Raw genomic sequence first — 576716 nt, forward strand, 5'->3', positions numbered from 1 at the left:
ATGCATTGGAAATATACGTCTAGTAACATTTAGCATTCATAGCCAACCTTTAGCATCTCTAGGGCAGATCTGCAGCTGGTGTAATCCTCAACTGAATTGAAGTCAGTGGTCTTATGCTGATTTACACCAGCTAAAGATCTGGTCCTACAGAGTTTCTGACACAGGTATCTCACATGTTCACAGGATTTTATGTATTCTTTTACTGAACTTGCATATTTATGCATTGAAATTGAGGCAGGTACATTATTTGCACATTGTGGCCTCGATCACTGGCTGTGGGCGAGGACCACACAATATGATTCAGGGGAAGGAATGCAAAACTAGTCTGAAGGTACCTTTGCACGCTGCCCTGATCCTGGGATGGCTGTGCATTGGGAACCTTTGCATAAGTTAGAGCAGCCTGCAGGCTGCTCTACGGGAGGAGACAATCTGCACACACATACACTATGAACTGTCTACGTCAGTGATTCTCAATCTTCTACACTAGAGCCTTCCCCGCACCCACACACACACACCAAGACACCCCCCCCCGGGTACCCCTTGTACTCACATCCCACTTAGCAATCAAGAACAGACTGATTAGGACCCCCTGACACTCCCTAGGTTGAGAACCTCTGCTCCAGACTGTCCCACTAGGAGGGCACAATAGCATACACTAGCCAGGGAAATGGCTGTCTAGTCCTCCTGGGCTGCACTGGCAACATTACCAGAAGTTATTTCACAGCAGCATCCACACAGAATTGGCTACACTGTCCTTGCAAGTCTCTCATGTCAAGAGACGAGAAAATTAAAGTATGTTTCTTTCAAACAAAGCGGGATTCTTCCCCAGCCTTTCAGGAGTGGTGTCCTTCCACTGGGACCAGTGAAGCAAGAGGGTCAGTTCTTGAAGCTCATTGTCATGGATCCTGGAGATCAGGAACAAAGTGAGCACTTATGGTGTGGTACAGATGTGTTACAGGGACCTTCCCAACCAAGGAAGAGGCAAACACAGCTTAGGAATTGCTGCAACATGTGTAACATTCACTCCATTGCTTAAGAGACTATCAGGATAAATATGCAACACAATTTTAGGTGAGAGTATATAGGCCATTCAGGGGGAAACAAGTGGTTTATTGACTGCACAAGAAATCTATTTATCTAGCTCTGTAACTCCACAAATACTAAACTTCTATTTTTAGCCCCTGTAAGAAATAAGACAAGCGAGACCTTCAAAGACTCATTAGGCCCATTAGAAAAACACTTGGAGCAGCTCCTATCAAAACAGCACAAAATAAATACCCTTTGTCCCTGGGATTTGGGATCACCCCATTTTCTGCAGCAGCACTTGCTGTTGATATATTACGGTCATTACCATCACCTATGTAGGACACTTTGTACACAAAGTGTGATAGCTTCACCTCCCGGTTGAGGGTATTTCCTGCGATATGAATCATTTGTCAGTGTCAGATTGGCCAAGGTGAAAGAAGAAAATTTTAAACATGAAGCATGGCTAGGCAATACAAGTACAGAAAATGTTTTGTCACCCTGTTATTGGACAGTGGGAAAACCCACCTCTTTATTGGCCAAAATAAATGTAATAATAAAATAACATAAGCAGACGTTCCGCTCTTTTCATTTATTACCAATACCAGCTTCTCCTAACAAACAAAAAGAACAGGAGGACTTGTGGCACCTTAGAGACTAACCCATTTATTTGAGCATAAGCTTTCGTGAGCTACTTTTCCACTGAGTGCATCCGATGAAGTGAGCTGTAGCCCACGAAAGCTTATGCTCAAATAAATCGGTTAGTCTCTAAGTGCCACAAGTACTCCTGTTCTTTTTGCGAATACAGACTAACACGGCTGTTACTCTGAATCCTAACAAACAGTTAAGGTTGCCAACTTTCTATAAAAAGAAAAGGAGGACTTGTGGCACCTTAGAGACTAACCAATTTATTTGAGCATGAGCTAACACGGCTGTTACTCTGACAACTTTCTATAATTACCATTTGATAACAAAGACAAATATTATAGAGGGATGTTTCTTAAAAGGAGAGATTCCTCAGCAACAGAGATACATCTGAGAGATGCTGGAAAGAATTTATCTTAATCTTTTGGAGGATGTTTCTCTTCCCCCCCGACATTGTTCATCAAAACCTAGAATATAAATTTTGCCTGCTGTAGAGTAATCCAAATATGTTACCCTGCTTGATGAAATGCGGCTGATAACTCACATTTGAGCTGTTAATCATTGCTAAGGATTTTTTGTATTATTTCAAACTTATGTATTAAAATGTGTTTCTTTATGCCAGAGGTGGGCAAACTACGGCCCGTGGGTCACATCCAGCCCGCGGGACCCTCCTGCCCAGCCCCTCAGCTCCTGGCCCAGGAGGCTCGCCTCCAGCCCCTCCCCCGCTATCGCCCCTCCCCCGCAGCCTCAGCTCACTGCTCCGCCGGCGCCATGCTCTGGGCCGGGGGGGCTGCAAGCTCCTGGGGGCAGCGCAGCTGCAGAGCCCGGCCTGACCCAGGGCTCTGTGCTGTGCGATGGCGTGGCTGCCTGTCATAGAATCATAGAATCATAGAATATCAGGGTTGGAAGGGACCCCAGAAGGTCATCTAGTCCAACCCCCTGCTTGAAGCAGGACCAATTCCCAGTTAAATCATCCCAGCCAGGGCTTTGTCAAGCCTGACCTTAAAAATCTCTAAGGAAGGAGATTCTACCACCTCCCTAGGTAACGCATTCCAGCGTTTCACCACCCTCCTAGTGAAAAAGTTTTTCCTAATATCCAATCTAAACCTCCCCCACTGCAACTTGAGACCATTACTCCTCGTTCTGTCATCTGCTACCATTGAGAACAGTCTAGAGCCATCCTCTTTGGAACCCCCTTTCAGGTAGTTGAAAGCAGCTATCAAATCCCCCCTCATTCTTCTCTTCTGCAGGCTAAACAATCCCAGTTCCCTCAGCCTCTCCTCATAAGTCATGTGTTCCAGTCCCCTAATCATTTTTGTTGCCCTTCGCTGGACTCTCTCCAATTTATCCACATCCTTCTTGAAATGTGGGGCCCAAAACTGGACACAGTACTCCAGATGAGGCCTCACCAATGTCGAATAGAGGGGAACGATCACGTCCCTCGATCTGCTCGCTATGCCCCTACTTATACATCCCAAAATGCCATTGGCCTTCTTGGCAACAAGGGCACACTGCTGGCTCATATCCAGCTTCTCGTCCACTGTCACCCCTAGGTCCTTTTCCGCAGAACTGCTGCCTAGCCATTCGGTCCCTAGTCTGTAGCGGTGCATTGGATTCTTCCATCCTAAGTGCAGGACCCTGCACTTATCCTTATTGAACCTCATCAGATTTCTTTTGGCCCAATCCTCCAATTTGTCTAGGTCCTTCTGTATCCTATCCCTCCCCTCCAGCGTATCTACCACTCCTCCCAGTTTAGTATCATCCGCAAATTTGCTGAGAGTGCAATCCACACCATCCTCCAGATCATTTATGAAGATATTGAACAAAACCGGCCCCCGGACCGACCCTTGGGGCACTCCACTTGATACCGGCTGCCAACTAGACATGGAGCCATTGATCACTACCCGTTGAGCCTGACAATCTAGCCAGCTTTCTACCCACCTTATAGTGCATTCATCCAGCCCATACTTCCTTAACTTGCTGACAAGAATACTGTGGGAGACTGTGTCAAAAGCTTTGCTAAAGTCAAGAAACAATACATCCACTGCTTTCCCTTCATCCACAGAACCAGTAATCTCATCATAAAAGGCAATTAGATTAGTCAGGCATGACCTTCCCTTGGTGAATCCATGCTGGCTGTTCCTGATCACTTTCCTCTCATGCAAGTACTCCAGGATTGATTCTTTGAGGACCTGCTCCATGATTTACCGGTGCTTCACGCAGCGCGGTAAGGGGGCAGGGAGCGGGGGCTTGGATAGAGGCCAGGGGAGTTCAGGGGTGTGGATAGGGGTTGGGATGGTCAGAGGGTGGGGAACAGGGGGGTTAAATGGGGGCAGAGGTCCCAGGGGGGCAGTCAGGAAGGAGTGGGGGTTGGATGGAGTGGCAGGGGGGCAGGGCTTCCGGGAGCGGTCAGAGAGAAGGGATGGTTGGATGGGGCAGGGGTCCTGGGGGGGGCAGTCAGGAAGGAGACGGGGGGTTGGATGGGGCGGCGGGGAGCAGTCAGGGGCAGGTGTTCCGGGGACAGGGAGAAGGGGTGGTTGGATGGGGCAGGAATCCTGGGGAGGGGGCTGTCAGGGGGCAAGAACCGGGGCAGGGGCCGGGCCACACCTGGCTGTTTGGGAAGGCACAGCCTCCCCTAACTGGCCCTTCATACAGTTTCCAAAACCCGATGCGGCCCTCAGGCCAGAAAGTTTGCCCATCTCTGCTTTATGCGGGTCTTCTTCATGCTCATCAAGTATGTGTCTTTGTTCCTTTAAAATAGATAGATAGATAGATAGATACCTCTCTAAGTTCACTGGCCACATTTTGCAACAGCTTAAAATAGAGAGAGAAGAAAGGCTTTAACCATTTCTAGTACCATCAGTTATGGGTATTATGGAAGTGCTCGGAAGCCCTAGATGAGACCAGGACCCAACTGTGCATAGTAAGAGAAAGTCTCTGCCCTGAAGAGCTTACAATCTAAATAGACAAGACAGAGAAAAAGTGCTGTTATCCCTGATCTGCAGTCAGGAAGTGGAGGCACAGAAAGTCAAGGTGGCTTCCAACAAACGTGTGTAATTAATTTTTCTGCCATAGGAATGTTCAGAGTCAATGAAAGTCTCACAAACACGCATGCTGATATGCACTGGGGCAAAAGTTCTCATCTGGGATGTTCCTATAGCCACCTTGAAATCACTTGGATTTCACTCCTCTTTGTGAGAACTCAAGCCATCCAATCAGGGAACCACAGATAGCATCATGCAGCTGACTGACCCATCACAGCCCCACTCCTGCTCCAAGAATCTGCCCCATGATTCACCTCCGCATTATTCCCGTGTTACCCTAACCTCATGTTGAATCACGCCCGTTTTTCTTAAGGATCATCAGCTTTTGCTGCTTATTCCCCACCTGACCTGCTGCCACAGGGCTAGATCCCGAGACAAGCACATGCTGCTTAGCGTCACTCCAGTGGCACAAAGCAGATAAACCCAGCTCATGAGCCAGGTTTTTTGCATTGCTGGAGACCTGCACCAGAGTACCAGGGTATCTGCCCCACAGTCTTGTTAGGGTGACATCAAAATTGATGGAGTGCTGGGACCAATGCTTTTCACTATTGCCTCATGGTCACCTGGTGCTCCCCTTTGCTGTAGCCACCGGTTGTCTTGCATGCTATATTTGGATTGTAAGCTCTTCAGGACAGCGATTGTCTCTTTGGTCTAGCACAATGGGGCCCTGATCGGGTCTCTGATACAAACACACCTGTACATATTACTCTGCTGGGACACAATGACCAGCTCAGGTGAGGAACAAGCAGCAGGAACAAGAACCATGGAGTGGAAGACATGGATTTGGTAGCATTTTACATGCATTCTGCACAAGTAACCATGGGCACACACAAAGATGCCAAGCACTGAGTCACACACCCAGATTCTGAGCCTGACTTCTTTGTTACATCCATGAGGGCAAATCATCAGTGACTTCACTGAAACCAGCTGAGGTGTACTGCTGTAAAAACAGTGTGAGTGACGGGAGAGTCACACCCTCTGTGTCCCTGAAACATCCCTAAGAATATTTCAAGAAGGGGGAAAGGAGAATTAATCAAACCAAACATAGCCTATGTAAACACAACTGGCCAGACTTTTGGAGCGGTAAATCCCAGACAGAAGTTAAGGAGCTATGCTCTTATAACTAAGACAGGGTCTACTTACCCCAAGAGTGCCTCCTCCTGACCAGGTGTGGCTAGCGGCTTATTTCCCATACAACACCCCCTAGCAATGGTCACTCCATGGCTGCAGTGGTCTCTTTTCCCACAATTCACAGTGCTCGCTCCTCACAACTCAGTCCTCCAGCTAACTCACCATAGAGTCTCCCCTTCCAGGGTATCAAAGTCTGCTTGACTAGCTGTCTAGCTAGCACCTCCAGACACCCTGACGCACTTCCCATTGGCTTCTGAAGCAAATACTCATCAGCAACTACACACCACACCACAGAAACACTAACCCAGGAACCAATCCCTGTAGCAAACCTCATTGCCTTCTCTGTCCCCATATCTACTCTAGTGACACCATCAGAGGACCCAACCACATCAGCCACACCATCAGGGGGCTCATTCACCTGCATGTCTACTAATGCCATCATGTGCCAGCAATGCCCCTCTGCCATGTACATTGGCCAAACCAGACAGTCCCTACGTAAAAGAATACATGGACACAAATCAGACATCAGGAAGCCAGTAGGAGAATACTTCAATCTTCCTGGACATTCTATAACAGATTTAAAAGTAGCTACACTTGAACAAAAAAAAACCTTCAGAAACAGACTTCAGAGAGAAACAGCAGAACTAAAATTCATTTGCAAATTTAACACCATTAATTTGGGCTTGAATACAGACTGGGAGTGGCTGGCTCATTACAAAAGCAGCTTTGCCTCTCCTGGAATTGACACCTCCTCATCTATTATTGGGAGTGGATGGCATCCTCCCTGCTCGAATTGGCCCAGTCAACACTGGTTCTCTACTTGTGAGGTAACTCCCCTCCCTTCTTGTGTCGGTATATAATGCCTGCATCTGTAATTTTTACTCCATGCATCTGAAGAAGTGGTGTCTTACCCACAAAAGCTTATGCCCAAATAAATCTGTTAGTCTTTAAGGAGCCACCAGACTCCTTGTTGTTTTTGAAGTCTCAGAATTTCTCACTGGATGGAAAAGCTGAATTTTGACCAGCTCTAGAGGTTTCTGGTACCTAAAGAGGATTTTTTGGGTGCTGAGTATTTTCAACATCTTGGTCCTAAATCCTTATTTGGGATCCTGGGCTGAGATTTGCAAGGCGCCACTGGGATTTGAATGCATATATTGAATATAAATACATTGAACATAAATGAATAGAAATTGATGAAATCTACCAGGTGGCTTTGAAAATTCTGCCCCATAATCCTTATTTAGGCTTCTAAATAAGCAATCTCATTAGCAAAGAGGTTGAGTTCCCATTGACCTCAATGGATCCTACTGGTTGCTCAACATGTTTGAAGTCAGGTTATTTATTTAGGTGACTAAATGTGGACCTAACTTTAGACTCCTGTTTCTGGAAATCTGCCTACATGACTCAGAAGTAAACAAAACTTATCACTTTCCTAGTCTAATGGCTTTTTAAGCTTCTTTGTGCTTCGACCCATTGGAAATACCAGCCAGAAGATGGCTTCTTCTCTTCTGTCTCCAGAGAAACCACCATCATTGTTAAGCAAGAGTAATTTTCAGTGTGGTTTTTTTTTTATATGCCAGAAAACGCATGAAAATTTGAGCATCTCATGTCAAAAACATCAATTCTCTTCACTTACTCTTATGCCCCCCATTAAGCTTGGTATTGCATTTGAGAGATGGCACTGTATCTAAGTGAATTACAATGAGGGTATGAGGATGATCTATAAGAAGTGGGATGAGGAAGTGTAGTGCAAATGGTGTCAAGTTCCCATCACTTCCCCATTCATCTTGTGGTTTGGATAAAATAGAGATAGATAGATGCGCTTTCACTGTTGCCTTCTATTTGAGGGGGTTTCATTAAAAATTCTAAGCTGTAACAAAGGGACAATATAAAGACATAATAGTGAAATATAATCAGATTCCATTCTGCTCTTTCTGGACAATAACTCTGATCTATGTTCTGGAATAAACCTAATAGAGCACTTTACATTTCATTCCTTCCACTTTATTTTCTTTATTGAGTTCACAATCTCTCGGGCACCACATTTCAGAACAGTAACTGATCCACTTGGGAACGTAGCCCACTATAATATCATAGTAAGTCAGAAAATAGACCTTTTTGCTTTGAGGTTAGTGAAGGAGTACATTGTCAGATCTTAATCTTTTCTTTGGGAAATCCACATCAGCAAAGTATGATAATCAGCAGGGTTGGTGGGGTAATGTAACATTCCATTATACAGATAAAAGGAAAAAAACCCAGAGGGAGCTGACTTTGATTGGCGAAACTGAGCTGGAAATCTCACCAGTTATGGCTCTTGCAAGATCCCTGGTAATTCCAAGCTAAAATCAGAAAGTGCAGAAAATTCTTTATAAAAAAAAAATCCAAAAAACCACACACACACGACAAAGGCAACCCAACAAAAAATTGAACTTTGCAAAAAGTTCTGGTTTAGTTTGAGTGGTTGGTATGGAGATTTAATTTTTGGAAACGTCCCTTTCTGAGGGCTGCACTTCTGATAACAACTGAGACTGAGGCCTTGCCTCACAACAAAGGCAGAAGGTCAAACGCCCAATGAGCTGTAGCTCACGAAAGCTTATGCTCAAATAAATTTGTTAGTCTCTAAGGTGCCTTTTCTTTTGTGAATACAGACTAACATGGCTGCTACTCTGAAACTTGCCAAGTTATTAATTCTATTGTTCTTTATTGTTAATTGCATTACAGTTCATCTCGAGTTCCCAGCTGAGATCAGGAGCCTGGTGTCCTAGGCACCGTGCAGGGTCAGAGTAAAAGACAGTCCCTGCCTTAAAGGGTTTACAATCCAAGGGTCTGATTGTCAAGACACCACAAGCCCTGAGAGAGGGGCAGTGCCCAATCATTCTACCCCAGCAGTAGACTGAGCACTGAACCATTCAAAGGAGGGACGTTACCTGTGCCTGCCCTATATTAGGCATAGATTATTTCCTCCTACATGAAAATTCAGCTGCACTGGCTGCTGGACTTAAGGCTTCACCGGGGCCCCACCCCTGCCCACTCTCTATCTGCCAACCTGTGAAGGAAGCAGAGTGGCATCCCTATAGAAGCTGCTTTCCATCTTCACTGTAACCTGGGACACAGGTAGCATTCACCGGGGAATGAGGGGGCACCCTGCACTCCTTTGCACAGGCACAAAATCACAATCGCACATGAAGTGGACAAAGTGAGCATTAATGTCCCCATTTTATAGATGGGGAACTGAGACTCAGAGGGATTAAGTGACTGACCATGGTCATACGAGGAATCTGTGACAAAGCCAAAAAAGTAACCCAGATCTCCAGCGTTCCAGTCCAGCACTTGAAATCCACAACCAGCCCTCCACTCTGCGACCTTCTATTTGAAGATGTCCAAATCTTCATAGGGTGGTTCTGCATGGACCTGATCCTGAGCTCACCTCCATGCAGACCAGGAACATCTCCATCGAAGCCGACGGAGTTACCCTAGGGAAAAGTGAAATGGCCCATCATGTCTCTTTACAAGTTCATCAGGCATCCACACATACATAAATACAGGAGGACAATGACATTTTTTAAAAGGGACAAATTTTGCCAGATGTAGTAGGAAGAGACAACATACTGTTAGGAAAATTTCATTCTATTAGTCCTGATTTGCATGACAATAGAGGACATGGTTTCCCCCGCCATGAATTCTAACTTCGTGTCAATTCTGCACTCGGTTACTATAGCCATTTCTTTTATGTTTGTAATGCATTAGATGCATCCAATCAATCTAGTCGTCCTTTGTTGTCAGTGCTAAGTTCTATTTTATTTTTCTATTACTAGGCCAACAGAGGATGAGCAATCAGGAAAATGTTTAGCAACTAGGAGCGTAATTCTCCAAGGAGAATAAGTTCCATATGTGACTACGGCCCCTCAATCATCATCCTCCCTTGACTGTATATTAGAAAAGTTTGTGGTTATCATGTCAGCCCCTAGAAATCAAAGTCACCAATTCCCCAGCCAAGTACAGAACACAGAAATCTGTCAGTGCCGCCTTCCTGTATCACGGATCGTCTCAATTTCAAACCTTGTCTGTGGGAATCACCCTCTCCGGAGTCTGGAGACAACTGGGGTACTACGGAAAGAAAGTTAGCCTCTGTGCAAAACACACCCAAGCTAAGAAAATATGTACGGTGTTATGTTTCTCTTTGGGGAAATCAATCCGCTCGCCATCATTTGGGACCATGAAACCCATTTTGGGCCAGATTCTGGTAGCCTTACCCTCAAGACAAGAGTGCCTTACTTCTCAAATAGTGCCATTGACTTCAGTGGGGCAAGGTGCTACTTAGCATGAGTAAATGGCAAAAGATTCTGGTCCTTTGCTTGTGACCCCCAAGCTACTTATGAACGTGATGTACTAGGCTACAACATCTGATGGATGAAATAAGCATAGCTCCATTGACTTTAATGAAGCCAGACCTATTTAAACCAGCTGAGGATCTGACCTCTTATTTCTGGTCTATTTCATATAATTTTTTCCAGTCATTTGCATGACATGCTGTGACATTCTGTACCTCGGCGGAACACCCATCACGCCCATGTTCATCCTTATAATATGATTGAGTGGTATCTAATGCAAAGTTTGTCATGTTGGGTGCCTTCGGAAGGCTCATGATGCCCTGAGCCTGGTTGTTATAGTGATGTTATAGTAATTGTTACAGTAATGTTACAGGTTATAATTTCATGTATATAGTTATGAGGCTGAAAATGTATCCTCATGGCTTAAAGCAAGCCCAGGCAAAAACTCTCCAAGAACAGAGAGGCAGTTCACACCTCATCAGGGCAGGTATGGGACAAACCCAGCCCAGCCTCACAGGAACAAAGGATGCTGGCCGAGGCAGCAACAAAAGAATCCGTTAGACTCTCGAGGGAGTCACCCCCCTTTCCTGTGGTCAGTTTGGAACTACGAGAAGGTAATGCTCACCTGACTCTGAAGGGCAGGGGGGCAAAGCAAAGGGGGAAGAAAGAACACAATAAAAGGGAGAGACATTTACCATGTTCTCTCTCTCTCCCACCTACATCTACAGACACCACACCAAGCGACTGAAGCACTGATCAGAGGAGAGAGCTTGGCTGAAGAGCAACCAGCCAGCCTGTGGTGAGAAGCATCCAAGTTTGTAAGGACATTGAAAGTGTTAAGATCAGCTTAGAATGTGTTTTGCTTTTATTTCATTTAACCAAATCTGACTTATGTTTTGACATATAATCACTTAAAATCTATCTTTATAGTTCATACATTTGTTTTTTTTTTAGTATATGTGAAGCCGTGCATTTGAAGTGTGTCAAAGACTCCCCTGGGGATAACAAGCCTGATAAACATCAATTTCTTTGTTAAACTGATAAACTCATATAAGCTTGCAGCATCCAGCAGGTATAACTGGACACTGCAAGACGGAGGTTCCTAGGATTGTGTCTGGGACTGGAGATATTGGCTAGTGTCATTCAGTGGCACAATCCAAGGAGCAGCTTACATGCCAGAGGCTGTGTGTGAACAGGCAAGGAGTGGGGGGTTCTCACAGCAAAGCAGAGCAAGGCTGGCTCCCAGGGTCAAGGATTGGAATAATCTAGCAGATCACCAGTCCAGACAACACCAGAGGGGAATGTCACACATGCGGTGTTGATCAGCTCGATGAAGAGCTGTACGTTCTGAAGGCAAGTTGGAGACGGAAGCTGAAAAGTAAGTTCTGAAGGAGAATGCTGGCCAGCCTGAACTTCACAAGGGTGCAAGAAAAGAGCATCGGAGCTGACAGAAAGGGGAAACGATCCAACCATTCCAGATAAAAAATTGTACCAAGAAGGAGGAATGGATTGATAAATCATTAATATTAAAAATGCTATATACACAGGGCTTGAAATCTTTCATCCTGTTTAGGGGCGAGCACCAAAGGCCATTCATTACTTGTTTGAAAACAATGCCCGATTCACCCAATATGTGATTCACAGTGAATAATTCAATCCGCTGCAGAAATCAATGAAAACGTTCCCATAGAGTCACTCAGAATAAGCCAGTGAAGCACTTGGCAACTTGGTAGGAATGGGTCTATTTCCTGATTCTCTTGCTATGATAAGCCTCAGCATCAGCAACATGCAAGCAGCATCAGGTCAAGAAGATGAGGCGTCTGGCAAGTGAAGAGCATGAGAGTGTATCCCAGGTTATCTGATGAGAGTGTCTCCCAAGAATTTAGGAGTTTGTGTTAAGCTGTGTGTGTGTAGTTGCAAGACCCAAGGTCAGGTCCTTCGTTTTCCACCTACAGTTCAGTCTGTGAGGCCAGAAGCTACAGAGGCCTCATTGTTAAGCCTCTTAAAGGAACAGTAGCTTTTCAATGGGGCATAGGCCAGTTTGGGATTTCCATGGGTGTTAGGTGCTTAACTCCCCTAGGATCCACTGAAAAATCCCAGAGTGTTCAGGAGCTCTCATGCACGCAAGTGTTACTGGGGCTTGGATAGGACAGCATCTGGCTTATGTGGCCCAGTAGTATAGTTCTTCATAGCAGTCCCCAAGAAATAGCAGTTGTGATCAAGCAAATAATGATATGTTTGGGGGAAAAAAAGCAAGTCATTAGATACGTAAAAACATGTAGGTAAGAGTAACAGAATAAATCCATTTCATGTAAAAAAATTCCATAATTACTTGTTTTCACTGGGCCGCCATTTTGATGGTCAAAGAAAGGGAATGGGAGAGTGGTACTTCTCAGAGAATATTAATGAAGACTATTTAGAATACCCTCTGGAAGAAACACATTTATTTTATATTCCCTGTACCTGCTGGATGCCTGCGGAAGAAGACGGGACTTCAGGGAACAGCATGCCTCCCATTTGAAAAGGGAGAAGAAAAGTAATTGTGAGTTACTCTTACCTACTACTGGATATATTCCCTGGTATAAACACATTAGTAGCTCTAGATAAGCCTACAATATATATTTGTGGCTGAAAACTGCAGATGATTATTTAGAAAATTGTGACAGGAAATAAACGTTTGCGAGACAAAACCTCTCCATGTTTTGAAGGCCTCAGGATAAAAGATGATGCTGCAGGAAACCTATGAAGAACTCAGTGGGCCAGATTCTCAGCAGGTGTAAACTGACGTAGCTGTATTGAGTGGAGCTATATCGACTGACACCAGCTGAGGAGCCAGTCTAATATTATCCACTGATTTCGCTGGACAGGCACCAGAGTAGAAGCGGCATAAACAAGTAGGGAATTAGACCTAGGTCTTTTAAGGGCTTAAAGAGAGTTTTCACTGGAAAACTACAGTTCAGTACTCCATTGAATGAAGTTCATTATTCTTATTCAGCCTTAGAAAATAGTCTTAATCAAGACTGAAAAGTGCAAACTACCTATCACTCAAGGGACTCTGGGATCCAAAAATGAGGAGACAGATAGCTAGACAAAAGGGTTGAAAGCTTCAATAAAGGGAGTTTCCTGGGAGAATTTTCAATCTCTAGGATGAGATCTTGGGAACCAGCTCTTCTTCCCCCTCAGCACCGCTTGGGGGACAAGGGTACAAAGGTAGTTATAACCCTAATGGCAGAACTTAGCCCAGAGGAAAGAGGAAAACACAAAACAGAAAGTAGCTTTGACCATTAGACACCTCACAGTTATCCCCCCCAAAACACAGCTTGCTTTCCAATGCGTTTCCACCTTCCCAAGTTGCTCATCCAAACTACTCCAGAATCTGCATTTTCAGAATCAAACAAGCCACCCTTGGTATTACTCTGTGGACTACATTCTACCCGTTAGCAAACCGTGCAACCCCACTGACTTCAGATGCGGTGTTCACCAACTTACTTCATTGCACAAGGTCGCTGATTTCACCTTGTATACTAGTGCAGAGATTTGGCTCCTGTGTTTATTTGACCTTATTCTAGAACCCTTACCCAGGCTGAGCATACTCTGTAAGTTGCTTCAGTGAAATCAGTGAGTCTGCTTGCCCAGGAACGTATTATAAGGTACGATTATGGGAAACAAAATCTGCCTCACTGATTTCTTGGAGCCAATGAAAATATTTTGCTTTGTTTTCTGCTCTCCTCCATTAGAAACAACAGGGCTGAATATTCGGTATGGAGCAACTTCCACTTAGGCACCTAAATGAAGTGGGCAGATCTTCAGATGTGCTTAGCACTCAGAGAAGCTCCTGTGCATCTCAAATGAAGCTACTGGATGCTGAGTACTTTTGAAAAAAATCTGTCCCACCAATCTTAGATCGTATCACTTTAATTAGGTACCTTGACTGGCAATTACTTTACAGGCTGATTATAAATGATGTATTATGATCATTTTATTAAGGCATGCTGTACAGTTAAGTGCCTGCTTTAGTATTGATCCACTTCTTAATGAGCTTTTCTTTCTAAACATATCATGTCAGGTAAAATCTACAAGATCAGAAGCAACTTTTTCATTTAGGAGAGGCAGGATGAGGCTATGGACCAGCTGCAAAATTACACATTGAGTACATGGCAGTCCATCTGTTTCCATGATTAAACTTATTAGTGTACATCTGCAATGTGCAACCGTCTCATTGTTTTTCACAGGTGTTCTCTTGTTCGAGTTATCTTGACCATGCTGTTTTGGGAACTAAAGGTGTCTAATTCTCTGTTGGTCTGCATTGTGTTCCTCCTAAGGAGGGTGCCTGTTGGAAGAACCTTTAAACTGTTGTTCATTGCAGACAGGTACATTATACATGCCCTTTCTCCTTCCGTTCCATTGCTCCTTGCCTTAGATTCTGTCTTCCTGGGTTATTACCGGCTGTGTCCTGCAGCTGTTGGACTACACAATTGATTGTGCAGATCATATATTCTCCCAAGGAGATCAGTCACTGGCCATGGGAGTGGAGAATAATGCTGTCAAGTTAACACATCAGTCTGAAGTTGAGAGTCCATCTTAGAAATAAGTCTAGAGACGGCGACCAAGCTTAGCTACTGAGCCCAGGGACCTGAGCTGCAGTAGCTTAATGTGTCGCTGCAAATATATTGAATAATGTGTCGCTGCAAATATATTGTCCTTCTGTCCATGGGAGGAGACCAATAATGGAGACATCCCAGTTATTGCCACCTTCCTATGATTTTTTTAATATAAATATCCATTATCTCTAACAGGATTGATTTGGGACCTGGATTATGTTTAAGTGCTGAACCAACATTCATGATCACATGCATTATTGGTGCCATTCTGCTTGTTGACTGACCAATTCACCACCTGAAGGTGACCTGATTGATTTTTGACTATTACTTCATGGATAGTAACACAAGGACACTGAGGTCTTTCTCAACAAGGGAGGATGGTCCTACTTGCTGTTCCCTCAGAGAGGCCTACGTCCTATTTAAAAGCTGGAGGGTTTTTGTTTCCCCCCACTCCCTACCCCCGTCATGCAAAGTAATCTTACAGATGTTCTGCAAAATGAATCCTCATCCTGTAATTAAATGTCACAGGAAAATATAGCTGAGTGGTTCTCTTTTTCATAGTCCTCTACAGAGGAGCAGGTTGCATAGAGATCAATCAGATATGTATTAGTGAGTCTTGGCCACGTATGTTTCAGAGCAGGGAAAGTGGCATAGAACTCTGAATTTGGGGCTCAAGAAATCCAGGACTAGAGAAAGGAAACGTGTGTAAATGTATAAAAAGTATCCCATTAACAGTACCTGACTCCCTTCATCACTTTTGAAAATCCCATTCCCAGATTTTTAGCTCTTTGGGGCAGGAACTGTCTCTTACGATGTGTCTATACAGTGACTAGCACCATAAGGCTCTGAAATTAGACAGGCTTTTTTAAAATGCTCTCTCCTTATTTGTTGAGTGACATCCAAGACTAGCTTTTGAAAAATGTCTGATAACTTTAGTAATGGCATTAGCAATGACAGCATATTACAGTGATGTAAGATGGAGTCCTGGTTGTCCTTCCAAGTCTTCTTTAATGGCTTTCAGTACTGGAACTAATCTAACCCTAACTTCCCTTTCTCAAATTCCCAAATTAAGGAAAAGCCAAACTCCCATTCAGGTAAAAATAAAAATAAAAATTGAACAGCTAATTGAAATGACATTTTTCACTGAGATTTTTTAGATTTTCAGGTGCATTTTTAGAATTTTTTTCTAACTGAGCCATTTTGAGATTTTCAAAATTTGTTTCCACTTTTTTTAAATCAACTGAAACTATTCACCAAATTTCACTTAATTTTCAAAAAGTTTTGGTTCCCCCCCCCCCCCCCCCATGCACGTTTTTGGTGAATTCACTATTTGCCAAAAAAAAAAATCACCCAGTTCTACCTCAGAGGCATTACCCAGAGTAGAAAAATGTTATTTCAATAAAAGATAATTGATATTACTTTAAAATTCAAAAGGTAACCTCATGTATTGGCTGAGAAGTACCAGAATAAATGAACAATACATACCATGAGCTTTCTAAATATTGCTAAAATAATTTCTTTTCAGTGGAAAAATCAAAATATAATTGCCCCTTCCCTGGCCTGCTCATGAGACGGAATTTGCCCAGCAAGCATTGCCACCTCCCTCTTGCTCCAGGAGGAGATGGGAAGCAACTGAGTTACTACAGCCCTTGAAAGAACAGAGCTTATTTCCCCAATGTGCCTGGCCAGCCACCACGACTAGCAACGGAGGGTGACAGAGGCTTGGCTCCACCCTATCCCTACCCCTCCCCACCTACTTCCTCATAGGGGGAAGTATGCAGAGATTAGGAGCTGCACTCTGTGGGAGAAGAGCTCAACTCAAGATCTAAGTAGGTCTTGCCTGAGCCAGGGTTCGGTACGTGTGCAAAGGGTGTGGAGGAAGCCATATGGCAAACCCAAGGTACAATCTACCCCACTGAAATGAGTGGGACTACTCGTGGACTAAGGCACTGATCTATGTGAAAGAAGAGTGAGCATCTGGCTCAAAAAAAAAAAAGGGGGCAAAACAAAAAAAGCATCCTTTCTCTTAGGGCTTTGAGTCAGGAATACAGAGTGTCCAATGGCTTTAGCAAGCATGACTTAATGCAGAGGAAGGACATGTAAATACAGTATAAACAAAATGTTTCCAATCTTTGTCTGAAATCCAGACTTTGCAATAGCTGGCCAAGAAATATCAGCCGCTCAGGGCACCAAGGGTAACTATGATTCATTCAGAATTTATTATGTGGCTATACAACATCTCCCCACTAGAAACTCAAATACACATGTATCTCATGCAAGCAATCACATCCTGCCTTAGTATGATGGCCACAAATGAAATGTTTTCAGGATTATTTTATATTTCAGTTGCATCCAAAGCAGAGCTGGTTAAAGTGTTTGTTTGGATGAAAAATGGCTTTTGGACCAAATTGTAAAAAAAAAAAATCATGAAAATCTTCAGTTTGAAAACCCAGAAAATTTCAAACAATTAAAAACAAACAAAAAAACCCTATTGTTTTGTTATTGCTGTTAAAAATGTATGGCTGTTAGAAAAAGACAGGGTTTTGATTTTCAAAAGCCAATCATTTTTATCAAAACGTATTTCAAAACCAAAGAAAGTTTGAGTTTTTTGCCTAAAAACCAAAAACATTTTTGCTGAAAAAAAATATTTATTTTAGTTGCTCTCATGGGAAGCTACAGTCCCTGCCTCAAAGACCTGAGCCCAATTCACCAAGGTACTTAAAGATGTACATCCTTTAAGGGACATGTGTATGTTCCTTGTCACGTACTTAAAGTCGAACACATGCCTGAAGTAGTTTCCAGAACTGGGCTCCATACAGGTAACTCAGGACAGCTACTGACATTCCTGCTGGTGTTCTGGGAAAAGCTTTCCCACACTGCTGGCTTCAACTCTGACACTGATCGGTCTGAAGTGCACTTAAAAAAACAGCCAAAATGCCAAAAGAAAAGATTCTGTGTCTCAGAGGAATGCTCAGTGGAATGCTCCTGGCTCTCCAGCACAAGTCCCTTGCTGCTCCAAGTAAGTGAAAAGCAAAAAGCAGGGGGAGAGGTAGCTAATTATATGGGCCCATCACTAGAAATCAGTTGTTTTGCCTCCTCTGCAGCTGAATTGCAGCCTCATACGGCAGAACTAGTGCATTAGACTTGCCTCGTTAAGAGTCACATTGGACTTCTGCTGCACATCACTGTTAAAACACAATTCATTCATGCAACTATAAGAACATAGGAATGGCCATACTGGGCCAGGCCAATCGTCCATCTAGCCTAGTGTCCTGTCTTCTGACAGTGGCTGGTGCCAAATGCTTCAGAGGGCATGAACAGAACAATCATCAAGTGACCCATCCCCTGTCTAATCCCAGCTGCAGCAAAGAAGGGCAATCCTGCCATGACTGGGTTTTATTATTAAACCCAGACAGCTTCTAGCACTCAGAGGGTTAGGCCAACTCAGAGCATGGGGCTGAATCCCTGACCATCTTTGGCTAATAGCAATTCATGGAGGACAGATCCATCAACTTATCCAGTTCTTTTTTGAATCCAGTTATACTTTTGGTCTTCACAACATCCCCTGGCAATGAGTGCCACAGGTTGACTGTGTGTTGTGTGATGAAGTACTTCCTTATATTTGGTTTAAGCCTGCTGCCTATTCATTTAATTGGGTGACCCCTGGTTCTTCTGTTATGTGAAGGGGTAAATATTTCCCTGGTCACTTTTTCCGCACTATTGATGATTTTAGACCTCTATCATATACCCCCTTAGTCATCTCTTTTCTAAATTGAACAGTCCAAGTCTTTTAAATCTCTCCTTATATGGAAGTGGACCCAGGCCCTTGATCACTTTTGCTGCCTTTCTCTGCACCTATTACAATTCTAATATATCTTTGAGATGGGGTGACCAGATGTGCACACAGTATTCCAGGTGCGGGCGTATCATGGATGGATACAGTGGCCTTATGATATTTTCTGTCTTATTATCTATTCCTTCCCTAATGCTTCTGAACATTGTTAGCTTTTATGACTGCCATTGCACATTGAACAGATGTTTTCAGAGATGATGCCAACATCTTTTTGAGTGGTAGCTGCTAATTTAGACCCCATCGTTTTGCAATATAGCTGGGGTTAATTTCTTCCCAGTGTGCATTACTTTGTACTTATCAACATTGTATTCATCTGCCCTTTTATTGTCCAATTACTCATGTTGCATTGCATCTTCATGTGTGCGTATCCCTGCTGGAATCAACAAGACCGCTCAAGGAATAAAGCACTAATCTTAGGAAGGGAGGCACAATCTCACCCTACAGATATAAGTGTAGATCATCAGACCCGGCATTTTAAAAATACGAAGTTCTTTCCACCTTCTCAATGTGTCATACTTTGGCAGTCCAGGACCCACCACTGCACAGGGCCCTGAATGACTGTAACACCCCCAGCTGGTAAAAATAGAACTCTGTGGGGATCCACCAGCTTACACCAGCGAGGATCCGGCCCAATGTCTCTCAGCTGCTCAAACTGCAATCTGAAACTTCTGAAACCCTTGGCCACTCAGAAGTTACTATTTTAAGTGTTTTCCTTCCTATGCTCCCCTCTGGGCAAGTCACGCCAATTAAGCAGTATCATAAGCCTTACTCTCCACATTGGAACCAAAGCTGATTTCAGCTAGTGTTGAGAATCCCAATAGTTTGGTTAGCTTTGAAAGACTGTAGTAATTTGCATCTCACCACTTCTGTTCCCACCCTGAAGTAGAAGTGCTGAAATACTGTGAGAAGTGGTAGTCTGGCTGGAAGAAGGAAGTAGCAGACCTTTTTTGTGAAAACAACATATCCAGGCCAATTTTGCAGGCTTGCAGGGTTCACATACTCCAGATAAGGATCAGCGACATGCCCACACTTACTGCTGCTTGTGTAAACTAAAGGCAGTCAGGGGCACATTGGGCTGGCTTGCAGAAGCCGTGTGAGTTGATATTTTTTCCTGGAAGCCACCATCAGATATTCCAGAACCATTAAAAAAAATGAAGGGCCAGCTCCTCAGCTGGGGTAAATTGGAGTAGCATTGATTTCAGTGTCTCCCCACCCCCAGTTTCTCCACCCCAGCCCCTCGCTCCAAGGACCACCCCCCCTGCTCTGCTGTGCCCCAATTTTGCCATCTCCAGCCCCCTCACTGTGGGGACTGACCCCAGCCATACCCCACTGTGCCCCAATTGTGCAGGAGTCAGCCCCTTCCAGCTCTGCAGGTGGCAGGTGAGTCCTGGGGGATGGGGGAGTGAGCATGGGGCGAGGTGGGGCAGGGGAAGAAGAGGCGGGGTAGGGGCAGGGTCTCGGAGGAAGAGGCGGGAGAGGGGTGTTTGATTTTCGGGGATTAGAATGTTGGCAACCGTACGCTCAACCAAATCAGTCTGGTGAATTTGATACAAATTCACCAAATGTTTTGGTCAACCCAAATCTGCATGTTTGGGCAAAAAGAAAATTAATCTGAAAAAACCATCACCCAGCTTTCTAAATATTATTTTTAGTTATAACCATAATATGCTTTTTGCAATGTTCCTCTGACAGGGTGCTACTCACCAGTTGTCTGGCGCCTCCTCCTGGTCACTCTGGGCATTAGCTCCAGGCCAACACCCCTTCCCGGAGTTGCACACTATTACACCCTCTCTCTCTCTCTCAGGTCTGCTGCTCCTTCCTCATCGCAGGAGCCACAGCATCTTGTTCGTGACTCAGCCCTCTGGCGAGGTCACTCAGTGATTCCCTCTTCCGGGGGTACAGTCCTTTAATTCTCTATCACTCTCACAGTGACCCAGGTAGGGGGAGAAGAAAAGCCTTTTTGCAAGGCCTGAAACATGTCTCGTTTGGCCACAACAAAAATATTTCAAAACACTCACAGAATGAGATGCTGTTTTGTTAAGCCAAAAGGGAAAAAATAACTATCAAAGGAATCAGGCAGCCAACACTTATCACTTCATCTCCCTGATTTTCAGGAAATGACGAGGGCTTATTTATTGGAAGTTTGAGCTGAATTCAGAATCTTTCTCCACCTTATTGATGTTTTGCCTTTAGAATGGGAACGAGGACTCTCTGCGTTACTGATACATGCTAAATGCACGATTTCAACCCAATGAGACATTGTTAATGAGTCTTCATGTTAACCCCTTGACAATCTTCAAGATCTTTATCGATATCCTTCTGTGCTGCTCCCAGGTCTGGATGAATTCCAGGAGCTCTCAGATGTATTTAGCATAGCTGTCATGCTTCTGGATGTCTAGGTATCTCTTTTTCAGATATATTATTGCTGTTTAAATTCATGTATACATGCAGAATCATTTCATTAATATTGAGACAATCGTGGGTATAATCTAGTTAAATGCGCAGTCCATTCTAAACCTGTAATAAAGCAGAACACTGCAGAAACATTGTATGGGCAAAAAAATAAATAAAATAAAAATCAACAGGGGGATGAACTATAAATATACTTTTCCCCCACCCACAATACGTTTTAAGAGGTCTTAAGTACATGAAGTGCTGCAATCATTCATGTTAATGACCTTGTATGCCTTGCCAGTTTATATTCTGTACTGTTGCTGCGAAATCTATTAACTTTGTATTGTGCATTCGGTGGCTTTGATTATATCTATAAGATTCCAGGATTGTCTATGTGTGTGTCACTCTGATGCCTAGAACGTCTTTTGTGTCGACGTGAAGCGATGGAAAAAAGCTACAAGCATTTTTGAGAGCTCTTTTTGTTCAGAAGATCATCAGGTTCAATCATCACTGGGACTGGCAGACTTGTAGCTTCCAATTCTTAAGTTCTCAGCCATTTTCATCTTTTAAAAACAAAACAAAACACAACTTTACAAGTTAGTCCATGCTGTCACACGAGTGTTTCATCAACTGGTGTTATATATGATCAAGTGCAGGTAGACTTATCATCCAGTTCTGGAGAAATGTGTGATATTTAGTGAGCCCTTGGTGCTTTTGGTGTTTGCAAGAGCTCTGCTTTATTCAGTGTCTGGTTCCAACAGCATCACAATGCCCCATCCAGACTCTCTGGCTGGGAAGCTCAGCCCTTAAAGGCATAGCCACTACTACCACAAAATGTGTTTCCTTTGCACTAGGTCTCATTCTGTGAGGCAAAGTTGTAAAAAGCAACCCTACAAAACAAAGCGTTGAGAGACAAGAGTCCATCATGGGACAGATCCTCAGATGCATAGCTTCACTTATTTCATTGGAACTACATTAATTTCCAGTAGCTGAAGATCTGGCCCATTGACTGAGTGGAGCTATGACAGTTTGCACTAGCAAAAGGTCTTCCTCCATTTTTACTGTCTGAGTATTTTAACTTGAGGTGGGGAATAAACAGTAGCAGAAGAATGGGAGCTGCTGGTGCTGAGATCTTTGGAAAAATCTGCCTACCTCATTTAAATGCCTGAACAAGAGCAGAGTTGAAAATCCGGCCCTAGTTCTAGGTGCTGAGTAGAACTGATAGCTGGCATCTTTTCTAACATTTTTCCCCCGTCACAATTTTTGAGGTTGATGAATTGGCAAACATCCCACTGAGACTGTTAGATTTCAGTGAAGAGCCGACGGAACCCACACAGTTCCCTGATACCTGGGGATTCCAGCCTGTGTGGCCAAGGGGAAGCCCAGCAGAATTGCCCCAGAGCCAGGCCTCCATTTCCTTTCATGGAGAACATTAACATTTTGATTTACCTTCCCAATCGGAATAAAACCAGATTGGGAACTGTTGGAATTACCTATCTCCACCCGCAGTAGAGACAGAGAGACTGGAGCCCATGGGCTAGTTCAAGGCCTAAGGTCTGAATCAAAGTCAGACACCAGGCTATGAGCAAAAGTCAGACCCTGTCGCAAGCAAACACTTGCTTACAAGTTCACTGTCTGGGACATAAACGGGGCAAAGGCACGGTGAGCGTTGCTAAAACGCAGGCACTCCTAAGAAATACTAGGTACTGGATATTCAGATAAACACATTCCAGAAAGCTAGTGCTGGTATATCCCAACATAGAGTTATGGCATAAACACAATCCTGGGAGGTGGTACAGGAACACACCGAGCCCGAGTGAGACAAGGACGGCAGGACAGGACAGGGTGATGGATGAAGATGTTTTGTTCGAACCAGCAGGTACAAGGTGTAGGGTCAGTAACGAACTACGTCAGGAGAGTAATAACTTGTTTGTATCAATGTGTAAAAGAGAAGTCATAGGAGGGCAGTGCTGTGAGTAGAATTCATTTCTTAATGGTTCACTGCACCAGCTAAAGGGTGGGGGGGGCACCTGACCTCCCCAAAGGACCCCCACACACACATGACTCCTCATGTGACCCCACCCCAACCCCAGACCAGGGCCCCACAGTCTCCCCCTCCCCGCCACCTGGGGGGCGGGTGCTCTGTCCTCCTCCCGCTGCTCTGGAGACCATTGAACCGCACGGCTCTCTAGAACCACAGCGACGAAAGAAGCGGAACGTGGGGCTGCCAGGGAGCCCCATGCCATCAGCTCGTCCAGCGCGGCTCTACCGGTACCACCCCCAGCCCTGCCCTCAGCCCTGTCCTCCAGCGGGGCTGCCTACGGACCCCGGACAGGAGACACTAGATGCAGCTGCGTGGAAGGGCTGGGGGCAGGGCTGGGGGAAGTACAGCCAGTGGTGAGCTGGAGCCGGTTCGCACCAGTTCATGCGAACTGGCTGTTAAATTTAGAAGCCGGTTTAGAACCGGTTGTTAAAGGGTTGGGCAAACTCCGGCCCGCGAGCCACATCTGGCCCACAGGACCATCCTGTCCGGCCCACCTGAGCTCCCGGCTGGGGAGGCTCCCCCTGAGAATCCTTTTTTACTCACCCGGCGGCGCTCCGGGTCTTCGGCGGCGGGTCCTTCACTCGCTGTGGGACTTCGGCGGCACTTTGGTGGCAGGTCCCTCAGTGCCGCCAAAGACCCGGAGCGAGTGAAGGGTGTACGGCCAAAGACCCGGAGCCAGTGAAGCCAGTTCTTCAGATTTTGGCAGCTCATCACTGAGTACAACCACAGCGGAGGAGCTGATGGCGTGGGGCTGCTGGGCAGCCCCACAGTCTGCTGCTCCTGTGTCTTTCTGCTACGGCGTCCCGGCTATAAACATCTTACTGGTATGGCATACCGGACCACCCTACTTGCACCATGGTAGGAGGGCCACCTTTGTCCAGCCTATGGGGCAGCAGAAAATCCTGCTGCTGACTGAGTTGGGTCCATTCTCATGGCCATACATGTGTGAGTGTTCCTGTAGAGACTATCCGGCACTAATACTGTGCTTCGTCGGCAATAAACCTGGCCGAGTGCCTTCACCATTGAACTGAATTTGTGGTCTTTCTGGATAGTGCTATCGAGGTCTGCTGGGCCAGCTTCTGCTCAGAACTGGGGTGGCACACGGAGAGAACACCCACCCACCCCAAGTGACACACACACACACACACCCGGCTCCAGCGCAGAGCCTTTTGGAAAGTGTCTGCCCCAATGCGTTTTTGTTTCTTCATAAGCTGCCAGGCTGGTTGTTGAGTTTAGTGTGTGCCTGCTTGGTGGTGTTGGTGGCTTGTGACGGTCAGGATCCGTGGGTCTAGAACCTGGGGTTGTGAGGTTGTGGAGACCGACGCCTCCGCATTCCCCATTGGGGAGCCAAGTGGAGCAGCATCCAACAACTACTGGAGAGTTAGGCACTGTGGGAAGTACCACCTAAAGAGGCCAGAGCAACAGAACCCTGTGGCCACCTGATTGGAGCACACCAACTACATAAACTAGAAATTTGCCCCAAGGAGCCTCATGAGCAATAATGCAGTCTCTGGCTTGCTACTGTTTCAACCTCATCTTTTGCCCTGTCTTGCTCCTGACTCTAACCCTGGCCTGGCTTTACCTTGGTACTCATTTCCTGACTTGGCTTGGTAACTAGACTCTACTCCTTCCTTTGAACCCCACCCAGAAGACAATACTGACCCAGCTGCCTACATCCCAGCCATTACAGCGATATACAGAAGTCAGACTAACTGATCTGACGGTCCTTTCTGGCCTTAAACTCTTACCCCTCTTTGTCCTTGGAAAATTTCTTGGTCTCTCGGACAGAGGACAGTCAGAAAGAACATAATTTTCGCTGAACAACAGGGGTTAACCAAGGAGTGCTTTCACTTGCCCCTTGCCCCTTCTTCTTTCAGATCTGTTTTTCTAAAGACTTCTGTTGCCAATTCTGAGGTTGGCATCGGGGTCAACTAAAATAATTAGGATCAGGCAGCACCCAAACATCCTTGTTGCTAAGCCAAGATGAGGCACAATCAATGGGGGTGAAAAGAACAAACCAGCTTCCACCAGGGCTGCTGTGCATGCAGCTCTAGATAGAAGCACATAATTACCAGATTCAAAAGAAGATTACGAGCCACTAAACACCATCCATAGCTTATTACACTGAGTGATGGATGCCCCTCGCTGCCTTTGAACAGCGCTACATACAAAGTGCTCCTTTATAGATCTGTGATTCAACGAGGCAGCTAGATCAGGAGGTTAATGAACTTCTTGCTGAGGGAAGATGATTCCAAAGCATGATACCTGCAATTTGAGTTATTTTCCTCTTTGCCTGTGGTTTTGTAAATGCATATATCAAAGTAACCACGGGAGAAATGCTATGTACTTTTTATTATTATTAAACCCAGGGGAATTGAATTGATTTAAGCTTTCTTGAACATATTCACTGATCACATTGATGCACTAGTTCCCCAGTCAGGAAGAGAACCAGGTTCATCTAAACCTAGGCCCTATGTGCAAATTATAAATAAATACAACATAAAGAGCTCAAGCATGTCTTTGAGAGCTTGGAATGAGATCTAGGAGCCCGAGGTTCAAATGTAAAAGTATAATTTTGCAGGTCAAGGAAAAAATTTGAAGCGCAACTAGCAAAAGACAAAAAAAATGGTTAATTATTGTAAGTACATCAGCAGCAGGAAGGTTGCCAAACAAACAATCAATGGGGGCCATGGATGATCAAGATGCCACAGGAGCACTCAGGGAAGAAAAAGCTGTTGCAGAGAATTAATTAATTAATTAATTGCAGAGAATAAATTAATTCTCTGCATTGGTCTTCACTGCAGAGGAAGTCAGCGAGATCCCCACACCTCAGACATTCTTTTTAGGTGAGAAATCTGAGGAACTGTCCCAGCTTGAGGCGTCAGTAGAGGTAGTTTTGAAACAAACTGATAAATTAAACAGGTCATCAGGGCAAATGGCATTCACCCAAGGCTTCTGAAGGAACTCAGATATGAAATTGCAGCACTAACTATGGAAAGTAACCTATTGCGTAAATCATCTTCTCTAGCAGATGACTGAAGGATAGCCAATGTAAAACCAATTGTTTTTTTAAAGGCCCCAGAGGTGAACCTGCAAATTACAAGCCTGTAAGCCTAACTTGAGTACCAGGCAAATAGGATGGAATTTATACTAAAGAACAGAATTATCAGACACACAGATGAACACAATATGTTAGAGAACAGTCAACAGCTTTTGGATAGGGAAATCATGCCTCACCAATCCATTCAAATTCTTTGAGAGGGGAAACAAACATTGATGAAGGTGATCCAGTGGATATAGTGTTCTTGGACTTTCAGAAAGTTTTGACAAGGTCCCTCACCAAAGGCTCTTAAGCAAAGTAAGCAGTCATGGGATAAGAGGGAAGTTTCCTCTCATAGATCAGTAACTGGTTAGAGGACAGGCAACAAATGGCAGGAATAAATGGTCAGTTTTCACACTGGAGAGAGGTAATTCAGCACGTTTATAAATGATCTGGAAAAAGGGGTAAAGAGTGAGGTAACAAAGTTTGCAAATACTAAATTACTCAAGATAGTTAAGTTCAAAGCCGACTGTGAAGAGTTAAAAGGGATCTCACAAAACTGGATGACTGAGCAACAAAATGGCAGATGAAATTCAGTGTTGATAAATGCAAAGTAATGCACATTGGAAAACATAATCCCAACTGTACATTCAAAATGATGGGGTCTAAATTAGCTGTTATCACTCAGGAAAGATCTTAGCCCTGGTCTACACTAGGACTTTAGGTCAAATTTAGCAGCGTTAAATCGATTTAAACCTGCACCCGTCCACACAATGAAGCCCTTTATTTCGACTTAAAGGGCTCTTAAAATCGATTTCCTTACTCCACCCCTGACAAGTGGATTAGCGCTTAAATCGACCTTGCCGGGTCGAATTTGGGGTACTGTGGACACAATTCGATGGTATTGGCCTCCGGGAGCTAACCCAGAGTGCTCCATTGTGACCGCTCTGGACAGCACTCTCAACTCAGATGCACTGGCCAGGTAGACAGGAAAAGAACGGCAAACTTTTTAATCTCATTTCCTGTTTGGCCAGCGTGGCAAGCTGCAGGTGACCATGCAGAGCTCATCAGCACAGGTGACCATGATGGAGTCCCAGAATCGCAAAAGAGCTCCAGCATGGACCGAACGGGAGGTACGGGATCTGATCGCTGTTTGGGGAGAGGAATCCGTGCTATCAGAACTCCGTTCCAGTTTTCAAAATGCCAAAACCTTTGTCAAAATCTCCCAGGGCATGAAGGACAGAGGCCATAACAGGGACCCGAAGCAGTGCCGTGTGAAACTGAAGGAGCTGAGGCAAGCCTACCAGAAAACCAGAGAGGCGAACAACCGCTCTGGGTCAGAGCCCCAAACATGCCGCTTCTATGATGAGCTGCATGCCATTTTAGGGGGTTCAGCCACCACTACCCCAGCCATGTTGTTTGACTCCTTCAATGGAGATGGAGGCAATACGGAAGTAGGTTTTGGGGACGAAGAAGATGATGATGAGGAGGAGGTTGTAGATAGCTCACAGCAAGCAAGCGGAGAAACCGGTTTTCCCGACAGCCAGGAACTGTTTCTCACCCTAGACCTGGAGCCAGTACCCCCCGAACCCACCCAAGGCTGCCTCCTGGACCCAGCAGGCGGAGAAGGGACCTCTGGTGAGTGTACCTTTTAAAATGCTATACATGGTTTAAAAGCAAGCATGTGAAAGGATTACTTTGCCCTGGCATTTGCGGTTCTCCTAGATGTAGTCCTAAAGCCTTTGCAAAAGGTTTCTGGGGAGGGCAGCCTTATTTCGTCCTTCATGGTAGGACACTTTACCACTCCAGGCCAGTAACATGTACTCGGGAATCACTGTAGAACAAAGCATTGCAGTGTATGTTTGCTGGCATTCAACCAAAATCTGTTCTTTATCTCTCTGTGTTATCCTCAGGAGAGTGAGATATCATTCATGGTCACCTGGTTGAAATAGAGTGCTTTTCTTCAGGGGACACTCAGAGGAGCCCATTCCTGCTGGGCTGTTTGCCTGTGGCTAAACAGAAATGTTCCCCGCTGTTAGCCACAGGGAGGGGGGAAGGTTGAGGGGGTAGTCACGCGGTGGGAGGAGGCAAAATGCGACCTTGTAACGAAAGCACATGTGCTATGTATGTAATGTCAACAGCAAGGTTTACCCTGAAAGAGTGTAGCCACTGTTTTATAAAATGTGTCTTTTTAAATACCGCTGTCCCTTTTTTTTTCTCCACCAGCTGCATGTGTTTCAATGATCACAGGATCTTCTCCTTCCCAGAGGCTAGTGAAGCTTAGAAAGAAAAAAAAAACGCACTCGCGATGAAATGTTCTCCGAGCTCATGCTGTCCTCCCACACTGACAGAGCACAGACGAATGCGTGGAGGCAAATAATGTCAGAGTGCAGGAAAGCACAAAATGACTGGGAGGAGAGGTGGAGGGCTGAAGAGAGTAAGTGGCGGGCTGAAGAGAGTAAGTGGCGGGCTGAAGACAGGGCTGAAGCTCAAATGTGGCGGCAGCGTGATGAGAGGAGGCAGGATTCAATGCTGAGGCTGCTGCAGGACCAAACCAGTATGCTCCAGTGTATGGTTGAGCTGCAGCAAAGGCAGCTGGAGCACAGACTGCCACTGCTGCCCCTCTGTAACCAACCGCCCTCCTCCCCAAGTTCCATAGCCTCCACACCCAGACGCCCAACAACGCGGTGGGGGGGCCTCCGGCCAACCAGCCACTCCACCACAGAGGATTGCCCAAAAAAAAAGAAGGCTGTCGTTCAATAAATTTTAAAGTTGTAAACTTTTAAAGTGCTGTGCTTAAAGTGCTGTGTGGCATTTTCCTTCCCTCCTCCACCACCCCTCCTGGGATACCTTGGTAGTCATCTCCCTATTTGTGTGATGAATGAATAACGAATGCATGAATGTGAAGCAGCAATGACTTTATTGCCTCTGCAAGCAATGATTAAAGGGAGGAAGGGAGGGTGGTTAGCTTACAGGGAAGTAGAGTGAACCAAGGGGCGGGGGGTTTCATCAAGGAGAAACAAACAGAACTTTCACACCGTAGCCTGGCCAGTCATGAAACTGGTTTTCAAAGCTTCTCTGATGCGTACCGCGCCCTCCTGTGCTCTTCTAACCGCCCTGGTGTCTGGCTGCGCGTAACCAGCAGCTAGGTGATTTGCCTCAACCTCCCACCCCGCCATAAACGTCTCCCCCTTAGTCTCACAGATATTGTGGAGCACACAGCAAGCAGTAATAACAGTGGGAATATTGGTTTCGCTAAGGTCTAAGCGAGTCAGTAAACTGCGCCAGCGCACCTTTAAACATCCAAATGCACATTCTACCACCATTCTGCACTTGCTCAGCCTGTAGTTGAACAGCTCCTGACTACTGTCCAGGCTGCCTGTGTACGGCTTCATGAGCCATGGCATTAAGGGGTAGGCTGGGTCCCCAAGGATACATATAGGCATTTCAACATCCCCAACAGTTATTTTCTGGTCTGGGAATAAAGTCCCTTCCTGCAGCTTTTGAAACAGACCAGAGTTCCTGAAGATGCGAGCTTCATGCACCTTTCCCGGCCATCCCACGTTGATGTTGGTGAAACGTCCCTTGTGATCCACCAGAGCTTGCAGCACTATCGAAAAGTACCCCTTGCGGTTTATGTACTCAGCGGCTTGGTGCTCTGGTGCCAAGATAGGGATATGGGTTCCGTCTATAGCCCCACCACAGTTAGGGAATCCCATTGCAGCAAAGCCATCCACTATGACCTGCACATTTCTCAGGGTCACTACCCTTGATATCAGCAGATCTTTGATTGCGTGAGCTACTTGCATCACAGCAGCCCCCACAGTAGATTTGCCCACTCCAAATTGATTCCCAACTGACCGGTAGCTGTCTGGCGTTGCAAGCTTCCACAGGGCTATCGCCACTCGCTTCTCAACTGTGAGGGCTGCTCTCATCTTGGTATTCATGCGCTTCAGGGCAGGGGAAAGCAAGTCACAAAGTTCCATGAAAGTGCCCTTACGCATGCGAAAGTTTCGCAGCCACTGGGAATCATCCCAGACCTGCAACACTATGCGGTCCCACCAGTCTGTGCTTGTTTCCCGAGCCCAGAATCAGCGTTCCACAGCATGAACCTGCCCCATTAGCACCATGATGCATGCATTGTCAGGGCCCATGCTTTCAGAGAAATCTGTGTCCATGTCCTGATCACTCACGGGACCGCGCTGACGTCGCCTCCTCGCCCGGTATCGCGTTGCCATGTTCTGGTGCTGCATATACTGCTGTATAATGCGTGTGGTGGTTAATGTGCTCCTAATTGCCAAAGTGAGCTGAGTGGCCTCCATGCTTGCCGTGGTATGGCGTCCGCACTGAAAAAAGGCACGGAACGATTGTCTGCCGTTGCTCTGACGGAGGGAGGGGCAACTGACGACACGGCTTACAGGGTTGGCTTCAGGGAGCTAAAATCAACAAAGGGTGTGCCTGTACATCAAGGAGTATTTCAGGCAGGACTGCACGGAGGGTTCCAATAAGAAATGGTGCACCTAAGTTATCGTTGTTATTGGAACAAGGAGGTTAGCCTGGCCTCTGATTGATACATGGCTAGATTTACCTCGCTGCACCTTCTCTGTGAGTGACTGCAGTGTGATCTAGACAGGGGAGGAGGCAAATGAGTACAAAACAAATCTGTTCTATTTCTTGTTCTGACCCACTCCATCTATCTTTTACATCTTTGGCTGGCAACAGACAGTGCAGAAGGACTGCATGCCATCCACATCTCATGGCTGCTCGGCAGAAGATGGTACAGTACGACTGCTAGCCATCTTCATCTCTTGCCTGCCTGGCATAAGACGGTACAATACGACTGCTAGCAATCCTCATCTCTTGCCTGCCTGGCAGAAGATGGTACAGTACGACTGCTAGCAGTCCGTATCGCCTGCCCGCTCACCATAAGACGGTTCAATAGGACTGCAGGACTAAAGAGAATGACCTGGTCAAGTCACTCCAAATTTAGTCCCTGCGCCCATGTCTGCCCAGGCGCTCCCAGCCGACGTGGCCAGGAGCACCTCGGACACGATGAGGACGACTACCAATCGTATTGCACCGTCTGCTGCCAGAAGGCAATGGGTTGCTGCTACTGTGCAGCAAAGCCGTACCGCGTCTGCCAGCACCCAGGAGACATAGGGTGACGGTTACCTGAGCTGGCTCCATGCTTGCCGTGGTATGGCGTCTGCACAGGTAACTCATGAAAAAAGGCGCGAAATGATTGTCTGCCCTTGCTTTCACGGAGGGAGGGAGGGAACGGGGGCCTGACGACACGTACCCAGAACCACCCGCGACAATGTTTTAGCCCCATCAGAGTGCTCCATTGTGAGTGCTCTGGACAGCACTCTCAGATGCCCGATTGTTTGCCATTGCTCTGACGCTGGGAGGGGCGCTTACAGGGTTGGCTTCAGGGAGCTAAAATCAACAAAGGGGGTGGCTTTACATCAACGAGTATTTCAGGCAGGACTTCACAGAGGGTTCCAATAAGAAATGGTGCACCTAAGTTATTGTCCTTATTGGAACAAGAAGGTTAGCCTGGCCTCTGATTGATACATGGCTAGATTTACCTCGCTGCACCTTCTCTGTAAGTGACTGCAGTGTGATCTAGAAGAATGAGTCCCCTAGACAGGGGAGGGGGGGAAGCAAATGAGTACAAAACAAATCTGGTCTATTTCTTGTTTTGATCCACTCCATCTATCTTTTACATCTTTGGCTGGCAGCAGACGGTGCAGAAGGACTGCATGCCATCCACATCTCATGGCTGCTCAGCAGAAGATGGTACAGTACGACTGCTAGCAGTCCGTATCACCTGCCCGCTCACCATAAGACGGTTCAATAGGACTGACTGCAGGACTAAAGAGAATGACCTGCTCAAGTCACTCCAAATTTAGTCCCCGCGCCCATGTCTGCCCAGGCGCTCCTGATCGACCTCACAGAGGCGACCAGGAGCACCTCAGACATGACAATGACGGCTACCAGTCGTACTGTACCATCTGCTGCCACAAGGCAAGGGGTTGCTGCTACTGTGTAGCAATGCCGTACCACGTCTGCCAGCACCCAGGAGACATAGGGTGACGGTTACCTGAGCGGGCTCCATGCTTGCCGTGGTATGGCGTCTGCACAGGTAACTCAGGAAAAAAGGCACGAAATGATTGTCTGCCCTTGCTTTCACGGGGGGAGGGAGGGAACGGGGGCCTGACGATATGTACCCAGAACCACCCGCGACAATGTTTTAGCCCCATCAGGCATTGGGATCTCAACCCAGAATTCCAATGGGCAGCGGAGACTGCGGGAACTGTGGGATAGCTACCCACAGTGCAACGCTCCGGAAGTCGACACTTGCCTCGGTACTGTGGAAGCGCTCCGCCGAGTTAATGCACTTAATGCACTTAGAGCATTTTCTGTGGGGACACACACACTCGAATATATAAAATCGATTTCTAAAAAACCGACTTCTATAAATTCGACCTAATTTCGTAGTGTAGACATACCCTTAGAGTCATTGTGGATAGTTCTCTGAAAATATTTGCTTAACGTGCAGCAGCAGTCAAAAAAGCAAACAGAATGTTAGGAACCATTGGCAAAAGGATAGATAAGTCAGAAAATGTCATTGTCAGCGTTCCCTCCCCACTCTGAACTCTGGGGTACAGATGTGGGGACCCGCATAAAAGACCCCCTAAGCTTATTTCTACTAGCTTAGGGTAAAACTTCCCCAAGGCACTAACTCTTTGCCCTTGGAGGGTACGCTGCCACCACCAAGTGATTTAACAAAGTATCAGGGAAAGGACCACTTGGAGTTCCTATTCCCCCAAAATATCCCCCCAAGCCCGTACACCCCCTTTCCTGGGGAGGCTTGAGAATAATATCCTAACCAATTGGTTACAAAGTGATCACAGACCCAAACCCCTGGGTCTTAGGACAATAGAGAAATCAGTCAGACTCTTAAAAGAAACAGAACTTTATTACAAAGAAAAATGGTAAAAGAAGCACCTCTGTAAAATTAGAAGGCAAGCTAATCTCACAGGGCAATCAGATTTAAAACACAGAGGATTTCCCTCTCGGCAAAAAACTTTAAAGTTACAAAAAGAAAACCAGGAATACACCTTCCTCTCAGCACAGAGAAAATCATAAGACAAAACAAAAGTAAACTAACGCATTTCCTTGCTAGTACTAATTCGAATGGAGTTGGATTGCTTGCTTTCTTGATCTCTCTCCGGCAAGCACACAGAACAGACAGACAAAACCTTTCCCCCCGCCCCAGATTTGAAAATATCTTGTCCCCTTATTGGCCCTTTCGGTCAGGTGCCAGCCAGGTTACCTGAGCTTCTTAACCCTTTACAGGTAAAATGATTTTGTGCCTCTGGCCAGGAGGGATTTTATAGTACTGTATACAGGAAGGTTGTTACCCTTCCCTTTATATATATGACAGTCATAATGCAAATCCATGGTGCACTCACATCTTGAATAATCCATATAATCCTGGTCACCCCAGCTCAAAAGAGATAGCAGAGTTGGAAAAAGTACAGAGAAGGGCAACAAAAATAATTAGGTATCGGAGGTAGCCGTGTTAGTCTGTATCCACAAAAACAACAAGGAGTCTGGTGGCACCTTAAAGACTAACAGATTTATTTTTTCAGATGCATCTGAAAAAATAATTAGGGTTATGGAATAGTTTCCATAAGAGAGGTTAAAAGGACTGGGTGTGCAGCTTAGCAAAGTGGGAGGATATAATTAAGTGGGAGGAGAATACGATGGAGGTCTGTAAAATCATGGTGTGGAGAAAGTGAATTAGGAAGTGTTATTACCACTTCACAAAACACAAGAACCAGAGGGTCACCCGATGAAATTAATAGTCAGCAGGTTTAAAACAAACAGAAGAAAGTACTTCTTCACCAATGCACAGTCGAGCTGTGGAACTCGTTGCCAAGGGATGTTGTGAAGGCCAGAAGTATGAGTGGGTTCAAAAAAGAACTAGGTAAATTCATGGCAGATAGCTCCATCAATGGCTATTAGCCAAGATGGTCAGGGACACAACCCCCTGCTCTGGGTGTTCCTAGGTCTCTTACTGCCAGAAGTAGGGAGTGGACAACAGGGGAAGGATCACACAGTTGCCCTGTTCTGTTCATTCCCTCTGAAGAATCAGGCACTGACCTCTGTTGGAAGACAGGATACTGGGCTAGATGGACCATTGGACCTAATATGGCTGTTCTGACGTCGTTCTACTCCCAGGTCTGACTTGCTGTTTGACCCTTGGTGAATCACTTCACTTTTATGTGCCTCAGTTTCCCCTCCTGTCCTTCGTTTGTTTTGTCTGCAAGTCATTGTGTCAGGAAGAGTTTCATACCTTGTCTACAGCACCTAGACGTAGGGCCTGAATCTTGGCTACTGCCTTTAGAGGGCTAATAATAATGGCTGTTACTGGCCAACGTTGGGACCGATATATCACTGCTCTGCTCCAGAGAGCAATGCTGCTGCTATACCCTTATACCCATGCTATACCCATGCAACCTGGCTAACCACCTCCAGTGAGTGGTGCAGGCTTGTGAGGGCAGCTCCCTCCAGCCATTCCACTTTGTCCCCTTTGGAGTGGCAATCAGGTGCTCATCGTGTAAAGTCTCTGTGCTCAGGTGAGTACAAGCATGGTTGTAACCATCTCCTAGTTAGTCCCTGAGCAGGGGACACCTGCATAGCAGGCACCCGCAGTCTAGCTCACCTGGGCACAGAAATAATTTAGGGCCAGATCTTCCCACCCTTACTTATATTTAGTATCACTTCTCTCCATGACTGGTCCCATTGACTTCAATAGGCTTACCTGTGCGGCAAAGTGCTTCATGAGTAAGGGGATCAGAATCTGGTCCTTAACAGTGAATAGTCCTAAAGCTGTAGGTCTCCCAGGATACACCCCTCTCTCTGACCCCAATCTCTGCTGAAAGGTAGAGTGAAATAGGATAACTTCATCATTTATGAATTAAGTGGTCTAGAAGGACCTATGCTAGCATAGTGTGGCTCTGTCTCCCTCTGGTGGCTGGACCATGGATGGGGTTTTAGGACTCTTCTTGCTGATAGAGGTGGTCTTTTAGCTCAATCAGCAGAGGCATCTGCTGCTAGATCCGCAGCTCCAGAGTAATTTTCCTGGAAACAACTGGAAGGACTGGACTTAGATCTACAAATTTATCTTAATGGGGCAGATGGGATGTGAAACTGTTTATTTTTTCAGTATTTGAAGGTGACCCAGGCCTTGAGGTCCTAGAAAGCCTGGGTTCAAGGCAGCCCATCTCAGGAGGACGGTAAAAAAAAAAAAAGATGGAGGGCATTTGGTTCCAGCCTGAGGCTGGCTGTCATAAGACAGATGTTAATAGGAAAATGATGAAACAAAGGACAATGCAAGTTATGTTCAGGCTGCATCAGGGTGACTGCATGGGGAAGGGGGGAATAAAGAGATGGTATAATTTAACAGTGCATATTAGTCAGTGGATACACATGAGGACAACTAGGATATTCTGTGGAAAACATTAATTGTTTAGAAATTAATCTGTTCCACAAACTGTGTGCATCCTTGTAAATTATGATCTGTTATTTGTAGAAGTCGCAACAGAGATTGGTGCCCCATTGTGCTGGGTGTTGTATACACAGGTAGCAAGAGTCAATTTCTGTCAGAAAAACTTACCATCCAAATAGACAAGACAAAGTGGCGGACGGGAAACAGAAGGACAGAGAGGCAAAGTGACTTACCCAAGGCAAAATAATTAATTCTTTTGAATTATGAAGTACCATGCAGAAGGCTCAGTCAGAATCATGTCATCTTTTGTTTGTACAGGGCCAAAGTCTCTGCCTCAACGAGCTCATGATCTAAGGCAGGGCTGGGCCATTTTCATTTAGTCCTCGAGCTCCCGCTAGGGAGCTGAGTCTGGGGCTTGACCCACTCCAGCGCTTCAGCGCTTCAGCCGAGGAGCAGGGTCAGTGGCTGCTCCACGCGACTCCTGGAAGCAGCCGCATGGCCCTGCTCTGGCTCCTATGCATAGGGGCAGCCAGGGGGCATCACTCTGAATGCTTCCCCTGCCCGAAGCACTGCCCCTACAGCTCCCATCAGCCAGGAACCACAGCCAATGGGAGCTGCAGGGGCTGTGCCTGCGGAAGGGGCAGCATGCAGAGCAGTCTGGCCGTACCACTGCTTAGGAGCCAGAGAGGGCATGGGAGCCACTTTAGGTAAGTGCTGCCCAGAGCCTGCACCCCTGAGCCTCTTCCCTCGCCTCAACCTCTGCCCCAGTCCTGATCCCCCTCCCGCCCTCCAAACCCCTCAGTCCCAGCCCAGAGCCCCCTTCTGCAGCCCAAACCTCTCATTCCCAGCCCCACCCCAGAGCCCGCACCCCCAGCCAGAGCCCTCACCCCCCCACACCCCAAACCCCTGCCCCAGCCCTGATCCCCATCATTCCCTCCAAATCCCTCGATCCCAGCCTCCTGAACCCCAAACTCCTCATCCCCGGCCCCACCCCAGAGCCTGACCCCTAGTCAGAGCCTTTGAGATGCACAGATGATTGGTACTGCTGTGGGCACGACTTGCCTTTATGCAGCAACTGCAGAATTCCCTCTCTTTAAAAAGGGGGAAATGCAGCTGAAAAAGGGAAGTGTCCAGTTCTTAATGGCACCCAGTGTATGTAATACTAATGGGGACTCTTACAATTACAAACACAGTTAAATGCATTCCCATAAAAGGGTCACCTGCTGCGGTTCGGGATATATAGCAATCAAGGGAATCTAGTCTCTAATTCGATTATGTGTAAAGATCTGCTCCATCCAGGGCTGAACTGGGCAGGCCATCAGGGAGCCTGCTGCACATCCCAGCTTCTTGTCCTAAACAGCTGGAGTCCCAGCACAGGTTACAGCAGCCAAGAGGCTACTTTAACTTACACCGTCTGGTAATGATCCCCAGACACCATCCAATCACCTGGCAATTGGCAGATTGCAATGAGGCTCTGGATATGCTCCTGCCAGCCTCCCTCCCATCCCCTATTATATTTCGGTCGGGGGGGGGGGGTTGCCTTTGCAATGCCTTATTATACATGCCAGCATCAGTCGATCAGTTGCACAAAGGTTAAGGTAGATGAGCTGACCACTTAGTGATGGAGTACAGGATGGTCATCACCAATAAGAGCATCTCTGCTCCTGAGTGCACCTTAAGCTGGTTTGTAAAATACCATTTATAATTTCAGAGAAAAATGGATTAACAGTGTTTAGAATGGGGTCATCAGTTGCCTTGGGAAATGTACCTTAACCTTTGATAAGTGACATTTACTGGCCTGCGTGAGGGCTAAAGGTGGCTGGCCTTGTTAACCTGCACCACGGTGTGGAAGATGTGACTGATCCCTAAAGAGCCTAGGGAAATTATATTTGTTTACCCAAACAAGAAGGTTGCACAGAAATTAACCATTGTTTTTTTCTAAGAGTTTTGTGGAGATTGATAAAGCCCATCAAAAGCAACAGAAATATTTCCATTGGGCTTTGGACCAGGTCCTCAGTCAAAGTTAGTGGCCGACATCCTCAAACTATTACCAGCAGGACAGTGGGGTGGGAGGAGGTATTGTTTCATATTCTCTGTGTATATATTAAGTCTGCTGCAGTTTCCACGATATGCATCTGAGGAAGTGAGCTGTAGCTCACGAAAGCTTATGCTCTAATAAATTGGTTAGTCTCTAAGGTGCCACAAGTACTCCTTTTCTTTTTGCGAATACAGACTAACACGGCTGTTACTCTGAAGCCTCAAACTCAGATACCTAAAGTTGGATACACTAATATTCAGAGTTTCTGAGGCTCCTACAAGTCCTCTTGACTTTAGTGGGAGTTCAAGGTGCTCTGAGAATCAGGCACTTGATTTCAGTGCCTAAGTTTAGGCACTGAAGTTTGAACATTCCCCTAAGGGCTGCTCTACAAACACAGATGGCAGTGAAACAGTATCCCAGACACCTTGCCCCCAATACGTGACCCAGACCACTGTGGCATAGAGCTATATCTCAGGGAAAGGAAGAATGCTACACTGCATCTCCACCAGCTGGAAAGTCACCTTTGTGGTGTTAGATGCTGCTTGTAATTATTAGAATTGGGAGCACTGGCTATTGGGAGTCTGAAAGGACAGGAAACAGGAAGGAGGGGGGAGGAGTTGAAGAGGCTGAGGGAGAGCTACTGAGGGTGCAGCAGCAGCTTGGAAAAGAGGTTTCCACTTTAAAAAATAAAGTCCTGTTAAGTTTGTTAATACCTTGCCTGGCTACTACAACAACTTTGCAGAGGGGAATCACTGGGTGCTTTGCTAAGACAGTTTCCTGTTCCCTTTGTGCTATTTACTGAGCTTTAGAAGTCTGATGTTTGCACAGATACACACACACCCAACCCTCACACACAGACACCCCTCACTTATTTCTGACAAGCTGAGAAAATATCACTGAAATACAGCTTGATGAACTTTTATGTACTTAATGATGCTGAAAGTGGATACTTCAAAGAAGTCACAAACTTGTTGAGCTCATGGTGGAATATCATTAAGAGACTAAATCTTGGGTCTTCATTTCAAATGAGCCATAGAGAATAAATTTTACCTTTTCTTTCCTCACTGTATCAGCTAATTCTCTCCCCCTTCAAGGATTGGGAAAGCCAGTCAATAAGTGACATCAGGTATCTTTAATTTGACACCAGGGTATCAATTATATCACGCTTACTGACTGGCCACTCCCATTCTTGCTCTCATTATCTGGAAACGTTTTAAGGGCATGTTATCCTAGGCACTTAGTTGTGTTTGGTGACCAAGCGCTCATTATACATTTCTGGGGCATGTCATATGGGCACCCCAAATCTCCTCTAATGCAAGACTTTGGCTAAATGTGGCTTGAGTTAACCACAAAACAGAGGGCAAAGGCCATTTCATTCTCATGGAATCCAGAAGACCATGGAAATCCTCATCTACACCGAAGTTTAATTTAACTCAACTCCTCTGCAAGCGAAAAGCCCAAGACAGTCCTGGAGTGGACTTTATCCATGGAGAATGTAGCAAGTTGGCTAAAGCCAACCCTTTAAAGGCCTACTATTGGCATCTAGTCTAGTAAGGCCATCTACGTTTGGGCTAGGAGGTGAAGTCAAAAACAAAATTAAAAAAAAGTTTCGGATTCCAAGTTAGACAAGTGTCAGTCTTTGCTTATGACTCCACAATGTTGCCAACGGGAAAAAAAAATATTTCCCATTTACTGCGACTGTGGCCAGATTCTGCCACCCACTCTGTGTGGTGTCTTTCCTGATAACCCCATTGATTTCAATGTTCAATGGAACAGACTCCCCAGTGTCAATGTTCAGTGGAACAGACTCCCCAGTGTCACTGTGTTTACAAGAGTTGAGGAGCCATTCCTATGAGTCCACCTGTAGAGTTTGGAATTACTCAGCATGAGGACAGCAGGATCTTGCTCTAAATTTGCATTTTTGTTAATCGTGGGATTTCCTGAGCAGAAAAACTGGCAGAGTAGAGAAAAAGGGCAAACCAAATAGACTTACTTTTGCAGAGTGAGAACTTCTTCATAGCAACTCTTATGGTCTCCTCAGAGGGAGAGTCACCTGAATATAGAGACGAGCTCTCTGGAGACAGAGAGAGTTGAAGAGAGCTGCAATTTGAAAGGAGGAGAGAGAAGTGTATTACTTTTGACTGAGAAAATGCCAGGTAAATAGAATTTCCATAACAAAGCAAAGTGGTTGAAAGACTTATTTTTTTCAAGTCAAGAAAGTGTGAATCTTTGTAGAAGAGGTACAAGGAATATATCTAAGCAGAAACCCAGTGCTAAGCTAGCAACAAGATTACAGAAGAGCACAAGCTACATAGAAGAGAAAGTCATGGAGAGAAAAACACACACACACACACACACACACACCCCTGAAAACTGACAATTATACAGAGTGACACACATTGTGCTCAGATGCACATGGGCATTTGGGGGCTGTGCAGACTTTGCAGCAAACATCCAAAAACAGATTAAGGCTTTTCATTCCCACAGGAGAAGTACACATTTGGGAAGATCATCTTGAAAAACTGAGTATCATTGTGGCCCTTACTGCCAGCAGTAAATAACTTAAGTTGAAGAAGCAGAGCCCTTTCTATTTATTGCTGGGTTCAGAATGGCCCGAGGATTAGCAGGCACAGCAGATCTTTCATGTGCTTCAGAAGCAAGATATGAAGGTCACCCTTTCTTCAGGCTGTCAGGTATGAGTGGATGGGAGGAAAAGGTGCTCAGACGTTACTGAGGGTATGTCTACACTACGAAATCAGGTCGAATTTATAGAAGTCGGTTTTATATATTCAAGTCCCCACAGAAAATGCTCTAAGTGCATTAAGTGCATTAACTCGGCGGAGTGCTTCCACAGTACCGAGGCTAGAGTTGACTTCCGGAGCGTTGCGCTGTGGGTAGCTACCCCACAGTTCCCGCAGTCTCCGCTGCCCATTGGAATTCTGGGTTGAGATCCCAATGCCTGATGGGGCTAAAACATTGTCGCGGGTGGTTCTGGATACATATCGTCAGGCCCCCCTTCCCTCCCTCCCTCCATGAAAGCAAGGGCAGACAATCGTTTTGCGCCTTTTTTCCTGAGTTACCTGTGCAGACGCCATACCACGGCAAGCATGGAGCCCGCTCAGGTAACCGTCACTGTATGTCTCCTGGGTGCTGGCAGACACGGTACTGCATTGCTACACAGTAGCAGCAACCCATTGCCTTCTGGCAGCAGACGGTGCAATATGACTGGTAGCTGTCCTCGTCATGTCCGAGGTGCTCCTGGCCTGTGGAAGCTTGCAACGCCAGACAGCTACCGGTCAGTTGGGAATCAGTTTGGAGTGGGCAAATCTACTGTTGGAGCTGCTGTGATGCAAGTAGCCCACGCAATCAAAGATCTGCTGATATCAAGGGTCGTGACCCTGGGAAATGTGCAGGTCATAGTGGATGGCTTTGCTGCAATGGGATTCCCTAACTATGGTGGGGCCATAGACGGAACCCGTATCCCTGTCTTGGCACCGGAGCACCAAGCCGCCGAGTACATAAACTGCAAGGGGTACTTTTCAGTAGTGCTGCAAGCTCTGGTGGATCACAAGGGACGTTTCACCAACATCAGCGGGGTATGGCCGGGAAAGGTACATGACGCTCGCGTCTTCAGGAACACTGGTCTGTTTCAAAAGCTGCAGGAAGGGACTTTATTCCCAGACCAGAAAATAACTGTTGGGGACGTTGAAATGCCTATATGTATCCTTGGGGACCCAGCCTACCCCTTAATGCCATGGCTCATGAAGCCGTACACAGGCAGCCTGGACAGTAGTCAGGAGCTGTTCAACTACAGGCTGAGCAAGTGCAGAATGGTGGTAGAATGTGCATTTGGATGTTTAAAGGCACGCTGGCGCAGTTTACTGACTCGCTTAGACCTCAGTGAAACCAATATTCCCACTGTTATTACTGCTTGCTGTGTGCTCCACAATATCTGTGAGAGTAAGGGGGAGACGTTTATGACGGGGTGGGAGGTTGAGGCAAATCGCCTGGCTGCTGGTTACGCGCAGCCAGACACCAGGGCGGTTAGAAGAGCACAGGAGGGCGCGGTACGCATCAGAGAAGCTTTGAAAACCAGTTTCATGACTGGCCAAGCTACGGTGTGAAAGTTCTCTTTGTTTCTCCTTGATGAAACCCCCCGCCCCTTGGTTCACTCTACTTCCCCGCAAGCTAACCACCCTCCCCTCTTCCCTTTAATCATTGCTTGCAGAGGCAATAAAGTCATTGTTGCTTCACATTCATGCATTCTTTATTCATTCATCACACAAATAGGGGGATGACTACCAAGGTAGCCCAGGAGGGGTGGTGGTGGAGGAGGGAAGAAAAATGCCACACAGCACTTTAAGCACAGCACTTTAAAAGTTTACAACTTTAAAATTTATTGAATGCCAGCCTTCTGTTTTTTGGGCAATCCTCTGTGGTGGAGTGGCTGGTTGGCCGGAGGCCCCCCCACCGCGTTCTTGGGTGTCTGGGTGTGGAGGCTATGGAACTTGGGGAGGAGGGCGGTTGGTTACACAGGGGCTGTAGCAGCAGTCTGTGCTCCAGCTGCCTTTGCTGCAGCTCAGCCATACACTGGAGCATACTGGTTTGGTCCTCCAGCAGCCTCAGCATTGAATCCTGCCTCCTCTCATCACGCTGCCGCCACATTTGAGCTTCAGCCCTCTCTTCAGCCCGCCACTTACTCTCTTCAGCCCTCCACCTCTCCTCCCGGTCATTTTGTGCTTTCCTGCACTCTGACATTATTTGCCTCCACGCATTCATCTGTGCTCTGTCAGTGTGGGAGGACAGCATGAACTCGGAGAACATTTAATCTCGAGTGTGTTTTTTTTCTTTCTAAGCTTCAGTAGCCTCTGGGAAGGAAAAGATCCTGTGATCATTGAAACACATGCAGCTGGTGGAGAAAAAAAAAGGGACAGCGGTATTTAAAAAGGACACATTTTATAAAACAGTGGCTACACTCTTTCAGGGTAAACCTTGCTGTTGACATTACATACATAGCACATGTGCTTTCGTTACAAGGTCGCATTTTGCCTCCCCCTACCGTGTGGCTACCCCCTCAACCCTCCCCCCTCCGCCTGGCTAACAGCGGGGAACATATCTGTTCAGCCACAGGTAAGCAGCCCAGCAGGAACGGGCTCCTCTGAGTGTCCCCTGAAGAAAAGCACCCTATTTCAACCAGGTGACCATGAATGATATCTCACTCTCCTGAGGATAACACAGAGAGATAAAGAACGGATGTTGTTTGAACGCCAACAAACATACACTGCAATGCTTTGTTCTACAATGATTCCTGAGTACATGTTACTGGCCTGGAGTGGTAAAGTGTCCTACCATGGAGGATGCAATAAGGCTGCCCTCCCCAGAAACCTTTTGCAAAGGCTTTGGGAATACATCCAGGAGAGCCGCGAATGCCAGGGCAAAGTAATCCTTTCACATGCTTGCTTTTAAACCATGTATAGTATTTTAAAAGGTACACTCACCGGAGGTCCCTTCTCCACCTGCCGGGTCCAGGAAGCAGCCTTTGGGTGGGTTCGGGGGGGTACTGGCTCCAGGACCAGCATGAGAAACAATTCCTGGCTGTCGGGAAAACCGGTTTCTCTGCTTGCTTGCTGTGAGCTATCTACAACCTCATCATCATCATCATCATCTTCTTCGTTCCCAAAACCTGTTTCCGTGTTGCCTCCATCTCCATTGAAGGAGTCAAACAACACAGCTGGGGTAGTGGTGGCTGAACCCCCTAAAATGGCATGCAGCTCATCATAGAAGCGGCATGTTTGGGGCTCTGACCCGGAGCGGCCGTTCGCCTCTCTGGTTTTCTGGTAGACTTGCCTCAGCTCCTTAAGTTTCACGTGGCACTGCTTCAGGTCCCTGTTATGGCCTCTGTCCTTCATGCCCTGGGAGATTTTGACAAAGGTTTTGGCATTTTGAAAACTGGAACGGAGTTCTGATAGCACGGATTCCTCTCCCCATACAGCAATCAGATCCCGTACCTCCCGTTCGGTCCATGCTGGAGCTCTTTTGCGATTCTGGGACTCCATCATGATCACCTCTGCTGATGAGCTCTGCATGGTCACCTGCAGCTTGCCACGCTGGCCAAACAGGAAATGAGATTAAAAAGTTTGCCGTTCTTTTCCTGTCTACCTGGCCAGTGCATCTGAGTTGAGAGTGCTGTCCAGAGCAGTCACAATGGAGCACTCTGGGATAGCTCCCGGAGGCCAATACCGTCTAATTGTGTCCACAGTACCCCAAATTCGACCCGGCAAGGTCGATTTAAGCGCTAATCCACTTGTCAGGGGTGGAGTAAGGAAATCGATTTTAAAAGCCCTTTAAGTCGAAATAAAGGGCTTCATCATGTGGACAGGTGCAGGTTTACATCAACTTAACGCTGCTAAATTTGACCTAAAGTCCTAGTGTAGACCAGGGCTGAGATGCCCAGTTGAAACTATAGGCAATAGAGACCATATCATTCTCGGTACCACTTTCTCAGCTGGTGAGAATCAGCATCACACCCTCACTTTCTGGTGGGAATGGAGATATAGTTTGTGATTTGTCTGGGAAAGTTTTAAAGAACCACTCATTAAACTATTGTTCATTTGTGTTTATAATTTTTCTTTCACTTCCCAATAGATCTAACAGGCCAGAACCTCAGCTGATGTAAATCATAGAGTCACAGGGTTAAAAGGGACCATGAGGGTCATCAAGTCTAACCCCCAGCCAAGATGCAGGGCTTGTTGTGTCTAAACCATCCAAGACAGATGGGAAGGCTCCATTTAAATTAATGGAGCTTCACCCATTTCCAACAGCTGAGGACCTGGTCCAGTACCCTGTTTAAACTTAGTTCTGATCCATCCACTAGTAGGAGAGCTGCAACATTAGGAAGATACCAGATACTCTGCTACTCCCTTTCTCCTTTTGGAAACAGCAACAGATCCAGGCTACGAGGTCAGGGTGCGATCACAGGGGTTCAAGTGGGCATGTGTTGGTATTGTCCCACCTGCCTACACTGAAGGGAAACAGGTGCAGTCCTCAGCATGGAGGAATGGGATGTGCATGACAGAGGGATCACACATACGCACACGCACACGCCAAACTGTAGGTTTGCCAGCATTGACGTGACCCTTTAAAGGCTGCTTTCCCACTGTAAACATTAATCAATATTCTGAATCGATTTGCCGGCAACTTTGTTTATATCCCAAACCCAGGGCCAGATGCTCAGCTGGTGGAAACAGGCGTAAGTGGGACACTGCTGAATTACTAGCTAAGGAACTGGTCAATCAGCCACATGCTTCTTAGGGCAGGGACTATCTTTTTGTTCTGTGTTTTTGCAGAACCTCGCAAAACTGGGTGCTGGTGCCTGGCTGGAGCTCAGACACTTTGGTATGGGAGTATGGGCTGGATGCTATACTGGTGTAACTCAGCATAGCTCCATTGCAGTCAATTCCGCTAGCTGAAGATCTGTCGTAAAGATCATGTTTTCACACAAGAATCCCTAGATGTAATACAGAGAACATACATGAAGCACAACCACAAGGGACTCGAAAACGCTGCCTTCAGAGGTGATACAGGATAATCTCCCACTGGGAGTTTTGGTTTCACAGGACTGCAGGATCTGCTCTTAAAAATATTTTAAGATTTTCCATGAGGCATCAGCGAATCTTACGTATATGAACTCACTGTGACAGCCTAACAAGGGAATGTTAAGGCTACTAAATTAACTAATCTACTGCCTTTAGTTAAGGAGATCACTAAAAGCAATGACCAAATAGATTCCTGTCTCATGCCCGTGAACAATGGAGATTCACTGACAGCCTTCATTTTACTTGGAATGTTAAAAGGATTAACAATGCTGTGGCATAAATAACACTTGACTAAATAAGGCTCAAGAGAGAGCACATAGACAAAAAACAATGGTCTTGTGGTTAAGGTGTTGGACTGGGACTCAGAAAACTGCGGGTTCAATTATCAGTTCTGCCACAGGCTCAATCTGTGACCTTGGTCAAGTCACTTCAGCTCTGTACTTCAGTTCCCCATCTGTGAAAAGGGGATAAGACAACACTCCTGCAATTCATGAAAAGAAGATAAAAATCCACTGATGACAGAGGGGAACATAAATACATAGAGGCAGATAGTCAAGGCCAGATGTAAATCACAATAAATCAGCTGGTGTAAATTGCCATAATTCTATTGACTTCAATGAAGTTATGCCAATTTACACTACCTGAGACCCTCAGAGGTTGTTTTGGTCACGTCTATTATCTCACTTCCCGATGAAATGCAGGTTTCAGAAATGATTCTGAAATACCGTATAGCATGTTGTTCAAAAGGGTTATGAGTTAGATCAACCTTTTGTACTGTCTCTCTCTTCTGAAATGCATCAGAAATGTCAATTAGTATCTGGTTAGAGTCAGCAGGGACCCTTAGAGCAGCCAGAATGAAAAACATCCCTCACCCAGGAAAACAATGAGAGCCAAAGGGTGCCAGATATTATCTCAAAGCTGACCTACAAGAAACGTGACCCGTAGTTGCAGAGACATGCTGCATACAGCTCCTGAGACTGAAAACTACATGCTTGATATATACAGACTGGAAATGTCATACTGTTGGCATGAGGAGAGCCTAGCAAATGAATAAGGCAAAATGACAAAAGCAACTTTGTTCTTCTTTCAGCGTAAAATAGCACTCAAGAGAAAGGGTTAAATTCCTTTGTATTTTAAGCTCTCAAGTCCCAAATTCCTCCCCCATCCAACACCTTATAGTTAAGGCTGTTCATGTGTATGAATGTGTATGAACGCAACCAATCATAGAAGATTGAAGAAGTCACCAGTTAAGGCAATGTTACCATCCAGACTAGCTAACTGTGAGGCACCAGGCTCCTAAAATAATCAGGGGGTCAGTTTTAGATCCCATTGTTCCACTAAGAATGTGAGAATTTGGCCCGGCTTTAAAGCTGCATTCTCATAACCTTAACTCTGTCCCTTGAATCTGTGCATTATAGTATGATCTTCAACTCCATGATCAGAGACTAGTTCTCAAATACAAATACAGCATATTTATCTACAATCTCCTGCTAAAACTTGTCTGCAAACTTATCCAAAAAGTCATACGAAAACTGTGCACACTCAACATTTAATTTTCTAATTATGTGACCGAATATTCAAACATGGGCTACTAACTCCATATTCAGCACTTCAATAAATAGCTACTTGACTTCAATGAGAGCTGTGAGGCTCAGTACCTTTAAAAAAAGCCACTTTTTATTTTTTTTAGTTTTGCATTTTAATTGTGTACCTGTTTGCTACACGCTGTTAAATAAAAACAATAAAGTGAGTCTTCTACCAGGCTCTAAACATGGTTAGACCCGGTTAAATAATATATCAAGTGATTTTGCAAAAACAGATTTTCAGAAGAGTTCATGTTTCATTTAGTTACCTAAATTTGTAAACTTCTGTAAGAAGTGACCACACATACTAAAAGTAGAAGTGAATAGTTGTGCCTTCCCCAAAGCACTTCTAAATGTAAGTGCCTGGTACTGTGGAAAGCATATCCTCTATGTTCTCCTTTAAAGCAGGGTGATTGGGAACTGGATACTGTGACATTTCAGAAACTGCTGTTGATCTGCGATGGGGTAATAGAAACTGCCAAGCAGAAGTAATCAGGTATACTAATCTATAAAGATTCTAATTATATTGCTAGACATAATTTACTTACATTCATGCAGATCCAGAGAGCTAATGGAATGAAAATTCCCTGGAAAAAAAAAAAGTCAAGAAGGATGCGTTTCAATTAGCTGCCGATCAGTTGCTACAGGAAATGATAATGACATATCATGGAGGGGATGGGGAAGGTGAAAAAATTCAGCCTTGAGAAGTGTGGAAAATAGTATAGCTAGCGGAACTGGAGAAAGAGGGTCATGGTTTCATGAGAGACCTAAGTTAGCATGACACCAGGGCTCAGCAGTGCAAGCTGAGACCCAGGCCGCTTGCGGTCAATACAGTACTGACCTTCTCATCATGCTCATTGCAGATCTCTTACCTACCAGTGTGCCTGCCTGTTGCATCATTTATAGCTAATGGAACAGACTTTACTTACCTGACACACCAAAAAAATAAATAAATAAATAAGCATTGGAAAAGGGGTGGCTCTTTCATCCCATTTCTCCAGCTGCTATAAATCAAGGACTGAGCCATAGGCCAGCAGGGGCTTGGAGAGATGTGGGCCATGAACAAAGAACTCTTTGTGTTGTTCCTCTTCTACTGCTGTCTCCATGTTGATCAGCATAGAAAGGAGTCAAACTGAGTCCCATACAAGCCTGCTTGGCAATAAACATTGGTGGGACAGGTAATTTTGTAGTGATAATCAAGATGGCCCATTTAGACAGTTGACAAGAAGGTGTGAGGATACTTAACTTAGGGAAATAGATTAAATATGTGTAAAAATACAAACTTTTTTTCTCCTGCTGATAATAGCTCATCTTAATTAATTAGCCTCTTACAGTTTGTATGGCAACTTCCACCTGCTCTGTATATATCTTCTTATTATATGTTCCATTCTATACATCTGATGAAGTGGGCTTTAGCCCACAAAAGCTTATGTGCTAATAAATTTGTTAGTCTCTAAGGTGCCACAAGTCCTCCTGTTCTTTTTGTGGATACAGACTAACACAGCTGCTACTCTGAAACCTTTCTCCCTAAAGTAGCTACAGATATAAGGGCAGTGTCCTGGGCCTTCCCCCTTTTACTGCAACTTCCCACTCCTTTTATATTGGAAGGGGGAGAGGGGGCTCATCCTGTAGTCAGGGCAAGTCACCCTGTTACATACAGAGGGATTATAAAATGCTGGTATTGTAACCGAAGATCTTCCCTCCCATGTGCAAGAGGGTAGAATAAATAGTTGAAGCAAATGTGATTTGTACATGACTCCGTACTCTGGAATGGGATGACTTGGAATCACTCAAACAGTGATCCCCAGAAAAATGATGAATCTTAGATAATTTTTTGACTGTTATCTCTTTATTACGACAGTGTGTACAGGCCCCAGCTGAGATTGGGACCCAGTTGTGCTAAGTGCTGTATATATATGTAACAAGAGACAGTTCTCATCTAGAAGAATTTACAAGCGGAACATATGCAACAGACAAAGGTTGGGAGAATGAAAGTGCTGTTGACCCCATTTTACAGATGAGGGACTGAGACACAAAGGTATTAAATGATTTGCCCAAGGTCACACAGGCAGTCTGTGGCAGAGCCAGGAATTAAACTCCTGTCCCCTGAGTTCCAGCCAGTGCCTTAGCCACAAAACCATCCTTCCTGTTTGCATAAATGCAGTTGCCACTCAATTAGCCATATGGTTAGACAGGACCAGATTTTAAAAAAATAATAATACATTGCCAAACCTAAGCACTCAAAAAAAATATCACTAGTCAGGTCCATAAAGTCAACTTGAAAATTATGTGATTTAAAAATAATCAATACTGGCTTCTTTTTATTTGCTGTCTAGCATTTGAGTCTTGAGGGGTCAATTTTTCAAGCTTTTCCCCACAGCCAGGAGGGCTAGAACATTATTATTGTTAAATGAAAGCTGAGATGCTCACATAATCACCTGATTCCAGGAGCTGGGCCTTTAAGAGAAACACCAAATATCATAAGACTTGCAATAAAATCAAGAGCACTGGAAACACTCGAAGAGCTCCGTATCCAGTAACACCCATTCTATACACCTAAGAGGCCAAATTTTCAAAAAGATCTTTGGATAGTTTGGCCATTTGACTTAGGTGCCTGATTAGGAGCTGAGGCCCAAAGCTAGGCACCTAAATACCTTTGAGGATCTGGGCCAGAGCTCTTTCACATATCTGTGAGTGCTGAGAGCTTCAGGAAATCAGGCCTTCGGTATTTAAAAAGAACCAGTTGCGACCAACTTTGGTGTCACGGTAAGGAGCCGAGACCTGATCTACTTTCATTGTTTAGCAGGGGGAAGGATACTGACCTCTTCGGTAAAGCATTGTGATATACTGATGAAAACTGCTGTCTAAGAGCGAGGTATTACTCATGAGAGTAATTTCGGGATGTTAGTGTTATTTTCACAGGTAAATAACCTGACTAATTACAAAGTTTCAAACCACTTTTCTAGAAAACATCCCGGGACTCTGCCTTGTGTTTCTGGATGACTGCCTCCCAGATTGTTTAGTGAAATATTCCATATTATCCTATTAGCTAGTGGCTTACTCAGAACAAAGCTGTAATATGCCTAAATTCAATACCCAGCAGCCACAGCCAGAATAAACTTTCTTTAAACAAGTAATCATGTTTTAAAAGGCCCCTGAGCAAACCTCTTATTTCATCTGGACTGTGGCCCAGACTGCTAAGTGTTCCCTAGATTTAGGTTAGTATTTTGCCTGGCAGTCATAAAAACACATCAACGCTGAGATTTACAAAGGGGTCTATGGGACTTAGGTGCTCAGACCCCCACTGAAATCCCAGTCCAAAATATTGGCTTAGCAACCTGAGCTTCCAGTGATTTCCCTGTGCTGTGACATGTTTTGTGCAATTCTAGTAATTACACCGGAATTTGGACTGTTCAGAATTGAACAGCATTTCAGGACAAGATTTGCCTCCATTCTCCACAGGGCAAGTGGAAGTGTCCCACTGAAACTGATGGAATTTATGCAGAAATATCAAGATGGTAATACATCCCTGCTTAGGAAATGTGCTATCCAGCAAAAGAGAATCATTACTGTGTCTCTGAAAGCATTTTGAAAGATTCCCTGGATGTTAAGTGAAGCTATTAACGTCTGCATATGCTAAAGCATCCTAGCATGGCAAAACTCCCATTGTCATCAGCAGGAGCAGAAGAGGACCACACTGAAGTGAACAATCAGAAACAAATCTTACAAATGCTTGAGTTTCTGCTGAACTCTTCCAAAAAAGACACTGCATGGCATACACTAAGGATAGTAAAATGAAGTGCCTAGATGGCTCCCTAGGTATGATGTAAGAGGAATTATTTAGTGTAATACACAGGGGTACACCTAAAGCTACAAAAAAGAAGAAAGGAAGAAAAGGACAAATGAGGCCACAAAATAGTTTCCTTGGGAAGGTTGGGGAATAAGCATTGTCTAGAAAATGTACTTTAGGAAAGAACCCTGCATTGACTAGGAGATATAACAGATGAGCCAACTACCAACTCTTGAGTCTAACCAAGATAGATTAGACCAAGAGAGAGCTAGAGACTATCATGGCAGTATCTGAACACCTTCCACATCAAAGCAAATCCTTCTAATTTACAACAGGATTGATTAATGTAACTCCATTGACTTAATTGGAATTGCTTATGAGTTACAGTAGGAGATTACAGTTAGATCTCACTGCCAGAATTGTTTTTCTACCTTTTAACCAGCTACGTGGGAAATTTTGAAACTACTTCTATTGCTCATGGTTCAAAGTGGACCCAGTTGCTGGCTTTTTGCTAGAGATTTTTTTTAACATTCTTTCTTTATTTTTAAAGCAAAATGTTTAGCAAAATTGGTGATATCCTCAAACATTTTCATTTACCAAAACACACTTTCATTAAACAAAAATGTTTGATAATTTCTCACAGGATCTCAAAAAGATTGCAGAAACGTTTGCAAACACCAGAGAATGTCAACAATCTGGACAATTTTTCACAAAAATTCCTGTTTTCTAAAAAAAAAAAAAAAAAAAGGCCATGTTTATGGTGGAAAAAACTTCTTGTACAAAACATTTCTACCATATCTTTCTATGCCATTTTTAGAACTATTACCACCTTTTGGAAAATGAACTATGGGTCATTTGGCTACAGCAAATATCTTCCCCAGATCTGAAGGTCCAAGACAGCCTAGACCTTCCCAAGTGTCTGTTTTAGACAGTCTGAAATACAATCTGAACTAATTCTTTTGATCATTTATTGTGCTGGTAAATCATTTGTTGGGGAGGGGGGTATTTATTTATTTGTTTTAAACAAAAAACTTTCCCCCACAATAATCTCCATGCAATATATTTAGCACAAAATAGTTTCCTTTTGACACCCATTAGGTATCTGCTTCATCAATCAGAAACCAACAGATGTACTCTGATGGTGTCAAGGTTCCTCCCCCACTCTGAACTCTAGGGTACAGATGTGGGGACCTGCATGAAAACCCTCCTAAGCTTATCTTTACCAGCTTAGGTCAAAACTTCCCCAAGGTACAAAATATTCCACCCGTTGTCCTTGGACTGGCCGCTACCACCACCAAACTAATACTGGTTACTGGGGAAGAGCTGTTTGGACGCGTCCTTCCCCCCAAAATACTTCCCAAAACCATGCACCCCACTTCCTGGACAAGGTTTGGTAAAAAGCCTCACCAATTTGCCTAGGTGACTACAGACCCAGACCCTTGGATCTTAAAAACAATGAACAATCCTCCCCACACTTGCACCCCCCCTTTCCTGGGAAATGTTGGATAAAAAGCCTCACCAATTTGCATAGGTGACCACAGACCCAAACCCTTGGATCTGAGAACAATGAAAAAGCATTCAGTTTTTTACAAGAAAGCTTTTAATAAAAAATAGAAGTAAATAGAAATAAAGAAATCCCCCCTGTAAAATCAGGATGGTAGAAATCTTACAGGGTAATTAGATTAAAAAACATAGAGAACCCCTCTAGGCAAAACCTTAAGTTACAAAAAAGACACACAGACAGAAATAGTTATTCTATTCAGCACAATCCTTTTCTCAGCCATTTAAAGAAATCATAATCTAACACATACCTAGCTAGATTACTTACTAAAAGTTCTAAGACTCCATTCCTGGTCTATCCCCGGTAAAGACCAGCATATAGACAGACACAGACCCTCTGTTTCTCTCCCTCCTCCCAGTTTTTGAAAGTATCTTGTCTCCCCATTGGTCATTTTGGTCAGGTGCCAGCGAGGTTACCTTTAGCTTCTTAACCCTTTACAGGTGAGAGGAGCTTTCCCCTGGCCAGGAGGGATTTCAAAGGGGTTTACCCTTCCCTTTATATTTATGACAGATGGCTTTATTCATTTTTAACTCTCTGGCTCTCAGGCAAAATGAGTTTGGCCTCTACATTTAGCCTGACCAAACTTGGACCGCTGGATGCCAATCTTGAATTTCAATATTGGAACTGTCCTGCAATTTTCAGGATGGGTGGCCATCTTGGCTTAGTCAAATATCTCTAACAGATGCTCCAGTGAACAGAGTGTGCAATGCTGCTCTGGATATTTTTTAAGGCCATAATGAATTTACGGTTCTTTCCAAATTACTAAAGGTTAATCTCCACACGAAAGAAGCCATTTGATATCATTATACACTTAGTGTATGATGCATAATTGTGTTAATGTCTACCTCTGTGTAATGTGCATCATACCAACATCAGCTCACCAGCTAACAGCACAGATGGGACGGGAAGGGGCATTTGCCATGCATACTTCATAATAGGTAAGCACATACTGTGACAAGGCACCTCCTCTGTGTCGCCGGGCTTAGCACTTCCTCCTCTGGCGGTGGGTGCGGCCTGGGGTTAGTCAGCCCCACTCTGTGTTTATCAGTATTTTTAAGATAGGCCTAGGGCAGGCCCAAGAAGTGATCTGCCACCAAAAAAAAGAAACAAATTCACAAACACAAAATAAAGGGGGACACCTTTCCCTGCCCTCTCTTGGGGCGTGGGGGGGGGTTTGCCAGTCCTTCCCCCAAACAGGCTTTCAGTTTGGTTGTTTCCCCTGTAGGGAGGAGGACAGCCTCTTGCTCTGGAGAAGCTGATCTCCCTGCTGCTGCTAGTCTTGCAACAACTTGTCTCTCCTCCTTCTCTCTCACCAGAGGAGGGGTTTTTAAAGGTCGCATGGAGCCCTTACTTGGACTCACGTGTCATAGAATCATAGACTCATAGACTATCAGGGTTAGAAGTGACCTCAGGAGGTCATATAGTCCAACCCCCTGCTCAAAGCAGGACCGATCCCCAACTAAATCATCCCAGCCAGGGCTTTGTCAAGCCTGACCTTAAAAATATCTAAGGAAGGAGATTCCACCACCTCCCTAGGTAACGCATTCCAGTGTTTCACCACCCTCCTAGTGAAAAAGTTTTTCCTAATATCCAACCTAAATCTCCCCCACTGCAACTTGAGACCATTACTCCTCGTTCTGTCATCTGCTACCACTGAGAACAGTCTAGATCCATCCTCTTTGGAACCCCCTTTCAGGTAGCTGAAAGCAGCTATCAAATCCCCCCTCATTCTTCTCTTTCGTAGACTAAACATCCCCAGTTCCCTCAGCCTCTCCTCATAAGTCATGTGTTCCAGTCCCCTAATCATTTTTGTTGCCCTCCGCTGCACTCTTTCCAATTTTTCCACATCCTTCTTGTAGTGCGGGGCCCAAAACTGGACACAGTATTCCAGATGAGGCCTCACCAGTGTCGAATAGAGGGGAACGATCACGTCCCTCGATCTTCTGGCAATGCCCCTACTTATATAGCCCAAAATGCCATTGGCCTTCTTGGCAACAAGGGCACACTGTTGACTCATATCCAGCTTCTCATCCATTGTAACCCCTAGGTCCTTTTCTGCAGAACTGCTGCCGAGCCATTCGGTCCCCAGTCTGTAGGAGTGCATGGGATTCTTCTGTCCTCAGTGCAGGACTCTGCACTTGTCCTTGTTGAACCTCATCAGATTTCTTTTGGCCCAATCCTCCAATTTGTCTAGGTCCCTCTGTATCCTATCCCTATCCTCCAGCGTATTTACCTCTCCTCCCATAGCTGGGAGGAGGTGTCCCTAGCTGGCCTGAGGTAACCCTTTCTCAGCATATAAGGAAAGGGGCCTTCAGCATTCTAGGGCTAATATCCCTGCCTTCCACCACTCTCGTGCAGCTGTCCAGCCCGACTTTGTCCAGTAGGAAACATTTGCTTCTATATTGCCCTCTATGCATCCCTCAGCCAACAGGGAAATAATGCAGCTTATCAGACTGAGAGTGCACACCCTCAAAGGCTCTGGTATTGAAAACAGAAGACAGCAATTGTACCACTTTGCCAAAATGGGGAGCAGTTAAGAAATGAGTTTCCCGAAACACCGTCCTTTCTGGATTGGGAGAGGAGATACCGTGAAGCCTGTCATGCCACATGTGTCATGCATTGCTCTATGCAAATCATGGTGTTATTAATAAGCAGAGCTTAGTCTACCTATCACTTCCATGCAGGACTTGTTGGGAATTTTTCTACAAAGCCAAAATTTTGTGGAAGTGTATTGGGTTTGAGAGGAAAGGTTTGTGGGGTCCAGGATGGAATTTCTGGTCAAAAGAAGAGGGAGAGACCCACCCCAGAATAGCCAATTGGAGGGATCTTTTATGGCCTGGAAAGTTGGAGCATTATCATCAGGGTCATCTCTGAACTGCAACTTTAAATCTGCAATGCCCCACCCACAAGATTCAAGGAAGGGAGTTAGATCAGAATCCATGGGACCAACCCCACCCATCTAGGGTGGGGTTCACATTAGATATGGCTTCTAAATAGAGTTCCCCTTCTTTGTATTTCCCCTCATAACGATTTGCTCCTCACCCCATTCTTGCCCACTATAGGTTCATGGCCTGATTTTCAAGAGGGCTCAGCTGCTATTTGGACACCTAATAACTGGCCAGATCTTCCAAAGTACTCCACACCTCACACTTCCCACTGAGAACCCCAGGCGTGGGTGGATGCTGGCCACTGTTGAACAGCTGGCCCTCTTTGTGTCTGTATAAAACATGCCAAAGAAAAATGACTTGTCCTGCCACAAAACATTGAACTAACATGACATTTGCCAGCTATCATCCTTACTTGTATATTGTTTCACTTCCCCTCCCACTCTTTCTCTGCCTTGTCTATTTATACAGTAAGAACTTGGAGAAAGGGACCATTTCATATAGGTTTGAACAGTGCCTTACACAATCCTGACTGGAGTCTCCAGGTGCTATTATATATTTTACTATTATGTGTCTTGTTGTTTAGATAAAGATGAGGCAGAATTAACAGGATCTAGGCACATACTTAGGATTGTGACTGAAATTAGAGGTGCACTGAGGACTAAAATTCAAGAAGACCAGAATGTAACGTAAGTATAGTTTAAGAAGCAGGGAAACCACCACGAGAAACATACATGTTACAGAGAAAATGTCAGAAATCACCCTGAAAATTATTCAAGCAACAACAGCCCCCTACATTTGTTTTATTTTCCTTCTAAAACAAGTTCTGCAGCTGTAATTTGGCTTTGATTAGTCACAACTATCCATCCATGTTAACACTACATTTAATTAATTGTTAGCAGAGGGGTTTTCTGGTATGGGGTGGGGGAGAACGGAAGATGTTTTGAGAAAATGAGATGAAAGCTTATGGAAAATATTTCCTTGCAGTGGTGGTGGGAGAAGTAAAGAAAACTTCAATAGAAAATGGACAATCCTCAGGGATACGTATTTTTAGAATTCAATTAACCCATCACCATCTCAAAATCAAATATTAATTGATTTTAGATGCCTTTTCCTGGGAATGGAAATTAGTTTTCTCTGCACCAGATTTATCAGCCAGATGTACTTTTTGATACTGCTGAGTTAATCTCCACCAGGTGAACATGCAAAACCTCAGGTCACAAAATGAGGATATTTTCCCTGTCCATCACTTCTCATTAATCTGAAGGTAACCAGAGCTCATGGATTTTGAGTCAGTTTGGTCCATTCGGATCTTAAGATCTACAATTTTTCTAGCTTGAATTTGGATTCAATAACAAATACACATGAGGGGTGTGGAATTTTTGATAGTTACACATCAAATAATCATAAATGGTGTGTACAGACCAAGTCCAGTCTTCCTAGGTCTTCAAAGTCACTTGAAATAGGGATTTTTTGTGTGTGTGTTTTAATGTGTTCTATTGTTGATAAGAGACATTTAGGCCCCAATTCAGGAGAGCAACCCTATGCAACAAGGCACATAAAACAATGGGGTTTAAGTACATGCTTAAAGTTAAGCATGCGCTTAAGTGCTTTCCTGAACTGAGGCCTAAATCAAGTTCTCTGCCCTCCATCCAGGCACTTACCCAGATGGAAGCGAAAGATCTCATGGATGACTTCAAAAGCAGTGTCCTTGGCAATATGCCATCCCTATTCTGATAAAACCCATTCTACTGGTGTTCCATTGGCCACTGTGTTATCAGTAGCTAAATCACTGATTTGTGGACTTTGAGCTTCTTTATCAATGAAAGGGCTTTAGATAAAACTCCGCATACTTTTCTGTCTTGCTGTGAAGGCAGATCTGAATTTGATGGGCCAGATTCTCAGCTGATATAAACAGTATAGCCCTGAGAATCATGTCAGATACAACTTGGATATATGAGAACACAGAGATACTAGGAAAATGGAGTCTCCTGGCCCATTCTATCAGGAAATCCCGAATTTAAGCAGTGTGGCATTTTCGGGGGCCGGATCTCTAGATGACGTAAATCAGCAGGGCTGCACCAAAGTCCATGATGCTGCAGTGATTTACATCAGCTGAGGATGTGGCTTTGCTTGACGTCTTAAAGCAGTTGTTAGGTGACGAGTCCATACAGTAACAATCTTACAAGTTCAGTTGGGTCCTCCAGGTAGGATATTGTGTTTGTGGGACATCAACCCCCTTGTAACTCCAGCCAGGTTTTTGAAGGCAGAATTGCAGGTGCTAATAATTCTTTCTGTTGCTCTTCAAAGCTCAGCTGACAGAGCGCCTGGAGATTAAACCAGTGGCTCTTGCGGGGGGCAGGTTTCCCCAGTTGAAAATTAAGGGATGAACCTAAAATGTTCCAAGACGCAGAATAACAACGTATAATTTCCCTGATTTCCTTAAACCCTTTGGATTGCAGTTTTTTTTTAAAATGTGACAATTATCCAAATTAATGGCAGGTCCTCCTCTCTTAGTTCACATTCTATTACTGCCATCTCCGCCAATTACTAGCAATTCCTGACAAAAAAGGAAACTATTACAATGATATTGCTGTGAAAACTCTAGCTGATAGTTGTCATGGCACAATCCATTCCCCTTTCAAATGGATCCACTTCCCCCGCGAAGTTCTGCCAGCTTGGATGCTTGCTACTGTGGGTCGATGGCATGCACATTTCACTTTTTTATGTTCGACCGTAATCGTAACATCTTAGGTTCTGCAAGAGGGAGAAAAAGCGAAACCTCCGAATCAGAGCTGAGTCATGGAAATGAAGTTGCTCGAAAGAGCTGCTGTTCTTCACTAAAACAGCACATGCTTCCTCCCCAACCCTTAGTAGGGATCGTTGACCGATAGGCCTCAGAGGGATAGGAGTTGCGTGACCTTCGCAATGTGCATTACTTTGCAAAATGCATGTTGCATATTTTTAAAAAACACAGATTAAGATCTTGGTCTTTTTAATTGACCTTCTGCGTTCATTCCACTGAGTGCTTCCCGCTCTCAAGAAGAGGCACCTGGAGGCTCTGTCATCCAGCGGGAGGCTAGGAACAGGGTAATGTCAGAGATTATATATGCTGTTTAAAGATGAATCCCTGCTGTGATTCATGGAAAATGTGATGAAATGAAGAAGCATTGAGAAACCATTGATGGGGTCCCCGATGAGGAATGATCTTGCGGTTTTGACCTTGATCTGGGACTCATAACATCTAGATTTAAGTCCCAGCTCTGCCAGAGACTTCCTGTGCTGCCCAGGGCAAATCACTTGATCTCTGTCTGGCATTGTTATATGTATTGAGTTGAGATGAGGGCCCCATTATTCTGGGTGCTGTACACACACAGGAGAGCCCTGCCCGGAAGAGCTCACAGTCTGAATATACAAGACAGATAAAGGAAGTATTGTTATTCCTATTTTTAGAATGGGTGACTGGGGGTGGGTTCAGTAGATAAATCACTGAACTGGGATTGTGGTGAGGTGGGTTGTATTCCCAGATCTATCCCTGACCTGCTGGTTGATGTCATTTCCTGTCCCACCTATTGTCCTTTCTATTTATATACACAATAGAAACAATAGTGTGTTGCATAAATGATCATACACAACCATCCAGCAAAACTTAAATATTGTAAGCCATCCCTTCTTATCCTAGATAAATATGAAACATTCAGTGCATGCCGTGAACCATTTGCCATCATCTCCGAGAGTTAAACAAAAACCAAGAGAAACAGCTGCTGAATTAATTTAAATAATGAACAGGAAGAAATCTCATTCTACTCTCAGAGCAGAAATAGAGGCTAAACCTAATTAACTTTGGCCTTGATTCTGTTCTCTCTCACCCCAGTATAAATCAGGTTGACTCCGTTGGAATAAAAAAAGTCACACTGTGTGCAAAGAGGATCAGGTCTGTTATTTGTAGTGAAAGAGTTGGAGGCGTTAGCATATTGCAAAAGCAGAGTTTTTACTCACTCAGGTCGAGAAGCAGTGCTGGGAGGGAAGGCAATTATCTCTCACAATCATTGTTTTAAAAGGTAGAAAAAAACGATCCTGCAAATCTCTCTCAAAAGAGCAGAAACTCGTTGTTTTGGTGAAAGTTTAGGTTTTCCAAATCTTTTCTTTTTTAATGAAAATCAAAATGTTTACTGAAAAAATATTGGCTTTCCATTTCATTTTGTTTTTTCTTCACACAAAAGAAAAAAAAAAGGAAAATTTCAGCCAAACCGAAAATCTCCCAGAAATTTCAGTCTAGGCAAAAGGACTTGTCAAAAAATATATATATATGTCTTGACCAAAAATTATTGAGCCGCTCCGTGCAGGAGCGACAATGATGGGGCTTACTTTTCGAGTCGAAAACCCAGCGAGGTGGGCAGGTTTCAGAGGCCAGGTTCCGAAACCCAGCAAGGGGATGAGTAGCACAAGGCTGAGTCAGCTGATCCAGGTTCTGAGACTCGCGGATCTGCGGTTTTTGTGTGTTCCCACGCAGTGTAGCCATAACCTAAGGCTCACACACCTTGTGAGTGAGCTGGATCTTGGTGCAATAAAGTCTGGGCCCATTAGTGGAACGTTTGCATCATTTGGACTCCAAACCCAAAGTAAAATTAATTGGGGGCAAGCCACTATAAATGTGCGCCAACCACAGCTGCCAAGAGGAATACAATGCTGAGAAAACCTCAAAGGCCAAGAAGTAGGACTCTGTGACTTCTCTGTCATACAGTCCGGCAATGAGCTCCATGCATGTTGACTCTCTGCATGAAGCCCCATGAAAGCCACTGTGGTTAAATTAATCTATGAAGTTCTTTGCAGAACAGTTTTCAGGATGAGGTTCTAATATTTTGGTTCTAAGAAAAAATAAGTTACTCCAAGGGGGACAAAATGCTGTTTTGCACTATTTTAAAAAATGAAAAATTACATTCAGGACTTTGAGCTTTCTGGGTTATAATATCACTTCTGAACAATCAATATGAAAAGTAGACAATTCCTATTTACTTTCTCCCATCTAGTTCTATTGCTATTATATGTCTGAGCATTACTATTGATGACAGCTGCTTTCACTGGGAGGGTGGTGAAGCACTGGGATGCGTTACCTAGGGAGGTGGTGGAATCTCCTTCCTTTGAAGTTTTTAAGGTCAGGCTTGACAAAGCCCTGGCTGGGATGATTTAATTGGGGATTGGTCCTGCTTTGAGCAGGGGGTTGGACTAGATGACCTCCTGAGGTCCCTTCCAACCCGGATATTCTGTGAGTCTATGATTCTAATGAGTTTGCTCTACAGCCTTTGCTACGAGCCAGTTGGCTTTTAGCTCATGCGGTAGAGGCTCATGTACTAAACTCCAGAAGCCCCAGGTTCAATCCCGCCCCCCGACGACAAGCGGGGTCTGTCAGTGTTACATATGTGTGAAGTTTTACCTCACATTACAAGTGTTCATACCTGTTTGTTGCTTATCTCTCTCCCTGCATTGGCCAGAAGGTCCATCTCCCGGGGCTGGATTCTGATACAAAAATTCCTATTGAAATTCCCATTGAAAGAGAACCGCATTGGCAAAGACATGGAGTTTAGACACTTTGCGCCGGACGTGCTCAACTGGAAATATGTTTCAGTTTGATTAAATTGCAGAATATAAATTCAGCGGAAGCAGCAAGAGCCAAGGTTTGTGCCACACACTTAGAGGGGAAACTCCACCTACTCCTATGCATGGTCTGCAGGGCCCTGCCAAACTGGCAGTGAATTGGTCATTATGTTCCTTCCTCTCCAGCACCATTGTTCCCTGCTGAACTGGAGACATAGCAGAGTTTGGAGGTGAGAAGCCCTATTTTCAAACCTACAATACGCACGCAAAACAGATCTGTGCCCCTCAGCCATGATTTTACTCTTAGGCTATGTCTGCATTGCAGAGTTAACTCGGGCAATTGCCAGGTAGGTCTGAGCACCTGGGTTAGCCTCGCCCAGGTGTGAGCATGGCCGCGTCCTCCTATTGCTGCATCGTCCCCATTTCTGCACTCCCCTGCGTGCGTCTGGGGGCATATCCCATGGCTCTTTGGGCTGCCATGCTCTAGGATGCTTTCCCAGCCAGTTGTGGGAGAACTTGACTGTCCTTTGGAAGGAACTGTGGAAAGGCACTGGAGGACTATCAGCCCTCAAATGATGTAGCTGCATCCTCACTGCAAAATGGTTGACTTCCAATCTGAGTTAAATTGGACGTTTAGTTCTAACCTTTACCCAGGCTAGCCTGAGCTTAAAGCACACCAAATCCAGGTCACAGGGCTTTCTGAGTGGATGGTAGAGGGGTTAAGGATAAACCCTGGGTCAGAGCCCCATGTAGACATGTCCGTAGGGCAAGATTGCCAAAGCTCTGAGTCAGCAGCATTAAGTAGCAAGGCAGAGTAATTCCCCTATTTAGCCCCGTTCAGAGTGTGACTCCAGCCCAAGAGAGGACAGCTGGGCAGCTCTCTCACGCAGGCTGCTCAAAGCAATGAGAATGATTTGCTACAAAACTCTAAACTAAAAAGAGATTCATTCCGTTCAGAATCGGTGGTGGGATTGTCCGATCTCCCAATGAAGCATTTCCATCTCTCTTCAAACTGAGCTGATCATTGATAGTTTGTGGTTATTTCTCTCTCTCTCCCTCCCTGCCCCACCCCTGTTTCAAAATACAGAGAGAAAACGGGGGTGGGGGGCACCAAAATGAAAACCGTCATCAATTAAAAACATTAGAAGCTGTCAAAGGTTGAATAAAAATGTTTGTATCTCTTGCAAATCCATTTTTTAAAATGATGTGTTTTTTTTAACCAGGCGGGCTGCTTCTCTGATACTCCCCCTGTAGTGAGCAAGAGACTGAGGCGGGGTGGAAAGGGGCAGGGACTGTGAGGACCCCTGGGTCCACCCACTCTGACCTGAGCCCCTGGCCAAACACACAAGCCACTGTACAAAAGGGGATGCAGTAAAAGACCCCAGCCCCGAGCAAAGAAGGTCGTGGGGTGTAGGTGAATCCAGGGACAGAAATGGTGTTGAGGATGGAGCTGGAATGTGGGTGTGGAGATAGAATTTGAGAAAAGATGTGTTGGTATTAGGGCCAGCTAGGTGAATAGGAGAGAAAAAGTGGGTGGGGGGGAAGGGGCACAGGTAAGGATGGAACTAGGGATGCGGCTGACTCTGGGAAGGGTTGGGAGTGAAACTGCAGGAAGGGACTGGGAGGAGCAATACTCTGTGACAGATCTTTGTGTTGGGGGGCGGGCACAGTTAAACCCCAGCCCTGTGGAATGAGCAGCAGATTACTCATTCAACATGAGCCCACAGATCTCGGAGAAGCAGCCAGAGGCCAGGGTTCTCTACACAGAGCTCCAGACTGGGATTTTCAAAGGAGCCTAAGGGAGGTGGGCACCCAAACCTCATTGACCTTAGGCACCCAATTCCCTTAGGCAGCTTTGAAAACCCAGCCCCCAATCTCACCATAACAGCTCCTGGCAGCACTGTCCAACCTGGCTCCTTTGGGGATTCCCTGCCAGGAACTGCCCAACAGCAGCTGCCTCTGGGCCCTTTACGAAGGGGTTTCAAAGCACAGATCCAGTTCTTTACTCTGTTCCATTTAGATTCTCATAGTGCTCCCATCACCATGGTATGTGTGAGTACCACTGAGTCTGGAGCTGTCTCCCCTTTCCCATGGGCCTCCTGCTGGCTGCTGTGGGTGGGGGACAGTATCCATAACACACCCAGCCCTGCATCCTTATAACATGGGCCCCAGGTGCTTTACAGGGTTCCAGGATGGCAGGGTATACAGGTGGGTGAACCCACCCCCAACAGCCAGAAATCTTCAGCAGAGCATACCCTGGTGGTATGATCAACCTCAGAGTATTTTAGTGTGATATATCCTACTGATTATTGTTCCCCCACATGACTGTGCTTTCAATGACTATCTAATGAATTATATTAGCATGTGGGCCGGATCCTTTCTGTACGTCAGCATAGCTTCATTCAAGTCCATGGGCCAGATCCCCAGCTGGTCCAAATCACAATAGACACCAATTCATCTACACCAGCTAAACATCCAGTTTAAGGTGTCTGTGTGTTTTTCTTACACCGTTTGGGAGAGGTTAAAAAAATATTTACAATCTGAACAGCATTTTTATAACTATTAAGAGACTATTGTCCTTAAAAATAACGTGTTCTTTTTCCTATTGCGTGTCATGCTCAGGCTCTCAATTGTTCTTCTTGCCGAGCGGCTCAAACTAAAAGTTAGAGAATGAAATATTGTGCTTTTTAGCAAAATGGCATTTCTTGGAGTGTCCAGAAGAGAGCACGCACAGCTCAGGGACTGGAACGACTGCGTGAGCTGCAGGAAGGAAGATACCCGACCACAGCGAAGAAGAAAGCTTTTCAGGGAAATGATTCATTTCCTTGGGTCACTCCTCAGCTAAGTCAGCTGTGATGGAAGGGACTGGCAGTTGCTATAATTCCAGTGAGTCAGTTCAGGAAAGGCAAGCTCACTTGAAAAGCCAAATTCTTTGAATTTATTTTCCAAACAAAGCTGACTAAACCCTGTGCTCCAAACTTTAGCGTAGCATAAAAAGGAAGAAGGCAGCTAATCTAATCACAGAATGCCCCCCCTCCACCCCCCAACACAAAGAAAATGAAATTAAGGAAAGTGTTTTGCATAACACGGTGGTGATTTATAGCACACTGTACTCTCTGTGTTAGTGGGGTGTGGGACGCCCATCCAACCCCCGGAGAATATTTTAAGAGTTAATGGAAAAAGAAGTGTCCTGCACAGAGAGGAGATGACCTCTGCAGACTCAAGGGCAGGGCATGGGCTATAGGAAACATAGGTCAGTCTTGCCAGTGTTGCTTACATAACAGCACTTCCTGCCATGTAAAGAAATTCTTCCTCTGTGCCTCACGGCTAAGGAGATAAATGACAGCACATGTGTTTATTCTGCCTCACTTTCTGACCTGGACACTGGCTTTTTGTTCACTAATAACACTCTCTTGTTAATGATAGCCCTTGATCATAGGTCTTCCCTATCGTAGGAGTTAAAGGTGTGACATTATCCAACCGGATCTAACCAACCCCCCCTCTAAAACTCTAGTCAAAGCGATTGGACTTTAGCAGGAACTAAACTAGGAGCAGCTATTAGCACATGCTAAAGTACAGTTGCTGTGTCTTAACTAGAGATTTATTAGGAATTAATTAGCTCAAATACCATCTAACAAGCCACCTTTAAATCCTAGTCTAGACAAAATCTGGGCCTAGACTCCCCAGGAAAAAAGGCATATTCTTAAGTCAAGTTAGCTAACATGGGATAAAATCCTCTTGAAGACAAGGCCGATGTCGTTTTCATACACTTTAGCAGGCTGAGGTAGATAGCTTTAAGTCTACTTGCTAGTTCATATGCAAACTACACACTACCTAGGGTTTTACCTCCAGTTAGCTAATTGGAGTAAAGGAAACACCTTGTTTCCTACTGAAGAAACACCCTAAAGGTATGTCTACACTTCAGCTGAGAGTGACCCTCCTTGCCCGGGTAGACAGACTCACACTAGCATGCTAAAAATAGCAATGTGGATACTGTGGCTTAGGCTCCCAGCCATAGTTGCCAACATTCACACGGTAAATAAGCACCCTGACTTCCACAGTGAGCCAAAAATCAAGCGAATCCCATTTCAAAACAAGGCCAAAGCAAGCCAATCCCTAAGAACCCCCACACTCTGTGTGACCAGGTCCCCCTGGCATGCAGTCTGGGACTGTGGTGGGCTCGTTGTGCACCCCGGACTCTCTCCCCTGTTTGCTAGGAGGCAATCAAAAAAAAAGAAGCAACAAGCTATAAGCCAAAAAACAAGCCAACAAGCAACTCACAAGCCAATTAAGCCAAAAACAAGCCCAATTTTTGTGTTTTTTCCGTGGGTTTGGCACGTCTGCTCCCAGCCCCCGCCCCCTCGCCCCCGATCACTGGGGTCTGAGTTTGGATGACCAGCCTGAGTCTTCACCAGAGCCACAACACCCACGTTGCAACTTGTAATACCCTAGCTCAAATCGAGCTGGCACTAGTCGGTCTTTCGGCGGTGGGAGGTTCGCTCCCAGTTGCAGTGTAGACATACCTTAAAGGCTGGACAGGCCCAATAAGGCCTACTGGACTGGGGATGACCAACCCCATACTGAGCACAGGCAGAAGGGAGAGGAGAGTCTTCCCCGCTTACAGTCAGGCAGGCTGAGGACACCTCAGCACACCTGCCAGAACTGCCAATGGCAGAAGCACGCAGCCACCACTGTGCCCAATAAGGAAAACAAGCCCAGCTATCAAGGCAGGAGAACAGAGAGACCAGGAGGCAGAAAGATCTGAGACAGCAGAGGGGCAAGAGCCCCCCACACCGGGCTGCCTGTAAGAAACTGACAAGGAGACAAATGAAGACTGCAAGCCCTGGAATTTACAGACCGATTGACTCATTTTAGGTCAAGGTCATGGACTGGGCTCATTGGAGATAAATAGAGGGGAACCAATTTGGGAAAGCTGAGGCCTCTAGAGAAACTGCCCCAAGAGCAGTTGAGCCCTACTGATAAAACAGTCAATATCTATGTCACGAGTAGGACTAGGAACACTCTCCCTATTGTGAGGTGTTGTGTCAATAGAAGAGGACCAGGTGGTGTCACCAAATCTATCAGAATTTTCTGAGTGTGTCGACAGACGTGAACAAGAGTGATCCAATCAATATAGTGTACTTGGATTTTCAGAAAAACTTTGACAAGGTCCCTCACCAAAGGCTCTTCAGGAAATTAAGTAATCATGGGTAGGGCTCCAAGTCTGTCACAGAGGTTGCAGAACTCACGGATTCCGTGACTTTCCACGACTTCCCTGACTTCTGCAGGGGCCAGTGTGGTTGGCCCCAGGGCTGCCAAACCAGCTGTTCAAGTGGCTCCCAGAACAGCCACACCAGCCGCTGCTGGAGCGGCCCTGGGGACAGCCATAGCAGCCGCTGCTCCAGTGGCCTCTGGCAGCAGTCCCAGGGTGGCTGGAGCAGTCACAGTCTATGGTCCCTGGGCAGCTGGCCGGAGCAGTCGCGGTCCACGGCCCCAGGCAGCAGTCCCTGGGCGGCTGGCCCCAGCAGCAGTCCCTGGGCGGCTGGCCCCAGCAGCAGTTCCCAGGCAGCCAACCAGAGAACCTGCAGTCCACTGGCCCTGGCAGTGGTCCCCAGGCAGCCGGCAGGAGCAGCCGTGTTCCACGGTCCCTGGCAGCTTGTGCCACTGATCCCAGGCACCCCTCCACCAGCAACAGCCCCATGTCCCAGCTCCCACCACCCTTGCCCAAGATTTAATCACAGGTATTTTTAGTAAAACTCATGCACAGGTCACGGGCTGTGAATTTTTGTTTATTGCCCATAACCTGTGCATGACTTTTACTAAAAATACCCATGACTAAATCTTAGCCTTCATCATGGGTAAGAAGGAGGTTCCTCTGATGGATCAGTAACTTTTTAAAAGGTAGGAAACAAAGGGTAGGACGAAATGGTCTGTTTTCAGACTGGAGAGAGGAAATACCAGTGTCCCCCAAGGATCTGTACTGGACTGGTGCTGTTCAACGTGTTCATGATCTGGAAAAGGGAGCGAAAAGTGAAGCGGCAAAATTTGCAGATGATACAAAATTATTCCAGATAGGTAAGTGCAACGCTGACTGTGAAGAGTTACAAAGGCATCTCACAAAACTCTGAGACTGGATAAGTAAATGGCAGATGAAATTCAACAGCGATAAGTGCAAAATCATGCACACTGGAAAAAATTGTGGGTTCTAAATGAGCTGTTACCACTCAAGAAAGAGATCTTGGGGTCACTGTGGATAGTTCTCTGAAAAACATAGTTCCTAGCAGTCAGCCTTTTTGACTGCTGCTGTACATTGAGCTATGAGGACAGGGGTACAAAATAAGACAGAAAATATCAAAATGTCATTATATAAATCCATGGTGCACCCACACCTTGAATACTGTATCCAGTTTTGGTCACTCCATCTCAAAAAGGATATAGGGGAACTGGAAAAGGTTCAGAGAAGGGTAACAAAGATGAACCAGGGTATGGAACAGCTTCCATACAAGGAGAGACTAAAAAGATTACTGCTGCTAGCTTAGAAAAGAGATGATTGGGGGCAGGGGGTGAGAGAGGTCTATAAAATCATGACTTGTATGGAAAAAATGAATAGAGAAGTGTTGTTTACCTTTTCCCACAATACAAAAGCCTGCCGTCACCCAATGAAATTAATACACAGCAGGTTTAATACAAACAAGAGGAATTACTTTTCCATACAATGTGCAATTTGCCTGTAGAACTCATTGCCATGGGATGTTTGGAAAGCCAAAAGTATAAATATTTTTCAAAGTCTGGCCCATCATGCCTGGTGGTGAGGTTTTATATTACTCCTGTCAGCACTCAGTTTCTGTCCAAGTGTTCAATGCATGATAGTAAAAGGGAGGTTGAGAACATACAGTAAGCTAACCCCTCCCATTTTCCATCCTTCTAATTTCCACAAGTCAATTAATACTTTGAGTGTGTTCAGTTCAGTACATTTAGTTCTTTCCTTTCCCTTCGCTGTAAAGGCAAGTGAGAATTGGGTTTTTGCAGCAACGGCAGGAGATGCCAATAGCTTTTGACTTTTTTCTCAGAGATACACTTGTGACCCAACTACAGACTCATTTATTGTGTTTGTTTTTAACTTAACTGGCCATTATTTTGCTTTTTGTGCATTATATTCTCTTTTTAGTTGTTGTTTTTTGGGGGGTGGGGGGAGGTTGGATGGAGAAGCATAGGAAATGTAAGCCACGTAATAGACTGTTAAAGAGAATGAGGTACTATCTGTAGTCCATCAGGCTCAGACTTTCCTCCTATTATATTAATTATGGGTTCTGTCAATAAAATTCACCCTACGTGATGGGTTCTGGCAGCTGTGTGTGTGAGGGATCCTTACAGAAGCATTTCAAATAGGAACAGAGGCTCACTTGCAAAATTTATTTCTGGATCTGGATTTTCCAACAGGAGTACTGAAGTGTTTGGATCTGGTGGGGATGTTGGACGCTTGGGGAAATCTGACCCAATTGTGAGTGCTGAACTTTTTTGACAATCTGGCTCTACCTAGATTTTTAACCCCATGATGTGGAGTCACAAAACTTCCATCAGAATTGCCCTACTTAGAAAAATCCAAATGCTCTGCAGTACACCCAATAGGAGAGATGTTACTTAATCAGCTCCGAGTTACTTAATCATCTGTGTTGCTTCAAAGTACCAATTCTGTGTGCAGACATAATAGAGGCTTGCATGATTGCTGGCTTGATGGGAAATCATGGTCTGTCTAAAAGATGTAAGCATTGCATGACATGTCTAATAAAAGGAGCAGATTTGGGCTAAATTTTTCCTTTAAAAGCATCACAAACAAAACACTGCTGTATTGGCCCACAGAACTCAGTGGTGAAGCATAAAACAATAATTACGTGTTTCCACTAGCAGCAGCAACATACTTCCTTCCGTTGGACTCCACAGAGGATTCTCTAGAGATCCAGTGATTCACACAGGGAGAAAGGATGAGATGGGAATGGGACCGAGGGAACGTGCATCAGCCCGGGCAATAGCGAGAGGAGGATCTAGAGGAAAGGTACTGGAGCCACAAGCCATACAACAGCTCTATGGAAATACCGCCTGAAAAGGGAAGAGAAATGTTTCAGTGAAACTAAGAAATAAATGAAACCACGGGCAGAAGTCATCTGTGCATGAATAGGTCTCCTGTTTTTGCAAGCCTAACACAGTGCTGCTATCTCTTGCAATTTAATGGTAAGTCTCGCACAAGTTGGTGTTTTTTCTTAAAGCCCCAGATCCTGGAGTCATGTGAACATGAGAGACTCTTGTTTTTTTTAAAAGTACATTTCTAGCTCTCGTGGTTGCAGAGAAAAACTAAAAAACATGAGCCCTAAAGACTCAAAACCCAGAGGGCAAATAAAAAGAGCCCAACCTATATCCGTTTTTAAAAACAAAAACCCCTCATTTTTTAAACTAATCACATGATTTTTCATGGCCTGACTTGTGGTTTTTGAATGTTTGGGTTTGGCAATACTGCCGCCACCTACAAATTCACTCTCCTCTGTGCACAGGCATTCACCCCATCATTTGGGTTAGACTCGCCTCGAGATTCTAGTGTAAGCTGACATGTGTTGGCATAATCACCCCAATGGTGTACATTGTATTCCTTCCACTGTCCCATAATGCACTTGGGCACTGCTCAGGTGGCCCGTCTGGACATTCTTTGCAAGAAGCCTTCTACAAAACTGCCGCAAACCCCACGGACCCCAGAGCTGTGTACCTCCACTCACCCCACAACTGCAGCAGTGGCTACACATTTTGATATCTGTATGAAATAAACCACTAAGAGAGGAATGGTTTGCTTAACATGGCACAAGAAGAGACAACTGGAAGTTCTGACAAGAAGGATGGTGGTCTGGTGAATAAAGCACTGACTTTGGACTCATAAGATCTTGGTTTACTTTCTGCCTTGGCCACAGACTTCCTAGGGCACTGGTTCTGAACTGTGGTCCACCGCTTGTTCAGGGAAAGCCCCTGGTGCGCCAGGCCAGTTTGTTTACCTGCTGCGTCCACAGGTTCGGCCAATCGCGGCTCCCACTGGCTCCCTCATCTTTGAGGCAGGGCCTGTCTCTGACTAGGTGATGTACCAGTCTTGCCAAACCAAAGCATTCAAAAATCATAAGTAGGCCTCAAAAATATCATCATATTGGCTTAAAAATTTATCACTCTTTTCCTTGCCTTTTCGTTTCTGAGCTTTTAGGTTCCATTTGGCTCATGTTTTCAAGTTTTTCCTCTGAAACCACAAGGGCTAGAAGCTTACTTAAAAAATAAAACAAAAAATAAATAAAAAAACCTGAGAGTTTCCCATAATCACATGACTCCAGGAGCTGGGGCATACAGAAGCTAGCTCAATGTGTCCCCAATCTCATCTGGTGCCTTTAGGTGCTACTGTAATCTAAATAATTATAATAATCCAGGAATTAGATTGAAAAAAAACCTTCTTAACAGTAAACTCCATGTGGCTGTGGAATAATGTTCCAAGGGAAATCATGAAAGCCCCATTGCTTTAAGGCCCTTGAAACTAGTATGAACAAAATACTAGCAAATATACTGTGGGGACAATCCTGCACTTGTTCCCATGGGAAAAACTAGATAACGTAGTAGTTCACTTCCATCTCTAACTGATGTGAACCCAGTATAAGGTAAGAACCTTCAAAGATAAGCCCATGTAGGGCTAAACACATCACTGGTGTAAATGAAATCAATAGAGCTTTACCAGGGATGAATCTGACCCACATTGAATAGCTTGCAGTATTTAACCATTTTTTCTTAAGTATATCAGCTCGGAAAAACAGCAAACTATGATTTTTCTGCCATGTAGAGCCACATTTATCCAAGAACAATAACATCAGAATAGAGAGTAGAGCAGTGATAGTCCCTAACATGGGGCTATTGTGAAGGAAATAGTGGTTTCTAACAGAAAATATGACACCCTTTTCAGATGAATCACCCTTTACGGTTCCCTTTGGCCATACTAAAATCAATTTGCACACAAATTAGGGTTATACAAGCTAATTCGTTTTCTCAGGTGGTAGGGATATATTTATTGTTATTTTACTAATCTTTATTAATATCAAATCAAGTAATGTTGCCTAATGCTACAGCCAAACCAAAAAACTAAACCATCATGCAAAAAAAAAAAAATCCATTTGTTCTCAAAAAATGCCGTATTGCGTGACTTTTAGAGATACATTGTCTCATAAATGTCAACCATCAAAGATTTTTGCCAAATGCGTTTTTATTAATAAAGTTATTGCAGGAGAAGTAGCCGGCAAAGAAACATTTGTGAAATACCGTTGGTGGTGCCCCCCCCCCAATGCAATAAACCTGACTCTATAGGGAAACAGAAAACATCAAAATGATGTTCTTGAGAATACAGAGTTACCAGTTGCAATAAACAACAAGTCTGAATTGCAGCTGGGGAAGCACAGCTGATAAAATATCCTTTAAACATAGGCAAGCTTCAAATGTATCACTGGACCTGTCACTTAATAGGCAGTCGAAATATGTTCAGAATAATGGCCAGGTTTTGAGAACGCAACGTGCACCTGCAAAATTGGCAGCCGCATTTTTTGCGCTCACAATTCAACTGCTGGTGCAAATCTGAGTGATTGTTTGCAGGTGAAGTTTCAAAGGGTTTTTGAAATCCCATCCCCATTGAAGTCAATGACTAAATGCCCATTGATCTCACAGGGGTCAGGATTTCACCCAGAGATTAAAGCCAGAAAGGACCATTTTGATCACTGACACGGGCTATAGCATTTCACGCAATGGGGCCTCCATCTAGCCCAATAACTTGTGGTTGAACCAGAGCCTACCTTTCCGGAAGACATCCGCTTTTGATACAGACACTCCGAGTGATGGGAATTTACCACATCCGTCGGAAATCTGTTCCAATGGCTTTGAATCGTCCAGTCTCCTCCTGAAACAGTAACTATGGAACAGATTTTGCCACCCTAATTTATGCTGAGCAGTGCCAGGGACCTTGCTCCAGCAAGGCGTTTACATGTGTGTGCACTTTTAAGCACTAGGAGTCCTTAAAATTACAGAGGTGCATAAGTGTTTTTCTGGACTGAGGTCTTGCTCCATGACAAGTCACGCTGAAATCAACAGAACTACTCACAGAGTAAACCATTACTCCGTATGAATTAGGACACTGGAATCTTGTTAACCCAGAAAAATCAGACCCTTCTCCATTCCTGCTGCCTCACATTGAAATATGAATATCCAGCTAGCTCCAGATTGATGAACAATGGATCACCATATTCTTATCCGTTCAGGAATTTATCATCATATACTGTAGCAGCAGCGCTTAGTGTTATGAGGTTATTGGCTTCTTTATTAAGGAAGCATAGCTTTGTCTTTATCAATTTGTGGTTCGTCTCATTTACTGCCACATGTTATTTCTGGTCCAGCACTACATCTAATTAATCACTCCATTTCATTGTAAGTTAATGTCCCTCCCCCGCCCCCCTTTTCCCCTCCGCTTCTTACTGAGCGGCTAGTTTCTGAGCCAAGGAAAGCAACATTCAGTGCAAAAGCTCTGTGAACTATGTAAGTGCTATGGAGGCTTAAATAGGATGATGCTCCAACCACCACTTCAGTGCAATCGAAATCCTCAGTATGGTACCTCTCCATCTTGCCTCAAATTTGAGTTCAATCCTTGAGGGGGCCATTTGGGATCTGGGGCAAAAATTGGGGATTGGTCCTGCTTTGAGCAGGGGGTTGGACTAGATGACCTCCTGAGGTCCCTTCCAACCCTGATATTCTATGATTAAATTCCCCCGAGTGCACTTCGTGTTAAAATGGCAGCATCGCCAACATCCAGCCTGCTTTTTCCATCATCTCCAGCATTATCCACTTGCAAAGGGAATCCTGACCCAATAGGCCATATCAAAATGTGAAAGAAGGCCCAGCCTTCACACGGATGTAATTAAACATTGGCTGAGTCCTTTGCTAGCTCATGGAACATAACCAGCGATCAGCCAGCACTTTGGACAGCTGTTCCTGGCAGAAGCGATGCTGCGTATCCACACTCTGAATCCAAGCTGCTAAACAGCTGGGTGCTTATGGAATGAGCAGGCTGAGAAGTAGCCAAGATGGTATGTTTCCTATGCTGGAGGATTATTGCTTTCAGAAGTTAGCGGTGCGTACGTCTTTCTTTCACATTTACAAGAAAGCCATGGCCAAATAGGTCTCCTGCCCATCGGTGGCACTTTGGGCATCTGTAGGAGCTTGGCCCCACTGCTCATGGAAGGCTGTGTGGCTTTAGTTTGTTAACTCTTCACAGTCCCTCGGCTTCAGATACAGGTCCTACGGGAGGTTTTTCCCTCTCCGCCTTCCCTCTAATTTTTTCCATCCCCATGCGGAATGAATTTTGTCATGTGCGTATGTGCGCCACCACTAAAAAGCAAAAACCTAGATACAATATATTTTTTTAAAAGGTACCGTAGGTATGGAAGAAAACGAAAGAATATTAAAATAAGGGATAATTCACAAGTGCCGATGCTCACCCCACAGCACAGTCCAGGTGTGGAAAGTGACCTGGATGCAGGGAGCCTTGGTGTTATGTGTGTTGGGGGGACGGTATAAGGGAGACCGTGTGTGTGAGAGAGGAGGAGTGTGTGACAGCGTGTGACAGTGTGTGTGTGTATGAGAGACAGTGTGTTGAAGGCAGTGTGTGTGTGCCTGAGTGAGTATATGAGTGTGCTCTCTCTAAGAAAGCACACAGGGGCCAGGAGCCTGAAGGCTTGCTCAGACACAAGCAGCAGCCGGCAGCTCCGGCCCCAGAGAGGAAGCAGCACAGGTAGCTGGGGTGAGGAGACAGGGTGGGACCTCAGTGGAGACTGGCTACATGAGCAGGAGGAGGGGGGCACCCCTGACATCAGCCTTTCCCTCCCTCTTCCCCTCCCTTCCCTGTACAGCAGACAGGAGGACCTCCCAGTCCCACCCCTGGCCATGCTGCTCTGCTCTGGGGGAGGAATGCGGTGGGCGGGGGGTGTTCAGACAGGAGCAGCGGCTGCTGCACCCAGCAGTGGAGCAGAAGGAAGGAGGGACACCCCTTCTCCAGAGAAGTCACCTGACTCAGCTGGTCATCCAACTGCCCCCCTAGAGCTCGGGTCCCTCTGCCCTCTCCAGGTGCTGCCGCTCACCAGCCTGGCTGCCACCTCCGTCAGCCCAACTGGCTCTCGACAGGTCAGGTGGGACTCAGGCAAACCTTGCACATGGCGCCCTCTTTGGTGGGCTGCCCTTGGCCACCAGCCCAGCAAGGCTGTAATAATCAGGTGTGTGGCCCTTGAGGGACTTTTGCGCAGCCGCGCACCTTAGAGGGAACACCGGACAAGACCCTGTTTCCTACACTGGGAACCACTGATTGCAATACTCGGTTGTTTTTCAGCGGCAGCTGGGCAAATAACATGGAGTTTGAATAGACAGGTTTTCTCGCCCATCCTTTTACCTATATCCACCCCCCCCCACATAGACCCTGAGCGGTCTCACAATAATTGCAGGTTTCACAGTAGCAGCCGTGTTAGTCTGTATCCACAAAAAGAACAGGAGTACTTGTGGCACCTTAGAGACTAACAATAAATAAATAAATTTATTTTAAAATAAATAAATTTATTATCACTACAAAAAATTTTTTTCTCCTGCTGATAATAGCTCATCTCAACTAATTAGCCTCTCACAGTTTGTATGGTAACTTCCAACTTATCTGTATGTATATAAATATATCTTACTATATGTTCCATTCTATGCATCCGATGAAGTGAGCTGTAGCTCACAAAAGCTTATGCTCTAATAAATTTGTTAGTCTCCAAGGTGCCACAAGTACTCCTGTTCGTCTCACAATAATTAATGCATTTATTGTCACAGTGCTCCTGTGTGGTAGGGCAGTGCAATTATCCCCATTTTACACCTAGGAAGCTAAGGCACAGAGAGGCTAGGTGATTTGCCCAAGGACACACATGTTGCTGTGGCGGAGCAGGGCATTGAACCTAGGGGTCCTGAGTCAGGTGGTAATGTTTTGGAGCAGAGACTCTCTCTCTCACAATGTGTGTATACAGCACCTGCGCAATGAGGCCCCGATCTCAGCTGGGACCTGCAAGAGCTACTGTAATAAAGATCATAAGAACTACACCCAATAAAGCTCTCCAGCTGTACAGGGGGTTGCTTTCTTTTGTTCTGAAGGGGGAGAGAGAGGACTCTTGACAGCTTCTTGCTAGAGCACACTGACATTTTCTTTTTCTGTGCCTTTCTCAAGACTCCTCTTCCCAATACCAGGCAGTAAGGGCAGAGGCTGTTCTCATTGTCACTGGTTTATGAAGAGAAATAGACAGACTGTGTTTCAAAAGTCGCTTCCCACATATTGTCCTCAAACAGCTTCCAGTAGAACTTAAATTAATGCCTGTGATATCCAGCCCCAGAGAGACAAAGGACAATGGACATGCTGAGCAGAGACATGGCTCAGAAACGGGGCTGATCTCAGAGCTGGGATTGTTAATAATTCATAATACAGTATTGTCTAGAGACCAACCAAGAACATGGCTCAGTTGTGCTGGTGACTATACAGCAACAGAGTAGCATACAATAGTTCCTGCACTGGAGAGCTTCCAGCAAAAATAGACACGATAGATGGAAGGGTTTCTGCTGATTATTTACATCCATGGCCCTCATCGCTGCAGTGTCTAAGCACCTCATGGTTGTTAATGGGTTTTATCTTCACACACAACACCTCAGGGAAATACTACCCCATTTTACACATGGGAAACTGAGACACAGGGCAGCGACTTGCCTAAGTTAGTCCATGGCTGGTCTCTTGGATTGCAAGCGAGTGTCCTACCCATTAGCCCATCCTTCCTACCTGCAGTGGGTCTCCTCCAGCACAGACTCCAGCTCCAGGAACCACAGGAAAGTGGTCAATGGACAGCAAGTTATACAATGGGCAACTCAAAGTATTTAACAGCTTGAATTCCCATTTCAAGAAGGCTCTAAAATGGGTGTAAATGTAAAGGGGCCTTCGTGTGAGTGAGGATCAGGCGCTGTGGCTTCTGGACATGACCCATTATCTTCAGCACTGTAAGGGCATCCCTAGCGCCAGACTGGCTTGAGTTTCTATGCGCCACTGCCTTCTACAGGATGCTGGTGCCTGGTTTCCTCTAGGTGAAGCCATTGCTGGTTAGAGAGCTGCCCCTCCTCTTCTTGGCTCTGACCCCATTGGAGCCCTTGGAAAGGCTCTCATTGAGATGAACTGGGTTTGGATCAAGCCCTTTCTCACTGCCCTTGAGAGGTCCAGCTCCCTCCCCTTCTCCCTCTCCCCACACATCTCCCCCTCCTCCCTGGCTGAGAACTCACCAAACAGAAGAACCTGAAGGAAGAGCAACTGAAAAAGCCAGTGCCTGACTGAAGGTTTATGGTACTGCTCAGCCTTTCCCTCTCAACAGCAGCACCTCACAGGGAAGAATAGGTGGCTTCTAAATATCTCCTCTTCCCTAAAGGAAGATCAGTTCTTCCACCCCCTCAACTCCCCAGTGTGAGAGAAGCCTTCTATTGCCTCTTCCCTCTGGAGAGAAAGACAGAGAAACAATGCAGAGAGGTTGCATAGGACCTCACTGGCAATGGAAATGCATTGGATAATGCATTGCATGGAGCCTCACGGGTAATGCCTTTGAATCCTCTAAATGCAGGAACATGTGGGAAAAGAACCCTTGTTTGCATTTGTATTGATGAGTATTGAGTCTCCACCATGGCCAAGTCTAACTGATGACCTCGCTGGGAAATGGGATGGGAAGCAGCCTTGCCTGTGTGCAGTTTATTTTTGTGCAGGCATGCATGGGTGCGCACACACACACACACACTTGCTTGGCTGGCTCTTGACCTACTGCTTGGGAACATTACCTCCTGAATGTTTCTTCTTGCAGCCCTTTCCCTCTTCTCGCTGCATCACATCACCTCAGAATGTTGAGATCCATAATGGCACCCAGCAAAAACTGAGTGGTGACTTCCTCCACGCTCATTTCAATCTGCTGTGGCCACCCATCCCCGTTAGTAAATTTGCAGCACGGAAACCCAGGGGAACTTAGTACCCAACTTGGCTGATGATGCACAAGAACAGAAGCCAGCCCTCTCTTGCTGTTTGTTGTGTTGGCTCTGCAGAACACATGTATTTTTGTACTCACGGCAGCAGATAAGGCTCTTAACGCTCACCAGGAGTAGATGTGTTGCATAAGACGGCGCAGAGTCACTTTGCATATTAAAGCTGCACTTTAAGAGACTGCTGAAATATTTATCATACTATATGCTGATTGTGCTGTCTAAGGGCAGCTCTGCACAGGGAGGGAGTGGTAGTTGTCAACATATACTGAGGGAAGACGTTAGCTGTGACTTTTCGTGCACTGGGGGGAAAAAACTGAATCTAATTATTATTCAACAGCTTTTCGGTTTCCCATCAACATCTCTATGAGAGGCCCCGGGCTATTTGTGTTGCACCTTTGTTCCTCATTAAGAGGAGGTTAGCATGTTTCATCCCGGCACTGTTATTACAGATCAGCTGGCAGGATTTTTAGCGATGGGCTGGCAGCGTCTAGAGGAGTCAGGTCTCTGCCTCATGACATTTAAGTGAACAGCAGCATTGGGGATCATGGACCTGATCCAGTTCCCATGGAAGTCAACAGAAAAGCTTCAATGAGACCTGGAGGAGGCACAGTATGAGCTTCATCACAGAGGCCTACCTCGTTCAGCAAGCCCCAGAGTCACAATCGCACTGCTACTTTCAGTTAAAAGCTAGCTCCTACTTCTTTGTAACTATGCAATGGCATATTTCAATGCTTACAAAGGCAAAAAATGCCAGCCCCCCCCCCAGAGTCTAGGATGTTCAGGAGTCAGACACAGCGTTGACAAGCTGCCAACATGTCAACAAGAGGCTCCTATCTACAGCTGGTTGGGAATTTTCCAAAGAACGGTGGGTTTTTTGTCAGAAAAATGTTGATTTGTCGAAACCGAAACTGTTTGCAGGAAAGGTGAGGGTGAGAAGGAAAACAACAATGAGAAGTAACCTTGCCTAAAGTCACAGCAAAGAATAGAACTCTGGCCAATCCTTTGTAGTCCTTTGTAGTCTGGCCAATCCTTTGTAGTCCCATAGTCCAGTGCCCTAGGCCATTGGGAGTTAGGCACCTAAATCCCTTTGAGGATCTGGGCCCTAGCCACTAGAGCACTGTGATGTTTTGGGGGATCACCCAGAGCAGAAAGGGGTTCTGTCACTACCTGCCCTGTAACCTTGGGGTGCCTTAATGCCTGCTATGGATCAGCTCCCTGGCACAGTACCCTGCCCACAAGCACAAGGTCTCATCCTGGCCTCCACCAACCTAGTTCCTCCTTGCAAGGAGGCACCAAGAGCCCTTCCAGTCTTGAGTCTCCCCAAATCAGTCCTCCCGGAGTTCTTAATTACCAGACACTCAGACAGTTCCCCTCTGGTTTGTCAGCCCGGAAGGTGCGAAACCAGCCCCTCAAATATCAGCTCCCTTTGGCACACACACGCCACACAATTTGCACAGAGACCTACTTGGGTAAAAATTAAAAGGCTATTTAATAGAAAAACCAGTGATCCAAAAGTGAACTAGTATGGCAGCGCAGACAGACACGTTACACGAAAACCAGGACGGCACTACTTCAGCCTTCACATGCTGTAGGAGATAAAATCCCTTTTCTAATACCCGTTATTATAGCCTTTGAGCAGTTTCCCACCATACCCCTGGCTTGGGGGAAGGGCTTGTCCAGCGTTTCACAGACAGCTGCCTGCTTAAAGGCTGCCCATCGGTTTCTGGGTGCCTTTCATAGAATCATAGAATCATAGAATATCAGGGTTGGAAGGGACCTCAGGAGATCATCTAGTCCAACCCCCTGCTCAAAGCAGGACCAATCCCCAATTTTTGCCCCAGATCCTTAAATGGCCCCCTCAAGGATTGAACTCACAACCCTGGGTTTAGCAGGCCAATGCTGTCCCTTCCATTTCAGGAGTGGTTTTCAGTTTCCTGTCGTTCTCCTCAGTCACTAAATCAATATTCAAAGAGGAGAAACCCCAGCTGTCTCAGTGTCTTTCCATTAACTTTAATTCACCCTTGCTGGGTTATACAATGGATCGTTACTGGAGTCCTGTTGTGTGTAAACACGGGGCTTGGGAGGTGCCTCTCCCTGTCTGATCATTCACTGGCCAGGTGTGAGGTAGAGCGGAAGTTTTGTTACCACAGTTCTCTACATACACAAATATGTAAATTCATAACCATAGCCTGTAGCTCATTATGATTATTAGGGTTAGAACATTACAAGTTTTTATAAAAAGACCTTAAATTGACACATTGTGTATTAATCTTGACAGGATTCAGAGTAACAGCCGTGTTAGTCTGTATTCGCAAAAAGAAAAGGAGTACTTGTGGCACCTTAGAGACTAACCAATTTATTAGAGCATAAGCTTTCGTGAGCTACAGCTCACTTCATCAGATGCATATCGTGGAAACTGCAGCAGACTTTATATATACACAGAGAATATGAACCAATACCTCCTCCCACCCCACTGTCCTGCTGGTAATAGCTTATCTAAAGTGAGAAAACCTGGATTTGTGCTGGAAATGGCCCACCTGATGATCACTTTAGATAAGCTATTACCAGCAGGACAGTGGGGTGGGAGGAGGTATTGGTTCATATTCTCTGTGTATATATAAAGTCTGCTGCAGTTTCCACGATATGCATCTGATGAAGTGAGCTGTAGCTCACGAAAGCTTATGCTCTAATAAATTGGTTAGTCTCTAAGGTGCCACAAGTACTCCTTTTCTTTTTGTATTAATCTTGTATATAATCAGTGGCTTTGACTGCTTATTCTCTGAGGTTCAGACCTGCTCTTCTCCCCGGGGACGTCTGGACCCGGATTGTCACAAGCACAGACAACTCTCAAGGGCAACCTCTAAATCCAACTCCTAATAGGATGGGTGCCAAAGGAACGGGAGGACCAGGAAATGGCTGCTCACCTTTACTTTGGATTTGTAAAAGATTATTTCTTGGCATTTAATTTGCACAGGGTGCTGTAAGACAGGTGAGCAAATTTGTACTCGCTCATTAGTTATTGTATTAGAACAGCCTTATTAGAATTCCAGATTATTCCACTCAGTGGGAATTGGGCTCAAGTGAGGAATGGAGGAGCTGGATGAATGTAGCAGAGGTGCCGAACAAAATTAGAGCCTGTAACTTTCTGTGTATATCACTCACACACACTTTGGTATAAATGACCACACCTCTCATTCAGGATAGAAGATGAATGGTGCACAGGGAATAAGGAGGAAGAGCACCCACTCACAATAGCACCATTGTCCAACAGATAGGACACTGGACTAGGAGCCCAGACACCTAGGTTCCAACCCTTATTCTACCTTTCACCTTGCTTGTACTTCCGTTCTCTGTCCTTGTCGCTTTAGACTGAAAACTCTTCTGGAAGATGCCTTCTCTGTTTCTTACTATATTCTTCCCTTTGTACAGTGCCTAGCACACAGGGACTTTGATTTTGGTTGAGAGGGCTCTAAGAACTATTGTAATATAAATAACTGTTAGAACACTGAGCAGTGATTAATCAAGTTTTGAGCAGCTGTTTAATTCACTGAGCACCATCCAGCTTAAGCAATAAGGCAGGGGCCTGCAGGACAGTTGTATGTGGTTACACAATTAAATATCCTACAATGCATGCACCCAGCAGGACAAGCGGCCATAACCGTAATGTCCTGTTTTTCACGTGCACCACTTTGTGACCTTCATGTTTTATTAACCAGCACAATCCACATTAAAAAAAAAAACTAACTGGGTCCAATAGCTTTTCCTGTGTACTAAGTGGAATGCATTGATGGGACAGTAACAGCTGAGAGAGAAACATGGCCCCTTCATTTACCATTGGGGTGGAAATTTTTCATGTTGGGTATCTGCTTTCGAGGGATTTTTTTTTTAAAAGTTTCAACCAAAAAACAGTTCAGCCATTTCCAAGAATGAAGCTAGGGAACAATATGGCTGTTTTGCCCCTGTTAAAATATTACGGGGACCTTTTCTTTGAGAAGCTCTAGCATCCCCCTGCTTTAGAGAAGGGACTTGAAATTTGTCATAGAGGCAGCTTCTGTGGCGGGGTGGGCCTTTTGCTGTTCCTGTGAAAATGCATCTAAAATGTGGCCAAGTTTAACAAAAAAAATTGTAGTTCACACAGGCTCATGAGAAACTTTCTAGCACTTTGCAGCAAAGTTCCCCAAAGATTCCAGCACACTGGGCATGCTCCACCCCAGGCTGACTAAGCCTTTCTCTGCAGTTGCAGCTCTGGGTGGCCACAGGCTGTGTGGGGAAGTGCCAAAATGAAGGTCTCCTATGTAGAACTCTCATAAATTTCAATGGGGCCAGGATTTCACACTCAGTCCTTAAATGGGGGCTATAACTGTATGCAAATACTCTGGTTCTTTGATCTTTGAGGGCTGTGCTCATGTGGGTTTAAATTATATTGTGAATTTCTGCCTCCTCCCCACACCCCTTCATGCTTGGAGATGTCATTTCTTCTGTTCATGCTTCCCTGTTTCTAGCATCTGCCTCGTGCCTTAGAATCATAGAATATCAGGGTTGGAAGGGACCTCAGGAGGTCATCTAGTCCAACCTCCTGCTCAAAGCAGGGCCAATCCCCAACTAAATCATCCCAGCCAGGGCTTTGTCAGGCCTGACCTTAAAAACCTCCAAGGAAGGAGATTCCACCACCTCCCTAGGTAACACATTCCAGTGTTTCACCACCCTCCTAGTGAAAAAGTTTTTCCTGATATCCAACCTAAACCTCCCCCACTGCAACTTGAGACCATTACTCCTCGTTCTGTCATCTGCTACCACTGAGAACAGTCTAGATCCATCCTCTTTGGAACCCCCTTTCACGTAGTTGAAAGCAGCTATCAAATCCCCCCTCATTCTTCTCTTCTGCAGGCTAAACAATCCCAGCTCCCTCAGCCTCTCCTCATAACTCATGTGTTCCAGACCCCTAATCATTTTTGTTGCCCTTCGCTGGACTCTCTCCAATTTTTCCACATCCTTCTTGTAGTGTGGGGCCCAAAACTGGACACAGTACTCCAGATGAGGCCTCACCAATGTCGAATAGAGGGGGACGATCACGTCTCTCGATCTGCTGGCAATGCCCCTACTTATACAGCCCAAAATTCCATTGGCCTTCTTGGCAACAAGGGTGCACTGTTGACTCATATCTAGCTTCTCATCCACTGTAACGCCTAGGTCCTTTTCTGCAGAACTGCTGCCTAGCCATTCGGTCCCCAGTCTGTAGCGGTGCGTGGATTCTTCCGTCCTAAGTGCAGGACTCTGCACTTGTCCTTGTTGAACCTCAGATTTCTTTCCTCTAATTTGTCTAGGGTCCTCTGTATCCTATCCCTACCCTTCAGCGTATCTACCTCTCCTCCCAGTTAAGTGTCATCTGCAAACTTGCTGAGGGTGCAATCCACACCATCCTCCAGATCATTTATGAAGATACTGAACAAAACAGGCCCGAGGACCAACCCTTGGGGCACTCCACTTGATACCGGCTGCCAACTAGACATAGAGCCATTGATCACTACCCCTTGAGCCCGACAATCTAGCCAACTTTCTATCCACCTTATAGTCCATTCATCCAGCCCATACTTCTTTAACTTGCTGACAAGAATACTGTGGGAGACAGTGTCAAAAGCTTTGCTAAAGTCAAGGAACAACACGTCCACTGCTTTCCCTTCATCCACAGAACCTGTTATCCACCAACTCCTTTAGCACTCTCTGATGCAGTGCATCTGGCAGTGCATCTGGCCCCATGGACTTGTGCTCATCCAGCTTTTCTAAATGGTCCCAAACCACTTCTTTCTCCACAGAGGGCTGGTCACCTCCACCCCATGCTGTGCTGCCCAGTGCAGTAGTCTGGGAGCTGACCTTGTTCGTGAAGACAGAGGCAAAAAAAGCACTGCGTACATTAGCTTTTTCCACATCCTCTGTCACTAGGTTGCCTCCCTCATTCAGTAAGGGGCCCACACTTTCTTTGACTTTCTTCTTGTTGCTAACGTACCTGAAGAAACCCTTCTTGTTACTCAACATCTCTTGCTAGCCGCAACTCCAGGTGTGATTTGGCCTTCCTGATTTCACTCCTGCATGCCCAAGCAATATTTTGCCTTGCCTTGTCTATCTTTTTAATGGATAGAGCACAGAACTAGGATTCAGTGACCTGACTTCTATTCCCAGCTCTGCTACTAGCCTGCTAGGTGACCTTGGGCACATTTCTGTGTCTCAGTTTCCCCAGCTGTAAAATGGGGACAATGACACTGACCTGATTTGTAAATTGCTCTGAAATCTAGTGATGAAAACTACTACCTATGAACTGGGTATATTATTAGATTCTTCCACTTTTAAGATAGATCCCACATAATGTGAGAATGGGCCAAATTTTCAGAAAAGCTCAGCTTCCATTAAGGTACCAAATTACATTGGGTGGTGAGCCCTTTTGAAAATCTGGCCCTGCATGGTTTGTTCAGGGTCACTTTCTATTCCTTCATACAACCTCTTGCCTAGGTTGCTTTGCAAGAGCCCCTGTTAGAGAAAGATACAAAGGGTTTCCTAGAGTTAGCAAGGAACCCTAGTACAATGACTTAAGCATGGGACCATCCCTTCTTCCCTAGCCAAAAAAGAAAAGATCCCCCATCTTTGACAGTGCAAGCAACAGGCCAATTCATTGTCTATCATACTGAGAGCAAATAACACTCACCAAACCATCAGACCTAAAACTGCATCATAGGTAAAGACCTTGCAGTTGTCCAGTGTCAGATAATTTGACACGATTTTGTGATTGTCTCCATTTCCACTCTCCGTATCCTGCTTCTTCTCCATACATATAAACATCCCTTCAGATAGAGCTTCATAAATATCAAAGCTAGAAGGGACCATTGTGGTCATCTGATCTGACCTCCTGTACAACACAGTCCAGAGAACTGCCCCAAAATAATTCCTAGAGCAGATCTTTTACAAAAAAACATCCAACCTTGATTTAAAAATGGTCAGTGATGGAGAATCCACCATGCCCCCAGTAAATTGATCTAATGGTTAATTACTATCTCAAAAATTTTCACCTTATTTACAGTCTGAATTTGTCTAGCTTCAACTTCCAGCCATTGGATCACGTTATACCATTCTCTACTAGACTGAAGAGCCTGTTAAATATTTGTTGCCCATGAAGGTACTTAGCGACCATAAGCAAGTCACCTCTTAACATTCTCATCCTGCTTGTGTGTTATATCCCTTTCCCCTAGCTCATGTCTGTCTCGCCTATATAGACTAAGCTCTGAGGGGCTGGACAGTTTACAACTATTTGTACAGTGCCTAGCACCAGGGGGTCCCATTCTTCTTTGGTCCCTAGAGACTAACATAACAAATATGATAATCAATCATCAGCATCATCCTGCTCTCATTAGCTAGCTTTGCATAAAGAAGTTAACTAAAGAATCCAAACGGTGTTCTGAATAGCTATAAAACATTGTTCCACACTCCACAGCATCGTCAAAGGAGGAGAAAAGCTATAGAAACGGATTGGATTCCAGTAGTCCTTGTCAAATTAAATGAGAAAATATTTGGGGGGGGCGGCGGCTGGGGGGAGAATGGAAATTGAAAAACATCTTTAATATTTATGAACTTTGCAGCTCTCTCTCTGATACCAATGCAAATGCTGTGGATGCTGTCTCCTCATCCAGTCCTGACATTTACGGAACAGAGTTCTGTTATTTGACCTCCCTCTGTAAACATTGACATTGCATTCCCATGTATAATAGATTTCAGTCTGTTTTACCGCAGTCAAATGTTTCCACTGGGAACGTTATTACTTATTATGGCTGGAAATGCACCTACACCAGCTGTGAGGCTAAACATAAAAAAAAACAAACCACCAGCCTAAATCCCGGAGTCTCTTAACAGACCTCTGCTGCCTTATTGCCATGAAGCCAAAATTTATCCTGAGATGCCAGGAAGGAAAGAAAAAAAAAATCTCACAACCTTCTATCTTCCTTGGATAAAGACTCAGAATTCTTCTGCCTTTCTCTTTAATCAGTTACCTTCTTCTAAGGGTACACAATTAGCTATATCAGACTCAATAACTACATCTAAACTCTGAGAAATACAAAAGGATGGGGAAACAGGCTTATGCATTCAACCCAGGTTTGTGGTTAAGACACTGGACTCAGGAGAACTGAGTTTAATTCCTTACTCTGCCAAACTCTCTTCATGACCTTGGGCAAAGCCACATTTTCAAGAGTTCAGTGTTCTGTTTAGAACAAGCAAAGAAGGAAGTTTGATTAAAAAACATAAAATACTCTTGATGGAAGGTTGCAACGTAACACTACTTAATTTCTTAGAATCCAGAACCCTACACATATGGAAACTGAAAACAGAGAGAGACAAAACAGGCTGCTCCCTAAAGCAAAGGCACAATTCATCCTCCCTTGCTCCAGATTGTTTTTTTGCCTTCTGACTGCACAAGATCCAGATTGCACACTGTCTTACAGAGACCCGCAGCCTGCAAGCAGGACCAGGAAACCCCATATAAAACTTTAAAAGATAGCTTGTAATTTTAAACAGTTTTCAATACACCACATGCAGAAGATTCCATTGTTCTCAGTGGGAGCTGCCATGTGCTGAGTAGTATGGAAAAAGCTAAGTGTTATTTCTCTGTGGCTCAGTTTCTCATTTTAAAATGTGAATAAAATTACTTCATTTCTTCCTTTGCTGTCTGCTGAGATTGTAAACTGTTTGGGACAGGGATAGTCTCTAAGTGTATCTACACTGCCCAGAAGAACGGTTCCTCAGTCTTGGTTTGGGTCTCTAGTTGCAGACCTCCAAAATAGGGCGGTGCAGGGGGGAGGACTAGACTTCTGAAGGCATTTCCCCAACTCTTACCTAAGGCTGGAAAAAAAAAAACCCACGTGCTGTGGAAAAAGGGTTTTTTTTTTGTTTGTTTTTTTTAAACACACACACACACACACACACAGAGTTAACTCTAATTTTGTTGCATTGCTTTTCACTTCTGCACTTAGTGATTTAAGCCAGAACTGGGAACAAATATAATTGAATTCTGCACGAGAGGTGGTTTCTGACGGTAATTCTGGAGAAATAGAAATACCCTAGGAAAGCATCTTCAGTCCCATTTTGCAGACCCAAGAGGCTCAGAGACACTTCAGACCAACATTCAGGCTGATCATTTTAAAGCCGTATAAGAGATTTGGCTGGATTAATGTTAATGGGAATTGGGCATCCAAACCCCTGTGGCAGCTTTGAAAAACTACAAGCCAAAATATCAGTTCATCCAAATCAAGCCTCCAGACCTTTGGGGATTTGCCCAACCCTGTCTCTTTAGCATTCGTCTAACCCACATATGATCGCACCTATAACAAGTACTACAGAATTCGCCAGCAATGGAACAAGACAAGACATGGCAATAACTTTGTTGTAATGAGAACTGGCGGGTGTCACTGGGTCTTCGCGGCTCATAACTGAGAATACCGATTTCAGGACAAACTGCTGAGAAATAGGGCAGATACCCCAAAATTGGTGGTTATTCTCCCATAAGATATACCAAACCAGCAACAAAAGTAAACTTTTGTTTCACCACACTGGCTAACAAGAACTCAGAAAAGTCATCTTGTAGCGGCGGCGCCTCCTGCTGGTCATTTGTGAATTAGCTCTTTTCCAGCATACGATGCGCCCTCTGCAGGCCAGTGTCTTGCCTGCCCCTAGTCCCACATCCCTCTCGGACGCCGGTACCCCTTTCCCTGGGGTTCTGCCCCTGCAGTACCCTCACACTTTGAGTCTCCCCTCCCAGGGGAACCCCCAACCCTCTAAACCCACCTTGTTTCAGTGGCTACTAGCCCCACTTACTGGGGCAAACTGCAGAGTCTGTAATGGCCACTTATCATTGGCAAGGAGATTGGACCAGCTGCCTCTGCCTCTGCCTCTGCTTCTGCCTATCCCCGGGCTGCACCTCTGCACCCCCCAGTACCTCTGTAGGTGTTCAGCAAGGCCTGCAGCCTGGGATTTTACCAGGCTAGAGCTCCCCAGCTCCCTTGCCCTATTCCCCAGCACTACTCCAGTTCTGGTACCTTCCTCTCAGGCAGCTAGCCCTTCCCACTCCAGGACTAGAGTGAGACTTCTTCAGCTTCTGGCCCACAGCCCCCTTACCAGGGCCAGCTGGGCCCTAATTGAGCTGGCCACAGCTGTGGCTGTTTCCCCAATAAACTTAGCTTTTCCCAGCCATAGCCCTCTCCAGGGCTGCTTTTAACCCCTGCTTACTGGAGTGGGGCAGCTGCCCCGCTACAAGTCTCCTTAGGCATTCCAGTCCTTGTAATCACCACCAAAAAACACTAGACTTCAAGGCGAGCGGTTCTTTAAAACCAGTTTCATCAAACAAAAGGGTCTTCTGATCTGAAAGGACCAGCCACATACCCAGGATAATATACAACTCAGATCTTACCCCAAAATCACACTGTTGCCAATCCTTTAGTATTTAAAATGTAAAGGTTTATAAAATGAAAGAAAGAAAGGTGGGAGTTAAAATTGGTTAAAGGAATCAAATACATACAATAATTGCAAAGTTCTTGGTTCAGGCTTATAGCAGTGATGGAATAAACTGCTGGCCTGGTAAGTCTCTGGTTGCTTCCAAATCATTGGAAAGTCCTCAGCCTCTTGGCTAGAATGCTCCCATTAGAATAAGTTCGTAGTCCAGAGGTCTGAGCAGGAAAGAGGCAAAATGAAAATGTTTCCAGGGCCTTTTATAGCTTCTGTCAAGTGAAGGGAGTCCCGTTGTCCTCACTGTGAAAAATTACAGGTACAAGATGGTGTTTGTAGTCATGTGGGCAAGTCACAGGTCCATGCATGATTTCGCTTAGTCATAGCAGAAGCCATTACCTATACTCCAGATGGAACATTCACAGGAAAGTTCATTAAGTGAGTTAAGTGTTCTTTGATGGGCCATTTAATTTGAATAGTTCCTTCACAATGTGCTGGCTAAACACCTTGTTGGTGTTTTCACAGGAGCAAACATTTGAAATACAGGTACAGAGCCAATACTCATAACTTCAAATACAAAAATGATACAGGCATACAAATAGCATAATCCTATTCAGAAAATCATAACCTTTCTATAGACACCTTACTTGACATACTTTGTACAAGATTTGTTGCAATTATATAACAGTGATAGCAACGATGATCTACCTGGTCATATTTTAATCCGATAACGTCACAGTGGGAAATACTGTTCGCTCAGTCCAACCCCTGATTCAATTCAAGCAGGGACATTCAGTCAACTTTCTGCTCTGAAGGAATGTCTGGAGAGCAGCTTTAATTCATGTCAATGCAGGCACTCGGATGCAAATGAGGAAATTCATACATGAGAGATTGACACAGTCACCCCAAACACACTGGCTTTTGGAGTTTGAGAGCAATTCTGCTAAGGGCCATGAAAAGAGCAGAAGAGTGGGGAAACCAGTGACTCCTGTGCCAGCCACATCAGCCCCAACATAAGGGATTTGCCAGGTGAGACAGATGGACCAAGGAGATGGAGGAGCAGAGTGCTGCCATATTCATTCTGCAATGTTGTAAGGTATATCAGCCCTTAGTTTGTCTGACTGGAGCTGGGGCTGGGCTGGTCCCCGTAATCCACTCCCCATCGCCCCATGTGCTGAGTGCAGTTCACACACAGGGAAGAACTGAGCCCCTTGATTGCCTCAGGCTAGGCTGTGCCTTTCAGGCACAGCCCATCTCCCAGGGTGGTCAGGGGCTTGTCACCCCATGGGGATCAGTGTTAGGGGGCTTATTCCTTCACCCACTTACTTCCGTGGTCCTTCTCGCATGAACAGAGAGCAACAATACCCGAAGTCCAAAGGTGCAAACAATTCGATGTTTATTGGGGTGAACTTCCAGCAAGCATGATTCCAGTTTCCTTCCTTAGTATCCTCCTTCCCAGCTCTGACACCACAGAGCCTTACACCTGTGTCCCTGTTCCCATTCCTACCCTTAGCCAAACATGATTCCAACTTCCTTACTCCCATTCCCTGTTCCCATTTCCCCCTTTAGCAAAACATGATTCCAATTTTCTTACCCCCATTCCCTGCTCCCATTTCCCTTACCCACATGCCCACCCACACCCAGTCACTTCCTCATTGACTACAGATTATATAGTAAAACTTGAGTTCTGCTTAGCTATACCTTAACCAATCATTTTCCTGAAATTTAACTAACCAAACCTAACATATTGTAACATGATTATGTAACCAATTATATCCCACCACCTTAATTAGTTTACACCCAGCAAAATTAATTATACAGCAGACGGGAACAATCACAGAACCAGACAGAGATTATACAGACAAACAACAGCAAAGTGGGAACTACAATGACAAGACAACACAGAAGTGAGGATTTCACATCCCAGCTATTGATAAGTGAGTTCTTGCCAGACAGGATACTATCAAACTAAGTTTCCTTTTACATTTTCTAGGCACTTCCCTTTCTCTGGAGGTGATAGGAATACAATCCTGTCCTGATAGTGCCTAACAGCCCAATAGCACCTGATTTCAATGTGACTAGTTTGGAATGTGAGGAGGTGACCGGTCGCTTCCCGGCTTATGGCTGCCTCTGCTGCTTAGCCAAAGGCCTGAGCCTAAGCACAGGGCCACAAACTGTCACAGTAAGAGAAGGCCCTTACACTGGCAGACAGTGGTTTTGATTCTTTCTTTTATACCTCTGGAACTAGCCAAGTGATAAGAATACACCTAAATTCTTAAAGTACAGGCCTTTGCAGACAGGCCTGAATATCTATATCCTAACAATCAGCAGGTGTCATCCTGCCTCAAATTCATAGAGTTTAAAGCCAGAAGCGACCACCACATCCTCTAGTCTGACCTCCTGTGTGTCACAGTGCTTCCCAGAGCAACCCAGTCACTCTGTGAACAGACTACCTTCTCCCCCACACAATTGGCCAGGCCACCGGACATAATATGGGGTAGATTCCCTGCTGTGCAGAGAAATCTGCTCTTCTTCTTGTTCAATTGATAGAGGCATCAATTCAGCCAAGTATTTCATTACATGCTTAAGTCTCATTAGTGTTTGGAGCAGCAGTCTGCTCTCTTCTTCTCTGCCATTACAGCACCTAGCACAAGGAGCTACCGCAATATCAACTATAAAAAGAAAAGGAGTACTTGTGGCACCTTAGAGACTAACCAATTTATTTGAGCATGAGCTTTCGTGAGCTACAGCTCACTTCATCACTTCATCGGATGCATGCCGTGGAAACTGCAGCAGACTTTATTTATGCACAGAGAATATGAAAAAATACCTCCTCCCACCCCACTGTCCTGCTGGTAATAGCTTATCTAAAGTGATCATCAGGTGGGCCATTTCCTGCACAGAAATGTCCCAACTTTATTATCATGCACATTGTGTAAAGAGTTGTCACTTTGGATGGGCTATCACCAGCAGGAGAGTAAATTTGTGTGGGGGGGTGGAGGGTGAGAAAACCTGGATTTGTGCTGGAAATGGCCCACCTGATGATCACTTTAGATAAGCTATTACCAGCAGGACAGTGGGGTGGGAGGAGGTATTTTTTCATATTCTCTGTGCATAAATAAAGTCTGCTGCAGTTTCCACGGCATGCATCCGATGAAGTGAGCTGTAGCTCACGAAAGCTCATGCTCAAATAAATTGGTTAGTCTCTAAGGTGCCACAAGTACTCCTTTTCTTTTTGCGAATACAGACTAACACGGCTGTTACTCTGAAACCTGAAATATCAACTATGTTAGTAGTAGTTTTTCTCTTAATAGGGATGGACTTAAGCCTGCTCTGAAGTTAAGCACATGCTTAAATGCTTGGCTGAACTGGTGTCAATGAGAGGATTACAGTCCAGCAATCTGGTACCCTAACAGTATTAAGCTCACTACAGTTTGCAGGGTGGGAAATTAAATAAAAAGGCACCATTAAAAAATACTTGGGATATTTGAATTTCAGTCAGACGTTAAAGAAAAATACACTGCACTTACCTGGCTCTGGGTCAGCAGCCATCTGTAGCCAGTATCTGTTTTGTTTAAGTTTTACCTTTTAAACTTGAAGATCTAGTGGTTCCATTCCTTCTTCCTAACAGCCCCTGTGGGAGAAGAGGACCAGCATGGTTTTTCCCCCAGATTTTTTATTAACAATCTGGATCTGTCAATAACTCCTCCCAAGAAGGATCCCTCAACTGGAAAGCATCCTCAGGAATTACCTTTTATACTTTGATATTACGCAAGTTCTCTCTCCCCCCAAGTCGTTGTGGGAGAAACCTTTGCTATGGAGTGCAACAGCTCATATGCTCTAGTAAAAATGCTTCCCATGATACGGTCAACCCGATCTTCCCCCCATTATCATATCGTATATCCTCACTTAAAAGGGAAAATGGCAGTGTAAATCCTAAAAGAAGCCGACACATGGGCAGTATTTCAAAAGCATCTGTGCTTTCATGTTTTGGTATGTCTGGTAACTTTTATACCATGGAAGCTCTCGGGTGGCTGCCTAGAATCCTCAGTCTTGCAACTTGCTTCAAACAATTTGCAGATATGAAAAATATCCTCATTAAAGAAGCATTTCAGGATACTTAGCTTAGGAGCCAATTGCCTTGTTTGGGTCAATATCAAATTTTGCTAAATAGCTTAGCTTCTTCACCTACCATTCAGATTTATGCTTTTCTCCTGCATATCCAGGCTTTAGTGATATTCTTCTTAATAGAGTATGAGGGATATAGTTTCTATCACAGTATGAAGAAATATATATGTGTATATATATACCCGTGCATTGTATATATGAAGAAATGATTGGCTATTTTTATCAAAACATTTTGTTTTTTAATTAAAAGAGTCCTTAAAAATCAAAACCTTCACAGAAATTGCCACTTTCAGCTAAATTTCATTTTGGAAGAAACCTGAAATAAAGGGGTTTGATGGTGAAGCGTCCCATTTCAACATTTTCAGAAGGGAACGCTTCAATGTTTCTTCTTGAACCAACTTTTCCAAATGACAGGTTTCAGAGTAACAGCCGTGTTAGTCTGTATTCGCAAAAAGAAAAGGAAGACGGGTGGCACCTTAGAGACTAACCAATTTATTTGAGCATAAGCTTTCGTGAGCTACAGCTTATGCTCAAATAAATTGGTTAGTCTCTAAGGTGCCACAAGTCCTCCTTTTCTTTTTTCCAAATGAAATTCAGTGGGTGGTTTTTTGTTTTTGTTTTTTAGTATCAAAGAACTTTTTCAAAACCTTTAAAGAAGGCCAAATTCAGATTTAAAATGTTTTGATTTCATCGTAATGAAACATTTTGAGTGATCCTCAAAGCCCTCATGTTTCAGTTTGGCTGTGCTTACGTTACCATTTTCTGCCTTATTTAAGCATGGACATCTGAAAGAGAATATAGATGCTTCTTGGAGTCTCATTCGAAACCATATGAGACCAAAAAGGCTACCACTGATGAGGAGGGAGAAGAGATGCTTCGTGGGTTTGGAACTTTGTCTTCTTGGCTTCATTGAGAAGGAATCTCTCCTGAACTTGTGAGAGAAGAGGGGAAATATGGGAAACTGAGTCCGACATAGGGAAAGGGTGATTTAAATGACTACAGATTTCTAATCATCCTCCTTGAAACTCTTACAAACATCTCTGGTTTTCACTTGAGAATACCAGTTTAATTCAAGATAAACTGGATTTGCTCTGAGCTTGCTCCAGTTTCCATCTCTCTAGTAGGAGGCCGGAAGACCTTTCATGTTCTTCTGCCAAGTTTCCCCTCTTCCAATTCCATCCTCCCTTTGTAGTCCCTCCAGGTAGAACTACGCAGAGCAACAGTGTATGTGTTTCAAATTAGAAGTTAGAACTTTCAGCCTTATGGCATTTTCTGGAGTATTTCTCTTTGCGGGAACCGTGTTTCTCAGACTAGAAAACCACCTTTTATCCCTCAGAAAAAAGCTTCCACAGATTGAAATTTATTGGCTGACTTCAGCCTCTCCAGTGATTAGAATTTTCTTTCTACTCTGTTATTCTCGGGTATTGCTGGCCTGTTCCTATACCCCGGGGAGAGAGGAGGCGGTGTTCACTTCGAAAAAGCAATCAAAACATCTTTGCTGGAAAAGATTTTACCAGAAGGCTCAGAACTGACTATAACAGCTTATGATAGAAAAACAATGTTTAATTCGCATCTACTCCTATGCAACTCTCTGTCCTGCATATTGTAATCAATATGCATTTGTTTTATGTTTTTAAGTTTCTAAAGATTGTGGCAATCTAATCATTAGTTCTTTATGGAATCTATTGTCTCTTTTCTCTGTTGATATGCATTCTGGAATTGCAGGAGGAGGTGGTTTCTTCTAAACTTAAAACCTCATAAAACTCCAAACTGAACAAGAAAAAATTCCCTAGGCCTTTGAGACGAAAGCAGCCCAAGAGACAGTGAAACTTGACAACCTTACAAATCTGCTGGAGATGAATATTGCTGCTTTGTGACACTGAGGAGTCAAAAGAGACACCTCATGGAAAAATGATTTCTCAGGATATAGGATGATTTTTCATCAGCTCTACTTCTACTGCTATGTCTGGGTGTCCTACGTGCACATTTTAAAAATATACATAATAGTCATTTAAAGCTAGACTCTGGCCCTGGCTATGCTGCCACACTTAGGACTATGAGGAGATAAAAAGTTTCCTTCCTCCACTGCATGAGTAAACTTGTAACATGAATAGCAAAATTTTCAGTGTTGGGGTTTTTGTAGTTTTGGTGAAACCACAGAAATTTTCATCAACACTGGACATTTCCCACCAAAGTTTCCATTTTGATGAACACGTTATTTATTTTTATCGGAATAACGTTTTGAAGGAAATATTTTGACTAGCTCTGCTGAGAGCTAACAGAGGAGATTGGGTTCAAGCTCACTGGATGTCATGGACAGCAGGCCAACCCAGACTCACCCACACCTACTAAATACAATATACTCTAGCAGGGATCGGCAACCTTTGGCACATGGCCCGTCAGGGAAATCCGCTGGTGGGCCAGGGTGGTTTGTTTACCTGCAGCGTCCACAGGTTCAGCTGATCGCAGCTCCCACTGGCCACAGTTTGCTGTTCCAGGCCAATGGGGGCTGCGGGAAACGGCATGGACTGAAGGATGTGCTGGCCGCCGCTTCCCGCAACCCCCATTGGCCTGGAACAGCGAACCATGGCCAGTGGGAGCTGTGATCGGCCAACACTGCAGGTAAACAAACTGTCCTGGCCTGCCAGCTGATTTCCCTGATGGGCTGCATGCCAAAGGTTGCCGATCCCTGTACTACAGCGTGACATTGCCGCAGTATGTAATGGGGTCAAACCTTTTACATATTCATGAGAAATTTTTGTTTCTTACTAGTGATATGAGAATAGTACTAAGGACATTCCCTCCGCCACCTTCTCCCCCTCCCCCATGGTATGTCTACACTGCACACTAAGGTCAGGCTCTGACTCAGGTCTGAGCCCACCACTCCCTTCTGTCCACACACAAATCAGTTAGACTCCAGTCACCAAGCACTCAGGACTCAGCTCCTAAGACCCTGCTCGGGGTGGGTGGGAGCCCAAGTCCTGCTGCGACTTGGGTCCAAGCCCTGTCATTTTGCAGTGTGGACACAGGTCAAGCTGCAGACTCAAATCAGAAGGTCTGTTTAGCACAGCCTAGACACGTTAGCATGGCGGTGAGACCAGGGTCCAGCAGCTGAAAACCCAGGTTTAGAATGCAGTGGGGACGCTCAACCGCAGGCTTGGAAGCACCAAGTCCACAAGTCCAGGTACCAGAGACTGGGGCTTAGTGTACAGTGTAGACATACCCACAGAGAGCTGGTTAAATAATGCCAGGATTCTAGGGCCTAACACTACCACTTAAGCCTAAGGTAAGATCTGAAAGTCCTCCCTTAGGTTGTGGTGGCCTATGGTGCTGTGGGTAAAACTCACGTCATGTTTTAAGACCTCTACAATACTGAGTATAGGAAAAAAGAGTTGATAAGTCTGAATTTCCCTGGTTTTAGGACGGAACACAACATTTTAAACAAAAATAAACTAAGCATTATCATTTTGCATATCAATACAACGGCATGCTTTCATCCCTTGACAAGATGGTCATTATGTACGTTAACTGCCAGCTGTGAAATTGTCTGCCGCTCCTTATAAAGGAAAGCAAGGAAAATTTAAACAAAAAAAATCAATGTTTATTCCGTACTTAGGCAAATTCACAGAACAGGAATCTGCTCCAATTCACATTGCTGGAGAAATGGATCTTTTCATGGGCTCTCAGCACTGAGAAAGCATCCACTCATCATGGCATATCGAGTCTCTGCCTGTTACCGAAAGCCCAGATTCCTTTCTATGTCTCTTGCCCTTGTTTGAAGCGTACCAATGCTTGGCAGTTCAGTGAGGTAGGGGCTGGTTTTTTTCCATTAAAAAAAAACAAACACCTGCAACTCTATCATATTTAATTCTGATGATAGTTTGTGAGGATAACTAAAATGTATTTAGCTTTTGCTTTCAAAGGGGCCCCCAAATCCCATACAGGTGAAACTGGTGAATGGTGTTATTGAAATCAGAGAATGGCTGGGGACACGTTTTGCTGAAACCCCTCTTCAGCCAGGCCAGCATATTAAGCAACCGTTGGCACTGAGCTCTCCCATTCTACTCTATATAGCTTTTAAAGGGTTATTTAATCTATTCTGTAACTATAGTTTGTTCCTCCAGACTCCAGTCAGGGAAAGTCAAAGGGGCTCATCCTTGGTCTGGCCAATCATCCTTATCTACTCCTAGGTTCTGACCGATAGATGATTCGGTCATAGCATTAAACACTTTGATAGCGATGAGTTCACCCACATTGTGATGAGAGAACAAGGAGCTGAAAGAAGAATGGAGGTCTACAGTTTGGGGATAAACGTAAAGCCACAGGGATATGAACGTAGAAGTGGGCACTTAACCAAGTGGGTGTGTCTCATTCACTTGTTACATCATGTCTTATAGGCATTGACCCTGCAATTTACAAAGCACCAGCAGCCCCTTGCACCCAAACATTGTAAATTTCAGGGCTGGGGTTTAGAATGTAAACTCTTCAGGGCAGAATATCTTTCCTATGTAGGTACATGTACAGCACTTCCTCTCTCTGCTTGAGGCTCGTAGGTGCTTCTGCAATATAAATGTCAAACAAATAAAGAAGAATATTAAGAGTAACAGAGCAATTATGTGCCTGATTCACCACTGAGATACTTTCATTTTACACAGATGTAACCCTATCAATTTCACTAGAGACCACAAACTAGAGTAATGCAGTAGTGAAACAGGGACAGAAAGGTCAGAGATGACTGAGGAACAATAATACCTTAGTTCAATAAGAGCGAGCTGTATGCGATAATAAAAAAACACAAGTCTTGTACAGCACTTTTCATCGGCGGATCTCAAAGCACTTCACAATCTTTAATGGTTTTATTCTCCCCACACCCCTGTGAGATAAGAGACAAATTCCTGGGCTATCACATGGAGATCATGGTGCATCAGTCACCCAGCACACTTAACCATCTAGGCCACCAGGAGAAACATGCATTCTGCTTATTAATTCAGAGGACAGAATGCTCTTACTAGCTGGCCTTTTCCAGATTCTCCTTTTCACCAGTGTCACACCATCATTCCCACCTCTAGTGCCAGAATTCCAAGTGTGCGAAAAAGGATTGTTAATGGGCTGTCCACACTGGAATCCTGGAGTCATTTACTAAAATGGAGTACGCAGATTGGTAAATAGAGATGTTGTATTATCCATGTTTACTTGCCTCCTTTCAACTTCCTGAGGAAAGTGGGATTTAATGAACTCTGAGGAGTATCTGAGTCACAAAGAGATAAAAATTCTGCTCTCACTTAGCCTCAAAAAATCCTGGTGATGTCAGATTTAGTCCCTATATTATGGCAAAGAATCCCTCTTCTATGACATTGCCACTCTTCAATGCTATAAAACATGCCATGGGAAAAAAAAAGACAAAAAAAGACCAGACCTATCATTGCCCTATTTGTTTAAAATAACAGAACAGCGTGTGGGACACTGTGGTTTCTCTAATCACTTCCATCCGTGCATGGTGAATTGAAATCCACTTCTGTCCTGTACATTCTAGTCTCCCAGGACAGGGCACTGACTTTTGAGTCCTACACCAAGACCTGATGCTGATGTATTACACAAACTCCATCATCAGAACACCGTCACACGACCCATGTTTTAACAGCCATCCTTCTTTAGAGCAAAAGGTGCCACGGTGATGCATTACTCACCTGGATCTGTCAAAGAGCAGGCTTAGTTCCTAAGCATTCTGACTGATGCTGGCAGGCCAGATGCCAGCTCCTGCCAAGGTTGCAGGCATTAGCTAAGAACTGACAAACTTGTTAGGATATAGATATTCAGGCCTGTCTGTAAAGCCCTATACTCTAAGAATTTAGGTGTATTCTTATCACTTGGCTAGTTATAGAGGTATAAAAGAAAGAATCAAAATCACTGTCTGCCGGTGTAAGGGCCTTCTCTTACTGTGACAGTCTGAGGCCCTGTTCTTAAGCCAATGCCTTTGGCTAAGCAACAGAGGCAGCCATAAGCTGGGAAGCGACCGGTCACCTCCTCACATTCCAAACTAGTCACATTGAAATAAGGTGCTATTGGGCTGTTAGGAATACAGTCCTGTCCTGATAGTGCCTATCGCCTCCAGAGAAAGGGAATTGCCTAGAAGATGTAAAAGGAAACTTAGTTTGATAGCATCCTGTCTGGCAAGAACTCTCTTATCAATAGCTGGGATGTGAAATCCTCACTTCTGTATTGTTTTGTCATTATAGTTCCCACTTTGCTATTGTTTGTCTGTATAATCTCTGTCTGGTTCTGTGATTGTTCCCGTCTGCTGTATAATTAATTTTGCTGGGTGTAAACTATTTAAGGTGGTGGGATATAATTGGTTACATAATCATGTTACAATATGTTAGGTTTGGTTAGTTAAATTTCAGGAAAATGATCGGTTAAGGTATAGCTAAGCAGAACTCAAGATTTACTATAAAGTCTGCAGTCAATCAGGAAGTAAGGAGGGGGGAAATGGGAACAGGGAATGGGGGTGGGGAAATTGGAATCCTGTTTTGCTAAGGGGGGGAATGGGAACAAGGACACAGGTAAGGCTCTGTGGTGTCAGAGCTGGGAAGGGGGACACCAAGGAAGGAAACTGGAATCATGCTTGCTGGAAGTTCACCCTAATAAACATCGAATTGTTTGCACCTTTTGGACTTCAGGTATTGTTGCTCTCTGTTCATGCAAGAAGGACCAGGGAAGTAAGTGGGTGAAGGAATAAGCTCCCTAACAAAACTCATAGCTGGAGACCAGACCATTTCACTTATGTGTTAGTGTTGCGCAAAATAGGTATTAGTCTTATAAGAAAATATACATGGTGTTTAAACTCTATGGAACATTTATAAGTTGCTCCATGCATTCCTCTTATTTGTCATGTCTGTATTCCATGCTAAAAGGAAATATGGAAAGTTTGCTCTGTAACTTTGAACATGTTTGCTCTAAACTTGTGAACCCAGATGGGAAGAGTGTTTCCTCCCCCTCCTTCCCCCATTCAGAAGAACCATAAAAAGCAGATGGGGCACCAAGGAACAGTGCAATAACAAAAGATTGGTTAACGGCCCTATCACACCTTGGAAATGCTACGTGCAGGGAAGCTCCTCCTATAGACTTGAAAATAAATGAAGGAAATAAAACAAAACCAGGAAAATTTTCCATCCACTTTCCTGTTTGAACTCTCACAGGACCAGAGACCCCAAATTGAAGCCTGAGATCCCCCAGAGGCTACCTCCTGGGTCTGTCTTGATTTGACAAGATCACTACAACTCTGTCACTCTTAGGATTTACATTGCATTCATTTGTGTGTATCTGTTCGCTTGCTTTAGCCTGTAAATAACTTTCTTATTTCTCTTCCTAGTTAACAGCCCGTTATATAGTTTATTATAGGACTGACTACAGGCTCTGTCTTTGGTGTAAGATCTAGGGTACCAATTGATCTGGGGTCAGTGATTGGTCTCTTGCGACTGGAAGCAACCTGAATGTGGTGTGATCTTTGGTTTAAGTGACCATTTATCACTAAGTCCAGTTTGCCTGGGTGGCAAGATAGACTAAAGAGTCGAAGGGGACAGTCTGTGACTCCATGGTAAGACAGTTATAGTGATCCAAGAGTTCACATTTGTTACTGGCTTGGCAAAATCTAATTATGGAATATACCACCAGCGTGGTGATATCTGCCCAGGTTTTGACAGTCTGCCCTGAGGTAGGCACTGATGGTCGTGAGCGCCTCCAGACAGGGAGACACTGATATTGTCCTATCAGAGTACATACATCCTGATGCAATGCCCTAGATGCTTGTTTTGTCCTGTTATCTGATGGGGAGGGAAAGAACTCCCTTGAATGCCTGGCATATAAAGATAACATTGTACACCATCATTTATGGATGAACAAGATCACACTTTTAGAGCCTTAACTTTGATTTGATAAGGCATCTCATTTCTGTTCTATACTTTTACAGCTTTTCTCTGCACTGTCAATTTTCTCTCTCGCATGCAATGAAGAAATTTTAGTGGCATACAGTAAACATTCCCTCTGAATGTAAAAGTGAACAAACACAGCCCCATAAAAATAACATTTCAATATATAATATTTACTGCCTTGTCTTTTAAATATCAGCTCTGTTGCGGTTGATTGATAGTGTCACTGCATCAGGAAATAAACACTGATGCCCCCAGGTTTTCGTGGAATTAGGTTCCTTTTCAGGTGATTTATTTTACCCGTCATGCTACAATGAACAAACTAAAGCCATCCAGAGTAGCCCATGAGTTATTTCTTTTCATTCTAACTTACCTGTTGAGGGACCTGTCATAAAGGGACATGCTCCCTCTTCCTCTGTCCACACGTCCGGGCTCTGCAGCTGTACAGATCTAGGTAGATCAAAGTCTTGAAGGGCTAGTTAACAAGGCCCAGATCCTCAAACATATTTAGGCACCTAAATCCCATTGATATCCACTGGAGTTAGGCACCTAAATACCTTTGGGGATCTGGGCCCAAGTCCCTTCAAGTTTCTGTATAGGCTGGACTTGGATTGCAGATCTGCACAAGGAAGCCAGCACTCCCTATTGACTCACGTGCAAGGTGGAGTAAGCAGGTGCTGCATTCCTGGTTACTACCTCCCAGAGGCAGGAGAGCGGAGAGGGGCAGGCAGTATGCAGTCTTTTCTTTGCCCTGACTCACTGGCCACCACAGCTGAGCTGCCATGGAGGTGTTGTCAGAATTTACTGCTGGTACAGGTCAGCTGCAGATTATTAACCCCACAAGGAAGAAGTAGTGAGGAAACAGACAGGATCTGACACTGGATTTGGGGAGATCCTGTTACGTGGATAATGGGAACTTTCACAGTTGCGTTAAACAGGATTAAAAATAAACTTAGATTGGATATAAACCACCATTTTTCAGGGCATAAACCAACAGGAGTTGGGAAGAAACTTCTCCTATGATCAGGTTATTCCACAACCGTGTACGCCAGGGTTTCTTGCATCTTCCTGTGAAGCATCTGGTATTGGTTGCTACCAGAAACAGGATGCTGAGCTAAATGAACCGCTGGTCTGATCTCGAATGGCAATCAATCACATTTCCACTAGGCTCTGCTCCCAGCTGATGGCACCTTCCTTAGCTACCTCCAAACCCTGGTTGGGAATTAGCTGCGGAGGCCCTTGGCTGTTGTGTGCTGGCATGGTGGGGCCTAGGGAGACAGAACAGCAAATCATCCCCTTCATGGAGCACCAGCAGGCATCGCCACCCCTCCATTATCGAATGAAACCTTCCAAGGTCTGCCCAGGACTAGGAACTAGAGCTGTTCAGAATCTTGTCCAGGAAAATTTATTGGTTAACAAAAATGAGGTTTTGTTGAAAACACAATTTTTGTGGGGAAAAAAAATATCATTTTTGATCTCTATATATTCAATGTAAAACCTTTTTGTTGAAAATTTTCACCAGGGTCAAGAATACACCACTTCCTGACTTGCTCTGTGATTAGCCAGAGGCTGATGGGACACAGCAGCAAGAAAGCTATGTACAACCCGATGGCTGAGTCACGCAGCCCTTCTCCTTTGTCTCCCCCATTTCCTGAAGGCAGAACATGTATTTTGAGCACAGACTGGATCTCGCTCACCCGTCATGTTCACAGTGTCTTTTGCTGTGGTAGCAGAAGCACCATTTTAAAGGCCAGATCCTCAGCTGGTGTAAATCAGTGTCGTTCTGCTGAAGTCACCTGCTGAGGATCAGGCCCCCGATGCTCAGAGTGTTCCCATTTGTTAAGTGCAATAACGTTATTGTTCAGAGGGTCTGGCTGAAAATGATGCTATTTACTAGAAGATCTGTGTCCCCATTTGGTCGTCTGCCTACAGTCATGTTATTTCATCAGTGGAAAGGTCGAACAGTTTGCACTTTCGATGCAGACAGCCTGCTGTTTGTACTGGTAGCCAATAATACCAGGCTTGTCTGTGTTTTTCTCCTTAATGATATGACTCTCTCCATCCGATCCCATACACTGGCCAGCTGGCTACATCTGATTTCAAGGTCACATAACTGGGCGGTGGCCAATGCTTTCCCCAGACTTTTATATGGTCTCAGTATTCCTCCATCCCTGTCATCCGTGCCAGCCAGCCTCAGTCAGTCTTGCTCCCCAGGCATCAGACCAACCACAGAATAGGCATTTTAGAGTTAGATCTCCACCAAGGGTCAGCTTTAAATGGGACTAAAATCAAATCAGCCATGATTTCCCAATCCACATGGGTCCAGATTAGCCACAAAGCCACTTGCAATTCAGCTCCCACTTCTGAGGCTCAAATAAACCAGAAAACTAATCAGTGGCATGTTTATGCAGCATAAAAATAAACCGTCTGTAGCTGTTCGGCTTGAAACGTAGCTACTGAGCAAACACTTCCCCTATTTCCTTTAGGACACCAACTCCTCGTTTGCTTGGCTGTTACGGAGATGGGAGATTGCACTGGCAAAACAATTGCATCCAAGCCTGTGGAGACTAGACCCCAGCACGAGGCCATTTTTGATGGATGGCGAGATTTCAGCCAGGGGAGAATTTGACAAATTGGTCATTTCATCCCAGGCAAGTCTACAAAGACTCAGCAATAATGCCACCGACGTGGGGTCTAGGAGTAGAACCCTGCTCGTTTTACAGCACCTGAGGGTCTGGCCTACTGGGTTCACTGGAGCCGTGTGCAATTTACACCAGCTGAGGAACTAGCCAACTGACTTCAATGAAGCTATGCTGATTTACCCATCTGAGAATGTGACCTTTTACATCTAGGGGAAAAAGACTTCCTCATCTCTCAGAAACCCTTATGATACTATTTTAGGGCTTATAAAAGTTGTCCTCCAGTGATGGAGATGTAGCTAGGGAAATATATTGGGAGATTTTTCTGCAATTGGATTTTTAGCTTTTATATTCTCCTTCCTTCTTTCCTTTTGATCTGATTCTTAATTCACCAGGAATTTACCCAGGCTATTCCATTAGGGGAGGATTCACAAAGGTATTTAAGTACCTAACTCCCACCGAAATCAGTAGAAGTTAGGCATCTAAATACCTTTGGGAGTCTCCCCCTTCCAGCTCAATTGGCCCCGTGCAATCCAGCCTAGATAAGGGGGTAGCATGTACTCATGCTATCCCAGGAGCAGAGCCTGTATCAGAGCATGGCTCTTCATAAATGTGCCCATTGTACATAGTGGCTGAGAATTTCAAAGACACCTCAGTGGGGGAGAGGGGTGAGACAGCCAAATCCCCTTAAAAATCATTGGGCACCTAACTCCCTTTGTCTGCTCTGAAAACTCCAGCTTCAATCCAGGGTTTCACAAATCACTACTGGGAATATATTTGTCATGGTTATGTGCTAAGGATGAGGAACACACTAAATATTCTCCTGCTACCTCCTTCTACAGGATTGGACTCCATTGGTAATGAGCCGTACAGTGACAGACACAGCCAGCCTTTGAGGCCCTGCAATACTCATGGCGTGAGGCCTCCCTGACTTGAGAGAGCTATACATGTAAAGGGTCATCCGAGTTCTTCCCTTTTCTTAAGGCAAATTTCTAGCCCTTCTTCTCGGGCAATCAGCCTTAAAAAAGGAAACCACTGCCGAAAGTTTGCCAGCATTTTCCGAAAGATCATACGTGAGATTCTGTGCTACACCCCTAATTCACAGGCATCTTTGTGCACTCTGGGAGTGGAGAGGCCTCCTGCATAACCAGGACAGCCCTGGGGGCTTGTCTAATTTAGGGCAGCCTCCCTAGACTGCCTGGTAGGCCACACAGCTGCCTGGGGTCTCTGTAGCACAGGATGCTGCAGCCCCACTGCCAACAAACTCCTCCCACCACGTAGCCCCACCTCGTGCACACCCCCTACACTGGGGTCCTCTGAGGGCAGCCTGATAGTTGTCTTCCACTGTACCTAGCCGGGACTCTTCCCCTGGCCAGATGCAAGGTTTTTTGGGCCCCTCTGCACTGTGCTGGCCCTTTTACCTGGCATAAAGGGGCTGCAGAGGGTGCTCACTCACCCTGTGAGTTATTCCTGGTCATCCTATAGGACAGGTGAACCTATGAATCCCTGCATCACAGAGATTTCGGAGCGATCCCTAGATTAAGTCACAGTTGTAGGGGCCGTGTCACTCGGCCTGAAGCTAGCCTGTTCTCCCCCTCAGTTGGTTGCCTTCACCCAATAAGATGGAAAGGGGATTTTCTAGAACACCCAGTGGAGTTAGACACCCACTTCTCACTATGCTTCACTGGGAGCTGGGCACCTAACTCCCTTAGTGACTTTTGAAATCCCCATCCTTACAGTTTAAGTGGCTGAGAATCAAAATCATGCAGCAGACAAAGCACATGACTGAGATCCAGGGACTCCTGCATTGTCACCCTGGCTCTGACACCAATCCTTCTAGAGCCTCAGTCAGGTTATTTAATCTTCCTCCATACATTTCCTCTTTGCTAATCTGGGATGTTGAAACAATTAGTAAATAGTTATATAGATTACACAAAATGCCCCTTTGGTTAAGAACCAAGAAGACGCAGACACTGGACAGATCCCCTGTTTACCTCGGGGTTACACACACACACACTAGTTTCTTAACGGACCAGAGTTAGAGGGATTTCTTTTTGAAGTCTGAACGCAAAGAGATTCAAACTCCTTTAATGCAGATGTTTCCTACAAAGTGTCACAATTCTTGTTGTTTTGTTTTTGTTTTTAAAAAAACTTGAGAGTGAAACAAAGTGATCGAGACTTGACTTGTCCCACTGTGGCTTTGTCAAGGGAGGAATGAAAGTTCTGCTAATAGGGAACATCAGGGGGAAATGACAAGTGATTCAGACACGCAGATGATTACACCTTTTCACATGACACTCATTGCTTTGTGCTCAGGGAAACTGTCACAGTCCCCAGAGAAGTCTCTAATTTTCCAGTGTTTCCTGCCGACTCTGTGCATTTTGTTTTATTTCACCTGTCACCGTGGGTTCCAAATGAGCATTTACAGCACATTACGGAAGTTGTTCTTACAGCGGTGGGAAAAGGCATTTAGGACAGGGTAGAAATCAGTAGTTTCTGCCAATAGGGTTCCGTGTTAGAGCTGGTTTCTGTACAACGAGTATAGCCTTTTTTAATTATATGCATCATCCAGCATCTTCCTACCACCGGTATAATGAGCACACCACAGCCCCCACTCAGCGTTCTCTCTGGAAGTGGAGAATTGGAAGAATCTCCTCATAAACACATTCACTCGTTGTGTTAGTCACGTGTCCTGCGTGCTCTCCCATCTCTTCACTGCTTTCTGCTTTGTAAGAACACATTCTGTTCCACCCCACAGCTAACTTCCAGAATCGATTTAGCATCACAGCCAAAAACCCTACAGTACAAGAACTGTAAACTTACACTGTCAAGTGCTCCAAAGTTAGGAAATGGTTACGTGTGCAACCTTCATAGGGCCAGCTTGTGAGTGCCCATTGTGACACAGTCATTAATTACATAATTGAATATTATTTTTTTCCTCTGAACTCCTGCCTCATTTAGTAAGCAAGATGGAGGATGAAGAAGGACAGGAGCCAGGATGGGGTAGATAGGAGCAGAGGGGGAAAGAGAGAGGTTGAGGGCATGGGATGGAAAGGTCTAGAACCTGGAATTGAATCTTGGCATCTTGAGCATCTACATTGCTCTGCTGGCAACAAATAGCTGAAAGGCCACTGACCAAGTCTGTGTCAGAGAACTGGGATGTAGGTGGTCAGGCCAAATGGCAGGAGTGGGAGCCGGGCCTAGAGGTTGGAGTCCAAATTCCAGAACCAGGGGCTGAGACAGAGTCTGTCTGTCTCAGAGCCGAAGGTCAGAACCAGATTACCAGGAGTCAGGGAAGGCAGGAGTAAGGCTGGGACAGAATGGGAACAAGGCTGGGTGCTGGTCAGGATCTGGGCTGGAGCTGTGGAGGAGCTGCTTGGAGAGACGAGCACGGAGAGGCAGAGAGTTTGTGGGTGTGGGCGTTGAGCAGCCAACGAGCTACTGTTAGGTTTAAGAAGCAGCCTGCTGGCTTCCTCAGCCAGTCAGATAGGGAGGTTCGTCAGTCAGCCTAGGTGGATTGATAGGGCCTCAGAAGTACTGAACAAGCACAGCTAGGGCCTCACTCCTGACAGTGTGTCTCATTCCCACCACCACCACCACCACCTCAGTGGCTGGTCCACATAAAGGATAACAGCCTACTACTGCTACAAGTTACTCTATTAGCTCAAGTGGTAGAGGTCTGTGCAGTGGACCTATAGGTTTCAATCCTGCTGATGACATACATTGGGGGTCAATATGGTCTAACACGTTTGAATTTCTGTATATATATATATATAAATTGTAAGGTTGCAAAGTCGATCAAAGGGGAAATTGTAGAATGAATGTTGCTCATGCAACCTTAATTTGGCCCCTTTATTTGTATGCATTATGAGTCTGTGACAGACACATGACAAAGTCATGGAAAATTTCAGCCTGAATAGTTAAAGTTTGGCCAGTTATAAATAACTGAAAACAAGGTCTTGTGATCAAAAGCACAGGGCGATAGGCATCACTACGAGCTCCACTTATAATTTACACACACACACACAGTATGTATACATGACAACAGATATATAGTGCCTCCATAGTTTGGAATAAGGGTTTGAAATTTGGCAGGAGGTCACCCTGGTACTCAGGATGTGACTTTTGTTCTCAACTTTGGCCAAGTCCTAAACCGTTGGCAAATCACAGTTCACACATGGCTAGTCAAGACTTGTAGAGATGAATAATAAAGCGCTTTATAATGCCATACACTCTGAAAAATTAGATCATACACATTTCAGATTGGGTACCCAAAGTGACTGGATTCTTTTGACTTTAACGTCTCTGTGCCTCAGTTCTCCAGATGTACAGTGAAGATAACAACACTGCCTCCTAGCACTATATTTTCCACTGTATGCATCTGATGAAGTGAGCTGTAGCTCACAAAAGCTTATGCTCTAATAAATTTGTTAGTCTCTAAACAGCATTAACGACTCTGCCGCAACAACAATGACGACCATCTTAGCAAATGTCTGGAGGAAATGAATAATTCACCTGACTCCAGGAGCTGGGGCTTTAAGAAAGACACCAGATATTACAAGACTATGATAAAAATTGCAGGAGTTCACAATACCAACACTGCTTATTCAAAAGGCAGTAGGATTTTTTTTCTATGGGATTCTAAAATTAGTGCCACTGTTCAACACTACAGAGAACCCAATCTCTCTGCGGCCAGCAGGAAACCCAGGCTGGGATTTTCAAAGGAGCCTAAAGGCATTTCAGTGGTATCTGTGTCTCTAACTCCCTTCATCTCCTTTGTCAACCACAGCCTAATTCTTCATAGGCCAAGGTCAGCATTTTCAAAGAGGGCTCCCAGAGCTGGACTGCTAAGCCCACGAAAGCCAAAGGCAGCTGACTGCCTAACTCCCTTTGTTCCTTTGGGAATCCCAGCCTTTGACACCCAAATAAGTGGCCTGATTTTCCAAAATGCTGGGCACCCAACAGCTCCCACTGACCCAGCAGGGGTTGCAGCAAAGATGATCCCTTTAGATGCTGCAACCTGTTCCCCAAGGCATGCCTGGCTAGCTCATTCCCAAGTGCACAGGACAAGGTCCCACCCACTCCCCATCCTCACCTGGATGCCATGCTCCCCAGGGGCACTTGAGACATGGCTGTTGTGTCTGGCCCCTGGGATTGCTCCTTGCATCCTTCCACCAGGGGCCTAAAGGCAGGTTTTCAACAGTACTCTGTACGGATCTAACTTGGCTCCCATTGAAGTGAACAGCAAAACTCCCACTGGTTTCAGTGGGAGCCGAGTTAGGCCAAGGCTGCAGTGCTTTTGAAAACTCCACCCTGCCTATTTCATGTTAAAAGTGTGAGTAGGGACAGAGCCACCCTTCAAGTTGCCTTCCACAAATTGCTTGAAGCTGAAGAGTGGCTTTTGTGTGGGCATTTGATCTTCCCAGCCAAAGGATTTTCACTCATGAAGCAAATACCTCATCAAGTGAAACCCATTTGGAATATATTCATCACAGCTTTTGCATTCAATCATTTTCCTGGGGCTAGCAGGCTGTGTAGTAATTAATGCACAAAGAGCAGCCTATTCATTTTGTCCCTATTAGGGTTATTGAATACCATTGCCTAATTGCTCCAGGTATATTACACCTTCACAAAGAGAGATTTGTCCTATAGAGACCATACACCAGCTGAGGATCTGGCCTCACTCAGCATAGCTTCTGTTTTTAGTGTAGAGAGATGGATCTGCATCAACTGAGGATTTGGCCCAGAAGTGTATTTTCAAAATCTTAAAGCGGAGATTTTTGTAAGTGACTCATGAAGTTTGGTTCCTCAATTTCTGCGATGTGCAACTTCAAACCCCTGGAAAGGGGCTGATTTATAGAAAGTCCTGTGCAACCACATTCTGAAAATCAAGTCCAAAAACAGAGAGATCCACAAAACTGAGGTATCCTCTAGTCATTTTTTTTTAATCTTGACCTAAACATTTGCATCACTAATGAGTTTGTCAGAAATAACCTTCAGATGAGCTGTTAAACCCAGATCCCTTCTGCCTCCCCCTGGTGACAGTCCATGTGCAAGGTAAAAGACTGATGACCCGAGTACATCTACGCAAGCTGGGAATCACACTCCCGTCTCCAAGTACACATATACCCTAAGTGTGACGATCAACATCTTCTCTCAGTGAGAAGATTTCTGTAGTCCATGGGAATGTAGGAACTGTTGTGAAGTGCTAGTGGATGATCTGCCACATTACTAGTATTTCACTCATCTCCTTGAAACGTGCTTTGAGACACCAAGTATGGAAGCTGTCCTGCATGTGTGCGTATAAATGAATGCTCTGCATTTTGCCCACTAATGACTACAACGTAATACATATACAATGGATGATGGAAAGAATCTTGGTCACACAACAAGGACGAAAGAATCTTGGTCACACAACAAGAACGAAGGGTAAAACAGGTTGATCCACTGGACTGGTTAGAGGATGTGCCTATATTTACTGTGCCTATTGTAGTTATGGCTTGTGTGAAGAGAATGTGATCAAGGCATGGGATTGAAATTCAGGAGGCCTAGGTTCAATTCCTGACCCTGCCAGACTCCCTATGTGACTTTGGACAAGCTGCGATCTCCCTGTGCCTCATCTTCCTCGCTGTCAAATGGGAATAGTAATGCTTCCTTTCTACCACATTTTGTCTGTTTAGATGGTGTGCTTCTGCAACAGGAACTGTTTCTTACTACAGCTTTGTACAGTACATAGTACTATGGACTCATCTCAGTGGAGGTCTCTAGACTCTACCAGAACATGGATTATTATTAATTATTATTATTATTTATTATTATTAAATACACACCTAAGGTCAAATTTCCATCACTTCCCTTTAAGAACAATGGGAGCTTCTGGGTGCTGAACTCTCTTTGAAAAATCTGGCTGTATCCTTTAGAAGTTTAAACAAGCACTGAGGTTTTCTGAAAATCCAGATACTTCTTTAAGTAATTGCTGAAATCAGGGCTGGTGATTGCTGAGCTGTAGTGGAAATCTGGCCTTGTAAAGAACAACCTGTAACTCTTTGAGATACGTAAGAAGTACAGGTGTACACACATTTCTTTTGCCCAGCACCATGCATCAGTCGCTGACAACTGACAGTACATATCACACATGAAATAGGTACCAGACAGAGTGCAATGATTCAGCTAGAAACGAAGTGGGCAAACAAGCCTAAGAAAAATGATTGAACTTCCTAAGATTCACATATTTGGCTGTTTAACAAAGCTTTTGCCAAACAGAGATAAAACATCTATTAGTCCCGAAGAGCTGTTAATCTTTTAGCAAACACATGGTTGTAGGACTCTGGAGATAAGGTAGCCAGGGGTTGGGACAGCTGGTGAATAAAACTGTGTATGATTCAATATTGTTTCAATAGATTTCCTTATAGTTCATTTGGAAATCATGATATCACTCAGTGACACTCCTACACACAAGCTGTGGCTCAATGGGAATGTGTTCTAAAGACCTGGGGTGTTTTTTGGAGATGTCTGGCATTGCTCATTTTCTGCATGCAGACAGATCTGCAGTGATTAAAACATTAAAATGGCTGATTATACAGTGCATGCTTTTTTCGCACCATCATCAAAGACACATTTCCTGTCGTCCGCTTGTGTCGTAATTAACAAAACGTGTCAGGAAGCTTCTTTTCTGATTCTATCCCTTCAGTCAATCTGGTCTAGTCTGGAAGACAACAGAATGGAACCCGCAAAAGCAGATCCCTTTTGGAAAAGGATATGGAAATCTTATTATCCCGATACAGGGCGCAACAGAGAAACCTGCTAACTCTTATGTTCAGGAGCAATGAGAAGAAAACCCAGCAGGTTGGATTTTTGGTTTGGGACTTAGTTGGCATTCAGGACTGTTCTGAACCACTCATTGCTGGGCAACAGGATTGCAATAGCAGAGATAAAAACCAGTCATTGTGAAGTTCAGGGTATGTTATTGCTTAGAGATCCCTCACCAAATACACACAATTTAATAAATAAATTCCCCTCCACACAATTTATATACCCTTCCCACTAATGAAAAAGCTCACTCATTGTTCGCCTGAAATCAATGGAAGTTTTGTTACTGGTGTCAGCAGAATTCTATCGGGCCCATTTATCTTGAGTGAAAAGGATATACAAACTGTGCACCAGATCCTCAGCTTCTGTAAGCCAGCCTCGCTGCATTGACTTGATTTACATTAGCAGAGGACCTGGCCCCTTATTTCTCTGATGTCACACACTGGGGGTGGGGGGGAGAAACTTTTCATCTCCACTAAACCTAAGACGTAAGAATGGCCATACTGGACTAACCCAGTATCCTGTCTTCTGACAATGGCCAATGCCAGGTGCTTCAGAGGGAATGAACAGAACAGGGCAATCATCAAATGATCCATCCCCTGTCGTCCAGTCCTAGCCTCTGGCAAAGGGAGGCTAGAAGTCTTACAAACCTGCTGGACACTCTGTAGCTTCAATTTAAGCGCAGTTGGTCTGAGAACCGAGACCATCCCACTTTCATGGTAGGCAGGTCTCCAGCATATTACAAATGTCCAGACATTTACATCCTGAGAGTTTCCTATTCACAGAATGGTCTTTTCATACCATATTTGGTGTATTGCCACTTCACACCGAGTTTGTGGGCAAATCAAAGGCATACTAGACAGAACAGCTGGATGCACTGCTGCCTGGTGTGTATTGTCTTTTTTTTCCCCTCAGCACAACATTACTTCTTTGTTTGCCCTCTCTCCTCCTCCTCTCCCCCCTCACCCTCCACCTGGCTCTATTTGAAGAGGGAGAGGTCCATTTGGTACTTAGAGAGGTCCAGGGATTTAGCTTAATAAATGCCAAGCCAAAACCTGACTGAAATCAGCTGTGCCTCTTTCCAAACCAATGGATCTTTTCCAGGAAGCCTTAATGTGCGCATAAAATGTCAACTCCCTGAAATAATTTGCAGAAGATTAGTTCCATGGTGATTCTATTTGATAAGAATGGGTATTAACACTACCTCAGTGGGCCTATTTGTACTCTGCCCAACTTATTGGGCATTTCCATAAAGATCACTGAAGTGTGAATGATAAACTAGCAGGAGAAAGCCTCCCCCCGCAATACCAGCTGTGTCTGAGTTCTGGATCTGAATGCATTATGCTGGCCTAATTTATTTCTCCATTACATTTATGACCTAGGACCTGGCTTTGCAGCTATCATTGTCACCCTTTTGGCCCTCTAATTATGCTAACAACAGCACCTGAATGCTAATTATCTTCCCTGTTTTTCATTTCAGGGAGCAACAAAGAAATCATCTGATTTCCAAAGCCTGTTCTGAGAGGAGGAGAAGAAGAGGAAATATGAGCTGCATAAAGGACTCTTACCTGACTGGAAGCTGTCCAAAATAAACCACAGGCAGGCTAAGGTCTCGGCTGTCCCTTGGACTGTTCATATGTACAGGCACCTAATGGGGAGTAAGTAAGAACACTCCATAGCCCAGGCAGAGTAAGAGTAAGTGGGCATCATGTCCCTGGTAGTCCCCACCTCTGAACAGCAAGTGGGGAAGGGTAGGGAGAGGGTGGAGCGAGGGCTCCATTTTAAGAGCCAATGAGAGTACAGGCTTGGAGCAAGTTTGTTACAATCCCAGAACAATGGGAAAGCACAACTAAGACTATGGTTCAGTGGATTCAGACTTCAGTGGGTATGTCGGTCTACACGGCACGCACAGCATGGGTCTGTGGGACCCAGACTTTAGATTCTGTTTCTACGCACTTGAGCATACACAGTGCATTGTCAACATTGGTTTACACTTACTCAAGCTGGGTCTCTCAAGCATACTAATACATGATGCCCTGTGAGACCTTCTGGCTCAGGTCTGCAGCATGACCAGCATCCACCCTGCAAAATGACAGGATTGGACCTGGCTCAGACCCTGACTCACCCCCACACGGCAGGGCCCTCGGATCCAGGCCCTGTGTGCTTGCTGTCCCAAGTCAAACTGATTTGTGTGTCTATGGTAGGGGAGCTTGGGTTCAGCATGCAGTGTAGACGTACCCAGTGGGAGCCATCATCGACGTGCCTCCTAGTGGGCAGGTGTGGCACTGCAGTGAGCCCCACCTCACCTTCCCTACTTGGGCAGCAATACATTCACTTTCGCAGACCAGGACAACAAGAAACCAAACAAACTAAGCAAAATAAATCTGTCTCTGGCACAACTTCATGGCAGGAGCATTGCAATAACAGTTCAGAGGGCCCGAACTCAGTCCAAAAACAAAGTCCCTGCACCTGGTCAGGTTAAAGAGCACTCACCACCTGAATAGCTTCTAATCCCTTCTCCCCTATTCTTCTGCCTGTTCCTGTTTAAATAGGCCAGCAGCAGGGTGGGGCAGAAATTCTCCTCCATTGCACCCAGGCGGTGTTGGTTGGGATCTGGCTGTCTCTTAAAGGGGTAGTACACTCCTTCACTGGCAGCCTCTATCTTTTGAAAACCCAGCTCCAATTCTGGATTCAGAGCAATTATAAAAATCTGGCCCTTTGATTTTTTTTAAATAAAATTCAAATACATAATATATATTTATAATGTTTTCTTATGGAAAAAAAACCCTACCCAGATATATGTGAAGGGGTGGGGGGAAGTAGATTTTAAAAAAATACAGTTTGAGGTCAAGACAATAGTAAACATAGGTGGGTGGTAGGAATTTCATGGCAGTGCAGGTAACTCAGTTTGCAGTAGATGTTCGCTCATTTCCCTACTGGAACACTATTAGTTAAAGTTCTCCTGCCTGGGGGGTTTCCACTTATAAAGAAGAGGGATTTCATAGCTGGGATGGCAGACTTCTGATAATTTCATAGCTACAAGGTATGACTCCACTAGTTAGCCAAAGGATTTTTTTCTCAGGCCTGGTCTCCCTTCCCCCAGCGTGAGTTAGGAACAACTCCACTGACATCAGCAAAGTGACGACAGGATAAAGTCGGTCTTCACCAAGGCACTCTGCAGCAGACTGACTCCCAGCGTCCTAATGCAGGGCCGCAAAGGCTTGCAAGCATTGGGTGGCACTTGTTCAGCAGGTCCACCCTACTCTTGTGGAGGGAGTTATGGCTGGGTTTTAAGGTCAAGCCAAATTTCCTAGAGCGCCTACAGAACGTAGGCACCTAAGTCCCATTTTCAAAAGCGCCTAAGTCACTTACAGGTGCAATGCACAAAGGCGTTTAGGCATCCAAACGACCATTGATTTTAATGTTAAGAGCAGGGCTTAGGAAGCCATTTGCACTGCATAACAGCAACAATGGCCTCATTGCTGATGCACCAGCCGTAAATACCTACCCTCCTGCACTGGCCTAGTTAGTTCAGTGACTCGGCGTGATAGTGACGTAAGACTTCTCCGCTCCTCTCCCTTCTATCAGCTCCATGGAGGCAGTAAGCAGCCACATAGCCTTGCTTACTCCCATGTGGATGGGCCCAAAGCTTGTGTAAGGGGTATGCTTTTCCTCCCCCGCATGGGTGTGCCTCTAGAGGGAGGAATTAGCTACAGTATGGTGACTGTGCCTTTTAAGGCTGAGCTTCCCAGACAGTCTGAATGGGGCGGGGTGATGTGACGTTCTGGTTGTTTTGCACAGCCAGCTGGCACTGGGCATTGAATAAAGCAGAGCTGTTGGTAGCCCTTTCGGTGAGATGTGATCACTGAATGAAGAGGCATTCAGTCTCTAGGGCTGTGATTCTGGCACCTTACAACAACAGCTATGCTGGGATTTTCAAAGAAGCCCAAGGGAATTGAACACCCAATTTCCCTTGCCTTTCAATTGGAGTCAGGCACCTAACTCTCTTAGGCTCCTTTGAAAATCCCCGCTTCAACTCATATCAAAGGCTGGCTTTTTACAACAAAAGATTTAAAAACCAAAGGAAATTTTGCCTCCGGGAAATTAAACATTGGCGTTTGGGTGGGAAGGGACAGATATTAAACTGATGCTGTCCTACAACTTACATTTAGCACAAAACTAGAGGCCTGAAATGGAATCTGCCTAAATAGTGCAAAACCATATTCTTCTGGCTGTCCCAGTGCATCTGTGTCTGTTATTTAGGGCCCGATTCTGGTACCCTTAGCCATGCTGAGTAGTGTTACAGGACTGTTCTACATTTGTATGTACGTAAATAGTTAATAGAGAAGGTGTAACATTTTCAAAAGAGCGTAAAAGACTTAGGAGCCTAAGTCTCACTTAAAACAATCAATGGGATTTAGGCACCTACATCACTGAAATGCTTTGGGAAATATTAACGTTAGGCTTGTAAATCACTGAAGCGTTTTTGACAATTTTGCCCAAAGTGCCAGTAGATGGTATTCAAGAATATGTAGCATAATCCCTGGGTTTTGTAGGATGAATGGCATTTATGGTTGCACACTGCAAATGGCTTCCTCTCTGCAACACTTTACATTCACTCTTCACAAGGACTACCTGACTCCACAAACTGAAGTTGGTGGGGATAATTTGTGGAGTACGATGCTGCTCAAAATCATAGAATCATAGACTATCAGGGTTGGAAGTGACCTCAGGAGGTCATCTAGTCCAACCCCCTCCTCAGAGCAGGACCAATTCCCAACTAAATCATCCCAGCCAGGGCTTTGTCAAGCCTGACCTTAAAAACTTCTAAGGAAGGAGATTCCACCACCTCCCTAGGTAACGCATTCCAGTGCTTCACCACCCTCCTAGTGAAAAAGTTTTTCCTAATATCCAACCTAAACTTCCCCCACTACAACTTGAGACCATTACTCCTCGTTCTGTCATCTGCTACCATTGAGAACAGTCTAGATCCACCCTCTTTGGAACCCCCTTTCAGGTAGTTGGAAGCAGGTATCAAATCCCCCCTCATTCTTCTCTTCTGCAAACTAAACAATCCCAGTTCCCTCAGTCTTTCCTCATAAATCAAGTGCTCCAGCCCCCTAATCATTTTTATTGCCCTCCGCTGGACTCTTTCCAATTTTTTCACATCCTTCTTGCAGTGTGGGGCCCAGAACTGGACACAGTACCCCAGATGAGGCCTCACCAATGCTGAATGCCCTCTCACTGACTGACGGTACCAGAATCTGGCCCTTACACTATAAATTCCTCGAATACAGGATTATCTTTTTCGGTGTCTTGTACAGCACTGAGTAAACCTGGTGCTCTAAACAAATAAATAATAATCATTAATTATGCATGCCCCTCACTCTTCTAGGGTCCCGCTAACTTGTTCCGTGAAATACAAATGCCCTTCCTAAAGTGCTGTTACTTCTTGAGAGCCACGGTAAGATGACACATCAAAAATACCTGAGTGTAGATTAGTTCTGTGCACCAGAAGGAGGAACTTATAATAAGCAAGCAGAATCATTACACACCACAACCAATTACAATCCCATTTTCATGCCAGTTTTCTACCTGCTGCATGTTGGCAAGGGCAGGAACTAGATTTATACTTAGAGCAAACCAGTTTTGCTTTCCTGTTAGCATGATAAATAGAGATGCAGGGGGGAAAAAAGACATTAGCAAGTAAAGAGGTGCAGTAAAGTACCTAGGATAGAATAAAAACACAATCCCTGAACCATGAGGAGACTGGGATTATTTAGTCTGAAGAAGAGAAGAATGAGGGGGGATTTGATAGCTGCTTTCAACTAGCTGAAAGGGGGGTTCCAAAGAGGATGGATCTAAACTGTTCTTGGTGGTAGCAGATGACAGGACAAGGAATGATGATATCAAGTTGCAGTGGGGGAGGTTTAGGTTGGATATTAGGAAAAACTTTTTCACTAGGAGGGTGGTGAAGCACTGGAATGGGTTACCTAGGGAGGTGGTGGAATCTCCTTCCTTAGAGGTTTTTAAGGTCAGGCTTGACAAAGCCCTGGCTGGGATGATTTAGTTGGGGATTGGTCCTGCTCTGAGCAGGGGGTTAGACTAGATGACCTCCTGAGGTCCCTTCCAACCCTGATATTCTATGATTCTATGAGTCGCTAAACAGGCCAAAATTCAAGCACCTGATCTGATTGTGTGTCTAGCGGATTGATTTTTATGGCAAAAGTATTGCTGGGGGGCGGGAGGAGGTTGGGTTTTGTACATCTCAGCTGGAGCAGAGCAATTTGTGGCTGTGTGATGGGGTATTCACCCCATACTAGCCTGGAAAGGGTTAAATGAGGCTGAGAAGGGGCAACTTAAGCAGATAGCAAACCTAATTCCTCTCAGGTGTGGCCTAAGTTACCCCTGATTGATGATGGAGCCCAGCTCAGAAGGAATAGGCAGTTCTAGTATAAAGCCAGGAAGTTGGCAGCAGAAAAGGGCTGCAGGAGAAGCAGCTGCAACTACTTCCTCGGAGCTGGACACCTGAGTTGGACCCCATGGGTGGGACAGAGCACCAGGAAAGAGAAGGGATGTAGGAACGAGTAAAGAGAAATAGCAGAAGGGTCTGGGAGAAAGCAGAGCCTGGTTGCTGGATAGAGGGTCCCTGTGTTAGAATCCAGAGGGGAAGGCAGGCCCAGGTTCCCCTTCCTGCCACTGGGGAAGTAACACAGTCAGGACAGTGATCTGAAGATTGCCAGGGATGGTTCATTGTGTGGGACTTTGATACCCCAAGAGAGGGAAAATGCACAGTGACCTGTCATGAGGGCCAAGCCACAAAGAGGGAGCAACTGAGTTAAAGAGAGAGGGGAGGTGCAGGGCACATGGACGAGAGATGGAATGGGGCATCAGACCAGGCAGAGATAATCCCTAGAACAGCCGGGAGGTGGTGTCCTAGCACTGAGTCTGTCCTGGGACAGTTACAAAGCTGGGTTTAACCGTTACTTGTTCACATTATGTCATGGCGACATGCATTGTTTTGTAAAATAGTCCTGGATTTTTAAGTCACTCTCATGCCGGTTTGGGACCTGACATGATTTTTGAACAGATGGAGGTTAGCATCACTCTCACTCTCTTGTGTGGCTGCAACCGGGCCCTTAATGAGAGGAAACCCTCCTTAAGGGGATGGCAGATTATGCCCTGGAGATGGAGGAGGCCCCACTGAGAGTATCAGAACCCTGGGTTCTCCCTGGGGTATTAAGACACAGCTCGAACTAAATGCCTCTGAATTAAACGAGAACCATCACTTGCCCTAGTGCTGCCCAGATGGCCAGAGCAGAGCTAGAGGCAGGTCTGCTGCCATCTTACAATGGGTGACTGGACGGAGATGGGGCGGGGGAATTGTTACATCACCCACTACTTCACTGCTCTCAGATGTATTTTTCTGGGAGTAAAATGATTAAATTTTGGAGTACAGAGTTTCATGTTTAAATGTCAAGCTTGAAATGTATTGGATCAAAAGACAAATCAATGGGATTTCAATTTTCTTGTAATAAATATGGCTTTTGTTGGTAGCTCAAGAAGAATATGTCTGGGCATTCCATCTCATGTGTTTTCTAATTCTTCTCCCCACCCACCCACCCAACAGATACATCACAGAACTGACTAGCAGGCACAAATACCTCTCCCCTGGACTCTGCATTATTTTAGGTCAGGAGAGCGGTCACACAGTTATTAAAGAGATATTTCCCACCTGCATGCTGCCTGATTATTATTTTAACAGTTTGTGGGCTGCCACACAACCTACAATGTAAGCTTTTCCTTTTGTCCTCTCTCATGAGAATCACTGCGATGGACCAAATGCTCAGCTGGTGTAAATCTCCTGGTTCTGATAGAACTACACAAGTTTACGCCACAGAGGAATCGGACTCTGTCTCCCCCCCCGCCCATGCACACACTTACACAGCTACTGCTTAGAATTGGCTTTTTTCTTTTGGTTTGGTCAAGTGTGCCAAGCTCAGAAAAGTTCCTCTACATCATGGAAGACTGGCTTTTTCTATAGTTAAACAATAATCCTTGAGGAAATAAGTCCTCTACAACAAAAGATATAGGTCAGTCAACAGCTTCCAAGAAAGCTGAATCTTGTGATCAAAACAAACCAATAGTTAGCTCTGACAACGGATTTTGAAAGAGCAGGTGAGTATAACGCCACCTAGCTCACATACAGCACTTATCAGTAGCTCTTAAAGTGCTCTACAAAGGAAGTTAGTGTCATTATCCCCATTTTACAGATGGGGATACTGAGGCACAGATCAGGGGAAGTGATTTGCCCAAGATTACTCAGCAGGTCAATGGCAGAGCCAGGGTTCCTGAAGTCCCAGGCCAGTACTCTAGCCACTGAGCAAGCATCTTTTTCATTAGCCATGGTCCGAATAAGCTTCCTTCAGACGCTAGAGAAATGCTCAACTGCTTGCTGAAAATCAGACGGGGCAGATTGCTTTCACAAAGCACCCAGAATTTCCAGGGCTGATGCTTAACTGAGCTGTAGTTGCGGGATCCGCGCTTCTTGGATCTGCAAAATCCGGCTGGAGTTCTCAGAAGGACAATTGTTCACATGAGATTATTGCCTCTTCCTGCTTCTAGCCAGAGAAGGTGTGCTGAGGTGGAGGAAGTGGCATTCACGCACCAGAAGGAGCATGGGTGAGACAGTCTCAGCCCACCACCATCCCAGTGTGGGCCAAGGCGATAAGATGTTATTGGCATGATAAGCTCTCCACGCATCGTCAAAGGGCAGAGAAAAGGCAGACCCTTGAGCTGCCCGGGTGCAATCTCTGCTACACAGCAGAGGCCGTGCATGGCATTTGGGGTCTGATCCCAGAGGTTCATTCGTCATTATTGTCCATACCTGAGCCAGTGGCAGGTTACCACATAACACAGTCATCCTCCTTTCTCCCAAGTCCAGGTTTGCCCAGCCATTTCCCAGTGAGAAGGTATTCACGGCTCCTGATCATGTAAGGAAATACTTCGCCCTGCATGCCCTTGTATTTGGGACAATGGAGTAGAAAGGGTCGGTCTGTCTGTCTCTCCTCGCTCATGCTGGGGGCACAGGTTTTAGAACGCTCTTTGTGCTGCCCAGTTTGGAGTGGAAGCACAGCCCAGCGGTTAAGGCATTAGCCCCAGAGACCCAAGTTCAAGTTCTGCCCCTGACTCTATGTGCAAGTCACTGAGGCCCAGATCCTTAAAGGTACATAGGTGCTTATCTGCTTCTTTAGCTGGCCCAGTTCACGGTTTAGGGGCCGCTGACAATTTCAAAGTAGGAAGGGGAACCTCTAACTACCCTTAAACGTTTGGTCTTACTCTCTTGGGGCCTCAGTTCTCCACCTGTGAAATGGGGATAACTGCACTTCCCTACCGAAAGGGATGTTTCGAGGGCAAATACATTTAAGACTGTGAGGTGCTGAGATACTAGAGTAATGGAGACCAGATAAATTTGCTGGGACTTTCTTGCGGCAGAGTGGGAATTTTGTGCCAGCCATACGTCTGCCGTATAATGCTCCCTGTAACACCCTGGCCATACACTGCAGGCTGGTGAGGAGAAGGTGTCAGGGTGAAACGATGGCCCTGTCTCTTTCTTGCCCCCTTTTGGCTAACTTGCACATCCTAGGGGACACAAGGAGGACAGGGACAAGCAGTCCCTAAAGCACCCATGCAAAGGGGGTAAGGAGGTTGCATGCCCTTCTGCCCCTGCATGGCATACAATGCAGCCCTAGGAGAACTGCCTTTCTTGCAGTAGTTTGGTATTTCTGTTTCTGGTCCCATAAAGGGTTGGAGCAGATGTATATTAAAGAATAAAAGTCAGACTCTCACCTGTCTAATTCGTCCTCATTCACTACCTGTATTGTATTTGTGTGGTGAGGAACTCATGTAATCACTCACGGTCAGTGGCAACAATGAACTCTTTCATTTTGTTTTGACAGGAACAGCAAAAACTACAGCAAAACTGGCAGCAAGGAGGAAGCAGAACTGAATCCTGAGCAAATTCCTTCCGCTCTAGACAACTCACGGGTCCTAACAACAGCGCCCCTGGTGAGTACATTTCCCTACATCAAACTATAGTGCTAAAATGTTGCTGTAAGAGGCATCCTGTATGGGTGGAAAGCTTATGTTGACATTTTAAAAATTGTGTGACCTCCATAGGCAGCTTCCCAGGTAGCCATCCTCTCCACACACATCCTCTCCCAGTTGAGAACATATGCCAGGATCAGATCCTTGGCAGTCATTTTTGTGACCTGGTCAGCCTTAAGATGCATATCAGGGAACAATTCCAAAATAAAACTTCATTTGAAGGAGTAACGGCCCAAGCCAGCATCTGTAGCAGCATTTGGCTCAGTGTATTGGCATTGAGGATGAAAATTCCTTGTGGGTAGACACATGTGTAGTCGTAAGCACTTAGCATGACAATCCATTGGTGCACTCATGGTGACATGACCAGAGGTGTTGGTTTGTTATGGGAGAGAATTCTTAGAAGTGGTTTGTGGTCAGTTTGAATCTCAAATGCAGAGCCATAGATGCAATCGTGTTCTTGACTGCAGCAATGATAGGGAGTGCTTCTTTATCAATTTGTACATAGTTTCTCTCTGTTGATGTTAAGGTTCTTGAATAGTAGGCACAAGGTACCTCAGGGATGGCTGAGAACAAGTCTGTCACCATAAGGTGATGCATGACAGGTAATTATCAATGGCCTCTGTTCATTGTAGCAGATGAGGACGGAGTCAGGCATTAGTAACTCCTTGACGTTCTCAAAAGCTTCTGCATGCTGGCAAGTCCATTTTCATGGAACTCCTTTGTCAAGAAGATGAAGAAGTTCAGTGACTGTTGCCCTTTTTGGAAGAAAACTGTGGTAGAAGTTGACCAACCCAAGAAACACTTGAAGTTCATGTTTGGATTTTGGGTCAGGGCATCATGGATTGCGCATAACTTGTTTTGTGTTGGGTGGATACCATATGCATTGATGTGACGGCCCAAGAAGGTGACACTTGTAACTCCAATTTCACATTTTTCCTTCTTGACTTGAATGCCTGATTTCTCGAATCTGCACAAGACTTCTTGAAGTTGCTTGGCAAGTTCATCCTCAATTGATCCCATAATCAGGACTTCATCAAAATATGGTACAGAGCCTGGAATTCTGGAAAGTTGTGTTTCCATGAAGCATTGTAACATTCCCGGTGCAATGGAAATTCCAAACTGGAGATGCTTGACTAGAAATGCTCCTTAATGAGTAATAATCATCTGAACATCTACATCAACAATCAGTTGTTGATACACTTGGGCAAGGTCGAATTTTGCAATGACTTTTCCTCCAGCAAAAACAGTAAGCATTTGATTAACAGCAGACATGTTTCAGTGCCTTGTTCCAGTGCACTTATAATCTCTCCAGATTCACACATCACCATTTGGCTTGAGTACAGGTATGGTTGGGATATCCCATTTTGTATGTACAACTGGCTCAAGGATTTCCTGTGCAACAGTACCCTCTAGCTCTGTGTCAGTCTTCAGACACAGGGCAAATGGTACATTCCTGACCTTCATGTGGATTGACACAACTGTTGAATCAAGATGGTAAGATACAGGTGGTCCCTTATAAGCTTCCAATTCTTCAGAAAACACTTGAGGGTATTTGTCAATTATTTTTATTAGTTACTCTTTGTTGATGTTATGGATGCCTTGGACACAGATTCCCAATTGTGTGAACCAGAGATTCTACCTAAGAAAGACTTTTACATTGCCTCTCATTGCCATAAAAGTAAATCTTCCACAGAAAGAGCCGTAAGAAACATTCACATCACAGCTTCCAACGAGGTTGACATTTTGTCCATTGTAGTCTTAAAGGTTGTGTGCCAGACTTGACAACTTGGTAGGACAATGTGGAAAAAAAAAAGTCTGAATGTGTCTTCATTGATAATTGGCACTCAGGAACCAGAGTCAACTTCTATATCTCATTCATGGCCATTGATGAGCACTGTTGTGAACATTTCAGAACCTCAAGATTCCTTCTTGTGGACATTCTGAATGTGGTAAAGCTTCTTTACACCATTGTTGAAGGAAGTGCCAAGTTTGTTTGATGCTTGAGGAAGAGAATGCTTCTCATGGTCCTTTTGCTTCACGCTGTTGACCTTCGATCGGCAGAGTCACTCCATGTGACCTTTCTTTTGTCAATTACTGAATTTCCTTTCCACACAAATTTCCTTAATGTTCAGTGACACTGTTTCAGTGGCCAAGGCCTTTTCCTGAATGATGGTGAATGTCAAATTTGGCTCAGCAAAGAGACGGCATTGAAGCACTTTGTTCTGAAATCCATAGACAAGGCGATCTCACAGTATTTCAAGAATATTACAAAAGTTACTATGTTAGATGATTCAACACAGCTTGAGAATATAGGCAACAATGCCCTGATTTCATTTATGAAACTAAAGTCTCCGAACAATGACAGCTGGCATAGGTGAGAAATGTGCCTTAAGCAAAGCTACAATTTCATTGTATATATTGGTTTTGTGCAAAGCAGGCACAACTAATGATTGTATAACATCAAATCTCTTGGCCCCACAGACTGCCAAGACAATTGCCTGTTATTGTTTAGTCATCAGTTTTATTGGATTCAAGATAATAAGGAAAATCTTTCTGAATAAGAATCCCATGGTTCAAGTTGACTTAAATCAAAGTCCTCAGTGTGTCCCAGGATGGCCATTTCAAGTTACTGCCGAACAACACTGGTTCAGATTCCAAGATGGTGTCTTCAAACTCGAATGCTTTCTGGTAGAATCATAGAATATCAGGGTTGGAAGGGACCTCAGGAGGTCATCTAGTCCAACCCCCTGCTCAAAGCAGGACCAATCCCCAATTTTTGTCCCAGATCCCTAAATGGCCCCCTCAAGGATTGAACTCACAACCCTGGGTTTAGCAGGCCAGTGCTCAAACCACTGAGCTATCCCTCCCCCCAATGCAAATGCAGGTGGTGGGAGTTTGACCCAAAGCTAAGCCACCAAGGGCAGAGGAGTGGATGGAATAAATACAGCCATCTCACAGTGAACCTAAACGGCAAATTTGCAATGGTAGTTCTTGAGATCCTGTTTTTATACTGGGCTGGTTCCAGAATCCCGCTGCTTCTTTTTAATCTTCAACAGGATCCCTCCTCATTGCCAGAAAAAAATAGGTTTTGTATTTGTGTGGTGAGGAACTTGCAATCACCCACAGTGCGCGGCAACAGTGAACTAGGGGAAACTAGGAGGCAAATTTTGGTTGACCCAGGGTCTTCTTCCAGCCCAGCACTGCTACACCCTGCCCCATAGACAGGGCTTGTGGCAAAGCCAAAATCTGGCCCAGAATTAACAGAGCACCATCCAGTTTCATTGCCGTTTAGGTTCACTGTGAGATGGCTGTATTTATTCCATCCACTCCTCTGCCCTTGGTGGCTTAGCTTTGGGTCAAACTCCCACCACCTGCATTTGCAAGTTCGGTTCTTGCTCTCAGCGCTGCCAGTTACAGAACAGGATTAGCATGAAACTCGTGCAGAGCACCAAGAGTTCAGCAACATGTGCATTGTAATTTATAATTGAGGCTGGCAAGTCATGCTAATCCCTGGCAGATAAATAACTACTCCATTCCCACTTGACCCTGCACTGCCCAAAAGAGGACACTGTATAAATGTAATCATTATCCAACGGCAAAATTCATTTCTTACTCTCAATTATTTCTTAATTGAGTGTCATGGGAAAATGAATTGGACAATAGGGGTTCAATAGAAGAGGCGGGAAACAGCTACCATTGCATTGGTGCCATAGTTTCTTGTTTGGCCGGCTCCCACTCAGACACATCTTCTAATCTGGTTCTTGTTTACTCCAGCTAATTTGGGTGGCATATTTTGAATCAATTATATGCCCCAGGGAGCAGTTACTCACCTGAGTAATCTCATTGAAATCATCAGGACTGTTCCAGGGAGTAAGTGCTCTACAGGGGGAATTAAGGGTTCCACAATCTGGCCCTAGGAAATATGAAAATAATTATCTCTGTCAGGGTCTTGGGGGTCGTATGTCCAGAGCCATTAAAGTGGACAGTTCTGTCCTGTTCTGCTTTTCACAGGCCCCTAAATGAATTAAGATGTGGGTCCTCCTACCCAATATCCCCTCCACCTGCGAAAAGCCTCCTCTACATGTAACAATAACTAACCTCAAGAAGCTCAATAGACTTGAGCCTGGAGATGATAACTGAAGGTGAGAACATGTAGGGAGGACAGCAGGCCATTGGTGACACAGATGGGATATGACTGTGTGCGTGCAGAGCCCTGTGCACCTGCAAGCGTAGGCCGAAGGGAAAGTATCTATAATTGTCACCTCAGACTACTCAGGGGGGGCTGAGACTTCATACGTGGACTTCTAGTAACAGGGCACCTTATGGGGGAGAGAGGCATGTGGGGGAAGGGGTGTCATGGGTAATGCAGTGACCTAATGTGTTAGGTTCACAATTTGCGTAGGCCAACCGGGCCTAACTGCAGGAAGTAGACAGGTGTCACAATAACCTAGAACAATGAATGTTCATGGGAAAAGGGAGACAAAAGAACTAAACTAGTCTAAACAGAAGGGACTCCTGCTATAACTCAAGGACTGTGTTCAGATCACGCCTGCTAAACGAGAAGTATGCAACCAGAAGTCAATGCACCAAAATTGGTGTGTCAGCAATTAGGCGTAACTGGTGAACCGTATGAGGGGATGGGCTACTCCCCTTACCACTCTCTTGGGGGGTTCTTAAAGGGCATTTTGTGGGGCAAATACAGACAGCTGTGGATGGTGGCTAGCTGATGGCTGGGAAAACAGAAAGGAGTAAGCTTCACCATTATGGTTGCCTCTCCCACTGTCTCCTGAGATCCCAGATCTACAGTAACACTGTTGGGCCTTCATGACCCTGATCCTGAGAGATGTTCTAAGCAGACCAGGACAGAGAGAGAGAGAGAGAGAGAGGGACTCAGATGACATTACTACTTTCAGCTGACTCCCAATGACCAAGTGAAATGTGAGTCATTGTCTCCCACAGTTCTGTTCCTTTCCTTCCCCACCTTATTTCCTCTCTTTCCGACCCCTCACCTTTTTCCTTCTGTCTAGTAACAGTGTGGCCAAGACTGTATTTAGCAACACTGCTGTAAGCCTCTGACTAGAATGAAGGAGCTAAAAGCAATACAAAGTCAGTGCAATGCTGGTACAAGTTTTCCAGAGGGGTTAATAAGACCATGTGCCATGCTTTTGTTTTTCCAACAGGTAGGCTGCAATCGAGACACAACACCACAGAAAGAAGCTGCATTTTCTTTCTTCCCTGTGCTTTTTTCTCTTCCTTTTGAATGTGTCCGTCTTGTTGGGTCTTCTAGGAAACGGGATTGGACTTCAACAATGGCAGTCCAAGGCCATCTCAACTAACTTCCTCTCTTTTGCCCACAAAGGATAGTTATTACCATCTTTAATACCCCCTAAAAGACTGTCAAATTCGGGGGAGGGGGAGTCCCTCTAAATAATCTCTCCAGCCAAAATGAATGGAACAAGGGATGTTGTTAAAAGGAAAGCCTTATTCATAGAATCATAGAACCATAGGGTTAGAAGGAACTGCAAGGATCATCTAGTCTAACCCCTGCCAAGATGCAGGATTTGTTGTGCCTAAACCATCCAAAATGGCTATCAAGCCTCCTTTTGAAAACCTCCAGCTTCCGACCACAACCTCCCTAGGCAGTCTGTTGTCTATTCCATTGTGCTGCTGTTCTTAGTTAGGAAGTTTGTCCTGAGATTTAATCTAAGGCTGTGTCTACACTGCTCTTTTGTGGTTAAAACTTTTGTCGCTCAGGGGTATGAAAACAAAAAAACAACAACCACCCCACACATCCTGAACAACAAAAGTTTTGACAATGAAAAGCACTGGTGTGGACACTGCTTCATCAGTGGGAGACACTCTCCTGCTGATGAAGCTACTGCCCCTCACTGGGGGTGGTTTTATTTTGTCATTAGGAGAGCTCTCCTCCATTTACCATAACAATTAGCTGGGTTCCTGACAACGGACTGTATAGACAGCCACAACATTATCCTAGAACTTGCCAGTGGTTTTGCTGTGAGAAATTTAAAGCCAGCTGATCCCCCAGGACTTTTTCAAACATTTCTTATGGTGGGACATTGGTTTCTCCTTTGATTTGGAATAATGGTGTATCGCTTATTCTCAGCCCCTCCCCATCCCACCAAACATGCACCTCTAATCTCCATCTATAATTCACATGCAATTAGCCCACTTGTTTTTAGCCAGAGATTCCATCAGATGCCCCTTGCGCAAGATTTCCAGTTTAATTCTGATGGCAACTCTGGTGCTTGTAACAAAGCTGAAGATGAAAATTCAAGTCCCCTTGACTAATCAGAACCCAAAAGGAAGTGAGCAAGGAACTGCTGCAATTTACTCTTCTCTCCTGCATCAATATAGATCAGTTAATTAGGAAACCTAGACACAAACTGGCGTTAATTTGTCTTTTCTGCCCCATGGGACCATTTTCACAGCTGGAGGTCACTTGAATTAAAATATGTTGATGACATTTATTCAGAAAGCATCAGGAACCCTCTACACTATTGGAAGGATACAGGCTATACACTCACAACCAGCATCACTTTAGCTACTATATGCCATATGGGCTCTGTAATCCCATAATGACGAGAGACAGGGTTGTTCAATGTATCTTCCTTAAACCACTTGACTTTCACTGTGAATTATAGGTGTGATTAAATCTAGCATGGTCTTCACGTGCTTCTAAAAATCAGAGATATAGTCAAGCTCTACAGCTGATAGCTTGTTTTTGATGCACTATATTTATTATAAAAAGAAAAGGAGGACTTGTGGCACCTTAGAGACTAACCAATTTATTTGAGCATAAGCTTTCGTGAGCTACAGCTCACTTCATCGGATGCTCACAATAAATGATGCAATAAAGCTCACAAGAGCTTATGCTCAAATAAATTGGTTAGTCTCTAAGGTGCCACAAGTACTCCTTTTCTTTTTGTGAATACAGACTAACACGGCTGTTACTCTGAAACCTATATTTATTATCATGCCATCTCCTTGGTCCTTAGTTTTATACAGCTTCACATAGCTCATACGCTTCTGAACAGGGATTTCTCAAATGCTTTCATTATACCACAGAGCTAATGGTTAGTGATTCTGCTGAATCTGCAAGAGATAATTATATTTGAGATTGTTTTGTCTGTGGGAGAGGGGTGGAGGTTATGGCTGGTGGGCAAAATGTACAACTTGACCTTTTTCCCCCATAACAGAATTAGGAGTTGAGTGCAAAGTTAGCCAAGGCAGACATGGGTAAACAGTGTATTGGACTTTCTTCTATGGTAATTCTGCATTCAACCAGTAGGCTAGAAATTCATGCCTCTGGTCTGTCTGTCTCTTGAAATGGCATTTTACTCACTTGTAATTTGGTTAAATGTTATCCTGAGTCAAAGAAATACTTACAAGTGTGCTTAAATCCCATTGAAGTCAATGGCACGTAGGCAACTGCTACAAGTTAAGCATGTGCTTAAATATTTGCTTTAATAGGGAAGCTTTCCTGTAGGAAGACCTAAACAGCATATGTGGAAAAGTGGTATTAGGAATGAATTTATTCATTTTCTGTTGCAATTAACGGTTTCAAAAAGGAAAAGGCATTTATTGAACCGAAGACAAGGTCAAATAATGCTCTTCATTTCATCTCCCACTTCCATCCTTTCTGATTGGGAGCTTGGATCAGATCTATCAATCCAGCTCCCTCAGACATTTCAAATACTGCAATACCTAGATGGGTGGTTAAAAATTAAGAGCTTCATTAATATGCAATTTCAAAGACTCTTCTTTGTACTGGGACACTCACTTGGTGAGTGTCGCCACATGGAGGGAAGGGCTGGCCTTGTTTTCTTGGCACTCATCAGCATCATGCAACTCCCTTTCCCACAAGAACAGCACACAGCAGTTACCCTGGTCTTTGCAACTGATCAAGAGACACTTCTCAGGGCAGATCCTCATCTGGTGGAAATGGTTCTCACGCCATTGACTAGGACCATTTCCACCTGCTGAGATGCTGGGCTTGAAGTCAATTGGCATTAGATTAGGCCCAAAAGTCCCAGATACAATAAGATATTTAAGTATTGAAATCAATGAGTTAGACACCTAAATGCCTTTGAGGATCTGGGCCTATGTCATCAAGAAAGTTTATTGGGGGAGGTGTAGAGGACTCAGTAGCATCCCCCCCGAAATATTGGTTGGTTTTGTATTTTATTTTTTTAAACTTACCCATCGCTCTCCATTACAGTTCAGATTCACACACACATACCCGGTAGCTGGGTATAAATACATTTGTCTCGTATGTGTTCCAATATTGCTCAGTACAGAATTAAATTAAGGTGTTCTCACCAGGGCAGTACTGCTGTCAATAACAGCTGCTATTTAAATTTGCAATCAAAGAGGTAAATAATAGTGACCTGAGATTGCGTTCCTTCGGCTCTTTAAACCTTGAACGCAAAAAAATGTAAAAAATTAAAACAAAAACAACAAAACACTGAATCTCTAATTACCCTCCGTGCCCTCATCCGCTGTGCGGCTTCCATGTGTGAATGATGCCATGCGATGTGCACTGGGATTTTTTCTCCTCTCCGTAGCAGGATTGTTCTCAATATGAAATTCAAGAGCACTCAGGAGTTCTTGAACACAGGATCTAAACCCCAGCGGCATCCCTGATTTCAGTAACTAAGTAACTACGCATGTAATCTTTGTCAAGGCTTTCATTAAACTCTGAGGGCAGTTGCTTCCTTCTGTTTCAGGCTTCTGAAAGCATTTCATTTTCAGCTGTGATTTGAATTTGCTTACAAGTGTACAAAATGAATAATCAACAGCTTTCAATGGACCAGGGTAAACCCTTTTGTTGGTGGGGGCCACTCTTATTAACATTTCCCCTTTGATATTTACATCTGATTGCGCCTTTCCTTCTTGCTTCTTATTTTCATGCAAATAAGGCCTGACCTTTGGCACTTGATGTGTTATTAAAAATGCACACTTGGAAGCATGTGTATCCTAATTAGAGAAACTTCAAGGGTTTGGGGGGGATGAGGGGGGAGCAGTGAGGAGCAGCATTAGGGGTGGTTAAATTCTTTTCCACTCCAATGTTGCAGAGGCACAGAAATGGTTCTCGTTTATTCTGCTGGGCTGTAAAGTGCCTCCTGGAAACTGAAGCTTTTTCCAACCACGCCAGTAAAAGAACTTGGTAAAAGTTTCCCTCACAGATTTAAAAGCAGGGTGTCAGAGTTGACTACATCTAAAGGGGTTCTGAAGTGCCACAGGGAGGAGGTTGGTGAGCATGGTTTCATTGCAGCACGGAAGAACTGATTCGCTTGTCACGACATTAATACACTAGGTCAGATTCAGGTATGGAGTGGCTCAGTTGTCCAGGTGTTCTGAATGAATGTATTGGGTCAAATTCACCCCGAATAATTTACGTGCCACAGTCATAGAAGTCTGAGTTAGATTCTGCAGTGACAAAAATGTGCACGTGATTCTCAGCTCACACCAGGTTTTTTTGTTTGTTTGTTTGTTTTAAACTGGTGTTACTTCACTGGCTTCAGTGGAGTTATTCCTGATTTACACCAGCATGAGAGAGGTCCGTATCAATTCTTCTACATGAATATGGGGGTGATTGTCAAAGGAGCTGAAGGAGTTAGGCACCCAATTCCTGGGGAAAACCAATGGGATCTAGGTGCCTAAGTCTTAAGCTCCTTTGAAAAATCAGAGTCATGAATTAGGGTCCAGACCCTCAGGTGCTTATTTAGCATCCTTTAACTCCCACGGGATCCTTTGAGGTCCCGGGTCTAGCAGCTTTATTGAACACATCCTATTCAGCCTGTTCCTCACGGACGTCAGAAGCACAGCTGCTGCTGACTTTTGGGGTGCAGGCTCAAACTCTATGTCCTGTTCGGAAGCGTCCCTGTCCTCATACAAAGCATAGGACAGATTCGTTAGGAGGTGTCTCTCTCTTGCTTGTTCCAAAGCCGATGAGGGGAGCAGGGTTGGATCATTAAAAAGATGTTACCTGAGACCTATGTTAGACTTTTCATTTCTTGACTGTTTTCCCCCATATACAAGGGGTCGGCGAAGCCCACTGTTATGCTGCCTGCGGTGATTGGTGAAATCTAAGAACAAGACTCACAGCCAACCAGTCTTCAAGTGTCACCTCCTCAGGCCCTGCAGCAGCCTGAACATGGAGACAAAGACAGTCCCCCTGGGTACTCCTGTCTGTCTCACTACCCCAGGTGAGTGTCCGTTTGTGACAGATGGCCCCTTATACCAAGGATTACGGTAATATTCTGGTTAGTCCCTGTCCCAAAGGACCAGTCACTTACCCCAGGTCAATTGCACCTTAGATTTCACACCCAAAACAACAACACCTGGAGTCAATCCTATAAGAAACTATATAAAGATTTATTAAATAGGAAAAGGAAAGGTTATCCCCCTCCTGCCATGAGCTCTGAGCTGCAAACTTGCTGGTGGGGAGGAATCCACTTTCATGACTCATCTTTGGGGACCAGGGGGGTGAGGGCAGAACAACAAAGTCTTTTTTCCTCTTTAACATCCTGCAATAGTCTGTCTTGTGTCAATGGACCCTTCCTGTTGGGGAGGATGTAACACCTTCTATTGATGATCTGAACTTCACACTTTTTAATGTTTCTCTCCTGTCTGACGATTGGAGGCTCACATTACAACCACTCAAATATTACCTCACAATATGGGATGCAGATGTTATAAGTGAGATTAATGCAGGCAGCAACTCACAAGCATACAATAAAGTCAAAACACTGAACACATTCTTATAAGTCTAATGCCTATTTTAACAGTACTAACATGCGAGTCAGACTGATTCCAGCGAAATTTCTATCAGTGTTCAATTGAGACATGGTGACTTTGGCATGAGCTGGCACCTGGTCTGCCATCATCACACCCATGATCCTTTGCCACTCCTTCCTGTCCATGGCACCCATTCATAGGACTTGGAGTTCAAGTTCTTTTTTCCTAAAACTTCTCTTGGCAGATGATTTCCATCATATCCTCAGTCTTCCATGTCCTTTCTTGCTGTCCGCTTCCTCCCATACTTGCTTTGCTTGATTCTCCTACTAATTCACTCTATAACTAGGATGACAAGAAGTGGACTCAGCACACTGCCTTGTGTCAATGCCACCATCACTTCAAACCTCCACGGAACTCCAGGTATTGTTGCCACCTTACCTTTTGACTCGTCTATCCCTCGCACTTCTAGAAGTCCCACTCCTACCACCTCAGTACTCCAAACATCAGCTCCCATGGAACCAAGCCATATGCTTTCTTCACATCAATAAATACACTGTCCTTTCCGACTCCTGTCTCATTGAAGATATTGTTACACGCCCCTCAGCTTGAAATACTTAAGAGTTCCTAGTTCCATTCCCATTCCATCCCCCAGCCCACATGGCCCAACGTTCATGGAATCTCAGAGCTTTCTTTCAAAGTCCCCAACTCCTTTCTCCCTTTGATCTATCTCATCACGTCAATAGGAATATCTCAGGGCTCCTATGTATATTGATATGCAAAACATTCCTCATGAAGACATGGAAATTGCTCTAGGTTCACAGTGGATTTACCTGTTTATCAGTTTAGTAGCCGTGCGCTTCCTGATTACCCCCTGTAACATCAGGACAATGGCAAGGGCTTGCTTAGCATAAGCGGCTCATTAAAATGCAGTCAAGATGGGAGAATGCTTTGTGTGTAAGTTTCTTATAGTTTTACTAATCCTGATAGAAAACCATGGGGACACAGATACGTCTCCGTTTGCCATTGAGCCGTCTAGACTTTTATTCGGCTGCGTGAGTTGATACAAAGGGCTTGGCTGCTTCATAGGGTTAATTCTCATTCAAAAGCTTCACATTACCAGCTAGAGCAAATGAGAAAAAGGCTTTTCTTTACCTCAGAATGATGATTCCTGAAATAAAGATAACCTTGTCTTGTGGGACCCGCCTGCCTGTTTCAATTAATGCTGCTTTTCAAGATAAAGTAAACAATTTAGCATTTAAAAACCCCACCACCTGAAATGTGTTTCCTTGAATTTGCAATCATAAAAATGCCAAGCTTTCTCCCTCCCACCCCCCCAATTTATCAGGCAACAAACAAAAGACTCTGCTGAGGGATTTCACCTCTGTATTTACACTAGCTGCCAGCTTTGAAGGCATTGGAAATGAGCCCCCTGGAAGTCTTTCAGAATAAATAAAGGCGGGAATAGGAATTTCCATAGATTCTTTTACAGCCTGCTAATGACTTGGGTGACAGGTCTGGGAAATGCCATGTGTGCGCTTTTTATTAGATCCTGTACCATTCACCTAAGTCAACAGCTGTATTGATTCCCATTCGCGCAATTGGGGGCAAATTGGTTTTCAGTCAATATTAACAGGAGCAGAGCTCAGCGGAGGAAACTTGTACCAAAAACCCCCCATCCTGCTCTGAATAAAGCAACAGCACTATCCAGGACTGTGAGGAGCAGCGGCCTCTCTGAGCGGTGCCACATGGGCAGATGGGGCCTTCTCCATGTGGAGCTCTTCAGGTCTGCTTTCCTGACTGCTTCCTGCAGGGCTAGACCACACCTTTAGGCACAGGAGGCAGGAACTGCCCTGCCCCAGAAGGCACTGTGGCTCAGACCCCCGCAAGTCACAATTCCACCTCTCTCCTTGTTTCTAAGACAGTAGTAGTAATTTACTCCTGGCCAAATGGCAGGTGAGTAGTGGGGCTCTGCTTATTCCCTACCACTCCCCACCCACGGTTCCTCCAGGGTGCAGCTTCTGCTGACTCCTGTTTGGCCAGACTGCAATCCCAGAAGCCCATGTAGGATGTAAGGCTGGGGTGTTCTCCTTCCTTCCTTCCTGTAATCTGAGTCCCAACCTAGTCCTAAGTAACTACAGCCTTCACAAGGCAGTGAAACACACTACGCAGAGAATGGGAGCCCTGGGAGCGCCACGCAGAACTGCCTGAGCACCTCCCTGCCATCTAGCAGAGCCGAGTGTTTAAACAGGGGTCAAGCCGCACAGGGAGCTAATCGTTGGAGCAGGCGATATAGTGGCATATTCAACCCAGGCAGAAATGCAAAGCTGTCAGTCAGCCATAAAGATAACATCTCCTCAGAGTGATAGGCGGGGCAAGGTGATGGAGACGCGACAGTCTTCACAATCGACAGTGGGTTTAGAGCTCAGGAAAGGTACCGGACTGACACCCTGGGATGCCGGAGTCCTCCTTTGATTCACAGCAGCAGTTAGAGGCCAGACCAAGATCACAGCCACAACCAGGCTGTACATACACATACAGAGAGAGAATCCAGGCCTCATTCTCAGATGGGGGGAGGGTAAACAGAGGCACAGAAAGGTGGAGTGGACTGCCCAAGGTCACATATAAGGCCGGGAGTAGAACCCAGCTCTCCTGGCTCCCACACCAATACCCTATCCATTAGGCCACACAGTCTTTCAACTATATCATCTACCCTGTGGCTTATTGTGCTCATCCAGGACATGACTATGTAAGCCATCAACCCAAAGCAGAGAAAGACTAAAAAGAGACACCTGCAGAATGGGAGAGACAGAGGGCCAGTTGCTCCCATTGTACAGCACCTTACTCCAAACATTCCCACTGCCTTCCAAGGAACCACTCCCGAGATATTCAACGTGAATGAGTGTGTCAGAATCCGGCCCTGAAAGAAGTCCTTTGCCCTATGCATGGTGAAGAATTGCATCTACCTGCCAGCATCGAAATAGAAGATTTCAGCTTCTTTACTTTCCCCTCTCAAACCTAAATTTCCCCCTTAATGGGATATTAAAAATAATGAAAAAGGAAAATGAGGGGAGTTTTAAAATGCCATTATAATTCCATTTTAATGCTTATTCTATTCCTGCATGCCAGCAAGTGGATCAGAGCAGCTTTTATAATATCTAGGGTTTTTTTTTTATTTTATTATTATTCTTAACACAGAGACTGGCAATACATCATGTTTGGAAGCACCCTCTAGAGGCTGGTAATTCTGATAGAGTTTCTTTTTTTATCGCTATTAGAACAGGCTTGTAACAATTTTGTGGAGTGTCTTTGCATCAGGCTGCTGCAAAGAAGAAAGCCAGCTTCCCTGGCACAGCGCTTTATGTTCCTACTTCCTGCAGTTCCAATCACTCCCAATGAAGAACACACAAAGCCCCAAATGAGTTTAGAAGTGTACCCATTACTTTTACCAAGCATTTTCCTGCAAAACCCAATCAGGATAGTCAATAGCTATTGGTCCACTTGTCACTTGTGAAATTATTTCTCTAGCTAATGTATCTAATTTAGTTCCTTGTTTGCCAAGCGCCGTAGATCCAAATCAAGTGCTGCTCAATGGTCTACGTGTTATTTTTAAAATGCTCTGCCCAGGGCCAGATTGGCAGCAGGGCTGAATGCTCAGCAGCTCCCATGAAGTTCAGCTGCTTAACTGGGAGCTGAGTTCTTTGAAAATCTGTCTGTATACACTATTGGCCAGATTCTGGCATCCTTACCCCTGTTAAATACGACCTTACTTGGAGAGTGGTCCCACAGAAATCAATGCAACTTCATGCAAAGTAAGGTAGTCAATGTGCAATACATGGAATAGCTCAACTTAAATGAGAAGGGTAAAATCCTAATCCTACTGAAGTCAACAGGGTTTTGACATCAACATCAGTAGGGTTAGCCCCACACGATTTCACTCGAGTTGTTTATTAAAAGAAAACTACAGACAACCAATTCCACTGAAATCAAGGGGATTACACCAGTGGAAAGTAGGTGTAAAGAAGTAGGGAACAACATCCACCGATTCTGTGCATGGAGCAAAGGTGCAAGGAGCACAATGACATTTAGGTCACTTCCATGAGTGGTTAGAATCGACACAAACTAAAGGAAGAAGCTGTCAAGTGGCAAACTTGATCCTTATAGTCCTATGATAATAAAGTCAGTCACACTCCCCTTCTTGGAAGGTAAAAAGATTCTGGTTTTAATGAACACCAAAAAAGGGTGATGATAGCTTGCTGACAGGTGAGAAGGAAGCACATTTCTCAATGAGACTAAGACAACTGGATCTCCTTGTTTAATGTCATTTGCCATGAGGGAGCGATGGTTAAAGGCCTCCTGATCTTATGCACATCTCCCAGATGCAGGCCAACATGAGCTGAACAATGATAATAAAGGGGGACTGTCAACCCTTAGTCAACCTGGATCCAGACTTAGATTCCAGCAAGGTTTCTAGTGAATTCAAGAGAATTATTTCCTGGCCATTGTGTTGTACCATTGCTTAGGACAGCAGCACAGGACTTGTTCCGCATAGATAAAGGATTTGTTCATCTGAAAGATCTGGGGACAAATTCTCCTCCGAGATCTACTCATTTGCTCTTGACTCGGAGATCTGCAATTTCAATCAATCTATATTACGGTAGCAGCGAGAGGCCTTGATGGAGATGAGTGCCCCATTGTGTCAGGTGCCCTAGGCCAAAGAGACAGACCCTGCCCCAAGAGTTTACAGTCGGTACAGACAAGACAGAGAATGCTGGGGAAAGGAAACATCCTTATTCCCATTTGTAAAACAGAGAACAGCACCAGAGGGTGAAATTCTGGCCCACTGACTTTGAGGCCACAATTATATCCACGCAGCTCAACAGGGGGGGCTGAGCACTTTCAAATCTGGCCATAAACACATTTGAAAAACCAGACCTGAGCAGCTTCACGCAGGAAACGTGTGGCAATGTGGGGAATTGAAGCCCAGTGTCCTGAGTCCAGTCTAGTGTCTTAACCTCAATCAACCGTCCCCTAAATCTTTCAGTTTATCTTTACAATGTCTGATTTCTGCAGCCAGTTGTTAATTCGCTCTTTCCCCTCTCAGTGGGTACTCACATGAGATTGCTGTTGCTGTGTAACGTGAAAAGAAAAAACCTGCAACCTTCTGCAAACTATTTTCTCCTTTATTCGTCTCTCATCTTATCCTAGGTTCACCTCCCCTATTTAATCTTCATGGCATTTATTATACATACAGACCTGTAATTTTTTTTAAAAGGTTGCATTCTATAAGTATCATCTAGATATATGGATACCTAATGAGAAAGTCTAGGCACCAAAGAAAGCAGTTGAATTTTCATAAATCATACGGCCCACTGTGATCACCTAGCCTGACTTCCTGTACAACACAGGCCATAGGACTTCCCTGAATTAACTCCTGTTTGTGCTACAGCACATCCAACAGGCGTAGGAGGGAAGAGAAACTGAGGCCCAGTCCAGTGCCCTACCCACTAGACTATGCTGCTTTCTCAAAACTAAAGACGCCACGAATTAAACCCAGGGCCCAGAGTATGTACCGTACAACTGGCCTACATCCCCATGCAGGCCATCTTTCAAAGGGATCAATAGAACGGGCACTGAGCTCTTTAGAAAAAATCAGTCCTTGATTTCAGAGCCTAAATGGGAGCTCTTTTCCTGTGAAATATCTGGCCCCCAGCTGTAGGTGCTGAGCACTTGAAAATATGGCCCTGAGTGCTTTTGTAACTCGCTCGAAATGAAGTGGCTCAATTTTCAAAAAGAAGCAGCGTCTCCGAGGACAGCGGGAGCTAAGGGGCGCTGAGCACTTCTGAAAATCTGGCCTCTAGCCTTCAGCCCCAGGCTGTTTCAGATCCATAATGCAGGAGTGTACCGGGAGGGAAGTGGTGGGACAAAAACCTCTGTAGCCCTGTTAAATTCACCTTTCTTCTCAACTTGCTTCCATTTCAGTAAAAACCATTATGTAGCATGGGAGGACTGAGGAGTTATGCAGAGCAGTGTGGAGAAATTCCTGTCAGAAAATTCCTTCCAAGTTATTTTCCTCAGTTACAGGAAAAGTCTTCCTCCCTGACACTGCTGTTTGCTCAGCAAGCCAAGAGCAGGGAGGAGAGCACTTCAGATACTGTGCAATTGGAGCCTGATCCTGCTCTGATTCAAATCAATAGGGACCCCCCCACGTCAACTTTAAAGATGAAGGATCCAGGCCTCAGAGAGCATCTTGCAGGCAAGGGCCCCCAAGCACATTACAGCCAGTGCCTGAAATGAAGCTCAGAACATAGCGGTGAGGCAGGTAAGTGTTGTTATTACTGCCCCCCATTTCCTGGGTGGAGGCCCCCATTTTGTTAGCCTCTCACAGAAAAGGGAGCAAACAGCCCAGATACCCTAAGCCCCAGAACCAGTATTGACTCCCCTCTACCCCACAAACTTAAATACACACTTCCCCAGAGCTCCAACCTTGGGGGCACCCTGGGTTTACAGTTTAACTCTTTAGGGGGAGGTGAAGTCAGTGGGCTCACAGACTTTGCAAAGATTTCTAAACAGCTACGATTCACTTAGCGTGCAAAAAGCACAGATCCCGACAAAACAATGAAACACCTACCTGTGTTTCTCTGCCTCAGTTTCCTCACCATTCTGGACCATTCTTTGGGCAGCATCCTCTGAGGAATGGAGGATCCTTCCTCTCCTCCTGCTGTGACTTCTTCTGCAGAACTGAGTCTTTCTGATCTCTTTTAAAGGGGGAGGGGGGCTGCTAGATCTGCTTTTATAACCTTTGCCAGGTGACTGCTGCTAAGTTGCCACCCCTGGAGTTCAGACTTAAACAACTAGTCCGGGCTGGGTGGTAGCTATTTCTTTGTCCAAGAGTGCTCATCCAAATTTAAGGGCCTGCTGTTGTTAGCCCTCTACCACCTTGGCATTTTAGTCCAAAGGGGAGGCAAGAAAAGAAAGATTAAGAAGATTAGTAAGACCTGCCTTACAAGCAAAATGGAGTTTGCAGCCTGAAACAGACATGCAGAGTGCCCAGTGTCATCCACAATCCCTAAGCAGCCCACCGCAGCTCTAGCAGGTTTAAAGTGTATCAGTTTTGATTCAGTGACAACAACTTGGCTTTTGAGGCTTTGGCCATTGACACTGACCAGATGAAGGTTTTCAACAGCGGGGGGGAGGGGGAAAGTTTCCCCTATCAAATGCGTGTCCCGATGGGGAGGGGAGACAGGTGTGGGAGAGAGTCATTCTCACTTGCTCTGCCTCCTTTCAGAGCAAGGGAGAGGGGACAGAATGCAAAAAGCTGGGGAAATACACAGATGTCTCTAGTTAGGTTCATGCGGTTCTCCTGGCTTGGCTGGTGGGAGCCCTAAAGCCTGGAGCACAAACCCAGCCTGATTTGGCTTCCTTCTGGCAATGGGTGATGTTAAAACCAACAGAGAGGCCAATGCAGTCATTTGGGGAAGAGCAGAGGGAGCACTGAACAATAATATTGCCCCGCTGCAATGGTGCATTTGGGCTAATGGTGTGTATGTGGGGGAGGGGTGCAGATCCCACATCCACCTGCCTGGGAATTGTTTAACCTTCCTTTGAAGCGTCTGGCGCTGAACACGGTCGGAGGCAGGATACTGGGCTAGATGGACCATCAGCCTGATCCAGTCTGGCAATGCCTGTGTTTCTCTGCCCAAAGCAGAGAGCTGGTTCCACGGGGAGGAAGCCTCATTTTATTCATCTCTGTGTGATTATTTGGCATGAGCTTTCTCTGACAGTGAGTCTCACTGTCTTTCTGCTGCACATCTGAGCGGAGAGACAGACACAGTTGACTTCAGAAACAATGGGAAATGTATAGTGATTTGGAAAAAAAATTAAAATCTCTCTCACCGTGTGACTAAGTTAGCCAATCAAAAGTTACAGAGTGGCAAAACAAAGCAAAAAAAGGGGAGACCGGGAGAGGCAAAAGTATGTTTTCAGTAGATTGTATTGATCACAAAAAACTGAAAAAGAAAGCCCACAAAAATAATCATTTTCAAAACCGACACAACAAAAATGATTTTGAAATTTGACATGACTTCTTTCTTTTCTTTTTTTTATCAGTTGTGATGATTTTACTGGTTCCAACTCCGGGGAAGAAATGTCTCTGTTAAACAAACAAGTTGGAGTCAAGGGAAGTGAAAAGTAAGGACTAGGAAAGAGGTGGGGGCTGGGTACCAGAACTGGGGTGTGCGGAATCTCTGTTCCGTTTTGTCCCACGCCTTGTGAAGCCTGGCTGTCACCTGTTGCTCTCATTCACCGACAGCCACCCCCAGAATTTCGTGAGCCACTGTTCTCACTCACAACTACACATACACACATGCTGTACTGTGTGAGCTGCTGTTCTCTCTCACACACACACACACTGGTAGGAGGCAACATTCTCCCTTATACAAACACCCACCCACAGTATTGTGCGAGCCGCTGTTCTCACACACACAGCCACACACACAACAGTATGTGTTACTCTTGCAATCGAATAACCACATTGGATACAAACCCATAAGCCAGTGCTGCTTGGGGGTCCATTGCCAGGCACGTGGAAGCTGATTCTCTCCTCTCTCCCCCATGGGCTGGCTGCAGCGGTATCCATTTGCAGGCTGCCAGGACCCTCTGCAAGGCTGGGCACAGGAGCAGAATGCAGGCACCGATGGGTGCAATACGCTGTGGATCTAGGGGTGACTCCCCTCAGAGCACAGGAGATTTGTAAGGCATTCCCCCTTCCAGGCCATAGTGTGACATTATCCTATATGGTGATTGCACCCTCGCTTTTCAGGGTGTTTAGCTGGAGGCTTTCTGCTTTTCCTTGCATTGCCAAAGCATCTCTCTCCACCAGGAAGTCCCCATCTCCCTCTCTCTAGATACCCGTGGTACTCACCTGGCCCCTTTCACAGTCTTTAGTGTATCTATCCTCCCAACACCCGTGTGAGGAAGGGAAGTGCTGTTAGCTCCAGGAAGTTGAGGCACAGATGGTACAGCCCAGATCCAAAAAAGTATTTAGGCTCCTTCCATTGTTATCACTTGACCACAGGCACCCAGGAAGCATGTAGCAGAGCAAGGAGCTGAACCTGGTCCCAGGCTAGTGATGATACACAGACGGTCTCCAGCCCTTTAAGCTCCACAAACTAAGAATTGCTCTGATTCTCCTGTGTTCAAGGGCAACCACAATGATTTACCCTGAAAAAACAACATGCTGCCTATCTCCATAGCATTTCAGTTTTACTGATTCAAAAGTAGCTGATGGTTGCATGCCATGCCGTCTCTTCTGGTAGCCTTGCCGACTGAGTAGGGTGTGGGTGTGGTGTGAACTTCATATCACCTTGCATGACTGGAGCTGCAGGTGGGGGGAAAGGAGCCCCCTTGCTGCCTGAAGGGTGGCAGGAATTCACACGCATGCTACATGCTTTTCCTGGAGTAGCTTAATCTAGCTGTGTCCTAAAAAGGGCTATTGGCCCTATTCAGAGTTCATTGAAGACTCCCATTGACATCTATGGGCTTTGACTCAGTTCCTATTTGACTATCAAGTGTGCTGACTAAAATGGATGTGGGTTCAAATCCCAGACAGAATTACTGAGAATTAAGATACGATTGGTAGGAGTGTTATAAATAGCTAGACAGATACACAGCACAGTATTGCTAAAGGAAAACATTACAAAAATTAAGAAGCAGGTACCTCTTAAAATAAGGAGATTGTCTTGAAAATCATGAGATTTTTTTAAAAGAAAACAATAAATGTGTGGTTCTTTATATTCGCTTAGTGGTTTCTGAGCCTCCAGGGTTCATCTGTTCAGACTTTTCTCAGTAACCATAAAGGCTAGAAATTTATTTTTCTTTTAAATGAAGTCTGAGATTCTCAGGAAATCACAGGACTCAAGGAGCTGAAGCTTTGAGAAAAACAACTATCAGGAGACTTGGGATAAATATCATGAATTCACAACACTGTAAGCAAGTCAGCGAGAGGCGAGTCTAGTGTTTTGTGGGACTCATCGGAATTTATGAGTAGAAACATAAGAACATAGGTATGGCCATATTGGATCAGATCAATGGTCCACCTAGCCCAATATCTTGTCTTCTGTCAGTCACCAACACCAGGTGTTTCAGAGGAAATGAACAGAACAGGGCAGTTATAGAGTGATCCATCCCTGTTGTCCACTCCCAGCTTCTGGCACTTGGAGGCTAGGGACACCCAGAGCATGGGGTTACATCCCTGACCATCTTGACTAATAGCCATTGATGGAGCTGTACTCCGTGAACTCATCTAATTCTTTTTTGAACACAGTTATACTTTTGGCCTTCACAACCTCCCCTGGTGACGCGTTCTAAAGAACAGTATTCAAGGGGTGGGCATATCATGTATTTATATAGTGGCATTATGATATTTCCTGTCTTATTATGGATCCCTTTCCTAATGGTTCCTAACATTCTGGTAGCTTTTTTGACTGCCACTGCAGATGATTACAGAGAACTATCCAGAGTGACTCCAAAATCTCTTTCTTGAGTGGTAACAGCTAATTTAGACCCCATCATTTTGAATGATGAGTTGGGATTATGTACAAAGTACCAACAGCGTGAGCATGATCCACATCAGGATGTCACTGTTATTCAAAGATTTTTATTTTTATGAAAAAATATAAAATTTTATATCTTACACTACAAAAACATGTACACAAACAAAATGCGCATAAAGCATCAAAGGAAAAATGAAAATAAAAGGAAATAAATACAGCAATGCTAAGCCTTCTATGAGTTAAAACTCCAATGCAGGGAATCAAACCTAATGCAAATTGGGGCATTGTTTAATAGAAGCACTCCGAGTCCTAACCCACCTGCACTAAGGGGTTTAGAAAGACTTAATAATAAAGGACTCGAAACTATACCTTACTCTCAGACTGCTGTCAATGTATTTCACACACTTCTTAATGACTCGTTTCAAAACTGCAGCAGCCTTAGGAGTCACAATATCTTGACCACTGGGACTTCTACATGTTTATATTCAACACCGAATAGACACAGCTTTTGCACCGTCATCATATTTTTGTTAACATATAGAAGGAATAAATAAAGTTTACAGCGGACTTTTTTTCATCAGTCTTTTTTTTTATGATTAGATAACTTCTCCACAGAATAAACGGAGGTCACTCTAAACAAGAACTGCGCTTCGAAAGACTTCCTCCTTCAGAGATGAAAAAGAATGTTCTTATCTCCCGTTCCCCTTGAAATATTCCCTTACAATTAGCAGCAAAATGGACTGAAAAAAAGTGATCTATGTAACCATCTGGGCTACTGAGTTGGAAGAGCAAACCTCTTTGACTTACCCTAGGTATATACTCTAAGTACATCTAACAATTTACTTCTGATTATCAAACTTCACCATCTTAATGTAGGTAACATTTGCATTTTTCTTTCAGGTTTTAATTTCTGGTAGACCACTATAAGGATAGCTAACTATAGTACTTCACTTTTTTCCCCCTCTGTGCTTAGACAGAGCAAAACCAGAAAAACATTGTGACCCAATTCTACTGCATGACAATATATACAATAGTCCATTTCTAATACCTGATTTTAACCTACTTATTTTTACTTGCTACCCTTTCTTGTATAATAATGAAAAATACCTTCCAAAAGAAAATTTCTCTTCTTGTGCTTTGAATGATATCCCAACTCTGCTAAGGTAAAATAAAGATACATTGACTAAGATTTTAGACTGCAACTGTCAGAGGGCCCTAAGGGAGTTAGGTGCGTAGGCCCAGATCCTCAAAGATATTTAGATGCCTAACTCCCATTGAAATCAAATGGGAGTTAGGAGCCTAAATACCTTTGGGGATCTGGACCTAAATCCCATAGCCTCTTTTGAAAATTCCAGCTTAAAAACTGGGTGCCTAAGGATTGGATCCAAAATCCATATTTAGATAACTAAATGAACGGCTTGATTTTCCAATATGCTGAGCACCCAGCAGCTCCCTCTCTGGCTACAACAGGAATCTTGGCTGCACTTTGGAAAATCAGGGCACTGATTTAGGCCCCCCGTTTTCGAAAATCTTGGTCATGGTTTTTTTTCCACTCATATACAGAGTCTATTATAAACAGATTTGTAGCAACGTACTTGCTTGCATTAAATCTAAAAAGGTTTGTATAGGTATTTAAATAATTAAGAAAAAGTGCCCAAATTATTTACAAATGCAATCTGGTTACGGGCATTCTCTTTTCTACTAGTTAACCATAAAGATATTCTGAAGGCTGGTCCAGCAAATGGAAACTGATTACACTGTTCTGAGAAGGTAATTCTCACCTTCATGTAGTAAATCCCCAACACACTGTATATGCATTTGAAAAACACAAATGGCCAAGGGAACTTTATTTTAAAAGCCCACAAAAAAGAACAAAGCCAAACTCCTCCTTGCATTTTTCACAGAGTGCTACTTCGCTCCATCAGTTAACCAGTGACAGAAGAGAACAGGCAGAAAAGGGAGAGGATAAGAGCTGGAAGTTGCTAATAAAAATCTCTCCAAGTACAGCTGATTGATGCAAGTGGCAATTGAAGAATTCCTCCAGAAGAAATAAGTTGTTCTGTCTGTCTTCCTACGGATTATTTTACAAAGCAGTGCAGGCAGGAAGACACAGAGAATCCCACAACGGTTCCCCTGACAACTCTAATAATATTATTATTTGACAAATCTCCTTTTGTGTGGCAATTGTTATGTCTTGATTTGGGTTTTTTTTCTTTGTGGCCCAGTGGCTGACAAAAATAAAACAATAAGACAAGAAATCACACAATCAAGATTTGTCAAACCTCACCCTTCTGGTATAAGTTGTCTCTTTTTTCCATTTCTCACATTTGCAGATGAATTTGGTACCTTTCCAATTGGTGGCAGGCCCAGGGGTGAACAGATGTAGGAAGAAAGCATTTCTTTACTCCCTTTCCAGATACATCTGACTTCTTCCTACACCTGTTCACCCCTGGACCTGTCACCAATTGGAAAGGTACCATATCTCACTGAGAAGTAACTAACAGTTCTAGAAGGAAGATGGTTTTTTAGGTATATGCTTTTACTAAACATGTTTGCAGGAAACTTGCAGATGCACTAAAGGGATTTAGGAGCACAAGCCCCATCTTTCTTTGTGAGAGATTTTGTTTTATTAGAAGCTGCTATTTGTATTTGGGGTTTGAGGAAGTATAAAAGAAAAGATGTTTAAGAACAACTAAAGTGGTATTCAGATACTTGCTTCTGAGTGAGAGGAATGAATAATTTAAGCAACAGATTAGATGTTCTTTTATTCCAGAGGTGAAGAAGAGAAAGGAAAACAGAATATGTTGATACCATCTTCAAGAAAGAATTCTGCAAGATGCTATCCAACCCACATAAACAACTAATATTCCCTAGAATAATGAAAAATATTTGCCATCATTTGAGCAAGTCTTTCAATCCCTATCTTTAACAGAGACTTTTTTCTTAAAACGAACTATGGGGCCTATTATGGACAATTGGAGAATTCCATCTATACAGAAAATACAATCAAAGTCCCTCATTGTTTCAAGATGGAATTCAATGGGAGCTGGGTGCCTAATTCCCATAGGTTCCTTTGAAAATCCCAGCACCCGTGCTTTACTATGTGCAAACAGAAACTGGTTACAGGCGAGTTCTGGCTAGAGCAATGTTGTTCAAACAAATGACATCCTTACTATAGGATTCCACCGCATTTATCAAATTCAGCACATTTCTCCTTCTGCTCCTATGTGCTTTGTGACAGAGTGGGACATGTCTGTATCAAACTAACAAGGAGGGTGAGGTAATATCTTTTAATGGACCAACTTCTGTTGGTGAGAGAGACGTGCTATTGAGTTACCCAGAGCTCTTCTTCAGGTCTGGCTTTATGTAGCTCGAAAGCTGGTCTCTTCCACAAATTGAAGTTGGTCCATTAAAAGATTACCTCACCCCCCTTGGCTCTCTCATATTCTGCAAAGAATCAAATTGTAACCTCCATCTTGTGTTAGAAACTCCATTTTGTATGATGTGCCGAACACAAGCCTAACGTTAATCAAGGTAAGCTTATTGAATTGTGTTGCAGATAGACACCCTACCTAGGAAAGCTGCTTGACATCTCATTGAAGGGACATCAGGAGAAAGCATCAATATGGCAGTCTAGGGCCATCCACTTTGATTGTCTCCCAACTGCTGACTCAATTGAACGATGTTTTTTCTACACTGGGGCCTGAAGGAGGGAAGGGATAAGCTTTCCAGAGGAGCACCTGGGTGAAGGAGACAGAGACTGCACTTAAGAAGGGGTGCTGCTCTGAGTTGGGCGGCTGGCCATCACCACAGAACTGAAGGCTTGGTGGAAAAAGAGGGCAGGAGGGACTTTGTCCAGCCTGAAACATGAACAGACCACACTTCTGAAGAGTAAAGTGTCTGTGGTGAAGAGATTCCTTGCCTAAGCCTGCGCTCCCTGCTTCCCTGGCGTGTTGTCCTGTAAGGAGTTAACCTCGTACCCCAGAGAGCCCACAGCCTCAGTGGAGCTCTGGGCTAGCGTGTGTAAGCAACTGAGTGGCTCAGGAGGTCAGAGGCACTGGTTTTATTGTCCAGGCTGGTGGACTGACAAGCCAATTAGGGCTCAAAACAAGAGGTCTGAGCCTGGGAGTGTGCCCTCTAGATCCAGAGCTAAAAACAGTGACTAGTCTCTACCCAGACCCAGCTGGCTTGGAAACACATGGGTCCCTGAGATTAAATCCATTTGCAGCAGACTGGTCACAGTACACAGGGGTGCTGAGCCATGCTGGATATTTTAGGGGGAGACTTTCAAAGGTCCAGAAGAAGTTACGTACCCAACTGCCACTGAAAGCCAATGTGAGTTGGATGGCTAACTCCCATTTATGCTTTTGAAATCTGCCCCGTAATATCCAGAGCTCAGTTAGAAACAGAGGGAGAAACAGCTTTTATTGAAATGCACTCTTGTTACCTCACATATGTAATTAAAACTCCTGAAAGCTTTGTTTCTATATGTTGTTTGAACCAAACAGCAGCAAAAATATAAGCAAAGTGGTAGCACAAAACAACCAAAACCAAGTCAAACCAAAAATTCTTGTACCTGGATGTGTAGCAAACTGTACAGTATATACATATTAATCATGTATTCATCTCACAGAAGAGCAAATTAAAAGGAACTTTATAACACAGAGGGGGGAAATATACACCCTGTATTGTATTTGCCACTGGACAAGCAACATGTTTCTACACTAGTCTCTATAACTTAACGCTGTGTAACAGCATTTTTTAAATTTACAAAACAAAATATCTATCAAGAAATAATCTAATCATATTGCTCTTCAATACACTTCTGTAGACAATTAAGACTTGAAGTAAACTTCAGGAAACTGCAGCTTTTGTTAGCCCATGAATGGCTACAAAACTTTTCCATTCAAGTTAAGTCCTTGGAAGTATTAACGTGTGCTGCCATAATTCAGTATATAAAGGTGCTCTCTATATATTCCATGTACAGACAAAGTGTGGTGGGAAGGCTTTTTCTTGTTGTTGTTGTTGCTGAAGCATAAGAAAATGGTTAACCTCATGTACAGTAGATCCATTTCCATGCATGTTACATTTACTTCATGAATATGAAGACACAAATAGGAAGGAAAGGAAATTTTTTAGTCAAACACTGATTATAAATTATGTGGCAGAGGCCAATGTCCTTCAGTTATAGAAATAACCGACTTTCCCTTTTTTTGTTCTTTTTGTTATAATAAATCTCAGGGCTAGTTTACAAAGTGCAGGGTCGATCACTTGAGAAAGTGACTTTAAAACCAAGTTACAACGGCACCATCCCATTCACCAACTGGACCTTCATCTCTTGAAGGCTGCTCATTATCTTCTTCTGGTGACCAACAAGTGTCACTCCAAGCCGCCTCAAATCCCTGTGTGGAGAAAGCACATGTAGGTTCTCTAGATTACTGTGGGCAGATCTCAGTATTTAATAACTTCTAGGTGCTGTAAATGGATAGTGATACCAACACCTCACGCTTACCGTACATGGATCTCAGACTGCTTTACAAAGGCGGTATCATTATCCTTTTTTTTTTTAAACAGATGGGGAAATCTCAGGCCCTGAGAAGTGAAGTAATTTGCCAAGGACATATAGCAGGCCAGAGCTTAAATCAGGAGCTAGGAGCCAAACTTTCGTCTCCTCATTTTGAAAATGTTTGAGCTAACTGTGTAAATGTGAAACATCTGACTTCAACGCTGCACCAGGCGAAACTATTTCCTTCAGCTGATGTTCTGAGCAGATTAAAGTGAATACATCAAAATGATGGCATAGCCTCTGTCTTTAATTTTCACATCAGGTTGGAGAGCCAAACCTTTATTCCTTTTATCAAACACATCCAGAAATGTTTGGTTGCAGTGAGAGCGTTGGGGGCTACACTCGTATGAAAATCAGCCTCTTAACCAAGATGTTTTGCTTGATACGTGTATTAGCCAAACCCCAAGTGGGCTCATTTATACCACAGGAGCAATTCGGCACACTAGGGACGTCCAATCCAGACTTCCCAGTCTTTGAGAAACACCTCCCAGTCAGGATGACAGACTTTTGGGGCTCATTGTAATTATCTTAATGGGTTATGCGGATACAAACTAAAAGACTCAATATAATCTGTTGGCAATGTATTGGGTTGGAAGCTGTTGAATGAACCATGCTCGATTCTTGGGAAATTCCACAGTATGTATAAAGATTTTGTTGCTTGTCTCCACCAGTAGGTGCCAGCGTTAAGCAGAAGAAAGTGCTCTTTTACCTAAAAGTGAATTAAATATTAAAGAGCCTATTAGGACTTTATATTTTTTTAAGGAGAACAATTTGAATGGGGAATTTTGCTGTAAAAATTACGCCATAATATGGCTTTAGGGCTATTATTTATGCTAATGTTTTGGGAGGGAAGGATCCAGTCATGTGTATTTATGTTTCTGACATAAGAGGACATGATTGTTAGAATACTTATCAATGATTATGAAGGGATGAGGGCCCATCCTGAAGCCTTCCTATGAGGAACTCTAGAATTCCACCTGTGAAGTGCCTTCTAAATCAGGTCTGGAGTAATTAATATAGCAATTTTTACAATATAAGGGTTCTTATCTCCTTTTCCTATATGTACATAACTCCAATTGATGCCAATGGGAGTTCATGAGCACATTGGCTGGGATTTTCAAAAGTGCCCAAGTAGGAGCACTGAAAATCATTGGGACTTGTGCTCAGGAACTCTAAAAATCCCTCCCCTCGAGAAGAATACTGATCACTGTAGGGGCAGTTTCTCCAAATTGCTCGGCCCCCAGCAGGTCCCAAAATCTGGCTGCTTCCTTCAAGTGCCTAAATCGGAGCTGAGTTATTTTGAAAATCTGACCCTAGGGATTCTGTGTTCAATAATCAGACTGTTTCTCAAAAACTGTTTTGTATACAAAACAAACAGGGCCGACATGAGCATTGTAACAAGTAGTCCTGTCCAAGGGAAAGCTAGATCTGTCCTCCACAGACCGACACAGTTTCAGCCTTTTGAGTTGGAACAACCCTGCTTTGTTTCGTTACACTGCCCCCTTTCAGCTGGTGCATGAGATGCATTAAGGAAGTCACAACCTGCGTGCGACAGAGATCAGGGAACCACAACCGCATGCTCGTTATTTGAAACCAAGGATTTTTAATGGCTGCAAAAGCATCTAACTTTTTCTGAGACAGACCTTTCATTTCGGCCTCTACCAAATTGTGAAAACGGTTCAGCAAGCGACACAGCAATCTTAACAGTGAAGGAACAGGTGGGAATGCCATTGCAATATTTGCAATGTGCACAGCTGGTAACATACACGAAAAATAGGGTGGCAGGGTCAGATTTTTAAAAAGGCTCAAGACCTTTCCCACATTTTTTTCCAGTGGGAACTGTTGGGTGCCGAGCGCATTTGAAAATCCAGACCCCTCACTTAAAGTACCTAAAATGGGAGCTTAGCTTTTCTGAAAGCCTGGCCCCAAATATTTAATACATTCAGTGTTTCTCTGATGGGATCGCTCTGCTCTAGACATGCAATGCAGACCAGCCAGCCTGAAACACGAGGGGGTGTTTGCATTCCATATGCAATTCTATTAATCCAATATTAAAACTCCCTCATAAACTAGAATAGGAGTTGGCTTCCTCTTCCCACAGCCAGTCCAGAATTTTTGACACTTACTATCCTGCTCTTTTCCCTTGCCATAACATACGCTCCATAACCCAATATACCTCTTGATTAAAAAAAGAGAGAGAGAGAGATTGGGAAAAATACAGAAGTTTCCAGTTTCGGTGTATAAACTGTCACCAGGGGATCCACTGTATAAATCAAATATTGGAGTGAAGGGTCCTGATCCTTCGATATATGAAGCCATTGGACATGACTGTGGGTGGTGCCTGCACAGGGGAGAGATGTCATGGTGCTCCTCCTTCTGCACAGGGTGTGGCCACAAGCCCTCTGGGGAAAGCAGTCCACGCTCATCTTTACAAAGCACCATAGCTCCACTGAAGTTTTCCTTCCTAGTGCCCCAATGGGTGCTAGCTATCTGAAAGGTTATAAAGAAGGGCAGCAATAAGGCATAACAGGGGAAGAGAAGGGTTACTTACTTGTAACTGGAGGGATGTGTGGTCCCTATCTGTATTCCACAGAGGGTTTACGCATGTGCGTCATGCATCCGGAGCCAGAGAATTTGAAAGTAGTCGTGTCCTTTGGTCCCCATACTCACCCTTTCTTCACCTCATGGTTCTCTCTGAGGCGATAAAGGGCAGGGTGGACCGACAGCGTCTCCGGTTCCTTCTCCAACGCAAATAGAACAGATCTGCAGCAGAGGGGAAGCGGGGGTGGGACCACAGATAGGGACCACACATCTTGGAAGAACCTCCAGTTACAGGAAAGTAACTTCCTCTTCTTCAAATGATGGTCCCTACTGTATTCCACTGAGGTGATTGACAAGCAGTACCTAATTCAGAGAAAAGTGTGAGGAAGAGGATGACACAGTTGAACGGAGGACAGCCAGACCAAATGAGGCATCTGTTGCAGAATTCTGCTCTCACATCCAACAGGGTGGATGCAGTCCCGACAACGGGTAGAGTGTAATACACTCCAAAATCCATTTGGAAATCCTCTGTGTGGCGATTTCCTGCCCCTTAATCCTTTCAGCAATAGTGATCAGTAGTCCAAGGGACTTCCTGATTGGTCTCGTCCTCACCAGGTAGGAGGCCAAGGCCCTGCAGACAGAGGCATTCCTCCTCTGCTGAGGCATGATACTTTGGAAAGAAAGCAGGTAAGTGTATGGGTTGGTTGACATGAAACCAGGATATGACCTTTGGTAGAAACTTGGGGTGTAGGCACAGGGACATTTTGTCCTTATGAAACATGGTGAAAGGGGGATCTGCCATCATGGCTCCAAGTTCACCTACCCTTCTTGCCAAAGTAATAGCCAGTAGGAAGGTGACTTTCATGGAAACGAGGTACATAGAGTATGAAGCCAGAGGCTTGAAGGGCAGTTTCATTAATGCTGATAGAACGAGATTGAGGTCCCACTGGGGAGCGATAGGTGGTATGGGTGAGAAAGTCCCAAGAAGTCCTTTCCAAAACATGGTAGTCAACAGATGTGTAAATATGGAGTGTCCTTCCATGGGAGAGTGGAAGGCACTGATGGCTGCTATGTGGAGCTTGAGAGAATTGAAGGAGAGCCCTGATGTCTTCTAGGACAGGAGGTAGTTCAAAAGAAGAGGAATGTCCACTTCCTCAGGGGAAATCCCTTTCTGCTGGGCCCAGGAAGTGAAGTGTTTCCACTTGGCCCAATAGGGATTCTTGACTTGTCTCTTTCCTGCTGCTCGAAAGGGGTCTTAAACTGCCGATGAATACTCCCATTCCAGAGAAGATGCCCCCAAATACCAAGCTCTGATGTGAAGCATCTGTGGATTGGGATGTCTGATCCTGCCATTCTGTTGCATAAGCAGCTCCTGGAAAGCGGGTAGGGGTAGTGGGGGATGGGCTGACATGTGGAGAAAGTTAGGAAACCAAAACTGGCGCGGCCAGAATGGTATGATCAGAATAACTGTGGCCCTCTCCCACCTGTTCTTGTGGAGGACTTGTGGGGGGAGTGGAAGAGGTAGGAAGGTGTAGTTGATCTGGTCCAACCAATGGAAGAAGAGGGCATCATCTTGAGAATGGATACCCTGCCTTTAGCAGTATGTACTGCATTTGTTGTTGACATGGGAGGCAAAGAGATCGCTGGTCGGAGACCCATATTAGCTGAAGAGGTCATTTAGCATGGAATCATGAAGCTCCTGATTGGCGAAAAATCTTCTGCTGAGAGAGACTGCAATCACATTCTGAGTCCCTGAAAAACAGGTTGCTGACAACAGGATCTTATGAGCAATGCACCAATCCCAGAGATTGACTGCTTCCACACGAAGAGTAGTCAACATCGTGCCCACTTGTTTGTTGATGTAATAAATGGTGTTGTTGTTGTCCAACTTCCTAAAAACATGATAGGAGCAAATGGATGGGAGAAATGCTTGACACGCTCAGACCACCCAAAGTTTCAGAATGTTGATGCGCATCCTGGAATCACAAGGGCTCCATGTCCCTTGCATCACATGGGGATGTGAGCTCCCCATCCTTTGAGGGGTGAATCCATGAGGATCATCCTGTCCAGGGATGATGGGAGGAAGGGAATCCCTGTACAGACCTGCTGGGGTTCAGTACTGGAGGGAAGAGAGCACCTCATGGAGTGACTGACAGCATAAAGCCCATGGCACATCGCGTGGGTGAGTAAACATGCTCGAGCCACATCTGTAGGCCGTGAAGTTGGAAGTGAGTGAAGGCAGTGATGTATGTGCAGGCTGCTATGAGGTCAAGCAGGGATTAGCAAGTCCTGACTGGGACAGACAGTTGATTACCTGGTCAACGAGTTCCTGCAGAGTCTGGAATCTGTTCCTTGAAAGGTAAGCTCAGACTGTGACTGAATTGATGGAGGCCCCTATGAAGTCTAGGGACTGTTTGGGAATCAAAGTTGATTTTTCAACATTTGACTCCCAGGAAGGAAAGAAATCTGAGTAACACGGAGGTCCAGATTCGAGTTTCGTCTGGATCACGCTGCTAGTAGCCAGTCGTCGAGATAGGGGAAATAAGTATCCCGGAGTGCCTGAGATGGACTGCCACTACAGAGAAAACTTTGGTGAAGACTCAGTGAGCAGTAATGAGTCCAAATGGACCCTGTACTGAAAAAGCTAAGGACCCACCATGAACCTCAGGAATCTTTTGTGGGTTGGATGTATGTCTATGTGAAAACAGGTGGCCTGCATATCGAGAGTCATAAACCATATGCTTTTTTTCTAGTGATGGTATGATGGCCTCTAGAGTGACTATATGAAACTTGGGCTTGTGCATGAAGTGGTTGAGGTGATGGAGATCCAGGATTGGTCTCCACCTGCCCTTCTTCTTGGGTACCAGGAAGTAAGTCGAATAGAACCCTGTACCCTGATAGCTGGAGGAACACACTCTATCACTCCTCTTTGTAGTAAGGAATCTACTTGTAGAGCAAAGATGTTGTCATGAGAGTGGTCCTTGAAAAGGGATTGGGGTAGGAGATGTGGATGTAGTATGGTGAACTTGATTGTTTAGCCATAGTGGATGACATCAAGGACCCATTTGTCCATTGTTATTGCCCTTGAAGCTGGTAAAAAGAGTGCTAGATGATCCTCAAAGGGGATGCGTTTGTTGCATGGCAGTGTTTTTTGCACGGTGGTTGATGGCTTTCTAGCAGCTTTCAGAAATATCGTTTCTGAGAGGATTTAATATGAGATGATGAAGACTGGGAAGGGGAGCCCAGAGGGCAGAATCATTGGGGCTTCTGGCACTTAAGAATAGATGTGTATGGCCTATGGTAGAAGAACTGGGGAGTCCTGAACCACTGAGTAGGTGGCATGTGGCAGAATTTCTGCTTGGGTGCAGGTGTATGGATACTCAGCAATCTAAGTGTGGCTCTGAAATCCTTGAGGGAGTGGAGCGAATCATGGGTCTTCAGATTAAACAGGTGCGATTTATTGGAAGGGAAATTCTCAATGGTAGTTTGCACCTCTCTGGGAAAATGGGATGAGTGCAGCCAAGATTCCCTCTGCATGACAATGCCCATGACCATAGAGTGCACCAACTGCAGCAGTTTGCCACCAGTTTGCCCTCCTCCATGATAGATTGGAAACACATTTGATCTTGCTGAGGCAGCTTTCAGTAAAGTCCTCCAATTTTCTGCAGCTGAGGAAGTCATATTTGGCCAGCAAGGCCTTAGAGTTTGAAAATCAAAATTTAAGGCTAGAGGGAAGACCTTTAGTCCCAGAAAGTCTAAGCGTTTGCCCTCCTTATCTGATGGAGTGGAGTGTGGATGTTGCTGTCTGTGCCATTCCATTGCTGCTTGCACCAGGAAGGAATTGTGGGGGGAGAGGGCGGGGGGAGAAAAGAAACTCCAACCCCAGGGGGAACCGGTAAACAGATTCCCCAAAGGCCTCCCTTCTATTAAAACTACTACTAAAAACTAAACTATTTTAAAAACAGCAAAAACAAGAAAACTAACTATAAACTGGGTTTGTCAGAGACAAGAGGACACTAGCAGCTCCGACTTGGACCATGCATCGGTGAGAAGGAACTGGAGACGCAGTCAGTCCTTTCCGCCCTTTATTACCTCGGACAAAACAATGTCGTGAAGCAATGGCTCATGTGTGGACCAACAGACACAACTACTTTCAAATTCTCCGGCTCCAGACGCATGGTGCAAATGCATAAATCCTCAGTGCAATACAATAGGGACCATCCCTCAAAGAAGAGCATCTGTGCCTTATTTAGTGTTGCCTTGTACATTACAAGGCAAGTGGTGACATTCTCAAAAGCACCTAAGGGTTGGTCTACATTAGGAACTTACATCACCATAGTTACCTCTCTCAGGAATGTGAAAAATCCACACCCCTGTGAGACGTATCTATATCAACCTAACCTCCAGTGTAGACAACCCTAGGTTGACAGAAGAATTCTTCCATTGACTTAGCTACCGCCTCTCGGGAAGGTGGATTACCTATGCCAATGGGAGAACACCTCAGTGTTCAGTATCAGGCTGAAGTCTGGGATCTGAAACCCTGTGAGGGGGCAGGGTCTGAGCCTGGGCTCCAGCCTGAGTGTGAACATCTAGATTGCATTTTTTAGCCCTGCAGCCCAAGCCCCATGAGTCTGAGTCAATTGACCTGGGCTCTGAGACACGGTGCTGCAGGTTTTTTATTGCAGTGTAGACATGCCCTAAAAGTCCCATTTTCACAGATGAGTTAGGCCCTTCCGAGTTCCTAAGGGTCTAAGTTGCTTTTGAAAATGGGACTGAGGCATTTTTGAAAATATTACCCCAAATCTTTAAAAGGCACCTCACCTTCTTCCCTACTCATCCAGGCACCCACCACTGGGCACAGGCATCAGGCAATTGCATGTGTAAAAGATTTACTGGTTGCCTAACTATTTGCAAGGCTAGTTATTCACCTTGTGTGCAGGAATGGCACACAGGATCCTGCGGATTGCGGGTGCATCTGTGCAAGTGCAAAAGCATTGAGGCCCCACTTGTTAAAATAGGTGCCAATAGTATCAATGTAGCTGCCATGTCTACACTGTTAAAGAGTTCTCTCCTTCTTCATTTCCTTTCTTTGGCCTATGGTTGAAAATGAAAATAAACATGAGTTCAAAGCTGTGTACTACAGCCGTGTTAATGACCTGACTTCAACAGACCAAAGCCAAGGAAATCAGAGCGAAAATCGCTGTTTTGTCCTTAGCTCTTTCCATGGAACTCATGCACCACAGATGGCATGTGCTGCAGGAATAGGCATTGTCCTGAAAGCCCAGCTCCAAACATAGTTGGGGACAATATGGAGGTCTCTTTAACTGTTCTATAGCTTATACTTCCATTAACTGAATTCTTATCCTTAAAGATTGGGCAAGAAAAATCTTTAAAACACTTTATTTAGAGACAGTTCTGCTTAAACACTACGGACCAGATTTTCAAATTCAGGTTAAAAGAACAGAGCTTCCATTTAAGCAACTAAGTAAAGTAGGCAGATTTCCAGAAATGTTCAGCATTCAGCATCTCACAACCTGGCCGCAAAGATCAGCTGTTTTCCATTTCCCATTTCAGGGCCAGATTCTGCCACTCTTACTCAGGCTGTGTGGTACCTTAGTCCTATGGAAATCAATGGGACTGCTCCAGGTACCACTCAACTTGAGTGAGAATGGATGAATTGGTTCCTGAGGCTGGGATTTTCAGAGGATACGAAGGGAATTAGGCACCCACTTACTAGAGACTTGTGCATGAAATAAGCATCTTTGTTTTTTAAGAGTTCATCTGCTCTTGTTCATTATTCCCTCCCTGCATCATCACAAGGTCAGAGCTGGTTCCTCTGGAAATAATCGTGATGTCACAAACTGAGGACTGGGGTTTTAGGGTAAGAATAAGTAGCAGGAGCAGGTGAATCCTTGAATAGTCATAATTCAAATTATTTTTTAAAAAAAATTAATAATTTATTTTATTTTATAAGAAAAATTACAATGCAAAGCAACACAACACATATCATTACAAATATTCATAGCTGTTCACTTAATAACAACCCCCCAGGTGTCCTGAGATTCAGTATATACAGGTTTTTCAAAAGGTACGGGATAGTAGTCCACATTTCGTTAGTAATAGGTCCGATCAAGTGCCAGATTGAGAGTCAAGTCATGTCTATCTATTCTTGAGTGTTGTCCTGGTCAGGTTATTCTTGTTGTGTAATGAAAGAGCTCCAGACACACTCAAAGTCACTAGCTGGTCCACAAGTTTAAAGAGCAGGCCTTCTCCAATCCGCACAGTTTCCTTCAAGTCTGATATCCATTCGGAAACAGGGGCTGATGGGTGAGGCTCCACCTTTCACAAGGTGATTCATCCCTTTGCAAGAATTAGAACTAAATGTAGACATCACTCTTTGAACACATTCATTTTCAGGTCTTTTCTTAAGCAGGCAGAGCTCAGGACTTGGGGCGATATTCACATTAACCCTTTGGTTTTTAATTTTCTATTTCTTGCTACCAGGGAGTGATTTCTGGGACACATGCATTCATTTGAACCTGCTATTGGTGGTAGTTGGGATTTTTATTTGATTGGTGAGAGGACAGAACAGTATTTTCAAAAGTAACCAGTGATTTCAGGGGCCTCCATTTTGGGGTGTCCAACTTGAGACGTCTTAATGAGGCTTTGTTTTTAGAAAGCTCTGAGCAGCTGCTCTCTGAAAATCAGGCCCTTTTAAGATGACTAGTTGGGCACCCAAACTCGCTAGTCACTTACAAAAATTTTGGCCGTAGTCTTTGAGGGGGCCTTATATTTTTTTCAGTGGAAAATAGAACAGTTCTCTTTATTTCACTTTAATGATATTATTCTGTACTATTGGGCCAGGATGGTCCAGATCGCCTCTTTCTATCTAACCTCCACCTCTATCTCCATACAGGTTGAATTTTGCATCTATAGTCTTACCTAGTGTTTGGAGAAGACCTCATATATTTTAAAGGATGTTTTACTGGTGCAAATTGGGAAATGAAAACTACTTTCAAATGTTCTTGTTTTCACCTGATCCCCCCAAGTCCCAGCTCTGGAATATATTGAACAGTTGTCTATATTGACAATGACATGAAACATTGAACCTGAATTCTTATTTGCACTGTACAAAATATTTTGTTATCCCCTTTTACGAAAAAAATAAATAACCTTTTTAACCAGTAAAGAATGCTGTGTTCCCAAGTTAATTTTTTCCTAATAGCAATTAAAGAAGCTATAGAATTATAGGATGGATCCACATTAGTAGCCAGAAAAACATTTCTTTCCTTATTTGAGAAACAGTGACTCAGATCCTCAACTGGTGTCATTCAGCCTAGCTTTGTTGACTTCAAAGAAGTAATGCTGGTTTACACCAGCCGAGGATCTAGCCTCGGTCTTTGATAATTTTCATTTTGGACTACTGAAGTCAATGGAGATTTGCTAATTTACATCAGCTGAGGATCTGGCCATTTGTGTTTTTAACATATATAAAGAATATCACAGAGTTTCACTTTGTTTTTGTTTTTGTTTCCGATTAGCCTGTTATATTTTTCTCAAGAACACTCTTGACTTGAGTGCGGATTATCTGACCAAACCCAGGTAGCTTGTGTTCAAACTGTAAAGTGAGATTGTACAACGGCAGAAGCTGTCTCAGAACCCAGCCTGACCTGTGGGAAATTCCCTGCATTTTATTTGCTCACAAAAATACATTGATAGGGCCAGATCCTCAGCAGGCATAAACTGAAGTCAGACCTTTACCGATTTATACCAACTGATGATGTGATTCATGGAAATATATAGCCTATACTACACTATAGCATAGTAATAGTATGCCACTCAATTTTAAAGAACACTCCCCATTTTGATTTTAATGAAGAGTACATCATATGGATATTTCTTAGGGCTCAGTTGTGTAAGCCTTGTTCACATTGGTTAGCAATCGATCAGGCACATAGTCTCATTGACTTCATTGGAATTACATGCATGAGAAAGGGCTTCTTGTTTTGTTTAAGGCAGTGGTTCTCACACTTTTGTACTGATGACCCCTTTCCCATAGCAAGTCTCTGAGTGCGACCCCCTCTTATAAATTAAAAACACTTAAAAAATATTTAACGCTATTATAAATACTGGAGGTGAAGCGGTGTTTGGGGTAGAGGCTGACAACTCACGACCCTCCCATGAAATAACCTTGTGACCCCCTGAAGGGTCACGAACCCCAGTTTGAAAACCTCTGGTTTAAGGGCTGTACCACTGGGCCTTTAAAGACTATATGGAGGAGCAGCGTGGATATAGTTTGAAATATATCACTACAGTTTGGAAGAATGGCCAAATAGTTGATATTTACAAAAACACGACTTCAGACTATAACGTGGATCTTTCCTTTCAGGTTAAGAAGTCAAACCCAGGAAAACAGAATTAAAAAGTCCACGATACTCTCAGGGGTTCCAGCCCCTTTGCACTGCTCTGGGGCTGGGAAGGGGTTTCAAGGCAGCTGGATTTGCCAGCCGAGCAGTAACCCCTTGTTACAGTGCTAGCAAAAGGACAACATACCCTGCCACTGTCCCATCCCAACACAGCGTTGGTACGGGGGCCCAGGAGACTGTTACCAGCGGGCAGAGTTTAGAGCATTTCCCAGATTGCTATAAACTCAGTGAGGGACTTCCCAGGGCAGATCAGGTCAGTGTATCAGGGAGCCACAATTGTTTCCCCCAGCTTCCATGCCAATCCTGGTGCAGAAGAGAATTTCACCCACAGGGCCTGTTTTCACATAAACATTTTCAGGAATGAGAAGAGAGAGGAACACAGGAATATAGGAGATAAAGGCTGCGGCCCACAATGGAACATTTTCCAGAGTTATCCATGAAGCATCAGATGCTCTTTACTCAGGGGTCGGACAGGGCTGGTTTGCATCTGTCTGATGCCCTGGCACAGTCTTCTAACCTCTACTTCTGTGCCCCGCACTGCTATGCTACATGCACTGGAAGAACAGCTAATGAATTTAACAGGGTGTCTGTGAGATCCATTGAAGCAACAGCGCTCCATCGATCTTGTTAATTCCTGGCACCTCTGCTTGCAGCAGCAGTGAAGTGGAGCAGGGCAGAGGCAAGGAATGGAGGAGCTGAACCAGGAGGGGGAAAGGCTGGGGAAGAGGCAAGAGATTGGTCGAGAGAGACAAGGAGGAAACAGAAGCAGGAAGGAGGGGAAAGGAAAAGTGGAAGAAGGGGTAAGTGGCGAACAAGAATGGAAGCAAAGGAAGGGAACAAACTCAGAGGGAAAGAAGTGAAAGAGGAAGGGAGGAAAAGGACAACGAAGCAGAGGTAAAAGGAAATAGAAGAGAGGAAAAGGGATCAAATCAAAGGAGAGACAGCAATCACAAAGAGAAAGGACGGATAAGCAGGAAAACACCATCTGCAGCAAGGAGTAGAGAGGAAAGTATGAAGGAGGTGGTGACCCTGTGATGGCAAATGGTGGAGCAGGGTGAAAATGTTCTGCTGAAACTTTTCTCCATGAAAATAATGACATTTTGGCACAATGGGATTTTTGTGAGAAATTTCCACCCGAGTGAAAACATCGCAGGCTTTGGATGAAAAAAAATCCACAAAACAATTTTAAAAGAACGCTTTCTTTGACATATTTCATGTACAATGAAATATGTCTTCTGATCAGCTCTAGGGGCGGATCCTGCACTCAGTGACGTCTTTGGCAAAACTCCCTTTGGCTTCAAGGATGCAAAATCCAGACATAGAAGCTGGCAGCATACATGCAGCGTGGAGAAGAGAAAAAGACATGGGGAAACAGCACAGAGAAACTTGGGGAGGACAGAGACATAGAGTGGACTCACTGCTCATAAAAAAAAAAAAAATAGGCCGGCTTCATTTACTTTGTTGATTTTATATTTACAAATAATTGCCGTTGGGCGGAGAACTACCTACCCTCCTATTTTAATACACGTTGGGGTGGGTCATAACCACGTAATCATTTAGCAGTGATCAAATATTTCTGATGAATCAAACCCTGATTAGGTGCAAATACAAACTAGTGTGGGATGTGGTTTTACATCCATTTCACGTGACACAATTTTGAGGAAATATGGATGAACTTAACATGGGGAGTGGTGGAATGCAGGGACAGTGAGAGCCGGGATTGTAGGTTTAGTGAGTGGGGAAACCTCCCCACCTGGAAGTCTTAGGCATGTGCTTAACTTTAAGCGCTGGGAATAATCCTAGCAGCTTCCACTTTTCTGCTCAACTCTAGTAATCCTTCCCCCATGCTGTTTCTGTCTGGTGCTCTTGGCATGTCCCCTCTGCCATGTAGATTGTGAGCTCTCTGAGGCAGGAACTGTGGTCTTTGATCTATGTCTGTGCAGTACTGGGCACAACAAAATCATCACAGAAATGTCAGGCTGGAAGGGACCTCAGGAGGTCATCTAGTCCCATTCCCTGCCCCTGATCCTGGACTGAGGTCCCTAGGGTGCTACAGAAATACAAATAAGCAAATACATAAGATGCTGATGTCACCTCACAGTGCACAAAGTTAAAGAGGAGCATGCTTGCAGGACTGGGGTTTCAGATTGCAGGGATAATAAGTGAGGAATGTTACAACTGTGGACATGACACGTAGGGCCTGAATGAGAGGACAGATGCTGCTACGTTTTGACCTCTGCTCTTTAATGTTATTTTAACTCTCATGGAGGCTTAAAATCCCACCTACATGGGGGATATGGGGGGGGATTTTCTACCCCGCGGGGTGAATTCCACTGAGTAAAACTGAGGTCCTGTGACAAAACAACTCCCCTGCTGCAGGGCAGGAAAAACATTAAGGTTCTGGGAGAGTAGGGTTTTTATTTTATTTTAAATTGATGCAATCGGCATATTGGCCAGCAGTGTGTGTGTGTACACACACACCCCTGGATCAGGAGGGGTCATATTCCTTTACATTCCAATTCAACATCTGTGATAACCTGACTTCAGTTTAATCCCACTGGAAACCACTCTCTATGCTCAGTTTGAATAAGTGGCAGGAATAAGGCATAGACATCGTTACTCAAACAGTACACGCCATTAAAAAAAAATAGCACACAGTTCAGCCATAGCCCTCAGGCATTTACTACATGACTTTAGTGCTGTGGATTCAGTCTGAGCCGATCAGGCTGATTTCAGAAGTATGCATATGTACACATAAAGGGTCCCCAAACCTGTTCACCCAGGGCCTACTTCTGCATGGTGGAGATGGCTTCCTCTGAGTTGCAGAACTCTGATACCTCCTGCGGGAGTTAACCTTCGGGCTGGGCTCTAGTGTAGGATCTGAGTTGTCCTTGCGACATTATATACGATAGAGAAGTACAATTAATGATCAAAATGATTCCAATTCTCCTACTGACAGCTTTGTTTTGGACTGGATGGTTTTCATGCACACTTTGGGCCTGATTCCTATTTACACTAAGGCCTCTGACAGTTTATATGTAATTTATGGCCAAATTAAGACCTCTTTACACTGCCAGGATTCAGAATTCAGAATCCAGCTGTGGGTATTTATTACACAGGTCTAGATTTGACTGATGTGTCTCTGTTTGTCACTGTTGCCAAATCAGCCATCTCAACTGTACCTACGTTTATCTTTTCCAGGTAAAAAAAAAATCACATACGATGACATTACTTCCTGCGCCTGACTCCCCACTCGCAGAGGTGTAAGTGAGGAGTAACTCCGCGGAAGCCAGTCACCCCAGTGTGAAAGCCCGGTCAGTGAGAGGACATTCTGGCCCCGCTGTATTTCCTTGTATAAAACTGTGCCAGCAAGAGAACTCTCTTTAAAAAAACAACCCATAATAATCCCGTTGCTATTATGCCCGAGAATGGTTTGTCAGTTATTCAAACTCAAGTGTAAATTTATTTCAGTAAAGGAGCCAAGGTATTGACAGCAAGCACAGTGACCGTAAGTTCAACCCTCTCATGCATTTGTTATCATCGACAGAGGCTATAAAAGATGAGGCTTCCTTGGCAACTGCTGACTGGGCAAACCAGTTAATTGCTTCCCTTCTTCTTTCCCCTCCCCCAGATCTCTCGACTACATTTAAATCAATGTGTCTTCTCCACAACTCCAACAAAGCAGGTGAAAATGATCAGAAAACTACTCACTCCAAGGTCACCTGAGCCACGGCCTCCATTGAACTGTATCCATTTTCCATGAAGATCTCTGTGTACCGTCCCATTTTGATGGCTTCCAGCCATTCACCTACTGATCTGTAGGCGCCACTTGCCAGGGGGCTATGCTCCACTAATAAATTTGACACTCTAAAACAAACAAAAAAGATCAGTTGGAAGGTGTACCCAACACCAATCATTCACTTACAATTTGTTTATATTGCAGGTGAGCCTTTTATTATATTTGCCTAGATAAACCTGATACCCATGCCCTTAATTACATCGAGAGGTAGTTACTCATGGAATCAGTTGCATTAGTCTGCTTTCTTACACATGGGAGTAAGTATTGTTCAATATGAGTAAGGGTGGCAGAATTGGGCCTTTAAATACCAAGGGGAGGATTTTCAAAAGGGTCTAACTACTCCCGTCCATGGAAGTTTGACCATTGACTTTGGTGTGAGCAGTTAGGCCAACGCTGACAGCTTTTGAAAATCCTGGCCTTTAAACTATTTTACCAGCAAAAAGAAAAGATTAAAGTACCACAAAGGACCAGATAAGCAAGAATTTACACAGATCACAACCTGCCTCTTTATCTGTGTGCATTATTCACTGCAGCATTATTCTTTGCACCATTCTTCTGCTTTCAAGAGCACAAAGGAGAAGGCCTCAGCAGAACAGTGCTTTTAGCACACTTCCGTAGTGCTGCTCCTTTGTGAGCAGGCTGCCTTTCTATGTGGCCCCCCCTCCAAGCAGTAAACTGCAAGAGACTGCATACCTTCAGGACCTGTTTTGTTTCTACCACTCTGTTTTCCTTCTCCTAAATCAAAGCGTCCAGAGCCTGAAAGCCAAAATCTATTTCTAAGCACGTCAGGAGAAGGGAGACAAACACAAATCATATTCCTCAGTACTGAGGAAAACACACTGGTCTGTGATTAGAATTTAAATGCCTGATCCTGCAAACTTGGATAAGATTCTCAAAACGGGCTCAGCACCCAGCAGCTCCCAGTGATTTCAGCAATTGATTAAATGGACTCAGGAGGTTGGCTTTAGGCACCCATTTAAAAAAAAAAAAACCTTGGCCTATGATTCAAGTAGCTTAGGTCATGGGATTTGTTCCACTGAAGTGAACAGAACTATTTGTACTGTGCTTATCACAGTGGGGTCCCGTTCTTGGGTGGTCGCTAGGTACTACTGCAATATAAATGATAATCCCTAGCTCTTATACAGCACTTTTCAACAGTAGATCTCAAAGTGCTTTCCAAAGGAGGCCAGTATCATTATTCCCATGTTACAGATGGGGAAACTGAGGCACAGAGGGGTGAAGGGACTTGCCCAAAGTCATGCAGATGAGCTGGGGATGGAACCCACACTTTCTAAGTGCAGGTTAGTAATCTATCCACTAAGCCACACTGCCTAATAGTAATACATCTGTGTGGAATGCTATCCACAGATATAAGCATTTGCAGGGTTGAGCCCTGAATATATACATTTAATTCAGGTATACCTGACTGGAAGAACATCCAGGATATTATATTATTTAGCACTTTAGGAATCTTCATATATTGTATGATCACATTAGTACTATTTGTTTACTTAATGGCTATACTGAAGGGTCCAATAAAATGTAAATATTGCCAGTAACAATAGCATAATGCTTTCACATAAGTTTTTAAATACAGAAGGGATTCAGGCTTCCTTACTAATCGGAACAAAAAACTGGATTCTCAGTACTAATGCCATGAGGTGTCTACTGCTGTGCACACATTGTAATGTCACTGTGTCCTCTGGCATTTGTATTAATGGGAAATTTTTAATACAGAATATGTTATGTTTGAAAACATCCTTTAATTCTGAATTGAATTTAACTAAGGGGATTCAGTAATGTTCTGTTATGGATATGCCATTCTTTTTGGCAATACTCACATTAGTAGACATTAGGAATTGCTTGAAACTGTAAATGCATGAACATATCAGCAAAGTGCTTAGCACCTAAAAGAAACGGTTTACTGACAATTTTTACTTTCTCTAGTACACTCTGATAGGACAGTGCATGAACCACTACACAACATGCCCCAAAATGATTATTCCAAACTGAAAATGAAAGAGAAGTGTTCCACATTTTATGCTACCATAATCCTTTTTTATGCAGATGTGCTAGGAATGACATTACAACTGATTGCTAATAAGATTCATTCTTCAATGGCTTCCTTGGAAAGTTAATGATGCATGGAAAGTAGCCTGAAGAATCATGCCTACTTTGTATTTAAAAATGGCATGTATCGGTAGCGAGGTGGTCACCCCGCTCTTGCCCTGAAGGGGTTAAAACAACCCTGAGAGAGGGCTGCCCTGTGGAGCCAATAGTAAAAGCAGCTCTGGAGAGAGCTGCAGCTGGGGGAAGAAGTGTGAGAACAGCTGGGGAAGCTGAGTGAGTAGCTGACCACAGCTGTGGCCTTCTCAGTCAGGGCCCAACTGGCCCTTTTAAGAGGGCTGTGGGCCAGAAGCAAGAGAAGTCTCACTCTAGCCCTAGAGAGGGAAGGGATAGCTGTCTGAGAGGAAGGTACCTGAAGTAAAGCAGTGTTGGGGAAAGGCAAGGTAGCTGGGGAACTTCAGCCTGGTAAACTTCCAGCCTGCAGGCCTTGGTGAAGGACTACAAAGGTACTGGGGCTGCAGATGGGTAGCCTGGGAATAGGCAGAGGCAGCTGGTCTGACCCCCTTGCCAAGGGTGAGTGGCCATTACAGACTGCAGTCTGCCCCAGAGTGGGGGCTAGATGGTGACTGGCAGTAGCCACTGAGGCAAGGTGGGGATAGAGGATTGGGGTCCCCCTGGGTGGCAAGACCCAGAGTGTGGGGGCCCTGCCAGGGGGCAGCACCCCAAGGTAAAGGGGCACCGGGGTCCGGGAGGGACGTGGGGGCCAGCTGCAGGTGAGACACCGGCCTGCAGAGGGCACTATGGGCTAGAAGAGCTAATTCCTGAGTCAACCAGCAGGAGGCGCTGCACCAGGGGGTCGTCGCTTCACTACAATACCCCAATAAACAAATGTTGCCTCACAGGTCCATATCCTCAAACGTATTTAGAAACCTAACTCCCGGAGTTCTGTGTCTAACTGTTAGGAGCTGGGCTCCAGTGCCAACTGAACCATTCCCAACATGTTGCTCATTTCTAGACTGTTGCTAAAGTTAGTCTCGTCAATACAAATACTTGTGTAACTTCCTCCCCCTGAGGAAAATTCAACTCCTATAAAGCCAGGGCCAAATCCTCAGCTGGTGTAAATCAGTGTAGCAGTATAATTAAGAAGTAATATAAGGCTGCAGGGGAAAAATATTATGCACCCATAATAAAAAGTTATTATTCCCAGGCTTCTGCCGTGGTGGTAAAGTTGTTATCTGAGATGACTGGCTGGCAGGAATTTACCAAAATATTTATACTTCTATTTCCGACCATGTCAGCCTTAATTGTAGGCTTGCATTTATCATGTTTCATACTAATATATTAGAAAATTGTGCACTTTTTTTTTGGAAACCACATGGATTTGTTAATGTTTGAAAATCTGTTAGAAATGGAGGAAAACACTAATGGACTTCCAAATGATTGTGGTAGGTTATATCAGAGTAGGAATGCATCTGGTTTTACTAGTCCCCAGAATTTGCCCTAAAGGATTTCTTTCCTATTCATTATTACCAGGATAAAGTCAACAGAGGGATCATTTGAGTGATGTTTCTTATATACTTTGCAGGCCAAATCCTGCTCTCCCTTTCCCTGGGTGTAAATCACAAGTAATTCCATTGCGTAGCTATAAAGATAGCTGCAACTCAAGCTTCTCCAAGACAGGTCATGAGCATTTCAGTATGGATGCATTTATAACGTGACTGAATTGCTCATGTATCTGCCAATTTAAACAGAACGAGATGATTTGGGAGAACTATTCTGGACACAATGAAGCTTGCGGTACATCCTCCAGGGTCTGCACAGATCAGAGAGTGAGAGCTATTTCAATATCAGGGTATTATGACATGAATCATGCATGGAGAAATGGAACTGGCCTGCATTTATACCTGTTCGATGCATTAACCAGTGTCTTCAAGCTGCTCGGGTTACGGATGAGCTTGTCCAACATGCTGACAATTTCGTCAAACTTGGGCCTGCTGTTCCGATCTTTCTGCCAGCAGTCGAGCATTAGCTGGTAAAGAGCAGCCGGGCAGTCCATGGGACTTGGCAAACGATAGCCCTCCTCCACAGCTTTTATCACCTAGGGGAGACAAAACAAGAGGGCGGGTGGTTTTCTTGTGCCAACTGCAAATCGTTTGAACTAAAACGCTTCATGCCCATCAATTCATCCATCGTTTCTTCCTGAAACGCACCGCATATCTCTGTCAAACATGTCACTGTGCCCGGTATCTTTAATAATCAGGAAAGGAGGGGTTGAAAAAATAATTTCCATTAACTGAAAGAAATTTGATGAAGATCCTCAGCTGGTGTAAACTGCCATAGAATCACTGAAGTCAATGGGCCAGATCCTCCGCTGGCGTAAATTGCCATAGCTCTGTTTGTCTATAGGCCTGAGATTCAGCTGGTGTACATTGCCAGAATTCCAGGGAAGTCAGGCAAAAGCATTGTCAAAGTCAATGGACCTACCCCAGTTTACACCAGTTGAGAATCTGTAATCCTTAATGTTTATCTGTCCTTGAATTCTGAGAACTGCAGCATAGGCTCTTTTTAGCAATTTCTCAGAAAAGAACATATATATATTTTTAATTTCAAGGCATGCGCTGGACCACACATTTGTTTTGCAACAATAAAAGTCCACCTTTATTTCAAACCAGACTTTGAATGCTAAATGATGGATGGATTCAAGCCTGAGACAGCATGGCCATCTCATACATCATTCAACAATGTTGGGGTCTAGTCATTTGTTATTGTGTACAAATTTCTACCAGGAAATGAAAATGCCTGCATGGTGGGACATGGCCAATAAAAGCAGAGTAGGATTAAAATCCATTGATTTTTAAATGCAAAGGTAGAAAGAAATGATATTTTCATAACATGGCTCTGTATCTAAAATAACAGTTACAAACATGTGCTTTCTTGTTTCCTTTAGAGTGAAAAGACATGATAACAACACACACTGACTGCAGGAGAGATCTTTTCTTTTTTTTTTTAATTGAAGACAGAAAATAATAATCTATTTTGATTACAAAATAATTAATTTTCATCATTTTGGGGCATTTGTTAATTAAAATATATAAGGTAGATTTTTAAAAGAGGTCAGACCCAGCAGCTCCTAATTAGGTACCTAAATCAATCACTGGATTTTCAGAAGAGTTCATCTTTTATTTAGGCACATATGGTATGTGACTATTCCGAGATAGTCTTAACACCTCTTGCTGCATACTCTGTGCTCTTAGTCCTGTTGACTCAATCCAGTTGGAGGTTGCTGCCACTGATGGTGAATATTACGTGATAAACCATGGTGCTCTGATGGCGTGGATTTCAAAGAATACCTTGCAAATGAATCTCTGTCATTTTAATGCCCCTGCATGACTTATAATTACAGCCATCTAACACCATTGTTTTCAAATACAGTCAGTAGTTAGCAAAATTGTTCTTGTAATCTTAATCCAGATTGTGTTCATCCATGGTAAAGGCAGTCAGGCAGAACCACTACAGGCAATCAGGCAGACCCACTACAGGCAATCATTATTATTAAGAAGGTTACCAAATGCAGGGCAGATATACTACCTGAGTTTGCTGATACAAGTCATCTCATATCCCCCTCCACCACGGAGTCCTGTCTAGAGCTGGTTGGGAACTTTTTAACTAAATGATTTTTCATGGGAAAATGCTGTCCAGACCAAAACTTTTTGCAGAAATGTATCAATTTCAACATGAGTTTTGTCAGGAAGGTTTCTCATGTCCAGCGTGGAATTTCTGGTAAAACCAGAGAGAGAAGGGAAAAGAATAGCTTGAATGTTAGAGATCCAGCTACAAGTCCCTGCTCTTGTTAATCCAGACCAGGGCCTTGAACATAGCTCTCCCACACTCCAGTTGCTCTAAGACAGGGATCTCAAACTCTAATCACCACGAGAGCCACATGAGGACTAGTACATTGGCCCGAGGGCCGCATCACTGACACCTTTTTGTACAACAAAACAAAAGTATAGTGAAAAATGAAAAAAATGAAGAGTAATATAGTATGCTATTAAAAGTCAATGTATTAACTTTTTAAAAACTGTAATGCGAAGAGGGGTTTTAATAAAATATAAACATTCAGCAATGCACCTCTCTCAAATGACAAACCGCACATTTACTTTTAGAATTATTTTGGTTAAACCCTCCAGCCCCGCCCCTACTCCAACCCTTCCATGAGGCCCCGCCCCTGCCGAGCCCCTTCCCAAAGTCTCTGCCCCCTCCCTGTCCCTATTCCAACCCCTTCCCCAAATTCCCGGCCCCACCTATTCTCTGCCTCCTTCCCTGAGTGCACTGCATCGCCGCTCCTCCCCTCTCCCTCCTGGAAAGTCCTAAGCACCACCAAACAGCTGGGAGGTAGGTGGAAGAGCGGTAACTTGGCATGCCTGGGGGGAGGAGGGGAGCTTGGTTGCTGGTGGAGTTGACACCTATGGCAGGCTGCAGGAAATAACTCCGTGGGCCACATCGCACGTTTGAGACCTCTGCTCTAACCACTGGGATTCTGGGACTCTCTCTCTTGTTATTTCATGAACATTTTTGAAATGTCTTGGATTTGGTCCACATCAGAACAGAAACAAATGCTGAAACCTCAGATTTTTTCAGGAAATGGAATTCTTGTATTCCAGCCAGTCCTAGTCCTGCACCAATTGGAATCGCCCCTTTCATTAACAGCACTGACCCAGGAGGGGAATGAGGCCATCAAAGCTTCTACCAGCCCCAAATTTGGGGCTATCAAGTCTTCTAAGGCCACATGCCCTAGTGAACAAAATTACATGGTGCACTGTATTTTCATTGGGTGCTGCTGAATACGGAGCACTTCTGAAAATCCAGCCCCAGTGTCTACATCAAGTAGACCTTTTGAGCCCAAATGAAGCCCCATCCAAAGCCCTCTGATCTCAATGGGAAGACTCAATGGCCGTTGGAGAAAGCCCATGGTTCTTCTATCCAATTTAGGCCAGAATTAACGAGTGGTCTTGTTCTATGACAATGGTTTTGTTCACAGCACAATAAATAGGCCCAACCTACTTCTGTTATCCAGATTCTCTGTTTTTTGTGTCATGTTTCTAGTCTCTCCTTGAGACCAAATTTGCAACCATTGAATAAAATCATCCCATGTGGCATGGGCAAATGATCATGTGGTGCCTAAGTACTGTACCTGCATGTGTATTTATAACACAGAGGGCTCCTCCTCCAAGATACACCAGAAAGAATATGGCAGCAAGATGTGTAGCAGACAAGCTGGAACCAGTACAGAATACCTCTGAACCACATCCGCAGTGAGGCTAGGTACATTTTATATTCCTGGCACTAACATCAATAAAGCGAACGCAATTTAAAGGACGTTGTCCATTCTGGCAATTCAATGTAAGTGGTATCAAAACACTGCAAGATGCCATAATGCTGCGGCATGTCTTTTTCACGTGCAGACATTCTCAGGAATCCAGTGTGAGAAAGAAGCAGCAGCTAGCAAGGCCCTGAAAGCAACCACAGTATGGTGGCATGACACCATTTTGTTCACTAACACATTCACCCTTAGAAGATTTGATGGGCCAAACATTTGGGCTGGGAAAAGACTTGAGGGCCCTAAGCCACCCTGTAATCATTGCTGTCCATTAACAGAGCAATGCCAGCTGGCTCAGGGCTGCCTGGTGGAGAATGAAGTGGTCTGGCTTGTGCTAGTAAACGCAGGTAATATATCTAACCCAATGGTTTCACTAATTTTAAACCAGAAGCAACCACTACACTCATTTAGTCTGACAACCTGCAAAGCACAGGCCAGAGAATTCCACCCAACAATTTGTGCATCAAGTCCACATCTTGTGGTTGACCTAGAGCATTGTTTTTAGAAAGACATCCAATTTTGATTTAAACACTTGATTTATAGCCTTCTGAATAATAGTGACTGTCCATATTGAGTCTGTCTATATTGCTGTGAACATGGAAAAAAACCAAACTGAATTACAATTAGGAGAACAATTTTGCTAACCGCTGACTATATTTTCGAACAATGTGTTTTAACTGTCTGTAATTATAAGTCATACACCGAGTAAGAATGATGGGAACGCTTTCATGAGTTGAAATCCATGCAATCAGAGCACCATGGTTTACCACATAACATCTACCATCAATGTCAGAGATCTCTGACTTTTTGGCCATCAGCGGTGGGAGTTGAGTCTATGGAAGAGAGAAGGCAGAAAACACTCTGGGAATGGTCACATACCACAGTGGGAAACACCCTTGAGTTAAATTTGTTTGCTTACTATGATCCATTCAGTTGCCAAGTATATGCAATATAGGCACAGAGGTAATCCAAGCAAAGCTTGGACAGGAACCAATGCTAATTTCAAGAGCTAAATCTCTTATTAATTCTCTAATCTGAATGTTTTGAAGACCCAGACTCACGCACATCTTTTCCAAGATGCATTTGTGAAATTCATTCAATGTCCAGAAGGATGTAGCTAAATTAATTTTCTCTTTTTTTTAATAAAGGGTTCTAGAAAATGTCCATGTCTGAAATGCTCACTATCCACAAGAGGGATTCCTCTGGCGGTGGAGTGTTATCTTGCTGACTCCATATTGAATCCTAGTTCATACCTTGGCATTTACCTAACATCTGTGTCATCCCAGTGCATTTGTATTAAAGCCAGTTAGATCTGCTTACTGCAATGGCAGAAGAGACAAACTTGGGACCAAATTTCTGCATTCCCTGCATTGGGCATGGCTGAAAGTTTCTGTATTAGATTGGGATAATCCCCTGGTAGGTGTATGTAGCATTTTAAGAGACGACTAAGAGGGGATATGATAGAGGTCTATAAAACCATGACTTATGTGGAGAAAGTAAATAAGGATGTGTTATTTACTCCTTCTCATAACCCAAGAACTAGGGGTCACCAAATTAATACACAGCAGGTTTAAAACAAACAAAACAAAGTATTTTTCATACAAAGCACAGAAAACCTGTGGAACCACAGGGGCCGACTTCTGCTCCCGCCAGTGGGTGCTCAATCCTCCTCTGCTCCTGCCCCAACTCCACCTCTTCCATGAGGCCCCACCCCATCCCACCCCTGCCCTGCCCCCATTCCAACCCCTTCCCCAAATTCCCCACCCCAACTCTGCCCCTCCCTGACCCTATTCCGACTCCTTCCCCAAATCCCTGTCCCAACCCCGCCTCTTCCCCTGAGCACACCATGTTCCCACTCCTCCCCTCCCCTCCAGGAGTGGCCAAACAGCTGTTTGGCGGCGGCCGGGCAGGCAGTGCTGGGAGGTAGGCGGAGGAGCGAGGATGTGGCACGCTCAGGGGAGGAGGCAGAGGAGGAGGTGGGGAGGGGAGCTTGGCTGTCGGTCGGTGCAGAGCACCCACTAATTTTTCCCCGTGGGTGCTCCAGCCCCACAGCCAACACTATAACAGGGTTCAAAAAAGAACTAGATACATTCATGGAGGATAGGTCCATCAATGGCTATTAGCCAGGATGGGCAGGGATGGTGTCCCTAGCCTCTGTTTGCCAGAAGCTGGGAATGAACGACAGGGAATGGATCACTTGATGATTACCTGTTCTGTTCATTCCCTCTGGGGCACCTGGCATTGGCCACTGTTGGAAGACAGGATACTGGGCTAGATGGACCTTTGGTCTAACCCATTATGTCCATTCTTATGTTCTTCATAGTAAACCTCCTTTAAGTAAGGTAGCAACTGAGATGGAGAGACTGAGGGTCATAGTTGCTCTGAGTTAGCAAAATAGCACACAACTGTCTGCCTACTTGAATGTTTTCTCTGCCCTTTTTGCTATTTGTGGTGGTAAGATACTGTGATTCTTTGCTTGGATGTTACAGCTGAGCAGGGAGGACAGATAGGATTGTTCTGTGCAGCAGGTGATCACACAGTCGCTTATGGCGAAAGAGGCACTAGATAAAATAAGGGAGAAGCAGGAGTCTCCAAAGGAACTTTTACAGTCAAGGTAACTGCTAACGCCAAATGGACAAGACCATTTTCTTTTAAACATTGGGTCTCCTGCTCCCCTCTCTGTGCTGGGGGGAGGTTGCTGTCATGGAGAAGGGGAGTTTTGCCCATCTGACATGCACCCTTCATCCCAGAAGTCTCTCTGCAGAGGTGGAGCAGGTAGAAAGGGGCAGTGATAAAATGCCTGCTTGTCTCTGCTAGAGTCTTCCCAACCTGTCTCACAAAGTTCCTAGAGCCAGAGGAGCTGTATTTTTCTTCCACGTTGTGAAACCCCCTTTAGGACTGCCTTTTATGCCTCGCTCTTGCATTCGGTACTGTGCAGGGATATGTAGGAACCGGGCAGCAAAGAGTAGGCAAGGGGAATTGGAATGAATGCCTCCTGCAGGCCCCTGGGACCCATGTGTATCTTGGAGGATCTGTGGATGAATGGAGTGCAGCTTCTTCCTGGGCTATGGGATTCAGACCAGGGCAGAATTCAAAAGGAACTCTATGAATTATGTTTCCCGGACTTCTTTCTCCCCTACAGCGATTATCCTGGCATGGAGGGAGGACGTGAACCAGCGTTTCTTACAATACTGGCCTTAAAAGTAATACAGTCCCATTAAAATTAATATGGTGCAGGCAGCTTTGAACCCTATTCGTTCCGCTCTCTATGCAAGGAAATGGGAATTTGCTATTGACTGAAAATCACGTGTCAGAAAAAAGCCAAACATCTAACTCATGAGACAATCTCAAACCCTAAGAAAGCAGCTCACCAGCAGAATTATGAGAAATGGTCTGGTATTCTAGTGACCAGTCACTACTCAGTCTTGCCCATAGAGTCACGTCGGGCCAGATTTTCACAAAAGCTCAGCTCTCAGTTAGGCACCTAAGTAACGTGGCCAAATTTTCCAAAGCAGCTCCCCTGGAGGATAATGATGGGTGTGGAACCATCTTGAAAAACTGTCCCCCCGTTTAGCTACACACCTAAATGGGAGCTGGGCCCCTGTGGAAATCTGTCTCCGCTTGGGGGTTCTGAGCCCCTTTGAGAACAGAAGCTTAAGTGAAGCACATGAAAGGCCCCGTAGTGCCTATGCCTTACCCTACAGTCATTAATCGCTTGGCCGCATGCTCTTACTTACGCAGAACCCCGGCTTGGTTCAATGTGCGGTCTGGAGCGTGTGCAGAGAGTGAGGCAGGATGCACCAACTTATTCTTCAACAACTTACTGAGGCCAAAGAGGACAGCAGCACACAGCAGAATTGCTGCTGACGCTTCACAATATAAAATCATTTATTTCCCCAATGAAAATTAAAGTTATATTCTCTCTATCCATCACATTGATTAATTGCACCGGACTATATTTTATTACATTATTTTTTAATCTTCACTGAATACTACCCTGCCCCCCGCCGTTCACTGTGGACTGGATCAACTCCGGGGTGTTATAGCAGCATAGCACCCGGGAAGTCAATAAAACTAGGCTGATTTGCATCACCTGGGGACCTCACCCACTGTCTGATCTGCACGCTGAATGCATTCCCACGCAGAGGCGGCCCCCAACCGCAGCTGCTCCCCACAGAGCAGAGATCTTCATGCTTCTCCCAGAAGCCCCTGCTCACTCCCAGCCAGATGCCTCAATGGAGTCAGTGCACAATCAAAACCCAGGGTGTGCAGGCCCCTTCAGGGTATAACCTGGCCTGAATTACTGTGGTGAGGTATGAGCTCCTTTAAGGCCAGGCATTCAGGGTGCTTTGTAGTCCTGAGGGAGAGCACCTGACTGAGTTAAGGCATCCTGCGGGGAGCAAGCAAGGGCTTTTGGGAGCAGCAGGCTACATATAGTCCTCTGTGTGCTGAGGGGAGCAGCTGCTGCTGTTGTCCGTGGCTTGCTGAGTGTGAAGGCAAGCAGGACGAGAAACGTCCTGTTGCAGGGATCCCAGCTGAAAGGGAGCTGGGAAAAATGTTCTGTGGGAAAGCCAGGGTGATAAGTATAGAACAGGGATCAGCAATCTTTGGCATGCAGCCTGCCAGGTTAAGCCCCCTGGCGGGCCGGGATGGTTTCTTTACCTGCTACAGCGGCGGGTTCGCTGTCCTAGGCCAATGGGGGCTGCGGGAAGCGGTGGCCAGTATGTCCCTCGGCCTGCGCCGCTTGCCGCAGCCCCCATTGGCCTGGAGCAGCGAACCGCGCCCAGTGGGAGCTGTGATCGGCCAAACTGGCGGACGCAGCAGGTAAACAAACTGTCCCAGCCTGCCAGGGGGCTTACCCTGGCAGGCCGCGGGCCAAAGGTTGCCGATCCCTGGTATAGAGGCTGGGGCTGGAACTGGAACCTGGGATACAGGGAGGGACAGGGTTCATCAGCACTTCAGCTGTGCCACCCGAAGGTGGGGAGGGGATGGCTCGAACCCCAGCAGCAATGGGGTGAAAGGACAAATTTTGCTTAAGACTTCTTAGTCCCTGGTAGCACCTTGTGTTTCGACCAGCCTGTGGAAGCCCGCTGTTCTTATTGACACGACAGTACACATGCTTCCAGCTGCCAGAGAAATACATACACACGCTCACAGTGGGACTGATGTGACAGGCAGGCCTTGTTCTGGCTCTCTTCACCCTGATGGAGGCAGGGGTCCTGACTCTGGCCCCAAGTTTGCAGAGTGGTTTGAGTTACTTTAGAATAAAAAAAAAGCTGTATTACACAGGCAAGCTATTGTGGTAAAAGAGAAACAAGGTAACCCCCTTGAACCTGATACAACTCCCCTTCATTCAAGTTTCCTTGACTTAAACAGGAGTTGGATTGGTCCCTTGGATTGATATCCCTGGGTTTTTCTTTGAACTTGCTGAAAACAAGAGGACTTGAGTTTGCAGCATTTAACTGAAACATTTTGTTTGCTTTAGTTTTATTCATCTCTCTCACCACAGGAATAAATTTATGGTGCTACAGCTCGCATATGTTCTGCAGTGACTAAAATATGCCAGTCTGATGGTACATTGATTTAAAGCACAACCTTGCAGGATACTGAGCATTCTTGGTGGATGCTCAGCACCTGATGGGCCCAAGCCTCTGTTCCATTATTATTATTTATTTGTATAACCCTAGTGCCTAGGAATCCAGCCATGGACCAGGACTCTATTGTGCTAGGCGCTGTACAAACTGAACACACAGACAGGGCCTGCTCCAAAGAGCTTGCAATCTAAATAGCACGTATAGCCCTAGCAAACAGTGTTTGGCCCCACTGTACTAGGCACTGTACCTACATATGATAAGAGACTATCCTTATTTAGACTGCAAGCTCTTCAAAGCAGACAAGACAAAGAGTCAAAGGGGAAAGAGAGACGAAGTGTCATGCTCACGGTCAATGGCAGAGGCAGGAAGAGAATCTAGGTTAAGAGCCCTATCCATTACACCGCATCACCTCCCTTTCCCTCAAGGAAGCGAGTACTTACTAATATAGATGGATCTCAAAAATTAAGCTATACTTAGGTAACTTTGTTTTCAGTTTTTACTGAAAATTCCCCAGGTCTTACAAGAGATAGCAAGTTTTTACTGATTTTTCACCCAAATTTTGGACCATTCAAGTATATGGAAATACGGATTATGTTAAGAAAATCCAATACATGACATTAGGTAGATGTGTTTATGTTACTAATAAATTAGTCCAAGTGTCAATGTGAGCTGGCTGTCAAAGTAAGGTAAGGTAGTAGAAGATACATATGCATATCTATATGTACAGTTCATGAAATAAACCACAGCTTACACTGCTTTTATTTCAAATACTCTTACTTTTATCCATTTGTTGCTTTTTTCCTCTCCTCCTGTCCCCAATATTAACCTCAACATTTACCCAGAAAACTGTGAAATTACTTTTTTGTACTGATTTTTACTCATTTTTTTAATTTTTATAATAAACACTGATAAATTCCCAGTAAATTTTAAATGAAATAAAAATGGAAAACAAAGGGCTTTAGCTACGGTTGACTGGATGAGTTTGTAAGTGTAGCTGAAATTATGTCATTTATCAATATGCAGCCTTTGGCAGACCTTCGTCTTTAAACATAATACTGATGGACTCTGATAATAACCACAACAGTGGCACTAGAATAGTCTGTCAAGGGAGACAGTCTTTACTCCATGCAGACTTACTTCTCTTTGTGCAAAGCTCGTTTTGAGCTGCTGCATAAAAGGGCATTCAATAAAAGAAATTTCAGGGGCAAAGAAAATCATTTCACTGGGCTTTTTAAAAGCAGCGGTCACTTTCAGACTGAAAGCCCTGCGCCAGTTCTGTCTCGGGTAGCAAGGGACTTGTCACACAGTGGCTTTGGCAAGTACTTACATCTTGATTGGTCATCTCCCAGTAGGGTCTCTCTCCATAAGACACTACTTCCCACATCACTATCCCATAGCTCCAGACGTCACTGGCCGAGGTGAATTTGCGGAAGGCGATGGCTTCTGGGGCTGTCCATCTGATCGGGATCTTCCCTCCCTTGTGTGAAAAACAAAAAAAACAAAAGAACGGGTGGGGAGAGAAAAACATTTCTTAGAGCATCAAGGGAGATTTTTCCTGTTCCTGAATGATGCTGGAAAGAGATGTAGAATTTTAAAGTAAATCTGTTTGGCAGCATGAGGCCCCTCTCTATATTATCTCAGCCCATAAGCATTTGTAGCTGACTACAAACTGGCTGACCTGACGAGTTGTTGTTTAAATTCCATTTCAATGCTGGAACACGTTTAGCATCCACATCTCCATTATGTTGCGCTGGTTGGTAGGGGGAAAAGCCAAGCATTCAAGCAATCAATACAGTGAACTTTCAAGAGTCTCTGACAGCAAATGCGGAAGGAACAAATGCCTTAAAAGCTCTAGGTGACTCTGGCGTAATGTGAACCTCATGCAAATTACAGGGCAGGAGGCTGGATTTTATTCTACAGATCTTTGACCCCAATCCTGAAGTTAGATCCGGGTAGGTGGGCCACTGAAATCAACAAGGTTCCACATGAATGCAAGGTCAGCCTATGCAAATTTGATTGCAGGATAGAGGCCTACATAAGAGATGGGGAGACCAGATGAGTGACAAAAACAACGATTCCTTCTCTCTTTGATTGTTATTGATTTTTTGTAATATTTCTTGCATAAGTAACATATCCCTGCATATATCTAGGGATTTCAGATTTAGGGTTTTCTCCCTGCTTTCTAATTTTTCGATGTTTAACTTTATGCAAATTATAATACTTTAATCATAATAATATAAATCATCCCTAAAATTTTCAGGATTAAAAAGAGGATTTTAGTCAGGGTTTAAAGAATTGTTTTCCTTGAATTCTATCAAAATATGCCCCCCTTTGAAGGCCCTTGCTCCCAGGAATGAGCTACCTGCAAGGCTGGGGGATATTCAGGGAATCCCTCCAAACAATTTTTACCTTTGCAAAAACAGTAAAATTTGGGGTATATTTTTAGAAAACCTTATTCTCACAAGTTTTCTTCAGTGAAGCATTATTGGTTCAAACCATAAGCCAGTGGGGGCCAGATTCCTAGCGAGCAGCACTCAGCATATCATATCTGTTTATCCCAGATGAAGATCTGGCCAAATAAAGGAACCCTTATATGCCTCAATAGGTTCTGATCCTCCAATGTACAGGTAGACTCCAGTTGCCAACTCCTGAAACATTTTTCCAGGGTGAAATCTCCAGATAAGGTGGTGGCTCTGAGTTACTGGAGGGTTCTGAGCACAGATGGTGAATGTGTGTTCCTTACAAAATGATTCTTTAATCATACGTGTAAAAAAAAGTACATGTACATGTTGATAAATATGAACTGAAGCTATGATAAGAGGATTTCATCCAGCTATCACTATTACAAAAGGTCTCATTCTCACAATGTTTCCAGTACATTTTCAATACTGACTGTGTATATTAATATATTATGATAGATATGATGAATAGGTCTCCCTGTATCAGAGCTCATGGAGGCCCTAGCCTGTTTGCATGACTCTCTGTGGGATTTCTTTTGGTGGTCTGCAAGGGTCTGTCCTTGATTTTTGTTGCTTGGGTTCGAGCTGCCTGCCTCTAGCAAGTTCTGTCTCAATAAGCAATTCTACTCTGGACCCCCCGAAACGTGGGATATGCAGCACTCTTGGCCTGTCAATCACATGGATTGGCCACCTGCCTCCTGTGCCTAGGACCTGCCCATGTTTTAACCACAGAATCCCAACTTGGATTTTTACTCTGGAGAAAGGAGCAATATGGATGGGCTTCGTTCACACCCTTTTTCACTCCCTTTTGGCTCTGTATCACTTCCCTTTTTAGGTCAGACTATATTCCAACTATATTCAACAGGCAAGGGCCAAAAAGGAGCTTAATTTTAGGCTTCTAAGTCCATATTTAGGTATCTCAATAAGCAGCCTGATATTTCACAAGTGTTGACCACCCAGCAGTCCACCCTGAAGACCACAGGAACAACCGGGGTGCTGGGTACTTTTGAAAATCAGGCAGTTAACTTAGTTGCCAAAACAGGGATGTAAGAGCCCAGTGTTATTCTTCTATTTTGAAAAAAAATCTCAACTGCATTACCTCATTTCTCACACCGATGCAAAGTTATGCCACCTCCAGCTACTGGGTGCATTTTCTGTTACAAAACAGAATAAGTCAACTGAAGTCTGCCCAGGATTGAGCTGTCAGACAGATTCTCTCCACATCCACCTTCTTCTGTGTGCAGCTTTGTTTTTTTGACAACGTAGAGCCCCATTTTCAAAAGAGCTCGGCACCCAACAGCTCCTGCTTAGGCCCCTACATATACTGCCAGATTTCAAAAGCGCTCAGGGCCAATGTAGGCACCTAAGTGAAATGACAACTGATAGACACTGAGCCCTTTTCAAAATCTGGCTCCAACTGTGAGTGTGAGCACTTTTGAAAGTGCCACTTGGCCGTCTCCATCATTTCCTTTAGTTCAATGGTCCAGTATCCCCAGAACCTACCCTTGTTGTGTATGCTGCTTCAGGGTCATCTTCTAGGACTCTGGACAGCCCAAAGTCAGACACTTTGCACACTAAATTGCTGTTGATGAGGATGTTTCTGGCAGCAAGGTCTCTATGTACGTAACCCATGTCTGATAGGTACTTCATCCCTGATGCGATGCCCCTCAGCATCCCAACCAGCTGAATGACAGTGAACTGCCCGTCGTTCTTCTGCAAAGATAAGGGGGGATTTCAATCACAGTGCGCATTGTTCTTCGCACCTTGAGTTACACACATGCACAAATAACAGTCAGGGGCAAGGCTCATGCAAAGGCAAATAGGGGAATTCATAATTAATGACCATGATGCTCTGGCCCAGAGGCTCCTGAAGGTGTCATTGTTTGGAATAGTGTTCTCTAGAGACTAAGCTGAGACAACAGACCTCTTAACTCATGATTAGGGAATTACCTAATGAACCACTTATAGCGTACACACATATGTATGTAGACGTAAGCAGGGTCCGAATGAATTCTCCCCTGACAGCTAGCTAGGAGGGGGAGAGACTTCAGGAGCAACTGTATTTACATGAACACACCTACTCTGCTTAGATATCCAGCAGACAGCTGTGGTGCTCAAAGTAATCAACTTTGGCTGGTGTTGGGTTACAAATCACTTTACTACTGAATGCAGGGGTAATGAAATGCTGTTATCAATGGTGCTGTCATTACTGTATGAATAAAGGGGAGCAGAACTGTGCTTAGCCTGTCCCAAATGAGGGGACTACCCTTAGCTGAAAAGACCTCGTTAAGCCAGGGGCTCAAATGCCAGACCCCTGTGAAAGTAAGTGGGATGGGGACAGGTGTCCCAGCCAGGAGATGTGGACTCTCACTAAGCGGTTAACCTGTTCCTCCCCACTGTTCAAAGAAAGGGCTAAATAGGCTTCATTAGGAGCAATTTGTTATTTTAAATGCTCAATCAGAGCTGAAATCAGTTGTGGTAGGACTGTGTGTCTGCCCAGCATGCTAAGAGCTGAAAACCATGAAGGGCTTGTCTACACTGGCACTTTACAGCGATGCAACTGTCTTGCTGAGGGGTGTGAAAACACCCCCCCCCCCGCCGAGCGCTGCAAGTTTCAGCGCTGTAACGTGCCAGTGTAGACAGTGCATGAGGGCCGGCAGTCTCACTCCCAGCGCTGGTAGCTACGTCCCTCGTGGAGGTGGTTTTTTACAGTGCTGGGAGAGCTCTCTCCCAGTGCTGCGCCGTGACTACACAAGCCATGTTAAAGCGCTGCCGCGGCCAGCACTTTACCGTTGTTAGTGAAGACATGTCCTAAGAGACTAACCTGCAGAGGTCACAGTAGAGAGGCAGGTAGCAACAGAATTTGCCTGACTGATGGGCGGGCAGCAGGAGCAGCCGGCAGGAGCAGCCCATGAGAGCGGCGAGCAGGTCGCTGGCATGGCGGCCAGTGGAGTGAGTGGCTGGCAGGGCGGCCAGTGGAGTGAGTGGCTGGCAGGGCGGCCAGTGGAATGAGCGGCTGGCAGGGTTGCCCGTGGAATGAGTGGCTGACAGGGGCAGCCGGGCAGAGCAAGTGCTCAGACGGCAGAGCAAGCAAGGTGCCCTCTTTCCCGGGTGGGAGGTGAACTCACACAGATGCACCTCTGAACCCTGGGTCCTCACTATCCAAGGACAACCACTGTGAGTGGGGTCTGGTGAGGGAGCAGAGGCGGGCACAGTAAAGGGACTTTTGGTTGTAGAACTCAAGAACATGAGGAGGAAGGCACTGCCCCATGCACTCTGGGGCGGGTGTCCTGCTCACAGTTATATGTTTATGAATTCTGCTTGTGGCATTTTCCCTAATTAATGTGGGGTGACTTCTCTCCTTTCGTTGAAAGCTTCTTTTCTACACATAGACTCTGTGCTTGCGAGTGGGCAAGTATTGCCTCTCAGAGGCACTCAGGGGTGCTGTGTAATTTTCTCAGGTCACTCGGTGGGGGCTCGAGCCGGTTCTGTGTTGTATGGTTGAAAAGGAGCCCCTAGATATTGAACCGGCCCTGCTTGCTGCTGGCTCCACCTGGCAGAAGGGTTACATATGTAAAAACCCTACGGATAACTATCCCTTTGAGTCAAGGTTGTAAACAACACCGGTCACATGCAACACCCCCCCCCGTGTGTCCTGCCCACGTGATCTAATCCTCACTACTGACAAAGTGCCATCAAAACACATGTAAATCTTTACTCCACAGGGTCGTTTGGAGATTTGGTGCCAAACTGCAGTTGTGTAAAGGAAGGCATGAAAACCAGTGCTTTTAGATGCAGTGCTCCTCACAGAAAGGAAAAGAATGCTTTGTATTTTATTTATTATTTTATATATTTGTATTGGGGTAGATGGAGCTAGGATTTGGGGAGCTGTAACTCCACCAGCACTTCACAGTATTTCCCGGGGGAATGACCTTTACAGGAGACCCCACTGTCCTCCAAGAAAAACCATCTGAGTATTTTGAATCTTACCTTTATAATGTCTTCTGCAGTTTCCACAGTATGCATCCGATGAAGTGAGCTGTAGCTCACGAAAGCTTATGCTCAAATAAATTGGTTAGTCTCTAAGGTGCCACAAGTCCTCCTTACCTTTAAAAATGTGTCAAGAGAGCCATTCTCCATGTACTCTGTCACTATCATTACTGGCTTACCTGAAAAAAGGAAGATCACAAGTTTATTAGCTGCAATTCATCTAAAAGAAAACCCCCAGGGTTTGTCCAGTCTGGTTCACAATGTGCACACACAGCCATGTTGAACCCATCTGTCAGTCACAAACGTGTACAGATACACGAGAGACAGTCCCTGCCCCAAAGAGCTTCCAGTCTAAATAGGCAAGACTTGCAATGGGTGGGGTAAAGGAAATATTGTTATCCTCATATTAGAGATGGGAAGTGAGTCACAGGGAGGTTAGGTGATACGGCCGTACAGGGATTCAGGAGAAGGGCCAGAAATAGAACCAGATCATGCGTCCAGCCCAGGGCCTTAACCACCAATTTTGTCTTTTCTCCTTGGGTTAGCTGAAAGCCCATGAAACATGCTGTGCCCAAAGGAACCCAGGTTCCATTGCACCAGATGAAGCTTCCCAACCATTGTGGGGAGCTAAGTAGATGGAGGAGGAGAAGGAAGCAGAGTGGCCACTCTTGCGGATGTTGAACTGTATGAGGTAATGAAGAACCTGTGCAAAGACCTACCAAAACTGGCACAAAAGGGAGGAAGTAGAACTTCCAATCACAACCCCCAAACCCTCTTCAAGCTCCAAAACAGGGCTGTGCGAAGGAATGTCATCACACACACGGATGAGAAAATGTACTACATGAGGTCTAAACGACGTGACCGCTTGTACAAATGGGCGATATTCATTCCAGGTATAATTCCAGAGATGCTGGTGGGACAAACTTGGCCCAATGATTTGTGCTTCATCATGAGTGTTGTGAGTTCAGAGAGTTGAGTGCTATGGTCCAGCTCTTTTGCCCGGGTGGAACAGTGCGTCGGGTGAAGGCAATAATCAGTGGGAAAAACATGACTGGTGACTATGTGGAATGCCCGTTGCTCTTTGTTTTCAGATAGTTTTTTTTTTAATTTTTAGCCTATGGAACTCATTGCCACAGGATGTTTTTGATGCCAGGAATTTAGGATTCAAAGAAGATTAGATACCTCTGTGGATAACAACAATATCCAGAGTTAAAATAGCAACCACATTTTAAAAAATTTACTTTGGAAGTGAAGACCCTACGCTTTAGGGTTTAAACCAATCCCTAACTAGTGGAGGCAGATCATCAGAACTGCCTGCTAAGGGTTTTTTGTTTGCTTGTTTGTTTTTTGCACCTTCCTCTGAAGTACCAGGTGCTGCCCACCGTTAAAGACAAAATACTGAAGTAGATGGACCATGTGCATTAGACTATAGGATGGACAAGCTGACTCAGTACACCAGGTTCTATGTTCAAAAAGAAGTGAGCCCAATCACACCCAGGAACCCTGCTGGAGTTGCAATTAGAGCCAGAATTTGGCTGTGGATATTAAGTATACTCTCTACTGAATACGGTAACAGAAAAAGGAAGGATTTTCTCCAGATGTGTATACTGAAAAGATGGCCTAATTCAGGGAGTAAGAAAAAAGGTGATCCAAACAAAAGTTCAAAAAAGACTGGCCTCCAACAGTTGGTAGGAATAAGAATGTTTTTCCAACTCCATTTGATTAATTTTCATGCCCGAGTCATTTTAATGGTAATTATATATAGTTTTTGCTCAGTTTTTATATCTAATTTCTCGCTAGCTTGCCACAACGACATAGCAATAATTAGTGTGGCTTGCTCCAGGCCTTGTAAATTCAATGAAATCTTATAAAATCTTATATCTTATTATTATTTTTTATTTAAATCAATTTCCATTAACTAGCATGAAGCGCAGACAAAAGAGAAACCATCAATTATTTCTAAACTGCATTACAATGACTCGCGTAGAAATGATCAGCTAAAGCTGCTGCATGTCATAACATGATTATAAAGGTAACTGCTCTTAAAATAATTTCCTATTTTGCTGTTTAAGTTGATCTTAATCTTTGTACGTTCCTGTCATGTTAATTGTTTGACTAATTTATGTTTAATAATCTATGTAAATAAACATAATTGTGTATTCATCAATCAAAACACTGAGTGCCGTACAGATACGACCCTGGAGCATTGTGGGTTTGCATTTCTTTAATTTCTTAATGAGCACTGGAGTTACCCCCTTGTACGAGTTAAAGACTTGGCAGCTGCATTATTATTCATATTACTGTGGCAGCTCAGAGATCTACATGAGATCAGGGCCCCGTACAAACATAGTCTCTGCCACAAAAGATCTTATAATCTAAACAAATAAGGACAGGAGCGGAAACAGAGATGTGCTCACTGGATGATCAGTGGCAAAACTTGGAACAGAACTCAGCTCTTTTAATAGCATTTTAGTACCCGAACCATCTACCCTTTGCCACCGCCGCTCCCTCAACAGCGGTGTTGCTATAGCCATTATAACCACATTTGGTGTTTGTCCTCTGTCAATCTTAGGTGCTTCAGGAAGGAGGGTGTGTATAGTAATCTCCATGTGCAAGAGAGGGAATCTGAGGTATCGATAGGGGAAGTGACTTGCCCAACATCACATATGAAGTCTGTGATGGAACTTGGAACAGAGCTCTGTGCCTCCCTATTCATCGGCCCCGTTCGGCTTCCCCAAGTCAAAGTTCTCTACAAAGCCCTAAGACTGTTTGCGGGGAGAAACTCTGACCTGGCAGGTCTGCCTTCCCTGAAGTAGAACGATAAATGATTACCTCTCAGTGAGTACTCTAACCACTGGTCTATAGAGCGATCCTCAATTGTCCTCTGGCCCAATTAATATTTCATTAAAGTGGGATGGCTTGAACAAGAGAGATTGAGGGAGTCCCATATCATAATATCCCATAGGCAGAGCACTCACCTCAGAGAGGGGGCATTTCTGTGCAAGTCCCTTCTCCTCATCAGGCAGAGTGGGGAATTGAAATGGGTCCATTACATCCCAGGTATGTACCCTAGCCACTGGGCTAAGGGGTATGAGGGAAGCTCTACAATGCCTAAGTCCCTGTGTAGATCTGAGCCTGTTCTCCTTTAAATCAGTACCACTGGTGACATAGCAGCATCTGCTGGAAACAGCTGTAAGAAACTTAACTGTATTTCTGCACTGCTCTCCTACTTCTTCTGTAGGAGTGGGGCAGCTTTTTTTGCCCAGAAGAGTGTAGATTGCCCTTTCCTCCCATACAAGGAAGAGCTGGCAGAGCACAGCCCCTATAGAGGAAGTACTCAGCACCTTGCGGGACCAGGCCTGGGGTTTCTTTCTTCCAGAAAAGTTAAGGGTTGCTCAGGGCTTGGTATATTCCCATTCTGCTATTCTTTGAAAGGTTGTTGGTTTTTAATGTGAAAAAGCCAGTCTTTTAAATAAAAAGAGCCCGTGAAACTCCCCAAAGCCCGTGTGTGCATGCATTATACCAAGATGTCTCTGTGCATCATAAATGAGTAATTGAAGGTAAAAGACAGGCTCGTCAGTCATCGGTCATAAAATCTTTGCAGACATCACTGCATTTATGGTGTGCCCCGTTTAAGGACAGATTGCAAGGGACTGTAAAGTTGGGTCCCTTATCCCTGACACTAACAGGCCATGTTAGAGGAAGGATGGCAGCTCAATCTGACACTACTTCACGCTCCCAACTTCAGTCTCAATCAGAAGACTTCCTAGCACTCATGTTTCATTATCAGTCTGCTGCAAATTGAGAGAAACTGAAGAATAAATTAGCATCATCCCAGCCCGCATGAATCTAAAGTTACAAACAGAGTGAGATTCAGCAAGTGCTGGCTTTCCTGATCAACTGCCCTGATTCCTATTTGCACTATGGCTCCGTTCGGGCAGTAGGAAGGGGACTTGAAGTGGGCGTGAATGTCATTTACACAGACGTCAAGCATAGACTGGTAGATCAGTGAAAAGGGGCATGAATGTAGCTCAGGACCTGATCAGCTTTGTGAAGCAGACATGTCTGTTTGTGGCACCGAGAGACAAGTGAGAAGCCTGTGGCAAAGTAGGGAATTGAACCCAAGTCTCTGAACTAATGTAACATCCTTCAGAGAATTTTTACTGATGAAAAACGGAAGCTCAGAGAAATGAAGTGATTTATGCAAGGTCACACAGAAAGCCTTGATGGAACACAGAATGGAATGCAGGTCCTCCCAGTCCCAGGCTAACACCCGAACCATTCCTCCTGCTTCCCTTGCATTTGCACAGAGTAAAATGTCACTCCATTGATTTAGCTAGGCACCTATGGGATTCAGGGCCACAAACCTCTCGCTGACTTCCAATAAGGCTTGGGCTCCTAAATCCCTTAGGCACATCTGAAAACTCTCCCCATATTTATTATCCAGAATTCACTCTATTTTTCAGTTGACTGTGTGTTAATTAGGTAAATAATCCAGGACTTCGTTGGTATTTGTTGTTTATATTTAAAGATTTGGTTTTCTTTAAAAATGGAGTTTTAGCCTGATAAAGATCTGACCCAAGAAAGGGCTCAGTGGCTACAAGTTTGGATGGACTATTGAAAGTGAAGGTAAAAACGGTTTTACATTACTTAAATTTAGATTACATTTTGATTTTGAATTTAAATTAATTATTTTTCCTCCAGCCCTTGAAAATGTTGGGGTTTGGGACCCGAAGAGATATATTAAATTTATATTAATATATATATATATTAATATATATATAATATATATATATATATAATATAAATATATATTAAATTTCAACTGCAGTGAACAAACAGGCTTACACCAACGGTGAGTATGAAGTTACCAAGGGAAAGGGGACTTTGAATGTAGAATGCAACAGCTGATCCAGAATTTCATTAGATTATTCAGAGCTACTTCTTTCAGGATCCTCCCTCTTCTTAAAGAAACAGACTGTTAACCTAAGGCAGGGCAACTCTAGTTCTTTTAGTTTGAAGTTTGATTACAGGTGAGCCAAGGGCACTGAATTAAAAACTATGCCTGTAAAATATTCCACTCTCTCCTGAATAGTTGCAGGAATAATGGTGAGGACAAGGCAAATCCAGAAAGGACCTTCGCTAAGGCCTTAATACAAGTGGAGTCAGTTCACAACGGACCAGAAGCCCAAGAGACTCAGTGGCTGAAGTGCAGTACCTGTGGAGCTAGCTTGAGTAACAACAGCACTGAAGCCAGGTCGTAGCACAGATTGTACAAGCCCACCTGGGACCCTGGGTATGTATTCGAGTGACCAGCCTGTACTGCTGCTCATGCTGCCCCAGCTCCAGTGCTACGGTTCTGATTATAATGTAGACAGGCCATTAGTATAGGTTATTCATAGTCCTAGCCTGTTCAGATGTGCTTCTGCCCCACTCCCCTGCCACCAGAGCTCCGACTGGCATCTTTTATCCCCAGTAAAGGGGCCACGCAGTGCAACAAAAATAAGTTTACTCACAGCATTGCAGGCTGGGAACTTGCTGCATTATTTAACTGCATCACAGCAGAGTGGGAGGAAGGAAGGGAAAGGTGGAGCATGACACCATCCCTTCATGTTCTGGGTAACCCGGCCAATCCAATCGTGATAACTTTATTGTAATACTACAACTTAGAAGACCTGGGTTCTTTTCCCAGCTCTGGTCACTAACTGGCTGGATGACCTTGGGCAAGTCACTTCACCTCTTTATGCATTTGTCTTGTCTAAATAGCTTGTAAACTCTTCAGGATAGGGAGTACCTCTCATCGTGTGTGTACAGTACCTGTGATTCTTTTAGTTTGTAGTTTTAGTAACTACAATGTTCCTTCCTGGCCGTTTTTGTGAGAGATGACAAGTTTAGCAACCTTTATTTTAAAATTGAACAAGTTCTCCTGACTCCCGGGAATTATAGCTAATATTGACCTATCTGCTCCATCAATGAGCGAAAGTTTACAGCAGTGGGTACATACTTTTTGTGACAACACCTTCCAAGTGAATGATGTTGGGATGGTCAAACTGTCCCATGATGCTTGCTTCCCCCAGGAAATCTCGTCTTTGTTTTTCAGTGTAGCCCACTTTGAGGGTTTTTATGGCCACTGGAAACTCGCGTTTTCCAGGCAGTTTCAGACGCCCACTACAAACTTCCCCAAATTCACCTGAAGAGAACAAAGTAAATAATTACTGTATGTCTGAAAAGCACCTTGCACACTGATGGACATTTCAGTATATTAGTAACAATAAATGACGGTTAATGATAAACAAGGATGACATACAAGGGACGATTACAATTATCTAGTCTGACCTCCTGTGTAACACAAGCCATAGAATTTCATGCACTAGAGATTGTTATAGAGGCCAGAATCTTGTGGCTGAACAAGAGTATTTCTTTTAGAAAGACACCCAACCTCATTTCACAGACTCCAAGTGATGGAGAATTGACCATATTCCTAGGTAAGTTGTTCCAATGGTTAAAGACCCACACACTTTAAAAGCTGCCTTATTTCCAGATTGAATTTTCCTAACTTCAACTTCCAGCCATCGGATCAGGTTATCCCTTTGTCTGTTAGATTAAAGAACCCTCTAGTATCAGACATCACTGGAATAAATTGCCTAGGGAGGTTATGGAATCTCCATCACTGAAGATTTTTAAGAGCAGGTTAGACAAACACCTGTCAGGGATGGTCTAGATAATTCTTAGTCCTGCCTTGAGTGCAGGGGACTGGACTAGATGACCTCTCAAAGTCCCCTCCAGTCCTATGATTCTATGATCTTCCTATGTAGGTAATTATAGACCATGATCAAGTCACTTCTGAACCCTGTCTCTGGTAAGTTAAATAGACAGAGCTCCTTTAGTCTTCATTATAAGGTGTGTGACAAGGCAGTTGAGGTCAGGTACTATCTTTTAATGGACCAACTTCTCTTGGTGGAAAGTACAGCTTTAGTGCTACACTGAGATCTTCAGGTCTGGGGAAGGAAATCAGAATGTCTGAGCTAAATACAACGTGGAATAGATTGTTAAGCATAAGGGCTAACATGTTGTAGGTAGTCACCTGAAAGGAAGTGGACAATTGAGGGTTAGATTGTTATATATAAAAGGTTTGAAGTGGGCAGTTAAGGGTAGCGGACAGTCTGGTGTGCTAAAAATTGTGGTCATGAGACATAAAACCAGTGTCCTTGTTAAGTCCGTGGTCTTTGGTGTCTAGCAGAGTTACGAAATTAAGTTCCCAGGACTGTCTTTTTGAGATGTTGTGCAGGTTTCCTTTGAAGATGTGTACTGAAATATAAGATATGGAGCTTTGTGAAAAGTGTTTGCCCACGGGTGATCGGGCATTTTTGTCTTTTCTATCACTATGCTCTCAGATGAACTCACATAAAAAATGATAGGAAAAAAACCCAAAACCACCTTACCTGTCTTGTCTCTCTCATATCCTGGGATCAATATGCCTATAGCAATGCAGCAGACAACATTGGAAGGTGTGTTTCTTACACCACAATTCATTCTCAGAGTTCTTCTCTGAACCCATTCCCATTTTTCAACAACCTTTTTAAAGCATGGACCCCAGAACTGGACATGGTATTCCAGTAGTGGTCTCACACATACCGTATACTAAGGTAACCACTCACAATGGGCATACACAATACAAATATTTGACCGGCCTGTTCTGTGATTTTGAACAGCAATGCTATAAGCTCCTCCAGGATGTTAATGGCAGTTAGAAGATGGTCATTAAACATAGCTCCATACCAGCTCCGATAACTCTTTCAATTGTTATGCAGGAAGCTTCAATTTCCTTGGCAAATTCATGGACGGCTTGATTGGGGTCTTCATAGGTATGTGGGTCAATATAAGTCCTTACTCCTGGCAATTTAACTGTAAACATAAATTAAAATGTAAATGGCACAAGTAGAGATGGTTGAGGATAACACTACGTTTGTCTTTTGTGCTGACTTTACTCACACTGGAGAACACTGTCGAAGAAAACCGATTTTCATGCAAAAATGAATACCTGAACACTTTTTTAATACTTTGTATCTTGAAATGCAAGGCAGGTAAGCACTACCGGAAAAATGTTACATTGCATTATTTAAGAAGAATATGGTATACACATAACTTTCCTTATTACATTCAAAACCGTGGGGTGTTGTTCAGCTAAAATGATATACAGACTTATAAGCTATATAAGTGCTGGCTGGAGCAGTGGCTAGAGTGTTAGAATTGAGTTAGTAGATCTGGGCTCAATCCCCTGCACCGCCACAGATCCCCTGTGTGACTCGGGCCAATCATTTAGGGACAGATTTTTAAAGAGACAAGGTGGGTGAGGTAATGTCTTTTATTGGACCAGCTTCTGTTGGTGAGAGAGACAAGCTTTCAAGGTTACACAGAGCTCTTCGGGTCTTCTCTCACCCCTGAAGGAGAGCTCTGTGTGAGCTCGAAAGCTTGTCTCTCTCACCAACAGAAGTTGGTCCAATAAAAGATATTATCTCACCCTCCTTGTCTTGCTAATATCCTGGGACCAACACGGCTACAGCAACACTGCATGTAACAGATTTTTGAAGGTATTTAGGCTCTGCTGCGCTCCGTGTTGCAAAATCTAACTGATTTAGGAGCCTAACTCTCATTTTCAAAAGGTGTTTAGACCTTCAGGAGCCAACATCCCACTGACAGTCTATGGCATTTAGACTCCTAAGTGCTTAAATCACTTTTGAAAAATGAGATGTAGGTTTCTAAATCCATTAGGCATTGCAATGTTGAGCACAGCAATGCTTAATTACCTTTACAAAACTGGATCTTATTCTCAGATCCCCATGTATAAAGCTTGAAAATACTGCCCCACCTCACAGGTATGTTATGACATTAAAACTCTGTGAGGTGCTCAATGCTATGGAATAAGGACCATAGTGAGAAGACAGCCTAGGTGGACAACCCAGCCAGGCGAAAGTTGGACTGAATGTAAAAGGCCAGAAGGGAAGAAATATGAAGGATCAGATTTTCAAAAGAGCTCAGTTCCCATTTAGACACATGGGGGGAGACTTCTTCCCCTGACTGATTTGTGCTCCTAATCTTTGAAAATCTCCTCTCTAATTGAGAACAACAGGAGTTTCTGAGTCCGTTTGAAAATCTGGCCCAAAGAAACCATCACCCTCAGCTTGTGGAGCTGCAATGATTTACGCCTATCACCTAATCAACTACATTAGTTCAAATAGTGTTATCATGAATTAGAAACTGCCCAGATCACATGTTTGCAATATAACACACCTTCAGGGTTGCACTCCTATGTAATAATAATAATAAAGAAAATCAATAATAGGCTTTTTCCATGGACTGAGGAGTGGGAAGGTACTTTCACAAGAATTGTTGTTATTATTATTTGAGAAGCATTGAAGCTACTGGCAGAGTAACTACTCATCAGTTTGAGTAAGAGGTTCACAGTGCAGTCCTTGAATTGATTGGCTTCCTGCTGCCTGTGTTAAATAGCAGTGATAGAGATTTGAATATACTCTAGTGCAGAAAAGGTAAAAATGCTTTAAATAAGTAACACCTCCCTCTTTTCATCTATAGATCCCACAGCACTTCACGAAAGTTTTGTAAAGTCTGACCCTAGATTTATAGAAGGGCTACAGTAGTACTTCACATGTTCAAGTCTACTTACAATTGTTAACTAATTAATTCTCACAACACCCTAGTGCAGAAGGAGAAGTATTATACAGCTGGGAAACTGGGCCAGAGAGCTGGGGTGGGCTATGTCCACATGGTTGGCAAAGAGAAAAACCTTCAGGTTCCAAACCTTGTGCTCATTCCTCCAAACTACAAAAGTGCCTGGCGTCAATGGATTAACCAAGCAAGATTAAAAATTGTGTGTGTCATGTAGTAGAGGACTGAGGAAAGCAATAAAATTGTTGAAATATTACTGACTAAAAAGGGAAGTTATAATTAAACCACTCATTTGGGCCTCAATCCTGCAAAGATTTATGCATATGCTTAACTTTACACACACGAGTACTCCCATTGAAGTCAATCGGGACTATTTTATGCATAAAGTTAGCCATGTTCTTAAGTCTTTGCAGGATCGGGGCCTTATTGCATAACAGAATCAACTGATTCTACTGGATACCAACTGACCATTTGCTGAAGAAATCTCAATTGTTATTCATTATTCTTAGTACCATGCAAAGCCAGAAATAGGAGCTGAGTCACAAATGCATATATGTATTTTAAATCTTCCCTTACTATGGCCATTATGAAAGTGCATCTTTTCTTCTTCTGGATCTTGTTTAGCTTTGCTGTATCCACATCGCCTGGAACAGAATAAGCTTCGATCAATCAGATATCCGAAACCATTTCATTAAGTCACTCACATGAAGCACAAGAACCCAGAACAGATTCACAGGGAGCCAACATACCTAAGTCTATCTGCAGAAATGGTATGCCAGTGTTATGTCATCAAAATATTCCCCTTTGTCTTTTATTTATTGAGAAGGAGGTTTTTTGAATTTGTCAGAGGGACACTCCCTTGCGCTTAGCAGCAGTAGATCTCAAAATGCTTTACAAAGGAGAGCAGTATCACTATCCCCATTTCACAGATGGGGAAACTGAGGCACGGAGTAGTGTAATGATTTGCCCAGGGTCACCCAGCAGGCCAGTGGCAGAGCAGGAATAGAATGTTATTCTCCTGAGTCCCAACACTGTGCACTAGCCACTAGGCCACAGTGCCTCCATCTACAAGGCCCACTGACTTTCAATTGGAAGTGTGCCCCTAAATCCTTTGGTTTTTTTTAAAAATCCCAGTTGAAAATATTGTTAATTTTTGCTATTATTAAAAAGAAAGGGATAAGGAGGAACAGGAAAGACAATTGGCAGGAATGTGATAAAACACAACAATCATGGTTAGCATTTATACAGCACTTTTAGATCTTAGACTCTTTATAAGGGAGACCAGCTGCCGTTATCTCCATCTTACAGATAGGCCAAAAGGAGGGAGCACAAAGTGAATGGGACTTGTCCAGCGGACCCTTGCCACCTTCACAGATTGTTCATGCAGTCCCAGAACTTAAGTGTGTTTTCTGGGCAGCTCCAGCCTTTATGCACGGGCACCATCGCACACGCATTCCCTTCTTGGCGTGTTAGTCACCTGACCCGCACGAATCCTGAGATTAGTGTTTGGCTGCTTCTGCCTCGGCATGACCACCACTTGCTTGTGCGGCTCCCCCTCCCTCTTGCTGGCGCTCTGGGATTACGTGGATACCTCAGCTGCTGCCGTTACGGAGATGGAATCAATGGAGCGCGACATGGGCACAAGGGCGCGTGGTGGATGACAGGATCAGGGCAAATATGTATTCTGAACATACAATATCTAGCTGGTACCAGAGTTTTTCAAACTCATCACCTATGAACCAAGGATCTTATCCATGTGGGTGGGATCCTCCCTATAAAAATCTGCCTGTAAGGTGGCGTACAGGCTGCAGGAGGAAGGCAGGCTACCTGTACATGGCCAGCATGCAGTTGTAGCACCTCTGGCAGGCACCCTGGGTCTCAAACCCATGTAGGAGCCAAGAAAAGCCTTACCCTCTGTACCACCGTACTGCAAGGTTTGATGAGGGAACCGTAGCTAGCACCCCAACTTCCAGAGGCTCCACCCTCTGACTCAGCAGGGTCAGGTGACTAGCAGTGGATTGCTGATTGGACATCACCAGCTATAAAGCTTCCTGTTCCTTTCCCACCCCTTGTCTGAGCAACTAGTTGCTAGCTTGGTCTGCTGATGACGACCAGCCTGCTGAGACCAAGTTCCTGCCTGGTTGCCTGGTTCTCACTCCTGTTTCCTTGCTCTCCAGTTGCTGACTCTGGCGTTGACCCTTGGTGTGACTTCTGGCTCAAGTTTAACCCGCAGGCATGGCTCCTGCCTCTTCCTCTAGCTGTGGCCTATGGCATGACTCCTGACCATGACCCTGACTCTACTTTAGGCTCTGACCTCTAGGTCAGACCGTCCATGTTCTGAGCCCCGGCAACCTCTGTAAATGGTTCTTAATAAACAGACAGTTTAGCTTTAGAAACATGGAGTCCTGATATCCTCCAGCACATGACACATGAAACATGGTGGCAGCAGTCAGTCTAGTGAGACCCACAGCGAGATGAACAAGCCAAGAAACCAGCACTCCGAGCAAAACAGCAGCTGTGCTCTCCATATGGTGTCTCACGAAAGTCAATCTACGTGGTTGCAAGGGTCCAACCCACAGATCCAAAGGCCACATCAGGGCCTAAGAGCATTGTAAGGAGGCTAGTGGGAAAGCACGTTACCCCCGGGAGGTTGGGAGGCAGGGGAAGGAAGGAAGGAGGCCGTGGAGCTCATGGAAACAAAAGGGAGGCAGAGAAGAGAAAATGATAGAGAGGGTTGGAGGAAAGGCATGTTGAGAGACTATGGTTGGAGTGAGCTGAGGGTGGTGGGGCTGGCAGGTGACAGGTGGAGTCTCCAGTAAGCAACGAAGCCCACAGAGCAGAGCACCACCATGGCAATGGTCAGGGAACTGTGACCAGCAGAGAGCAGCTAGCACTGAAATCAGAGGGTAATTTGGTAGCCAGGTGGAAGTCACTGTGACATGGAGTCCAGTGGAGTCCAGTCCATGGCTACGTATGTCCAGGGCAGAAGTGACTAGTCTCTCTGATAAGGCCAGAAGCCTCTGCCATTCCCTCCTGGGTCTGCTGATAACGGATATGGGCCGAGGCACTTTCCTGATGATTGGTGGATCTTTATAACCTGCCTTAGGCTGTATGCAGTAGGAAGAGGCCTAAACCCAAGTCTGCAGTCTATCTACTGGTAAACAATATGCTGACATCGTTTTGGAAAACACTGGGCATGCTGCACCAGCCTCATTAAAATATACACTCATCCTGAACTTATTTGTCCTCTTTTATAGGCGAATCAAAATTAACAATTTGTATTTTCCTAAAGATCCACATATTGTCAGTTGTTTATTTTAACATCCAATCATAAGCCACAGGGCACCATCTGGTATTCTCTGGCTAGCTGGCTTAGTTGAGCTTCTGCTAGGGAATTATGGGAGTTTGACTTAGTCTCCAGCAGTTCCCTTGCGCTCCCCAAAGTATCCTAAAAGGCCCTTTGAAATTTCCTAGAATCATCTGCTTAGGGCTACTGTGCCACGAGATGTGAGGCATTAGCAGTGTAGTACAGGAGTAGTGTGGACGTGAGGCAAAACTGAAATGGTCCTTAGCTCAAAACCGCAAGGCAAATCTTGCTTTTGGGCTTACAGTGGTGGCTGTCCACCTATTCAACCAGCAATTGTTCAATTTTCTAGTGTAGACAAGCCTTCCATTTCATAAGAAAGTTAATCAAATCCTGCATTTCTTGCATGCCCCAAACTCCACCCAGTGGGTGAACGCCATACTTCAGTGGGAGTTTTGGGTTCACCAGATCCAAAACAGAGCTGGTTGGAAAATGTTGCATATTTTCCCCACAGAAAATTTAAATTCCTTGTCAAAACTTGAAACACCCCCAAACTGAGTTTTGGTTGCGTGTTGGCAAACCAAAATATTTTCAGTTGGAAACTACCAAAAAATGAAATATTGGTATTGCAAAAAGTTTAATATTTTCACCTGAAAATTGCCCCAAAATGAAGTATTTTTTATTTTCTAATACAATCTTTTCAGTTCTGTGCATTTCAGTTTTTGGATAAAAAAATTTCAAGGAAGGCAGGCAATTTTCATGAAATTTTTAGTTAATCAAAATCCCAATTATCCATTCAAAAAAAGGGCTGTTTTCCAACTAGCTTTGTTTTCAGGAAAAGCATGTGTAAACCCTTCTCCTGTTTACCTTTAAAAAGCAAACATGCTCCTTTCTCTGTCAGACTCAAATCTCTCATCTGAATCCTTCATCTGTAAGTACTCTTTCCTAATGCTACCTTTCTCATTAAACGGGGCTCCTGAAAATGTAATTGTATGGAGATGCCTACTATAAAATTGGAAATAAAACCTTTAATCCCTCACACAGAGTGATCTAAGAATACATTGGTGCAAAGTGGCTAATGTTTCACTTAGCTAGGGTGATATTCAGAGAGTTATTTTCGGTTGTGGCCATCTCTGGCGTTCTATAACATATGCAGCAGCATGTCACGTGAACATATAAAACAGGCTCTGGAACCCCTGAAAGCACCATTAAAACAAGCCTCAACAAAAGGCACCAAGTAAAACTGAAGCTGGTGTATGACCGGGTCTCAAGTAATGATTCAGCATTGCTAACAACCCATTATAGAAAACCTGTCCATTACATGTTATCTTCTGTATCTGTCACCAATACGCAGTCTTAACCAGTCCGATAAATAAGCAATAAAACCCCCATTCTTGGCTTAAATTGTACTTCTTCTCGTCTGGAATTTTAACAGTTTTTTTTTTTTACAAGAAAGAGGCATAGTGTTCTTTCTTTATTTCTCCCCACCTTTGTATTGAAATTATATTTGATCTATTCCATCCAAAAATATGTGATTTCAGGATAATCAGTCATGACATGCCTTTCAATATTGATCTTCTCCCACATATGTGTTGTTATTGACAAGTAAAAGTATCCAAATATTCTGTTTTTAAAAGACATGGCAGGGGGGAGGGGCTGACGGGAATGGTTGTTGTATAATTTGATTTTCACATGTGCATTTATGTTTAATATTGATTGTAAAAGATGCAAAGCAAAGATACCTGATGGACTTTCATCAGTGTAATTTGATGGCGGCTGTAGATAATATAGATTGTGTACATCTTTTCTATATCACATATCGTGAAGATATAAAGACATTGTTACCCCCTTCCTCTCCCACTGATCTGAAGAAATTGGACAAGACACTCAGTAAATCTGTAAAGCTCCTGGATCTCCACTGATTTACATCTGCTGAGGATCTGTATCTGTATCAGTATCTTGAAAGCAACGTCCCCCCTGCAATATTATGTCGGTAGGTCCCATCACACGGAAGAGTAAGACCTCAATCATAGCTTGCAGTGTTTTTTAATAAAAGTATAAGAGGGGAAAAAAAGACATTTAGATTTTAAATATTCTTATGGCATCGTGTCTGATATAAAACCTACTTCCACACTGGCAAGCAGCTCATAAAATATTTATTGGGCAGATTATAAAAGTGAGGTTGTAAAATGATCCTTATACGGGTTTATAACATAAAGTGGAATGGAAGAAAGATGAAGAATATGATTGGGAAAAGGTGGGACTGAACCACTGAATGTTACCTAGCATAATGTAAGTCACTTCACAAGAGCAAAGACAGAGAGATTATCTCTCTCATTGGGATAACCTGTTTGTTGTCTGTAGTGTCTGTGTTTATGGTATACTTGCTCCTTGACTGAAATATACTGTGTGGTCTGTTCGTTGTGGGACCGTGTGCTGACTCTCTGTGTGCTGAGCCTAGCAGCCTGCTAGGCAAGGCCTAGGGCTACTCAGGAAGACCAGAGCTTTAAAAAGCCCGCTCCTAAGTGACCAGAGGAACTAGCAAACAGAAGCGGGTAACAGGGGTGTTTCGCAAGAGAGTTTAGAGGCAGGAGTCGGGGGGGGGGGGCACTAGATACACTTAACATTCTTTAAACTTAAAGCCAAACACCCCCTGATAAAAACAAAACAAAGGAACAAGCTGCAGGAGTAAACAGATAACGCACCAACGGGGGGGGTATCCAGTTTATTGTACTCAATGCAGCATGCATGGGCAGGTGGCATATGTGTGCATTTGGTGCAAGGAGCTCCTGGCCCTCAGAGACCGTGTACAGGCTTTGGAGGAGCTGAGGGAGACAGAGAGGTACATAGATGAGACTTTTTGGGACACACTAGAAAGGTCCCACCCCTAGTCTGACAGACTCTATGCTGTTGAGGAGGATGAAAGTCTCAGGAAAAAGAACATCCAACTGGAGCAGAGGGAAATTATTCCACAGTTGGGACCCTCCTTCCAGATGATGTCATGATATTCTCTCGTACTGAGGATACCTTTCCGGGAGAGGGAACTCCAGTTATTAGGAAAAGACAGGTAACAGTTATGAGGGATTTGATGATTAGAAACATAGATAACTGGGTTTGCGATGACCAGGAGAACTGCATGGTGACTTGCCTGCCTGGTGTGAAGGTTGCAGATCTCTCAAGATATCTAGATAGACTTATGTGTAGTGCTGGGGAGGAGGCGGTGGTCGTGGTACATGTAGGTACCAATAATATAGGGAAGGATAGGAGAGAGGTCCTGGAGGACAAATTTAGGCAAGAAATTGAAGTCCAGGACCTCCACGGTTGCACTCTCTAAAAGCTTCCAGTTCCACAGGCAGGATCAGTTAGACAGGCAGCACTGCGGGGTCTCAATGCGTGGATGAGACGATGGTGTAGGGAGGAGGGGGTTTAGATTTATTAGGAACTGGGGAAACTTTTGGGAGCCTATACAGGAAGGATGGGTTCCACCTAAACCAAAATGGAACCAGATTGCTGGCACTTAACATTAAAAAGGTCGTAGAGCAGTTTTTAAAGCTAAGGGCTGGGGGAAAACCGATAGGTGCAGAGGAGCAAGTGGTTCGGACAGAGACATCCCTTAGGGGAGGCTCTATTAATGAAAATTCTTTATGTCCTAGTAAGGAGGAGAGGATGGAAGATGATAAGATACAGGTAGGATCTGATGAGAAACAGTCAAATGAAAAAAAAGTCCCATTCAATTACCTCATGTAATGGCAGACAGCTAAAAAGTGACAAGGTTTTTAAGTGCTCATATACCAATGACAGAAGTCTAAATAATAAGATGGGTGATCTAGAGTGCCTTGTATTAAATGAGGATATTGATATAACAGACATCACAAAAACCTGGTGGAATGAGGATAATCAATGGGACATAGTAATACCAGGGTACCAAATATATTGGAATGACAGAACAGGTCATACTGGTGGGGGAGAGCCACTATATGTGAAAGAAAGCATAGATCAAATGAAATAAACATCTTAAATGAACCAAACTGTACCATAGAATCTCTATGGATAGTAATTCCATAGAATAAGACTATAGTGGTAGGGATATACTACCTACCACGTGACCAGGATGGTGAAAGTGACTGTGAAATACTCAGGAAGATTAAAGGGGCTATTAAAATAAAAAAAAACCTCAGTAATAATGGGGGATTTCAACTATCCCCATATTGACGGGATACATGTCACCTCAGGACGGGATGCAGAGATAAAGTTTCTTGACACCTTAAATGACTGCTCCTTGGAGCAGCTAGTCCTGGAACCCACAAGAGGAGAGACAATTCTTGATTTAGTCCTCAGTGGAGAACAGGATCTGGTCCAAGAGGTGAATATAGCTGGACCGCTTGGTAATAGTGACCATAATATAATTAAATATAACATCCCTGTGGTAGGGGAAACACCACAGCAACCCAACACTGTAGCATTTAATTTCAGAAAGGGGAACTACACAGAAATGAGGCGGTTGGTTAAACAGAAATTAAAAGGTACAGCGCCAAAAGTGAAATCCCTGCAAGCTGCATGGAAACTATTTAAAGACACTATAATATAGGTTCAGCTTAAATGTATACCCCAAATTAAAAAACATAGTAAGAGAACCAAAAAAGTGCCATGTGGCTAAACAACAAGGTAGAAGAAGTAAAAAGACATCCTTTAAAAAGTGGAAATTAAATCCTAGTGAGGAAAATAGAAGGGAGCATGAACTCTGGCAAATGAAATGTAAAAATATAATTCAGCAGGCCAAAAAAGAATTTGAAGAACAGCTAGCCAATGAGTCAAAAAGTAATAGCAAAAAAATTTTAAGTACATCTGAAGCAGGAAGCCTGCTAAACAACCAGTGGGGCCACTGGACAATCAAGATGCTCAAGGAGCACTCAAGGATGATAAGGCCATTGTGGAGAAAATAAATGAATTCTAGCATCGGTCTTCACGGTTGAGGATGTGAGGGAGATTCCCAAACCTGAGCCATTCTTTTTAGGTGACAGATCTGAGAAACTGTCCCAGATTGAGGTGTCTTTAGAGGCACTTTTGGAACAAATTGATAAACTAAACAGTAATAAGTCACCAGGACCAGATGGTATTCACACAAAAGTTCTCAAGGAATTCAAATGTGAAATTGCAGGACTACTAACTGTAGTTTGTAACTTATCATTTAAATCGGCTTTGTACCAAATGACTGGAGGATAGCTAATGTGTTGCCAATTTTTAAAAAGAGTTCCAGAGGTGATCCTGGAAATTACAGGCCAGTAAGTCTGACTTCAGTATTAGGCAAATTGGTTGAAACTATAGTAAAGAACAAAATTGTCTGACACATAGATTAACATAATTTGTTGGGGAAGAGTCAACATAGTTTTTGTAAAGGGAAAACATGCCTCACTAGTCTACTAGAATTCTTTGAGGGGGTCAACAAGCATGTGGACAAGGGGGATCCAGTGGATATAGTGTACTTAGATTTTCAGAAAGCCTTTGACAAGGTCCCTCACCAAAGGCTTTTAAGCAAAGTAAGCTGTCATGGGATAAGAGGGAAGGTCCTCTCATGGATTGGTAACTGGTTAAAAGATAGGAAACAAAGGGTAGGAATAAATGGTCGATTTTCAGAATGAAGAGAGGTAAATAGTGGTGTCCCCCACGGGTCTGTACTGGGACCAGTCCTAGTTAACATATTCATAAACAATCTGGAAAAGGGGTAAACAGTGAGGTGGCAAAATTTGCAGATGATACAAAACTACTCAAGATAGTTAAGTCCCAGACAGACTGCGAAGAGCTACAAAAGGATCTCTCAAAACTAGGTGACTGGGCAACAAAATGGCAGATGAAATTCAATGTTGATAAATGCAAAGTAATGCATGTTGGAAAACATAATTCCAACTATACATATCAAATGATTGGGTCTAAATTAGCTGTTACCACTCAAGAAAGAGATCTTGGAGTCATTGAGGATAGTTCTCTGAAAACATTCACACAATGTGCAGCGGCAGTCAAAAAACAGAATGTTGGGAATCATTAAGAAAGGGATAGATAATAAGACAGAAAATATCATAATATAAATTCATGGTACACCCACATCTTGAATACTGCATGCAGATGAGGTCACCCCATCTCAAAAAAGATATATTGGAGTTGGAAAAGGTTCAGAAAAGGGCAATACAAATTATTAGAATTATGGAACGGCTGCCATATGAGGGAAAATTAATAAGACTGGGACTTTTCAGCTTGGAAAAAAAATAACTATGTGAGGATATGAGTGAGGTCTAAAAAATCATGATTGGTGGGGAGAAAGTAAATAAGGAAGTGTTATTTACTTCTTCTCATAACACAAGAACTAGGGGTTACCAAATGAAATTAATAGGCAGCAGGTTCAAAACCAACAAAAAGAAGTATTTTTTCACACAACACACAGTGAACCTGTGGAACTCCTTGCCAGAGGATGTTGTGACGGCCACGTCTATAACAGGGATAAAAAAAGAACTAGATAAGTTCCTGGAGGTTAGGTCCATCAATGGCTATTAGCCAGAATGGACAGGGATGGTGTCCCTAGCCTCTGTTTGCCAGAAGCTGGGAATGGGCAACAGGGGATGGATCACTTGATGATTACTTATTCTGTTCATTCTCTCTGGGGCACCTGGCATTGGCCACTGTTGGAAGACAGGATACTGGGCTAGATGGACCTTTGGTCTGACCAGTAAGGCCGTTCTTATGAGATGTCAGGTGAATAATACCTGTCCTTCTTGGATGAAGGGGACACTTGGCCCCTGACCTTGCCCATGCACATCTTCACCTTGTCATGTGTTGTTCGTTATGTGATACCGCATAGGCCTGCAGCCACCCAGAGAGGCACCTAGTGAAAAAAGCATGGGTGTGGGAGAAGGAATTTTTTTGTTGTCATCTTGGTCCTACCACAATGGCCACAATCCAACCTATAACGGAGTCAATGGACAGACTCCCAGTGGGCTGGATCGGGTGCTGTGGGCCCAGGTTCAGCAAAGTCCTTGCACACGTAAAGCTATCCCTGTTCAGCAAAGCACTTCAGCCCATGCCTATGTACTTGGCAGAAGAGGGATGTGACTACTCCCATGTCTCAGGTTAAATGCTTTTCTGAGCCTTAACCACCCTGTGCCGAGTTCCTCTGTCTACAGGGTTTTGTAAGACTGAGTCAGGGGAGTGTAAAACACCATGGGGTTCATGCAGCTGCCCATACCCACCATGGAAATGGGGAAAAGGAGCAAGAAGAAGGGGGAGAAGGCCATGGAGTTCACAAGAGTGGGTGCTATGCCTCTAAGGAATGCCCCCAAAGCATCTCTCCCCAGCAAGCAGGGGATCTGTGAGTGGAATCTGGGGTGACACTGAATCCTTGTCACAGCAACATTAGCTCCAACTTGAACATTCACAGTGTCACTTTCTTTTAAAAGTTGAGATTATTACAGACTGCACCATCTTTCAAGGACACCGGACCCTCACTAGAACACACGTCTATATAGCACAAGTTCGCATATAACCCGGTCGTGGCCATGAATCCCAAATTTAATTACTTTACTTGGAATTCATTTTAACACGGTCCCCACTATAACATGGTCCCCGTGTTAATGCCGTACTGTGCATGGATCCCAAATCCTGCGTTCTAGCGAGGGTCCGGGGTATTTTTCTCCGTAGAGCAGATTATTGTTAGTTAATATTTGTACTGTGGTAACGCCTAAAGGTGACAGTTAGGGATCGGGACTCTGTGGTGGAAGGTACTAGGCACCTATAATAAAAAGACAGTTCCTGTCCCAAAGAGCATACAATATATGGCCTTGATCTTGCAAAGACTTACGTGCATGCTTAACTTTAGGCACTGACTTGCAGTCAATGGCATCTCCCACTGACTTGGATGGGGCTAGAATTTCACCTTGTCAGTAGTCCCATTGACCTTAATGCATAAGTCTTTGTAGGATTAGGGCCTACGCAATGTTGAGTTGTCATTTTATAAGTGGGTTTTTATTAAGGACCAAGGAATTATTGTGTACACTGGGGTAACACTCAATTAAAAATCTTTATATAAGGTGTTAAGCAACAAACCCAGCCGTATATGTTCCATGGCACTAATGCATTCCACACCCACTGACACAACAGTCGGGGCTTTCTCTGCCTGGTTTTAATCACTTGGCTTCAGCTTGGCAGCTCTGGTTGTACATGGAGATGATCAGTGGAGGGGTTTCCCTGCTTATGTGACAATAACTTTATGCTGGGCTAAACACACCCAGAGATTGAAAGGCCAGAGAAAATCTTTGCTCCACTGAGGTCAATGGCAAAACTCCCTGGTGTTTAGAAGCCCCTGATGTAGTTATTACCTTAAAAACACAGAGGACCCTCTTATTATTATTATTATTATTCATCCTTGTCTAAAATGCATGCTCCTCCGACTGAAAGGTGCTCTCCATCTTCCCATCCACCTTCCTCCTTTCCGTCTTGCATTCACCCCATCCCTTGGGAGGAGTACCCACAAGAAGTCATTTTTGTTCCACTGGGTTAGATTCCCAGCTGGTGTCACGTGATGTAGTTCACACCAGCTGAGAATCTGGCCCATTACATGTCCTCTGAAACCCCCCCTGCATACTGCTCTAGAAGTGCTCCCGCCTGGATAGTGGCATCAGAAAAGGACATTAGTTGTTTCTCAGTTCTTGAGGGTGGCTAGACTGTGGGGCTAAGAAATGGCACAGTGTGATGTGTGGCTCAACTCATTCACAGAGCAAATACACGGCTTTCCCTGAAAGTGGTGGCTGTCTGAAGCATAGGGCAAATTTCTCCAGGTTTTCACTACACCAACCTGGTGCACTTTGTAAACTTCAATAACCATACCTGAAAGGGTGTCTCTGCTGTGCTCCGCTGCTAACAGCTGCAGACTCATGGGCTTTCTCAGCAATTTTCCCACCCGAATTGGCCCACTCTGTGCCGTACTATTCTGTATTTGACCTCAGATTGACTGGGAAGTCTTACAAAGGAAGTTTTGAAAATACAGCAGATGTATTTTTAGCTTTTATTCTTTCCCTCTCATTGCTTTGGATGGCTCTTTGCCTTCCGCAAGAACAACTAAAAATAATTTAAACAAGAGACCGTTTCCCTCCCCTCCTTGGCAGGAAGCGGACTCTGAAGTGATCTCTTGTCAATCTCTTTAAAGAGGCTGCCCTGCCTTCCTTTAGCACGGTTGATAGTATCTGTGCCTGGAAGCCACTTCTCCCATTGTCTCCTTTGCTGCTACATTATTCTCCCTACAGTGCAGTAGTAAACTTAGGGATGATTTAGAGACAGCACTTTCCATCTCAGCCAGTCTCTCCTCTATATCTCGTGCCCTTCTTTCTTTTTTTCCTCCCTCCCATATATTTTGGTAAATAAAATGGGCACGATCATTCTGATTTCCTGGGCTCTTGAGCACCTTCTACCCTTCTGAATAGGCATGTCCAGAGCTTCCAGTCACTGATAACCCTTCATTTTACGCCTCATTGAGGAAATCAGGGCTCAAAGCATAAAGTAATAATGCCTGCATTTCTGCAGTACCTGGTACAGATGGGCCATCAACCTATTGGAATCTTTCTTTTGACATCATCATGGCAAAACAGACTAGTTCAAACAATAACTAAATATACCCACAGGACATGTGGCAGCCAAACACTTCAGACTGAGCTGCTGAGTCCAGTATTTCATTGCCAAGCATTCAAGAATCATAAGGCTTCATCAAAAATTATGATGTGTTAAAAAATAATACAACTGGGGTTCTTTTTATTTCCCTTTTGGTTTTTGAGCCTGTCAGACTCATGTTTTCAAGCTTTGCACTGCAACCAAGAGGGCTAGGAAAGCTAAGAGTCTCACATAATCACAAAAAGAAAAGGAGGAATTGTGGCACCTTAGAGACTAACCAATTTATTTGAGCATAAGCTTTCATGAGCTGCAGCTTACTGCATCCGATGAAGTGAGCTGTAGCTCACGAAAGCTTATGCTCAAATAAACTGGTTAGTCTCTAAGGTGCCACAAGTCCTCCTTTTCTTTTTGAGGATACAGACTAACACGGCTGCTACTCTGAAACCTCACATAATCACATGACTCCAGGAGCTGGGGCTTTAAGAAAAAACATCCATCATAGATAGACTGGCAATAAATTCATGAGAATCGGCAACAAAACACTTCACAGGTGTTTTCTGTTTCTTGTACCCGTGTAAACTCAATAGACCTGATCCTTTTCTCAAATATGAATATTTGTACTGCCACAAACTGGAATAATTTGTGTTTAAGGAAAATATTAAAAGAACCCACCAAAATCCAGGAGTTTTGGAAGGTCTGTAAACCCTCCAGTCACAGGGCATGAGCCAACTGAGGTCAGATGGAAACTTTCTTGGAGGAAAGTTAGCCCATAAATGCTACTGTAGAGTTTTTACACCTTCATCTGAAGCATCTGGGGTGCCCATGGTCAGAGACAGAATACTGGGCTAGATGGACCATGTGTCTGATCCACTCTGGCAAATCTTATGTCTCACCCAGAAGACTACACAATGACTAAACTGTAGCTCTGCAGAATCTCGATGCTCCCCGGGACAGCTATGTGCATTTCCATTGTGTTTTCACAGCAAGGCCTGGCATGAGCAAAAGCGGGAAGTCTTAGCTCTCTGCTTCAGTTATTTATATCCTATGAACTCAGATGGACACTTCTTGAGTGTGATTTTATGAGTTGCTGTACAGGCTTAGCCAATTGGGAGCTGTCTGCCTGCACCCCCATCAGCTGATTCAGAAACCTAAAATACAAAGGTGTCAGAGTAACAGCCGTGTTAGTCTGTGTTCGCAAAAAGAAAAGGAGTACTTGTGGCACCTTAGAGACTAACCAATTTATTTGAGCATAAGCTTTCATGAGATGCATCCGATGTAGTGAGCTGTAGCTCACGAAAGCTTATGCTCAAATAAATTGGTTAGTTTCTAAGGTGCCATAAGTCCTCCTTTTCTAAAATACAAAATAGTTTTTGCTTCTCGAACGATCCAAATCTAATCCAAACATAGTAAAAGCACCGCTCATTTTATCAGTCAGCAGTGTGAGAGACCACATCGGAATGGACATTGCTTATGCAACTTGGAAAGGGACTGGGTAGCTTGTGGGACAGACTACCAGCCCTCAGTACAACGGATCATTGCTAGTAGTGGCATGGCACCGCGGAAAACAACACACACTTCACTTCACTGTCATGCATGCTACATGCCAGGAAACGCTGCAACCTTTACCCCTGTCTTTTGGAAACTAACCCCTTAGTGATGATAAGCAGGAAGTGTCCAGCACATGAGTCACATGATCTTTGGTTTTAGGATGACACATGACATTTTTGATATGCTGTCTGGGTCAATCCATCATGAAATAATAGGTCAGATTCTCCATGGGGACCCCGTTCTTTCTGGAGATGTATTATTATGCTTCAGATGAGGCTATTTCCTGTTGTTGAGACAGACAAGCTGAGTGCTGAGCACAGATGAGAAAGCGAATCCAGGCCAATACAAGAAAGAAAGATAAAGCCAGGCTAAGCACAGAAAACATTGAGGTAGGACATCAAAAGCAGGTGGGAACACTGACCATATTAGGCTTGGATACGCAACAGCACGCAGGGAAGAAGCCCACCCACAGCCATGATCGCAGCAACTGAAAAGCAAACAAAAAGGCCCAGGATAAGGCATAAATCCCACTGCCCTGGTAATGTGCAAATATACTTGCAGCACTTGCATATGCACGGTATGCATTTGGACCCTGAACAAGTGGGCTTCAAGATTTTCATTGCAGGAGCTATGAAATGGGGAGAGTTTCCTTGAGATATTGTACGGGCCCTGATCCTTTGAAGCATTTAAGCCTGGACTTTATTTGACTGATGTAAATATTGCCACTGGAGGAAGTGGGGCTACCCATGTGCTTAAAGTTAAGTGGGGGCCTGGGATGCAGGTGCTTGCGTGATTTTATCACACAACAACGTGTTCAGTCTGATCGTGCAGTTATCTGCTAATATAATGTTCAAAGAGGTATGAGCTTGGGTCCTTATTTTGCAGACACTTAGGAACTGTGTACAAGGAGCATTTGTGCACCCCAGCGGGGGTCAGACTTCTAGTCTGTCCCAGCATGCAGTGCACTAGCTGTCCGTGCAGATCCTGGAGGCACACACTAAAACTTCCCTGGTGCACACGGCGGTACTGGAGCACTGTTTGAAAACAGGACTCCAATAATGTGCACTAGGGAACTGTTAGTGCATGCCAGCAGGGTCCACATGGGCCAGTTAGTGTACAGCATGCTGATGCCCACTAGAATTAATACCCCAGCTGGTGCTCACTTACATACCGTGTTGACAAGCCCGTACACAAATGCATAACTTTATGTACTCCCATTGACCTCCATGGGACTATTCATGTGAGCAAAGTTATGCACATGCAGGAAGTGTTTGCAGGATTGGGGCTCTATTTGCATGAGTGCATATTCTGGGGTATCCCTTCTCCTTAGTGATTTGCTCAGAATGTGTATTCAAAGGACACTGTGTGAAGCCACAGCTCATTTGAAGAAGATTGGTGAGGAATTATTCCAGGCTAAACGGTTCACCTGGCATCAGTCTATTATGAGAAGCAGGATGTAACTCTGTCACTAGCACAGAAGATGCCCTTTGTTGCCAAACTCCACATAATATTAAAGTTGTGTATTGCAGAAAAGAATACAGTGCAGGAGAAATAAATAATGGGTCCGAGGTTCGCTGGGGTAAGTCAGTATAGTTCCATTTTCTTTAGCAGAGCTATGCCCAATATTTCTAGCAAAATTATCATAATGTGCACTTCATTTTTAAAAAATATTCCCTCTCCAGATTTTTAAAGTAAAATCTAATAGAACTTCTTATAAATTTTCTACCAGTAAAACAAGTTTCACACAGTGTTGCCAACTCTTGTAATTTTATTATGATGCTCACAATATTTGGTGTTTTTTCTTAAATCCCCAGCTCCTGGAGTCAGGTGATTATGTGAGACTCTCAGCTTTTCATTAAAATAATAAATGTCTAGCTGTCATGGCTATTGACACAACCTTGAAAATGCAAACACTAAGGGTTCAAAAACCAGAAACTAATAAGAAGAACCCAATATTTAAATGATTTTTAGGTCATGACTCACAATTTTTGAACATTTGGAGTAAGCAAGGCTAGATAAGACCTATGTAGCCCACTCCAGGCTGTAATAACTGAATGACTCTGTCTCTGTCTCTGTCTCTCTCACACTCACACACACACACACACACTTATTCCACCTTCTACAAAGGAATGAAAACTACCATTCTATAATAGTGTCACTATAGCCAGAATTTTCTGAAGTGTTCAGCAGCCAGAATCAGGATCAGATTTCCAAATCAGTTCAGTTCCCTCTTAGGGCATGTCTACACTGCAATTAAAAACTGGTGGCTGGCCCATGACAGCTCACTCTGGCTCATGGGGCTCGAGCTAAGGGCTGTTTAGTTGTAATGTAGACGTTTGGGCTAGTGCTGAAGTCTGGGCTACAAGACTCTGCAAAATGGGAGGGTCCCAGAGCTTGGGCCGCACCCTGAACCTGAACATCTACACTAAAATTAAAGAGCCCCTTAGCACAAGCACGTATCCCGAGCCAGCTGGCACAAGGGGATGTCTCATTGCAGTGTAGACACACCTTTAGACATCAAAAAACTGCCTAGATTCTCAAAAGAACCAAGCATGCTAGGTGCTCAATTTTTATGAAAATCTGGCCCTGAGCTCTTCTGAAAATATCGCCCCAACTGCAGACACTGAATACTTGTAACACCCTGAGTTCTTTGGAAAAAATTGCCCCCCATCCCCATTTCAGTGGCATTGCTCAGGTGTCAGTGAAGGTAGAATTTGTGCCTCAATGTTTTATAGAACTAAAATCTGTAATTTACAGGCAAGTTAAACAGTTATTTTTTTCAAAAAGAAAAGGAGTACTTGTGGCACCTTAGAGACTAACCAATTTATTTGAGCATAAGCTTTCGTGAGCTACAGCTCACTTCATTGGATGCTCACGAAAGCTTATGTTCAAATAAATTGGTTAGTCTCTAAGGTGCCACAAGTCCTCTTTTTCTTTTTGGGAATACAGACCAACACGGCTGCTACTCTGAAACCAGTTTTTTTTTCTAGACCTGTGCTGCACACCATTAAAAAAAAAAATAGGAGACTCCAACAGCTCAGAATGGTACGTATACCTTGCAGAACACCCACATCTGTTTTACATGTAAATTAAATTGATTCATGAGAGAACAGAATTAACTCCTTGGTCCTGGACATCAAAATTTCTTGATGGCAAAGAGCACAGATGCTTCCACTAGGGCAGTTAACGCAAAAGCAGGTTTTGTGATTGCTGATGTTTACTATAGTACCTATCATCTTGGTGGTGAGGCACTTGAAAGCCAGACAGTAGAGCAGCTGTCTTCTCCATTAGCTGGATCTTCTCACCAGACTTCAGAGGCTGTCTTAGCAGAGCACATTACAGCACACTAGCCTGACAACACAGGCTGAGCTGGCCCTTTAACAGGGCTCTGCAACCTCTCCAGATGGAAGGACTAGAAACAAGGGTCACACAGGAAGCATCTAATGAAGAACCAGGCCTGCTGGGAGAGATAAGGGCAGCCACGGTCCATCAGAAACATTCAGAAAGAGACTCAGGGCCTGGGAGGGAAAGGGTTGAGTGGATGTCACAGGGTTGCTGGTCTCTGTGAACAGATTGAGCCCAGCGCCTATGGACTAGAGCAGGTGAGCCTAATCCAGCTAATTAAAGAGTGTGGGGCTACACCTGGGCCTATAAAGGGCTGCTAATAGGCAGCTGAGGAAGAAAGAACAAGACAGGCTAAGCCCTGGTCAGTAAACACCACACTGGAGTAGAGCTAACTCCTGTGGTGGGTCCCTAGAGCAAGGGGGCCCAGGGGCTCAAGGAAGGAACCCTGTGGCTCCAAGAGGGGAGCAGAGCTGAAGGAGTCAAGGAAGCTGCCAGGAGTGGAGAGCCAGAGACCCCTGTGTGGGGTGAACTCGAAGCCTGGGGGCCAGGTATTGAGTTAAGACTGCCTTCTGCTTGTCTGTTATAAAAGAATAAACCTTGACTTGGACTGGATGTGGCATCACATGCTTGGAGATGGGGGTACAATGGCGGCCCCCTGGTGACAGTGAGTACACCATACAGCGAGACTCTCCTTTGCTCCCAGGCGGGGGCCTTGGGGAGTGCAGATCTGCAGAGAGCAGAAGCCAGCTACAAGGTTGGAGTGCGGGGGCGCTTACTGCCAGAAAGCCCTGGTGGGGACAGGGTAGTGAGCCAGCTAGGAAAGTCAGTTTGAAGTTCCTGGGGTGTTTTTTTTTTAATGTGATATTAATAAGGACCAGGCTCAGTGCCACCTGTAATCCCAGCTACGTGGGAGGCTGAGGCTGGCAGATCGCTCAGGGGTTCTGGGCTATGGTGCACTATGCCGATCAGGTGTCCGGTACCACTGACGGTCTGGCTGAAGGACGGGCTAGAACAACACGAACGACGTGTTCTGATCAGCATTCTCTCTGTGAGGGCTGATGGACCGATCGATCAAGTGATATTAATAAGCTGGACTCCAAAAGGTGGGAGAGTTATTGAGGAAAACAAGTGCAGAGCGACGTTTTCTTAAGTGGGGAAGCTGAGGTAAGGCCCACTTGATGGTAACACAGGTGTGGATGATCCAAAGCTCCCACTTTGGAGGAATGGCCATTGCCTCCTCTCTCGAGGCAGAGGGTAAAAGGCAGTATTTGCCAGTGATGCTGTCTGGAAACCCAGGAGCAACAATGGATGCACTAGGGAGAGCCCTGTGAATCTTTTTGGTGGGAGCAGGACATACACACACAGAGACCACCATTAATGTTGCTAGATGCTTCCCCCAGGCAATAAGCATCCCTGCCATCTTGGCTAAGTAGAGCAGCAGTTCTTACGTGCATTAGATGGCGAAACTTACGAACCTCAAGTTTCAGAAAAGCAAATGCTGTGCTACCAACATACAGCATATCAATATATTACAAACAATTGCATTGTCTAGGCACCAAATGAAGAAAATTGCTCAAGGAATACTTCTGTGTCAGGTGCACCAGTGAGTCCGCCTACTTCATTAATGAGCACATGTATTGCGTCTACCAACCAGAGTGTTACAGCTATTAATCAATATAGCTAGAGTCCTGCAAACTGACAGATAACACAAAGCCTGTTTGTTTTGCACCTTGAATATTTGTGGTGAGCTCAGATGCAACTATGAGTGTCTGCTGTACACAGTTCAGGTCCCTCAGAGTTATAAGTTAAGGAATTGATCATAAGAATCAAAAGCATTGTTCTTAGTTTTAACAAGCTATTCTTCCGAAGCCTACAACTGGAGAAGCAAGAATCTAATGTTAATGGAAGACTTTTTTCTAATATTGTAGCCAGCCCTAAGATGAGGGGTGATTATTTCATATATCTGTATAGCAGAAGGCCAACATGCTAACCTAGCTCCCACTGAGATGATACACTTCTCTCAAACATGAAAGGAACAACATTACATATTGCAAGCTGTTGGGAAAATATGTCCAGCTTGTCTTGTTTCAATACTCAGTTGTATTGCTATCCTTCTAACTTTCCTACTATGGGAATATATGATCCTTTTAGCACTACCTGCTAGGGCTTACCCAGTTTACATGTTCAGACATGTCACCAAGGTTTTTTTACAGTAACTGATAAGAACAAAAGATTGAGCAGATGACGTGTATGCAGTCAGAGAGAGAGAGAACAACTTTATAGGAAAGGCATTGTATTTTAAAAGACCACTTGGAAACATGTGCTTACAGAAAAAGAAATGTCATCTTATGCCTAGGTTATGGGTCTATTACAGGAGTGGGTGGGTGACGTACTATGGCTTCCAGTGTGCAGGAGGTCAGAATATATGATCACAATGGTCTTCTAAGGCCTTAAAGTCTATGCGATCCAAATAAGCCCCAAATATTTTTTCCCCTAGACAATAGGCCAAATTCTATACCCCTGGTGTATATCCAGTGGAGTTTATCTTCCATCTTCTCAAAGAACACCCAACAACATATTTGAAGTATGTGAAGCGCTGAGAGATAAATGGCCATGTTCTCTTCCATCCCCTATGCTTTATCCATTCTATAGCCAAGAAGAGACATTGTGAACTCTACAAAGTATTAAGGGTGGGATGTTCAACAGTGTGAACCAATGGCCTAACACTGCTCCCTCCGAGGTGAATGGAATCCCCGCTAACTTCAGTGGGAGCAGAGTTAGACTAACGCAAAACATTTTTTACAGTCCTACCCTAAATCTTTATTGCATGAATATCACAGTATTCACTGCATCCCCTCAGCTAACACAGGACTATATGGTGACATCAACTGTTAAGCAGAACTTCCGTGCTGATTTCAGTGAAGAGTTCTGCATGATGTACCTCATGATGGGTGACAACCCCTAACCATGGTTTGCCACATCCTTCCCTCCCACCCTCTTATTAGGAACTTTGAATGAATATGCGACCAGGTTTGGACTTGCTAAATGTGTGCCAACTGTTAGCCATTCTTCAAGGTACTCACACCTGTTCAGTTCCCTGCCTGCTGCCAAAATGACATCCTTAAAATCACTACTCTCTCTAGGGGTCGGCCTCTGGGTCTTATTGCTTAATAATGGCCCTGGCCCAAGTGGGGAGCACTCAGCTCACTGTCCAAGCCAGGCAACATGAGCAGAGTGAAGAGTACTTGGATTGGCTGACCCTCTAAATATCCCATTTTCCTAGCTGGTAGCAATGGCCTGTGAAAGGGCAAATAGGCAGAAGGTGGCAGTTAATCCCTGAAAGCAGGTGGCTTCTGCCTGTCTTTTGGGGCATTGCACATCTGTGCACACCCTTGAGGTATTTCTAAGGCAGGGTGGTTGTTTTTGTTTTGGTTGTTGGGGTGGCAGAACTGGGTAAGTGATCAACAAGGTGCCAGAAAGGTTAGTTCTAGGGAGAGACCATTCTTGGAAGGTACAGTCGAGACAATGATCGTGACCTGCAGGCTGGCAAGACCAGGTATCTCGGATTTGGAGAGGCGTTATCTCATCCAGAAGAGTTGGGAGAGTGACCAGAACTCTTCTTTAGTAGGGTGACTGATCAAAGTTCATTCTACTGATAGTAGCCAAATTCACTCTGAGTGAGAAGGCATTGCCAAAGAGCTGAGTGGCCAGTGGGGTGATGACCTTGGTTTTTAAAGGTGTAGGACAGGATGCTGTAGCTCTTGGATCAGCTTCCATTGACTTAAATGAAAGCAGGATTTCCCTGTTATTGGCTGAGACTCTTGACAAAAGTGGGGGCCTAGTCCCACAAAATCCTTGTTATCAAGTGTCGCTTGGGGGTGAGGTGTAACACATTGTACTAGGAAACGGCTATAAATCTTTGGAGGTGATGTCCTACAGGAAAGCGGGCAGAAATATACAGATAAATATGTCCTTTAAAATGCCACCACAAGTCATGACTCATTCCATGAAAATCTGTCACTACTTCTGAAAAGCATTATCTACAAACTGTCTCCCATGTTTCCTACAGAAATATCAAGTAAAATGAACTATTTTAAAACTCCGGCACATACTGTAAAAGTAGTTTTCTTAGTGGAAAAACTCATCTGTTGTGATCTTCCACATCATAGAAGGTTGCAAATCTTGGCTCAGCACCTCCTGTACACAACTTACTCACCCCAAACCTCTCCGCACTGCAAAAGTCGTCGTTTAAAGAGGTGTATATTTGTGACCAGAAACTAGCCCTCTGCAGCTGTGAGGGCTAATATTTAAAAGGCTAAATCAAATGAGGTCAAGGTTGGATAAGCTGCAGAAGCCAACAATTGCCAATACCCAAGTGGCAAAATTGCCTTTGCTTTGCCTTTTGAAGGCTGATTCCTTGCCAAAGGAGAATTTCTATATATGGACAACTGAGGGCAAGGGGCAGTTTTGATTGTTTCAAATGTATCTTTCCGAAGGTCCATAACAGACTCTCTTGGCTTCTTTGGCAGCTCTCTTTAGATGAAAAGGTCAATAATCAGTGGTGCACACATGATACATCTACAGCCCACACTTTAGCTATTTTGAGTGGGATTTTCAAACACGCTCAGTGTTGTTCTAACTCTGCTTCCACTGAACTCAATAAAATCCCATCCCTTTGTTCATGCTATAACGCTATAAACATTTTTACAAATGCCTCTTTACACCCACCTTAAGATTCATAAAGTGTTACAAAGAAGCCTTAATGTAAATAAGAATCAAGCCTTGTAGTATCATGTGCTATAAATTATTACGTACACTTATTTATATCTACACACACATACACATGCTAGTCAAGTGAGAGGCTATTTTGGCAGCTCTGTAATTCCTTAAGGGCCAGAGATAGGAGCAACTGAGAGGAGGTGGTGGTAGCAGCTGTGGCTGAATGACCAAAGGAAGGGGGTGGGATCAGAGAGGGTGAGGGGGGCAGAAAAGGGCAGAGGGCCCCAGAGCTGTGGAAGGATAGGCTTCTGCCTCCCTTGCTCCCACTTGGCACCAGTGAGGAAACAGACATAATGAACCAGTGGAGTAGCAAAGGGGTAGCACAGGGCAGCACGGTGGGTCTGCTCAGGGACAACCTGCTGCCGATCTTTGTCTCCTGCTCAGGCGGGTGATGGGGGCCAGCAAGTGACGCTCCCGGGGTAATGAGTTGGGCTGGGAATAGGACCAGACAGGGTGTCTGGGGCCCTGGGAGACCCTAGTCTTGAAGTCAGCTGACATGTATTGTAACCCACCAGGTATTAGGGCCCTTGGAGCCTTAGCATTTGAAGAGCTGGCCTCAGCCATGGTGCACTTGTGCTGTGGTACCAGCCCTTGCTGTCAATAATCCCGGGTAGCGTGCCACGCTACCTGGGATTATTACTTGACGGCAAGGGCTGGTACCACAGTACTGCAGGAGACCGTGGCGGGGGGAGACAATGTTTTCAGTAACTTCTTCACCCTGGGTGGCAATGACACATGATGAGCAGCTCTGCATGAATCTTGAAAGGATTCTGAGACATGGAAATTCCAAAAGGGATTGTTGATTGTTTGGGGGGGGGTGTTATTTTGTAATTCATATATTTCAGCCAGTAATGAGAATGCATGCAGTAGCCATTTAAACACTGCTTGGACAGCAAAATTTAGTACGACTGGTAAAATGGCTCAGGTTTTTGAGGAGAGCAGGTAACCATAAGAAACCCATAAGGATAGCAACTAGATATTGTGTAAATCAGTGCTTATGCCTGGCTTCACAGTGGTTTTTCTAAGACAGACTTCTTTCTAACTCATTAAGAACAAAGGTTTAATTTAATGAGCTTCCCTTCTAATTTTCAGGTCGGATTGTTATGCAATTGCTAATGAATTATGCTATGTCACTTTATCAAAATAAAAGAGCAGTTCATTAAAATAATTATCAGACATTTTGCTCAGCAACTCTATGACCTTGTTCAGAGGGCAGATTAGTTGCAAAGAGTTTCCTTGAGCAAGTGGAGCAGGTCTGCAATGCAGCTTAATTGTTTCGGGTAAAGCACACACCGTTTCAAATTCCCAGGAACCTCCCGCTTCAGGAACAAACTGTGTTTCTACAGATGGATGCTGGCCTGCGGAAATGCCACAGTGACTAACGGTTCAGCTGACCTTTGGTTCAGGGCTGGCTGCCAATGGGAAGAGCCAAGCTGTTATTTACATTCACTGGAAAGACAAGAGGAACTGCAGAGACACTGGAAGGCCAATGAAAAGAGGTGTGGACATATCTACCTTAAGGGACCCAGAAGAAAAGAGACTCTACAGCCCTTCAAAATTCCCAGAGGCTGCTCCAGCTGTGGAAGCGATTTCCTATGGACCCTCTGTCCTTCCTCACCTAGTACCAGTTGAGGGATTAGATATTTGTTGAGACCCCTCTCCCGAAATGCTCAAGTCAGATCTCCTTTCCCAGGCTAGCAATTGAGGGAGGTGTTGCCCCCCCCACCCTCCCCCAAATATCCCAACGTGCTCTTTTACACTCATGATTTAACCTGGCTGATTGAAAGCCAGACACAAACACTCTCCATCTGGCAGCTGCGTGGGGAGCCCAGTCTACTGTGATTCTCATGGGCTGCACAGCCACAGATAGGGAGCCCAGACAACACTATGAATTGGAAATAGCAGAGCCTGAGGCAAGGAGCTCAGCTGCATCAGCTGTCCTACCCTCCGGCTGCTCTGCTGCTTTTAGCCCCCAACCTAAAGGGTTTTTCCAATGTTGGTGCTGCTGCGGGTTGATCTTTCCCATGTTCGCCTGAAGCAGCAAGAGACTAACCTCAGCCTTGTGTCATGGCTAAGTCCAGCTGAATCAGATCCTAGCGTTCAAACTGTCTGTCTTGCTAGAGATAATGAACGGGAAAGAATTTGAAAAGGAAATGTATGACCTTTGGTGCCAGGCACTGGAATGTGTAAATGCTCAACAGACAGAGCATCTTTCAGATCCAGAAACTGGTTAACCGATTCTAAAAGGGATTACACCATGACTTGGCATACATTTATCATCCTGGTAGTGTCAGAGCATGATAGTCACTCCAGGAATTGTCTTGAAATCATCTCTGAGACAGAACAGCACGACTGAAATATTTTGTGGCATTTCTGCTTCAGCGGTGCCTTTTTTTTTAATTTACTTTGTTTAATTTCAAAACTGGCTGCCAGCTTTAGGGTTTCTGTGTTTTTGTTTTATTTTTCTGTTGTCAAGAGACACTCAAAATACCAGTCAGGAAAATTTGCAAGGAAAAGAAACTTCTAAAAAAGCCCTGCAATTCTGAAGCTATTTTGCTAATGATGGATGGGAATTCGTGACAGTTACAAAGCTGCTTAAGGCTTCTGCACCAGTCACAGCTGAGGAACTGAATGGTCTCCCTTGATCTGGGTCCTGAATTTGCATCTACTACCTAGCAAACCAAATTTCCTTGCAGCTATCCCAGAATCCATTGGCAGCAGTTAGCTCAGCAAGTCCCCTGAACTAAATTAAATGGAAGCTTTGAGTGTGTCCATGAGTCTGCCCTTTAGGAGAGATGCCCATGCATGCCACACTTACCTCTGTGGATAGGGAACAAACCAGCATGACTTTAGAGCTGCCCTCGGCCTGCAATCATACTTCTCAGGCTGGCTGGCCTTGGCACAGACTGCTTTGTGTTAAAAGAAGCCTGTCTCCTTTGTGAAATAATATCCTGATAATAATACTATTACTATCTAGTAATTTTTCAGTTACTCTGTCGCCATCTCACAGCTATTCTTCCTACAATCGGTCACCATTATACTGTGGTGCGGTATATACAGTATACCAGGCACACAACATTGCTGCAATATGTAGCGATCAAGGGGAAAAAAATCTACTTCCCTTTGTGTGGTGGGGGAGACAGTGAAATGTACAGATGTTGGCACTGTTTTCTGTTAGTTTGTATGAAGGACGCTGGACTGGTTTAACAGTTGCCATAAAAAATAAATTGCATTGTGCTTTGATAGGAGTTCATTAAAAAGATATTTCATTCTCTATTGGGAATATGTAGTATATGAACAAATGTTTCATATCCTGTATATTGGCATCTATGAAAAATTAGTGTCACAGTAAAAATGGATATAGACAGAAATCATAGATTTTTCCAATCCTGCTGTTCATTTTGCATCGAAAACTTCTGTTGACTTCAGCTGGAGTTGTCAAGAACTGTATGGCTCCAATCCAGCCAGGTACTCCAGCATCTGCCTCCATTTAATCACATGAATAGTCCTGCTGAAGTCAATTGAAGTCAATGGACTACTCCCTTGGTTCAAGTTAGGCGCATGCTGAAAAGCCTCGGTGACTCAGGCCCTAAGGATGGCCCTCCATCAGAGGGTAGCTAACTACTGAATTTACTCATATTCGGTGTATATTTAATTTTTTATGGCTCAAATCCTGAACACCTTGGGTGAAATCCAGACCCTACTGAAGTCAGTGGCAACTTTGCCACTGAGCCAGGATTTCACTTCTTGTCTTTACTCATGTTTTATACCACCACCCAGGGAGTTTTCCTGAGAAAGGCCAATTTGCAAAATATGAGTGTAAGCTGAGTAAGAACATCTGGGTTTGGCCCTTTGTTAGCAAGTCTAATGAGAGCGACTCTGTATAAAGATACTGGATTCCAGAGTGCATCAGGGGACCTTTTGTACCACACAAATTCTGCTTATTTTTAAACAATTGAGAAAACAGTCTTGTGCGAAGGAAACCTAATAATGAAACAGGGTCCATCCGTATCAGTGGTGCCCAAACTTTTCCTGTCGTGCTCCTGCCTTACCAGTCATGGAATCTGTCCGTGCCCCCCTCTCCATTACTTCACAACCAAGGCTTACTCAGCAAAGGAGCTTGGGCTGAAGGGAGAGCTGGGGGCTGAAGTGGGGATGTGGGGGGAGCTGGGGCTAGAGGGAATGAGGGCGGGGCGGGGCGGAGCTGGGGGCGGAGCGGAATTGCAGTGGGCCTGGAGCTGGGCGGGGGCTGGACCAGCGGGTGGAGTGGAGCTGTGACTGGGGGCAGAGTGGGGCTGGGTGGTGCTCCTTCCCTGCCCCTACCCCCTTCCCCCGCCCAAGGTTTCTCTGTGTCCCAAAGCTTGGGGACCACTGATCTTTGTAGAGATGAAAATCATTGGGAAGTGAACTACATATATGAACAGAAAATGTGGGTTTCTGATTTCATTAGATTCATAAAATCAGGATGTCCACATACTGCACTGTGTTACATGACAGCATTCGGTCATTTTCTGGCCTCCACCAAAATGTGCTGCTCAATCAGTCAGGTCAAAGTTCTGTATATATGTTGAAAAAGTATAAATGCACGCTTTTTCTCTTACCTTCCACTGAGAAGGAAACCAATAACAACCGCCAACAGGATAACTCCCACTGTTACTGACACAGCGATTATAGGAATCTGGCTCTGATCACTGGATGCAGCTACTGCTGAGATGAGAAACAGAAAATGGAGATTAAGGTTAAAATTATAGCCAGCACTCACAAGAGTCTTTATTTCAAGGCTGCCAGAGATATTGCAGTTTCACCAATTCATTAATTCTTTCACAGGTTGGTTGGTTTGTTTTTCCTCATCTGTTCTTTTTTGAAAGAAAAATGGAGGGGGCAGGGAAGGGTTCAGTTTTTGGAAACTTTAATTTACCATCCTAATCAAAATGTCACAGAATTTACCTTTCCAAATGGTAAACTGGAATCTATTTTCCTGGTTATGCAGCACTAGAAGTCAGTCAGGGAGGAGACGGACACCAAAGAAAGTTCTTATTTTTAAAAAAATATTTAAACACAAAGTTCACGGATTGAATTTCTATTAGCTGGAAGATGCGACATAACAAAGATCTCTTAAATAAAAGGCAGATATAATGCCCATGACAAGACTGAGTAAAATTACCTCAGCCTCAGGAGTCTTCTGAGGCTCACACATTAACTCTTTGTAGCACCTCCAGTGTAAGACCAGCTGGTGCTCTTTGGAATAAAGTCGTGCTAAAGACTAATATTTTGGTTGGTGTCTGTTTACTGTAAGGAAAGCAGAATTGCTTCCAGATTGTGTCCTTTCAAAAATCCCCCTCTGCGGATTGCTTGATAGGAAGGATTGTTGCGTGATTAAGACACTGGACTCAGGAGACCTCCGTTCAATACCTGGCTCTACCAGCGGCTTCCTGTTAGACCTTTAATAACAGACTTAATATGTCTGTGCCTGTCCGTAAAATGGAGATTATAATAGCACTTAATCTCTGCCTTGTCTGTTTAAATTGTCGACTCTTTGGTGCAGGAACTGTCTCCCTATGTGTTTGTACAGAATCTAGCACCATCAGACCCTGGTCTTGGCTGCGGCCTGTCAGCACTTCTATAATCGATAACCAAAAAAAAGGTCTACTCTTTAGAAACACAGTGTCAGTGTTCAGCCAGTAGCTAGTCTCATACCTGAGGTTAAATGTAAGCATTTGAAAATTAATTCAAGCTGTCTCATTTTGGCCTTAAATCATATGAACTTACTAATGAACTGCTTGCCTAGAAAACATTAATCATCATCTTAACTAGGGATAAATGTTATCTGAGCCATATTTACATTTTCACTAAAATGTCATGGTTGCAATAGATAATCAGAATCACGGCACCACAGTAGGCTGTCCCAGACAGAGTTTAGTATAAACGTTACAGACAGTGGTCACTATTAAAAAAAAATATAAAAAATGGACAGCATTTAACATGCACTGTTCTTTGAGATTACCACAGTGCTTCTATCTCCTTGCGGGAGAAGGTATCTGTAGAATCTCTGTGGTAACTGGTGAAAAGTTGGCTTTCCTAGCCCTCATGGTTGCAGAGGAAAGCTTGAAAATGTGAACTACAAGGGCTGCAATACCAGAAAGCAAAGAAAAATAAGCCCAAATTTGCTATTTTTAAAAATTGCTATTTTTAAAAACTGGGCTTGGCAGAATTTGATTTCTATACATACTGTTGATGGATAATACAAATGTTCGAGAATTTTTTTTACATTTTTATCCAGTTGTGGGAAATCATGGGGGTGGTCAAGCAGTGAGGGTAGGGGTGTGAAACAATAATTATTTCATGAGAGTAGACACCAAGATTCAAAAAGTTAAAGCTTGATAACCATTAAACACAAATTCTCAATAGCATATGTCAAAATATACAAAGTAAACATCCTTACATCAAATTCTAATAAGTTCTCTGGCAGCATTTTCCTGACTCCGATTTCATTTGTCATAGATGGAAACATGCTGTGTCCGTTTGTGTTTATGAGATCAATGTTTACCAATAAAAATCTAAACCTTCCAAGTCTAATTTTAAGACAATCACATAATTTTTGGGAACTCGTGGGGTTGGCAACACTGCAAACTGGGTCTTAGAAGTTCTTCCCGCTGTGCCTTAGAGAAGGGAGGCGCTGAAGCAGAGGTAACTATGCCCCTTAATTTCAAAGCCGCGGGATATTGGCATATAGAGGTCTCCTCAGGACATGGCTGTTCAGGGGAGGTATGGTCAGACCCACAGTTATTTTGGGTGATGGGCTTCATTACAACCACAGGCAGGGTATGACCTGGGGGAAGGTTTTCCCACACATTAGCACTTTCCCCCCAAAGGATCAGCAGAAATTGATTGCACAGTCAAGCCAAAAGATGGAAGGAGAAGTGAGTCCTTAATTTTATGGAAGCTATAAAATAATTGAATATGGCCCAATATTAAATGTTAAAAAACCCATAATGTATTAAACATTGATTTTACAATGGGTTTCCAAGTAGCACTTTATATGGTAACTCTCTGATTGGCAATTCATTACATATAGTGGGGCCCAGCTAAAGTACAGTCAATGATTTCATAATGATTGGGCCACAACATTAAATCTTTATTGTCTAACTACTCAAAACCTACCCCACCATCTAGAGAATGCCAACTCCTTTCCCTGGTGCCTTTATAATGTTCAGGGGATGGAGAAATAAGGTCAGGCTTGCTGGGAGGTGTTGTGGGATCCCAGGCAGCAGGGGAGAGCTAGAATGCCAGGAAGGGGATGAGTAGCAGAGAGAAGGGGACCAGCGTGGTGGGGGAGAGGCACAGGTAGGGGGTAACCGCAGTGGAGGGTGGGAGAGCTAGGTGTCTGAGGGAGAAGGAGAGCAGCTGGGTAGTAATGAGTCAGGCTGCTGGAGAGATAAGACAGTTAGCACCAGTAGATTTGAACGTAGAACCCTCGTTTAAAAGTAATCCAGACCAGGACTTGCCTCCACTGCCCTCTTGCGCTGTCTCTAATATCTGCAAGTTGACAACATTTGGCTTAGAAGCTGCAAATAACCATGCTGAGTTTATTGCACTGACCAGTGTGGGGCCCAATCCTGCAGAGCCTTTACTGGCACATAGCAGGGTCACTAGAGTGACAGGTGACAGGAAGCACTCTACGTGGCAATGGCAGAATCATGTCTGTAAAAACGAAGGGTTGCAGTGGGAGGGGAAGCAGAGAAGCTACCAGATGTTGTGTGTTCCAAGGAGCCCTGTTGGCAGATGGCAGGATTCCAAACTGCTGGCTAACGTTCCCCAGGTGGGACATTCGTTGCTGCTCCGTTCAGCTGGAACACACCGCTCGGTACTATAGCTGGCAGCTTCTGTTGGCGCGCTCTAGCCAGCCAGCCGTACTCCTTTCCCACACAAATCAAGCCTCTTTAGCATGTGATGCACACTGCAGGTTGGTAGCAGCTCGTCTCTCCCAGTGCTCCTGCGTGCTATGGACGGACGGACACTAGAAACTCAGTGTGAGAGCGGCTAAGATTGTGTGGAATATAGGGCCTGCCAATGCACGTCCCCCCCATGTGCCCCCGTCAGAGCAAGAGCAGGTCTTCCCTTTTACATGTCGGTAGAAAGTATATAGCATCGGCTAGAGCTCTGCGTCCTGCACGGCATGACCAAGATTAAAACACAGGCCTGGGAGTTGTCAATCTGCATTGTATTCCTGGCTGTACCACACCCTTCCTGTGTGACCATGTGGAAGCCATTTAGGCCCAAGTCCTCAAAAATGTAGGTGTCTAACTCCCACTGATTTCAATGGGAGTTAGGGACCTAAATGTCCTTGAGGACCCGGGTCACAGGGCTTTTTCCAAAGCCAACTTAGGTCAATGGGGCTGCAGTTGAGAAAAACATTTAAGCACATGCTTAAAACCCATCCGTCTCCTGCAGAGCTGTTAAGCATGTGCTTAAGTCCCATGTAAGTCAATGCTGACGTGCTTTGCTGCATAGGGATGCAGTGCTGAATTGGAGCCATTCCATTGACTTGAGTGAGTTTTGTATCAGACCCTTAATCTTTGTGCCTCAGTTTCTCTAGCTGCAAAATGGGAATATTCAAACAGAGGGGTTTGCAAAAATCAATTAATTATGGTTGTAAAGTACTTTGAAACGTTATGATGTAATGCCCTGTAAAATAATATTATGATTGTTTTGAGAGCTGCCATGTGTATTTCCAAGATTTACATGATAAGTCGTTCAAAACTATTATTATTTTGGCTTGTGATATTAGGTCGTGGTGGCAAGGGACCAAATGTGCAATAAGTGCCACTATATTACTTATTAATATTCTGAAACATTATTACTGAACTCCTCAAAATTAGAAACTTTTCTACTGCATCCAGACCTTGCCTATCATAATACAGAATTATTTGCCAGCATAATATGGTTTGGTTTCTACTTATAGGACATGATTATAGTGGTTAATGCAATAAGAAATACATTAAATAGCAAAGTCTTATTGCATTAACGTTTGCATCACTATGCTGTTTGCACTATGTTAGCTTTGCCACTGACTCCAGAGCTGGGATGTGAAAGGTAACTCTCATTGAAATGACAACATTGTATCTTTTTTAAAGAACTGATGATGACTTTTAAATGAACCAAGGAAGCAGTAATTAAACAGCTGATGACTGTAAATTTATAAGGAAAACATACAGCATGACTTGCTATTCACCATAAAATGAACAGAATATTACAATCATGAAACCTCTCGTGCATATAAATAGTATACAAGATTAATAAATGTCACTTGTACAAATTGAACTAGGTACACAGAGTACATATTTTATGACAGTGAAAATTATCACTGACACCACTGCAAAGAATAGGTAAGCAAGGGACAAGAAGTATTTCTCCATCATAGTGTATAAAAGTATTTCTACACAGCAATTTAGGCTATGTAGACACTGAACTTTTGTCAGTAACACTTTTCTCAGTCGAGGTGGAAAAAAACCCACCCCTGGCTAGCTGTGCACTGAATTAAAGTGCTTAGGCCTTTGTCTACATGGCAAACAGCTTAAAACCGATCCTTTAAATATAATCAGGGCCCACATACTCCACAATTCCACGGAATTCACCCGGCCACAGAATTATGCTCTGGAATCTGAGCCTCTATTTAAAAACAATGTTTTCAGCCCTTATGGTTGCTTGAAAACGTGAACTGGGTGCAAACGGATGCACTGTCATCCACCTGATCATGCAGGCAGCCTGAATCAGTCGCTCGATGACTTTGCCCCTGTGGAATTTAGCATCTGTCCACTGTGCCACAGAAGCAAGCATTTCCTCAGAGAATTTGCCATTTTGCTGGAGTCACATGCCAAGCACTTTGTTTTCTATGTCCTTGCCCAACTTGCACCTGGCTGCATTTGCCTCTTACTCTCCAGCTAGAAGAGGGAGCTAACGGGGCTACAGGGTATGCTTCCTGCACCATTACATCGAGCCAGGCAGCAGGGCATATTTTCAACTATGAGCTGTGTGTTTGTGGGTGGGGAATGGGGGTAAAGGGTATTTCATGGCTTTAAATTAGTCTATTTAACTGGCTATGAATTTACACAATGGCATCTCTAAATACGCACCAACAGATTTAGGTCTCAATCCTGCAGACACGCAAGTGCGTCCCCTTAAGCACATGTGGTGCTCCATTGAAGTTAAGCAAAAAGTTAAGTGTGTGTGTAAAGTGTATATAGGAGTGAGTCCTTAATAGGTCAAATTTTGCCCTCTATTATATCTGTACTATTATTATTTTGAGAATTTCGATACCACCTGGGAACCTCAGTCATGGACCAGGACCCTATTGGGCTAGGTGCTGTACAAAGACAGAACAAAATACCACTTGAAGTCAATAGGGCTGTACGAGAGGGCAGGAAATAGCCCAAGGAAATTATCTGTCATTCACGCTCAGGACATAATCTTTAAATGCTCAAACTTTAGATCTTCAGAAATATTTTTTATAAACCAAACAAAATAATTAGTCTTCCAGGAAAACTTTTCCCTGTCCCAGGTCAAGGCTCACATTTCAGACCTTTTGTTATAGCCCTTCCAAAAAAAAAAAGTTTTGCTTGATAGCTCAGTGGTTTGAGCATTGGCCTGCTAAACCCAGGGTTGTGAGCTCAATCCTTGAGGGGGCCATTTAGGGATCTGGGGCAAAAATTGGGAATTGGTCCTGCTTTGAGCAGGGGGTTGGACTAGATGACCTCCTGAGGTCCCTTCCAACCCTGATATTCTATGATTCTATGCTGCTGTTGTTGTAAGTGGTAAACTGCATCTTTTCATTTTCAGTAAACTGAAAACCATCTGAAAGGATTTCTCCTCTCCTAACCAACCCCCCCACCCCATCCCCTAACTTTCAGATCCAAACGTGACATTTTGGGAAAATTAGAAGCACTGGGATGGGGCTGGAAACTGTTTTTGCAACCTTAACTATAGTGCTTGCTGCAGAAAGGTTCTAATGTTCCAGTGATCTCTTTGATGTCAAAGCTCTTTCTCTTATTGATGCACCAAAAAGTGACGTTGGGAGGTTTTTCTGTTAGAAACTTTTTCTAGCAACACACTCAGAAGGTATTTAAAAGATGTTGCAGAATCCCCCACAGACCACATTAAGAGGAGTACAACAGTACAAGGGCCTGGTGAAATGTATGCCAGCCTCCCTTCAGTCCTGGCACTAACTTTCAAGGGTTCCACAGGGATTTCCTGATGAGGGGAAGAAGAATGCAGTAAAACCCCAAAGAGACAGTAATGAGTAAATGGCAACATTTCAGTGCAAGGGAGACAGCAGAAGACAGAAATTTTCTGACCAGCAAGCTTCGTAAATTTCCTAAGTTTAAAGACTTCCTGATTTTTCATCTCCCTCCAGACTAAATGAAATGAGGAAACAGGTACCAACATATGGTACCAGCATGGATTCACCAAGGGAAGGTCATGCCTGACTAATCTAATCGCCTTTTATGATGAGATTACTGGTTCTGTGGATGAAGGGAAAGCAGTGGATGTATTGTTTCTTGACTTTAGCAAAGCTTTTGACACGGTCTCCCATAGTATTCTTGTCAGCAAGTTAAGGAAGTATGGGCTGGATGAATGCACTATAAGGTGGGTAGAAAGCTGGCTAGATTGTCGGGCTCAACGGGTAGTGATCAATGGCTCCATGTCTAGTTGGCAGCCGGTATCAAGTGGAGTGCCCCAAGGGTCGGTCCTGGGGCCGGTTTTATTCAATATCTTCATAAATGATCTGGAGGATGGTGTGGATTGCACTCTCAGCAAATTTGCGGATGATACTAAACTGGGAGGAGTGGTAGATACGCTGGAGGGGAGGGATAGGATACAGAAGGACCTAGACCAATTGGAAGATTGGGCCAAAAGGAATCTGATGAGGTTCAATAAGGATAAGTGCAGGGTCCTGCACTTAGGACGGAAGAACCCAATGCACAGCTACAGACTAGGGACCGAATGGCTAGGCAGCAGTTCTGCGGAAAAGGACCTAGGGGTGACAGTGGACAAGAAGCTGGATATGAGTCAGCAGTGTGCCCTTGTTGCCAAGAAGGCCAATGGCATTTTGGGATGTATAAGTAGGGGCATAGCGAGCAGATCGAGGGACGTGATCGTTCCCCTCTATTCGACATTGGTGAGGCCTCATCTGGAGTACTGTGTCCAGTTTTGGGCCCCACACTTCAAGAAGGATGTGGATAAATTGGAGAGAGTCCAGCGAAGGGCAACAAAAATGATTAGGGGACTGGAACACATGACTTATGAGGAGAGGCTGAGGGAGCTGGGATTGTTTAGCCTGCAGAAGAGAAGAATGAGGGGGGATTTGATAACTGCTTTCAACTACCTGAAAGGGGGTTCCAAAGAGGATGGCTCTAGACTGTTCTCAATGGTAGCAGATGACAGAACGAGGAGTAATGGTCTCAAGTTGCAGTGGGGGAGGTTTAGATTGGATATTAGGAAAAACTTTTTCACTAAGAGGGTGGTGAAACACTGGAATGCGTTACCTAGGGAGGTGGTAGAATCTCCTTCCTTAGAGGTTTTTAAGGTCAGGCTTGACAAAGCCCTGGCTGGGATGATTTAACTGGGAATTGGTCCTGCTTTGAGCAGGGGGTTGGACTAGATGACCTTCTGGGGTCCCTTCCAACCCTGATATTCTATGATTCTATGATTCTATATGTTCACCTGTCCAACCCACAGTAATGACATGACTGATACTTCTTCACTAAATGAATCAGGTCAAAGAGAGAAAGAGGATGACAGGGAGACTGACAGAGTCCCTTGCAAAGATATAGATCCACTAACTCTTTTCTGGTAACCATTTCAGAGTCATGAGCTGACAGTAATTAAAATGACTTACACACTGGGCTGGTTTCAAACTCGAATCTTCGACTGAAGCCACCATACCCTGCTGCTGTGCGCGCTCGGATTTGGAAGATATATGTCGACGCTGGTTTCAAGCCATCCGCTGTGATCTTCGTCTCTTTCGATTTGATGATGGTGTAGCTGGTCTCTTGATCCTTTCCCCCCCCCCAAAAAAAAATGCAAAGTTCAAGCATGTAAACAAAAACACTAGCAAAATACAAATTGCTAATTAACACAGTGGCAATAGTACTAATAATGACTATACCAACATATTTAGAAAGAATGATTGAACATGTATTAATGAGACTCTCTGTCCCACAAAAATCTATATGAAGACTACATACTGCAAAGACATGGGGTCCAATTCTCTATTGCCCTTCACTTTATATAGTCATTTACTCTAGAGTGAAGTGGATGTAAAATATAACAGGTCAGGAATTTTTTCATAAAATGGTGGGTTTTTTAAATTGGATAATGCTGATTTGTTGAAACCAAATCCTTCTCTGGTCCAGGATGGAATTCCTGATTTTGGCCAGAGAACACGAGAGACGTCCATCCCACAGAATGGCCAATGGCCCAGTGGTTAGGGTACCCACTCTGGTGCAATAAGAACAAAAGAATGGCTAAACTGGGTCAGACGAATGGTCCCACTAGCCCAGTGTCCTGTCTTCTGACAGTGGCCAATGCCAGGTGCTTCAGAGGGAATGAACAGAAAAGGGCAATTATCAAGTGATTCCTCCCCTGACATCCAGTCCCAGCTCCTGGCGCTCAGAGGCTAGGGACATTCAGAGCATGGTGTTGCATCCCTGTCCATCCTGGCTAATAGCCATTGATGGACCTATCCTCCATGAACTTATCTAGTTCTTTTCTGAACCCTGTTATAGTTTTGGCCTTCACAACATCCCTTAGCAACAAGTTCCAGAAGTTGAATGAATATTTAATTATTTGTCCAAAAGTGGAAGACCTCCAGTGGGACAGAGAGACTGACACTTTCTATATACAGCAGGGACTTGAATCTGGGTCTTCTATGTCCCAGGGAAGTGCCCTAACCAATGGGGTGACTCTCTCTCTCGTTAGTGTTTTCACCACCCTGCCACACCAAAAATCACCAGATCAAATTTTCATTCTGATGAATAATTTAACCAAAAATCAAAACCTCACAATTTTTAATGACACAGAAGTCTTGTTTTCTGGTCAAACACCAATGACTCAGGACATAGCATTTTAAATCCACTTTGCACAAGCGTCAACCACGACATGAAGGGCCTGATCCTCATTTCCACTCAAGCCACTTTACACTGCTCTGGCAGTGCCAAGGGATCACAAAGTGAGCATAGGTTACATTTATACTGCCAGAACAGTGTAAATAAGAACCAGGGCCAAAGTGTAGGGAGATGGAAAAATCAGTCCCTGATTCACACTAAGGCCACTTTACATCTTTCTGGCAATATAAAGATGCCTTAAAGTGAGCCACTTTATATGACACAGTGTACCTTGACAGTGGCCTTAGTGAAAATGAAAATCAGTGCTATTATCTACATTTTATGCTTGGTTAGAAATACTAATCAAAAATACTAAAAATCCAATACACACAAACAGATATAGATATCTACACACACACATATTATATACGGATATAACTACACACACACTTTTTTGTGTATGGTGAGGACCTTTTAAATAAATTTGCTGAAATAATTCTGCATGTAAATAAGTTTTTGGTGTAAATGAGCAGTTTGTGGTCATCTTTGATTTAACATCAGACTCAATTTTTTGGTAACTGCTGCTAGAAATATTTACTTACTAAACAATCAGCATCCGATCACGTAAATTAAGGGCAACAACGTTGAAAACAGTTTTGTTTTTTAATCACTATCTCCCTTCAGATCTCCATAATGGTATTTTAAGGTAAACACATGATTTCAAGGCAGATCTTTTAAGGTCTGATCCAAAGTCTTTTGAAGTCAATGGGCGTCTGTCACAAGATGGCAGACCTTTAAGGGGAGCTGGTCCGAGCCTTACCTGTGACCGATCAAGTGAGTCTAAATGCCAGCATGTATGAGGGAGTTGTGTGAAGAAGAGGTGCACTCCTGAGGCTGGGCCTAAGAGAGGGAGTAGGGCATGTCTAAGGAATGGCTTCTAGGTCCCTGCAGCCTGTTCGGGAAACAGCTGTGTTTGGTACTACCTTCTGAGTCTTATGTTCAAAGAAGACAACAGTGCCCTGAAAGAAGGGCTGGGCACACTTTGGACATGGTATTAGTCCTTGCTGGGCTGAGGGAGTCAGGCCACCTGCTCCGCTGACTTTAATGAGCTGTGGATCAAGCACCCGAGTGATCACCAGAAAACTCCAAACTTAGGATACTCCATTTTTTAACTAAAGTATGGAAAATTTGCCTGCCCAACTAATGGGTCTGGGTTGGACAAAAATGGAAAAAGCTGTTCTGTTTGCTTTTAAGAAGTGATTTCTCTTAAAGGAATGTGATTCAAGCCTTAATTTTCTCAGACTCTTAAGACAAATCATTCTTATAACATGGGGACATGCTTTCTTAATTTATTATTTTGTACAGGGTTGTATAGCAAGAGAATGCAAAGTAAGTTAATGACAAACGAGAAGTGCTAAGGGTGACATAGTAATTAGCGGAATGAATAGTAGGGAAAATGGGATGTTAATATTAGTTCAAATTCTGACTTGCATTTCAATCCAATTACATTCACAACTAATTAATGTTTGCTTTCTGCAAACTTTTGAGTGCATGAGCTTTATTATTGAAAATACCAATCTTCAATATTAGCCAAAAGCAAAATTCAAACTATATATTCAGTTTTATAATTTACATTTATATTGTTTAGTTACATGAAACACCTAGCCTCCAGTTTAGCAAGGCATTTAGACACATACCTAACTTTAAGCTTCTCCACACTCCCTTTGAAGTCAATGGGACTACACACATGTGGAAAGCTAAGCACATGCTTAAGTATGTTGTGGAATCAGTGCCCCAATCAGATAACAGAAACAATACCACATGACTTATGTAAGTGATTAAGACTGTGTACATTACAAATGGTTGCAACAGCTACTTATGAACAAGTTGCAGACTAAGAACTATTTAATGAAGACATTTGAGAATAATTTGAATAAAAATGTTGTGATCTATTTAAAAACAATTTGCAAACACAACAAAAGAAAAAATAATCATACATTTTTCATTGTTAATTATTGGCTCATCATTAATAGTAATGATAGTAGGCTAAAACATCAGAGATAATCTACCCCAACCTAGTCAAAGGCAAGTGCAAAATGTACCGCAGCGTAACGTTTGTAAGCAATGTAACAAAAGAATTAATGGTTGTTTATTTCAAGCAAAGACAGATTCTAGTTCCTTGCTTCATATCTCATCACAGCGTTGCAGTTTTGAAATAGCTACATTTCCAATGCCGAGGAAGGTTCAATTTCAATCAACACTTAAAAAATAATAGGGACACTTCAAATGTTCACACAAATCTTAAAGCACTCCATCTACTGAATACGGAGAATAAGAAGGTGAGTAATTCTTCAGAGCAAATCTTTCCTGGAACTATGCCTAAATCAAAAGAAACTGATCAACCAAAAGTCTTTTCTCGCTGCAATGTCAGCATTACTTGGACTCACTTCAGCAGTGGTATTGGGTCCCCTGCTGAAATGCACTGCACACCCCCTGGCAGCCCTGCGAAGCTGAGACACAATCCCTCCCCAGAGTTTTCCATAACATGTGCCAGCCCCGATCTGCCCTGGAGAGAGCTATACCCTAGAGTACAATCCAGCCCCATGTTCCGACTGCCCATTGCATGCCTTATAAAGTAATCCAGGACAAAGGGACAAACCTGGGCTGGCACGTATGGCCAAATTAAACGGAGAGTCAGCTTTTCAAAAGGTTTCAGCACCCAGAAGCTCCCACTGAGAAGCACTGGGTACTGAGCGAAAATGTGACCCCACTTGCGTATGTTGAAAGCTTTAGAAAATCTGTCCCTGAGAGGTTTATTGGGGGACGGGGTGGAGATAATAAAAGAATGGGGTTATTTTATACTGAAACCATGACTTTTGGTGTAAGTGCATTTTGGCACATCAACTACATTGCAGTTGTGAACTAACCTACTTATTTTCAATGCAGTGTATTAGCTCCCGGGTGCCTTTCAGAATAAAAAAAAACGGTTCCCTCCTTTTACGGGAACAACTGACTTGAGTCTTTTTGCAAAAATGGAGCAAAAATCCGTCCACCTGAAGCTCTGTTAAAGGAATTTCAGAGAGGCCGTAGGCAACAGTATCAGCAAGGGCTTTTCTGGGGGAAAACTATGTTCTAAGAGCTCTCACTACATTGTTGCTGTGTGCTGTTGTGCCTATATATTTAAGAAGCTTTGGCATATTTCACTGCTACTGGACTGATTGCTGCTGAATGTTCTAGGGATATCTACTGTGGGAGGGAGTGAGGGGGGACCAGTTGTGCAGCTGACTGCATAGCTATGGCCTCACACTGCATTGATTCGGTGGACAATGGCAGCACAGCTGGTTTGCTGGAGAACAATCAGTTAAAGGCCTTTTTGCAGTCATCAAATGTAATTTACGCAATTTGAGAAATATAATCACAATTACATGACTTCTCTTGAGTGATACATTCTTATGTTCTATTTCACTAACCATCCAAATTGAGCACTGGGAATACCTTTTGCATAGAGGGCTCTAAAATGAATCATGCCTTTTCCAAGGGAATAAGGACCCAATCCTGGAAGGAGCAGACTAGGACTGATCTAAATTTTTCTGTTAATTTTTTTTTCAACAGAAAACTGGGTTTTCAACTAAAGTTATTTTATGGTGAAAAGTGCTTTCTGCAGAAAGTTTTGATTTTTCATAAAAACAACAACAACAAATGCCCCAAAACATTTTTTCAGATGCAAACTGAAATATTTTATTTGACTATTTACCCTGGTGCCACATGGGAGTTGTAGTTTGGTTTCCTCTTGTCCCCTCTTCTTTTCAATGGGCCGAGCTCCCCAGCCAGACTTTATCTCCCATGATTCACCATGAACAGGGGCTCCCCTTGATGTGTCGGAGGGGAGATTGCTGTGCATCATGGGGGATGTATTCTGACCAAGGAGCCTGGCCTATAGAAGAGAATGGGAGAGTGAGGAACCTGAACTAAAACTCCCACAAAAAGGGCATTTCAGAATCAGAACATTTTTTCTTTTTTAGATTATTTCACCAAATAGTTGGAATTTTCCATGGGAAACCCCCCTCTCTCATTTTCCAACCAGCTCGGTAGCCATGCACCCTCAGCACTTGCTGACTTCACTGGGAATTGAGGACATTCAGCAATTCATAGGATTATATTTTATATGATTAACTTCTGTTGTTGTTTCTAGGAATTGTAAACCTCACACAGCCTTGAAAATTACTATATAGCATGGTCAAGATTTACAAAAGTAACTAGTGATTTTGAGTGCTTCAATTTTTGGATTCTTAACTTGAGACACTTTTAAAGGTCCTGATTTTCAGAGGCTGGGTGCACAGCATATTTTGAAAACCAGACCCTTTTAAAGGTGTCCCAGGTTGTGCATCAAAAAATCAAAGCACCCAAAATCACTAGTCACTTTTGAAAATCTTGGCTTAGGTGCATAACTCGCACACACCATTCACAAAAGTGTATTTGTTATAATATGTATTGTAATGTCTTAATTTTTAAAAAAGTAAAGAATAAGCAACATTGTGTTAAAGAGGTTTGACACTTATGAACTAATCAAATATGTACACATATTAGTAATCTGTTAAACATTTTATTCATTTCATGGCCAAATGTAATTGGATTGGTCAAGCCAGGTGAGTGGGATGATGAAATATATGGTAATAATACCTATTATATAGCACTTTTCACCAGTAGATCTCAAAGTGTTTTACAAAGGAGGGTAGTACTACTATCCCCATTTTACAAATGGGGAAACTGAAGCACAAAGAGGGGAAGTGATTTGACCAAGGTCACCCAGCAGACCAGTGGCAGAGCCAGAAACAAAACTCAGACCTCCTGAGTCTCAATCCAGTGCTTGGTCCATGAGGCCACACCGTTACCCTATTCTCTGGTCAACATTTCTGGGAGCCAAAATCTACTGGCTGGCTGGCTGATGGATGAACAGGTTTCCATGACCTAGTCTCAGGCATCGGGACTTGGTTGTGCCCTTCCAAACCTCTCCTTCCCCTCCCCATCTGCTGCGCAGAACCCATCCTTATTCGCTTGTCAGCATTACTGGCTACTTCCCTCCTTCCCAGGCTACCGTGTCACGAGATGAAAAAGCCTCTTCCTCTGAACCAGTGGGGGGATTCCTCTTGGAAGCAAGTTTCTGTTAGTACTTGCAGTGCCCCAGACTCTTTTTTTTTTTTCCCCCAGCCGAAACTCAGATCCACCCTCTTTTCCTGCCGGAACTCCTGAGCTGCACTGAGGGTAAACTTCGCACAGCTGAGGATTAAGCCCTGTGAGCCTACAATATTTTCATCCTTCCTAAAGCCAGCTGTTCTGGGCGAATGGCGTTTTGGGGTGGCTGGTACTGGCACTTGCGTGGGGCACAAGGTGTTACGTATGTATCGTGAGCAGCGAAGAGCTAACATCAAAAGAACCAAACGTCCAATTTGGCTCAACACTGACAAGTTCAGATGCTCATCTGAAGTTTATCCAAATCCTTTGTGTTTAGAAAACTGGGCTAGGAGTTCCATCAAACCCAGCATCCTTGGGAGATGTGAGATATATCCTGTTCCAGACAGGTAAGAAGGACCAAAAAGGCCTTGCTCAGTGGGTTTATCAGGGCCCAGAGGCACTGGAACAAGAGAAGTATGCAAAAGAAAACAAACATCCCAAACTTTCTGGAAAGGGGTCGTCAACTTTACCCAAACTAATGTGCCTGTCCTGAATGACATGGAAAGTTGTCCTGATTCTTAGCACCTTTGAGCCATTGTTTATTTTGAAGACCTAGGGCTAAAATTCTGCCCTCGGATCCAGGGAAGCAATCCCAACTGAAGTCAATGGGAACTGCATGCATTTCCAGGGGCACAACTTGTCCCTAAATGTCTTGGGCCAGGTACCAATGTCCCTGCTCAGGACCAGATTCTGGGTGGCCTTTATGTGGGCACAGAGCACAAATTAACCTTCCCCACCTTGTGCTGCTCAGGCCCAGACAAGATTTGAAGGCCCTGTGCTCCAGATCACTCCCTCTGTTGGAAAGCTGAGCTCACTCTCTCAACCAACAAGATAGAGGAAGAGAAAGGGGAAGGAACTTGCCCAAGGTCAATCCTCTGTCCTTACTCTGACAAACCTCCTATGGACTTCAGTAAGAACTCTGCTGAGGGAAGACTGCCTAGGGCTTCAGGATGTGGCCTCCTACACTGGAAGTGGTGTTTAGGATGTAGGAAACCCAGGTTCAAGTCCCTGGTCTCTATCAGGTCAGGCTATAGAGAGCCAGTGTCTCACTCTGTCAAACTTCCAAAGGTCTTATTTTATTTTTTTGAAGAGCCAGCAGAGTGGCACAGCGGAATCATGCTGGGCCCATAACCAAGAGGTCAATGGATTGAAACCATAGCTCAGTGGTTTGAGCATTGGCCTGCTGAACCCAGGGTTGTGAGTTCAATCCTTGAGGGGGCCATTTAGGGATCTGGGGCAAAAATTGGAGGTTGGACGAGAGAACCTCCTGAAATCCCTTCCAATCCTGATAGTCTATGAAGTCCCTGGGGGTAGGGGCTGTCTTTCTGTTCTGACTTTGTATCGTGTTTACCACAATGGGGTCCTGGGCCACGACTGGAACTCCTAGGTGCTACCATAATGCAAATAAATCGTAACAACCACCACCTATTGCAGAGATACAATGAGAACGCTGACATGCCCTGGCAGACGTTTTGACGAACACTGGAATAAATGCAAGCTGATCCTTAAAACACCAAAGCTGAAGTGTAAAATTAAAAGACTGGGGATTGCCCGATGCTCTGAGTGAGAAGAAGGATGCTAGTTCCCAAGCTCCTTTGACTCATAACAAATTAGTATACTTTAATTTAATGTGATAAGACTGGAGATGAAACTGACATGCAGTTTTAATGTATTTGTTCAACAGAAGTGGCACACTAATGGAAAACAACACACACATTTCAAGTCTTCCTAATCATTTACTGCAGAATCAATTTGACATTGATTTACACATAAAATTGCTTCACTCCCTTCCATGTGTAGGATAATTATAACTAAAAGAGAAGGACAGCAAAGAGAAGGTACTTAGGATGCTTTGCAATCAGTCAGTCACACCTTTTCAAAATATTTGATTTCATATTCCAGGATGATACCATTGGGTCGATCGGGCTCCTGCCAGGAAAGGGAGATGCTATTTTTAGCTATCTTTCCTTTTTTCACAATACTGATTGGAGAAGGTGCTGCAAGACAAGAGAAAAACAAAACAAAAGGATAGTTAGTAGGACAGTATCTTGTTTCCTAATTTAAATTCAACATTGCATTAGTCCACTAATGTAAATCAGTATAGTGTACATTAACTTCGGTGTGGATTATATCAGCTCGGGATCTGGCACTTTGGGGTCAATAGAGCTCTGTGATTTTCACTAGGTGAAGCTCTGATCCCATTGATGATTTATGGACTGTGAATCATGAAATATCAGAGTTGGAAGGGACCTCAGGAGGTCATCTAGTTCAACCCCCTGCTCAAAGCAGGACTAGTCCCCAATGTTTGCCCCAAATCCTTAAATGGCCCCCTCAAGGATTGAACTCACAACCCTGGGTTTAGCAGGCCAATGCTCAAACCACTGTGCTATCCCTCCCCTCGAGACTGTGGTCTCAGTCCAGCTGCTGTTACAAAAACTTAGTGATGTTTCCAAAGAATTGTTATGCAGTAATTTGCATAAAGCTTTAAATAAATATTTTCTGACAAAATGCACAGGAGGAGATTAAATTAAACAAGGGCAGGGAACCCTTTTAAAATAAAAGTCACATCCTCACCTGGCATGATTTGACATAGCTCTGTTGAAGCAAATGGAGTTACATTGATTTTCAACAGCTGAAGATTTGGACCAAACCCACCAATATAAGAAGACTCCAATGCAGCACCATAGGTGCTGGAACTAAGGGTGCTGCTGCACCCCCTGTCTTGAAGTGGCTTCCACTATCTACAGTTTGGTTCAATGAATCTCAGCACCCCCACTATGCAATTTATTCCAGCACCCCTGTTCAGCACAATGCTAAGCTGTCAGCTACAGCAGCAGTCCCCCCCCAAAACCCACAGCCTGCTCCTGGTGGCAATGAGGCTACATACTGCAAGCTTCCTGTCACAGCAAAGGTATTCACTTTACAACGTATTGAAATGTTCAGAAGAGGATCTCAGAGCTGCTCGGTTGCCTGAATTGGGGAAGTGATGTGTCTCTGTGTCAGTTTGTAATGCTTGTCTGTGTCAGTGATGCCAGGGAGAGGAGCAGCGCAAGACTTACAGACTTTAGAGGAAGGGAAGGAAGAAGGCTGTGGTAGATCAGATGGGAAGGTGAAGGAGAGTCAATTGGAAGCATTAGGAGGAAGAGAGTGAGACGGTCTGACAAGCTAAGAGGCTGGGTAAGGCAGAGCAGGAGAGATTGTCAAAATTCAGTGTTTTCCGAAGGAAAAGAAAAAGGGAGATCATTCTTTTCACAAAATGTTTGCAAAGAAAATCCATCCCATTATCTAACCAGCTCTAGCAATTGGCAAGATCCGGAGTGGGGAGACAGTTGCGCAGAGGGAGTGAGAAGTGACACACCATGGATTAGGAGTGTGAGCCCAGGAGTCTATGAGAGTGGAGGAGTACTGCTACGTGACTAGGCAGACGGCAGAGCTGGGGGATGAGAGAGAGAATTTGCAGTAGGGCAAGCTCAATGTGGGCACAATACTTGTGCCAGAGCTCCCCACCAGGGCGGGGATCAGGACTGGGGGCAGCAGGTGCCGGGGGCAGGTAGGGATTGGCCGTGTTGTTCAGTGTAGATAACGATTCAAGGACATTTTACACCCATGGAGGCCACTGAAGTACTTTAAAAATCAGCGTTTGTTTGGCGTCTAAATTTCAACTCCACATGTGGAAGGAAAATCAACCTGGTGCGATGATGCCTTATTTTTCAAAATGATTGGTGTTATTTCAAGCCAGGGAATACCTCTATCAATCTGTCTGCTGATCCACCTGTTGTACCCAGCTAACCTCAAACTTTATAACACGTCTGTCTCCACCCTATCCGAGGCTGCTTTACTGCAGTGTGGTTACTGAGAGAATCATAGAATCATAGAATATCAGGGTTGGAAGGGACCTCAGGAGGTCATCTAGTCCAACCCCCTGCTCAAAGCAGGACCAATCCCCAACTAAATCATCCCAGCCAGGGCTTTGTCAAGCCTGACCTTAAAAACTTCTGAGGAAGGAGATTCTACCACCTCCCTAGGTAACGCATTCCAGTGCTTCACCACCCTCCTAGCGAAAAAGTTTTTCCTAATATACAACCTAAACCTCCCCCACTGCAACTTGAGACCATTACTCCTTGTCCTATCCTTTTCTACCACTGAGAATAGTCTAGAACCATCCTCTTTGGAACCACCTCTCAGGTAGTTGAAAGCAGCTATCAAATCCCCCCTCATTCTTCTCTTCTGAAGACTAAACAATCCCAGTTCCCTCAGCCTCTCCTCATAAGTCATGTGTTCCAGACCCCTAATAATTTTTGTTGCCCTTCGCTGGACTCTCTCCAATTTTTCCACATCCTTCTTGTAGTGTGGGGCCCAAAACTGGACACAGTACTCCAGATGAGGCCTCACCAATGTCGAATAGAGGGGAACGATCACGTCCCTCCATCTGCTGGCTATGCCCCTACTTATACATCCCAAAATGCCATTGGCCTTCTTGGCAACAAGGGCACACTGTTGACTCATATCCAGCTTCTCGTCCACTGTCACCCCTAGGTCCTTTTCCGCAGAACTGCTGCCTAGCCATTCGGTCCCTAGTCTGTAGCGGTGCATTGGATTCTTCCGTCCTAAGTGCAAGACCCTGCACTTATCCTTGTTGAACCTCATCAGATTTCTTTTGGCCCAATCCTCCAATTTTTCTAGGTCCCTCTGTATCCTATCCCTACCTGCCACCGTATCTACCGCTCCTCCTAGTTTAGTATCATCTGCAAATTTGCTGAGAGTGCAATCCATACCATCCTCCAGATCATTTATGAAGATATTGAACAAAACCGGACCCAGGACCGACCCTTGGGGCACTCCACTTGATACCGGCTGCCATCTAGACATGGAGCCATTAATCACTACCCTTTGAGCCCGACAATCTAGCCAACTTTCTACCCACCTTATACTGCATTCATCCAGCCCATACTTCTTTAACTTGCGGACAAGAATACTGTGGGAGACCGTGTCAAAAGCTTTGCTAAAGTCAAGAAACAATACATCCACTGCTTTCCCTTCATCCACAGAACCAGTAATCTCATCATAGAAGGCGATTAGATTAGTCAGGCATGACCTTCCCTTGGTGAATCCATGCTGACTGTTCCTGATCGTGTAAGTGCTTCAGGATTGATTCCTTGAGGACCTGCTCCATGATTTTTCCAGGGACTGAGGTGAGGCTGACTGGCCTGTAGTTCCCAGAATCCTCCTTCTTTCCTTTTTTTAAAGATGGGCACTACATTAGCCTTTTTCCAGTCATCCGGGATTCCCCGATCGCCATGATTTTTCAAAGATAATGGCCAATGGCTCTGCAACCACAGCCGCCAACTCCTTTAGCACTCTCAGATGCAACGCATCCGGCCCCATGGACTTGTGCACGTCCAGCTTTTCTAAATAGTCCCTAACCACTTCTTTCTCCACAGTGGGCTGGCCACCTACTCCCCATGCTTATCTCCCCATGCATACCAACAGGAGAGTGGGGTTGTGTGGGGGGTGGGGGGGGAAGAAAACCTGGATTTGTGCTGGAAATGGCCCAACTTGATTATCATACACATTGTAAGGAGAGTGATCACTTTAGATAAGCTATTACCAGCAGGAGAGTGGGGTGGGGGGAGAGAAAACCTTTTGTAGTGATAAACACCCATTTTTTCATGCTTTGTGTGTATAAAAAGATCTTCTATACTTTCCACGGTATGCATCCGATGAAGTGAGCTGTAGCTCACGAAAGCTCATGCTCAAATAAATGGGTTAGTCTCTAAGGTGCCACAAGTCCTCCTTTTCTTTTTGCGAATACAGACTAACACGGCTGTTACTCTGAAACCTGTGCTAGGTCAGGCACTACTGTGCACTGATGAAAATAGCTCCATCTGTCGCTCCAGGGGCAGCTAAACTTGAGTGCTGAATACAATGGCTGCCGTTATAATCTTTACCCATTCCTTGTTTTTCTAATTAACATTGCTGAGATGATACCTTAGATGCCACAGTGGCATTAATTCCTTGCAAATGGAAATTGTAACGATTTTAATGGCGACCACTAGGCAGCAAGCCCAGCATCAGGTTTGTCTATTGAACTTTCTACTGGCCTTTGGGAGCCTGCAGAATTAAAGGAACTATATAATTTTACAATCAGCCTTCCCAAGCTATTTGCTATCTTTACAGCACACACATGCATTGCAAATGTATTTGATGGCTCATTTTCAACTCGGAGACCTAAACAACTGTTAAAGTTATGCTTTTTACAACCGCTACCAGCTCCATCGCGGAATGTCCTACAGAAAATAAAACGTCATGCTTTTATTGTTCCCCTGAGTCCTTGGTGCGTCTGCGCAGGGCTGACTGGGGCTGTAATGGTCTCCAGGGATCACTCATAGAAATCTGGAAGGGAGCCAGAAAGAGAATGATGATGCACAAGCTAAATAATGCCAGTGTTTTTTAAATCGATAGCAAACCCCACAGATCTAAAAATGACAACAAGGAGATATGAGAGCATCAGGGCAACACATGCCTGTTTTTGTAGGTACCTCTATGAACTCCATTACCACAGTATTTGAGCACCTCACACGACAATGCGTTTATCCTCACAACACCCTAGTGAAGTAGGAGGACGACACTTATCCAATTTCACCCATCAGGGCATAACATACGCAAAGACTATGTGACTTGCCTAAGGCAGGGCAGGGAATTGAACCTTTGCGCCCCGCTTCACCTAAAGCTGGCATCCTTCCCATCATACCATCCTTTCTTTTCTAGCTGAGATTGTGTATCTTCTCCATTCAGCTCTGTACCTCTCTCCGCCGCCCATCAAATAAATAGCATTTTGCATTTGGTGTAAAAATGATAATCCTCAATTCAAACATATTTTACCTTCCAAAATTTCACTGATCCATAAAAATATTACTTTTTGTATGCAAGAGGAACTAATTAACATGCTACCAATAAAAAATCCCAGTTAAATAACGAAGACAACAAACAAACTCATTTTGCCAACTCTGAGCTTCAGCCAGAACGAATACGGGACATTTTCCAAATGTTTATTCCTGGATTGGACACCGTTGGCAAGTTTGTTTTGGAAAATCAGGACCCTAAATCTGAACATCTTCCAGGTAAACATATTCACCTGCTGTTTACTAATCTCTCACCACTTTGGCTTTCTGAGGACACTGTAGAGTACTACTCTCCCCCACATGGTCTTTTCTGAAGAGTAGGCCTCAGGTTCACAGTCACAGCAGCCTTCTATCTACACACTCCAGGGTGCCTGGAATTGAACTGCTGAGGGGGTACAAGCCAGAGAGGTGTGAAAGGCCCTTAAGCTGTAAACAGTTTAATCGATCCTAAGACCAGAAAGGACCACTGTCATCATTCAATCTGACCTCCTGCATAACCAAGGCATAGAACGTCACCATTTACATCAAGCCCATATCTGATGATTGAGCTAGAGCATATGTTTAGAAAGACATTCCATCTTGATTTAAAAATTCAAGTGATGAGACCCCCCACCTCTGACACATGAGAGTGCCTCCCTTGAGGTCAATGGGACTCTTCTGCTTGTGCAAGTGGGGCCTACACTGGCTCTCACACTTGGGGGTTAGCTTGTGTATTACCCACCAAAGCACCTCAGCAGCTAGAACTCCGAGAAGCACAATACCTCCCAGAGGACCCAGGCTGCACGGGGAACAGGAGGGAAGTAATTTACTACAGCTGTTTTCAGGGTGCAGGCTACTCCCTGTCTTTGTGCAACCAGCCAGGCATGAAAAGGGGAGAGGGGAGGGAGATGCCATGGTTTTGTCTACTCTCTATCCACTTGCTTCCTGGACAGACCATCTGGCATGCAGCCCCTGCCCAGCCCCTAGCACCTGGAGCTCTGATCTGGACAGCTCCAACACAAATGCTCAAGGCATGGAGGGGGAGGAGGGAAAAGAATCCTCCCCCATAATCTCTTATGCAGCCACATTATGGCTAGTGCCATTCTTTTGATGGATTTATATCATCACACAGGAATCTCCATTTGTACTGATCTCCTGCCTCCCTCAACATGTGTATGACAGATGTGTGACATGTCAGACATGTGTGTATATGACATGTGAGTTGTGTGTGTGTGTGTGTGTTAGGGGGAAATATTAGCCAGTAGAGAGGGGGAAGTGGTGAATTCTCACACAATAGGAAGAAGTTGCTCAGAGTAAGCTCCTCTCATGATCCACAGGAAATTGATAGCTTAAGGAGGCCAAGCTGTCTCCTCAGCCATTGAGGAGCTGGTCACATGTCATAAAATCAACACCTCCCTTTGGGAAATGGTGTGTTTGGAAACAACTAGGCCAAAACATAACTCGTTCTTTACTTTTCCTCTCTCGGCCTCTGCCCAGATCTGGGGATCTAGGGCTGTGTGTACAGAGTCTCAAAGGGCATCAGGAGTAGCCAATGTGATCTTTAAGAGACTGCAACCTTTGTGACGGGTTTATGGCCCTTTACGCAGCTTTGCACTTTCAAAGTTACCTTCACAAAAAGGCAGGCTGTGGAACATATGTTTAAAAGTAGAAGAGAGAGAAATCTGAGATTATTTCTCGAGTTTGTACCCTAACCCTAACGAACCAAGGAAACATCAGACCAAAAGCTTTACAGTACATGTTCTGCAGCTCGGCTGAATTTCAGCTCTTCCTTTCTGTGTCCGTGCATCTCAAGCCTTCCCCCAGAAGACAAAGCCTCAGTAGAAGCGACTTAGTACCAAGAATGCTTTACCAGATAAAGGACCTTTCATTTTCTATGTGGGAGATTTTCTAATTTGTCAAAGAGATTTAGGAGTGCAAGTCCCATTAAAACAATGGAGCTTGTGCTCTTCAATCCCATCAACACTTTGGGAAATCTCCCTCTAAGATCTTAAAGGCAGTCCAGTACATCTTCTATAACACAGAAATCCAGTACCCCAATCTCCTTTCTGAGAACATGTGTAATAGAAAATGTACCATCCCTGCTCCAATGATAGAGAAAAATAAACAGAGCCTGGATATAGTAATACGCATGTTCAGATTACTGTGCAAACACTAATCCTCACCATGCCACGGTGTGGTGCTAGGAGGGAGGAGTATGGTTAGCTCCATTTTATAGATATGAAAAAGGTGGAGAGGAAGCATCTTGCCCAAGGCCATGCAATCTAGTGGAAGCGCCAGGATTAAACTTCAGCAGCATCTTAAGTGGCCCAGTGGATAATGTGCTCAACTGCAATCCGTAAGGGCACGGGTTTGAGTCTTGCTCAAACTCACACTGAAAGACCAGCTTCAAGGTAGGTCCCAGGCTTTGGGGTTAGGGAAGACAAAGGTAGCCCTTGATGCTAGCCACATCACTTCCTTGTGTACCATTGGCTGCGGAAACTGACATGCCTAACTGATTCAGCCTGCTGAACCACCTGGCTCAGGGCAGACTTTGACTTTTTTGAGTGTCTTACTTCTAATGCCATATTGGCCTTCCGACATAGCTCTGACTTTGCAATTTGTCTTTTCTTTGTTATCTTACAAACTTCAATTTCTGGCTGCATAAGAATCCCACATGTTTGGCTGCAGCCAAGCAGAATGCTGTACTCTACCGGGAAAGAGAAGCAAGATAAGAAATGGGTAAGTGAACTCCCAAAGTAAATTAGAGAGGCAGTAACTGTATCCATTTTGGATCTTCTTCCTAAGAATTGTTAAAGTGTAATCATGAGATAAAGACCAATTAAGTATATTTAATCAATCCCAGTGGTGCTGGAATGATACCGTAGCTACTCTGCATCCTCAACACATTGACGTTACAATGTTCTGAACTGAAGAAGGAAAGTATTAAGTATTTTAGAGTTTTCTTTATCAAACAAAATGTAATTTCAATCTGAGCCGCCAGACAAAGTCTGCAATCATTCCATCTTAAAAGCCTGCAACTGGATACTGAGCTATATGATCTCAGGAAAATAAAAAGATTACATTGAAACTTGCTTTTTAAAGGTCACTGGTTCTACAAGGGAATATCCTTTTAATGAAAGGGAGCCCATCCACTGAAAAGTTCCATTTAGAGTATAAAATTCAGGATGTGTAGAAACTATAATAAATGTTGCACAAAGGGGTGAGTTGGTAGGAAGGAACTTATTATTTAAATCTTTGCCTTGATGTCAATGGAGTGGATGTAAATAATACCTCCTTTTGATGCTGTTTACAAGGGAATCTGCACGTTCACGCTAACTTCAAACAAAATTCTCAAAATGAAAGTGGGATATTACATCATCTGCATTTACGTTCACTGTTCACCAAAACAATCATGCACGTGATGAAGACAAACAGAAAATGTAACAAGGTGTGAAATTGCTAATGTACATTTTGCTTTCCTGACACTAAAATTAATCATAAACCAAATAACATCTCAGAAAATTGGTCTTACTTTTTATGCTGTTTGTAACATTTTCGTAATAGCTTTAAGTGGCCAGACTAAATAAATAAAAGTCACTGCCAATTACCCATCATTATTCACATCTGAATAACTACAGAACAGGATTTCATAAGAAAAAGACCTTTTAGAACATTTTTCCTCTGCAACCTTTTATAATGACATTAGCACTGAATTAGCCAGCGAGGCACCAAACACAGTATCCAAGAAGTACCGCACTGAGCCTTAGTAACATCTAATGTACAATAAAGTTTATGGGAATAAAATCTTAATTGTATTTTAAGACAAACTAATGTTATCAGGTAAATGACCACTGCATCAAGATAAAATAATTAATCCAGACTCTACAACTCATATTCTAGATAATGCTATCCCTGGCCCAATTAATTTAGCCTTTGTGTATTTCACTTTGGCACAGACAGCAGCTAATGTTCCTTCATCTCACCCCCAAGCCCACATCTGGTGCAGCTTTAGGTTAACCAGTAGGGAAGGCTGGGAGAAAAATACAAGTTTGGCTCATTCTCATTGCACTAAGCAAGCTATTTTCCCCAAGCCAAGACCCTCAATCCACCCCTGATCTCCATGGGGCCAGATTGTCACTTGGAGAAAACCATCGTGCCCCTCTCAAGTCAATAGATGCATGCCAATTTACACCAGCTGAGGAGCTGGCCCCAGTTCTCCTTGTTGTCAGCTCTCCAACTACTTGGGCTTCAATTTCCTTTTAAAAGAAGATTAAAGTATCAGCAAAGGAAAAGATTATGCTCTTGCTGGCTTAGTATTGAAAGCCAGAGTGGTCTGTACCCTATGTGCAGCTATGCTACGGACCTCAGCCTATTTTAGTATTGTTTTATATCGGCCGGCAACTTACTGAATCCAATTACATTTCTGTATGTGTAAACACGATAGGGTCTCAAATTTCAACCTCCTAAACCCCTTGGCATTCTTTCCTAGATCTTGTGCCAATGTTGCCTTGCAGTCTGAAATCACAGCAAATGACACAGAAGTCAGATTCATGCTTAAGATTAGATCAAATCCATCAACTGACATCACAGAACCCAAAAAAACACAGTACCATTAACACAGGGTAGCACAGGAATCTGGCTGTAACTAGAGAAAAGGAATGCAGAGTCTACAGGTAAATTAACGTTACTTGTTTCCTAGTTAAGACCAGCCAAACTTCAAAAGCCTAGTTTATTGCAATTTTTCATTCTGTTTCTAATTAATGACATTATTGGATTTTTTTCCTTAAGGTCTTTAGTTATTGCCAAATTTGGAAGCTACATGAGTGTTGCTGAATTTGAATGAAATGACGTTCCCAGGTAATGGGAAATTACAGTAAGCTTCCAACAGCAGTGGATTTATTTGTTGTTAATGATAATGGTTTAGAAAAACAGAAATATGAAGTTAAAAAGGACGGTGGGGAAAATGTTAGTGACTTTATTGTCTTTTCTCTTTGGATTGCTAGATAATACACCCATCCTTTTACCTCAGGCACCTGGGGTCATGCTTTTAAAAGAGTTCTGAATTCACCAGCATCTCAATCAGCTGTTGCCTTAAAGCACTTTTGAGAATCTAGTCCTTGAGGTGAAAGTCACCTGGTCAATACACCACTTCGGTGCCACGGCAACTCTATTTTGAGATCCCGCCCTGGCCCATTATAAAGGGGTGACTATTACCACACATGATTCTGTACATTATGCAAAATAGGATCCCATTCCTGTAACATTTGAGTCGTCCTATGCCAAAGGGGCTCCTTGAATGACTAAGGTGTTTGTACTAGCCATCTACACAGGGGCAAAACTTCACCTTTTCACATTAAAACATGAACGTGCCCTCTGTAAAATGATGGCATTTCCTTAGAACTTCTACCTTCCAGAGTTCATAAATAAATGCCAGGCCTCAAACTGACCTCCAGCTTCCCTCCCCCATGCCAGCTCTGAAAGCCTCAGAAAACAGAGAAGGCCCTTGCAGCAGGCCCTGAAATTCAACAGAATCAGGTTTTGTCAAACCAATGGGAGTTGCCAGTTCCAAAGTCTAGGGACCGTCACTGAAGATGGGCTTCCCATCTTAGTAGTCCTGGGCATCACTAAGGAAAGCAGCCCAATTAATCTTAGCTGTTGTAGTCCCTCCTGAGGAGAATGGCTCTCTCTCTCTCAAGTAGTGACCACCCCAATTCTTCTGAGCTTTAACAATTAAAACCAGCTCCATGTCAGGCTGTTAGCCAGAATGGGGATGCTGGCTGAGTCTGGAGCAGGAACAAGCAGAGGCTGGAGGAGTCTGGCACAACCACCAGGCAGCTGGGAATTCTTCCCACAAGGTAGCATCACTGAGCAGACTGGATAGGCTGCTTCTGTTAGGAACCTGTATACCTGCCTTGGGGGCACCTAGTCAGGACCTTGGTTGTGGATTGGCTGGGCCATTGTTGGCATCATTGGACTTGCAGGGATGACTCATTAGGCTCAGAACACTCACCAGCTCAGTCCCGGGAATGGCTCATCACACTCCGTGAAGCAGACAGCAAGATGAAGCGGGAGCCAACTCAGATCACGGGGCGCAGAGGAATCTGCTCCTCTGGACAGCATGGGACTTTTGAATCAATCAATCAATCCAAGCATATTGCACACGGAGACAGAGAAATGGGGTTTGGTTCTTCTCTCTTTCGTTGGAGATCCCTGTTATCTTTCATGAAGTCACACCACTTTACTTCCCCTATGCTATCCCAGAGATGGCTGGTAAAAGCTACATGGGTTACAGTCGACAGACAGGCTAGGCAGCAGTTCTGGAGAAAAGGACCTAGGGGTTACAGTGGATGAGAAGCTGGATATGAGTCAGCAGTGTGCCCTTGTTGCCAAGAAGGCTAACAGCATTTTGGGATGTATAAGTAGGGGCATTGCCAGCAGATGGAGGGACGTGATCGTTCCCCTCTATTCGACATTGGTGAGGCCTCATCTGGAGTTCTGTGTCCAGTTTTGGGCCCCACACTACAAGAAGGATGTGGAAAAATTGGAAAGAGTCCAGCGGAGGGCAACAAAAATTATTAGGGGGCTGAAGCACATGACTTATAGGATTGTTTAGTCTGCAGAAGAGAAGAATGAGGGGGGATTTGATAGCTGCTTTCAACTACGTGAAAGGGGGTTCCAAAGAGGATGAATCTAGTCCAGTGGTTCCCAAACTTGTTCCTCCGCTTGTGCAGGGAAAGCCCCTGCCGGGCTGGGACGGTTTGTTTACCTGCCGCATCCACAGGTTCGGCTGATCGCGGCTCCCAGTGGCTGCAGTTCGCTGCTCCAGGCCAATCGGAGATGCGGGAAGCAGCGCGGGCTGAGGGACGTACTGGCTGCCACTCCCAGCAGCTCCCACCGGCCTGGAGCAGCGAACCGTGGCCACTGGGAGCTGCAAGTGGCCAAATCTGTGGATGCGGCAGGTAAAAAAACCGGCCCAGCCTGGCAGGGGCTTTCTCTGCACAAGCGGAGGAACAAGTTTGGGAACCACTGGACTAGACTGTTCTCAGATGACAGATGGTACCAGATGACAGAACAAGGAGTAATAGTCTCAAGTTGCAGTGGGGGAGGTTTAGGTTGGATGTTAGGAAAAACTTTTTCACTAGGAGGGTGGTGAAGCACTGGAAAGCGTTACCTAGGGAGGTAGTGGAATCTACTTCCTTAGAGGTTTTTAAGGTCAGGCTTGACAAAGCCCTGGCTGGGATGATTTAGTTGGGGATCGGGCCTGCTTTGAGCAGGGGGTTGGACAAGATGACCTCCTGAGGTCCCTTCCAACCCTGAAATTCTATGATTCTATGACAGGACTGTGTTACGAACACCAACATCGTTTTGTTTTTAAGTGACAGCAAATCCCCTACAGAAAAGGTTTGGGCTTTTTAAGTCAAAATTAAAGTTTCACTCTCTCATTCCAATTATAACAGTTTACGAAGTCATTTGACAGCATGGGACTAATTTTTCTTCTTTTTTATATTACAGCAGCACTTTCAGGGCCAGTCGAGATTGGGACCTCACTGTGTTAGGTGCTGGGCAGATGTATAAGAAGAGACATTCCCTGCCTGAAGAGTTTGCAGTCTGAGGGTATGTCTACATTGCAAATGGAGGTGTATGTCAGCTTTAATCTAGCTAGCACTTGTAATAATGGCAGTGAAGATGCAGCAGCATGGACCACGGCATGGGATAGCAGCCTGATACCTGGCAGGATTGTACTGGGGCAGCTGGCCTATGCCACCATGTCTTCTCTTGGAATGGGAAACCAGGACAAAGAGAAAAGGAGTACTTGTGGCACCTTAGAGACTAACAAATGTATTTGAGCATAAGCTTTCATGAGCTACAGCTCACTTCATCAGAGGCATTCAGTGGAAAATACAGGGGGGAGATTTATATACACAGAGAACATGAAAAAATGGGTGTTCCGGTGACCGGACAGTGGTGGCTGCTGACTGAGGGCCCAGCCTGCAGGCAGCAGTGCAGAAGGAAGGGTGGCAATACCATAAGATGTCATCCTTACTTCTGCGCTGCTGCTGACGGCGGCTCAGACTGGGCTCCCGGCCAGCAGCTGCCGCTCTCCAGCTGCTCAGCTCTGAAGGCAGCGCCGCCGCAAGCAGCAGCGCAGAAGAATGTGCAGCAGCCCTGCAACCCGCATACAATAATCTTGGGGCTCCCTGCCCCCCCCGCTCAACTCCTTTTTGGGTCAGGAGCCCGACAATTACAACACTATGGAATTTCAGATTCAAATAGCTAAAATCCTGAAATTTACGAATTTTTAAAATCCTATGACCATGAAATTGACCAAAATAGACCGTGAATTTGGTAGGGCCCTACCCATTTAATAAAATAGTTTGGTCATATTTAGTTATCAATGCAAAACTAAAACAAAATAACATGGGAGCCATATTAATGCATGTACAAAATTACTACTCAAATCATTAATACCTTAATTTGTGTTATAAAAATACATCCATTAAATATGTTCATTTTATTGAGATTTTCCATCACTTGCTGATGTATGTATTATTAAGATATTAGATTGCAGAGTAGCAGCCGTGTTAGTCTATATTCGCAAAAAGAAAAGGAGTACTTGTGGCACCTTAGAGACTAACCAAGCTCTCAAAAGCTTATGCTCAATAAATTGGTAAGTCTCTAAGGTGCCACAAGTACTCCTTTTCTTTTTAAGATATTAGAAAAAGTATGGCTTTGAAATGTTTAAGTTCACTGTCTTTCTCTTAATCAAAGCACAGACCTAATCTGAATTAAAGCAGTTCTAGACACTTAGGCCATGTCTGCACTGCCCGCCGTATCAGCGGGTAGCGATCGATCATCGGGGATCGATTTATCGTGTCTAGTGTAGACACGATAAATTGATCCCCGATCGCTCTGCCATCGACTCCGGAACTCCACCAGGGCGAGAGGCGGAAGCGGAGTCGATGGGGGAGCGGCGGCCGTCGATCCCGCGCCGCGAGGACGTGAAGTAATTCTAAGTCAATCTAAGATACGTCGACTTCAGCTACGCTATTCTCGTAGCTGAAGTTGCGTATCTTAGATTGATTCCCTCCCCTAGTGTACATCAGGCCTCAGATCTTAAAAGATAGCCGGTGCAATCCCAGCTCCGTTGGAAGTCCTCAGGAGTTTTGCCACTGGCTTCAAAGGAGCCAGGATTTCACACAGCTTCTCCTTAAAGAATCAGAGTGAAGGGAAGCAGTATATGGAAGAGCTGTGGCTGCGGCCTGTCTGTTTTGTCCACGTGTTCTCTCTGGCTAACATTTTTTTAATTCAAATCATCGTTCAAGCTGAATTTTAAACATGGGGCCACAAATTGATGCACTAGTTCAACCACAGGATGGTATTATTATTTAAGTGGTAATAGTGCCTAGAGACCCATCAGGGCTTGCAGCTCTACGGGTATGTCTACACAGCCCGCAGCACCAGGCATCCTACCCCTCTCCCTGGGAGGCTCACTGTTGGAGGCTGTGTAGACGTACCTATTGTGCTAGGAGCTGTGCACACACAAAATGAAAGGACAATCCTGGCCTTTACAGTAAACACATGGCAAGAGACATGGATACAGCCGACAGACAGAGGCAGCACCGGGTAAAAGAGTAATGGCAAAGCAATACAACATAGAGTCCCTAAAGGAGTGAGCTTAGCAGGAGAAGGCCTAGGTCCTGCCTAGTTCTTACGTGAGGGTTATGGGCATTGGGGAAGCAGTAAGATGCTCCCAACATTGCATGGCTCATGAAACACAGCCAACGGCTGCACAGCACCCTACGGGTGACAGTGGACGAGAAGCTGGATATGAGTCAGCAGTGTGCCCTTGTTGCCAAGAAGGCCAATGGCATTTTGGGATGTATAAGTAGGGGCATAGCGAGCAGATCGAGGGACGTGATCGTTCCCCTCTATTCGACATTGGTGAGGCCTCATCTGGAGTACTGTGTCCAGTTTTGGGCCCCACACTACAAGAAGGATGTGATAAATTGGAGAGAGTCCAGCGAAGGGCAACAAAAATGATTAGGGGTCTAGAACACATGACTTATGAGGAGAGGCTGAGGGAGCTGGGATTGTTTAGCCTGCAGAAAAGAAGAATGAGGGGGGATTTGATAGCTGCTTTCAACTACCTGAAAGGGGGTTCCAAAGAGGATGGCTCTAGACTGTTCTCAATGGTAGCAGATGACAGAACGAGGAGTAATGGTCTCAAGTTGCAGTGGGGGAGGTTTAGATTGGATATTAGGAAAAACTTTTTCACTAAGAGGGTGGTGAAACACTGGAATGCGTTACCTAGGGAGGTGGTAGAATCTCCTTCCTTAGAGGTTTTTAAGGTCAGGCTTGACAAAGCCCTGGCTGGGATGATTTAACTGGGAATTGGTCCTGCTTCGAGCAGGGGGTTGGACTAGATGACCTTCAGGGGTCCCTTCCAACCCTGATATTCTATGATTCTATGAATGGGATAGGGAGAGGAGAACGTTAGGCGAGGCAATAGCTTCACCTCAACCCCCACACTGGCTTGGCTGGCTGCATACTTGCTTCCAAATTCACAAGACAATGCTTCGTTTTTTAACTTACTTCTAAAAAGTACTTAAAAATAATACACTTCGGCCCCGATCCTGCAAGGATTTAGGCACATGCATTGGGCACTGTGTAATGACCCGACATGGGATTGTTCACAATGCATAAAGTTAGGCATATGCATAAATCTTTGCAGGATCAGAGCCCTAAATTATAAGTTCATTTGGGCAAGAGCCATCTTTTCATTGTGTGTGTGTGTGTGTGTGTGTGTGTGTGTGTGTACTGTGCCTAGCACACTGGGCAACAATCTTAACTCACTACTATAGACTTGCCAGCCCCAGTCATTGAAAAATCCTGAGTAAGGCCCTCAAAAATCCTAACACTGGCTTACTCATGACACATTCTGGGTTCTTGTAAATTAACTTCTGGTTACTGAGCCTTTAGGGTTCACGTTTTCAAACTCTACTCTGCAACCACGGTGGCAAGAAATATACATTTTAAAAGCAATGAAAGCTGAAGTTCTCACAATCACATGACTCCAAGTGCTGGGGCTTTAAGAAAAACACCAGATATCATGAGACTCATGATAAAATCGTGAGCGTTGGCATCACTGCTCCAACCATCCCAGTAATAAATAACAATAACAGCAAGAGCAGTAGTTAACATAAGAACAGCCATCCTGGGTCAGACTGATGGTCCATCTAGCCCAGTATCCTGTCTTCCGACAGTGGCCGGTGCCAGGTGCTTCAGAGTTTTGTGTCTAAATCTGGATATCACAGGCTAATTAATTAGTAATGACATCACTGAAATCTATTCTTACTGCATACTCTGGACAGAAACTGGGCCAGGTGCTGATTCCCAATGACACTGAGTACTCCCATGCTTCCAAATGTGATTGGAAATGAGACACTCTCCAGCACTCCAGCAGCCAAGAGAAATGGCTCACATAGACTATTACTACGATTTACCTGGAGGGCTTCACTGATGATTTCCACAGCGGATTCATGCAAACAGTCCCAACATGCTGGCTACACACACAGCTCTCCCAGGCCTTAACTGGAGCTATTATATACTGGAGCTATTATACATATGCTGAACAAATATGGTCAATATTATATTAAAAGCACGAGTTACCAGAATTTTAAGGGCATGTAAAGCCAGGAATGCCACAAATTAAGGAATGCTCTCAAAGCATTTCTCAGATAATTCAATACAATTTTGTATAATATTTTTCTGAAATCTTAGGCCCCATACTATGACCATTTGTACACCTGAGTCATTTTACTGGTACCATTCGGCCGGATGGTGCCCCCAAGACCCACATGTGGAGGAGGTCCTGGGGCAAGGCTGTGGGTGGGGCTGTTTTCCGTTCCCAGATACTGTAATACACTGATCTCCTGTGGGGCATGCTGCTTTAAGATGAATCAGCCACAAGTGGATCTGCCATGGCCCACACGGTATGGCAGGCCTCCTACCACAACACCATTTCTGACTAAAAGCAGCTGCCTGCATTGGCCTCTGTACCTCTGACCTCTCATCCCCCCCTCCTGTGACCCTTTCCGCCAACTCTCTCCCTACCACATCAGCAGCATTCAGGTCGACCGCTGAATTGCTTGGCACCAATCTCCACTCCTCACCCTACCTCCTGCCTGCTCCTATCACCCACTGAGGTCATGACTCCATGCTGGGCTCTTCCCACGTGGCCTGCTCAGGCCCCGGCTTTCACTCCCCAGGATCACTGGCCCATCCTCCTGCCATGCCACTCTTCAGTGGCCAGCTCCCATAATAATTCAGCACCAGCTGCTGCCCTTTGCTCAGTCCCTCCTGCCACCCTGAAGACATGGGAGGAGCTCTGCCCAGGTTGTCTTGCAGGCTCTTCACTGCTTGTGCAGGAACAGAAGAGGAGCATGCGAAGGGAACTCTGCATGTCAGGTAACATTCTTAGAAGGCCCTAAGTGACTTAGGAGCCAAAGTCCCATTTCCAAAAGTCCCATTTCCCCAAAGTCCCATTTCTGACTTTCAGTGAGACTTCAGCTCCTAAGTCACCGAGCCACCTTTGAGAATGTTACCCCTCCCCTCGCATGGGAAAGTCCACTCCTTTTGGCTAGGACTACATTTAAACCACAGTAAGCCTCCGATATTTGTCCCACTGTATTCAGTCAACACAGGTTGGTATATTTTACTGCCTTAGTACCAGGTTTGGAAGGATTAGATTTTTGTCAGTAAATGTCAGTAAATGTCGATTTCACCACACACAAAGGGATGAAAAAATATTTCCATCAATAATAATTGAAACTGACAGAGAGGCAAAGTAAGAAAATTCTGCTTGAGAACTTAAAGTTTGAAGGAAAGGTATTTATTTTGTATATTGTTCTGACATGTGTGGTTGATCATTTGTGTTTTAACAGTTACAAAACTTTAACTTGTAAAAATTCAACATCTTCTGCCATGAGTTATTGCCTGACCCTCCTATAGTCTTGACAAACCCCCATAATTTCCCGCAACCGTCAAAAGTTAAATGGAGAAAAGTTGAAAAAAATGCTTAAAAATAAATGTCAATATTATCTGTCAAAATGATAAAATAATAATGATCAAATTCTGTCACGCCTACTCCCTATGCCAAATATCAAACCAGATACCTTGGAGGTATTGACTCTGGACGGGCCAGTATCACAGTAAAACGGTAACTTTAGGCCAAAGCTTTCCAGCTGGGATATCTGCAATTAGGCACCTAGACCCATGATTAGCCACTTAAATAAGTGGTCTGATTCTGTGAGCTGCTCAGCATCAGCAACTCCAGCTGACTTTGGGTCTGTCTACATCTGAGCTGGGAGACGTGATCTATCGGCACTAGTTCTGCTCAAGCTAGTACCTAAAAATAGGAGGGTGGCCACAGCACCGTGGCTGGCTGCCCCAAGAACAATCCCGCTCGACTTCCAGGGCACGTCTTTGGGCAGCAAGTCTCAGATGCCACCCATGCCACCGTGGACAGTGCTCTTTTTAGAGCTAGTACCAGTCCACCTATGCACGCTGGGAATTGCACCTCCCAGTTCAAATGTAGACATAACCTTAGACGGGAGTTTCAGACTCTCAGCACCTCAGGAAACCAGGCTGTTAAACTCCTTTAAACGATGGGGAACACTTGATAGTTAAAACCAGAGTTTGATTTCTTCACACCTGCAAATGCCTGTGATTTCCCTAAATGGTCTAGATTCCATTAGTGGTTTTGTGGTAAAACTTCAGAGCACTCTAGGCCCAGGCTTAAGCATGTGCTGAACTTTAAGCGTGTGAATAGTACTGTTGAAGTCAATGTGCTTAAGTGCTTTCCTGGATCATGGCCAGAGTGCTCATCATCTTGCAGCACTGAGACCTATACTATCAAAGATTCTAATCAAGGTATCTTTCCGCCCAAAGAATACCTCTTCTGCCTCTCATTACTTATCTATCCTTAGTAGCTGAATTATCTCATTTGCATTTAAACAAAAACTTGCTTCTAAAAAACGGGGACTATTAAAAAACATCTTAAGCCCGCGAATGAAATGCACAAAATATATTATTCTTCCTCTCTAGGCAGACACCTTCCTTCAACAAGACCCATGGCATTGTTCTCTCAGCTGTTATTAAATGCTAACCCCAATAAATATGCCAAGTTTGTGGGCCATTTTTAAACGGTGTGGGAAGTTTCCTTCAGTGCCAAGCCTGCCGCTCTTGGTGCGATACCAACCACTCTAGTTGGTGAATTCTAACATTAAAACCAAATTACTCAACACTCTGGCTGAATCTCAGACAGCCATGTAAAGTCTTTACATTTTAGTCTGAGGAACAACTTCCGGACGTAGGCTAGTCTACACGGGTAATGTGAAAGCGCTGCACTCCTTGTGTAGTCACGGCAGAGTGCTGGGAGAGAGCTGTAGAGCACTGGGAGAGAAGATGTGTGCATGAGGGCGGGGGATAGCTCAGTGGTTTGAGCATTGGTCTGCTAACCCCAGCACTGTGAGTTCAACCCTCAAGGGGGCCGTTTAGGGATCCAGGACAAAAATTGGGGATTGGTCCTGCTTTGAGGAGGGGGTTAGCATAGATGAGCTCCTGAGGTCCCTTTGAAACCTGATATTCTATAAGACAGACCACCTACAGGATATTCATTACTTAGCTTTTCAATAACGACTTTCAATTCCCATAGTACCTTGTGGCCCTTGCAAGCATACGTTTTAATACCAGCTGTTAAAATGTAACTCATTAGCAAATTAAGTGCAGGTCAAAATACAATAAAGGTGCTCAAGCAACAATGGACAATCAGAACTGCCAGGAAGAGTTTCTGCAACTTTGATTTCCATATATCTGGAGTCGAGATTAATCTTTTCAACATCTGGGGTATGGATTAAGAACGACATTGCAGCAGGCCTGCTAGATTAGTGGCGGTATGTTTCATTATGGTCCCAATCCTTCTCTCACTGACATCAACGGTAAAACTCCTGTTGGCTTGAACGATGTAAGACCAGACCCTGTATGAGTCTAGTTTTGAGTTCCCTCAAGATCCCTGGCTCCCCGGGTTATTGTGGCACTTTCTCACACTGCAGATGTTATCCATTTCTTCTCCAGAGAAGAGTGCTCAATCCAGAGTCTCAGCAGCACTCAGCAGGCCCTGGAGAGGGCTGTATGTCCCTCAGACCAGACTACAGATGTAATTATGATGGTGGTTGCCCTGCATAAGGGATGGGACAAAAACGAAGTGGCTTCTGAAAGCAAGGAGGTGGGAAGAAGTACATTTCACCATGTTGACCAGGCTTTACGTTAGAGTCAGGTGGAAGAAGAAGAGCTTATCTGTCATACCTGAATCTTGAAGACGCCCCATCATCAAAGAAGGATGGTATTAAGGTTAAAGCACTGGGAAAAAAGACAGACTCAGGAGGTGGCAGTTCATTTCCTGGCTCTGCCAGAGACTTCCAGTGTGACCTTGTGCAAGTCACTTAATCCCCTTTCTGCTATGCTTCCTTTGTCTGTCTTTCCTATTTAGACTGCTAGCTATGTGGGGCAGGAACTCTCTAACTAGGAGTTTGTGCAGTGCCTGGCACCAGGGGACCTCAATTTTGCTTTGGGCCTCTCTAGGCACTGCAAGCAATAATTAATAAGAACCACAAGAAATCTCTTCAATCATTTCTGCTGGGAGGTGGCTCCCTGTGTTGCAATAACAGAAAACTTGGGGCCACCATGCTACCATTCTAAAGTGGCCTACATGTTCCCATCCCCACCTGAGCAGGAGGTTGCAATCTTTCCCCTCGGATGCAGGCCTTGCGACTGTCATCCACGGGTCTGTTAGTTCATGATGAGAGCACTATAGTGCTGCATCTACATGGGGCTTCACCTCAAACCCACCTGGAAACTGAACAGCTGCTTTACTAAGCAAACTATATCATGGGAAACAATGGTCTGCTCTTTGATTGGTTCTGGTGGCTTACTGGTCTCCAGTTGGAGTTTAAGGTGTTGGTTCTGGCCAACAAAGCTCTCAGAGGCCTGGGACACCCCTATACCATTCTATCGTGGCTGTGGTCAACTGAGGTCCTCATGCTGGAGCTACTTTAGGGTGGAAGAGAGGTAGCTGCTGGCAGGATGTTCTCCACAAGGGTCTCTTGGCTCTGGGTCCTTGCACTCTCTCTAGTTCAAACATAGCCCAAATGCCCACACTGGAAAGACCATGGGTGAAACCCCCCTGACTTCACCGGGGCCACGATTTCACCCTGTGGGATATGCCTTTGTGGAGGGTTGAGAATATGGGTGCGATAAAGTTTGAGTAAATTTTGCTACTTCAAACTACTAATTGGTCAAGGCAACTTAGCTTTGTTGGGTGCGGGGGAAGAAGGTTTGATGCTGGGCGGCTCCTCCAGGGCGGACTCTGATTGTAAAGATCTGTCAAGGATTGCAAAGCTGGGGACAGATGACTGGCTGGGTTTGTATTTCAATTGCAATATTAACATTATCTGAGCTACCAAAAAAGCCAGACCCAAGGAAAGGGCCCATTCTGATGTTATACAGCTCACATACACTTTATTTGGAACATGGCTAGAATGCCACCCGCTCATACAAACCTTTCAAATTTCTATAGAATCCCGTGAGTTCCACCAGTAGTAAATTCTACAGGATTTTCTCTATCAGAATTAATCTTTTCCCCCTAAATTTGCCCTGTATAAATGTGAGATGCTGACACTAACTGGCATTAAAAAAATGTGATTAATGAATACAATTCATCAGCCAGGGTGATTAAACAACAGTAACTGTAGATACTGGGATATATTCACATATCTGCCTGCTGACAGTGACAATTGACGGTTCCTAATCTATGCCAAAAACACAGGTTACCGCCTTTTAGCAATCCAGTTTCTGCTCCCACTGATGAGTTCCCCCTGACCCATTTATACAAAAGTAAAGCACATTAAGTAGTTCTTAGTTCAGCAGCATTGAAAACTGCATCCTACCAGTGCATGCAACGAATCCCATTTTTAAAACAAATATCGGCTTGGACCTTCTGGGGAGTAGTCCACGTGAACTAAGTGTCCACATTATCAAGGTTACTGCAGTGAACACAGCGATACAGAGAAAATATTTTTTTATTCAGAAAGGTTCCTCTTAACACATAGCTGAATGGTGGCCAAAGAAGACAAGTAAAGTGTGAGAGCTTTAGGCCAGGTCTAAGCACAAAATTATGTTGGTTTAACAAAAAAGGTGTTCTGTTTTCAAACCAATATAGGTAAAATCCTGCCTGGAAACTTTTAACTCAATCTAAACCTGACATAAGCCAGTTTAGCTTGTGTCCATAAATTCACAGATACAAGCTAAACCAATATAACCACTTCTAAACCAATGTTTGTACAGTTTAAAGCCAGAAAGGACCATTGTGATCATCTCGTCTAACCTCCTACAGAACCCAGACCAGAGAATTTCTCCTAGTATTTCCTGCACCAAGCCTATAACTTTCGGTTGAGCTAGAGCATATTTTTCAAATATCCAGTCTTTATTTAAGGACTTCAAGTGATGGAGAATCTACCACGTCTCTAGGAAAGTTGTTGCTCTAAGTAAGTCCACACAGGGATTTGCATCAGTTTAAGTATTTGGGGGGAAGGGGGGAAGCTGAGACAAGGCCTCCAGGCCTCACACTTCTTCAGTAGTTCTTCATGACTTTCACAACCCCTGGAGTACTGACTTCATAGTGCGCAATCCTGATGGTAACTGAAAATCTGTCTTTTACATCATAGAAGAGTATGGCTATTTCCAAAAAGCTTATCAGCCTCCCTTTTGCAAGCAATTTCACAATGATGCTACAACACATTCCAGTTGTCCAGCACAATATGAAGAATACATTTTTTCATTTACTCTTTATAGATGCATTAATATTGTCTTTCCGTGCTGAGTGAGTACTGTCCATATGTTTCAGATAAGAAAAGTGAAAATCAAAGAACAAAACACTCCTAGTTAAAAAGGGAACAGTAATTTTCATTCTTCAGGGCATAAGATGATTGCTGTAGGGGTCAGGAAGTCATTTTCAACCTCCCTATGCTGCCATTTTGTGAATTTAGCCCTTCATTTCAAGTGCCATGACACAGTTCGTTTTGGGATTGAAGGAAATGGCTTGTTTGACCCAAAACAATATTTGTCAACTTCTTGAATTGAAGGAAATGGCTTGTTTGATCCAAAACAATATTTGTCGACTTCTTTGATTTTCGTTTCCAGTTTGGGTCAAACTAAACTTGTTTTTATTTTTCCCCAGAAGACCCATCAAGCTGAAAAACCAGCTCTTGTGTGTAATTTAAAGAGATAATGTCAACTCACATATGTTCTAAAACTTAGCTCTTGTGCAAACAGATTTTTGTAAAACCTAAGACCAAAAAAAATGCTTTGATTAGTGTCTCTTTAAAATTTAAAAATTAGTTTTATGCTAATGACCATACTGTCACAATATCTGAAATCTAAAGATGACTTTATTGAGAACCTGAAAGTGAAAAACAAAATGGAAATTCATTTTCCATTTTCATAATCAAAGGTTGTATTGGAACACAGGTATGAATATATGTTTAAAATATGATTTTAAGATCAGTGTCCCTCTAAGACTATCAGACAAATGCCACAGGATTTTGCAACATTTATCAGTCTAATAAATACAACGCTCACATTCATAGTTTAAAAATACTGTAATGATGTGCAAGGATCAAACCATCATATTCAGTCTGTATGATCTTCCGTTCATTCAGTGCTATATACTTTTTTAAAAGCACAATGGTTAGAATTCAGTTCTGTGGATTATTTTCACAAGGATCTTTTCTATCGGTGATTAACGTGTAAAAGAAACGTGAGATCTACTGAATACGTATTTTTCCTCCTCTCTCAGACTCCAGTTCAGCGTAGTACTCAGCCAAGCACAAAACAAATTCCACTCAGTCCTACAAGCTACCAAACAATTGTTTTCCTAGCTGTATATTATTTCATTTGGAGCACCATGCTTACTGTACTCCAAGCAAGAATTTAAAATTACTCAGGCCATTAGTGCTTATCAAGCTTCTTGTTTATTGATCTGTCATGAACTTCAAGTACCGATTTATCCTGTCAAAACATCTCCACCTCCTAACTAGATGGCACATTTTGCAGTATATTTCAAGGAAAGTGCTATTACAATCACTGCATTTTTCCCCAGTGGCTGCTCCTATGTAAATTTGGACCATAAAGCAGAGTTTCCGAGTGGTACCATTTGGGTGCTGCTTTCATTTTAAAACTGCTGGAACTACTGAAAAGGTGGTGGTGCCTTTCATGTGAATTGGGAACAGGGCTTTTAATGTCTGGGTGCAGCATTTAAAATGATGGTTGCACTTTATATCTTTCCTGTTGTTGTCTCTTGGCCACTTTAATGATGGTGGCACTTCACATCTTTCCTATTGTTTTCTTGGGGGGAGGGAGAGCTCGTTGGTTTGTGCATTGGCCTGCTAAACCCAGGGTTGTGAGTTCAATCCTTGAGGGGGCTATTTAGGGAACTGGGGCAAAAAATTGGGGATTGGTCCTACTTTGAGCAGGGGGTTGGACTAGATGACCTCCTGAGGTCCCTTCCAACCCTGATATTCTAGGATTCAATGAATGTGACTCTCTCACGGGTATATAGTTGTCTCTCTGTTTTAATTCTTTGGACCTGACTGTTCACTAACTAAACCAATGATAGTTACTACATTAAGCTAAAGGGACTAAAAGTATTTCAGGGACTGAGTATCCCGAGTTCACTGCTCTCCCTCGCCGCAAGATGAGGTGCCAATACACTCTCTGTATCCAAGTAACAAAACAATGCAAATGGATTCTCATGAAATTGTGGCAAAAAGCAGCCTGACGACAGGAATTGAAATTAAAAAAGGAGTGAAAATCAAAAGCAACATACTTTGGTAAACGAGGCTGGGGCAGTTTCTGAAAGTCCACGAGAAGCAATAAAGAAGACTATGGAAGAAAAAATTCCAGGACCATTGGAATGCGAGCAAACAGCCATGCTGGCATTGAGAAAATGTCAGGAATGATTTTAAATCAACTTTAGACAGTAGGCTGTATCCTCCTCTCTCTTGCATGGGAGGCAACTCTTACTAAATTCAGCAGGAGAAGCCACCATGTAACTGGGAGAAGAATTTCGTCCATTTTGAAAAAGTGTAGTGTAATATATACCTCTGGGTAGTAAATCAGCCTGAACAATGAACAAAATGTCCACAAAAGACCATCAAAACCAATTTCCCTGGACTCAATTAGTGTACAAGTAGTTTTCTTTCCCTTTCTGAACTGAACCCTGAAAGACCTGGACAATCAGAATAAGGCATAGACCATCTCTTCACCTTGATGAGGTAGGAAGACTTGGCCACACATTAAACGCCTGTTTTCAGAATATTCAGGAGTCTGTGTGAGTGCAAACAAACCACCAGCAGCTGGGTAGGTATTTCCCAGGTGCAGCAGGTACATGATGGGTCATGGAAGATGTGGGGAGACAGAGAAACTGGGGTAACTATATGGTGGAAACTTAGTTCCATAGGCATTTTGGTTCCTGTGGGTAGAGCACTAAACTGGGAGTCAGTAGACCTCGGGTCTCTTCCCTGCTCTGCCACTGCTTTGTTGAATGACCTTAGGCAAGTCACTTCACTGCTCTGTGCCTCAGTTTCTCCATATATAAAATGTGGATGATAGCACTTGCTTCCCTTGCAAAGCACTTCACGATCTATGGATGTAAAGAATCAGATGTGCATGGGCAGGCACAGGTTATCACCACAGGATGTTACAATTGTCGTCACCTTCCCATCCTCGAGCTAAACCCATAGCTCTCGGAGATATTAATTAAACAGACTAAAAAAAAAATAAGACTCTCACTGCTGCTGAACTACTGATGAGATTCTTTTATAGGAAATTCCTCGCCACTGTCCAGTTGCTCCTCTCTTACTCCTAGCCCACAGTTTCCAGCCTTGCCTATTTCTCTAATAAGCTTCCTTCACTCATGGATTGATGCACTGACAATAAAATTTAGATAATCCCTATCTTCAATCCTCTCCTTTCATGTGTACCCTGTGGTGTTTTATCCCTTTCTTGTGTGATCTGAATGATTTGATAGGTGCGTTTCTTACACACAAATCATGCCCAGCGGTCGATGTTTTCTATCCACTGATTATGGTGTGTGGGAATATCATGCACAACTGAGCTCAAATGAAAGTGAACTTGGCTTTCCCTCCCCCCACCCCCGAACCCTGACTGAATTTTTCTGATTGTAAAACATACAGTAGTGAATACTGCAGCAAAACGAGGGGAAACCACTGAACTGCATAAACACCATAGCTTGTGAGCCAGCAGCCTTCAAATTCATCCGTGCTAGAGGAGATGTTTATTGCCTGTGTGAACCCTCTCCTATCACTTGTCCAGACATCTGCCCCGATGAAAGGAACACCATTCTGACAGATTTATACGTATCCTAAACTAGAGTAATCTATGTGCAACATGCAGCAAAAAGGGATGGGTTTTTAACAACCTACAGTGCCAGGTTCCATGATCAATATACACTTCCTACACACAGCTCGGCCTCTTTCGTTAATAGCATTACGATGATTCCATGATACTGACTGCCAGATGAGAACCTGGCAGTTATAATCCATCTTCCCTTACTATGGACATTCTTTTCAATAAACAAAGATGGTGGGTTTGACTGTAGCAAAGGAAAAGGAGTTGCTGCTTAGATTCACTTAAGTTTCAGAGGTGAGTTCCTGGCTCCACTGAAGTTAATAGAAAAATTCCCATTGATTTCAATGGGGCCAGGATTTCACCCCCAACTGTTGAACTGCCCCAACTGTTAAATTAAGCTGCTACCCCTTCTCATAATTAATGCTAGAGTGTACCACATCCTCCAGGTCCCCAACTACTGAAAGGAGTGATGTTATCTAAAAGAGAAGTAACATGGCTTTACCTCAGTAGCTAATTCCTATTACCCCACAGCTAGTGTTTCAGTGTGTGTCATTCAATGGTTTCCAGTTTTACCTTTACTCTTATTAAGGATATTGCAGTATTTGGGGTATTCCCTAGCAGTGGACTGAGTGTCTGGAGACCCTGGTTCTGCCACTGGTCTGCTGAGTGATGATGGGCAAGTGATACCCCTGCTATATGCCTCAGTTTCCCCATCTGTAAAATGGAGGTAATGTCACTGACCTCCTTTGGAAAGCACCGTGAGGTCTACAGAATTGAGAAGTGTTACATATGAGCCGGATATTACTAATATACAGACTACCAAAGTAATGAGGCAGAGTGAATCACTTACACACCTCAGTTATGGAGCTTTTAATGGCAGCCACTGTACTTTATAAATGCAATAACGAAGCTTGTGTCAGTCTCTGAGCTCTACAGGAAAGGAAGCAAAAGGTAGATTTTTCAAAAACAGGAATTGATGTTACCCTAACACTACTCGGCACTGATGCCAGCAATAAAACTCACTTTGATTCCAATGGGAGCAAAGTTACGCAAACCCTGAATGCTTTTTTAAACTCCCGCCCCAAAGTTGCTTCCTGACATTCGAATAATAAGCTCTCATACCATATGGGTAAGAAACCTACTGCATGAGATTACAATGAGGTAACCAATGTCCAGGATAGGGAAACCATAGTGTTAAAACTGTGCTAATGAATACCAAATACCCCAATAATGAGAACATATTGACATCAGCCGTGCAAGTGGGGAGACAGATGTTGCGATGTCTGTGTCTACCTTTTCTGGACTGCTATTTTACAACAATATGGCAGAAAGTAGTAGCATTGTAGTGCCGTGATTGCAAATGATCTTTCCCTGACTCTTTTAAAATGAATAAAGAAAGCTTGCATCTGACCCCTTGATGAGCGACTTGCTCTTGAGGAGGGTGAAAGAAAATAAACACCTAAAAATAGAAGTGTGCAAATGATGCCATTATGAGCAGCAAGATTGTTTACCACACTCCTTAGCCCCAGATTTATCACTATGCTTTTAACACACGCAGCGCATCTTTTTTTATTTTTTTTATAATTGGAACTCAGCCTGTGAAATGTAATTAAAGATCTCATAAATATTGCCAGCAAGTGCACCTTTCCCCCCACAACTAACTATTAAAATCTTCAAGCAGATCTCATCAAACCTTGATGGAATATGAACTAAAATATCTATTCGCACATGGTTCAGGATTGAGAAATTAATCTGTCTTTCTGTCTTCAACAAAATTAAAGTCACCCCTTCCTCCCCCTTACACTTCTTCCCACAATCTACTCATTTCTTTCATTTGATTTATTCATTTTCTAATCACTGAACAAAACTCAGCACTCAAATAAAGTCAGTGTGGTTCTGGCTAGAGTTCCATATCGTAGCTGCCAGGTTTCATTTTTGCTTCTTTCCGCCTTCCGTCTTGTATTGAAATAAGAGCAACTTTACCTGCCTTTAAGAGAGCTTATTCGTGCACGTGAGAAAAATTCTTTTCCATTCAGTGTAAATGACTGAGACCTGAACAATGAAACTCAACCCCATACCGAAGACCCTCTAATGGTACTTCAAAGACTTCGATGGGTTCTCGAGGGTGTGGAGGGGTGCCCAGGGACTGAAAGGAGGCCTAGTAAACAGACTAGTTGGCCTCCAGGCTTTGGTCTGTGAGAAGTACCTGCTTTTCTTTGTGAGGCAAGTGCTTCTGACTAGGCCAAATGGCAGCAATAGAAAAGTTTGACTGAGGCACATCTTGAGATTCACAATCCTTTAGATGCCACAGGGTGTGGAATGAACTTTAGGGTGCTCTCATAAAGACAAGTGATAAAACCCCTTCATATGAACGGCTACATTGTGCCTTCGGGCACAGCCCTGTGTGAGCTGCAGCGTCCCAGGAATAGCCCCAGGGGATAGGGTGATCACGTCTCCAGTTTTTCGACGGGAAGGCCCAGTCGAAAATGGACATGGGCAGCTCCGGTAAGCTCCACTGACCGGGCCATTAAAAGTCTAGTTGGTGGTACTGCAGTGATAAGGCAGGCTAATCTCTACCTGTCCTGGCTCCACACTGCACCCCAGAAGCGGCCAGCGGGTCCAGCTCCTAGGCGGGGGGGGGGTGTGGTGGGGTACAGGGCTCTGTGGGCTGCCCCCACCCCAAGCACCAGCTCTGCACTCCCAGTGGCCAGGAACCATGGTCAATAGGAGCTGCGAGGGCAGTGCCTGCGGGTGAGAGCAGCATGCAGAGCTGCCTGCCATGCCTCCACCTGGGAGCTGGACCTGCTGGCCGCTTCCGGGGTGCAGCGCAGAGCCAGGACAGGCAGGACGTGTGCCTTAGCCCCCGCACTGCACCGCTGACCGGGAGCTGCCCAAGGTAAGCCCATGCCCCAGCTCTAAGCCCCAACCCCCTGTCCCACCCTCAGGGAAGGGGCAGGGCTAGGGTGTTCAGTTTTATGCGATTAGAAAGTTGGCAGCCCTAGGGGACCACTGTGACTTGGTGACTCCCTTCAGAGATGTCATGATGTCATTCCCCCTGTCTTGCTCTTTGAGTCTTTGGGATTGTAATCTGCTGCTGGTACAGATCGGCAACAAGTTACGGCACCCTGCAATGCAAGTTATGGCACCCTGAACTAGCTGCTGCATGAGGGGTGGGGAACACAGCACCTTCTCCGTCATCAGTGCACAGCGCCAGCTCTGGGCATCCCATCCAAGGAGAGGAGGGGATTTTTTCCTCCCCCGTTCTGCCCTGCATAGTTGTTTAGCCCCATCACAGTCCAGGTGTGGGCAGTCATGCTGACTCTGCAGTTTCAATGCCTCACTGACAGACTACAATGGAGCCAGGACCTTAGCTGCCACACTCTGGCCTATGAAGCACAGGATGATTTCTGGTGGTAATGATACCCCAGTCGCCAGCCATGTCACTCTCACTCTCCCCTTTTAAGAAAGCTCAAGGGAGCAGTGCTCGGGTGAAATCAGTGCACTGTAGAAAAGGCTTTCCATGGAAGGTATGTGGCCCTATTACCATCGTATCCGAGCAGCTCACAACCATTACATGAATTTATCCTAGGTCTCCCAAGTTCCAGGTGAGCACTCTAACCCCTGGACCAGCCTTCCTCTCCTTTCTCCTAGTGCAGACCATTTCGGAGACCATTACCAGGGTTCAAAAGTTAAAAAATACCAGAAGCAACTGAAATCTTTGGAAAGCTCTCCAGAGTAAACAGCGCCAGAGTTTTCAGCACTTCATTACGGCTATCTTTTGATTTTGTTAAGTGCTGTTTTTGGCCCCTCATCAATGAACTGTTGCCAGGATGTTCTAAAGACTATGACTGCCAAAGGCTGAATAAAATGAATGTATTTATTGACACAGTAGCAAAACGCTCTCTCTTTGGATAGGAGATCATATGGTTGGGATTGTAGTTACACTTTATCATCAAAGCGCTGGAGTTTGCAAGCCCTTGGAATGGACACAGTTCTAACAGGTAATGGATCTGTTTTTTGCAGACAAGACAGAGTTCATCAACCGAACATATGAAATTCAGTACGCTCCACTCTGGTTACAAGGGCAGAGACTTCACTTATAATAAATACTTTCTTGTCATTCCAATGCCTTAAAAGGGAGGGTTAAGAGAGCTGGTAGGGAGCTGTGACTGTCGCAAAAAACATAAATAAAAAGATTGCAGAGAGCTACTGTACAAACGTTCCCTGTAAAATATTTTTCCACAATATATTTACATTACTTTAGTCCAACAAATACGATAAATGAAACTATCATGACAAACTGTATTATAGTAGCAGCAAGAGGACCCTTTGTGCATGGGACTGTTCAAATCCATAGTAAGAGAAAGCCCTAGCCGGAGAGCTTACGGTATGAACAGACAAGGCAGACAGAAAAATCAAGGCACAGAGAAGTGAAGTGACTTGCCTAAGATCACACAGCAGAGCAGGAGCAGAGCTGGGAATAGAATCCAGGTGTCTTGAATCCCAGTCCAGTGCCTGATCCACTAGACTGTGTTTTTAGTAGCATACCATTTTTATGTTTACCTTTGTGGTGGCCTTGAAACCAGTTCAGTAAAAACAGCTCCGGCTGCATTAAACCAGATCTGAGCTGTGGCTGTAACCTGCTTTGAAATCAGCTTACCTGAAATACTTTGAAAACTGGTTAGAAAATTTCACCGGGAAAGCCAGGCCCTGGATCCATGATAGTGACCATCCACCTGCCTTCTCCCAGGTCCTCCTACATGCTGAGCTCTGCAAATGCCCCTACACACCTGTTCTGAATCTGCCATTCCCCAGTAGTGTAACTGGGGCAGCCCTGCGCTGTGGCTCGTGACCACTCCTACATTTGGTGAATGCCACACAGCTGGAATATGTAACATGTGCCAGCGGATCAGACCTGTAAACAAGGTTTCTGCTCTGTTTTCAGCCTGATTTACCATTTTCTGTATGATCTATAATTTACATCTTCAGTGGCTACGTGATGTGGGTTTTTTTTTAGTAGAGGTGCTATGGAGGAGGCTGCATATGTCACCGGAGTTTCGGAGTCGAGTTTGGGTCTCAATGCTGGCAACGCCCCTGCCTGCTTAATCAGAAGGCTGGCACGCCATGCCTGCGCATCTGATTTTGCTCTCTGGTTTTATGCTCTTAGGCCCAGATTTTTGACAGTGTTTGGGCATTGCTGTGCTTGGCATTGCAACACCTCACTAATTTAGGAGCCCAATTCTCATTTTCAAAAAGATTTATGCATGTAGGAGCCTACATCCCATCAACTGCCAATGGGATTTTGGCTCCTAAGTAACTAAACCCCATTTGAAAATGAAATTTAGGCTCCTATATCAGGCACTGCAATGTTGGGCAGCAATGCCTGAATACCTTCAAAAATCTGGGCCTTAAATGCTACCCCTTACAAGCAGTCACAAATACCCTCGAACTGAACCAAACACACAGCGGCATGTTTGGAACACGCAAAGCAGGAGCATATTTTTGGAAAATATATAGTCCCGGGCGTGACAGAGAGAGAGGCTGGAAGCGCAGAAGTGTCCACGGTAACAACTCAAACTAACAGTATGAAAAATGACTGTTGTGTCAGTGCAATTAATAACCCACTCAGCCGAGCACGCATTTCTATCCGTGGTTTAAACCAGTTGGAAAGATGGGCACGATTAACAAGTTTCACGTAGCGCCCTGAAAAGCCACAGAGACCCAAAGGGGCAGGGGAAGCCCAGACCCTTTCTTTTACTTTAGTTCAACACTCTCTCCTTTCGTCGCTCTCAGGAACACCGAACAGAGCAGTCGCCCTGCTATCACCTCCTGGAATGAGTCATGAGCTTGACTGAGTGGAGATGTAATTCCAATAGTGTTTGCAAGAATATTCTTCCAAATATTTAACTGGCAAGATGAGTAATTGCTATGCAAATTCCCTTGAAGGCAGTGACAGCGAAGTCGACTGTCTTAGCAATGCCAATCCCAACCTGGCACATCAAGAAAGGAAATTCCTGTTAAGGGATACAAGTGTCTATAGAGGAGGAGGAATTCAGCTTCATTGCCAGTGCCCTTCATTGCAGCTTCAGAGTATTAACCACCTAAATCATGTGATTTTCCTTTGGAGGCTGTGGCAAGAGCCACTGGTGCCAGCTGGCAAAGGGTTCACTGTTCTTTACCCGCAACTCCTAGCTCAGACATAACAAATTCCCCACGCCTAATATACCACTTATGGTATTTATTCAGAAAGGGCAGCATGAGAGGTCTCTGATGAAAGCCTGTAACTTTTCAGTACTCATAATCATTGTCAGATGTGTGTGCAGGAAACACTGAAGGAATAATGACAGGTTTCAGAGTAGCAGCCGTGTTGGTCTGTATTCGCAAAAAGAACAGGCGGACTTGTGGCACCTTAGACACTAACAAATTTATTTGAGCATAAGCTTTCGTGAGCTACAGCTCACTTCATCGAGTGATGCATCGATGAAGTGAACTGTAGCTCACGAAAGCTCATGCTCAAATAAATTTGTTAGTCTCTAAGGTGCCACAAGTCCTCCAGTTCTTTTTGAAGGAATAATGTAACTATATTGAAATGTATGCCCTTATGCGCTTGGAGTGAAAGTGAGTCACTAGCAAATCATATCACTCAGCGATGCCCCTTTCAAGTGTGAGGGAGTTGTCACCCCTCCCTGGCTAGCACATCATGTCCACCTTTGCACCAACTCACAGAAGTCAGTGGAAAACTGTCAATAAAACAGAGTGCTGAAACCCCATGGAAGTGAAGAGGAATGACAGGACAGCGAGGGGATTGCCATCAGTGAATTGAGACAAAAGACTAATTCAGAATGGCATAGGGTGGGAAAAGACACTGTGCATCCATCTACTGAGGAGATACTTTAGTGAGCAGGGAGGATCCAGGAAAGACTGGGCCCTGGCTCCTTGGGGCTAGAAAACACTGCAAAAGACTGAACTTTTGGATATTAATCTACTTCCTTAGCTAAGAAAGGGCAGGGCCTAGATTGTGGTTTATGATTTTGTTTTGGATGTAACCATTTATTTCCATCACTCACCTGTTTCTATTTGAATCATTGTTCTTTCCTCAAACAGATTGTCTTTTGTTTTCTTATATTTGAACTCAAGTGCTGTGTGTGACATAGGAGCGGGGGGCTACGGTTAAACTGAGGACGTTGCTCCCTTGGGAAGGGAGGATGTGGGTATACAGGGGAACACTCTGAAAGGACGTGGGGACTCGGGCACATCTATTGCCAAGAGGCAGGGCTGGTATAGCCCAGAGGAGAGCGGCTTGAGCAGCTGACAGGCAGGTGGTGAGAGGGAACGAACACTCAGCTGACAAGAGCAAGACCCCATCACGCTGCAGGGAGGTGACAACAAGGTGACTCATAGCCCTGGGTGAGCCAAGAAGCGTCACAGTGGCAGCTTTGGTTCTCTCTGACGCAGGGCTCTGCATTACGCAGCACAGAGGAAAGCAAACCAAAACCATGCTAACGTGTACATACTTCTGTGGTGTATAACTGCCTGGGAGAGCAGGCAGCCTGCACTCCACTCCACTCCACCACACAGGTCAGGGCCAAATTTTCAACTGGTCAGCATTAAAACTGGGACCAGATTTTCAAAATGTCTCAGCACCCAGAAGCTCTCACTGGGACACTGTTTGGGTGCTGCGCTCTTCTGAAAATCTGGCCCCAGTTGTGGGCAGGCATCTTTGAAAATCTGGTGGTTGCCATGGGATTTCTGCTCCCATTGAAGTCAACAGGAATTTTACCATTGCTTCCACAGAAGCTAGGGTGAAGCTAATGCTGAGCCCTTCTGTAATTCACACAGCCAGGCTGTCTTGCCTCTCTGGAAGGTCACAAGTGTATCTATAAGGGAAGCAGGTGGCTGTCTTAACCCTTCTTCTTGTACCCCTGTTTAAAGCCAGCTGTAAAATTTGGCTCAAATGTGCAAGATGTTGCATGTGCTGACCTGATCCAGTAAAGCACTTACGTTCTTGCTTAGCTACGCACATGAGCATTCCCACTGCTCTCAGGCGTACAGGTGTAGATATAGCTGATCTAGACATAGTACTCACTCCTGCTCTGTGGAAATGCAGCTGTGAATGAAAGATACTTGTTTGTTTCCTGGCTCTTTCCCATTTGTCCAAACTTTGAAATTATTTGTTTCAGGCCTTCCAGTTGAACGGATGGGGGGCAGCATGTTCAAATAAAATACTAACTGGCACCTGGTTATCCACTGAACTGACCCTTTGCTGGAAACTCATAGATAAATAACAATGGCCCAAACAGTATTTCAAAAGGTTTGCTTTTTTGTTTTGTTGTTTGTTTGGTTTTAGTATACTGTAGTATCAATGTACTTTTGCGGAATAGGCATCTTTAAACCTTTACAGTCGAGCTGAAAAGTGACTCCCCAAGAAAGGGAATGTCAGAGTTGGGAGGAAAATAAAGGATCATCCAATATCATTTTTCTAACACTCTAAAATACTCTTAGTAACTAAGTGTAGCACGGTGGAAAAAAGTAAATGGTAGATAATGACCAGGAGATTTAGTCCCTGATTCAACAAGATACTAAAGCACATCCATAATTTTAAACCTGTCAGTAGATCCACTGAAATCAATGTTATTCAAGTGCTGAAATTTACGCTTGTGCTTAGATAAATACCTTACAGAATCAGGACCATACTCTGTTTGCTAAGTTGTGAGCAGCATCACCAGCAGAGGGAGACAGAGTTCACATAGGCTGCACAAAGACACTGCAGCTGTGGTTAGTCTCCTATTCCACAAGCAATCACAGAAGCTACAGCTATACCACACGCATCAGGCTTTGGATGTACTTTTCACGGATGTGGTACACAAAGTTACATGGCACGTTTCTATTTTTCCTAAGTCAACTGCAGTCTGATCTTGTACCTGCCACTTCCCCCCATCACTCTACTAATTTCTGTGGTGCCCTGATTGATGCCAGGCTCAAACAAGACACAACAACAGAGATCGATACAGCACTATGGGAAAGCGAGAGTGGTTGTTAGAGGAATGGAGCAATAAGCTGGTAAAAAGAAGAGTTTTAAGGCCTGGGCAGAGCCTCACTAACTTCACTGGGGTAGCATGTTGGAACAGGAGTCCGCACACGTGCAACAAGTTGCAGGATTAGGGTCTCTTCATTTAGGGCCTTACCCAAAAGTCAATGGAAGTCATTGACTTCACTTGGCTTTAGGTCAGGCCCCTTCCTTCACAGAACGTGTGATATAACTAGCAACTAGCAGGACAGAGAGAATAAAATTCATATAATATCACACAACACAGGATTTAAGTCACACATTGAATCTAATCACTAGCATCTAATTGTAAGGATGGGAACTTTGATGTCTTTTTTTGTTTGTTACATGCTGTGTTTATTTATAGATATAAATAAGACATTTTAATTTCATGTCATAATTAAATGGTCTTTCTGCAGATATATGCAACATTTCTATTTTATCCTTTAATGTGTTCATATATCAATGAGTGCATAGAATCACCTGCTGTAAGAATAAAAATGATCTAAACTGATGATAATATTCTGATCAGAGAGAAAGTTCCACCATTCCAAGGAATTCTTTTACTGTTAAAATGCATTACATGTTTCTACCATTCTGAGTATTATAGAAAGCCTGATAACAAACTAAGAGAAAGCAACAATTACCCACAAGGGAGTTATAAATAAAACTATAAAATATTCAACTGATCCATAATTCATTTGGTAGCAGACATCCAGCCATCTCGGCTGGGATAAACATGCGACTTAGGAATAGGATGGCTGGTGATGAAGATTTTATGTGCAGAATGGACACAGTCATTGCAAGTGATCCCATATAACAGTTTGTGTGTCGCTAGATTTTAGGCTTTGTTTTACACAATCGGTACCTCCATTTCTGTATTCCTCTGATTATATATGATAAGCCTTCATAAAAATCACAAGTGAAATCCTGGCCCCATTGAAGTCAATGGGAGTTTTGCCATTGACTTCAGTGGAGTCAGGACTTTACCTCATATGTAATATACATATACATATAAAATATGTATTTTTCTATTTTTGTTGTTCATGTGTTTGTGTATGCAGCTTAATAATATGTGACTCTATGTGTTTATGTCTATTTTTAAACTGTCTTCATTGAGGTTAAACATCAACATGCACAATTCAACCTATAAATCAAAATATCTTTCTGCCCTCTCACCCCTCCCCGTCCCCTTAAAATACAAGGACTATGGGCTTGATCCTAAGAACACTGACATCAATGAGAATCTTTCCATTATCTTCAGTGAGGCTTGGATCTAGACACAAGCAAAGTGTAAAGATGACAGGAGGCTATTTTCAAAAGCACTCAGTGCTGCCGTAACTGTTCTCACTAAAGTTAATGGGAAAACTCCCACTGACCTCCATGGGAACAATTAAGCCAGTGCTGAGCACTTCCAAAAATCCCATCCGAAGAGTAAATTACCATATCATTCTCACTGGAAAAGAAAAACAAAATTATTGCTGGAAAAACACAACAACTGAGCTCCATCCTTAAGGACCTTTGTGTAAATTATTTTATCTTCCTCCATTAGTCTACTTTTAAATAAATAATCTGTTCATATAGCTAAGACAATTAAAGAGAAAGAATAGCAATTCTTCAGTGTCACGGGGGGTGGGGGAGGGAGCAATAAGTTGGTAAAATGAAGAGTTACAAACCAAGGAAGTGCTACTTACACCTAAATTCTGACCAATTTGCATCCAGTGTGCAGCCAAAGCTAGAAGGTAAACTGTCGCTGAATATAACAGCTGGGGCTGTTTCTCATTTCCAGAAAAGCTCTTTTACCCCACTCTGGAACTGGAGAAGGAACTTTAGTGTAAATAAGACTCAGTCCCAGCTCTTTGTAGTGATAGACACCCAGCAGCTGAGACAATGGGAACCATCACATGTTTCTGCATAAATATAAATGCATGCTTTCATTTGGATGAAAAGTCCTTCTTCAACATCTTTTGTTTTAAAGAGTGTAAAGCACTGTTGGCTTAGAGATGTTTATGCCACATAACTGTGCCTCATTATTAAAATGAAAGGAAAGTGGGGAAAATGAAAACAAAAATGATGTGAAAATGGAAGGGAATATCATCCCTTTTACTGGGAACAGATCATTTTCCCACCAATTCTAGCACTGGTGAAACAACTGCCACTTTCTAGTGGTGGGTGAAATGAGCAAGAGTGGTTGCGTTTAAAAACATAGCAAGGCGCAAGTCCAGGTCTTGTTTCTTGTCTGAGACCTTTGGGTAGAGTGTTTATGCGGTATGCTGTACTTAGAGAAGATTCCCTGTTTGAAATTCCCTGCTATGCTGAATGAAGACACTCAGGTATGCAGGGCGAGCAAAAAAAAAAAAAAAAAAAGGCAAACCAAAACAATCCTTGAGTTTTTCTGGACTTCTCCTAGATGCTTTTCAGTGGCAAAGTCAGAAAACATACACACTAGACATATTTGTGCACACAGATCATAGAATATCAGAGTTGGAAGGGACTTCAGGAGGTCATCTAGTCCAACCCTCTGCTCAAAGCAGGACCAATCCCCAATTTTTGCCCCAGATCCCTAAATGGCCCCCTCAAGGATTGAACTCACAACCTTGGGTTTAGCAGGCCAACGCTCAAACCACTGAGCTATCCCTCTCCCCTGCTGCCTTCATCACCGTTTCAAACATGTTTCCCCGTGTAGTATAATTTTCACAGGGCTGCAGCCCTCACATGGTGTCTACCCACTCCAAGCGCACACAGGTTTTGACATAAGATTATAACAAGATGTACATTGTAGATGCCCCCTTGCCAACCTGTGCTGGGTTGGTTTTCAGAGCCAAGAACATCCTAACAACTAAGGATAAACATGCTGCAACTCCCTCTTTCTCCAGCCACGTTGCCCAGTCTGTTGGAGTTGGGATCGAGGATCAGGACTCTTGCCAGCAGCCCAGTTGATAGTACATCTCATGTTTTTGCAGACACAGAGAGACACAGTGCTCAGCAGTGACCTGACCAGGTTTCCAGATTGGCTGTGGCAGCTGCCGGATCCCTCAGCTAATGTGGCTACTTGGCTTTCATCCACATCTGCTAGGACACCACTTTCGTCACTATCCTGGCTTTGAAGGGGCAGAAACAAATCATAGAAAATCAGATTCTCCTGCATCTTGGGGTGACCCTGTTCTCCTCCTTTAAGCAGCCAGAGCCAGTACTGGGGTGCCAAGAAGCCCACGGTCTCAGGCCCCTCTGATATGGGGTTACTAGAAACACAAAAGAGAAACTCTGCTTTTGTTAAGTACAAAAAGCATCCAGATCTTTTTCTTGAAAAAACAGCTCTGAAAACGCTAAGTGATGAAGGCTGAACAGTTGGATTCAGAGCGGAATCCACTTCTGCAGCAGGAGGCTGGTGGGGACCTACCAATCCACCACCCATATGCATTTTCCCCCCATAAGGAAGTACTTGTTATTAGCCTGACCGCAAGTGCAGCTTGGTGCTCTACAGCTCAAGACTAGCATGGGCTTTGGAACAGCTGACCGAATTCCAGAATGTGCTTTGCAAGTGTTCAAACCGGCATGCCCACTGCCTGTCATTAACAATGGTGGAGGAATGTAGCCATTAATATCCATAAAGTACATTTAACCCTTTCAGCATCTCTTGTCACTGCAAAGCCACATCATGTTACAACATGACTTTGAAAAGTCAAGTGACATGGCTTGATGTCTGCCAGGACCTTGCAGGTGAATCTTGCCCACATGCTCAGGGTTCAGCTGATCGCCGTATTTGGGGTTGGGAAGGAATTTTCCTCCAGGGTAGACTGGAAGAGGCCTTTGGGGGGGGGGGTTCGCCTTCCTCTGCAGCGTGGGGCACGGGTCACTTGCTGGAGGATTCTCTGCACCTTGAAGTCTTTAAACCATGATTTGAGGACTTCAATAGCTCAGACATACGTGAAAGGTTTATTGCAGGTGAGATTCGGTGGCATGCATTGCGCAGGAGGTCAGACTAGATGACCATAATGATCCCTTCTGACCTTAATATTTATGAGTCTATGAGGAGAGCCAGTTATGTTAACATTGCATCCAGCTGGTTGTGGTTAAATCCTGATCCACTACAGTGTGACCATGACAAGCTGGCACATTTCTAAGAAGAATTTTCTTCTGCCAGGGAAAGGAGACGATCAGAAGACTCCATGAAGCCCACTAGAGATCTCACCATGCAAATCTACTTGACCTGAAAGTGCTTAGATTCTGTGTTTTATGGAAGCTATAGAGGATATTTATACAGACAGACATTCCTCCTTTATAATGTCCTGCACCTTCCCATAGTATCGATAGAAGATGTACAGCATTTACAATGCAGTCTCCAAAAAGTTAAAAACCATGGAGACATACAGCCAGTGTCACAGATAAGAGTGGGGGGGGGGCATGGAAGCTGTAGGATTAATTTATATAATAATGAGAATTTCTCCATCTTCAAAGATATTTATCACTTAACTCTGGATAACACTTAAAAAAAAGCAGAAAACATTCATTTACTTTAATTGGGAAGTGATAACAACTACAATGCCATGCCAGATAGATAGAACCTTTCATTTGAGTCATACCCATTAGCCCAACACAATTCATTGTTTGAATAGGTAACTAAGCAGCAGTTTTCAATATGTGTTAAATCCTCTGGCTTTCTAGGCATGAAGAGTAAATAAGCTCTCTATTTCTTTCTTACAGATAAGGGAAATCAAAAACAAATAAGGCTGAAACATGGGGAGCATAGGATTTCCAGTCTTCCATGACGATTCTGACCTTTTCCATGTTCTGACCAAAAAGACATTCCATCCTGTATGCCTTATACTTTATGTTAGCAAACTAATCAGTCTGAAGTAGGATTGTCACACAGTGGATAATCAGAACAACAATTAAAATCAGATGTCACTGGTCAATCTAAGCTGTCACCAACACAAGCAGGAATTTTCCCATTTTTCCTTTTTTCGGTCGGTAACATCTTGAATAGTGGTCATTACCAGTGGATAAACTGATTGTACTGGTATTAAAACTTCCCACACAAAACAAGGACTTTTCATGACAACAAAAACAGCTTAGAAGTTTGTAACAATCCACCTGTGATCAATGCAAGCATGATTTTAAGCCATTTTAGTTGATCCCTGTCAATATGTGCATGCAAATACGTACAATGGGCGTGCTTTTCACCCGGTATGTATGTCAAATCCTGTGAGCTGCCTGGAGTCCTGATCATACATATCCCAAACGATAGGTCTCTGAATAAGAATTCAGGGCAATAGCTCTGTTTCTGCAAAGATCAGAGGAGGCAGAAGACCTCGGGGGACTCAGGTATCAGGATTAATAGTTACTGTGCTATTTAGTCATAAAGCTTGGTGAAGAACTCAAAATAATTTCACTCAATATTTGCTTGGGCAGCAAAATGAATTAATTACAACAGTGCTCACAACCCCTTTTCAGGTTTGTGTTCTGTGAATATTCTAGCAAGCCGGTTTCCTGGCAGGAATGTGCACCAAAGAAGGAATCAACACAGACTATTTTTGGAAAGCGAATTTTGAACTTGCAAACATGAGTATTCACACTGAAATCTGATGCCATGAGTTATATGTGTTCCATCAGGGAACAAAGACAGTATAACCTAGTTGATCAGTCATCACTCAACAAGGACCTAATATTCCCAGACCTTATTCATCAGAGTCTTTACTCCCACCATTAGTTTCACTGATTTCAGTGGGGCTGCTCGGTTGAGTAACAGCTCACAGGGTCAGGCCCCAGCACAGCTGAATTTTATATATAGAAGAGTTTCAGAGTAGCAGCCGTGTTAGTCTGTATTAGCAAAAAGAACAGGAGGGCTTGTGGCACCTTAGAGACTAACCAATTTATTTGAGCATAAGCTTTCATGAGCTACAGCTGCAGGCTGTAGTGATGAAGTGAGCTGTAGCTCACGAAAGCTCATGCTCAAATAAATTGGTTAGTCTCTAAGGTGCCACAAGTACTCCTTTTCTTTTTGCGATATATAGAAGACTGGTAACTAACTGCTCGTGGTCCATCTACAGGCCAGGAATGCACGTTGGGGACAATTTGCCAAAGCATTTCACAGAATGAATATTCATGAGACAATCATAAGCTGCCCACAGACCACTGGTGAATAAGGAAGAGGCTAAATTCCGCAAATAGTAATTTGCTCTGAATTCTTCCATAAGTTGTACCCTATAATCAGGTGCAGCGCCCCTTCCGGTGCCCTGGCTGACTGAGGGGCAGGTAGCTGCACAGCATCTGTGGACAGGGAGATCATGCTGGGTACAGCTTTTACAGCTATGCCCGCTGTAGAACAAACTTTGGCCAGCCTGGAGTTGGTGCATTGGTGGAGAGAGGGAGCAAAAACAATCCTCCTGCTCTTGGACCCAGAGCCTCACTGGGGAGCGGAGTCGCTGCTTCCAGGCTGAAAGAGGGGAAGGCAGAAATGATGGGAGGATGGGACGGGAATATGAGTGAGAAGCAGCCTGTGGAAAGTATGGCAGGGCAACCTCTCTAGGGCAAGCGACTCCCCAGAGCCATCCAGAGGAATTCTATCTGAGTTGGCCTGGCCTGCCCAGGGCCCAAGAGGCAAATACTCTCCTGCACATCTGGGGGAGTGTAGGATACACTCAGGGCCTTAGCACTGCGTGGTGGCTGGCCCTTTCGTGGACCTGCCAGGAGAACAAGGAAACTTCTCATCTTGTGCAGCTTGCATAACAAGCAGCCACAACAGCTCAGGGGAGCACAGGTGCTGTTCTTCTAAGGGGGGTGTCAGACACCTCAGTGGGGAAAGGAAAAGCAGACTGTGGTCCCACTCCCTTCCCAACCTGACCAGCGAGAAAGCTGGTGACGGGCAGCCTGCAGCCTGTGCCACAGGGAGTTTGGGGGAAGACCACACATCATCCCTGAGGCACAAACAAACTCCAAACGCTCACTGGGGTGGTGTCCCTCTGCAGGGCAGTGCTCGTCAGGCACATTTCGGCTTTTAGAGCATTGTAGCAACTGTCCGATTGCCATAGTAAACAATCAGGGCAAGCAAGGACAGTCCGGTTCAAAGTGAGTTAAAAGGTTCTGATTTCTCTGAATTGGTGCAAAGAGATTCTCATACACCAGTCCGGTCAGGTTAGTTTTTCTAGTTGCAATGTTCCTAGCTTTAAATATCCCTCTGGAACAGGGCCAGCCACCTCCCGAGCACCACGTCATGGCCAGTGGTGCCTCTCCAGTGCCTGCTACCATTTCCTCCCAGGGCCCCTGAATACCTCACAGTCCACAGGTAACTACCACATTCCCCTCCTGGGGTCCCATTTATTGAGTCTTTATGTACTGACCCTCCAGCCCCAACTCCAGCTCAGTCACTCTCCCGCTTCAGATAAGGAACCTCCAGCCCTTTTCCCAGAGCTAGGTCCCAGCTCAAAGTCTCTCCGGCTTTACTTGGCTGGAGCTCCGCCTTCCTCAGCCCCTCTGGGTTCCAGGCACCAAATCCTTGGGTCTCCAGCAGGAGCGAGGCCCAGGACTCCCAGGCTCCACCTGGCTGAAGCTTCCTCCGCAGTCTGGTTCTGACTTCCAAGCCCAAAGCCTTCTTTCAGTCGGGGTCTCTAGCAGGAGCCTTCACTCACAGAAGCTCTTCTGTGTCACAGCTCCCTTGGTCTCAGGGTCTTCCCTGCAGGAACCTTTCACACTCTTTAGCCTCTCCACCATTTCCTGAGAGCCCCACTTCCCCCAATCATAGCCTTCTGCTGCTCTTTATGGGACAATCCCCCTGATCTCTCCCAGATATAGCTCATTCTGTAATCAGGGTTAGCTAGCTCCAGCCCCTATGGGCAAGCCATGCTGACACACCCCTCCCAACAGAAAATCCCACAACATGAGTAAAAACACACAGGCTCCATACTAATTTGGTTCTCACTAAAAACACTGAATTCTCAAAGTAGATTGTAGATCTTTTCTGCACAACTCCTGCCTGACCTAGATACATGATGCATAATATGCCTATGCAACCTTAAATCAGACGGTTGGGCAAATGCGTTATGACACCACCTTTAATCACATGACCACAAGTAGTTTCCTCCCCAGCCCCACCCTGGACCCTTGCTTCATCCAAGGAATAGATCTGAGCTATGCAGTGAACAAGACTGTTCTCTGAAGGACAGGGGGTCAGCAACGTGTCCATACACGGACACGAGTGTCTGTGGTAAAAATTTTAAGGTCCATGGCAATTTTTTTAAAAATTGAACGACAAACCCCCCTCCCACAATGTCCATCACTAAGTACGGTCATTTTATCAAGTGTCCGTCGCGCAATATGGTGGTGCCGACCCCCGCTGAAGGACCCGACCTCATCCACTCTAGAAGGCGTAGACAGGATGAGGTAGGGCAATGAAAAGTCCAGGTCTAAGGTGGCGCAGTTTGCTCTTTAAAGATTATCCTCCTCCACCCCTCGGACCCTGCGTGTTCCCTTTGAAGGGTTAGTGTCCTCTGCCACCTCCTTCCCCCGACATTCCTTCTTCCTCTGCTGCCTGCCCCAGGATCAGGGAATAGGGAGTCAGTGGGTGCTCACCACTTTGGAAAACCAGGCTTTGTAACAGGACTCTAAAAAGGGATTTAGGAACCTAATTTTAGGCTCCTATTTTTTAATATCTTGAACCGGTGCTGTTCAACTTATTCATGAGTGATCTGGAAAAGGGAGTGAACAGTGAGGTGGCAAAGTGTGCAGATGATGCAAAATTAGTCAATATAGTCAAGTCCAAAGCTGACTGTGAGGAGTTATAGGAGGATCTCACAAAACTGGGTGCTTGAGTAATAAAATGGCTGGTGAAATTCAGTGCCGATAAGTGCAAAGTGATGCACACTGGAAAAAATAATTCCAACTACACATATATAATGGTGGGTTTTAAATTAGCCATTACCACTCAAGAAAGAGATCTTGGAGTCATTATGGGTAGTTCTCTGAAAACTTCAGCTGAATGCACAACAGCAGTCAAAAAGGCGAACCGAGTGTTAAGAACTATTAGGAAAGGGATAGAAAATAAGTCAGAAAATATCATAATGCCACTATATAAATCCATCGTACACTCACACCTTGAATACTGTGTCCAGTTCTTGTCACCCCCTCTCAAAAAGGATATAGGAGAACTGGAAAAGGTTCAAAGAAAGGCAACAAAGATGATCAAGGGCATGGAATGGCTTCCATATGAGGAGAGACTAAAAAGATTAGAACTGTTCAGTTTAAAAAACTAAAACTAAACTGTTCAGTTAAAGGAGGGATATGATAGAGGTCTATAAAATTATGAAGGGTGTGGAAAAAGTGAATGGAGAAGTGTTATTTATCCTTTCCTACCCTTAATAGGCAACAGGTTTAATACAAACAAGAGGAAGTTCTTCTTCACCCCACGCACAATTAACCTGGGAAACTTACTGCCATTGGATGTTATGATGGTCAAAAATATAACAGGGCTCAAAAAAGAACTAGATAAGTTTATGCAGGATAGCTCCATCAATTACTATTAGCTAAGATGATCAGAGATGCAACCTCATGCTCTGGGTGACCCTAAACCTCTGATCACTCCAACAGCCCTGCTCTGTACATTCCCCTTGAAGCTCTGGTACTGGCCACTGTCAGAGACAGAACACTGGGCTAGATGGACCAGTGGGCTGACCCAGTACAGCAGTTCTTATAAACAGTTTAATGAAAGCAAGATCCTTCATTATCCTCCTCCTAGAGATTCCAATGACATTGTGTTTGTGACAGTGTTTTTAATACTGATAGACAGTCATAAATTAATCATTTAATCACTCAACTTCTTCAGCAGAAAATCATTATTGGATTCCATACGCTGATCAGCCAGAGTTAGCTAATCAATTTCATCTTCCAGCTTACTGTAATATTTTTTTCATCTTGCACACAGAACTAGCTATTTTTCTTGCTGTACTATCAAATCTAATTTTGAATCGAGACGGTTCACACATGTCTTGCAGTCAGAAAGGAAAATTACATCAGTCTGAAAATGCTAGACTGGCTACTGGTGCCGATTTAAAAAAAAGAAAAAGAAAAGAGAGAGAGAGAGAGAGAAATTACTTAAGAAACAAACACATTTTTCAGGAAACAATCCCTACAGGAACCCAAAACCAGATACACTGTTTGTTGCCAAAGTTTTCATATATAAAAAACATCTGGTGTGGCCAATATCCTGCTGTTTTTGCATCTTTCAAAGTTCTGAAATTAGCAAGGTCTTGGGATTGACAAAGAAAAAAACCAGGCATTCCATCTGCGATGCTGCTTAGTAAGTATCTATCAACATGACATGCCATTTTTAATTTCCATGGGCCAGTATTTCTTATAGCAATGGTTCTTTTCTCCTCCAGTTCAGTCCTTATGCCAACCCCGTAGGAGTCTGATTCTCTAACCCACTCCACCAGTTTTAGGCAAGCATAGTTCCATACTGGCATGCAATGGGTGTCATGGAATGGAGAATTAGGCCCTTGATCTCTGACTGTGTTCATTGTGATGAGGAGCCCAATCATGCCACCTTAAGGTGAGTAATTCCCACTTGTAAAATCTCCCCCTCTAGCTCTAACTCCCAGTGCAAAGGATCCTCTAACCTTTGTCATCTAATGGTATCTAAAGCAGCAGGGAGCAACCTAAACTTCCAAGCTCTTTCAGGGGAATGTTTGATATATAGATCCAGCAACTTTTAGCTCATGCAAATAGACCTTGCTCATCTTCTGAATAAGGAGTGAAGATTGAACCATAAACAGTGCATTCTCCTGGCTCTATTATTCAATTTGGACAGGGCTGTAGGATGTCTATCTGGATGCGTAATGGATTGTGCAAACATGACATACTGAATCAAACAGAGGAAGCATAAAGATGTCGCTTCAAGTCTGCGCAATGAAATAAACACATTGGGCCCAATTCACCATTGTGTTACTCCAGTTCTACTACAGTGTGATTCCTCTGATTGCAATGCAGTTATGCTGGTGTAAATCCAGAATATCACACTGGTGAATCAGGGCTATAACGTCCATTATTTTTTGACATGAGCTGCATTTATCATCCAAAACCCACAGGGTAAGTTTTCCTCACAAAAGGTCTGCTAATAACTGTACAGTGGGTACGTTCTTATCTCAGTGCACAGAGAGGCAGCTATGCATATAAATCCTAATACAACTATTGGGAGATTCTGGCATAACTCACAAGGTGGAAGTGTTTCCTTACAGAAAGTGGTGATCATCCATATCTGATCTTCTCACCTACCGTTACTTTATTGAGCTTTATGTGCCTTTAGCTCAGCACATCGGGGAAATATCCACTGCTGTGTATGAAATGCTAACATCAACCCAATAACTTGTTTTGTCCAAGAAGAGAACTGCTGGCAGCAGCCTTCATGATGGGGCCAATGGTAAACTGCATTAAGGGCCGTGACACTTGTTTATTTGAATTAAACAGGTGGTTTTGCAGGTGTCAGGCTGACATCTGCCAGCGCTACTCTTGAAGGCTTCCTGTCACGTCAATCAGCACTGAGCAGTAACCCAATAGTGCTTTTTTTTCCTCTCCTCGAGATACATTCGTATGGTTTGCCTGACACATCAGCAATCCAAATTAATTACCGGGGCACGGACTTGATTCGTTACAACACATCAATGCCCTCTCAGGTGGCTGCTGAACCTGCTAACATGTACCTGTGCTGTTCGAATGAAATTCAGTCCTGCTCAGCCTAGCATCCTTCTGTTTTGCAGCCAGGACTCTGAAATCTGTTTGTCGCTCAGTAGCTTGTGCCAGATTTCTCCGTTAAAAGCATTTTCTTTAGAAGGAGCAGGAAAGGCTGGCTTGGGAACCTGGCAGCAGAGTAGTGCACTGTATTTGCAAGAGCTCTGAGTTTAGATCTTAAAAATGGGCCCATGCTCCCAAATGCCACTAGCCAGCTGTGCTTGAGGAGCAGGGTCCTAAGCCTTTGCAGGAAGGAGCACCTCATGTTCCTGGGAGGTGCAGGAAGCGGACAGCATGAGTTCCACACTCAGCCCTCCAGTAAGGAAGGCCATTTGCAATACAGCACCATTAAGAGAGGGAGAGTTAAGAGAGGCAGAACATGATAGGGCCTTTGAGGGCTCTGAGAACAGTGCCTACCAGCGCGTGTGAGATGCAGAGAAGGGTACACATAGTGCTGCATCCCGTGTAGACGGCAGGACCATGGCTCCCGCTTCCTTGTCCCCTGGGCGTGTCCGTGCTCCCTGAGTGCAAACTGTGTAAATCAGCTTGGGCTTTACATGGGCTGTGCAAGGTGGGTCAGGCTCCTTATTCCCTCTGCACCCTGCCTCTGCTCAGAGCCTAGTCCAGGATAAGGGGGGAAAATTCCCCACTATCTTCATTTGCACGATGCAAAACTGAAATGAGACAATGAGCAATGACATCCCTGATCTGAGCCAGCAACACCTCCCCATCCCGAATCCGTTCATTTTTTCACTGCGACGCTAAAGGGACACTAGGACAGCCTCTGTCTTTTCACTTCCACTCCAGCTGCCACTCCAAGATCAATTAGCCATTTGCTAAACCAGTCAGGCCATTTAAACTGCGTGACACCTGAAATCTAAAGGATCTCGCTAGGATGTCCTTCTGCCAATAAGAGAGACAACTATGTTGCTCTTGTTTTAGTGGGGGAAGACACGGAAACATTAAGCTATGAAAGATTCTGCATGTTTAATTAAAAACAAAAAAACGACCAAAATGCACCCTGCTGAGAGGGAACATTCCTGCTGTTCCAAGGCTGCTGTAATTATACTGTGAAATGGGGGTCGGAGGGAGGACAACAACCGCCAGCATAGGAAAGGATTCAAGGCCCAGTCTTGCTACTTCCACTTATTTCAACGGGAGTTCCACCCCACAGAATGGCCAGGGCCTCCCACCCCAGAATCTTAGCCCCTTTTGAAGTTCCACTTACCTGCCTGATTTGTGGTTACATTTACAGACACATACTGCCGTGCTGCAGGGCTCTGGTCGGACACTCCGTTCACTGCCTCAATTTCAAAGGTATAGTTTGTATGAGCAAGCAGGTCCACCATCATGACAGAGGTGTTTTTCAGGCCGATTTGCTGGGGGAGGTACCTGACATGACTGCCACACGCCTCACACAGCCCCGAGTGGGAGCTGCACTTCTTGCATGCAATATAATAAGACACATCTTTCCTTCCACCAGTGTCAGCCGAGGGAATCCATTCCAGGAAGACACTAGTCTCGTTAACATTTGAGATGGCATTCCGAGGAGCAGAGGGGGGTCCTGGTTTGTAAAGTAAAGTGAGAAAAACACAGGGTGAAAATAGCATTCGCGTCCATCCCGCTCTGCGCTACTCTCTCGGCTGAAAAGAGGGGCTGCACCGCTCACGTACCACGGAGCGCACAGAGCCAATGCACCGCAGCAGCTGAAGGACTGGCAGGGCAATGGGGGGTCACTCTTAGCTCTCCCTCCTCACTTCAAAGTGTGCGTGTTGGGACCCACCCACCTATCTGATCCAGGAAGACAGGGAGGAGTATCCTACCAAGTGTCTTCCCTCGGAGGTGCTGCTAGACCCGGCCAGACAAGAACGCGAGGGAGCAAGCATTAAGGCTAAAATCCTGGCCCCACTGAAGTCAATGAGGGTTTTGCCATTGATTTCAGTGGGATCAAGGTTTCACCCTAAAGATACATCTGCATGGCAGCGGGGAGCTGTAACTCCCAGCTCGGGAGAGACAGACATGCTAGCTCTGCTTGATGAGCCTGCTAAATATAGCAGTGCGGTGGCAACAGTATGGGAAGTGGCTCAGACTAGCTGCCTGAATGCAGACCGCGGACAGGCTTGTACTTGGGCGGCTAGTCCATTCCGCTGACCGCGCCTCCATGTCCACCCGGCTGATTCTGGTGCACTAGCTCGACCAAAGCCAGCAAACGCACGTCAAGCCGAGCTGTGAAGAACACGTCCAGCCGCAGTGTAGACATACCCTTTGTGGCTTTAGCACCAGAGCAACACGTACCGAAGAAAAATATCCTCCACAGATTATAAGTGATATTACTGCCTCCACGTACTAAACTGCAGCCTTTTTCTCTGCCTCTTCAAAGCGTGGCATGTTAACATTTTTGAATGGCTACTCTCCAGTTTCTTATTTTGCCGAGTATCCACACTTAGGATGTCTGCCCAGCCCGGGTAAGGGTGTTCAAGGGTTAAAAGGTGCTGAGGCAGTTTTTCCACAGCTCCCATAAGAATGGTACTTCTTTGCCATGGGCCAAATTAGACATTCAAGCCAAGATTTTCAAAAGTGACCAATGACTCTGGATGCCTCCATTTTGGCGTGTCCGGCTTGAAACACCCCAGAGGTGCTGATTGGTAGAAAGTGCTGGGCATGTGACCTCTGAAAATCAAACCCCTTTCAGGGGGCTCAAGTGGGACATCTGAAAATTGAGGCTACTCTGAAACCCAAATCCCTAGTTACTTATGAAAATCTCGGGTACACTCACTTCACTGGGAACTCCCAGTGAAGTCAATGGGACTGTCACACATGGGCTAAGGGCAACACGTGAGTCTCAGGAAAAAGAGCCCCTTTCTGGCCAGATTATAACAATCGCAAGATTATATTTTCTTTTTCAGATCCTATTCATCAATCTGAGTTGTCAACGGATAACGATTTTGGAGGAAAAAACCAGCCAAACCGTGTTTTAGGAAACATTTTTGTATAAATTCGCCTTGGAGACTGAGGACAAAATTCTCCTCTGATGTGATGTGAAAGGATAATTTTGTACAGAAGGATGGCAGTAGTATACAACATGTTGATGATCTTAACAACGGATCTGCACTTTGTACCTTGACTGCACTGTGATGCAGGAGGAAGAAAGGGACACTTATTAAAGAGTTTTGCTGGTTTTGAGACAGGGCGTAACTGGGATTTTCTAAAGTCTACGGGAGTTAGGCACCTAACTCCCATTCAGTCTGAATGGAAACTGGCTGCAAAATTCCTGTAGGTGCTAAAATCCATGAATACCTCCTTGAAAGCCAGCTCCAATGTGCTTCCTCCTCTCCCCAGAAAGTGCATGCACATTTATTTAAATGCATTTCCTGGTTCTGTGTGATTCTAGTCATATGGCTGTAATTAACATATTGAAACACTTAAAACAGGCAATTTTGTGAAATTGCAATTATTTTGTAAACCTTAAACTTTTTCCCTAGCTACTTTTTCCTATTTTCTTTATTATGTCTGTAAAATTGATAAAACTCATTGTGAAACCTTGTAGCAATTTGCAGCATGTGCGCCATATCAACTGACGCTGCTCTGATTCTCCCAGGAGACGACGTTTTAGCCAATCCTAAGAGAGACCTGCCGTCACAGGGGAAAAAAAATCAACCCTGGATGTAAAATTAAAACAAAAAGAATGAACTAGAATGGCTTAGGAAAGTGCAACTCAGCTTTATTCGGAGTTATATATTAAATTCTGTATATTAAATATATTAAAATCACATTTTTAAAACTAACTGCCTTAACTGCACACACAGGCAGGTGGTTGAGCGTCTAAGCATCTATTTGTGCATGCAACTGTGGGAGCCATTGATAAAAATTTGTCTTTGGGTGTCTGCTCTCAGAGTCCGAAGAGGTGGAGTTGAAGAGGCCAGTAAGAACTGAATCATGAACCACGGATGCACACATAGCGTTAAGCATGTGAGTGGTCCCATTTAAGCCAATGGCATGCTTAAAATATGCTCAAATCTTTGCAGGACAGAAGCGTAAGGAACGAATTGCAGGATATGTGCAATTCCAACTGTAGCCAAAGGGAGCTTTTCATGCATATGAACGACAGACGTTCTAATGATAACTATTGCAAATTATTCAAACTGGAAAACAAAAATTAAACCGAGGCAAAGAAGGAACTCACACAAACTGTGGGAATTGGCAGTGAGGGCTCCCCAAAAAGTATCTGAGAATCTTTATGGATTCCACACTCTCACAAACCACCCCACAGGCATCCAGCACAATTTAGCCAATGGCACCATCGCACATGAATAGTTAGAATAACTTTCAGCCCTGTCATATCGATACAACGGAAGCTAAAGAAATGCAGGCCTGGAGTTGTGCTGAGTTATATGCATTGCACACAAGTACTTTTGACCAGTTAAACTGAACTGAACTGAACTTTCCACTATGTGATGTACTCTTTACAGATACTAGTAAACTAAGGGGGAGTGTGGGGTGGGGAAGGGGGAAGTCAAGCACAAGAAACACTTACTGGACAATGTGTCTTTAACAGTAGATAAATTATTACTTTACTAAAGTTGCCAGAGGTTTTTACTCGCTCTGTACAGAAGAGTCAGCTGCTCTTCTTGAAGGCTTAAAACCTTCAATTTCAATAGCAATGCTTTGAAATCAGTGGCACTCCATAACCCATAAAATTAGCATTCTCAAAGGGGCTCTATGAATGGTCTTTAGTAGTTTGGAGAAACCTAACAAGTACTATTTGAAGAATTTTGAAACTGTGCTCCACTAAAACTTTGAAAAAAATCACAGTGGTGAGAACAAACTGCTATTTTATTTTCCAAGGATCAGGGAACCTGATATCTGCTCAGAAGGTACATTTTTATTTTTGACCTTTCTTCGTCAAGGACAAAGAAGTTAGTTTACTGAAATAATCATAATAAAAAGATAGCTAATTTGTATATTAAGCAGATACTGATTTACCCACCCCAGATCATGATTTACTGACTCAGAAGGTAACTGGCAGAAGACAAAGTCCATATTTTCCTTCATGGACAATAAATCTGAAATATTAAATCAATGTGTGTGTTTTTTAAATATTGTCCTCTGATACTTATGCACAACTCACATTAAAGGGAATTGAGCTTTTTTTTCCTGAGGGCAAAATATTATCTGTAATGTTCTCATCAGAAACTTCTGTTGTATATTACATTTTATACCATTTGAAAACTTCTCCACTCTGGCCATAAATTTCAAAAGTGTATCCATTTTTAAAAAAAAAATATTTCCTTTTAAATTTGATGTCCCAAAGAGGAAAGAAAACTATCATTTTATTTTTAAAAGCTATTTATCTTCTGGGAAGTGAATAATAATTTTTCACAAAATTATCTTAGAAAAAGATACAGAGTCTGACTGAGAAAATTGCTCCAAAATGTAACAGGGCATCATCAATTTTAAAATCACATTTTAAAAAAATATTACCTACTGTTACCAATTCCAGTTCTAAGAAACGAGAACGTAAAGAAATTAAAGAACAAAACATCTTTCTCAATCCTTTTTTTCTTGTTCTTTTGAGCATTTGACAGCCCTTCATATATGGTCAGTTTCTGTTTCACTTTTATGGTGAGTTAATCAGTTTCCCCTGTTTGTGTGGGTCTTTCACATAGCAACATGGAACTGACAAGCATTTTGAAAAAAGTCAGGAAAACATAATTATTAAACCATAAATATTGGAAGGGGGACTTGGCAATGTAATACTTAAACTAATTTTAAGACACCCTTTTACTAGATTTCAAGTAGATGAAATTTCTTAGTGCAGAGCGCTGGACTAGATGACCTCTCGAGGTCTCTTCCAGCCCTATATTTTGATGATTCTGTTAACTTCTGAAGAAGTAAATAACAGAAACTTAGTGGCTCTAACAAATGACTCTTGTCAGTCAATGATGATGCAGGATTTTTTTCCCTGTATGCAACTGTGGAGCGGTCATTGAGTTTCACCAGAGAGGACCAGGATGTGTTGCAGCAGGGAACTTAATAAAAAGGTGGGAATTTCCAGGTGCCAGAGTTCTCTCACTGCTGTTTAAGGCATGGCTCTTTGTATCTATGTCCTCACATTACGGTAACACAGAGCAGTGAGCCACAAGTTGGTGTGTTTTGGTAGGGGGGTTGTTGCAGATGTTGTAACTTTCATCTGCCCAAGAAATACCCCAAAACCCTATTAATGCACATCCTGGAATGCCTTATTCTGCTAGCAGAATGGGACCTATTTAACATATGTACTATTCCACTATACAGCTGGGATTGTCACAGACACCCAAGGGAATTAGCCACTCACCAGCCACTGAATTGCAGTGGAGGCTGGGCAGCTAATATGCCTGAAGCCCCTTTGCAAACTGGCCTACGTGTATAACTAACTTTTTATCTATGTTTGGAATGTCTTAATTTTAAAAGATAATTTTCCTCCCCTCCTGACAACACCAGGACTTCACTAGCTGGACTCTTCTTCCACCTATCTGTCTATGACCTTTACGCAGCATTGCCAATCACAAACTTTGTGAGGCTCCCCCTTCCCTCCCTGGAGTCCCACTGCCCTTTCAAGAGAGCAGCATGTTTCAAGTCACCTTCCTCTGTAAAAACCAAATGGAGAGACGTTCAGTGCTCCCAGGTTAGGCCCTGATCCTGTTCTGCGTGAGCCATCCCTTTCAGTGCCTGGAGCCCCCTGGAGGCAAAGCGGCTCATCGGCATGCAACAGCTGACAGGATCGGGGCCAAAACGGAGGGCAAATTGGAAGTAGCCAGAAAGGGCAGCAGGGTTCATTGGGAGGAGCAGGTGGGAAGCTGTCACTCTTTGTGACCCCACCCTGGGCCCTTACTTATTCCCCCTTCTCCCCGCAGCCCATAGTACCTCTCTCCCGAGGAGCTTCTGTCAATTAGTCCAGGTTAGCTTAGAACCTGCACTAGGTACTGCTGCCCTAACCTGCTTTCTGCAGCGAGGGTGCTAGTCAAATAACCACAGTGATACGGTATGTATCAGTAGGATGTTGATTGGTGCACAGCTGTTTTAGGGACATCATGACATCTAGCCTTCTACAACTGAAAACAGTCCCTAGTAGAAGGAGAGGAGAAGCTCCTTCTTCACCTTATCCCAGCTGTTCTGAATATATTGGTTCTTTATTTTCTCTCTTCCTTCTCTGAGGGTCACTTCTGCCTGTTCCCATCCATAGAAGCTCAGTTACTTTTTCAGTTCCTTTCAACTCCCGTTTTACTGTAAAATCCTATCTGGAATTTGCACAGTTCCCAGTGAAGACCCTGATCCTGCAAAGATATATGCACATTCCTAACCATATCCACTGTGGTAAGCTGACTTCAGTGGGACTTCTGACAGTGTGAGCTTATGCATGTGTGTAAGTGTAAGTCTTTGTAGGACCAGGGTCTAAGTATTTAGAAGAGGAAGTGGACAAGATGCAGCAACAGGTCTACAAGCTGCAGATGAAAGGGTAGCTTCATACTTTGTGGGGAAAAGAGCGATTTAAAACTATTATTTGCCCTCTCCCTCTCCTCTGTCTCCAGCTCACAACATACCAACCTGATTGTTATTTCTCTCCCAACAATATTTGCCTCCCCACGCCCCCATCCAGTGACCATCATGGACATATGGTTTCTTTCTTTGTGGTAGCTCTGGACAGTCAGTAGCTCCCGCCCATATCACTATCCTGAAGTAGCTAGGAGTGCTAGACATCTCATTATTTCCCTGGTTGCCCAAGCTGACTATTGGGACACAGAATAACTTGTGACACTAAGTGGCACTCATATATATTGTGTCTATCTAGATGTATAGCTAAATAGCTATATTTTACAAGCTTCAGAGTGGCAACCGTGTTAGTCTGTATCCGCAAAAATGAGTACTTGTGGCACCTTAGAGACTAACAAATTTATCTGAGCATAAGCTTTCGTGAGCTACAGCTCACTTCATCGGATGCATGCAGTGGAAAATACAGTGGGGAGATTTTATATAGACAGAGAACATGAAACAATGGGTGTTACCACACACACTGTAACAAGAGTGATCAGGTAAGGTGAGCTATTACCAGCAGGAAGCCGGGGGGGAACCTTTTGTAGTGATAATCAAGGTGGGCCATTTCCAGCAGTTGACAAGAATGTGTGAGGAACAGTTTGTGGGGGGGAATAAACATTGGGAAATAGTTTTACTTTGTGTAATGACACATCCACTCCCAGTCTTTATTCAAACCTAATTTAATGGTGTCCAGTGTGCAAATTAATTCCAATTCAGCAGTCTCTCATTGGAGTCTGTTTCTGAAGTTTTTTTTGTTGAAGAATTGTGACTTTTAGGTCTGTAATCGAGTGACCAGAGAGATTGAAGTGTTCTCCGACTGGTTTATGAATGTTATAATTCTTCATGTCTGATTTGTGTCCATTTATTCTTTTACATAGAGACTGTCCGGTTTGGCCAATGTACATGGCAGAGGGGCATTGCTGGCACATGATGGCATATATCACATTGGTAGATGTGCAGGTGAACGAGCCTCTGATAGTGTGGCTGATGTGATTAGGCCCTGTGATGGTGTCCCCTGAATAGATATGTGGACACAGTTGGCAACAGGCTTTGTTGCAAGGATAGGTTCCTGGGTTAGTGGTTCTGTTGTGTGGTGTGTGGTTGCTGGTGAGTATTTGCTTCAGGTTGGGGGCTGTCTGTAAGCAAGGACTGGCCTGTCTCCCAAGATCTGTGAGAGTGATGAGTCGTCCTTCAGGATAGGTTGTAGATCCTTGATGATGCGCTGGAGAGGTTTTAGTTGGGGGCTGAAGGTGACGGCTAGTGGCGTTCTGTTATTTTCCTTGTTGGGCCTGTCCTGCAGTAGGTACCTTCTGGGTACTCTTCTGGCTCTGTCAATCTGTTTCTTCACTTCAGCAGGTGGGTACTGTACTTGTAAGAATGCTTGATAGAGATCTTGTAGGTGTTTGCCTCTGTCTGAGGGGTTGGAGCAAATGCAGTTGTATCGTAGAGCTTGGCTGTAGACAATGGATTGTGTGGAGTGGTCTGGATGAAAGCTGGAGGCATGTAGGTAAGTATAGCGGTCAGGAGGTTTCCAGTATAGGGTGGTGTTTATGTGACCATCACTTATTGGCACTATAGTGTCCAGGAAGTGGCTCTCTTGTGTGGATTGGTCCAGGCTGAGGTTGATGGTGGGATGGAAATTGCTGAAATCATGGTGGAATTCCTCAAGGGCTTCTCTTCCATGGGTCCAGATGATGACCACTTCCTGGACACTACAGTGCTAATAAGCAATGGTCACATAAACACCACCCTATAACGGAAACGCTACGATACAACCGCTCTACATACAATGCCTCTACGAGCTCTACGATACAACCGCATTTGCTCCAACCCCTCAGACAGAGGCAAACACCTACAAGATCTCTATCAAGCGTTCTCACAACTACAATACCCACCTGCGGAAGTGAAGAAACAGATTGACAGAGCCAGAAGAGTACCCAGAAGTTACCTACTACAGGACAGGCCCAACAAAGAAAATAACAGAACGCCACTAGCCATAACTTTCAGCCCCCAACTAAAACCTCTCCAGCGCATCATCAAGGATCTACAACCTATCCTGAAGGACGACCCATCACTCTCACAGATCTTGGGAGACAGGCCAGTCCTTGCTTACAGACAACCCCCCAGCCTGAAGCAAATACTCACCAGCAACCACACACCACACAACAAAAACACTAACCCAGGAACCTATCCTTGCAACAAAGCTCGTTGACAACTGTGTCCACATATCTATTCAGGGGACACCATCACAGGGCCTAATCACATCAGCCACACTATCAGAGGCTCGTTCACCTGCACATCCACCAATGTGATATATGCCATCATGTGCCAGCAATGCCCCTCTGCCATGTACATTGGCCAAACCGGACAGTCTCTATGTAAAAGAATAAATGGACACAAATCAGACATGAAGAATTATAACATTCATAAACCAGTCGGAGAACACTTCAATCTCTCTGGTCACTCGATTACAGACCTAAAAGTCACAATTCTTCAACAAAAAAACTTCAGAAACAGACTCCAACGAGAGACTGCTGAATTGGAATTAATTTGCACACTGGACACCATTAAATTAGGTTTGAATAAAGACTGGGAGTGGATGTGTCATTACACAAAGTAAAACTATTTCCCCATGTTTATTCCTCCGCGCCCCACTCCAACTGTTCCTCACACATTCTTGTCAACTGCTGGAAGTGGCCCTCCTGGATTATCACCAAAAAACGATTTTTTCTCTCCTGCTGGTAATAGCTCACCTTACCTGATCACTCTCCTTACAGTGTGTGTGGTAACACCCATTGTTTCATGTTCTCTGTCTATATAAAATCTCCCCACTGTATTTTCCACGGCATGCATCCAGTGAAGTGGGCTGTAGCTCACAAAAGCTTATGCTCAAATAAATTGGTTAGTCTCGAAAGTGCCACAAGTCCTCCTTTTATATTTTACAACACACACACAGACGCACACCAGCAGCGTGCAAGTCTGGACGCTGCACATCCAGTTCCACATTCTTAACTCTCAAGCATAGTGGTGTAAATCAGGAGAAATTTAGATGAAGCCAGTGGATTACAGCCGTGTAAAACTAGCACAAGCCAGGTCGGGATCAGGCCCAAAGCCTGTAAAAAACACCTTTTTTTTTTGTCATTGTGCCCATTCTCTGTGCGGAACAGCGCAAACGGATTAAAAGATACACAGTGCGTGCTTACTTGTACAGGCCATTGTAGGTGGGTCCGACTCCCTTCTGAAATAGTGTTCTTCACACAGACAGGAGGTGGATGCTTCCTCGTGTGTGTAGCTGTGAGGGGGGCACTTACTGCAGGATGGGCTCTGGGGAGAGGCCTTGAAGAATCCAGGTCTGCAGACTGTAAGAGAGGAACCGGAGACTAAATTCTTCCAGCAAATATTCATCCCGTCCCATTTCTTTTTAACACAGCTCTTTAGAGGACCTCTTCACTGCAGCGGGGAGGTGGGATTCCCAGCTCAGCTAGATGTTCATGAGTAGCTCTGCTCAAGCCAGCATGCTAAATGCAGCAATGTCACCGTGGCTGCAGATGGGACTGAACTTGGGCAGGTAGCGTGAGCCACGGCCCACACTGCCTTGGCCACGCTGCTATTTTTAGCATGTCAGCTTGAGCAGAGCTAGTGCCCATATGGCTCCTCTAGCCGGAAATTACCCCCGCTGCAGTGTAGACATAGCCTTAGTGAAAGAGACAACAACAAACAATCATGAGCTATCTGCTCGTGAATTATTTAAAACACACAAGAGGGAGATGGGAGATTTTCATGCTAATATGTGGTACATGTTTAAAATATTTGTGCAGAAGAGAATGAGACCATTTTGGCCATTGATTTCTCTTGCAGCTGCCTTTGTCAGATATTTATTTTCCTTGCTGAATGTATCAGACGTAACAGATCTTCTGGCTTCTATCTCTGATTTGGAAAACATCGAAGTATTGCTTTCTCACTCATTCTTAGACACAGCTTAGGAGAGCGGTAAAATATGTTTTGTGGTTTTCGTTTAAGATGTCCCCTGCCCAGAAATCAATGTCTCAGCAAATAAAATAATCATGCCGTCCTGGAGAGGAGGTGATATCTGTACAGACAGCTTTAAGACATTCTAATAAGACTATTTCCCAAGGGTTTCTTCCAGAAAACCTGTGAAGAATTTTGAACTGCTCCCTATAAGACTGTGGGTACCCCCTGAACCAGACATGCCCACTGCATAATACATTCCCTCTAGCTGTAATGTATATGTATGATGGGCCTTACAGACTGAAAGCTATTATTTTTGTTCTCTTTTTTCCCATATACCGGACGAGGTTGGGTTGGGGGATTCTTTTCCTCCCTTTGGTACTTTGAAGTGCATACATTAATTGTGTCTGATTTCAAGGAACTGTCAGCATAGGCTCAAAGTTCATTGGTTGCTCTTCCTGCAAGGTGCTGAGCATCCCCGACTTGCAGGATCAGATCCTTGGCGATTAAGGGCTAGATTTTCAGTTTACTGTGCCTATTGAGCTCAGTGGGAAAGGCTGGGTCCTCCACCTTCTAGAAATCTGGCCAGTCAACATAAGTGTAACTAGGAGCTACTGGTGCTGAGCCCTTTGGAAAAATCGCATCATTTTTCTGCACTCATTCACCACATTTTCACAGTCAACCATGATAAATGTATGTACGGTTTTGCACGTGTCTCTGGCCTTTAAAAGAAAACAAACTAGCTCTTTAATTGCTGGATCTACAATCACCAGAACAAGGAAAATTAAAGTTCAGATAGATCCTCTTGGGAAGTTGATTTCCTGCCATTTCTGAAATCGAAAATAGACACACACATCCAGTTTGCCAGCTCCAAAATGCTGTTACTTTTCTGATTCCTTGAGAATCACTGTAAAATAATTATGACCATCCTGTTACTAATGATACACAGGCACTCCGACATACTTACAGAAGGTACATGGAAATTAAAAAGACTTTCAATCTGTCATTCAAAGTTCTTGCATAGCAAATATTGTGCGAAGAAAATGAGCTGATATCCAGAGTATTGGCAACTATTAAAATCTTCACTACCACTACAACAACATGATGTACAACTACAGAATCAGTTTTTAAGATCTACTGCATGGATCTGAGATCAAAATTTTGCCATCATGTTGGATGAAGTGTGGATTTTTTTTTTAAATGGGTCAGGGTAAATTATGCAGTTAGCCAATTTCTAGTCTCTGCACATATGAAAGATGTCATTCTCTCATCACATCTCCTGTATATTGCTTCTTCTGATTGGACACTGTAGCACGACACCTTAAGAAGTTATTATGACAACAGGGTGATGCAAAAGCTGCTCTGATTTCAGTTCTCCCTCCGCCCCCCGATAGGGAAAGGCACCCTAGATTAAAACAACAGCTCCTGCGAATGTGGCTGCAATTCAGAAACAAACAAGAAACATGGCAGTGTGTCAGGAGTGCATAGAAACCCTCCATGGTCTATATACCATGGGTGATTGACAGTTCTTGCTTCTGGAGAGGAGGAGACAGAGTGAGTACAATGATTACAAGATGGACAAGACAAGAGAGAGACCAACCATCAAACAGCGACCTTAGACATGGTCACCTTAGCAGCGGCAGTAGTTCTTAACCTTCCTTACACTTCGAAAAGGGATTGGTGCATACATTTAGGTAATGTTATATATTTAAGACAACGGGAAAGTGTTTAAGGGCAGTCATTATACTTGGTCCATAATATTGACAAGAAATTTTAGCTTTTCAAAAAGGCTAAAGGGTAACCTTTGTAGCTTTTTATTGTATTTAATGTGAATTTTGTAACGTGGTATTACACCATCACGGGTTCGACTTTGGTGGCTATAGTTTCCAGCTTAAGAGAGTGAAAGTCACCTCTGCTACTTGTTTTAGCTGTAGAGTCTTTAGGGACACATAAGGACCAAGGGTAGCAACCACACAGACATTCACAAGTCCAAGGTCTAGTCTGTTCTACAAGTTTTATTAAAGTTACAATTAAAGTTATGATTACCCAAGCGTATAGAAAATCTATACAGACCTATGCAAAAGTTAGAAATATAGCGCTACTCACATCCTTAACAATAGCGTTAGGGTCCGATGGATCTCTCATGGATTGATCATCAGTAGAGGGATGGTTCCTGCTGGAGTTTCCCATAGGGAGCTCAATTTTCCTAATCTAGGCACCCCCTTTTTTATAATGTGATTCTGACTATACGTCATTAGCATTTCTGCACATAGCGCACTCTGTGGTTAGGGCATGTGTTAGAAAAATGTGATTACCAGGTATCTGGTAAGTAAAATATTACTTTTACTGTTAATTTTTTGCAATATCACCCATTAGTTCATCTTTTCCTGTAATCTTAGGGCATCGAGTTATTCTTTGGTCACTTACTTATGTCAGCGTTCCTTAACTCTATGGCTTACACATGGCTAAGCTAAAATCTTACAAGCCTCAGCCTACAGGTCTTGCGTTTCAGCCCTACTTTCTTAGATACCTGATACATGATTATTCCCTCTACATGCTGATCAATCTTGCACTTTTATAATCCTATAATTTAACTCTATTTAGCATACAGTGATTATATATGACATAACATGTTAGTTAGTTAAAACATCACACAATAAATGAACAATAAACTAAAATCATTGGCTACACCTTTAAATTTAAAATGAAAATGTAACGGCCCAATATCCAAAAGAGCTCAGCACCAAGCTATTTCCACTCAGGCACCTAAATAAGCTGGGGCTAAACTGCATTTAAAATGTGCTCCCAGTTGTGGGTGCTGAGAACTTTTGAAAATCTGGCCATAACCATCCCTATAAATAACAGAAATGCATCGCCCGATAGCATGCTCAGATTTGAATTTATTCTGGAGGGTTGTTCATAAACTACTCAAGAACTGGCATGGTTTATGGCACCATCCCCTGCTCCATGCCTGAAATTCAGGCCTTTTATTTAATTCACATCTACCTCCAAGTTTTGCCTTATCTCTAATGATGCATTGTGTTACAGTAGAATATCTGCAGAGATTTGGGGGAGAAAAAATACACCCTAATCCCAATTTATATTTCAAAGTTAAGCCAAATTCACATGCATACGCAGACAACAGAGAAGATGAAATGAAAGCAAAAAATGCACATCATCTAACAAGGACAACTGATGTCTAGAGTGTACAATATGTAATTAGCCTTCAAAAAGGTCTTGAATTTATCTCATTATGTCTCATCAAGAAAGACAGAAAATCATTATGGCACAAGAGTTTACTGCGGTCCTATTTGCTGTAAAGCAGCACATGCAAGATAAGTCAGCTTTCTTTGATAGATTTTCAACAAGGCACCATTTGCCGATGACAGTGTGATATATAGCTCGGCTTGAACTGAATGTTTTGTTTTCATGAACAAACACAATGCTAACAAACATGCCCTGATGCTTGCATCCCAGGATATCCACATAATATTTTAATAACGGACATTAAATGAAAATAAAAGCTGTATCCTTTTTCACAGCAAGCGGAATGTCCACTCAGACTGTATGAAACCCTTCTGTGGAACAAAGTGCCTGTTGTAAGTTAATGCTGCACTTGGCAACTTTAACATGTGTCAAGGTTCCTTCCCCACTCTGAACTCTAGGGTACAGATGCGGGGACCTGCATGAAAGACCCCCTAAGTTTATTCTTACCAACTTAGGTTAAAAACTTCCCCAACGTACAAATTTTGCCTTGTCTTTGAACCGTATGCTGCCACCACCAAGAGTTTTAAACAAAGACCAGGGAAAGAGCCCACTTGGAGACATCTTCCCCCGAAATATCCCCCCAAACCCTAAACCGCCTTTTCTGGGGAAGGCTTGATAAAAATCCTCACCAATTTGCATAGGTGAACACAGACCCAAACCCTTGGATCTTAAGAACAATGAAAAAGCAATCAGGTTCTTAAAAGAAGAATTTTAATTGAAGAAAAGATAAAAGAATCACGTCTGTAAAATCAGGATGGTAAATACCTGACAGGGTAATCAGATTCAAAACATAGAGAATCCCTCTAGGCAAAACCTTCAGTTACAAAAAGACACAAAAACAGGAATATACATTCCATTCAGCACAGCTATTTTACCAGCCATTAAACAAAAGAAATCTAATGCATTTCTAGCTAGATTACTTACTAACTTTTTACAGGAGTTCTGAGCTGCATTCCTGTATGTTCCCAGCAAAAGCATCACACAGACAGACAGACCCTTTGTTCCCTCCAACCCTCCAGCTTTGAAAGTATCTTGTCTCCTCATTGGTCATTTTGGTCAGGTGCCAGCGAGGTTATCTTAGCTTCTTAACCCTTTACAGGTGAAAGGGTTTTGCCTCTGGCCAGGAGGGATTTTATAGCACTGTATACAGAAAGGTGGTTACCCTTCCCTTTACATTTATGACATCATGCATTGCTTTTTTGTGCCTATGCATCCAGGGGCATTTTATGATGCAAGTATTTTTACCCTTGACTGTCCCACCATATCACTGCATAGATGAATCAGAGAATTTGTGCATTACACCATGTCAGGGGCTGAACAATGACATCACGCCATAAAGAAGGATGTTTGTTGCGGAGGTTTTCTTGTTGTACCTTGCCGTAGATTCCCTCACTCATCGCACAGCACATGGGAGCTTGCTATGCCCTTCTAAGACACTACCTCCACTTATCCGATTGCCATTCCTGAATCACCTACTTATGGCCATCTCGTTAACAAGCAATGTCGTTTGTGACAGCAGCGGTAATCGGCATTGAGGACAATAAGCCAGTTTCCACCCACTTAATTTCTGGTCCAAACTCTGGATTCAGTGAGGTGCTTACAAATACCCCATGGACTCCAATGGGACTAATCACATGCTTAAAGTCAGGCACTTCTTAAAGCACGTTTCTGAATTAGGGCCCAAGTCAGAAGAACCCACAGGACAGTCTGAGCACCGTAACAGAACGCACAGTAGTCTGCTGTCTGAGCTCCCACTTGATTCTGATTATGCCACTTTCAGCACGATGGCAGCTACCAATGGGAAGCTCAGAAACTGGAGTTTTAATTAAAACCCTTTTCTTTATAAACATGTCACAGTCCGCACAAGTCTTACACAAGTTCCACCCTTTGGGGAAAAGGAACAATGGATGTCATTTAAAGCGCACATATCCCAGGCAATGTGCCGACTGAACTGCCTGCCTGAGTTCTGATGGCTGAGCTAAAACACATGGACTAGGATAGATCCACAGGCTTTGCAGAAGTCTGGGCTGTATTAGAAGAACATACATGACTGCAACAATTGTGGGCATCACACCTAGGATGAAGCTCAGCCCATGTAAAGCCTCACAACAGAATAGAGTCTGACCCACCTAGTGGGGGTGTAATGTGTTCCAGTTCAAAGAGGGAATTCGCCACAAAGATGGGAAAGGAGAGCTATAGGGAATGACCGAGATGGGCTTATCCTGAGGACTCAGTGACTCATGGGCCAGGACGAACAGTGCAAAAATGGCCAGGAGAGACGTACTGTTTTCTCAGGGATACTTAAAATAAGCTGCACATGATGTACTGCATGCTGCAAAGCAAAAATGCTGCCTTACAGAGAGGCCACCAGTGCTTGTGGCTAGAGGACAGGCAGTGTGTGTGTGATCTCAGCGCCACTCCGGTTACACACCTCCCCAGCTACAGACATCAAGGCCCAGAACCCCAGTGGAATGTTCTGCCTCAACTTTGAGGGAAGGAGGCCACTTCTTCTCCCAACAAAATGCACTTCTCATGGCTGTAAAGGAGCATTTGGCCCACAGAGGCCAGCCCTTCTCACCATGTGAGCTTTTCCCTTCCTAACATGAGCAAAGTAAAGACTGTTCCTACTAGAACCACAACAAGACACCCACACAACTAACTAGAACAGGTTTTCTTTAATCCAGGCATTGGGTGCGATTTTTAAAGGAGTCTAAAGGAGTTGGGCACCTACCCCCCACTGAATTTCAATGGAAGTTTGGCACCTAACTCACGTAGATCCCAGCCATAATAAATGCAACAACATTCATAAATTACTGAACACTAAGCGTGAAGGCCGCCATCATGGCCAACATGCTGGGCACTGAGCCTGGAACCTCTGGAGCTAAAGCACGAGTTGCCTGAGCTAAACAGGCAAACCACCACAGCTGCAGCTTGAACAACTCATCTTCTCAAGGGATTGGGCACAGAGGGGGCCTCTACCACAACCTCCCCATGGGTATTTAAACATACCTTGGAATCTGGTCTGTTATTTGATAGGTTCTCTGCTGCCATTCCTCTTAAAAGCACTTTATGCAGTATAGATGACTTTACTTAAAATTACCCAGGTCTCTGGGGTTTAATTTCTAATAAAATCTTACCTTATTCCTCTTTACTTTATCTTACTATTTCTTATTGAACAGCTTTTGAAAGGGTACTTATCTCCAGGCTGACATACAGATTCGTTTTCATGCCCCTCTCATTTGCTACAAGACAGCTAAAAGAATTCAAATAAAGTTTGGAGCTGTCAATGACACCTACCTCTTTGTTCCTAAAATTAGAATTGCTGTCCACTTCGCTGGTTAACCAGCCACCAATGTGCAAAAATATTCTTTAAATACAAATGATTGCTAAAGAAAAAGGACTTTTTAGACACAGCAAATATGCCAGAGTCCAAGGCCAGAACGGTGGAGTCAGACACAAACAAGGATTTGTTTCTGTCAGCAGAACATCCATTAACAGCAAGTCAAAGTTTGGCATTTTTCAGTTTTAGGCAAAAAAGGAAAGTCTTCTGCATGGACTAATAATAGCTCTCTATAGCTTAGTCTGTATGTGATTCAGTGCTGGATTAGCACCAGAGGTCAATGTGAAGAAGGACAGCAGGAAGAGCCTATTGGATCGGGAATATTGTGCACTGATTCCTCAAACTGGCAGCTGGATTAGGAAGTGAAGCTTTGCAAGTAGCAGACAAGATCCTGAGACATGGCTGGAAATTGTCTCTGAAATCAGGGGTGGCGGGGAAAGGCATTGGGAGGGTTTCACGGCTGAACTTTCTGTGCAATGTAAGTACCGAAGGCAGCAAAACACAGTAGCAAACACCAAAGACAGAAGCAAAGCAAACCAGACAAATACCAAACTCATGTAACTACTGAACTGAGGCTGAATGATGCTTGGATTTTCTTAACATTACATGACTGAAATCATAAACAACCTGGGCCCAATTCTCACAATCCCTTTCCGCTACTTTGCTAGCTCAAAAGGGCCACAAAGCTGGCTGATCTGGCAACCTGGGAATTTTCCCTGTGCAGAGGCTTTTTGGAGCCTTTATCCTCTACAACCATTCTATGTTTTATAGGGGCCTGCCATAGGCTCTCTCTCTCTCTCTCTGGCGCCCCTTTTAAGGACCTGCCCTTCTCCAGGCTTGACAAGCCTCACACATGTGTTGGGTTGAGGCTGATTGTGCCCAGAGGAGCTCTTTAACCCCTTCTTGAGTGCGAGGAGGGATCTGCCCCACCACAGGGCCTCAGCCGAGGTCCAATGAAGTGAGTGGGAGCACTTAGTCCAGTGGTTCTCAAACCAGGGCCGCCACTTGTTCTGGGAAAGCCCCTGAACGAGCCGGGTCGGTTTGTTTACCTGCTGCGTCCGCAGGTTCGGCCGATCGCAGCTCCCACTGGCCGTGGTTCGCCGCTCCAGGCCAATGGGGGCTGCAGGAAGCAGCAGGTAAACAGACCGGCCCGGCCGACCAGGGGCTTTCCCTGAACAAGCGGAGGCCCTAGTTTGAGAACCACTGGCTTAGTGCAAAAAAAGAAAGAAGTGCCTGGGTACTTAGAAGAGAAGACAGACGGAGCCTTCTCTCCCTTGTGCTCTGGGTACAGCAGGAGTCTCTGTGCTTCCAGGAGTGCTCCTAGCCAATGCTCACCCTTGGGCGCACAAAAGGGAAAAAGAAGAGGGGAGACATTTCCTTCCTCACCACCAAGCAGACCTGGCTGCAGCCAAGAAAAAAGCAAGCAAGCCCCTCCCAGAGGCTGGTGCAGAAGGCACACTCTCCCTGGGGTGTGGAGAGCTCTCCGAGGTGCAACCTTTCTGAGGCACAACGCCTTCCCATGCTCTAGAGGGCTGATGCAGCTCCACGCCACCTCTCTCCTACGGCAAAGGCAACCGGCACAAGCCTTCTCCCGTCATTCCACAGCAAACTGGCTCACTGTTAAATGTCAGCGTTGAGTCAAACAAAATACAGTAGCACGAATTAACTGTTTGCAGCCAGGGAGACTTAGGTTTGATTTAGGAGAAGCTGTCTAATTCACAGGGTGGGAAGCACTGGAACAGGTCACCTCGGGAGGCTGTGGTATCCTCACCATTGGAGGTTTCTAAGAACAGGTTGGACAAACACCTGTTAGGGATGGTCTAGGTTTATTTGGTCCTGCCTCAGCGCAGCAGGCTGGACTTGATGACCTTTTCAGTCCTACATATCTATGATTCTTACCAAAAGTACTCCAGCTTGTCTGGACTCGATACATCCTCCACTTACAGGATATGACCTTAAGCCCCACAAAGAAATAGGAGCTAGGCCCAAGCACAGGTAAAGAGTCTGTTGTCTATATTCAGCTGCCTATATTCAGCAGTAAGAAAACAACTGCTAATCAACTCTGCCTTCATTAGCACATTGCTCGAGCAGAGGGAGTATGCTTTGAGATTAGGTAAAAAAGAGTTACAAATAAATCAGATCCAATTCTGAGTCTCCAGAGCTACTGTGCCTTCAAGCACTTAAACCACTATATCACGAACTCCAAAAAAACCCTGCCTAGGTCTTTGTTTTTGAACAACCTATAAAGTATGGAATCAATTTAAGCAACCGAGCTGCTCTGAACCTTGATTTGTGATAATGACATTATTTTTTCTTAAAAAAACAGATGAAGCAGATTGCCGTGGTTGTCTTCTAACCAAAAATATAAAACAGATGATCTCTAAGCCTTTTTAAATAGCGCAAAAGGACTCCACAGGAAAATCAAGTCCGTTCCTGCAGGATTTTTTCAAGCAGGTTGTTAAGAATTAATCTTGTACTTCCTAACAACTGTCCTTGAGCTGCAGGGTAACTCAAACTGCTGCCAAGACTACACTGCCACAGGAAACATATAGAATTCCCTGATAATGTCTCCTTTTTGGTTCAGCTATCTGTGCTAGTGTGTCTCTCTCTCTCTCTCAGCTTACCTTAGGGATCTGAAGGGAATTAAATAAATATCCACTAATAAAACCCTATAATGCAAAGCTGTCAGTTTCTCTGATGCCCTGAGTCTTCCCAGAATCCTCCGGCAGCTCAAGCACCTTTGCTGAGGCTCAAAAGCTGTTGAACAGGCCTTTTAGGTAGTTGTTGAATAAATGGGTCCTCTGACCGATTTGCACCTTGAAGGTAAGTGCATCCAAAATGGGAACATTCTTTTACGGAGGGCATGTTCTTAGTGAATATCACGTATTTTTATGCTAATCTGTCCAACCTCTCTTCAATCCAGGTTTAAAGGTCATTCTGCATTGTGCATTGAAATCATCTCCCGATTCTGAATAAGAAAGCAACCTTGAAAACTACAGTATAAATAAGTTAGCACTTCCACTTCCTCCCCCTGAAATATCACTTCCTCACCAGGTGAATCACTAAACTGTCAGCCAACAATTTATGACAGGAGTGCGCCATCTGGGAAACCAAGAATTAACAACTATTAATGAACTAATGAGTGTCTTCTAAACAGAATAAAACCCCATCAACACTTCATGACAGGCATTGTTCTGAACATGTCACCAGATCCCCAAATCAGCTATGTCTGCAATCCATAAAAAGATCTGGGATACAACACATAGGAAGGCAGAGTGGTCTAGTGGAGAGAGCACTGAACTGGGACTCAGGAGAGCGGGGCTTTATTTCTGGCTCTGCCACTGGTCTGCTGGGTGACTTTGGGCAAGTTGCGTCCCCTCCATGTGCCTCAGTTTCCCCATCTTTAAAAAGGGGATAATGATTCTGACCTCCTTTGTAACGTGCTTGGAGATCTGCTGATGAAAACCACTAATTAAGAGGTGTTATTGCTGTTATTAATTATGATAGGCTGTGGGCTCTGTGGTGGGTGGCATACTGTGGGGGCTGGGTGGCTGACTGGGGGCTGGGGTGGGTGCTGAGTACTGTTGGGGTGGCTGCCTAGGTGCTGGGGTAAATGTGGGTGCTGGGGGTGGCTCTGGTGGCCTTGGAAAACCTAGTGCAGCTGGCTGGGGGGGAAGGGAAGGAGGCAGGGCCCCTCACCTTGCTGAGACCCCTCCCTCTGGATGCCACACCCCCACTGCCCCTTCCCAGATGCGTGTGAGGGGAGGAGCGGCAGTGAGAGAGGCGAGGCCCACCACACCTGCCAGATGGCTCAAGCACAGCCTCTGCCTGCCAGTCAGCCAAGGGTGAGCGATGGAGGCTGGGCTTCGGGCAGGTGGGCCACGGTTGCCATGTGGGGTGAGTGCCATGGGGCAGCCCTGTTGTTTGTTTGCACACTGAATTCAAATTCCCTACCCTCTGGGAGTCCACTCCCTTTCAAACAGCATTAGAAGGTGCCCATCCGGGCACGGTGGTACCCTCCAGGAAATTTCAATCATGTGTGCACACTGGAGTACACAGCCTCAGAAAAGCAAAAGCTTGTTTTAATCCACGGCACGTTGGGTTTCTCTTTTTTTTTTTTTCTTGAAGAGCGGAAGCTGCAATCTCCATGAATGGGCTGAAATACTAAACATAGAAAGGTGTTAGATGCTGTGGGAGCCATAACTTTTATCGCTTGATCCCATTACATATACTTATTTATTTTCATTTCGGTAAGAAGACACCTACACAAGGGTCTACCGTGTAATTAGTATTACAACCAAAACCACCCAGCTGTGTTACAATGATCAAACAGGGACTCTGCCAGTCTGTAACCTCTCCCCCGCTTCATCACTGAGGGATGAGTACCCTCCGCCCCCTCCAAACCCCCCCGATCAAACAGTCACCAGATTCCCATGTTCTCCGTGGCACCATGAGACCAAATGCCAGGGTATCAGCCTCTAAACTGTCCAGAGCCAGACAAATTCAGACGGGAAATAAGGCATTTTTAACAGGGAGGGTATTTAACCATTGGAACAACTAACCAAGGACAGTGGTGGAGTCTCCATCCCTAGGAATGTTTAAATCAAAATGGGATGTTTCCCTAAAGATCTGCTCTAGCTCAAACAGGATTTATCCCGGGGAAGTCCTCTGGTCTGTTATTCAGGAGCTCAGATGAGATGATCACAGTGGTCCCATCTGGCCTGGGAATCTATGAGTGTATAAGTCCCACATCAGCTTTCATATATGCTATTGCTGAGGCTTCGTTTCCATCATCCCATCCCCCCAACCCTGGAGGCAGGTACTCGTTCATGTACAATTTGTCAGTGACTATTTTCAGCTGAGGATCTCTGAGAAGTTTCTTTTGGCTCTGATGTATTAACAGTCCAGCTCCTACACTGTTCCATTGAGCCAGCTCAGAAATGTCCAGAGAAAGGGGAGCCTCGAGCTGGCCTCATCTCCCCAGCTCCTACAGGCTTCAGCTGCTCCCCCATTTTCCATGCAGTCCCGCTCAGCAGCCGACATTTTTGGCTATCCCCATTCCCCAACTGCAAGGCGGACTCCAGCTCTGGCTCCCCAGCCCCCCTGCTGCCTGGTTTCATTGAACGATGCAGGGAGCATGTGCTGTAATCCAATCAACTCCTCCTTGTGGGGAAAGCTGGGGAGCAAGAGGCAGGTCCCAGCAGGGCAGGGAGACAGAACCCAGAATGCCTGGTGCTTGGTTGCAGCAAAAGGGCAAATTCCATAGCAAAAATGCTGAATTCTGTGGCATGTTGGAAAAAAAGCAAAGTTCCACAGCCACAGACTACACGGAGTCCTCATCGAGATTAAACAGACAGTTTACACCTCTTAGAGCAATTATTACGGGCTCTCTGCAGACTCAGGCAGGCAGGCTAGAAACATATATTTAATGAAAGCTGAGATTCTGTAGATCATTTCTGCTGCATGGGGTGAATTTCACAGCTGCAGAATACATGGAGTCCTGATAGTAAGGCATTATATAGCTGCAAGATATTTTTATAGAGAGTTAGATTTTAAAAAGAAAAATAAGCAGCGCAGGATTCTTTCATTTGCGTTCTGACTTTTGAGCCTTTAGGATGCACTTGGGTCACATTTTTAAGTTTTTGTGCAAAACCATTTTTTAAAAGAAAGTTGAGATTTTCATATAATCACATGCCTCCAGGAGCTGGACCTTTAAAAAAAAACATGAAATGTAATGACACTCATGAGAATTCCCAACAATTTATTACAAGGTAGTATTAGCCAAATTTTGCACTCACTTTCATAGGAGTGAACTGGAATAATTTCATTCATTTCAAGTTATACAGGATATACGCTGGTGAAGAGCAGAACATGGCTTAATATATGACATGGGAACATGTGCCAGAAAGCGTAACTTTACATTTCCTGATGTGTGTGTGAGTAAAATCAGCCACAAGATTGTAGTCCTATTTATTTATTTATTTGCATCTACAAATACTCTGGTGTTATTCTTTTATTTTATTCTCCTTTTACTACATAATTTTGACTTAATATTTCAGGTCAGCATCATTACTGACAATTTTTAAACCAAGACTGCATGTTTTTCTAAAAGATATGCTGTACGAATTATTTGGGGGTAATTCTGTGATCACAATGGTCCTTTCCGGCCTGGGAATCTATGAATCTATGTGCTAAGTAAGAGGAACAGCAACAGGCCAAATGCTTCAGTCCTTACTCAGGGAGAACTCCCACTGAGTTCAGTGGGAGTTTTGCCTGAATAGTAACTAAATAGGAATAGCAGGATTCAGCCCAAAAGGTTCAATTCTACTCTCATTAAAATCAGTGGCCCAACTCTCACTGAATTTAATGGGAGTAGGATCAAGCAATCATGCCTGAAGTTCCCTATATGTTAGCACAGACATCCGTGTCTCTATTCATGTGTAAGCAGTGTCAGGATGAGCTCCACCCTGACATCTGGTGGTGAGGTGTGGAAAGTTGTGGAAAAGAACTTCAGGGGCCGATCTCATTTGCATAGGCACACCCACCCCGCCTAGAATGAGGCCATAACTGCCCAAATGGTCACTTTGGCTGCTGTGGGATCCCCAGTGTCTCTGTTATTGGGGCAGGAAGAATAAATTGTTATTACCCTGATTATGGGAACTGTGCTTGGAACTGTACTTGGCCTTTTGTTATGATGGAGGGACTCACCATCAACTAAGTAGCACTCGCTAGGCAAGGGTCATGGGTCCTAAAACTCTGTGAATGGAGAGAGGCTGGGGACAAGTATTAATACTTGGTGGCATGGGCCCCTGGGTGAGGGCCTTACATGCTAATTGCACTTCCTCCTCTCTCCACTGTGGCATATCAGAGCTAATTTTGATTCTATGAGGAGTCTAGTTACAGGCTGTTGAGCTCACTTTGGGCTAACAGTGCACCAGCACTGAGGCTCCCCTGCTACAAGCTGAATTCACCAAAGAGCTGAACTGACTAAGAGCTGAAATCACTGAGCGTTGTGTTAAGTAGTGCGGGAGCCTGAAGATATATTGTGGAGCAGTTTGCGGGACGGCTGGAGTGCCTTGTGGACAGGCCGGTGGAGCAGTTCATAGGACAGCGGGAGCTGCTTGTGGGACACGGAGCAGTTCGTGGACTGGCTGGTGGAGCAGTTTGTGGGACGGCGGGAGCTGCTTGTGGGCCGTAGAGCGGAGCCGAGCGAAGCAGTTTGTGGGGCGGCTAGCTGAGCGGAGCAGAGCGAAGGCCTGTGGAGCTGTGGGGCGGTCAGCTTCAGATCATGTAAGGTGCCCCTTACCTCTCCCCTCCCGCCCCCCGCATCTCCACCCAGGTTGGGAGGTAAAGCTCTGCAGATAAACTTTCGAACTCTGGGGCTGCCCTGACCAGGGACAGAGACGTTTGGGTCATTGGACTTTTGGGACTTTGGGTGATTTGGGGTTGCTGGACTCAAGAACCAGGTTCTTTCCCCAATTTGCTAGGGGTGGGTTTTTGCTCATGGGTTGTGTTATGAATCCTGTTGGTGGTGTTTCCCCAACATAATGCCACATTGTTTCTCTCTGTTATTAAAAGGCTTTTTGCTACACTCAGACTAGGTGCTTGCGAGAGGGGAAGTATTGCCTCTTGAAGGCACCCAGCAGGGGTGGTATATATTTGTCCCAGGTCACTGGGTGGGGGCTTAAGCCAGTTTGCATTGTGTTATTGGAATGGATCCCCTAGATATTGAACCCGGCCCTTGTTGCTGCCAACTCTGACGGGCAGAAGGGTTACACATGTAAAAACAATCAACTGGTAAAATCCACTGGAAAATGAACTAACTTTCCCAAAGCCAGGTGTTTGCTGGCACAATACTGCAAAAGAGATCGAGCTCTCTGATGCACCCTGCCATACAGATTTGGATCCTGGCCAGCAAAGACGGAAAGATTCTCTAATTATCCTGTGGTTTAGAAAATTGCAGCCAATTGTGGTTAAGAAATATGACATTTGGGAGGATTTATGTTGATGATTTATGTCATGGATGTTTGCTCGACTGGCATTTCAGGGCTTCCGCCTAAACTAATACACTGTACATGTGTTGCCTTTAAGCAGCAACTAAATATTCTTGAGATGCCACAGTCTGGATGATCTTATGTTGTACGACTTCATTCACTGGAGATGTGGGCATGCCAGCTCTGGAGTACTTCTAGTGACAAGTGTCCTTCGGCGATAAAGAAATACGGATTATTGTATTTTAAACCCCTTTGGGCCTCATCCTCAGCTAGTTTAAATCGGCATCTCCTCCACTGACGTCATTTGGCATCTGGGTCCAAAATGAGCTTCACTAGCCATTCTGAAAGAGGGCTAGGGCATCAAAAAATAATTATTTTTAAAAGCTTGATTTAAACACACACACACACAGATTTGTTTTCACAGAATCATACAAATGTAGGGCCAGAAGGAACCTTGAGAGGTCATCTAGTCCACTTCATGCTGGATTAAGTAAACCTAGGCCATCTCTGACAGACTTTTGTCCAATCTGGTCTGAAAACCTCCAGTGATGGGGATTCCACAACCTCCCTAGATAAGCACACTGGAACAGGAGACATATAAGTTAGAAAGTTTGTTTCCTAATATCCAACCTAAATCTCACTTGCTTTTTGTTTTTAGACTTACAATCATCTGTCTCAGTAGAACTGGCTCAGTAGCTGTAATTTAATTTTAAATCAGTTTAATCAAATGGAATAGATTAATATGCATCCTGCAGAACAACTGTATTCAAATTCCCTCTGAGGACGATTCAGACACACCTTGTACAGTCCACAATCTCTGGGCCCTCAGTGCAAACACACACAAAGGAATCAACCTGAAGTCAGGTGGGCTACTCATGAGAGTGAAGTGCAGGAGCATTTGCAAATCCGGACCTTATTTTACTAAACCCCAGAAACACCATCGGAGAACAAAGCTCCCCAGCAGTTCTGCTGCAGGTGACATTCCTATCAGAGAGGCTGGGCACTGACTGCATCCGATGAAGTGAGCTGTAGCTCACGAAAGCTTATCCTCAAATAAATTGGTTATTCTCTAAGGTGCCACAAGTACTCCTTTTCTTCTTGTCACGCTAAAGCAACACTCAAATCTACTGTGTGGCTCTCCCCTTTGAATATGCTCCTTTCCCCCCAAATCCTGCGTCTTTTGCATGATATCACAACAAACTGGGTCCAGTTCTGCCCTCACTTCCATTGATGCAACTCCCACTGGGCCAAATTCTGCCCTGATTTACAGCCCATGAAACTGCACTCAGTTCAGTGAGGTGAAACAAATTAAAGAATGTACAGAGGGGGATCCTCCCTGAGTGCAAGTACGAGTGCCCCAGGACACGTGACGGGGGAACTCAGATTGACTCATTTACACTAATGGATGCAACCACGTCTGCAATCTAAGGAGCGGTAGTATATCCGCGCGCATATGTACGTATTTTAAAAAACAGCAATGAGTCCCTCTCTTTCCCTCCTGCCAGCCCTCATGGGCCTTCCGTTAAACTAACATGGTATCAGAATATAGGAAAGTTGATTAACCTATTCCATTACAATTAAGTGAATACTAGAACCCCCCAGCTTTCTTCCCAAACAGCTGTACCAAATAGACCCCCTTTCCGAACTACGCAAAATGAATGGAGTTCTGAACACATGGAATTATGCAGTGTTGCAACTCTCACAATGTTACTGACAGTCTCACAATGTTCGGGGTTTTTCTCAAAGCCCCATCTCCTGGAGTCATGTGATTATGTGAGACTCTCAGCTTTCACTTTAAAAACGTTTCTAGCTCTGATGGTGGTGGGGAAAGCTTAGCTATATGAACCCTAAAGACTCAAAAACAAGGCGGCCAATAAAAAGAGCCCCATTATTTACTTTTTAAAAATCACTTATGATTTTAAAGACAATCTCAGGATTTTGGAGGGAGCTGGCTCATGACTTCTGAGTGGCTGGGGCTGATGGCCCTGCTTATGTGTTAATGAGGAATACCAAGTACTCAGTCACAAGCACCTCAGGCCTCAGGGCACATGAGGGACAAGTTCCGCTCAGAGAATTTTGCCTTTAGATTCTGATTGGCACTTCGGTGGGTATTATTTGGAATGGAAACACTGAAGATGCTGTCATGTTTGCGACTGTTCTCCTACTGCCTGTGTCCAAGGTTGATTAGAATTCATCTGCTATACACTTCGCTCTGCTCTGGAATTGGTCTCTGAGCAGGTGCAGCTGTTCCAAAATGTTGGAGGAGAAGAGAAGCAAAGCAAAAGTTCCTTTTCTTTCCCTATACACATAACCTGACTATCCTTCACTCCCTGACAAACCCATTTCCCACTGCCAGACTTCAACACATCATCAAGCACTCGCCTACAGCACATTCAGCAGCAGCTGTTCTGTTGGTTCTGGCAGTTCGTCAGATTTAGAGCTGTCAACGCTTGATTTATGAAAGTCTCATTCCCAAACTATTAGGAGGGATTACTATTGCTCATCTTAAATTTAATTGGTTCCCCAGCTACACCCAGAAAAATAACCACTGTCATCAAGCACATATTTATGTTGGAAACATAGAACATCTTATTAATATTACCACTCCTTTCTTCTTCCTTGTATTAACTTACAAATGCTTCCCCTTATTAATTACTTCATGTTACACAGCAAGGGACTCCCTGTTTCAAACAAAACATCTATGTGCCGAGTCAGGCACTGGTAATCAAAGACCATCTTCTTCCTATGTTGCATGTGTGGAATACTACTCACTGAAGTAAATGAGAGGTCTGTGACAAAGTTGAAGGCAAAGTATGCCCATAAATCCATCAAAGTAGAATTGTCAGAATAACAGTAGGGAATGGCATACTACTCCAGGTGAGAGAGGCAAGCAATGACCTCTGGGAATGTCTTGAAAGGACAGTGACCAGCATTTCTCCTCCCCCACATAAAAAATCGCCATTGGGAATTCTGTCCCATGCATGAATGTTCTCCAGTGTTGCCAATGGTCATGATCTGATCACAACTCCCGTGGGTACCTGGTGTGTTTTTCTTAAAGCTCTAGCCCCTGGAGTCCTATAACTCGTGGGAGAAGCTCAGCTTTCATTTTTTTTTAAAAAAAGTAACTTTCTAGCCATCCTGGTTTTATGGAAGCACTTGATAAAACAAACTCTAAAGGCTCAAATAACAGAAAACAAGTCACATGTTAGGTTCTTTGCTTATTTTCTTTGAAATCTTGTGATTTTTTTTTTGAGTCAACCTCATGATTTTTGAGTGACTGAAATGGGCAATATTGTTTTCTAGAAATCTCATGAAATGTGTTTCTTTGGTGTTTGTAATTGTTTCTCATGTTGTAGAATGTATGTCATAAAAAGCCACAGAAGGTGCAGAAGCAACACTATGGTTCCTTAGTGCTGAGTTTTAAAGCTGCATGCATACCGAGACACACACGTGCCACAGACATGATTTTGATATCCGTGACATACATGAACGAGCAATGGAATCTATTGCATTTACAAGGCATATTTGACTAACTGACCTGCACTCTGCCCATTGGTGCAGCCTTTGTGCCACTATACTTGCATCTCTGCATTCTCCTCACTAGTAATGCTAGGCTAGTCCCCCGGGGTCCTTGTGCCTCAGTGTTTCAGCACCTCTGAATACTAGTAGCTCTAGTCCTGCATAGTCCTTGTGCTCAAGCAAGACGAAGGATTGGGGCTGTGCCAAGGATCTAAAGAGAGGATACAAGATAGGAAGGATCCAAACTTTCTACCTGCTCCTATGCCTACCTGTCTCTTTCCCCTGCATCTGTTTTTCCTTTTCCCTCTTCCCCCTGGGAATCAATCCCTCTTCATCTCCTTTCCCATGTTACTGTATCCTTGTTATTCCCCCTTCTGTCCCACTCATCTCATAACAAGCCTGCAGCAGAACCAGCTTACTGGATTCCCAGACCTGGGCTTTAATCACAGTCTGCATCCATTTGCTTCTTTGACATCTACAAATGACTAAAATATGTAGGTGTTTTTGTTTTTAAATATATATATAGAGAGAGAGATGAGTGAAATGTTGAATAGGAATGTTTAAGGCCATGCAACTTAACTCAGTTCTTCATAACTTTTTTAAAAAGCACACGGATAAGTGGTAAAAAAACATAGGATTTATTATTTTGAATACAAATTCTCCTGTCATCCCGCCAACTTTAAAAACAAAAATAGTGGCAATTAAATTTGTTGCTACATTATGTAGATGGATTCAATTTACAAAATGCTTCTGTAAAATATTTCCCTTCAGCATGGTGAGAATATACTGCACTTTTATCGTACACTTTCTCCCCTGTTCACAAATTTATGTTGTCATTGCTGGCTGCCCTATTTTTTCCCTGCATTACTTAATACTTGTCATTTTCCAACAACTGTCTCCGCTTCTTCAGCTTTAAAAAATCCCAGCTGTAATCTAAAGCCAATGTTTACATTTTTGTTGATAATTTGTAAACTAGGTAGCAGTTGAATGACAGATATATAAGAATTAGTTTATTTCCTTTGCTATTTCAAGATCTTTTCTTTCCCTACATTTCAGTCTTGAGGCTGATACAGCAAATGAAATATATACACGTACTGCTGCCCAAGGCTTCAAAGTGCATACTAATTCTGCCAGGAATTATAGACACTCTGAAGAATTGCTAATTTAACAATGGACTGTGAAATTATTTTTTCTTTCTCTATTAATTGCTCTGTTATTTGGAAATGACTTCCCTGCCCTGGACTTTTTACTGTATGATGAAGTGTGGGCATTTCATTCCAGCACACAAAAATTAATAATTGAAAGCTTTCTCTCTGATAGCCAGTTGCTTCTAATTTACTATAAATATGTGAAACAATCTCTGATAAAAATAGGTTAACATCAGGCAGGTGTTCCATTGTCATTTTATCTGGGTGATTTTAGCGAAGTCTGACAGGAGAGCGCAGCGATACGTTTCACTTGTGTCTGACATTTTGATTCTGTTTCTTAGAGTGTATGTGCAGGGATCTGGCTTTCTCTCCAAGACCTCTATTCCTGTCAGCCTGTGCAAACACTATTTGACAAGATGTCCATTTAAAGAGAAGGGGGAGAGAAAGACCAGGTATCTGGGAAAGCTGCAGTGCAGTGCAAAAATAGATGCTCTTCACATACTAAATGACTTACAAAGAGAACAGCTTGAAATGCAGCCTGAATTGCAAATTTTAATCAATATCTCCCTAAAGGAAAGTGACCAAGAACCATATAAAGAGTGGGTGGAACAGGCAGAAAAATGTTAGCTATACATTCACCTGCATAAATTTTTAAACTTTTTTTTTTTGTGGCGGGGAGAGGGGGAGGGAGATGGCTGGGTTTTTTTAAGCTCTCTCTTACTCCTGAAGAATAAGATACGGAGATCCATACATGTAAGATGCCCAAAGGCAAGATTCTACCTTCAAAAGAATACTTTGTACAGCCTCAGATAAGTGAAGGAAAGGGTGGCGGAGTCTCCTCTCCCAGGAGTGATGCAAGTGAGTGCCCTGGGTACTGAGCTCTTCAAAACTCTCTCTCAAAGAACCTGGATTTAATTCACAACCAGCTAGATGGGCTACAGGGATCTATGAAAATTATTAAAATGATGGCAGAGGGATTTACCAGCAGAAGCAGGAATGACAGACGGAGCCTCTCTGTAGAAACCATGGCTTAAAACCATGCAGAGCTTCCCCTCCAGGAAGATGGAGTAAAATACAAAGCTCAGCAGCGGAAGAGATGAAACAGAACATAAATCTTGTGTTTAAGTAACTGACAATAATGGGAGGTTAGTGATTTACCTTCTTTTTTTAGGGAACAGGCTTCCAAGGGAGGCTGTAGAATCCCAGTCATTGGAGGTTTTTAAGAACAGGTTTGACAAACACCTGACAGGAATTGTCTAGGTTGTCTTGGTTCTGCCTCAGCACAGAGGACTGGACTTCATAACCTCTCAAGGTCCCTTCCAGCCCTACCCCTCTATGATTTTGACAGTCTGAAGAATTCTCTTCTCCTGAAATTTCAGCAAGAATACTTTTAGAAGGAAAAGGTCCTGAAGTTGGACCAGCATCGCAAACTCATAATTCACGTTAAATTTAGAGACTACATTCTGTCACAAAGGTCTTAAACAGAGGTATTTTAATCAAGCCGCAGCCTTTACCAAGGAGTCAAAACTAAGACCCTCCCCCCAGGATAATTCAGCATTACTAATTTTGCATTACAGCTTCTTGGGAATTTTGGGGTTGATTGAGAGTAACAATAATGTGAAAGCCAAATGATCACGGCAGCAGCTGGGTAAAAGAGGGGCATGCCTTCCAATGAAGTTTTGCAAAAGCATTCCTGTGCTGATGAGCAAACACCTGAGGGTGAAACCCTTCCAAGGAGATCCACTGAACATATCTGAGATACAGTGAGGGGCAGAAGCAGCATCTTCTCTGGTTGCAATAAGGAAATGTGGCTTCTCTAGATAGCTCCATGCTACAAGCGAAGATGTTTGTAGTCTGAGCACCAATGAACCTTGGTCACAAACACATCTCTCATGGCTACTTTGTGACTTTAGGCACAGCCCTGATCAAGGGGATTTGAGTCAACTACACAACACCAAAGGTAGCCCCCGAAGACTTTGTAGCATTGTTGCTGCTAATACAATACTCCTCTCCCCATCACACCCATTTGGCTACTCTTCACCCATTCACACTACCACATCCTCGGTCCTGTGCACCCCAGCTGCCCATACAGGAGCATAAAGGGAGGTCTTCCTCCCTTTTGGCATGAACATGTAGTCCATATCACAATCTATTAGCCAGGGTAGGCAGGGATGGTGTCCCTAGCCTCTGTTTGCCAGAAGCTGGGAATGGGCGATAGGAGATGGATCACTCGATGATTTCCAGTTCTGTTCATTCCCTTTGGGACACCTGGCACTGGTCACTGTTGGAAGACAGGATACAGAGCTACATGGACCTTTGGTCTGACCCAGTCTGGCCATTCTCATGTCTTTATGTTCTACCCCTGGGGGTAGTCTGTCCCGAAACTGGTGGTTTTGGATGCAAATACCGTCTAAATTGTACAGTCTAATACAATCTAATCTAATTTAATTGATTAAATACAAAGCCATGTCAGGGGGAAGATACTCTTACCAGGATAACTGATAAGCAGCAGCCAACACAGAAATGAAGACCTTCCGAGCTAGATTCTGATCCCCTTTCCCACACTGCATAGCACCTTATTCCGTGTTAACATGAATGGCACCAACCATGGAATAAAAGGATAGTATTCAACCCGAGTAAAGGTATGAGTGTCTGGCCCTATCACAGAAAGATGGAGCAATGTGCTCCATGTACTGATCTAAAAGGTCATAAAGCAAATACAGTAGAACCTTGATTTTATGAATACCAATCTTACGAATGACCAGTGGTACGAACCATTTTTCCTGACTGGGCGGGAGGGGAAAAAATCACATAAAGAAAGTGATTTCGATGAAGAACAAGTTGACAGCCTTTCACATTTTGATGCCTTCTGTGCATTGGAAATTGCTTTTCCATGAGTTGAAAGACAAGAAGAAAGCAACAAAGTGCACCGTGCTGCAATTTATGCACTTCATCTACTGTAATTTTGAGATGTTCAATTTTATGAAGTTCTCAATTTTATGAACTCCTCAATTTCCAGTTAGTTAGTAAAATAGGGTTTCTACTGTAGTAGCAACAGAATCCCAACCTGGATGTGGATATCCCACAGAAGACGAGTCTCAGAACCCCCCCAACAGAACCAGGCAGATTCTATCTTCCTGTGTGTTTGTTACTCCTCCATTTTTGGTGTCATCAACAAGCCTGATCTCAGTTTAATTGACACCAGAGACTCACCTGACAAAGAATGGTATGCTCCATGGGATGCAGAGAGATGCTTGAGTTTGGAGTTTTAAGTCTTGTTATTTGAAATAATCTCTGGCAAGCCAAGATGAGGACTGAACCACAGCTGAACATCTAAAACCCATTTCCAAGAACCATGCAGCTTCCAGAATGAGCCACTACCTCAGAAAAGAGAAGGCAGAGACAAAGGGAGAGAGACATTGGGCGTGATTCACATTTATACTAAGACCTCTTCACACTACTCTGGCCTATATAATTTACCTTTACATTGCCAGAGTCGTGCAAAGAGGCCTTAAGGCCATTCAAAATCAGGACTTCTCTCTCTAACTAAAAAGAAAAGGAGTACTTGTGGCACCTTAGAGACTAACCAATTTATAAATTTATAAACCAATTAATAAATTGGTTAGTCTCTAAGGTGCCACAAGTACTCCTTTTCTTTTTGCGAATACAGACTAACACGGCTGTTACTCTGAAATCTCTCTAACTAGTTCTTCCAGAAGTAGGAAACTCATTATCTCTGAAGACTTAAAGTGTTTACTATTACCTCTCAAAACTAGATAAAATCCAGGGCTGTAGGTAAATCACTGACCCCATCTGTCCCTCTCTATCCCTCTTATTCATGCTGGAAAAGAACCTCGGCTTTTCTCTGCAGCTTAATAAAACCTGTCAGGAATCTGTTTAAAGCTTTCATTCATTATAACTAGCCTTTAATGTTACATTCTGGATTTCCTTGAGGGGAAATGAACAGTTTAGAATAATTAATGATTTACCAATAGACTTACCAACAAAGATGCATCGTATTGAGTTACAAAGCTGAAGGCTTCTAAGTTCCCATTTGTGGCTTATGATTTCTGCTTCTTTTCCGAAGTGTCTGTATTTTAATTCAGTTCACATTCTGCTACTGCTAGTAAAGTGGCCTGAAGCAGACGGCAAGAAGGGAGCACTAAATCAAACACTTAAATTACTTCTTCCTCAGTTCCATGGCAGATTTAAAGAGCATCCTGGCACTAACGCTTTGAAATAATATACTGTCGGATCTGACACAGCAGAGAGACTCTGCTTCAATCACACAATAGTCCAGGTGACCGTGCAATTACAATTAACCTCCTACCCACTGTGCCTAATGATAAACGATCATTTGAATGATAGACTCAGCAAAGCACCCAGGTATCAGGGAAATGATTTCTGATTCTTACATATTTAAAAAGCAATTTCCAGTTAGGAAAAAGCCAAGGGACACTAATTTTAGTTTTGTATCCAAAAGAAATTAATAATCCCTGCCAATAAGCACAGAGGCACAGCTACACAGTGTCAGCTTCCTAGCAGCGAGATGTATGCACAGCATTTGAAATATTTGGTGAGTTGCCTTGCAAAGTCTCATACTGCTAGAGTGCTGTAATCAAAAAGGGCCTAATGTTCCAAATGGCCGTATGTCTCTGCAAGCCAGGCCAGAGCCCTTTTTGGCCCGAGGGCCACATCGGGGTGCGAAACTGTATGGAGGGCCGGATAGAGAAGGCTGTGCCTCCCCAAACAGCCTGGCCCCCACTCCCTATCCGCCCCCTCCCACTTCCCACCCCCCTCACAACTCCTGACCCATCCAATCCCCTGCCCCCCTCCCACTCCTTGTCCCCTGACCCACCCCCTCCTGGGACCCCATGCCCCAAACCGCCCCTCCGGGATGCCACCCCCTCTCCTACCCCCCCCTGCGCCCTGTCCCAACTGCCCCCTCACCCCCTATCCACACCCCTGCCCCCTGACAGGCTCCCCAGGACTCCCATGCCTATCCAACCTCCCCTGCTCCTGACCGCCCAACCCCCCCCACGAATCTCTGCCCCATCCAACCCACCCCCTGTCCCCTAACTGCCCCCCCCGGAACACCCTGCCCATTATCCAACCCCCCACCCCCTTACCATGCAGCTCAGAGCAGCAGGAGCTCACAGCCCCACCGCCCGGCCAGAGCCAGCCACGCTACCCGCGCCACAGCGTAACTACGCAGGACGGGGGACAGCATGGGAGGGGCTGGGGGCTAGCCGCAGGACGGTCCCACGGGCCGGATGTGGCCTGCGGGCCGTAGTTTGCCCACCTTCGAGCTAGTCCTATTCTGGGGAGCAGGGTGTAGGATGGGGCAGCAGGCCAGGGGAGGTGGGTGTGTCTCACCATATGCATGGACTGTCTGGCCCAGCTCCAGCCCAGGCTGCTGCTGCTTCCGTTCCGGCCGGTGGGGAGATGGGGGCGCATGGCAATTAGAAACCCAGGCCCAGCCCAGGGTGTCCCATAGCAGCCCCTGGCAGAGCCGAGAGACATGGTGCAGCACTGGCTGGCAAGGAGCTGAGACTGGGATCCGCTGCTTGGAGTTCAAGCAGGCGTATGTGGGGGCCCTGCCCTGACGAGGGCATCCAGTTGAGCCCAGGATCTATTCCTCCCCCCACACACCCCGATCTCCCTGCCGGGGCAGGATCTCAGCTCTAAATCACTACATTTTGTCAGTGCCACCCCCAAGGGCCAGGCAGAATGTAGCAGGGGAGTGAGCTCCTGCTCCCCGGACGGGGCTGGACCAGATGGCCGACACCACACATTGTGACTAGCCAAATTAGCCCCATATTGTGATTTAGCAGCTGAATTAGCCCAATTCTTGCTCCTGCCTCCCCACTGGTGGGGGCTGGGGGGAAGAATCACAGTATTGGACTAATTTTGTGATTTCCATGCAGTCCGTGAAATCATGATTTACACAAAGGCAGGGAGGGACCATCTCTTTGTTCTGTGTTTGTACTGCCCGTAACAAAATGGGGTCCTGACCCTCCACTGGGACTCTAGGTGAAGATTACACTCTGGTCTCCAAGGGCTTGCTTGGGGTGACAAAAAGGAGTAAGAACCCCCCCTCCCCACACACACACACACTCAGAGCTCGGGTCTGGATACAAAAGGACTACGTGGGGCTCTTCGCCAGCTCTTTCACTCCCCAGAGCAGGTGGGTGAGGGGCAGGCAAGCAGTAGGTGGAGCCTTTGTTCCAGCTACCCGCTCACTGGTCAGCACAGCTGAGCTTTTACAGGAGCTGTGGCACCAAGGAGAAAGCAGCAGAGGGACTGTGGCCCAAAGGAGCGTCTCTGCATTACAGCAGCCCCTGGGGCGACCACCCCTTCCTCGGGGCTGGGCTTAGAGGCACAAGCTAGCCCCAAATATTGAATCAAAGGAAGCTAATGGGATCCTCACTGAACTGTTGGGACTTTCGCTTTGAGCAACGCTGCCTCCGGGTACTGGCTTTCTCTGACAAGGCAAGAATGTTAAGAAACAGCAGCCTAAAAAACCACAAAACCTTATGGACAGTTACTGAAGCCATGCGGTCCTACGTAACTATTCAAAATGCTGGTATATTAGTCACATTCCTGAAACGACTGCACTGTTTTCAAAAAACTTGGCTGGGTATCGGAAGAGCTGAATATGCATCATTGCAAATTCCAATCACCAGTTACAAGCAAACCAGGCACTTCCTAGGCACCCACTTCCCACAGAAACCTCTCCAAAGGTTTGTAGTGGGGAGTTTTATTTACATGTCCTCTCAAACTGTTAGCGCTTGATCCTGCCCAGAGAAGATCAGTGCTGTGAGCTGCCGAGCTCACCTTTACAGTGCAGAGTGTTTTCACCTCCACTTCAGCGAGCCCAAAATATCATACAGGACTGAGCCCACCGACACCTGGGGCCACCTCCTCAGCTGGTGTAAATTGGCATTGCTCCAGCTACGCTGATTTGCACCATCTGGGGATCCAGCCCACTGATGTCTGATTTACGCCAGCTCTGATCCGCCAACACTGATTTACGCCAGCTCGGGATCCGGTCCATACTCCTTATGGCCTGTAAGAAATCTCTAGGTTCCTCTTCCACAGTGTGTTGTAATACATGTTTACAGAGCGTACTGAATTATTTTACTAGCTAAATCACCCTAAACACAATTACAATTAGCCAATATTCATAAAAACAACTAACACATATACATACTATTTTGTATCATCATGCATGAGTATCTACATATATTTCAAACACCTATTTCATCTTGCTTTTTAAAAAAAATAATTACATCAAACAAATAAATGCAACTCCTGCATTCAAGCAATTTATTCGAAGTGACTGATTATGGGAAAGTTGCTCATGAATTCTAGTCATGACATATCCTCTGTTCTTTCCATTTCAATTGTAGAAAAAGGAATGGCTTTCACATGCCTGTAGGTTTATCATTTTCAAGTTGAGCAAATTATCTACCAGTCTCTGGGACAGGGTTCAACTGACAGCTCTTAAAAACAAAATATGGCATCATGGTCTCTGAAACCCACATGTGGCTTACTCTTGCCTTGGTATGTCACTCTAAGGACAGCAAATACAGAGAAGCTACTTCTCAATTTTTAAACATGTCAAATCAATCAATCACTAGATTGCGATCTATCAGTTCTGTTCAATGAGGTTGTTGCTTAAAAGGTTAGAAATTATGATGTTTTAGCCTTTAAGGGATACTATGCATTTAACTTCTCAAATCTTCTTACAGGAATCCAATATGGTCTGTTTGTTGTCAGATTATCTCCAGCTGGCTCTTCTCCAAAATCCAAAATGTTATAGTAACTATTTCCCTACATATCAGCATGAGCCCATGAGCTCTCGCCTCCTGAGCCTCATAAAAACCTCTCCTGCTTCTAATCCCCAACCCCACGGGTGTTTTAACAGCTAAAATGGACAGTCGCAGGCCTACCTGCTGTAATTTATAACATTATAATAGATTTAATTTTGCTTAGTTTTGTGCTTCACTTGTCTCAAATTGCCCGAGTGGAATGGATATTGTGCATTCAAATAGGTTGTGACTGTTTTGTTCTTTTTACCTGGATTTTAATCTTTGCCCACTGCACACATTTCTTTATGCATCCTTGAAGTCTGGCGAGAACAAGGAATACGAGATCAGATTCCTCTCAGAGGTCCTGATCTGGCCGGGAAGATTAGCACCCTGTCTGAGCACTAGCTGTGAACCTAATTCCATGCCTGCCCTTCTTAAAAATATATGTTAGTATGCAAAACGTTGTCAACTGTGTGAATGAAGCACAATAGATTTGGTATCTAGCCCCACTTCTCCCATCGCATTCCTTCTTTTCCTCACAGGACATATTCTCACACAGTAGTATAATTTCTATAAAACAGAACTCATCTTATCCATGTCTCCATATTGATGTCATCAGAAGGTCATAGATGAAGCCACAAAGAACTTTCAAACCTTTACCAGGGAAGAAAACTATACTTTTGCCTTCTTTTATCCTCTCATTGGGCTTTAATTGTTTCCCCTTTCATATAATACAAATGATGTGACTGTTGCTGACTCTGGCAATCTTATCATCAGTCTTGTGGTCATTCAGTGTTTTTCTTAAAGCCCCAACTCCTGGAGTCATGTGATTACATGAGATGCTCAGCTTGCGTTCTTTTATGTTAAAAAAAAGTTTCTAGCCTTTGTGGTTATGAAAAAACTCTTAAAAATATGGCCCCCAAATAGAGCTTGGAGGGAGGCGTGAATTGGTTATTTCCCTTTCACAGGGTCTGAAATACTTTTAAAAAGTGTAATTTTTTTTTAATCGCAAATGTTATCAAAAAGGTTAGTGGAAAATTCCAGTGATTTATTTTAAAAAAGGGACTCTTTTCATAAAACCATATTTTTAAAGAGATAATCTCAACCCACTGACAGTACTCTAAATAGCATGTCTTCTGTTTGAACCTGTTTGTAAGATAGTAAATCAACAAAGGTATCCTAAAAACACAGCATTGTAGCAATGGCACATTTTACAAAGAAATATGATTCCAGGAAAAAATGGACATGTCTATCAGCTAAAAAGAACCCTATCTTGCAAACAGAGATTTAAAAACAATCACAGAGACTCAAAGTTTTGTACCATACCATGGTTCTGTGTCAACGGTGTATTTGATTAACTGGAATAAGTATGAAAAGTTAAAATCTGTAAACTACATGAGTACCTCTTTTTTAACTAAACAGAAACTAAAATAATTCTGCTGTTCATTTGTTTTGCTGTTCTGTAATACATCCACGCATCAGCCCATGCTGTTACACAATATCTGGATTAAATTTCTTCCGCAGTTTACAGAGAAACAGCCATGTTAGTCTGTATTCGCAAAAAGAAAAGGAGTACTTGTGGCACCTTAGAGACTAACCAATTTATTTGAGCATAAGCTTTTTTTAAAGCAAGTTTAGATTCCCATGCAGTAGTCATGCTTAAAAACTTGTCAGTTGTCTGAGAAAACGAAATCACATTACTTTGATGTTTGCAGTATACCACAGGACTTTCCTGTGCCAAGTACAGAGGATCCTGCCAATTCTGAGGTACAACTAAATAGTTATTCAAAGGCAAAACTGACAAGTTGGAGCTTTATTTTTTTTTTGGTCTTGTTGTTTTTTTTCACATGTTGCATCACAACCCTGTAATGTTACTTTGAGTTTTCATGGTCCACGTATAAACACCTTCAGCTCTTTGCCCCAAGACACAACATAATAATGACTTTGGGGGGGGAGATCCTGAGTTTATTAATGGCTTAATCCATAATACAGACCGTTTGGAGGGTTTTCCTGGTCTCATGCTCTGACAAGGCTCAAAAGAGCCGCCATTGAGGGCTGGTTCAGACAAACCTCCAACATGCACATGTTTAGCCAAAAATTATTTAAACTACCAATCAGAGAGAGGGACTATCCAGCCATCAACCCAGGCTCCTCCCCCTAGAGACTTGTAACCCTAGGCTCAACTTGAAGCAGACTTTTTAGATCTTCTCGTTATGACTATGCCTCTTTCCTTTCTCTGGCCCTTGGATCAGCAATAAAATAGCTAACGAGGCTGGCATGGAAAGGATCAGAGTTATTAACAAGCCCTTTTAGTAAGCTGGACAGTTTGCACCGCTCATAGATAATGTGTCACGGTGTCTGTAGACTTGGGCAGAAATCAGCACCTTGGTTTGCCCTTCGTTAATGTTTTGGAGGTTACTGTTGCATCTATAAAGGCTAGATACTCATGTTTCTTTTAAATGGAAGCTCAGATTTTGGAGCACAAAATGGAATCCTGCAAACACCTCTCTCTCCATGTCACAATGAGCTGGCCCTGTATGATCCCGATCTAAGCTATCCTAACCTTTTGTGTGATCCTTCCCACAAATGACATGAGTCTTCCTCCCCAAACACCCCCCCCCCGCAAACTCTCTTCCCCCCATAGATCCTTACATTTTTTGTTTGAAAATGGGGTAGAGGAAGGCCCTGAAATCTGCTGGTCATTCCATCTTCAGATCTTCCCTTTGCAAGACATCAAGGATTCTGAAGAGCCCTGTAATACTCTAGAGTTCTCTCAGTACTTAAAACCCAGACCAGCAGGACCCTAGCACAGGGTGTTGTGATCCGCAGTGATCCAGAATGGGGAATAAAGGACCACAGTAGGGATGTGAGAGTGAGCAGCTAAAATTAGCTTAGCCCCTGAAGAAGACATAAGGACTTCATTGGGTCAATGGGACAACTCTAAACTGACTTCCTGGGGCAGTACTTCAACACCCCAGTTAGAACACCAAACAACTATGCTGTTGATCATGAATAATAAATTCCACCTTCATATTGAGAGGGATGAATATAGTAATTTCTTTAAAGAACATAAACCCTTTGCAAGCCTGATAAACTAGAAGGGCACCTTTTTGGCACCAAGACAGAAAGAGTAATAGTGACATTGCCCACGCAACCTGGAGTTTGGAAATCATGTATTTATAGAAGTACATTAAGACCAATTTAGAAAAAGTTGATTAGATAAAGTAATGTTCATTCCGGCAGGCCTAAACAATTTTCTTATTTCATTGAATCAGCAATAATGTACTCCTCAAAACACAATACATATATATCCAGTAACTGCCTTCTACCCTTCCTTCTTTGTTTAGTTGGCAGTATTTGTTTGGGGTTTATTTTTTAAACAGTAAGCATGTATTAGAACTGCTCTCCCTGGTCATTTTATTTTGCCTGTGTAGCATAAGGCAATCTAGAGGATGAAAACATTGTTTACTTATTAATACAAAGTTTGAACTCTAAGAAATCGTCAATGAGACTGTGGAGGAAAATCGTATTGTTTTCTTTATTATTCTGTGAAACACCTGAGGTAACAAACTAGACACCAGAAAGGTCTATTGGGGAAAATGATTGTTTAATTTTGCATGTGCCTGCACAGGAGGTGCTATTGGTCTGTGTGTGTTGAGAGATTTTACATTACCATCCCTGGATCCTATCTGTAGTTCTTGATAACAGTTGTTCTAAGCAATGCTAATTTTAATATGAGGCAATAATTCAGATGCCAAAGCATTTATTAACATGTATTGACTGTTTAAAATGTTACCTCAGCAGTAGCATATTTTTAAGATATGGTCACAAAAGATACAGTAAAATCCAAAGGAAACATTCAGGTCTTACAGGACCCAATGCTACAAACACAAATGCAAGAAGTGTTAATGGGAGTAATCCTGTGAGTAAAGTCATTCCCAGCTGTCTGTGGGATCAAGTCCATAGATAGCATATTCCATGTTTTAGGCAAAAACTGTTTATATTACATACTTTAAGGATCACCTTCAATTATCAACATTGTACTTTATTAGTCTCTCATGCAGCCCCTGATTTAATATTTCAGATCCTAAATATTGGCTTGTTTTCATCACATCCACTGCCTTCCATCCCCTGTCAAATCCTCAATTTGATGGTTTTTAAATCAAGAGAAAGACAGAGTCCATGTGATGCTCACGAGAGGTCTGAGGGAAGCCCAGGCTCCCAGATTACGCACCACTGGGATGTGCGAACCAAAACAGACATCGGTTCAGATTCAGGATCTTGCCACGGCACCTCGAGCTGCACAGGATATTATTTAGGGACCAGATTGTCCAGCGTATTCCGCACACAAAGTTGGGGCCAGATTTTCAAAACAGCTCAGCTCCCATTTAGAAACCAAAATGAACCGGCCAGATTTTCAGAAGGCCTCAGTGCTCTGCAAGTACCCATTGAGCACTTACTGAGGTGGTAAAATTGAAATAGGAGCTGTGGGTTGCTGAACTCTTTGGAAAATCTGGCCTAGGCCTCAGCTTTGACTGTAGCGGTGATCGCACTGCAGTGTTCCTGACGTTCCTCCAGGACTGGGGTGAAGGGAGGTGGCCAAGCCAGGCAGCATGGTCACTTGAGAAGGACCAATGGGTTCTATTCCTGCATCGGCTGCTGACCTGTTGTGTGACTCTGGGCAAGTCACTTTCCCTCCCACCCTTCGTCTAGCATGTCTATATAGCTTCTAAGCTTTTTTAGTGCTGGGACAGGCTCTCACTATGTGTCCTTACAGTGGCTGGTACAATGGGGCCCTCTCTCAGTTGTGATATCTAGGTGCCACCCTAACACAAATAATTAACAATAGTGATCGTCAGCTGCATAAGGAAGCAGCCAGAGTTGGCTCCCACAGGGCAGGGCTTTTGAGGGCTGACTGCTCCTTGAGGATTCAACTCTTTTCTGCTACCTACACTGTAGGAATAAGCTTGCAGACATGTGCTTCTCTGGGGCAGCTTCAGAGGGCAGTCCTGACTGGACCACTCTCCAGCTGCACACCATAGCATGATAGGTGCACATGCCTCGGTTTCCCCTTTCAAGTACCCCAAGGACTCCGCACCAGGCTCCCCTGCTTGAATAATACCCTTCCTGGGGCTAGTTTATTCAAAAACACAGTTCATTTAATCCCCAGCATAATCCATTTCCCACACCTAGTGCAAGCAGTCATTAAAACTCAAGACATCTTGTCCCTCAATGTCCCCATACCCAAACTGGCGCCTTCAGCCATACCCAGGCTCCCTGCCAGTACTTTTCTGTCCCTCTGCCAGGATAGCCACCCCAGCCCTTCCAACTGAAGAGGAGCCTCGATCTTCGCACAGGAACCTCCACAACCTCTCTTCTGAGAGACCACCCTCACCAGGAAAGCATCCCTCACTCCTCCTGGCCCTCTCATTGTTCCTCAGGCTCCTGCTCTTCAGGAAGGAGCCACCATTGGGTAAAGCCCCTCTTGAGCTCCCCTGCCTTCAGGCCTCTCTGGCCCAGAGCCAGCAGGCAACTCCCTCTGCTGCGCCCTGGCCTTCAGCCCTGGCTCTCCAGCTTGGGGACCGCAGCCAGAAACCCCGTCTTGTTGCTCTCCTACCTTCAGCCCTCTCCCAGGAACCATATAGTCTCTAAGCTTTGGCAGCTCTCAGCTCCTGCTCTTCCCTGACTGACCCAGGCTACCCAGCTCACCAGGTCTCTCCCACTCACTGGGTCTCCCTCTGACCCTGCTCTCTTCTGTCCTCTCTGTAGGGCCCTGGTGCCCTGATCCTTTACAGCCCCAGGGTTACACCCTCTGAGCTGGCTAACCTGGGAGCATCTGTTCTGGTATAGGGGCACTGGACCTACTTCATTCCCAGGGGCCAGGGAGTTCCATAGCATACACTTGCCTTTTCATAGCACCTCTCATCACCAGCCTTTACAAACACACATCCTCACCATGCTCCTGGAACAGGTAAGTCTATTTAACCCTCTTTGCAGCTGACATTGCAGTGACAACCTCCTGATATCATGGCACAACCTCTCCACAATGTTGTGGGTTTGTGTATAGCTGGCTCAATCCCCTGGTGTTAGACTTTGTCCGGATGATACAAACCTGCCTTGCTTAGACAAATTGTTTGCCTGCCCCTATTATTTTGTTTTACTTTAGAAACAATTAATATTCCTTAAAGAGTAAACGTGTAGGAATGATTATATAGATCACTTCATTTCCATGCTAACATTTACTGCTGTTGTAGGAATACAGGTAAATGGTGCTATCACGCCTTCATGAAATATAGGCATACCGAAATTCCAGCAGTCGGGCACATAATTTTGTCCCAGGCTTATGCCTGATTTCCAAGTATATGATAAACCTAAAACCCTCCATCATGGCTGAAGTGACATTTACAAAGGGAATCATTTAGAAAGGGATATATTTTTCATCCCATGTTACAAATTCAAATGTAGTAAAGAACATCACCTGAGCAGGTATTTCTTTAGTTCCCTAAGCAGCCTCAGCATCTGTTCCTAAAGATGATTCTTTTTGGTCAAAATGGAATACTTCTGAATTGTTACTTGAGCTGGTTTTATTTTAGAGTCAAATGAAAACACTAGCTAGCTAATAAAAGAAGTGCACCAAATTAAATCATCATACTTATGGCAGTATGGAAGTAACAGAGTGTGAGAAAAGAGCCAGATTTTTAAAGGGATTTTTAAAGGGATTTTTAAAATTATTTTGGTGTCTAACTCCCACTGAAATCAATGCGAGTTAGGCACCTAAATACCTTTTAAAAGGTGGTCCTAAGTGACTCAGGAGCATATAGCCAACTGATTTGCAATGGGACTTGTGCTCCCAAGTAACGTGAGACACTTTTTAAAAGCCCATCCCTTAACATGTAACCTGATTTTCAAAAGTGCTGAACACCCAACAGCTCCCACTGACTTCTATACGAGCTGCCAGGAGCCAAGACTTTTAAAAGTGAGTGGTGAAATCCTAGCCCTCTGGAAATTTTGCCATTGACTTCAGTGGGACCAGGATTTTCATATAGGTGCCTTAGGGTGGATTTAGAAACCTAACTTTAGGCTCCTGGCTTTGAAAATCTTGGCTTAAATGTTTAGCCCAGCTTGTGGGGCCTTAGCTTTGTAACCAACGTTAGTTAATAATCATTGCAATGCCTATTTCTTATATCGCATTTTTTATCAGTAGATCTCAAGACACTTCACTGTCTTTTAATGTACGTATCCTCACAATGCCCCTGTGAGGTGGGGATGCATTATCATCCCCATTTTACAGATGGGGAACTGAGGCACAGAGAGACCAAGTATATCAACACTACAAAGACAAAGCCGCAGCACCAAATGGCAGAGCCTGGCTCAATTACCTTGGGCCTGCGGGACTAAAAATAGCAGTGGAGATGTTCCAGCTTGGCCTGCAGCCAGGCTCAGAAACCTGGTGAGGGTCTTGGAACCCAGGCTCCAGGCCAAGTGAAAACATCAACGTGGCTATTATTAGCTCTGCAGCCCAACCCCTACAAGCCCAAGTCAGTTGAGCCAGGCTCTGAGACTCGGTGCCATGGGTTTTTCCTTGCAGCATAGACATGCTGTAAATGACTTACCCAAGGACACACAGGAAAGTCTATGACAGCAGGGACTTGAACCTAGGTTTGCTACACCCTAAGCCTGTGCCCTCACCACCGGACCAAGCAGCTAAACAGCGAGGCCTTGTACTGAAAACACACTCCTAACTAGTCAGGGTGAGGGCAGGGAACATTGGCAGGGGGAGGGATAGCTCAGTGGTTTGAGCGTTGGCCTGCTAAACCCAGGGTTGTGAGTTCAATCCCTGAGGGGGCCATTTAGGGATCTGGGGCAAAAATTGGGGATTGGTCCTGCTTTGAGCAGGGGGTTGGACTAGATGACCTCCTGAGGTCCCTTCCAACCCTGATATTCTATGATTCTATGATTGCTTCAACGTGATGTCTATTTTCTAACACTTGTATTAGAACTGTACTTGGCCCACTAACTTTCTGTTGAAAACGGAACAGAAAACAAAGAAACATTAGCATTCTCCAAATTTCAAATGCTGATTGGAACTGGGAAAATGTTTAACTCTGTCGTCTTTGGTTGGTAGATGGATTTAGCTCAAACCCCGTCGCTTGGTTACATGTTAAAATTACAAGATCAAAGGGAATGATGGCACATTGGCTAGCGAAGAAAGCAGAGAAAGAGACAAATGTAAAGGCGACGGGGTTGCAAGAAACAGATTCTGTTAAAGAAGTTTGGTTTTGCATATCTGGCATGATTCTGTGATGATACGCAATATGCTTTCAGCCCAGCCTTCTAACACAAAGAGCGATCACAATGGGACTGTCAGGTTATTTTCATGGGTCAAGTCCTAAAATTCCAGAGCATGGGATATGCCCCACCCAAACCAAAGAATACCATACTCCACAGAATATTGCACCTCTTAAGCTGTAGCCCATGGTATGCTTCGCTCCTACCCAGGAATACCATACTCCTCCAGAACATTGCACCATCTTTCTGATCTCTCTGTGGGGAGCTGTAGAGCGGACCGCTCTCTGTTCTCTACCCTTCTTCTGCTTCTTCCTATCACAAATTCTCTCCCCTCAATCATCAGCATCTCTTGTTTGGCAGCATACGGCAAAAGGCAGCTTGGGTGTAGCCCCAGAGGCAAGGCAAGTAGAGAGAGCAGAAGGATGAGAACAGGACGACACCAGAGGGCGCTGCAACCGAGATGGACGGAGCAATCCCCAAACATCATCCCACCAGCCAACCTCGAGAAATATTGTGCCCGAGTACATCCCCCCAAGATGCCCTCTCGCTCTGCATCTTCCTCCCCAAATCTGAAATCACCACAGAACCAGAGGAGATCTGCTTCCCTGCTTCCACAAACAAAATGGCGGCTGGGTCGGCTGGAATGCAGCTGATGGCTGAGCTGCAGCAGGCGGCTGCAAATATTGCTGAAATGAAATCTACGGTTTCCACCCTACTAACCACTGTGACTGGGATTCAGAGTGCCCCACAAGCGCTATCCAGACGGGTGTGTGAAGCAGAACACACACTTTCTGAAGTGTGAGACGATCTCAGAGAGAACAAATTACAAGTTATGAAGAACTGTAATGATATCAAGACTATTAAGATCCAACTAAATGATATAGAAAGCTGCTCACAATGATGTAACATTAGGGTTGTGGGTGTCCTGTGGGAACAGAGAAAAGCAAACAGTCTGAATTTGTCTCTAAACTGCTAAGTAAGTTGTTGGATCTGCTAGTAGATCTTTGTTTGGATACAGAGCGGGCATATCGGTCCTTGCCCCAAGCCAGCTCCAGGAGGTCAGCCTAGAGCATTGCTTTTGAAGATCCCAAAGTTTACCCTCAAGGAGCTTATACTGCAGAAATTCAGAGAAAATAAAAGGAGCTGTTATGGGGATAGCTAGCAATTAAAACTCTGCTCTTTCAAGCTCATGCCAGTGATCTGGTTGCAATGAGGGCAACATTTAATCAAGCAAAATAATTGGCCAGGAAGATGGACTTGGAAGTATTTTATTAAATACATGGAAACACTCCCTATTAAGAATGGTGAGAACATAGTTTCATTCAGTTCCTCTCAGGAGGCAGAAATATACTTCCAAAATCTGCAAACTCCTCCTTTGCAGAAGGAGACATCGATGGAAGGATCCACCCATACGGAATTTATGTACTGCTTTCAGTGAGCTGATATGGCTCCTCAAACAAATTGATGGGTACTATAGTTCACATTGATGTGTTAATTCCTTTTCTTCTCCCACCCCCCACCCACCCATTGGCGTTGAGGGTTAAAGGGTTATCAATTACTTCCAATGGCCTTAACTCATGGGAAAGGAGCATCAATGTAAAATCAATCATTTGATTAGTAATTATGTTTTCAGTCCTTACCTTATTAGACGGTGTGTCCTTATGGACTAATGTCTCGAGGTCTCTTGGTATTAGATGAGTAACTATAGTTGAAATGTTTGGGGCCCCAGGGACTATAAGGATCTCCAAGTTTCACCTGATTCCCCCCACCTCACCCCGCTTTGTGTGTCAAATGTGGGGGACAGGGTTGAACTATTTAAACAGATTTTTCTTTCTGATTGGATGGTACTAATGGGTATTGCTCTCTCCACTATCTTTTCGCTTTTGGTTTCTTCACTTTCTGCCCCCTTCCCATTGCCTGCCTATGCTGGGAATTTCCTTCCCACTGGGTAGAGTATGTATCAGCAAGCAACACCCTACCCTGGACTATATAACTTGTGCTGCTTAGATATGCAAGGACCGTATGCCGCTCAAGAAAATTTGCCATTTCTCATTTATTGACAAAGCAACCTTCTATTATAGAGCGTATATTTTTTAAAATGATGGCTCAGGTAATTCAGTATGTTTCCTGGAATATAAAAGGGTTTTATTAAAGCTATTAAAAGGAAAAAATATGTACCCAGTGCTTAAAAGAGAGAATGCTGACATCACCGCGCTACGGGAGGCATGCCTGACAGAACTTAAAGCTGGAATAGAGATGGGGTAGGCCTCCCAGTTTCCAGTTGCTTTAATTCTAAAGCAAGGGGCATTGCTATACTACTACATAATAGCCTGATTATTCCTATATTGAGCACAAGGTCTGAAAATGAGGGCAGATTTATTGAACTCCAGGCTGAAACTGGCAATTTTATAATCACCGTTGCCAATCTCTGGGGACCAAATCAGGATGATCATAATGACATGAGCCACCATCCTATTATTGGTTTCAGAGTAGCAGCCGTTAGCTGGAGACATTAACAAAACTCTAGACCCAGTCCTTGATCAATCTTCTCCATTTCTACAAGGAAATACCGATACTCATCTAGTACTTCAAACATACATCGCTGATTTAGGCTTATAAAGTGTGTGGAAATCAGGTATTCCTATGGTCAGAGACTATAGATTTGGTTTGGTTTTGTTCTCCTGCAACTCTTTCAACATATTCAAGATGGGACTATTTCTTAATGTCTTAAGACTTGATCAATTCTGTCACTGATTGTGACATTGGTACATCTGACCAGGCTCTTATACATATGGCATTTAAGTCCCCAGGGTATGCACCCCCAACTAAAATGTGGAGATTAAATACTTCTCTGCAGTTTGAGACATCATTTGTTAACTCTGTCCTGCAGGAGTTAGATTTAAAAATAAACAAAATAAATGTTCCCACTGTTTCATCAGCTGCCACACTTTGGGAAGCTTTAAAGCCTTCGTCATAGGCCATATTATCTCTTATTCCAACTTTAAAAAAGTTTAAAAAGTTTAAAAGTTTAAAGCTGAGTTTGCTTTATTCTGTTTGAAGCAAAACTACTGGGGATCTGGCAAGAGAGCCAAGCAGTTGGCAGACAGGCTTAAGCCAAATGCTAACAAAAAGAAGATTGCTGCCATTCATGATAGTAGTGATAAATTATACACAGCACAGTCAGATATTAATAAACAATTTCAGCAGTTTTATTCAAAATGATATTTAGCTAAAGAGGCCATCCATAAAGATGCCCTAGGTAACTTTTTTAGTGGATTGTCTCTGCCACGGATCTCTGACTCTCAGAAGGAACTTTTAGAAATTGCAGAACTGACTCAGGCTGTAAAAGACAAAAAGGTCGGAAACACTCCTGGTGCAGATGCATTCCCTACTGAATTTTATAAAAAGTTCTCTGGAATTTTAACACCTATATTATCGAATATGTTCAATGAGGCCAACAATGAGCCTACTCTAAGGGAAGCTGTAACTTCAGTTATTCCTAAACCTGGGAAAGACTTTGGATTATGCAGTTCTGGGAAGGAATGCTAAGTGGAGGTGGGATCCACCTAACGAGGAAAATGGAGAGTATCTTTGGATACAGACTGCTAACCTAGTGTGGTTGGCTTTAAACTAGGTTTGATGGGGGCAGGAGACAAAAGCGCACAGGTGAGTCCAAAACATGGAGACCTGGGTGAAGGGTCAGAATCTGGGGGAAGAATTATAGCAGGGACAGAAGAGAGACAAGAGGGAACATAGGGGGAATCAAACCAGTATCTTAGATGTCTGAATACCAATGCAAGAAGCATGGGGAATAAAGTGAGCTGTAGCTCACGAAAGCTTATGCTCTAATAAATTGGTTAGTCTCTAAGGTGCCACAAGTACTCCTTTTCTTTTTGCGAATACAGACTAACACGGCTGTTACTCTGAAACCTAGAACTATGTAGTTATTCCAATGACATAGTTGGCATCACAGAGACTTGGTGGGATAATACACATGACTGGAATATTGGTATAGAAGGGTACAGCTTGGTCAGGAAGGACAGGCAGGGGGAAAAGGGAGGAGGTGTTGTCTTGTAAATCAGAGATGTATACAGTTGCACTGAGGTTGAGATGAAAATAGGAGACAGACCTGTTGCAAGTCTCTGGGTAAGGATAAAAGGGGTGAAAAACAAGGCTGATGTCATGATAGGGGTCTACTACAGACCACCTAAACACTAACACAGTACTGTAATGTATTTGCTTTGTGTGTGTGTGTGTCTGTCTGCTGCTGCCTGATTGTGTACTTCTGGTTCCAAATGAGGTGTGTGGTTGACAGGTCAGTTCGTAACACTGGTGTTCATAACTCTGAGGTTCTACTGTATGTCCTGAGGCATCTATCTCCCTGTTTCTATTCCTCAAAATTATTTTAAGAAATTCAAAAATATTTTTAGAATGTTCCTTTGGGGCGCAGGTAAGATCTCTTAACAAATTACAGCTCCCCCTAGCTCTAGAGGGATTTCATTTTCCAACGTGAAAATTTATCATATCTCCTTTTTGTTAAGCCAAGCATCTTTGTGACTGTTAGATATGACCACGCAGACCCCACCTGGGTTCAGATTGAATGAGAATTGGTAAACCCTCTCCCACTTTCAAGCATTGTAGGATCAAATTATTACAGATATAATGGCTCCAGAGTTCCCACAATAACAACTGTGAGGCAAGCTTGGTCAAACTTATCTAAAAAGTTCTGCTTCCATCCATTCGCCCATGTCGAGGTGGTTCAATGAAGCAATCCTTTCCTTAAAATTGGTGGCAACCCCTTGATTTGGAGGGATTGGATGCAGCTAATTGACAATGATAAACCATTTGTAGATCTTCAGCAAGAATTTGGTTCCAGAGCATGGAAATATCTCCAGTTGAAGCATTTACTTAAAATGTATTTGGACCAGAGGCACTGCAAGCTTCAGAACCTCCAGAACTTTTATTATTTTGGAGGAAACTTCCTGGATTTACTTGGCCAGCAGTAGCCTTTTACCATTTTCTGGCCCAACTAACTCTGCCAAAAGATTGACAATTTGAGAGTCTTTTGGAATACAGATTTGAATACACAACTGTCTCTGACCCAACGGAATTACAATTGAATCTAATATTAAAAAAGCCAACTATAGACCCGAAACTATGACTAATTCACCAAAAGATGCTTTTTCAAATATACTGGTCCCCACATAGGCTAATGGTAATGGGCCTCATAAATGCTGACCACTGTTGGAAACATTAGCTATTTTGGGAGTGCCCCTGTATCGAGAATTTCTGGAATGAGGTGGGTCAAAGGACCAATCTGATACTGGATGCTAAGCTGGAGCCCTCCCTCTTAAGTTTTGTTCTTGGACATATTCCTAACACCTGGAGGTTACCTAGGAGCAAGGCAGCTTGATTCCAATGTGCAGTGTTGGTTGCTAAAAAATTAATCCTGCAAAAATCCTGGAAAAGTCTATCCCTACCAAATATTGATGCCTGGCTCAGTGGTATGGCTGACCTCACAGCTAAGAATGATTGGCATTTCTCGGAAAGGGACAAATCAAAAAATTCAAAGCAATTAGGGCTGACTTTTTAGAGGTCCATGAGTAATACAGATACTAAGGGTAGATATGTCGCTTCCCCTCCCCCTTCCTTTAGTCTACTTAATTTCTGTATTACGGTGAATCTTGTATTAGGCTATATTTATTGTAGCTGAAAAAATGAATAAATTATCAATATAAAAAAGACAGGACTAGAGTGAGAGTAGGGAACAGAAAGAGCATGAGAACTATGAGGAAACGCTAAAGCAAGATGGGAGGGGAAGAGTGTGTGTGTGTATGCATGTGCAAGAACCAGGGGAAGGGGGAAGGGATTGAGGGGAGACAGTGGGTTTAGAGGAAAAGAAATGTAGAGCCAGGCACTCAGCTGTGGCAAATAAACACAATTCTGTTGCTTTGACACTGACTTCCATCATTCTGGGAATCTGGCCCTACACAGTTTCCTGGAGAAATTAACATACTGCTGCATGTGACAAACACGGCACCTTCCAAGGTTTCCCATTACATGAGAATTGGCCAGCAATATTTGGCACCTCGCTCGCGCTCTCCCACCCAGACGCACGGATTAAGAGCAAGATAATACACTTCCTATTACTGCGTGAAGGTGGATGTGCACCTGCTCCACACTGCTTCAGGCAAACAATTGCCCTGTCCTAACCCTTTCCACAGCTAACATGGCAAGCAATTTATCACTGTCACCTAACTTCATTCACTTCTCTCGCAGAATGACAGCTATCAAAAGCTTCTCATTATTGGCCTGTTACTGGGTGGCAAGACAATCACGGTCTCTAATAAGGTCTTCAAAAGAGAAAAAAAAACATACTGAAGCCCTCCCTCAGTGGAAGTTTTGTGTGCATGGGTGGCAAATGCCAAACATGTCCCTGACCTCCTATAACAACTGTGAGCCCTGCAGCTGGAGGACTTAAGGTGGAGGACCCCCTTGCAGATAAAGGTCCCTTCGTTCGGTAGTTTGCTTATAGTTCAATTTGCCTGATGTTCTTGAAGCAAATAAACTTACTAAAATCCAATCTGCAAGCCTCTACGATTGGGATATGCAGTGCAGTAAATAGCCATTGTAGCACTTTCTGTATGTTGCCATGAGCATATATTTGACGCAGTACCAGCAAATTATCATATAATGAGCCAGAGGTGAGCCTTCTGTTACAAAGGAGATGAGAAACCCTTTTACTCCATTCATTTTGCAGGTATTGAGTGCATGACACAAGGAGAAGAATGGAGATGGTGACATTAAGAAAAGGAAGATTAAGAAAGAAGCAAAGATTAAGCAGCAACCAGAATTCATTTTGCGGTCAGTGCATTATCCCATAAGAGACATGCCCTGCAGGTCTAGAGACACCAGGGACTCCCACTGGCTACTGGCCAAAACAAAAGGCCAATTAGAATCCATTTTGGAATGTCTTTTGTCTTTACAGTGGTACAGCTCTTTCATGTAGCCATGAGAGAGTCTTCTGTTCACCTAAAAAGAACAGTTACCTTGAATCCTCTTGGGGCTGGAAACTGGAGGGACTGCTCTCATCAAAGTAAAACACGAGTGGTGGGGGAGGGGGAATGAGCTTTGGGTAAGATGCACAGACAGCAAAACACCTTGAGACCTCAGTTTTGGACTGCTCTTCTGGGCATACTGTAACTGTGAGACACACACATCTAGCACTGAAGAACAAGCAGACATGCCTATATCTGAAAACAAACTAGAACCTCCACATGTTCCATCTATATTCCAGCCTGGGGCTCCCCGTAATCTATTTACCATAGTGACATGGGGGGATTTTAGGGACAAGCCACCCTGATGTGAATTGATTGAATGATCAGTTCACATCAACAGATTATCTCTGGATAGATGATGCAACTGGCGGGCATTGTCAGGGATGGAAACATTGAATCTGAGCTTACAGAAAAGGAACTAATCAGCAGTTCAGTTGCAGTGAGGGCTGAAAAGTCCTGAGTATCTCCTGCAATCTGTGTAATGTGCCTTTGTGCTGATAGGAGGAAACTACATATTTGCATGAGGCATACAGAAAGAGAATTTGAATTTTCTCTCTGCCTCCTTCAGTGCTGGTGTACTGGGTGAGCAATTTGATGCGATTTCACCTGTCGCCATAGGAACTGAACTGTCTCTGGATAGGGAGAACATTTCTCTCACATCTATACCTCATGACGGTTACATCATCATTAGAAAGTGTCATCTCTACATTTTAGTTCATGGTCTTTAGATCTTTAGAGGCAAGAAAGGCAAGAAAACCATTACCCACAACATCTCCAACATAAATTTCTCCCTGTAACAGCAAAATACCCAGCTCTGTAATTCCTTTTTTGTTAAGATGATGCTGGGTGCACTCTATTTGGTTGCAGTGGGAGTCTACACCCTTCACCTTGTCATCTTATCCTTGGTGAAACTAGGAGAGGCAACTCAGGAAAAGCCAAATGGAAATAAGGATCCGCTCAGCAGAGAGATACCCTCACTGCAAGAGGAAAGTGACCCCAAAAGTCAGTCAATTATGGGAAATGCTACATGTCAGACGAGGAACAAGGAAGAGGAACCATCAGCTGCTGATGGCGGTGGAACTGTTGTCTCTTTTGGGTCAGGGGCTACTTGGATCTCCTTCTATCAAAACACCAAGACTCAGCAATAACTACAGTTGGCTGAAAACTTTCCATCCATTTTTTTTTCCTAAATGAACATTTTTGCTCTAAATGTTAATTTTGATTGAAAATTTCCAACCTGTGAAAACACCAAAAACATTTATCAAAATACAGTGGGGTTTTGGTAAATTTCTACCAAAGAAATGTAATAAGTCTGTTTCTTTCATTCATTCTCTGACTTGCTGTAGTAACAACATACATGCTATGAGTGTTACTGATGATGCATGAACTTTTTTCATATCCTCACAACATTAACCTCCAAAAATCCTGTCCTATCATGCAGTGACCTTAGTGCAAAACCCAGTATATATTAACTGAGGGCAGCTTCTTCTTTGGCTCTTTGTCAGAAGTCTGAAAGAGAAATGTCTGTGCCCAGGACACACAACAAAGTCAAACAATAACGGTACAGTAATATAATGACATACTAAATTCAGACAGTGCCGGAATTGAAAGCTGTTGTTAACCTTTCTTTAACAAGCAATTATGAAGTTATACAAATGATCCTAGAATGCCTGAACACTAGACTACAATACATCGAGCCAATAGTTACTCTTGTACAATCACACTGAAGTCAATGGACTAAATTCACCCCTATCGTGCTTATTCCATGGGTGATTCTAGCCAAATGGTGATGAAAAAATGTGCAAAGGGGCAGAAGGTAGCCAGTATAGGCACTCGTCATACCCTTATTTCAAGACACCACGATCATGCAGAGTTTAACAAAAAAGATACCAGGAGAAACCCTTAAAAACCCTTAGAAACAATGTCAAGGAGCAATGGGATGCTTGAAGCTTGAAACTTAACAATCACCATCAAGGAAAAATGTAAAATAAGTAGGGTAAAATGCCACAGTACTGAAATCTGTCCTTCCCTAACAGAGTATTAACCAGATGGTGCTGCTCTGTCATTTTGATGAGATGTATTTATTTATATCATCCACATACATATATTCTGACCCTCATCTCATCCCCTAGCAGTGAGAGGTCATTCAAGCGTGTCATGTATTAAATATCAGATAGCTTCATTTTTATATATTTTTTCCAGACTGATCAAACCTTTTTTTATTCCCTGCCAGAGGTGCTCCATCAGTTTGAAAAATGTCCAGAAATACAAAATCAAATGTCTAATGTTCCTGGTAACCAGGAACTCTCTTACCCAGGGAAGGGACTCTCACAAAGTGGGTTCAGAAACAGGGCCAGATTCCAGTTAGGCATGGTAGGGGCGCCTGCATTCTAGGAGCATCTTACTGCTCTAAAACTGTGTGCAACATGAAGGTCAGCTATAGGCAGGGGGGGCGCTGAAGAAGTTGTGCCTACGGGTGCATAAGGCGTAAATCCGGCCCTGTTCAGAACACAAGATTAATTGCTGACTGGATAAAATCTCCAGGAGGGTACACACAATACCTTACTGAGCATGTCTGAAATTAAGCTAAGGTGTCAATACAGCACGTACAAAAAGAAAAGGAGGACTTGTGGCACCTTAGAGACTAACACATTTATTTGAGCATGAGCTTTCGTGAGCTACAGCTCACTTCATCGGTTTCATGTAGCTCATGAAAGCTTATGCTCAAATAAATGTGTGAGTCTCTAAGGTGCCACAAGTCCTCCTTTTCTTTTTGCGAATACAGACTAACACGGCTGTTACTCTGACACCTGTCAAAGTTCAGAGGAACTCAATTTGTTCTTAAAAATAAACAGACTTTATTTGCAGTATGGATCAATTTCATTTCTATAGAGGAGTCAAATTTTATTATTAATGAGCTTCTTAATTAGTACTTGCCCTGTCTTTTTATGATGTTGTATTGAATTCAAGTGCACGAGGCTTAATGAACAGATGCTGCTTCTCTAGGTGGTTTAGGAGCTAACGCCTCATTATTTGCGAATATTTTTTAAAGGGCTGTTGTTACTCATGTGTCCTGTGCTCATTGCATGATCACAGTTACACAAAGTCAACCCAGACAAAGAGACTATGACAAACGTCTTCTTTCCTGAAGTCTGTATCTCTGTCCATGAGGGTCATGCTAGGACCACATCAGTGCTGCAAGATAGGTGGGTCTCTCCTCTGGGCTTCAGAAGCTTTTCATTAATTTATCTGCAAATACAAATTTTGCAGGGTGAAGGGTTTTAATAGTGGATATGTCCCTGCAAAATCAGTACTATTAACACATTGTCACTGCCTTTTTTTGACCCTGCAGAGAGTTACTCTAATATTGTGCCAACCTAGGGCAACATTTTCAAAAGCACCTAACTCACTTAGGAGTTTAAGTCCCTAAATCCTTGGGATTTAGGCCCTTAAACAACACTTATGAACTTTTGAAAATGTAAAACCAAGTCAAAGCTTAGTGATATTTTGCTTTGACAATCTCAGCAGGCTGTAGTGTCAGAAGGATTTTTTTAAACAACCAAGCTTATTTAGATTGTAAGCTATTTGGGGCAGGGACTGTCTCTTTGTTCTGTGTTTGTACATTCCCTAGCACAATGGGCCCCTGGCCCATGACTGGGGCTCATAGGTGCTAATACAAATGAAATGATATTAATTATAATATTGCAGCCTACTAACACAGAAACCTGCAATAAGAATGGCCCTTGGCAACTTTTCCCACATTGTAAACATATGGCCAAGTAAAGTACCCCCAGCAATTCGTACAATTTCATCCCTCCTTACTTATTTTTGCTCTTTTCTGGGGTGGCTGCTCAAGAAAAGGTTTCACAATCTAAAGCTCTAGAGTACTATTTTTAGAGCATGGAACTGGCGATTTCCGGACGGAAAGAGAACATCATTCAGCTGATCTAACTCTGCATACAGTGTATATCACATTGCTGCTGATGTGATTTCCCCAGCACCACCAAAGCTGCACTCACAATTAAAACACAGCAAACATGTACAAAAGCCATGGTACAAAAGCCACATACTGGTCTTCAACTTCTCTTCACCTAGGGCTACACTTGCTCATTCCCTGCACTGTGAAAGAGACAGCAAGGCAGCCAAACAAAACACAGCACCTTACACTTATATTTCTTTTCCCAGACTGCGTTCCACAGAATGCTATAGAACTCAGAAAGGTTCTAGAAAATAGGATTTGAGGAGCTGGTCATGACATTAGAGATGGAACATCCCTCTCTCTTTTATCCCAAAAAGTTGCCAGAAAGGTTCATTTGACAGCCTGCATTTAATTCCAGTTAGCACATGTTAAAATTAGAACTAAGGACCAGTGCCTCAGCCAAAATCAGCTAAGTTCCACCGACTTCAGTGAAGCCACAAGGATTTACACCCGCTGAGGATCTGGTCCTAGTAACATTTTACTTGTGTAGAATATTTGTCATCCCCAAGACTCACTGAGCATTTTACAGAGCATACATTGTACACACTACTGACATGAAGACCTTCCCAGGGCAGAAGGCAGGGAGCAGCCAAAGTGAATACACAACAGCAGAGGGCAGGGGATTTTTTCCCCTAGGGCTCAGCAAGCCAGTGCTTTCCTAAAATGCTCCACTGGATCCTGGATGTGATGCTCTGCAAAACAAAAGTGGCAAATTGACTTCAATGGGGGCAGCGCGAGGCCAGCGCTGAGAGCTTTTGAAAAATCTCCTCCTTCTCATCTACCCAGAACAAACAGGAAGGAGCTCATTCTGTAAAGCTGTCATTGGAAGGCTCCACACACAGAATCAAGTGCATGGATCCCAATCAACTTATGTCCGAATGATGAAGGGCTGAGTTAGCCCTGCTAGGGCTGGGACTCATGATGGCAAAGATTCTGGGCATTTCAAAACAAGATGTGTTGACCACCAGAGCATTATAAAATATGGACAAACAGCTAAACTCAACATATTCCCAAGTACACACAGCACGTTCCACCCTGGGAGAACAAGTGCTGTGAGACCCCTGAGCAGGGGTGTCATTTAAAGAGTTACACTGCTGATTCCATGGTGGGGCATCAAATCCATGCCAAGAACAGATACAATTACCACTGGGCATGAAGGAAGATGGATTTGGAGAACAGCTGCTCTGTGTTGCTTGCTCCTGTCTGAACGCAATGATGCCTCCACCATGATCAGCTTCAGTGAACGCTCATCAAAGCAACATTGACTTCTGTCCCACCTGATCCTCTCCCCATGGAGGGTGCAGGTACACTGTGGTCAGGCAACGGCCCCACGGCTTGCGAGGGAACTGCCAGGAGGAGGGGTTCTGAAGAACACCCAGAACCATGGCTCTCTGCAAGAGGCATCTTTTCCCATGGGGTTCAGCTGGCTCGTGGAATCTGTGTCCTCTTCACCCTCAGGAAACTCACTGAACCCCCTTCTGAACTTCAGTTTCACCCTCCCCAGGGGTTTTTCAAAGGATGGACACAAGATATTCAAATGCAGGGAAAAGTCTCCTCCTTGTCATTGGCCTGCTCCTCTTGTAGGAATGCCACAGTCCATTGGTGAGGATGTCAAAATCATGTCCTGATTGATTCTCATGGCCCATTCAATGCACAACGACATCAACTAAGTAAATCAGGTAGTTTGAAGAAGCTAGACAGAAAAACAGAGCTGTGCCACCTAATACATATCACACTATCTAGACATGAGAAAAATGTTTGCAGTAGCTGACAATGGACATAGAATCATAGAATCATAGAATATCAGGGTTGGAAGGGACCCCAGAAGGTCATCTAGTCCAACCCCCTGCTTGAAGCAGGACCAATTCCCAGTTAAATCATCCCAGCCAGGGCTTTGTCAAGCCTGACCTTAAAAACCTCTAAGGAAGGAGATTCTACCACCTCCCTAGGTAACGCATTCCAGTGTTTCACCACCCTCTTAGTGAAAAAGTTTTTCCTAATATCCAATCTAAACCTCCCCCACTGCAACTTGAGACCATTACTCCTCGTTCTGTCATCTGCTACCATTGAGAACAGTCTAGAGCCATCCTCTTTGGAACCCCCTTTCAGGTAGTTGAAAGCAGCTATCAAATCCCCCCTCATTCTTCTCTTCTGCAGGCTAAACAATCCCAGCTCCCTCAGCCTCTCCTCATAACTCATGTGTTCCAGACCCCTAATCATTTTTGTTGCCCTTCGCTGGACTCTCTCCAATTTATCCACATCCTTCTTGTAGTGTGGGGCCCAAAACTGGACACAGTGCTCCAGATGAGGCCTCACCAATGTCGAATAGAGGGGAACGATCACGTCCCTCGATCTGCTCGCTATGCCCCTACTTATACATCCCAAAATGCCATTGGCCTTCTTGGCAACAAGGGCACACTGCTGACTCATATCCAGCTTCTCGTCCACTGTGACCCCTAGGTCCTTTTCTGCAGAACTGCTGCCTAGCCATTCGGTCCCTAGTCTGTAGCTGTGCATTGTTTCTTCCGTCCTAAGTGCAGGACCCTGCACTTATCCTTATTGAACCTCATCAGATTTCTTTTGGCCCAATCCTCCAATTTGCCTAGGTCCTTCTGTATCCTATCCCTCCCCTCCAGTGTATCTACCACTCCTCCCAGTTTAGTATCATCCGCAAATTTGCTGAGAGTGCAATCCACACCATCCTCCAGATCATTTATGAAGATATTGAACAAAACCGGCCCCAGGACCGACCCTTGGGGCACTCCACTTGATACCGGCTGCCAACTAGACATGGAGCCATTGATCACTACCCGTTGAGCCTGACAATCTAGCCAGCTTTCTACTCACCTTATAGTGCATTCATCCAGCCCATACTTCCTTAACTTGCTGACAAGAATACTGTGGGAGACCGTGTCAAAAGCTTTGCTAAAGTCAAGAAACAATACATCCACTGCTTTCCCTTCATCCACAGAACCAGTAATCTCATCATAAAAGGTGATTAGATTAGTCAGGCATGACCTTCCCTTGGTGAATCCATGCTGGCTGTTCCTGATCACTTTCCTCTCATGCAAGTGCTTCAGAATTGATTCTTTGAGGACCTGCTCCATGATTTTTCCAGGGACTGAGGTGAGGCTGACTGGCCTGTAGTTCCCAGGATCCTCCTTCTTCCCTTTTTTAAAGATTGGCACTACATTAGCCTTTTTCCAGTCATCCGGGACTTCCCCGGTTCGCCACGAGTTTTCAAAGATAATGGCCAATGGCTCTGCAATCACAGCCGCCAATTCCTTCAGCACTCTCGGATGCAACTCGTCCGGCCCCATGGACTTGTGCACATCCAGCTTTTCTAAATAGTCCCTAACCACCTCTATCTCCACAGAGGGCTGGCCATCTCTTCCCCATTTTGTGATGCCCAGCGCAGCAGTCTGGGAGCTGACCTTGTTAGTGAAAACAGAGGCAAAAAAAGCATTGAGCACATTAGCTTTTTCCACATGGCTAGAAACACCCATGCTAAACCTTATGACTCTGATACTAAGCCCACTGAACTAGTGATAGTCTTTCGGTTGACAACAGCAGACTTTGGACTAGGTCTTAGAAACTTCTTGTAGAAGCTTCATTACAAATACCAGAGCTCATGGTGAATGGAAGAGTGCCCGGATAGCTCAGTCAGCAGAGCATCAGACTTTTAATCTGAGGGTCCAGGGTTCAAGTCCCTGTTCAGGTGTAGAAGCTTTTAGGGGGGGGAGGGATAGTTCAGTGGTTTGAGCATTGGCCTGCTAAACCCAGGGTTGTGAGTTCAATCCTTGAGGGGGCCATTTAGGGATCTCGGGCAAAAATTGGGGATTGGTCCTGCTTTGAGGAGGGGGTTGGACTAGATGACCTCCTGAGGTCCCTTCCAACCCTGATATTCTATGATTCTATATGTAGCAAACCTTTCCAAACCCCTTGTGATGGAAGACAAAATCCAAAAGCAGCCCACGGGCCTTTGCAGACAGATTCTGAAATCCTGATATTGCCATAGACTTTAAGATCAGAAAGGACCATCATGATCATCTAGTCTGACCTCCTGCACATTGCAGGCCATAGAACCTCAGCCACGCACTCCTGTAATAGACGCCCAACCTCTGGCTGAGTTACTGAAGTCTTCAAAACATGAGTTAAAGACCCCAAGTTACAGAGAATCCACCATTTACACTATTTAAACCTGGAAGTGACCCATGCTGCAAAGGAAGGCAAAAAATGCTGTCTAGAGGTCTTCAGAAGTGGCCAGTTTTGCTCCTCCAGGGCAGTGTGCATAGTGCTTTGGCTTTGGCTTTGACTTGACTCTTCCCAGATTTCCGCAGACCTTGGACCTGTTTTGTGGGAATGGGTGGCACATCTGCTCTGGGGGACAGCTGTTTTCAAATTTTAAGTCAGGGCGTTTACACAGATCCCCTTCATAATTGTATGAGTACCATTCACAACTGGAACAGAAGGATGCAGCTGCTACAAGAATGGACATCACCTGCCCTCCTGCTCCAGACTCAACTCAGGCTTTGTGGTGGATGCTCTGGCGTGTGTTGCAATATGCTGGGAGATCTATTTTGATTTCCCTTGAGACAGGAGAGCATGTGACTCTGTGAGAGTACGCCAGTTTTCATTCTTCTGTTAAAATCAACAGTAAGGAAGGTGACACAGTACATTTCTCTTTCTGCAAATGTGACACATGGACATTGCATGTGATTATTTCTATGCAAGGAATTTGTGCAAATGTGATTTATTGCTTTGCTGGCAACTCAGCATTTTGTCCTCTAAAGTTATTACATTCAGATCTTCACATTTAAAAGGCAAGACTCTGAGCCATTAGGAGAAAAGATGCGATGGCAGAAATGCATTAAAAATCCATAAATAGAAATCTCAACAAAAAAATTATACTAACTCTTGAGAGTTCCCTAGCTGAGCTTGGTACACAGTACCCTCCTTTAAACCAGAGGTTAGAAACAAATGTTCAAATACAGTTAGGGCTCATCAGTACCTGTGACCTGCAGTACTAATTTACCAAGATACACAGCAATACAAATTGACCCAGGACAAGATTTTCAAAAATAGGTACGTAAAGTTAGGCTCTTAAGTCCATATTTAGGCACTTAAATGATCTGATTTTCAAAAACTGCTGGAAAAATGCAGCCACTACCCTTGACTTCAGTGGGTCTTGGATCAGACCTATGGTGCCTTATGCCCAAAGGTTTCATATGTGCATAGGCTGTAACGAATATAGCACTGGGCAGGACCTCCTGGATCATGGACTCCAGTACCCTGCTATCGCAGGCAGCCCCATCATATAATCCCACACAGAAACAAAATCCGTCTTAAAGTTAGTGAGGTTGTTTGTCCCCAGTACTCCTATTGGGAGGTTGTTTCAAATCCTCCCTCCTCCTAATTGCCAGCCTAAATTTATTCATAGCCAGTTTATCTCCATTTGTTCTTGTGCCAAGATTGCTTTTCAAGCTTCAATAGCTCTTCTCCCTCCTAAAGTCAGTAGGGGTTCTCATGATCATCTAGTCTGAACTCCAACAGAATGCAGGCCACAGAATTGTATCCAGTGAGCCCTGCCTCTGGCCCATTAACCAACTACAACAGCAGCAGTATGAAACGAAATGTGTTCTCCTGGGGCATCAGCTGAGATGCACAGGGACATGTCATCTGAAGTCAAAATATGTCCATTGCAGTTTGAGGCAGCAGTACTCAAACCTGTCTCTCCAGAACTTGCAGGAGTTCTGCAATGCTGCTTCAGTCATGATGGAGGCCTGTATGCCAGTCTTCAATGGGGCCATGCAAGGACAGGGGCTGACTGGGTGCCTCAGGTGTTCTGCAGGCTCAGGGCCTCTGAGCAGATGACCCAGGCATCATGTGGCAACTGCATGGCTTCGGGATGGGCCCGGCGTATTTTCTGTGGGATGGAGCAAACTCCAGCCCCTTGATGAAACAATGTGGGAGGAAGGGGATCTGCGTAAGGATGTGGGAGGAAGGGGATCTGCGTAAGGAGATTGCCTCCTACCAAAAGCCCCTGTGCTGGGCTTTAACACAGGAGGAGATGACCTGGCCCTTTGGGATGGGGAGGTTATTGAACAAGTTATTTGATTAATCTTTGTGGGGCGGTTCGACTGGCTCCATATGTGGTCGGATATGAGACATCAATTTATTTGACAAAAGATAATAATATTCATTGAATAAATGAAACAGAATTTAAAAAAAAAAATCTTACACCAGCTCTAGCGCAAAGCAGCCGAGAGAAATTACACGCTCATCTCCGGCTTGTTTTCCAATACTGTCCTTAATACTGCTTTTGTCATGTGATCAAGTGCTTTAAGCCCCCCTTCCTGCAGAGCCTTATGCACACGCTTAACTATATGCACTTCAGAGGGACTATTTGCCATGTGTAATGTTAAACACAGGCATAAGCCTTTGCAGGATCAGAGCCTGTATGGTGCAGGGATGTTGAGTGGAAGGGGAAAGCAGCTTTTGAGAGAAATCCTCCCCCTTAAGGAGTAGCCCACAACATGACAAGGCTGGAAAATCACTGATAGTCAGGACCGGTACGTGGACAGTCTGACCTAGTGGTCAGCGCAGGGGCGCTCAGCCCTAGTGGTCAGAGCCAGAGTCCAAGACAGCAAAAGCCAGAATCAGAGTCCAGGAACCAAGCCTCGGTAAGACCCAGAAGCAGAAACCAGGAATCAGCAAGAGTCAGGTCTGCTACAGCAGGAAGTCTTCCAGTTGCTCAGACAACTTCCTGTGCCTCCTTCTGGCTTAAACAGTCTGGTGTGGCCACGCACTGGGGCTGGTCATCATCCTTCCAATCAAGATCCTCGTGGATGGTACCTCCGGTAGGGGCCAGAGTTCTGCTACCCCCTCTCTTCTAGGAGTTCTGGGTGAGCTGCCCAGTGGTGGCCAGGTTGTGGGGGCTGTTTGGGAACCTGCGGGCCCTTACACTGATCTATAAAAACATTTTTAATCACCATAGTATCTCTTCATCTGGTACAGGACTCTCAAGTATTTTCCTAGTTTTTCCTCATTATGAAGGGAACTGTATCATTACTAAACCACAGTCAGTCACTTATTTCTCCCCCTCTTTTAGAGCTGTACAAAAAGCCAGCATCACATCAACAACACCCGTCCACCAGGTCCAATGTTAGGATGTGTTTTGCTAACATGTGCTAACATATGCTAAACTGATCAAAACAAAACCTAGGGGGAGTCTTGCAGGGCAGCAGTGGCTTGTTTTTTATTCCCACCAAAAAGAGCTCTATCTTTAATGAAGCTGTTCAGCTTTATGTTTGAACAGCGAAAGCAGACGCCGGCTTCATCAGTGGTTAAGAGTTACAGAGCCCGAGAATGTTTTCTCGTCGAGCATCAGTTCCAGCTCTTTGAACCAACTGCCGCAGATTTCAGCAGCTTGCCCACACTACAATTTTCACACTTAGCAACTGTAAAATGGTTAAAGCGGTATCTTTCCACACGGCTGCGCCGTTACTAGTGCTTAGTTTGGCATGCCACCTTAGTTACGGGCTCTAAATGCCACTTTCGGCACTTCCCAGGGTAACCTTGGCCATGAAATTGGAAAATCAGATCATTTTCTGGTCTGTTTTCTTCTTTTCCTCTGGAAGAGATTAGATTTTGCTACGCTTGACTGACAAACCTCATTTGGGATTCAAGAGGTGGCCGAAGCCCTGACCTCCTTAAGAAGTGGGAGGCAAGACGTCTAAGGCAATGACGAGTAAGAAAGAACTAATTTCAACACATCACACAAATGACAATTAGTAATTAATTTGCATGGAGAGACAAAAATAGATGTAAATGGTTAGTGTGTCTCTCAGTGTCAGCTCAGGACATTAATTTTGTTTCTTTAAAACAATGCTAAAATGGAAGAGCTTTTCTCCCTGTGTATTGTTGGCTATTTTCTATTGCACTTAGCAAAAGATAAAAGTACTGCAGTGTTTTTTTGCATTTTTAACTAAGCCCAGAAAAGAGACATCTAAGTAATACTTTAAAGAGCAATTATTTTTATGCTTGTTTAAATGACTGTTTCACTTTTAACTTGTGATAATCTGTATACAGTTCATTATGTTCCAAGAATGTCAGGGCAGTATGCACTGCTGAAATCATTTGTTAAAAAACAGAAAAGTTTCCAAACTGTATATTATTTATAACACCCGATGGGCAAACCTCAAAAGAGTGAATTTCCAATGTCTATCCAGACTACTGTATAAAGTTATTAATTATTATTGAATCATAAAAATGTAAAATTGGAGGGGACCTTAAGAGGCCATCTACTCCAGCCCCCTACACTGAGATAAGACTAAGTAAACCTAGACCAGCCCTGACAGGTGTTTGTCCAATCTGCTTTTAAATGTTATGATTAATACTCTGCAATCATAATAAGCCAGATTCTCAGATGGCATAAAGCAACAATTGACTCAGCTACAATGAATTACTTCTGCTGAGGATATGGGCCCATTGATTGAGCTACACTGATTCACGATACCACAGAACCTGGACCATTGATTTCATGAGATCTATGCTGGTTATTATGCTGGTAGCATTTATTCAGGAATTACATAGACATCAAAATAGCAGGTAATCAACAGTGCCCAACACTAAGATTTTTGAAATAATGCTTCTGGTGATTGTTATATCTAATGCTGACTGCACCAAAACAAAACGAGACCATCTCAACCATCTGAAAATATTGTAAACTGGGAGGCCAAAGTAGGCCAAGAGACTCCAAAAGTAAGCTACAGAGCTTCAATTCTTCTCCCTACCCATGTGCCTAGAGCCAAATCTCTGGATGCAAAGGCCCCAGTCAAGACGAAAGTACATCCACTCTCTGCGACACAGGTGCCCTGTTTTATCGGTACCTCTTGGGGGGGTTGTTCATATATTTGACCTTCATTGTGCCCCAGGCAAGGCTTACTGTAAATGACTGTTCATTGTGCAATATCAGGATGAAGGACTTACCTAGAAACAGATGAGTATGAGCAAAGGCTGAGAACAGCCCATGCATGTAGGTAGTAAGTGAAGGATGGGGAAGGCAGGATCTCCAGCTGGAAATATCCACGCACTCTCCTTCTCAAATGCCCGACATATTTTTGAAGAAAATGTTATGGCATCACTTGTGCAATTGTGTCCTGGATCAGCTCTCCAGACAAAGCCCAAGAGGTTGCTTTAAGAGCTGTTTAAGAACTGGATTTACCGAGCTGGAATCAGAGAAAATGGTGTGCCTTCCTTGTTTTTATTCTGAAAGAGGGGAGGGAATAGGGATGATGGGAGAAGAGAGGGAAGAGGGAGTGCTTGGCTGAGGATGGAAGGGTGTGCAAAGGGCACTCTTCTCTCACTCTATCCAGCTGCATTCCAAAGCCCTTCTGTAACTCACCTCTCCGGCACCCCACCAAAATTGTCCACTGCCACCACCTCCCACTGGGCAGGAGCCACAGATCTTCACTTTGACTATCTGGATGCCCTATGCTGCACGTGTTTGTCCCTGCCTGCTCTGTGGTTTGGAAATAGTGGGTCATATGGAAATGGAAGAAAAGAAGACACTGGTAGTAGAAAATAATATACTGAGAACGGCAGGCAAGTGGAAGGTAGAAATTAGGACGTTATTAAGGGGAATTTGAACTTGGCACTCTCAGTATTAGATAGCCTGGAGAGTGCATGTTTGAGGTGGGCTGGACATGGGATAAGAAAGGGAGAACGACCAGCAAAGAAAGAGGTCAGGGAGGAAGAGGACAGCCAGAAAGGATGTGGAAGACCAAGGATATGATGGGAAGACTCTGTCAGGAGAAGTTTGAAGAGAAAAGGACTAGAACTCCAAGACCTATGAATCTGTGCTATGGAATGGCAAAGAACCATGGGCACCTCTGACCCCATATAAATGGGAAAAGGAGTCAAGAGGTGAAGTGCATCTGATTGCCCAAGGCATCCTACTAACTTTTCAGTGACTAGCAATTATCCCCAGGCATGTAAGAGGTAGTGTAATTGGAGTGCACTGGAAATTGACAGTAATTGATTTTTTAGCATGCACTTTTATATTTCAACTAGGAGTGCCAAGCTAATGAAATAAACTAGTAAAGTACTAAAATGGATTACAGCATGTCAAACAGTGCCGAGACAGGAGCCTGTGAAAAACACCCCTCTGGATGTCAGTCAGATCCTCCACTGGTACTACACTGTGCATAGATCACTCAACTTAAGGACTTCAAGAGCTTCAGTAAAGTGTGTACATTACAGCTGTTTAAATTAACCAACCAAGTTCAGGAGAGAAAAACACATTGGTAAAAAGAAGAGCATGAGCAACATAGAATATGACATACCTCAGAGATTTTAAAAAGCTTGCTGCCCAACAAAGAAATTTCCTACTGGCTCTGTGCCTATTAGCAACCTGCTAACGGGCAGGGTCAACAGACCTTCCCATAATTAGCCATATTTTCCAGAACTGTTTTCACTCAAGACTTGACATACAAGCTGTTGGCCCAGAGCTGATTTCCCCCCTTCTGCAACAATACCTTAATGTAATTTAGCCAATTTTAAGGTGTCAGCAGCCAAAAAAGCATTACTTTGAACAGTTGTGCCTAAGAGACAGAATAATTTTAAAAGCGGAAATCCTGCAGGAGTTTAATCATAATACCTTGTCACATTCAAGTAAGAAGAAGAAGAAGAAACACACAAGTTGTTTAATTCTGAGCTCAGCAGGAGTGAAAAATCAAAAGCTTTAAGAGTCTGATCCAGCATCAGCTTGATGTCAGTGGAAAGGCTCCCATTGACTTCAGTGGGCTTTGGATCACACCCTAAGAACTCTTGAAGGGTGTGTATTACTGTCATCTGATAAAGTCACCATCTTTCACGGACAACCTATTGTGTCTAGAGTAGCCAGAGATTCTCCTCAAAGGGGCGGATCATATCTCCTCAAGACAAAACCCCCTGGATGGGAGTGGAGTGACCAGGAAATTCCACAAAGTTCACCTCACACAAGGCCTTCCCACTTATCCAGTACGATTCTGCTCTAACTCCACTGACTTCTGTGGATCACTGCTGACATACACAGCCATGGAAGAGAGATCAGAGCTTAGTCCACAGCATCTTCCCTCAGGCACTGGGGAGGCCAGAAAGGGATGTGGACCTCTGAATAGGTTGATTCAGTGGATCTACTGGGAATGCCGCTCCTAACCTCTTGGTTCGCAGAGGTCCCATGTGCCCCTTTTACACTGTTCTGCAATCCCCACACCCAAGCACCAGAACCATAAGGACATGTGATTTAACTGGCTCCTTTGCCCACTCCTGCAAAACCTTCCTCTCCACAGTGGGGCGCAGGGTCAGGTGTTAATCTGAGTCCTTGAGGAAGGATTATCCCCCCACTTTGACATCCTCAAAGGAGCATGGCAAGGAAAGAGGCAGCTGCTCCATGCCCACACCCCCCACCATCCCTGCATGCCTCCTCCCATCCCCACAGGGTCAAGCGACATGGCTACTAATGTGCTGATCAGAAGTGAACAAGTTAGTGCTGACTCTGCTGTATCGCTGCCATAAGGGATTGCTAACAAACACCTTTCCTTCTTGAAACCACCAGACCCGCCTCTGTACATTCCTTGTTCCTGCCCACACCACCACATGACACTAGCCAAGGAATTCATTCAGACTCCCACAGTCATACAGTACTGTCCATCCAAATGAAAAGTACCTTATGCAAACCAAGACAAAAGATTACTGCAAAAACACCGATTCCCAGATTGATGTTGACGATGGCTCAGCTGTGTGCTGCTAAGGCCTTTGGAAAAAGAGAATTCCTTGCTCTTCTACCCAGCAGCCTACGCTATAGAGTGGTGGAAAGGCTATCCATTCCCTTCCCATGCTGAGCAACTTGAAAGTTAACAGTGCCTGCAGCTTCACCATGTTTTCTACAACAAGATGCGAAGTAAGTAGAGTCAATGTATCCCCAGTCACAGCCTCAGATGGTCACCCACCCCTCCACCTCCACAAAACCAATCCTAATTTCAGAACAAAAGTCCCAAATATCCCATCTTAGTATTCAGATCCTTTTTTATTTTTCTGCATTGTATCTTGATTAAGACAAGTTTCATGGAAACATTGGATGGTCCCAGTATTTCAGACTCATGGCACAGAGAGTTGGCTTCTAGTTAACACAAAATACAAATGTACAAACAACCCTCTGGAAACCCATCTCTTCACAGCAGAGGGTTGATTCAGTGGCTGTTTGTGAAGATCTTCACTTTGACATTTCACTGTTTTTTTCATCAGTGTCACTAGAGCACGTAGGGCCCTGCTCCGGGACCAGGACCCCATTATGCTATGGGCTGTGTAAACAAAGAACTAAAAGACGGTCCCCTGCTCTCTCTCTCTCCTGGCCTGATTGTGAATTGCTATATCCTAAGGGATGGGTTCTGGCTCTTGCATTGGACAGGATGCTGAAGGACACACACAATAGCTGCTCTGCTCTCTTTGCATCAGGTGCAGAGTGTGCTTCCCTGTGCTTAGCTAGCGCTTTTGCCCAGTGCTAAGGGATAAAAGCCATAGTCCCTCTCCATCCCCTTTTGGATGGCTAATACGAGCAGTGGCATTCACAGGACACAGTGCCTACCAACTCCCAATGGGAATGTGCCTAGATTCTACCTTGAGGGCAGAGTGAAGGGCGATTCCCTGTGACCCTCTACAAACCCACCCAAAATTGGACACAATCTGGCCATGAGACAGCAACAATACTGTTGCAAAAATTAAATTTTAACTTTGCTCTTCAGGAAATGGGCATGTTGTGCTCAGATTAGAAAAAAAAATCCAATGTGGAACTCAGACTGTGACACAACATGGCTTTCCACTATTAGATCACGCAATGCCTGCACGCCTTTAAAGACCAAACAACAACTGATGCTGTGTTATTCAACTCTGTAGAGCCCATATCCCAGTTAGGAGATTATTGATGAGTAAGGGATGAGATACAGCAGTTTGTGAAGTTGTTGAGAGATAACCTCGCTCCTTGGATTTGTGTTGAGATAGGAGGCCAAAGGCCAAATTCGTCAAGCACTTGACTCAACAATCACAAGACCTGCCATGTGTTACTCCACTTACAAAACAGGATAATTTACTTTTACAGTGGTGATAAATGTGGATAAAGCTAATTCCTAGCGGTGCAGATGTTGTCGCAGGACGATATGAGCTGAAACCTCCATCAGCCAATCAGAAAGCTTCCCCAGCCTTGTCAATTTCCTACATTTATATTAAGAATGATTTTAAAAAAAATCTTTCCCTTCCCCACCATGTAATTTAATATTAATAGCTTGACATTTCCTTTTTCATGTTAAAAAGTTCTCTATCGTAAGACATATATTTGATCACGATTTGCTCTGCGTATGCTATATTTTCATTATGAACAAAAATAATAAAAAAAAGAGTAAGGTAATAAAATAAAATGAAATTGTATAAAGTCTATCCGAGACATTACAGCTGGAAGGAAATGAGAAAGATCCATAGGACTGCATTTTTATTCAACAGGATATTAATTCACAAGTCTTCAAGCTTTATAGTACAGAATCTTTTTAATCACTTGACGTGATACGCAGGACTGGTAGGAGAAAACCGGCAAGTGAAAAGTCTTGTACATAAGACACTCAGATGCTGCAGTCAGAGAGGCCATATAAGCAGGTAGGCAGATACAGAAAAGCCTGACTTACACTAATGCCCCTCTGCCATGTACATTCACCAAACCGGACAGTCTCTATGCAAAAGAATAAGTGGACACAAATCAGACGTCAAAAATTATAACATTCAAAAACCAGTCGGAGAACACTTCAAGCTCCCTGGACACTCAATTACAGACATAAAAGTCACAATCCTTCAACAAAAAAACTTCAAAAACAGATTCCAATGAGAAACTGCAGAACTGGAATTAATTTGCAAACTGGACACCATTAAATTAGGCTTGAATAAAGACTGGGAGTGGATGGGTCATTACACAAACTAAAAACTATTTCCCCATGCTAATTTTTATCCTACTGTTACTCACACCTTCTTGTCAACTGTTTGAAATGGGACATCCTGATTATCACTACAAAAGTTTTATTTTTCTCCTGCTGATAATAGCCCACATTAACTGATGAGTCTCATTAGAGTTGGTATGGCAACCCCCATTTTTTCACGTTCTCTGTGTATATCTTCCTACTGTGTTTTCCACTGCATATATCCAATGAAGTGGGGTTTAGCCCACGAAAGCTTTTGCCCTAATACATTTGTTAGTCTCTAAGGTGCCACAAGTACTCCTCGTTCTTTTTGCCGATACAGACTAACCCGGCTGCCACTCTGAAACTAAAGGTTCTATTCATTCTGCTCACACCACGTCGCACCCCCCACAAAGATACAGAAACTGGTTTCTGAGGTCTCCCTGAATTGATAATAATAATTGTTAGGTGCTGGTGTGATCACAACTGTGCACAACACAGAAGGGAAAAGCAAAGTAGTCTCTGTCCTGGAGACCTTATAAAGTTAAGGGGGAGATTTTCTAAAATGTCCGTGTAATCTCAATGGCACTTGTGCTCCTAAATCCTGGAGATGCTTTCGAAAAAAATCTCCTCCTAGACAAATACATTGTTAATCCTTCACTAGCGCATTGGCGCAGGCTCTAGCATGGTGGTGTCATTTGGTAGTGGTGGGTTGTTGTTGGGGTTTTCTGCTGCTGTTGGTTGGCTTGTTAGCCTAAACCTTGAGGGCTGTGTTCTGATGTTCTGTTCTCAATGTACTCTTGATTAATGCATAGGATAATGGATCGATGGCCCTACTGACTATAAAAGTTTGTGACATCCTTATAGCTACTCAGTCCATGTGGCAAAGTCCTGGTGCTCAAGGTTCTGAGATATATCCCCACTGATGACCATGGTGTCTATGTATATGTCACCACCATTTGTTACAGGTACAGGATCCTTCCCTCACCCCCCCCCACCCCACTATTTTTTGTGCCTCACAAGGACAGGTCACACTGTCATGAGTAATATTAGAATACAAAGCACTATTGTCCCCAAAAGGATCTAAGGATTTTGTAAAAGTACAAAATGAAGTTTATTCCTCTGTCCCATGTATTCCATAAATCCGCTGGTCTAGCTTATATGACAGACATTGAGCTGCGAAGACCAGAAGATATCTTTTACCATGCCAGATTGTTTCATTTTATTTTATTTTTTTATTACAGCAATCCAAAAATGGGGAAAATAAAGACATGCTTGATGTTAGTGAGTTACAAGCTTGTTGAAAAGGCTAAACAGCTGTTTTCAGAAAAGTCCCCTTATGTGTCAAAATTACCAGAGTAAAAAGTTGAGGTAGTATATTTCTTAGCCGTAGCTGACCTGATGTTAAAGATCATATTACGCCTACCCATAGGTGCAACTAACTATCACAATCCACATTTTTATTTAGTCTCACACCAGTATCTCTTCTGTTTTAGGCATTGAAAAATTCCCAGATAAAATATAATACTAAGCTGGAGTTAAGGGTCAGAGTAAAAAACAGTAATGATGGGTAAGAAACTTTGGGGGCCAGATCCACCAGTAGATTCTGTCTGCTTGTGCTACACGGGAGCAGTGCAAAGCATTCAGACCATAATGGCCAATCAAATGCTTGGGATATAATTTTCATTAATGCCTAGGTGACTCAGGATCCCATTAGGAAAAGTGACTCAGGAACTCAGTGCTCAGATCCTCAAAGGTGCCAACTCCCCCGGAAATCAATGATCTGCTCCACAGAAGTGCGACTGCTGAGATGGATGAGTGGTGTCAGCACAAGAGACCACGCAAGGAAAGTGTATGTTAGAGACATGCTCCAAGTGAAACCCATGAACAGAAAAATGAGTGAGTGCAGGCTCAGAGATCTGGTCATGTAAAGCACAATCCTGACAGCTATGAGTCCACTGGCTCATAGCTGAAGGGAAAAGACAGAGAGGCCAACACAAGACGAAGTGGTGGGAGGTCATAAAGGAAAAGGTTAACATGACAGGGTACGTCTACAAAGCAAAAAAAAAAACAACCACCAATGAGACTCAGAGCCCGGGTCAACTGATGAGGTCTTGCAGGGCTTACGCTGCGGGGCTAAAAATAGCAGTGTGAGCATGCGGGTTCAGGCTGGGACCCGGGCCCTGAAACCCTCCCCACTCACTGGAGAGAGAGAACTTATACAGTGGACCCCATTTGATGGGATTAACACAAGGAAGACGCAGCCATAAAAACACTTAAAACATTATTTCTATTGCAGCTGTGATATACCCCCAGAATGCATTTGTTATTTCTTCACCCAGGCAAAATTCTCACTATTGCTCTAGAATCAGCCAATCCACCTAGAAAAGGTCAACCCCTCCCCGCCTCTGGTCCAGGAATACAGCAAAATGTAGGATCAGGGTATACACAGGTGGCAATGCACCGTTACATAATGCGGTGATTATGGACATTATTATCATCAACTCATCGACTCTACATTGCCTGGAAGCATTTGAAAGTCCTATTGTAAAAACTCGGCGGGCAACACTTAACTTGTCAGCTCTGTGCAGCTGTACCACAGGCAAAGACCACAATGGATTTTCTGTTTGGGTAGCTTGGAGGGCACACGCCACAAATGAGCCTGCTGCTCTTCAGCAGCAAATCATTTCTTTCAAAAGGAGCATCCACAATGTCTTGTCCTTACAGCAGCCCTGAGGTCCTTCTGTGGTCCCCCAACAATGCATTGTTTTCACAGTGATTTCACAGGCTGTTCGTTTTCAATAAATAGCAGCCATCTGAGCCGTCTGTGCAGCATCCCCGGTCTGCGGGCATCCATGTATGCATGTGCATATCTCCCAGCAGCTTCAGCAAATTCCAGACCTTACAGCAACAAAATACTAATTACAAACCAATTTCCTAACCGTTGACAGGTTTCTTTTGTACTGCTGATATCTTTTAGAGTTGTGAATGCCCAGATGGCAGCAAAAGCACACTTGGCCTCTAGATTAATGATCAACATTGATCAGAAAGCATGGGCACAAGGGAGAAAAGCCAATGCCCATTATCAGTGTTCTGTGCATTACAGAAGTGCTTATAGGCCACAACTGAGGTTGGGAACTCACTCCATTATGACTGTGCATACACAAGCTCCTGCCCCGAGAGCTTACGTTTTACATACACATGATGAACAAAGGGTGAGAAGGGAAACAAAGGCATGGAGGAAGTGACTTGACCAAGGTCACATAGTAAGTCAGTGGCAGTCCAGTTTTGGGCCCCACACTACAAGAAGGATGTGGAAAAATTGGAGGGAGTCCAGCGGAGGGCAACGAAAATGATTAGGGGTCTGGAGCACATAACTTATGAGGAGAGGTTGAGGGAACTGGGATTGTTTAGTCTGCAGAAGAGAAGAATGAGGGGGGATTTGATAGCTGCTTTCAACTACCTGAAAGGGGGGTTCCAAAGAGGATGGATCTAGACTGTTCTCAGGGGTACCAGATGACAAAACAAGGAGTAATGGTCTCAAGTTGCAGTGGGGGGAGGTATAGGTTGGATATTAGGAAAAACTTTTTCACTAGGAGGCACTAGAAGCACTGGAATGCGTTACCTAGGGAGGTGGTGGAATCTCCTTCCTTAGAGGTTGTTAAGGTCAGGCTTGACAAAGCTCTGGCTGTGATGATTTAGTTGGGGATTGGTCCTGCTTTGATCAGGGGGTTGGACTAGATGACCCGAGTTCCCTTCCAACCCTCATATTCTATTATTCTAATCTCCTGCATCCCAGCCCAGGGCCTTATCCACTTGTCCACATGGCCTCCATGCTATACTATACTATAGGTTTACATATATACCTTCATAGTTTGTTGCAATGCCTCCTCCTTCAGGAGTCAAATAATGTCTTGTTTTATACCCAAAATATACTTTCAGACCTAAAAATGTTCATTCTTAATTTCATTTGACTTCTTAACTGTATTGGGAGGGAAGGCCAGCTGTTAATAAATACTGGACATGTTCTGCCTCACAGCCTCTGTAATGAAATCTTTTCTGTCTTCCTAAAACTCCCTCTTACTTTCAATTAGGGAATGTGGGCTTAAAATTTGGGAATTTAAAAACTAGGGCTAAGTTTTTCAATGGGAACTGGGACCTAACTCCCTTAGGCTCTTTTCAAAATCCCACCTTCGGTGCCTATAGCCAATCTGCTGCACTCTCATATGAGCACCCAGGTAAGCAGCCTGATTTTCAGAAATGCTGAGCACCCTGCAGCCTCTGCTGACTTCACCAGAGGCTGCTGCAGGATGCTCAGCACTTCTGAAAATTGGGCCACTTATGGAGGACCCTCAGTATGGATTTGGGGCCCCTACATTTGAAACTCTTGCCCTTGATCTTTGCACCAAGATCCCTTCTGACTATTTTGGCAATTTCGTCAATAGCTCATAATAGGGAGAGAGGAGAATGTTTGCACCTGCTATAATTAGCTTTTAGTTCTTTAAATACCATTTCGATCTCAGCGTGTGGAAACACTGCATATTTAATGGCCGGAATAGAAAGCATTTTCTTTCCACTCCCCCTCGTCCTCACTTTTCTAACCCGACTTCATTTGCTGCACCTTGACAGGAAACAAGCGACTTTAAGTACCCCTTTATAAACAGGATGAGCAGGCACGCTTGTACTGAATTCAATCGGAGTCTTCTACACAGCTGAGGGCATGCTTAGGCCTTAAAAAGGAATATGTTTTGCCTTTGAGCCATACGTACAACGGCTACAGAGATCAGTGGAGAAACACACAAGGACAGAGGGCCTTGCTATGGAAGTACAGTACTTACTCTACAGTTACAGTATACACCTAGATTCAGGGGATCAAAACCGCTCCGCACTCAACATTTTCTGTTTAGGCACCTAATAAATAACTGGCTGGATCTTCAAAAGGCCCCGGCTCTCAGGCCCCGAAATGAAATTTCATTCTCAATGGGCAGGGATACTGGCCACTGAGCGCTTTAGAAAATCTGGGCCCTAATTTGGGCACCCAAGCCTCTGCCAGCTTCCACCCGAGAGGGCAGGGAGAAAAAGAATGCTTTCTGCCTGCAATTCTGCACGGGTTGGCTGTAGCCAGAGGAGAATACAGGGGAAATGTGGAGGTTTATAAGCCTTTTATTATAAGGAACTTTCAAAAAACGAAGGGCAAGATTTTCAGAGGTAACTAGTGATTGGCTGCATTTTCAGGTGCCCAGCTTGAAAGAGGCCTGATTTTAAGAGGATAGCTGCTCCGCACTTTCTGAAAATTACGTTTCTTTTAAGCGTTCTCAAGTTAGGGACCCATTTCCTTCCCCCCTCCCGCCACCAGTTTCCAATATAGAGCAAAACCCACTCTATTACCATACTGTAATCACATTCAGTGTAGTCAGGGAGATTATCTTAGTACTAGAGTTATTTGATTTTGTCTCCAGTTCAGACTGAAAACACCATCAATCATCATGCTATAGTTACATAACTCCATATCACTGCCTCCCATCACATGCAGGCTAGCAAATGAACACGGATCTCTTTTAGATCAACCACCCACTGAATTCAGGAAAGACCAATGTCATCTCCCTTATCTTGCCATACAAAACCCTTCTGCAGCACTGGGATGGATGGATCCTGAACTCCACTTGGTGCAGGGTCTGAAGAAGGAACAAAGAACACAGGCATTATTTACAGGATGAGGGAATGTTGGAGCCGGTGGTGGATAATCAGCAAAACATGAGTTCCCAATGTAATGCTGCAGCGAAAAGTGCTAATGCGATTCTGGAATGTATCAACAGAGGAATCTCAAGTAGGAGTAGAGAGGTTATTTTACTTCTGTAACTGGCACAGGAGGGACCACTGCTGGCACACTGCATCCAGTTCTGGTGCCCACAATTCAAGAAGGGTGTTGACAAATTGGAGCGGGTTCAGAGAATGAGTAAAAGATTAGAAAGCCTGATAGTGAGGCCAGTTATCTCATCATAGAAGGCAATTAGATTAGTCAGGCATGACTTGCCCTTGGTGAATCCATGCTGACTGTTCCTGATCACTTTCCTCTCCTCTAAGTGCTTCAGAATTGATTCCTTGAGGACATGCTCCATGATTTTTCCAGGGACTGAGGTGAGGCTGACTGGCCTGTAGTTCCCAGGATCCTCCTTCTTCCCTTTTTGAAAGATGAGCACTACATTAGCCTTTTTCCAGTCGTCCGGGACCTTCCCCGATCGCCATGAGTTTTCAAAGATAATGGCCAATGGCTCTGCAATCATATCCGCCAACTCCTTTATCACTCTCAGATACAGCGCATCCGGCCCAATGGACTTGAGCTCATCCAGCTTTTCTAAATAGTCCCGAACCACTTCTTTCTCCACAGAGGGTTGGTCACCTCCTCCCCATGCTATGCTGCCCAGTGCAGTAGTCTGGGAGCTGACCTTGTTCGTGAAGACAGAGGCAAAAAAAAACATTGAGTACATCAGCTTTTTTCACATTCTCTGTCACTAGGTTGCCTCCCCCATTCAGTAAGGGGCCCACACTTTCCTTGACTTTCTTCTTGTTGCTAACATACCTGAAGAAACCCTTCTTGTTACTCTTAACATCTCTTGCTACCTGCAACTCCAAGTGTGATTTGGCCTTCCTGATTTCACTCCTGCATGCCTGAGCAATATTTTTATACTCTCCTCTGGTCATTTGTCCAATCTTCCACTTCTTATAAGCTTCTTCTTTGTGTTTAAGATCAGCACTGTTAAGCCAAGCTGGTCGCCTGCCATATTTACTATTCTTTCTACACATCGGGATGGTTTGTCCCTGTAACCTCAATAAGGATTCTTTAAAATACAGCCAGCTCTCCTGGACTCCTTCCCCCCTCATGTTATTCTCCCAGGGGATCCTGACTATCAGTTCCCCGAGGAAGTCAAAGTCTGCTTTTCAGAAGTCCAGGGTCCATATTCTGCTTTTCTCCTTTCTTCCTTGTGTCAGGATCCTGAGCTCAACCATCTCATGGTCACTGCCTCCCAGGTTCCCATCCACTTTTGCTTCCCCTACTAATTCTTCCAGTTTGCGAGCAGCAGGTCAAGAAGAGCTCTGTCCCAAGTTGGTTCCTCCAACACTTGCACCAGGAAATTGTCCCCTACACTTTCCAAAAACTTCCTGGATGTCTCCATATAAATGTTTATTGTTAAATACTAATTATAACACTGACACTAATAATAATGTTGTGTTGTCCTCAGTGAAGACTAGCCTTTCTAGATTAAATGGGCCCAAACATCAGCGCCAAAATAAAACCCGGGAGGGCATCAGCTGAAAAGGGAAACACTGCCAAAGCGTTGTGGGAGGGGGAGATCTATATATAGTGCACTCTCTGTGGCCGGATCTTGGTGTGCAATTTGGCACATTAATTATTATTCATATGAACAGTTTAGCATTGTTATACTATAGTTCAAGAGAGTGAGAGGATGACATTTGATGTGAAGAACACATTGATTACACGCGATCCTTTTTATAAAGGGAAAAACAAAGTAGCTGCTAGTTTTATTTTGAGAATTGTGTTATTTTTCTAGAGTTTTACAATTTCAGTTGGAATATTTCCTTTCTCTCCCAAACTAAATTAAAAAGTGCTCAAGATTAGTTGTATAATTCGGTTACACCATGGTAAATTTAAAGTGACTCCACTGGCTTTAATGAGGTTACTGCTGATTTCCACTGATGAAACTGAAATGGAATCTAGCGCACTGACTTTTACTGTACTTTTTATATTTATCTGGGGCTTCATTAAAAACCTTTCTAGCTTTATCCTGGGGAAAAAAATGTTTCAAAGGGTTCTCTTCCATTATAGAAAGACCTGTGTGACCTCTTCAACACCTATTAAAAGATCTCAATGTAGTCATTCAAGCCCTACAACTCTTTCTCATGACAGCACAGCATCCAAAACAATCTGTTTGGCCATTCTATTCACGCCAAGCAGACAAATAGCAGACATGTCACAATACACCAACAGTCTAAATGCATTAGACTTCGATGTGTATTAAACTGTTAAACATATAATACTCTCAGGCAGATTTACTTAGATGTATCATAGGTTCCACAAAACGTGCCGCATCTCCAGCTACAATGCATCGGGTAGCATTTCGTTGGATTTCAGTAAATCTTCCAGCAGGAATCCCAGTTGTCCAGAAGGCTGTGTTACACAAGCATCAGTCACAGGAAAAATGTGGAAAATGACGTTTGTGCATTTCTTAATGTTTGCAGAATCAATTTAACACAACTATCAGCTATTCTTTTTTCACTGAAATTTTGATAGATCGTGCAGTGCTCCTCCAATTTAATTCACAGCAGTGAAGGGTGTAGGGAGCCTTGTGCCACCGAAGTGGCTAGGAACATCTGCCAGTTAGCAGTGCCCAGTCTTGCCAGTTGCAGAAGCATTGTTTGCTACTGCGTAGCTTGAACAAACTCCATTGCAACTGATAGCAGGACTAATTACTGTGAATCATTCTACTCACAAAGACTAATCCAGGTAATAAATTGGCTCATTTGACATATTAAGGTGCTTTTTAATAGTTTTCATTCTCCACTGCTTGCAGTATGCTCTTAAGGTTTGTCTACATGGGGACACTCAGGAAAGTTAATCCAAATTAACTAAAAGTGTGAAGATAAAGTGGATTTGACCAACTGCATTAAACCCTTGTGGATGCTCTTATTCAGAATTCAAGTGGCCTTAGAACATAATAATGACCATACTGGGTCAGAACAATGGTCGATGTAGCCCAGTATCCTGTCTTCCAGCAGTAGCCAATGTAAGATGCTTCACCAGGAATGAACAGAACAGGGCAATTATCAAGCAGTCCATCCCCTGTGTCCAGTCCCATCTTCTGTCAGAGGTTTAAGGACATCCGGAGCATGGGGCTGCATCCCTAATCAGCTTGGCTAATAGCCATTGATGCACCTATCCTCCCTGAACTTATCTAATTGTTTTTTGAACCCTGTTATACTTTTGGCCTTCACAACATCCCCTGATAACCAGTTCTACAGGTTGACTGTGTGTTGTGTTACTTCTTTTTGTTTGTTTTAAACCATCTGCCCATTTATTTCATTGGGTTACTTCTGATTCTTGTGTTATGTGAAGGATTAAATAGCACTCCCTTAACCACTTTTCACCTTAAATTTAGTTTAGTTTATTTAAACATAATTAAATTAAATTAAATAAGGCTGCTTTAATTCTGGCTAAGAGTATCCACACAGAGGTTTAATGTGGTTTGACTAATCGATTGTGAAAGTTAATTCAGGGGAAATTTTGTGAGTGTCCCCATGCAGACAAGCCCTTCGGAAACAGAAAATAACTATTCTCACTATGTACTTTTTCATATGGTTGCACGGAGCTAACCAAGTGCAGCTGGCTCTCTTAAGAAACAAAGTTCTAGTAATACAGTATTGCCATCCACAATCATTGGAAAATCATGAGTCAGGTCCTCAAAATTAATGATATTGGCTTAAAAATCAGTTTTAATAAACAATAGATTTGGGGAGGTCTCTTTATTAGCCTTCAAATATTTGAGCAATTAGAGGTCACATTTTCAAGCTTTCCTCCACAACTATGAGAACTAGGAAAGAAAGGTTACTTACGCTATAGTAACCGTGGTCCTTTGAGATGTGGTGTCCACATGGATTCCGTTCTTGGTGCTCATGCCCCCCAAAATATGCAAGATTAGATTCTTATGAATAGCAGTGGGACCTGCACCATGGCCACCCGCTCACTTCCTGTAGCCACAGGCATAAATGGTGGGGTGACCTCAACCTGCACTCAGTTCCTTCATCAATAAGTATCCCACAAGAACAGGACTTTGACTAGAGGGAAGGCAGAGAAGGTTGTGGAATGTGTGGACAACACATCTCAAAGAACGACAATTTTTGTAGGGCAAGTAACCATTCTCTTGTCTTTGAGTGATTGCCCTCACAGATTCCACTCTTGGGAACTTACAAGCAATTGCCCATTCACCTAGAGGGAGGCAAAAGGAGTCTAACTTGAATAGAGATTGCAGGATCACCCTAGCAAAGCTAGCATCTGACCTGGATGCTTGAAGCAAGAAACAGTGAGTGGTAAATGTCTTGATATGCTGCCCTGCATCTCTCTGATATGAGGATGCTACAGAGACAGGCTGTTTGAGCCCTAGCGGAATGAGCTCTAATCTGTCCTGGGACAGATCTTTCTTAGCCAAATCATAACAAGCCTTAACACAGCCTTAGGCCCATTTGTACAGCCTCTGATATGGATTGTCCCTTAACTCTCTCAGCAAACAGCACAGAGTCTAGGCGTGCACCTAAAAGGCGTGGTCCTAGCTATAAATAAAAAGACAAGGTTCTCTAACATCCAGCCTGTGGAGTTTCACTTCACTCAAGGTAGAGTGTGGCTTAGGGAAGATAACCAGGAGGTGAACAGACTGATGGATGTGGCAGTCAGTGGTTACCTAGGGCAGAAACTTCAGGTGACCGCTAAGGCTGACTTTGTTTTCATGAAACACCATGTAGAGAAGCCCATTATGAGGGCCTGGATCTCCCCTATTCTCCTTCCTGATGTGATCGCTACCAGAAAGGCCACTTCCATAGGCAGCTGGTAAAGAACACAGGTAGCCACTGACTCGAATGGGGAACCCATCAGTTCAGGCAAAACCTGGTGAAGATCCCATGAAGGAGGGGGTTCCCTGACCAGTGAGAAAACATGGGTGAGCTTTTTTAGAAACTCCACCACTGTCACATGCAAGGAAATAGTATGGCCTTAGATGGGAGGATGATTAGTAGAGGCCACCTGAGGAGCAGTTGTATGGAGCTGAGGAACAAGCCCTTTTGTTTCAGGGGAAGTATAGGACAGTATTGTGGAAATTAGAGGTGTCACTGAACTGCCCAGACAGAAAACCTTTTTCATTTGGCCTGGTACACCAGCCTAGTCAAAGGTCTCTGTTCTGTATCAGGAAGTCCTGAACTGCTACAGAATGGCTTCTCTCTGTATCCATCATCCAGGCTGTCAGGTGCAAGGAGGCTTGTCCAAGTGCATCTGAGAAGAATCCTTCGCTCATGCCTCCTCTGGAACATTTGTTGGTGTGACATGTCACAAACACGTGTTACGCATGGGAACCCCCATCTGCAAAAGATGCTGTGGAAAACTGGGATCTGGATGGAGCAAGTCATGATTTTGGATAAATCTCTGCTGAAGACGTAAGAACATAAAAATAGCCATAAGGGGTCAGACCATTGGTCCATCTAGCCCAATATCTTGTCTTCCGATGGCCAGCACCAGATACTTCAAAGGGGATGAACAGAATAGGGCAATTATCAAGTGATCCATCCCATTTTCCATTCCCAACTTCTGGCAGTTAGCGGTTTAGGGACACCCAGAGCATGGGGTTTGCCTCCCTGAGCATCTCGGCTAATAGCCATTGATGGGCCTATCCTCCATGAACTTGTCTAATTCTTTTTTGAACAGTTACACTTTTAGCTTGCACAACATCCCCTGACGAGGAGTTCCACAGGTTTGCTATGTGCTGTGTGAAGAAACACTTATTTTTGTTTGCTTTGAACCTGCTGCCTATTAATTTCATTTGGTGGCCCCTAGTTCTTGTGTTATGTGAAGGAGTAAATAACATTTTCTGATTCATTTTCTCCACACCAGTCATGATTTTATAGACCTCTATCATATCCTCCAGTTAGTCATCTCTTTTCTAAACTGAACAGTGTCAGTCTTTTTAATCTCTCTCCATAGGAAAGCTGTTCCATACCCTTAATCATTTGTGTTGCCCTTCTCCGTACTTTTTCCAAATCTAATATATATTTTTGAGATGGGTCTACCAGAACTGCACGTAGTATCCAAGGAGTGGGCATACCACAGATTTATATGGTGGCATTATGGCATTTATTGATCATCTATCCCTTTCCTAACCCATTCCTAACATTTTTTGAACTATCCACAATGACTCCAAGATCTCTTTCTTGAGTGGTAACAGCTAATTTAGACCCCCATCGTTTTGTAGATCTAGTTGCAATTATGTTTTCCAATGTGTATTACTTTGCATTATCAACACTGAATTTCATCTGCCATTTTGTTGCCCAGTTTCATGAGATCCCTTGTAACTCTTTGCAGTCAGCTTTGAACTCACCTAACTTGAATATGTCTGTCAGGGTATTCTGCAGGCCAGAAAAGTGAAAGGCCACCGGTGTGACCTGATAACAGGTACACTAATCCCACAGACACATAGCTTCCTGCATGGTGGCGAGCACCAGGGTGCAGGTGAGGCCACAGCGGACACTGCTATGTAAAAGAGTCCGATCTCATGCACATGGGGCATATATGCACCAAGAATGGAATCTGTGTGGACAGTCACCCAAAGAAGAACCAATTTTTTAAAACAAAACTGAAACTCTTACATAATAACATGACTCCAGGAGCTGGGGCTAACCCCCCCCCACAAAATATTGCAAAATTCACAATAACATTGCTAGAGTTGATAACACTAGTAAAATCAGTAGGATCTTTTTCCTCCATAACCCTTCCTCTACACAGTTTGCTGCAAAGAACACACAAAGGTCCTCTTCTAAGTGTGTATTATAATGGCCGCACCGGATTACTATATTTGGCGCGCCCTCATCATTCCCCCTCGTAAAGAAACATTCAGCCACCTACTACATGTAGGCTGTAGCTTTGTTTCTTTCAACAACAGGGAGTACCAGCTGAAGAATTTGTGTTTGATACACACACATCTCACCCCCCACCAATACCCACTGAATATGCCAGGTGCCGATCCAGGGGATGGCCTTCACCATTTCAACAGCAGCACTCAAATCGGACTGAGTAGAAGATCCCATTCAGACATTCAGAAAGCTATTCTCAGCAATGCTTGTAAAATGAACTGTGACTATGTACATGCACAAACCACAGTTGTAAACTGAGATCTGATCTGGGACCTTCAGCTGCAGAAGTCCCAGCCATTACCACCCAAGTTCAAGGAGCCACTCTACTGCTGTCAGGAAATAGCAGGCTCTTATCCTCACTGAAATCAGACTCCAAAAAGAGATAGGATCACACAGGCAAATCCAAAGTACCACACATGCAATGGACTAATAAACCCTGGATTATCTAAACCATTTATGAGGTGACAATTCTGCTTCATCTCAGGGCAAGAATTTCCTTGTGACAATGCAAATATCCCTGAAATGGCCAATCCAGAGTCGCAAATAGTTACTGGGAAGCCCTGCAAAAAATTTTCAAATGAGGATCTTCCTGAGAATCACAGTGAAGGGGCTAACATACGCACACAGGCTCTGATTCAGCAAAGCACTTAAGCATATGTTTAACATTAAGCATGTATACTTCCACTGAAGTCAATGGCACTGCTCACATACTGGCTTTAAGTATGTGCCTAAGTGATCTGGACACTTAATGCTATCAATTAAATTCATAAACATAGCCTAGATCTAAAGTGCTATGAGATCCATACACACTTGCCAACAGCAACCCAATTCCTTTGTAATTCTGCATTTGCAGCGCAACCTATTTCTGTGCCCGGCTTCCCCTTTTCTTTGGTTTCTCCTTCAGGACTTGTGGACTGGCTTTGTGAAAGAAGGTCTGCTATTTTAATAAGTCACCCTTCCCTGGCAAAATAATCACTGAGTCTTGGGAACTTTATGGATTTGTTTACACACAAACACCCACTAATGTGTTAGTAGGTATGTCATCTGTGAAGCACAGCTTAATGAGTAGCTTGTGTGTAACATCGTACAATGTTTCATCTTAAGCATCTCTAACAAAACAAGAATATGCACAGTGTATTGCTCTTAAATAATTTACCAGAGCCTGGGTAAGATCTTATTTTTACTTATTTATTTAGTGCTGCAGCCTTGGAGATTGAAGTCCACTGTCCAAGGAGAATATATATAGCATAGGTAATGGCAGTGCAGATTTCCAAACCCTGCCCTCCTATCTGAACACTCTTCCGGGCACCACTTCTAGAAGTGGGAAGTTAGTTTAGTCTTCAAGCTCATTCCGTTCCATAGCCTGTCTTTTGAGTGATATCAAGGATACCAGTTATTTATAGATTTTAAGGCCATAAGGGACCATTATGGTCATCTTGTCTGACCTCCTGCATAAAACAGGCCAGAGAATTTATACCAATAATTCTCACAGCAAGCCCCATAACTTGTCGTTAAACAATTAGTGCTGTGATGGTAAATGTTATCACTGTTGCCCATTCTCCCAAGTCTTGCCTTATTTAGGGTTTTTCCAAATGCCCAAGCTCCTGGAACTATGTGATTATAGAGACTCTCAGCTTTCATTTAAAAACAAAAATAAGTTTCTAGCCCTCCTGGTTTCAGAGAAAAACTTGAAAATGTGATGGCTTAAAGGCCCAAAAACCAGAAGGCAAATAAAGAGAATATAACATTTATTAGTTTTTAAAACTTTGAGATTTTTAAGCCAGTCATGATTTTGGAGGGCCTGACTCATGATTTGTGCACATTTGGGGTTGACAATATTGTTATGTTGACATCTGTCAAGTAGGAAATGAACTAAGAAACCCCATTCACACACAAAAATTATTCCACATAGTCCACCAAATGGTAACAACTTCTGATCACTGCTGGCTTGAGATAAATTGAACTCATTGGTCCAGAATGGAAAATCTCACTTTCACATCACCAATCACCTGAACCACTCAGTCTCAGAGTTCATTTTCTAGAAGACAAGCTCTAGAAGACAAGACAAGATAGGGGAGAAGGGTGTACATCATTTTGTTGAGGTGCCTTTCCCAACCTGCTCTAAAACAAAGTCCAGCCAATGAATAAAGTCAAAAGCTCATCCTCTTCCTGGGGTTTTGTCTGTATTAACAAAAAAATTAAACCTCTTCCTCCTTAGTATTACTCAACCCACACCTAGATGCTCTCTGTATTTTGCCACTCTTATCTCCCTTATACCAAGACGGGTAATGAACTACTGTCTTACTGACTCAACACCTAATAACATTCTTTTTAATAAATAGCTTTTCAAACAGACTATTATTTTCCTCCTAATATACCTTTGACAGATGTAAACTTCTTTCTCCTCCCTCCCCCATGCGCTGCACCGGAGAAAAGCTGAAGTTGAGGGATGGGTTAATAGGAAAAGTGTGAGTTTTATACAATTCTGGCTCATAACATATTTTTAGCATAAATTCTTTATGTCCCTAGTTAACTGCATAGAAGCTTTGTTGAAACAAATCAGCTTGTGTTCAGTTCATTACTTCCCATGAAAACAAAGAGAGAGACAAGCACTCTCTTTAGAAATGGATCAGGCAAGATTCTGATCTAGGGAAGCCTTCTGATAAGATGAACTAAAAATATTCTTATACAATTATGCATCTCACCATGCCTCCCTTCTTGTTTTCAGCATTCATAAATCAATCTTGATTTGTCCATGCTATATTGTATTTCACCTCCAACAAAATCTCACAGTACTGTATTATTCAAACCAGTATCATGACTCTTGTTTTCGTTGTACTGGGCACATTTGGTTATTTCTGTTAGACTTTTATTTCTAAGCAGAAATGCAGCCATAATGGATAAAATAATCTCCCAAGTGGGTTTTCTTTAGCCCTGTTAACAAACAAGATAATCTCTCTTTCGCTTTCCACAAACTTGCCAAGAGATTAAGAAAACCGTTTATAGTCCATAGCTCTTATACAACTTTTATTACGATCAGGATAGAAAAGGAGTTTTGCATATTTGTTCTAGAGTGACTCTCTTCTGCCAATGACACAAAAGAACGGATTTCATACATCAGTGCATGGTTGTTTTGATTGTTTGTGTTTGTGTTTAGTTTTTATAAAGGTGCCAGCCGCAAAGTATATGAACCGTCATTTCTAGAAAGTCTGGTTTGGCAAGCTGGCTAGTTATCAGTGGGGGGTTCTGGCTGCAGGAGGGTGAGGCCTGGCGGGCAGGATCCAGATACACAGGGGTTAGGCAGACAGAGGGTGGGTCTGACCCAGCACCAGCCAGGTCATCTCCAGCCACTTCCCCTGACCCTTGGGCACCCTTCCGCATCAGAAAGTCATTTTCCTGCAGGGAATCGAAGAAATCTGCGGGGGACATGAATTCTGCATGTGTGCAATGATGCAGAATTCCCCCAGGAGTAATATCACGGAGAGGTTTAGCAGAAAGAGGGCACTTTGAGGTGGGATTTGAATGGAAAGGAGGTGGTTGTTTGATGCAGAAGAAGGAGACTATTCCAAAGCTAGGGGGATAGTATGAAAGAGGAACAGAAAGAGAAAAGGATAGAAAGAAACAAATTGAAGGTGACAATATTTTTATTTCAACAAATTAACAACATTTATGGCTAACAAATTCAATCTGTAGTTTTTAAAAAAGCACAACTCTGTCAGAGCATAATTAAATCACTGAAGATCATTTTGTTGATTGTTTCAGCACCAGAAAGACTGATAAATTAAAGAAACCCACCAGCAGACGTGAATGTTTACCTACATCTTCTGATTAGTATTCTCTTGTCTCCCAAAATGAAGTTTCTGGGTAGCATAACGCTACAGAACACTGACAGCTCATGACATGCACTGCTTGTACCCAGACTACAGTCATGCTACGTCTTAGCTCCTTCGTCTTTTGACTGTACAAGCTGTAAGTCTGAGAGGTTTTGTTTAAAGAGTAGATTGTCCATTTTGCATGAAGGTACTAAGTGCTTCCCCCCACACACACACACAACTTTAAAGGGAAGGTCTAGCCATTTTACTATAGGATATAAAGATTGAGGCCTATTGCTTTGTAAAGGACTGATCCAATTTCTTTCTTTTTCTTTCATCAGATGGAATTAAATAGATAGCATATTTATCCACAGTAACATTATTTTAAACCAAACATTGGAGCATGGAGCACTGGTGGTTCAACAAAACAGAAAAACAGGTTTCAAATAATCCTTTCCAGTTTTTAAGAACTCAGCACAGAAGAGAAAGCCTAACAATCCTTTCTCAAAGGTGGAGGATGGAGTCTGTAGCTCGGTACCATTGTGTACTTCCTTCGCAGTGAAATTTACATAGGACATTGTATTTACATAGGACATTTGAGAAATACACTGTATTTCTCAAACATCTCAGGACATTACAAATGAGATACCTATGTGACAAATCTAGGTTATTCTTCTGCCTCTTGCTTTGCTAACCCAGTAGAAAATGTCCCCTGGACTGCAGCCTCATGCCATACAAAATTCAATGAAAGATTCCACTGAATTACCCAGGAAATCCTGGCTATATTGAAGGCAATGGCAGAACTCCCACTGTCTTCAGTGGGGCCAGGATTTCACTCTACGCATTCAGTTCCACGCTACAGAATTTCACTCATTTATTTCTTTGTCATTGTCACAATAATTTCTTCTGTTCTCCCTCACAACCTTCAGCTCAAGACTTCTCCCAGTTCCCAAAAGGCCCCAATTCAGCAAAATATTTAAGCACATGTCTAAACTGAACCATAGCTGAACCAATTAGCTGTGTCAGTCCTAAGAAGTTCATAAGAATATTATCTTATCACAAGGGAACAAATGAGGAATCCCGCTACTTGGAAAGGTTTAGAAGACAAACACAAAGCAGGTCAATTTGAAACCAAACAACTTCCTGTTTGTCTCTGGATTGACAGTGCTCATACTGTGTCACTAATTATGTAAAATATTTAACAGCAGAAGGCACTTTGATTGTCCGTGCTGATGTCTTCTTTGCTGGATCATACATTGCACATAGCAAGGTTAGTTACCCTTGTACATGATCAAGCAGAATCACAGAATATCAGGGTTGGAAGAGACCTCAGGAGGTCATCTAGTCCAGCCCCCTGCTCAAAGCAGGAGCAATCCCCAATTTTTGCCCCAGATCCCTAAATGGCCCCCTCAAGGATTGAACTCACAACCCTGGGTTTAGCAGGCCAAATGCTCAAACCACTGAGCTATCCCTCCCCCCTCAAAAGGAATGAGCATAGAGGCAAAGAGCCCATTTTATTACATAAATATTTTCAGTGAGTAAGATGACTGATTTGAAAAACCAACCAAAGACAGATAAGGGCAAAGACCAGATCCACTAAGGGACTTAGGTCACTAAGTTCCAGATTTAGGCACTACTGAGATTCCCCCCTCAGTTACCATCTAACCCCGTAGGGGCCCAACTCACACAGTAAGTTCAACTAACTCAGTGCCTACATTTCTGCTGTTGAAAATCACTAGATGCCGACATTTCTGCCTCTGAGCATGTGCACTAGTGCGTCAGGCAGCCGCCCGGAAGCCCATCACAGCTCTGAGCTCCAGTCTGCAACCCACAACCCAGGGGGAGATAAGCATCGCACCACCCATGTCGTCTGATTCAGTACGTTTGCTCTGAGCATGCCTAACTTCACACCAAACAGCCCAGATGGGTCACGGGGGAGAGGGCGGTCGTGTTGGTTTGGGGGTTGCATCATGCTGAGCATTGCAACACTTAAGTCCCTGTGTGTATCCAGGTGATATTTTCAAGGCTATTCTATCTTGCCAATGAGTGCAGAAACCCACAATGGCACTAAAGAGATTTCTGTGTATGTAGGGAGTAGAGAAGAAATGTCAGACAGAAGTTCACTGTGTGACCAGAGGGAAGAACTGTGTACTCAGACTTGTACGATATCAGACACCCTGGCCATTGAGTCCTTTTCCTTAAACAGTTACAAATACAATTTTAGAAAATGCAGGCATTGCCAAGCCACACGTTATGCGCCTCTGCTTATTCTCACAACATGACCCCAGTCCAACTTCCAGTAGACAGACGCCCACCTGGCCAAACCCATCACCCCATTTGCATACACATTCAGCTGAGAGAGTGAGGATTTAATGGGCACAGACACTGAACGGCTGTCTCATCCCCAGAGGCGGTCAGAAGGGAGGTGCTGTGATAGGACAGTGCAAGGAAAGTGCTCAGCTGCCTGTTCTGTGGATAAACAAAGGACTTTGGTCTCCACGGCTGATAATTCAGCATCTTTCGTGAGCATTAAGTGAGGGATTGTCAATGGCACAAAAGACAGTCAGCTGTCCAACTACTATTTGTACCTTTGAAAATCCACCTCCTTAAATCACACACCAATTATGTATAAAAAATATGTATTTGCTGAGAGGCACCTATACATTACATTATTTCTATTCTTATTGTAATCAACTACACCTTAGGATAACGAATCACTTAAGAAGAGCAAATACGCAGATCCACCCCGGTAGACTCCCGAACATGGAGGCTAGAACAATAGCCAGTGTGCATCTGTTATTCATAGATTCATAGATATTAAGGTCAGAAGGGACCATTATGATCATCTAGTCTGACCTCCTGCACAACGCAGGCCACGGAATCTCACCCGCCCACTCCTGCGATAAACCTCTCACCTACGTCTGAGCTACTGAAGTCCTCAAATCATGGTTTAAAGACTTCAAGGTGCAGAGAATCCTCCAGCAAGTGACCCATGCCTTATGCCGCAAAGGATGGCGAAAAATCCCCAGGGCCTCTGCCAATCTGCCCTGGAGGAAAATTCCTTCCTGACCCCAAATATGGCAATCAGCTGAAACCTTGAGCATATGGGCAAGATTCACCAGCCAGATACCCAGGAAAGAATTCTCTGTAGTAACTCAGATCCCACCCCATCTAACATCCCATCACAGGCCATTGGGCCTATTTACCATGAATAGTTAAAGATCAATTAATTGCCAAAATCATGTTATCCCATCATATCTTCTCCTCCATAAACTTATCGAGTTTAATCTTGAAGCCAGATAGGTCTTTTGCCCCCACTGCTTCCCTTGGAAGGCTATTCCAAAACTTCACTCCTCTGATGGTTAGAAACCTTCATCTAATTTCAAGTCTAAACTTCCCGATGACCAGTTTATATCCATTTGTTCTTGTGTCCACATTGGTACTGAGCTTAAATACCTCCTCTCCCTCTCCGGTATTTATCCCTCTGATATATTTATAGAGAGCAATCATATATATGAGGCAGTTATGGCCCAGTGGATACAGCACCAAACTGGGACTTGAGAGACTTGTGGTCTATTCCTGGTTCTCCCATTGACCTGCAAAGTGACCAGGGGCAAATCACTTCCCCTCTCTGTGCCTCAATGTCCCCATGTGTACAATCAGGATAACATACTGCTGAAAAGGACCACAGATTGAATATGAGTCAATGGTGTAATGCAGTGGTGAAAAAGGCTAAAATCATTCTGGGGTGTATTAACAGGAGCCCTGTATGTAGGGCATGGGAGGTGACTGTCCCGTCCTGCTCAGCACTGCTGAAGCCTCAGCAACAAAAATAATAAAAGATGTAGAGAACCTATCCTATGAGGAAAGGTTGAAGGAGCAGGGCACATTTAGCCCTGAGAAAAGATAACGGAGGGAACACCTGATATATGCAGTGTCGTTGTAGCTGTGTTGGTCCCAGGATATTAGAGAAACAAGGTGGGGGAGGTAATATCTTTTATGGACTAACTTCTGTTGGTGAGAGAGACAAGCTTTCAAGTTTACACAGAGCTCTTCTTCAGGTCTGGGAAAGTTTTCCAGACTGCGGAATCCCTATCATGGGAGGTTTTGAAGAACAGGTTGAACTAACACCTGTCAGGGATGGTCTAGGTTGACTTAGTCCTGTCTTCGCCCAGGGGGTTCGTCTTGAGGACCTCTCGAGGTCCCTTCCAGCCTGACATCTCTATGATTCTATGATACTGACCTCCTTTGTACAGTAATGGAGATCAACTGATGAAAAGGGCTATCTAATCATATAAGAACAAGTCTAATTAATCCATCCTAAAAAGGGAACTGTGTGACATGGGGATATACTGTTGCTTATTTTTCTCTTAAATGGATTCTCTTTTAGCAATGAAAATGATGGATCTCTGGCAAGCTGATCTATCCAAGAGGGGAAAGTCTCCCTTCCCAGTCTCCAAAGTAATCAAAGTAATCAAAAATAATAACAACTGTGTGACAAGATAAGGGTAAGGGCTTGATCCTACTACCCTCAACGTCAGTAGTAAAATTCCCATGAACTTCAGGAGGAGCAGGGGTAGGTCTTTGGAACGGTAAAATCATCCCTCTCGTAAATACATTGTGTCACTGCCCTGACATTATTCTTACAGACCAAAATTTTCCAGGCTAGGTGTCCAAAGCTAGACTTATAAACTCATAAAAGCTTGTATTTCAATGCCCAAATATGGATTTTAGACATTTATTTTTTGCACCCAGGTATGAAAATTTGGTATGTTTAAGGATAGGGATTTTCATTGATTCATTGCAAGTCAACTGGAGTTGTGCACCTGGTGATTTTGGAAATCCTGCCATTAATGATCAACCTTCATTTCTGGCTCAATCTATGCAATAGGCTTAAGGAATAAAGCTACAAAAATTGTGGAGTCCACAAGATGCCTGCCAAAACATCACGTCAATCTTTTGGCTGGTGTGTGCTCTGACCCGTCTCTGTTTATTCAGGCTGTAAGCTCTTGAGACGAGGATCTGCCTGCTTACATGTTTATGAGTACACTTTTCAGTACTATAACATAGTAAATTATCATTATTTTTTATGGCATTGGAGCCTGGGAAGAGAGACGTTTCCCCCTGGGATCAACCTGCCACAGATCCATCAGTTTTATTACTAAAAGTGAATCCATTCAGAGAATAAGCAACAGCACATCCCCTTGGTCACATGTACATAAACTCCAGCGCAGAGAGTGAACTGGGAATTCATATTGCAACCCAATGACTGATGCAAACAGATAACACCTTTAGTTTACTACTTATGCCCATCAGTTTGAATGGCACCGTCTCTATGTACAAAACAAATAGAACACTTGCTTTAAGACAAAGCAGTGTATGAAATAGGTTAGCGCACATTTACTGAGGGTCGTAAGTAACTGATGAGCTGCTTAGAGACATTGAAGACAAACCCATTCCACTTCTGGTCATTTACAGTTATAATTTAGGTACAATTTACTTATTATTCCACTGCCTTTAAACAACTTTGAAGCAAACACTGAATGTATACCATTACTCTTTATTGGAGCAGATTAAATTACTTCCATAACACAATTTAACGTATGACTGGATCACCAGGGCCCGCTGACAGACAGCTAAACTACCTCTTTTAACTGAGTGCATAACAGCAAATGTAAAAAATCATCTTTGTTTCTTTTCGTAAAATCTTGGCACCCTTAAAAAGCCAAAGGGCTATAATTTGCAATTGCAAGTGAAGAGTCTGCGCTGCTATGTTTTTGCCTGGGGCAGCAGGAGCGGGGAGCATTGTATCCACAACAAACCTGTGTGCTTGCCTGGAAAATTATCTTTGAAGGGTTAGGTCTTTGTATGGCTCTCACTTTAAAGGTTATGAATCACTGTTGGAACTCAACCCCTAGCTTTTCACTACTGTTATTTATTGTTTGTTCTGTGGTAGCCCCTGGAAGTTCCCAACAGAGATCAAGGCCCTGTCACGCTAGTCATTTTACATGGTTGTTCCTGGTGATTTGTGTGAGTGGGTCTGGTCTGAGGTGAACACACTGACACAACGCAGAGCACACAAAGGAGCCCCAGGCCCAGTTTCACAAAGTTGTGTAAAAAGTCACAAGGCAGATTTCCCCTATCCTGAACAACCTCATACTGGGCCAGTGAAGAGGAGGCGGGGGGGGGGGGGGCTACACATATAAGAAAAAGATGATCCCTGCCCCCTATATCTTAACTATCAGCATAGAGTCTGATATCCTTACTCACTTCTGGACTGCTGGAGGAATCAGGTACAGTACTTCTCAATATTCTGCTTGGCACATCAGATGGGGGCCAGGCCATCAGGGAGCTAATTACAAGTCTCTGATTCTTCATTGACTTGGCATGAGTTACAGCAGCCTAGGGGCTGCTCTCATTTACATCACTCGGTGCAAGGTCACTAACAACCCTATGCCAGGGAAGGAGCAGTGGAGTAACAGAGAGCTCTATCATGCTCATGTCCCCATCTCTGGCAGTCCTCTCCCTCTCCTGGCCCACCCATTACAAAGAGATAGATGGCATGGCACTGGCTTCGTTGGCTTTATACCGGCAGGGAGTTCCCTTCCACCACGGGCATTCTTCACTGGGTATTTACAGGCAGAATCTGACCCCTTGTCTTTGATCAGTCTGCAACGCACCACGTATACTTCTGGGACTACATATATTGTTGTTGTTATGATTCTAGCTATCCCCTTCAATAAATAATGAGTATATCCTTTCTTTCTGCTTGATCCCTACACTCACTGAGAATACATCTGCCAGGGTTCCCTCCCCACTCTGAACTCTAGGGTACAGATGTGGGGACCTGCATGAAAGACCTCCTAAGCTTATTCTTACCAGCTTAGGTTAAAAACTCCCCCAGCACAAATTCTCCCTTGTACCTTGGGTTTAAGTAACGCTGTCACCACCAAGTGATGTAATAAAGAACCAGGGAAAAGGACCACTTGGGAGTTCCTCTTCCCCCAGCAATCCCCCCAAGCCTTTAGACCCCCTTTCCTGGGGAGGCTTCAGAATAATATCCTAACCAATTGGTTACAAAATGATCAAAGACCCAAACCCCTGGGTCTTGGAACAATGGAAAAATCAGTCAGGTTCTTAAAAGAAGGATTTTATTTAAAGAAAAGGTAAAAAGAATTACCTCTCTAAAATCAGGATGGTAAATACTTGACAGGGTAATCAGATTCAAAGCACAGAGGATTCCCCTCTAGGCAAAACATTAAAGTTACCAAAAAATAAAACAGGCTAAACCTCCCTCTAGCAAAGGGAATATTCACAAGTGGAAAACAAAAGGTACTCTAACGCGCCTTGCCTTATTTACTTACTCTTTTTGTAATATCAGAGACTTGTACAGGATGGTTTATAGGAGAAGGAGGAGTTGTTTTTTTGACCTGATGCTTCTCTGCTTTCCCCAGAGAACACACCAATAAAGCCTCCCCCTCCCCCAGATTTGAAAGTATCTTCTTTCCCCATTGGTCCCTTTGGTCAGGTGCCAACCAGGTTATTTGAGCTTCTTAACCCCTTACAAGTAAGGAGGAATTCTAGGCTACCCTTAGCTGTATGGTTATGACAACATCCCCAAATCCTCTAATGGCCTCCAAACATGTCATGATATTAGGTTTCATCACGGTGCGTTTTTATTATTGTCTGACATGGGAAACCCAAGTTACGCTGTGTGTTAGATTAGGCAGTGTGTTTGAAATTCCACCCTCCCTTACACACATCCCAAAACTGCAACTTCCCAGTCCCAGTCCCCAACCCAATAGGTTCACTAAATAGGAGAGCTTAATTTCCATCAGAAGGAAACTCAGCAAATGGAAACAATACACATGCAAAACAAGACAGGCAGTAGGGAAATGAGTCAAGATTTCTGGAAAATATTTACTTGCAGCTTTGAATATGCAGAAATCTTGAAAATTCCACCATAATAATTTCAGAGAGACTTGCAGAAGAGGGCTAGTTAATATAGGCTACATACGGTCAAATTCTGTGGTCCTTACTTTGCCAAAACTTCCAGAGACGTCAGTGCAAACATTTTCCCAAATCCCTGATGGTATGGCAATGCTTTGCAATGGTGTCTGTTATATGTCTGTTTTGCATTCAAAGTGATACAAAAAGACTGCAAAACCAAAGTCTTGTTGAAAATGGAAAAGGAGCCTAGTGAAACCTTGTTTCTGTTTGGAGTGAAGATCATACGCGTAACAGACCTGGGTTCTATTCCCAGCTCCTCCACTGACCTGATGTGGGACACCTCACATACCCTCTCTGTGCCACAGTTACCCCTACAAACTTTGTATGTTTAGACTGTAAGTTCTTTGGGACAAGGAGGGTCACTCACTATCTGGATGTACAGCACCTAGCAGAATGAGGCCCTGATCTCAATTGGAGCCTCTAGGTGCTACCACAACACAAATAACAATAATAATAATAGTTCCCATAAGAAGTAACCTCCTGCCACTTGCTTGCATATGGAAATGCCAGGGAGTGTATAAACTACAATGTATATAGTTTACCATGTGCAGGTTTCAGTCAGAAAAGCACTGTTCGTGTCTCCCCCGGAAAGCAACTTAAAGGGAAATGTCAGAAATATAACTCGAAAAATAAACATCTCCCAAAAGACTTTCCAAGTTTTTTCCTTAAAAAACAAAACCAAACAAAAAAACAATTTCAGGCCAGTCTCATGGTAGAGAGAGAGCTTCAGGCTGCAGCTTAGAAACACAGGACCTGTTTCTGCACGGCAAGGAGCACTCTCAGATGCCACAGACTCAAACAGGAGTTCCAGGCACTCCAAATCTTGCAGCATTGAATCCTACAGGTGCAGGAAATTATTCAGATTCTTGGACACCGGTTCAGTGAAGGTCACAGAATACTACAGAGGTAAAGTGCCATTCCTCTGGAGAAAGGAAGGATCAGATGAATCACAATATAGTAAAACTCCTGCTGCTGGATGACTCATAATGCTATACTGGTATCAGGGAATGCTAATTACCAGACCTCTGAACTAAGATTGTGTTTATGTTACCTAAAGAGAGGGAAAGTGAGTGTGATCCTCCTTACCCCCACCCCCTTTCTCACACACACACGCACATTTGGAGAGAAAAGCAGGCTTTAAAGCAGGCTGGGATGCCATACGCAGCAAACACGCACCAGTAACAGCATGAACTTTGCAGCTTACGCCTGCAGTAAGATGCTCCTGAAAACACAGCACTAGATCCACCACTGTTGTAAATCGACATTGAGCCACTGACTTCTGTGGAGTTGCACTGATTTAAATAAGAAATCTTGTATTTTACATGCTCTAGGAGGCCTTTGCCCCAACCAGAAAAATAAATCAGTATTCTAACCTAAAACCACAGCCCCTTTTTGATATCGGAAACACTGTTTTCAGACTACGTGAAGCACACGATGTGAACTGTATATCATAAATACAATTCAGCAGGATTAAATATGACAATAGTATATCAAGGTTTTGTTATTGAAAGTGAAACCATTTGCTGCAGATAAAGACCCAGCAGAATAAAAGCTTGATTACGGTGATGAATAATGCATATTGCCTATGGTACTAATTAACCTTGTACTCCAGTAAGAAATTATGGAACAATAAGGCCAATTTGAAAGTGTCCCGACACTTTTCCCAGTGGCATCTGGCAATCACACTGTGGAATACGGAAAAAGTGAGTCTGTTAAACAAGGCAGATTTGCTCAGCAGCTCATACTTTTTGGTATATTTCTCACATGTTCTCTACAAATTGTATGTATATATGGAAAATTCATAAGCTACAAGACAAACAAAACTGTCAAACCTGCTTTTCACATGCCCTCATGTGCACACACAGACAGAGGCAGAGAAGATGCACATTTGACTCAATCCAGCCACATTTCTACAGAGTCTGGTGTATGTGTCTGGAGTCAATCAAGTTTAGAGTTAAACAAACGAGAAGCATGCCAATATTTGCTTGGGGGTCAGATTGTATCTTTCAAAAGGGGAACCTTTGCAGGAAGCATCTGGCCACTGTCAAAGAGGATACTGGGCAAGGTGGACCTCTGCTTTGATCTGGTCTGTCCATGTCTAAGCATCTGTGTCTACAGACTAAATCCAGGCTATTATGCTGTACGAGTAGATCCAATGCAGATCCTGGGGATGGTACATTTTGAGGACCGCACACCAAGAGGGCGAGCCCTGGCTGTGCTGGGTATAGCTATGGAGTGACTCCACTGGCTCTGTGTCCTCCAGGAGTGAAGGCCCCTTCCCCACAGCTCCATCTCTCAGTCTCTGGGGCGGCTTCCAAGATTTGGCTCAAGATGCTACCGTGCTGTCTCTCATGCCATCGGAGGTGGCCACTAGATGAAGCATAAGCTGCTCTCATGAACATCCTTTAAATGCAGCACCGAGCCTGCTGCTGCCATTAGTACCCCACAAAGTACCTCAACGTACAGTAATGCTGTTGCTTTCATAGAATCATAGAATATCAGGGTTGGAAGGGACCCCAGAAGGTCATCTAGTCCAACCCCCTGCTCGAAGCAGGACCTTTTTCTTTTCAACTGTTTGCTGAATTCCGATCCGATGAATGCGACGGAACCAGATTCTGCCCTCAGAGGTGGCAGGTCTACCCAAACTTCAGGAGCCATGCAGCTTCAGTGGGAGTCACACACAGGTCTGGGGGCAGAATCTGTCCTTTCAATGGTGACAAAGGGACTGTCTGGGAGCCTTTCTCCTGCCTCCTCTGACATCATTTTCCTTTTACATTGAGCTGACTGGCAGAATGTTTGCAGCTGCCTGATCAAAACAACTGTATGAGACCCTGGGACAAAATATGTGAGGCTCTCTGAAAAGGCTTTCTGAAAGTCCAAGTACACTAGATCAGGGGTAGGCAACCTATGGCACGCCAGCTGATTTTCAGTGGCACTCACACTGCCCGGGTCCTGGCCGCCCTCAAAGCATTTCAACTTACAAAGGCTGTGTTGACTCTTCCCCAACGTGTTGTATTCACCGGTGTCTCTGATAATTCTGTCCTTTACTATAGTTTCAACCAATTTGCCTGGTACTGAAGTTCAGCTTACCTGCGTGTAATTGCCAGGATCGCCTCTGGACCCTTTTTTGAAATATCAGCATTTACCTAGCTATCCTCCAGTCGTCTGGTATGGAGGCTGATTTAAGTGATAGAATACACACCACAGTTAGCAGTTCTGCAATTTCATATTTGAGCGCCTTCATAACTCTTGGGTGAATACCATCTGGTCCTGGTGACTTATCACTGTTTAATTTAAGACTTTGTTCCAAAACCTCTACTGGCACCTCAGATTTGTCACCTAAAAAGAATGGGGTTCAGGTGTGGGAATCTTCCTCACATCCTCTGCAGTGAAGACTGACGCAAAGGATTTATTTAAGTTCTCTGCAATGGCCTCATCTTCCTTGAGTGCTGCTTTTACATCTTGACCGTCCAGTGGCCCCACTGATTGTTTGGCAGGCTTGCAGCTTCTGACCTACTTAAAATATTGCTTTCAGTTTCTGTGTCTTTTGCTAGTTGCTCTGCAAATTCTTTTTCGGCCTGCCTAATTATACTTTTACGCTTGACTTGTGCTCCTTTCTACTTTCTTCCTCCTGCAGATATATGTCTAGTTATGCATAATGGCTAATTACAAGCATAAGTGCCTACTTGTACATGTAAAAATGCATTTAGGCACCAAAAATATGGGATTCTGAGCATTGAAACACACATGGGATAATATTCATGATCTAAATTTAGGAGGCTGCTTTAAAAACTCAGCCCTTTGCCCAGTGCCTACCTTCATAGAAATAGAAAGACCGGCCAGTTTTGTGATTCTGCTACACAGTCGAGGGGCAGGAAGTAGGAAGCCGTGCAAGAGATCCATGTCGTAGAGCAATGTTACACAGGTGTTCTGTCCTTACCACTATGGCGGTGGATTCTGGGGGATGTGGCCAGTAGATCTGCAGCTATGCCAATCACTCCCAACAAACGTGTGTGTGTGTGTGCAATAGAAAAGCAGATGCCAAGGGTGGAAGGGGGGAGTAGACAGCTGCTCCACAGCCTAGGGAAGGACTCAAACCCCTACAGAGCACTCCTACATCTAGTCCACTTACTCTGGATATGCACAGGGTCCAGGATTTGGCCCTTAGTATTCAGGCTTAAGAGCAGAGTGTGAATAAATACCTCTCATACCACATCTGTGGAGCAGAATGAAAAACTGCACATGGCCTACATGCTAAATGCCTGCATACATAGAAGAGTGTGATGCAGGGATCTCTTGGTGACAACTGGCAGAGGGCTCAGGGGCTGCATAAGGTTTTACAGGGATCCCCTGGGTCAGATGTATGAATAATAGCTCACCAAAGAGGACAGGTGAGATTTACCAAGAACCTGAGGTCCACTGGTCATCACCATAATTGTGAAATGTGTGTATGGCTAATATTGAAGGATTTATGTGTCTATACTGAAAATTACGTTCTTAAGGTCTTGAAACCAAGGCAGGACACCAGGAGATGACATACCCCCTGCCTCCAAGGAACACTGCTGAGGTAACAATTGCCAATCTCCCTGTCTGGTCATATGGATACGATGAACTGTGTGCCTCACAATGCAATATGCGCTATTTGCACACTGAGCCAAGCGTTAATCAAGAAAGTGCAAAATCTACAAGAGAAGGATATAGGGAAAAAACAACCAGCAGGGTGGTGCCTTGTCCATGAAAAAGGACAATGGATTGATCTGATCTATCTAGGGGTCCAAACAGACATCTGGGATCATTCACCGAAGAGCCAAGCAGACAACGTGTTTGCCTCATGAATGAAGGGGTCCAAGCCAGTCTGTCTGTAAAGCACTACAAGGGCTTTGGGTGAGCATTGCTCTACCAGACATAAGAGTATCTTGTTAAATAAGTCTAGGATCTAGAATTTATTTATATACAGCCATTTGTTTCCAGTATTTTCACTTGCCATTACCAGAGTCTCTCTCTCCTTTGTTATACTGGTTTTCACTATTAACATATCTCGGTGCTGGGTGTTAAGCGGAGGTGCTCCTGGCAAGCTGGGTATATTACTTCCTTGGAAGCACCCAATCTGTGAATACTGTGAGTGTCCAGTGGAACAAGGGCCGGATGCTCCAGGGGGACGTTTGGAGGGGTCAGGGGTTGGGGTGTGCCTATTGCTGCATGCATCTGAGGTACAAACTCCCGGTGTTATTCCTGCGGGGCTATATGTGGGCAACCACCAATGGGCAAGTCTCTTTTTTCTCTGGTGCTATCAAAATTCTCCTTCCTGGCCTAAATTCCTTTTTCACATGAATGATCGATTAAGTCTCTCAAGCATAAGCTTGCCTGTGCACCTGGTGGTGATTGATGGTGGGCGGGGGGGCCACACTACACTGACCTCAGATCTGTCCGTTGGTATTACCACTGTTTAAAGTCCCTGCTGCCAGCTTTGTCAGGGAAGCTACTGCTGTCACAATACAAGAGCAAGCCCTAACAGCCATGACACTTCATTTGTCTGGGCAGCAGAGTATGCCTGGGAAGCCGATCGCCCTGCTTTGGTGGAAGTGTGTAAAACAATCAAGCCCAGTTAAGCAAACTAGTTTTGACATATTAAATCATGCTTGAACTGTGAGGGCACAAAATAATGTAAAAACTCTTCTAAAAAGTCTTACAAAAATAAATAAATAATAAAGGCCAGCCTTGTGCAGGGCAGGAAAAGACCAAAAAAAAAAAAAAAAAAAAGAGAGAGAGAGAGAGAGAGAGAAAGCTTTTATCTAAGGAGCGCATAGGAAACTGAATAAGCCAAAAGGGAGAGGAAAGGAGACTGTCTCTACAGTAACTACACACACATCCTCCTCTGCTGAGCTCTGAAGTCCTTCCCAGGTATTTCTCCTTGTGTGTGCCCCCTGCTAGCACCCCTCCAGCAGAGAAATGGCACCGATGCTCAGATCAAAATAAAATAGAATGGTCTGTGGGGGAAAAGCAAAATTTTAACAATTTTCATAGAATTCAAGAAGATATCTATTGTCCAAAGAGCTCCTTGTGCTGCATTAAAAACACATTCACCAGACTTTCATATACCTATGTACAACCATGAGACCTGGAATATACATCAGGGTACACTGGAAATTAATCTGTTTTCACTTTTGTCATGGTAACTGATGAGTTTCTTGGTAACTTTTACACATGCTTGCTGCTCATCATGGTTGCGCAGCAATGCTCCCTCTCGCTGAGATAGTATTACTCTTGATTTCTTATTTATCCAGTGTGGACAGCATGCTCTGTGATGAGCAAACATATGCAGAGATACAGTGTAACAGTGTTCAAGGACCTCACAATTAATAATCACAGTCCCACCCATCCTTCAGTTGTGTTCATCACCTTGAATTCCCTCCCACCTCACTGGATGGATTTCTCATAGTAATTAATGTGATGGGTTGATTCTGATTTCCACTAATGTAACAAAGGCCTCTGCCCTATGCTCTAGGCTCCTTGGCATCCCTTTAACACAGATCATTGATTTGGCACAGCGCTCCTGTTATCAGGAAGTCCATAGTCATGCCTCTAATGCGATCTGGGCCATCAGCTATCTGCAAAAGCACTCACAGCTGGGAAGCTGCGACCCGCAGCGTACTTTCACCAAATGCCAAATTGTCACATCCCACCTCCGTCCTAGGGACCAGCTTTTCCACTCCCTCTGCAGTAATTAAAACGTTTCCCTTCCAGACAGTTTTGGAACATGATGATGTGATCTCCATTATTGCTTGTGACTGGATGACAGACCATTCCAACCCTATGTAATACATCAAATATGTCATTCGTGGAATTAGCATTATAGCAAAGGGGCCCTAGGACCACACAGCAGGCATGCCCTTCACTCAGTGAACAGTAACCTTGATTCACAAGTACAATAAACTCATCATTGCCTTCCTATGGACACCCATTTCATGCAGTCTGTATCGGTCATTTACCACCTGTGGGCAGATATAACCGATTCTGATTTAGGATATATATATACACTGACCACCAGACTCTCTGTTACCCTCAGGCCTCTTTCTATTGCTCTGGCCGTGCAGATGCCTTTATACTGCCAGGGTGTTATAAACGGGCTTTAGTATAAATGAGACGCAGTCTTAGAATATGCACATCTAGGGTAAGAATTTCAAAAATAGGAGCCTGAGTTCAGGCATATAAATGGTTCGGTTTTCAGAAGTGCCGAGCTCCCAGCAGCTCCCATTGACTTCAGTGGGAGCTACTGGGTGCTTGGCACACCTGGAAGACCAAGTTTAGACCCAAGGAGATGTCTACACAGCTGACGTTAAAGCGCTTTAACGGCTCCAGGGCTGGGAGAGAGCTGCCCCAGTGCTGTGCAAAACCCACCCCCACGGGGGGAATAGCTCCCAGCGTTGGCGCACTGTCTGCCCTGCCACTTTACAGCGCTGAAATGTGTACCGCTCCGGGGGGGGGGGGTGTTGTTTCACACTCCCGGGCAAGGACAGTTTCAGCGCTGTAAGTGGCAGTGTAGACAAGCCCTATGGAAAGATTTAAGAACCCAGCTGTAGGCTCCTGTTTTTCAAAGATCTTGTGTTTCAGTCACACTTTGCTTGACTGTACCCGTTAGCACATATTATGCAGTTTAAAAAAAATTAAAATAACAGTCAAACTTTCAAAAGCTAGAAAACTCTCTGATATGGTTAACTGCAGTCCAAGTTTCAGCACTGAAGGCATTTTACTTTCTTAGGCACTTATTATGAAAATGCCCCCTATTGCAGTCACATGTGGTATACAGAGTATATTTGCCTTGATTTATGTTAACTAGCAAGTTTTTTTAACAGTCTGTATTAACTGTTTCTCAAGTTAAATTGAAATGTCACTAATCTAAAATGCCAACATGCTACTAAACTGCTCAAAGATCATTTTCAACCAAGGCCCACAGTTAGCACCTACTCAACATACATCTCATCTTTGCTTTGACTTTACCAGCCCTTTATGTTCTCCTGTATCACCCTGGTCTAGAAATCTGCCTGCTAACTGCTCTGATATATGACCTGTAATTCTATTGTGCCTGCTTCTCTATGTACACAATTATTTGGTCCAATGAAAGATATTTCTTCACCCACCTTGTCCCACTATTGTCTTCTTGTCTTGACTACTGTACTTTCTTCCTGCTAGATGTGGCCTCCTTACGTCCTAACCCCTCAAATTTCTTTTTTTCCTGAACAAATGACTATAGAGGCAGACCGGGGTGGGGGATGGGGATTGGAAAAGGGAAGTAGCTTGTGGATCTGGGCAGTTGTGTCAACTTCGTTTTTTAGCTCCATTTTAGGTACATGTTTTGTGTTTGCATAGCACCTACAACCATGAAGTCCTGGCCCAGGACTGGCGCTCAGAGGTGTTACTGCAATACAAATAAAACAATAATAATAAATAAGGGGAATGCCATTTCTTGCGTTTAATTTTAACGTTTGAAATGATCAGCATGTTCTGAGGTATGATGTTTACAATTTGTGGCGACTGTTTTCGTTAATTACAGGGAGCCAAAGAAATGTGGTCTGGGCCCAAGGTTATAAGGGAATTGTGTTTCAATTTTTCCAGTGCCAAAGTGAGTAAAAATGTTTCTCAATGAAACCTTAGCTCTGAATTGTCTATCACTGCCCCCATGTTTATGTAGGGATAACTTCTCTGATGATCAAAAAGGACAAAACTCTAGTGAAGTCGCTGGAATTATGCCTATTTACACCAGAAGACAATTTGCTCCATTGTGTGCTGAGAGTGTCTCTATTACATGTTTCAGAGTAGCAGCCGTGTTAGTCTGTATTCGCAAAAAGAAAAGGAGGACTTGTGGCACCTTAGAGACTAACCAATTTATTTGAGCATGAGCTTTCGTGAGCTACAGCTCACTTCATCGGATGCATACTGTGGAAAATACAGAAGATGTTTTTATACACACAGACCATGAAAAAAATGGGTGTTTATCACTACAAAAGGTTTTCTCTCCCCCCACAAAACCCACTCTCCTGTTGGTAATAGCTTATCTAAAGTGATCACTCTCCTTACAATGTGTATGATAATCAAGGTGGGCCATTTCCAGCACAAATCCAGGGTTTAACAAGAACGTCTGAGGAACAGTGGGGGGGGGGGAGGAATAAACAAGGGGAAATAGGTTATTTTTTATAATGAATCAACCATTCCCGGTCTCTATTCAAGCCTAAGTTAATTGTATCCAATTTGCAAATTGATTCCAATTCAGCAGTCTCTCGTTGGAGTCTGTTTTCTCTATTACTTGGTCATCCTATAAAAACAGTGGAATTTGTTAAAAGCAATATTTCTGCAATAAAACAAAATAAAATGCGAGCCACAAAATTTCTCACTCAGGGCAAAATCCTGCCCCCAGTGAAGTCGATGGCAAAACTCTGATTGACTTCAACAGAGCCAGGATTCCAGCACCAATGTGGGCCCAATGCACGTTAAAATGGCCAAGATATAAAGCCCTGCAAAGAAGAAGTTTTATAATTGAAATGTCAACACGTCATTAACTTCTGCTAAGCGCTACTATAATAAGAAGCACAAAACTGAAAACCTGCTTTATGATCAACACAACATACAATAGTACCACTGATTTTAATACCTGATGTAAAGTTTGTGGAGTCAGATTGTTCTTGAATACTGTAACTGACAAAGCAGCTGAAAAGTCAAGGAAGATCACAGCCATATGAACTGGGAGGCACCATGACTGACACGTATTGTCTTCCACATCGCCTCTCCCTATGCCACAGTACGCGCTAAAGAATTTTGCTTTGCTACAAGGAGGCCTTCGTTCAAGTCTTCTTGAAGATCTGTACTCAACTAAAAATAAGCAGTTTATCTGGGAACAAACAAACACATAACCTGGAATCTGCCCCAATTTGAGGATTGTAAATTGTCTTTTGGTTAATAAGTAAATATGACATTTGCAATTCAAACTTGCCAAGCAAATTTTGATCCTTCACTTCACCTACTGTAATCGTATTTTTCAAATCGAAATCCAATGGATAACAACAAGGTGGGGGCAGGGGGCTAATTGTCCTACCAGGAGGTGGTTGCATAGTAATCAGATTGCATGGAACAATAAGGTTAAGCGAGACAAAGTAATGGTTCCAAATCTCCTCTACTAGGGTGTGCTGTTACAGAATGAGAAAGAGATCTTCAAAGTCATTAGGAGTCATTACCCTACTAACTACATTTGTGGTATAGTGTGTGTACTCCAATCACGTTTCCTATAACTAAGCCCTATTCATGTGCAAAATAAAACAAAGAATGAAGCAATTTTTAATTAATCCTGCTGTGATACGAGTTTAATTTCAGAAAAACACTCCATGGCTTTTATTGAATATATCAACCCCAGAATGCACACAACTCTACAGAACAAACCGTTCCCAATTCAGCGATAACCGCCACTTTGCTGAAAAGCGACATTCATGTCATTTTCTTCATGTTTAAAAAAAAAGAAAAGACACAACACAGCCAAAAGCTCATCTACTTTGATGTTGGCTGGTAGTGTGCCTAATTAAAATTAACTAGGCTCTTCAGCTCATAATTATATGAACACCTAATATGCTGCACTCCCCGCCAATTTTGTTTTAATCACAAAAATGCACCAGAAGTATGAATGATAAGCACAGAACTCCCTGTAGTCTTGGCACTCTTTCCGAATTCAGTATTTTCCATGTACTGTGTATTTCCATCACTGTTTTTCCTTGCTATACAATCACCTCCCAGTAGAACAATTAAAACATGGGTTTTTTTTAATCCACTGGACTTTGCTTGCTATCCATTATACCTCGAGGGGGAAATCTTGCTTGCCTTTCTCACGTGAGTTGTCCCAAATGGGAATACTCCCACATTCGTCAGTGTTTTTAGCTTTGACAATGATCCACAGTTTAAACTTTAAAGCCAGACTGTAGCAGCTCCTATAAGGGAGTGCAAGAGAGGGGAGAGAGGAAATGCTTTCCCTTCCATACCCACTCCTGTACTGGAGGTGGCGGGAAGGTAAAATCCTAGCCCCGTTGAAGTCTCATAGACTTTAAGGTCAGAAGGGACCATCATGATCATCTAGTCTGACCTCCTGCACATCGCAGGCCACAGAACCTCACCCACCCACTCCTATAATAGACACCTAACCTCTGGCTGAGTGAAGTCCTCAAAACATGATTTGAAGACTTCGAGTTACAGAGACTCCACCATTTACACTAATTTAAACCAGTAGGTGACCCTGCCCCATGCTGCAGAGGAAGGCAAAACTCCCCAGGATCTCTGCCAATCTGATCTGGGGCAAAATTCCCACAGATTTTATTGGGGCAAGGATTTTACCCAGAATATCCTGTTTCCACTCACTGAGCTCAACATGGGTGGCCTACCACCCAAAGAGAACCTAGCTGTAGAGGGTCATACTCATTAGCAATCCAACTTCAGCCCTAATGAGAAGCACGCACACTGCACACACTTGCCTCTGCATGCGTGCTGTCTGCCTCAGCCCTCCAAAGGCACCGCACGCACCCTCTGATACCACTGCTGCAGCCACGCCACTTTGCACCAATTCCCTTCCAACACAGCTGCAAAGGCCACTGTCTGTGGCTGCATCTGATGAAGTGGGTTCTAGCCCATGAAAGCTTATGCCCAAATAAATATTTTAGTCTATAAGGTTCCACAAGGACTCCTCGTTGTTTTTGCGGATACAGACTAACATGGCTACCCCTCTGAAACCAGTCTCTGACTGTATGTCTTTCCACTACTCAATAAGCAAGGCACAGAGAAGTCATTTCAAGCAGCTCCTCAATTGCAGCACTGTCTGTTGAAGATTAGTAACTTTGCTTTGCCTCTGAGTAAACCAGCAACAAAATCACATGGGAGTTGATTCAGCAGGTAAACTTTTAAACTATGGGAACTTGGATACCTTTGTCAATGACTTTTAATTAAATCCGAAGTAGAAATTTGTCAACATGGATTTTTTTGCTGAGGACTTTGTTTCTGACTAAGAATCCACTTCTTGCTTGGCAATAACTAGCATGAATTTCAACAGAAATAATGAACAGTAAGCAAAGAAAACATTTGGATAAAAAATATTACTTCAGAAAGTTGATTTAGAAACAATGAAATAATAATTGGGTTAGATCATATTTCAAGAAAATAAAGCTGTTTAAACATTCCTAGTTGTAAAAAAATTAAACGACAAAATATTTCCTCAGTTGGCAATTCCTTTAGAAAACACACACATTGTCCCCCAACTCATTTCCAAAGAAGTTCTTCCCTTGTAAAGACTGGCATTAAATAAGATTTGGCTTAAATTTTCTTCCATTATTTTTCAAGATCCTGTATAATTACAGTGCATTCCTGTTTCAAGTTGGCTAAAATTGGCTTCCAACTTTTACCACTGTCTCATGCCACTTAGAGCTGCAGTACACACTGGAAACTGGAAAAGAGGTCATTGTGTTCCTCTGAATTCATTATTATTTCTTGGTGTAGTTCAGTTTCTAATTCATTTCACTTCTTTAATTCTCAAATATTTGTGACTCTACTCTGAAAACTGATGGTAAAGAAATGGCATTGCAGGGCTTATGTTCACTGCATTCCAATCATTTCCATTCTGGTTACTCAGGGTTTACTGGTAAAAAAAATATGTCTTTTCTACCTAGCAGCCTCGCAAATTTACCCTGGGATCTGAAAGTCAAGCTGGGTTTTCTCCCCCTCATGTGTACCAGGAAAAAAAGGTTCTGTAGCCCAGATTAAAGCCTAGATTTTCAAAAGTATTTAGGTACTCAATCCCCAGTGGTAGATTACCTTTGAGGATTTGGGCCCATGTCCTCAATTACAGTTGTGTAACCCCATTGTTGCCAGTAGGATAACACAGGTTTAACTGGCAGGATGCATAACTGGAACTTGGTAGACAATTCTACTGACAGCATACAAGGAAGACAGGAAAGAAGCTTCCTCCATTTTAGCTGTGTTGGTTCTGCAGTGTTTAAAGCACTAAAAAGTAGCAAAACCATATTGCTTGTTACTAAAAAGGGACAATAAAGCTGAATACACGCAGGGAACAGATCTGCTGAACCAGAAGACGCCATTTTTACATAATCACTTTTCAAGGAATATCAGCTCCTTATGTAACTCCCCAATAGGGAGCCCAGATGCATGCAGTAAATATATCCAAAATTGCAGTCACAGTAAAAAATACAGATATTCAGATGCAGGAAGCAGATAAGAAAAAAAAAAGATTAGAAAGTGTCATTTGGGCCAGATCCTAAGATGGTGTAAATCAGCAAAGCTTCATTGATTTCAGTGGAGCTACCATCAATTTACACCAGCTTAGGATCTGGGCGTTTGCCAACTGAAATGCAATCCCTGATGAGGCCTGCACAAAGAGTGGCTAAATATCACCAACCAAAACTGAAACATGATACGATAGGCAAGTGAATATTGTCAGAGATGCTTTTAAGAACCCATTGAACCAGGGAAAATATAACCGAGCCAAAAATAATACGATACTGTGCCCAATCAATACTGCGGAAAGCAATGTACCTACATGGGGAGTGCTACTTTTAATTTTTATTATTAACATGTGCAGCAATTTATTCACGTGAATAATGAACCTTGTGCACAGGGCTTTTCACAAGCATTTTCCCACATGGTCACAATTTATCACAGGTTCTCTCATGACAGCTGATGATAAATTGGCTGAGTTGCAGAAAGAGGTATAAAATACAAGAAGTTTTGTTTATTAGATAAATACAATTTGACTGCCCATGTTATTTGAAATAACAACTGAATTATATAATGAGATTAAGCCATGTCATATCTGTCGCCTGAATGTCCCAAGTGAAACAAATTGCTCGGCTGCTGCTGTCGGTGCCTCCTTCATAAAGCATCCTGATGACAAGATGATGAATTGAAGATATCATTGCCAATTAATGATTTTTAGACAGAAGGGATTTCAATTGTTCCCTTATGTTTGTGAGGGTGAGTGACATTTGCATCATCTCTAATAAAAGAATGTAGTCTGCTATTGTCCAGACAAGATGTTATGACTCAGTGAACATTATCTTTGGAAGGGAAATGCCAATAAACAAATTCAAGTTTTTTTGTGGTAGAAACACAGCAGGGTATTGTTCCAGGGCCGAGTATAGCTGCAAAATAATCCGCATTACGTGGCTCAAGCCAAAATTAAAGCTCAGGGGGGAAATTTTCTTAAGTACCTAGGGCCCAGCTCCTCAGAGATATTTAGACACTCAACTCCCCTTGGTTTCAACAGGAGTTGGGAACCTAAATACCTTTGAGGATCTGAGCCCAAGGATCCTAAATGCCTCTTACTTGCAAGGGAATTAAGGATTTAGCACTACACCCAAGAGCTGCACTGCTTAATTATACCAGTACAGTGAAAGCAGTACCTCCTTAGTGTGACTCAGTTACACTGGCATAAAAGTGTTCATCCTGGCATAGCTATTCTCCTACAGGAAGGGGCACTATAATACTAACACTAGAGGTTACTCTGGTCTACAGCTTCTCTGTGGCCGTGGCCAGCTTTTCAAGGGCCGCGACAAGTTTGTGGTTTATTTAAAGTCGGTAGCTGTTAGTCTGGATAATCTTCATGGCAGCTGCTGATGACAGCAGCTCAGAAAGATCCACCAAAGCCAAAGCAGAATAGAGCAGCGGCTCTGGTAGTCAACGGAGCAGTGAGTGCGGGAGGGGAGGGAAATCAGTGGTTTGGTAACCAGCGGAAGTGCCCAACTGCTCTGGGTTACCATCATGTGGCGCCCAATCAATGTTTATGTAAGTGGGGGAATGGTCCCACTATTGTGGGGAACTTTCCTGGCTTCTGCACGACCCCAGTGAAGTGGGCTAGTAAAAGGATCTGAGTCCTCACTCCCAATTCCTTTACCCAGAGGCCTCCCTGCCCTCGAGGACTCCCCTTCCACTCTCCTGTCTGGCAGTGTCCTCGTAACCCCAACGAGGCTGGGCCCAGGATTCCTGGGCGGCTCGACCCCCAACCCTGCTGTGGTCACTAGGAAGAGGCTAGGGTGTCCCCACTCCAGGGTGCTCTCTCTGCACTGGGCACTTCCCTGACCCACTGATGGTTACATACAATTTAAAGCAAATGCAAGTTATTTAATCAACAATTAATTTAAAAAAGAATAAGGAAAAATGGGAAAGGTGAAAGGAAACACATCACCCCGCTCTGTGGCAGGGAACATCACAAACAGCGTCTCTGGAATGCCCGGGCAGTTCACAGTCTGCTCCTTGTAAGTCCCAAGCCTTCTTCTCAGGCCCTGGCTGTGCTGCAGGGATGCTGCAGGTTGGACATTTGCTCTGGTGGTGGCCACACACCTCCGGGCTTTGGGCGGTGGGACCCTTCTTCCCAGCATCAGCCCCCCGTCGGGTTAAGATCCCCTTCCCAGTCTGGCCTGCAAGGATCCTTGCAAGACACCCTGCAAGGCTGGGAGTGTCTTTCTGCGCTGGGCCCTTAGCTGGCCCCAGTTGCTCACCACACCCGGCTCCAGACTGCTCCAGCTCCGGCTCCACTCCGCCTCAGCACTGATGCTGCTGCTCTGCCTCCAGCCCCCTGGGCTGCTTCTCTGGCCCCTCTGGCTCTGTGGCCGCAGCCCTGCGCCCAGCACAGGATCTGCTCTCCCTGGGCTGTGTCTCTGGCCCCTCTGGATCTGGCACGACCCTGCTCCATAGCTCAGCTCAGGCCCCTGCTTTCTCCTTAGCTCAGCCCCACTATCTGACCCAGGCAATTCCAGCTCACACGGAGGACGAGCCCCCCCAGCCTCCTGACTCCCTCATTAGCTGCCCGCCCCGTCAATCAGGCTGTCCTGGAGCACTGGCCTCTCCCCATTGCCCCGGGGACTGCCGCTCTCAGGGTCTGGATTTCCCATTGACCCTTCCCCTTTTGGTACTGGGAGCTAGCCAACCAAAACACCCCCACTGAATGTTAGTAAGGACAGTCCCCTTACATTTGCTATTTTGGGGCAATTTATGTTTAGCAGGCAGGCAGGTTCTTGCCAGTATGTCTGGCTACATTCCCTTGCCTGCAGCAATCAAGATTTCCTCTGTTTTGGCTGGTGCTGCTTGGTTCCTCTTGGGCCAAATGCTAAGCCAGACGCACCTCCCCCAGAGGTGGGGAATTCATTATCAGGGCAAGGGAGGAACAAGGGAGGCTAGGTCCGTCAGTATCTGCAGTGTGTTCAGAGAGAGTGGAACATCCTTGTAAAAGCAGGGTTTTTTATAACAAAAGACCTCTCCCCATAAAGTCAACTTCCCTACTCCCTCCCTCCTAGGAGACTTGTAAAAGGGACAACAGCTATCTCTGGTTTTCTCCCGAAGACTTCAGTGGAGTTTTGTGTGATCAACAACTGCATGATCAGGACCCTGGTTTGAGACATACCCAACGAGAACCCACCATGGGCACATGTCCTGCTCTCCTTACTCATCACAAACTCACACTTATTTCAGGCAGGAGGAAAGTGAACTCAACATGGTCTGTACACTCAAAGGGAGACTACCCTACACACCAACAAACCATTAACAACATACAGCCAGCGGCCCACAAGCCAGCATGAGAAAATGTCTTCAAGTTACAAGGGAATATGCACATTCAAATTACAATTTACAAATAAAAATGCAAAGAAGCCACTAGTAAACACAAATTGCCTTGAAATGGCCTTTTGTCTGTGTTATCGGCAAATAGTTTTCTAATAAACCACCTATTATACACATAAAATTGAAGTGTAATTTTAAAAAACAAGCGTGTTATAATACAACAATGTTCCAGCAAATTCAGAAGTGTTTTATACTGGATTTATTTAGAAGTCCTCTTTTAGGATACTTACTTGGCATTAAATATATGTCTTAGCTAAGGCCCTGACCCTGCGATGTATTTATGCTTGCAGTGAGCTCAATGGGCTGCTCACAAGTGCAAAGTTCTGCACATGTGGAAGTTTTTTCCAGATCAGAGTCTAAGATAATATTTTAACTTTGAACAGCTGAGCACTGCGGTAGCAAAGCAACTGCAAGACAAAGCAGACAATTCCCATGATATGAAACTTCCCTTTTCTTGCTTTTTACAGAGAACTAAAAGGAGAGAGATACATTTGTATGAATTTACATATAATAAATTATGTCTTGATTTTGAAAACAAACTGTAAGGCTTCCAAGCAATAGTCCACAAGGGAGAAAACAAACCTTTAAACATTTTATCATCCGAAAACGCCCAAGTTCAAAAAATATATATAACCATTATAATGGGCCAGATTCTGATCCCTCATTCACACTGAATAGGATGTTACGCCACAAGAAGTAGCACTGGGCCAGATCAGCAGTGTATTAACGCCTAGGCTGACAAGGCCTAGGCCTAGGGCAGCAAATTTGCAGAGGCGGCAAATTTATAATAGCAAGGCTGCTTCCCCCGGTGCCGGTTCGCGCCATCCGCCCTTGGGCCCGCCCCAACTCCACCCCTTCCCCACCCCCTCCCTGCCCCTATTGGTCCCCTTCCCCAAATCCCTGCCCCGGCCCTGCCTCCTCTCCTGAGCACGCCGCGTTCCCCCACTTCCCCAGACTGTTTCACGCACAAGCACCGGCAGAGAGCGGGGAGAAGCAGGGCCCGGCGGCGCGCTCAGGGGAGGAGGCGGAAGCAGAGCAGAGGTGAGCTGGTGCAGGGCGGCAATTATTTCTGGGTCTAGGGGTGGCAAAATCATTAATCCGCCACTGGGCCAGATTCTGAACACTCTCAGCACTCTGGCAGTGGAAAGAGTCCTTTAACGAGGAGTTGATTACAGCCTCTTTCCAGAGCTCTGGTAAATGAGAACCAGGTCCATTGACTTCAGTGAGACTATCTATGACACTTGGTACTCTGCAGCATGAACGAGCGTACTCGAATATGACCCAAGATGTGTGCAATGCAAAACCAGAGCATCAATTTCCCTTGCAAATTCTTACCGTGACAGGTGCTGTTCTTCTCCTCGTACCCTGCCTTACACATGCATTTTCCAATGGGCACCAGCCATTCCCCTTCGGCACTGCAATGCATCTTTGGAGGCTCATCAGTCACAGAGTGGTTCACACACGAGCCTGACACTTCCAGCAGCTGGGAGGAATCTGCCCCAGTGATGGTGTCAGGAAAGAGGGCCAGGTTACGGATAATGGAAGGGCACTTTTTGTAATACACCCTCACGGAAACCAGGGCGATGCAGGCACCTACATCCTGGAAAGCCAAGTAAAATCCCTTTTTGGTCAGAGGCCCAACATCTCTGACCTCAGTGTTCAGCTTCATGACCCGGTCTCCAAGGTCGAGCTCAGTGAAGCTCTCATCGGCGGCAATGGTGTCAATCTTGATGTACTGGTTTTCTTTGACGTTCCTCCCATCTTCATCATCTGATTCAAAGTAATACACATTGAAAGTCTCTTTGCAAGTCCCGAGTCCTCCTGGAAGACTGTTACAGTCCCTCAGAGTGAACTTGAGTTCGATGAAGATCCGGGAGGCTCCTTCATTGGAGATCCAACTAGTCAGAAGCCAGTTGTTCTGATTCTGTTCCATTACTTTGCACACTTGATATGTGTGTATTGGTGCATAATTTTCATCCACCTCACCAATTTCTTCCCACTGTGCAAAAAGAGAGAGGATTACTTAAAAAAACGAACAAAAAAAGCAAGCAAGCCACAAATCCCTAAAAATCTTAACTTTCTTGCAAGAGAGCTGCACTACTGGAAGAAATGAGAATGTTAAAATGACAGAGATTTCCATACCCTAGGCCAGACCCAATGCCCCACAAAGAAAGAGCAAAGATTCCTACTGAACATAAAGGCCACTGAGTAAGCCCTTTTGTTTGGAAACAAGTGAGAACAGGTCCAAAATTCTTTTTTATTGTTGCTTTTGTTAATTATTGGTTTGTTAAGCAATCGCATTAAAAGAGATGCAGTATTTAAGGCAAGACTGTGGCTTACTCTATGCAGCTAGGCAGTGGAATGAAGTTGTATAAGGGTCCCCCATTTTTTCACTGCATGACTCCACAGCATCACTGAATAGCGCACAGGAGGAAAAGCAGATTCCTCAGTGCCTCTCTTCCCCTCCATACAGGTGGGCAGGGAATGGGCAGAGAGGGGCATGGAATATGTGGAGCTTTGGCAAGTCAGAGCAAAGAGAGAAGTACTCTGCTATCAATATAAATCCATAGCAGATTACTTCCCCTAGAGCAAAACTGGATGAATTGTGACCCCTGGACTACTCCAGGGATTGTGCACTACACATTGCATCTTATGCAGGGTACCAGGTATAGTCACAATCAAGCCATTAATGAGGATTGTCTAGCAACATTTCTGATTTCAAATTATTTTTAAATGTACCACTTTGAAGGAATGTTAGTCAACTGCACAGCTGCAAGAAGCACAGAGATATCACCTAGAATAACACCCTACAACGCTGAAGACTGCTTTCCGCTAGCATCCAAGTTCTCTCTGCTTTTAACAACTGATGTGTCACTTTTAAAGACCCAATCACCCCCCTAAGTGGTACGGTGTTGCAGACGGGAGCCTTGGAAGAACTAACAGGTTTTCAGTGTTGCTCATTTCTCCTACTTTTGATCTGTTGACCTGTAAGGATCTAATTCCTAAGATCTCTTTCATCTACTCTTGGGGTTGTTCAGTTTTGATGTTTGCTTCTGATTATATTGGCCAATGCATCATTGCGAGAACTCTAAGTACACAGAGTATAATGTGAACATGAGGCAGACCCTGGTAACAAAGTAATAGCCACATCGTGGGCGGAATACACTCTAAGGCTAAAGGCCTGTTTCTAACAAATATTGTCTGAAGCCTTCAGCATCAGGGTATTAGCTCAGGGCAGAGGTGACAGAAACCACCCTCAAGTTAGAATCACCAGGCTAATTGTTTTCATGAAATTTTTGACACACATTTTAAATGAAAGAGAAGGAAATAAATGACAGGAAAACACAACGGGCTGCCGGGCTGCTGAAAGGAGAAGCCGTAAAGCCACAGTAAGCAGAGCCTTTTGTCCCCTCCTCCCACCACTCCCTCACTGGCTGTGCCTACGTGGCAGTCCGGTGGGCGAGTGCAGCAGGTGTGGATATACCTGAGCCGGCTTTCATCCAGCTAGAGGAAAGTTGGGTTGGGTAATAACAGCAGCGAAGCCGCAGCTGCGTGAGAGGCTGCACTGGCCACCTGGGGCCCTGGGTACTTACCTGAGTGGCCTCTGCCCATGTGCAGTCACACCTCCCAACTGCAGTTGTAGACATACCCACTCCCGCTGCATTTTCTCTTCTTGTTCAGTTCTCTCTAGCCTTCCCCTCACCTCCTGGCCCCACTCCCCTCCCTACAGGTTGACAGTCTCCCTTAGAATCAGGGCAATTTATTTCTGGTTACACTGTGTGTCAAAACCGATCTGGGAGGAAAGGCTGGAACGCTGGCAACATGAATGAAGGGCTTGCTTCACCCTCCTTGGCACATGGAGCTGCAAACTGGGGCCTCCTGTCCTGGTGAGGGTGTGGCTGTCACGACACAATCAGATCTACACTTACAGGGCCAGAGTCAGCCCCTTTTCTCTCAGTGAGTGGCACCTCACTCTGTAAGCAGTCCCCCTAAATTAGGCCCCTATCTGACAAAGCCTTACACGTGCATGACATATAATTAAAATGAGATTTTTCACCACCTTTTCTCGGCACTAGTAAATCAGACGTGACTTGGCACTGCAGCCGATAAAAGTGCGAGTTTCGAGTTGATGATGTCCCTTTCATTGAATCTGGTTTTGAGTTTATACAGAGTTAGAAAAGACCGTGAACGACAACGAACAGTTACTATGTGGGAATTGTCTGATCAAGGGCGCATGCCCATGCGAGAATGTGTGAGAATGCACGGTGCTGGTGAGTCAGCTCCTGCACCAATGAAATCAGTGGAAGTTTTACTGTTCCCTTGACCGGGAGTAAGAGCTGTAAAGGGCTGACCTCACATTTTGTGAAGACAATGCTCATTGAAGTTAGGGAGGCAGTGTGGCCTAGCAGCTATCACCCTAGACTGGGACTTAGAAAACCCAAGTTCTATTCGCAGCTCTGCCAGTGACCTTGGATAAGCCTCTTTGTGCCTCAAGATGCCCATTTCACAGAGGTGCACTAGTTCTGACCTCCTTTGTGAACTTTGAAAACTACTGATGAAAAGTGGTATAGAAGAGCAAGGCATTTTACTTCAGTGGATGCATGGTAGAGGCCCAAATATGATATTTAGAGAGCAGCTGACCCTCCATATAATTTGCTCCATTTCCAAGTAATTACACTTTGCTACAGTTGACCATTACGCCATCTGACAATTTCTAACAATTGCTCTACTTAAAGGAGTGTGGAAAATTTGCAGAATGATGTTGCTTATTGTCTATCTGCACAAGACGGCTGTTCAGAACACCCAAGTCTCAGGCTCTCCACCACTGTGAAATTAAGCTGATTTTCATAAAAGCAAATCTAGGATTTGTGGTTGTGGGAATATACAGAAACAGAAGGCTCGTTTGTTTAGATATAAAAATTAAATCCAGCAATATTTCCTGTTTCCTCCAAGTGCTAAAAAAAACCATAAGAGAGCAGATACACGCAGAAATAGATTAATTGAGCCAGATTCGGATCTCAGTTGCAGCAAGTAAATGGAGCATAACTCCACTGACTGCGGTCAGGATACAGCACTGTAGCTGAGATGAGAATCTGTGGCATCAGTCCCACCTGCCATCAAAAATAGAGCTGTCATCAGAGATGGAAAGGAAAAGGAGGTGCTAATGAGTTAAGGCTGCTTATCTCTGTACATTCACAAGGGAAAAGCATCCAGATCTTATCAAGGCCTCCCACCTTTCACACTAGGCTCTGTCCTGCCATTTAATCTGATCTTCTTTCTTCCTATCTTCAGGTAGGAGAGGACCCTTTATTTCTCCTCTGATTAGGTGAACCACTTTGTTGTTGTTGTTGTTACTCTGGAGACTGTAATCATTCTGTTACCGTTCTGGTTCTTACATCCATCCCTGAAAAAGCATCAGGGGCTAATCACCATCTTTTCAGCCTGGTCTTGACTTTCTTGATTAATATTTTAGACATTATACAAAGCACTTCAAACAGCACAGGAATAAAAACAAACTAGAAGGCCTAGCTGATGAAATATGTGCCATAATGGTTCATGAAAAAGAAAACCTGGCACATTAATATGACAACATCTAGCTGAATGTATTTGCATGAAAAAATTAAGTACAGCAGAACCGAAAAATTGCATTACACATTTGAATTCCTCTCTGCAGTACACACTTTTGAGATATAAATCAATGCTATCTGCAGGAGTAAAACAAAAACGCAACATTAATTTGGTGCTAAATGTTTCTTCTAAGTCTTTAATAGCCTTAAGAAGAACAACACAAACACATTGCAATGGCCTCATAGTAAATCATTTATAGAAGACCTGTTTCTGAATGAGAGATTTTCAGTAGGCTTCAGCTCGTGAGTTAACAGAAGCTAGATATGCCCTTTCCTCCATCAATACGAGGGCATTCAGTTCACACAGACTGCCAAGGGAAAAGCCAAAAGATACCATGGATCCAAGTCAAAATACAAGCCAAAGAGCTCATGACGGTTCAGCCTCATGTTCAAATGCTAATTTTAAAGTACGTACACAAACAGGCAATGCCTCTTTCGATCTGTGCCATTTCAGGAGTCACCGCTTGATGATGCACAGCTATGGGTTGCTACTTTCTAAAAAAAAATTACAGAGTGAGAAAAGGGTTCCAAATTTCAGTTGTAAGAAGAAAAGTATCATGAGAAACTTAGACACTGGTCCCTTAGGTCCTTCATTTAAAGCCACCAAGGGGCATATGGCAAGACTCCATATTGCTTGACGGTGAGAAGTAAGAAGCTAAAAGAAGAACCTGAAAACATGTTACCGCTCTCGGGGGAGGGTTGCCATATAAGATCAAGGACAGTAAGATGGGACAGGGGATCTCAAACTTTTTCAGAGTGTGAACCACATCCCAGTAGACACCTCCCCTCCCATGGGCTGCCTCATGGACTACCTGAGTTCCCATGTGGTGATTATGCCACATTCATGTGGCCGCCCAGTGACTTGCTTACATGGAAACGTAACATTAGGAAAGTACTGATGTATTTTAAACTGAGTCTTATGAGATCAGGGTTTAGTCCATTTGGAAAAATAATTCATCACATTGTCTCTATTCCCGCTTCATTTTCTCTCCCTCTCCCATCTATTTTATCCGTCTCTCGCTCACCCTACTCCTTTGCACACATTACTTTGTCACTTGGTCCTTCTCCCCTCCCCCACATCCTTCCCTGATGCATGGTCCCCTCCCCGCCGGGGCATTCCATTTCCATGGATGGGTCTGCTTCCACTGACACCCCATGCTGCTGGCTCTCAGTTACAGGCCCTGAGTGCAGCCGGCCTTAAATAGGAAAAGGGCTAATAAATTATTTTTTCCACATGTTTGGTACATACCCAGAGCTACAGTTTCCTCCCAAACTGTAACCCACACCATGAGAAAACCTCACATTTATCAAGACAATATTCTCAGCCATCCAGTTATATATTTTCCCAATCATATACTCCCCCCATAGAAACCAAAGGCATTCCACATAACCCATCAGAGTCCTACCTAAAACCAACCTCCAGCTCCCTCTGGGCCTTGCAGCCTGCTTGGAAGGCTAACAAACAGAGCGTGCCCGGTTAAATTATAACCAAGCAGCTGCAGCTGGACCACTTCCATCAGTCTCAGATATTGGCCTACATGGACCACTGCTCTTATCTGGTAAAGCAATTACTATGTTCCTAGGCTCCCTCTCGCCTCATGCGGCACTGTATACTCAGTCAACTGTGCCAGCAGCAATCCTGCAGCAGATCTTGGTCATCCATGGAAAGTGAGGGGCCTCGCCTCCACCAGAGATCTGTGGGGTTGGAGCCCCATGGGACTTAGGATGCAGGGTGGGCTGGAGCAGGGCACCAGACATTCCTCTCCCCATTGTCCCTTGCTGACCCTGAGGATATCCGAGTCATGATCAAGTTGGGAGTGGTTCCACTCTCTGCGGCTAATGCTGCATTGCATCCATCAAGCTCATAAAGGGGCCATGAGGAATAAGGAGTATAGAGATGACAACGAGAGGCCAGTTCTGCACATGCCAGCTTGGGGCTCTCCTTTCCTACAGATCCCTGGGATCTAACCTCTCCCACCCAACCCCATCTTCTCCTGCCTAAGATGGAACAGCTGCTGGCAAAGGAAGCTCCATGGAAACTCTTGCACCCTTAGCCATTCCTGAGGCTCTCTCCATTGCAAAGGAGGATCCAATCCGGGTTCATATCCCTTGCTTTGAACATTTGAAAGCCGCCGAGATAACCCACATGTTCACACCCACCCTAGAGTGAGGCAAATTCTGCCCTGGGTTATAGCAATGCAGCCACAGTGACTTCAGATAGCTTGCACTAATGCAAATGAGAGCAGAATTTGGGTACATGTGAATTCCTGCATTCAAAACAAACAGAAAACCCATTCCCTCCCCACAGGGAGCTGAACAGCCTGGTGCGTCACAACACTTCTGCGCTTTCAGGCAGATAACGTAGGGCAAGCTCTGTCATTTCCTTAGGAGCTGGCTACCGATCAATAGCCTCCAGCTCAACACTGGCAAGATACAAGCACTGCTTTCTAGCACAGAACTTTTCTCAGGCAAACTGCTCCTTTCCCCCCGCCTTTGCGATCGGGATTTTTATTCTGTGCAGTTATTCCAATTTGGGACAGTTGTGAACACTGTTACGAGGACACTGAACATCACTTCCAGAACATCACACTAGGGAAGGCACGTGACAATCCTACGGGTCGCAATTATTGCTAAATGGCAAGCGGTGTCTTCCAAATAAGGTGTAGGTATCCCCGAATTATTCTTTCATTAGTTCTCAGTTACTTCACTGTAAGACAACTTAGTCTGACATTGCTCTGTCTCTCAAGACTCATTTGAAATTGGCCTAGACCTTGGTTACCCTACCAGGTGTGCCACCTATTTCTGCTACCAGCCACGTAGCTCTAATGTCACTTGCACTAACCAAGTCTTCCAGAAGCAAAAGCAAAAACGTACCTTTTCAGCCATCTGCAAACTTGCCTCCAGCTACCGTATTAGAAAGTTCAAAAAACAGGAAATCTGTCCAAGCAGATTCTCCTCCGGTGTATACCCTGTGCAACCTCGCTGGGGTTAGACGAGGGGAAATCTTTATTGAAGAAAAGAATAATACATACCCTCCCGCACTGCAGAACCCTGTGGAAGTGATAACACAACTTGTTTCTGGGTGCTCCCAATGACTGCGGCAATGCACAGGCATAGACGCATTGAGCTTGCTTTGCCACCCTGCTAGTCAGGCAGACACCAATGCGCAGTGCTGCCGTGTTTTGCCATTTTATCATGAGGTTAAGGAGAGTTAATGCTATTCTTAAAGCCCCAGTTCCTCGGTCACGTGATTATGTGACAGGTTTCAGAGTAGCAGCCGTGTTAGTCTGTATCCGCAAAAAGAAAAGGAGGACTTGTGGCACCTTAGAGGCTAACCAATTTATTTGAGCATAAGCTTATGTGAGAATCTCAGCTTTCAAAATAAATAAATAAATAAATGAGAGATTCTATCCCTCCTGGTTTTGGAGGAAAACTTCAAAATAGGCTCAAAAACGAGGTGGCAAATAAAAAGAACCTGACATTTATCCTACGTATACATCTCATGATTTTGGGGGCCTGGCTCATCATTTTTGAATGCTGGGGTTGGGAGCCGTTTCTCCTCTCCAAGAAAGTGTGCTGCTTAAACTGGCAAACGCTCTGGATAGCAGTAATGCCCCAAATATGGTTTCTAGGCACTGCCGAGGTGATGGATGGAAACATGGGTGGCCAATCACAGGATTGCAAGGAGCACAGATGCAGTTGGCTTAAAGATCTGCAGGATAAACTATGTAGATCCCCAGACAAGATGAAAACATGCTGGCCACCTCTCCCTTCCATTTCAGAGCTACCACTCGCTCACTGGTCACGGGTTCCAGTTCAGAACAACGTAGGCATGTACTTAGCTTTAAGCACATAGTTCCCATTTATGCCGATGGGACTATTTGGCTTAAAGTTAAACTTCTGTGGAAGGGTTCTGCTAAACAGGACTAGCCATGGGGACTAGTGGCTTCCTTAAAGATATAGATCTACAGCAGCCTGCAGTCAATCCTGCACAACTTTGCACTGGAAGGGGAGTATATTGCATCCAGTTCTGGGCACCACATTTCAGGAAAGATGTGGACTAATTGGAAAAAGTCCAGAGAAGAGCAACAGAAATGATTAAAGGTCTAGAAAACATAAGCTGTGAGAGAAGATTGAAAAAAATGGGTTTGTTTAGCCTGGAAAAGAGAAGACAGAGAGGACATGATCAGTTTTCAAGTACATAAAAGTTACAAGGAGGAGGGGGAAATTTTGTTTTTCTTAACCTCTGAGGATAGGAGAAGAAGAAATGGGCTTAAATTGCAGCAAGGGCTGTTTAGGTTGGACATTAAGAAAAACTTCCTAACTGTCAGGGTGGTTAAGCACTGGAATAAATTGCCTGGGGAGGTTATGGAATATCCATCATCAGAGATTTTTAAGAACAGGTTAGACAAACTCCTGTCAGGGATGGTCTAGACTCTAGATAATACTTAGTTCTGCCATGAGTGCAGGGGACTAGACTAGATGACCTCTTGAGGTCCCTTCCAGTCCTATGATTCTATGATATGTGCCATCATGTTTTACAATATCCATGTGTTCCTTTACAACACACAAGCTACACAGGGTCTTACAGAGCTTTTGTTGATCCTGGACCTTTATATAAAAGCCGTCAAATCAGTGGCAAAATTCCCTTGAGTACAATGGGAACAGGAGCAATTGTAAAAGATTTTACAGAAATTATACAAGATCCTTAGGCATAGCAAAATTATATTTTTTAATGTCTATAATTTTGATGGACAATATCAATGTTTATTTGTCAGCTTTTAAAGATATTTATCAGTATAAATTTTCATTACTGTACAACATTACAGGCTTTAAGCATTTGGGGATTTTTTTATCATCAGTTTAAGTTTTTACAGCTGCAGAAAAATTATGATATGGAATGACAGTTGATACTAAGATCCACAAAGTTAATGCTTTATAACCATTAAAACACCACTTGTCAAAACCACATGTAAACATATCTACAGAGTTTATATGAAGTACATAAAGAGTTTCTGGCACTGCCTATCTGTACATTTCTATCACCATCATTAGAAATATTTTTATCGGTTTGTGTGTGCAAAGTGAAATCAATGTTTACCAATACAAATCAAATCCTTTCAACCCTAAAGTCAAACAGCTTCCAACCACTTTTTCCAAGGTCTGATATTAAGGAAAAAACTTTAGAACTCAGGAATTAACTTTCTTGTCTCTTCTTGCTGACAACACTTAGTTACGCCAAAGGGACATAATGCACAAAAGGCATACAGTAAAGAAAGGATCTAATCAATTTCTTCACTCAGGTAAGAATTTGGCCTAATTAAAAAAAAAAAGTGTGTAAAGACAAATAGTCAGCAGCAGAATATTTTATGGTGGTTTGGCACGTTCTCCTCAAGTTCTCTAGTTTAAAAGAAGAGAATATCAAAAATTGAGCTATTTTCCTAACCCTTTTCTGCCTGGTTGCACTTCTCTGATGGCTTTCATTAGAGCCACTCTGTTTATAGTCAAAGAAACAAAGCATGTGTAGTACATACTGTACTCAGAAGAAGGTGGGACCTAATCCATAGCCCACAGAAGTTAATGGGAAGCTTTCCATTAACTTCACTGTGGCTTGGATCAGGCCCCCAAAAGATTATTTTTCCTAAAGAAAGAAATCGGACACAAAATCTTTAAATTGAAAAGGGTGGGGGGAAGGAGGGGTGATAATGAATTTGGAATCCAAAACGCCTAGCATGCAATACACTCGAACTGGGTCACGTAATATTTTCACATCCAGTACACTGAGAGTCATAACAAACAACTTTATAAAATATTAAACAGTTGCAATATATACAATTTAAATTAAATAAAAAGATTGCAAAAGCTCAGGCCATGTTTTTTTTTTTTTTTAAATTTGGATTAATCTTCCCCAAAATGTTTTTTTTTTTTTTTAAATCTGGTAAGTAAGAACCGATCCTAAGTGCTTGATAAAACTTGTGTTCCATTTATAATTTCATGGCATATCAAAACTCACCCAGGGAAGGAGTTTAGCATTTCAGTCAGGACTCAGAAGGATGCCTGCAGCTCAGAAAACAGCCTGCAGCTTAGAATTCTCATTACCCTTCCGCTGCCATCCCCCACATTTCTCAGTAGCCCTGCTCTTTCAGCAGGAGATTCCTATTTTTGTGTAATCACTTCAGCAATTACCAACACTCCCCCGAGACTGACACCTTCAGACATGCCTGGCATTTCGGCAGCCACCTTGGTGGTACGCTTGTCCTTTGCTCCCAAGCTGCTTCTTCTAGACCAGTGTGGATAAAAAGGTCACGGCTAACACCAACACACTATTTCTTTTGCACGTTCCGACGAGGAGATGCACACAACATGATTTAAAGGCTGGGCACGGGATCCTGCAGGCAGTTGCACCGCAGGAAAGACAAAGTTGCAGCTACAAAGAGAGCCAACGCTACTGCCAGATGACAGTGCCTTGGGTTTCACAATTCGCTCAGATTCAGTTTGTCAGCCTCAGAGCTGATATCTATATTAACTAACGAATGCTCACATATTCCCTGCCATCTTTTGTGTGCTAGGTTTCAAAGGGAAAAGGTTTGCCTGGCGGAGAGCAGACTTAAATAAATAAAGAGAGGAATATATTCAAGTTCCCGAGTAAATTCTCACTGCGGCTGCTTTCAGGGGCTCTAACTGTACATAAGTGCATCTGAAAAGACATCTGCATCATAAGGGTGGCAAAGTAGCTGACCGAGAAAACAAGATTTAATCCACGTTAAAGGCTACCCAACTCCACGCTGAGATTTATCAAGGCAGGTTTTAACTAGAGACCTTCTTTTATGTCCCTACATGATGCTGAACTTTTGGACAACCCAAATTTAGCACAGGCTGGGGGAATGGTTCATGTCCCATTTCCACTACAACATGGAACCACGTTGTACATGGGTTGGATGGTACCCAACCAACTCGCCCCTCTCTGGGCATGTGCTGTACACAGTCTTTAATTACATGGCCACTTGTTAATTTTTCTACAAGACCTTTACAATATCGCCATCCCCAAATGTTCAAGTATTGTGAATCAGGTTCCTGCAAAAATCATGACTTTAGCTTAAAAATCATGAGATTAACGTCCCTCCCACACACACACCCTGAAATGTGGGGTTCTTTTTCTTTGCCTTCTGGTTTTTGAGTCTTTATGATGCACTGGGGTCAGATTTTTTAAAGCTTTTCTCCACAACCATAAGGACTAGACACTTACTTCTTTGTAATGTAAGATGGGAATTTCTCATAATCACATGACACCAGGAGCTGAGAGTTTAAAAATACAAAACATCACAAAATTAACACAAAAAGATTGCAAGAATTGGCAACAGGATGGAAGCATTAAGATTACGCAGACAACTGTAAATCTGGCCACTGAGTGCTTGATTTTATAACCTAAATATTCTTCGAATACACTGGGTTGTGGTGGATGTTCCTGCTGAAGCCCCAAGTCCCAGCAGGCAGCTCCCACGGGGCTGAGGCCCCAAGACCCCCCTCCACACATGACAGAAGCTCCTACCCCACCACACTGCTGCAGGGCAGAAGCCCTGAGCTACCCGTGCCCCAGTCTAGTAGGTGGAGAATGGGGTGGAGTGGAGGTGCGGGGGGCCCTGCGAGCTGCGCTTTAAGTGTAAAAGAGCCGAATGTGGCTCACGAGCCATGGTTTGGCCACCCCTGGAATAGATAACAAGCAATACAAATACATGCAGATTCTAGATGTCCAACATAGATAACAAACTATAATAATTTGCCAAAAGAAAACCCACAATAAGAAAGGATAGGTGTACAACCTCAATGTTTTTTTAAGGCACCTTCACCCTAAACTATAACATCTGGGAGATACATGCTCAGTAACATTACACGCAGGTGTTAACAATGAGTTTTTCCAGGAAGGTTTCTTCTGGTGCTTTAGTCCTGAGACCGAAAGCTTTGCTCTCACACTTTGCTTATTTATATGTGCAATCAAGGTTGTCAGAACCATAATCCAAATGGGAGGTGAACCCGGCTGGAGGTTACTGTAATCAAAACAAAAGAAGTGCCGGATCTCTAATCAGAGAAGGCTCTGACCTAGACCAAGAACAAAGCATGCTGAGTACATTACTGTCAACCCAAGCTTTAAGAAAAGAGAAAAGGTTTGAAAACCTGTGTGCACCTTCTTTGGATTAAAGGTACGATCCTAACAACAATTCAGCACCAGAGCTCAAATACCATGGTGATCAGCATGAGAGACACAGTCGGAAAGACAGTCCAAGCACATTACATTTCCTTGCTTATTATAAAGATCATTGCAGAACAATTAAATACATGACATAGTGAATGTGTTGCATACACCTGTTAGATTAATACACAAAAACTCTAGGACCAGATTTTCAAAAGAGCTCAGCCACACAGCAATGCCCATTTTTGGCATCTACACATGTGCCTGGATTTTCAAAAGGTCTCAGGGCCAGATTTTCAAATATCCCTAAAGATGCAAATAGGTGCCTAGTGGGATTTTGAAAAGTATTTCAGCAAGATAGGTACCTAACTCCCGGCTGTGTCTTTGAAAAGCTCATCAAAATTCAATGGGATTGAAGCATGTAACTCCCTTAGGCTCTGGAAATCTAAAATGGCCAGATTTTCAAAAGTGCTCAGCACCCATCAGCTCCTACTGGAAATAAGGGAAGCTGCTGAATACTGGGCATTTTGAAAATCAGTCATTTCACTTACGTACCTACATGGGAGCTGTGCTCTTAAAAATCTGCTTCCTGATTGGTGGGTGTTGAGCACTTTTGAAAATCTGGTCCATAATGCACAAAAAGTGACATTTAGCAAATAAATCTATTTTTCTAATATATATTCTGACATTTGAGTAAATAAATCTGTATTTGAATTTTTTAATATTAACTCTATGGGGGTCTTTGTAAAGCTTATGTTGAGAAAGATACTTTTCCCCCAAGAACAAACCTTACTTCTCCAAGCTTTAGCTCTTGCAAAGTGGTGAAATCACTAATCAGATCAACTCAAATTCTAAATAATTATCATCAGCTACCTCATATTTTCTGAGAGTGAAATTAAAAAAAATGGTTTTAAAGTTTCCAGTGAGAAAAATTAGTTAACCGAAGAGTGCATTTAATGAAAATAAAACAGATTATTAACCTTGTAGCTCTCCTTATGTTGCAGGCAAGACAGATATAGTTATACATACCCTGGCCAAACCAAATGTCACAGCATACAATCTGCAGGGCCAGATTATAGCAAGCCTATACAATGTATCAGACCTTGCAGAGAGTGTACTATTTTACCCCTGCTCTCTAATCTGTCCGAAGCTTTTCACACACACAATATTACATTCATGGCTTAGGCCTTAACAACTGCACCCATAAATCAATTTCAAATCTTGCATTAATCATCTTCCTGTAATCAGTGGCTATTCAGCACAAATTTACATCTCATTTCTGTTGGCCAAACAGCCACATTAGGCCTCGAAGCTTATTCAGGCTTAAATGATTATACTCCCCTAATAAACGGTGAAGTCCTCTCAGTCCGCTCGCCGTGAGCTGCATTAACGACATTCGGCAGAAGCAGAGGCCCGGGAAAGGCAGCATTGCGTGCAGCCAGCACCAGGTGCCTCCACAGCGAGCCACAGTGTGACTTCTCTGATACTCCCAGGCGGCAGGAAGAGGACGGTACGCAGCTGTGTACGTGTGCATGGGCACATGCACACTTGTGTGGGTCTGTGCCGGTGTGTTGTGCATGCACGTGGTAGCAAACATTCAGGGCTATATTGTGCCAATAAGGGCCTGCATAGATAAGGGAAATTTGCAATCTCAATACATGATGCACCCCCTCTCCCACCAGTGTAGACACAAGTGCAAAAATGGGCTCTGCGGTTTAATCCACTGATTTACTGGCAGTAATTCACACTAGTGCAAGCAGCGTTTTACACAAGTGTAGTACATCGACTCTAGGGCTTTGCACTGGTGTAGCTACTTGATAGAGGGTGTCTCTATAGTGCAATCATGGGGTGTGATTGCAGCTTGGATGGGGCCTGGAAAAGTAAAGCCGTGGCAGTGTGACCGTCAGCACAGGCCAGCCTCACAACTAGCTACCCAGGGTCCTGGGCAGCTGAAGCTCACACTGCTAGCTCACCAAGCTAGCACCCTTAAAGCTAGCTCGGGTATGTCAGCTCGAGCTGCAGTTACCCCCGTGACCACAGCATAGACATACCCATCGACACAGCCCTGTGTTGGGAGTAGGGCAGAACCATGCCCACCTCCAGCGGGTACTGAAAAGTATGCCTGTTCCTACTCCCCTTGCCAGGGCAATCGGTGTTTTGGAAGGGGGCTCTCACGTATCCCTCTGTCTCCCTTTAGGGGTGCACCTGTAAAATTACTCAGACAGTAGAGAATGACCCTTGCAATGGTACAGGGATCTTGACCTTTAGTAACTTGCCAATGTCACGCAACTGTGGGCAGAAACAGAAACGTTAAAGTAATTACTATTAGCGTTACCACAGTGCGCCGAGGGGCCCTGCTCATGGATCAGGTGCTAGGTGCTGTACAGACGCAGAAATGAAGTTCCGTCTCTTTCTAGCTATCCTGAGTGCCACATCTTTATCACTGGAGGACGTCAGAAGAAAAGCAAGGGCTGGATTTTCTGAAGAGCTCAGCTCCCACGGAGGCAGCTAAATGAGGAGGGCATGTTTTCAAAAGGGCTCCATACCCAGCAGCTGCTATTGAGAACAATGGCAACTGTTGGGTGCGTAGCTCTTTGGAAAAGCTGGCCTCAAAACCCGTCAGGCAGCTGTAACTTGTTCACACCACCTTTGAATCTGGTCCCACGTGGCTTTCTTTGATCAGCTTAGTGCAGGGTATTATATTTTTAATGGCTAACGCTGCACTTCCTTTCTGGATTGCCTTCACTTCATAGGTGTGACAGAGGAGATTATCACGTCCCAAAGGTTGTATGTAGCTAAAGCATGAATAGTTCAAGATGGGTTTTGCATGTTCTTTCCTGTGATCCCAATAATGAAGCAATCCATCTTGATAGAACAAAGAGCAATTATTTAATTAAAAGATCCTCAGTAATCTTATATTATTTAACTGATATAAAAGGCCTCACAGTGATTGTACATTCTCTTTCAGTAAAGAGTTGATTCACTGTACTGAATAACATCTGAAAATGAATGAGTTTGTTATGACTGCTGTTAAGTACTTACCCAGTGTAGGTGATAAATTATATATGAGTATGTATTACTGTTATTCCACAATCTAGTTACTTTTGTATTATTTGAAGCCTAATCCCCCCTTGCACTGCATCAGTGTAACGCCACTGAAACCCGTGGAGTTACACTGGTGTAAAAGAAGTAATGCAGTTGTGAATCCGGCCTTAAATGTCTCTCTAAATCTGGATGTGAAGAAACACGGGGCTATTTTATTTGATGATGGACACTTTATCCACTAACCCATCAGAGTAAGCATGTATTTATGAGATGTTTTATATCATAACCGTTATTTTTCCTGACCTGCAGTTGAATACAATCTCCTCTGACCCACTTCGGTCTAAAATGTTATTTAAAGAACCAACTGAACATGAGCTCTCTGTGTGATGCAGTGGCTAAAAGAACAATCCTTTGCTAACATTGTTACTGGAATGCTAAGTCCAGGGCAGGTGTCCACATTTTAGAAAGGGTTCAGAAAAGATCTACCGTGATTCAAGGTCTGGGAAACCTGGCTTGCAGGGAGATACTAAAGAAGCTCAATCTATTTAGCTAAGCAAAGAGTAGGTTAAGGGGTGACTTGATCACAGTCTGTAAGTACCTACATGGGGAGAAGATCTCCGATAATTAAAGATACGATTCTGTCATAGAAATCATGGATTCTGTGACTTTCAGGGACTTCCAGGACTTCTGGGGCAGGAGGCCCATGGCCCCATGGTCAGCACCCCTCAGGCGGGAGCAGCAGTGGTCAGCCCTTCCTGCAGGAGCAGCGGCAGGACCGGAGCAGCTTCTGACAGTCAGCCCTGGTTGCCGCTGGAGCAGGTGCAGTGGGTCCCGAAGAGTCACCAGAGGAGTGGCCTGCCCCAGGGCCACCGGAGCAGCGGTCCCAGGCCACTGGAACTGTGGTTCCCGGGCCACCGGAACTGCGGAGCAGCGGCCAGGGTTGGGTCAGCCCCTGCTTCAGGAGCAACTGCAGGCTCCCAGCAGTGCTCTGAGAGTCATGCCCTCCCCGCAAAGTATTTTTAGTAAATATCGGGGACGGGTTTTTTGTTTCCAGGAATTTTTGTTTACTGCTCGCGACCTGTCCTGGACTTTTACTAAAAACACCTGGGACAGAGTCATAACCTTACTGATAATAGGTGGCTCTTTAATCTAGCGGACAAAGACATAACAAGATCCAGTGGCAAGAAGCTGAAGCAAGACCAATTCAAACAGGAAATAAGGTGTAGATTTTTAGAGAGGGTAACTAACCATTGGAACAACTTCCCTAGGGATGTGGTGCATTCTCTATCACTTGAAATCTTTACATGAAGATTGGATGTCTCCAACAGAGATGCTCTAACCAATTGCAAGATACTGAACTTCATGAAGAAATCACTGGGTGAAATTCTCCGGTATACAGGAGGTCAGACCAGACAATATAATGGTCCCTCTTCTGGCCTTAAAAACCATAAATCTATTAATCTTATAGCCTTTTATTTATTTGATCTAAAATGGCTATCTAAAGTCCTACACATTTGTTTCTTGGAGGTGGAAACACATGAATAGAGGCCTTACGTTACATGAGTCACTTCCACTCGTACAGCACTGCTCTCTTAACCTTTTACAATGTGTGTATGTCTGTGTGTGTGTGTGTGTGTGTGTGTGTGTGTGTGTGTGTGTGTGTGTGCTCCCTGCCAAGGGCCTGTGAATTTTTGCATGGAAGAGGGCTGCTCTCTGTTTGTTGTGTACGGGAGAAGTGGAAACAACCCACTCACCTACAAAACAATTGTGGGAAAACCCTGACATACTAACCTTTTCCCTACACCTCCAGCTGGTATGATTATCAGAGGGAGGGATGATCATGCTCGTATGTGTTTGTTACTTTTAAATCGACACATGCCTGCTGCTGCCAATTTCTGACAATTTTAACTTCATTCATTTTTGTATTTCAGTTTCTTTTACCACTCCTCTCTGCTTCCTCCCCCCGATCTTGTCAGAGTGGTGTCCAAAGTAGTTTATTAAAGACTCGAGTTTTTTATTACTATACACTCCTATTTTCAGTGGCATTTGAGTCACACTGACAATTCTCTCTCTACCTGGCCACTCTCCTGGTGGGCTAACAAAAATAATGATGGAGAAGAACCTTAGGCCTAGTTTACACTTCAAATTTGGATTGACCTAGTGATGTCACTCAGCAGTGTGGACAATTCACACCACCAAGGAATCATAGTTAAGCCACTCTAACCCCTGGTGTAGACGTGGAAAGGACAACAGAAGAATGCTTCTGCTTGGAGAGGTGGATTAACTGCAGCGACAGAAAAGCCCCTTTCATCACCATAGGAAGTGTCCACTCTATGGAACTACAGCAATGTATCTGTACCCAGAGTGTCAATGTTGACTAAGATATAACAGAACCCTATATTCTCCTCTCTAATAATGAGCCATCGGTAGGTGCCTGCACCACGCTCAAGAGGCTAACATACTGGACGAGGAATATCAGGGGGCTGTGGTAACTCCAGGGATGAAATAGGTCAAAGATTCCATTCCGCCTGGACTGACACTGGGCCGGTGACTAGGGCAGCAGCTTGGAAGTGGGTGTTTAAGAGAAAGAACTGCAGGAGCTCAGTGTCGGTGTTTCTTTGGGAGTGCGGAGGAGTTCAGCCAGCGGAAAAAAGGGATGGTGGGTCAAGGGGAAAGAAGAAGAATCTGGTTGGGTTGAGCAGTGAAGGGAGAATCTTCTCAAGGCCTATCTGAACCTTTTGAGGTTAAGAGCCCTGCCACTTTGTGTTGTGATCTGAGGAGATATCACAAGCTAGTCTGGATCAGTGGTTGGATCCAAGAAACACATAGGTGTGGCAGGTGAATGGTGCTGGTGATTCACGAGAAAGAATTTGTCCTCATGAAACAATATTAAACCAATTTGCCAGCATGGCAACAAGCACCAGGCTGCAGAATGTGCCACCTTTCAGAGAAGACGTGATACCTTGCTCCTGACCACATGTGGTCATTAAGAACTTCCTAGTACTGGCCACAAGACTCAGAAAAGAAGGGGTGTTAACCTCTGGCAGAGCTCCAGCTCAGTTAATCCTTCCACCTACTTCACTTCCAGATGGAGTTCCATTTGGACTCTTCATTTCCTCTCCTATACTGGGCTTGATCTTGTGCTGGGATCCACCAGCATGACCACCCCAGCCATGCAGAATTCCAATGTGATTTTGTAACTGTACGTGGAGAAAGGGTCTCAGTGCAGAATCTAAGCCATCTTGTGTAGCTCTTTGCTACAGTTGCATCATCTCAACATTGATATGGCAGCATTTCATTGGTGGGTAAGGCGATCCCTATCTTTAGTTTGTATCTCAGATTAAGATTTTAAAATCTGCAGGAGTCTTTTGTAGGAAAGGCACTACAGCATAAAAATGAAATGTATCATTTACCAGACCATATTCTTTTCTGATTCACTACTGAAATGAACAGATGGATTGCCAATTTGCTGAATACACATGAAGTCAGAAGTTGGGTTTATTATTATTAAGCAGCATATTTACCCCTAGGAAATCAATCTTTGATGTCTGTTCAAACTTCAGATCTTTCCACCAAAGTGATCACAGTAAAATGCCGAAATGTTTACTTTGTTATCAGAGGAGGTGTATAAACATACTGGGGAAAATTTAAATATAAAAAATGCCATTCTGGTAGAAAGAACTAATTAAAATAGGCAATACCAGCACTGCCGATTATGTTATTTAATTGACATTCTTCTTACTAAAATACATATCCAGTGAAAATTTAGATTAAAGAACTAAAGACATGGTATTCAGATGTTGAAAAGTTGCCTCCATAGTGTATAATACATAAAGCTTTCTAATAATGTGTGCTCTCATTCATAAATTATTGAACACAAAGGGAACTTAAAGTGCTAAGCTGTGGAAGAAATTTCATACTAAATAAAACAATAAACTGCTCAGGAGAAAGCCACACAAAGAAAACCCTGTTGCTGCATCTGTCTAGTTTTTCCCCCTCAAATCGCCTGTTTATTACATCACACTTTTTAAAGCTGTCACTTGACCTTGGTGCAGCATGTGTCTGTGTGAACGTATATACATCTATAGGTACCTTTTGCACAATTTTAAGTAGACAGTAATTAATCCATTGATTTATTCCAACAGTAGTTATCTCGTCGCTAATTCTTTTCTACAGTAATTATGTTCCCAGATCTATTCCCAAGCTGTCTATCTGCAAGCCCACATCAGCTAGGTGGATGATATGATACAGACGGTACATTGAAGATAATCGCTCCAACTTCACAATTTGACATTTGCGCTAATTTGAGCCACCTGCGTTGTCCACACATGTTGGTTTTATTTAGCTGTACACAAGCCCCGTGAGCCCAAATCTTCAAACCCTTCCTCAGCTGCTTGCTCACTTATGGCCTGATCCAAAGCCTGTTGAAGTCAATGGAAGACTTTCCACTGATTTCAATGAGTTCTGGATCAGGTTCTTAGGTCTCAATCCTGCAAGGGGAGCTGCATGGATGGACACAGATGCCTGCACAGAGTTCCCCAGACAAAGATGGGACTCCATGAGAGCATAACTATTTTCCCATACAAATCCTTTGCAGGATCAGGCCCTTAAACAGTCCCATGAGTCAAGGGCACTACATTCCTGGGCAATGATTACTTTTTGGATAAGGGGTGTAAGATTGGACTCTTTTGCTCTATATTATAATCACACAACTTTCCAGGAAGGCTATACTATAGTCTTTTGCCTTATTTCTATTCTGTGTATGCAGACATACTCAAAGGTGATTTTCTTATATCCATGTGATAATGTGGACAGATAAGTGATACATTTATGGATCCTCCTAGGCAGGAAGTGAGCGGCGGGTCCCTTTGGGAAACTTGGGAGTCTCCCCTTCTCAGTGGCATGAAGATCCCATTTCTGACCCTGAATGTGTCATGAGATATAAAAGCTACCGCCTTTCAAAATTCTGTACCAAAAAATCCCAAATTCTGCAAAATTCTGCGAATTTTATTTTTCAAAATACTGCAATATAATCACACCAGTTTCACTTATTTTGGTAATTTTGTTTAAACAACCATACAGGAAAAAAAATCATAATAACTGTTCAGCATTTCCTAAACACATGAAAGTTAAGTTACAAATACTTAGTAACCAATACCCTGCATTCCAGTTATAATCCTGGATTTTCACTGAAATTACATTACTTTTATTTTGGTGTTTGGTGTCCTATAAGGTAGAATGTCGCTTTAAATTGCTCAGACTTTCCTACGTGAAAGTTATACAGTTTTGCTAATCATTGTCCTGCATTTTTTTAAAATGGATAAGTAAAATAGATCCTAAACTGTAATATAACCCCATTTTGCCTCCCTGGCACAGGAAAAAAAGGGAGAACGTACATAGACCTTCCTAGCTGAGGATTCTGTTACTGTCATTTACAATAAAGCTCCTTTACCCCATTCTGGCAAGGTAAAGGAGCCTTAGTTGTTAGTCTCTCAGGTACCACAAGTACTCCTGTTCTTTTTGCGAATACAGACTAACAGGGCTGCTACTCTGAAACCTGTCATTAGTTGACTAAGAATTGGAACAATTAACTAACAATGGGAACATCAGCAGCTTGCCTGCATAGTTGTTACATTTCTGCTCTGCCTCAGGGACAGAGCCTGCTTCACACAGCCCTATGCCTCCAAGCCCCCAGGGGATGCAGCAACATTCGCACGCAGCCCCACCCCCTTAATGTCCGTATCCCCAGGGGACGCAGGCACGCCCAGCTTCCCTCCTGCTGTGATCTGCTCTCTGCTGGGGGCTGCTCCCAGCACACGTGCCCGGGCTTCTGGGGAAGGAGCATGTGTTCCCCACAGATTTCTTTGCTCCCCAATTTTTCTGCGGGGGAGCCAAGAAATCTGCAGAAGGTCTGAATTCTGCGCCCCCGTGGTGGCGCAGAATTCCCCCAGGAGTAAAAAGCATCATGTCTGTAACGACTTTACAGACATGATGCTTTTATATCTATTATAAAGCAGTTGCTGGCCCAGTAATGAACATTGCCATTCCTGGGCTTTAGGCAGATGTGAGCATCAAGGAAGGGCCCTCCAGGATACCTATCCATTTCCCTCCATTATTTGCCCCTCTCACCCCATCAGGCTGCTCCATTCTCCCAGCTAAGGAGGGCAGTGGCTGTCTCTGAAGAGTACAGCACTGTTCCTGGGCTGAGAGAGCGGGGTGAGGTGCTCCCCGCAGGACAGAAGGATTCCAGTCCTTGCTGCACCACTTGGGAAGTCTGTGCCTCTGTGTTTGACCACTCTGTACAGAGGGTGGATCAGCTTTTCTGAACAGTGAGTAGTCTCCCCTCACAGTTACTCTTCTCCTTCACCGTTCTCCCCGTGAGCAATGTCAGGATACGTCAACACTGAAAAAAAACCCCAAACAAACATGGCAGCAACTGGCAGAGCCCAGGTCACCTGACTGGGGCTCACACTATGGTCTAGCAGTGTTAGACGTTCCCACTCAGGCTGGACCCCAGACTCTGAGACCCACCCCCTTGGCCGGGTTTCAGAGCCTGGGCTTCAGCCCAAGGAGGAACGTCTACACTGCTATTTTTAGCCCCATAGCATGAGTCCCACAAACTCAAGTCAGTTGATCCAGGCTCTGAGACTCGCTGCCATGGTTTCTTTTAAAACGATGTAGACATACCCTCAGTTCTCTTCTCTCCTCCACACTCACCCATAGGCCCATGATGTTGTTTCTCTTCCCTTACATGCCCAAGTAGTGAATGGCTCCCTATCTTCTTACACAACAGCAATATGCATGTCTCTCTTTCCAATGCATTCATTTATTACCTTGTTGCTTCAGAAGTACCCTAAACCTTCTAGCTGGTTTCCACTTCAATGGAAATGTTCTGCTCCCTTTTTTGTGTCCACAGCTCCCCTTTGGTTTCTCTAACATTATTGGAAGAACCAAATCAACATGAGCTTGGAGAACGATGTGGCGGCTAACAGAGCAAAGGTAATCCTTTGCAAAGATCGCTGGAACGCTGTGCCCAGTTGAGGTGTCTGTATTTCTAAAAGGATATTGAAAATTGAAAAGGGTTCAGAAAAGAGCTGCAATGATTCAAGACTTGGAAAACCTGACTGGCCCTGAAACTAAAGAAGCTCCCTCTATTTAGCTTAACAAAGAGAGGGTTCTGAGGTGGCTTCATTACAGTCTACAAGTATCTACGTGGGGAGGAGGATACTGACAGTTGAGGGCTCTTTCATCTAGCAGGGAAAAGGCATAATAAGAACCAGCGGCTGGAAGCTGAAGCTAGACATATTCAGACTAGAAGTAAGGTGCAGACTTCTTCCAGTGGAGGGTCGTTAAACACTGGAATCCCTAGGGATGTGAGGGATTCCCCATTCTCTGAAATCTTTAAACCTAAATGGGATGTCTTTCCAATGGTAATGATACTAAACTTCCTTTGTAAAGCACTTTGAGATCTACTGATGAAAAGTTTCAGAGTAACAGCCGTGTTAGTCTGTCTTCGCAAAAAGAAAAGGAGTACTTGTGGCACCTTAGAGACTAACCAATCCAATGAAGTAAGCTGTAGCTCACGAAAGCTCATGCTCAAATAAATTGGTTAGTCTCTAAGGTGCCACAAGTACTCCTTTTCTTTTTACTGATGAAAAGCACAACCTTCGTGTCATTATTATATCTAAATGATTACTATAGCTCAAACAGAAGTGACTGGTTTTATCGTAGAGCCACTCAGTGTGTAATGCGGGAGGATAATTACAATAGTGCCTTCCGGCCTTAAAACCTACGAATCTGTGAAAGAAGCAACCTTCAACTCAGCCCTTACTTTGAAATGGAAATAAAAACCAGACACATGCTGTTGCTTAACAAACTATTATTTTTATTTTATTTTACTGATTTACTCAAGTAGGAACATAGAATTATAATTCAGAACGAAACAGCACATCAAGAACGTTGATTTTTAATTAACAATGATTTTTAATTAACAATTTTAAACAGTGTGGAGTTGCTGAGTTTCTTATTTGTTATTATTATTTTGATTACACTTTTCTTGATTTCATTCATAACGAAGGGGAAAAAAACTCAATTAGAACAACGAAATAGTTAGGGGCTTAGAAATTTAAAGATGTATGCCTGGCAGGGGAGGACAGTGCTACACTGGAAGGAAATGTGTCAGCAGTGACTGAATCAGACTCTTTTTCTATTAGTAGGAATGTTGATTTTGGTTTTGAAGAACAGATAAAAGCAAAGAACAAGAAAGTAATTTCAAAAGACTAAAAATAGAACTCAGAGAGAAGACTGTAGAGAGGACAATCTTGTGTTTATGGGACTGAAACCAGGTTTCAGAAGATTAAGGTTTAATTCCTGGCTTTGCCACAGATTCCCTGTGTGATTTCGGTAAGTCAATTCCCATGGCTGTGTCTTAGTTCCCCATCTACAAAATAGGTGTAATCACACTCACTTCCTTTTCCTGTCTTGTCTGTTTACATTGTTAGCTTGTTGGGGCACGGGCTGTCTGATGTTCTGTCTGTACTGCGCCTGACACGCTGGGATACTGATCACTACTCAACTCTCATAGGTACTACAGTAAATAAAAACAACAAAACACAACAGTTCCCCCGCCAATAGCAGCCTAGCATAAGGATGTGGTAGCAGTGAAGTTTTCAAACAATATGTAAACAGAAAGTGTCTTATAATTTATTCTTGGTCTACTCTTTAAGACAAAAGGAGGGTGTGGCATAGGGCCATCACTCTCACTGCTCTCTGTATAAAGAAAATCTACTATATGATACAGAAAGAGAGTTCTACATTGGCAAAACCAAATTTGATTTTTTTTATTTTTTAAGCTGGACATTTTTAGTAGAGTCCAAAAAGTGTTGCCAATTCTCATGGTAACACTGCAGGTTTCTTCTCTTCAGAAAAGGCTGTTTTTCTGTAACATGTGTGTTCCAGATTTTCTGGAACCAGTTATTGTTTCCTGCTGGGGTACAGAGTTCCAGTCAGCTGTTAGAACTGGTCTAGCTGAGAGTAAAACAGGGTGAATGCTGAGGTCATGCAAAGAGTATTTTGCTCTGTCAATTGAACATCAGCTAGGGCCATTTATACTTGTCAGACGCTGGAGAACCTGGTCTCTCTTCAGTACTCTGGACAGTGCTGGCCTTTTACAGCCTTTATATATTCAGCATCATAAACAAATTTTTTAAGAGCTACATACCTTCTCTGGTTTAAAACACATATACTTAGCTCGGTCCTAGCATTCTCTAAAAATAATTGAAAATGTCACATCAACACAAGTAAATACGAGCATTCCCAGAGAATACGAAATTATTCCCTGTGTTCCGAGTAAACAAAACATTCTTAAATAAATGTATATGTCTGGCAGATGGAAACTTTGATTTATATTTGTCCCAAGGTGACTGAAACACCAGGAGCTGTTATTGGCAGATTGTCACATGGCCTTGTAAACTAGGAGCTGTGAGCTTTCCTACCTCATGGATTTGGTTGCTCAAATCCCATTAAAGTTAACAGGAATTAGACATCCAAATCCCCTATTGTATGCAGCATGGTTGTAGCTGTGTCGGTCTCGGGATATGTATTTAGCTGTGATTCTCTGAGTACGTTTCCCAGCCCTGAAGAAGAGCTCAGTGTAAGAGAGCTTGTCTCTCTGACCAACAGATATTCCCTCATCCACCTTGTCTTATCCAAATCCCCTAGGCAATTTGGATTATCCCATTCTGGATGTTTGTGAGATGCACTCACACCCCTATTATCACCCAGCCTGGGCTGGACCTTACAGGGGAATAACTCTTCTCACACTGCTTTGGATCTCTGGCTTCTGTTCTCACATGGGACTAGGAAGTCCAGAGTTATGCAACAGTGAAAAATACAAGGAGGCCATGGGGATGGGGATTACTCAAGTATTTCCAAGCCTGAAAAGGTTTATTTTGGGATCAGGTGAAGTCTGGAGTGAAGAGGGTTGGTCCTGATTTATCTGGAGTAGTTTGCCGAGCCCGAATTATACATCCTCCCCCTCTCTCACGAAAGCATTGATCTGTCCAGTCACGCATCCTACCACATTAGTATTATGTACAGAAAATTGCAAGTTGTTTTTTTAAAATCACCTGACAATACATTTATTTTGATGGGCACCAATGACTAATTATGCTCCCTTATACTTTCCTTAAAAATCATTTGTATTGATTTTCCCTGCTGCCGGGATTGAAATCATCAGGGCTTTGCCTGATTATTATCTTAACTATAATCCATATTTTTAAGATGTAAAATACACTCCAGAATTAGTGGAGAGACAAAAAGCAGATCTGCCACCATTAAGGTTAATTGCACAGACCCATTCAGTTATTCAATCTGGCATCAGAATAAAGCAAACAGTAAACCAGGAGAAGGTTTGGTAATGAAGTGACTTTATCTCACCGGATTATACTTGTGGCTATGACTTTAATTGTACAGTCTAGAAGGATTTGTGACATAAACTGACTAATCTTGCGTTATTGTAATGATTTGTAATCATAGCACTGGCTATGATTTACTGGGTTATTATACATTTGCATGTTATAATCAGCTAGAATAGGCAGTGCACGCCTTACAATTCATAACAACACTTAAAATTATACATCTTGCAATGAGCTTTGACAGCTGGCCAACCATAAACAGCTTGGAGGATTGAAACCTGAAGTGTGCATGGTTTCTACTCCTCAAGAAAATAAAGCTAATGAAATAAAACTGAACAACAATGTGTATATTGAACAAAACACCCAGGACTGAATTTTTGCTGTGATTAAGTGGAGACTAATAATTCCATATGGGAGCAAACAGACCAAGTGCTCTGTCTCCAGGGCCCATTCTGCTAGCCCCCTGGCAAGGCAGCAAGTTACTGAACTGATGGCCCCGCTTCCAGAATGATCTTGAGATGTTCACACGTCAGGCGAGGAGAAGTCAGGAGCGACCCGGATGTAACAGAGTCGGGGCATGTCTCCACTGGAGCTGGAAATGTAATTTCTAGTTGGAGGAGACATACCCGCACTAGCTCTGATTGAGAAAGTGTGGCCAAAATAGCAGCCTAGCTGCCCGTCGCAAGCAGCTAGCTGCCCCAAGCACGTCTCTCTGGTCTCACAATGCTGTGGCTACTCTGCTATTTTTCGCATGCTAGCTTGATCAGAGCTCTTGCACGTATGTCTCCTCGAGCTGGAAATTATACCTGCAGCAGCAGTGTAGACATGTTAGTGTCATGTAATTAGCACCTCAAACTGCTGTCTGCAGGCACACGCCACAAGGGGCCTCAGAAAAGGAGAGAGAACCAGGCCCAGCATGCGAGGAAGTTGCCATCACAGAATGAAGAGTTGGCTTACAGCCTGAGGATGAGACACAGACTAAACAAAAAGAAAAGGAGTACTTGTGGCACCTTAGAGACTAACCAATTTATTTGAGCATGAGCTTTCGTGAGCTACAGCTCACGAAAGCTCATGCTCAAATAAATTGGTTAGTCTCTAAGGTGCCACAAGTACTCCTTTTCTTTTTGCGAATACAGACTAACACGGCTGTTCCTCTGAAACCAGACTAAACAAAGAAACTCAGTTCCATCTGCAGGAGAACAAAAGCTCCAGACCCCTCTATCGCCCCACTTAACAGTCAGACAACAAAGATAAGGCTTAGGGATTTCACTATCTTTTTGGTCCGATCCTGCAGACGCACACACGAGTAACTGTATCCAGGTGAGCAGTCCCATTGAGTTCATTCGTGCTACTCACTTGAGTAATGCTACCAACAGGCTCAAGCATTTGAAGGATTGGACCCGTAAGCAGTGAAAAATTAGATTATGGCAAGTCAGGTGACATGACGGTATTTCCTCCCCAGCCCCGCATTCTCACGCCCTCACTTTTAGGGCTTGATCCAAAGGCCGAGGCAGAACGGCCATTCATTCATGCAATGAGAGCGGGCTTGAATCCTTAGGTAGCAGCTGCCCTCCCTGGATGGCAGGAGTAGCTGCCACAACTATACTAATTCATGTATCAATACGGACCAGCATGCCACATGTGACAAATCGTACCAACAGAGATCCTGTTCTGTGGAATGGGTATCACTCATCATCCCCAGCTCTTGCCATACACCACCTGGATATTCCACATGACAATGCACTGAGGGGCTCATCCAGGGCCCATTAATGGCAACAGAAGACAGACCATCAGTACTGATGGGCTTCGGCTCAAGACCTCTGTTACAAGCCAATGGCTCAACCCTGCTCTCCTCCAAGGCAAATGGGAGTCTTGCCATTTATTTACACCAGGCCCTTACACAAGCGTTCTTTTAAAAAATAAATAAACATGTCCCAAAGTATTTCGGTTGTTAAAGCCTCATCTTTGAGACTGCAGGAAAGCAGTTATTTATAGTAAGCACATGTCCGAAAGCGGGTTTACCTTGCTCTGCCATAGGCATGGAAAGACACAAAGGAGACACAGCTTGCTTACTCCATTTTTCCAATACCTGCCAGTACATGTACCCACAAAATTCAGCATCAAGCTATAGCAAAACTTCCCCATAGCTCCTACGTAACTGGGGTAACACTGGCAAAAAGGCAGCCATGAACTTCACCCAGATTGAAAAAAGAACGCTCTCTCATATCTCTAGCTCTCATTCACTTCTGAATCTAACCTTGAGCTCACAGGGGACATGTTCACTTAAATGTATTTCTATTTTAAATAACAATAGTAACTTCAAGCTTAATTATACATAGGAAAGTCTGTAGTCTCTCTTCCAGCAAATGCTTATAACTCTTCCAGGTCTGCAGCAGGAGGTTTTTTTAAAGCACACTGTTACCTGACAGGGCAAAGCAAGCTGCAGCAGCAACCTGAGCCCCATGGTGCTCTTTAATGCTTTTATACTCACCATACAGCCCATGGGAGGCTTACAATAAATCACAGGGGCATCTCAGCATGGGATGGCACAGCAGTACAAGCAGAGATGACTGACAGCAGTGGTGTCACTAATGTTGCTACAGACATACCTCTCTGTGCAAATTTGGATCCATCTAAATACTAGTTAGTAGCCGTAACAATTTTCTTTGTGGCATTGGAAGTGATGGGAGCCTATAGCCCTGGTGGGTGCTTTGAAATAAACACATAGGACCACCAAAAGTGGCTATTTGTTATCCCTTGTGTTACTTGTATTTCATGTCAGACTGTTTCAATACCTTGAATGGTAATAAGAAACAATAATCTTGTATCACTTTGTAAAAGTTTTTGTCCCAGTGGAAGATGGAGGCCATACACTAGATAATAGAGCTGAGCCATCGGGGTTTTTTGGGTTTTTTTTCAATCAAAAATGAGGTTTTATTGCAAATAAAATTTTGGGGAGGGAAATAAGTGTTTTCAACTAAGCTATTTGAGTTTTCATTGAAAGAAACCCCAAACCCAAGAGATTGTTGGATTTCAGCATTTGAAACAAAAACCTTCGGTTTTCAGTTTTTTATTTGAATTGGAGTTATTTTAATTTCGTTATTTGAAATTATAATACCTTTATAATAAGTTTTTCTTTTTAAAAATGAACCTGTTTAAAATGAAATCTGAATTTGTGAAAAAATATGGCAAGGCCTAAACTTATTATAATTTAGTTGTAAATGTGAAACATGTTTTGATAAGAGAAGTTTATGTATCCAAAACATTTATGGTTGTTTTAATTAAATTCCAGTTATCATCCAATGCATCTTGATGCAAATGAGCAAAAAGTTATCTAGTAAATAAGAAATACTTTGACTACTGTCTAACATAATAAAATGTACAATTAATAAGAAAATGAAACTATTAAGGTATATAATTGCTTAAATAAATGTATATACGTAGCAAAAATATGTACCAAATCTAGTCTAAAGCTTCTATTTTGTTGCAAATCAACAAGTTTTAATGGTTATATCAACCAATGAGAATCCGTCTTTCTTTAGGAAATAACTGAAGTACAAATAGAAAAGTTGATTAAAATAAATGATTTAAATCAAGGCTTTCCACTTGGTGATTAAAATCATTACTTAAATCGCTGATTTAAATCAATCCACCCTGTGACCAGCTCTGCTAAGCAATATGAAGCTGAAGCAGGAAGTTTATTAGAGGCACACTTAGATACTTAACGACAGGGACATCCCCTGCCTGATCATTCACATTGCTGGAATTTGCAGTTATTCAAAGACATCTCTCAAAGGGCTCACTCCTCTTACATGTGGGAAAGGGGGTTCAGAAACACAAAGCATTGAGCTAACTCTGCTCCCACCAGAGTGACCAGATGTCCCAATTTTATAGGGACAGTCCCAATATTTGGGACTTTGTCTTATACAGGTGCCTATTACCCCCCACCCCTGTCCCGAGTTTTCACACTTGCTATCTTGTCACCCTAGCTCCCACTGACTTGAAGGGGAGCAGTGTTAGGCTAATGATCAGAGCTTCAGAAAATCCCACCTCTCATGGTTTCTATTCTAACACCTTTTTTCAAAAATTTATAATATTCCAGAACTTTGACCTTCCAGACTGAACATTACAGCGTTTATCCCTGCCTGCAGTGGTCAGGGTTTTAAATGTGAGCAAAAAAATAGCCCAGCTGGTTTTTGGCCTTGATCCAAAGCTCAGTGAAGTCAGTGGAAGGACTCTGATTGACTTCAGTGGGCTTTGGATCAGAGCCTTTCAGAGCTAGTCACCAAAAACAAAACAAAACAAAACACCACCGATTTCCTCCATTATAAAAAAAGAAAAGTTACTGCAATCTTGAATTAGTGGTTAGCCACAATGCAGGTATCCAAAGTAAAAACACATGCAAGCTAATGGAGCAAGACCAGGACTATGCGTTTCTTAGCCATATAAACGGATTATGTGGTTAAGTAATATACACGTTACGGGGAATGCCCAGTATGCGAAGAGATGGGTACATGCTTTAAATTGAGCAACACAAGCTATAAACGCTAATTCAGGTTTTAAAGACCTGCATTTTCTCATGTGGTGTTTAATCCAGCAAGATTTAATATGATTCAGGATCGCACTAACTATATATATTTATAGAACGTCATTACTAAAAAACATTAGATTCAAAAATGCCTGAAGTTGTACATGAGACAAAGAGAACACAACGCTCTTCGAAGAGAAAGTCATTCAAAGCCCTTTGATTCCTGAATTTTAATTCCTGGATTTTGGAGAAAAAGGAATGTGTTTCAGCATGATATGAGATTGTTTATTCAATGTGCCCATACACCTAATTCTGACAACTCCACTTACTGAGATGCATCAAGTTCTTCTGTGATATCAGCTCAAGAAATTAATATATAAGGCTAGAAAAGAAAAATATTTATTTTCACATTACTATTAATAGTAATTTATTTTATGGCACCTCAGAGCATGCTTGGCACTTCACACACAGTTAACAAGTTACGATCCTTGCCCCAAGCTGCCAACAGACTAAGGCCCAAAGCTACAGGGACTCACACATCTGCTTAACTTTACACACCGCGAACAGTCCCATTGAACTCAGCTATTCACAGACGAGATCCAATGACCACTGAAAACACGGAAGACTTTTCAGATACTTCAACAGGCTTTGGATCAGGACCACAGTCCACGCCCATAAGCCTTGGCAAGATCAAGGCCTAAGGCATCACCCTACAAGCTGTTCTGCTTGAGTGACAGCCCACTGATGTCAATGATGCCACACAGCTTCAGGGGTCCCCAAGCATGGGGAAGGATCGGGGCCTAATTTCAGGCAGCATGCAATTAATTGTGATAACCAGACGGAAAGAAGGGGCTAGAGGGAGGTCTTCAATAACACTATAAGACTACATAGTGAGGAGTGCTCTGTAGCATGATGTAGAAATTATTATTTTTTAAACAATGGCGAATAGAAATTAAATAAAAGTCTAAGGTGGGCTAATTTCTTGTAGGCATCACAGAAGAAATGGGTCTTGAGGAGGGATTTCTAATGAGGAGAAAGTGGCTTTTTGAACAAACTCAGAATAAATAAGTTTGGAGGGCGGACATCTCACATAAGGCATATGTATTTAGGTGGGGCAAAGATTCAGCCTATAACAACACACTGATTCTGATCTCATTTACACCTCTGCAGCTGTAGACTTCACATAGTTACTCTGACATACACTGGTATATCATAGAATCGTAGGACTGGAAGGGACCTCGAGAGGCCATCTAGTCCAGTCCCCTGCACTCATGGCAGGACTAAGTATTATCTAGACCATCCCTGACAGGTGTTTGTCCAACCTGCTCTTAAAAATCTCCAATGATGGAGATTCCACCACCTCCCTAGGCAATTTATTCCAGTGCTTAACTATCCTGACAGTTAGGACATTTTTCCTAATGTTCAACTTAAACCTCCCTTGCTGCAATTTAAGCCCATTGCTTCTTGTCCTATTCTCAGAAGTTAAGAAGAACATTTTTTCTCCCTCCTCCTTGTAACAACCTTTTATGTATTTGAATACATGCCCCCTCTCAGTCTTCTCTTCTCCAGACGAAACAAACCTAATTCTTTTCAATATTTCCTCATAGGTCGTGTTTGCTAGATCTTTAATCATATTTGTTGCTCTTCTCTGGACTTTCTCCGATTTGTTCACATCCTTCCTGAAATGTGGCGACCAGAACTGGACACAATACTCCAGCTGAGGCTGTATCAATGCAGAGTAGAACGGAAGAATTATTTCTTGCGTCATGCTTACAACACTCCTGCTAATACATCCCAGAATCATGTTTGCTTTTTTGCAACAGTGTTACAAGATCCCTTTCCACAGTACTCCTTTCTAGGCAGCCATTTCCCGTGTATGTGTGCAACTAGTTGTTCCTTCCTTAGTGGAGTACTTTGCATTTCTCCTTATTGAATTTCATCCTATTTACTTCAGACCATTTCTCCAGTTTGTCCAGATCATTTTGAATTTTAATCCTATTCTCCAATGCACTTGCAATCCTCGGTATCATCAGAAAACTTTTTAAGAGTACTCTCTATGCCATTATCTAAATCATTGATGAAGGTATTGAACAGAATCGGGCCCAGAACTGATCCCTGAGGGACCTCACTCAATATGCCCTTCCAGCTTGACTGCGAACCACTGATAACTACTCTCTGGGAACAGGTTGTATTTCCCTAGTTTGTTTAAGAGACGGTCATGTGAGACAGTATCAAAAGCCTTACTAAAGTCAAGATATACCACTTGACTTCCCCGCATCCACAAGGCTTATTACCTTGCCAAAGAAAGCTTATAAACATACACACACACTGTCATAAATATAAAGGGAAGGGTAAACCCCTTTGAAATCCCTCCTGGCCAGGGGAAAGCTCCTCTCACCTGTAAAAGGTTAAGAAGCTAAAGGTAACCTCGCTGGCACCTGACCAAAAGGACCAATGAGGAGACAAGATACTTTCAAAAGCTGGGAGGAGGGAGAGAAACAAAGGGTCTGGGTCTGTCTGTAGTCGTCTTGGTCAGGGACAGAACAGGAATGGAGTCTTAGAACTTTTAGTAAGTAATCTAGCTAGGTATGTGTTAGATTATGATTTCTTTAAATGGCTGAGAAAAGAATTGTGCTGAATAGAATAACTATTTCTGTCTGTGTATCTTTTTTGTAACTTAAGGTTTTGCCTAGAGGGGTTCTCTATGTTTTTGAATCTAATTACCCTGTAAGATATCTACCATCCTGATTTTACAGGGGGGATTTCTTTATTTCTATTTACTTCTATTTTTTATTAAAAGTCTTCTTGTAAAACACTGAATGCTTTTTCATTGTTCTCAGATCCAAGGGTTTGGGTCTGTGGTCACCTATGCAAATTGGTGAGGCTTTTTATCCAACATTTCCCAGGAAAGGGGGGGTGCAAGTGTTGGGAGGATTGTTCATTGTTCTTAAGATCCAAGGGTCTGGGTCTGTAGTCACCTAGGCAAATTGGTGAGGCTTTTTACCAAACCTTGTCCAGGAAGTGGAGTGCAAGGTTTTGGGAAGTATTTTGGGGGGAAGGACGTGTCCAAACAGCTCTTCCCCAGTAACCAGTATTAGTTTGGTGGTGGTAGCGGCCAGTCCAAGGATAACGGGTGTAATATTTTGTACCTTGGGGAAGTTTTGACCTAAGCTGGTAAAGATAAGCTTAGGAGGTTTTTCATGCAGGTCCCCACATCTGTACCCTAGAGTTCAGAGTGGGGGAGGAACCGTGACACACACACATATACAGAGAGAGAGAGAACCACACACACACACACAATGGGCCCAGCGGTTTATTTAAACGGTTACAATGGTGTCGCATAACAAACATGTGATTAATGTTTGTCATCATTATCATGCAATACAAGATTGCAAACTTTGTTGCTAAAAGATAGTGCTGGACCTGTGTAGACCAAGCACACTGGTCCTTTAAAAAAGGTGATGCCCAAAAGAAAATTATGCTACCATGGGACCATGGCCTTTAGGCAAGAGAATGGGATGACAGAAGTTGGCTATACGATCTCTTCCATCTCTAAGTACGGCACCAGGACCCAATGCTGGAAACACTTAAATAAGAGTCTAACTTACCACATATGTGTAGCCCAGCTGACGTCAATGGAACCAATCCAGTGTGTAAAGTTAAGCGAGTAAGTATGTAAAAGATCAGGGCTATAGTTCCCAAAGCATACAACATGTAATCTTGTGAAAATGGTAGGTCATATTTTGTCCCTATTAAACTTGACATCGTCCCTTAAAATATTCCTTTTAAATTATTAAAATGTTGCTTCAGATTGCCTCAATTTTCCTCCAAAGATGTGTACAACTTGTCATATTTGTTCCCCTTGTAGCGTAATTCTTTTTGCATTCCCAGCCAAATTAAGGGCAGAGAACTGCTAATGTATATTTTTAACCTATTTCAGTATTATTTTCATCTTTATTAGGCTCCCCACTGCTGGTATGAATTCTAGCCTCACCCCTGAGGTGTCTCTCTCTGTTCTGCCTTCAACATTGTTCACAACTGAACAGCCGCATTCACTGGAAACAACACAGGTTTCCAACTGTGGTGCCCTAAATATGCCAGTTACAATCAAAGCTACATGGCATGGCTCAATGGTGCCAAAATCCGCCTTGTTCTTCCATCCCTCCTTTTAAAAAAAATTATTAATTATTATTATTGTTATTATTTCTACCCCAAAATCAGTCAACAGTGCAGGGATTTCAAAGCAAAATCTCAGGCTACACTCAGAAGGAGAGAGAGCAACACTAATATATTCACAAAAAGAACAGGAGGACTTGTGGCACCTTAGAGACTAACAAATTTATTTGAGCATAAGCTTCCGTGAGCTACAGCTCACTTCATCGGATGCATAATATATTCATGAACCATGCTGACTAATCTAACCCTTAGTTATTTTTAACTTCAAAAGGCACACACATAAGGGGAGTTCTCTCAGAAGAACGAACCAGAAACACTGCTCATCAAAAACCAAGCACTCCCCCCCACCCAAACAACAGACATCTGCAAGGTCAAATCTACTGAATTTCCCCACTGACATATGCTTTTTGCCCTGATTTGCTTTCATCGGCGGGGCAACTGTTTTTTCTCTTTTGGTACAAATGTAATTAATTAGTCAACTCTTTGGTATCTGCTGCAATGAATATACAATTATGAGCAAAACCAGTATCCTCAACATCTCCACAAGACAAGGTTCCTTAGTGTATGTTTGTTTTCCAGTCTGAGCTTTAAAAAACCCAATACGTGTAGGTGTGCAGTGAGCCCCAGCCCCAGCAAACAGCCATGTCTCAAAGGACCATAGAGGGTTTGCTGCTGTATGCTACAGGAAGTTCAGAGAAATCAACAGGGAACAAAAAAGCCTGGTTATACAAAAGTACAGCAGGTGTGTCATGCTCTAATTTGGAAAAAAAAAAAAAGTTCTAAGAGGTGTTTGCAAGGAAGTTTAAAAAAAACCCACAAGAGGGAAAGTTCTAAAAACACGCACCCTACTTATTGTTACTATCGAAACAAAAATATCAGACCTAATTGCTGAACAAATAGAGCCAACTCAACCGGAGTATTTATTTTAAAAGGCAATTGTTGCAATTAGCCGGATGTAATTATAAGCACATGCATTTCTGCATGGCCACATCAAACAAGATGTAAAGCATGTGTCTGCAGGGAGTCTCTGAGTGGGGTGTACCCAGACCTAAGAGCCGCGCAGGGTGTCTCCTACCCTGATTCTGCCCCTCTCTAGGAAATAAAAAGAAAAGAGGAAATAAGTCTGCTTAGTTTAGAAATCCTGTCTGGATCTGGTATAAATATTTCTCTTACACCATTTCCCATTGTTTCAATCTCTGTGAGTTTTATATGTGATAAAAGGGACTGTTTAGTAAAAGCAAGTGCAGTTACTGCATGTCAGGCTTAATCATTGTCACAGCCACATCTGCATAAATTTCTAATGTGGCTCGCTTCATTGAAATCTACAAAGTACCCTCGGAAATGTGCCAGGAAGGGTATAAAGTGCAAGCACGCTAGACATGCCCCATTTTTAATCAAGAAAGCCCACCCACAGACGCTGGGGTTTTTTTTGTTTATCTGGAGGTCTTTTAGCTCGTGATCGCAACTGTGTGCATAATTCTGCTCTCAGGTGAATCTAGGGTAATTCCATTGACTTCAGTGAAGTGAAACCACATTTACAGAATATCTGAGAGGCAAAACCATCCCCTCTGCCACTAGTGATGACAGGATAAAAACCTTGCTCAGGTGCTGCATAAAGGGGCCTCTGAGACATCATCAACGCTTTAACCCATACTCTGCACATGGTCCCCTGGGATCCAGAGTTCAGCAGATGGCAGGTCGCACTTCCTGTGCTTTACCCCTCCACAACTTTGTGAGGATTTTAACAGACACTAGCATGGGAAATGCTCCGCACAGGCCCAGTGCTCTGTCGGGGAGGGGGCTCCAGGGATAGTGGACAGAGGGAGAGCAATGCTACCAGGAACCAGGAGCAGAGCAGGAAAGCCAGGGGGAGAATATAGCACCATACATAGCAGGAAGGACAGTCCAGGAGATAGGCACTGGATTATGAGTCTGGAGATGTGGGGCCAATTCCCAGCTCTGCCACAGACTGTCTATGTAGCCTTGGGTATGTCACTTAATCTACTCTGGGCCTCATTTCCCATCTGTAAAATGAAGATAAAGCTTCCTTACCTTCCAGGGTGTTCAGAGAATAAAATCCATTCATGATTGCCAGGTACCCCAGTGATGTGGGCCAGACTGGGTTGCTACCCGTCCAGGTTTTACCAAGACAGTCCAGTTTTTGGCTTCTGTGTCTGGCTACCACAGGTAAGTACCTAAATAGACTGAGCCACTGGACAGACAACTCTAACCTACAGTGCTTTCCCCAAGAACCACAAAGTCAATGGGCCAGAACCTGAGCTGGGGTAATTTGGCATAGCTTTAATGAAGTTCCACTGATTGACACTAGCTGTGGGTCTGACCCACTGTAAAGAATTAAGAAACGCCAAAAATGGCTTATTTGTACCTGGAGACATAGCTGTGGGAAGGGCATGCAAAGCCCTGAGCCCTGGCTCCAGGTCGGATTGGATTGGCCCTCCACCTTCATAGATTTCATTTCTCAAGCTGCATGCAGGTGGTGTGGTTTTCACCAATGCTGCTATTCTGCATTTCACTGGTATCAATGAGACCAGGAGCAGACTGAATTAAGGCCAAGCAGGAATTTTCTTCCTGTATATTTGGAAACAGCTTAGCAAAACTAAGGATGTTACCACAATATAAATAATAAGTTAGCATCGTTTGCAGTACAGACACCCCCTGACTTACGCAATCGTTCTGTTTCTAGATTATGGAACTTTTTCCGTAAGTGCGAATTTGCATAAGTCGGGTCTTGCGTAACCCGGGGACAGTCTGTAATAGGATGTAGACAAAATGATTGCCCATACTGACCACCCCATGGAACCCAATTGATTTCAAACATGAAAATTTACCATTTGACGTTCTCAGGATAACTTAATAATGGTTACACAATATTTTGCTAAACCACCCTAAAATCATTCATCTTTGTACTGAAGACGAGTGTTGAGAATTTCAGTCTGAGTCTAATGCTGTCCAGAAAATCATAAGTGTTCATAAAAATCACGTTTAGCCCAAAAATCATGAAATCAGCTTAAATATCATGAGGTTTTGGGGTTTTTCTAAACCAGTACATTTGGGTCCTATTTTTATTTGCCTTCTGGTATCTGAGCTGGCTTTTAGGGTGCATTTACTTAACATTTCCAAGCTTTCCTATGCAACCATGGGGACTAGAAGCTTACTTTTTTAGGAAAGATGAGATTCTCGTGCAATCTCTTCATTCTAACAGCTGTAGCTTTAACAAAATACTAAATTTCATGAGACTCATGATGAAATCATGAGAATTGGCAACACTGCATGAGTTACGGAAAGCAGGAGTTTAAAGAGGATATATTATCATAATAGTAACTGTGGTATCCCTGCAACAGTGGTATAATAAATGTAGCCATAAAATACTTGAAGTGAATAGAAACTGAAGGATAGTATTAGATAGGGGAATAAATATGATGCAAAGGGGTTATTCCAGTACATATACTATATCCAGACACTGTTTTCACTGACAGGAAGTGTTGCATGCGGGAAGGTTTCTCCTTTGCTTCCTGCAGAGATATGTATGTGTCCATTCACTGAACCTTTGCAGGACAATCAGTGGCCAATCAAAATTCACTGCAGTCATTTACCTTTGTCTTAGGAAACCTGGCTTCCCAAGGAATAGCCCACCTTTCTCGGATCTTATTTTAAAATTAAAGCTCCCCACTTCTAAATCTGTATGCCAAGCTGAAAGTTATTTTAAATATTTACACCAGGCTGATCTTTAGAAGAAATACCATATAAATGAGAGGGTTGGAGCTTTGCTGATTGTAGAGGTGATAAATGGGTTGGGGGGGTAGATCAGAAAGATACTTCTCGCCACTTGAAAAATACTGCCAATATATTAGGCCAAACAGACAATTGGGCTAATTGGACATCATGAATTTTTATGAAGCCCCATGAAAACGAAGGAAATTTAGGGACTTCTGGCAATTCAAAAACCAATTCTGACTGCCTGCTTCACTTTTTATTGATTTGGGCAAGTTAATTAAAGAAACAAATCCTTCTCTCCTGACTCAATTCCAAGTTGATTTGGTATTCATGGGTCAAGCTTATGTTTTTAAACCCAGGGTGGTAGTTGGAAAGTCAATCTGTAAATATATAAAGCTTCTCTGGGTCACGGAAAAAGAAAGTTGAGGCCTATGCTTAGAGCAGTTAGCGTCTTCCCTGCTCTTGTCTGCACACGCACACACAACTCTATGGGACATTTAGGCTCCTATGATTTCTGCACTCATGTCTGTAACTGCGTTTTAGCATTGCTGACAATAAAATACGGCTTTCTTATGCTGGGGGGGAAATACTAGAAAGGGCTGGCACCATAGAAAATAATATTTCATCCAGTACCTACAAAATCTTCTAGTTAGGGGGACACTCTCCCCTCGGACCTTCACAGCTGATCTTAACTCCATATGCTGTTCTGCCGGCATGGGATCATTAAGATGCCCACCCATGTAATAATAATACCTAGCTCAAATATCGCACTTTTCATCTGTCTATCTCCAAGTGATCCACAAAGGAGGTCAGTGTCATTATCCCCACATAGGGAGAGCACAGTAGGACAGTCAAATTCCTCCAGGCGCATCTCAGAGGGCAACTTTACGGCCTGATCCAATTTCCATTAACATCAATGGAAAGAATTGGATCTGGCCCCTAGTGCAGGTCAGGAGAAACTCTCAGTTCTCTACAATCTCTTATATGTCTGAAGTCAAAGACAACTACAGTCACCTTTTGGCTATCAGTGACTGCTGGTATACAACCAAGCCAAATTAGGCCTCTGTTTCCATATATATATATATAAATTATTGTCATTTGCATGACAATCAGTAGCCAATCAAAATTAGATTCCAAGATGGCACTGCAGTCATTTACAGCTGCTGACTGTCTACAACTCCAGGTATGGTATTTCGGAACCCTCTCCTTACTCAAGACCCGATCCTACAGCATGCTGAGCTCCAATCAGTCCCGCTCAGCGACGGGTGAGGGAGCTGGGGATTCCCAGCAACTCACAAAAATGCTCAGCCCCTTGCAGGATTAAGTCCCCATTGTTTCATCAAAATTCTCTGTGCAGTCGCAGTATCAATCCCATCCATACAAGCCAAAACCACAACAAAGAACAACCCTCGGGGATGAGGGGTCTCTTAGAATCACAAAAAAAGCCCTTACTTGCATTCCTCACTCTCATGGATGGACACTGTCCATTGTTTTCACTATCGCTACTCACAAGATGCAGAATTAGACCAAATATAAATAAAGACATTACAGTGTTGCCAACGCTTGGGATTTTATCACAAGATGATTTGGAGTTTGGTTTTTTGAAGTGCCAGCTCCTGGAGTCATGTGAGACCCTCAGTTTTCATTTAAAACAAAGAGTAAGTTTCTGGCCCACCACAATTACAGAGAAAAGCATGTAAACATGACCCAAGTGCATCCTAGTGGCTCTAAAAACAGAAGAAAAAAGAACTCAGAGTTTATCACTTTTTAAAAATGTCATGATTTGGGGTGGGGAGTCTGACTCATGATATTTGAACTCGTGGGGCTGGCAATGCTGCAGAAATAAATCAATTCCTCACCCCTCCCCAGCTCCATTTTTTCCAGTCGCAGCTTGTTGTTTTGTTTTGTTTTGTTTTGTTTTTTTCCCCTTCTATTGCCAACAATTCCCCCAAGGGAATTTTCAACACAGAACTCTGCCTTCGAAATGGAAACTATTAGTGCTGCTCTCAGCTTGAGAAAGCAAACGTCTGAGACTTACCCCATTTTTCGGGTAGGCTATCCATCCCAGATCCCCCATGACTGTGCGGGAGTCCAGTAAATTCACTAAAAAGAAACAAGAAGAAGAAAGCCTTAATGAGTCTGCATGGATACAAGTGTCAGTAAATACATGGGGCTTTGCTGGCCCTGGTAAAGGCACTTGGCAATTAACAGAAAGGGAATCTGATTGCTGTTAAAATAGGATACAATCAAGACAAGTTATTGCAGTGTTAAGAATAGAACCCTGCAGGCATTTAAACAGATGCCTAACGTTACTCAGGTAAGCAGTTCAATTACTTATATTACCATAGCACCTGGGAGTCCCAGCTCTGGGCCAGGATCCTATTGTGCTAGGCGCTGTACAAACCCAGACATGTCAATGTAACTATTTGCAAGATTGGGGCTTCAGACTAAGTTCTTTGGGGCACAAGTCAGTCTTTTTGATGACATGTGTACAATCCCTAGCGTGGTGGGGCCCTGATGCCCAAATGGGATTATGCCAATAAAAACAACCAGTCATTTATAAATGGAACAAAGAGTGCAAGTTATTCTGTTTATATAAAGTTGCAGCTCACTTTAAAAATGAATGAGTGAGCCCCTTTATTATTTTATAGAAATGGTGGTGGGCAGGAATCAGTCCTCACACAATGCTGTCGGAAACCGTTCCAGCCTATTTCTTCACTAAAGACTGGACATCTCCGGGGTGAATTGCAGGCTGTTTGACTGTGGCTAAATTCACTGAATTTTGCCCTGGCAAGCCACACAAGCAATTAAAAAAACAATTTACATTAAACAGCAATAAACTATTCCCAAGCTTATAACATTTTTTCATGAATTACCTAAAATCTGTAGTCCAAATAGTGAGTGTAATTAAAAAATAAATCTTCACACACTTAGCCAAGCTAAGAAAAATTGCAGCAGCTCTTGGTGCTGTCTCTGTAGTTAAGAGTCTGTTGTGCTTTGCATTATTAGCTCTGTTTTTAGAGCTGTAAAACTGCAGGATACGAATGGTCTCAGGACTGAAACTTGTCATACAAAGTTGCAGACAAAGAGGAAACTTCTCTCTTAATGGAAGAGAGAATCACTTCTCTTCCAGGAACAGATGTCCTTTTCACAATAGATTTTATATTTATGCCACACGACCTCACTTTCCTCATTCAAATCCCTCCTCAAAGCCACTTCTTTCAGTCAGCCTTTCATTTCTGACCACCACACTGATTATAAAAATAAACTCAGACCGCAATTTTCAAAACCGGGTACCTAAAATTAGGACCCTAAGTCATTGGGTAGGCATTTAAATAAACAAGGCTGATTTTCAAAAGGTACTGAGCACTCCAAAGAACCTCTTGGAGACAATGGGAACAGCTGTGCTCTCAGCACCCTTTGAAAATTAGGCCACCTATTTGGAGTCTAAACATTCACTCCGTAGGGGAACTAACAAGATGGGTATGTAACATTAAGCATGTCATAGTATGCTACATTATCTCCATAGCTCTCCCATCAATCCATTGTGCTTTCTGTCTGCACACGGACAATCAAGTAATGGACCAATGAAAACTCTTGGCATGTGTACAGCCCCTGCCCCCCATACTCAGTTCAGCCAATTGGACTGCAGTGTGCAAATTAACGCAAGAGGACTACTGATGATTGGCTGAGTACTTTTGATGTCACAATGTCACTACTTGCAAATGACCTGATTAGTTGTAATTGTCTCGTCAGGAATTGCGATTGTTTACGATTGTTTACGTCCTATCATTAAGAATTTTTTTTCAAATATGCCTATTATTCACAGATCAGTCAATGAGATTTACATTTATGGGAAACTTGAAGGTTTAGTAACAAGCCATTTGTTAACTAGAAGGGTGCAAAAAAGATGAGATTAAAATAAAAAGCAATTAAAAAAAATCTCAGAGGAGACTTTTTTAAATAACTAAAATACAGATTTAACTGAAACAAATCCTCAGCAAATTCAGTCTTTGCTCAGAGATTATGTGCTGTAAACTGGGGAGAGGCCCACTATGGCTTTTGTTAAACAAGAAGCTTAAATTCCCCTACTTGAAGTGAAAAAATTACCCCAACCTTAACTCTGGAGTCACAGTTAAGACCTATAAACTATCCGCTTATCTAGACATTTATACAATGCTCATCACCATGGTACCTGGGTGGCTTCTCACAAAAGCAGGCACCTAGATAGTGTCTAAGCGAATACATTTCCATGAGAGTGTAGCAAGAATTCTCTAGCCCCTTTCAGCAGCTCAGCTGCTGTGTGGCTGGGCTGCTTCCAAGTTTATTCCTTCCGGTTAAACAAAGGCAAAATTGGGACTTTGCTATGCTGCCAGTCTGGAGCGCCATAAGGCCAGGAATGGCTTCCTGGAGGATGCTGGGGTATAGTCACAAGAAACATATCTTTAGGATCCAGCCCCCCTCAGCTGCCTGTTTAACCAACCACATGATTTAACCCCATTATTCTCCAATGCTATGGATGAAAAGGAGTACTTGTGGCACCTTAGAGACTAACCAATTTATTTGAGCATGAGCTTTCCGATGAAGTGAGCTGTAGCTCACGAAAGCTTATGCTCAAATAAATTGGTTAGTCTCTAAGGTGCCACAAGTCCTCCTTTTCTTTTTGTGAATACAGACTAACACGGCTGTTACTCTGAAACCTGTCGAAATGCTATGGATGTTATTGTGTAAGAGTCAGATTTTGCTGCCACTGAATTCAATGGGAAAAATCCTCCCGTTGACTTCAGTGGAAGCATGATATACCTGGAACAGAAAGTCCAGTACCCAGGGACTATTATACAATGGTGCAGCTTCTGCACTCTAATACACAGCAAGGTTATGTGATGTTATGAGTGTAATGTAATTTCTCATTGAAAGGTGACAGGGCCAGAAAGAGTTAATTAACTCACAGACTTACCTGACCCATGGCCGAACTTTAAAAAGCTGGTTAGGAAGATATGTAAATGAATAGAGCTTTGAAATGCAAGCCTGCATTGTTAGAGATAGAAGGGTAGATGTTTGCTCAGGTCTTGTGATGTAAGCAAACAAGTCTTGTCTGTTGCTATAGCTTTAATTCAAAGATCAAAAAAGGAGTATTAGTATTTAGGAAGACACTTGAGGGAAATTGTATTATTGTCTATATGTCTCTTTGAAAGTTGTGGTAATCTGTGTCTGAACTGTTTAATGGATAAATTATCCTGTGCTAATTGCCAGGATGTTTGGAAGAAGGAAACTCAAGCCTATTGTTTTCTCAGGCCAAAAGGCTGCAGGAAATGTTTAAAAACCCTGGGACACGATCCTTCCTGTCTCAGAGCTGCTTTGGGTTTCAAGAAGGGGAAACCTTGAGCCATAAGGATTGAGATCCCCAGTCACTGACTGGAGTCACCCTGAATATGGACATTGGACTATAACCTATGGACTATTTCTAAAAGCATTTTTGGCAACCACAAGCTCATCTCTGCTATGTATCTGAACCTCAAGAACTGAACTCAAGTTTGTATGTATATTGATCTCTCTCTTTTCTTTTTTAATACATTTTAGTTTAGTTAATAAGAATTGGCTATAAGCGGATCTACATTATAATTGGACCTGGGTGTGTGGCTGACCCTTTGGGGTTGCAAGAATCTTTTCTTTTCTATGATAAGATTTTCTGTAATCATCGTCATATCTGACATGTGTCTGGAGGGAGGCCTGAGACTGGGCATTTTAAGGGAACTGCATTGTTTGGACTTCTGAGTAACCAGGGAGGTAATACCGGAGCTGTTTTGGGCTGGCTGAGTAAATCTAAGTATTGGAAAATCCACCAGCGTTTGGGGTTTGTCTGCCCCGTTTTGTTTGCAATTCACCCTGACTGAGTGATCTCAGCTGGCTCTCACGGGCAGCACCATGACAGCTTACCTGAAGAATATACATAAATATGAACATTTTAAGTAACTCTCCCAATTGTATGGTTGCAAATTGTTGAAGAGGATTGTTGAAACAAAATGGTAGAGTCACCAATAATTCCCACTACCGCAATTGCTGTAATTAAATTGTGCAGAACAGTATATTCTTGTTGTAAATTGCAATGAAGGCACAATGACTATTGATTTACATTGTACAACTTAATTAAAACTTACTTGTCCTGGCGACGCCACTAATGAGTGTAATTAGATGGAATGTTTGACACCACACAGTTTGCTTTGTAAGACATTAATTAAATATCAAAAAAATGGTACGAAAGGTGTTTTTAATCCAACATCAATTTCTAAGAAGCACGCGATACACCTAACTGCAGTAATAACCTTCTAGGCAGTTATCAACTGCAATAAAAAAAGAAGTTTCCATACAGAATGACACCAAGAGCTCACTGAAGGCAATGTGAATCTTTCTTCGAGAGAGGTAAATGAATGGAACCAAATCTTAAAACTCTACTCAGTCCTTTCTCAGGTACAACTCCCACTGAAGTAAAAAATGAGCAAACTCCCCAGAATTTGGCCCATGATTCCACTGAAATTATGGCACAGTGCAGAATGCACAACTGGGGGGGTATGGTGGCTTTCAGCTACCTTTTTGTGCCCTCCTGATTCTGGGCTGCTTCAGGGGATGGATAGGCTCCCGGCCTATCTAAATTATCCCAGACGCTCCAGGCTGTGCTTTTGGGAACTGCCCCAGATCTCTGCAGCTGTGCACGCTGTGGCCCCCAGCACATTATCTACACCAAGCCTTGTGATGGGGTCCTCACAGCCTTATGGCAGTCTTCTGCAGTGCCAGCACTGTGGGGGATCATCCCCTGGCCACACCCAGGATTTTAGGGCTCCTTTATGGGGCTATGGCTCTTTTACCCAGCATAAAAGGGTCGGCCTGGGGGTAAGGATTTCTGCCCGAGTTTTGTATAAACTAGCAGAAAAATTGTGTGGCAGACAAACCCTTCATGAAGAGGGCTGCTTATCTAATACTGATTCCTGTGGCGTCACTTTCACTGTATACCTTCCAAAATGCTGTGATAGTCTTTGAAGTAGATCAGTGTATTTTTAACTAATCAGTCTACATTACCTGAAAAGGCAAAAATACTGCAAACAGAATGGCTTATGTAAGCACTGATTATAACCACTCCATGCAGATGTGAAATAAATGCACTTATTTTCGCCTTGTGTCCATTTTCAATTGGTTTTGCTTGCTCCCTCCTACCTGTATAAGCATCAGACCTTCTTACTACCCTGTTTCATAGTCAGAAGCCAGGATAGAGTGCTCATCCTTTTGCTCCAGAAAACCAGATTCTCCTGCTGCTTTAACTAAAGGGAACTCTCCTTTAGATTCAGCAGTCCTGGGGCTTGTCTCACGACACACACCTGAGTAGGTATGACATTCCATCCTACAATCATCATCAGTGCAACACACCTTTTAACCAACACATTACACACACCACTCCAGGCCTCAGCTTGGCAACATCCCACAGATTATTCATAATAACCAGCAATGCTCATTTAGCCAGGCTTTCATCAGAAACAATTAAAATCAAACGTAGGAGTTCACATGGGTGGAATGATCCCAAATTAGGCCCCCATTTAGGAATGCTCCTAAAATGTACTTAATGCATCCCTGTTCAGGACAGCACTTTGTCATGTGTTTGACTTTCCCGCTGAAGTCAAAAGCATTTCAGTCCACGTTTAATCATATGCACATGCTTAACTTTGGACACAACTACTGTGCTTAGCAGGGAAGATTTCCTGAATGAGGGTCCTACACTCTAATTCAGTGCTCAGAAATCTGATGCCCACGTTTGTGCCTTGTAGATTTTGTGCAACTTGGGGAGTTCTTCCTACTGATAGAACTCCCAAAAATCACTTGCGACCACCACTAATGCCTGATGTGTAGAGGTACTGGTTCCTCCATTTACATAGAGTGATTTATTCATACCACTGCTACCCAGCATCAGCTAGAAGAATGTGCTGAGTGTCTCAAAGAAGCAGCGAGAACCCAACAGCCCATAGGCATACACACTTACTCTCAGACATTTTTGCCAACCAACTTAAAAATAGAGAACATGAAAGAGCAAATAAATGCAAAACTTCTCATCTTCACCCTACGCGCACCCCTTCCCGCAAGCCCTAATTATCTCTAATGCTCGATCGAAAGAAACATACCAAACTGCACAGGATCTATATAATCATTAGCTTTCATGCCTTCCGGGTAGGATAAATGATGATTAAGTCTAAACTCACACCAGAGCCTGTTATTTTTTTAGGACAACACACAGGGGGAGGTTTGCATATGCTCAAACTGCACATTTTCAGATGGGCTCTATTTACTCGTGATGAGTCATCCGATTTGGACCAAATGAGAAGAGATGCAAATATTTCCCCTGAACACAAACTGTGTCCCATAGACGGAGACTGGACCAGGTGCGCTACTCCAAAGTCTTGAACCCCCACATAGACTGGCCTCTCCCAATCTCATCAATAGGACAATGTAGAGACCATTGCTGGAAGTAAGCACTGACACAAGAGACACAAGATGGGATTTTTCAACAGGCTATCGACAGCAATAGGAGTTTAACCATTGACTTCAGGGGAACAGAACTGGACCAGAACTGAGCACCTAATAATACCCAGCTCTTCTGCAGTCCTTTTCATCAATACATCTCAAAGTTCTATGCAAAGGAGGTCAGTATCATAAGAACGGCCATACAGAGTCAGACCAAAGGTCCATCTAGCCCAGTATCCTGTCTTCCAACAGTGGTCAATGCCTGGTGCTTCAGGGGGAATTAACAGAACAGGGCAATTTATCAAGTGATCCATCCCCTGTCACCCATTCCCAGCTTCTGGCAAACAGAGCTTTAGGGACACACTGAGCATGGAGTTGAGCCCGTGACCATCTTGAGTAACAGCTATTGATGGACCTGTCCTCCAGGAACTTATCTAATTCTTCTTTGATGCCACTTATACTTTTGGCCTTCACAACATCCCCTGCCAATGAATTCCACAGGTTGACTGTGCATTGTGTGAAGAAGTATTTCCTTTTGTTTGTTTTAAGCCTATTAATTTCATTGGGTGACACCTGGTTCTTGTGTTACGTAAAGGGGTAAATAACACTTCCTTATTCACTTTCTCCACACCAGTCATGATTTTATTGACCTCCATCATATCTCCCCTTTACTCATCTCTTTTCTAAAGTGAACAGTCAGTCTTTTTAATCTCTCCTCATCTGGAAGCGGTTCCATACTTCTAATTATTTTTGTTGCCCTCCGCTGTACTTTTCCCAATTCTAATTTCTCTTTTTTTGAGATGGGGCAACCAAAACTGCACACAGTATTCAAGGGTGGGCGTACCATGGATTTATGTAGTGGCACTGTGATATATACTGTCTTCTTTCTATCTCTTTCCCAATGGTTCCTAACATTCTGTTTGCTTTGTTGATGGCTGCTGCACACTGAGCAGCTGTTTTCAGAGAACTGTCCACGATGACTGCAAGATCTTTCTTGAGTGCGAACAGCTATTTTAGACCCATCATTATTCCCATTTTTCACAAATGGGAAATTGAGACATGGGGCAGTGAAATAATCACCCAGCAGGACCACAGTACACCTGGGAATAGAATTCCAGTCTCCTGAGTCCCAGTCTGTGACGAAGTGGGGGAGAGTCCTGGTTTCCGTGTTTATGGGTTTTTTTCCCTTGGTTTTCCTATGGTTTGCATGCAGAGGGAGTGGGACTCAGCTTCCCTAGGGATTACCGGTTTAACAAGGTGATGGGAGAGGGAGTTTGTTGTTCCAGAGGACCAGCATGGAACTGCAGCCAATGACCTGGTGACCCGGAGGCCCAACTCAGGAGTCACAGCCAGTTCTGGCCGGTGGGGAAACAACGGGCTGTGAGGACCCTGTTTACGACCCTGTTTGCCTGGAAAGAAGACAATAGACAGAGGCAGGACTTGGGGCTGGGGATCTCAGCTGCCCAGCTGGGAAGCAGGGGGGCTCTGTGCTGGAGAGAGGGAGCAGGCAGATCCCACCTGGATGCAGGAGAGACTTGGATGTGCTGTGCTGAGGAAGGCCCTGAGAGTTTCCTGTGCTGTGTTCAACGCTCAATCAACCCTCCTGTTTTACGCAGGCTGAGAGTCACTCCAGTCGAGAGAACAGGGTGGCATCATCCCCTTTGGAGGCCCTGGGGGTCCAGAGTGACTGGACTCCCTGAGGGAGCCCATGGTGAGAAACAGGTGCGCTAAGGCTGAGAGAGGGGCAGCTCCAGGAGGTGGAGGGGCTTAACCCCAAGAGAGAGTGGACCCCCGGGGAAAAGGGCTGTCTCACTGAAAGGGGCACCCCCCCACAGACCGCATGGGGCCAAGAGTGGGCACGATCTGTGAGTCTGTGACAGAGTCACAATCTCTACCCTCCACCCCATGCTGCCACTTTTGAAAATACCACTCACAGATCCTGCTGCCATTCCCTCTGTTATGGATATTCTAACATAATAATTATTATTCATGAGGGGGCATAAAGTGTGATTGGCAATTTACAGACAAAAAGGCAAGACAGTCACTACCCTGAAGAGTTTGCAACACTACAGAGAGCTAGGACAGGAGACAAGAAAGCTGTGTTAGGGAAAGATGATGAGGATTATGCCAAATACAGTCATGAGAAATACAGTCATGGTTTTATATGGCTGGATTTTGAAGAGTGCTCAGCCTTGACTTAACTCTGCTCTCATTGAAATCAATGGTTACCCACCCGCCGTGTAAGCTCTGCTTTTTAATGTATAATTAATATTTTAATGGTCTAATTACTTCGATGGAGGAGCATGGGCCAGCATTGTAGAGACAGTCAGAGAAAGTGGATTTTGAAGGAGCACTTTTGGATAAACGGGATGTGGGGCGGCATACCAGCTCACATCAATACATGCATTGCGGGCAAAGTCAGACCAACCACTGATACCACGGTGATGGGCGCTCACTAGAGAGATGGAGGAGCTTGTGGGTGATATATAAAAGCCCCTCTCTAACTGACCTGTCTAAGATATGAGACCCATCAATCCACAATTTGTCAAGAAATCTTCCAGTCAGCTCACCCCTTTTTTTCTTTCCTCTAGCATGCCAAGCTACAATAAGGCTCTAACTTTAACAATGTGATGCTCCTCAGGAAGTTATTTTCTTCCATTCTTCTTCTTCTCTGTTGTCCCTGTATTAAGTCTCCCCACATTTTGAGGGCTCCACCCACCAGGATTCTCAGCCTCCCTTGAAAGCACTCTGATCTAGCTTCCCCTCCCCTCCAGGACTGGCTGGGTCTTGCACGGTGCTGAGCACTCTGACCAAAATCCAGCAGAACACATAAGCAAATGCTTACACTGAAGCACATGAGAAATCTCGCACAAGGCAACAAGAATATTCACATGCGTGAAATGAAGCACGTGGTTAATTAAGTGCTTTGTTGGACTGGGGCTAGAGTGCTCAGCACTTTGCAGGATCGAGCCCTGACTGAGGACATGGAGGAAAAAATAAAAAGGAAAGTACTGAGTTACAATACTTTCCTTTGAACCCTCCTGGGGAGTTTGTTTGAATGGGATTATATGCTTCCATCATTCTCCGAGTTTCCAAGCAACTGAAAAAGTGATGTGCAAGCCCAAGTTTGATATGATAGACATAGTTGTCAGGGTCCTCCAATTTTTTTTTTTTACAGGAACCAACATTTTGTCCTCCAATAGCTCTGAGGGAGGTGCAATTCCTCCAGCCGCCGAAGCCTCCAGCAACAATGGGGACAACACCACCCTGTGAATCAGCCGGTAAGAAGTATTCCATTCTCTCCTCCAGTCTCCCTGAGTGCAAGGTGGGGAAGATATTGGCAAAGCATATGATAAATAATACACTGCATAGCAAGAAACCAGAGTTACACCACAGTCCCACCTCCCTCTTATGGGAGTTCACAACACTACCAAGACATTCTGAACAGCAAGACCCCTCCATCGTCACAGTCAAAACTTTTTCTTCCCCACCAATCGCTGTCAGTTTTATTGCACCACTGACGCTATTCATTTTCCTGCTGTTTTCCCGGTTGTGCTAAATAGTTCTACAAAGTTGTAAATCTAAAAGTACTCCTAAAAGTAAGCGACAGTCAAAAATAATCCAGGAAATCAAAAACAAATGAAAGATTAAACCCCCAAAAGAAATCAAAGCCATTATGGAGCAGATGTTTTTTATTATTTGCCTTGAGTTAAGACCAAAAAAAGACCACGCAAAAACTGGGAAATATCAATTTATATGCTAGTGGAGACCAACTCCAGAGAAACATAAGTTATGCAGAGCACCTATTATTTATAGGCCAATAGAGGAAGAAAATACACACAATTTAATGAACCTACAAAATGATATTAGCTACAGATTGATATTTTATTATGATGACTCACTTCTGCTGTAGGTTTTCTATAATCTCCTTTATAGCAAGCCCCAAGATGCTGGAGTCTGCATCATAGATTTTAAGGCCAGAAGGGACCATAAAGAATATTTAGATAAGTTGGATGTATTCACGTCAGCAGGGCCTGATGAAATTCACCCTAGGACACATAAGGAACTGGCTGAAGCAATCTCGGGACCACTAACAATTATCTTTGAGAACTCCTGGAGGACGGGTGAGGTGCCAGAGGACTGGAGAAGAGCAAACACAGTCCCTGCACCCAAGGAATTATAGACCAGTCAATCTAACTTCAATACCTGGAAAGATACTGAAACAAATTATTAAACAATCAGCTTGCGAGCAACTAGAAGATAATAGGGTTGTACGGAACAGCCAGCATGGATTTATCAACAAGAGATCATAGCAAATCAACCTAATGTCCTTCTTTGACAGGGTTACTGGCCTTGTGGATTGGGGAGAAGCAGTAGATGTACTATATCTTGATATTAGTAAAGCTTCTGACATAGTCCCATGTGCCAAAACTAGGGAAACTTGGTCTAGATGAAATTACTATAAGATGGGCGCAGACCTGGTTGAAAGACCAGACTCAGAAAGTAGTTATCAATTGTTTGCTGTCATACTGGGAGAGCATATCTAATGGGGTGCTGCAGGGGTCAATCCTACATCCCTTACTCTTCAATTAATGACTTGGATAATGGAGTGAACAGTATGCTTACAAAATCGGCAGATGACACCAAACTGGGAGGTATTGCAAGCAACTTGGAAGACAGGGCTAGAATTCAAAACAACCTTGAGAAATTGGAGAATTGATCTGAATTCAACAAAATGAAATTCAATACAGATAAATGCAAATTATTTCACTGAGAAAGGAAAAATTAAATGCATAACTAGAAAACTGGGAACAACTGGCTAGCTGGTACTATTGCTGAAAAGGATCTGAGGTTTACGGTGGATCACAAATTGAACATAAATAAACAATGTGGTACCATTCCAAACGAACAGCGAATATTCTGGGGTGCATTACCAGGAGTGTCATATGTAAAGGACTGGAGGTAACTGTCCTGCTCTACTCAGCACTGGTTAGGCTTCAGCTGCAGTACTGTGTCCAGTTCTGGGCACCACTCTTTAGGAAAGTTATGGACAAATTGGACAGTGTCCAGAGGAGAGCAACAAAAGTGACAAAAGGTTTAGAAAACCTGACCCATTGAGGAAAGGTTAGTTTTGATAAAAGAAGACTGAGGGGGGACTTGAAAATAGTCTTTAAATATATTAAGAGCTGTTATAAAAGAGGATGGTGATCAGTTGTTCTCCATGTCTACTGAAGGTGGGACAAGAAGAAAGAAGCTTAATCTTTCTAGTGGTAAGGATAGTTACAGGCATCCAAGGTAGGTTGTGGAATCCCCATCATTGGAAGTTTTTAACAACAGGCTGGACAAATGCCTGTCAGAGGTTGCCTACATTTACTTGGTCCTGCCTCAGCACAGAGGGCGGTACTTGATGGCTTCTCAAGGTCCTCTCCAGCCTGACATTGCTATGATTATGACCAGAACACAAATAATAGAATTTCACCCAATAATTTCATTAGTGTTCTCTGTCCACTTGCAACATTGGGAGTTCCATGGCAAACTGAGAGCTGTATATAAACTTGAGGCCCTGAATCAACAGAGCATCCCTGTTTGGAGATTGACTATAAGCATGTGCTTAAATCCCAGTGAAGTCGATGGAATTTAACCGCATGATTAAAGTTCAGCACGTACTTCAGTGCTTTCCTGAATCAGGGCCTTAGTGACTAAAAAGAAATCCCATTTCTGCTTTTAAAATACCTATGATCCCAAACAGGGGGTGGGGGAGAGACTTCTCCTAAAAGGTCCACCCATCAAATATCCTTTCCAGGCATTTTTCCCCCTAGAATGTGAATATCAAATTATGTTACACATACTATTAAACTGGACAGAAATAAAGAGACACAGCACAGACATAACTATAGTTGTCAAATTACCCTGACAGATCTCATTTTCAGTAGACTCACAAGATTTCAGCTGTCCAGCCTGTCCACCACCACCAGAGCCTTCCAATCCACACTAATGACCATTTTGCTGCCTTTGAATTCATTCAAGTAGAAAAGAGTAACTGACATTATGTTTGGATGGCTCTTGGGAGCAAAGAATGGTTAGGATGATTTATTGGCTTTTCTAATGTTTGACAGCTTATACCTTTCTCTCTCTCTCTCTTTCTGTGTGCGTGCAGTGGAAAAACAAAAGTATTTTTCTCCCATTGCCTTCTGAAAATACACTATTAGTAGGGAAACACATAAAAAAATAACACGGGAAAAGCTAGGAATGATAATAGAAGCATAAGCTGCTTGACCCTTCAACTCACGGCATGTAAAGAAGAGCGACGTAGAAGACAGCCAGTAATTTTACCCATTTTGCATGTGCAACATAGAAGAAAATTGATCCCAGTGAACATTATATCATTCAGACAATTTTTCTTGGGGGAATAGCATGAGCCCGAACGTCTATGCTGCAATTTTATAGCCCCAAAGCCCCAGCCTGAATCGGTTGACACAGGCCAGTCCCAGGGCTTCTATTGCAGTGTAGGCATACCTGAGAGTGGGGTCTAGACTGCTCTATGGGGCTCGGCATGGTTGCAGAGGGCCTTGATGCAGATTGGTATAATAAAGTGGATGCCTACTGGATGTGGGAATAACAACTGAGAGCATCATCCCAGTTAAAGGAAACAATTCAGTTCTTTGAAGGAAAAACAAAAGGCAAAGGCCAGGTTATCAGACCTAGCACAGGCCCAGTGAGAAGGCGGGAAAGGTGGCTCTAAAACTCTTTTGTGTCCCACTCCTTTCCCCCTACACAGACGCACACAATCCTGGGACTACCAGGGACCCAGTCCTGTCCCTGGTGGAAGTTAGAGCAGCCTGGGGGCACCAAGAGGATGTTCTGGCAGCCCTGGATCAGACAGATGCAACAATGTCTCAGCCACACCCCTTCTTGCCTGGCCACAGCCCCGTGCCAGCTGCCAAGGGAAGTAGCAGCTACAGCACCCCGAGGCCACTAGAGCATTCCCTACACAGAGGGACATTCTCCACTGCCCTGATGCACCAAATGTGTCGTCGCTTTGTGGCAGCAAGAGGTACAAAGCAGTCATAGCTTGGCTGTGTTTCTGAACTTATCGCGTAACCCAGGAAAGATTAGCACAGAACATCAAACCCAGTGATGTCACCAAACTAGCCTTAAGGGTGGGTGGCTTGTGCCGCTCTCTAGTCCCTTGAGAATTTAAATGTTTAGACTTACAGTGAGGAAGGAAAGTCTAGTGTTTAGGGGACTAGCCTTCAACTCAAGAGACCTGGGTTCAATTCCCCGCTCTGCTACCGGCTCCATGTGTGACCTGGGGCAAGTCACTTATTCTCTCTATCCCTCAGTTCTTCATCTGTACAATGGGGAACTCAGCCCTGCCCTAGCCCAGAGGGCTGAGGTGAGGGTAAATATTCCACAGAATTGTAAGGTGCTCAGATTCTGCAGTAAGGGGGTCACGTAATTACTTCAGATCAGTGACTACCCTCAGCTGTGATTTGTTTAAGAAACAAATAGGGCTGCTAATTTCTGGCTTACATCCCACAATTATTTCACTATTTCATTCGCCCCGCACGCACAGAAAATAAATGGCTAAGTCAAAAGTTAGTCAAAGAAAGCCAACAACCAGGAGGACTACTTAGCTACTGAAGGGCCAGCCCTTAAGTCTGCCAATACAACCGCTTGCGAAAGCTGCAGAAAAGCCAAGCACTTTCTCTTGTGCAAAGCTTGCCATCCAATGGTTCAGCTGGGCACACAAACAAGAGGGAAGGATGAGGACAAGAGTGGTATGAGCAAATGAAGAACACCTCAACCTCTCCCAGGTTTCTAGCTGAATTCAATTAGACTGGTACTTTTGCATGTTTCTCTTACATATACAGTGACAGTCAAATTGCTTATCCAGTTTCACAAGAAAAACAGACGTAACTAACGCAATGAAAGTAGCATGAGGCTAATCATAACAACAGAATGTTTCATTTTTGAGGAGAAAAAAAAGTAACAATTTGAGTCCAGACAATGACTTGCTGGTCAAGTTCTCCTGTGTTTGAGTCAACTCCGGCGCTCACTAAACCAGGATCAGGCACACATTGCTAATGAGATAGCCGGCCTCGGATTAAAAAATGATTTCAAAAAATGAATTTGGGGTAAGCACAGGAAATTGTCAGGTTTGTGAATTCCTTGTTTACCCAATAAGTAGGCTTGACAGAATTTTATTTTTATATATAATTTCACTGGATAACATTTTATTTAATTTATAATTTATTTCTAAGCATTTTTCTCTATTTTTATCAATGTAAATTTTCACACTGGCAGGAAATGTTTACACTGGGGTCAGACAATTATTCAATGACAGTAGATGCTGAGATTCAAAACGTTAAAGCTTTATAACCATTGAAACACAAATTGTCAACATTACATATCAAAATATACAGAGTAAATATCCACACATCCAACTCTAAGTTCTCAAGCAGCATATTTCTTACTTTGCCTGTCTGTAAATTTCAGTCATAGATGGAAATACTTTTTCATCAGTTTGTGTGGGTGTGGTGAAATCGACACTTACCAATAAAAATCAAATCCTTCCAAGCCTGCTGATGAGGGTTACAAAGGTGAGGCATTGATTGAAAAGGAATTCTAAACAGCACTCTTGCCCTGAAACAGAGCCCTGTAGTATGGTTAAGAAAACGTTCAGGACTCAACACTCTAAGGAAACGTTTACCCGGGGTTCGTACACTCGTTTTTCCTTTGCCTTATGCAGGGAAATTTGATTTTAGGTTTTGTAAACGAGGGACAAAAGAACCCCAATTGCAAGAAGGACTGATTTTCCTCTCACAGCAGAGTGAGGCTTTATTTCAATAAAGCACCTAAGCACACGTTTAAGTCCCTCCCTATTCAGTGAAGCACTCAAGCAGGTACAAACTTTAACATTAAGCATGTACTTACGTGCTTTGCTGTACAGGGATGAACTGCTGAATCAGGGCCTCCTATAGTGGAGAGTTGCACCAATTAAGCTAGATGTGGGAATGTAAACTGATTCCATAAATCTGTGTGGACACTCTTATTTAGGTTTAAGAGTGGCTTAGTTTGGTTTAGCTTAAATCAATCAGGAGCAAATTTAAGCTAAACCAAACTAAGCCACTCTTAAATCTACAAAAGACTGTCCACACAGAAGTTACACCAATTTAATTAAACTAGTTTAATTAAATTGGTTCACGTCTGTATGTAAACATGGTCTAATTCAGGAATAAATCCTCACAGAGGTTAACGGATTTACACTGGTGTAAAGAAAGGAATCAGGCCTCAAATGTCTTGAACTTTGAGAAAAGAAGTAAACTCTTCAAGCTTCAATTCAAAAACCACATATATTGACTTTGATGGGCCTGATTCTCAGGTCACTTCTGTCCAAATTCTGTATTGTGGTACACAAGCATAGACCCCTTTCTGTGCCTTTGTAGACTCCCAACGACTCACGTGTAGGGGCTCTGTGCTAGCAAACCACGTTGCAGGATTAGGGCTTCGGTGGAGTCCCTTCAGTCTAAAGCCATTGGAGTTACACTGGTGGAAAACTGCTGCAAGAGGAGAATGCGGCCCTACAATTTAATTCATTAACTAATGTCAGAAACACAGAAACACATCATATGCACGAATCATATCAAACATTGGGCACTGGTTTTTGATTTTACTTATACAAGTTTATTCGGCTGCACAATAAAAATTAACATGACATGGCTCATGGCATAAAATAAACTGATCTGGTTGTTTGCATCTTCTTGAACACTTCTTGAAAGTTGTTCTTTTTTTCAGAGAATTAAAATATTTGTGAAAGCATTTTGCAATCCATGCAAAATATAATTACAGAAACACTTCCTTGGCTGACCTAAAATTTAATTTTATTATTTGCACCACACAAAGGAAATTGAAGGCATGCAGATGAATACTATATTATGGTTTTAAATGTTACATAAGAGGGGATGAGGGCCAACCATACTAACTCTGCAGTTTCCCACTGGGAATACCTGTCAGTTTATCCAACTGTAACTTGATTCACAAATAGCTGCTTTATACGTCAAATCATGGTGTCAACGTGTATGATACTATAGGAGGAAGGTCTGTCAATGTTTCTATTATAAGATGCTTTGCCTATTTACATATATTTATAGTTATTGTGATAACATGCTTTAAGATGTAACTTGGCTTAGATGCAGTCTTAGGGTCAACTGTTATGTATTTTGAAAAATATATAATACATCATTCATAAGTTGCCTCATTTTAAAGTCATACTTAAAAGCTATGTTTCAATTGCTTTTTGTATATTTAAAGCAAAAAAAGATTAGATTTAAAACTGAAACTGGTATTTGATTCTTACTGAACAAGGTATAATTGCTTTGAATATTTTGAAAAGAAGAAGCTAAAACTGACAGAGATGTTTAAAGACCTGATTCTGAAAACCCTACTTCCTCTGACTATTCCTTACTCAAATCAGCGGTCCCATTGAACTCAATTTAAAGTCGACAGGATTACTTGCATGAACAAAGATTATTCTTGTAAATCAATGTGCAGGATTGGGCCCAAATTTTTTACTGTGGAAAGAAATAAAAAAAACCCGGTTCCAATGCCATCCACTGAAGAGTATATAACTTCTAAAAGCTGGTAATATGTACTTTATTAATAGACTGGAATGGCTCCAAAGTTAGATATCTATTTTCACACAACACACATTAAAATATCACCAGCTTGCATAGTTTCCCAGTCTATAAAATAATGTAAGAGCTGTCTGACTATGTGATTTATGAAGCGGAGACTGTACTGGTTATGTAAGTAATACCTTTTTAAGAAACCTGGTTACATCCGTTTTTTTACCAAATAGATTGGAATAGCTTCAAATGGAAGTATATAATACAGATTTCGGTTGCTTTTCAACACTCATTAAAAGACAGTTCTAACTGGTTAAATATATATGTTTTGATAACATACCCAAATATATATTTACCCAGTGGGCCAGGTCAGTGGGAGTTCTGCCACTATCAGATAAATACATACTCCATTAAGACCTTAGAACAGCTAGAACCATTCCAGTCTCTGGAGTAAACAATCTGCATTTTATAACCTTCATCTAACTCTGCCTGCTCCCGCTGTCCCTATAAATAAATAAATAAATAAATAAATAAATAAATAAAATTAAACTATAAATGAATCAATTAAATAAATCCAGCCAGATAAATCCTCCAAACTATAATTATTTAAAACGGACAAATCCCTGGAAATTCCAAGTTAACCCTATTACTCTGTTCTAAAATTACTGAAATAACAGACGGAGAGAAGTTAAGGATGAAGAGTTGACCTTAATCTTGAATTTTCTACTTTTGTCTGTTTAAGCCACATTTGTTATTATTTCAAAGAAATGGTTTTGGGTTTTTTTCTTTTCATTCATTTAACAATCTACTTAGCAGTTGTCACAGTACTGTCTGATCATCACTTATTTCTGCTGAGTAGTTCTAACGTATTCTTTATTTTTAGTGGTCATTATGCAAATAAGATAGCTGTGATATATTATTAAAAACAATCAGAAAATGTACACAAGTCTTTTGAAAATCTGCCCATAAAACACTTGAATGTCATCTGGGTTACTTCCAAATGAGAGCTGAAAATCAATCCAAATTTACAGAAAACATGAACCAAAGCATTCCTTAAAAAAAAAAAAAAAAATAGCCAAGTCACTTCCAAAAACCTTAAAGCTTATGACAGAATTTAAATTGTGGGCACTTTTACCATTAAGGATGTGCAAAAAATAAAGTCGAATACAATGCAGTCCCTAACGTCAAGTAATGGTTCAGAAGTTACTGCCAAGGGAAAAAAAGAGGAGATTATGTTCTTGTGTGGGCTGTATCTATTTGGGTTCATATTCTGTGCCTCTCAACATGGTATCTCAATCATGTAGCAACTCTGGCATCAAGCAGCTTCCAGAAAAACATAACTCAGGCAATTACTGTGTTAACATTGTTGTCTTACAGCCTCAGGCAACATATTTCTGATTAATTGCTATCAGTATTCTTCGCTGTGCAAAATAACTCCAGCCCAGTATATTCATTCAGTCAATAAAAATAAAACATGCATGACTGTAACTCAGGGGAAGTCATTTCTCTAAGGATATGTCACGGGTAATGCATTTAATGTAAAGGACTGCTTTTGAAATAGTGGCCTTTGAATAGTCTCAATAGAGTTGAATTTCTGATTGTATATTATTAGAAGGGGAAAAAATACAAATAATAGGATTTTAACTCGTGAAATTTGCAAAGGAGTTCAATAGTAATAGTTACACGATGACTCACAGATGCCATTGTACTGAGCCCTCTTCCTTTACTGCATGTTATAGATTAAGATATAGTATGACAGCTACTAAAATGGTTTTCTCCTTATAACAAAAAGAAAAGGAGTACTTGTGGCACCTTAGAGACCAACCTAAGAGACTAAAGGTGCCACAAGTCCTCCTTTTCTTTTTGTGAATACAGACTAACACGGCTGCTACTCTGAAACCTCTCCTTATAACAGAAACTGTGGCCAAATTTTTTAAATCAGGTGTCTACTTTTATCCTCCTAAACCCATATTTAGGCATATTAGAAAGTGTGTTTAGACCCCCAAACAGCTCCTGTTGAAAACAATGGAAGTTGTTGGCTGCTCAGCTATTTTGCTCAAATATGGATTTAGGAGCCTAATTATTATTTTTTTTAATTGGCCTATATTTCAAACAAAATTTTCACAAACCCTTCCACCTCTATTGTGATGCCTAAACACGATCCACAGTGCATGGTATGGATTTCACATCTCCTACCTAGCAATACCACTGCAGTTAAAACAAAAGTTCAGTTTAAGATTAACTCAGTACTAATATTTGATTCATAAGATATGTGGAAATAAAGTTCTCACAATTGTTACTGGAAAATAAAAGCGATTACGCTAACACAGCCAACTGGTACACATTCTTTGCTGACCAAGTTATTTTTTAGGCACAGCAGAAACGAAATTACAAAGGAAACAAAACAAAAAACAAAACAAGGAAAACTTGACTAACTTTTTTATCCTCCCATCTTCAAGAAGTCCAACCCCTCCTCCCCACAGTTGGCTACAAATAAACCTATGATCTCTCAGCTAGTGTAAATTTTCAAATCTTGATTGAAGTCAGCTGAGCTAGGGATGGCAATTCACACCAGCTGAGGTTCTGTCCCCCAGAATGCACCTTGAATGCTGAGAGAAACAACACTGAACTTTTCAAAACCGAACTGTTGACAAGTGTCAACAGCATATGGCACAGGGACTTTAGCAACTGAGGCTCTAATGAATTAGCCTTGATTCACTGCAGGGTGAATCATTTTCAAAGCAGAACTGTTCAGCAGTAATTGGCCAAGAAGCCATGCTGTGAAAAGCACTTGTCAGATAATGCTTGTTTACAAATAAATCTACAAATGGTAGAGTGGCTGTTTGCTGAATAAGTTCAGGTCCACCTCTAAACTTCACTTCCAGCCCTGGGCTTATGAAAAACATAAAAGTTGAAGATTGTGAACAAAAGGGGGAAGAGAATGAGACGGTATAAAGTCAACCCATGTGCTGTCAATACTTATTGCAATATTCCCCCATCTCTTCTTTCCCTAAAGATCTCACTAAACCATGTAACAAGGCAATTTCCTTTAAAAAATTCCAGTATTCTATCATACAACAGAGGCCCGATCCTGCAAGTTTTTGTTCACAAGTGGCCTTAACTCACTTGCAGCCACCCCTTTGACTCCAGTGGGACATACTCACATGCGTAAGGACCATGTGTGAGTAAGAGATTGCAGGTGCAAAGTGTCTGTCTCTCCTTTTATTAATAGATCAGTGCAAATCATGATAAACCAGAACAAAACAACATACTCCCAACTTAGAAACCGTTCATATAAATGCCCAGTGAGTAGCTTACTCTTGAGAGCAATCCAATTGACTTTAACTGGAATGAGTAGTCCCAATGAAGTTATTCACAAGCATGGATATGTTTGCAGACTGGATCCATAATGACTGATTTGTCGAAGAGAAATCTAAGGAAACATTCACCCTCCCCTAATCTATGCATTCTCTAGCCCTGAGCACTCCATAACTTCACAGCCACCACCATGCATTTGTCCCTTCCTCTCTATATTTTTCTGTGATTTGCATTAATCCCATTTTCTGAAATATATCATGACAAGCTATTTACCTCAGGCCACAGCTCTGAAACCTCCCTGTGCCTTTTTCCCTCCTCCCCCCTTGTAGGAATTTCACTAATAAATCACTGCGTGTAATAAGCTTGGCTTATAAGCAGGCTTCTTGGCCCGAAAGTTTGTGTATTACAACCTGCATGTGGATCCAAAAAACAACAAAAAACCTCAATATGATCTACATTGTGGATAAAAAAAAACAAAACCCAAAATCGAAAAACAGGTTTAAGAAAAACGGGAAAGCATCCCTGCCAATCGGAAAACCATGGCATATGTCTTTACATATTGACTTCAAGCAGATGAAACTTTTAAATTGTCAGCAATAATCAGCACAGGTATCCATTCCGCTTGTTGCAGTATTATGGGGTAACAATTCTTATATTCTCATTTCCCCGAGGTGGGTTTTTTTTTTCCTTGTTGCACAAGGCACCTTCTTAAAAAAAAGTAAATAAACTTTGGGCAGCATTTGAAGTGCGCCAGAAATAAATAAATATCTTTAGGGGGGAAAGGTATTTCCTACTCCCATCCTCTCTCCTCTTGGGCCTGTTTAGCTTTAATTTGGGTTTGGATTTTTGTTGTACTGCTCCTGGTAGCTCTGTTTAGGCGCTGGGGTCTCAGAGCCTTACTCGGGGGGCTAATTCCTGGGCTCTGGAGCTGGGGTAATTTCCATGCGACACTCAAGAGAGATTGTAAGCGTCTGGCTGGACACATACAATCCAGTCCAACCCCACGACACAAAACATACAGTACAACCACACAAGCCTCACGGCAAATAGGCAGACAGCACAACAAACACACACAGAGCACAGCCCAACCCAAACACAGGCACAGCACAAAACACACACATAACCCCCATGCGCAGCATGCAGCCCGACACACAAACACACACGAGCAAACACAAAACACCCAGCCAGCGTCACACAAAAGACGAAACATACACGCAACCCCGCACACGCCGTGGAATAAACACACACGCCACCGCAGCGGGACGCAGACACGCAACCCCGGACTTGCACCCCCCGCCCCACAACACACGCCGCACCGCGCACAGGGGCGCCAGGGTTTAGCCGCCTGCCCGAGCCGCCCAGAGCCCCGCAGCCCCGCGGGCCGCCCCGCGACGCCCCGCCACTGCCGGGCGCGCCGCCCGCAGCCGCTCAGCCGGGAAGGGGGCTGCCGGCCCCGGGAGCCTGGTGCCGGGAAGAGCGGAGCGAGCCTCGGGGAGCTGCGGGCCCGGGGGGGGGGGTAGGACACGGGGCGGGGGCAGGGCGGGTTGGGGGCACGGGGCAGAGCGGTAGGGGGGCGGGGGGAAGGGAGCTATGGGGGGACCCGGGGAGCGGAGGGGCAGAGCGGGTTGTGGACACGGGGCAGGGCGCGCGGTGGGGGGAGCTATGGGGGGACCCGGGGAGCGGAGGGGTATGGCAGGTTGTGGGCACGGAGCAGGGCGTTGGGGGGCTGGGGAAGGGAGCTATGGGGGGACCTGGGGAGCGGAGAGCAGGGCGGGTTGTGGGCACGGGCAGGGCGCTATGTGGAGGGAAGTAGGGGGAGCTATGGGGGGACCCGGGGAGCGGGGGCAGGTTCTGGACACGGGGCAGGGCGCTGTGTGTGTCTTGGAGGCTAGAGAAAGGGAGCTATGGGGGGGACCCGGGCAGCTGAGGGGCGGGGGGGAGTTGTGGGCACGGGGCAGGGCTCTGGGGGCGGGCGGTAGGGGGGCTGGGGAAGGGAGCTATGGGGGACCCGGGGAGCGGAGAGGCAGGGCGGGTTGTGGGCACGGGGCAGGGCGCTGTCTGGGGGCGGTACGGGGGAGCTATGGGGGACCCGGGAAGCGGAGAGGCAGGGCGGGTTGTGGGCACGGGGCAGGGCGCTGTGTCTGGGGGCGGTACGGGGGAGCTATGGGGGACCCGGGAAGCGGAGAGGCAGGGCGGGTTGTGGGCACGGGGCACGGCGCTGTGTCTGGGGGGCGGTACGGGGGAGCTATGGGGGACCCGGGGAGCGGAGAGGCAGGGCGGGTTGTGGGCACGGGGCACGGCGCTGTGTCTGGGGGGCGGTAGGGGGGAGCTATGGGGGACCCGGGGAGCGGAGAGGCAGGGCGGGTTGTGGGCACGGGGCACGGCGCTGTGTCTGGGGGCGGTACGGGGGAGCTATGGGGGGACCCGCGGAGCGGAGAGGCAGGGCGGGTTGTGGGCACGGGGCAGGGCGCTATGTGGGGGGCGGTAGGGGGGAGCTATGGGGACCCGCGGAGCGGAGAGGCAGGGCGGGTTGTGGGCACGGGGCAGGGCGCTATGTGGGGGGCGGTACGGGGGAGCTATGGGGGACCCGGGGAGCGGAGAGGCAGGGCGGGTTGTGGGCACGGGGCAGGGCGCTGTCTGGGGGCGGTACGGGGGAGCTATGGGGGACCCGGGGAGCGGAGAGGCAGGGCGGGTTGTGGGCACGGGGCAGGGCGCTATGTGGGGGGCGGTAGGGGGGAGCTATGGGGACCCGGGGAGCGGAGAGGCAGGGCGGGTTGTGGGCACGGGGCAGGGCGCTGTGTCTGGGGGGCGGTGGAGGGCTGGGGAAAGGGAGCTCTGGGGGGACCCGGGGAATGGAGGGTCAGGGCGAGTTGTGGGCACGGGGCGGAGGGGACCCGGAATCGGCGAGGGGCAGGGTAGGGAGCCGTGGCCAGGAGGCTGTGAGGGGCACGGGGGCTGGACAGCGGGTCCAGGGGGCTGGAGAACACGAAGGGGGCGCAGTCGCCCGCCCCCCGGGAGCGGACCAGGTGCTCCCCCAGACGCTGGGCGCGGACACGGGCACCGGCGGGATGCTCCAGTCCCTTCCCACCAACCCAGGGCGAGAGAGCCCGAGTCACTCCCCGGCTCCCGCGGCGGCGAGCAGCCCCGGGGCAGGGTCTCCCCCCCCCCCCCCCCCAGCGCCTCTCACCTTCGTTGCTGGGGCTGGCCAGCAGGCTCCGCAGCGCCCCGCACAGCAGGAGACACGTCCAGAGGGGAGCCGGGGAGCCGCCGCCGCTGCAGCCGAGCCCCGCTGCCCCTGCCCGGGCGCCCGAGCCCCGCATCCTCCTCCGCAGCCGGTGCCGTCGCCTGCCTCCCCGCTGTGCGCTGCGCTCCCCTAGCGCATGGGTGCGCGCTGGCGGGCCAGGGCTCTCCGCGCTCCCCGCTCCGGCGCTGGGGCAGCCGCGCTCTGCCCGCCTCGGGCTGCGCTCCCGAGCCCAGCAACGTGCGCTATGTGGGGGGCGGTGGGGAGGAGGGGGGGGGGCAGCCCCGGCCGGAGATGGAGGCTTGGCGAGGGGGAGGCACCGCCAGAGCAGCCGCTGGAGGAGGAGGGAGATGGAAGATGTGCGCCCTAGATGGCCAGAGCGCCTGAAACTGCACCGGCCGCCGCTGCTGCGTGTGTGTGTGTGAATCCGCCCCCCGTCCTCGCCCGACCCGCTCCGCTCTGCTCTACGTACGAGCGGGGGTGAGCGGCGCCACGGAGCTTCCCTGCCCGGCTGCTGGGAGCAGCCAGCCACCTAGCAGCGCCAGCCGCGAACTGGGGCTCGGCCCTCTCCCGGAGCGCCAGGGAGACGCAGGAAGGAGAGCGAGGGGCCAGCTAAGACGCCACACAGCGCGTGCCTCCGCTCTGTGCCTCTGAGCCTTGGAGCTGGAAGGATGCCCGATGCCCACAGCCCATCCTCCCAAGCAACTCCCTTCCGCGCACACACCGCAGGGAGGAGGCAGTGCCTGGGACCCTCTCTCCTCACCCTGCACCTTTCCCCTCCCTGGGATTGTTGAGCTGGGAGAACGGGACTCCCTGTAGAACCCCCCACGGGCTGTGTGCCTGGATTTCTGACAAGTGGGGAGTCGGGGATAGGCTTTGCTGGCGTGGATCTCCTTGGTATCTAAAGTACCTTTTATTGATTGCTTGTTCGTGTCACTGTATTCGGTGTTCAGCTTATTAGTTTGTATCATGCCAAGGTACGGCAGGAGTAATCACCTTCACAAAAGGACTGGAGGGAGTTGGCTAGCTGGTCTACATGAAATAAGTGTACAGTGTGGGCGAAAAGCCTGATCCTATGGAAGTGAATGAGAGTGTCGTCCCTGACTTCAGTGGGAGTGGGGTTTCAGCCTAGGTGTTCAGAGTAACCTTCAGGCAAGTGGCTTCTCCCTCCTCATGCCAGCAATGGCATTGTCTTCAAGTACAGGTGACTCAGCTGAGTAAGGATTTGCAGGATCAGCCTCCAAATTCTTAAACTGGTAGCCAAAGGGTAATAACATGGGAGTCATCAGATGCCTACAGGTGAAGTGGGAGGATGGTGTTGAAGTTAAGGAACTGGCTTAGGACTCAGGAGATCTGGGTTCCATCACTGGCTTTTCCACAGACTTCCTCTGTGATCCCGGAGATTAAGGAACCTCCCCCTGTAAAATGGGGATAATAAATCATTATTTCTCACATCCTCTCTGCCTTAAATTGAAGCTCTTCTAGGTAGGGACCATGTACTTACAGACAGCACCTAATGGGGGCCTGCTCTCAGCCGGAGTCTCTAGGCATGGTTGAAATAAAAATTACTTAAAACCATTGAGACAAGTTCAGCAAACCCAGTGCAAGGAGCTGTGTGCCTCGTTTTGCTAGCAGAGCTCCTTGCACCCAGGGAGATTCAGCTTTGCACACGGCAGGATATTTGCCACTGCCCTCCATGGATTTTCAAAAGGGAGGGTTCATACTTTAACTTCTTGCAGCATTTCACAAGAGCTCTGCTGGAGTCCAGAAAGCCTGACTCAGTGGATATATTTGGCCAATTTGTCCAGGCCCGTTTGGCACCAGACCAACCGCTTATATCACACTCTTTTCCTCCACTGGAAATTCCTGTAACAAAGAATGCCATCAGGGCTTTCTGGCCCATCAGTCTCCCCTCACTCTATCCCTCTGACTCATGTTCCCCTCTAAAAGAAAAGGAGGACTTGTGGCACCTCAGAGACTAACCAATTTATTTGAGCATAAGCTTTCGTGAGCTACTGCTCACTTCATCGGATGCATGCTGTGGAAAATACAGAATTCCACAGTATGCATCCGATGAAGTGAGCTGTAGCTCACGAAAGCTTATGCTCAAATAAATTGGTTAGTCTTTAAGGTGCCACAAGTCCTCCTTTTCTTTTTGCGAATACAGACTAACACGGCTGTTACTCTGAAACATGTTCTCCTCTGACATTTCTTCTCCTTCCTTCCCCCACCTCCACTATGTCATGAAGCTTCATCTCCCAAGCTCACGCTGGCATTGGTGGTGACTGGAACCAGAGGTGGCTGCAACAGTGAGGGGTTTAAAATAAAAGGGTATCACTGAAGTCAAATACGTCAGTGGTTCTCAAAACATTGCCTATGGCACACACTCATGGTCCACAGAGCACTTGATGGTGGGCTGTAGCAAGCTAGATGGCAGTTTTACCAACCCAATATGATGACGACACTCAAGAGTCACAAGTCTAGTCCCCCCAGTCAAAAGATTGGTGTAACATGATGCTTTTAAAATGATACATTTGGGGTTCTTTTCCTTTGAACCTTTCGGGTGCACTCGGGTCACATTTTCAAGCTTTTCTCCACAACAGGGAGGACTAGAAATCTGCAACTACTAAAAGGCTAATTGTCTCGCACAATCACTTGTCTGCACAATCTGGGGCTTTACGTGAAACATGAAATATCACAAGACTTGCAGTAAAAGCAGGAGTGTTGGTAACTTACGTGGCCCCATTATTAGCTGACAAATTGCATTAAAGACAACAGAGGATGGATCAAATACTTCCCTAACATCCCTTTTGCATGTAATTGATCAGTGCCCTTGCTACAGAGGTGTTATATGAAAACACAGCTGAGAAGAAAGGGGAGGCACACAATTGCAAAGGGATGAGATGGTAAGCCCAGGAGACGCTGTTATTAAACCCTGGTCAGTGTTGCTATGACAAAAAGCTTAAGCGCACCTATATAAGCAGTTCCACTCCCCACCCTATCCTCAAGCCATGGCATTGCAGGCAGGCCTTTGCCTCGAGCACCCCTTGTTGAGCACCTTTGGCCCTACAAAAATAACAAGAAGTCCTTGTAGCACCTTAGAGACTAACAAATTTATTTGAGCATAAGCTTTTGCCCAGATAAATTTGTTAAGTCCCTAAGGTGCCACAAGGACTCCTTGTTGTTTTTGCTGATACAGATGAACACGGCTACCACTCTGAAACCTTTCGCCCTACAGTTGCTCTTTCTGTCAACTCGAGGACTAAACTGTGAAGTCACATCTAGTCTAGATTCCCTTCTAGGGTAACAAAAACTCACACAAATACGAGATTCTCCCATCCTGTTTGGGCTTTTCAACCAATCCCCCAGGCTCATTTCCCCACCCCTTCTTGCCTTCATTTAAATCACTCAGTAGCTCTAGAATAATCTCCTATAATCCCCTCAGGCCCTACCAACACCCTAGTACCCCCACCTCAAATTTACTCTTCTCATCTCTTTCACACAGCCCAGGTGTCTCACAAGCTGTCTCCTGCCTCCTCTGACTAAGATGCAGCTAATTATGGCACAGGTGGGCTGACTGGCCCTTAAAGGGGCAGGCCGCCCTCTGACGGCTTGAAATACAAAATAACTACATGGAGGATCTGGGTTTGATTTTCAAAGGTACACTTGTTACCCATTGGTCATATCCAAAATCATGCCAGGCATGATGATAAACATCAGACACTATGTCTAATTCTGATGCATTTAATAAAGCTTTGTGAATTATAAGTCCAGAAGGGACCATTGTGATTGTCTCATCTGACCTCCTGCACTATATTTACCTGTGGCGGGTCGGTGCCCCACCCCCATGCCAGATTGGGCTTCAACAAGCCAGAGCGGCTGCGCAAGGCGGCAGCCAATCAGGGAGGGCCTGTTAGAGAGCCAAACAGGGCCAGTATTACAGCCAGCCAATCAGGGCTAGGCTAGACCCTATATAAAGGCTGCCCAGGAGGGTGAAGGTCTGTCTCCTGTGTGAGGAGACTAGTACCAGGGACAGAGCAGTGCTGGGCAGGTGGGGGAGTAGATGGGAACTCCTGCCCAGTACCTGCTGTGTTGTGGGCCCTGAGAAAAAGGGCCTACCTGGTGGAAAGGGGCCAAAGGGGAAATGTCCCAGGGAGAGAGATGGACAAACAGAGAGAAGGAGGGCAGGCAGGAAGGCTGCTGCCAAAGGGTCCCTGGGTCGGGACCCAGAGTAGAGGGTGGGCCTGGGTTTCCCCCCGCACCTCCACCTGGCTGTTAGGAGTGGCCATCACGGACTGCACCAGACCCCTGCCAAAAGGGGTTAGACTTTGGGGTGAGGTTGGCCATTGTGGCTGGGGCAAAGAGAAGGACTGCTGATAACACCAAATCCCTGGAAGGCGGTGAGACCAGAGTAGAGGGCACTGTTGGAGGGCAGTGTCCTGAAGAGGACTCCATGAGCTGGGAGCAACGTGGGTTGAGATGCCAATCTAGGGCGAGAGGCTGATGGGACACCACCAGCAGAGGGTGCTCTGCATGAACTGAGCTAATTCCCAGAGTGAACAGCAGGAAGTGCTGCAGCGGTGAGTCCCAACCCCGTCACATTACCTCTGCCTTCAGTTTTAATGGTTAATAGGGAAAAAGAGGTGTGGCTACTAATTTGACAAAGATACTGAAGATGCATGCCCAGATTATGTTTTTTAATCTTCCCAAGATATTGGCACCAGGAGCACCGCTTTGATTTCAGCGCCTATTGTTTTTCATTCAAATATTTATTTTTCACTTTTTCATTCACTGAATGACACAGCCCCGGCCCCTACCCATGAGTAACATTTTACATTTATGCAACAGAGCATCAGCAATTGAACCCCAGGTTACTTTGCTTTGGCAAAAAGCCCATAAAGAGATCAAAGGTTTGACTATATATCCCAATTAGGAGACCAACAAAAGATGAATAAATAAAATAATATAACAAAATAAAGCCCTGTAAGCCTTGTAGGTACACTAGCCTGACACTAAACAAAAGTAAGAGGGGAAAAAAATGGTTCTTTCATTAACATGATTCTGCCTGCATGTCACACACCCTGTGTATACTGTGGGTCGGATTTTCACATGCTCTCAGCATTCGCCTAACTCTACTCCAGGTTAAATCACTAATGCAAAACCTGTTGATTTCAATGGGTGAAATGCTGGCCCTAGTGAAGTTAATGGGAGTTTTGTCACTGACTTCTATGCGGGCCAGGATTTCACCCACGTATTTACATTACAATTCTTCCCCCCAGTCTCTGGATCACATTGATCTAGACTGAGGACAGTACAATGAAGGGTTGTAACAGAGTGTGCTGGTCTGTACCTTTAAGCCCCAAGCCAGCCCTGTTTGGAGACAGAGCCTTTTGTTGAACAGGTAGTTTGGCCTAGCGGGAAGGGATTGTCTGACCCAGCTGGGAAAGGGTCTGGGGATTCTATAAATGGGGGAAGAGAGCAGAGCTTGAAAGAAAAGTCATAGGAAGGGTTTTGTAGCTTGTTTTGCACTAGGACAGAACTTGCTCCTGGGTTTCTGCTTTGATCAGGTAAGCTTTATTTTGGTGTTACTTTGTGAGTCTGGGATTTGAAGAATGAACAGTGTCCTCATGGAAGGGCTGGACCAGACTTTGGAAATGGCGTTAGTCCTTCCTAGACTGGGAAGGTAGGTCAGTAGCCCTTTAAGGTTATTCACTTTCATGGTTGCTCTGTCTCTGAAGAGGCACTAGTGAGTCAACCCTTATAGCTCCAGAAAGGTGTGAGAAGCCAGAAAGAAAACCTGGTCAAGCAGCACCTTGCTACCATTCCCTCATGATACAGAGGATAGCTTATGTGGAAAAACAGTCCAGCTGGTCTGAGGCTTCCATCTACTGAGAGACAGGAACTGGTGTGGTTGGACAGGTGATTCTCCTTCATAGAAATTGATGGTACCAAAAGTTTTCTGTTTTCATCTAATATTTGATGGATGGATGTCTATGTGGGCTGGTTTATTTGTAAATTGGAGAAACTACAGCTGATATACTAGGGATACCTTAATTTTCTAAGAGAAACAGATTAGGGGTTTGGTTTTTTTTGTATATTTCATGAGCTAGTTAAGAACCACAACAAAGGTCCAGATTCTATCACTGTGTATATTTGTCACTTCATCAGACACTCTCGTTTGGCCTGCTTTTGACCTAGGTACTGGCTGCTATATTTAATAAGATACTGTTTAAGAAAAAGGCTCCTAGAGGGTATCTGTGCTGCCAGACATACGAGTTGAGAGAGGTGTTCAGAAAGATACCTGTTAAATAAGCTTAACTTGGCTCTACATAAGTATTTATCCCACATGACACTTGAAAGTGAGTGAACAGTATAAACAGGCTTAGCCAAGCTACAGCAAAACCAGCTCTTTCACTGTGGTATGTCTCCTTTGCAATTAAAGAGCTATGGCTGGCCCATGCCAGCGGTTGAATTGCAGTGTAGATGTTTGGGCTCAGGCTGCAGCCTGAGCCTTGGGACTCTTCCCACCTCACAGGGTCTTAGAGCCTGGGCTCCCATGTCAGCCCAAATATCAACACTGCAATTAAACAGCCCCTTCACCTGAGCCCCAAGAGCCTGTGCCTGCTGGCATAGGCCAGCTCTGGGTTTTTAACTGCAGTGCAGACATACTCTGTCAGACCAAACTTGAAAAATGATTCTAGTCACCTCTCTCAGGCTGTCACTGACCCTCACTGCACTCCACAGAAAAAGCCCATCCGTGACAAGTCTGAGGAGTCACACCCTTATTGCACAGAATGCTCAGTTGAGAGGCAGTGGGGCCTAGTAGAAAGGATGCTAGACTTGGACTTAGGAGACCCTGACAGTTCTACTGGAAGACTTGCCATTGATCAGCTCAGTAAAACTAGCTACATCTCCTCCCACTGTCCGCCTTGTGAATTAAGGGCTTGTCTACACTTGAAGCACTATAGCATTTCAAGTGTAGACACTACCAACGCTTCACGGGCAGCGGGTTAGAAGAATCATAAAAGATTAGGGTTGGAAGAGACCTCAGGAGGTCATCTAGTCCAATCTCCTGCTCAAAGCAAGACCAACCCCATGAAATCATCCCAGCCAGGGCTTTGTCAAGCTGGGCCTTAAAAACTTCCAAGGATGGAGATTCCACCACCGCCCTAGGTAACCCATTCCAGGGCTTCACCACCCTCCTAGCCAAATAGTGTTTCCTAATATCCAGCCTAGACCTCCTCCACTGAAACTTGAGACCATTGCTCCTTGTTCTGTCATCTGGTACTACTGAGAACAGATGAGCTCCATCCTCTTTGGAACCCCCCTTCAGGTAGTTGAAGGCTGCTATCAAATCCCCCCTCACTCTTCTGCAGACTAAACAAACACAGTTCCTTCAGCCTCTCCTTGTAAGTTATGTGCCCCAGCCCCCTAATCATTTTTGTTGCTCTCCGCTGGATTCTCTCCAATTTGTCCACATCCTTTCTGGGCGGCGGGAGGGAGGGGGCAAAACTAGATGCAATACTCCAGATGTGGCCTCACCAGTACCAAATAGAGGGGAATAATCACTTCCCTCGATCTTCTGGCAATGCTCCTACTAATGCAGCCCAATATGCCGTTAGCCTTCTTGGCAACAAGGGCACACTGCTGACTCACATCCAGCTTCTCTTCCACTGTAACCCCTAGGTCCTTTTCTGCAGAACTGCTGCTTAGCCAGTCGGTCTCCAGCCTGTAGCAGTCCATGGGATTCTTCTGTTCTAAGTGCAGGACTCTGCACTCGTCCTTGTTGAACCTCATCAGATTTCTTTTGGCCCAATCGTCCAATTTGTCTTGGTCACTCTGTATCCTATCCCTTCCCTCCAACATATCTACCACTCCCCCCAGCTTAGTGTCACCTGCAAACTTGCTAAGGGTGCAATCCATTCCATCATCCAGATCATTCATAAAGATGTTGAACAAAACCGGCCCCAGGACTGACCCCAGGGACACTCCGCTTGATGCCATCTGACACTGAGCCATTGATCACTACCCATTGAGCCTGACAATCTAGCCAGCTTTCTATTCACCTTATGGTCCATTCATCCAATCCATACTTTTTTAACTTGATGGCAATAATACTGTGGGAGACCATATCAAAAGCTTTGCTAAAGTCAAGATATATCACGTCTACCACTTTCCCCATATCCACAGAGCCAGTTATCTCCTCATAGAAGGCAATCAGGTTGGTCAGGTTCTCCCACTGGTGTCAGTAATCCAGTTCCCTGGGAGGTAGTAGCTAGGTTGACAGAAGTCTTTAATTGACCTAGAACTGTCTGTGTGGGGACTTAAGTCTGCGCAGCTATACTGCTCCGGGGTGTGGGTTTTCACACCCCAGAGGAATGTAGCTAGGTTGATCTCTCTAGACTGACCAGACCTTAGATGGTAAGTTCTTTGGGGCAGGGACTCTCTTGTGCAATGTTTAGCACAATGGGTCTCTGGTCCTGGCCATCTTCTAGATGCTACTTTATCGAGACAGCAAAAATAGGTGCCTGCCATGACTTACTGCTGCCCTTGCCTGAGGCATAGCAGTGTCCCGAAGCCTGACATGAGGAATGAACACTGATCTCAAAAGAAACATACAGCTCTGCAGAGAAGCAGAGAAGAATTCAACAGACTGTGGATCACAGAAGGCAGAGAAATCCGATGGGGAGCAGGGTGAGGGAGGGACTCCATCTCCCTGCCAAACCAGGGAGTATATTTTGTAATGTATTGTCTGGATTAGCTATAAAATTCCCCTTGATGCTACTGATGCATCTAATTCATCTCACTGTCATGGCACATCTCCCGATATTCACCTATGTTTTATTTTCTCAATTTCCTCCCATTACTCCTAGATATGTTCTGCACATCGCACACACAGATTCCTCTCCTTCCTTGGTGTTTACGCCTCCCCCCCCGAAATATTTGCAGAGTATCACATCCTCACTTAGTCACTGCTTAGCCAAATTAAGTATCTTTAGCTCTTTTCTCACAAGTCAATCCTCCAGACTTTGATTATATTTATTGCTGTTCTCTAAGCTCCCGCCTGCTTGCCAATGTCTTTCTGGTAACGATTGACCAGAATGGAGCAGGAATTTCCACCTACTGTCGCCTCAGACCCGTCCCAGCTCTGTCACAATACCTTTGTTTATGAGGCCTGAAATTGGATTGGCTTTTTTTTGCACCCTGGGCCACTGCCAACTCCTCTCTCACATGCTCTCTGTAACCTCATCGATCTTTCAGTATTGCTACTTACCAAGTGTCTCCTTCTGATTGAGTTGATGATTCAGTTCATTTTTCTTAGCTATGTTAGCATGCTTGGATTTTTTTTCCAAGCTGAATTACACTTTATTTCTCTGCACATGCTACCTCTTCTCTAGTTGCCTGTGTTTTATTTCTCTGTCCTGGGTGGTATTAGCAACTCCTCCTAACTCTTCAGTATCATCTGTTAATTTCATTAGTGTGTTTATTCCACCATCCAGAGGATGATAGATTAGGATGTTAAATAAGATTAGCCCCAGCAGATTCCTTCAGTAACCTGCCTTCTGCAACTAGATGCATTGCCCTTTACCATTATTCCTTACTAAAATCTAAATGACATAGCATCTCTTCCCCATCCACTAAGGTCCTGAGCAGCAAAATAATTAAGCACATACTTAAATTTAACCAGATTATTCCCATTGAAGTCACGTTCTCATTGCATTTATGGGAGAGAGGCCCTTCTTTCATATGGCTGGTATAAAGCAGCCACCACAATTTCACCTGAAGTTGATTGAGACAAATGCCTACATCAGGAGTCACATTGTATGGCCCAGAGGAGGAACATTAGGATTTGTTGAGTTGCTCTGATGACCGGAAGATCGCTGAGCGATGTTTGGTTGCCGAGCTGATGGCATTCGTTGTGAATTCTCACTTAACAGAGTGGGCCCTGTGAAGGCTTCCATCTTCCACTCCCGTATCATAGGTAAGCATGCCATAAACGAATCACATAAGTAGTTCCAAACCTGCCATCTGTAACTTTTTCTTAAACCTTCACAAAAAAAAGCCCCCAAGAAACTGCCTTCTCTAGCTTATTAATTACCCTACTTTTCTTGTTCCTCCTTAAGGGCCCCAACCACCCCAAAAAGGTCATTACCTTCTAGGCAGGAGCCAAGTGCATATTAAAATTGAATGAAGACCCTTGTCTGATCCCCGCTTCCATCTGCTGTTTGTATAGGAGGTCTGATGTACTTGACCATACTTGCACAGTACATATCAATAATTTGAAGGCATGATTGTATTTGTTCTTGTAATGTCTCTTTCCAGTCAGCTTCCAAAAATGCAATCTCTAGTTTTAACACAAATATCTCTGGTAAGTAGTTGGCTTCAGAAAGAATGGAAATCCACTTAGGCCAATGGAAACTGAAATGATCTTAAACCCTTCATCCTCCCAAACTGCTAGAGAAAATCTTCACCAGTATAAAACTACTGAGGAGGAAGAAGTTGTCAAGTGCAGTTTTGCCCCCTTCTGGCCTGACAAGGCATAGCAATGATCACCCCTGTCAATCGTTTCTGAGTACAGCATATTTGATACTCAGGATGGCAAAGACTGCAAAGAGGATACAAGTAAACAATGCTTGTGAACAGAAACAAGGGTACCTAGGGGAAATGCACAGGTGGGAAATAGTTGCATTCCTGTGAGAACATGAGCTGCTAGGAGTTGGTGGCTGCTGAAACACTTTGAAAACATGACCACGTAATTTAGGATCTTCACTGAGAGCCAAGCTCTCTTGAAAACTTGGCCCACTGTGTAGAAAAGAACTGTTTCAATGAGAATGCTTTGAAGGTAGGGTGACTCTTCAGCCTGGCACCTCTTGCTATGGACCATGTTGTCACCCTCACTTGGTCCTGGTGATAGTTTATTCCCTATGGCAACTTGGTGTTGGCAGCATTCTCACATTTGCAAATATTCTGTTGCTGTTTGTATTATGGTAGCACTTCAAGTCCAGGACCTCACAGTGCTAGGCATTGTAGAAACATGACAGTCCCCACCCCAAAGAGTTCAGCACACAGTAGCTTCCATTTTAAAAAAATCTAGATTACTCTTGTACTTGGATTGAGAGACTAGATGACGACAACAGGTGGATCAGCAAACTTATGTAGGGAGCACAAAGCAACAATGAGACATCACTTGTCAGTATGATAAGCGGTACTCTCAGAACACCAGCTGCCTGATTATTGGTGAGATTTTTGTAGGCATCCTAGCAGAGGAGCGTTTTAAGCAAGGCAATGAGGTGAATTTGGGGAGCTCCTCAGGCATAAGGAGCAGCATGAGAGACAGTGTGCAGGCTAAATGTGTCCATGTGTAGTAATGAGGCTAATCTGGATTTCTCACTGGCCTAGTCACTAGTATCTGATGATCAGTGTATTTATCCTTGCAGCCCTGTGAGGCAGGGAAGTGCGATTATCCCCCATTTTACAGGTGGAGAAGTCCGGGGCGGAGACTAAGTGACTTTCCCAAAGTTGTACATGGATTCAGTGGCAGAGCTGAAAATTGAACCAGGTCTCGCAAGCTGTTGGCTAGTGCCATGATCACTGGACAATCTTTTTTTTTCTGCTCTTTTCAGTAACCCTTTCCACACGGTAGCTCAAGCTTTTAGTGTACTTAAGTTGCGGTTTCTGATGCGAGTCAGCAGTCAGTTCTGGTCCTTGATTCCTTACATTTACTTCCTCTTAAGATGCCAATGCAATCATAACTTCACAATGACCTCTCTGCTGTCAATGGTCCCTTTTGAACGTCTCCTACTGAGGTCAATAAGGCGAAGAGCAGTCTGTCTGGATATCCTTATTTTATTAATGGGAACCACCAGCTGCTACTCTGGGCCCACCAGTTTCTATGCCTCATGTGTGGTGGACCGCACTCCAGTGTGATTTCTCCCAGCATATTCGGGGGGCATGTCTGATGTTCGCCTGTCATTCATCCTACGGTGCTTTCTTAACTGAATCATGTAACTCAGTCATTCATATCTCAAATACTTGCAGCTGAAATTGCCAAGCATTTGCTAACACACATTCTTCTTTGCTGTTGTGAAGTGACATCTGGGTTACTGCAATAGCCCTTGAGTCACTTCCATCCCATTGACAGCTCCTGCATTTTGAAGACGGTTGCATGTTTAACTTTTCTCCTTCCTCTGCAGTGCTCAAATTACACCATTAGCTAGGCCCAGTCTTCTGAACACTTAAGGAAGTGCTTAACTTGTGTGACTCCAATGTCTACTCATGTAGAAAGTGCTCTGGGAATGAAGTATTTAGGTTCTCTATGCATTGTCACCCTCCGCCATTTGGTTATTTAACAAGCTAACATCTGGGCCAAATGTCCTAGGACAAACTGCCCCGAGGTAAATCTTGGCACAGAAGCCTTCCATGATTAAATGAGAACCCTGCGGAGTTAGTCTATTTTTTTTTTTGTTTCCCTTGAGTGGTATTAACCACCTGGGGTTTCAAAGATGGAGACAAAGTTTGGAAGGGAAACAAAGGCTATGTCTACACTAGCACCCTTGTCGGTAAAACTTTTGTCAGTCGGGGTGTGTGTGTGGGGGGTCCCCAACGGACATAAGTTTCACCAACAGAAGCACTGGTATGGACAGACCTATGTTGGTGAGACACTGCCACTCATTGGGGGTGGCTTAATTATGCCAATGGGAGAGCAGTACAACTGTGCCTGGAGTGTAGATATAGCCAAAGTTTTTAAAAAGCACCAACTCCCCTGCCCTTCTGATACAGACTCTGCATAGGACTTCCCAGGTGCTAGAGAAATAACACTGGCCATTTGACATCAGTGAAATACTACTTTGTGCACAAGATCACAGTGAAATGTAAAGCTCATGATCTGGATGATGTAAATGGTTGAACTCCCCTCCTATAGTTTCTCTCTGGCTTTTCTTTGCCATCCAAACATCACTTCAGTCTCTGGCTGCGTCCCTCCTTCAGCTCCTCCTCTTTGTACATCTCTTCTTCCCATACAAACACAGACACCTTTTAGCTCTGGCTGATCCTGTTTCCTGCCTTTCAAAATTCTGCCCCCAGCTAAACAGAAGAGTGGGTGATTACAATTTCACTCAAACAAGAGGTGAAGGAGATGGGGGAACAAGCACAATAAATGGAAGAAGTGGCAATCAGATTACAAAATATCCTGCTCCAGGCTATATCTGTAATGGGTCTCTGGTCTAGGTCACATCAGACATTCTGCCCAGAGTGAGGTAGTGATGCAATGACCTTTAAAATGTTTTTTATCTTGTTCAGCATTTATTTAAAACAGTTAACTCCATTTTGGGTCCACTGACTTGTACAGATCCTTTCTGTGTGAAACTTGTTTAAAATAACCGTCTTTTCAAACAACACAGTTAGCCCATTTACATATTGAATAGATGCCCTAAGTATTTTTCTCAACATCATTCTACTCTAGCCAGTTCCAAAACCTGACGGAATAACCTTTTTAAAGTTGTTTTTTTAACTGTTCAAAAAGGTTAACCATTATTAGAAATACGTGATGTGCTATACAGATCACTGTATCAGTGAACAAAACTAAAGAAAATGCTTTAAATTTAGCCCTCAGTGGCACAGGTAGCTAACGCAACCTGCCAAGAACTTATATCTGGGACATGTGTGAAAGATTCAAAATGAGGGATTCACAAGCTGTTTGTGCATGACATTTCAAATGCTATGGGATTCACCCCACTAGAAAACTGGCTGCAGAGTTCATCCTTTGCTATATTGCCGTAATATCTAAGCTTGGTATTTAAAACAAAGGGTGAAATCCCATCTCCACTGATGCAATGGGACTATTGCTATTTATTGGGACCAGGATTTCATCCTAAATACTTAGCCCTGATGATTTGCCAGATGTAAACCAATGCCATATTGTTATCTTGAATGTGCAAACAGCTTCAGACAATAGCTGCATAGGAGGTATGAATCCCTCCATTCAATTTCAAGGCAGGGGTGGTGATTCTGAAATCTAATGACAATTTGTGTCATTGTTTACTATTTCATTGCAGATCATCTTAGCAGAGTCATCCAGTTAATAGCCCAAATTCTCAAACCTGAGTCTCTCTATTTAAACACTTGAGGGCTTCATGAGAAGCTATTGTGCAATAAGTTGGGGCTAGGCAGAGCAATACCTAACTACCTTTCAAAATCTAGGCCTTTGATCTTGTCTTTGCGGGGAAATCACTAGCATTCCTATACCAGCATAATTATACCACTAAAGTTATACTGCTATAACTCAGTGTGTGGACACATAGAATAAGTGGCCTCTTATGTAACATCATGGCAAATCCCAAAGGGTGACAGCCTTCTTGCAGATTGAACACCACCCAGATCAATCTCTCGCTAGCAGTTTAAGATGACGTGGTGGAATATTCTGTTTGTCCATCAGTGGCAATCTTGTGGTGCCATGGAAGCTTTTCATGACCATGTGACTGTTGCCATGTAGCGACATTCCTTGGTAAATAATAAACTGAAATTATAGAAACCTTGCTTCGGGGATGGTTTTTTTCTATGTTTTTTTGACGTGCAGGAGTAGGTGGGGTGGTATTGCAGGTGTCATTTTGGCTATGCAAGAAAAGCTTTACTACAGTGTTTAGGAGTTTCCTGAAGATGGTCAGACTCTGGAGTATTCTAACCTCTGAAAACTCATTCCATAGCCAGATCCTTTTGACTGAAAAGGATTTCACACTCTACCCTGAGCTTTGTGATCTGCATTAACAAATGTAGAGCACAACTGTCTGAGTGGTTCATGGACTGAAAGGATGCTGGCCCTTAATGTAGCTGGGACTTGGATCCAACAGGTTACAGGCTTAAATGGGCAGCAGATGAATGGGGAAACAGGCAGGAACTGGAGTACAGGCTTAATGTGCTCATGAAGGGGGGGCACAGACTGTAGAAGAAGCTAGAAAGATTGTGTGTAAAACACAGGTGTAACTGGGAAGGGAAAGGGCAAAGCTGTGAGATCTCCATGGGGATGCAGAAAGTGATCCACCCATTCCTTTCCTGGGAAAAGAAACACTGTGTATATTTCACATCATTACCAGAAAAGACCCTATAGCCTACAGCAAACTTGACCTAAATTCTCTGGCATTTCACTGAAACAGACTATTAAACTATGCAGAAGAATAACCCAATCTGTTCTACATCCTTGTGTTTAGACAGGAAACTCAATTTTCTGCTGTCCTTAAACTTTTAACTTTCATGTCACAGATCTTAGTGATTCTACATAGCTGCATTGCAGAACTGGAAGGGTTAGGTGTGTCGATGCATGGGGCTTTTGGTGCCTGGAAAGATATAGGAATTGGTTTGGGTCTGTTGGTGGTTTCTGCTCAAATAACCAGCAGTGAAATAGTTAACAGTGACAAACTACTATCACTAGGCTTCAGGATCAACACTTCCGCATCCACAGTGGGACTTACCTATCCAGTCAGGGTAGTGACGTTGCTCCAGTTTTGCTTTCAGGCCTGCATTTAGCCACAGTGGTGTTGGGGTAGGCTGTCTTGTCAAATGATTCCAGGAAATGACATCTCTAGCCTATCTAACATTTAAAACTGTTATTAACTCTTCAAGCTTCTGAACCTCTTTCAAGACATATATAATAAAAAAAATTTTAAAAGGCCATTTGTTTGCCAGAAGCTGGCAAACATACTCTAGTACCTCTGCCCCCCCCCAATTGCTAATTTTGAGGGGGAAATCTACATGCAACAAAATATCCCTTTGGACCACCATAGAATTGCTACTCCCACAAAAAGCTGTCCATTACCTCTGAATTGGGCTCTTCAAAAGAGCTATTCACATCTAGGCAGGAGAAAGGTTTTTGGAAGCTGGGCCATGACCAGAATGAAGAACTATCACAAACCTTCCCACCTTCCGCTGTAAGGGCAGGGTGCATTTCTTTGGCCTTGCCTTCTCCTACATGAAAAGGGAGCAACACGTACGTATTATAAAAATATTCCAAAACACTCCACTGCATACTGCTCCCCCAGGGAGAGGATGAGAGAACAAACATGACGGATGTTAGTCACATTGCTTGCTGCATTCCTGCAGGTGCTCAGATGAGTGTGGTAAAAACCTATATAGAGTAGATTAGGCACCTAAACAAAGCAGCCAGGCTTCCACTGAGGAAAATGTGGCCCTTAATGTAGCAAATTCCATGTAATTATCCAAATTTTTTTGCCTGGACCTCACTCTGCTCTTCCATTGGCCTGTGAATGGGTGACCTGCATTCAGTTCCTTACTCTTCCACAGGCGTGCCCTCTGTGATCTTGAGCAGGTTTCTCAATCTGTTGGGGTTCAGTTCTCCATGTGTAAACTAGGGATAGTAATTTGTCTGTCTGTTGAGTCTTCAGGGCATGGATGGTCTTAGCACATAGCACACTGGGACCCTGTTCTTCACTGAGGCCTCTATTCTATGTGTTGGGTCCCTTCTGACACAACACAAATGCACCACTCCACTAGGTCAGTCTTAATTTTTGCAATAACTTTGAGCTCACACTTCAGTCTTGTTGCCTCTTAATTGTCTTCTCCGTTAACAAAACAAACTTGTTTCCCATTGACCTCTCATAACCCCCTCCATTCTGTTTATCATTTCTATTTCCTTACACTGTTCATCTTAATGCCTTGCCTCAAATAGAATGACTAAAACTTGATGCTCTGCTCTGAATGGAGTCTAAAAAATGCATTATGAAACATGACATCTTTGGGTTTCCATAGGGATGGGTGTGACATGTTATTCCATATTTATGAAAATATGCTTATGATATGAATATGACATAACTGAGATATGCTTTACACAAGAGGGCTCATGTGAGATATCATTGGAAAGGTTATGATTTTCTGAATGTGATTATCCTATTTGTATGCCTGTATCATTTCTGTATCTGAAGTTAGGAATATTGACTACATATCTGTATTTCAACTATGTTTGCTTTCGGTGACTCCCACTGCTAACACTTCAGGTACAACAATGGAAAAGCCAGACAGGGCAGATGGCCCATCAGCAAGGACAATAGACTGTGAAAAGCTTGCCCTTCCTGTGGATGCCCTACAGTCAGGTTGTCTTGTCACCTGATACTAAAATGTTACCTGGGACTTCTTTCCATTGTAAGGGAAGGAGGATCAAACTAGGAAACAAAGGACTCCTGCCTTATGCAAATCTGATTTAAAGGTGGGGAGTGAGGTAATCCCAGGTTGTGAGTTCTCCTGCTACTCAACCCAAGGTGACTGGTGGAAACAAAGACTGAACTGGGGGAAAGAACTGGACCCAGGCTGGAAGGGTGTCTGGCCTGTGAAGAACATTAGAACTACATTTAGGGTGAGAACTTGCATGTAACCTGTTTCTTTAGTGTATTTATCTTAGATTGCATGCTCTGTTTTATTTTCTTAGTAATCTGCCTTGTTCTGTCTGCTACCTCCTTAACTGCTTAAAATACCCCTGGTATAGTTAGTTTTTATTTCTGGTTTACAGTATAACCCAGCTGATGTGATTTCTAACTGGGGGGCAAGAAGTTGTGTACACCCTCCTCCACATGGAGGGAAGAGGTGAATTTCATATAATTTTGGGTTTGTACTCCAAGTGGGGGATGGACATCTGGGTGCTGTGGCAAGCCCCTTAAGCTGAGCCTTTCCAGAGCGGATCTGTGTCTCTCTGTGCAGCTGGGTGGGGACCTGCCTGTGTGCTTGGCTGGAAAAGGCAGGGGAGCCTAGCCCCGCAAGGCCAGGTAAAAGGGGGCCCAAGATGGCAGAGTAGTCTGCCTCAGTGGTGTCCCAGCACATTAGGTGACATCCCAGGGGGTCCAGCCCATCACAATATGCTTGATGTTATTGGGTGAGGTCAGACCTCATACATAACACAGAACTTGTTGGTTAGAATAATCCCTTCTGGCACTAAAAATCTATATCCTTGGACTTCTATAAAATAATCCCATTTTAAAGACCTGGCCTTAAAATAAATGTGTGCAGAAGCTGTGAGCCTCTTAATTACACAGCTCTCATTCTGAAACACTGAGATCTTTCTTTTAAAATAGAACAGATCTGTTCCTCGCTAGTTCAGTGTGAGATACAGAATCAGGAACAATGATGGAACAGATGCTGTAGCAGTGGTGAGTATATCTGAAGGAGATGGCAGATGCCACTCTGTAACAATTAGCCAATACAAATGCAGACATTACTATGTACCACAACTCCAAATGTGCGGGACTGTTGGCAAACTGGAAAACATACCGCACTGTTATGCAAGATAAACGAGTTGTGTTTGTGCATGAAATGAGGATCCTGAGTGTGTGGCCAATAGATGTGATGTGTTCACTTTACACCAAGAGGTAGTGACTCAGGTGCCAGGTAAGAGCCCTTTATGGTCTTGATACCATCATTGCTCTTTCTAGAAGAAGTTTTCAGTGCCAGAAAGGTAGAGAGCTAGATAAAAGGAGCAGAATCCCTGAGGATGAGGTGGGAGCTGTGAAAATCTAACTAAATCTCTTGCCAGCTCATCAAGCTATTTTCCTATCCAACTGGTCTACCCTGGTAGTAGTAATTACTGAGCAGGAAGCGGTTAACCAGCTATGGTTGTGTCTACGTTGCATGGGTAGGAATTCCTAGCTCAAGGAGACATACCCATGCTAATTCGAATCAAAGGATCATGCTAAAAATTAGAATATAACCATGGCAACATGAGCCATGGGAGGGGATAGCTGCCCTAGTATGTACCTCATCACTCGTGCCCTTGTGGGAGAGCTCAATCAAAGCTAGGGCGGGTAGGTCTCCTCATGCCTGAGACCTTCATGGTAGATATAACTGAGAGGCAGTAGGTTCAGTTCATAGGACACTCCCCTAGAACTTGAGTCCTGTAAATAGTCATAACTTCACGGGAGTCAACTTACACCAAGCTGTCTAAGGATCTGTGCCTAGCTCTGCCACAGACGTCACTGTGTAACCTGGGACAAACCACTTCCCCATGCCTATTTCCTTTCCCATCCTTTCTTTGAACCAGGGACCATCTCTTACTAGGTGTGACACCATGCCTAGTGGGGCTCAGTGGGGCTGCAACCTTGACTGCATCTTCATTCAGCATTATGGTAGCACCCAGATGTTAGGTTTTTTTTAAAAAAAAATCACATTTTACATCCAGCCTCAGTATCTCAAGAATTTTTCATTAGGATAAAATAGCCGTTTCTTTCCCTAGCCTAAAAATAGGATGTATAAACCTTACCAAAATCTTTCTTAATGTAAAAACTAAAGCCAGCTAATACACACTGAACTAGCATAAGCACTAACCTGGAAGGACTTGGAAAACCCGGTCGTCTTTCAGAATAGGATCTCTTAATACGAGTCCCCTCTTCAATATGGGTATGAGACTAGAGTAAGATCAGTTCTCTTCTGTAGTTCCAACTAAAACCAGTTTTCAAAGATTAGAGACTTTCTCCTGTGATGGAAACTGTCAATATCTTCCATCTCATTCTGAGTTTTGGAGTTAGGGTTAGTCACTGAACATTATTCTCCGTCTTTTCTATTTTCCCATAGACTACATGAAATCTAGGAACAATGCTATTGATTTAAATTCTACAATTCTAATGACGTGCCAAAGGCACTCCTAAAGCATTCAGTGGGTTTCTTCAGGGGAAACCCAATCATGCTTTTATAAATGAAAATTTTATATTAACCATTTAAAGGGTTAATAGAATCATAGATAGACTCATAGATATTAAGGTCAGAAGGGACCATGATGATCATCTCGTCTGACCTCCTGTACAATGCAGGCCACGGAATCTCACCCACCCACTCCTGCAATAAACCTCTCACCTATGTCTGAGCTATTGAAGTCCTCAAATCATGAGTTAAAGACTTCAAGGTGTAGAGAATCCTCCAGCAAGTGACCCGTGCCCCATGCTGCAGAGGAAGGCGAAAAACCCCCAGGGTCTTTTCCAAACTGCCCTGGAGGAAAATTCCTTCCCGACCCCAAATATGGCAATCAGCTGAAACCCTGAGCATGTGGGCAAGATTCACCAGCCAGATACGTAGGAAAGAATTCTCTGTAGTAACTCGGATCCCACGCCATCTAACACCCCATTACAGGCCATTGGACCTATTTACCATGAATAGTTAAACATCGATTAATTAATAGATGGTATAAGCCTGTTGGACATGAGTCGTAGCTGTTATAGAAGGTGATATAGGTGGCTATAAACCATAGTTTAAAAGCAACCTGTTGACCTCAATAACTCTTAAGATCTATTGACTTATTAACCCTTTGTAGGCTCCATATGAATGGAACCTTAATATTAAGGGTGACCAGAAATGCTTGGCATAGAACCAAATCCATGCTACTTACCCTTCCTTCTGGAGGAAGGAGTGCTACAAACCTCTTTAAATGGCACTAACCTGGGAGGAAATAAAGGGATAAAATATTGCCCCTATTGAAGTCAATGGGAGTTTTGCTATTGACTTCAATGTGGCTGGGATTTTTACCCATGTACTTGTGACACTGAACAGGCCTCTCTTCCCTTTGCTCCAGGGTAGACACATAGAATGACCTCCTGAGGTCCCTTCCAACCCTGATATTCTATGATTCTATGAATATCAGGGTTGGAAGGGACCTCAGGAGGTCAACTAGTCCAACCCCCTGCTCAAAGCAGGACCAACCCCCCACTAAATCACCCCAGCCAGGGCTTTGTCAAGCCAGGCCTTAAAAACCTCTAAGGATGGAGATTCCACCACCTCCCTAGGTAACCCATTCCAGGGCTTCACCACCCTCCTAGTGAAATTTTTTCCCTAACATCCAACCTAAACCTCCCCCACTGCAACTTGAGACCGTTGCTCCTCGTCCTGTGTAGTTAACAAGTGTGTAGTTTGAGTACTGGTGCAGCAAACAGATCTCTCCCTGCAGGGAGACAGAGCTCGAGCCACAAACAGCAGACTTCAGCACCAAAAGGCCTCTCCATAAATTATGTAATGTCTGAGGCGGTGGCTAGGTCCTTAATTGTGTGTCAGTGTTAAGAGGTTGGTGGGTCTCAAAAATCACTGAAAAGGTGTCACAATGTTAGGATAGCCTCTAAGTCCCTTTAGCTGCAATGGACACTCTCCAAACCTGATCCTGTAGGTGCCTAATGCCCACGGGTGGAATCTCTGGCACCCATGGGGAATGTACAGAGTGGTTTAAGTCTTGGTGATGCCTCACAGCTAACAAGCTGCTTGGAGCCTGAGCTCAAACCCCAGCCCTGGTGGGGGGGAATGCTAGTTGGAGAATCCCACCAGTCTCCCCAGCAGGGCCCAGTTCATGGCTGTGCTTAGAGGACAGGGATCAAAGCCTGTACAAAAGACAGCTGGGGCAAGCAGCTCCGGATACCTTTTTAGGTTCAGTCCTTGGGGGGGCTTAAGTTACATCAGCCTGTGCCTAGATGCTGCTGAGCAATGCTGCTGCCTGGAATACGCCCAGCAGCGTGCACTGCAGGACCACCTCTAGCATGCCCTCTAGGCCTGAGGCCCTCTGGGGTCCTTCCACAGTCCCTGAGCTGGGTGCATCCTCTCCTGGCCCAGTCCAGGGCTTTCAGACTCTCCCGATTCCATCCCAGGCCTTTTTACTCATCATAAAACAGCTGCAGTGGGGGGTGAGAATATAACCTTTGACCGCTGAGTGCCGTGTCCATGTAGAGTTAGGCACAAAGTGAGTAGGACCTTGGGGGCATTTCTTTGAGAGTGGCTAAACGTGAGTTATGGGCTGAACTGGAAGTGAAGGATTGCAAGGTAAAACCCCAAAAAGGCAAACCTGTACATTACAATACACTTGCAGTCTGAGCCTTGCAGAGGACTAAGGTACATAGGATATCCTGAATGTGGCTGTGATCACAGGCGCCGACTTTCCAAGGTTCCAGGGTGCTCGACCCCCGAGCTCTGCCCGAGGCTCCACCCCAATCCACCCCTTGCCTGCCCAAGGTCTACCCCTGCCCCGCCTCTTCCTGCCCAGTTCCACACCCTCCCCTGAGTGTGATGTGTCCTCGCTCCCCCTCCCCCACCACCTCAGAGCCTCCTGCCTGTGGCTAAACAGCTGATTGCGGCAGGCAGGAGGCATGTGGGGGAGGGGCTGATCAGTGGGTCCTGGCAGGAGGCACTGAGGGGGGGGGGGAACTGATAAGGGAGCTGTCGGTGGGTGCTCAGCACCCACCATTTTTTCCCCCATGGGTGCTCCAGCCCTGGAGCACCCACGGAGTCAGCGCCTATGGTTGTGATCCTATTAAAGGATTTGGAAAGACAAATACACAAGCTCTGGCTGAGATTCTTGAGACTGACACACCCAAAATCTCTACCTTTCAGGTAGGGAGGAAAGATTGTCCAAGGACTAGAAGACTTCACTGACTCCGGTGGCCTGGGCTCATGTCTCTGCTCTGCCACAGACTTCCTGTGTGACCTTGGACAAATCATTTAGCCTCTCTGTGCCTCAGTTTTCCTTCTCTAAAATGGGGATAATCGCATAACCCCACCTCACAAATGTTGTAATAGAACTGTAACTGGGTCCATATTAGATAAAGGGCTGTTTGTTTGGGGTTTTTTTTTTCCAAGAAGTGCTGAAAGTCAGGTCTCTTGAAACAGTCTCAGTTTAGGAATCCAAATAACCAAAATCACTTCTGATAAGCTTGGCCCATTATGCTTTGCCTGTGTGACTGCAATTACCTTCCATAATCATCCCAGCAACAGGCTTATTTCAAGCAGCAGCCTGCAGATGGCTACACTAATGAAAAATAATCAATATATTAACTTTGCTTTAGATCTACAGCTGTAGTAGGCAGGCTGGAATCCTACAGCATCGCTCATCTTGTGTCTGTTTTGGGAGCCACTGATTTCCTCTACAAGTATTTTATCAAATAGTACAGCCGTGTTTCATCTCAGCATAGAAAATTTAAACACAAGACCTTTAATTTGATTGCCTATTAAGGGCCAAATCCTGTATTCTTTCTCAGTCCAAACTCCCGTGGACTTCCATTTGTTAGCTGTTATGGTTGCGGCCCTTGGCCACAACCACAGCTGTGGTGGGTGCTGCAGAGACATGGTGGATGAAGCACTCCATCTAAGACAAAAGCTGGGAGTAAGGAAGTAGTATTTGCTATTTACACAGCTGCCAAGTTCTGAGGGGCTCAAGTGACAGTTGTTGGAGCCCTTTTTTTTTTATGAAAGGGCTGCATGGCTCGCTGCTACTTCTGGGGGAGGGGAGAATTGTAGTTTTGCTCTCCACAACTGTCCTTGCCCTTGGTAGTCCTCTGGTTCCAGCTCTCAATTCCTCTCCACGGTACTTACCTCCCTGCTCACCCAGGGAGCCTGGGGAGCCAGGAGGTGAAGTAATGGGGTAGTGGGTTAAGTCTGGATGCTGAGGTGTCCAAGGGTTTTTCTATCCCAACTGGACCAACCTCTGCTCATGGTGGTGCTGTCACCCCACGCTTCACACTACTTCACACAGACTGAACAAGGGGAGCAGTGACATTAGAAGCAGAAAGGCCACTGTTGGCTTGTGTTGCTGGGGCCACAGAGGCCTGGAGAAACCACTGAAGGCAAATACCTTCTGTCTCCCCATACCTCAGTGGGGCAGTGGCCCAAGTGCCATGATCTCACCCTTTGAGGTGGGGGGCACATATTAAAACAGGACCATGCATTGGCCCTGCAGTAGTGCAGGCCTAATGCTCCCAGAAAGAGGGGTAGGCTGCAGAAACATTGGCAAATGGGAGGGGCCTGTAGGGAATGGCCCAGAGATCATGTCTGCTGTGAATGTCACCCACTGTTAGCAGTCTCCTTGTTAGTTCCCTCTCCAACCCTCTGGGGAGCACAATGCACATCTGCTTTTCTGAGAGAGATTAAGGGGTTCTCAGATTCAGTCATAGAAAGTGCACTTATACCCCAAAGCTAGTGTCCTCCAGCATTGGTGGGAGAGCAAGGAGCTGCAGAACAAATGCTGTCAGCTCCCCAGTAGCTGCAGGGTAAGCCTTACCATGGTGTGAGAGGAACTGTCCTTGGTCTTGGCATGAAAGGGTGGCTGGGCAGACCAGGACCACGTTCCAACACTGCTTCTGCTTTGGTGGAGTGTTTTCACTTTCTGACCCCTGTCCCTGGCAGAGACATGGGCTGGACGTTGTCCCTGAGAGTTAGCACCTCACTCCTTTTGAATTCCAGCCTCTGTAAGTGCTTAGCAGTGAGTTGGGATGCCCACTTTAGTCACCTAAAGAGGTCTGTGTTAGGGGGCAAGGGATAGCTCAGTGGTTTGAGCATTAGCCTGCTAAACCCAGGGTTGTGAGTTCACCCCTTGAGTGGGCTATTTAGGGATCTGGGGCAAAAATTGGGGACTGGTCCTGCTTTGAGCAGGGGGGTTGGACTAGATGACCTCCTGAGGTCCCTTCCAACCCTGATATTCTATGTCCTGAATGAGGTGATCATAAAACACTGCCTGAGAATCTTAACTTTCCCTCCTAGCAAAACAGCTGAGCGTCCAATTTCTTACTCAAAACACTGTTTATCACACTGAATGCTTGTGCCACTGGACAATTTGTTGCTAGTAAACACACAGCAGCTTCTACTGGATGTAGCATTGCATCTTGCAATTATACACAGAACAAACAGACTGTAGTTATAACACTGAGTTATTTGAATTGATTCAGTTAAAAACCAGAACACCAAGAGTTCTCCAAAGTTCCTGGGATCCCACTTCCTCATGTGGAAAACCAGGACTGTGCAACAATACTGACCCCTCTGGGGTGAAGTCTTGGCCTCATAGAAGTCAATGGGAGTTTGATCACTAGCTCTGATGGGACCTGGATTTCACCCATCGTCTCTTCAGATAGAGAGGATGTGGCCACTCCTCACTGGCTCTGCCGTGGAAAAATGACCCTATAAAAATAGCTTCTTCCTGCTCAGTTGTAAGTTTGTTTTACTGCTTGCTGGCTGCATGGGCTCTGTCCTGTTTAGAGGGCAGCTGCCAGGACTGTACCATCCAACGGGGAGCTGTGTCCGAATGCCGATGCTCTCAGGAGGAGCAGCTGACTGGGCACTTCTAGCATAGGGTGACCAGATGTCCCAATTTTATAGGGACAGTTGCGATATTTGGGGCTTTTTCTTATATAGGCTCCTATTACCCCCTCCCCTGTCCCAATTTTTCACACTTGCTGTTCGGTCACCCTATTCTAGCATCATGTCTTTCATTATGCAGTGTTATGTGCTAGCCCCCTTGTATTGGCTATTGTTTGAGTCTGGGCTTTGCTGTCCTGTACTAGCCGCTACTCCTTCCAGCTTTAGAAGAGTCCCTGCTGCTGTTACTGCCTTCCGGTGCGGGGGAATAGTAGTCCTAGATGCCCCAAGATTTAAATCCTAGGGGGTCAGATTTTTAAAAGTGCTCAGCCCCCACAGTCAGGCCTGAGACTAACAGCAGCTGCCTGGTTCAGATACCTCTTGAAACTCTAACCACTTCCTTCTGTCTATTCAGGGATTATGTGGACCCCCCCCACCACCACCACCATAATATATGAGCACCTCACAACATCATGGAATACATGTCAGAGTTAAACCTCCGATCAACCTGTTATCTCATCATACTGACACAATAAACTCTAATGGTTCCTTCAAACGATCATGTCAAGATGTGTATTAGGAGTAGGATGCTTAATCTGTGAATTATTGACATAACAGCAGAATCCATAGTCTCTGGATATTACATAATGGTGTAAACTGTGGGTTATTGACCGGCAATGCAGTGGGCAATGAGTGCACTCAGAAGGTGCTTATTGGCTTGAAAAACAAGAAGCTTTGCCCGCTTGGAAGCACAATGGTCCTTACCTAAACTACAGCATAGCTATAACAGTGCCTGTTTAATTCCTAAATACATCACACAACCACATGGCCAGAGATAAGGAGACAGGCACTTGGTTTCTGTCTCGGCTCCCATTGAGGGGGCAAGGTTGGGATCAGATAGGGTGTACCCTAACTGTAGTGCATTTTACTATATATCCCTGCAGGCATTCTTTCCTTTAGCAGTGGATTTTGCATCTAAGTGGGAATAATTACTTTAGGCAGAGTAAAAGGAACTGAATCCTGGCTTGCTGCATAGTGTATGCAATTCCTACAGATCTCAGGATTAAAAGGAGAGAGCTAAATTTTAAGGACTTGATTCTGGGCTCCAATCTGCATAGCAAATATGTAACATGCAAGAAAGAAACAATGTGGCCGTGACACAGATAAATTTCTGTTATGCTGGTAGAGTGGCAGCCGCTAGCAATTTTACATATAAGGTAAATATAACAGTTTTTCTCAAAAGTGTAGTAAAGCATAATATGTTCTTGCATTTGTGTCTTTCCTGAAGAATAGAAATTACATTTGCAGTAGTGTCTAAAGGCATCAAAGATTTGGGGGTGGGGGTGTAAGATGGGCTCTGATTTGCAGAAATGCTGAGCACTCCCTGCTGTAACTGGAGGCAGGGGGAACTGTATATGTAATTATGCAAATAAAGACCATATCACAATGCAGACCCATAAGGGAGTGGAACTAAGATTGCCTGGGTGGCCTTAATTCTGGCACTCCTTAACTTGAGTCCTTGACTTTGCAACCTTCATGTTCTTTCAGTGTAGTTCCATGTATAATTTGCTAGCTTTTTTTAAAACAAGCAAACTGAAAAAACACATCCCACTGTGGGGCTCACCAGAAGAGTTGGAAGCTTGAGCTCCACAGAATGGTTACCTGCCACTTGAGTTAATGGAGACCCTGACAACAATGATAGGCTCTTGTCCTCTATGTGCAGCAGCCACTGGAGAGGGATGAGACGCACATTTTGCCCGTGGGTTTCACAGACCTTGGCTGGCCGATGAAGAGGGTCACATAGGAATCTTGAATTCCATTCCAGGCACTGGAGGGGAGTATATTTCAGTGGGCACAGACCCTTTTGCTCCTGTTCTTCCCTAAGCCTCACCCCTTCTGTCCTGTCCCCAGCCCAGTCCTAGTTCATCCTACTTGTCTCAGTCCCTGTCTCCTCACTTACCAAATCCTGCGTGCCCCCCCCCCCGGCTCCTTATCTCCCTCCCTGCCCCGTCTTCCTTTTAAAACTGCATTTTCAACACCAAGATACTATAGTTATAGAGAAGTACCAAAGGTAGGCTGACTTTGTCTCTCAATTGCCATTGCTCTGGCCTGCTGCCCCGATGATGAAGGGTTATTCATGATCCATGTAATCTACTTCCCCACTAATCCTTTATTCAATGTTCTGTTAGAACTCCACAAAGAGACAACCCATCCCACCAATAGTACATATTCAATAATGCTAAAAACTGATCATTACTTAATGGTTGCTAAAATCAATGGAACAATCTCATTACTGTAACTAAATGCAAAACAAATCAAGTAAACAGAGCACATTGTGAACCTAGCTGCACCCATGTTAAATCTAAATCCCAGAATGAGTAATGGAGAATGCTGGTAGAAATGACTGAGACTGACATTTAGGGGCATCATATTTCAAGCTTAAGATCCAATGGGCCGGATCCCTAGCTGGTGTAAACTGGCATAGCTCCATTGAAGGCCTAATATTTTCACACAAAAGGGGAGACTTCCAATAATGCCCAGGGGATTCAGGAGCATCAGTCCCTCAGACTATCAATGGGACTGGTGCTCCTAAAGGCCTTAGGTGCTCTGGAAAATTCCTCCTTCCTCCACCAATGCCTATGTTTCATACTTGCTCACTTCTGATGTCACTTGGCCCAATTGTGCTAGAGCATCAAAATGATACATGATCCTGATTTTGCATTTTTGGTGCTTCCACAAAGTCATAAATGATGTAAAAAGTCCTATATAACAATTTTCCCTGCCTATCCCAAAGACATTTTATGAAGTTATCTGCACTCAACATCTCGTATTCTAACAATGTTTTCTGCACTCTCCCCAGTCTTTTGATTAAGTGAGCAATATTTGCTGTCTTCTTTCCTTTTAATTTAATTAACTTTCCCAGCATCAATGTTGTGATTGATACCAAGAATACAATACGTAGTGCATAAAATAAAGCCTCAAATCAAGGGCTAGGCTGGGCCAGTTTTTAAGGCACTGCAATGGCATAAAGCATGCACAGGCCCTGTACAAAGAATTCTGATCACATATAATGCCTTTAGATCCCTACAAAATAATTATATTATGGGAACAATAAGTGTTCAACATATGGAAAATCCCCATGTAACATGCTCTTCATGGGTTATTGAAAGTGTGTGGGGGAGGGAGGGGCATTATACCCAAATACTACCACCTATTCCTCACCAAGAGATCTGAGAGGTTCATCCGATTCATCCAAGTCAAGATTAGTCTAAGGAATAGTCTGGCTATTCATGCATTCTCACAGAGGTTGGGATAGTGGCTGTATTTGATTTAAAAAAATCAGCACTAGCCATGGGAAGAAAATAGGTCTCCTTAAATGACTTCACGGAAGATGGCTGCATTTTAAAGAATCCTTATTGAGGTTACAGGGACAAACCATCCCGATGTGTAGAAAGAATAGTAAATATGGCAGATGACCAGCTTTGCTTAACAGTGAAATCCTTGCTGATCTTAAACACAAAAAAGAAGCTTACAAGAAGTGGAAGATTTGACAAATGACCAGGGAAGAGTATAAAAATGTTGCTCGGGCATGCAGGAGAGAAATCAGGAAGGCCAAATAACACCTGGAGTTGCAGCTAGCAAGAGATGTTAAGAGTAACAAGAAGGGTTTCTTCAGGTATGTTAGCAACAAGAAGAAAGTCAAGGAAAGTGTAAGCCCCTTACTAAGTGAGGGAGGCAACTTAGTGACAGAGGATGTGGAAAAAGCTAATGTACTCTATGCTTTTTTTGCCTCTGTCTTAACTAACCAAGTCAGCTCCCAGACTACTGCACTGGGCAGCACAGCATGGGGAGGAGATGATCAGCCCTCTGTGGAGAAAGAAGTGGTTCGGGACTATTTAGAAAAGCTGGAAGAGCACAAGTCCATGGGGCTGGATGAGCTGCATCCAAGAGTGCTAAAGGAGTTGGCAGATGTGATTGCAGAGCCATTGACCATTATCTCTGAAAACTCATGGCAATCGGGGGAGGTCCCGAATGAGTGGAAAAAGGCTAATGTGGTGCCCATCCTTAAAGGGAAGGAGGAGGATCCTGGGAACTACAGGCCAGTCCCTGGAAAAATCATGGAGCAGGTCCTCAAGGAATCCATTCTGAAGCACTTAGAGGAGAGGAAAGCGATCAGGAACAGTCAGCATGGATTCACCAAGGGCAAGTCATGCCTGACTAATCTAATTGCCTTCTATGACGAGATAGCTGGCTCTGTGGATGAAGGGAAAGCAATGGACATATTGTTCCTTGTCTTTAGCAAAGCTTTTGACACAGTCTCCCACAGTATTCTTGCCAGCAAGTTAAAGAATTATGGGCTGGATGAATGGACTATAAGGTGGATAGAAAGCTGGCTAGATTGTCGGGCTCAACGGGTAGTGATCAATGGCTCCATGTCTAGTTGGCAGCTGGTATCAAGTGGAGTGCCCCAAGGGTTGGTCCTCGTTTTGTTCAATATCTTTAATCTGGAGGATGGCATGGATTGCACCCTCAGCAAGTTTGCAGATGACATTAACTGGGAGGAGTGGTAGATACACTGGAGGGTAGGGATAGGATATAGAGGGCCCTAGACAAATTATAGGTTTGGGCCAAAAGAAATCTGATTAGGTTCAACAAGGACAAGTTCAGAGTCCTGCACTTCGGACAGAAGCTTGCTTCAATGTTTGCTTCATGTTTGCTTCAATGTGCTTGCATCATGTCGCTACTCTAACACTTATAGGTGTGTGGCAATTCTCTGAAAAGGGCCACATCTTTGCAGTTTAATGTAGCCACGCTACACCCACCTCCACGTCAGACAGCATTTGAAACCTTATTTTATGTATGTTTAGATGAGGAATGATGTGGATCTGTCAAATGGTGCCATAAACCTGTAGGAGAGGTGAATCAATGGTACCCAAAATGAGTCTCTCTCTTTTTTTTTTTTTTTTTTACAGTTCCAGAAACACTGCAACATCACTGACCATAGTTCTTACTGTTTAAGTTAATTTAACACCTCAGTGTGGTGTTCATTGGTCAAAGCTAAAAGATTTCTGTTGCCTCTTTTTTTATTTTTATATTTTTGAATGCTCAAGTATCATTTTTAGAAATGATGAAGCTGTTTAGCGGGTGGCAAAAATGGCAGATATGAACACTTCACAATATACTAACATGAAATCTTTTCACCTCAACCACTAAGAATATGCAATGTATCAAGTGATAGTTTCCTATATTTTTCAGTTGAAATTAGCTGACCGGGACAGTCTCTCAGTGAAGGTGGTACACCGTTAGCCATAGATTGCACATCTATCCATTGTACTACATTCAGAATTCACTTACCTTTATATCTACTGGCTATGCAACACTTTTTTCTCTATTTATAGGTATAAAAGCTGACAGTGTAGCATCCCGTCTACCGGTAGAAGGTTTTCATTTCTATTCTCTATGCATGCAGTACGGGCCCTTGAAATATTCTAAAACTCACTTTCTGATTTAGTGACATTTATGCATAGGTCCGCATTAGTGTTAGATGACAATACACAGCTTCATACTATGAATTTGCAAAAGCTATGAGAGAAGTGGTTCACCAAAAGTAGTGAAGATGAACTCCACAAACAAGTCCTTGCCTCTGCACTGTAGAGGGATGAAGAGCATGTTACAGCTCTTACCAACCAGGTCCTCAACCATAAGAGGAACCCATTTGATCCTGAATCACATTTGGAGGTGCTTACAACAATCTACTGGACTGCATGTAACATCAGAGATACAAGAGTCTTGACTGAAAATAGATGTTGGTGAAGAACATACACTTGTTAAGCATGCACATACCCCTAGGTAAAATGAAGTGCTAACCATTTGAGCAAGAAAGGGAAAGAGCTTTGGTTTAATACCAAAAAGTGGAACTTCCTTATTTTTGTACATTTTGTATGTGTAAATTCAGTGGGAAGGTGTCTAAATGACAGAATTGCATTTTATTGAGATGACGATATTTTAAGCCACTAATTTCTTTTTTAAAAAATTTCATATGCCCTTAACATATTTACTCCCCTCAGTTGGATGAGTCTAGTGTCTTACAGAGTCACTCATGGTTAAATTTATGCCTGTATTTATCAATGTACACTCATTAGACCTGGGGAGTGTCTAAATACCAGGACTAAATCAGGAACTCTGATTGGGGAAAAAAAACTTTCCAGTGAGAATAACTGCACCAGTTCTATAAAGTAATAACTTATACTGTATGAAAAGGAATAACTAGCATTAGCTTCTAATGTTTAGTAGGAAAATACATTCAGCTTTGGACCATGAACTGTTCTTATCTAAATTACATCTTGCCACCTTGCACAGTATAAGTCTGGCATACTGGGCTCCTCTCCTCTTCTATCTTTTGGCACCCAGGCCATGGTCATGGGATAGCTGAAATGTCCCTGTGCTCCAGCAATCGCTGTATAGTATAGTGGCCCTCTGGCTAGCTATGGAATTTAGCATAGCCCTAGAGGAAGATAAAAGTATGGCAGTGGTATATTCTCTCTACTAGTACCTCAAGTGCTTAGTCTTGCCCACTTCAGGAAAAAAATACTAGATACAAAAAACCCCTAATTTTTAAAGGCAGGGGAAGAATCGTGTAATTCCTTAATTGTGCAAACAATGTCTTTTTAAAGCAAGGATCTAACAAAGGATGGAACAAATAAATGAAGATAATAGGCTGGTGTTACTAAGGGGCAGAGTTGAGGATTTTTTGCGGGGGTTGTTGGCTTATGAGTATGTCAGATGGCATGGGGCGGGATGTAGTTTGTTTATAAATTGGTTGGTTGCTGTACAGACCATTTGACACCATTTGATTATGGATTTCCTAGTTTTTTAATATTTGGGTTGCTTGGGGCTGTATTTGAGAAACTGAAACTGCGGTTCTTGGGTTTTTTAAAATATTATAGATCTCTTCCAGATACATAGAAGTAGCTATTTTCTTCAAGTTACATGTATTGTCACTTGCATTAGCTTTAGTCTTAAACCATCACCGCCCCCCCCCCCCACAAGAGAAATGTTACCATCTGCATGATGAAAAATCTGTTTCTGAAGGGGAGATAAATGCAGGATATTTGGTCAGCTGGATTCTCCCTATTCAATTTGAAACCTGGACAGTTTAGCGTCTACATTTACATCTTTGAATACACATGGGGCGCTAATAAACAGAATTGGCAAATGCAGAGGGACTATAGGTGTTCAAGCAATATCCCCCAAATGGGATAACAGCTAAGAAAAAAAATTGTAGTAATGAAATATCTTTTTACATCCTCGGTGATATCTCCTAAGAGATTAGAAATTCTGCTTCAGCTCTCACACCTTTCCTCTTTGTAGGCCTGCTGTGAGCTGTTTGCCAATGGTTTGAAGTCTAGGGAAAAGCCTATTTACCCCTCTATTTGCCAGTTCAGCTGAATTTAATCTACTGCCTCTTGACTGAGTTGACCTGGTTGTTCCAGCCAGGTGAAACAAACTTTTCTGATATCTGGCTGCTTCATCACAGAAAAGCAGGATTCACTTTGCCCTGTCCCAGGGCTCCTTCCAGATTCTTCCAGCAGATGGTTTCCCTAGTCTGAACTATGTGCAAAATGACCCCACTGCTTTCACGGGGGAGTTTTTTTAGAAGTGCCCAAGGAATTTAAGAGCACAAGCCCCACTGGCTCATGGGCCCCACCATAAAGATATTGATGGAGATGGGAGTCGTGTAAGGAGTTAGGGCAGGACTAACGCTGCAACTAGTTATTTTATCTTTCTTTCTTTCTCAGGCTGCAGTCTAAGTAGTCATTCCTACTTGGGAAAGAGTTTAAACATGTGCTTGACTTTAAGCACATGCTTAGGCCCAGACCCTCAAAGGTATTAGGCTCCTAATTTGCACTGAAATCCATCCCAGCTAGAAGCAAAAAATACCTTTTTGAGGATCTGGGCCTCAGTGTTTAGGGGCTTTTCTGAATATGGGATAGACCTAAACATATGCTGAAGTGCTTTCCCGAATCAGAGCTTTAGATGATAAACATACCTTCCCGGAGAAGCATTTTCAGTTCTTGTGATTCTAGTACTTTTACATACTTTGACACAGTCTGGTGATATCTAGTAGGATGGACACTGGAGAACGACCTAGACGCACCCAGCACAATGGGACTAGTGCTGTAGAAATGCAACAAAAAGATGCTCCTGTCCTGACATCTGTCCTTAGGATTTATTTTTTTGCGTGCTTTCCCACAAAGGTGCTCTGGGTAATAGCATTTTAGAGGTTGCCACTCCAGCCTCTGCTTTAACCCTGAGCTCCTGGCTGCCATGGAAACCCATAAGCTCCCGGCCCCCACAGGGAGTGGGGGAACCCCCAGAGCTGCAAGCGGCAGGGGTACCCAGCAGCTCCCGGTTGCTGCAGGCAGCTCTTAACCCCTGCGAAGCTGCCCTGCTTCAGGCAGTGTGGGGACCTGCAGATCCCCATTTTGTCCTGGACATTTTTAGTAAAGGTCACGGCTTCTGTGAATTTTTCTTTTTTGGCGCGTGACCTGTCCGTGACTTTTACTAAAAATATCCGGTACAAAATCTTAACCTTAGCTATGGGATCAGTATCTAAAACTTGCCCGGCATGTGAGAGGCTAGAACACCCTCTGTCATCAGATTGGATGTGCTGGGTGATCCACCCCCTCTCCTGGGCTTGGATGGGGAGGGCCTCCAATTGGTGATGGGGACTTGAGGGGAAAACCCTGTGTCTGGCAGTCTGCTGTGTGGTTCCCCTCTCCAGCAAATAGAAACAACCGTTCTAATCAGAACAGGGAAGAAGCTGGATGAAGAAATGGATTTTTGCAATTTGTGAATTTTCCAAAAGTTTCTCAGAGCTTCTCCAATTCATTCTCTTTGCTTGCTAACCTCTCCCCTCTGAGGCTCTGCATGCTGCCGATCACCTGGATTCAGCCACCAAAACTGAATTGTCTACTCTACCGCAATATACTTACTGACCTCACTCTTTCCTCCTTCCATTTCACAGTGCTTTGCCGAGCCTGCTCTTCCGCTTGCTCCGAATATGAATCTGTTCTGGTGCCTGGGAATCTGTGAAGAGCGTCAAGGTGGTTGGTTCAAATCCAGGTCACATCAGCAGCGAGGAAAGTCATTGCTTTCTGATGGCATCTCTGAGGTGTACGTGAAATGAGTTTGAGCTCATTGCAAGCCCTGGAGGGTGAGTGTCCACAGGTGTCGGTGACTGCACAAGGCAATTGAAAATCAGCCCCCCTTGTTTCAATTAACTTTGAAGCGTGGTTCTACTCCGACAAATGTCTTTGCACAAATGGCTGCTTCTTACCCAACCGAGCTAATCCCTGCTAGCTGCTCACATGACTTGCTGCCCTTGACTCCCAGTAGCTGAGTTTGCTCTGCAATGCTGGGAATAAGCCAAAGACCTATTCTTGTGCTTTGTGAAGGGGGTGGGGTGTAGAAACCTCACACTGGTCCAGGAAGGGCTAAAAAGCTGCTCTGAACACAATCAACCCCACCCCGCTACACCTGCAAGAGCTGTCAGGCTTTGTGGGAGAGAGGCAGTTGAAACCATTAGCTCAGTTGGGAGGAAGAGCGCGAGCTTCCGGAAGGATGGGCTGGCTGGGACCTGGCTTCCACCAGAGAGCTAAAGCCCCAAATCCCCCTGAGTGAAGGTGGGCCCAATATGGGGCTGTTCTCTTTAGCCTTCCACACGGGACCTGCTTATGGTCTGAATGGGACTGCCACACAGGCCATAGCCTCCCCTGAAGGGGGGGTGGCTGCCAAGGATAAACCTTTGTTGGCTTGCCCCACTACTGGAGTGCAAGCAGTGATGTGGTCACACGCTTCATCAATGAGAGAGGCTCCTAGCTTCCAATGAGCTACCCCTGGGCAACCCCACGAGGACAATAGCATTGCTCAGGTGTGTGACTGAGGGATTAAATCGGCCGACCTGAAACTTCCTTACTTGTGGTGGGGCATGAAGAAAAGAATTGACCTTGGCTGTAGCTTGAGAGGAATGCATGCCAGTGGCATGGCCGCTGTATTAGGGTTCTGGAGAGACATGTTCTATTTCCAGTTCAGCCCGTGGCAAGACACTTCACTTCTGTTTTCCCCTCCCACACTCTGTCTGCCTTGTCTGTGTAGCTCCTCAGGGCAGGGATTTGTACGGCACAAGCACAAGAGGGCCCTGACCTCAGGTGGGGCTCTTTAGTTGTTACTGTAATGCAAATCTCTCAGAATCTTGTCTGTAAGGTGAGCAGGCGTGATAGTGGGTCACTCAGACAGTAGGCTCCCATAATGCCACTCTTCCAGAAGAGGAGTGCCCGTAAGTGCTACACGTAGGGGGTGTTTAATCCTCCAGTAGACACCTCAGATACAGTTTAGTCTCATTTCTTTGCCTTGAAGCTTTTTCATCTTTATTATTATTAGGGTCAAACACTTGTGCTGCTCCCATCAACTGCAGGTGCAAATGAAATTGGCTCTTAGCTGACAGACTTTCTAGCCTAGACTCTCCTACCGTTCTGCTTTTCTCTTCACTGGTCCTCCAAGGACCTTAGCTCAGACAATGTCCCAACGCCCATAATTCCCTCTCTGATCCTCTTTTTTCCTCTTCAGGATTCTGTTGTCTGAAATGTTAACTTTCTTCTCCCTTCTAATCCTAACCTGAGAAGGAAGCTGGCGGGGTTATGCAATATTAACATTGAAAGGAGTAACACTTGGGTTGATGGACATATTGGTCATCCAGTGAGAAGCAAGGAAATGCCTGAGACATCACAGCCCTGTTACCCTCTTTCTCAAGCAAAAATTCAGACCTTTGTGGTACAGCAATTGCATAAATGAAAAAAACAGTTCCCACAGGAGAGTTGTGTGTGACTGGATGACAAGGGAAGTGGCCAGGGTAATAATAAATGGGATGGGACGCATCCACAGGACAGCCTCTTCATTAAGCTGTGATCCACCCTCGGTATTAACAGTGCCCCCGTATAATGAACATCCAAGTTACTCACAGAAGCACCGCAGCCTCAGAACAAATGCATTTGGTGGTCAGAAAATAGCATTTTATTTGAAAATTTTCAAAAGAAACACGGCTTTGATGTTTCCAAAAGCTGAAATGTTTCCAGCCCTTTCCCAGTTTTTGGAGACAAGCCAGGAAACATAGCTACCCACAAAACTTTATTTCAGAATAAAGGCTACATTTTGACCAATATATTGCTATCATGAGGGCATAGCACTCTTTCTAGTGGTGACTGGAAGCTGTCTTTCCTAAACTAACCTTTTCAGGGGGCTCACATCTATCAGAAGCAAGAGAATGGCTTTTCTGTATTTGTGACCTACCGACTGGTCTATTAAACTCCTAATTCTTTCACCGGCCGTGTCCTCATTTCAGTAATATTCCTTCTTTCAATAGCTCCCTTGTTCCAAGTCTGTGTTGAATTTACCACTCCCAATGTATGCTGTGCATTCTGCCTTAGGCTTAATGCATTCTTAGAACAATTGCTCGTAGGAGCAAAGAAGCATTGATACAACCACTATAAATCTAAACTATATTTTTATCTAAACACACCCCGTCACACTGATCTAGGGGCACGGATCCTGTGAAAAAATGTTGATTTCAGCTCTGTTTCAGCAATACCTTTCTCCTGAATGAGATTCAGAGTTTGTGTTTGTAGTATGTTCATAAACAATTAAATGCAAGCATAAAAAAACCCTGGGGATCTTAATGCCCTCTTTTCATGGGAAGACTCATATGTGGCCCATGATAAATATAAGACAAAGCTAACTTCTGACATATGAATCTTTATGCTAGAGGAAAACATACAGGCACTATCAGCCCCTCCACTCCTTGCCGATATTCAGAGCAGCTTTTTTCTCCTTCAAACGGCAATTTCCATTTCAAGCGGGCTAAGAGAGGTCCTCTAGCTAATTCATGTGGTGATGAGATGGGGGCAGTGGCATGAAACCGGGAAATCAGGTGGATATGTAGCAAATAAGGCAACACAAAATACTTGAAGTGCCATTGCTGACAGCACCCGCAAGTGCAGATTAAGGTCTTCCTGTTCTAAGAGAGGCTTGTGCTTGAGGCACACAATTAGCCTCTTGACACCAGCGGAGTGCGTTCACTCTGGATCACCGGATCATTTTTTCCAATCTTAGAATCTTAGCGCTTCGGCAGCACTTAGTCAGTGTCGGCATGCTTGATAGTTGGCTTCTAATTATAAATGACGCTCCTTCTATGGAGGTGTGGACCTGATGCCATTGAAAGTCACACACAGAGGGCCTGATTTCTTGTCTCCAAGCTAGGCAATTCAGTGGCTTTCATCTCAGTGACAATTCAAACCGTGTTATCCTTTGTGAGTAATTCTTCTTCTGCCATGCTATTCCAGGAAGCAGTATCCCACCAGTGCCAACGCTTGACGTGCATTTTGTTCCAACTCTTGCACTGCTTTTCTGTAACTTTTAACTATATCACAATGGACACGATTACGGAGTGTGGACTATTTGGCTCTTAGCAATGCTTCTGGGTGAAGTACTGAAGTTTGAATTCTAAACTAATAAAGTGGGGTTTATAATTCATGTTGACAGGGAGGGGGTAACTGAGGAATATTTTCTCTTGAATGCCTTATTATTATGGTTCTCACAATCCCCTAAATGCGACATTAAAATGAAAATTTCAAGTCAGACAATAAACTACAGCAGTATAATAGCTGGCTTAAAATCCTGCAACTCTGCACGGGAGCGGCTGCGGAGTTCCATTCAGGGACTGGGTGGGGAGAAGGGTCAGAATTCCCACCTCTGCCTGAAGGCACAGCTGTTTTGAATTCCCTGGGAGATGCAGCCACCACCAGGCTCGAGGGAGAACTTTTGCCATTGGTCTGGGGTAGCAGATCCCCCTGACTGTTTCCCCGATCCATCCATCTTCGGATCCAGAGAAGATATAGGTTGCCTACTTAGCAGGGAAGGAGAGTTAATAAGTGATGACATCAAGAAGATGGAGGTGTGTTAATGCTTATTGTGCTTCTGCCTTCACTGAAAAGGTTCATGGGGCCAAGCAACTCAACATGATTGCAAGCGGGAAAGAACACATTCCAAAAGAGGGAAAACAGGTGAAAGAATATTGAAATAGGGCTGGATGAATCCAAGTCATCAGGACCTGAGGAAAGTCATCGTAGGGTACTTTGCTGAAGCAATTGCTTTGAGAACTCATGAGGACTGGTGAGGATCGGAGAAGGGGAAACATTGTTTCCCTTTTTTAAAAGACAAGTAGCAAGAGGACCTGGGGAAATATAGACCGGTCAGTCTAAGTTTAATAACTTGTTCTAGTGTCTTTCTAGGTATCAAGAATCAATTTTGTAAGCGCCTAGAGGATAATAGGATTATAACGAATAGCCAGCATAGATTTGTCAAGGCCAAATCATGTGAAATCATCCTAATTTCTCTCTTTGACAGGATTACTGGCCTAGTGGACAGGGGAAAACAGACCTCTTTTTAAGTAAGGTTTTTGACAGTTTGGCAGTGTGTATCCAGTAGGGCCCTACAGGGTTCAGTCCTGAGTCCAGTACTAGTCAATACTGTCATTAATAACACTGGATAATGGAACAGAAAGTATGCTTATAAAACTTCTGTAGGTGGTGATGCCATACCAGGAGGGGTTGCAAGCACTTTGGAGGACAGGATTAGAATTAGAAACTTCCTTGGCAAATTAGAGAACTGGTCTGAATTCAACAGGCTGAAATTCAATATGGAGAAGTGCAAAGCACTTCATTTAAGAAGGAAAAATCAAATGCAGAACTACAAAATGGGGAGTAACTGGCTAGGTGATAGTCTTACTGAAAGGGATCTATGGGTTATAAGGAGTCACAAATTGAATGAGTCATCAGTGTGATGCAGTTGCAAAAAAAAAAAAAAAGAGCTAATATAATTCCGGGCTGTGTTAACAGGACAGTTGTATGTAAGACACAGGGAGTAATTTTCCTGCTCTACTTGGCACTGGTGGGCCCTGAGCTGCAGTACTGTGTCCAGTTCAGGGTGATACACTTTAGGAAAGAAGGGGATAAATTTAAGTCTCTCTAGAGGACAGCAACAAAAATGATAACGTTTTAGAAAACTTGACCTATGAGGAAAGGTTAAAAAAAAAAACCCCTAGACTTCTTTAGTCTTGAGAAAAGAAGACCAGGGGAGAAAGACCCAGAGGTGAAAGTAAGCCAGTAACGCCCCGGTACAGCGTACTGGCAAGAGCCAGTGCACCGTACTGGGGCAGCCCGGCTTCCCCAGGGGGCAATTTAAAGGGCCTGGGGCTCCTAGCAGTGGCCAGAGCCCCAGGCCCTTTAAATTGCTTCCAGAGCCCCGCTGCTGGAGCCCTGGGGTAGTGGCTGTGGGGCTCCGGCAGCTATTTAAAGGGCCCGGGGCTCCCCTGCTTCTACCGCCCCAGCCCTTTAAATAGCCGCAGGAGCCCCACCGCGGCTACTCCAGGACTCCGGGGGCTATTTAAAGGACCGGGGTGGTAGAAGCAGGGGAGCCGCAGGCCCTTCAAATAGCCCTCAGAGCCCTGGGGTAGCAGGGGCTCCAGGGGCTATCTAAAGGGCCGGGGCTCCAGCTGCCTCTGCCGCCCCGGTCCTTTAAATAGCCGCTGGAGCCCCACTGCTTCCCCAGGGCTCTGCCGGCTAATTAAAGGACCGGGGCAGTAGAAGCAGGAGAGCCCAGGACTGCTGCTGCTACCCTGGTGAGGGAGGGTGTGAAGGAGGAGAAGGGGGAGGCACTTACCTTACAAGGTGGGCTGGGGCTGGCTCTGACCCCCCCCAGGCCCTGCCCCTTCCGCCCTAGGCCCTGCCCCTTGCAGGGGCCAGAGCTGGCCCCAATGTACCAGGCCAACCTTTCTATATCTCCCCACTATTGGGAACTGTCAGTATGGGCCATTCAGAACAAATGTGTGGACCGATTAAGAGGACGCTGACTTGGTTGGCTTCAGCTTTGACATATGTAGTGTTGCATTAAATAAACTTGCTTGTTGCTGATGCTGTATAAGACAATGGGCAGGTTTTGACCACAGGATGGGCTTCAATTGGAGAACGACAGATACACAGTGTGTTGCAAAGGGAAAACTAGGGACTTTCCTTCTTTTTTCTCTAATATGTGGCAAAAGTGATTTGGCCAAGAATGCACAATCAGTGTGTTGTTGCTAGTAAACCAATGAGAAAAGAGAAAATATGAAAATAACTTGGACAGTAGAAGTTGTGTAAACCGAAGCCCACACATGCCTTTTGTAGGAATTGCACAAGATGCATAATATTCAGGAAACTTAATGGTGATTGGAAGACTACTAATAAATTGGATGTGTATATATGTCTTAACGTGAGGGGATAGAGCTTCACAGGAGAAATCCATCATGATCCACCTATGAACAGTAACTGGCCACTTTCTTTTTCTGTAAGTCTGTTTCCTTCTTCAATAGCTGTGATGGCAAAGCATGCTTTTGGTTCCCATAATGTTTTGAATTAATAAACATGAGTGTCTCAGCCCGAATACGTGGCTTTCTTACCCCACACCACCTATCCCTGCTTCCAGGGGACACAATGCCTGGAAGCAATACTTCATGGGGCACAGGGAGTGAACCCCCCTTACATCCTGTTGTTTGTTGTTTTAATGATGTATGATACAGTGCTGTATCTATATGACTTGGATTCCCCTATCCCTGGTCAGCCTGGGTACTGAAGTTGCACTGGTTGATCTCCTCCAAGAGATAGATCAGAGCATTTGTATCTGTATTGTTAAACTATCGGCTGACTTAAATGCTGTGGGGCTTAGGCCTTGTGGGTGGGATGGGGCTGCTGTCAAGTGGCTTTGTTACTATCTGAGAGTTTCCAGACAGCAGTGTTGGGAAATTACTCCACTTCCCCCATGGTGCTCCGCTGTGGAGTTCCATCTTCCCTCTTGGCTGGTGTGGGGCACTGGGGAAGCATGGCTTGTGGTGTCTTCCCTAAGCAGATGAGAGACACCTTGATCCTCCGGTCTCTAATTCAGATGTTGCCCTTTCCCATGGTCCGGCTGAGATTGGGGAATGGAGGAGAGTGTGTTGGCTCAAACCAGATAAAGCCTTAAAGGACAACACACTTCTACATAGAAAAAAAAAAATTGTGCGGGGGAAACTAGTCAAAAGCTGCTGATAGGATGTGGAGCTTTCCAAGGAGATCTGAAGGAGAAGGGAAATGAGGAACAAAGTTTTCTTTTATATCCTCTTTCAGGTCATCTTCCCCTCCACATATTGAACTCTTTAGGATGCCTAAGAAAAAGGCTCATTACCTCAGTTCAGTCTGTCATGTCTCCTCCATTCTTGTACTATAATAATCTCAGCACCATTAGACTGTGAAAAGATAAAGAAATATTTTTGGGATGGGGAGGGAGAGAACCTGTTTTTTCTTGATCTTACACAGGCCTGAAGGAAACATTGGCTCTCCAGAGTGGTTTTGTTTCCCTGGATTTCTATACAGTAAGTATCTGCCGCAGAATTGCAGATAGAGGGGAAGTTGACATACGACTAGAACTCTCAGAGGAATGAGAAACTCAGAGATGCATTTAAATAAATGGCTTTGACAGAGCTTGATCCAGAGGCTAATGTAGTCAATGGGTATTTCTGATGCGAATGAAAAGGCTTCCATTCACTTCAGAGGGCTCTGAATGAGGAACAGTACTTTCCAAACTCCCTGGTACCAAACTTTTTGACTGAAACCAGGCAATTGACTCTTTCCCCAATGCAAATCTCTTATGCCATGGGCAAAATATAGTATTAAAAGTAACAGTAAAGCCAACTTTCTTGATGAGTATATTTAGGTACCTCAGTATTTTAGACTGCCTTTCAGCTGTAGCTACTTGGGTTTTTTTTGGGTCTCTTGCCCTTAGAGATGAACGAAATGAGGCTACTTAAACAAACCATTTCATTATTTGGTGATATTTAATCTTGGAACTTCAATTAAAAAAAAAGTGTACAGAAATCTTATTGAGAAGCATGAAAAATGTGGTGGTCTATTTCATAGACTCATAGATATTAAGGTCAGAAGGGACCATTATGATCATCTAGTCTGACGTCCTGCACAATGCAGGCCACAGAATCTCACCCACCCACTCCCGCGATAAACCTCTCACCTATGTCTGAGCTATTGAAGTCCTCAAATCATGGGTTAAAGACTTCAAGGTGCAGAGAATCCTCCAGGAAGTGACCCGTGCTGCAGAGGAAGGCGAAAACCCCCCAGGGCCTCTTCCAATCTGCCCTGGAGGAAAATTTCCTTCCCGCCCCCAAATATGGCAAAGATTCACCTGCCAGATACCCAAAAAAGAATTCTCTGTAGTAACTCAGATCCCACCCCATCTAACATCCCATCACAGGCCATTGGGCCTATTTACCATGAATACCATGGTGTTCTATTTGGCAGTTTTTGTAGGGCTTTATATCTTGAATTGACTTGGAGATATATATATTACAATGAAATGCCTGTTTGGATTGAAGGACTTTCCATAACTTTAACACTTCATCGGCTTTGGATCACTTAATGCATGACTTGTCCTCTTGGAGCTGACCCACCCTTTGCTGCAGCTTCTTTAGAAAAGGACTAGAACATCTCTGCTTCAATACAGTAAGAACAAAGTATGTTACATAAAATCTCCTTTGTATTATAACAAAAAGGTAAAGTGATTTATTTCCTGGAGAATAGCATAAATTTCCCATTACTCTCCTGAATCTAGTCTCAGACTGTACAAATTACGTTGAGAAGTCAATATTTTTTGACACTGCTATGAAGGCAAACTTGGTGTAAAGATTCCTCCTCTTCCCTCTGATCCTGATCCAAAGTCTATTGAAGTCAATGGGGATCTTTTCATTGACTTCAGTGGGCTTTCGATAAGGCCTGCCCCAATCTCATATTTCCATGCACTGACTGCATTGCCATATCCCGTCATGGAAACTGTTTTGGTTTTTTGGTATCATGGTAAAAAAATACAGTAAATCCTATTTAATTGTGATACTGTACATTGGGAAATCCACTCCTTCGGGAAACTTCTCATGGGACTAGTTTAAGACCAATGCTCTGAATAGCTGCTGATAATAGTTGTGCTTAGAGGGGAAACTTTCTGGTGACTTGGTGCCCACACTTTCCTCTTGTGTGTCAATCTTCTCTGGGCTCTGTTTGCTCCAAGCTATTCGCCTTGTCTACATTGGGGATGTGCCCTGGGTTCACCATCCTTTTGCTGCCCCACTGTGAATCCTTAGTATGGAGAGACACAGCAGGTATTTGAGCTTGCAGTAAGACCTAGGTCTTCTCTTTAGCTCTCAAAGTGCTCTGCAAAATGAGGTCAATATTACTATCCCTGCTGTACAGAAGGGGAAACTGAGGCACAGAAGCAAATGATTTGCCCAAGGTCACCCAGTTGCAAGGCTGGGACTAGAATGCAGGTTTTCTGAGTCTTAGTGCAGTGCCCTATCCACTAGGCTATTCTACTGATTCCCTACTACCTCTGACCTCTGCAAGAGCTCTGTGTAAGTGCAAAAGCTTCTCTTTTCAACAGAAGTTGGTCCAATAAAAGATGTTACCTCACCCACCTTGTCTGGCTAATAGCTAGGGACCAGCATGGCTACAACACTGCATATGAGTGTTTCATGTATTGCCATGTGCATTCAAAACACGAATCAAACACATGTTCTGCCCAATATACAAGGGGAAATTTTACTTCCAGTTACTGTCATGTAGAACTGGTTGAGAAATATTTTTCCCATGAAGAATAAAGGAAACACTTGGGCTTTTTTGTCAACATTTTCACAGAATTTGTCAAGTTTTTTTGCTCTACAACATCCCCCTCCCCCCCATCTACAAAAATAGAAACTTCCATTTAGTCCCCAAGCCACCTTTTTTCATCAAAGTAAGAAGTTTTCCACCTAAAACAGCTTTATTAAGCTCAGAAGAAACATTTTCCCTAAGCACCAGTTCTCAGTCAGTCCAAACAGTAGAACAGTAGTCTTACAACAGAATCTAGATACCAGAAAAAATGAAGACCACCACCTACGTTCCACATGAAGTAGAACCTCTTCTGGGCATTGGCTAAATATAAGGGGCCAAACTTTCAGAAAGGTGAAGTACTTAGCGTCTCTAAGGCATGCTGAGCATGGCTGAAGATGTGGCCACATCATTTAAGTGCCTACATGAGAATTTCTGAAAATCTGTCCCTAGTCATGGGTCCTGCGCACTCTTGAAAATCTGGCCTCGTATTTTGTTTTGTCCGAGTCAGCACCAGCATGGTATCACCCCATTCTGCCTGTTTGTTCTTTGTCTACACACAGTGATAATGATCTGGCTTCCATCCTGTGTGCTGAGGTGAAAGCACTTACTAGCTGTAAAAGCAATCTTGTCAAATTCGCTGATTTGAATCTCTTGACACAAGTTCATAGCACCACTCCCCATCCTGCTTTACACCACCAATGTTGATTTGAATTCCTAGCTGGCACAGAAGTTCCTGATTTCTATCAATGCAAAGTTTTTCACTATATGAAATATTGATTGATTGTTATTTTGCCATAAGATGTTTTGACACCTGCACCTATCTTATATTCTCAGCTCCAAGCTAAATTACTACCATTCCTTTTGCAGACCTCTGTTTACAGTCTCTAGTTAATTCAAAATGCAGCTACCTGACTTTATTAATACCCATTATAAATGCCCCAAGACTGAGTAACATTAGCTTTTGGGATGTATTTGTATTGATTTTTTGGAAGTTCTAAAAACAGGTATTCAATCAATCAGAAGTAGTTGGATTTTTTTGTTTTTATTTTTTTAAAAATACTTTGTTGGTGAACAGCATCCCTCTCATGGAATTCAGCGTTGATATGTTTTATTGAACTAGAATTTAATGCAGCCCAGGACTCTGGAGAACTCTCCCTCTTGATAGCAGATGCATCATCCTCTTCAGTACTTACTTAAATCAGTAGTATTAGAAGCAGAAGTTGGACCCCAGATTTAATAATCTAAATGATTAGTAGCACAGAAAAGCATGTTTCTCTCCCCCCCACACACACCTCCACAATGTACAGGGTTGTGATTGTGCATCATGGGAGATGTAGCCCAGTGGCGGGATGGCAGTACAAGGACCCAAACTACAACTCCCATGAGGCACTGTGGCAGCTCATGCAGGCAGATTAATAGCCCAAGCCAAAATGAAATCATTTGTTTCAATTTTCCCCAATGTAAAATTCACCAAAATTGATCTTTCCCCAGAAAAGTTCAACAAAGCCTCTTTTTCCAAAGGAAAATGTTTTTTGTTCCCATTTCTTCAGCCTGCCCTATTGTTCAATGATTTTGTTCCGGATGCTGCTTGCTGTATCTGTATTTCAGTTTGTTTTTATAAAGCATCTTTGCAGAGTTTACTAGGAAGGACACTTCATAAATTCCTCAGGCTACAGTATGTTGTGGAGCGGTTTCTATGGTGATTTTTTTTTCCAACTGCAGTCCAAAAAATATTCCTAACTACATAGGGAAACAGGATCTTAAAAATCAAACGAGTTTAGCACAAAATGGATGTTAAGGTTTATCCCATTGGAGGTTTGTTAGCAGCATCCCCATTGGACTGTCCCATGGTTTGGGAATTGTGGTGCAGTAATTGCATAGGTCTGCATGTGGAAGGTGTCATTTTACCAGCCAGATTTTCAGCAACAACCCCCCCACCCCACCCCGAGAACAAAAACCTGATCTCTGCAAAGATCAGCAAGTGTGTGAAAAAAGCACAGTTTAGCTCACTCTTTCACTTGGATTGCACTCTCAGCAAATTTGCGGATGATACTAAACTGGGAGGAGTGGTAGATACGCTGGAGGGGAGGGATAGGATACAGAAGGACCTAGACCAATTGGAAGATTGGGCCAAAAGGAATCTGATGAGGTTCAATAAGGATAAGTGCAGGGTCCTGCACTTAGGACGGAAGAACCCAATGCACAGCTACAGACTAGGGACCGAATGGCTAGGCAGCAGTTCTGCAGAAAAGGACCTAGGGGTGACAGTGGACGAGAAGCTGGATATGAGTCAGCAGTGTGCCCTTGTTGCCAAGAAGGCCAATGGCATTTTGGGATGTATAAGTAGGGGCATAGCGAGCAGATCGAGGGACGTGATCGTTCCCCTCTATTCGACATTGGTGAGGCCTCATCTGGAGTACTGTGTCCAGTTTTGGGCCCCACACTTCAAGAAGGATGTGGATAAATTGGAGAGAGTCCAGCGAAGGGCAACAAAAATGATTAGGGGACTGGAACACATGAGTTATGAGGAGAGGCTGAGGGAGCTGGGATTGTTTAGCCTGCAGAAGAGAAGAATGAGGGGGGATTTGATAGCTGCTTTCAACTACCTGAAAGGGGGTTCCAAAGAGGATGGCTCTAGACTGTTCTCAATGGTAGCAGATGACAGAACGAGGAGTAATGGTCTCAAGTTGCAGTGGGGGAGGTTTAGATTGGATATTAGGAAAAACTTTTTCACTAAGAGGGTGGTGAAACACTGGAATGCGTTACCTAGGGAGGTGGTAGAATCTCCTTCCTTAGAGGTTTTTAAGGTCAGGCTTGACAAAGCCCTGGCTGGGATGATTTAACTGGGAATTGGTCCTGCTTTGAGCAGGGGGTTGGACTAGATGACCTTCTGGGGTCCCTTCCAACCCTGATATTCTATGATTCTATGATTCAGAAAGGCAGGTTTATTGCCCCAGACTCCAATCTTTTTATTATTGAGATTCCCATAGAAATCTCCATGCCTGGACAGGGCTTTAAATGGAAGTGACAACCCATCGGTGCTTTCCACACTGAACAATCTCTCCTCTGTGCTATGCGAGATCATCTCCATATAGCCAGTCTTCCACCACCACGTATTATGTGATGGAGTGTCCCTTTCGTTCTCGGCCCCTCTTGTTAAGAGCTGTACCCAGGAAGCCACTTGCCCTGCATAATACCTTTATTCTGCCTACAAATTATTCTTATGCTTCCATATCATGACTTCATATATACTAACTATAAGCAGATACAGATGCTGCTTTTTTGTACAACTCTCATACCCATGTCAATAGTAAAAGCCAATTCTCCAGCACACTTTCTAGAATACACTTGAATATCTTATTACATCCTTCCCTTCACCCAAAAGCCATTCTAGTATTTTTCACACTTGTTTTAGCACATGCATATATCTCTGACTTTTTTTTTTAATAAACACTTTTTTTCTCCCTTCTGGTTATTTATTATTTGAATTGTAGCAGCTAGAGGGCCCCAAGCAGACAAGACAAAGGGTGGGAGAAATACTACACTCTTATCCTTCTCCTAATGCACTTTAGTTTCCCGTGAACACTTAACCACAGCAATAGCAGAGTCTGGTATCAGCTTGCCATTCATTACAGCATACCTTACCTATACAATGTCCGTACCCTCAAAGATCGGATATGCCATTTTTGTGCTAACCAGCAACTAATCTTCCCCCTTCCCCGCCCCCCCCCCATTCCACTCTCTTCACAGGAAAGAATGTTTCCTTTCCGATTGTTTTCTCTCTCTTGCACCTAATCACCCTCAAACTCTCCACAACTCTGAAGCATGTGCTGACAGTTTCAGGCATTCCCTTCTGCGTCCATCAACGGGAGCTTTCCCTCTTTCTCTGTTGGAAGCATTACCTGTGGATGCCTCCTGTTGCTATTCCTACTGGATCTGAGAGCAGCTATTCATCTTATACTTGAGCCAAGGTAAATTAAGGTTCAGGAAGCTGTATAACATGGTTGAAAGCAACTAAATTCTCTCAAGGAAATTATGGGCAGATTGAGAAGTACACCCTGGTAAATAATGCACCATAAAGGAGAGATCTTTGGCAGAAGTTAGCTAAGAATACTATTAAAAAAAGAAAAGGAAAGGAGTACTTGTAGCAGTTTAGCGACTAACAAAGTTTTTTGAGCATAAGCTTTCATGAGCTACAGCTCACTTCATCAGATGCATGCAGTGGAAAATACAGTGGGAAGATTTTATATACACAGAGAACATGAAACAATGGGTGTTACCATACACACTGTAACGAGAGTGATCGGGTAAGGTGAGCTATTACCAGCAGGAGAGAGAAAAACCTTTTGTGGTGATAATCAAGGTGGGCCATTTCCAGCAATTGACAAGAACATGTAAGGAACAGTGTGGGGGGAATAAACATGGGAAATAATTTTCCTTTGTGTAATGACACATCTGCTCCCAGACTTTATTCAAGCCTAAGTTAATGGTGTCCGGTTTGCAAATTAATTCCAATTCAGCAGTCTCTCGTTGGAGTCTGTTTTTGAAGTTTTTTTGTTGAAGAATTGCCACTTTTAGGTCTGTAATCGAGTGACCAGAGAGATTGAAGTGTTCTCCGACTGGTTTTTGAATGTTATAATTCTTAACATCTGATTTGTGTCCATTTATTCTTTTATGTAAAGACTGTCCAGTTTGGCCAATGTACATGGCAGAGGGGCATTGCTGGCACATGATGGCATATATCACATTGATAGATGTGCAGGTGAACGAGCCTCTGATAGTGTGGCTGATGTGATTAGGCCCTGTGATGGTGTCCCCTGAATAGATATGTGGACACAGTTGGCAACGGGCTTTGTTGCAAGGATAGGTTCCTGGGTTAGTGTTTTTGTTGTGTGGTGTGTGGTTGCTGGTGAGTATTTGCTTCAGGTTGGGGGGCTGTCTGTAAGCAAAGGCTGGCCTGTCTCCCAAGATCTGTGAGAGTGATGGGTCGTCCTTCAGGATAGGTTGTAGATCCTTGATGATGCATTGGAGAGGTTTTAGTTGGGGGCTAAAGGTGACGGCTAGTGGCGTTCTGTTATTTTCTTTGTTGGGCCTGTTCTGTAGTAGGTAACTTCAGGGTACTCTTCTGGCTCTGTCAATCTGTTTCTTCACTTCAGCAGTGGGTACTGTAGTTGTGAGAACGCTTGATAGAGATCTTGTAGGTGTTTGTCTCTGTCTGAGGGGTTGGATCAAATGTGGTTGTATCATAGAGCTTGGCTGTAGACAATGGATCGTGTGGTGTGGTCTGGATGAAAGCTGGAGGCATGTAGGTAAGTATAGCGGCCAGCAGCTTTCCAGTATAGGGTGGTGTTTATGTGACCATCGCATATTAGCACTGCAGTGTCCAGGAAGTGGATCTCTTGTGTCGACTGGTCCAGGCTGAGGTTGATGCTGGGATGGAAATTGTTGAAATCATGGTGCAATTCATCAAGGGCTTCTTTTCCATGGGTCCAGATGATGAAGATGTCATCAACGTAGTGCAAGTAGAGTAGGGGCTGTCATAAATATAAAGGGAAGGGTAAACACCTTTAAAATCCCTCCTGGCTAGAGGAAAAACCCTTTCACCTGTAAAGGGTTAAGAAGCTAGGATAACCTCACTGGCACCTGACCAAAATGACCAATGAGGAGACAAGATACTTTCAAAAGCTGGAGGGGGGAGAAGAAAAAGCTCTCTCTGTTGGGGTGATGCTTTTGCTGGGAACAGAACAGTAATGGAGTCTTAGAACTTAGTAAGTAATCTAGCTAGAGATGCGTTAGATTCTGTTTTCTTTAAATGGCTGAGAAAATAAGCTGTGCTGAATGGAATGTAGATTCCTGTTTTTGTGTCTTTTTGTAACTTAAGGTTTTGTCTAGAGGGATTCTCTATGTTTTGAATCTAATTACCCTGTAAGGTATTTACCATCCTGATTTTACAGAGGTGATTCTTTTACTTCTATTAAAATTCTTCTTTTAAGAACCTGATTGCTTTTTCATTGTTCTTAAGATCCAAGGGTTTGGGTCTGTGTTCCCCTATGCAAATTGGTGAGGATTTTTATCAAACCTTCCCCAGGAAAGGGGGTGTAGGATTTGGGAGGATTTTGGGGGGAAAGACGTTTCCAAGCGGGCTCTTTCCCAGTTATACATCTGTTAGACGTTTGGTGGTGGCAGTGATAAAGTACAAGGGCAAAAGGTAAAATAGTTTGTACCTTGGGGAAGTTTTAACCTAAGCTGGTAAAAATAAGCTTAGGGGGTTTTCATGCAGGTCCCCACATCTGTACCCTAGAGTTCAGAGTGGGGAAGGAACCTTGACAGGGGCATTAGGAGACGAGAGCTGAGGAAGTGTTGTTCTAAGTCAGCCGTAAAAATGTTGGCATACTGTGGGGCCATGCGGGTACCTATAGCAGTGCTGCTGATTTGAAGGTATACATTGTCCCCACATGTGAAATAGTTATGGGTGAGGACAAAGTTCAGCCACCAGGTTTGCCGTGACATTATCGGGGATACTGTTCCTGACAGCTTGTAGTCCGTCTTTGTGTGGAATGTTGGTGTAGAGGGCTTCTACATCCATAGTGGCCAGGATGGTGTTTTCAGGAAGATCACCGATGGATTGTAGATTCCACAGGAAGTCAGTGGTGTCTCGAAGGTAGCTGGGAGTGCTGGTAGCGTAGGGCCTGAGGAGGGAATCTACATAGCCAGACAATCCTGCTGTCAAGGTGCCAATGCCTGAGATCATGGGGCATCCAGGATTTCCAGATTTATGGATCTTGGGTAGCCGATAGAATACCTCTGGTCGGGGTTCTAGGGTATGTCTGTGTGGATTTGTTCTTGTGCTTTTTCAGGGAGTTTCTTAAGCAGATGGTTTAGCACTACAGTGCTAATAAGCAATGGTCACATAAACACTACCTTATACCGGAAACCTACTGACGGCTATACTTACCTACATGCCTCCAGCTTTCATCCAGACCACACCACACGATCCATTGTCTACAGCCAAGCTCTACAATACAACTGCATTTGCTCCAACCCCTCAGACAGAGACAAACACCTACAGGATCTCTATCAAGCATTCTTACAACTACAATACCCACCTGCTGAAGTGAAGAAACAGATTGACAGAGCCAGAAGAGTACCCAGAAGTTACCTACTACAGGACAGCTGCCCCGTCAGGGTGGCTGAACAGAATGTAACACCCAGGAATCATCCCCACTCTGGGTTAAGGCTCTCCTCCTTCAGGGGGCATGCATCAGGCTATGGTCATAAACTGAGCTCACAAATCCGGAGGAACAGTCTCCTCTCAAGGCAAGTCAGCACTGGCCCTCTCTCCCTCCTGGTAGGGGCTGCGAAGCAGCAGTTGTCCAAGGAGCTCCTCCCTTCAGCAGGTCCTCTCTCCAGGAGCTGACGACTGAAGGTCTGCCATCAACTAAGCCAGTTTCTCCCTTTTAAGCTCCTTCCTCCAATTCTGCCTTCTCACAGGTGTGATGGGGCAGTGCTACCTAAGCCTACATTAGCTCATTAACCCTGTGGTACCCAGTGTGAGGTTTGTATACCCATCACATGCAGCTTCATTGCTCGAGGACCCGAGCTGGCTGAACTAAAGCAAGTTCAGGTATGTCTACATGAGCTGCAAGTCGCACCTTTTTGATTGCAATGTAGACATACTCTTAGACATATGTACACAATGTAAGGGTGCCTATCTTGTGTCATTTATATGCCAAGGAGTGGCGGGAGGGTGTATGAGCAGCTAGGGAGGGCACTTTAATTTACACATTCATACCTTCTCCTGTCAATTCCTTTTCCTTCTCCTGTTAATTCCTTTTCCTGCTATCCTCTTCTCTTCTGGATTTGATGCATGAACAACAGTAGTTTAAACTGAGTGGAACAGAATCAGAGGGGATGGTGCACAAGGATCATAAATTACTGTCCAGCTAGTGGGAATCAAAAGGAGCCTAGATCAAGTCTAGGTTGACACACGTTCTCCTATAAATCTCAAAAGCTATTGCTGCCCTCCTTGGGAGTGATGGGTGGGCATTACGTTAGCTGTTGGGAGAGGATGCCAGAGTAATACAGTCAAGGTGAAATCCTGGCCACACTGAAGTCAATGGCAAAGCTCCCTCTGACTTCAGTGGGGCCAGGATTTTACCCTCGATGTTGTGGAAACGGCAGGGTTGAGCACTCTGAAGGGATGCTCTGATATTAACAGCAGGGTTTCTCACGCTCCTGAAAGGTGAGGTCCCTCCTTCATCATCATGAAACTGCATTCCTGCCATGTGGCATTAAAGGCCTACACATCTCACCTGTTCCAGCTCCTATGTCTCCCCACCTGGTCCTTACTCCTTTATTTCTCCCCTCTGGGAAAAGCTGTTGAAGAGCTTCATAATAGGATTCTTCCTCTTCCTTCCACATGTTGGTGAGCAGTGAAATAACTAACCATATTGACATTCAAAGTATCACCGGCAACTGAATTAGCACCCATTGCGTAAGTGGGGCAGCTCACACCTCTGTGTTTCAGGCTTTCTGCAAACACAGACATCGCTGCATCAGTTAACCTTCAAAATGTGACCTGAATGTTTCTTTGCAGTCCTAGCACCTGGAGCAGTGGTTTTCAATCTTTTTTCACCTGTGGATCCCTAAAAAAATTTTCAAATGGAGTTGTGGACGCCCTTGGAAATCTTAGATCTAGTCTGTGGACCCCCAGGGGTCTGTGGACCATAGGTTGAAATCCACTGACCTAGAGACTTTAATGAAAGCTGATGGGGAGGGATAGCTCAGTGGTTTGAGCATTGGCCTGCTAAACCCCAGGGTTGTGAGTTCAATCCTTGAAGGGGGCCATTTAGGGATCTGGGGCAAAAATTGAGGTTTGAGCAGGGGTTGGACTAGATGACCTCCTGAGGTCCTTTCCAACCCTGATATTCTATGTGATTCTGAAGAGCAATTGGTCTGTCTGCAAGCCAATCTAGTAGTCAAGCCCTCCTAGGGTGGCACCTCCCACACTTGGAGTAACACTGTACTATGGTAAGGATTTGTCTACACTCGACTTTACCTTGAATGAACTGATTGCCTGTTAACTCCAGATAGCAAATACACTTGTAAAAATAAAACTTCCCAAATGTTTGTTCCAGGATACAAAAGATGTGTTTTGCTTAGCCTAAGGCTATGTCAGCAGAACTATATCACTCAGGGGTGTGAATAAATCTCCCCCCCCCCGAGCAGCATACATTACACTGAGATAAGTGCCGGTGGGGAGAGCGCTATGTTGGTGGGAGAGCTCTCTCCCGGTGGCATACAGCATCTTCACCAGATGCACTGCAGGTGTGTCGCTGCAGTCCTGTATGCGTTAGGGTGACCAGATGTCCCGATTTTATAGGGACAGTCCCGATTTTGGGGTCTTTCTCTTATATAGGCTCCTATTATCCCCCATCTCCTGTCCCAATTTTTCACATTTGCTGTCTGGTCACCCTAGTACGTGTAGACATGCCTTTAGGTATTAAGGTTTTCTAATAATTTAATAAGTAGAATAGAGATGAGCAAATAGTGGATTTTTTTTGATTCACTGGTGATTCCCATATTTTCAGAAATTAGTTCTGGGTTTTCTGAAAATAATTTCTTTAACATTTTCAGTGAATTGAAAAGATGAAAAAATATTTCAGGTCAAATGAAGTGTTTAATTCCATCTGGAATTATTCATTTTAACAGAGCATGGAATGCTTCTGGTTTTTAATAAATTGAAGGACATTTCAAACTGAAAAGTCACATCAAACAAATCAAAATATTTCACTTAAGAAAATGTCAAAACAATATTTGCATCTACAGACTGGTGTTTTGTTTTCAAAATCAACAGTTGAGTGAAAACTTTGAATGTGCAAAACATTTTGGTGTCTCAGAAGAAACACGGTTTGCTGAAGAAATTACAGATGGAAAAACTTTGCCCAACTCTAATTTAGAAGTCTTTTCATCAGAGGATAAACTGACTTATCAACAGTAAATGGCCACTGAGAAGAAATAGGAAGTAACGATATGCATAGTGTCAACAAATTGACAAAATTGGGGAAAAAATGGAAAAATACATATTTAGTCTCATAGGTCTTGCTTATAACTATAGGAAATAACATTGTCTAGAAATAGTGTATTGTTGTTGTCGTCAATGTCTCTTTACAGTTGTTTCTACATCAACAACTACTGACAGTGTTGTGTTGTTCTGCAGATCTTTGCAAGCTCTCAATGATCCCTCCAGAGCTCCAACTCTGAGTTGGGTGACATTTCAGTTTCTAGAACACTGACTTTCAGTGGGACTTGTGCTCCTAAGTCATTTAGACACTTTTTTGAAAATTCCTGCCTCAATTGTGCTATGGCCAAAGAGTTTCAAAAATGAGTACCTATAAGTAGGCTCTTCCGGAGCCCATATTTAGGTCCCTAGATGAAAACTTCCATCTGCATCAGACCAATGATCCATCTAGCCCAGTGTCCTGTCTCCAGCAGTGGCCAGGACCAGAGATTCTGAGGAACCGTACAGAACAAGGTAGCTTTGGAGAGATCCACTTCATCTTCCCCTTCTGGCAGTCAGCTAGATCTAAGTGGTCTGACACACCCTCCTCCCCACCCCTGCAAGAGATCCTGAGCACCTATCAGCTTCCATAAATGCCAGTGGATTTTCAACACTGAAAGGGCTCAACACTAATTTAGATATATGACTGCAGGAGTCCAACCTTTTAGGTATTTTTCTTAAAACTCTTGGCCCATGTGTTGAAGACCTAATGCTGTGACGTGCTGATCAGAACCCTCAGTTCCCCTTGCATTCAATAGATGGGAGGTGCACAGACTCAGGTAAATACCGGTTTTCATTCAGTGAAAGAAGGGCAGTGCTACGGCTCTTTGGGGAGTTCCTAGGGTTGTCACTCATGGAACTAGAAAAGGAGTACTTGTGGCACCTTAGAGACTAACCAATTTATTCTCTAAGGTGCCACAAGTACTCCTTTTCTTTTTGCGAATACAGACTAACATGGCTGCTACTCCGAAACCTGTCACTCATGGAACTGTATTCTAATGTATTATGCAGCTGTGTTTTTGGATCATCTCCAAACCCATACACTTGGACTGGCTCCAACATATCTGCACAAAGGACTATGAAGTAGAGGGTTAAAATAAAATCAGACTGATCGCCCAGTGAACGCTGCAGAAGTATGTCCTATGTAGGCTCTCTGACAAATATCTGCACCATTCATTTTAAGTACATTTTCCATACTGTAGATCTTTCTCTTTGAGACCCGGTTGGTAACTTTGAAGAGCAACAGTACCTGCATGGCCAATATAATCAGCACAGCTGTCAGTAAAGCCTACACTAATGTATCCTGAAAGAGTGATTAATGGGTTTTGACAATATCATTGCCTTGCATATTTAATCAGATTATACATCTGTTAGGAATGGTGCACTCTCACATCTGCAGTCAAAACCCATGATCTGCATGCAGATCATGGTGGCTGCACAAGCATGCAACATGATCCATCAGTCTTTTTTGTCGACCTTTTAACTGTGTTCCAAAATGATATGAAACATGGCATTTTAAACAAGCTTGTATGCAAAATTCCAAAGGGGTCTAGTTGCCTTTCTTGGTGCATTTCCCCCCAATCCCAAAGGGAGCTAAGCCTACACTCCTCCTCAGACAGGCTAACTAAAATAACTTCTTTTCTTATGCGGTGAAGGATTGTCCCCTGGTTAGGGCACTCGTCTAGGACTCAGACCTGCATCCAAATTCCTGCTTCGCCAGACTCCCTACGTGACCATGGGCAAGTCATTTAGTCTCTCTGCCTCAGCTCCCCATCTTTAAAATGGGGATAACAGTGCCCCCCTACCTCATGAGGGGTGGGGGGGTATGGATACATTAAGTGTTAGGTGCTGTGTCACTACAGGAATGCGGGCCACATAAGTGACATAGGTAGGATTAATGTTCATATTATTGGGATATAGCTTTGTTATATGGGACCAGATCTTCAGCTACTCTATACTGGCTCACTCCTCTAAAGTTCACCAAGCTACACTGATTTACACCCGCTAAGGTTTTGTTTGATGTTGAGCAGAATGTCTCTTTCAGGAAATTTTAGGCACCTGGCTTTAATAACTTCCCAGAAGGAATTCTTATAAAAGGGGCTTATTGATGACTAATGTTGGCTTGGTGTTTTCAGTCAGTCCTGCCCATACCCCTGCATCGAAGGGAGAGAGTTTATTGCAACACATTTAGGCCAACATTTTCAAAAGCAGAAGCCTTAAGTTAGACACCTAAATATCTAGTCTGATTTTGTTTGTAACAGCTCTGCATGCAGCTGCTCCCCCTGAAGTCAGTTGGGCCCAGATTCACAAAGGTATTTAAACTTCTAACTTCCATTGAAATCAGTGTTCGGTAGGAGCCTAACTACCTGGGTCTGAATCTGGGTCTTAGAGCTCATTCCTCTGCTCAGTAAGGTGAAGATCAAGGGGTACCCATCTGATTCTCCTTGCTTGGAGCAAGTGGGCACGTAGATGGTGGCAGGAGCTCCATCTCTGCCTTCACCCCTCTCATCCACCAGTGTAACTGTTTTGGGCATGTAGCAAGGGGCCAGTTGCTCCGTGAAGTAGCTGACTTCCCTTCTCCCTCCCCCGGACACCAAGCCACATTTCATTCACTACTCTGCTTCTGGGGCAGCCGCACGCTACCGCTCACTGAGGGCAAACAGGGGAGCCGGCAAGCAGGGATACTGAGACTCAGCCAGAGTGGGAACAAGACTTTATGATGTGCTATGAGAAGGTCCCTTTACTCTTCCAATTCTCCACCCTGCAGTCTACAAGGGTTACTCCTCCCTCGGCTGCACTAACAGAGGCTTGTGCTGGAACTGCACACTGCTTGGGAGACTAGATTATTTACAGTTTCACATCACTTATTCTGATACCCTGGTAGTGGTCCCCTGAGCAATCACTCATTTCTTTTGAAGGAAGAGGTCCCTGTCTGGACTGAGTGGGATAAATTACTTTTCTATTTAAGCATCAGCTCTCTCCCTAATCTTTGCAGGATCATCTACTTCTGCAGTACAATTTGCTTGGAAACAGGCATTTTATTCATTCTGAATATATTTAAAATAGAGTGTTATTTTAACTATACAATAAGTAGCTAAGACACACTGATCAACAAACCAGGAGAACAGCCTCTCATCCTATCTTTCCTACTTATTGTCCCTCTGAAATGCAGTTGATCATAGAATCATAGGACTGGAAGGGACCTCAAGAGGTCATCTAGTCCAGTCTCCCGAACTCATGGCAGGGCTAAGTACCATCTAGACCATCCCTGACAGGTGTTTGTCTAACCTGCTCTTAAAAATCTCCAGTGATGGAGATTCCACAACCTCTCTAGGCAATTTATTCCAGTGCTTAACCACTCTAACCGTTAGGAAGTTTTCCCTAATGTCCAACCTAAACCTCCCTTGCTGCAATTTAAGCCCATTGCTTCTTGCCCTATCTTCAGAGGTTAAGAAGAACAATTTTTCTCCCTCCTCTATGTAACAACCTTTTATGTACTTGAAAACTGTTACCATGTCCCCTCTCTGTCTTCTCTTTTCCAGACTAAACAAACCCAATTTTTTCAATCTTCCCTCATAGGTTTGTTTTATAGGCCTTTAATCATTTTTGTTGCTCTTCTCTGGATTTTCTCCATTTGTCCACATCTTTCCTGAAATATGGTGCCCCAAACTGGACACAATATTCCAGTACTTCAGCACAGAGTAGAGCAGAAGAATTACTTCTTGATCACAACACTCCTGCTAGTGCATCCCAGAATGATGTTCACTTTTTTGCAACAGTGGTACATTGTTGACTCATATTGAGCTTGTGATCCGCTATGACCCCAAGATCCCTTTCTGCAGCCCTCCTTCCTCGGCAGTCACTTCCCATTTTGTATGTTTGCAACTGATTGTTACTTCCTAAGTGGAATACTTTGCATTTATCATTATTAAATTTCATCCTATTTATTTCACACCATTTCTTCAGTTTGTCCAGATCATTTTGAATTTTAATCCTATCCTCCAAAGCACTTGCAACCCCTCCCAGTTTGGTATCATCCGCAAACTTTATAAGTGTGCTCTCTATGCCATTATCTACATCATTGATGAACATATTGAACAGAACTGGACCCAGAACTGATCCCTGCGGGATCCCACTCATTATGCCCTTCCAGCATGACTGAACCACTGATAACTATTATCTGGAAACGGTTTTCCAACCAGCTATGCACCCACCTTGGAGTAGCTCCATCTAGGTTGCATTTCCCTAGTTTGGAACTCCTAGTTATAGGACTGCAAGATGCAATTTCTCCACATTTGTTCCAAATTTTAAAGACTGGGCAAAGGGAAATGCTTTGACTAAAAAATATTAGACACTGAAACAATCAGCGATTCATAATTTAGCTATTGAAGGACAAATTATTTGTCTATTTTTGCTGACATCATCTTTTGATCGAAAAATGTTGTCATCCTTACAGTGATCTGAGGTTATATTTATTTCAGTAGTCAGTACTAGTCAGGCAGGATTGTTTAATGGTTAGGGTACAAGCCTAGGACTCAAGACCCAGGTTCAACTCCCTGCTCTGCTACAAACTTCCTGTATGACCTTGAGCAATTTGCTTAGCCTCTCTAGGTATGCCTACGCTACAATGTAAGCCTGGGCTCAGGCTCAAGCGTAACTCTCTTTCCACACACGAATTGTGCTGTCCCAGGACCCTGTGGGGCTGCAGCTTCAGAGCCCAGGTCAATCCTTCACTCAGGGGTGAGCCCTATTGCTTTACAATGTAGACACAACCCTGCTTGACTCAGGTTCTGGGAGTCTTTCAAAAAGTGTCCCAGAACTCCATGGGCCAATTTCCTTTTGTGACATACTTCAGGGTGCAAGCAGGACTGCTGTGTCCCCTTAGCTCTCCATTCGGGGATGCTTTTTACACTGCTTGGCTGATGAATAGCAGCCCCTCCAGGCTCCGCTCACTCACAGCCACCAGCATGCAAAGTCACTCCTACAGGAATACATGAAGGCCGTGCCCAGCCATCCATGAATAGATACAGGGTGGCACCTGCCTATCTCTCAGCCCCAGCTTTGCTCCCCAGAAATGTGCTTCTTGTACTGCTCAGTAATCCACTGGACAGCTCATATATAGTTTGTCATTCCAACAATGAGTAATGATTATGCACCAGGCTTGTTGACCTAAGTAGAGGTTTCCCAAATACATCAAAACACCCTGGTTTAGATAAAACAATAACACATCTTTAACTAGAGAGAAAGATTTTAAGTGTTTATACGTGATAAAACATAAAAGTCAGAATTGGTTACAAAAGAAATAAAGGTAAAAATGCAAGCTAATTCCTAACTTGACCAAGATAATAGGCTTAAAAGCAAAAGGTTTTTCTCACCAAGAGCTGCAATACATTTCACGGGCTGTGTCCCATTCCATCCTGGGACCACTCCCTCCTTTGTTGAGTTCTTTTAGAGTCCTTGTTGTCATGAGCAGAGAGATGAAAGGAGGAGAGAGAGATGTGTCTAGAGACATTTACCCCTCCCCCTTTCTTATACTAATACTTTGAGCTAGAAAAAATCCTTCCTGGATCATGGAGGCAGGCAGTTCCATTGTGTACATGAGCTCCAAACTGTTCTTCAGATGAATTGTCAATTTCTTGTTAATAACCCCCCCTACACCCCCCAATTGGAAAATGTCCAATTAAATAAGTGATACCCCACTTGACTTTTTGTTGATGCCTGTCTGGGTTTGCCAGTGTTCTTTGTGTCTGGAATCTGGTTTGTGGGTGTCAACCAGACTTACAACATTTCAGTAACAATCGTACAGTAAAATCTCATAGCTTTACCCAGTGTCATTATACACATCTAATGGGACAATGATGTTCAGCAGATTACAAGTTTTTAAATGATATCTCATGGCATCATCATCATCCTCCTCACTCCCATAACTGCATTGGTCATTGGGGCACCATCACTGATGAGCAATCAACCAATTGTCTCCACCCCTGAAGATTGTGTGTCGGTGCTTGAGTCTCCGCGAAGTCCATTCCTGTCCACTCTTTTATGTTGTCAATCCATCTCTTCTTCTGTCTACCTCTTCTTCTCTTTCCCTGTACTGTCCATTGGAGGATAATCTGGGATAGGCCAGATGATCTTGTTACATGGCCATACCACTTCAGCTTGCGCTTCTTCACGGTCATCAGGAGGTCTTCATATGATCCAGCGCATTGGGTGATGATGTTGCGGACCTCTTCATTAGTGACATGGTCGAAGTAGGAGGTGCCCAGGATTTTACGGAAGCATCTCGTCTCTACTACCTGTGTTTTCCATTCAAGTTCTGCCATAAAGATCCATGTCTCACACGAATACAGAAAAATGGAGATGACCAATGCGTGCAGCCGTGTGTTTGGATTCCAGGGAGATGTTCTTATTCCTCCAAATTGGCTTTAGCTTTGCCACTGTTGTTTGTGCAGTTCTTGCCCAAATTTCTGCCTTGAATCCTTCATCTCACGGCATACTTTGTACAAAATATATCAAAACCATATAATGCGGTGAACATGGCTACCGGGTGTCACACCTTTGTCCTCTCTATCCCAAGAGTCTTAAATCTACTCTGTTGAAAACAGAAGCACCCACTCTGTGTACTGCAGCAGCTCAGTGAGTCCGCATTAGGCCTTCTGTTATCTTCTGACCACTGAGTTGCAAACACACCATCAGGGAGCCTTCTGTGTTTGCAATGGAGACGGAACAGAACAAGCCTTTTGCAAAGCATGCTGCTTCCCAGTCATCGGAGCAGAGCCTGATATTCGGTAAATCTCTGGTGCAAGGCCAGCAAAGCAGACTTCAGTAAGAGTACCAGGAATGGCTATGCATACTGGCAAATAGCAAAGAAGCTGGCACTAGCTGGCCCCAGACCAGTGCAATGAGTGGATGAAGTGACTCAAGAGTGAGTACCAGGTACCAGAACCGCACCTCAGGCAACTCGCAGCACTGTCCAGTGTTAATACAGGCTGGGATTTCCAAAGGGAGTAGTGGAGTAAGGCACCAAAATCCCACTGAAATTCAATGGGAATAGGGCACCCAACTCACTCAGACTTTTGAAAATCCCACACAAAATCTTTATATAACACACCACTCCATCACGTATTCCCTATGTCTATCCAAATGCACAAGTACCCCAAAGACATTCTGGATCCCATAAACCTCTAAGGCCTTTTGAAAACATTAAGACAATGTACTGAGCAGCTAACTATTGGCTGAGGCAGAGCCCCATGATCTAAAACATCTGCACACTAAGAGCAATAGGGCTATTTATGATGCATTAAAATTGATTTCACAGGTTGCAGCATCTGAGGCATATGTCCTGGGTCCTCTCCTGCTTTGCTTTTTGGCTGTCAGCCACAATGAGACAAACATCATTCAGACTACTGCAGAAATAGTGCATTGATCAACACACTGGTCCCGCCAACCAATGTTCCAAGTATCTTCAAGATTTAGGAAAATGTTAAAATATTAAATTATAGTTCTCTTGTTTGCTGCAACTTGTCATCGACTGAACAGAGTCTTGTCATCTGAGAACATTCAAAACAAGACCATGCAAGCAATGTCTGACTTACTGGGAATACAATGTTTTGCCAACTTTTGTGAGAACAGATGAAAATATCAGTGGCCAGTACAAAGACTCAAATTCATAATACCCACAACCACACAGTTATTTTGCCTTTATGAAGATGTCTTCCATAAACTAAAAAAAACAAATCTCTTTTTTCTGTGCAGCTACAATACTTACTGTGCTGGAAAACATTGGGGGAAAAAATACAGAAGAGATCTGACCTTAGTAAGGAATATGATAAATTAGAGTTGTGTTTGAGTTCAAATTAGATTTGCAGACCAGTTAACTTGATTTCAAGCCAGGATGAGCTTGTAAGGGATGGGAAGATAACAGTCTTAGGCTAGATATTTGGCCAATGAATTCTTCAAGGTGGGCTTTACTTTTTTTGTTTTTTTCTGCTCCTTTTTTGTTTTCATGTTAAACTGTGGTAGCAGGCACCTGTCCACTGTGTAGACTGGAAATGGGAATGGGGACGGGGTGAGTTACATCACTTTTTTCTTTTTAAATAGAGCTGTCCTTGAACCCTGAGAACTTTACAAGACAGTGAGTTGAGAATATGTCAAAATTCCACCCCATTTCCCCCCGGAATATAGAAACAAAGTTGGATTGTCTGGCAGCCAAATAAAGGAGGGTAATGGAGATTGACTTTAAATATAATCTGGAAGGAGGGGTTGAAGAAAAATCTTCAGAATTTCATTTTTTTCCCTCTTCAAAAGAATCTGTAGAGGTCTGGCCTCGGGTGGTAGCAAGTCTCCTAGGACCTTTAATCAGGGAAGAGCTTAGAGAATTACAGAGCTGAAGGTACGGATTCCAGTCGAGGCCAAGATTGTCCATAATAGGAGTCTAAAGTTGGGGCCGTAAATCCTTTTTTAGGCTCCTAAATAGAGCTGTGTGAATAACTAATTTTTCACTTCACTGGCAATTCTGAAAAATCAAAAGAGGAAAAAAATTTTTTGCTCAATTAAAACATTTTAAATTTGAACAATGTTATTAAGATGAAAATTTGAAATTAAATGTCATTTTAAACTGAAGAAATTGAAATACCATGTTTAGAAAGTATCAAACCAAACCATTTATGGGGGGTTTTTTTTCTGAATTTTGTTTTAAGAACATAGGAAGGGCCATACTGGGTCAGACCAATGACCCATGTAGTCCAGAATCCTGTCTTCCAATAGTGGCCAATTCCAGGTGCTTCAAAGGGAATGAACAAGAAAGGCAATCATTGAGTGACCCATCCCCTATCAACCATGCCAGCTTCTGGCAATCAGAGGCTTAGGGACAACTGGAACATGGAGTTGCATCTCTGACAATCTTGGCTAATCGCCATTAATGGACCTGTCCTCCAGGAACCTCATTATTTTCTGAGCCCACTTATACTTTTGGCCTTCACAGCATCCCCTGGCAATGAGTTGCCATAGGTTGACTGTGCATTGTGTGAAGAAGTACTTTCTTTTGTTTGTTTTAAACCCGCTGGCTGTTAATTTAATTGGTAGACTCATGGTTCTTGTGTTACGTAAAGAAGAAAATAACATTTCCGTATTCACTTTCTCAACACCATTCATGGTTTTACAGACCTCTACCATATCTCCCCTTAGTCATCTCTTTTCCAAGCTGAAAAGTCCCGTCTTTTTAATCTCTCCTCATATGAAAACTGTTCCATACTCTGAATCATTTTTGTTGCCTTTTCTGTATATCTAATTCTAATAACTCTTTTTTCAGATGGGGTGACCAGAAATGAATGCAGTATTCCAGGGGTGGGTACACCAGGGGTTTCTATAGTGACATTATGATATTTTCTGTCTTATTATCTATTCCTTTCCTAATGGTTCCGAACGTTAGCTTTTGTTTGTTTGTTTGTTTTTTGACTGCTGCTGCACATTGAGCAGATATTTTCAGAGAACTATCCACAATAACGCCGAGTTTTCCTTTTTGGGGGCGGGAGAGGGGGGTAGTAATAGCTAATTTAGACCCCCATCATTTTGTATGTATAGTTTGGACTATGTTTTCCAATATGCATTGCTTTTCATTGATCAACTTTGAGTTTCATCTGCCACTTTGTCACCCAGTTCTGTGAGGTCCCTTTGTAACTCTTTGCAGTCTGCTTCGTATTTGGCTATCCTTGAGTATTTTAGTATACTCTGCAAACTTTGACACCTCACTGTTTATCCCCTTTTCCAGATCATTTATGAATATGTTGAACAGCACTGGTCCCAGTGCAAATCCTTGGGAGACCCTTCTGTTAACTTTTCTCCATGTGAAAACTGACCATTTATTTCTACCCTTTGTTTCCTGGCTTTTAACCAGTTACTGATCCCTGAGAGCACCTTCCCTCTTATCCCATGACTGCTTACTTTGCTTAACAGCCTTTGATGAGGAACCTTGTCAAAGGCTTTCTGAAAGTACAAGAACACTATATCCACTGGATCACCATGTCCATATGTTTGTTGATCCCCTAAAAGAATTCTAATAGATTCCAGAGATGTGATTTCCCTTTACAAAAGCCTTGTTAACTCTTCCCCAACATATAGTATTCATCTATTTTTCTGGTACTTCTGTTCTATACTATAGTTTCAACCTATTTGCCTGGTACTGAAGTTAGGCTTCCTGGCCTATAATTGCCAGGATCTCTGGAGCTTTTTTTAAAAATTGGCATTACATTAGCTATCTGCCAGTCATTGGGTACAGAGGCTGATTTAAGTGACAGGTTACATACCACAGATGGTAGTTCTTCAATTTCATACTTGAGTTCCTTCAGATCTCTTAAGTGAATAACATCTGGTCCTGGTGACTTATTACTGTTTAATTTATTGTTTTGTTCTAAAATGACCTCTATCGACACCTCAGTCTGGGATAGTTCCTCAGATTTGTCACCCAAAAAATGGCTCAGGTGTGGGGATCTCCCTCACATCCTCTGCAGTGAAGACTGATGCAAAGAATCAATTTAGCTTCTCTGCAACAGCCTTGTCTTCCTTGAGTGCTTCTTTAGGACCTCGATCATCCAGTGGCCACACTGATTGTTTGGCAGGCTTCCTGTTTCTGATGTACTTAAACTGTTTTACTGATAGATTTGTGTCTTTTTTGCTATTCAAATTCTTTTTTGGCCTGCCTAATTATACTTCTAAACTTGACTTGCCAGAGTTTATCCTTTATATTTTCCTCAGTAGGATTTGACTTCCAATTTGTAAAGGATGCCTTTTTGCCTCTAATCACCTCTTTTACTCTGTTTAGCCATGGCAACATTTTATTGGTCCTCTTACGTTTTTTTTACATTTGGGGTATACATTTAACTTGAGCCTCTATTATGGTATCTTCAAAGAGAGTTTCCATACAGCTGACAGGCATTTCACTCTTCCTTTAATTTCAGTATAAATAGCTTCCTCATTTTTTGTATAGTTCCCCTTTTTGAAGTTAAATGCTACTGTGACGGTCTTCTTTGGTATTCCCCCTTCTTCCCACAAGGATGTTACATTTAATTACATCATGGTCGCCCTTGCCAAGAGATTCAGCTATATTCATCTCTTGGACCAGATCCTGTGTGCCACTTAGGACTAAATCAAGAATTGCCTCTCCCCTTCAGAGTTCCAGGACAAGCTGCTCCAAGAAGCAGTCATAAAATTTCTGGACACCATTAATCTCTGCATCCCATTCCTGAGGTGACATGTTTTCAGTCAATATGGGTATACAGTAGTTGAAATCCACCATTTATTATTGTGTTTTCTGGTTTTGTAGCCTCTCTGATCTCCCTAAGCATTTCATAATGGCAGTCACCATCCTGGTCAGGTGGTTGGCAGTATATCCCTATTGCTATACTCTTATTTTTCAAGCATGGAATTTCTATCCATAGAATTTCTGTGGTATAGTTTGATTCATTTAAGATTGTTACTATATTTGATTTTGTGCTTTCTTTCATATACTGTTCCACTCCCACACAAGGGCAATCTACATTCATTTGTATATATATTATGCACTGGTATTACCATGTCTCATTGTTCATCCAAGTTTCTGTGATGCCTATTGTATCAATATGGTCTTATAATATCAGGCATTCAAGTTCACTCATCTTTGGAGTTAGACTCCTAGCATTTGTATACAAGCTGTTATAAAATTGGTCAATATTATTTGTCTTCCTTCAGGTGATGGGCTTGAATGGGACATTTCCATTTGACTGTTTCTCTTCAGCTCCTACCGGTACTTTCTCAACTTCTATCCTCTCTTCTTTACTAGGCTATAGAGAATCCCCATTAATAGATCCTCTCCTAAGGGATGTCTCTGTCCAAGCTGCTTGCTCCTCTGCATCCATCAGCTTTCACACAGTCCTTAGTTTAAAAACTCCTTTATGACCCTTTTCATTTTACGTGCCAGCAATCTGGTTCTGTCTTGGTTTAGGTGATTGCCCATCCTTCCCGTAGAGTCTCTTCCTTTCCCAAAAGGTTCCCCAGTTCCTAAAAAAATCCCCAAACCTTCCTCCAAACACCATCGTCTCATCCACGCATTGAGACCCTGCAGTTCTGGTTGTCCAACTGGCCCTGTGCGTGGAACTGGAAGCCTTTCAGAGAATGCTACCATGGAGGTCTTGGATTCTAATCTTTTACCTGGCAGTCTAAATTTGGCCTCCAGGACTTTTCATTTACCTTTCCCTATGTCACTGGTACTTACATCTACCATGACCACTGGCTCCTCCTCAGCACTGCCCCTGCACCCAATCAAAACAATGCAGTGAAATCTACATTCATTAGTGAAATGTTTGTGTCAATGAACCTGCATTATTTGCCCCAAAATTTCATCTAGCTCTACACTTAAAACAGCCCTGATTTTAGAACATACTCATTATTCAACAGCTCCAATTGACCTCAAATCTGGGCTTGAATTCACACATCTAAATACGGCTTTAGAAGCCTAATTACAGCCTTCTATTTTTGCAATCCTTAACCTGCAGTTATGGTGTTAGGGTATCTTAAGTGGAGGGTGTTGGGAACTTTGAGAAAATGTTTGTCCAAGGGATTGATTTGTTGAGTCCAAATTTTGTTTTGCAGAAAAGGATCAGGTTTGATGAATTTCCTGTTTAGAAAACTTTTGAAACTGTTGAAATATCCTGTTTTGACATTCTTGGAATGAAAAGCTGCTTCTTGTTGTTGTTTGACACAATTTTGTTTCAAACTTTAACTTAAATTGTAGTAAAAATGTAGAGGTCAAAATCAAAAGGCTTTGAAATGACCAGAACGCAATGATTCCATTTATATGAATTGAAGGGTTTTCTTGGTCTGCAAAAAATTGAGACATTTTGTCCTGATTTTTTTAAGTCTCCAATTTTCCTCGGCTGGGAAAACTATTCCCTGCCCAGCTCTATTTTTAAGTCACTAGAGTAGTAGATGGATGCAATCATTATGATGCATATTTGCTCTTTGTCAAGTGGCCAAAAGCCTCCTGAGTAATCGCAGTATGCTACAATTTTACAAGGGTGGTCTTTGATCCAAAGAGCTTTCAGTATAAATACACAAGCCAGACAGAAGACAGGGGGAAAGCATGCAGAATACAAATAAAGTCACCAAAGAGAAATTTGACTCAAGTGTTGTTAGTTACAGGTTTTCTTTTTTTTCGCCTTCCTTTCTCTTTAATTTGCTCCCTGTTGCATCCCTGATCCCTTCTTCTACACTACAACATTCCCTTCCTTGCATACCTCCTGTCCCCCTTCCCTATCACAGGCGCAGTGTAACAGTTACAATGTACAGGGATTAATGCAAAACATAAGTAGCCAATCAGAAGAGACTCTCGATAGCTCCAAGCATGGGTCCTTGGCTGCTGTAAATCAGCATAGCTCCACTGAAGTCAAGGGAGATTGCCAATTACCAGCATGGGCTTGCTGAGATGGAGCTGATCTGTCTTGTTTCCTCCCTGTAGTCTATTTACTACTCAAGTAACCAACCCATATTTATTGTTAGGACAATGTATTATTTCTTCTCATCCAAGGAAACATCTTGTTATTTAGCTGGGATACACAAATAAAACACTGGAAAAGAGCTGCCGTGCAATGTGGCTTCTGAGGAGCTAGGCAAGTTTGAGTCATATACATTGCATAGATGAAACTGGTTCCATAAGGGCCCTCAAATGCTGCTTCAGAGGGACAGGATGGCTCAGAGGACTGGCAATAGGCTTCACAAACATCAAGCCTGGTAGTAACCACAAACCTCTCTGGTGGTCTGGATACGTGCCCTGAGGTGGTAAACTCATGTCAGTTTCTGGTGACCAGGGGTTCTCCTCTACAGGAACTACCCATGTTGACACTGCCAGCAGGGAAGCCAAAGACTCTATCAGCATGAAAATGGAGTAGCCTCTGAAGGTCACGTCTGAGGCATGTTGGCAGGGTTTGCATCATTGCTGTGCTCAGCTGGAAGACTCCTTAGTCTCCAAGGTTTCCAGGCTGGCACACCCCTAACTTTGCACGGTCACCCCTTTCATTCTTTCGCCTCCTCACTTGTTTGGTCTAACCCATTTTGGTCCCTCTAAGGGATGGCACCAGTTACTTCTGGGTGGGGCCTCTTTCAGGGGCCCTGCCTGCTTTCCCCTGCCTGAAGATAAATAGGCCTTTCCCCCAGCATTAAATTTACTTAATTTATAAACATCGTAAATTCAACACCAGAAGAGCTGTGGACAGTCACACTTCAGTATGGCCCTTGTCTACCTGCTTTTTGATTGTAACTTTGCAGAGGGTAGGAAATCAGTCATGTCATTACTGAGCACACCACGGACAAGCAATGAAAGGGCTAAGTAAGAATGGGAACTGCTCAGACATGAATGCTAGTGCTGAGGCAAGAATGCTATAATATCTGAGAAGCAGGGCTGGACCCAGGCATGTGTGGCATTTTCTACCCCACAGGGCTCCATGTTTTAAGGGTCCCACAGGTGGAGGGCCTGATCCCCAGATACCATTGAAGTCAATGGGACTCTTTCAGTGACCTTTGGAATGGGACCTTAGAAGTCATTCCCAAAGCACAAGCTTGAGGCCAATGGTGCTGGCTGCTCTGAAGAGCTCCCATCCCGGGACAGCAACCCAAGAGTGCACAGATCAAAAGAGGATCCACCAGCCCTCTCTTCCTGCTGCTTTGAAGCTGCATTGAAGGCCAGATATGTCCTGTTTTCTCCTCACTTCTGCCCCCTCCCTGGCCCCCATAACTGAAATATTAACTTTCTTCATAAGCAAGGATGTTGAAAAATTGAAAATAGTGCAGAAAAGAACTACACCAATCAATCCAGGCCTGGAAAATGTGCCTTTTAATGAGACATTTAGGAAGCTCAGTCTATTCCGTTTATTCAAGGAAAGGTTGAAGGCTGACACGATCATGATCTACAATTATCTACATGGGAAAGAGATTTCTGGTAGTAGAAGGCTTTTTAATTAGCAGAAAGAAGCATAGTTAGTCTTGAGAAAAGAAGACCAAGTGGCAAGCTGATTTCAATCTACAAATATGTTAAGGGCTGTTATAAAGAGGACAGCGATTGATTGTTGTCTATGTCTACTGAGGGTAGGACAAGCAGTAATGGGCTCAATCAGCAGTAAGGGAAATGTAAGTTAGATATTAGGACAAACTAACTATAAGGATAGTTAAATACTGTAATAGACTTCCAAGGGAGATTGTGGAATCCCTATCTTTAGAGGTTTTTAAGAACAGGTTAGACAAACACCTGTCAGGGATGGTCTAGGTGGACTTGGTCCCCTCAAAGAGCTCCTGGGGTCCCTTCCAGCCATACATTTCTATGATTCTGTAATGAGATCTTGGGGTTGGAAGCTGAAGATGGACAAAAAAAGTCACTAATTGTGAGAGCCCTTCACCCTTGGGGCAACTTAACTCAGAATGTGATGGTGTCTCCGTCACTGGTAGTCTGTGGAACTGGACCAGATATTTTTCTAACAGAGATGCTCTAGCTCCCCGCAAAGTTGTGGGCTTGGTGCTGGAGTCAGTGGGCAAGGTTCTCTGACCTGTGTTGTACATAGGGCCCTACCAAATTCACGGTCCATTTTGGTCAATTTCACAGTCATAGGATTTTTTAAAATTTCACGATTTCAGCTATTTAAATCTGAAATGTCCTGGTGTTGTGCTTGGAGGGGTCCTAACCCAAAAAGGAGTTGTGGCGGGGGGGAGGAGGGTCGCATGGTTATTGTGGGGGTAAGGCTGGGGTACTGCTACCCTTAACTCTGCACTGCGGCTGGCGGCAGCGCGGCCTTCAGAGCTGGGCAACTGGAGAGCGGTGGCTGCTGGCCGGAAGCCCAGCTCTGAAGGCAGAGCTGCCCCCAGCAGTGGCGCAGAAGCAAGGATGGCCTGGTATGGTATCGCCTCTCTTCCTTCTGCGCTGCTGCTGGTTGGGGCACAGAAGGAAGGGTGGCAATACCACCACCCCTTCCCCACCTTGTGACCCCCCTGCAACTCCCTTTGGGGTCAGGACCCCCAATTTGAGAAATGGCGACCTCCTCCATGAAATCTGTAGAGTATAGGGTAAAAGCACACAAAAGACCAGATTTCACGGTCTGTGATGTGTTTTTCATGGCCATGGCCTCCTTTATACAGGAGGTCAGACTACTAGATGATCATAATGGGTCTTCAGGCCTTAAATCTATGAAGCGGGAGTCTCAACGGGGTTCTCCTCACCTTGATTCACATTGGTCAATATACACACATTTGAGTGTGAATAGCATTTAGTATTTAGCAGTTAAGGGCATGGGAAATGAAGTGTGCTGTATAACACTGCTGGGCTGAAATACAGCCATCATCCCAACAAGCAGTGGGTCACTTTACATGAGGACTGATTATTCTTATCCATCCTTGACAAGACAGAGAACCTTGTCCTCAGTGACCAAGCACCAGCAAAGAATGTGAGTGGTCAGTCTTTAAAGACAGCATGAATGAAATTGCACTGGGAACCCTAAAGGAATCATTTAAAGCAATTGCCCAAGGTTGGCAGAATTACAGTATGATCAAGCAAACTAACTCTCAGCAAGCTATTTCTCAATATAGCTGTCACACCTACACCCAGAAATGAAGTCTCTGTGGAGACAGTGACAGGTGACAATCAAGTGTATTCAAAAGGAAGCTTGGAAGTCTCAGACACTGAATTGGTGCCTAAGTGCCCCAGTCTGCATGCATTGGTGTGTGAAACTTTGTTCCAGTTATGACCTCTCTGTTCATTTCCACCCCCGCCCCGGGAAACACTTAGAGAAGCAGAGGGCAGGAGAATGGAATGAGAAACAGATGAGGGCCAGAGATAAGACAAGGTAGAGATGTGTGCAGAAGGTCTATCATGAAGGACTACAACTACACAAACTGTTCCTGAAGGGGCAATGTTTGTGTTTGTAATTCAGGCTGGTATTTAGAACTCCTATTCAACAGCTGATATAAAAGATCTTGTCAGATAACTCGCTATTTTAGAAAGGTTGAAGGGAAAAACCTCCTGCTGCCTGCAGAATACAAATCAGTGGGACAGACAGCAAGCATGGCTTTGCTTCATCAAATCACCTTTAGCATTTCAAGGGTGGATCTTTACTCTGTTCTCTAGGGGTGGCCAGATTACTGGAAGATCACCCTTGGGTGGAGAAGGACAGGGGCTGCCCTGGGGATACTTGTGATCCCTCGGAAACCAAACCTTCTGCTTTTGTGCTACTTTTATGAGTGAAATTCCTTTCTACTAGAGCTGCAATAGCAGGTGTTGGGCATCCAGTAGCTGGAAACAGGGCCAGAAGCAGTGAGTCTTCTGAAGTGCCACAGGGAGGTTTGAACATGTAATGGGAATTTGCAGCACCACTCAGCATTGGTCTAACTCTGCTCCCATTGAAGTCAGTGGGAGCTTTACCATTGATTTCAGTGGGAGCCATGTTGGACCAACTCTGAGTGCTTTGGAAAATCCCCACCACTACCTCCTCATTGCCAGTACCCTCTCAGAACAGAACTAAGCCCATGTTTCGTGACCTTTTGTATTGGAGTGGGGCTAGATGCTCTTTTGCAAAGCACACCGCAAGTCACCTCACACACAGGTTCAAAAAATGGTTAAGCCCTGGACCAGGTTTGACTATTTCCTTTCCCTTGTCAGTAAAAATGTTCGCATTGTGTTTGTGGACCAGAGCCCCCACCATATCCTGCAAAGCACTTTCTTAACTGTAAGTGTAACCCACTGGTCAGTGTGTACAACGTACCACCCTCTGTGCCCACTCCACAGAGGACACGAATGGGCGACATCTCTCTGCTAGCAAGCCTTGCTCTTTAGCTCAGGCTAGAACAGCTCATGCTTTTAGCTCTGGAGAACCACAATTCATTCCTGGGTGTCGGCCAAGATGGCGACCACCGCGTAAGCATGTGAGTGTTCCCATTGGCTGAAAGGATGCTACCCATGTGCTTTCTCTTCAGTAAAGACCTTAAGTGCTATGCTGGACTGGAATCAGATCAAGCAACTGGGTAACTGATTTCAGCCACACAGGTGAGTCTACACTGTGATAAAAGACCCACAGCTGGCCCAGGTCAGCTGATTTGGGCTCACAGGCAGGGATGCTGGAACAATTTGTGTAGTAGGGGTGCTGAGAGTCATGGAACCAAACTGTAAACCCTGTGTATAATAGAAACCACTTCAAGGCAGGGGGTGTGGAGCAGCCTCTGCACCCCTAGTTCCACCACCTGTGCTCGCAGGGTTCGGCCTCTGGGGCTACAAAATTGCAGAATAGAGATTTGAGACGCCATGAAAAGCAGGATACTGGGTTAAAATCTGTGAGATTTATAAAAGTAATACACATATGGTTCTTTGCCGTTGCCTCCTAGTGTTGCAGAGTTTAAGGGTCAGCTTTGAAACTTTCTCTGCAACAATGAGGGTAGAAACTTTGCTTTAATTGAAAGCTGAGAGTGTCAGCTAATAACTAGATGCCAGAATCTGAGACTAACCAAAAAAAAAATCCAAGAAATATTTCAAGACTTGCAATAAAATGTCAAGAATTGACCACGCTGCATTTTCAGGATGGTTTTGACGCAATCAGAACCTGTAAAAGCTAGGTGGAAACTCACTGAAAGTTTTTATGTAGCAAATCTTTATGGCAAAACAAACTAAAGGAACACAAAAAGGTTTCCCCATTGACACTCCAAAGTGGCCAGGGTGGGGCTGAGAAGGAAAGAGAATAGATGAAGCCAATTGGATTGGCAGACCTAACAGGGTGGAGTGCTGCATCGCTTAAAGGGGTATATTGCTGAGAGGACTCCTGCAGATTGGTGAGCTGTGGGAGACTTCCTGTGTTGGAGGCAGAATGCCTCCTGCTAAGAGATGGTCAAAAAGTGGCATGTATTTTACATGGGGAATTTTGAAAACTTTGTTTTTTACAAAGAACAGGAGTACTTGTGGCACCTTAGAGACTAACAAATTTATTTGAGCATAAGCTTTTGTGAGCTACAGCTTACTTCATCGGATGCATGCTGTGGAAAATACAGTGGGGAGATGTTATATACACAGAGAACATGAAACAATGGGTGTTACCATACACACTGTAACGAGAGTGATCAGGTAAGGTGAGCTATTACCAGCAGGAGAGAAAAAAAACCCTTTTGTAGTGATAATCAAGGTGGGTCATTTCCAGCAGTTGACAAGAACATGTGAGGAACAGTGGTGGGGGGGATAAACATGGAGAAATAGTTTTACTTTGTGTAATGACCCATCCACTCCCAGTCTTTATTCAAGCCAAAGTTAATGGTGTCCAGTTTGCAAATTAATTCCAATTCAGCAGTATCTCGTTGGAGTCTGTTTTTGAAGTTTTTTTTGTTGAAGAATTGCCACTTTTAGGTCTGTAATCGAGTGACCAGAGAGACTGAAGTGTTCTCCGACTGGTTTTTGAATGTTATAATATGTTAGTTATGAGAAGAATGTTTTTTTTCTCTCCTGCTGGTAATAGCTCACCTTACCTGATCACTCTTGTTACAATCTGTATGGTAACACCCATTGTTTCATGTTCTCTATGTATATAAAATCTCCACACTGTATTTTCTACTGCATGCATCCGATGAAGTGAGCTGTAGCTCACGAAAGCTTATGCTCAAATAAATTTGTTAGTCTCTAAGTTGCCACAAGTACTCCTGTTCTTTTTGCGGATACAGACTAACACGGCTGCTACTCTGAAACCTGTCATTTTTAAAAAAAATTCGGACAAAAGTGCAGGGTTTTTTGGACAAAAACCCCAAAGTGTTTGGTTTCCAAAACCTGCTTTCACTTTTAAGAAGCTGGCTTTTGCTAAGAAGTTCCATTCTGGGAAATGTTTCAGTAAAAATTCAAGACCTTTTACTAACAACTTGCTTTAGAAAACAAACACTTGAATTTTAACTGAAAATATTTGCTGGAAAAAAATGGTTTTCCATTGGAAAAACTGGGGGGGGGGACACAAACTGGAAAATGTTGACTAAAATTAACGTTTTGGGGAGCAAAAGTTGTTTTGGTGAAAAATCTCTATTAAAATATAAGTGATGAAAATATGTCAACCAGCTCTACTTCTGCTGCACAGCTCCCATCAGGCATGGCTCTGCCTAACTGCCACGATCAGTCCCAGAGAGTAGAGTGCGTCAAAAACTTGTAGACAAAGCTGTTTTCCTTGGGACAATGCCATTTCGTGGAAGTGTACCAGTTTCAATGACGTTTCAATTTCAGACACTCAACCCAGACTAGCCAATAAGACAGTGGTTAGGACAATGGCAATGCAGGTTCGAGTCCCTGCTCCAGATTAGGGACTTGACCAGATGTCTCCCACATGCCAAGCCAGAGCCCTAGTCATCACATGACACAGTCATCTTCTCCTGCTAGCACTGTTCCACTTTGTCTAAATCATGAAATAAAGACTGACTCTGTACCCCAATGGTTAGGGAGCTGGCCTAGAACACTGGAGACTCAGGGTCTGATTTAGAGCAGGGACTTGAAGGTGGATTTCTCTAAGGCCAGTGCTATTCTGAGGTGGTCAGGCTGCCCCTCAGCCGTTTGTACAGCAAATCAGTTTCATTCTGCATCAGAACAAAAACAAATTCTGAAACCTCCGTTCCATTTCATGACAATTTCTTGTCTTCCGGCCAGCCCTCCCAGAGACAGGACATGTATAACAGAATTATACCATACCGCTATCTCAGCCTCTCCTTTTATTTCTTTGTAACTAATTAACATTCTTGGTCTGTAATGGCTTAATCCCCCCCACAACTTCTTCTAAACAGTGAAGTGCAGTCCACCCACAGAGATAGTGTAAATCCCTCCTGTATCATTAAATAGGGATAAAAATGCTGCTTTTGGCGGGAGCACTTTACTCTGGAATGGCTAGTGCTCTATAAACAGAGAACAGAACATGATCTTGCATGAAAAATTAAATCCATGGACAATGTGACATTTATATCTTCCCAGATGCATTGCTCGCGAGTAGCGAAGGGAAACCAAGCCACTGGTTGGTACAAATTAGTATAATTTTTTTTTTAATGCCAAGGAAGATCAGGTTATGTTAGTTTTACCGCACCAGGTCTTTTGACTGGGCCAGCGATTTTCGTGTCTCAGATCATGCTTTTTCAGTTGCTCAAACAAGCATTTTTTTCAATGCAAAGTGCCGTAGCTCTACAGGAAGACTGAAGAGCACATCATAGCTAATGTCAGAGTGACCGTATATTGCTGGCATAGCCCCAGAGATAATAGTGCATGTTCACCAAGGAACATACTTTCGTAATAAGCCTAAAGAATGGGCAATCAAAGATCTTTTGCAAAAGGCCTCAACCCAGCTGTTGTGTATTCCTTCTCCCTAGTTTTCGTTGCTGTTGGTCGGTGGTTCACTGGAGGCAAGGGATCACTTCACACATTTCATGAGATCCTGCAACAGCTCACACAGCAGTTCACATTCCTATTTAATAGGCCTGTTATGAAATCCGAGGCTGGAATGACTCCTTGACGTTAATGTTGTAGTGAAGAAATATTGCTCTTTATCCTTGCTTTTTTAAAAAATGTAGACTGCATCCTTGGCTAGTCTGCTACTAATTATGTACCTAATGGGGGTGGGAATTTTAAAAGCGTCCAACACTGGCCTAAATCAGCTCCCAGTGAAATCAGTGGTAAAGCTCTTGTTGATTTCAATGGGAGCAGAATTTGGCCAATGCTGTGTGCTTTTTAAAATCCCACCTGGATGCGACTGGCTGTTTTCTATGGCCAGTATTGTAATAATAGGTGTCTAAAAATAGATTCCTAAGCTCAGTATAGAACTGGTTAAAATTTTCCCATTTAAACTTTTTTTCACAGAAAATGACATTTGAGATAAATTAGTCCCATTCCCAGCCCCAGATCTGTTGCTGTAGAAAAACTGGAAAAAGTTCAGTTTTTGGCAACCAAAACTTAAGCTGCTGTGGCTTAAAAAAATTCTTGGTTGCCACTTGCCAAAAAAGTTTCTTTTAAAAAAAAAAAAATCTGAAAAATTCCTACGGAAGTGTTCTCATTGGACTGTTTGGCAGATATATATATATTTTTTCTGCCTAAGTCTAATAGTCAGATGCCTAAACTAAGTGGGAAAGGAGGACTTGTGGCACCTTAAAGACTAACAAATTTATTTGAGCATAAGCTTTCGTGAGCTACAGCTCCCTTCATCGGATGCATGCAGTGGAAAATACAGTGGGGAGATTTTATATACACAGAGAACATGAAACAATGGGTGTTACCATACACACTGTAGCCAGAGTGATCACGTAAGGAATGGGCGAAGGAATAAACTGCACTCCCAGTCTCTCTTCAAGCCTAAGTTAATGGTGTCCAGTTTGCAAATTAATTCCAATTCCAACTTGCAAACTGGATACAATTAACTTTGGCTTGAAGAGAGACTGGGAGTGGATGGGTCATTACACAAAGTAAAACTATTTCCTCTATTTTATTCACCCCCCTCCCCTCCCCGGCTGTTCCTCAGATATTCTTGTCAGCTGCTGAAAATGGCCCACCTTGATTATCACTACAAAAGGTCCCCCCCTGCCCCCGCACCCGCTATCCTGCTGGTAATAGCTCACCTTAAGTGATCACTCTGGTTACAATGTATATGGTAACACCCATTGTTTCATGTTCTCTGTATATATAAAATCTCCCCACTGTATTTTCCACTGCATGCATCCGATGAAGTGAGCTGTAGCTCACGAAAGCTTATGCTCAAATAAATTTGTTAGTCTCTAAGGTGCCACAAGTCCTCCTGTTGTTTTTGCAGATACAGACTAACACAGCTGCTACTCTGAAACCTAAACTAAGTGGGTGATTTTCAAAAGTGCTGAGAACCCAGCAGCTCCTACCCAAGTCGGTGAGAGTTAACACTTTTGAAAGTCAGGCCACTTATTCAGGTGTCTCAGCATAGTCTTAACAGGCTGACTTTAGACCCCTATCTTTAAAAAAAAATCTTGGACTGTGTTTTCAATGAATGTAGAATCCAGTTCATTTTATCTACACACACAGGGTTAATCTAAATGTTCTCTTCATTTTAAGACATGCAAGTGCATTGAATTTAGACTTCAATGGTTGCCTTGGTTGCATAAGGCCAGAAGTTGGTCCATAGTATATCATCTGAACAGCAGACAGATTGTTTTTTCTAAACAAATGAAGAGTCTTCATCTGTTTCATGAGTTTTTCTCCCACTGTTTTCCTTTTCGTTTGATACAATGAACAGTTTTTACAGACTTCTGGTACAGGCAATAAGTAGGATAGACCACTCCCCTCCCCCACTAAGGGTGAACAAATTCTTTATTCCATACTGTTATGGCCAGACACTCGTACACTTGCTCAGCTTGAGTAGTGTCTTGCTCTGACTTCTCGTGCAGCGTGGTGCAAATCAAGGTGATAGCCTGTGACCCCAAACTGAATACTGTCAGCACAGCTTTTCCTTATATGCATGTATCCATTATTCATAGATTTAAGGCCAGAAGAGACCCCTATGGGCACATCTAGACTGCGTTAAAAGACCCGCAGCATGGCCGCGGCTGGCCCGGGTGTGCTGATTTGGGTTCATGGGGCTTGGATTGTGGGCCTATAACATTGCAGTGTAGACGTTTGGGCTCAGGCTGGAGCCTGGGTTCTGAGACCCCAAGAGGTGGGATCGAATCTGATCTGACTCTTGCAAAACACAAGCGACAGAACCTCACCCCGTAACTTCTGCATTATTCTCATTCGCTTATGAGACTTTTTCTCATTCGCCCTTCCCCTCCATTCATCCCCACCCAATAGCTCTTGCACAAAGAAGGGGGCTTGGTGCTTCCTGGTTACTTGAAATTAAGTGTTAATTTCATCTCTACCCTTTCTCCACATCTCAAGTAGCAGAACTCCAAGAAACATGAGAGCAGGGTCACTTTCCCATTCATATCTAGCTAGATACAAATTTTTTCCAACCCCCATCAGCACAGTATTGGAGTGCCTCGCTTATCTTGGAGTGGGAGACACAGAGAGGGGGAGAAAGAGGGGAGACGCCCATTCAAATCCTCTCAGAAGAGAGCCCCTGGGCTATGGGACACCATGATGCACAGCTCCCTCATTATCTCCTATTGAAGCTCTTCTGCTTTTCAGAAATAAAGTCACTGGCGCAGAAGCACTGGACCCTGCATCTCCCCGGTGGGTGCTCTAACCACTAGGCCACAGGGTTATTCCCACTCTCTCTCTCTGGTCCAATGACTTGAAAAGCATGATGGCTTTTGCGGATCCCATTGCAAGGTGCCCATCTTTCTGCATCCATTGTACAAGAGCCAAGGCACCTAACTCAGGCTTCTTGGATCTCGCTGTTGTTCCTGTGATTTTTGCAGGCACAATGCTACATCCCTTTGTGGATCTGAGCCTGACACCCAAGTCGACACCAGGAGTCTGACAAAGCAGGACTTGATGTTGGGTCTGAATTCCAGGCTATTGTCCTAACCGCTGGGCCATAGTGCATACGAGATACTAAGACGAAAAGTTTAAAGTCGAGACTATGCGGCTTTATATTCCATTACATCATTTACTTCCCCCAACCTAGCATGCACGGCATTTGTCGGACTACATTGTGAATGACACTCATAAAACAGCCAAAGTGCTGAAAGCTGCCAGCTGGTTAGCAGCACCCTTATATTAACAGAGCACGACAACTGGGTCTCCTGGTTTCCTTGGGCTTATTGGCAACTGACTTCCTTTTTTTTTTTTTCTTTTAAAGTCAAAAGTCCAAGTGGAATTGGAATGTGGAGCTATTTTCAAAATAATAGCTCGATTATTGCTGTTTTCGCAGGGTTCTTTAGACCCCTTCTCAGTGATTGGTCCTGCTCTGAGCAGGGGGTTGGACTAGATGACCTCCTGGGGTCCCTTCCAACTCTGATATTCTATGATTCTATGATTCTGGTATTAATGGAATAAATGAAAAAATATGTATCCATTTTTTTGTTAGCAAATTACACCAAAATATAATATCATGAATAACCCTTTCCTTCTGAAAAGGAAACCTGGCTCATGCCCACAACAAAAACTAGCCAGCCTCTATATTTTTGCAAAACTTTAAATAAGTGGAATCATATGTTTTGAATTTTTTTAAAATAGATTTTAAGGCCAGAAGAGGGCTATTATAATCATCTAGTCTGACCTTCATTTCTTCCTTTCTACAGTGAATGGTTTATGTTCTCACCAGAAAGAGCCAAGCTGACCATTAACACAGTACGTCTTTCTCTCTCTCTCTGCTGGCAATTATGTCTCTTCCAAAAGAATATGAATAGTTCTTATGCCTAGAGTTAGTCCAGTGCATGAGCTTGATCTGGAGTCATGCCTTTTACAACAATTGGCTCATGACTTCAACGAAGGTCCAAAGATACACTTGGAAGCTTAGGTAACGGGAAGCCTTCTTAACCAGGAAGGTCCCCACTTCACTGCATCCGAAGGGTTATTCCTATCCCTCACTGGTTTCTCAATACAACATTGATCTCTAGGATAACTAAATGGCATAACATTTAGATTAGTCCCACGAGATGGCTCACCAAATGGAAAAAAATATTTTGCAGTGGTTTCTGGGTACCAGTTTAGAAACAGGAAGCGCTGCCTTTCACCTCTGTGTTTGAAGCTGAAAGAGATGAGGAATGGAGAAAGCAAAATCATCACGTTTAAATAGCTCAGATGCCACTGATAGCAACCGACTGAGAATGCAGCACAATTCTTTAGGAGATAGAAAGTTCTCGAGGCGGAGAATGTGGACTATTAGTTTACTAAAAGAAAAGAAGGACTTGTGGCACCTTAGAGACTAACAAATTTATTTGTTCGTCTCTAAGGTGCCACAAGTCCTCCTGTTCTTTTTATGGATACAGACGAACACGGCTGCTATTCGGAAACCTACCATTTTACTGGTATTTTACTTGACAAATACTGCAAACAAATCTACAGAATAAGATTCCAGGAATGTCACACTGTAGCCTAAAATGTCTGAGTCCGTGTGAAGTGATGGAAACAGCTACAAGAATGGTTGACAGATCTCTTTGTGTAGACTATCACCAGGTTGAATCATTTCTGGGTTTCGTGGTCTGTGCCCATCCAATTTTTAAGTTTTCAGCCATTTTGATTTCATGAATTACATGAATTTCCTTTTAGATTGTAAGGTATCTGGGCCCAGCACTGTCTCTTACTATGTGCTGTGCAATGATTAATACTTTAGGGCCCTGATCTTGGCTATGACTTCTGTAATATGTAGTACAAAAAGTGTTTTTCAAATATCTGTTCCAGTTTGTGAACACAGGAGCTTGGATTGTGTCACACCCCCTTCATATTCACATTCCACAAAACTTTAGAGGATAAATTAACTGAGGAACAGCCACAGAAATAGGGGGTTGCATTGGAGAATATATGGGGAAATTTCATGTTAAATTTGCTTAGTCTGAGCATTCCCACTATCAATTTGATTACAAAAGTGACACTAATCCAAACAGGGAACAAAGATGTACCCCATGACTTTGGCAATCAATCGCACTGCTTGCATTTTTAATATCAAATACAGCACTGGCAGCAGATTTTGATCAAAACCCAACTACAGCCCAAGAATTATTTGCAGAAGTTAATCAGTGAGTCATGTTGAATGGATAAATGAGAAAAAGCACTCTTACTCTGGACAATTCACAAATAGGGGGGGAAATGAGTAAATTGATCAAATAAATTCTCAGTTGTGAATTATTTGCACCAGCTCTAATTACTACCAGTCATGTTTTACCCTAGTGCTAGGTGAAGTGATCCCGGAATGTCCCTCACCTATTTCATTGCACTGAAAGGCCTCATCCATAGCCGTGGTAAGAAATGGAAAGACACCTATCGAAGTCCAGAGAGGGCTTGGATCACTCATATCCTAAGCTATTACAGAAGCCGGGACCGGCTTTCCCAGAGGGCAATTTAAAGCCCTGGGGTAGCAGCGGTGGGGCTGCAGCGGGATCTAAAGGGCCCTGGAGCTCCAGCCACTGCTACTGCCCTGGCCCTTTAAATCTCCACCTGAGCCCTGCTGCTGAAGCCCTGGCGGGGATTTAAACGGCCTCCAAGCTCCAGCCCCCTCTACCGCCCCAGCGCTTTAAATCCCCGCCGCTGCTACCCCAGGGCTCGGGCAGCAGGGCTCAGGCGGGGATTTAAAGGGCTTGGGGCTCTGGCAGCTGCTACCACAGTGGAGCCCCAGGCCCTTTAAAGCTCTGCCAGAGCCCAGAGCCCCGGGGTAGCGGTGGCAGCCGGGAGCCTCCAGGGCTCCTCGGTGATTTAAAGGGCCCGGGGCTCTGCTGCGGTAGTGGCAGCTGGAGCCCTGGGCCCTTTAAATAGCCCCTGAGCCCTGGGGCTCCCAGCCGCCTCTGCAGCTGGTAGCTCGGGGGTGATTTAAAGGGCCCCAGGCTCCCAGCCACTGCTACTGCAGTGATTTAAAGGGCCCGGGGATTTAAGGCCCTGCCTCTTCCGGTTAAGGCCACACCTCTTCCGGTTGAGGCCACGCCCCCTGCTCAGGACTGCGGCGTACCGGTAAGTCCTCTAACTTACTTTCACCCCTGAATGCCTGTTTCACAACCTCAGCTGATGTACTTAATTCACAGTCAGGCATTTTGTATGGATAGATCATCATCATTAATGGGAGTAGCATGTGCTGAGTATTTATCCCTTACTCTTTGCTATTCGGAAGCTTCATGGATACCCAGTAAGATAGAGATCTAGGGCCAGATTTTCAAAAGTATTTAGGCACTTAAAGATGCAGATAGGTGCCTGGTGGGAGTTACAAAGAGTTAGGCACTGGTTCCCATGAGTTTCAATGGGAGGTAGGCACCTAATCAGGTTAAAATTCCATGAGGGCCAAGATCCTCAAAGCTATTTAGGTTCCTAACTCCCTTTGAGGATCTGGGCCTAGGCACTGATCTGCATCTCTAGGCACCTAAGTATCTCTGAAGGTCAGTCTGATAGTGGTGAACATTCCCATATTCCACTGAGGAAACTGACACATTACTGGAGAGAGATCTAGTATTGAAACTCAGCAGCTAGTACCCATATGGTAATGGAATGCTGGAACAGCTGGAATGTAGCCGCCTTAAAGAGACAGATTCATTATAGCCTTGATTCAGCAGTCTGTCCTTATCCAGCAAAGCACTTAAATACATGCTTAACTGTAAGCACATGCAGATGATTTCCTGCTACTCCAAAAGGTTAACGTGATGAAGTTAAATTGTTTACAAGGCTTTCACTCAATGTTTTCCATCCACTAGAATCATTTAAAAACCATCTTTAGTGGAATTGTGCCATTTGTCTATGCGCAGTGTATAAACATTAGAGATGAAAAACCACTGCAAACCCTGTTGTTTTTTTTAAACTGACACCCTATCAGGTTGAGTGGTGTGCGAGAGAAATATATGGTAACGCGTAAGGCACTTACATACCACCACATTGCATTTGGGTATGTTACTTAAATCACTTTAATAAGATGTCCTCATTATGTGGTATAATAGAAGCAGAGATGCAGACAAGCTATAAATTAGCGTTATTGTTTGGAAGCTGTTCATCACAATTTTAAGCCTTTATAAACTGAAGTTTAAAAAAGAAAGACAAGATGTTTGGCTGCCAAGATTAATTGTGCTCCAGGGTGGTTAATCTCTTTCTATTCATATCAGTTTAAAGGGAAAAAATCAGCATTACTGAATCACATATAACTATTATTCAATATAGCTATTATTCAGCTGGTGTGGGAAGAGTGGCCATCCAATGCTGGAATCCTAGTGGTAAGCTAAATTTAGCCGTTGCGTGCCCAGCGGCAGCTTTCATGGAAGTCAACAGGACTTGGGATTTGCAAAAGGGCCTACAGTGAGCTGGGCACCAAAATTTGGCCACCCAAGTTTACTTATACATTTAGATTTGGAATGATTTAAAGACACACCTATCCAATGCGCTAGGTGCCCCTACATTATTAATGCAGTATAATCCCAGCAACACTGAAGTAATCATTTCAGTAGAAATGCAGCCAGTCAGCCACCTCCAGAGACTCCTTTCAACCCTGTCATTGTTGTGGTTCGCGTACCCTCGATCCTCTCTACAGAACAGATGTTATGGCAGTGTGCTCGGAAGATCACTCTATTCAGGCTATTTTGGCCCAAGGGGTGGTGGAGCAAGTGCCAGAGTCTGAGCCTAACAGAGAACACCCTACCAGCTGACTTCCACACTCCCTTGTATAATAATGAATTGGATCCAGCATGATCTCCCCTGCTGACCACAGCTGGGTCAGTACGGCACAGGGAGCAAGGTGATCCCTTGGATAGGCCAACCCCAGGAATTCATAGATCACCATCGGCAATCCCTCCAGACCGAAGACGATCTCTCTCATGGGTTTTATTTTTTATGGGTCCTTTGGTGACTGAAGAGTCCGAACCTTGAGCCGCAGGCTCGATGGCAGATGTTGCAGGTGGTGTTAGAAGTCAGGGTTAGGCCATGATAGAAGAAAGTGTAATCACTGCTCTCTTCCCTCAAGTGGCCTTCATTGGCATGTCTTGTCTCGCTGAGACTAGCGATGTCAGTGTTGTACCTTGAGAGTTCTCGGGCGACAATTGCTCTTTTGCCTTTGGGTCTTTCACTTTTTGAGTCGTCTAATAGGGTATGGACATACCAAGTTGCAAGAGACATTTTTGGTTTTCAGCTGCATTGGGAGTGATCCCTCTGGATGTGGTTATCCAGTCAAGTATGGTGGGATAGTCTATATTTGAGACACCTTTTCTAGCCCCTTCCTCATCTGGGGTGAGCAGAGTGGTTCCTAAAAAGGCCTGCTCAGTCATGACCGCTGCTGCCAAAAATGCCCCCCACCCCAGTTTAGGGGCACATGATGACCATATTCCTGTCACCGACTGTATGTGGGTCTGGGACTAGAGACTCCTGGTGATCACTTCACCTATCCCCGTCGCCACTCACCCATCGCCACAAGAGTTTTATGGGTAGGGGTGGGTAAAAAGTTCTTCCTGTGAGAGAAGCCCACATGTGAGTAGTTTAATGCTGGGGAGCCGTTGCGCACCAGCAGCCATAAAAATCTTGGTGTCCGGTGGCAAGGAGGTCCGAGACGACCGAGGGTTTCTCCTCCATTGCAGCCTTCGTCCACCTTCAGTCGTTGAGAGGTGATCCTGCTTCATCTGCTGTTGAGGTCTGATACTGGGTTGCGCTGGGCCGTGCTTTGTCTGGTACTTCACCTTCGACCTTACCACCATGGGTGACCCTACAGGGAGTACTGGATTCCTGATGGCATCATTCTTAGGATCTTAAGTATACACAAGCTTTTCCACCATATCAAGGTGGCAGCCCAAGGAGAAGATCATAGATCATAATCAACACCTCAAGGAGATCTAGGATGCCCACTGATCTCTAGATTTTAAGGCCAGAAGGTATCGTTACATTATCTAGTTTGGCCTCTTGTATATCACAGGCCACTTCAACTTGAATGGTCTCTTACAATACATGTTAACTACTTATGCTAAATAATCTGTTCCACCTTGTGACACACTGAGTGCCCTTCCCAGACCTGAAGGAGAGCTATGTGTAAGCCCAAAAGCTTGTTTCTCTCAACAGCAGAAGTTGGTCCAATAAAAGATTTATCTCACCCACCTTATCTCTCTAATATGCTGCCAGTGATCCCCCACACACTTTGAACTCTGGGGTACAGATGTGGGGACCCACATGAAAGACCCCCTAAGCGTATATTTTACCCGCTTAGGTTAAAACTTCTCTAAGGCACTGATATTGCTGCCACCGTGAAGTGATTTACCCAAAATATTCAGGGAAGGGTCACTTGGAATCCCTATCCCACAAAATATCCCCCCAAGCCCCTTCGCCCCCTTTCCTGGTGAGGCTTGAGAATAAAGTACCAACCAGTTGCCTTAGCAATGTGAGCACAGACCAGACCCTTTGTCTTCAGGACACTGAAATCAATCAGGTTCTTAAAAGAAGAACTTTATAAAGAAAAAAGTAAAAGAATCACCCCTGCAAAATCAGGATGGAAGGTAGCTTTACAGGATAATAAAAAGATTTTAAAACACAGAGGTTTCTCCTCTGCGCTCAGATTTACAGTTTACAAAAACAGGAATGAAACTACCTCTGTAGCATAGGAAAATTCACTAGCCAAAACAAGAGATAACCTAATGCATTTCCTTGCCCTACGCACAGTTTCTGTGGTTTTATATGGATTGTTCCAGGTATATTTTTCAGGAAATATTGTACCTGCTTGGCTTCTCACTCCGTCCAGAGAGGGAACAACACACAGAACAACAAACAAATCCTCCCCCACCCCAGATTTGAAAGTATCTTCTTTTCTCATTGGTCCTTCTGGTCAGGTGCCAACTAGGTTATTTGATCTGCTTAAAACCCTTTACAGGTAAGGTACAGCTGCCAAGCATACACAAAGGTTGCTACCCTTCTCCCTATATTCATGACGTACACTAGGACCAACATGGCTACAGCCCAATAACTTGTGTTTGGGGGCTTTTCTTTAAGATATTCTTTGATCAGCAGCCTTGATTTGAAGATCTGAAGAGATGGAGAATCTACCACTTTCCTTGTTAGTTAGTACCAACGGTTAATCACCTCTGCTGTTAAAAATGTTTGCCTTATTTCTCATTTGAATTCGTCTGGCTTCAGCATCCAGACACAGGGGCTTGTTATGCCTTTCCCCGCTAGATTAAAAAGACCTTTAGTCCCCTGCTACTTTCTCCCCAGGACAGTTCTTATACGCTGTAATCAAGTCACTTCTCAATCTCTTTTTGATAAGCTAAACAGATTGAGCTCTTCAAGGCTCTCCCTGTAAGGCATTTTCTCCAGCCATCAAATCATTTGTGACTCTTTCCTCTAGTTCTTCAACATCCTTTAAAAATGGGAACCGCAGAACTAGATGCAGTATTCGGTGTCCTCCAGGCTCCATTAGCGAGCTGCAGCACTCCGCACCAGCTTCAGCCTGTCAATGGTTTTTTGGTGGAGCCCCATGTAGAGCCCATTGCAATTGTCTCCTTTAAAACCTCATCCCAAACTCTTTGGTGAAGGCTCTGTCTTCATTTTTGACAAATGCCTGGCATGCACTCCATACTATGCAGAGAAAAAGGATGGATCAAGGCACGGGAAAGATACTCTGAGATCTGATTCATTTCCTGGCTCTAGCCACAGCCTTCCTGTCTGACCTGAGGCAAGTCACTTAGACCCAGAATCCCCATGGACGCCTAACGCCCACTGGAGGACCTGGGCCTTAGCTTCTTTGTGCCTCAGTTTCCCATTTGAAAAAAGGGGACAACAATACTCCCCTTTTTTCATACCCATTTTCTATTTAGATTGTAAGCTCTTCACGACAAGAATTTTCTCGTACTGTGTGTATGGACAGTGGCCAGCAAAACTGGGGCCCTGAACTTGGCCCTGGCCTTTAGGCGCTTCTATAATACTCTTACTAACCAATACAAATCATTGTTTGGAGCAGTATTGACCTGGGAGGAGGCTTCTCAGTGGAATGCTAGGGTTTTGATTGGTTTAGCAGAAGGATGAAACGTACTTTCCATAGAAAGCCCAGAATGTTTTCAAAAGAGAAATAGTCCAGGAAGAAAAAAATTGACTTTGCGAAGCCTAAATTTTGTATGTGAGAGAAAGGAACGAAAGCAGGGGTCTGATTCTGGGAAGTCCTGTTTAGTCCTGTGCTGGAAGAGAGGGAGTAGTACATGAGAGTTTAGGCTTATGGGTGATCTGCTGAGCAGAGAGTCCTCAGAGGGACATTAAAGACACAGACACAAGGATGGCCTTCTTCTGGTGCCCTACCGAGCATGTAACTGAGCTTTTTATTAGCTGCCTTAGAAATTCTACCCCCCGCCGGATCCCACAATGACATCCATCTTCAGCATTTTATTACACTTTTAGGGCCTGATCCACGTCCATTCAAGTCAAAGGGAATCTTTCCTTGATTTCACTGGATGTTGCACTGGGCCCATGAGTGCTCTGCGCGTGTATGGAACAATGGCAACAGTCAACTGCCTTTCTTGATCAGTCTCCATGCACCCCTCTGCCCTCATGACAGTCTGAATCCTTTGTGCATTGCTGGTATTTTAGATTTTTAAAAGCACCCAGAAGGATTTAGGAGCACAAGTCCCACAGACTTTGAATGGGACTTATGTACCTAAATCTCATAGGTGCTTTTGAGAAAATCTCCCTCTGCATGTTTTAAGATCTGCGTGGGGGGCAGCAGGGTGGGCATGCTCTTGTCACAGCTCTGCCATCCTTTGCCTGGATGCAGAAGGTGCTGTGGTGTAGCTGGCCCTCCCTCATGGGACTAGTGGCCACCGGAGCACGAGATGGGAGCTGTGCCTATGCTCTGTAGCAGGACTGCAGAGATGGGGTGCAATGGGAGAAGTGTCCCCCATATGTGCAAACATACATATAGGCTGTGGATTTGTTGTCACTTCTCCTGACAATCTTTATGGCTCTTCAGTCATGCCGTAAATGCCCCTAAAGGTCCTGATCCATTAGTTGTTGCAGGTGTCCCTGTATACAGACATAATTTACCAAATTATTGACCAAGCTTAACTCCAATGACCTGCACAAACCCCATGCTGCTGCTTCCAAAACCAGAACTGCAGAATGAATCCAACTCTTACACAAAATGAGACACTTTACATTGTAAGGTTTGTTCCTGACACACCTAGCCACTCAGCAAGCGGCCTGTGGAGCACTGCTTTCAGCCTTATGTACGGATAAAGACCTATCGGCTTTTTCAAGGCACGGAAGGGAGTTGGGCACCCAGCTGCCATTGGATTCCAAGGAGCTTTATTAACGACACCTTGCTTCTCTCAGAATAGCAAAGGCCTTTGCCCTCTGCCTTGGTTCTGGGACAGCTCTGGGTCCCTTACAGCATGGCTTCATTGGAATCACACCCAGCGTTGCCAGAGCCATCCGGACCACCACTCGAGCGCCTAAATTCCGGGATGGAGTTCCACTCTAGCCCTTCAGAGAGCTATGCTCGGGCAGCTCTGCCTTGTTGTTTGCTGAGGCTCAGGGTACGTCTACGCCCTGCAGCGGGAAGGCGTGATCCCCAGCGCCGGTCTACAGACTCGCCCTAGTTCAGCTCCAGGGAGTATGCTAAAACTAGTACTGTGGACGTTGCAACATGGGCAGTGGCTCAAGCCAGCCCAAGGGATTGGACAGGCTTGGACTCGGCTGGCTAGCATGTGCTATGACATCCACGCTGCTATTTTTAGTCTGCCAGCATGAGCCCCACCCCCACCCCATCATCCTTCCCCTGCTCCCCCAGTCCATCGCTTGTTGCTCCCCTCCCCAGTCGTGCCGCCACTCCGGCTTTCCCCACTGCCTCCCATCTCGCTGCAGTAGCCCTGGCCTGTGGCGGGGAGCAGTAACCAGGCACCGGGCCAGGCCAGCAGTGGAGTAGAGTCAGGGTTAGATGACGTGGGTGCGGCCACGCCACTCCTCACAGCTCAAGGAGCAATTTGCAACATCCACTTCCACGTTCCAGCCCTGGAGCAGTGCTTCTGATTGGAAGGATAGAGCACTGTGATGCATCACATCCCAGTGGGTAGCAACAGAAAGAACAGCCTCGACTCTGCCCTGCAGGACGGAAGGGAGGGCGTGTAGGTGAAGAGAACGGAGAGGGAGGAAGAGCGCGTGCATGCTGGATGCATGTCTACAGGACTCTGGCACTATAAAATTTAGCATGACACCGTTGCTGGCACTCCCAGGCAATCCCTAGCCAGCCTAGCCTTTGGAATCAATTTTGACAGTTATCTGTGTCCGGGTGTGAAGGGAGTGTGGGCTCCAAAAATTAAAGGAGTCTTCCTTGCTCATCGTTTCATTGAACCTTTCCACTGGCTCCCCCTTCTCCACTGCGTGAAGTTCAAGCTTCCAGAGCTCACCTTCAAGGCCCTTCACAGTTCTGCCTCTCCCTGCAGATCTGCTCATGTCTCTTATGTTGGCCCATCCCTCTTGTCCACTTCTCTGCTTCTTGCAGAACTGTCTTTGCACTTCAAAATGGTTTCAAAAAACTAAGCCAATCTCCACACAGTAGAGCTACCCATTGGGTAAAGACTTACTGCTGCGTAGACTCAAAAAAGTCCATGAAAGAGACACTCCGCATCTTTTCCTTCTGTAGCAACAAATAAACATCCCTCATATCGTGCCCTTAAATCCAGTAAAATACACACTCTGGTGGAATAAACGCTACCATGGAACAGTCTCAACAGAGTGTGCTCTGCTGCTAATGCAAAAAAAGCAATTCTGAGGTATGCAAGGTAACTTATATTTGCTGCGGTGCAAATGCACACATGGAAAAGGAATAGTTGAATACGTGTGTGGAAACACTAACACCCAATTTACGTCGGAGCAAATGGCTCCATATTGCATGCACAGTTTTTAGACCAACCACATTTGAAAATGTGTACACGTTCTAGCTATTTAAGTTCACAATCCATATTGAGACCTCATTAGCAGATTGTGTGTGATGCACACACACACACAGATATAAGTTGCAGTCTCCAAAAGTTACTCGAGTACTGTCTATAGAAAACTGACACCACAAAAAAAAAAAGGAAAGAAAACTTTTAGCTGCAGGGATCTCTTTCTGTCTGTGGCTCAAGGGCAGAACAAATGTAAATATTACAGCAAAAAAAAAACAACCCCAAAACCCCATGCTAGAACATTTGAAAACATCTCTTAGATAAAGTGGTGAAGAGACACCAGCCACAGACTGAGGACTGAACAGAACCCGTAAGCAATGTATATTTTAAATGATTCACAATTAGTTAGCAACATACCTCCAGCATGGGTAGTATTTGAATGTAAAGTTTGTAGGTGCTGAATTAAGAGCCCTGGAGAAAGAAGTCTTCAGATAATCCACAGAATCAGTGCAATATGGGAAGAAGGAGTGAAGTATCTCTCAGTTCTAACCTGGAAAGAAGAAGGCATTTCATTCCACATATCCACTCATCTCCTGAGCTCCCAGCAGAGAATCCCGCCAAGAACACCAGCTGCGATGTTGAGTTTGCAGGGGTGCACTGTGAATATTTAATCTTAGATTTTAAGGGCATGTAGTAGGCTAATCACAACCAGTGTGCCACACCCCCTGAAGTCTGGAAGCAGCATTGTGATGAGTCTGCCCCGAGTTGGTCGTCTGCTGTCGGGTTCGGGCCTCATGCGGAGAATGCTAGTTTTAGAGGCTTGACAAGCGAGTCACGTAGCGCCTTACCTCTCTTGGGATATGCAAAGTTTGCTGCAGTGGATAGCTTGAATCAGTCAAGGGGTCTTCGAGCACCCTCTGAGTCTATGTCTCAAGGTTCCTACTTCCTTGATTTGGGGGCCTTTTCCCCCATTCAGAGTCTCTTGTACCAGGGTAGGCTCACAGCTTTCGTTGTGGGTAAGGGAACCCAGCTTGTCCTCTCCACCAGGTTCCAATCAAGGGCCATGGGAGAGGCAACAAAGGTCTGCTCCCCAAAAGTGTTGCTTCCCTGAGTTACTTCCTACCAGCCCCCTGCTCCCCAAGGGCAAAGTGAAGACGCTAAACAAAATGAGGCCACGGTTAATCTCAGACTTCCGGAGTGTCAAGCGTCCATTTTTCCTTCAACGGGTCTGGTAGAGTCCCAGTAGCCAAAGGTCCCGGGCAACTGCTTCCTTCTGAGGCGCTAAGAGCATAAGGTCTGTTTATCTCCACCTCTGGCTGAGCTGCTCAGCTCTTTTATGCTCCTCCTCCAGCCCTACATGCTTTGCAGGTGAGCCCAAACTTGCTCTTTAACCCCTTCTTTTCCAGTGAAGGGTTTGTACACCCCATTGCAGGGCAGAAGAGGCCATTTGAATCATCTGCCCTAGCCTCCTATAGAGCACAAGCCATAAAACTTCACCCCTGTAGCCCAACAGCTAGGGGAGAGAGAGACACAGAGGGGAATTGAGTTATCTGTGGTCACTCTGCAGTGGTAGAGATGGGAATAAAGCCAAGGTCTATACACACAGATTTCTGGAGAAATCCAGAAAAATGGCCACTTTACTGCAGTCTTTCAGTCTCAGAGTGGTGCTGCTAAAGGGCAGAGCAGCCACCTGACAGGGGAGGCAGGAAGCCGATGGCATCACCACATGCCTCCCTGCAGCAATGGGCCTGCTCCTTCCTCCAAAAAGCCACAGTTAATGAAAAGCTTGGTTGCGCCAGACAAGGCCTCCGGGGACCTTCGTACCTCTATCTGGAGAACACCCCAGCTTTTCACAATGCAGTGTGCCCAGTTTGCTCTTCTCATGAATGTTCTCTGCAGAACAGTGATCTAACATACTTGGATGGCCCTCAGTGCTGTAGGATCTGCACACCTCACAGGCTTTATTGTATTTATCCTCACAACACTCCTCTGAGGTAGGGCAGTGCTATTTTCCCCATTGTGCAGATGGAAAACTGAGGCCCAGAGAGGCTAAGAGCCAGATTTTAAAAGATATTGAGGCATCTAAAGATGCAGGGTGACGGTGTGCATTCACCTCTCATAAGCGCCTCCTGTTGGGTGGGTGCAAACCTGCACACTCTCTCTCTCCGCGGTGCCCCCTGTCGGCTGTTGCCCTCATCAGGCAGGACTTCAGTGGCTCAGCCCACCTGCTGAGTCTCACAAAATCTAAAATGGATGAACCCCTTTCGGGGAAACAAAAAGTCCAACAAATGGTCAGCCCTCGCCCGGGTCTTCAGCCCCAGGTCTGGGCCTATTTCAATTCTAGCCCCTTTCTCAGACTTTCAGTGCGGACTCTTATCCTCTTCTTGGGGCTTAGGCCTCTTCCCCAGTGGCCCGCCCACTACTCCGGGTCCCCACCCAGGGACCCAACAGCAGGTAGTTGCCATGTGCAGCTTTCTTTAATAGCTGCTGCTGCCGAATTCCCTGGGCTGCTTCCCACTCTGTCCCATCACCTTCCTGGTTTCTCTGTCCCCTGCTTGAGCAGGGTCTCTCCCAGGCCTGGGGAGTTTCTCAGTCTCGTGCCTGATTTCTTCAGGTCTTCTCTCAGGCCTCGTTGCCTGGAGAGCTTGTAACCGTCTCGGCCGGGCTCTCCCTCGCAGGCCTCTAGACCTTCTCCATCCTATCCCTGTTCCTGCAGGGTTTCTCCCCAGTCTCTTTACAGGTGGAGTGTCACAGCCTTTTAGTCCTTCCTCTCAAAGGTGCTGACTTTCTGATTTCCCGGGGCGGGGGGGGGCGGGAAGGAGGGGGCTGACTGCTTCTTTAGGCACCTATTTAGCTTAAAAAATCTGGTCCTAAGTGACTTGGCCAACGTTATGCAGGCTGAAGCTGAATCTCCCAGTCCTAGGTTAGTGGCTTAACCACTGCACCGTCCTTCCTCACCAAGCAGCTTTCCCTATAATTAGTCCCTTCCTTCAGCCCCAGACCAGACTTTTCACTCGTGCCACGATTTAGTACCTCTGAGGCGATCAAGTTGTGGCAGTGTCTGGCTTACATTATCCCTGAATAAATCACGGAGGCGGAAGCTAATTTTAGAGGTGCATGCTATTTACACAGCTATTTTGGCAAACTCTGCAGGGGGGAGATGAAAGCATTTTTAAAAAGAAACCCTAAAAGGTACAGGAGATCGTAATAGAATTTTTGTAGGATGCATTCCACCTTTCTCCTCGCCTTGGAGGATTCTTTGTGTGTGGCTGGGACAATTTAAGGACCTGTTTATGGGGATACAGATCTAAAAGTGAGCATTAATCTTATTAGTGGTAATGTGATCATTACGCTATAGATTAGGAGAGCTCAAAGTCATTTTTCTTTAATGTCACCCCCTCAGCGTTCCCATTAATGCACCGAATCACAAAATGACGAGATTGGGGACTTTTACATCCTAATACAGGGTAATCTAATTGGAATTGATTGTTCTTCTAGAACATGTTGGAATGTAAATACACTTAGGAGCTGACCACATCATAAAAATAAGGTCTAGACTCAGATGGAAGGGAATGGTGGCCCAGGCTGTTCCTCAGAAAATTCATCGAACCAAACGCTAACCACAAAATCTGTAGTGCACTTGAAGTGAAACATTTTAAATACAAAATAATTGAATGTTGTACTTACTTTTGACATAATTTTCCATAATGATCGGGGGCGGAGGGGAAGGGGCAGTTCCCCGGGACTACTGGAATACAACGAGTCTTATTCTCTCTTGATTTGCACCTTGTGGAATTATTTACAACTGGGCAAACTGAGTGCCGAGGGAGTGTAAAACAGTGCCCTTCTGATGTAACCTCATTTTACACCCACTTAGCACTGCAGACATGGCTAAACAAGGTGCAGGGCAATAGAGAAGTAGGGCCACCCTGCATTTTAAATCCTCTGACAGAAACGTTCCCTGCTGTCGTCGTAAGCTTACAGAACAGGGGTGCCTCTGGACGCTGTGCCCAACGGTGCTGGGATGCTAGGACCCAGACACAAAGCCAGAAGTGTCCCGTGCCAAACAGAGCAGCTGACAATCACTGGGGCTGAGCTGAGCCGCTCAATGGGTGGCGGGTGGGATGAATCTATTGTGCAGCAGATTCATGATTCGCCTTCCACTTCCAGAGGGGGACAGGTCAGCAGGAGTGGGGAAATCAGATTCAGGCTCCTCTCTTGGCCAGTTGGGGGAGGAGGAGGGGAGGAGACCCTTGAAAAAGGACTGTCCTAGGAAAGGAGTTGGTGGTTATGTGGGGATCCTGAAGCAGGAGAGAGCCTAGGAAGGAGAATAGGGCATGGCATGAGGGCGGACTGCTCCTCAGCTGGATACAGGCCAGCACAAAGAGGATCAATGGCCCTGCAGCCAGAGAGTAGAATAGAGCGGGACTGGAAGGGGACTTGCAAGAGCAGAGCCCGGCAGACGCCACATTTCAGTTGGCCCAATCTGAAACTTCTGGTTCATGAAAGCTTTTGAGATGGGGCAGAGGAAAAATTTTGAAAATGTTCCTGGGCTGGGAAAACCATTTTCCATTCCACACTAGCAGCTGCACCATTTGTACTTAGGGAGTGAAATATAAACACCTTAAAACACTGAATTCAACCAGTGATTCCAAAGTGTATATGTTTCCGGGACGTTGCTCATTTTTGAACCCAGTTCTTTGGTGACACTACGTTGCAAGATACCTGTAATCCACCCTTGAATGTGTGGCATTTTGGAATACCTGTCGTGTCTAATGATGCAGGGATTGTCATATGAAATAAGGATATTTTCATACAAGATAATACTGAGCAGTCTCCTGCTGGAATGTCTAGTAGGGTTTACGGTTTTGAATCCAATGGGTAATCTTCATCTAATCCCATCCATTCATTCGCTGTTCTGTATCAACACAAGTCTGCGTCTTTTACAATGGCACAAGTTTTGTCTGGTGTCTGATTTTTTTTTTAATTGTTAGAATAAAATAAAGGTGAATCTACAGATGCAAATGGGACCTCTTATATTTGGTGGGAACGGTGTGTCAAAGCATAGGCATATTCCCACTTTTTAAAAAACAATGCTGAACTCTTCCAACTAGTGCTGTAATATCCCTCTAATGTTCAACCGCAAGAATGAAGTAATTTACTCTGCTCAGATACAGGCAGAAATAGCTACTTAAAATGAGCATATTACTCTGCTTTTATTTTTATTTCACACAATTCCCCGTAGCTTAATTTAATTTTGAGGGGTTTTATTTGAGGAAAATTAACTCAATGATCACACAACTTCTTCTGAGTCATAAAAAGAGCAGGTCAGGCAGGATAAAACTGCTTTGCGTGAATAGGAAGGTATTATACTCACCGACTTTCAACCCTGTTACTAAGCCAATATCTGTGATTTACTTGAATATGTTTCAGCAAATACAAAACAAGCCCAACTGGGTAGCTGCTCTGGAGGGACTCTGTGAAATGAAAGAGAAAAACAAATGTATTAATAGAACCTGAAAACAAAATAATGCTCCTTATATGCTAGCAGACTTCCCAAAGGCATAAAAGGATATTAAAAAGTCATTAGCCCTGCTGGTTTACTCACCTGAGAATCTTTGAGATGATGCTTAATTCCACATTTTTTGCTTTAATGATTATGTGCATTTCTGCATGTGGAAAGACATTCTGGTGGAGCTTCTTTACAGGAAAGATGCTTAAGTTTTCCCAACAACTTAAAGGTCAATTGCTGCCTCCAAACACATTCTTACATCATTTCCCTCAAATAATGCACAGGGTCAGTCCTATTCATTAAGGCAGGGATTTTCAACAGAGACAACAGGCATTGGGGCCAGACTTTTGGAAGTATTTAGTCACCTACAGATGCAGCTGAGTGTCTAGGTCCTGATCCACAAAGGGGCTTAGGCACTAAACCCAGTCCCTTTGTGGACCTTTGACCTAGCTGGATTTTTTTTGGTGGTGTTGATGGGAAAGCTTTGAGGCTGTAGCTCAACCACAAGATATTCTTGGGCGTGAGGCAGGACTTGCTGAGTGGCATTTTCTGGCAGGAAGTCAGACTAAATAATGAGAATGGTCCCTGAACACTACACATGAATGCCTTTTGGTAGCTGCAAGGTTACTGAGAGAGCAAGGTATTTGGGGCTGTTTTGCAAAGCATTTCAAAATGTGGGTTCATCCCGGTTTGGAATGAAAACAAAACGTTCCAAAATTTTCTGCAAAAGGAAAAGGAGCTCTGGCTCTAGGAGAGCCTGGCAGGATGCCCCTGTGCTCTGGAGCCTGGAGACCCAAGGGTCGCTAACTCCAAGGCCATCCGGCTGCAGGAGCTGGGCCAGGCAATAGGACAGATTTCCAGTGGGATGCTGCATGGGTTCCAGGGAAGCTCAGCTGAAATTGAACAGTCTCAGCGAAATGTTTTGATTTCAATGAATTGGCTAAAGTCCAATGAAAAAAATGCCTCGTTTGAGTTTTGCTCACCAGCTGTAAAACTCGGTATTTGTACCTAACCTGTTTAACAACATTGTGACGGCATGTAAACCCGTTGTGGGTGAATCAAGGATTAACAGGAGCCTGAGAGCTCAGTTAGCCTACCTTGCTGCACCTGGAGGGTGCATCAGGCATGATTGGTGATCAGAGCCAGCTGGGGAAGAAGTGAAAACTACAGGGCAAAGCCTAGGCTAAGGACACAGGACAGAGAGAGGGTTAGAATTCCCTTGCTTTGGGAAAGGAGCTAGAGAGACGTTGTAGATTAGGAACCAACCCTGGTGGCTGACTCTGGGAAAGGGGCTAGGATCCTGGGGAGTATCTCTGGAGGTTGGTGCTCTGCAGCGTGAACAAGTTGCTGGGGAGATCCGAGTGGGGCTGAAAGCTTAAGCTCAGACAAGCAGATGTTGAGTTTGTTTTGTTTGGTGTTTTCTGCATTCTGTGGGGGGATGCTGGGGGAGGGAACCTGCTGCTCTGAGAAAACAGTGGGACTGCAGAGGTGCACAGCCTGGTTGGAAGATGCCCTATCGATTAGAGGTGTGGGGGATACCCCCCCTAGAAGTGATGAGACTTTACAGTGATGTAGCTGGGGGGCTGAGAGAGAGACATCACCCCAGGACCATTCAAGCTCCACGTGGATCAGACTCTGCTATGCCTCACCTAGGTGCATGCTGGCCGGTGAGTCCCTCTTCTACCATTATTAACAGTTATTTTATAAAACTGAGCTCTAAAGAAAAACAGAGCGAGAACTTCTGGTGATCATTTCTGAAGGATGATACAGCAGGGACTAGCTTTGTTTGGGCTTTACTTCACTTACTAAAGGCTTTGAGAGTAATCGTAGAGCTGATTCAGGAGAGAGTTCTTCGTCGTCCCTGGAGTGCTGGCCAGTGGTTTGTTGAGGGTGGCAGGAGTTTTCCTGCAACTACCCTTTTCTCTTTGCAAATAGAGTGATTACCTCTTTAAATATTTAAAATGCAGTGTGCCCCTATGCTGTGCCATGGACTCTGTCTCCTACTTGGTTGCTGCTGCTCATGGCAGCCTGCTTGGGCAGTAGCGGGAAGCTGCTGAGGGTATTTTGTACTTCTGTGCCAGGGATGTACTGCCAACATTTTAACAAGGGACTCCCTTGTTCTCAACCCCCCAGTCTTCCCCACCCTGCCCCAAAGAAATCCATCAAACCTTCTTACATGGAGCTAACACTCCTGTGGGCACCAGCCTCAGAAATCCTTATGCTACGGGCAGTGCAATGACAAGTCTGTGCCCAACTGCTGCTCTGGTTTGATGAGAATCCTCTCCCCCCATCTCTATGCCTATGCTGGTTCAAGCACAATCCAGCCATTCACGTCTGTCACGCCATTGAGCCTAGCTGGTGCATGGGGACTAGCAGACGCTTTGCAAGCCATGTGCCTGGTACTGCAATACCTATATCAGGGCCCAGTGGGGAGGTGACAAAGGCAGCGATGGGACCATGGGGATAATTGCCCTATGTAGTCGACTCTGTCTTGTTTGTATCGCTTCGCCTGGTTTGAGCCAAGCCTTTAACGGCCCGGGTTTGTCGAGCAGGCCTCACTGAGCAGTAGAGTGCACATTTGGGAAGGGGGCACCGGGGGCAATGAAGGTGAAGAATCCACACTGTGCAGATCGGGCTGGCTCTCTGCACGTTTGCTTAGGTGGAGGAACGGCGTGGGCAATCTTGCCTCACGAATGCTGTGCTTCCCCTCTGTGCCCTCCTGAGGGCACTGCTGTGCTCCCCAATGCACACCAGCGATACGCTGCCCCGTCTCCAGAAAGGAGAATCCCTGAGCCTGGAGGTGTTAGACCCACTGTTGGTTCACCCAGACATACTGCCACTCCCATGCTGCAGATATGACATTCTGACACCCTCCAGCTCAGCTGCACTTGAGCCCTGTGGGCCAGGTTTTCATAGAATCATAGAATATTAGGGTTGGAAGGGACCTCAGGAGGTCATCTAGTCCAACCCCCTGCTCAAAGCAGGACCAATCCCCAATTAAATCATCCCAGACAGGGCTTTGTCAAGCCTGACCTTAAAAACTTCTAAGGAAGGAGATGCTACCACCTCCCTAGGTAACGCATTCCAGTGTTTCACCACCCTCCTAGTGAAAACGTTTTTCCTAATATCCAACCTAAACCTCCCCCACTGCAACTTGAGACCATTACTCCTTGTCCTATCCTCTTCTACCACTGAGAATAGTCTAGAACCATCCTCTCTGGAACCACCTCTCAGGTAGTTGAAAGCAGCTATCAAATCTCCCCTCATTCTTCTCTTCTGCAGACTAAACAATCCCAGTTCCCTCAGCCTCTCCTCATAAGTCATGTGTTCCAGACCCCTAATCATTTTTGTTGTCCTTCACTGGACTCTCTCCAATTTATCCACATCCTTCTTGTAGTGTGGGGCCCAAAACTGGACACAGTACTCCAGATGAGGCCTCACCAATGTCGAATAGAGGGGGACGATCACGTCCCTTGATCTGCTCGCTGTGCCCCTACTTATACATCCCAAAATGCCATTGGCCTTCTTGGCAACAAGGGCACACTGCTGACTCATATCCAGCTTCTCGTCCACTGTCACCCCTAGGTCCTTTTCCGCAGAACTGCTGGCTAGCCATTCGGTCCCTAGTCTGTATTGGTGCATTGGGTTCTTCCGTCCTAAGTGCAGGACCCTGCACTTATCCTTATTGAACCTCATCAGATTTCTTTTGGCCCAAATCCTCCAATTTGTCTGGGTCCCTCTGTATCCTATCCCTGCCCTCCAGCGTATCTACCACTCCTCCTAGTTTAGTATCATCTGCAAATTTGCTGAGAGTGCAATCCACACCATCCTCCAGATCATTAATGAAGATATTGAACAAAACCGGCCCCAGGACCGACCCCTGGGGCACTCCACTTGATACCGGCTGCCAACTAGACATGGAGCCATTGATCACTACCCATTGAGTCCGACAATCTAGCCAACTTTCTACCCACCTTATAGTGCATTCATCCAGCCCATACTTCTTTAACTTGCTGACAAGAATACTGTGGGAGACCGTGTCAAAAGCTTTGCTAAAGTCAAGAAACAATACATCCACTGCTTTCCCTTCATCCACAGAACCAGTAATCTCATCATAGAAGGCGATTAGATTAGTCAGGCATGACCTTCCCTTGGTGAATCCCTGCTGACTGTTCCTGATCACTTTCCTCTCATGTAAGTGCTTCAGGATTGATTCTTTGAGGACCTGCTCCATGATTTTTCCGGGGACTGAGGTGAGGCTGACTGGCCTGTAGTTCCCAGGATCCTCCTTCTTCCCTTTTTTAAAAATTGGCACTACATTAGCCTTTTTCCAGTCATCTGGGACTTCCCCTGTTCACCACGAGTTTTCAAAGATATTGGCCAATGGCTCTGCAATCACAGCCGCCAATTCCTTTAGCACTCTCGGATGCAACTTCCTTTTCCAAAGGAATCTGCACCCAATTAGGCACAGGGCCAAGTTTAAGACCCCCCCCCCCCGCTCCTCTCCCCACTGCCCCCAAAAAGGCACAGACCTGGCCCCAAAATGACGCCAAAACTCCTGTGCCAAAAAAAGTAACAACAAAAATGGGGATTTGTCACCCCCGCAAATATAGACACCCAGAGCAGCTGTCCTGGCTCACTGCACCTAGCCCAGGCTGCTCCCCTCCTTTGGGTGGAAGCAAGTTTCAGAATTAAGATAGAGGGTGCTGATCAGACTTTGAGCTATTGTTTCAGGCTGTCTGCAAACTCAGACAGGCACCAATTTACTTGGAACATGTTCTCAAGGTCTTCTGTGCATCCATGTAGCTAGGAACACATTTGTCAAAAGACAAGTTGAGTCTGATTAAGTGACTCCAGGAGCTGGAGCCTTAATCTGACCCACTCTAGGCACTGAAGTAAGTAGCCAGATTTTCATAAGTGTTCAGCATCCATTTTGGCACCCAAAGGAAGCGACCAGACATTCAAGTGTGCTCAACGCTCATTGTTTTCAATGGGAGTTACCAGGTGTTGAACACATTTGAAAATTTGCCCTAGGAGCCTCATGTAAGACCCTTGTCTTTAACTTGCAATGTAATGGAACGCTATACCACTCTTCTTTTACAAATGGCATAACCATGCCCTATTTATACAAAGCTGCAACGGGCGAAACTGAGAGAGACCCACTCAGAGTATCCTACAGCCCAGCGGTTAATGTGCTCTCCTGAGACGTAGGAGACCCCTATTCACGCCCTTTCTCCCTGTGGGGGCAGGGATTGAACTGGGGTCTCCCATGTGCTGGGTAAATTCCTCCATCACTGCCATTTCATGTGGAGTTAGGCATGCTTGCAGCTTGCCTAACTGGATGGGAGCCTGCAGGTGAGAGAGCTGGGAGAATGCCTTTCTTCACATGGCTTGAGAGCACGCTGGGGCTTAGGCCTCAGAGAGGTGGAGCCTTAGGCGCCTAGGGGACTTGTGCAGCAAACAACTCGATGCCGAACAGGTCTCTGCACCTGCAGTGTTGGGCCACAGCCCAGTGGTGCAGGGGGGGTTCATGGACCTGTGCTTTAGGCACCGGAGTTTCTTTGAGCCTACGTCCCTAGCTCCCAGTTTCAATGGGAGTTAGGTGTCTCGATGCTTTTGCATCTATCTGCATCTTTAGGCATCGAAATACCTTTACACATCTGGCCTTCCATTGGCCATAGGAGCACTGGCGGCCCACTGAATGTTAGCGAAACTTAGGCTGCCTAGTGCCGAAGCCTTTTGGAAATCAGACATAGGCTCCCCGAGGGCTTTTCTGCGTTTAAACGTTTTGTCACTTTATACTAGTGGAGTTGAAGTGGCAAAACCCCTCTCGTCTGGAAGCAGTTACACCAGGGTAAGTCCTATTATGCTAGTGTAGCTCATCTACACGAGGACTCCTATTGGTAAAACTCCACTGGCAGAAAGTCACCCCTCAGATGAACACAGTTATGCTGGTAAAACTTTGCAGTGTTGTCCAGGCCTGAGTCACTCAGGTGTGGGGGGTTTTAAACTTGCCTCAAAGCAAATGTAGTGAAATCTAGTGAGGCTGCAAGGTGCATGTTACTTCAGAGTCTCCAGACGGTCCCCTGGCTGCATTCGGTGCTCCGTCACTTCCGCAGTCTAATCCTTTACTGTGTTTGAGGACCTCTGCTTTTTCTCTTTTGGATTTATTAATCTGCTTTCTTCCTTACTCTTCATGTTCATTAGGAGCTCCTTCCTCTTGTCTGGAGAACCACTGATTTTTCAGGGGCCTCTTGCTCCTTAAACCCTCCGGTGCTTTTGAAAAATCGTTCACCCTATAAAATGTAGCACATAAATCTCCTGATAACACAGTGATCTCTGTTTGAATGTTGTGGTTTCAAAGACTCCATTTGGTCCCATGCTGAGAGCAGGATCAATTTCTTGGGGAGCTCCCTCTGTCTTGAGACCAAAAGAGGGAACTTTGGTACCAATTTCACAGGCTAGTTCAGTCTAATTTTAAGCTGGGTCTATTTGCCCCCGTCTGATCAGGAGGACTGGGAGTGCAGGGTTAAGGAGTGAACAGATTTCTCAAATGTGAAGGCTCAAAACTAAGTGAAGCTTTAAAGGCCTGGTCCAAAGCCTTTCCACTGATTTCAGTGGCTTTTGGAGCAGGCTCTAGTCATCTCGCACTAACTGCGAAATGTGACATGGAGCCAACTGAATGAAACCAGAGCAAGGCTGGTCTGTCCCTGTGACTTGATGTAGGTCAGGCATCTAGCAGCCCTAGCTTTGCACATATTGCAATTTGATATAGTAGTTGAAGAGAGGCCAGCTAAAAGGGAATTGCAGTAATCAAGTTGTTTGAGGGGGAAGAGAAATCGATGTGCAAACCAGGATTTCAATCTTATTACGAGACAAACACAAGCAAAGACAGGCGGCGCTCCTGGGATGGAGCCAGGAGGGATGGGGAAGGGGATGGCAATGCGATATGATTCAAAAGGCCAGCCACGGTCCAAATTAATCTGGAGGCTGAGATTTGATCAAAAAGTTGTCTGTCAAAAGCAAATGGAAATGGCTGTTAATTATGAGCCTGGTTAGGTGGTTAAGCCTCATAATTTCAAGTTTCGGTGCATTTAATTGTGGGAGACTTGATTACATCTAGTTTTCGATGTCAGGCAGAGCTGGAGGAAGAAGCCGTGCAGGGTAGGCAGCATCAAAAGAGGTAAAAGCAAAATAAATCCATAGAACACCAGAGAGCTGCTGAGAGACGCTGACCTTCTGTAATGGAGAATAGCATAAAGGGCAGCGTGGCCTATAGATTCTGAGTAAACTCAAGCGTGGGACATTTCCCTGTGCAGTAGCCTGCTGGGCTGAAGTGGGAGGGGGGGGACGCACTAGACAATAAGGACTAGTCCCTGTGGGGCAGCTAAGATCTAAATCAATCTGCTGCTGTTCTTGAAATACCAGCATACGTTTCCAAGCATTATATTAACATTTCATGATCAATAGTGCTGAAAGCTGCACTACACAGAGGCTAAAATAAGTGCTGACCATTCACTGGGATAGGAATTAAATAAAATTCTGTCTACTGGCCATAGAAGCAATGCCATGCCCAGTTTCTCTTCTTGATTAGAAATTACCTGTCAACCTGATCCCTTTTCCTTAGGTAAGCATATTTCAGGAGAGGGTTCCTTTTGCTCAGTTGTATATTGACTACCAAACATATATATGGCTGCTTATTCATATCTGATCTATACCATACAGACCATAGAGAACTCAGATTCATTCCCCCTCAAAATATGTTAATAATCATCTGGATCACCGTAGCTCCCAGGCTCTGACCAAAATCAGGACCCCACTATGCTAGGTGCATTACAAGCATAGTAAGAAATGTGAGCTGAAGAATTTAAATAAAGGTAAGAGGATGTGTTACTTTAGAGATGGGGAACTGAGGCACGGAGAGACGAAGGGTAAAACTTTTTAAATTAAAGTTAACTTGTTTAGATGCATTTAAAAATCCCAGTAGGCACCTAAATACTTTTTAAAAATCTGGCCTAAACTGGGTTGGCCACGGTCACCCTTGGACAGTGGAGCTGTGGGTTTGTCTCCTGGATCCCAAGATTAATCACAAGGCCATTTTCCTTCTCCTTATACTTGTTTGATTAAAGTATATTGAGAAATAGAACACCTGGCTCTTGAGCATCAGAGACATGCAAATGGGGAAGAGACCTTTCGGCCCTGAGGAATCTCTGACCTGGGTAAGGAAAGAAGGAAGAAATGGCAGTCTTGGTGAAAGGTCCCCTTCTTGTGAGATTTCTCACTGAAGTGTTTTTTTATAAACCCACCCAAGTGGTTTGGTTTAAATTAGATAATGACTCCGGTGATGGGATTGCAGGGGGATCATGAGTTAAAAATTCATTGTTAAGCCCTTCATTAAAATTCTGCCACCAGTCCGAGGGAATTCAGTGTGATTGACCCTGTCTTGGATTGACTCAACCTACCTCTGTGTATTTCCCAGTCTGCAAAAAAGACGATGGCTGTGGAGTTCACTAAAATATTTTTGAGAGCACATTTCTTGCCCTTGGCAAAACTTTGGTTCATTTTTCCAAGGGTTATTTAATTTTTTCCCCAATGGAGGATACACCCAATACTTCCTAGAATGTCTTCACCTTCCTTCCACTTCATCTTAATATGCTGCTAGACTATCCGAGCCAAGTCAATGGGATTTCAATGAGCTCTGGATTAGAACCTATTCGTTATTGGCCCAATAACTCAGCATCCACAGTTGGTTACTTGTATATAAAGCCAGTCTGAGGACCAATCAATATTCAGCCATGACTGGTCTATAGAGATGAGCTCTACTGCGCTCCAGGAATGAAGACAGTCTCTCTTTTTTTTTTTTTTACAGCAAACCGATTCACAGTTACAGATTGGCTGTGTGGGAGAATATTGGTTTGGCATTAGCTTCTTGATTTAAGTCACCATCTCAGTTAAAGCCCTCATGATGGAATTCCTAAGTTTTCTTCATCAGTATAACACTGTTCTTTTCTCCTCTGTGACATTTCACCCTTTCAAAGTTTTATTAGAGCATAAGAGAGGCTTCAAGTAATGAGCTAGGACCTTCATGCTGGTTTAAATACCAAGGTATAGGCATACCCTGGCTTAATGAAGAGGCTTATGTGATAGCTTTTAAGATGTAGAATGTAACATTATGGATTTGCACTAGAAAAAAACTTTCATGAACTTAGTGATGCTGACTTTTATAACCTTTAACACGCTTCCTCGATTAATCTGCTTAAGGCCCCAGCCTTAAATAGCGGATCACAGCTGCAGTAAATTGATTTGCCCCAGTGATGCCTGCGGCTGCTGACCAAAACAGTTTTTTAATTTAGTTTGTATGGCCTGGAATGACTCTGTTAGCCATTTCTTACTTGCTTGGACATCTGCCCAGGATTTGCATAGAAGTGTGAAATAAAAAATCCAGTTTTATTCTATTTGTCAAGGATATGGCAAACTGCAAAAGAAAAGCATGCTGTAGGACCTCACTAATTCACATTAATGGCCAGGAAACCTTCTGCCAGTGACTAGCTACTGCAAATTAGCAAGCAAGCAAACTGGCATGCACATGCAAACAAGGACAGTACATCACAAAATGTACTGCACCCATTTGTTCTGACCATTGTCGTTTATGTTATTTATGACAATACTTCATGGCGCACTACTAGTAAATGTAACGTAATATATCTTAAGTTTAAAAAAAAAAAAACACTAGTACCCGGAGGCATCACTAGAACACTTTGCTATTAAATCTTTGGGCTCACCCCAATTCTCAGCAATGGGAATATTTTTTATTAGGTTTTCAGATTACGCAAAAGTGCCCCGGGCTCATCTAAAAAGCCATCTTGCCTTACATGTCACTGAGATGCGTCCCATGTGCTATATATTTAATAAGAAAAGGAGGACTTGTGGCACCTTAGAGACTAACCAATTTATTTGAGCATAAGCTTTCGTGAGCTACAGCTCACTTCATCGGATGCATACTGTGGAAAGTACAGAAGATCTTTTTATACACACAAACCATGAAAAATGGGTGTTTACCACTACAAAAGGAAAAAACAAGGGGAAATAGGTTACCTTGCATAATGACTTAGCCACTCCCAGTCTCTATTCAAGCCTATTTCCCCTTGTTTTTTCTACCACCACCACCCCCCCCCAGCCCCTCAGACATTCTTGTTAAACCCTGGATTTGTGCTGGAAATGGCCCAACTTGATTATCATACACATTATAAGGAGACTGATCACTTTAGATAAGCTATTGCCAGCAGGAGAGTGGGGTGTGGGGGGAAAGAAAACCTTTTGTAGTGGTAAACACCCATTTTTTTCATGGTTTGTGTATATAAAAAGATCTTCTGTACTTTCCACAGTATGCATCCGATGAAGTGAGCTGTAGCTCACGAAAGCTTATGCTCAAATAAATTGGTTAGTCTCTAAGGTGCCACATGTCCTCCTTTTCTTTTCGCGAATACAGACTAACATGGCTGTTACTCTGAAACCTATATACTTAATGACACTATTGCAATATACCTAATATTGGTTTTCAATTCTTACTTCATTACATACATATAACTCCCCCTGAAGTCTGCCTATCAAAGTATATTTATACCACACCCAACACTGGTGTGAGCACTAACAAATTTAAAGCAAAAATGCAATGGGAGTGGGTTGTTTTTGTTTTTTGGTTTTTTTTTGTTGCAAGTTTAGGACTACAGCATAGGAACACGCACTGCTCCCAACTCTCATGATTTTTATCATGAATCCTTTGATATTTGTTGGGTTTTTTCCTTGAAGCCCCAGCTGCTGGAGTCATGTTATGGTATTACAAAAGAATCTCCACTTTCGTTAAAAAAATGTTTCTAGCCCTCATAATTGCAGGAAAAAAGGCTTAGAGGGATGATTGCCCTCTGATTCTTGAGCCTTCAGGGAAATAAAGAAAATCCACCACTGGGTATATTTTAAAAATCTCATGGTTTTTAAGTCCGTCTCATGATGTTTTGGGGAGCCCTGAGTCATGATTTTTGACAGCTTGGTTTGCAAAGCTGGCTGTGCAAGGAATGTAGGAGCAAGATACAGTGTTGCTGGATTATGTATCATTTGTCATTACAACAGTCACCAATAATACATGAAAACCAAGGTGAAATATCCTATATAGCAGTGGGCTCAATAGTGTTCAAGATAATTGAGGTCGAGCTCCAAGTTCCCTTCCAGCCCCCAATTCTCTTCCCCCTGGGTTTTTTTTTTTTTTTTCCCCAAACAAATTATTTTTGGGTTGACATTTTTCATGCTTGTCTCAGCACCAAGGGTGGACTTTTATTAAAGTTTGAGCAAAATGAGTTGTCACTTTTCAATTAAGTGAAAAATGTCTGACTGTGAAAAATAGATCAGAATATTTTTGCTCAAAAATGAAAAATCCCTCATCCCCCAAAGCTAAGTATTGTATAAATCATGCCACGCTCAATGTATCAGACTCACTGAGGACTAGCCTGACACAGCCTTGGTTAAAGGGCAGCACATGGGTGCATTGACCCAAGGTAGTGTCCTTGCCAGGCAGTGTGGTCTAGTGCATAGAGCACTGTGCTACAGCTCAGGAAACCTGGGTTCAACTTGCAACAGTTCTCTGTGCCCCCCATCCACGGTAAAACCAGACCCTCCTCTTTTGTCTGAAGTGCTGAGTTCTGCTGGTGAAAAGCACGATATGAGAGCTAGGTGGTGGTGCTCTGCCCCAGAGGGACACTTCTTCCCAGGATCTCCTGCAGCAATAGTGTCCCTGGTGTTGCTCCTCGCTCCCCTCCGCAGAGCCCTCTATGGGGTGCAGAGGAATGCTGGGGAGGGGGGAGTCAGCAGTATCTGTGTGTCACCGCTTGACACCCCTCCCCCCATTCCTCCACTGGGAGGAAGCAGGGAGAAGTCTGGGCACGCGCCCCCCATGCATCACCTCTGTGAGTTTGCGGTGCTCCCCTGCCAGTCGGCAGTGCACACCTCTGCACACACACCCACACACACAGACCATGGTGCAGTCACCCAGGAGGCCCACCCTGGGAGCCTGGGCCATTTTGGGAGCCCTGGATCCTCCACCTGCCCTGGGTTGTACACCGCAGGGGCCAGGGACACTAGCCGGGGGCTGCTCTCCGGCCCCCATCCAGGGCAGGTGGAGGATCCGGGGCTCCCCACAGCATCCCAGTCCCTCTGGATAGCTCTTACCGTGGCTCAGCTCAGGCTTCTGGCCTGGCCAGGCGTGGGCCCCAGGGGGGACAGGCAGAGCAAGGGGAGGGGCCACAGTTCCAGCACCAGTAGCTCCCCCCACTTCTAAGCAGGTTCTGGCAGTCCTGCACGGGCCCCCAAGTTGTCCGGGGCCCATGCAGGCATGGGCCTGTGCATTAATCCAGCCCTGACTTTGGGTATGTCTACCCAATTAGACACCCGGGGCTGGCCTGTGGCGGCGGACTTGGCTGATGGGGGCTCGGGCTAAGGTACTGCTTAATTGCAGTGTAGACATCCAGGCTCAGGCTGCAACCCGAGTTCTGGGACTCTCCCACCTCTCAAGGTCCTCAGACCAGGCTACAGCCCAAGCCCAAATGTCTACACTGCAATTAAACAGCCCCTTAGCCTGGGCCCTGCAAGCCTGAGTCAGCCTTATTACCCTAGCTAATATAGGGCAACTATCAATAAGGGTAGGACCTAGCTCATGTTTTATGACTTGTTTTGGATGTAACCACTTGTTTCCATCCCTCGCCTCTTTCTGTTTGAATCGTCATATCTTACAATAGATTTCCTTTTGTTTCACTGTACCTGAACTCAAGTGCTATACGCTGTTACTCTGGGAATGGAGGATCTGGGGTTTCTATGGGCATCCAATAACCAGGGGCTGGTTACTGCAGGGAGACGCTTTCAAGGGACTATGGGACTAGGGTGTTTCCGTGGTCTACTGGCAGGGTGTGTGTGGCCCAGAGGACAGGGCTTGAGTGGCTGGTTGTGTTAGGGAGCCAGCACCCAGCTGGCATAGGCAAGACTCCCTCCTGTTGGAGGCAGGTAGCAAAAGGGTGACTCTCAGCTCAGGGTGCCCTGAGAAATGTCCCACCCTCCCTACCCACTTCCTACATAGGAGAGGCCCCAGCACCTGGAGCTAAGATATTTTCCCTCTCCCACTGTGTGTCTGCCTTGTCTCTTTAGATTGTATTCTTTTTGGGAGCATAGACTGTCTCTCACTATGCATTTGTACAGCACCTTGCACATCACAACCAGGACCTTGGTTGGGCTCTCCTGTAACAGAAATAATTTTGAACAGAATAAAAATGAGCTCTACTGTATGTGTTAGTACTCAGGTCCCGACTTAACTGTGGGCAAATGCTGACTCTTACCTCCAGGTGGTTGGTATCTGAGATTCTATGGCTTTCACTGTACTTGAAGTCAAGAGCTAACTATGGCAACTGTATGTAATCTTATGGAAAATATTGACTTCGTAACAGTGACAGCTGCATAGCACTGTTTACAAGGGTTTTCTCTTCCATGTCGCATGGAACCAAAACGTCAGAGATTCTGCATCTGCGTTTCTCTTTGTTTTACTTTACTCTATAACTGTGAGAGACTGGTAAAATATGCCTCCCCAGCAAACTCTCCAAGCCTGTAAACCTTTGGAGAGTGTAATTAATGTCCTCGGAGACATTTCCAAGGGAGAAGAGCCTATATTTTCTTTAATTTCCTGGGCTCCCAAACTCCGTTTTCTACTGGTCTCACTCAGAAATAGAAATCCAATCCCACTTCAAAATAAAACCTCGAGTTATTGGCAGCTTCCACTCTCCCTAATGGGAATAGAATGAATTCTCAGGTTTTTCTTTTTGTTCTGTTTTTTTTTTTTTTCTCCAGTGAGCACTGAGACAGATTGTTTGTCACATTTTGGGCACAGTAACAGCTTGTGTGAAAATCTGGACTGTGGGGGGGATCTTTTAGAGTTATGAACAATGCGTAATCACATCCAAGGTGGGTCATCCTGCACCCTCTTCAGAGTGTTCTGGATCAAACCAGTGCCTGGCCCAGCCAGTTTGTCTCCAGCAGGTGGCAGAGCCAGGCAGGCACCCTGGAAATGTGGATGGTCACAGGCTAACTGGACTCCAGGGAAAGTTTGCTTCTAACTCCCAAAAGCCACTGCTGTCCAAACAGGAACTTCAATCCTGCTCCTTCGGACTAAAAGCCTGATGCTCTACTGACTGACTACCTAGGGGTGCTTCAGTCAAGATGTTCAGAAATAGGAGTCGAAACCTAAATAACTAATCTGATTTCCCCCGCCCTTCCCCAAAAGTACTTGGCATCCAGCAGGTCCCATTGTTCTCAGTGGGAGACGGTGGGTGCTGAGCACTTTGGAAAATGCAGCTGCTTCCTGTAGGTGCCTTCATGGGAGCTGAGCGCCTTTAAAAATCGGTTCCCGTGCCCCCATTTCCCTGGCTTTCCGGCTGAGGAGAAACAAAAAATTCACTGATTGAAAAGATCACTCTGGGAGGGGAGGTTTAGTCCTTTCCCATCATTCGGTGCCGCAATTCTTCTGACGTTCACCCTCCCCGGGAGGAGCATTCTCAACGCCGCAAGTAAAATACTCTAGGGCCTTCTGTCCCTGAAGACCACACCCCAAAAGGGATTTTGCAATTTCTGCTGGTTGGCAGGGTTAGAAGAGAGAATCCAAGTGACCGCTCTGGTCTGAGCACTTTTGCACTGTAATTTGATGCCCTAGAAATTCATCTCACTGGTCTTCTTAATTGAAAACCTTCCTGTATTATTAAGAAATATTTTTTGAAGTTCTTAGTTCAATGAGTCATGATAGATGCATTGTGTTTTGTTTTTGTTTTTTCCCTCCCACTGGATAATACCTTATTATATTGTTGGTTGAACTGAACACATTTCTATCAAGCTCTTGTTCAACAGGTTGATGGCTAGAAAACAAGCCAGGGAATTCTCTCTGTCCTCGCATTCATGGGAATATTTATCTGGGATTTTCAAACAGGAAACCTAGCATTAGGCTATAGAATAGTGGTGCTAATTCTCGTGCTGCGATTGCTTCTGGAGACACAGTAGGTGTCAGGATAAATGTGTCCGCCTCTACTGGGCAGTGGGGATGTAGAGTGAAAGGTGGTATGGCCTAATTGATAAAGCTCTGGACTGGGACTCAGGCTGATTTGGGGTCTATTTGACTCTGCCACTGACCTGCTGGGTGACCTTGGGCAAGTCACTTCATCGATCTATGCCTCAGTTTCCCCATCTATAAAATGGGACAATGATTCTCTTTAGTAAAGTCCTTTGAGATCTACTGATGAAAAGTGCTACATAAGATCTGTGTATTACTATTATTCTGTTCCTTTCAAGGTCATTTTATATAATCCTTAATGAAAATTCTCAAAGACTCCCTGTTTTCATTCTTTTTTAGCGGAGGGTTGGTTTAGCAAATTTAGCTAGCATCAGAAACCCTCCCAGTTGAGTAATATCTATACACATTTTATTAACCATTTGGATTTTTTTTTTCCCAGCACCATGTTCAAAACCTAGGCAAGCAATGAATTTAAATTCTACAGCAAACTGCTGAAATGATTTCAGTGTCAAATATTGAGACTACAGGCAGTGTGAACTCACTTTTTTTTTTCAATTTTTTAAATTGAACATTGAAATTTCAGCATGCTTCTGAACAGTCAAGCTTCAGAAAGGATTTTTCTCAGTTTCTCCTGTATTCAGTTAAGTAATTAAAGGGGCGATTGCTGTGGTCTTTAATAAACACAGCACAGTTGGGTCAGATTCATTGCTAATGTATCTCCAGATGTCAACAGGTTTACATTCAGGATGAATTGTACCCATTTTATGGACACAATAACAACGTGTTATGAACTACGTACGATGGCTACCATTTTATTTTAAAGATGTCAAAGCCCAAAAACAACTCGGTCTAATACTCTCTGGTACAGTAGGTATTGCCATTTTGGAGACAGGGAAACTGAGGCACCAAGGCTCCAGGCCAGACTTGCAAAAGTGCTTAGCACCCACAATTAGGGTTGGCTTTTTCAGAAGAGCTCAGCACTCAGCAGCTCCTTTGGGAACCAGGGGACGACCTGGGAGCTGAACAAGTCTGAAAATCTAGCTACTTCCTATAAATGCCACAATGCCACAATGAGTGTTGGGTTCTTTTGAAACCTGGCCATAAGTGACTCGCTGCAGGTCATCTGAGAAGTTGTTAGCAGAGCAGATAGCTTATTATTGCTAAAACCTTGCTGCCGGCAGGGGGTATGCTGACCTTCCAGTATTAGTCTGCTATGACCACCCCATTAGTTTTAGATATTGCAAATATTTAGTTAGCAAATGAGACTGACCAATATCCTGTTGCATCTCATTTACAAGTTCCTGTTAAGAAGGGTGAACATAGAGGTCACTGTTAAAAAGTCAACATTTTATCTACAATTACTACATATTAGTATCTGAGATGCTATTAGCAACTGGAAAAGGAGGACTTGTGGCACCTTAGAGACTAACCAATTTATTTGACCATAAGCTTTCGTGAGCTACAGCTCACTTCATCGGATGCAAGCTTATGCTCAAATAAATTGGTTAGTCTCTAAAGTGCCACAAGTACTCCTTTTCTTTTTGCGAATACAGATTAACACGGCTGCTACTCTGACACCTAACCAGCTTAGCTGTTTATCTGCATACTTTTGATGCCTAAATACCTTTGAAAAACTGGCCCTAAATCCAATTGAAAGTCAACGGGATTTCAGCTTCCAAATCACTGAATTGCTTCTGAATCCTTTACCCAAAGGGGAACTATTTGTAGTTCTTAGGGTAGGGGAAATCTGTGGTATCTTGATGATGCGTGTAGTACCTGTTGTGAAATATCTGAGGAAGGTGTAAGAAAAACTGATTTAGACATTTATGGGATAACCTACTGCCACAGTTTCCTCCCGATCTCTGTTAGAGATCGGCATAAGCAGGTGGCTAACCTTTCCCAAACGTTGGTCTCTTACTACTAATTACTAAACTCTGGATATCTTTGTGAACCGTATAAACATTTAATCCTTTCTAGAACCTTCCTAATATCTTGGACTCAATCAGCTTGTGACCATGAGTTCCACGGGCCATTGCGTGAAAATATGTAATTTCATCAGCTTTTATGAATTTGCCATCTTTCGATTTCATGGAATGCCCCATGTCCTTGTAGTAGGAGAGTGGGTACATAGAAATTCCTGATCTACTCTTTCTGTATCGATTTTTGAGATGTCCTCTTCAATTTGTCTCCTCTCTAAGGTAAACAGTCCTGGTCTTTTTTTTTAATTTCTCATCATATGAGGTTTTTTTCCATGCCCACTAATCACTTTCATTCCCCATCTCTGAACCCCTCTTATTTCTGCTATATCTTTTTGGACAGGTCTGACTAGAACTGAACACGAGTATTGCAGTTGAGAGAGTACCTTAGACTTGTATGACACCTTGCTATCGTCTCCATTATTCTCACTTCCATTGTTTATACCTTTAAATATTGTGTTTTAGTGATGGCTGCTACACACAGGACAGAGTCATGGAGCTGTCCATAGTAATACCCTATCTTCTCTCTGAATTCATACAGTAAATTAGAACCCAGTACGTCATACAATTATTTCCAATTATCCTCCAACGTACATTACTTCTTATTTGTAATTTCATCTGCCAGCATGTTGCCCATTCACCTACCTCTGTAGTTTCTCAGGATCTTCTCTGGTCTTGACCACCCTGGTAACTTTACACCTTCTGCAAATTTGCCATTTCATGGCTCACCCTCTTTTCCAGATCATTAAACAATCTGGGTCCTGGTATGGAGAAAAGTCAGAGACTAGACCAGATCTGCCATCAACAGCAGGAGCAGTAACAAGAACTGGAAGTCTGATCTTAGCCAACTCACTTGGTGAATGACACCTGGCTTTAGTCATTAATGTGCCAGTGATTGGCATTTGCAACACTGACACTATCCTGGCAACCTCAAGCCCCAGTGAGCGGTCAGATCTCTTAACCCTGCTCTCCGTCATACTCCAGTAATATACGTAGAAGGGATCCCAGAGTGGGGAACACCAAACTCCCATTGACTTCAGTGTGGCCAGGATTTCTCTCTCTCACACACACACACACAGTTCTTAAGAGGAGCAGCAAGAGGTGGGGAAGAGTTTGGAGTGCTGATTGTGAGGAGAGAACTGCTGGCTACTGAACAGCCCCAGGGCCATCCCTTAGGATTTTTGGGGTCCTACGCAGTATTATTAAGCTGGTGCCCCGAGCTCGCAGCCCGGCGGGGTCGTGGGGGAGGGACGAGGCGGCAAAGGATAACAAGATGCCCGGCCCGCCTCACTGTGGTGGAGAGTCACAGTTCCTCGCAGAGACCCCTGTACCCTCTCCCTCACACAGAACGGACATGCAGAGGGTACCTAATTAAAAGCACTAAATTTAGGAATAAAAAATGTCAGTCACAGGTTTTTTAATATGCCCTGAAGTTTGTCAGACACTTATTTGCAAAAACTTTGTAGTAAGGGTGAGTCGGTTGTCTTGCTGAATACAACATTAAATATTATGGAATGATGCAGCTCTTCTCCGTTTTACATTTTCTTAATCAGTATTTCCAAGCTGATTTTATATTTTAAATGTACTCTTAAGCCTTCATAAAGTAATCATTCCAGATTACTACATATTTAACTCACTGAAACACAGACATTTATTTTAAATTAATCAGTCACAGAGGTTTCGTGTGTGCATAACAATGTTCATTGCTTTTGGAAAAAGGGAACACTAATTTACTTTGTGTGATCTCCATAACAATAGACATGTTCATGAAATTTCCCCAACTTTAAAAAATGTTTCCAAAGATTTTAGGCATAACAAAGGATTTTATATTTTACTAAGGTACTGATTTTGCTGGAGGGTTCTCTTAAAACTAGTTCATCAGATAGTCAGAAGTAAAGAAAGGGAAACTCTTTGTCCAGCTATCTGGAAGGAAAGGGGTGTTGTCCCTTTAAGGCTCTCTTCAATGGGGGTGGGAGGAGATGGGGTGAAGGGAGAAAGGGATGGACAGAAAGGACAGGAAGACTTTGGAAGCAAGGTTTTTTTACTATAGCAATTAAAATGCGTATTTTAGATAAGGGTCGTCTTTTGAAGGATTTATTTAAAAAAAAAATATGTCTGAAGATCCAAGCATTTAAGGCTAAAGATGATTGTGCATCTAAAAATCTATGCAAGGATTTTTTAGAGATGTGATTTTTATAATCTTTACCAACACACTAATGAAATATTTTTAAAGCAAATTTTAAACTAAGGTCCTGTAGACTGACATGTTCTGAGTAAATATTATAGTATTATAAGAAAAGTAATGCATAACTGTTTTGGTCAGTAAATTCAGAAACTGACAGTATATACCTGGGGTTTGGCAAATGCCTATTAAATGGCTTAATTACCCCTTGAATGGCTCTTTAACAGTTTCAGTGTTCTGCTAATAGGTCTGGCAGGCTGGAAGGCTTTTTCATTTCTAACTACTAGATCCCCTCCTGAGAAAGACTCACCAGGCTGCAGCAGCCAGCTGTGGGAGCATGTAGGAAGGGTCAGAACAGGGATAGGAAAGCCTGAAGGGTGGACACTAAGACCTAGTGATGCCCCAAATTTTCAGGTGCCCTACGCAGCTGCATATGTTGCATATGCCTAAGGATGGCCCTGAGCAGCCCTGTATCATTATGGTGAATAAAAGCCCCATTTAATCTGTAATCTACTTTGCGTCCTCTTGTTATCACAGGCCAGTGCAAGCTCTCTGAGCCTCTGTTGAGGGTTAAGTAAATTACATGTGTACATTTAGCTGGGTTATTATTTTGAATTATACAGTGAATTTAATTTGAACTGATCTTCAAAAGGGCATCAACAAACCATTTTTCATTTGTCAGGGGAAAGCACTTTTTATTGTTTTTTAAATGAGAATGATAATTAGAGAGCGAAGTTTAGGTGAAAATGGCGCCATGGAGCCAGCATGTTAGTTCAGTGTTTGTACATTTCTAAATGGAAATAGCCGCATCCTGACCTGGTCCTAACTCATCAACAAGTGCTGAAAGACACACACAGCGTGTTCTTGGAGGGGGTCTCTCTCTACTACTAATCATAATGAGAGAAAAATTCCCTAGAATGACCTCTAATAGGAACAGAACAAGGACAATACTTTTCTTCCAGATTAATGATTGAGTAATTCTGGAAGATATAAGTTAAAGATGGGCAAACAGCCTTGCAATAGGAGCCTGCATTTTCAAAACTGACTAATGATTTTGGGGGGGGGGGGGGGAGGGGAGGTCCAATCTTTTAAAAGAGTCTGATTTTCAGAAAGCGCTCATCACCTGCCTTCTGAAAATCCAGTCTCTAAGCATCTCAAATTTGATACCTAAAAATGAAGGCATCCAAAATCACCACTTTCAAAAACTCTAGGTCTTGATTTTTATTCTATATATGCAAAGCATTTTGATTTGACTTTTTTCCAGCTGGCATCTCTTCTCTCTCCATAAGAAAAGTCCAAATAGGCTCTGATACCACCAGACCAGGTGCCAGCTCATGACAACGTCCCGGGCCTCATTGAACGCTGACAAATGCATGGTTGGAAACTAGTCTGGCTTACCTAAGGGTTAGTATAGGTAAAGTGGATATTAGAGTTGTAAGCATGTGTTTAGTATTTAGACTTCATGGAATGTTTGTAGGAAACTGCATGCTTTAATCCTACTTTGTAATATCTGTATCCCTTGGTATAAAGTTACATTGAGTGTTTGCATTGCAAACCCCTGTAATTGTGTAACTCGCCAAACAGGAAAAGAAGCGTTAATTAAGGTGAAGTGCTCGTCCTGCACCCAGGATGGTCAGTTAAAGGCAAATGAGGCCATTGTGTAGCATCAAAGGACAGAGACCGTGTTGATTGCATTCCTAACTCCCTTGAAGAAAAAAGAAAAGAATGCATCCGATGAAGTGAGCTGTAGCTCACGAAAGCTTATGCTCAAATAAATTGGTTAGTCTCTAAGGTGCCACTAGTACTCCTTTTTCTTTTTGCAAATACAGACTAACACGGCTGCTACTCTGAAACCTCCCTTGAAGAAGGGGAAACCAGCTCATGAACCCATGCCATCAGCTTGGATTCTGGGGTGACGGGGATAAACAAAATCCCTGAGAGGTTACTTATGTCTGGACTCTGAGGGGTAAAGATTCCTAAACATAAGCCAGAGATCCCCATGCTGCTTGGCATGGGTCAGCCCTAGAGGACGTACTGAGCAGCTTATTATAGAAGCTCATATTGCCATATTAAATCGAAGACTGTAACTCATTTGGGTTTGTGTTTTCCCCTTTTAACCTTGGAAATAACTCTCATTTCATCTCTTAGTTAATAAATCCTTAGTTTGTTAAAGGATTGGCTACAGGCATTGTCTTTCTGGTTTGAGATCTGAGTACAATTTATCTGGGGCTAGTGACTGGTCCTTTGGGACAGGGAATAACTTGAATATTATTTCAGAGTAGCAGCCGTGTTAGTCTGTATTCGCAAAAAGAAAAG

At 44.1% G+C, this 576716-nt stretch overlaps 1 protein-coding gene and 1 non-coding gene across 17 annotated transcripts; one reads left to right on the forward strand and one right to left on the reverse strand.

Annotated features, from left to right (window-relative positions):
* Window positions 1-141340: 141340 nt before the first annotated feature.
* Window positions 141341-460871, reverse strand: EPHA5 (EPH receptor A5). 16 transcript variants are annotated; one of them, XM_073340233.1, is made up of 18 exons: window positions 460234-460862; window positions 436634-436698; window positions 396217-396880; window positions 292570-292725; window positions 283023-283358; window positions 234536-234660; window positions 226225-226384; window positions 217931-218033; window positions 205627-205692; window positions 191282-191349; window positions 188798-188923; window positions 187023-187208; window positions 181136-181197; window positions 178532-178741; window positions 175897-176046; window positions 165503-165696; window positions 161444-161599; window positions 141341-146601 (listed from the first exon to the last, which is right to left on the reverse strand). In XM_073340233.1, the coding sequence occupies exons 1-18, from the start codon at window positions 460364-460366 to the stop codon at window positions 146496-146498; spliced, it is 3066 nt and encodes a 1021-aa protein (XP_073196334.1). In that variant the 5' UTR covers window positions 460367-460862; the 3' UTR covers window positions 141341-146495. The 16 variants fall into 16 exon arrangements, with proteins under 16 accessions (XP_073196334.1, XP_073196333.1, XP_073196340.1 ...); XM_073340232.1 differs by having other exon boundaries at window positions 217931-218036; XM_073340235.1 differs by lacking the exon at window positions 141341-146601 and adding an exon at window positions 154716-155666 and having other exon boundaries at window positions 460234-460861.
* On the forward strand, window positions 343392-343464 carry TRNAK-UUU (transfer RNA lysine (anticodon UUU)). The gene has a single exon. It is a non-coding gene; the product is annotated as a tRNA-Lys (tRNA).
* Window positions 460872-576716: the final 115845 nt, after the last annotated feature.

This window comes from Lepidochelys kempii, chromosome 4 (assembly GCF_965140265.1).
Source record: "Lepidochelys kempii isolate rLepKem1 chromosome 4, rLepKem1.hap2, whole genome shotgun sequence".
Classification (NCBI taxonomy): Eukaryota; Metazoa; Chordata; order Testudines; family Cheloniidae; genus Lepidochelys; species Lepidochelys kempii.

Coding starts and splice junctions, on each gene's coding strand:
- EPHA5 (XM_073340232.1), bottom strand. CDS start 460,366: ATGCGGGGCTCGGGCGCCCGGGCAGGGGCAGCGGGGCTCGGCTGCAGC. Junction 283,359..292,569: donor ACCTACAATGGCCTGTACAA/GTAAGCACGCAC, acceptor TTTACAAACCAG/GACCCCCCTCTGCTCCTCGG. Junction 165,697..175,896: donor GGGAGATGACCAATCAAGAT/GTAAGTACTTGC, acceptor TGTCTCCCCTAG/GTGATAAAAGCTGTGGAGGA.